This window comes from Podarcis bocagei (assembly GCF_964188305.1).
Source record: "Podarcis bocagei genome assembly, chromosome: 3".
NCBI classification, from domain to species: domain Eukaryota; kingdom Metazoa; phylum Chordata; class Lepidosauria; order Squamata; family Lacertidae; genus Podarcis; species Podarcis bocagei.
The window spans coordinates 19,329,953-19,906,668 of NC_138127.1; the positions used below are offsets into that span (position 1 = coordinate 19,329,953).

Here is a 576,716-nt window from a genome sequence, read left to right on the forward strand (position 1 = left end):
AGAATGGTTTCAGGTTAAGAACGGACCTCCGGAACGAATTAAGTACGTAACCAGAGGTACCACTGTATTCAAAGACGTAGTGCCTGCAAACAGAGCTGTCTTCAGGTTGTTGGGCTGTGTGTGTGTGTGTGTTTTTAAATATTTTGGCAATGTAGTAGTGGGCTCAGGGGCATACAAAAAAACTGTGCCAAGAGACCTCGAGGCCATTCCTCCCCTTGGTAATATAATGTGCTGGCTAGGTTAGAGGTAATACATGCTGTTGTGTGCACAGTCTTGTGGCACAGGCCCAGCAAGTCAGTTTCTGTTTGAATTAACAGAATGCCTAGCTGCTCTGCATGCAGTTGTTTAACATTGTGCAAGGAGCCCTCCATCTTCAAAGGGACTTTTGTACCACCTGTACTCCTAATCATGGTAGGCTGAGTCATTTGTTAGATGGTACTTTGACATCTTTATGTGATCATCCCAACAGCCAACCTGAGAAGTTGTTTGCTTTCTTAGACTTGAATGAATTCGTTCCCAAAAATTCTGTTCATTTTTGTGTCTGAATATATTCACCAGGTGTGTTCCGCCTGCTCTGATATTTGCTGAATATTCTCTAGATACTTGATACCTGTATTTGACACCCAGTGATGCTGGATTTCAGTATTTTATTTGCCAGGAGAGAGTGTGCATAATTAATCAATGGTCTTCAGTACATGACAGTACTGATAGTACTGATAGCTGGAGAACTGGGCCCAAACAAACAAAATGAATTTCAATAGGGACAAATTGTAACACAGGAAGAACCAGTTGCACAAATCTAAGATGGGTGACACTTGGATAGCCAGTAGTACATGTGAAAGGGGTCTAGGGGTCTTAGTAGACCACAAGCTTCACATGAGCCAACAATGTGATACAGCAGCAGCAAAAAAGGAAAGAAAAGAAAAGCTAATACTATTCTAGGCTGCATCAACAGAAGCATAGTGTCCCGGTCAAGGGAGCTAATAGCACAGCTCTAATTTGCCTTGGTCAGACCACACCTGGATGACTGTGTCCAGTTATGGTTGCCACAATTTAAGAAGGATATTGACAAGTTGGAATGTGTGCCGAGGAGGGCAACCAAGATGATCAAGGGTCTGGAAACCTTAGAATAATAATTGAGGGAATTTTGTATGTTTAGCCTGCAAAAGAGGAGACTGAGAAGGGGATATGATAGCTATCTTCAAATATCTAAGGGTCTGTAACATAGAAGATGCATAGAGCAAGCTTGTTTTCTTCTGCGTCAGAGGTGAGGATACGAACCAATGGATTCAAGTTACAAGAAAGGAGGTTCCAAGTAAACGCCAGGAAGAACTTTCTGATAGCAAGACCTGTTTGTCAGTGGAACAGACTTTCTAGGGAGGTGGTGGACACTCTTTTCATGATTTTTTTTAAGCAGAGGTTGGATGGCTATCTGTCATGGATGCTTTAGTTGAGATTTCTGCATTGCAGGGGTTGGACTAGATTACTCTTGGGGTCTCTTCCAACTCTACAATTCTATGTAAATTACATTAGTGCACTAGCCTATACATATTTACTCAGGAGTAAATTTCACTAAGTTTAATGTGGCTCACATCCATCTAAATTATACAATTGCAGCCTGAGCTCAATGTGATTTATTTTTAAGTAGACCTGTATACAATTGCATTGTAAGGGGATTTTATTGAATTGTTAGCTTCTAAAGAGCCCCAGGCTTCCCCTAAAACTATTTGACAGTTACTTAGTATATAATATTTGACTATTTCTGTTGGTTGTCAAGCAATGTTATTTAATATTTAATAGTTCTAATAGTTACGTAATGGTAGTTTTTTACATCTAACATGCAATGATGTTTAACAGTGTTTGATACTCTGGAGCTTATCATTACATATTCGAAGTGTGCCAAAATCAAACAACCAAGAGGTGGCAATAAGTCTAAACCATTTGAATCTTCATTTTGAAATTTTTTCTTTTATAAAAAGATTAGATTGAAAAGGTGAATATTGAATCCAAAATATGAATGAAAGTGAGAAATTTTGAATATTTGCACATATTCATCTCTATTGAATATATTGGGATCTTAAATATTCAAAATTACCCATTACAGAAGGCAAGCAAAATAACTGTAAAAGACAGGAACATCAATAACTTAGCACAAAATGCAGCTGCTGCGATGTGTCCCCCCCCCCCCCAAGGCTCAAAAGCTCAACAACTTTGGTGTCCAGATTTTCACTTTTTAAAATATGGCAACCCTAATCTATGGCTATGCAGATAGAGCTGGACTACAACTTCCATGATCCATGACCATTGGCCCTGCTGGCTGTGGCTGATGGAAGCTGTTCAACAACCTCTGAAGTCGACAATCCTCGCCTTATGTTCATAATCCCTCCGTGTCTCACCACCATCTGAGGTTGGGTAGGAGGGGATAGGAGAAAGTGTCTTTTCAATCATCGGGAATCATTAGGAATGTCCTTCCAAGAGAATCATCTCCAATATCTTTTTTTAAAAATTGGATCATGCGTTACAGCAAGTTGAACCACTGATTCCCACTGTTTTATGATTCATGTGGTCTACGGAATGACTGATGACATTGCTGGGCTCTGTGCTTCATATTGTTTTGTTGCTGAATGTTGCTGTATTGTTTTGCTCTTTAAGCTGTACACTGCCCTGAGAGCTTGTGCTGAATGGCGGCTCATAAATTCTGGACGTAAATTAAATTAATAAAGAAGTGAAACCCTCTGGAAGACATAATGTCGAAGGAGCTGACAAAGTAAGCCACACTGAACTATAAGAGAAATAAAATAGGACAAACAAGTAGTAGATTCACTGTATGATGCAAGAACATGGGGTCATGATGAAGGATACCACTGACAGATGAGTGAGATCTCAGAGGAAATCTCCGGGACAACGAAACCATATTATTTCAATAAAAACTAGGTACCATGGGAATACAGCCCCCGCATTGTTTAATCATACATGGTGATATGGGCTTTGTGTTCATTTTAATAGATTCTTAAGCTCAGCATGGAAGCATTATTAACAAAAGAGCTTTGTTGTTAAATGTCCCCGAAACATGACATTTTACAGGATAGAATTTGTAAGCAAACATTTCACACAGTTCCATTTACAGAGAAGTTATAGCTCCCCAAACAGCCAACTTTATTGTTAAATCAAATGGAGCTTAGTACCCAGTCCTTGTAAACGTCTGGAGCAATGTTTTTATTTCAGGACATGTGTTTCAGTGTGTGGACATGGGGAGAAAAATTGACTAACAAGCCAAGAGATTCTTAGATCCTCTGTGGTCCATATGTAAAAAAGAAGAAGTCAATATTTGTTACTTTTAACCAACTGACAAGCTCTACAGTCTTTCAGGATCAGTGGCAGATTTACAATTGCTCTGTATATACTGAAGGTATTTGTAGCAAAGTTATTGTTTTTCTCACCTTAAGATCATGAAATGGTCTCCCAAGTCACCACCAGATGCAGATTTTTTTTTCTGGGAGGGATTCTGCCGCAAACTGGAAAGTTAGGTTTGCAGGTTGGAAAGTGGTAGGGAAATGCATTAACAAGTGCAGAATAAATGACAAATTAGTGGGAATAAGTTTAACTTCTGTGCAAACAAATCAGGATGGAAGATCCCCTGAATATGATTGCTGCTCATTTTGATCAAAGCACTTCTAAAAGGTCATGGGGTCATATTAACTCCTCCTATTTTTAACAGCAACAATAGCAATGTGAAAATGCATACAGGCCTGTAGGTAAGAAATGGAAGTCATAAGCATGTCACAGCAATTCTGTGCATGTCTACTGAGACACAAGCCCCACTGGTGCTTATTCCCAGTTAAGTGTGCATAGGATTGTAGTAAAGGAGCCAAATGGAGACAACCATTTGTCTCAGGGCCTATTAAGGCATCGGGGATATCATAGTCCTACTAGGATCGTGCCTCTTCACCATGCAGGTGTGTTGGTGATTGGCTCCCACAATCTAATGGTGACTCACATTTACATATATATTTATGGTTGTGCATATGCTCCTCACGAGGCAGTCTGTCTCAGAGGAATTTTGGACCTCCAGAGCAAAGCAGATCTCCTCTGAAGAGGACTAAAGCTAAGCAGTCTGGTCCTGAAGCTGCAGATCCATTTTGGAGGTTCACAGGGGCTGCCGTCAATGGTGCTACTCTAAAGGTGACTATCACGGCAGCTGTCTAAGGAGGAAAAGAATGGCTGTACTCTCAAATGGTGAGTGAGTGATGGGAGGGGAAGCCGGCCTCTAAGCAAGGACCCTGTTGACCCTTCTCCCCCGCCAGCTTTTTCCAGGGTTCAGCCGTTATTATTCACCTATGCAAATCTATGGAGACAACACGTGTGTGTGTGTGTGTGTGTGTGTGTGTGTGTGTGTGTGTGTGTGAGACCACACCTGAAAACCTTCGGCCAAAGATCCTTGGGGCAACAGGGTCCTTGCTGGGTGGAGGGGGGGGGGTTTCCCCTCCCCACTAGGATTGTGAGCAGCCTTTCTTTGATGGCTTCCCTGAAGCTTCATGCAACAAGTGATATCCCTGAATTGGTGCCAATCACACTTTCTAACTCTAGGTCCCATGCCACACAGTTCTGGAGGACGCCCTGATCCTCAGGAGCTACTTTAGAGATAAGTGCATATGTGTGCTAGGCTGTTGCACGAATAGAGTTCCATTCGCACTTCTCTGGGTCCAATCCATTGTGCATTCTCCCACCCCTTCCTTCAAGCCTCCGCTGTTTAATCTAGGAGACAGCTGGGGAGAGGTTCCCTTCCACGCGGCAATAGGAAAGGAAGGTGTGAGTGGTGGTCCTGCTTTTCTGAGTAGAGGGTTGGTATTTCTCCTGTTCAGTTCCACACATAGCAGGTCAAATCTGGGAGCTTTCATGTGATGGGCTCTGAATGAGAGTCATGGCAAGAATCGTGGCAGTGCCTAATTTTAGGGTCCATTCACATCACTACTGTGTTCATTGCCAACACATCTCTTTTATCTATTGTGCAGGTACAGATATGGTCATGGTTCATAGGTTGTTTGAATTGTTCCTCTGGAGCAGCAGATCCAATTTTGCATGACGCATCCAAAACGGGTTGATAACAGGTATGCACAGATGTGGCCTGTGAATGATTTAGGCAACCCATATAGCACCTGGCTGGTTAAAAATGTGCAGGGGGTTGGGGCAATGAAAGCCAACACTACCTGGCCAGTGGAATTGTATGAAAGGATCTTATGAGGCAGGTCTAAAGGATTACAAAGTATACCTCATTATTATTATTATTATGTTGTTGTTGTTGTAGTAGTAGTACTAATATGTTTCTGGAGATTTGTTGCTATGATCCAGTAAGTCCATGAAGGTGCAAATGCACAGCATGGCTTTTCAACTTCAGCCAACCTTCCTCCCATCCCAGGTGTCCCTGCCAACTGCTTCTCTAGGGGATGGGCAACTAGCAACACAGGAAGCTGCATTATAATGAGTCAGACCCAATGGTCCATCTAGCTTCAGTGTTGCCGACACTGATTGGAAGTGGCTCTGCAAGGTTTGAGGCAGGGAATGTTTCTCAGCCCTACCTGGAGATGCAGGGGGTTAAATTGGGGACCTTCCGCTTCCACAGCAGATGCTCTACCACTGAGTTTTGCCCCTTCCCATGTTGCTGTTTCAAAAATAGAGAAGACAATGCAGAGGCCCAATTGTGCATGCAGATATAGCGCCATGCACTTCTCTGGATATGTGTGCATGTATCCAAAATGAGGAACATTCTGGATGCTGTACAAAACCATCCATTTCTGTTTTACCCATCCTAATCCTGGATGTCTACCAACCCTAATTTTACCCTTTAAAGTATTATCTTTGCCGCCTCTTTCAGTTCCGCCTAATGAGAATGCCCTTATAACGAAAGGCTAGAAGGTGTTACGACAAAACAGAATTGTTCTTCTCTCTCTCTCAGACTATCAGGGAAACATTTAACAATGTTTCTCCCTTTCTCCTCATTAGACTAACAATGAGCAATGACAATTGCTTGTTCCAAGATGTCTCTGGGAACACAGCCTAGCAGCTCATTATTAGCTGAAGCTGCGGAGACGGCATGGCCCAGATTGTCATTTCATGCACACTGATGTAATTCGGCACCAGCTGAGCTACAATGGCAAGCAACAGTGGATATAAGTGGCCTCCATTTCTCTCTCTTTCTCCTGCCATTACAAGCATGTGGTATCTACCACATACATGGCAATGAATGGAAAGAGCTACATACCAATAATTGCCAGCCTTTGTATTGCCTTCACTGTCCAGAACTCTGAGCAGAGCCACCATCCTAGATATGCATGGGGAGAGTTAAATTTGGGCACAAGGGAGATCATGGGTACCACAAAATACCAGGAAGTCACTTGTTATACTTCCAGGTAATGCTGAAATTCAAAAACTTGATTTATTTATTTTTTAGATTGTGATTCTGAGGATGGGGATCAGTGCACACAGATCCAGAAACAATAAATGATATGAACGAGCAAAAAATATTTCTGTGTGTCCCCACCTGAGTGATGGCCCAGTGGTGCTAGTGGTCAGGTAGATTCCTCCCAGGTGCAGCACAATGCTCATTAGGGCAGGGATGGGGCAGGGATTAGGCAGCATCCGTGAGGTTGCAGGAGCTCCAGGTTGGTGGCAGAGGCCCTGCAGGTGTGCACAAGCCTTTAGAGCTGCTGCTGCAGCAGCAGCAGAGCTTCCCTAACATCCCCACTGCTGCCTCCCCATGTTGGCAGGGGCAGCCCTGCCTTTGGGAGGATGTCGCAGACAGGGGAGGTCTGCAGCTCAGTTACAGAGCCCCTGCTTTGCAAGCAGAAGGTTCTGTCCCCAGCATCTACAGGTGGCACTGGGAGAGAACCTTGCCTGAAGCCCTGGAGAGTTGCTGTCAGTCAGTGTTGACAATACTGAACTGGATGGACCAATGGTCTGACTGAGTATAAGGCTGCTTCCTTTGTTCTTGTGTCCTTCCCCAGCCCAGCCCTCCATGAACCGCCAGTGCTGCTTTGCTGCCTAACAGGGATGAGACAATTCAAAGTTCCAGCCAGCTGCTCCTTGCCTTGCAGGCCTTTCCCCACCTGGCCTAGGAGGGCGGGACCCTACCTGTCCCCACCTACAAAAGCTGAGGCTGCAGAACAGACTCTTGGGCTGGGGTGTTGTTTAGGGGGTTGTTGGAAGGTGGGGGAGTTGTTGCTGTTATTGATATTTTTTATATTTATTTTAGATCTTACGATTTATGTGGAAATTGTTTAATTTGGTTGTGTACTTTTTGATGTTTTTTGTTGTTTATCTCCACTGTTCATGCTTGAAAAAGGAGATATTGTCAACTACTGGTAAGAATTACCTGAGAGATAGATCCGATAGTGTCTGTCAGGGCCAGTCCTACCATTAGGCGCATTGAGACAGCTGCCTCAGGTAGCAGTGTGGTGTAATGTTGGAGTAAGACCTGGCAGATCAGGATTCAAATCCCCACTCAACCAGAACGTTTACTGGGTGACCTTGAGCCAGTCACCCTCTCTCATCCTAACCTCACAGGATAGTTGTGAGGATAAAATGAGGAGTTGGAGAACCATATATGCCACCTTAAGTTCCTTGGCGTGAAAGTGGAACCTAAATGCAATGAAATCTATCTATCATCTATCTAATCAGGTGTGGCCATGGTGACAGCTCCTGACCATTCTCCTAGAACACCCTGAAGCCAAGCCTATATGCTGGAGGACACTGTCTTGTCAGCAGTGTTGCTGTAAGATTCAGTTGCCAGTTGTGTTGATGTATGCCTCCAATTGCCATGTGGGATGCAGGGGTGCAATCTTGCCATTCACCACAGAGAGCAAAATGTCTTGGGAAAGCTTAAGCACCTGTATTACTTTTACACGAATATCCTGCTCATGTGCATTTTACAAGGCTGTTTAAGGAAATTTACATTTAGGGATTAATTAGTTCTCGTGATCCTCAGGAACAATGCTGATAGATGTCGGACTATATACTCCATAAAACTGCTGCTGTTTTTATTTGTATAGTTTGATTAATAGTAAATAGACATTGTAAATCAATAAGCTAGAGATGTTGCATTTGAAATTGTGTATGTGTGGCCTAGAGGACTAGCAGGTGACTAACAAGGAAGTTATTGAACCGATCCTTTTGCTAAACGATTTTATGCAAGGAAGGTTAGCATGCTTGAATGCCTGGAAGTTAAAGTATGTTATTTATCCCCTGGACAGATATAGGACATGACCATCACAGTGCAAGCTTCCATTTACTGCCCGTTCCAAACCTAAGGCATTTCCTTCAGACTGAAAGGTTTTGCAGTCCATCAACTTTCTTCCTGATTGCACAGTCCCAAAGCCAACCTCTTCTGTAAGAAATAACCAAGAATGGATTCTGAGCAGTTGAAGGCATTTCCCATTCGTGTTGGCTTCTGGACTGTGCACCCCCCCCCACAATACAATTTCAAAATAATGGCTGTTTCACGAATTCCGTATTTGTATCACACCCTACTTCCACAACCCTGCCAAGTAGTTTAGGCAGCAAAATGTCTATTGCTCCTTTCAGATCCAAAGGTAAGGAAGATTCAAAACAATGACATTCTGAGTCATAAAAAGCAAATCCAAGAGCACCATATTTTAACTGCATAAATCAGAAACGGCATTCTTGCCTAAAGTATGAGGCTATCCTGTGACTTTCCCTTGATGGGCTGAGGGTCTAAGGACATGTTACATTAAAGTATGCTGCTTTTTAAAAAATAAGTATTTAGCGCTGGCCATTTTCCTCTCTCTCTCTCTCACACACACACAAACAAACACACAACAGCAGCAGTTTGGGCCTTTGATCCAGAGTGGCACAATGTAGTACAGGGAGGCAGCCTGACGTTTCTTCCCTGTACCATTTTACACTGAAAACTGCCTCTCTCTGCTGCTATTTTTCCAGATATCAGAGAGAAAACAGCACAGAGAGGAAAATGCCAACCTCATCCCCTTGCCCTGAGATTCTGATCCAGGCTATGGCTCTACATTTCTAAAAATAGAAAGTGGAGAGTGCTAAGCATGGTTTAGGGCTTGCTAACCAGGTATTGGGTGGCGCTGTGGTCTAAACCACTGAGCCTAGGGCTTGCCGATTGGAAGGTCGGTGGTTTAAATTCCTGTGACAGGGTGAGCTCCTGTTGCTCAGTCCCTGCTCCTGCCAACCTAGCAGTTCGAAAGCACATCAAAGTGCAAGTAGATAAACAGGTAAATACCTTCCAGCGGGAAGGTAAACACCATTTATGTGTGCTGCTCTGGTTTCGCCAGAAGTGGCTTGGTCATGCTGGCCACATGACCCAGAAAAACTGTCTGCGGACAAACGTAGGCTCCCTCGGCCAGTAAAGCAAGATGAGCACCGCAACCCCAGAGTCGTTTGCGACTGGACTTAACTGTCAGGGGTCCTTTACCTTTTTAACCAGGTATCAGCCATTCACCATTATACTCATCCATAAACCAATGAGTACAAGGCAATTCTGTATGTTCTTATATGATTACCCTGCTGACTGATGAAAATAATTTGGCTATTCTATGCAACTACATAGATATTTTAAAGACCTAAGCCAGTGGTTTTCAACCAATGTGCTGTGGCACCCTGGGGTGCCTAGAATGGTGGTCAGGGGTGTCGTGGGCAACACTGGCCTGTCCCTCTTCACTTCCCTCCCTCCTCTGATGACTTCTTATGTCTCTGCCTCCCAAAGGCTTGTGCAGCTGTTTGTTGCAGCAGCGCTGGCTACAAGCTATGCAGGCAAATGGTCCTTCTGGGACTGGCCAGGGGGTGCTGCTGTCAGGAGCTGAGGCAGCCTCAGAGTAAGCAAGGGAGCGGACAAGGGAGCCCAGTCTGCCAGCCCTTGCTGTTGGGAATGGACAGACAGGTCCCAGGCCCCTGTGGGGCAGTGTGAGGAGGCACCTCTTCTGGGGGCAGGGATGGCAGCTCAGAGACCAGGGGCAGCAGGAGGCTGAGGGAACACACCACAAGGGAGAGTGTTCAAAAAAGGCTGCCAGCTCTGCAGGAAAAGGCTTCTGCATAACTAGGCTTCTGAGCCCCACAGGGGTGCCACAGAAAGAATGTAGTTGGTCAAGGCAGCCGTGGACTCAAAAAGGTTGAAAACCTATGACATAAGCCCTGATGTAGGGTTGAAAACTTTCTGATATACAGTGGTACCTTGCCTGTTGAATGTAATCCATTCTAGAAGACAGTTTGACTTCCGAATTGTTTGACAACTGCGGCGCAATGGGCGGTTAGCAAATTCAACTGAGAAAACTGAGAAACATGCCTCAGAAGCTGTTTGACTTTTGAGGCACATTCAAAAACGGAAGCATTTCCAGGTTTTCTGCGTTCGAAAACCGAAACATTCACCTTCCAAAGTGTTCGACAACTGAGGTACCGCTGTATATTTTTCAATGGGAAATGTACAATTTCTTTTAAAAATCATTGTTCCATAAAATTTGCTAGTAGCATAATGAATGGATACAATACAGGTCAAATAGGCAGCTTCAGAGTCGTAGTACTAATTAACTTTTTCATGTGACTATTCCTGGGAAGCATGAATGAATGTACTGTATAATAAATATAAATGCATTGATCTTTGGATAGGCTAAAATGACTATATTAACCGTTTTCCATGTTTTGATTCCGCACCCTACTTAAAAATGTGAACAATTTAGTTACTAAGCTGTCATATTTTCAAATATTTAAAAGTATTCCAGTAACATTACTTCCAAATAAAGCTTTGACTTGGTTTGAATATAACATGTGGCCATCTGTCATGGTCATGGATACTTTAGTTGAGATTCCTGCATTGCAGGGGTTGTACAGTGGTGCCCCGCAAGACGAATGCCTCGCAAGACGAAAAACTCGCAAGACGAAAGGGTTTTCCGTTTTTTGAGTCGCTTCGCAAGACGAATTTCCCTATGGGCTTGCTTTGCAAGACGAAACGTCTTGCGAGTTCTTGCGAGTTTGTTTCCTTTTTCTTAAAGCCGCTAAGCCGTTAATAGCCGCTAAGCCGCTAATAGCCACTAAGCCGCTAATAGCCATGCTTTGTAAGACGAAAAAACCGCAAGACGAAGTGACTCGCGGAACGCATTAATTTCGTCTTGCGAGGCACCACTGTACTAGATGACCATTGGGGCCCTTCCAACTCTATGATTCTGTGATTCTATGTAAACCACATTACAGTGGTACCTCAGGTTAAGTACTTAATTTGTTCCGGAGGTCCGTACTTAACCTGAAACTGTTCTTAAGCTGAAGCACCACTTTAGCTAATGGGGCCTCCTGCGCCGCCGGAGCCCGATTTCTGTTCTTATCCTGAAGCAAAGTTCTTAACCTGGAGCACTATTTCTGGGTTAGCGGAGTCTGTAACCTGAAGCGTATGTAACCCGAGGTACCACTGTAGTAGCACTGGCCTATACATGTTTACTCAGGAGTAAGTCTTACTCAGTTTAATGTGGTATACAATTGAGTATACAATTGCAGCCTGAGCTCAAGGTGATTTTTTTTTAAAGTAGACATGTATACAATTGCATTGTAAGGGGATTTTATTGAATTGTTTTCCCTAATCAAGTATCTGCCAGATTGCTAGGAGCTAATTAGAGCTTAAATGCAAATCATAATATTTCTCCTCCTGTATTTCTACTGATTGAATTTTGAAAAAACAGTTGAGAATCTAGACCTGTTTTACCATCCTGTAGAACTAATGTTGTTAAGAAAGGGTTTTAATCAGGTCTGAATGCTTTTGAAATATTTTGCCAGAATATTATTGTTGTTGGCTGCCTTTGGCAACAGATTTTTGTTGGGAAAGCAGGATATAAATTATATTGATCTGATCTTAATAAATGAATCTGCCCAGTTTCAACACTGCTTTTTTAGGGTCAGTTTACATGAGGATATTCATCATTTGATGAATATAATATCAAGAGAAGAGGTGAATAAGGGGGGGGGGGAACCACTATGGGTGAATCGCCATAGGTAAAGCTGTAATTAAAAATGTTCTCTGTGGCCTATTTAAAAATGTACTGAACATCTGGGAAAATAAGGGCCTACATTCTCACTACCAAATGGGCCAGGAATTGAAGCCTGCAGGGATTCCCAAAAGAAAACATAGAAGAACCTCCAAAGAAACTAGCTCAAGAATTAAAAACAGGCAAAACACTTCACCTCCAACACGATACCATAAAAAGGTGGCAACACGCACCCTTAAAAACATCCCAGGAAAAATAGTCACACACTTGCTCACCCTTCCACCAAACTTACCAGACGACAATTGGAGCGCCTTTTCCTCCTACTTTTCTAAAGACTTTTGAAGGGGAGCTGGAAGACTAGGCCCAACCACTTTCTTTCTCTTCCAGAGATCTGGGTAGCGGGAGGCCTGCATTTGTCTCGTCAGCCAGCCCTGCCACTGCCCAACATACAAAAAAATAAAATAAAAAACCAGGAGGGACAGAGACCTTAGTGGGCACCAAAGTGTTCGGTGCTTCATGGCATACAGCAGGCATAGGCAAACTCGGCCCTCCAGATGTTTTGGGACTACAGCTCCCATCACCCCTAGCTAACAGGACCAGTGGTCAGGGATGATGGGAGTTGTAGTCCCAAAACATCTGGAGGGCCAAGTTTGCCTATGCCTGGCATACAGGATGTGAAGTTCACACTGTTCCTCGGTTTGTCCCCAGCACCTGTCTTTTAGGCCATAAATACAAGAAAGAAGATTCCACCTAAACATTAGGAAGAACTTCCTGACAGTAAGAGCTGTTCGACAGTGGAATTTGCTGCCAAGGAGTGTGGTGGAGTCTCCTTCTTTGGAGGTCTTTAAGCAGAGGCTTGACAACCATATGTCAGGAGTGCTCTGATGGTATTTCCTGCTTGGCAGGGGGTTGGACTCGATGGCCCTTGTGGTCTCTTCCAGCTCTATGATTCTATGTTTTTTCAATATACCTTTAAAATATTTTTTCTCTAGTTTTAATCATCTTGCAGTGCAATTATTAAACGGAGGTAATATCATGTGACTATGGCCTGTGATGTGTTTAACTGATAACCTTGTCCCATGTAGAAGGGAAGTACTTTTAATCCTTGCAATACAATTAAACTAATGTAATTAGTAGCATTTCTACAAAATGTAAGATATAGCGCCACTCAAGTAAAACGCATTATGGTCCTGGGCGATCGGATGCCTTCCCCACTAAGAGTAATGCACACAGACTTCATTTTTCACAACATTTGTAAAAGATTTATTTGTTGTTCTCTTTTTCCCACTTTGTTACAGTTTTTGTCTTTATCTCCCCCCCCTGCTCCTTGGGGTAGAAGGATGTCAAAAGGTTCCAGTCATTCCTCCTTGGAATGCTAAAGAGGCGAAGATAATCTTGACCTTTTCCAAACACAGTGTTTTGATTTGTTGGGCACTGCATTTCTTTCTGGTTTACAGCTGTCACTAGCCTGTGGAAACAGTGGAATTAGATTCAGTCAGTCATTAATTATAGACGACACAGTGAAAACGCCAGTATACCTGTGCAGTTCAATACAAACAAGATATACAAATGTTTTTGATATTCCATCACCACGGCCTAATGGGGATGACAAAGCACTCCAGATTCAGTTCACTAGTGTGCAAATGCAGATGCCTTAATATTTAAATATTCTGTGCCCCCTTGTCATGCTTCAGTGTTTATCTGTGCTCAGTGATGGAGGTCAGTGATTGATGTGGCTCTCCAAATATTCTTGGATTCTAGCTCTCATCAGTCCCAGTCAACATGGCCAAAGGTCTGGGATGATGGAAGTTGTAATCCAATCACATCTGTAGCGTCACAGCTTCCCTATCTCTGGTTCTGATGCTACAAATACAGTCATTTATAGATGGTGTTACGATAAACTAAACATATTCAAGGAGGCAAATAATAATAAAATAATAATACTAGCAAGTATTTATTAGAGGGGTATTTAAGCCTGTTATCTCGTGCCAAAGTTGTCTTTTAAATCACTGTATACTGAAAAGCATAGCAATTAGCAAAACATTTGATAGTACTTCTGGCAGTTTTAGGTTTTCTCTCGCAATACTATACACATTTCCCTGGGAGTTAGTCCCACATTGCGGCTTATTTCTTAGGATGTATACGATTGCACAGAAGCAGGTTCATGCATTTGCTTAAATGTGAAATCTGGGCTTTGGGGGCAGGGACGTAGATGCAACCCCACCCTCAACATCCCTGTTCATGACAAGCCATCTGCTCAGTCCCCAGCCATCCCCATGTTGAGGATGGAAGGTCTGCAGAGGGCTCCCACTTGTGTTTGCTTGAAAGCGAACAAAACCCGTTATGTGATCAGGTACCCTGATAAAACAGAAGGGTGAACGCTTTGAGTGTTCACATGGTCGAAGAAATACTGTCAGAAATACTGTGAAATATGGCCCTCCGATCTTGTCACGGTGCATTTTTTGGCATGATGTTATCATAATCGTTATTATGATTAAACAATGGCTAACAGAAGCGTGACCTTTGCCTTTCTCCTCCCCTTTTGGATTGCTGTGATGGAGAAGTTCCCTGAGTACAGTTGATTTCCCAGTTATATTTATGTAAAATAAATTTATTGTTAGTAGGCTCAAAATATCAGGTAAAAGCAAAGCAGATTAATTCTAGAGTTGCCATGCATAGTTTGGTTGCAGGTGTCATATTGACTTGTTAATTTCTAGCCCACCCTTCAACAGTTTCCCATGGCGGCTTACATGCAGGCCTTGGGAACATCTGCTTGTCAGCTCTTCCCATCTTTCTCCCTTGAAAGTTTCATCTCTGTCTCCTAGAAAGAGATTTAAGAAGGAATAAAGCCTGAGAAATTAATCTATACTCATTTTCGAGTTTCAGATGTTACTATATCCTGTACTATTAGTGTTCAACATCAAATATTACTTTTACCCAAAAGTTCATGTTAAAGGAAAAATGACATTTATGATGCCTGTACTCCCTCAAATTCCAGAATTAATATTAGATACTTCTCTAAACTGAGATTCAAGCAGAGTGAAATGCCCATTAAGGAACAAACTGGGAAATTTATTCATCTCCAGAAGCTGCTGGCTAAAATGATAGAAAACATATATTTGGGTATAGCTATGCTTTTAGAATTGAAAATTAAGAAAGAGCATTAACAATGCAAGCCTAATTATAATGTTGAGGAACAGATTATGCCTAGGCATCAATGGATGTAATTACATTAGGAGTTTAGTAATATATGAATCCTAGGCTTGGTCAGATTTCATTATGTATACTAACTAACTGATTATAGAAGAGAAGGATAGTCCTAGATCATTTTTAACCTTTGTAAACAGTACTTGTTCTTATCTGACAATGAAGGGGTACTATGATCGTTTGTGTAGACAAAGATGGATTCAGAGGCCATTCATCAATGGTCTACCAGTGGCTATTATCCATTACGCTTATATGGAATCTCCAAGTTCTCAGATAGTATGCCACTTCATATTAGTTGCTTGGAACAACCTTGGGAGAAGGCTAGTAGTGGCAATTTTCCCATGTAAGGGTGGTGGACCTGTTCAAATGGCCCATCCTTGGAGACTGATGGAAACCGATGAGTTCCTGAATGTTCTGGGTGATCTTCTAGCAGAGATAGCTGGCAATACTATCAAAGCTCTGGTTTTGCTATGGAATAGCAAGATGAAACGAGCCATTGACACGATTGTTTCCAAGTGTCCTGGATGGTGTCGTGGAGCCTGAGTGGCTCCTTCTTATTCTGGGGAGTGGCGGACTATGAAGTAAGCCAAGCAAATGGTTGTTTTTGTTTAAGTAAGTGGCTCAGGTCTGGTTCCGAAGCTGAATGAACCCTGGTTAGTGCACATAATCATGCCTCCAATGTGGCAGTGCAGGCTGCGAAGAAGGCTCATTTCTCAGTTTGCGTTGCATCCTCTGGTAGTTGATAGATGGAGTTATTTCAGGTGGTCTAGAGCTTACTGATTCCTACTGTGGATGAGGGACTCCTGGAGTGACCAACTGGCTACACAGGATAAAGTTGCTTGACTTTGGAGTGACTTTGACTCTGCAGTTATTACATTCCCAATGCCATAGGCAGTGATAGGAGTGCCAACTTGAGTAGCAAATAAATGGGGGCAGGTAAGCCCCACCCCACATAATCAAACTCAAGTTGTGGCACAAACAGCACATTTGAATGGCAGTGCTCATTAACTCTGGGGGGCGAGCCCCCTCAAATATTTTATTGGGTGTGTGTGAAGGGACCTTGGCCCATAGGAGTTGGCTCCTATGGGCAGTGATAGGTTATGGGGTTAGTGTCAGCTTATGCAGTCAGGTTATATGAACAAGGTGCCTATTCCATACTCACGTCTTGTTTGAATAAAGGGGGGGGGGTCCTTCCCCAGAGTGAGGCATTCTGGGTAAGGTAACCTTGGAGAGTGCCTGCACTGTCACCACTTTTTGCAGTGGCTAGAAAGTATTTTTTAAAATGAGTTAAACATTTAAAGTTGCTAAAGTAAATTTAAACTTGTAACTAAACTTAAAATTGATCCCCCCAATTTGAATTTATAGCTGTCAGGAAATGTACCCTTCTGAGCTTCCTTGTCCAGAATGTCTTGGCCTGAGAGTAGAGTGCCTAGATGTAATAAGGCATTGGGTATTTATGATCGCAACACATGCTTTAATACTTGTGCAGGGAAAGGGAATGCATGAAGCTCCTAAAAAATACTCCATGCCTGCTTAAATATCACAAACAGTTTCCTTAAACCTGCTATAAAACCAGCCAGTCATATAATGGATCCATATGGCTCTTGCTGATTGGAATGAACTTCAGCCACTTAGTACATTTACAAAGTGTTACATAGGAGATGCGTAAACACATTTCAGCAACAACAGGTAGGTAGCCCCTGGGTGGTTTTTTGTGGGGTTTTTTGCCCAATTTCATTCATTCATTCATTCATTTGTGTGTGTGTGTGTGTGGTTAGTTTTGAGTGCTGAGCAAGAGGAAGGAAGGAGGAAGGAAAAGAAATACACGGAGAACAAATTCTATGATAAAGAGATCAGGAAAGGGGAGAAAACATAACTGAATGTAAACATATGTATTTTCTATGCACAATATCCCAACTGTACAAAAATAACTGTAAATAAATAGCTCCTATTTCCAAATCTAAATAAATTTGGCTTCACCAAACCAAAATAAATTCACCTACACTGGGGAATGTTATGGTGGTAGATGCACGCAACCAAATACTCAAATATCTCTCATACATGTTGTGGCCTTTGGTTCATTCTGGAACAAGTTACTTCAAAAGCAAAGAGAACAGTCTACTTTTACAATGAGAAGAAAATGTAAACAACAAAAAAGATTCCCATTTCCCTCTGGTTTGTGATTTGTCCATTTACCATCTGCATATCCATTTCAAATTATTTGGTTCTATATAGGGCTTGGATATTGTTAAACCTAGCTGGAATTTAATACCTGAGGACTTAGTATGTTCCCAATGGCAATCTACTGTAGGAAAAGGTAATATATGGTTCACACAATTGATATCTAAAGGTCAACTACAAACTACTTATTTTCCTGGTTTTTATTTTATTTACTCAACCAAAGACTCATGTTTCTTATTTCTTTTTTCTTTAAAGCTAAACAAGGGGATTGTGGCTCAGGTGGATGCAAATTGTTCAAATATTCTCTTGCCTTCAACATATGAACAACAACAACAACAACAACAACAACACCAACAATAATTTTTCAGTTACAATAATTTTTCATGAATGATTTAAAATTGTGTTAATGCAAGTTTCACTGCACATATCTTACCGATATACAAGGTGTGAAGTGAACATGGAATACCTACCCATGGATGATGTTCTCCTAAAATTGGGATGTCTCCTAAAACAAGTGAGAATATAGTTGAATATGAAAATGCATATCCATGTCAACAAACCTTCATGAAACCTTCATGAAAACCAGTAATCCACTAACACTTTTTTTTCAGACTTTGGTGTATTTTGGGAGATCTATGTGCAATTATTGTGAATATATTTCCTCCTAATTTTATCATCTAGAGTAGCAATTTATTCCTCCATGTCTAGCTCTCAGGGAAGTTTAGAAGAAATATAGAAGTTGTCAGCACATAAGAGTCAACACATTACTGCTGTACTGCAGCCATTTATAATGAAACCAAAATGAGCACTCACTTGTTTGGCATTAATTTAATGTCCCACTTAGCTCCTATCAGATGCAAATAGCTGCCTCATCCGTTTAAGGGTTTCTGAGCGTGCATATAATGAAGTGCTCTGTACCTGTCAAGTAAGCAGAATTCATAACCGAAATCAGAAATGGATGAGGAAATTCAGTGTCCTTGTTAAAAAAAAGAAATTGAAACTTCAGACATGGCAATGTCAAATTTATACTTCATGTTGATTTTCCGCTGCACGTTTCACCTATATTACCCCCTGGGCTGAGCTTTCCAGGACAGAATGTCCAAGGATACATATAAATATACCACATTCCTAAACGCAAAGTCAGCAGGTGGCAAAGTAACAGCTGCAGTTGTCAAACACACTCAAAACAAAATAAATTGGTCAGCCAACCTCTTGTATTTAAGTCATTTTTACATCCTGTATTTTAGAGGGGGAAATTGCTTAATTTTAAACAGTATTCTAGTTATGATCAGTCTCCCCGGAGAAAGATTTTTATGAGTATAAATGGAGATAATGACTATCATTAGTCACTGCCATTAGCATAAAGCATTAGAAACTCTTATGCCATTCATAACAGACTTTGACATGACAGTAAAAATATGACTTCCTATCACTTCTGCATGCTTTCTGACTACAGCTGTTTGCTATTCTTGCACAGCTAAACTGATATCAAAAGGGCGGTAAGAGTGGTATTTAACAGCACCTTCATCATCACATCTAATTGTTTTCCACCACAGGGTGTGAAGCTTTATGTTCTCTATCAACAAAAAACAAACAGCCATCCTGCTTAATGGCTGCTCAATTAATGTTTATGGTGCTACTTTTATACCATGAGTTATTTGACAAATAAACTCCAAGAAGCAATTTAAGAACCTCTGAAGCTTAATGATAACCCAGCTGATATTTTAAAAAGAGCTAGGGGGGCGGGGGGAGGAATCCGTAAATAATTTCTTACTTGCAGGCTCCCTATGAGATTCACTCTCCACCTCCTGACATTTTGAGGGATGTTTGCTGGCCATCGGGGGATGGGCTTCTTTTTTTTTTACACCTTGCCCCACCCTCCAGCCTTAGGAGCCCTCAGAAAAAAACAACTGTGTGCAGTAAGAGCCTTCAGAGGGGAGCTATTTCCATAGCAAGAATTGTGAGCAGAGAGCACCTGTGATTTACCATCAGGGATGGTTGGTTTCACCTGGGTTGCCCCACGTTCCAGCTCTAGGAGCCATCAGAAGTGAGTTGCTTAATGGTTACTTGGCCTGTTGGTAAGCTGCAGCCTTCCTTAGTGTTTTATGTGTATCTAATGAAATCTTAATTGGTAATTGCTGATCATTATTTTTTAGTGTTATGCTGCAGTAGTATTATATCTTACTAAGCATTGTTTTGTTTTTATTGTGTGGCAGTGTTTAGACTTTGATTTTTGGGTGAACTGCTCTGAACACAGGTTCACTTGTGGGAAATGAGGAATATAAATAAATTGAGAATGGCAGTAGTTGTAGTATTAATTGCCAAAATGGAATGAAGATGAGATCTAGAGAGAGACAAAAGGTCTGCCTGTCATCTTTATAGCCTTGCTTGAAATTATTGTTAAGTAAAATAGAGATGAGTTGGGCATCCCAAGTCATACAAAGGTGACACTAAGTTCACCACACTGCTGAGTCTTATCCCTGTGATGTCAAGTTGCCCTTTATAACATAGAGATGATCTATCCCTTATCATAATTCTTCCTCCATCTATGCGGAAGTGGTTACACTGATTAAAAATGAGAGTTCAAAGACAGACTTTCTGCTATTGCTTTGGTGCCTATTAATTAAACACCTTCGCTTTTGTATGAAGCCCTAGTAGGCTGTGTAAAATTAACATAAATAATATGCTTTCAATGAAGAGGTGCCACTGCAGGTTCTGAACGCAAATGATTTCGAGCCGCTGTTGTTAACTGCATATAGCAGTAATATATTCATCCAAGATTTTTTCATTCCGTCTTCCTGATCTCTAGTTTCTAATGATATATTACAAGCCTGTGCTTTTCCAGCCCCAAGGCAATTAATCATTAATATTCTTGTGTACCCTAAAGTAACTGGACAAAATTAGACAAGAAAAGAACCAGACTTGAAGGCTGACAAAAAATTCTTATCGGAAATTACATGTATTTTTATATCATTAATGCTCCTTGATAGACACACAGTAAATCTGTTTTAATGGCACCACTATAATAATATAGTAGTCTTTCTTCCTAATCTCCTAGAGACACCAATAGATCACAGGGTCTGTTCCTCAACAGAGACAAATGAGTTGGCGTGTTTTAAAAGCTGTCAGGCCTTTCTGACAACTTCCATCTGAGAAGGCAGCAGAGCAATGACAAAGTTATCACCTGACTGGCTGATGTTTGATGCTGACTGCCTTTGATTAAGAGGCAATGAGCCATTTTGGAGTTCATTTTGCTGCTCCTAAGCACCTCTTCATTGAAAATTATGCAGTTGGACTGATTTGTATTTGATTAGTTTAACATCACAGTTTTATTACGTGTAATAAATAAAGTCAGTTTTTATGGGGTTGCTGCACATTAAAAGAACCATTGAGGAGGGCGCAAAACATATTTTTACTTCCTGGGTTATTTGCCTGACATTAAAAAAACCCCACCCTATATGCATGTCATATTTAAGCAATGTCACTGCTTAAACACTGGTTGCTTTCATAGGCTGGTATTTTACTACTTTCCTTGTACGTATAGTGAAAGCACAATGCTGTTCGCATTCTAAAACAGGCTTAAAGAAATTTTAACCACAAAAGCAAATTCAGCCCACCTTACTTATATTGTGGCCTGCTGGAGGGTGGAGAACTTCACCTGTTGTTTGCAGTACTAGACAGGCAATAAAAACAGGGAGTTTACGGGGGGGGGGGGCTGCCATGCATGGCTGATGGACTTTTGCTGGCAATGTAGTCCACACAGTCAGCAAACTGATATCTGTGTTAAGAAAGAAGTCACTTGTAAATATGATGGTGCCCCTGTACATAAACTGCCCTGTATTCAGAAGTGAATGGATCAACTTACTAATTCTTCCCACATCGCACTGTGTAGAGGACAAATCCCAGGCTGAATCCCTAGCATGCCTCCTCTTAAAGAATTCCGAGTAGCAGGCTGGGATAAACTTCTGCCTCAAACCTCAAAGAAGCCACTGCGTTATCAGGGTATGCAATAATGGGCCCAGCAGGTTACTTAGCAGTCTTACTTAGTATAATGTTGTTGCTTATACTTTAATTTTCAGTGGTACCTCAGGTTAAGTACTTAATTCGTTCCGGAGGTCCATTCTTAACCTGAAACTGTTCTTAACCTGAAGCACCACTTTAGCTAATGTGGCCTCCAGCTGCTGCCGCGCCACCAGAGCACAATTTCTGTTCTCATCCTGAAGCAAAGTTCTTAACCTGAGGTACTATTTCTGGGTTAGCGGAGTCTGTAACCTGAAGCGTATGTAACCCGAGGTACCACTGTACATTCAATGTGTGCATTGTTCAGTCTTTGTTTTCAGTAGTTTATCTATACAAATGAACAGGTGCACACTCTTCCTCACAAACACTTGTACATGTGTAGAGAGAAAGCGTGTACCTGGGTTCAGTGTAATATGTGAAGGAAACTGAAGCGTATGTAACCCGAGGTACCACTGTATTGTGTATTCAAACTGAAATAGAGGTCGCATCTTTATAATAATACACAATCTGCAATGAAGGTTTCAAATGAAAGAAGATTTGTCATGGCATGCTTGGAAGCCAAGTGCTTTCCCTAGAATGAAGCAGCTTATGTTTGATTAGATGAAAAACACAATCATTGCTAATTTTAACAGATATAGGTCCTGATCTGAACATGGCTGTGCAGAATCTGTCTCCATTAAACAGTTCTTCTGAGCTATACCTTATTATGTTTGTTTTCTTGTTGGAGAAAAGCAAATACGTTTCCTTCTCTTAAGCTTCTAGTTAATGCATGTTAAACCACATGACAGCACTGTAGCCAGCACTTGCTTATAGATTCTGTAACTTAAGCCCACCCCTAAAAGCAGAGCCATTTTGTTTGTTGTTCTTTCCCAATTTGTTGTGACAAGATGTTTCTTATCTCCTTTCATCCTTTAAATAGATCCTGCATGAATAAAGCCTTTGAACTCCAGAAACTGTTATTGCTTCCATCTAATTCACCCAAGCTGCAAGATCTGCTATCAGTTCTTTGTATAACTGAACAAAGCTAGATGCTGTTGTAAGGTAAGAACAAATGTTTTATTGCATTTTAATATGAGAGCCTTCCATCTTGGTTATCCTTCCAGCTTGTTTTGTTCCATTCCATCTCGACAGCTGCTGCCCAGTAAGCTCGTCCTCAAACTCAGAATTTCAAAAATAATAAAGGGAGTTCTGCTGGAAATCTATGACAGCACTGAACAAAACTTGTAGAGAGGCACCACAAGCACAATAGAAGGCATGTACTCCAAACTCTCCTTACTGTCCCTATTATCCTTAGGGAACTAGCAAAATGCCTAGAATAACAACAGGTGTATATGTGTGGAGGGAGGGAGGGTATTTATAGTGTAAGGATCACTAGGTGGAGGAGGTCTCTGTGTGTTTGCTGTCACTGTGTGAGGATAGGGAAGCCACCTAATTTCATTAGTGCAAGTGTCCCTGGTATTTTACCCCATTTCATTGTGCAAGTGTCCCTGGTCTTTTAGCCCATTAAAGTGAACTGCAATTATTTGCTCGTGAAGGAGACATTAAAGGATCCCAAAGTCCTGGTGCCTAAGACAAGGGTTTGAAGTGAGGGACAGGCACAATCTTTATTCAACTGTATGCTGTACTGTAGCATTCTATTCAGAAACTTAACTGGAGCTATAGAGCAAAGCCTGCTCCTGATAGCAGGCTCCCCCCAACCTTTCATCTATGTAAAACTATATTTTTATCTGTTTCTTTGTCATAATAGAGGGTGAAGGGACATTGGAAATTAATGTTTATGCATATAGCTAAAGTGTGTTCACAGAAAACACTTCTACTGAGTGCCTGTTCAGAGATTTACTGCAGAAGCTACAATACACACACTTCTCAGTTCCTCCACCACTATAATGCTTCCATTCACTTTGAAAGAGAACTTGGATCTGTCCAGCTCCGTTGATGTGAAATTGAGAAACAGATTTGGTGGGCATTGTATGAAACTTGTTCTAGATAATGGTGGGTTTCCTACTTCATAGCACAACATGGTATTCAGATTATGCAATGTACGGTACTACAAAAAAAAGTAATTTTTATTTTACAAAAATAATTATCATAGCACAAAAGTGATATTTTGGGAGTAAATGCAGATTTGATCTGCCTGTCTAGCATGGAATATAGCATTTTGTTTTCTGAAAGAAATCCTATTGTTCTAGTATCATACTTACAGAGAAAATGAAGCTGATTTTAAGCACTATGGCAGCCTAGACAGAAAATAAAACCCCAGTCTGTCTCACCACATCCTATATGGTGTTCCGAATTCTGGCAGCCCCACTTTTCCAATCTCTCTTGGACACTAAGCTTGATAAATTTCAATTATTATTTTTTTCATTTCTGCAGTCTCTCTCAGTAAACTCTTTGAAAACACGTCTGAAGCTTCCTTTATTGAGAATTTGAGTTAGAATTCTTAAAACTTTTCTCAAAAATTCCTAGAGAGGCTTCAGCTAATGTCTGTCTGTATCATGGACTGGATAACCTGGCCCTTGACTCGGGTCTGACAACCCATTTCACTGTTTCATGGTTTGTTGGATTTTATTGGACTTGCTATGAAATTTTGCACTCTGCCCTATGGTTCTGCGCATGAATGAAATAGCAAAAGAACACAATGAGGTTCAATCTAAAGGCACAAAGACAGTACCCAAAAGAGCAGGATGTATTTTAATATGAATAATTCAAATGCAGTCCTATTCTCTTACTTGGGAGTAGCATCAATTGTACTCAGTGGTTATTACTTCTGAGTAGACGTATTTAGTACCATTGCTTACACATTAAGTTTACATTGCTGAAAAATTAGGTTGTAGTAGCTTGCTTCTACTTCATTGATCACCTCTGATGTTAGCTTTTTATTTTAATGTGTTTTTAATAAAGTCTAAATCAAAAGACAAATAGTGTTGCATTAGAAGGGGAGTATTGATGAAAATATATCTGGACATTTGTATTTCCATTCTGCAGAGTGTACTTTGGAAAAGAAAAGGAAAACATTTAAGTGCAAGTTGAGTTCTAAGCATTGCAAAGAGGAGGGAGATGAGAGCTCATCTAATTGAGATTCTCTCAGCACCCAGAAGTATTCTGGGCTTGAAAGACAAGAGAGATTTCTTGGTGTTTTGAATATGTCTTACTGTTCTGTTCCAGAACCTTTTGTAGGCTTGGACATGCCCATCAACAGTGAAAAGGTGATCCTACTTTCCAGAAATGATTGTAGGATGAGTGAGGGTTTTTTGCAGGGATAGATGCCAGTAGAAGATTAATTAAAAGTACAGCTTACTGATGTTAAGTGCTGAAGAACTGAATGGCTCAGTAATGAGGGTTTATATAATCCCAGTTTGCATAACATTTTGATGCTATAATAATGCTTTCTCAGTAAGAGAGGCTATGAAAAGTGCACAGGTAATATAAATCACATAAGAAACTCAACCTGAATTTCAATCTTATTCCTACTGAGGGCTAGTTCATATGTTACTTTAACTGTAAACCACACAGAAGCTCAAGTACCTCATATTCCAGATTCCCCTCAATTACAGTAATGCTAATTTAAGTGCATTAGAATTAGAATCAAGTGGTACTCATGATCTGGCAAACCGCACAATTAATACAATGCGTGAACCCCCTCTTACATAATAATTTCCAGACGGGTAGCTATGTTAGGCTGTTACAGCAAAAGCAACAGGTAGTGTTGCAGTATGGTAAAGACTTGCCAGATCAATTTGTTGGTCCTTAAGATGGTATTTAGGAACGCGGGTGGCGCTGTGGTCTAAACCACTGAGCCTAGGGCTTGCCAATTGGAACGTCAGCGGTTCGATTCCCCACGAAGGGGTGAGCTCCCATTGCACTGTCCCAGCTCCTGCCAACCTAACAGTTCGAAAGCACATCAAAGTGCAAGTAGATAAATAGGTACCGCTCCAGCGGGAAGGTAAACAGTGTTTCTGTGCGCTGCTCTGGTTTCGCCAAAAGTGGCTTAGTCATGCTGGCCAAATGACCTGGAAAAACTGTCTGCGGACAAATGCTGGCTCCCTCGGCCAGTAAAGTGAGATGAGCGCCGCAACCCCAGAGTCGTTTGCAACTGGACTTAACTGTCAGGGGTCCTTTACCTTTTTTAAGATGGCATGTTTATTTCTTAGCTAATAGGCATTCTGTTGTGATGAGGGATTGGTAGGTAAGATGTACACCAAAAATTGCTCGGGGTCTCATATTTACACCCAAGTCATGTAGGTTCAGAATAGACTTCCACTTGAGCAGTGGATTTCTGTTCATACAATGGGACCTGCCCTTCCTCATCTTTTCTCTGTAACCCCCACACACTCTCAAACCCTGTTCTGAAGTTTTCAGGGACACTAGAGAGTTGATTTTAGGGGTTCAGGGGGAGGAGAGGATACCTTACATGCTGGCATTTGCCCACTTGGAATGTAATTCTTGAGTGTGGAATACAGGGCACCCGTGAGCAATGCTGACTCACCACACAGTAATTGATGCTAAGGAATAAAATGATAGTTTCAGCTACTGCACTGCAATTCAATTATGCAATGTGTGAACATGATCTCAGAAGTCTTGTTTACTGTGCATTATCTTTGTTTTGTTTCATATGCTGGCAGATGATTTTATCAATACCATCTGTATTGCACACAGATGTGCTCCATTATTTTTCTAGTTATTTGTTGTTTCTATCATTAAGTACTTGTTCACCAAGGGCAATAACTGTAGTTTTATATCGCAGATGCAAAAATATAATGTCATAAAGATATGCCATCTAGTAAGGGATTAAGGATTCCTTTAGGAGGCACCAACATGCAATATTCTTTGGTCAGTGTTCAAGCTATAAAATTGGCTTGCCCTACACCTCTCTGATTCATCTGGCCAAACATTTGCATGACTGCTTATATGCATGAGTTACTATTATCCACTGAGAATATAATTCGTGAGTAAGCAGATGTTCTTCCTGCTATATAATGAGACTTGTGGAGTCTTGCTTGATTAGTATAAAAGATAGAAATATCACCAGCAAACGAAAGGAATGAGTCTCCTTGACAATACAATCCCCGAACACTGCAGATATGATAAAGACTTATATTGTTATAAGAGATGATCACAGTTAATTGCCATAGTGTATATGGGGTAGAGGTAGCCTAAAAATTAAGGTAATGACATACAAGTGTCTTGTGCTTCCTTGCCTCATGCTTTCCTGCCTTCTGTAAAGTAGCATTGGAGATGCATATTCTTCCTGTTATGCATCTGAGCTTGGATTAACTCTTGCTTTTTTTTTTTTAAATGCACACAACATCCTGAATGTAGTGATGCCTGTCAATCTCCAAGACATTAACTTATAACAAATATGTGTGTAATAGTATCTCATAAGCTCCATCTTCCGGTTTTGTAAGCTCTTAATTGGTGTACTCTTAGTGGCTTAGATTTTCCTGCACAGAAGGGTACTTTCTTCTGCTGAGTTACCAGTTATCATGTTAAGAATCATTGTTAGCTGGATGAGAGATGTCGATGTTTGATATCATTATAATTGAATCACATGATTTGCCTCTGGCACTGGAGGTGTGAATATCTGATATGGTTATTCATATGGGAAGCTTTGGGTTGAAATTTGAGGAATATTAGGGAGATTTGTGAAGGAACTTGACTAATGCTTTCCTAACAGCCACATGGAGTTGTTGGAACGGTCTCAAAGAATGAGGTGTCCAGAAACATGTGGCTAATGCTATCTTCAATTCTTGAAACGTGGTTTAAAGATAGGGATTTGGAACCTGTATATCTACTAGCTCTGATTATTAGCACCAACTAAGCCAAGTAGCAAAGTAATAACAGTTTATATACTGTAATTCAGTATTTCGTTTTCTTTTAATGCTATGACTTGAATGCTCTCCCTTATTAAGAATGCTCTGTTGAACTGCACATGATTTTTACTGAGGTTTAAGATGGATGGACTATGTTTCTTGCAAGGTGCCATATTGCTAGATAATCCAAGGAGAAGCTGGAATTCAAGGTGGCTTCCCCTTAATGTCTCAGGTAATCAAGAAGCTCTTCCCAAAGCTTATGCTTGTTTCAGATGTTTCAGCAGAGGTTAGGGTAAACTAGGGAAGACCATCATGTCCCTAGCTTGGATTATAAATACCAGTAAATCATTCCAGTTGTCTATAAATTATATTTGCTAGCAGATTAAGACTCTGAACAGGCTTAGACTGAGGGCTAACTAGATGGGACATCGGAGACTCATGTCTTTCCCCCCTTTGTTGTTGTTTGCTTCTCTTCCCCACTTGCATATAAAGCAGAGTGTCGATGTGGTAGACCCACATTTTGGGGGCCCTGAAGCTTGAACTGTTATGGAGGCCTCTTCACAACCAGCCATGAGCTCTGGATAACCACATTCATCTTTTTCAGTGGGATTGTTCCACAACAGATCACCACAAATTTTCCACTAGTTTGTGTTTTTTGGTATCCACTTAAGTACTTTTACGAACACATTGTTACTCCTCGAGGGTCATGACCTCTGTTAAAAAGTGGGGGAAATTCAGAACAGCCATCTTGCCGCAGCGCTCCACCTTTACAACGTCTATGCTACCCACTCTCAAACATTAGGATTGTTGAAATATGTACAACAAAAAAATCTATTTGAGTCATGGAAAAACTAACCATGGGAATGTAAGATGAGGGGGGCAGGCCAATGTTTGGTGTTCCTTTCCTGTGAGCTCCTATTATTTATAGTGTTATTTTTAACCTTTAGGAATTTACAGCAAATTCCAGTAAGAACTGGTTTGATCCACACCTCTTGGAATAATGTGTGGAGTGGAAAGCAGTTCTCCCTCGGATTCTACACTTCTCCAAATGTTGCAATATAGTTCTCTGCTCAGAAACATGCCAAAATGCACAGCCTCAGGTTAATATGCTCAGATATGCATGCCTTGAGAGAAAATATATAGATTTTTGGTGTGTGTGTTTTTTAGCAAATATGTTAAAAGATAGAGAGTGTTCTCAGTAGTAGCACCGCAATTTTGGAATGCCCTCCCTTCTCATATTCTATCAGTGCTGACCCTGGTGGGTTTTAGGCACCTTTTAAGGACACATGCATTTACTCAGGCAGTTGGTTGAATTAGCTGGAAGGAAGGAGGAGTCTACTCAGGCTGATGTTGATTGTTTGTGATTGTTTTGATTAGGTTTTTGATGGTTTTCCTTGTTGAATATGTATTAAGAGTTACCTGTTGAGTTAATTAAGAGTTAATCCAAGAGTTAATCTAAGAGTTAATCCAAGGAGAAGCTGGAATTCAAGGTGGCTTCCCCTTACTGTAATCAAGAAGCTCTTCCCAAAGCTTATGCTTGTTTCAGATGTTTCAGCAGAGGTTAGGGTAAACTAGGGAAGACCATCATGTCCTTAGCTTGGATTATAAATACCAGTAAATCTTTCCAGTTGTCTATAAATTATATTTGCTAGCGGGTTAAGACTCTGAACAGGTTTAGACTGAGGGCTAACTAGATGTGACATTGGAGACTCATGTCTTTCCCCCCTTTGTTGTTGTTTGCTTCTCTTCCCCACTTGCATATAAAGCAGAGTGTGTATGTGGTAGACCTACATTTTGGGGGCCCTGAAGCTTGAACTGTTATGGAGGCCTCTTCACACCAGCCATGAGCTCTGGATAACCACATTCATCTTCTTCAGTGGGACTGTTCCATGACAGATCACCACAAATTTTCCACTATTTTGTGTTTTTGGTATCCACTTAAGTACTTTTAAGTACACATGCATTTACTCAGGCAGTTGATTGAATTAGCTGGAAGGAAGAAGGAGTCTACTCAGGCTGATGTTGATTGTTTGTGATTGTTTTGATTAGGTTTTTGATGGTTTTCCTTGTTGAATATGTATTAAGAGTTACCTGTTGTAACCCGCTCTGGGATTGATTTTAATAAAGAGTGGGCTAAAAGTGCCTCAAATGAATATACTTACTGTTTTTCATCCACACTAAGATTATTATTTAAATATCTAGATTATTGTGGAAATAGGATGGTTTTTGAACCAACACATGCCAAACTCGACACACTTTTGTCACTTGTAAATGGTATCCCAAAGAAAGGCCAATATTGAGGCATGGCTTTTGACCACTTGAGTTTGTTCTATCTGTATGTCCAACGTGCAGGTTTAAAACTGAACTCTAAATCTGTGATTACAAAATAGTTCTTACTAAAACAGAGTAAAACATAATGTAATATTCTTCTGATTACATGTTTACATTGTGCCTTCTCATATGGTGATTAAACATCCTTAGAAAGTGTCAAACAGGATTTTGAAAACAACCACTTTAAAACACTATTAGCAAACCATCTTATCAGGGCTCATCATTTGAATGAGAGTGTCCTTGGCTATATTCGGCAGCTAGCATGTGTCAAAGAATGTTCTCCCATATGTAAAGCATAACAAAAGTGGGGTGGGAACCCTTCTAATTGGTTTATCCATTTGACAAGGGAAGGTTATTGGATAGGTCAAGGAAAAATCCCCAAACATGACAAGCTACAGGTAATAGGAAATAAAATATTTATAAATGAAAATGCAAATTCCAGAATCTATACAGTACTTAATTACCTGTTTCTTCCAATCTATTCCTAAATGCATTTATCAGAAATCCGTCTCGCTGAAACCAGTGAAAACTGGCATAATCAGGATGTGTTAGACCTCAGTTTACAGCCCACTAATGCTAGAGATTCCTATTGAGTCTGATTCATACATGCATGTACTGTACATCACCCTGTTTCAATAAAGGCAGCAGGAGAAGGTGGTAGACACAGAACACTAAAATGTTAAAGGTGGAGGAAATACAATTTTGAATGCTTCCCTATGTTTCTTACTGAATCATAGCTGCATGGCAGGAGGGAACCAACAACCCAAGGTCTACATCAGGAAACAAAACATACAATATATAAAACCACGGTCAAGATTTCTGTAGGTCTTATGTAGCCTTGCATTAAAATTATTGTGAACTGCTCTGACCATATATTTGTATGGCAGGTGGTTTAACACCATAAACAAACCAACAGTAAAATGGGAATCCTCCTCTAATTCCCTCAGAGGCCTATTTAAATATTCAAATGGTTTCATAAGACAATAACCATCCTCTGACTGGTCATAAAGTATCTTGGCAACTTCGTTCTGGATAGGTAAGGTTTTGATGTCCAATCAACTTTTCACTCCATTTGATATCTTAGTGCATGAATGCGTGCTGTATATTTTGCTTGCTTAGGTCTAAAATTGGCCTTTGTTCTATAAACCTCCGTTGTGATTTACAGATTAAAGAGCCAAAGCCGGAAAGTGCCTTCATGCTTTCTGAATCTGAAGCATGGTGCTTTCCTCATGACAAGATTAAATGTTAGATGCCAAAGGTGATTCAGTTTTTCTTTGCTATAAGCAGTAAATGGGCCCTTTTCACAAGATTTGTGTAACCAAAATAAACCTTCAAACTAATAAATACCAAGGATTATGAATTGAATTGGAATTGCTGTAATTTTTTTTTTACCTTTATGAAAGTGAGCTTTCTTATACACACACACATACTTATATATACTTTAATACAATCACAGTAAGTCGCACAGCAAAGTGGGAAGACCATAATACTTAACAAGATTGGAAACTACATTCCATAATATATCTAACACGGAGTGTGGAACCAAATGGTGCAAATGTCCCAGAAGGCCTGTAAATGTCATATTGGTAGTCAAGATAACCCAGGGGACTAACTGGTGTGAGCTGTAAAATGAGATCATATTTGCTTATCTGCTTACCTTGAAGCCTGAGTTTTGGTTTAGTTGGTTGGGAGAGGGAAGGCTTCTTACACTGTCAGCTACTTCCTTATCTGAGAGTTGGAAAGGGGCCTCTAAGCCAGGGATGAGTTAACTGGGCTATGGTTGCCAGTTTATGTAGCTTGCTTTTTGTATAAATAACGCTTAACATATTTCAGCATCCGTTCTGTGTCTGTAACAGCAGCAAGGCTTTGCAGGGTTTTATAAGCTTGCACTTTCTTCTAATAAAGCACTGGAACTGATCACTGTGGCATCCTTGCATCAAACCACTCACGCCTCTGGGCCTGTGGATCAGGACACACAGTAAAGTTTCAGTGCAGTTAGGGCAGTGAACCCACCAGTTGAGTAAATGAGTTGCTTTTAGTTAAGGTCTCAACTATTTAATGGTTTAAATAAATTGGGTGTTATGTTGGAGCCATTTAAGAAAGATGGGAAATAATTGGTTTGGGAAATCATCTCAAATGCCTTGGCTTAATCAACTTTGTGTACAGCAGTGCCACCAAACCCAATTTACTGATGAATAATTTCAATCCTAATTCTAAAATATTTATATAGGCAACAAGTAAATTGGTAAAAGTTTTTAAACCTTAATGAAATTCCACATTCTTCTAGGCAGGAAAGCTGTCCTACCTTGCTTCGTTCCTTGTAATGCGTTAAATGTCAGCTCTTTGTTTAGAACACAGACCATTCCAAAGCCCATGCACTGGAAACAATAATGATCCTATGAATGAAATGAGACAATAACTCAGTGAATGTTAGGTGCAAAAGAGATTAAAGTACCTGTTACATTACTTCCTTGTCTCAGCTATAAATAAGCTTCTGATAATCATGATTGACTTTGGCCTTGTCAACATATTTATTAGACTTATGTCCTGCTCTTCTTCCATAAAACCAAGAGCACTTTATATGTGATCTCCAGGTTCTTCCATCCAACCACCTTACAAAGCCAGCTTAGTTTGAGCAGTAGAGCAATGCCATATATCACCGTAGTCAACATGGTGTCATCCTGATGTTTCGGACTGCATCTCCCATCAGCACTAGTCAACACCACCAGTGCTCAAGGATAATGGGAACTGTAGTCCACCACATACTCTACATATGCCTTTGGACTTTGGGGGATCCACATTTTCTTGGAACTCAGCTACAAACTCTACTTTTACCTCCTAGACTTATTCCCAGCCTACAGCAATGTACATGCCATCAGTTAAGGGGAACATTGTTCCCAGACATGAACGGGACTTGGGCAAATGAATTCCTGCAAATATGCTTGTTTGGGGGAGGAAATGCCCAGGACATCCTGAGAAACATTTAGCAAAAGTTGTTAGTTTTTTAACACGTGGCCCTGCCAGAAATATAGGAGCTGGCACCCACCAGTTGAGCAGGAGAGAGAGACGCTGCGCTTATGATGGGAGGAGGACCAGAAGCAGCAAAAGGGAAAGAAAACACATTTCTGAGCTGCTTGGTAATGTTGGTACTTGAAGTGAAGTCATCATTCTTGAGGTAATAGAATACTTTTAAAAGTTGTAGCCAGTGCTTTTTTTCTTTAAAAAAATGTTTAGGGGTACTCTCATTTTCCTACTCATATTGAAAAACTGCCCCTCAATGAGGCCAAACTCAGATTCACGAAATGTTTAGGGGTATGCATACCCCTGCATACACCCAGATAAAAAGCACTGGTTGTAGCTTACTTTTCCTCACAACAAGCCTGTATTATTGCTTAATTGAGAAACAATGCCATCAGTCCTTGACTGAGTGCAGAATAGACACTATTCAAGAAGCTAGATGCTGCGATTTGTCCTTTGAAGCTAGTCATGTAGTATTTGCTTTAAGTCAAAACAACGGTTTCAAACTGCGCTCCTGGGAACCCTGTGTTTTCTCAGAAGCTTCTAAGAGATCAGTTGTGCAAGAATGTCCACCACTATTAGTCTGCAAATTGTTAGATGTATTCTCAGTTTAAGTACAGCAATGGCAATACCCACCTAATTTGTCAGGGATTTGTGTAAATTGTCTGTGCAGCCTAGAAAACAACCTAGAATCTTCTGCCATAAACTAAGGTTCTATAGTAGATGTAAAAAGATTTTTCAACCATGGAAGCTATGTGAAAAGAAAAGTCCTGGAAGAAGAAGAAAACCACTGTCTAAACCAGGGGTGGGATCTTCAGGTGTTGCTGGTAGGTTAGCCACAGTTTGCATGGCCAATAGTCAGGGGTGATGGGAGTGGTAGTCCAACAGTATCTGCAGGCCACAAGTTCCCCATCCCTGCTGTAAAGCTAGGACCTGGACCACTCTTTCTGAAGTTAACTTCCTATAATGGTCAATCTGAAAATCACCATCTATTAACTCAGTGCTCATGATGTGAGCTTGGATGAGACTCTTTACGACTAAGCCATGAATTGGGGAAAAACCAAAAACAATAGCCCCACTTTCACGAGAGATATTCTGTAAAGTTGACTTCTATTGTTATTGAAAGGCCATGTGTTATTTAGAAATCTTTATGCACAAACCTTCGTGTTGAAGTAATAATCTTCCTAATTTACTGCAGTACAGCAAAGTTTCAGTTCTACAAGGTTCTAGTAATCCAAACTTTGCCCTCAGGTATATTAGGAGGAAGAGGAAGAAAGACTCTAAGTTCGACACCTTTCCTAGGCCAATTCCAGTGTAATTTTTCCTCATTGGAGGAATACCTGTGGAGGAACACATGTACAAAAAGTCACGCCAGGAATGCAAAATCTGTCAGTAGGTATAGGGGACCAATCAGTTCTCCTGGCATGAACGGGTATCATTCCAATTTGAGATGAATTCACCTGCAAAGTGGAATAAAGAGGAATCAAAAAGATGAAAGAGAGCTATTGCGATGATTCTACCACACATAAATCTAACACAAAAATGAACAAACATAACCAATAATAAAATCCACAAACCTGTCTGTGTTCTGGGGGGGAAAAAGTATATTTAATGCATTTCTGCTCACAATGGATAGTTTATTTACAAAAATTATATGATGGTTGAAAAGAATTCAATGCATCATGTTCACAACTACTGTAAACATTGTTAGAAATTGTTTACTGGGCCGTTCGACACACAACTCAACACTTGCTTCTGTTTCTCTCCCCCCCCCCCCAAACCACAGCTTTTTCTTGTCAAGCAGAAGTGTACTGTGGCACGTATTAGAGACTATCAGTATTTTATATGTGAGTGCACATTTGCAGCATGATCCTGACCATCTTTACTCAGAAGTAAATCCCACTGTGTCCAATGGGACTTATTTCCAGTTAAGTGTGCACAGGACTGTGGTGTTGGGGAACTGAAAAAACCGAAAACAAATGGTTATTTACGGGCAACAGTTCCAGGGATTGAAAAGAAGAAGAAAAACCAATTACCCTGAGGTGTGTGTGTGTGCATGTGCAGATGAAGAACTGTATTTATTGCTTACCTGAGCACTACGTAACTGTGCTGGTTTGCTGTCCACTGTGTTTGGATCCCTGAAACAGTGAGACAGAACATTCAGTGTGACAGCTGTACAGCTAGCTAAGCCAACTTCAATAAACACAAAAGAATCAACTGACAAGACATATGTTTCAAAGACTACTCAAGAAAGTTAGCATGCAACTCCAGCTGCAAGAGATTTTTTTTTTTTTTTAACAAAATGAACAGCAACCGGCCTATGTTCTGTTCTCATCAAAAAAGTAAACCAATCACATTGACAAAAAGCCACCAGAAACAAAAAATTGTAGTTAAAAGATTTCACAGTTTTGGTATCCCTACTATAAAGTCTTCCTTTTTTGTCATAAAAAATTTAGGTTATATATTCACCGTTAGCAAGAGTTGCATTACTATTATTGTTAATTTTAGTTCTGTTTATTGCCTCGAGGGTTATATATTGTAAAATAATTTTGTTGCCGCTAGTTAATGTTAATTAGTTGTTTTAATAGCCTATAATACCTATTTGTTATGTTTTGGCAGGTTTACTTTTTTAACTATCAGTAACTTAATCACTTGGAATATTTAACATTGCTGTTGCATACTCAAAATTACAGAGTTACTATTAATGTTACCTGTTTAACGTTTAGTCATCCTTTGAGTCCTGCGACATATTTCCTTAATAATCATCAGCCATCAAGTCTGATATTCTCAAAAGAAATAACAGCCCTCTAAACTGCCTTCAAGGGAGGTGATAATTAGCACTGAAAATTACAAATAAAGTTTTTGAAGTTGAAGAGCAACAACTGGGCAGTGACACTGATGATTGGTTTGTCAAGACAAATTATTAGATAACTACGCAAATGCAGTCAACACACTCCTCGGAGTGAAAACAATAAGGTGAGTCTATGCAATGCTTACATGTTGAATGGGATATTTAATGTGCGGGGAAACTCAAAGGTTGAAGAACTAGCATTTAGACAGTCTAACACTGGTAAGCCGTAATCTTACCTCTTTAAACTCCATTACATTCTCACGAGAGACATGCTAATACAAACAAGTCAATCAGAGTGTGTGTTTAGCAAGATCAAGCTTAGAGGATCGTTTAAAAATCCATTTATTGTTCTAAAGCCACCTCTTTTTCCTCTCTCATTAACATGTTATACATTAGTCTCTGCTATCCATGATTCATGTCACAGTTTAGTTTGCTAGCTTTTAAATTATTTAACAACCATAAGCTATTAATACAACTTTTAAAGTGTTGCACATATTCTTAAAACAAACTTGGGTTCATTTATGTATTTTGTTTTTGAAAAAAAGTTTTTATATCGAAAACATTTTAGGCATCTCTTGAAGAAGAAATCAAGCAGGCATTAAAAGCTAAACACACGTAATTCCAAATTTAGTTTCTTACAAAAGGTTTCAGCTTTATTGACAAATTATGGCAAACATATTTGACAAAATTATGGTTTCCTATTTAGAGAAGCTTTACACATGGAACTTTATGTGATTTTTTTAAAATAAAAAAGCAAAACAAATACAGGTTAAAACACTGGACAAATTCAGTTAGCTACATACATACAGTAGCCGCTTGTTGTCAACCCCATTAAAACAGCATTTAAAATGAAATTTACAAACTTAATATTGAACATCTTAAATCTAACTAACATATAGTAAAAAGACAGGTTAAAACATCTTATCTACATCTTGATTATCATCTGGTTCAAAAAAGTCATATTACATTTTTAGCAACCCTAAATAAAAAATTTGACCTTTGTTGTACCGGGCAGGGAGGAGGGGTGTGGAGGGGAATAGATGCAGCTTCATGCTTATTTGTCCTGTTTTGCTTTAAAATTACACACAACAATGAGGAACAACCAAGAAAACATCATCTTGCTTGAATGGTTTAGCCAATGCTTGCCAACGGTCTTTTATAGTCCATGTTATAAAATAGTACTAATGCCAGTGTCACTCCATTGTGTAAACACAAGAAGTATATAGAGTAATCATAAGCAGTAATTCCTAGGATAGAAAAGAAATGGGCTATTACTTGTCTTGTTGCCGTTTATGTGGAGATCACGGGTTATTAATTGTCTTTAAGGTTGAGGTCACAGATGAGGAGGACCTTCAATATCTACCATAGGGGTGTTCCCTGTAACCCCCTCTGGTTGACCTGGAAGGTGGTGCCTTTAGGCTGGGACGGCTTATGGCCCACTCTTCTTGTGCTAAAACAGACAAAATAAGAAGAAAGAATTTACTTTATTTTAGTAGGCACGTATGTGTGTAAAAGATCGAGCTGCTCCCCGTTGTGCATTTAGCAAACAAAATATAAGGACAGCTTTGGGATCCATTTCTGTGTCCTCTCTAAAATCACACTTATAAGATTTCGCTGCCAGCCAAGGCAGCTTTCAGTAAAGAGCAACAGACCTCTTTCCCTTATTTGATGCAAGATATGAATATCCAATTTACTGGTAACACAATCAGTCATAAGAAAACGGTTGCTTTAAGTTGGCCTGTTCTCCAAACCCCGTGCCATAACTGAGTTTCTAACATGCTATGCTAAAGCATGAAGGTGGATATCGTTTTCTGCAGCTGGTACATTAATTGGATAAGGAGTTGAATCAAAAGTGGGTAATTGAAATGTGTTTTCTGCTTCCATATTCAACTAAAAAAATAAAACAGTAGAATGGAAACTACTTGGAACTAAAGTAGCGTTAAGACAGAATTTTCCAGAGTGTACAGATAATTCTCAATATACATGAAATATTAGTTTACATACACACACACACACACACACACAAAACAACAACAACAACAACAACACCACACACATACATTAATCACCCAGTAACAATAATATATTGATACACTGTATTAGTTGGAGTCTTAAGTGAACTCATGGTCACTTTTCTGAATTACACCAGCATGTGATATTCTCAGTTTAGCTCTGTGTAGTGGTGGAGGAGTAATTTTCATCAGCTCATTGGCTTACTGAAGCAGTATTCAATGTTCAGGCCCTGTAATGCAAACATCTCTGCTGATTCCCACCACCCCACACACCCTGCCCATGCCCCACAGCAACCAGGCACTTTCTGTCCTGAAACCAGATTGACAGCTAGCCTGGATGGGACCCAAATAATCAGTATCCTCCAAGACAGTCTGGATGACATTCTAAATCATGCAGATAAATTCTTACATTCAAAGGGCTAGGACAGTGTTTCCCAAAGTGGCTGATACTGCCCCCTGGGGGATGCTGGAACAATCCAGGGGGGTGGTAGTCACCTTGGGTGCAATTGGGAGCCATTGAATAAAAATAAGGGCGCTGGAAGCATAAAGGAAGTATTTTTTTTTTTAAAAAACCCCATTCATACCTGTTTCATCTGTTGTGCAATAATCTGGCATTTGTGCTGGAGGTGAGGGTTTTAGGCTTCACCCAGGCCCAGGAAGTGGATCGCAGCTTGCCTAGCTTATTTGGCCAATGGCAGGCAGGCTTTGGTGCTAGCCCCGCCCCTGGGGCAGATCTGACTTAGCCAGCAAGCCTTCACTTGGGTCTGCGCCATGGGTTTTTAATCCCGGGGCCAAGTCCACCTCCTCGTCCAGTTTTGAAAAACATTTGTACATATTTCATCTGTTGTGTAATGACTCTTACCTATGTAACAGTTATAATCATAGTGATTACTTTATTGTCCAAATTTGTCACTACATCTTTCTGTTTTTTCACTTAAAGAAGGTAGATTTGCAGGTAATTAATTTTTTTTTCTGCAAAAGGGGCGGTAGGCCAAATAAATTAGGAGACCTCTAGGCTATGATATAACTTGGGAGTATTATTATTTATTTATTTCCCCCGGAGCCAACTTTCAGGTACTGGGTCATTTCAGTCCTAAGCTCTGTGCTTTAAACTATGTCTCTTTAAAAATTTTCCTGAGATATTACTACTGTGCATTATATATAAAGAGCAAGTGTAAGCTTAGCAGTTAATGAAGTGGGGTGAGTGGGTTGTTGTTTAATTTTAGGCCACTGTGACCATTTACAACATCAATGACTAGCCCTTCAGCATTTTTCTAGGGAAATCTCCGTTGGTCACAACATCCTGGTGAGAGTTAGACTGCTTGTGATTAGTAAGCTCTGGAAGTAAAATATGCACAATTATGTCTGCAAACTCATTCCCAAATGAATCAAATCAATGATCTAAGTTGTGCACCTGCACGAACAAACTAGCAAGCAGCCTACGGTCAAGACACCAATTAGACAACAAGAGCGTGCGTGATGTCTGTTCACATGGGTCAGTGGCAAATAACAGACCTGCTAGGGTTCTGCTTGAGAAATGCAGCAGATTGCATAGGTCGTGTAGAAATGTAAGGGCACACAAGACAGATTAGTTATCCTCCAGCATGGCAAAGTTTTGTCAGCATTTCAAGCAGATTAAACTCATACTTTGTCACCATGGCATATTCAAAGAATCACTTCCATTGTCCCCTTCATCCTACAAACTACACTAACTCCTGCACTACTTGGATCAGGTATTTGGGGTGTGGATAGGTTGAAAAAACCAGACACAACGTAGAACAAAATCAGTGTGTGACAGCTCTAACTCTGAATGAGGGGAACATTCAGACACAGCAAGCTCCTGGCTTGGTTTGAAAAGCTATTAAGTGTAGCAGTGCCTGGTTTCACATGTAATGGGAAGCAATGGCTAAAGGCTGAATCCTGGTGTGTTTTGCTGCTTGCACAATGGGAAGAGCAAAACAGCAGGAAAAGGAAGGGCTGCCTATGCTCACACATCTAGATCTTCAGCTTAATGTTATGTATGTACCGGTATGTTACCAGCAGTGCCATGTGTGATGCTAAAATTTGGCACACACCCCTACCTATTACGCTCTGTTCTACAGCATTGTTTTGCAGCCACCCTGCAGCACAGGACCCAATGCCACCCTAAAACCACCTCTGCTCTTATTGTTTCTCATCAAGCTGTTGACTGACTGTTCTTGCCAGAGGCCTTATGAACCCATGTGACTATGAATCTAGACATTTCCTTCATTGCTGTGGATGAACTTTTTCAAAAATACTCCTTGCCTCGGGTGTTTCAAATATCTGCTTCCTTTTCTCCTGCAGGGCACTTTTATTGCAGATTCATCTTTGCCCAATCGCCTAATAGAGGCTGTTTGCTTTCCTGAACAACCAGAGCACTTTGCTTCTACTTATTATGATTACTGTGCTATCCTATGCATGTCTACTCAAAAGGAAATCCCATTGTGTTCAGAAAAGTGGGTATCGGATTGCCATAGGCTCCCCCCTTAAAAATAATAATCTTGCATTTATCGATTTGAATTTTGAATTGGAAAAAGAAGAAGGGAGAAGAAAGTTAAAAGTGGCTTGAAAGAGAACTGCTTACGAATGAAATCATTTCAGGAGGGCTGCAGGAACTGGAAAGAAAGGGCTAAGAACATGAGTAATCATGGCTACAAGTTAATCAAGAGTTATGGGATTTTGTTTTAAAGCCACAAGTATTAAATGCATGAGCAGAAACCTTTTATTAATGTGGATACTTCCAATTTGCTGTGTTTTCACTGAATCAATACAGCAACCCACCATTAAATGGGGAATAGGAAGTTAATTGCTATTATCACTAGCTGCCAGCCTCCTTGGTTTGTGATCAATTGACAGTTACTTATTATTATTTCAGCAGTCTTACTTAAAATTCACATTGGCTCATTGCCATTACTTTCACTGGGCTTTCAGTAAACTTCCTGTATGTGCTGGGAGCATTGCTTTATTGATGCATTATCTGCACACGTTTAAAGAGGATGTCGAGACCATGCACTAATATATATATATCTCCTATGACAAATGTTCTGTCTGCACAAGCATTTCAGCTTGCCAGACAACATGATCCTTCTTCTCCCTCTCCTGCAAGCTGGTCTGGGGGGTTCTCTTGACCCGCTAGACCCAATTTTGGAGGGTGCAGGGGAGAAGGAGAGAGGTGAAGAGCCCCATTGCACAAGGAGAAGTCCCTGTGGACGGCTTCCACTGACAGGGCTCATTAGGAATTCCACCCTTGTGTGTGTGTGTGTGTGTGTGTGTGTGTGTGTGTGTGTGTAGAATCATAGAATCATAGAGTTGGAAGAGACCACAAGGGCCATCGAGTCCAACCCCCTGCCAAGCAGGAAACACCATCAGAGCACTCCTGACATATGGTTGTCAAGCCTCTGCTTAAAGACCTCCAAAGTAGGAGACTCCACCACACTCCTTGGCAGCAAATTCCACTGTCGAACAGCTCTTACTGTCAGGAAGTTCTTCCTAATGTTTAGGTGGAATCTTCTTTCTTGTAGTTTGGATCCATTGCTCCGTGTCCGCTTCTCTGGAGCAGCAGAAAACAACCTTTCTCCCTCCTCTATGTGACATCATTTTATATATTTGAACATGGCTATCATATCACCCCTTAACCTCCTCTTCTCCAGGCTAAACATGCCCAGCTCCCTTAGCCGTTCCTCATAAGGCATCGTTTCCAGACCTTTGACCATTTTGGTTGCCCTCCTCTGGACACGTTCCAGTTTGTCAGTGTCCTTCTTGAATTGTGGTGCCCAGAACTGGACACAGTACTCCAGGTGAGGTCTGACCAGAGCAGAATACAGTGGCACTATTACTTCCCTTGATCTAGATGCTATATTCCTATTGATGCAGCCCAGAATTGCATTGGCTTTTTTAGCTGCCGCGTCACACTGTTGACTCATGTCAAGTTTGTGGTCAACCAAGACTCCTAGATCCTTTTCACATGTACTGCTCTCAAGCCAGGTGTCACCCATCTTGTATTTGTGCCTCTCATTTTTTTTTGCCCAAGTGCAATACTTTACATTTCTCCCTGTTAAAATTCATCTTGTTTGTTTTTGCCCAGTTCTCTAATTTGTCAAGGTCGTTTTGAAGTGTGATCCTGTCCTCTGGGGTGTTAGCCACCCCTCCCAGTTTGGTGTCATCTGCAAATTTGATCAGGATGCCCTTGAGTCCATCATCCAAGTCATTGATAAAGATGTTGAATAAGACCGGGCCCAAGACAGAACCCTGTGGCACCCCACTAGTCACTCTTCTCCAGAATGAAGAGGAACCATTGATGAGCACCCTTTGGGTTCGGTCAGTCAGCCAGTTACAAATCCACTGAGTGGTAGCAGAGTCAAGACCGCATTTTACCAGCTTCTTTACAAGAATATCATGGGGCACCTTGTCAAATGCCTTGCTGAAATCAAGGTAGGCTACATCCACTGTGTTCCCTTCATCTACCAGGCTTGTAATTCTGTCAAAAAACGAGATCAGGTTAGTCTGACATGACTTATTTTTCAGAAATCCATGCTGACTATTGGTAATCACAGCATTCCTTTCTAGGTGCTCACAGACTGTTTGCTTAATGATCTGCTCCAGAATCTTCCCTGGTATTGATGTCAGACTGACTGGGCGGTAATTATTTGGGTCCTCTCTTTTCCCCTTTTTGAAAATAGGGACAACATTTGCCCTCCTCCAGTCTGCCGGGACTTCGCCTGTTCTCCAGGAATTCTCAAAGATGACTGCCAGTGGTTCTGAGATCACATCTGCCAGTTCTTTTAATACTCTTGGATGCAGTTCATCTGGCCCTGGAGACTTGAATACATCTAAACTAGCCAAGTATTCTTGTACTATCTCCTTAGTTATTCTGGGCTGTGTTTCCTTTGCTGAATCATTTGCTCCAAATTCTTCAGGTAGGGCATTGTTTTCTTTATCGGAGAAGACTGAGGAAAAAAAGGCATTGAGGAGTTCAGCCCTTTCTGTGTCCCCTGTTTGCATTTCACCATCTTCTCCTCTGAGTGACCCCACTGTTTCTTTGTTCTTCCTTTTGCTACGAACATACCCATAAAAGCCTTTTTTGTTGCTTTTAACCTCTCTAGCAAGCCTGAGTTCATTCTGTGCTTTAGCTTTTCTGACTTTGTGTCTACACGTGCTGGCTATTTGTTTGAATTCCTCTTTGGTGGTTTCCCCCCTTTTCCATTTTTTGTACACATCCTTTTTTAATCTTAACTCAGTTAAAAGTTCTTTAGATAGCCACCCTGGCTTCTTTAAGCACCTTCCATGTTTCCGTCTCATTGGTATTGCCTGATGTTGTGCTTTTACTATCTCCCTCTTAACAAACTCCCAGCCATCTTGAACTCCCTTTCCTTTTAGTATTACTGTCCATGGGATCTTACCCAGCACTTCCCTAAGTTTTATGAAGTCGGCTTTCTTAAAGTCAAGAAATTGAGTCCTAGTATGCTTGGCTGCTCCTTTCCGCTGTATAGTAAACTTCAGAAGAGCATGATCACTCGCGCCTCATGATCCTTCCACTTCTACCCCACTAACCAGGTCATCAACATTGGTTAGGACCAGATCTAAAATGGATGTTCCTCTTGTTGCTTCTCCCACTTTCTGGACAATGAAGTTGTCTGCAAGGCCAGTGAGGAATCTGTTTGACCTTAAGCTCTTGGCTGAGTTTGACATCCAACAAATATCCGGGTAATTGAAGTCCCCCATTACTACTATCTCCCTTCCTTTTGCATGCTTGGCCATCTGTTCCAGGAAGGCATCATCTATGTCCTCCGTTTGGCTTGGGGATCTATAGTAAACTCCCACAATGAGATCTCTGTTATTCTTCTCTCCCTTAATTTTGACCCAAATGCTCTCACTTTGGCTTTGAGGTTCTAAATCTTGGATCTCTTCACAGGTATACACATCCCTGACATATAACGCCACTCCTCCTCCTTTCTTGTCTGGTCTGTTTCTCTGAAATAGATTGTATCCCCCCATTATTACATTCCAATCGTGGGACTTATCCCACGAGGTTTCAGTGATGCCTATTATGTCATATTTAGTTTGCTGTACCAAGAGCTCAAGCTCATCTTGTTTATTTCCCATGCTTTGCGCATTAGTGTACAGACATTGAAGTCCATTAATCATTCCCCCGTGTCTCTTATTTAAGGATTTTTTCCTCCCACCACTAGGTCCGCGTGCTGTTTGCTCCATTTGGTCTATGACATTTGGATGATCATCTTCATCAATTGATAGACTCCTACCTTCAGGAGCACTGTCTCCCTCCCCCACATTAGTCAGTTTGGGGGAGGGAGACAGTGCTCCTATATGTGTGTGTGTGTGTGTTAATTTTACATTCCTATTTCCAAGGGGCTCTCCCACTCACTCACTTGCATTGATATGAATATGTGCTTTCTAGACACTTGATTGAGGCTTCACTCCAATATACACTTACCTGGGCAGAAGTCCCATTGAACTCACCATGGCTTACATCTGAATAGACATGTATAGGATTGCACTATGACTATCTTAAGGAAAAACTGCATCAACTTACTTACACTTGGTGGCAGTTCTTAACTCAAGGAAATGGTAAGACTCACTTCAGTGGGTCAGCCTGAACTTTTTTTATATATAAAATACAAAAAATCCTTTCTGCTTTTATTTATTGCAAAAAAATTAATCCCCTTTTTATGAATTAAAATTACCTTTCTTTCATCACATAGTGGATCGCTATCACATATTCTGACTGTGAAACAAACCTGTGTTCAGAAGTCTTCATTATGTTTCAAAAGATTGTGATACCCACCAGGACCAATCCCCCTTAAACAGCGAGCTAAGTGGATGAGCCACAGCCTCTCCCCCAAATATGCCCCCTTTTTTGTGCAGAACTAATTTGATTAAGTGATGGCTGTTCATTTCAGACTAGAACACAAACTAGGAAAACAGGCAAGATTAGCATTGCATCTTAAATGTTAAGCCTTCCACTGTGCAACACTAACATTCCGTAGTCACTATCCTAAAAGGTAGAGGAGCTGGAGGGGAAAATGCAAAGTTGTGTGTATATAGTCGTGTGTATAGACGACTGATCAACATCAAAAACGTGTTTGATCATCCACCAAGTTACACTTTTAAAATTAAAACCTGATAGTTCATAAAATATCATTCGAGTAGTTATAGGTGTTCTTTCTAAGACTGGAATTACAAAATGCCAATAATCACATTCCTGAATTCTTCAAAATTCTGATTAACCTCAGACAATCATAGATCCTTAACTATGGGCAATAAATAGAGTACAGAAGCAGGTAGTTGTCTGTAGAAATTATTCACCTTCCCCCACTGCAACCATGTGTCAAAGGGAAGATGCTGAAGGATTTAACACACCGTACTTTGGGTATATCTTTGGAGAAAAGTAGTTTTAATTGGCCTTTAGGGAGGCTACAAACTCAAACACTAAAAAAGAGGGTTCATGTCTTAAGAAGACTAAGAGAAATGGAAGAAAGGATGAGAGAGAGGGCAAGAGTGAGAAAAAGGACAAGTTTTCCATGGGGTGTTATGTAAAACCCAAGATCAAACGAAAACTATAGCTATATCACTAAGAACTGCATTCAGTTACTCATTGCACTTTTAAAGACAGTAGTTACAAGCAAGGTTCCAGAACAGTACATTTCCGGGCACAATTTAAAGTCTTGGTGCTGACCTTTAAAGACCTTAACAGCCTCAGCCCAGTATACCCGAAGTAGCGTCTCCACCCCCATTGTTCAGCCCGAAAACAGAGGTCTTCCTCTGAGGGTATTCTGGCGGTTCCCTCACTACAAGAAGTGAAGTTACAGGGAACCAGGCAGAGGGCCTTCCCAGCAGTGATGCCCTCCCTGTGAAACGCCCTCCCATCAGATGTCAAGGAGAAAAAGAACTACACAACTTTTAGAAGACATCTGAAGGCAGCCCTGTATCGGGAAGTTTTTAATGTTTGATGTTTTACTATGTTTTTATATGCACTGTAAGCCACCCAGAGTGGCTGGGGAAACCCAGTCAAATGGGGCAGGGTATAAATAATAAAATAATAGTTGTTGTTGTTGTTGTTGTTATTAGCAGCATTTTTGGCATATAATCCCTGTAGAATTTAGTAAAATAATACATCCTTAAAAAATCTAACAGTGCATGGTTAGGAAGCCTATTTTATTTTCATTCATTTTTTCATTCATTTTTTTCATTAATACTTCCCCCCACCCCATGTAATGAACAACATTTATCAAAGGAATGCATGGATAACTAAAAAGACTAATCAGCTTTGAAGAATTTGGTATATGTAAATAGCAATGATGGTTGGATAGTGTTCTCGAAGCTACCAGCATGAGTTTGACCAAACTACGGAAGACAGGAGTGCCTGGCGTGCTCTGGTCCATGGGGTCACGAAGAGTCGGACACGACTAAATGACTAAACAACAACAAATAGCAATGATGGTGCAGATGAATGAGATGACCAGATTGATCAGCCATAAGCAGAAAAGTAGGCCAATAGTTTCTGTAATTATATATTGCATACTACCAGGAGCAGCACAGGATAATCACCCTTTTAAAAATCTTTACATCTTTTTGGTGCAAATTGGAATGAAACAAAACAAAACACAAGTAAGGATTTTTTAGTTTCTCAAGTTTTTTGCAAGTAACACTGAAATTAGGGACATGAAATTTTAAAACATGAAGTTACTATATCTGCTTCTAGGTCTGCACAATCCTAAGCATATTTTCTCAGAAGTAAATCCTATTGGTTTCATTGGGATTTTATTAGAATCACACTCATGCACTGCCATTCAAATCATGTTTACTCCAAAGCAAATCTCAATGGGTCTTACTTGCAAATAAGTGTTGTGAGGAATTCAAGTAACAATGCATAAGCCTCCTTAAAATCAAATCACTTAATATCCAGTGGAATTTATATGAGTTTAATATTCTGTTTTGACTGCAGCCAGTGGTAACAGCAAATACAGTAAAAAAAAAAGCACATTCATACAAACGTGCTATCATCAGTGGTAGTTTTAACACTGACAATATACTTCACAGAAAACCAAATAATTCTCATTGGGCGGAATTCAACTGGTACTATGCCACTCATGGAAGGACATTTGATCCCAGGGAGGTGCCTGGCCATGAAAGGGGAGGAATGGTTTTGGCAAATCCCTTATCCCTCCCTGCAGCTACCTATACCACCTTTCTCCCTGTTCTAGGGGGTTGCCCAGGAAAAGATTCTCTTGGAGAACCATGAGCTGTGGGGTGGATGAGGAAGGAATTGGCTCCTGTCCTCTTCTGTTAATGGATGCCTCTTCTGGATCAAAACCCCACTGTGAGTAGAAAGGCACCAATTGGATCCTATCACTTATACAACAATGCACTACACATCTGTCATTCCGTCTCTGCCTTCTTCTGAAATGCTTTGCTGACATAGGTGAGAGATGCACCACCTGAAAGCTCTGAGACTGGCTGTGCTGGGGGAAGCTACAATTGTTGACTTGGGAAAGAAGTCCCTTTTGCCCGAGAACAAGCATGTGAGAATACCGTTGCCTTGCCTTGCTGTCAGCAACTTCGCAACATCAAACGTCTTCACTCACAACCTCATCTCCTTTGTATGCTTACTAGGAGCCAACACACTACACAATAACCTTTGGTGCTTAAAGGAAAGGAGTTTCAGAGGCAAAGGTGTATGGACATATAACTAGCACAGCTGCTGTCTGGAAAAGTGCAATGGAGTTATATTACAATGTTGGGGGAAACATTAAAAGATGCCAAGATGTGGGGCAAACAAAAAACCAAACCCCGCTCAATTTGCAAGTACTCACCTATCCTGGTGTGCATCTTTCTAACATGGCCACAGGGTTGGAACAAAGATGAACATGAATGAAATGAAGAGGAGGAGAAGCTGGGGCAGATGAGGCTATGGATGCAGGTGAGCATCTCAATGGAGAGAGAGAGGGAGAGAGCAAAAGCCCAGGGAAAGAAAAGCAAGGCAAAACCAGGTAGGGTGAGAAGCTGAGGCTGGCATGCTACATAGCTCATCTGCTCAGGTTATATAGCCCAATCTTTCTGGCCTCATATCCTTACACACTTAGTGAACACTAACTGTGGAAATAATGCCATTTTCTATTTGCTAGCATCATTGTTTGACATTGTCCTATTAGGAAATCATTATTTTAAACCAAGCATGAAGGAACTGAAACTTTGCCGTGCACTAATATATTCTCAACAGCTGAACAAATACAATTATTTTTGAAACTGTCAACTTGCATAAACTTCTATTCTTCCTATGCATCTTTTACCTCTTTTTTTGCAATTTCTAGTTATTCTTGCTGGATGGATGGGTTATTCTTTCGCATTTTGTTTGCTTCAACAGAATGAATCCAAACTTATACCTTCTGGTGATTTTAGAAAACTTTCAAGGCCAAATTAACTTTTTTTTTTAAAAAAAAATGGTTAAGAGTTCTCTAAAATCAAAACAGAGGGTTTAGATGTTCTGGGAAAGACAGAGGTAGCAGGTCAGGTTCTGAGGTGAGAATTTTGCCTGTGGAAAGGGACCATTCCTGGTAGATAGCTGTTGCTTAGATTATCCCTAACACTCGATGGCCATAGCACATTCAAAATTAAGCACTATTAACAGTGCAATCCTATACGAGTCAACTCAGAAGTAAGCCCCAGTGAGTTCAGTGGGGCTTATTCCCATGAAAGTAGGCACAGGATGACAGGCTGAGTGTTGATTTCAGTCAAGCACATTCTGAAATTCATTCTATTGCAATCAATTGAAAGAGCTTAATCTCAACTGGGTCATATGCCCTATAGTATAGAAGCAATTCCAGTATGAGGTGGCTTGTGTAGTGTTAGTAAAGCTACAGCACTTCCAGTTTCTCTTCATATCTGTGGGCGTGAGTATATAATGTGTGCGTGTACATTTCTGTTATGTGGCTGAATGCCAGTCACAACCTCCACACTGAAGGAAAAGATAAACTTTGTAGAGAACATCTATTCTTTATTTCTCATATGCTCTCTATGGAGGGGAAGTGGCCTTGCTTTTGTGGTAACTTTCCCCCAAACATCAAGACCCCGACCCTGGTGGTCTGCCCACCACTTGCCCATCAGTTGGCAACCCTATATGTGAAATCAGTTGCTGGTTAGGGACTGAGAGGTTTGTCATGAACTTTAGGCAAGATTTGACCTACTAGAAGCTATACATGCAATACTTTTTTTTAAAAAAAATGCATTTTAATTAAAGTAGCATATCTTGCTCTCCAAGAACAAAGCATTTGAGGCATTGCATGATTCTTCCTGTTTTCCTGTATTTGAGACAGCATATACGTAAAACAAGGTGACACCAGTAAGACAGACGACCATCACCATGAAATAGATTTGGGCCCTAATCAGCATTTTCACCACTACTTTTTAAAAACTGATCTACAAGTGTGATGAATGTCTTTGAAATTCTGATGAAAACGAATCTGCTCAGTTTCCTGGCTTCAGTCCCACAAGTCACATTTTACCTCAGAATGACATAAATCAGCTTAGTCTGGCCTCTATAAAAGCCGGAGAGGGAGAATGTACAAGTAATTTTAGGTTGTCACTGAGTGATTGGTTTTCTGACTTCACACTTTTACCAAAAATAGAACAGGCCTTACCGTAGCTGTCATAAGCATCTTCACTTGTTCCATGACCATAGTCATAATATTCAGGCAGACTGCAATAGATTGACAGCAAGTAAAGTTATTGGCACAGGAAAGCTTCAAACACAAGAAAATATAAGTTTATGTTGGTCCTTAAAAAAATAAATTAAAAAATAAATCTAGACAAGCAACCACTAACTCAATATTTAAGGAGGAAAACCTGAAAGGAAAAATCAGTGAAGGAAAAAGGCAACATACAGTAGAATGCATTGTTCATTTTAACCCCCAACCCACCGATAAAAGTAACCCTGAATGGCAGTGGTTTTGAAGATTTGACTGTGAACGTGCAGAAGGAATTACAGCTTGCTATAAAAAATGCCTATGCAACCAGTTCTTTGATCACAGTTAACTAGAACTAAACATTTTAATGATACACCTCCCACATTTAAAACATTGTGATTATTGGAATGAACCAGCAGGAATGTTTGTTTTGACTTGCAGTGGCTTCAGCTCTGTTCTTGTCAAAATGTATGTATGTGCTGTCATTGGGAACAGGCAGGTTAGATCCTCAAATGATAAGAGACAGAGGAGAAACAAAGCTCACTCAGTCAATTTCCTTGTGTTGCAGCAGTACTATCATAACCACGTTTTCCTAACAAAGCATCCTTCATGCTTTTGAAAGATCAGTAACATCATGCCAGAACAGATGTGTCAACACGGCCAATGATAATTTTAGAGGGAGGGGAAAAAGCCTCTGGTATCACATCTGCAGGAAAGCAGGAAACCAGCAGACCAGTGTCATGGGCAACATGAATCTCCCAACACTGGCATCACTGCAGCTTACCTGGACATGGCCAGGGCAGGGCAGTGTTGAGATCAGGGCTGCATGGACACACCAATGGGAACACACAGATCTGCGCAGCTCTGACCTTGCCACTGCACTGCCCCTGGCCCATTTAGGTAAGCTGCAACAAATGTAAAGTTGAGGGGCATTTTCTGCTGCCTGCTGCCAGTAGGAGAACTGCTTGGGTGGAGCTGGGACTTGCATCACAAGACAGCCCCCCCCCCCAACCTGTGGTGCTCCTTTCTGCTAATGGAGGTTGGTGGAAAGGAGATTGCACACCATCTAAACCCCACCCTCAGCTATCCATACAGTGGGGTTGGGATTTCAATGTAAGAATAATTTCTCATGTCATTCTGACTCTTGGCTAATCCACCATTTTAAGACTTTCCTCTTCAAAAACAATCAAACCACTATGGCAGGCATAGGCAAACTCAGCCCTCCAGATGTTTTGAGACTACAATTCCCATCACCCCTGACCACCGGTCCTGTTAGCTAGGGATGATGGGAGTTGTAGTCTCAAAGCATCTGGAGGGCCGAGTTTGCCTATGCCTGCACTATGGGTTCTAGTAACAAACGAGTTCTCCTCCAGAATTCACTGCTGGAATCTGAGCATTTCCAGGATATGGAGGCAACTGTTCATTAATGCATGCCACTTTAAATACAGCTGAATATATGAAGCTATCTATTACTTATATTTATTAGAATAATATTCTTGTCTAATTTCTTAGACAAGAGCTTTGATAAGTGAATTGCATTTCAAGCATCTTGAGCCAGCACAGATAGTTTTCTATGACTGCTTTAAGGTGGCATCAGAAGACAAATCTCAACTAATTCATGTTTTGTACAAGTGTAGTACATCTCAGCAATTATCAAATGAAATCAGCATAAGCAAAGCTTTGCTGTTTACAAATTTATATATATATCCTATAATTTCGCAAGTTTCGTGTTCATGCATCCAAGAAAGCCAGGTTTCCTTGGCAGTTGGGAAACAAGGCACTGTTCTCTATGATTAGCATTCATTAGCCTGAAAATAAAGTAAAGCACATTTCTGAGAGCTCAGGTTCCTAGCCTGAAAGCACATATAAGATGAACTCATTATCAGCCAGGCATATTTCCCCTAGCATACACTACATTATACTTTAGCCTTTAGCTTCAGGGCAGCCTGATCTTGTACTGCCAGCAATGGCTGTCTCCGCCTCTGTACATTAACTCCAACATCACATTGCTGGTTAGAGAGGGAAAGCCGCCTGGGGGGGGGGGGAACTAAACACTCCTGCAAACCCCATACTTTCATTCTGATCCCAGATTGAGGGTAGCTAGAATGGGGCAACCTGTCTCTGATGCCCCCACTTAATTCCAAAACCACGAGGAAGAAAGATGCTAATGCCCACTGGTATGATGAAGGTTGCTGGAGGGATTCCTTACCTCCCCATCTGAGGCTGGAGAACATATTTAGTATGGGTGAATTTGGAGCAAAACCAAGTTTGGCAGCTGTAGGGCTATGGAGTTGGGGAAATAAATGCAATTCCCCATTTGCATGCCCTGCAGCCTATAAAGCACGACTGGTCTTGGGCTAGCTGTGTAATAAAAATTGTGGTGTTGAGTAGGCCTGTGTATAAAAAGTATTGTTACAAGTTTGGGGTGTTAAACTGTGTGTCAGATCCCTCTAATCCAGCAAGTGTTAGAATTTGATCAGGGCTTCTAATTTGATCAGAGTAGGTGGGTTAGTCTCCTGGTGATTCAGGGGGATTAAGGGGTTTATCTGGTAAATGTGTGGGGCCTCCTCTCTCAATAGGCAAATCCAGAGTTTGGATTAGAGTTCATTTGCTGTGATGTGACCTAGAAGTAAAGCCAGCAAGCTGGAAGGAGAGTCAGAGCGGTGTTTGAGAGCAACGTTTGATTTCTATTTGAATCCAAGGCTGTAGCAATGGGAGAAACAAAACCCTTTGGGGGCACTGATGCTGTGAACCCCTCCATCACAGGCTCAGGTTGTATATATGTGCAAATATACAATATATATTACATATATCCTAAAGACACCACAGTCTCCGCTGTGCCGCATTTCCAAAAGTAAACACAAACCCTGGGGAAGTACCTGGAATCTCGCACCGATTGGAGGGGCATGCAACAGTGTTTTGGGACTACAACTCCCACCATCCCTAGCTAACAGGACCAGTGGTCAGGGATGATGGGACTTGTAGTCCCAAAACAGCCAGAGGGCCAAGTTTAGCCATGCCTGATTTAGGTTCTTTCCTTTTTTTGCAGTCCTCAAATGGGTTAGCTGCAGGGCTTTTTTTCAGAGGTAACTCACAAGAACTCAATTCTGGCACCTCTCAAGTGGGCACCATTGTCATTCTAAGAGAATGAGGGCGGTGCTCATAGTGAGTTCCAACACCTCTTTTTCTAGAAAAATAGCATTAGCTTAATGAAAGGATGGGGTGGCTGTTATGATGATGATGATGGTGGTGGTGGTGGTGTATATATAGCACTTCATCAAAAGATCTCAGGTTGGTCCCCATACATGTTATTTTATGAGTTTTTATTTATTGCTGATACAGCTATTGCTACACCTTATACATTACAATCAATCAGCTGTTCCGTGCTGTTGAAATAAATTGGGAATGTGTTTAGTATACAAAAACTGTGTTTCGTAAGCAAGCAGCAGCGGGGGGAGGGGATTAGGATCTTAAAGTAGAGCTTCAATAAATCTTGTATGAACTGTCAGAGTTAAAAATGCATTTCACGTAAGACACTTCCAAAAGTCAAAGAGCAACCGTTCTTCACGAAAGATTGGATTTATGATTAGCAAAAATGGTTGGCTTAGGAACTCTGGTGTGCATTTTTACAGTGATTAGAATGTGGCTTCTAAGATGAAACTTGGGATTCTATCTTATGCTAGTTTTAAAGAATGAATTAATAAATAAATAATAATAATTCAGGAATATTCCGTTCCTGCTGCAGGAGAGATATAAGGCTGAGCATCTCCCCTACTGTCATTATTTACTGGCTCATAATCTGAGACCTTCTTTGGAAGCAATAATTATTTGCCCTTATTATTTTGGTTGCATTCACTGCTTCACCTTTAGTAAGGGAGTCTTAGAACAGGATACTCATAATGTGTTGGAATCAATATTAATTATGAAAACGAAAGCTCTCTTAGCTGCTAATAGGCCTGCCTTATCTCAGCAAAACATGAGCTTCCACTTTTTAGAAAGTCTTACATACCTACAGTATTATGGGGGATTTGTATGTAAATGTGAATAGGCTACAATGCCCTCAGGTAATCCTCTAGTGAGTACTCTTTAATTAACTTTCCATGGAAATGTTGCCTCAAGGGATTCAAATGCTTGGAGACACAAATCTCACCCAATTGAGATAAATGTATTTGGCTAACCTTCAAATTTTCAAATGGTATATCAATTATAATGATAGCTGTTTGCCCAGTTAAATATTCTTATTGAAAAATGTTAAAATCTCGGCTAAAAAATGGAATCTCTGAGCTAGAGTTTATACCCCGCAATCTTCTAGAATGGTGTAATTTACCACAACCTAGCTAAGCTGATTTGATAAATGTAAACGTTTTGTTGTTGTAGGGCTCCTTACAAGTACGTCCTCCTACCTCTACCTTGCAATCAGAGAAGTTGGCTCAATTCCTGTTGCCTGAACAAGCTGGCTTGCTTCCAGAATGAACTACATGGATACCTATTTGCGCACAAAGCCGTATTTGTTGCTCCTGCAAGGTTTGGTTTCAACCAAGAAAGTGCAATATCCATGTGCAAAGTGGCTTTCCATCACCAATGAATAACCACAGCCAACCCAAACACACCTGGGATTAGAAAGAGGGGTTTCCGGATCACTGTGTGTGACAGGCTGTCTAGACCAGCAAAACTACTATTGGGCTAAATATTTCAGACTGGTCCTCATTATTCACATCACTGCTCTTTCGGTCCTCCCCAGGAGGACATTTGACAAATTGGCCTCCCCAATTTCACCATTCTTGAATTTTGGGTGAAGTTTTAATGTTGTTTCGTGTTATTTTAAAATAATTGGCAGAAGCAATGGGTTTGGCTATATTTCATCCAGTCCTCTTCTTTAAACCCACTGATTCCTTCATGCACCAATATGAAAGGGAGATAGTTTCATTCAACAATAAGTGAGCTGAAATTTCTCCGAACAGTTCCCCCCTAAGAAAAACTCTTGGGAAATTTATCCTCCCCTCAATCATATTTGGTAAAATAGTCTCCACCCACCCATCCCTAAATAGTGTGGATAACTGGGAAGCATTCCAAGTCAGCCATAAAAAGCATCTATGAGGAGAGAGAACTGGGAGAAAAACAGAAAGCACATTGCCACTTCAGTTCTCCTCCCATGAGACCACATCTGCTTGAAAATTCAGGTTCTACCACTTCATACTTTATATGAATTAGCTGCAGACCTAGGTTTAAAGCAGGGGTTGTTTCAGGATTCTAGGTGGGCGGTAGGGGGTTCTATGGCACAAGCTGAATCTTCCTTCCATTGAGCACTGGTGGGTGGTAAGGAAATTCTACCATCAAGAAAGATGGTAAGAAAGGTTGACTACCCCTGGTTTAAAGAAATAGTCTTCCACCATCACGTCACTTGAGGCATAATGTCATGGAGAAGGGCTCTAACATAGCCTTCTTCAACGCATGCTACTTTAGATGTTCAGGATTTCCCCACCCTTTGGGAAAGCATTCAAAACATGTGCTAATTCACCTGCAGTGGAGATGTTACGTTCCAGGATCACGATTTCCTGGAAATCATATGGAATCGGCCTTGAGTTCCATGATGGAAGAAAGGCAGGATGTAAAATGTATATAAATAAATCCCTGCCACTGGATTATTGCTTGACAAGAGAGGCTCTGAACTCCTGCTCAAACCCGAGTCTCAGCATTTCTCAATTTAAAGTAATAATAAAGTACTGTTTGTATCTTCTACTTTGTCTGATGGACATTTTCTTTCCCCCTGTACCTGAATCATCAGGGTAACATTATCTAGAGAAACAGGGCCTCATTTTTGCTTTCAATTATTCTTCAGCAGAATCCTATGCCTTTTTGCTAGGAAGCAAGGGCCATTGAGCTCCATGGGACTTACTCCAGGTACATGTGCACAGGATTGCAGTCTTAATATAGCAAGATACAGAGAGGCCTGTATGCTTGCTAAATCACAAATGGACATAAGCATACTTCAAAGCCACATGAAATGGATAGGTGTAATAAGCCATCTGCTCAGACAAGGGCCAAAAGCCACAGAGAGAGGAGGAAGATGATGGAATGCAGTGGAACGGAATTACAGAACAGGAGAAAATACTTAAGATATTCTCTTTTTGAGACTATCAGATACAACACTGGAGATCCATAGTGGAAATAAGTATTTCAAGAACCTTAGAGGGCATAAGTGATTTATAGGAGAGAGAAAAAACTTTCTTATCTACTTCAGGGGTAGTGTATTTGATACACACTTGTGCTCATTGAATCAAATAAATGAGAGGTGGCATTTCAAAACAGTTTTGGATGATGAATGCTGTAAGTGGATTGCTGTGAAGACCCATAAAATGTCATCTTTTAGGCCTGCTAACTTGATTCATTCAATAGTCTCAAAATAAAATATGAGGGAATCTTTATTTATGAACACTGAGATATGAGCACAAAACCCAAAATGAAATACAGCTGTGTGCAAATACTGTGCATACAGCTCAAAACTGGGGAAGTATACAATAGAGAAAAATAACAGGAAGGGTGGTGTGTTACCAGACTATATAGTGATTGTTCCATCTATTGCCTATATACAGGTTTTGAAATCTTAAAATATTAGGCTTAAAACTGTCACCTCTCTGTTGCCTTTGAAACCCAGGCCAGTCTTTGGCTGAGCAGCTATAACATCATCCTGCAATTGAGTCAGGATATTGTGATGGCAGCTAGGTTTGCCATCCTGTGCACACTTATCAGAAAGCAAGTCCCTTTACCTGGGCCCACAATGTCTTATCGCTGGGGAATGAGAATGGGTCAAGAAGGAGAGATGCTTTTTGCAGAATCCAGAGCTGAGATGCTGAAGGAAGAAGGGACAGAGAAGGCAAGAAGCTGAGAAGTGGAGAGATGAAGAGACGATGGGGTAGCAAAGACATTTCCCCTGAGCAAAGGCAGCGAGGCTGGGGGCAGAGCTTCTGAGGTGCTGCAGCAGGTGCCACAACTACAGCATTCAAAAGGAAGGCGAGAGGCAGGGGGCGGGACTTTGACATCATGTGTGGCGCCACGATCCGCCACTGCCATGAGGGGAAAAGCATGGCAGAGAAACATGGGGATGAGGAAAGGAGAAGTCCAAGTGGAAGCTTCACATAATACCTAAGGAAGGAAGGGCCATGTGGTGTTTGTGAGAAGGAAGTGGAAAAGCAAGGCGCTTCTTAAGACGGGGGAACGTGAAGCCAAAGCAGCAGGGAGAGGTTATCGAGACGGTAAGCGCCAGAATGGATTTTAAATACTGATTTGATTTCAGCATCCTGAAACCAATTTTAAAAATACATTTATTGGACTAATGGTAGAATTAGGTAATACTACACTTTTGCTAGAATAGCTCATTTTGCCTCCGTTTATTTAAATGTATTCAAGGAATTGTATATCTTAAGGTTACCAGATATTTTTCAATGAAACCGGGGACACTTTTCAACTTCAATGGATTTTGTATGGGGACTGATTTGTAAATTCGGGGACTGTCTCTGGGAAATGGGGACTTTTGGTAACCTTAGTATATCTACACAATTTAGTGTAAGAGGGGAAATGTATTGTGTGCTAGTTACAGATAATATACAACTTGGTGTTAAGGAAGTTCACTTGCAAATGTTACTGTGAAAGTGTAAATGACAATGTGCTTCTTTTTGATTGCTCCGGAGATGTCATACTAACAAATTAAATCTCTCTTAGTCTTCTGTGCCATTTGCCTAATAAGCTTGGCTTCCAGTTTAAGAATTGGTATAACAATAAGGACTGCAACATCTCCAGAAAGAAAATTATATGAAAATTAAAGCTGACATTTTAAAATGTTATAAAGTCTTGAGTAATGTTTAGCTGATTTATGAAGTCAGTTCAGCCATTACTACTAATAGTCATAGCATATTCTTATGGTAGGCTTTTTACGTGTGAAAATTCCAGCCATTCCAAATGCCCCAAATAATGCAAATGAATCTGATATTCACTGCTGCTGAATGGATTCCCAAGGACCCTCTGCGAGGAGAAAAATACAGCTATGTTGTCTGCTTAAAGAACAAAGGTGTTTAGGAACAAACACTTTCATTAACTAGATTGTAAGGGTTGCATTCAATGTAGAGGCAAAGCTGATCGTCCCATCAGCCAAAGGATTTCTCTTTGCAGAACAGAACAATTTCCTTTCGTCCTCCCCCTAAATATGTTTTGAGGGTTCAACAAACCTTCCAGAGCAGATTGAGGGATGGTACGTGGTGTTCATGGGGGTGACATCCCCTTTACTAGCGCTTATCTTTGCGTTAGCAGGAAAAAATTGTTGAATACCACCCAGGATCCTGATCACAAAGGGGCTTACACTAAACTGGAAGCTGAGCTTACTGGACCAAGAGGGATTTAACTTATTAGCATGACTTCTCTAGAGCGATCTGAAAGACAAAGGCTGCATTCAGACAGCATTTCACTCCATTTTCCATACATTTCCTTAACCTGATAATTTCCCATGTTTTACGTAATCTTTCACATGATGTAAAAGTCACTTCTGGAAATGTAGCAGACTCTAGTGGAAGTTTAGTGCTCATTTCCATGTTAATTGCTTCCATTTGCAACCCTGTTAACCTGGAAAACTGCAGGAGTTTTGCACTGTAATTTCCCTGAAGGTTTCATGCCGTTGCTGCTCACTTGATGAAATTTGGGGCGGTCTCCTGGCATTTGGGGGGGGGGGAGTGTGCATATCACAGGGAGAACAGAAGCACATATGTTCATAGAGAGTGGTGGTGTTGGCATGTCCAGTGACACCCACTGGGGTGAATAAAAGTTAGTGTGACATGGTGGGATAGCAATTAAAAAAACCACACAGTGTCACAATACAACAGGAACTGCAGTGTAAAAGGGATGTCAGAAACCAGGAACATAAGTGCTAGCATTAAAAGAAGGATAATTAATGTCATAATGCCCACATCTAAATGAACCCAAAAATGCATGTTGCCATTAATATTGTCACAGAAGCAAGATGACATTGCTTCGAATACTTTCACAGCAGCAGGAACTTTCTCAGTACCAAGTTGTAGATTATCTGTAACTATACACAATACAATCTGATTCCTCCCCCGGCACAAAACTCTGTAAATATAAGATGCCTTGCTTATGTTTGAATAAAGAGGCAAAGTCAAACATTCTTGCTAAAGAATGTACCATCTCATTCTACAATTAGTCTATTTTTTAAAAAACACACACACTTTTTTTTAAAAAAAAGGAGCACAAAAATCACGTTTACCAATAGAAGAAATAATGTAGCAAGGTTAATATAAAAATATTTTGGGTTATGTCTAATGAAATTGTACTAGTCACGTTGGGATTTCTGCTTGCACAATAGAATTCCCCTCTCCTCTCTTCTTCCACATACGTGTTGCAGGGAGTTGGGGGAAACCCAGAACATATTTGGTGGGAGGGTTTAAGGAAGGAAGGAGAGGGAGTGAAATTTCCATTGTACAGGAAGAAGACCTTGCATGAACGGAACACTCTCATTGAATACAACCCTATACCTTGTGGGTTTTTTATCTATTGCTGTGCTAATGATTGTTTTAATTGCTTTGTATTTCACTTGGTTTATATTTTAATTGTACTTTTGTAAGCCACCCTGGAATCTTGTTCTAATGAGGGGTGTTAAATGACTATTTCAAACAAACAAATCCTGCCATGCTGTTATCATATCAGGAAAAATTGCACCTGCCAAAATTCTCCTTTCTGTACAACTGCAAAAGCCCATGTTTCATTATAAATCTGGCAATCCTAGTTAATTCTAGAAGCAATTTTGTTGTGGATTGAAATGAAAGTTATTTTGGACTTCAGTTGAACAAAGCAGTGAGTGAAAGATTCCTGTTGTCTCAGTAAAGGCTTTAAACCTCTTAAGAAATGAAGACATGCAGCATAACAATCTAGTAGATGGCAGGGAAATAATAACAGGATAGAAGTAGAATAACTAGGGAGAAAATCCCTTCAACTCAATAACTGATTGTAAATTCAATCTCAATGGATGGCTGCTGTCTTGAGTCTTCCAATAAAACTGAATTATTAAATCAACATGATTCAGTTTTGCTGAGAATATTACTGCAAGCATTATACAGCAAGCTATTACATAGTTTTTAATATGTGATTTTGAGAACTACTGGAGAGAGAGCATTCCATATGAGCAGGAACCTGAGGCAAGAAGTTAATGGAATAAACAGGTAGCAATATGCCATTGATATTGGGGGACCAGCCACACAATCATTCAAGGGAATGATTGTGCAGACAGCTTGCCAGGCTTGAAATCCCTATTCCTATTTCAACATACAATCTTGGGTTCCTTTGTTTCTTCCAGTGCAATCATTATGTTGTGAATTGCCCTGTGATCTTCAGATAAAGGGTGGTATTATTATTATTATTATTATTATTATTATTATTATTATTATTATTATTACTTTGCTTTGGCCTTCCTGCCTTCCTTCAGCTCCTCACCACCTTCTCTTTTATTGTGTCATAAAATCAGCAGCAGTGATTTTAAGGAGTTTTATGCTCTGATGAGTAGGCAGTCACTGTGGCAAAATATGCTGAACAGCTGATGTCAGGATTCAGCTCCTGCAGCTGCTTCTGCAATTATCACTTCAGCCACTCTAGCATCTGATCTGCGCTAGGGTTTCAGAGCACTTGGTGGGAGTTGCAGTTGTGGGCTAGACCCCAAAGCTTCTCTGCTTTAAGACCTTTTGGAACACAGTGTGTGGAGCAGCATTTACCATGTTTTGGGACTGCTGACTCCTGTAGTCAGCTATGCCTCACTGCCTCACCTCGGTTTGCCTTGTAAGCAAGCTATGTCCTGGTTTCTTTGTTATTTCTTAACTTTGCAGTTGATTCTCAGCTAGCTTTAGGGCAGAGTTTTCCAAAACCAACATGATGACTCAAAACGCATGGAGGGCTAACTTTTTAGATCTTACACAACAGAGGTGGTTTCACAGTTCAAAGAGAAAAAGAGGCATAGCTGACAAAATGACCTGTGACCCTATTATTCTTGTGCACACTTTACATCTTCTGCCTTTATTTCCATAAAAGAGGGGAATGCAATACACAAAAACAATTATTCAACCCATCCTTTTCAGGAGCCTTCTCATATGCCTTACCTAGAAAGCCTTTGGCTTTTGGATTCATCCTTGAGTGGTGAACTCACAGGTTCAGCCTCTCTACCTCCTTCAACTCTGACTTGACTCATCAACTCATGACTTTTGCTTGCCTTGCTTTGTTCTACACCCAGAGTCCTGGTTCAGAGTTTTTATTCCATGTGCCACCTTGAGCCTTTGTCTTAGAACTGATTCTCATTGTATTATTGATCCTGATCTTATTTGTGATCTTTGAGTGTTTTCCTGTACTAGAAATTGAGCCCTGGGCATGATGCTGTGTATCTGGGCATGATGCTGTGTATCTGCCATGGTTTAGGTCCATAGTTTGGAACACATATTGATTAGACACAGTATCTTTTAAACTATGTACTTCATGTTAAATCATTATTGCTCTTAGTTTTTCCTTGAGGCTAGACTGGTGCCATCCAGTCTAGAGAAGAAATATTAGATGGGATGGGATTGTGAGTCGGGGGCACAGGGAAGGAGGGGAACACTTGAGAAAGAGAACTTCCCTCCACTTTCGTTTTGGGGAGGATTCTGCTGTTCAGTCTCCACCTTCATTACACTACTCACTGGGTAACAGTCGGTATACCTGGTAAATTTAACATTCCTTGAGGATCTTTTATGGTGTTTTTAGACACCATACATTGAGATTTGGTTTTAGCAGTAGCTCCTGGCAGAGTTAGGGATTAGAACAGATATTAAAGGAAATCTATAAGTAGCTTATCCATAAATTAGTTTGTTGGTGCTTACCTCTGTGTTTGTGCGGTATAGCTATTATCATAGGCCTCATAAATTGGTTCGTCGTATTCACCCCCATATCCATCATCATATCCCTATAATAAAACACAAATTTGTAATTTAGAAGGTCAGTAAGTTATAAATAGTATTAGCCTAAAACAGAATTTTTAGAATATTATATACCTAACAGGCAGCACATTACACACACACACACACACACACACACACACGCACACAAGAAACCTGAAAGAGTGTGTGTGGTATATATGCATGAATATATATATATATGAATGAATAATTTCAGACCTGTTTTTATTTATCACCATAATGAAGTTTGTATTGTAAGAAAAAGGTGCTAATAAAACTCATTGTTTTTTCTGGAATTCAATATACAAATGCTTTTCTAAATATCTGCTAGTGAATAATAGCCACAGAAATGAACAAATGATTGCAAGGCTATATTGATCTCATTACCCCATTAAGAAGGTCATTATGGAGCATAAAACATACCATTCAGTTCTTTTTCAGAAAATGTGGTTTAACTTTAAGGAGAAAGCCACAGATAATAATTATAAATAACCGTTGTAATGAATGCCTTTTAACTTCCTTGAGCATTCATTCATTCATTCATCCATCCCTGCTTCGATCTCCTCTGCCACAGCAACTAGCAGTGTGCATGGAAACACAGTGAAGGCATGATAAAATGACCCTTTCAAAGCAGCTATTCACCAGCCAGGTGAGATCAGATAAAGGAGCTGCTTTAGCAGCAAATTACTGAACACGATTTGTACTTTCAGGGTTCAGCTCTGCCTAGACCTAGGGTTTCCCTCGAAGAGGAGTAAGGGGAGCAGGACCCTCCAGCAGATCTCTGCACAGGAGCAGCTGGTGGGGAGAAGTGGTGGCATGCACCTGGCCTCCCAGCAGCAGCTGCATTGCTACCACTTAACAGAAGGGAGAGGCAATGGGGAAGTTGGTGCTGTGTGGCTACATCAGCGGGAGCAAGTGGGTTGGCTCCACCAGTGCACCTACACAGCACTGACCTGCCTGCCATCTCACCCCTCTCAGTAAGTGGTAGCAGCAGCACAACTGGGAGATGACCTGTGAGCTGCTGCCCCTCTCTACTGGGCATTCCTGGCTCCAGCCTCCTCATCCCAGAACGCAGCTTCTATCTGAGTTGCTTGTCTCTTGAGCTTCCTGTCACCAGGGTCACAGCAGCAGAGGGCATGGCAAGACAGATGGGAGTTTCAAGGTTGCCAGCAAAGTGCCAAGCTAGCTGCATGTGCGGCTGCCCAGGAGGGGAGAAAAGCCTGAATCAACAGCCTGGCTGATAGCCCAGAATAGGTGAACCTTCAGCTCCTATATAAGCTCTCAGTCTGAGCTGCTTCAACAACTTCCTTAGAGTTCCAAGTTTCACACTCCAGTGCAAAAATGGGGAAAATACCTAGATTTCAATGAAATGAGTACCAGATTTCAGAAGAGAATTCTGGTTGGGGGGGGGGTGAGCTATCTATTTGGATTGATTCCAGAATTATCCCAGAAAAAATATATAGAAAATCATAAAAATGTCCTGAGCTAGTCTGAGGGGTTTGCCTTGGGCCATTTGGGATTGTTCACATGTGGAAATGAGACTTGGAGAAAAAAACACAGAAGAGATACTTCGTGAACCGCCCATTAGATAGAATGCAATTAAACACAGAGAGACTTTAATTTTTAACCATTGACTTTTTGAGTACTATTGTACAAGGATGAAATGTGCGGCATTTGAGAATACAAGATCATTTAGTGATATTTTGCAGAAAGCACTGGAAGCACATTAAAAAGGTTAGGAAAATTAAACGCTTATTTCAAACAGCTCTGGAATGGTAAAATAACTTTCTATTAACTTTCCTATTGCAAGTGTCTACTTCTGCAAGTTGCTATGCTTTCATATGAGAATCACAGATGAGGTGCAGAAACAAGTTCAATGTGGGAAAGCACTGAGAGTTCATGACAAAAAAAGCTTCTTGAAATTGTATATTATTACTATATTACTACTACTAACTTTGCACTTCTATGCTAACAGATGCCAGCACTGCAAAATATAGCAACTGGCAAATGGGCATCACACAAAAGTGGGTTTCTTCCCCAGACTCTGCATTCCACTCTACTTGCCTTCCTATTTTAACATTAAGAAATTCTAAAACAAATTTCAGAATTTAGATATACTGCATATTTTTTGACCGTGAAAGCACTTCTTGAGAAACTGGTTTCACTCCAAAAAATGAAACCTCATTGCAGATTGATTCTGCATTACTCCATAGTGTGTCAGTTTGAAAGCAGATTAAAGCAGATGTCGTCGGCAGTGGTACACCAAGATTGCAAGCACAATTTCCTCCTTTGTTCACCTGGGGAGGGAGGAGGAGGCAAGGGCAGCCTAACCAAGGGGAGGGTTATCAAATGTGTATCAAGTCACCACACACACCCGTGTGAATGTCAGGATCTAGATTTAATCTAAATTGAAAGCAGCATGTTTTATGAGCATATATGATTCCAGATTGAGAGGGCAAGGGGGAAAGTGCTATGAACGGGTTAGTATGCAGCCAAGATTTTGCACAATGTCTGATCAATACATGCCACTGCTCATACATATCAATAATATGAATTGGGAGGAAAAAGAAAGATGTGAACAAATGGAAAGAACTAAAACCTACAGCAAACTGTGTGTGCACAGCCAGTAGAACAAAATGCAGAAGTTAAAAACAGAATGGCAAACTATTAGCCCGCAGTGTTACTCTGTGATTGAGAGCAAGTCATTCAGAAGCCCCAAATCCAAGGAGAAATCAAATGGGGACAGGGGGACGGGGATCACCTTTTCTAAAAGCAGGTATATAATGCATAATTTTGTGGTTTAGCTTATGCTGGGATGGCAAGAAAAACAACGTAACCTTCACACCATCCTAAAGGATATATACTCTTGCACAAAGCCACCTTCATTTGCGTGCCCACTGTAATGGAGTGGAATGAAGCTTTATTCACGTGATGTACAAAGGCTATAGATACATGTAGCTGTAGCTGTATCAGTAGATGGGTTTGGACATCTATAGCATCAGGGCCATGAGACTTAAACCTCCCACATTCCATTTTCATTTATGTTTCAGTCTTTCTAAACTGTACCATCTCAATATGCTATTTTCTAACCTTTACTGTTTGCAATAAATATGCCTTGATTTCCACTCAAGCCCCATGTAAATGAAAGGCGATTGCATATGAACAGTGTTTATTATGCTTGAGACTTTTTAGTGTGTTTTCCTAACTAATGAGAGTCTACAGATTTCAAAGTGAAGCTCTGCTGAGGCCATGCATCATTTATGTGATTCCCCCCAGCCCATTTTTAACTGACTAATAATATCTCTGGCTAAACCTGTAGCTTTGAATCCTGGCGGAACTTGTCCCATTTATTCAGTGATGGTATTATTTTCCTTTGGGAATTGTGCATGAACTCTAGTGACTATGCAGAGTAAATCAAGAATGCTTACTCCCTTCAGGCCAACCTGAACTTTGCAAGTTACTATCAATAAATTGTGGAGCAAGTAATAAGAAATAAAGATTATGAACCTGTAAGGTTGATATTTTAATACTTCCTCACTACAACAGGCAACTAAAAATGAGAGGTTGTGGCTAGAAGCTGCTGTCCAGTCAGAATCAAGCCAGAATCCCATATCTGTATGTCTTACTGCATTTGCAATATTGACCAGTGCAGATGTAACACTGCCTCTCCTTTTCAGTTTAAGAGCTGACATTGGCTGTGTAAACACCAGGGTCCCCCCCCCCCCCCCACAGCCAGAACTCACCAGAAGTCAGTTCCAGCACCTCTCAGATGGGCATCATTGCCATTATAAGAAGAAGAAGAAGAGTTTAGATTTGATATCCCGCTTTATCTTTACCTGAAGGAGTCTCAAAATGGCTAACATTCTCCTTTCCTTTCCTCCCCCACAACAAACACTCTGTGAGGTGAGTGGGGCTGAGAGACTTCAAAGAAGTGTGACTGGCCCAAGGTCACCCAGCAGCTGCATGTGGAGGAGCGGGGAAGCGAACCCGGTTCCCCAGATTACGAGACTACCACTCTTAACCACTACACCACACTGGCTCTCAGTGTGAGAACAAGGGAGGCATTCACAGTGAGTTCTGGCACCATATTTTCTATAAAAATAGCACCGTGGTACCTCGGGTTAAGTACTTAATTCGTTCCAGAGGATCGTTCTTAACCTGAAACTGTTCTTAACCTGAAGCACCACTTTAGCTAATGGGACCTCCCGCTGTCACTGCGCCGCCGGAGCACGATTTCTGTTCTCATCCTGAAGCAAAGTTCTTAACCTGAAGCACTATTTCTGGGTTAGCGGAGTCTGTAACCTGAAGCGTATGTAACCCAAGGTACCACTGTATAACTTCAAAGCACTCAGTCTGTCAGGCACCTCTCTTTGGGGCAGGGGGAGGAGCTCAGAGACCTGGGGCAGTGGCTGTCCAGAGGACTCTCAAGGAGAGGAAGCTGAGGGAACACTCCACAAGGGAGGGTGTTGGAAAAAGGGTGAGAGGCTGCCAGCTCTGCAGGCAGGGGGTAACATAACTGGGCTCCTGAGCCCTACGGGGTGCCGCAGAAAGAATGTAGTTGGTTAAGGGAGCTGTGGGGTTAAAAAGCTTGAAAACCTCTGCTTTAAAGGACTAGCATGCACACCACTGCACTTGCGAACCCACTGCCCTGTGATTAAGAATTTCATGCTCTACCTACTGAGCTGTTCTGTTTGCCAATGCTACTGTGTTGTTATTGTCTGGAAGGGCTGTGGGGCGGGGGGAGGAACCCCACAACATATTTGGCATGAAAAGTTATGGGATTCCAGCTGGAAGTTAGAGGATATGCACTAATTGGAAAGGAAGCAATGTGCAACTGTCCCAAAACTTTTGCTGGTGCAAATAGTATTGAAAGTAGGATTGCATACGGCTTCTCCAACGGCATCATGAGTGCAAATAATCATGAATAAGCTATAAAGAGGACTCCTGCAGGGGAAACCACAATGTCCCCACCCCATCTTCTGTGTGATGCCAGTGAACCAGTAGCCACAAGGAGGCTGCTTGACATCGCTTTCGATAGAGGCTGCTGCACACAGTAGAGTGTTTATGGCAAAACAGCAGCTCACCACAAAACCTGTCAACTCGAACTGCAGTTAATTTGTCAATGTAACATGTTCTGTGATTGCTCCAGCACAGTAAGGGCCAATTCCAAAGTAACACAGATTTATATTTTGAAAGCTATTACATGAGAAACTACCCATGGAGCTGTACAGGAGCGTAATTCCTCTGAATGGAATCATTAGCAGAAGCTTTGATTTCTGTCTGTTGTTGCAGAAAAGTTGAATGAATAACAATTTCCCATGTAATCGCTTAGAAATCAGATCACTGGTTTTGTTGAATTGGAATATAATTGCTGAGTAACAAATGTGACTTTCTATATGGGAAAAAATAATAAAATATTATTACAAAAAATAAAAATCTAATCCCTTAATGCAAAGGTGGTTAACCTGTGGTGTTCCAGCTGTTGATGGAATGCAATTCTCTGCTGCAGCCTGTGTAGTCAATGGTTAAGAATGATGGGGCTATAGTCCAACAACATCTAGAGGGCCATATAGGTTAGCCATCCCTGCCCTAACGCAAAACTAAGCTTTTCCCCAATAATTTCCTATTTAGTGTTTTATTGTTCTTTGATGAATACCATCTCTTCTTAGTTTTATTACTGCAGGTTTTTTTGTTCTTTTTTAAGCTGTTCTCCATTCTGTCACACAGCTTTAGATCTTTAGCATCTCTCCAATATAATTCTCCATGAGGAATTCAGTTTGCTTTTTGGTGCAACGTCTTTGTACGTACGGAATGCTCCATTTACTCACTGGTGTATCACAAACTCTGTTGTGTATATAAGAGGGTTCCTACTTCTCAGGCATCTTTGTATACCAGGTGTAGCCAATATGGTGACCTCCAGATGGTGCAGGACTACAACTCCTGCCATTCTTGACCACTGGCCAGGCTGGCTGGGGCTGACGTGCCATGGACCGGTTGGGCACAGAAGACTGGTGGGAGGAACCAACTCTGCCACCAAAAGAAGACGGCTCAGAGCCTGGGGCACATTGGTGGGACAATGATGTGTGGTCAGAGGGAGAAGACTGGGAGAAGGTATCAGATGCTGGAGAGGCAACAGGGCTAAGTGAGTTGGGAGAATTGGTGGCAGAGAGAAGTCCAGAAGCAGAACTGAAGCAGGCAAATGGGTGGAGGAAGACCAAGAGGCAGAGATGAGTCAGGCTGGTGAAGAGTCACAGGTGTCTCCCCCTCATGCTATTACAAGCTTCCTCTCAAACTTCTTTCACAGAACAAGATGAGAGCTGAAATGGGCAAAACAGTGGAAGGCTGCACACATGCGCAGTCTTCGACTGCCTGGAAAAAGCCCTGGAGAAGAAGGGACTTGGATGGTTGTGGGGAGACAGGAACTTGCAGTCTTGGCAACTGATTCATGGGGTAAGACCTACTGGGGATGTGTTCTTTAGGCATGGCACTCAGCCAAATCTGTGAAGCTCCTGTTTTTGCTAATAAAGAGTTAACTTCAACTTTGAATGGTGAGATTTACTGCCCGCTCCCTCTTTGACATGACATGAGTTGTAGTCCAGCAACAACTGGGGGGCACCATGTTGGCTATCCCTGTTTTACACGATGTGTCCAACTCAGCCAAAGCTGAGCACATTTTAGGAGGGCTGCACTGAATATTCAGTGAATGTTATATTTGCTTTGAAATTAGCTTATTCAGTGCATCTGAAGTAATTACTGAAAAAATATCTCAATGAATATTTCCATTCTTTTAGTGTTGTCTGGCAGGTTTTTGTTCTATCCAGCTACTGTTGTTTCTCAGATCTTGTTCTCAGAAGATCTGCTGCTGCTTGCTTATCACACCTTTCTCCTTCTTTGCATAGGCATCCATGACATCATTATGTCAGCCACAACAGTGTGACATCAAAATCACATGGTACTAGTGTAACCAATCCATTCAATAAGAACAAATGAAGAACATTTCTTTAAAAACTGCAGGTGCCATTCATGAAAATGGATACAAAACAAGGATACAAGTAATTCTGGCTAAGCCCTAAGTCAAGCAAGTTAAGCATGTGCTTAACACTCTTCCCTTAACTTACTGGAACATAAAAAAAGGGTTTGATTGCATTATGTTAAATATTTTCCCAGTATTTACCCAGCTGCTTATCAGGATCCTCAGACATTGTACATTTAAGAATGCAGACCTGTTGTGCATTTAATCACTTGAAAAGTAATTCCCGTTTTTGACAGATGATCCCCAACCTCCCAGTCTTGTGAACCATATTATTCAGCCTTACTGGCATTATCTTAGCTCTCTTCATATATGGGATTTCATTCTGAGATAGTGTCGTTCCATCTCTAATATTTCTAAGCCTTTTAGCAACCTTTTCCACGTACACCCTGCAAGTGCCCTTTTATAGAGTGGCTGCCCTTTTAAAAGTCAGATATTCCTTCTTTTCCTGTCCTATTCTGCTACTAAGATTTAAAATTCCAGCTCCTTTATGATCAGTATTTCTTAGCATCTCAGCACTTTTCCTTGAAGTTAATTTCACTAAAATTAAGGATTGCCTCTCCTTTTATGGATCCCAGAATTAAATGTCCCAGAAAGCCATCATGATATCTAGACATTTCTTCTCTGTTCCATAATCTGTTACGTACTTCACAAAACCATTGTAAGACAAATGCAGGCAACCCACTATTACTTTGTGTATTTGCCATCAGACAGATATTGGTCAGGCAGCTCACAATATATCTTTCACCTTAGTCATAAAGATCTTAATAAAGCTGTGTTCGATAGAACATATTTGTGACAATAATAGGATAGTTCTGGACTGTGCTGTGAATTTTATAAACTATATCTGCTACATATTTACATGTGATGTCAACATACCAATGAAAGTATACCAAAACTCTTATATCTATGTGTCTAGGATTTCTTGTAAATGGGAACTTATTGGATCTGACCCACCAGCCAAAACAGGTTCCTCATGCCTGGTCTACAAGGAGAGGAAAAGTCCCCAGCAGGTCCTATGTACATAGAGGCTGAAGCCAGATTTCTCAGCTACAGGCAACAGAGCTCGGAAAGCTTTGAGTCTTCAAGGAGTGCCCCTGAGATAATCTGTGAGTTACGATGATAGCAACTGGGTAATAGAATTGGTTGAACAAGCACTGATGACTACAACATAGTTTGCTACTCAATCCGCAAAATATTTCTTTTATATTGAAAATAAGTTTTCAGTAAATATATTTAGTTCAACGTTAAAATAAATATCCTGGTCTGACTTCTCTCATACCTATACAGTGGTACCTCAGATTACATATGCTTCAGGTTACAGACTCCGCTAACCCAGAAATAGTACCTCGGGTTAAGAACTTTGCTTCAGGATGAGAACAGAAATCGTGCTCCGGCGGTGCAGTGACAGCGGGAGGCCCCATTAGCTAAAGTGGTGCTTCAGGTTAAGAACAGTTTCAGGTTAAGAACGGTACTCCGGAACGAATTAAGTACTTAACCTGAGGCACCACTGTAGTCTAACTCAGCTATTGTGTGTTCTAAGAGGAATAAGAGACACTACCAGAAAGGGTTGGTGGCAGTGGAAGATACAGAAGAAGGGTAGACAATGTGGTACACTCTGGATAGACAGGTATAATGGGAAGTGTAGTACAACATCTGGATGGCACCATGCTGGCTATTCTGGAAAAAGAGCCTGGGAGACCAGGGTTCAAATTCCCACTCAGTCATGAAGCTCACTGGGTGTCATCAGGTCAGTGTCACATCTTTCAGTCCGACCTACTTCACATGGTTTCTGTGAGAATAAAATAAAGGATCTTTCAAACCATGTACACTACTTTGGAGGGAAAAAAATTGGAGATATAATTGCAGTGAATGCAATACATAAATAAAAAAGGTAATCAGTTACACTCATCCACCCAGGGATAAACAGTGGTGTGAGGTTTTTTAAGGTATAGATATTTTACATTTTGGTATGGTGCAATCTTCCGCAAATAGGTAGTTGTGGGAATGATCCTGCATGTAAGGAAAGAAAGGTAGTGGAAAGAAAGCAAATTCTTCCCTATTTGGTGGATAAATCAATAAGATGAATATATCTTTAATAGTCAGTGTCAGGAAGGTAGGGTTTTTCACAGGAGGTGAAATGATCTTTCACAGTTGGTACCAACTGGTGAGATTTAAAGACCTAACAGTCACAAAGTGAAGGCAGAACAATAAGACTGGAAAAGGGAATCTACCACCTCAGCATAACAACCAAATGCACAAATAATGTCAAATAAATGAACATATAACAACACTTGATCCTTAAGATATGATGCCAGAGTGGTGGGATGTTATGAAGGTTCAAAACCTGCACACTTACAGGTGAGGTTAGGAGCTTAGAGTAATAAAATCATTCACAGCAAAGAATAAATGTAAGGTAAAAAGGTAAAGGACCCCTGGAGGGTTAGGTCCAGTCAAAGGAGGCTATGGGGTGCAGCACTTATCTCGCTTTTCAGGCCGAGGGAGCCGGCATCTGTCCACAGACAGCTTTCTGGGTCACGGGGCCAGCATGACTAAATTGCTACTGGTGCACAGAGGACTATGACAAGTGCCAAAGCACATGGAAACACCATTTACCTTCCTGCCACAGGGTACCTATTTATCTACTTTAACTAGCGTGCTTTTGAACTGCTAGGTTGGCAGAAGCTGGGACAGAGCAATGGGACTCACCCCATCAGATAGATTCGAACTGCTGACCTTTTGATCAGCAAGCCCAAGAGGCTGGGTGGTTTAGACCACAGCGCCACTCGCATCCCTGAATAAATGTAGCACCACTGGTGCTACCAGTGGGATAAAAGAATAGCTTCATCATGCCCAACCTTCCTGTAATGGGCTTAGGATAGCACATATGGTTCTTCTCAACTTCCTACTTTATCTTCACAACAACCCTTTGGAGTAGTTGAGGCTGAGAAAGGGTCTGGCCCATGGTCACCCAGTAAGCTACATAAAGGTAAAGGGACCCCTGACCATTAGGTCCAGTTGTGACCGACTCTGGGGTTGCAGCACTCATCTTGCTTTATTGGCCGAGGGAGTCAGCGTACAGCTTCCGGGTCATGTGGCCAGCATGACTAAGCCGCTTCTGGCGAGTCAGGGCAGCGCACGGAAACGCCGTTTACCTTCCCGTCGGAGCTGTACCTATTTATCTACTTGCACTTTGACGTGCTTTTGAACTGCTAGGTTGGTAGGAGCAGGGACCGAGCAACGGGAGCTCACCCTGTCGCGGGGATTCGAACCGCCGACCTTCTGATCGGCAAGTCCTAGGCTCTGTGGTTTAACCCACAGCACCACCCACGTCCCTAATAAGCTACATAACTGGGTGCAAAAGCAGAGAGCTAACAAGGCCGACCACATTCTTTGCAGTCCAATTAAATGCACTTTAAAAATGTCTACTCTCCTATCTGTACTTCGGGGGGAAAAATGAATATGCACAACATATATTTTGGAACAGACATAGACATGTGATAATTAGAAAAGATATTTTGGGTGTGATAGATTGTTCTATATTAAGCTATGGCCAAGCATTAGGCCTAGTACAGAACTTTTGTCTTGGCTTTAAAAGATATGCATGAGTAATGAGTCTAGAGACAAAGATTTTTCATTCTTTTACAGGAGCTATTGCCAAAAGGTCATGTATAATTAAAAGTTACACATGGAGGGGGTGGGAAAGACTTGTGGCTGGGACTGAAATGGAGTGCCAATGAAACGGATGCAAAAAGGTAGCAATTTGATTAATGAAATAAAATCAATATAGGTAATGGTTATTACCTATAATTTAAGTATTTTAATTAAAGACCCATAGCAATTCAAGATAAAAATAATAATTACATCTATTCTGATGCCTCTGGAAGGCGAGATGGTTTCCTTCAGACTCTTTCCCATTGCTATTTTTAAGCTTAGCTGCAAAATCTGCATCCATTTTCGTCTTTTCAAGCATTTGCATCCTGCTCTTTCAACTGAAAAGGCTTGCCAATTATTTATTCCTCTTCTTCTGGGAGACTGCATCCTAGGGCATGGTTCAGCAGATGCTAAGCATTTTTAAGTATCCCCGACTTCCAAGCTTTTGCTCCCATTGCTGCTCTGTTCCACCCCCAGCTTATCAGTGTGCAACTGGGAGGGAGGGATTGAGTTTGACCACGGTCGACCAGAGCGAACACCCCTGCTTGCTAATCCTCCATTTGGAGAGATAGGGGCAGGGCCTACACATCTACAAAATCAATCAGCAACCAAACCATTTCCATAGGTGTGCAGTTAGGGTAAAGGTAAAGGGCAAAGGCACCCCTGACCATTAAGTCCAGTCGTGACTGACTCTAGGGTTGCGGCGCTCATCTCGCTTTACTGGCTGAGGGAGCCAGCAGAGAGCTTCCGGGTCATGTGGCCAGCATGACTAAGCCGCTTCTGGAGAACCAGAGCAGCGCACAGAAACACCGTTTACCTTCCCACCGGAGCGGTACCTATTTATCTACTTGCACTTTGACGTGCTTTTGAACTGCTAGGTTGGCAGGAGCAGGGACCAAGCAACGGGAGCTCACCCCATCACGAGGATTCGAACCGCCGACCTTCTGATCGGCAAGCCCTAGGCTCTGTGGTTTAACCCACAGCGCCACCTGCGTCCCTGCAGTTAGGGTAGTGATGGCCTAAACAGGCTGATGATTCAATCCTGCACTGACTCCTGCACTGCAGGCGGTTGGACTAGATGATCCTCGATTCTACGAGGGCTCTTTTAATGTTTCTTATACTCTCACCAGTATTTAGGCCATCAGCTGTTTCTAGCAAGCATACACATTGCCAGAGGAGTGCATTGTGTATTTCTTCAACAGAATTTTAAAAGCTTTTGCCTCCACTTTGCCTGTCTCTGTTATCATGGAAACATGTGTACCTTGAAAGCAAGACAAACTGTATAGAAAAAATAATGAGTTGGTCGTCTTGTATGAAGCAGATTTCTCGCATCCTAGCGTTTATGTAGCAGAAGAGTGGATACTTCTAACGTGTTCCTATCTTGCTCTTGTGTAATTGCTGGGCTTTTATTCCTTTAAGATATCCATGCTGCATGGCTGCAGATAATTTTGAGGCTGTTGATGACAATGCTGTCTACAACGGATAGGCACTGGAAAGGGATGTTCATCATAATTCAAATCTTTGGTGAGACATCCTTTGTAGCTCTCCTTTTCAACAACGGTATTAAATAAATAGTGTCAAATGTGACAGTCTGAAAACCTTTTGAAAACTAACAGTATTTTCTTTCCCTTTTTATCAAAAAAAAAAAAAGGAAAAACAGGACTTCACAATAGGTGCTGAAGTACAACACAGCATGCAAGGCTGATTTTATTTTTATTGATGTGCTTGTGATCTCTTTCAGCACAATCACATTGGAGTGTACCCACTATCGCTTTTGCAAGAGACCCGACCAGGGCCTGGTTTTCTGTAACTGCCTACTCACCTTTAAAGGTATGCAAGTGCATGTATTGTGTGTGCGTGTGTGTGTGTGTGTGTGTGTGTGTGTGTGTGTGAGAGAGAGAGAGAGAGAGAGAGAGAGAGAGAGAGACAGAGGGAGAGAAACAACAACCCAGAGAGATAGATATGTCAAGTGCTATTGGGCACACAATCTATCCTCTCGCATCCTCAGACCATAAATGTTTAAACAATTAATATATACATGCACAGTAGACACGGAAAAGAATGGCTAAACACATAGGCAGTTACCAGGAGAGCAGAGTATTATTGCATCATGCTCACTAGCAGACCTTTATATGTGCAACAGAGAAGCATTTTGCTGCAGAGATGGTGAGCGATAACGTTTAAAGAGGGCAACACAATGAATTATTGCAGAGAATGGAAGGGCAGTGTCCTCCTTTTATATCTCTATGCTCTCTGTTTCCTCTAAGCAGTGATGTTATGCATGTTCTTGAACTCAAATAACCTGGATAGTCCTGGACAGAGATACAGGTGGCATGTGTGCAGACTCAGTAGACTTCATGTGTTGCTTACATGCACAACATGGTCTGCACCGAGGTTGAAAAATGAGCAAGATAGGGTTGGCCAAGAGTTTTTATCAAAAGCATTTTAACCCCACCTTTCTTCACATACTTAACGGTGGCTAACAGAAGACAAGACCAAGAGGATAATGCAACACCACCTCAGGAAGAAAACAAAATAGAGAAAAAACTGTCCAATTTAAATGCTTTCCAGCAGAGTTTAAACACTAAAGTTTAAAAACTACAGAAGGACTAAATAGGAAGGGGCTATCCTAGTCCCTGCCTGGTCTATCTCCTAGCAAGCCAAGAGTGTGTGTTGCTTGCCCGTGTCAGTTTTCTTGTCCAGTAAGAGATCTACCTGCAGGAAAGAGGGTGTACTGTTTAGTGTGTTGGGGTTGGACTGCTGGCTAAATGAGTGTAGTCTAGAGCCTACCTTACTATAACAACAGGCCCTGCTATAGGTAGAGATGGCATCCCAAAGGGGTTAACCTGCCCTCCTTGGTCAGTCAGGGTATAGAATTGCAGGCCAGGTACTGTCAGAAAAAGGCCCATGACCCTCACCCAGGGGGAAAGCCTGGTTCATGGGAAGTTTGGTTTGTTGCGGTTCTCCCTGAGGGAGAGGCATGGAGAGGAGTGTAGTTGTGGACTTACCATCTTTCTCCTGACATGTGAGATGTGCATACTACTAGGCCTTAAATTGATTTTCTGTGGTCTAATCTCCCAGTTGTATGTAGTGATGGATGACGGTCCTCAAATATGTCTGGGAGGGCAGGTAGCAGGGACTTGTGAAAATACTGCCCCAGTCTCATTGGTCATGGGCAGAGGGAAGTCTAGATTCAGATTGGAGGGGATGACTGCCATCTGGGGTGGAAGCCTAGATGTTTGGTCTCTGTTCCTAATTCCAGTCCTCTCACCCATCAAGAAGGTACTGGTAGCATATCCACTGAGCTCTCTGGTTTGGTGGTGGTGTTGCTGACTGCCAGTCCATAATAAGCCCATGCTCATCCACGATTTTATTGTGCATGGAGGGGCTGACTCTTGGCTGTGCTGTATAGAGCTCGTGAGAGTCGCAGTGTAACAATATCTGGAAGATCTCATGTTCCTCACCTCTTTTCTATATCTTGCAGCATAAGTCAGTCAGGGCATCTATTACATTTCTCCTTCTAATTGGTAATTGCATGTGATTGGAATGTATTCAAATCTGTCAGTTAGCTGGTTTAAGCAAATGCATGCTTCAGGGCAAAAGTAGCTGTGTTTAGACCAATTATTTAGTGCAATAAATGCAATTTCTCCAGGAAGAAATATGTAGCAAATAATTAGGTAACTTATTTGAGAAGTTCAAAAATTGTTATATTTGGGGGGGGGGAGAAATCCCCCTTTTTATTTATTTAGACAGAACAACACAATTTTGCGTCATAAAGCTCTCATAAACAATGATTTTTTTAAAATGTCATTTTGAGTGAGTATGGTGAGTAATATGGTAAATCAATGGTGAAAGCTGATTATTGAAAATACAACTGTTGTATTAAATCACTGGGAAAGGAGGGGCATGCTTAATTTTATACCAAAGCAGGGATGGCTAGTTGCAGTGGCACGGTACAGGGCACAAAGCAATAAGGGCAGATAAGCACAAAGCAATAAGGGATGCAACAGGACTTTTTTTTTTTACTGTAGGAATGAATGAATGACTTGGTGTGAAGATATTTAAGATATTTAAAATATCTCAGATCTAGATAGAATGAAGGTGCCCTTCACACTGTAAGAAGCTGTAGAAAAATACCTGTCCTAGGAGTCCATACTGTATCATTGCCATAACATTTAAAGAACTACAGCCACATGAACCAATCCCAAAGCACCTGGGAATCAGCAGCAATTGAAATTGGCAGCTGGTGGGGAGTAGGGAGGCACACATTTCTAAATAGGGACATGATGATAAGACTCTGTCTGGGATTTGTTTCAGGTTAAAAAGGGCGGCGGAGGAAGATCTTTCAGACATGCAACAAAATCCTAAAGACGTTTCCTCAAAAGAAAATTCCATGGGATTTAGTAGGGCATGAGTAGGCACACAGAGGATTATGCTGGTAATAGGAACTCTGCTTTGTGTTATAACAAAATTATGCTGGAGCAAATAAACAATATATGTGCTTTCCTTGAAAGTACCCTTAAGCAGAGGGTCTTTTCTTTGTTGGACCAGGACATCCAGATTTCTTGTAAGGCAGATTTTTTTGCAACAGTTTTTAATTTGCTTTTATTTCCAGTTATGCAGTACACTATGACATAGCAAGGTAGCTAGATAGATAAGGCTTTACTTAATGTTCCATAGTTTCTATTTAGATGTTTTTAAAAAAGATACTGCAAAGGAATATAAATATTTTTATGGAATATAAGAACTAATAACTTTCTTTAAAAAATGGCTACTTTTCCCCTGGAGACACAGCTTTGCCTGGAAATTGACCTCTTTCACCCAAAGCAAGAAGCACACCTACCCTTAGACCAACAAACCAGAACTAAAAAACAAAAAAGCAGTTTGATTTAATGTTCCTATTTTTTTTGCCAATTCCTCCCCATGTTTGCTGCTCCTTTGACAACGTTTCACACACACACAACATGTACACACCTTTTGTCTATCTGGATTCACTACACAGATGGCACCAACTAACAGTAGCACGATGCAAATAATAGCATCATCAGGATACAATGCAGCCAGATTTGGCTGTGTGACAACTTTGCTGAGGGCTCGGTAAGGAAAGAAAATAAGAATAAAAGCAGTCTATGTGCATGAGCAGGAAGACACACACACACGTGCCAAAAATAGTCAAAACAGCATGGAGTATTTTCAACACTGCTGAAAATGTATGTGAAAATCTGACAGTACAGTAGTTCAATCTAGAAATAACCTGTTGCAAAGTCTGTTTCATGACTTTCTTATTTGGTAAAAGGTTGCAGAATAATTGCTTTGAATTGGGCTGTATTCAGCGTAGTGCTAAGAGGAACATCCCATCACCACAAGGATATATCTTTGTGTAATGCAACATTTTCTCCCCTCTGCAACTCCTAAATTTGTTCTGGGGGTTACCCCACCCCTCTGGAGAGTTTGGATTTGTTATCCCGCTTTATCACTACCCGAATGAGTCTCAAAGCAGCTAACATTCTCCTTTCTCTTCCTCCCCCACAACAAACACTCTGTGAGGTGAATGAGGCTGAGAGATTTCAAAGAAGTGTGACTGGCCCAAGGTCACCCAGCAGCTGCATGTGGAGGAGTGGAGACACGAATCCGGTTCACCAGATTACAAGTCTACCACCACACTGGCTCTCCAGAGCAGTTTTTGGAATAGTATGGGGCATGCACAGTGGGCAGAGAAAGGAGTAAATCCTATTGGGCTAGCACAACTATTGTTTATATATGTTTATATATGGAATTACAGTGGTACCTCGCAAGACGAATGCCTCGCAAGACAAAAAACTCGCTAGATGAAAGGTTTTTTCGTCCGCGATTTGCCTCGCAAGACGAATTTCCCTATGGGCTTGCTTCGCAAGACGAAAACGTCTTGCGACTTTGTTAAGCCGTTTAAACCGTGCTTCGCAAGACGAAAAATTCGCTAGACGGCAAAACTCGCGGAACGAATTAATTTCGTCTTGCGAGGCACCACTGTATTTGATTTTATGGGAAGCAATTCATAAATATATCTATGTCTTAAAGCACCTCAAAACCTCGTCACATTCCATAGCTGTCATCTTTTACGATGGAGCTGGCCAAAGCAAAAGTAAATACTGAATCATTTTTACTGTAATGGTTGCTTTTCTTTTTTTTACCATGACTTTTAACAGAAGTTTTTGTTTTTAAAGTCTGGAAATATAATGGTTAGAGTTATGCTAGTTCAACTGGAGAGAGAGAGAGAGAACCATTTGTAGGAGAAATCTGATCATAAAGGTTTTTGCACTAAACATCATTTTGTTTCTTTTTTTTTTTTACACAGTTCCTTTTCCAAAACTCGCAATAATTCCCCCTGTCATACACTTGTCCTTGGCACTGATTTGCTCCTTTGCATTCTTGTTATTCTCAAATCATTAATTTGGGGAAAACCAAGGCACTTAGTGACTGCAGACTTCTCATCTAAAGCCGCAGTTTAACATTCTCATTTTTCAGTGCATTGTTCAAGCAGAGATTTTCCATATTGGATATGGCCCACAGGGGCTTAATAAATTAACTCAGATTTCAAGCTGTAAGCCTTTGGGAATGAATAGAGGAAGAGTTAGTATTATCAAAAGGAGACTAAAAGGGACACACACAACCTCTCAGAGTAAGCCTAAAGAATGCTACATTTGTAAGTCCAGTTAGAAGTATGGCTGATAGAAATAAGCTCCTAAGCACTATTACCCATAAAAAGCAGAAACAACAGGTTCACAAAAGAGTCCATAATCAGTAGGAAGGTGTAACCAACCCCAGCTCTGTACCTGCACATCACACATCCACACTTTAGGGACAGGTGCAACTGGTGCAGGGCTACACTGCGACCCTCTTCACATGAACATTGCTGCAGCTTGCATGGTTTTTGAACAATCTGATCCACTTTCTTGCCCCGGCTAATGGTCATTTTGCATGCAAATACATCACTTGGAATGTGCCTTCCAAGCGTAGTTTGAGTCTTACCTTTTAAAAAGTCGGCCTATTGAGGATATCTGTATGCACTGTATTCAAGTGAGCAATGCATGTTTAGTTCACGAACCAACCCTTGTGCAGAGGTCATGAATTTTTAATTCACCCCAAGATTCGTGTTTCTTTTTTTTTTAAGGAACGACAGCAACAACAAAAACTGAAAGCAGCTTAACAAAAATGAAAATTTGACAGCTGTTTAATCTGAACATTTTAAGAGGTATATTAATTTTTTATTCCACTAAAGATGTCAAAACATCCCTAACATTTAAAAACAAAGGAACAAAAAAAGGTGTGTATCAGAAACACCAAATAGGAACTTTCCCAGCTGTCAGCTTTCGTTAGCGACAATAGTTTCAAAGCACGCTGTGGCTTCTTTCCTATAAGATCTGCCAGAAGATGTACAGCTCATCATTATATGTAGTCACTGTTATGGCACAGGTCAAACTGCCAGGGTCCCTACCAGTAGGCAGCTGAATTTTTGTACTATAAAATGGTAGCCTACTGTTATTTTTGTTGTTGTTGTTGTATTTTTACTTATAGGGAAGGATGCTTATGTAATTTTCTACTTTAGGTGCCAGAATAACTTCCAACGGTCTTTAACTAGCACCCATTGCTAATTAAAGTAAAGGAGGAAAAAACCCATAGGCTCATGAGTGTTTTCCCAGGGTGAAGCTTATGTTAAAATTGGTGTCTTGGCTATACAAAACTAGGTGTCCCATTTGCCCCACAATTGGTACAGTGCAGTAGTAGAAAGCACTCACACTGGCTTGCTGGATGAGAATACAGGCTGTTTCAGCAACCATCTAATTAACAGTCCTGAGACCAAGCAGCATATCACATCATGAAGTTTTATATATGCAGTTACGCTGCTCTGAGGTTATTACACTGGTTATAAAATAATACAATAGGTCAAAATAGTTGTCCCTGTGCATCCAGCAATCTTCCCCCAAGCTACTCATCTGAATAATTCCCACAGATGATGTATGTTGGTAGAAAGGAAAAATATGGTTAACAAACAGGGGGAAAAAACCTTACAACTGTGCTGTCCTATGCAGAGCATTGTGTGCTGCTATCAGTTTAACCTCTTATACTTTGTAAATTCCCAGAAGCACTTGGCGCATTGCTGATGAGTTATGACTTTCTAAAGGTCTAGGTGCTTCTGAGTAATAGTGACATCTTTAAGAGGTCTACTGTCCAGCTACTGCAAAATATATTTCGTGGTGAAGGAGACAATTAAACTCCAATTTACAATGGCTAATATATTGCTGGAGCTGCACCACTTTTTTCCTGTACTAGGAATATTCACAGTGGCCTTATGGCGTTGAAGTGGAACAGCCCAGTTCTTGAATTTTTACAGTGGTAGCATTCCTACAATTACTGGCTCTCCACACCTGTAAAGACACTTGCACCATAGGAGAATGGGTAGTCCACTGTAATTGAAATGTAACATTAATTTAGTAATTCAAAATTTACTTGGGCAGCAGGGCAGAATGAGGTTGCCACTTAACTTAATCCACCTTGTGATGTGACCAAAGGTTTTCCATTTTCTAACTTGAAAAAAGAGGCTACTCACTGTGGTGGAAAGCTCTCTCCACAGCTTACGGCAACCTGCTCATCCCAGAAAGCCTTGGGAACAATACCACATAGTTGCACATCACATAGCTCCCAATGGATTCTCGGAAATCCAGTTGGTGCGATACAATACTAGGCCCTTGTCACTGCTGCCTGATGCCTGCATTTCCTCGCGAGACGCATTAAGGTAAGTGGCAACCACCACCTGAAAATGTCAAAGAAATTCTTCTCCCCCTGCCAAGAAAGCAGAAGAACCCCCCCTATTTTCATAGGGAGACTCCCCCCCCAAAAAACACACACCTGAAGGAATGATTTCAGCCCAGTCTTAAAACCTGGGGCTGAAAGTTCTCAACCAAGTTTTACTCAGAGTAGACCCACTGTAGTTAACATAGCTAAGTGGGGAGCCAATGATTTTAATGGGTCTACCTGAAAGTCAAATATGTCATTGGCTCTCTTGTTTGATCTCTGGGGCCATGTCCATGGGCAAACTGCCTGAATGGAAATAAATACATGCTGGACAAATGGTCTCAGGCCACACTGGGTCTGAAGGCACATGAGGCTACTGCTTTGCAGGAGCTAAGCAGGCTTGGGTCGGCTCAGTGACTGGACAGGTGGCTGCCGGAGAGCCATATGTTTGCCTACACCTTGGATTCCATGATGGAAATTGGGATATAAATACATACATAAATACAACAGGAGCATAGGAAGTTACATTATACTGAGTGTGACTGTTACTGTATCCACTTAATGGCACTTGCTCTCTATGGGTTCAAGCAGGGGTCTCTCACAGCCCTACCTGGAGATGCCAGGGGTTGAACATGGGACCTTTTGCATGCAGATCATGTTCTCTACCACTGAGCCATGGCCCTTCCTAATTCTCACCATCTAGAGTTATTTGCTTGAGCTCTGGCTCTCCTAATGAGTTGCCATTTATAGGAAGAAACTGTCAGTGCTACATTTCAACACTATTGTTGAGTGTGAGGCTGCTTGTATGATTATTCAGATACTTCAAATAAGCCTAGGCAAAATATATGCATGTATGTTTACTCTGTTTGTATGCACCTGACATTTAATTGTGTGATATTTATGTAAAGTGTCAAAATTTCCTCTATTTTGTTTCTGCAAAATGCATATTGCATATTTTATGCAAATATAATGTTCTCTTAATTTCAAAGATAGACAGCCAAAGATCTAATTAAGCTGGATTTGCTCATCTAATAAAACGAAACAAATTCACATTAGCCTGTTTCAGTTGCTTTTTTACTGTAAAATGAGACTGCTAGTGGAGGAAGTGCAATTTCAATCCTTTGAGGCAAAAAACACCTAAGTTATTTTTATTCCTCTCCAAATCAAACATTCTTCCACTGACAGAGCATGAGAGTGGCCATGAGTATATCTGACCGTATTTTGTATGTGCAATGGAAATGGAATTCAGTGAGGTTTGCCCTGCTTCTTTATGTCCAGACACACTGCAGATATGAAGCAGAGATGGGGAATCTGTGGCTCTCCAGATGTTGAACTCCCAGCTACCATCCTTCCCAGTTAGCAGAGTCAATGGTCAGGGATGATGGGCACTGTAGTGCAACAACATCTAGAGGGTCAGGTCCTTCAGCCCTGGTGGGGGAAAAGTGGGGGGGGGGATTCTTTGTCCAAAAGACCACAGAGACATAGGACTAAGTCTCAAATTCAAGCAAGTCACTTCCAGAACTGGGAGGGAGGTAAGAGAAGCCACCACTGTAATCTCAAGGGGAAGGTGGGGGGATGCAAATGCTCTTGTTTCCAGAAACTGTAGTAGATTATATATCATTTTAATCCATCCCCAAAATGTGCCTATTTTGAATGTTCAAAGTCATGGGCAACGAGCAACCCGTGTTTTGTTGAAGAAAGAGGACAGGTATCTCCACATTAGGTCATATGGAATGTGAAGCTTTAAATGAACAAGTACAATTCGACAGCCCAAACAGATTCTCTTGAATTGTACTTATGTATTGTAGAGCTTAAGTACTAACACTGAAAATAGAATAGTGAAATATTTTAAGCAGAAAGTCTGGCACCCAGTAGAGCAGCAGAATAAAAAGGCTGTTCATTAGATTGTCCTTGTGGTTATTTGTGAAATATTCTTATTCTTATTCTTTATTAAATTTATATAGTGCCCTTCTCCTGAAGGTCACAGGGCAGTTTACAGCATAAAAATACAAAATGAAAACACAAAATACATATAATAATAACAAAACCTAGTAACCTCCTCCCACAAACACATTTAAAAGGCATTAGATTGCTTAATTAGCCAAAGGCCTGGGAAAACAAGTACTGAACTTTTCCTGTAAGCCAAGACTCTCAGCTTTCACTCTACATAACTGAGGCGTCACAAATATCTAGTATTTGATATGTCATAAGAATCTGGCATTTCCTTGACAATGACATTGGGTGGAATTCAGCGTCACCAAAAAACAATCGTTCCATCAGTGCAAGTACTTCTGCTTGTAACATGAAATGATCTCTCCTCTTGTATGCCCTACACACTGCTCTAGGAGTTCTCATGACCCTCCAGAGCAGATTTGAGGGAGGCATGGGGGCAGAGAAGAAGGGGGGTGCCCTATTGCACAACAGTGCAGTTCTGTTCTCCTTACTTTCAGTAGAGAACTTACTGAATGAAATCATTCTCAAAACTCCAGACTCAATTGTGGGAACACAATTCACTCCAGACGTATGCAAAGAAGTCTAGGACTTCAAAAGGACTCCAAAGCAGAGAAGGGAGCTTTAAGTTTTCAGCTCCCCCTTTTAGGAGGGGCTGCTTTGTGGGCGGGAATCTGGGTCCTCGCAGTGACCCTGGAGTGGGCGGAGGAACGCCTCCCATGTCATCAGGAACCCCGGCTGCGGCACGCCCCTGGACAGCCAATTGGGTTTGCCTGGGGGCGTGGCTATGCCTGTTTAAATAGCGGTGCAGCCGGGGAAGCAGCATCCTTTTGCCTCAATTGGTGGGATCTCCCAGCCCGCCCACCCACCCTCTTTTCTTGCATGGTTTGACAATGGCCTTGCTATGACTTATGTCAGTCGCCTGGTTGTTGGGGTCGGGTAGGAATTTTTCCACTTGGAAAATTGGCACTAGCCATTTGGTTTTCTCCTACCTAGTAGCACGTTAAGGGTATCCTGTTAAAGGGATCTGGGGTGGTTCCTGTCTGAAGCCTGGGCGTGGGCTAGGACCATGCCATGATCCCAATGGTGACCCTGGGGGTGCTCAATTGATGTACATAATAGGGCTCCCCCTTCCGGTGGTTGACCCTTAAGAGACTTCCTGCTGTCGTTAGGAGTCAGGATATAGTCTTGCTTCACCCAATTGCCTAAGCCAAACCGCTCATATCTGTAACCATTAAAGTTGTGGCCTTAGTTATCCCATAAACCCAATATACTTGTGTTGGTATATTTATTTCGGGGGGAGCTAGGAGGTCCGGGGCCTAGCCATGCAATTAAGGTTAATTTAAAACAAACATGTCACACCTCTTCTTATTAGCCTCCTAAGCTCTAATACAGCTGTGATTTAAAATAACAATACCAACAACCACCATTATAAAAGCAACCAACACCTTCCGGCACACCTTGTCTTGAGGGATTCAAGAAAGTGTTAAAAGCTTGCTTCACAATACTTTTGTAACTCTTGCAACTCATTTTTATTCCATACTTTAGTAAAGTTGTCATTGGCCTGATCAAGCAGACATGCTGGAAAAGCCTAGTCTTTACAGCTATGACTACCTTCAGGGATTCAGTAATCTAATGACACTCTCAACAGCTGGCAAATGCAGGGATCCAGATTCAATTTTCATTGTGGAATAGCACGTTTTGTCAAAAGGTTGGCTGGTGAAAGAATGACACAACAAACTCAGGACATGACATTCAACTTATAATCGAAGGCAGTTCTCCAGAACGAAGAAAGTAAACTTAAATGAACACAGGGAACTCTTATAACAGGACAAGCCATTGTTCCATCTAGCTCAATATTTTTCACATCGACTAGCAGTGAATCTCCAGGAGTCTTTTCCCTAGGCATCCCTGGAAATGCAGTCAATGAGCTGAGACCTTCGGTATCCAAAGTATGCGCCCTACCACTGAGCTATGGCAAAACCACTGGCGGGATGGGATATTGGGGGAACATTTCCAGTAGAAGCCAGAAACATCAATACTCACAGGACACAAGCTGTATGTATTAGTTATGCTATATAAAGTAGTAGTATAACACCAGTGTGCCCACTCTACTTCCAATGGCACCCACAAAAAAAGTCTCTGTAAACAGGACTAGACATCCTGTCTTCCATCCTGAACAGGGAGGTGTAAAGAGTTTCTCTCTGTGAACGAGTGCAGCAGTAGCGAAGACAGGTGCCTTTCCCCCAATAAAGGAGAGCATGCCCACTCCATTTTGTGGTCCTGCCTCTTTTCCTGCTCTTTATGTAGCAGTCATTTTGTGTTATGCCACGCTTCCTCTGTGGCAGCCATTTTGTGACTTGTGCCCACAGCTCTTTCTCAATATTCCAATGTGCGCACTAGCCCCTAAAAGGTTGGTGACCCCTGGCCTATTAAGTTTTGTGGGAGTTTTTTAATCCAGCACAAATTCCCCACAGATATTGTTCTTCTTCCACCCCTTTCTAGTCAATATGTTGTCTTGGGTTAAGTCAAACCCCACTAGTGTGCATCCTCCATTACACAGCTGCAGCTGAAACCCCTCTAACCCCTCTCTCCCTCCTGCTATGAGCTGCCATCACTGAGGCCCTTGGAGAGAGGGCCATGATGCTTAGATCCAGCATCACAACCTGCTGAATTCTTAACAGCTGATTTGCCTATTATTAACCTTTGTAAGCTACTCTGGGAGTCTTTTTCAGCTGAAGAGTGGGATAAAAATGCTTTCAATAATAACTAAATATGCACACTAAAATCAACCCTTCTCAGTGAGGTGGAAGCACCTTAACCATTTGATAGCATTTCCCATCCCTAAAGTTGAGATCTTTTAACTTGAGGTGCATCATGAACTCAACCTTGTTGATTTCATGGGACCTTATGCATTCAATCTAACAGCTCCCTATATGTGTACATGTTGGCCTAAATACTCTCCTGTCTTGTCAATACGCTATACTGGGATGAATGATGTCTCTGCTAGCACAAGCCTTTCCACCTGGTGCTACAGTGCCAAAGTGGGAATAGGGAAGTGAAGATACACCCTGATAAATAATACGGATACCTATAAGTAGCTGAGCATCCTTAGAAGAGGAATAATTTAGTTGTGTTAACAGAGCTTTACAGCTTCAGTTTGAAATCTCTAAAATTCGCCCCCTAAGGATCTCTTCTTTGGAATAACTGAGAAGTTTTAATCCTGCCATCACTGTGTCATATTTTCCAGGCGTTTTCTGCCACTAGTTGACACATATTGATCCTTAAGGGTAGAAACAATTCTTTGGAACAGTTGTTTGAGGACCAGCATTTTATCTTCAGTGAATAAAAGTTTCCATTCATATACATACATATATGGAATTAGTTATGTTTCCTTTTACGACAGCTTCAGGATACTGGGCCATTATGAATCAATGCTAAATATTCTGCACTCGGTAACTTATCATCCCGGCAGGTGTCCTGTTCAAAGAGAATTTTTGTCTAGTGTAGTTTTTCAATAACTTTTATTTCCCGTCTTCAAATCCGAGGCAAAAAAAAAGTGGGGGTTGATGTCGCACAAATACCGTTAGACATAGGGAAACGTCAACTCTAAAAGTGAAGTTATGAACTTAAAAGAAGTATGTGTAGTGATGCAGGTGAATTTCAGGAAGAAAGCTTTAAGCGCCAGAAAAGAGGCCATCTATAATGTATAAGGAAGCACCCTCCTGAAACTTGCATCATTTTACATTCTATTCCACATTGACAGGAAACTTTTTCTTTCAGATCTGCATGATTGATCTCAGTTCAGATGGTCTGGTCTCCTTCAATATGCAGAACACCCACAGATATCAATGGGAGCTCTATATAAAGAGTCAGAAAGAATATCAAAGATGAAATTCATTATGACCTAATTTAAGGACCCTCCCTTCAGTACCAGTGGAAAACTACCGCAAAAGGGGGGGGGGATGCATGGATACCAGAGCACGGGAGGTATACTAACTATTGAGAGAAGTTTCTCAAAGTAAAAATGCACAGAATCAAGGGGGATGTTAACTTTTGTTTTAGAAAAAAAATAAGGTATCTGACATTTCAGTCTGGCTCAGTGTCATTTCTTGCTTTGATTAAACATTCTTCCATATGAAGTAATAATAATAATAATAATTTTTATTTATACCCCGCCCTCCCCAGCCAAGGCCGGGCTCAGAGCAGCTTACAAGCAATAATAAAAACAAGTTGAATGATTACAACTTAAAAACAAAATTAAAATACAACATTAAAATATTGAAACATTAAAATATTAAAATGTAGCCTTATCGCAGGAGGAGAAGGAAAGGAAAAAAGAAAGAGAGGGAGGGAATCAAATTGGCTCCAAGCCAAAGGCCAGGCGGAACAACTCTGTCTTACAGGCCCTGCGGAAAGAAATCAGATCCTGCAGGGCCCTGGTCTCATGAGGCAGAGCGTTCCACCAAGCCGGAGCCAGAGTTGAAAAGGCCCTGGCTCTGGTTGAAGCCAGTCTAACTTCCTTAGGGCCCGGGACCACTAGGGTGTTGCTATTTATGGACCTTGAGGCTCTCCGTGGGGCATACCAGGAGAGGCGGTCCCGTAGGTACGAAGGTCCTAGGCCGTGAAGGGCTTTAAAGGTCAAAAGCAGCACCTTAAATCTGACCCTGTACTCCACCGGGAGCCAGTGCAGCTTGAAAAGCACTGGGTGAATATGCTCCCATGGCAGAGACACCATGAGGAGCCTCGCTGCAGCATTCTGCACCCTCTGGAGTTTCTGGGTCAGCTTCAAGGGCAGCCCCGTGCAAAGCGAATTACAGTAGTCAAGCCTGGAGATGACCGTCGCATGGATCACTGTGGCCAGGTCGGGGCAGGAAAGGTAAGGGACCAACTGCTTGATGCGGCAAAGGTGGAAAAATGTCGCCTTGGCTGTTGCTGTAACTTGCGCTTCCATGGAAAGGGAGGCGTCAAGGATTACACCCAAACTCTTAACGGAAGGTAATGGCACTAATTGGGCCCCCGCAAGAGAAGGGAGTTGGTCCTTCATCCCCATGTCATCCCGACCCAGCCATAGGACCTCTGTTTTCGAAGGATTTAGCTTCAATCGGCTCCCACGAAACCATCGAGCCACAGCTTCCAAGCATCTGGTCAGTGTGTTCGGGAGTAGATGGAGAAAAGGAGATAGATTTTATATGGAACATTTATCTTCTAGATATTTAGCAGTTGCTTCAATACTTGGCTTCTGGTCCAAATTAAAGAAATTTCTCACTACTTAAAACAGGACTACTTTTTAGGGAAGGCCTTGCCCTCTAATGTATCAGGACACATATTATATGCATTAGAAGCATCTATATTTCTGGACAGTTCATTGGTTGTAAACACTTAAGCTATTAGGCACTCTAGGTAACTAAACCTATCTAAATAAAAGATAAGCCCCAGAACTTGAATGCCCTGACAACTCCTAGATGTTCTAAACTAGATGTTGTCTTTCTATATGTTGGGCATGCTCCTTGGGCTGATGGGAACAATTTTATTTATTTTTTGCTGTTTAATAGGACCCTCATACCTACGGGACCACCTCTCCTGGTATGCCCTGCGGAGGACCTTAAGGTCCATAAATAGCAACACTCTAAAGGTCCCGGGTCCTAAGGAAGTCAGATTAGCCTCAACCAGGGCCAGGGCCTTTTCAACACTGGCTCCAGCCTGGTGGAATGCTCTGTCTCATGAGACCAGGGCCCTGCGGGATCTGCTTTCTTGCCTGTAAGACAGAGTTGTTCGACCTGGCCTTTGGCTTGGAACCAGCCTGATTCCCTCCCCCTCTTTCCTTTTTCTACTGTGATGGAACCTCTATTTGGAGACTTCCCTGGCTTTTCTGGCCCACGTAGGACCAGTCTGGATAGCTGGCCTTAAGATTTGACATTTTCTCCCCCCAAACAGTTTTTGATCTGGGCTTCCACTGAAATGAGGCTGCATTTTAAGTAATATTTTAATCTTGTTTTTAAGTTGTATTTCAATCAATTGTTTTTATACCTGATGTTAGCCACCCTGAGCCTGGTCTTGGCCAGGGAGGGCGGGGTATAAATAAAATAAATATATATATATATAACGCAAAACACCTTTTCTTTGTAGAAATAAATAAATAAAAACTAACATTCATGCATGCTCATATTTTATTTAACTTGGTAATATGATAAGGGAATAAAGTTGTAAAATCAGAGCAGAGAGATTTCCAGCACTATAAAAAATTGACAAGAATTTACAAAGGGCTCCCTTTTCCATCCCCTTTCAATATTAAAAGAATGCATCAAGTGTTATTCCGCATTTATTTAAGCCAAAGAAAGAAAGAAAGAAAGAAAGAAAGAAAGAAAGAAAGAAAGAAAGAAAGAAGCAGATCCTCTCAATACCTATTTTATCACCCTCCTCCTCCCTACTGGTCTCCATATTGGTGGTTCTGCCCTATGTTCTTTGTGTTACTTTCACATAGTTTCAGAAAGAATAGCACCTCACCTGATGCTGCTGTTTGTTTTCAAAGAAAACACGCTGAGTAAATACCAAGCATGTTGTGCAGTTTATTCTTATTGCTGCCTTGATGGAGTTGGGAAGTCAACATGCACTAACATCAGACAAATGTTCTGCAGTCTTTTCATGTCGGCAACAGCAGCCCAGGCATAATAAATCACTAGAACAAATTGTCAGGCTAGTAATGTGGCTTGTGCTGTGCTGCTTCTCATTAAAGGTAGTTGCAGTTGACGAAAAGCCCCTGCGTGCTGAACCCAGCATTCTTAATGAGATATGTTACCACAATTAGTTTGCTGCCCAAGTATGTACTCTGTCATTTGGTTTGCCCAAAATGGGGCATGATGTGACAGAAGAACTTTAACAAGACTCTGGCAAGGTGAAACATGCTGACACGTTTCTAAAATATGCTTTTCCAATGTAATTTCAGGTGACCTTCACAATATGGCCAGGCTTTGGGTAAGTCATTTGTTAATCAATAATAAAGCCCAAAGTGAGCATTTTATTGATACTTAAACCAACGCAGCTGATAAATCTTTTCATTGTACCACACCAACGGGTGCATGTCCAAGAGGAATGCTTCACGGTTGCTAGACTAATAACTGTGACAAAAACTTGATAAAGCATATTTGACATGCCAGAGTCAAAATTCTCTTATGGCATGCAGCACCCCTCAGTCATTTCAAGGTTGGAAGTAAATATCCTGGGTTATCATCATCCCATAATGTGGTTTAAATTACACAAAAGGAAAAGCCTGGCAGAGTCATGCATTACGAGTCATTCATTAGACAAGTGCACAAGGCTGATTAACCATTGAACTAAGTATATTACACAGTGGCCCCAGGCAAACTAATGTCCTTTACTGTACTGTAAAAGAGCCCACTCTCTCTATAAAGCAACACACTCCAATAATTGCAATTCTTAAAGAGCATTTTCTTCTATAGATAGTAAATGGCTGTTTCCTTATCAAACAAAGAAGTAACTTAGATCTTTGATATAGTTTGGAAACGGTGGAAACGGAATGGCTATGTATATTTAGTAGGGCTAGATGTTCCCCTAAATGGGAGAGCTTATAGGGACATTCCATGGACGTAGAATAGAATGTCCCTATTTTCTGAGGAATGTTGAAGGGTGGTGTGCCAGTTCTTGGAATATATTGGAGTTTCTACACCCAGAACACATCTCTAGAATGGGAAGATTTTAGTTTGCAGAATGTTACAACCAGGTGCTCATGTAATTGAGAATGAACAGCGTACATACCCAGAAATTAATTGCACTAAATATTTTTAGTTCATCTTGAGAGAGAGAAAAGAGGTGAAGGGAAAACGCACCAGCAATGAGAAGTTAACGTTTTATCTGTTATTTGTAAGCAAAGCAGACTAGTGCAAGACTGTGGTTTGTTAGAGAAAGCCCGGAAATCTCACCCCAGTAACCTTTACATGGACTTACAACTCAGTGGTGCATATTAAGTACAGCCTCCACTTAATGAAGCTGGATCTTTATATTTTAGCACTCATTTGGAAAACCAATTAACTCTGGCTCTATTGAACAAACTCAAACAGGAAATAAATCAAGTGTTAAAACATTGGTGAAGAGCCAGACTTTATGTAATTAGGGTACTGATGTGCCCAGGGCTGACTAGTGGTACTGAGTGTTATAGATTGACAACTTCCACTTTCCAAAGCAATTAGAATTTTTAATGCCCCCTTGCTATACAGGTTGAAGTCTAGCAAAATCACAGCAGTATTTTGATCTTATGGAATTTGATGGTTTGGTTTATATTGGAAATACCAGTTCTTCACTCACAAAAGATGTTCTTTCGGTTTATTATATTAGTGAGGTCACTTTTTACAATCCCCCCACTCAATCTGCCATTACATGTATCTGCATCTGATTAAACAAACTATAGTTCATAAAAGCTAATGCCATAAATGTGTTCACAAGTCTCTTTGCTCTGTACACCTCTGTTCACCCTGATATACAGTCTGCAAAGGCTGAAAACTATGTTCACAGAGAAATATTAATAGGTTCAAATGACCGTGAACAATACTTTCAAAGTTCTGAACCCACTTTTTACAACTGAATTTTACTCACTTTTATTGATTGTGTTCTTATTTGGTTCAAATTCAGCAGGGGAAGAGGCACACTCGTGGATATGCACACTGTTGCCCAACATGTAATAGAGTCAAGTGAGAAATCTAGGATTATCTTTCACAACTTAAAATCCAAATGATCTTAAGTTAAGAGATGGCATTATGAACCAGCTTCCTGATGTTCTTTTTGGTTTTGCTTGGGCACCCCATTCTTCAGTTTACATTCCTAGAAAATATATGTATTATAGTTACCGTATTTTTCGCACTATAGGACGCACTTTTTCCCCTCCAAAAATGAAGGGGAAATGTGTGTGCGTCCTATGGTGCGAATGCAGGCTTTCGCTGAAGCCTGGAGAGCGAGAGGGGTCGGTGCGCACCGACCCCTCTCGCTCTCCAGGCTTCAGGAGAGCCCCACCGCCAGCCCCACAAGCTCGGGGACAGCGGGAGAGGCGCAGTGCGCCCTTCCCGCTGTCCCCCGACTTGGTTAGAAGGCTGGCGGGGGGGGAGCCTGCTCCTCCCCCTCGCCAGCCCCGCAAACTCGGGAGACAGCAGGAGAGGCGCAGCGCGCCATTCCCGCTGTCCCCCGACTTGGCTAGAAGGCTGGCGGGGGGAGAAGCCTGCTCCTCCCCGTCGCCAGCCCCGCAAACTCGGGAGACAGCGGGAGAGGCGCAGCGCGCCTTTGCCGCTGTCCCCCGACTTGTCTAGAAGGCTGGCGGGGGGAGAAGCCTGCTCCTCCCCGTCGCCAGCCCCGCAAACTCGGGGGACAGCGGCCAGGGCGCAGCGCGCCTTTGCCGCTGTCCCCCGACTTGGCTAGAAGGCTGGCGGGGGGAGAAGCCTGCTCCTCCCCGTCGCCAGCCCCGCAAACTCGGGAGACAGCGGCAGGGGCGCAGCGCGCCTTTGCCGCTGTCCCCCGACTTGTCTAGAAGGCTGGCGGGGGGAGAAGCCTGCTCCTCCCCGTCGCCAGCCCCGCAAACTGGGGGGACAGCGGCAGGGGCGCAGCGCGCCTTTGCCGCTGTCCCCCGACTTGTCTAGAAGGCTGGCGGGGGGAGCCTGGTTTTGCGGGAGGCGGGGGAATCCCCCCGCCTCCCAGGAAAGCCAGGAGAAGCCGTGCAGCCCTTTTAAAAGGCGCGTGGCTTCTGCCGGTTTTGCGGGAGGCGGGGGAATCCCCCCGCCTCCCAGGAAAGCCAGGAGAAGCCGTGCAGCCCTTTTAAAAGGCGCGTGGCTTCTGCCGGTTTTGCGGGAGGTGAGGGAATCCCCCCGCCTCCCAGGAAAGCCAGGAGAAGCCGTGTAGCCCTTTTAAAAGGCGCGCGGCTTCTGCCGGTTTTGCGGGAGGTGGGGGAATCCCCCCGCCTCCCAGGAAAGCCAGGAGAAGCCGTGATCTCTTTAAAGGGTTTGCACGGCTTCTGCGGGCTTTGGGGAGAGGTGAGGGAATCCCCCCACCTCCCAGTAAAGCCAGGAAAGCCCTGTGCAGCCCCTCCGCCAAGGAGAGGCTGCACGGGGCTAAAGGGGAAGCCAAAACAGCGAGCTGGATCCATCCCGCTCGCTGCCTTGGCTTGATCCATAGCTGCACGCAACCCCTCCGGCAGGGAGAGGTTGTGTGCAGCCTGTACGCTGCTCTTTGGGGCTGCGGGGGGGGGAAAGATTTTTTTTCTTGAATTCCCCCCCTAAAAACTGGGTGCGCCCTATGGTCCGGTGCGCCCTATGGTGCGAAAAATACGGTACATATTTCAAAGAGGTTTTTGCATGGCTAAGTTTCACTCACCTACCTACCTTCCAACAAATTTATTAACAGTTCAATCTGCCCTTCTGATTCTAAAAAATTAGATAGGCATTGCTGATTAGCCAAGCTTGGCTAAAGAAAAAAGAAAAAAGGATGCATATGTTTCCATTTTAATACTAGCTAGAAAACCTAACTTAAGGGTAAGGAAGATTCTGTCTGTTAATAAATTCCAAGTCAATGTTCATATGGTAGTGAAGTTGGGATCCAGGGAACAGTATGAATCTAAATTCTACTCCTAATGAAGATGTAGTGGCTGCATAGGAAATTTAAAGCTTCAGAGCTAGATGGAAGAGTGAAATTAAATTCTTCATATTAAATATATATTATGAATTACACCTATTAAAATTTAGAACCACCTTGCAAACACTTCTAGCTGTGTAAGTGGGCTCAGATTCTTATTTCACAAGGAATTGGCACATTTAGAAGTTAGCAATTCCCTTAGCATCCCTTCCAGTTTTCCAAAATAGCCTAGTAGGACCACCTAAGTTCATCTTGTTTGCAATCCTTTGGGTATTTCTGTATCATGACCCAAAAACTCATGCATCACACACATTTTCCATGTGATTTGAAGATAACTGTTAATTAATTGGACATTCACTTATTGGAGTGGCTGGAAGAGAGAAATCTGCAAGCTCAATTGTGGAGTAATCTATTCATATTTGTAGCATTAGAATTAGAAGAAGAAGAGGAGGAGGAGGAGGAGGAGTTTGGACTTGATATCCTGCCTTCATTCCCCTTAAGGAGTCTCAAAGCAGCTCACAATCTCCTTTCCCTTCATCCCCCACAACAAACACTCTGTGAGGTGAGGCTGAGAGACTTTAGAGAAGTGTGACTAGCTCAAGGTCACCTAGAAGCGAACCCAGGTCACCAATTACGAGTTTACCCCTCTTAACCACTACACCACGCTGGCTCTTTATATGCCTTAAAAGATCCTATCCCTGAAGGATCAGGCTCTGGGAGTGCTAACTCTTTTCTGGTGACATGAGATAAACCGTATTTTTCCGTGTATAAGACTAGGTTCCCCCCCCTTAAAAATAATGTCAAAAATTAGGGGGCGTCTTATACACAGGTACATCTCCCCTATTTTCTTAAATCTGAGTTCACAAAAATAGGGGGCATCTTATACATGGGGTGTCTTATAGTTGGAAAAATACAGTAGTTCCTTTTGCATCCTCGGTCACATCCAGGTTGCACTAGTGTAACATGCTTTCCATGGAGTCATCTCTGAAAAGTGCTCAGAAACTACAGCTGGTGCAGAATGCCATCTCACCAGTCCACTTCTGGGTGTGCTTTATAAGAAGCACGTTACTGAATTATTATTTAACCTGCAGTGGCTCCTAGTTCATTTTCAGGCAGCATTCAAAGTGTTGTCCATTAGGTTTTAAAGCCCTATACAGTGGTACCTCGGGTTACATACACTTCAGGTTACAGACTCCGCTAACCCAGAAATAGTGCTTCAGGTTAAGAACTTTGCTTCAGAATAAGAACAGAAATTGTGCTGTTAGAAGGGAAAAAAGAGCTTTGCTTATAGGTCTGTTTGGATTACAGTGGTACCTCGGGTTACAGACGCTTCAGGTTACAGACTCCGCTAACCCAAAAATAGTGCTTCAGGTTAAGAACTTTGCTTCAGAATAAGAACAGAAATCATGCTCCGGCGGTGCGGCGGCAGCAAGAGGCCAAATTAGCTAAAGTGGTGCTTCAGGTTAAGAACAGTTTCAGGTTAAGAACGGACCTCCGGAACGAATGAAGTACTTAACCCGAGGTACCACTGTACCTTTAATCAAAATAACCACACTCTCCTGTATGAACCTACTTTGTCAGCTGAGGTAAACAACCTGGGATGTGGTTGGTGGTGACTTGGGACAGGGCCTTTTCAGTGGTGGAGCCCAGGCTATGTAATTCCTTTTTCTGGAAGTTTATACAACCCCTACAACACAGACATTGTCTTGGGCTGTAAGGACCATTTTATGCCACCACACCTTTGGTCTCAAGTGACTTTTTGTTGTCCTGGCTCATTATTATACTGCTATATTTGTTGCCATTTTCCTAACACTCTTAAGTTTATATATTTTTATTTGACATTTTAATAATGTGGTTGTTGGCCTTATTTGCTTTTAAGTTACAATGACGGTCTCTTAGTAGGAAAGTGACCTATAAATAGTAATGAATGAGAGCATAAATAAATAATTTCCAGATTGGTTAGATGGCTTTAAAATAATTACAACAATATCTTAATTGCTGAGTAATATATCTGTGTCATTCTATCTGTCTATAACGCACAACACAGACATACACCAAAGCACAATATCATGATGAATATTAGACCATTCTCTGCCCTAAAAGGTTAAAAGTGGTAGACTTTAAAACACAGTTAAGGAAAGGATATATGAAGGTTAAAAGAAAATAAACCAATATATGTGAAGCTATATCATTTATCAATATTAGGTATTCTGATCATTATTAATAGAGGGGAAAAGGTCAAGAGGCATACTAAAGAGAAACAGAGATGAATGATCAGGAATGTAATAGCACTGGAAAAGGAGAGAGAGATTTCCACGTTCAGAAAGTGTTACTATTACTGTATGTCATCAACCGGAGTGCTCCCCAAACAGTTCCTCTCCCAAAGGGCCCTCTATCTTTAGCCAGGCTTTTCCCCTGGCAAGTCTTGCTTGCTTCGCTTCTTCATTCTGTTAAATTGGCAGTCCAATGACTGACAGTAGTGTGATTAGGGCTCACCTGACGTTGTTGTTGTTGTTTAATCATTTAGTCGTGTCCGACTCTTCATGACCCCATGGACCAGAGCACACCAGGCATTAGGCGGACATTAGGCAGACATTAGGTGGACTGAAAAAGTTGCCTCAAGTGGCAGATACTGGAAGGGAGCAGCTTTCGGCTGCTTTTCACAAGACCGGCATAATTCCACCATCCGGTTCTTTTTCTTTGATCTCTGTGGGAGATAACTATGGGGTTGTCATGATAAGCTCCTGCACCTCTAGATTTACCACTAGGAATGATAAGCAGCTAGCAGAAGGCTTTGGGGTTTTATTTTGGAAATAACCACTGAGGGTAGGTAAATATTAGAATCTCACTATATAGCACCATTTCATATAGATTAGGGTCTTGAATTTATGTTGGGTTCCACCTAGAACACGTCATCTTCCCACTTCCCAGACCTTCCACCCACAGTGCTTCCAACTTGTCAGGATTCAAGCTGAGTTTACTGGCCATCTTCTAGCCCATTACTGCATCCAAGCAGTGGACAAACACTTGCGCAGCCTCAGATAATTCAGATGGTATGGGGAGCTAAAGCTGGGTATCTTCCAAAAATGGGTGGCACCTTGCTTCAAACCCTTAGATTACCTCTCCCGGTGGATTCATATAGATAGATGCTAAAAAGCAGAGGGACAAGATGGAACTCTGCAGGACCCCACAGTACAACCACCAAGGTGAAAGCAGCTCTTGCCCCAGTGCTGATCATTGGTAATAGTCCTGCAGGTTGAAGCAGAACCACTGTAATATGGTGCCTCCAACTTCCAACCCACAGAGCTGCTCCAGGAGAATATCATGGTTGAGCTGTCCCTCACCAAAGATTCTAAATTAAATTTTGCTGTCATTGGATTAAAGGTCTCTTATGGATTGGTTAGCCGCTGGGGGGGGGGGAGAAAAAAGAAATATGGCTAGTTCTCACAATAGAACGAAAAAAACAAACAAAGAAGTCCTGCAGGGACTGATATTGGGACCGGTGCTATTTAACTTACACAAGACATTAGAGGCCTCAAGATTCGTGTTATATCTGTATCTTAAAATTTGCATTTATTTCTGAGCTGCTTTGTGCAGGTTCACTTTGAGCTATAATTTAGATTCCAAGCCACTCTGCATAAAATGAAGTGTAAATGGCTATAAAAAATTTCCCCTTTGGTCAAAGTGGATGACATTTACAGGCGGAGAAGCCACTCCAGAACCGGATTAAGCCTGACAAATTGCAGACGAATAGGTCCAGGGGCTTTTTTTGTAAAAGGGAAGTAAAAGGTATTCACTTTCCTCAATAATCCCTTTTGTGGAGGAGCGGGGATCCATGTCTTGTTCTTTCTTATATTAAAACAATGAGGTGGTAACTAAGTGATGTGTATTCTTGCTTGTACATTTTTTAAAACTTGGCCATTTACACTTGCCTTGCCTTTCCACAGGCCTCCAATAGACCTCTCAATGGACTATAGACAAAATAAAAAAATTTCCTTCCAGTAGCACCTTAAAGACCAACTAAGTTAGTTCTTGGTATGAGCTTTCGTGTGCATGCACACTTCTTCAGATACACTGAAACAGAAGTTGCCAGATCCTTCTATATAGTGAGAAGGTGGGGAGGGGTGTTACTCAGAAGGGTGGTGGGAATGGGAGATAGGCAGATAGCTGAGAGAGCCTCTTGACGACTCTTAACGACTGTAATAGGTCTTACAGGAAAAGGCAAGGGGTGGGAAGGTGAGAAATGGTTAAGTTATGTATAGTGAGATTTTTTTATTTTGACTATGGCAGACCAACACGGCTACCTATCTACTACTGGAACAATGGACTATAGAGTTTTGCAGAGCTCTGTCAAACTTTGCCCAAATGGGAATTTAGGAATCTGGCTGTATCCAGTTCCCCACTCCTGCAGCAAATCTATGAGCAGAAATGATATGAACCAGAAATAAACTGATTCATCCACAATATCCTATGAATATTAAAATATTCTGGAACATGTAACATGCATTTTTGAACTTCACAGAGGCATTTGGCTGACTGCATGAATTCTGGAAGAGATAGACCACTGTCTGATCTTGTAAGGCAGTTCTTAGATTTGTAATCCACTCAGGTAATCTTGCTGGAACATAATAAGCATACCAAGTGTTAACTATCACTCCAGCTGGTCATTTGAATTCACCACTATTCGGTCATACAGTCAACTGAAGTTATAACAAACATCTGATAGATTATCATTTTCCAGCTTGCTTTTGGTCGGCTTGATAAGCAATCTGTGATAGCTTATCAGTGTTAACAGGCTCACATGCTCATCTTGAACAGAGAATGTAACTGCAGGCACCAGAAGAAAAAAATGTATCACATTCATGTGAGCCTTATAAATGAGAATAAGGAATTTTAATATCAGTAGAAAGCACAAAGGCAGAAGAAGCAGCAGCAAGGTAATCAAGGAGGTGGACAACAAAGCCAAAGCTGCTCAAATATTTATTAATAGGATTAGCAAACTAAATCCAATTTGGGTGCACAGTATTTTTCTAAAACAGCATAATTAAAACCTTGTACTAGAAGTATATTATCCATAATACATGCTGCAAAAGATTATTAATCCCCAGTACGTTTAATGTAATAGTATAAAACAATACTCTTAAGAGCATAAAAAGGCAATATGTAATAATATGAACATACTGCAAGATTTGCCATCTTTCAGCATGCTAGCTTTTACTTCCTTGGGTTCCCAGTGAACCCAGTTAATACCCAGTTTGATACTGAATAAACAAATGTGTTATCTGTACCACCCTGCAATATATATACACAAGTCAAGATGTGTCTAGGTGAAACTGCCTTATACACAGCCAGACCATTGATCCAACAAGCTCAGTACTATCTAGTCTAATTGGCACTGATTTCCCAAGGTGCTGCTAATGAGATCCCATGCATGGCCCTCAGTTCAGCTTGCTGAGATCTTTTAAAACTGGAGATTCTGAGCACTAAGCTTCAGACTGTCAGCATGCAGGACATGTGCTCTAACCATGAAGCTTGATTTTGACACCGTCCTCCTGGGTACCTAAATCACATACACTTAGATGCACACATTATTCATTTCAATCCCTTGGTTGGGGGCATTCATGCCTCTGAACAGAGGTGATGTGCTTCTGATGTTTGCCAATATGTGTAGCAACATTTGCCCCTAACTTTTAGCAGGTTCTTATTTTTGCCATGTTCTTAACCCCTAAATGATGACGGCACAGCATTTTTCCAGGGCATCTTAGAGGGGGGGAGAACCACTGTGGCCACCACAAAAATATGGTGGCCATTAGCAAAGCAAATAAGAAAGGATTTCCAGCAAACATGACAATGCACTTATTAAAAACATAGCCAGAGCACCAAAACAGGACACAAAAATTTCATACCTGTCCCAGTGGAGACATAATAAGGAAACCCACCATCAGCAGCCTTAGTGGAGTACACCCAGCAAAGAGTACACCCACAACTTATAACTGGCATTTACAATAAATTTTATCACAATAAAATTCAATAAAGAGGTTATATGCTAAGGGAAATATCAAGTAAGCAGCCATTCAAACTATTCCCCAATATATATATATATATATATATGCTTTCGTAGATTTTCACGGGTACAGGAATGTAGGTTTTGGTGTCTTCGGGTGTCTTCCCGTGTAAGAGTTGGGGTGTCTAGGCGACGTTTCGACGAGGTCTCACTCGTCATCTTCAGGCTGGTGCTTTCGGCTTCTTGTTACTGGAACAGAGCAGGATCTCAGTGTTTGAGTTCCTATAAATACTGTTGAGGGGGTGTGGTGTATAGCCTCCAACGTTCTGGGCAGAGAGGAAGTTCCCAGGTTAGTGTGCCTTTTCTTCTTTTGTTCATTAATTACTTGAGGGATATCTTGAGTGATTTCTTGAGTGATATTCTGAGTACCACTTAGGAGGGTCATTAGGTGTGGATTAGTTGCTAAAGCTTTCGTGTCTTGACCTCTTGAGCTTGTGAAGAGTTTTTCTGAGAAGATGGCTGTACTGCAAATAGTTGTGCTCTGGCTTGGCTTCGTGTATAGGGGCGAGCTGTGGTTTTGTGCCCTGTGCCAGCCAGATCTGTGTAGGGATTGCAGGGGGGTGCAGCATCCGGAGGTGCCACTATGGTTTGGCTACTGGATGGTGTCTGTAATTTATCTGTGGAGAGGGTCTGGGTTTGGGTCTGGTGTGGTTGATTGGAGATGGCGTTCTGTGTGCCTCTGGTTCTGGTGTCGGTTTTTGTGGGGAGGGCTAATTTCCAGATGTCTGGCAGGCGGGACGTGTCGTCACGCTTGTTCATGTTGTGAGGGTGTTTCTCTATCTCGATGGCTTCCATGATTATTCTCTTGTGGTGATGTTCCATGTTAAAGAGCAATTTGGAATCTGCAAAATTAATTTCGTGTCCTGTTTCTTTCATGTGTTGGTAAAGAGAGGAAGTTTTTTCTTCTTTTTTGACGGCATTCTTGTGTTCTGCGATACGTGCATTTATTCGTCTGTTTGTTTGTCCAATGTACGTGGCTGGGCAGACTTTGCAGGGTATTTCATAGACCCCTTGGTTTTCTAGCTGGATTTTATCTTTGGGGTTTCTGAGGATATTGGCTATTTTTTGGTTGGTGCACCAAAACTTCCTCTCTTTACCAACACATGAAAGAAACAGGACACGAAATTAATTTTGCAGATTCCAAATTGCTCTTTAACATGGAACATCACCACAAGAGAATAATCATGGAAGCCATCGAGATAGAGAAACACCCTCACAACATGAACAAGCGTGACGACACGTCCCGCCTGCCAGACACAGATCTGGCTGGCACAGGGCACAAAACCACAGCTCGCCCCTATACACGAAGCCAAGCCAGAGCACAACTATTTGCAGTACAGCCATCTTCTCAGAAAAACTCTTCACAAGCTCAAGAGGTCAAGACACGAAAGCTTTAGCAACTAATCCACACCTAATGACCCTCCTAAGTGGTACTCAGAATATCACTCAAGAAATCACTCAAGATATCCCTCAAGTAATTAATGAACAAAAGAAGAAAAGGCACACTAACCTGGGAACTTCCTCTCTGCCCAGAACGTTGGAGGCTATACACCACACCCCCTCAACAGTATTTATAGGAACTCAAACACTGAGATCCTGCTCTGTTCCAGTAACAAGAAGCCGAAAGCACCAGCCTGAAGATGACGAGTGAGACCTCGTCGAAACGTCGCCTAGACACCCCAACTCTTACACGTGAAGACACCCGAAGACACCAAAACCTACATATATATATATATATATATATATATATATGTGTGTGTGTGTGTGTGTGTGTGTGTGTACACACACCGTGTTTTTCGCCCCATAGGGCGCACCGGCCCATAGGGCGCACCTAGTTTTTTTTTGGGGGGGGGAATAAAGAAAAAAATGTTTATTTCCCCCCAGGTGCGGGGCTGGGGCAGGGGAAGCCTAAGCTTCCCCCAACCCCAGCCCCCAGAACAGGCAGCTCTCTGCAAGCCTTGGGAGACTGGCGCGACTTCCTGCCTCCCCGCTGTCCCCCGAACTTGTGGGGCTGGCGGCGGGGAGCGCGCCTTCCCACTGTCCCCCGACCTGGTTTGGAGGCTGGCCGCCAGCCCCACAAGCTCAGGGGACAGCGGGGAGGCGGAGCGCGCCTTCCCACTGTCCCCCGACCTGGTTTGGATGCTGGCGGTGGGGAGAAGCCGCCTCCCCGCTGTCCCCCAAGCTTGTAGGGCTGGAGGCGGGGAGAAGCGCGCCCCAGGCTTCGAGATACAGGCTGCTATCTGCAAGCCTTGGGAGCCCGACGGGAACTCCCGCGGCGCTCCCAAGGCTTGCGGATAGCTTCCTGAAGCCTGGAGAGCGAGAGGAAAGCCTGCATTCGCCCCATAGGACGCACGCACATTTCCCCTTCATTTTTGGAGGGGGAAAAGTGCGTCCTATAGGGCGGAAAATACGGTATATATATATATTTGTCTGGGGTACAGCTGCAAGTACAATTTCCATTTACTTCAGTTGGTTTTATTTGCAACATTTATGTCTACAATGTGGGCATTTTTTAAAAGAGACCTACCCTGAGACTGGCAAACGTTTCTCTATTGCCACTGATACATCTGCTGAAATTTACAGGGAAATATTTACAGGAAGTATATTTCACAAACTGGTTTTATATGATATATTTTGGGTCAAAAAGACATTTGATTAAAAACAGAATATTGAACAAGATCATATCCTATTGCAGAAACATATTTCCCTTGCAATGCCTTATTATGAAGGGATAAATAAAATTTATCCTAATCCATGGTTATATAAGGGGACAACAGAGGACGAGAATGGTTTTATATCATTAATCCATTTTTTTTTTACATTGCCTTATGGCTTTCCTTGAGCATAGTATTCCCTGAGTTTGCTGGACTTCTATTTAATGAAACAAGAAAGATGATGGCTAGGATAAGACATCTTTCAGAATCTATGAAATTACCATCTTTATGTTCATTGCTTCATACCCTAGTGAGTGATGACTTTTGACAAATACATAACAATTTGTTAGCCTTGCTTGCTAACCTGAATGACACTCATGCAATACCCTTGTATTTTGTCCTATTGTCTTCTGAAGGCCATAGCTGCTGATTAAATTCTAGGAAAGGCAACAGAAGTAGCCTCTAACATTTAATATATTTGAAAATTGCTTTAAAGATGTTACTTTATTCAGGCATACTAAAAAAAGGGTAATACTTGCTCAAGTTTTAGCTTGTATGCTCTGATCTTGAAAGCACCCTTTTTTAATTAAAAACAAATCCTAATATTCTTCAGCATCAATCAATATGCTTATTTGCATGACGGAAGGTCACTTGGTGTATATTATGCTATCCCAACACAAATTAAACTAAACTAAACTCAAGCATATACTCCTCCATCATTAATCACTCAAGGCCATTGAGCAAGGCAGCTAATAACAATTCCAAAGCTACTAGAACAGAAATGGATTTGGGACTATATATTGAACCTTATAGTCAGCATCTTAAAAAGCAGAGACATCACCTTGCCAACAAAGGTCCGTATAGTTAAAGCTATGGTTTTCCCAGTAGTGATGTATGGAAGTGAGAGCTGGACCATAAAAAAGGCTGATCGCCGAAGAACTGATGCTTTTGAATTATGGTGCTGGGGGAGACTCTTGAGAGTCCCATGGACTGCAAGAAGATCAAACCTATCCATTCTTAAGGAAATCAGCCCTGAGTGCTCACTGGAGGGACAGATCCTGAAGCTGAGGCTCCAATACTTTGGCCACCTCATGAGAAGAGAAGACTCCCTGGAAAAGACCCTGATGTTGGGAAAGATGGAGGGCACAAGGAGAAGGGGACGACAGAGGACGAGATGGTTGGACAGTGTTCTCGAAGCTACCAGCATGAGTTTGACCAAACTGCGGGAGGCAGTGGAAGACAGGAGTGCCTGGCGTGCTCTGGTCCATGGGGTCATGAAGAGTCGGACATGACTAAACAACAACAAGTTGAACCTTATGAATGTTGCAAATCTACTTCCTGCATCCTTTTTGAAACATTTTCAAGATAACCTGTGTAGAACTCTTTGCCTACTTCTCTATAGAAACCCAGTAGTATATGCAAAACATCTCAAGCTATGCTGACTTAATGATATTGTTCTCTTTGTGATGTGAAAGCATAGAGCTTCGTGCATTGTTCTCACTCCATCAACCACTGATTTATAGGGACAGAGGTGAATTCTGTGATACAATTCTCACCACAAAAGTATGAAAGTGCAATAAAGTACATATTTTAAGATAAAATACATTTAGAAAAGCATACATTGAGATAAAATGTACATTTAAATAAGTTCCTAAATATGAAGTTGGATGGAAATGATGAGTGAACATATACAGAACTGGCATGGATTGGGAATAGACTAATACATCCCATCTGATTTATAGGAGTGAGTTTACGCATATAATCAGCAGACTGAAGTGATTAAACTTTTTATCACCACTCCATTCTGTGGGTGGTAGATCAATGGTTTGAATGCTACCCCACAGAGAAAAGTCCCTGAACACAGATTCATAGTGAATCTGGCTACTGAACCCTTCTCCCTGCTAAAGCCCTATGCATATTATTGTAATTATGCTCCATGATTCATGGGATTTGACTCTTTATTATTCAGGGTTGGCCTGTCCCTGAACAGTTGAGGTTGTGGACAGGAAATGGCTAAAGTGCAAAGACTCTGTAGAGTACCGGTAACCCTGAAAGTTCAATATCTTTTGCTGAATCTTAATACATTAGCTATTCCTTGGAAGATAACCCTGTGATTTTGTTTTCTTTTTGCTATTTGGTTTATGTTTACAAAGTATTTAAAATGTCAATTTCATCGATTCTGTCTGTTTTACGTGGATCATTTTGTTGGGAACTGCAGTTACTGCTGTGGGGGGGGGGGAAGAGCCTCAACTTTTGAAAATGTTGTCAAATCAGTTCTTAGTTGCAAGTATTGTTTAATAGGCATGAAAAGAAGAGAACGCTCCTTTAGTGTAGCCTTCTTCATTTTGAATCTGATAGTAAAGAGAGGGATTAGTTGAGTGTCTCTAGTCAGGAGTTATCAAAGATGGCATTCAAGGTAAGCCTTTATTCTCACATCAGTGAGAGAACTGTAAAGTTGAGGTGTAACTGAAGGGATGTAGTGATTAACATGTTCTCCTTAGGTTCGAGTCCTCGGTTATGTAGCTGGTGTGGTATAGCAAAAGACATTGGTTTGCTCTTAATTCTGCATTCCAAGAGGGCCACAATAATTGCAAAGAAAAAGACACACCCTATTTCTTCACAATTGCCATCTATTACTTCATTGGTTAGGGCTTAATTTAATGACTCAACATTTTCTCCCTGCCTGCAAATATTTGATTTTTTTTCTGAACTGATGGAGAAAACATGGGACTCTGAATGGAATTAAAATCAACGTAGATATATGAAGTATCCCCCCAAAGAAGCTTTACTATCTGTTGTACTAAGTACGACAAGATGAGGCATGACCATTCACGCAAAGCCATCAGCTCTTGAATCCACATGATGAAGTTTAATTCCTTTTAATGGCTTTAGGACTGAAGCGTTAGATGAGCAATTCCAGAGAGCACACATATAATCATGGTTATCGCCACCATTTTCTATTTGTGGCGCCTTTTATTCTTGTTCTTACTTTTTAAATGCAAGAAGATACCATGGCTGATCAAGGCAAATGCCTCTCATTTATCAGTACTCTTCCTAAATTACCAAGTCTCAATTTGAACGGGACTTATTGTTCAGGGTATTTGGGAAGCTTATGGAAACACATAATGAAGTGGTACGGTAGCTTGTCCATATCGGCTAAAGAATTGGGACACTGAAGCCAATCTCACCCCATTTGCTCTCAACCTGTCGTTCAATGTGAATTGTTTGCATGAGAGATTTGGCAACTCTCCCTACAAAACAGATAAAAACCAGAGTTTCCACTATGTATTGCCTTCCCCATAACTGATAAAGTAGATGGTTTTGGTTTTTTACAGCAGTAGAAAAGAAGCAGTTTATTCATCTCTCCCCACCCCCCTGCAGCCCTAGGGGCACCCACTGATAACCAATCAAATTAGTATTGCATTCTATGGTTTATAAGGGATCAAAGTGACAAAAGCACATTTTCTCATGTCCCTGTTTTGCTTAAAATAGATGTTCAGCTAATCTGTATTTATACCAGAGAATAAAATCACATTTCTCAAGACATGATATTATAATCAACTTATTTGCACACTGCATATAGTCAACTCTCATTAACTAATGAAATGCATCGGATATGTTTGCACTGTATGAATACATTCCTGTGAAATTTTAAGTAACCCTTTGGAAGCCAGTTGTCACTGAGTCACAATGGGCAATAAAGGATTTGTGCAAGAATGGTAAAGGTAAAGGGACCCCTGACCATTAGGTCCAGTCATGACCGACTCTGGGGTTGTGGCGCTCATTTCGCTTTTCTGGCCGAGGGAGCCGGCATACAGCTTCCAGGTCATGTGGCCAGCATGACTAAGCTGCTTCTGGTGAACCAGAGCAGCGCACGGAAACGCCGTTTACCTTCCCGCCAGAGCGGTACCTATTTATCTACTTGCACTTTGACATGCTTTTGAACTGCTAGGTTGGCAGGAGCAGGGACCGAGCAATGGGAGCTCACCCCACCGCGGGGATTCGAACCGCCAACCTTCTAATCGGCAAGTCCTAGGTTCTGTGGTTTAACCCACAGCGCCACCCGCGTCCCTTGCAAGAATGGTACCATTGACCTCATCACTAATGGGGCTTCTGGATAACAGCTCAGTGGTAGAACACATGCAGAATGTCCCAGGTTCGGTCCTCAGCAAGTCTAGGCATGGCTTGGAAAGACCCCTGTCTAAAATCCTGGAGAGACTCTACTAGTCAATGTAGAAAAGCTTATGATTGTAAGGGTTCACAGGCAGCAATAACAAGACCGGGATGATTCAATGGGTATGGATTTTTAACGTAAAAGCTCAAAAGTTTTACTATTTTATACAGGACTAATTTGTACCAGGGGATCATGCTGTATGAATTCATGCCTGCACATTGCTAAAACCTACGAGTTATTTTTATGAGCCTGGACATGTCCTGGAGTTATTCTGTATTGATTGTTTTCACCAGTTCCTCAGAGCAGATTCAAAGAAAGGCACAAAAATCTGAACATTTCCCTCAGTTGAAAAACAGCAATAAAAGATATAAATGTTACTGCTGATTAGGGATATATGGGCCAACATGTCTCCATGTTTGCAAAACCAGCTCCATTTTGCCCTGTTTGTGGGCGAACATTTTGCTGGTTGATGCAAATTGTAGTCTGAAACAGATGGAGGGCACCAGGTTGAGGACAGATGCTCTTGTGTGGCAGGCTTTCAGGTACCCAAATAATAAGCTAGGTTTCTATTGTGCAGTTAACATGCTTGCCGCTGTGACTGCTGTAGCTCTATGGTATGATATATGTGTTATCCATAATGGCAAGCTTCCCTGGGTGTTTTTGTATATGTAGAACTCCCCCTTTCATGGAAAAAATAAACATACTGCAAGAGCAGCTTTAAAATTCATAGCTGAAGTTGCCCTCACAACAAAAACCAAAGATTATAATTCTTTAGAGGACGTGATGCATTGACAACACCAACAAACTGATTTTCTATGTAGCTATGTGCATCACGTTGCATTCAGGAGGCTAAGAAGGTTCTTTTAAAATCCACCCACATGAATCATTATGTACTGTATTATATTAAATTATATTGATTCATGAAGCTATATCTGTGGTGCAACTTGCTGGAAGGGATATGTGCAGGTAATTTTTCTCCTGGTCTATACTGTAGAATTATGAGCATGAAAGATTGGAGGGAAGATTACTTTCTATTTATATACCATCGCTATTAATGACTATTTTTCACCTTTTGCAAGTTTTCTTTAAAAAACAACAACAACTAAAGATACAGTGTACGGGGCAAACAATAAGCCACACTTCTCTCACAATAAGCTCTCCTCCTCCCTTGCACCTCTTTTGCTTTGCAGGGTTCCAGGGTTCAAGTTTGTGCGGTAAACGTGGATCTGCAACACCAGCAGGGCTATAAATAAGCAACAAGGATGGGAATATGTTTGGTGGAAGTGACTGACAAGGACTGGCACTCTTTCAGGGCTGTGTATCAGTCAGGGGGCGGGGAGTATGTTCTTACCTCCTTAATCAATAAGGAAGATGCTCCGTCTCTTTCTACATCCTGGTAAGTGGCTGGGCCAAGTACAGGTTAGTCAGTTTACCTGTCTGACAGGTGAAATTGTTTTGTTTACAGTTACTATTTATTTATATGCCACATTTCGCCCCACCCCAAAGGCCTCCAAGGCAGCTCGGCAAGAATAAGAACACAGATGCAAATAAAAATTCAAAACAAAATATAAACTCACCCATGCAAATTGCACATGGCAGAGACATTCTCCCAGCCTTCACCTGATGTGGAGGATTCTTAGCTGCCAGCTAACCTTTTTACTACGTTGCAGCTCTTGTTGGGAGGTGTGTCTAGCTGGCTGGGAGAGCATTGGCCACACATGTGCCCTTGAAGCCGGCTAGGCATAAAAGTCAGAAGCACTGTCCTGCCTCAGTGCACTGACTTGGGCTGTATACATTTTTTAAGCATACTGCTTCCCGAACACAGGTATACCCCTCACAGAGTTACAATTATCAGCCAACCTTAACAAGCTACAGTTCCCAGGATTCCTTGGGTGAAGTCATGTGATCTAAATGTGTTTCAAACGTACAGTGTATACAGCTTTAGGCCTTCCATTCCATTTAAGTCAGTGTGGTATGATGGTCTTGGTGGCATTTACAGGCTGCTAGTGGCCTTTTCTGTGGTGGCTCGCCAAGTGTGGATGCTATCCCCAGAGAAGCTCACTTGGCACCATTATTACATGTTTTGCACCAGGCAAAAACATTTCTCTTTATTCAGGCCTATGGCTATTAAATAATCTATAGCCTGCAAAAGTGTATGGGGAGAGGACTGTTATTGTGATTCTTATTTTAATAGTAGGCTTCTGTCAGTATGCTTTTTACTTTGTTTTTATTATGTATTTATCATTGATGTTCTGTAATATGTTTTTAATGGTGTACACTGCCCTGGGATCTTTTGATAAAGGGTGGTATTTAAATCAAATAAATAATAATAATACCAACATTTAGTTATACAAATCTGAAGGGCAGCAAATTGGAATGTGTCGATATCTATAAATGGACACCTTCCCACTTTCAGTGCTATTGATGTTTGCTCTCTTACGTCTGCGGTACACTTTTTGCATAGTTGGTTATTTACAAGGACGTTGTTAAATACTGTGGCTCTTGTTGTTGTAACAACAACAAAAAAAGAGAGACTACTATAAAAGAGATATTTGGGGGTTTTCCTTTACTGACAACATCTCCTCACATATTTCCCAAGTTGCTACTATATCACACTGCACATTACCTTGGCTGACAGCTTGGGAGGTTGTGTTTTATTAAAACGCTAACATACCAGCAATTTCTTCCACCTCCCCCATAAAATACATTGAGTATATGTTCTGCAAGTGTTCTGCAGAAAATGTATTGGGGGGGGGGGCGGATAACACTTGGTAGCCCTTTGCCCAAATCAGGCACTTGCCTCCTTTCCCCTGTAAACTGTTAGTGGGAAACAGAAAGATGGTGGCGCTACAGTGAACTCCTTCTATCAGTGGGAAGGAGCCTCTGTGGGTCTAGCACCACACATTCAGCTCACTGCTCTGCTCATGGATCTCTGGGCTGAAGCTCCAACACCATATTTTCCCTTATATACTTGATCCTGGGCATCATCCACCCACATTCCACACACCAAGCTCTTAAGTGTGCTGTGTACGAGATCTGTTTGTACACACAGATTGTCTCTCACTGAACTGGGGCTCCGCTCTCCAAAGTGAGAGTCAAGTTCCTATCCATGCTTAACTCTGAAGTCTTGGGCTGTGTGCACACTATACATTTAAAGCACATTTAGGTTTTTTCATTTTTTTGAAAAAAAAGATATGCATGAAAAAATGCATTTTAAGTAATATTTAACCATGCCTTTTATCACAAAATATGTAATTAAATATACATTTTATCTCTAGCTTTATTATTCTGAAAAATGTACAAATGGCTTAACAATTAACAAAATTTACAAAGCACTGTATAAAAGATAAGAACAGTGCTTCATAAAACAGCAGAATACAATAATTTCACATTCCCTTAACCAGCAGTACACTTGACTCATGCCCTAATCTGGGAAAGCCTGGGTAAAAAGAAAAGATTTTAGCATCTGTCAAAAGCACATAATCACTGGTGCATGTCTTATTTTTTAGGGAAGAATTTTCCACACAGCAGGAATCTAAAATACCTACTTAATGAACGCTGGTGTGTGTTTTTGATCTGAGTAATTTCACATAAAATTTGGAGAAGAGAGAAAATCCTAGGATTAATTATGTTCTCATCTGTCCATTAGTCAAAGAGGTGTGGCACAGGTGAGTCTGCATCAAATTCAAAGAAATTTGGCCAGGTAAGGTAAAGGTAAGTCTAGTCAAACTTTACCATGGGATGGAGTGCTTATCTCGCTTTAGGCTCGCGGAGCTGGTGTTTGTCCACAGACCATGTTCTGGGTCACGTGGCCAGAAGGACTAAACCTCTTCTGGCGCAACAGGACACTGTGACGGAAGCCAGAGCACACAGAAACGCCATTTACCTTCCCTCTGCAGCAGTAGCTGTTTATCTACTTGCACTGGAGTGCTTTCGAACAGCTAGGTTGGCAGGAGCTGGGACAGAACAACGGGAGCTCACTCCGGCATGCGGAATCGAACTGCTGACCTTCCGATCAGCAAGCCCAAGAGGCTCAGTGGTTTAGACCACAGCGCCAGCCACGTCCCTTGTATTTCGTCAGGCATCCCTTTTCAAAACACAGGATTATATTTTTGGTTGACTCCTTGTCTTCATAGAGTAAGACAGCAAGATATTATAGTGACTGATTCCTGTACAAGGAGAAAGTGAGATCAAATGTTGGGATTGCTCCAATGACAAATGCCACTTTGCCACGACCAGTTTTCAACTAAGAATGAGAAGATCTCCTCTATTCCATTCCTTTATTGTTCCATGGTTTTGCTCTGCTTTGGGTCCCTCATCTCCTGAATTCTCTAGTTTAACTCTGGCTTCTAAATGAATTCCAGATCCATTCATGTAAAGTCATTGTATTTGCCCCCCTTCTGAACTATCAATATGAAAGAGCAGATGAATGAAACACTGCACTAAGTACATACAAAAATTATGATGTTTTACACATGAGCTTCTTTGTGTTTGTAAAACACACACACACACACACACACACACACACACACACACACACACAACACCAGAATCTTGATACAGTCATTTCAATAATCGCGTCAAGATTGCTTCCCCTCTGGGTGTTTTTTTTAATCAATACACACAAGTTCATGCATGCAGTTTTAGAATACGCCGTGGCAGTGGGGTGGGGAGAATCTTGAAACATTAATACATAAAATCACATCAATACTCCTTTTTAGCAGTGTTTGGTATACACACACATGAACATTGTTAATGTAGAGGAGGAGAAAAGATACACGGGAAAGGCGGGAGCTGAAAGCTGTGGCAAACTGTGAATGCACTGTGTACTCTGGGAAATTTTTTGAAATACTGTACAACACAAAACAGTGCGGGACTCCTAAGACACCAATTCTGCTTGGGCAACCCGACCAAATCATTTCAAAGTCAAAAATCGGTAGGGTTAGAAGTAGAAGATAGTATATTTTATAAGTGATAAAATGTGAAGTTTTTTATGGTTAAAGTAAGCGATATATGTAAAATGCTAAAGATGAAGTAAAATGAAAATCAGATAGGTGGGATTTGGGGAAGCCCACTTAACAATGTTTAGAAAAATAAGGATATGACAAGAATTTGTTTATATTGTTTGTCTTTTCTGTTTGTGTTTTTTATTTGTGTTATAAAATGAATAAAAAAATTAGGGGGGGGGGAATCTTAAGATGGAAGTCAGGCAAGGAAAATTTCAGAAGTATCCTCATCCTTATGCAGTCAGAGACTGCAATGCCCTGGCCAGTAACATGTACTTAGATCCCATTGGATTTGAGCAGCACCTGTGCCCATACTTCTGGACATGGGAAATTGCCCACAGACATCAGCAAAGTCACTGCAGATTTGCTGTGCTGTCAGAGTGGATCAATCTGTACTTAAACATAAATAAATTAAAAAGTCAATAAAATCAATAGTGTCATTTTTGTTTTGTAGAAGGGTGTCACGTCACTTGTAGACAGCATACCTAGAGGCCTTGTCTTCCTGTCACTGGCATTCGTTATTGCATTTAACATCTACAAGTCACATCCATCACTTCAAAACCACATTCCAAAACTCCAACTAGGAAATTCCAACCAGGTCTGTGCTTAGGTAGAATTCAATGCAGCCAGTGAAATGTAAATGCTTTTCTTGGTATCCAGAATTACAGTGCATATCTCTCTTTGGGTTATATGTCTTCCAAACATATTCTTTTAACAGAATAGGCTCAATCTGTCCTTCGTGCACAGACTTCAGACCTATCATCCACTCACCTATATATTTTAGCCAACTCTTTCCTGATCTTCAAGGTCAAAACAAAGACAGGGAGCATTCTGACTAGTATTTTCTTATGCAAAAAGGTTACATTGCTATAACAACAACAACAACAACAACAATAGCAACAACAATAATAAAATATTATTTATTATTCATACCCCGCCCATCTGGCTGGGTTTCCCAGCCACTCTGGGCAGCTTCCAATGAAAGATTAAAAATACATTAGAACATTAGTTATTAAAAACTTCCCTAAACATTGCTAGAATATCACACGCAGCACCATATATTATTTGCAACCAGTGACCACCACTGACTCGTCTCCTTTGAGTGCCAAAGAATTATGTGGAGTGGAGTTTGTTTTGCTTCAAGCTAGGCTTTTCAAAAAGCAGACAAACACTACTTTTTTTTTCTCTTCTGCAAAACTTAAAGTGAGAGAAAAGACTTTGTCCCTTCCTCCACATGAGCCACTGGAAACAATACACTCTAAGTTCCAGTTAGTAGGAAGCCAGCTTCCTTGGATGCAACTTGGTTTACTTTGTTATCAAGGCACAGTCCTTCATAATGCCAACTTTTTAAAAAGATGGAATTTTAATTCCTCCTCCCAGTAGCTGCAAAGTGTGATGCTTGAGTGCCCTTCCTCATTTGTTTTTCATCATGTATCACTGCCCAGAAGCAATCATTAGCTAAATTGCTGATTTATAGCTGTAGCTTATGAGTTTTAAGACAATGCTAAACCACAAAGGTTTCTTTCTCAGTGTTACAACAATAGCAGAATGTTGCCACTAGTACACAAAGCTGCATACATCAAGAAAATGTACATGGAAGCACTTTCCCTGCAGGAAACACATAATGTTTGCAGCAGCCCTTAGCTCCAATGACATCCCAAACTGCTCTCTTATTACTTTCCTGTTTTCTTCCAGAGCTATGCCTTGGACTGTCACCTATTTGTTGCACAGAAAGCACAGCTGGGTAGGAAAAAGCATGAAAGCTGTCACCTATCAGAACAAGGTCACAAAACAACTTTAGTGTGTGAACACAATTGCTATTATTTGTGCTGGCTCCCAGTGGCATACATCGTGAAAAACAAATTGCTTTTTGTTTTTGTTCCCCCATCTTTTTGACAGAGCCCAGGATCCAAAGTATAGTAGAGTTTGTTTCATATTTGATTCCCCACCCCTCTGCATCTATAAAGCACAAAGGCCCGTATTGAAAAGTTCCCCTCATGCTGTGAACAGGATCATTTACCCTGGGCTTAATAAAAAGCTGGTAAAACCTCTCCTTTAATTTGCTTCTTTCTACTTTTACCCAACTCTCATGCTAGCTCGGATTCCCAGGAAAAGGTTTGTTGTAAATGCTCACTGATATTTAGGGATGGGCGAATATGTCAGTTTTTGTTTCCCTTTGTTTTTCATTTTTTCCCTTCTCAAGCTTGGTTCTCCACATCAGTTTGCGCTTTTTTTAAAAAAAGGGGGGGAGTCCTAATGAAAACACATCAGTGTTTTAGTGCTTTTCCCCCAATATATACATTTGTGAACACAGGAAGCTGTTTTACATCAAGTCAGAGCATTGATCAGCCTAGCACAATTTTGTCTGCAGTGACTAGTTGCAATTTTGCAAAGTTTGCAAAGTTTCAGGATTGTCTCCCAGCTGTACCTCAAGATGCTGGGGGGTGAACCTGGGACCCTCTGTAGGCAAAGCAGATGCTCTCCCATTGAGCTATAGCCCTTCCCCATATGCAAATCTGCCTAATATGCACATTTCTGCAAGTAATTTCCCCTACTATAAAGCACTTCGTATGTTACTTCCATGCATTTTAATGCACACTTTGCCCTAATAGTTTAGTTAGCTTTTCCTACACATTATTTGTTGGAGAACGGCATCACAAAATTTGGAGAGCTTCAAATTTGAAAGGACAGCTGCATTTTGGTTCACGTGTTTCAGGACGGGCAGATTAAGTAGATTCGCATTAAAATGCAAACGGAACCCGGTTTATTCCACATCCCTCCTGATGTTAGTAAAGATGTTTCTACTACTACTACTACTGGGAAACTATGCTCAGGAAATAACTGTTCATGTAAATGGGGTCTTTTCATATAAGACTGCAAAAAGCAAAGCCATACAACAAGGGGATTCCTCTTCCATTCTGCAGCAGTAAGTCAATTATGCATTTCCAAAGTGCTTTTTCCCCCCCTATTCTTTTCCTATTCCACCAATCAATTTCATAAATTCTTACATGAGTTCATTCTTTTGACATTATATGGGTAGCCACACCAATAGACTCCTCACTGGAACATTGATTTGGGATGCATGCTTCAGCTGAAGTAACATCTCCCTCATTTCTGTGGGATACATAGAGGTTATTTTGCTGGAAATTTCTGCATCAAGGCTTAAATGCGTTAAGCACTTCTGAATTTGACCTTTATAGGTCTATTCCATAGGAAGAGGAGAAAAAATACTGAGTATGAATTTCCTTATACAATAATTCATTTTTATTAGCCCATGCTTTTTAAAAAACGAAAACTACACAAAATTTAGTATACTATTCAACAGTTTTACTAAAGCATACATCCTTTAAGGTGTTTAGGATAATTGAAACACATTTCTTTATTGGGCTTTAAAACTGCTTTTTAAAACTGTTCTCACCCTAATTGACTAGCAGCTTGACAGTTCACCAATCATCTAACAATGTTTATACATTAATTTTATCATATATATTTCACCATGAGTCGATCCTGGCAAACAATTGATTCAAGACTTTGAAAATTCTGAAACTTGATTCTGGAACAGAAATTAAATTTACAAAAGAATAATTAACAGTGCCACCTTATACATGTCTACTCAGAAGTAAGTCTCAATGAGTTCAATAGGATTTGCTCCCTGGTAAGTGAATACATGAGTGCAGCCTCCTATGCACACTTATTTGGAGCTAAGCTTCATTAAGCCTAACGGGACTTTCTGCTAAGTAAGCATGCAAAGTGTACATTTGGGTACACTTCTATATAGCAGTGGAGCACAAGAAGGATGGGATGAATGGGAAATTATATATATATATATATATATATATATATATATATATATATATATATATATATATGTAGGTTTTGGTGTCTTCGGGTGTCTTCCCGTGTAAGAGTTGGGGTGTCTAGGCGACGTTTCGACGAGGTCTCACTCGTCATCTTCAGGCTGGTGCTTTCGGCTTCTTGTTACTGGAACAGTATAAAAAACTTGGTGCCCTTCACATGTTTTGAATTACAATTCCCATCGGGCCAGAGATTATGAGAGTTTTAGTCGAAAACATGGAGGGAACCAGATTGAAGCAGGGAAGTAGGAAGTGGGATTCATCCATCCTCTTTCCAAACAGCTGACTAGCAGTATCACCAGTGTTCTGCCAAAGCTAAGTGTGTTCAAAAGGCTGCTATTGCAGACCTTTCAACAAGTTATATTTGGATTGGGGCACTGAACTTTGGAAGACAGTTAAATTACCGTATTTTTCTGCGTATTACACGCACCCGTTTATAAGATGCCTCCTATATTTGTGGACTCAAAATTAAGAAAATGGGGGGACATTGCTCCCATGTATAAGACTACCCCCCTTTTTAACATTATTTTTTTAGTAAAAAAAACAACCTAGTCTTATACACGGAAAAGTACGGTACTTTTGCTGCCTGAATTTTTATGTAAACCACTGGTTCCATAATATCCCAATGATACCCACACATATCCAATAATAGCTTTGTGCTTCTGAACACTTAAAAATGTTCCTTTGAAATATGCCTTCAAATATCTTTTAGATTTCAGTGCGGACTATGGAGACTATGGAGAATGGGCTGACCTGTCGAGAAGGGATAAAGATACTGTCAAGTTGGAGTCTCCCCGAGATCTACCCCTCAGTGAAAAAGGAAGGAAATTAAGAATGAGATCAGCAGAAGACAAAGTAAAGTGCAGGTATAAATATGAAGAAGATCTGCAGAAGGGACATGGAAAAGACTTAAGAGCCTCGGATAGAAGGTCACCAGGTTGATGGACTAGATCAGTGTTTCCCAACCGGTGTTCCGCGGCACACTAGTGTGCCGCAAGACGTTGCCTGGTGTGCCGTGGGAGGGAGGCGGGCGAGGCGGGCGGCGAGAGGCGGAGCGGCGAGGAGAGGTCGCCCAGCGCGGGGCTCTCGCCGTCTGCCTGCCTGGCTGCCTGCGTGGCGCTGACGTCACGGGGCTGTAACGTGCCCCACATAGGCACACGCGGGGCGGCGAGCGAGCTCCCTCCCACATCCCATCGCCGCTCGCTTCGGCCGGCCTACTGGGCTGTCGCAGGCGGAAGGCCTGCGCATGCGCAAGGTTTTCGCGCCTTCGGGATTCCCTTCACGCCTTCCTCCTCCCGGGTCCTTGAGAGCGCGGGAAGCGGCAGCGCGAGACCGGCGTTGAGCCTGGTAGGTATTGCGCTTGCCAAGGCAGTCATTTGGGAAATGAAAACTTGCAAAGCAAGCAACCAGTTCAATCTGAAGTACGTGTATGCTTAATATCCTGTATCTGAAACCTGTTCTGCCCCCTCCCCCACACTTGGTGCCATTTTCATCTACACATGCAGCAGAGTAAGTTGACCCAGAATAGTACCAATTCAGATGGCAGATGGGAGAATGACAGTGCTGAATGCTTTCCCATGTAGAACAGTCCCTGCAAATAAAAACCTAGCATATTTGGAAGAGGGATGCTAGCCTAACCATTACCTTCTATGCTGTTACTATTTTTTTAATTTTTTTTACATAAGTAAAAAGTGACCTTTCCCCATCTGGCATGATACAAGCCCATTCTTACAACTCAGAATTTTTTCGACTATTTCAGCTACATATGTAGAATATGCCTTCATTGATTCCTATTAAAGAGAGTTACTTTATATATAGTCAATATAGGCACAGAGTTAATTTTTTAAACATTTTCTAATGGTGGTGTGCCTCGAGATTTTTTTCATGAAACAAGTGTGCCTTTGCCCAAAAAAGGTTGGGAAACACTGGACTAGATGGAAGGGATAGAAAGGACTGACAAAACCCGAGACCAGGAAGAAGAGACGATGGATGAAGTTTAGAAGAAAGTTTAAAAATTCATTTAGAGAATTTTTGTAAAATTAATGAGTGTTAGAAAAAATGTTGGAATGAAACTATTTGGCTTTAGTAGAAATGCTTTAAGGAATTATGTATAGATAAGTTTTAAGTTTTAAGCTTTAGGGCTTTTTATGGTAAGATAAGGTTAAAATAAATTAAGGTAATTTAATGACAGAATATAGTGAAAGATGGAAAGGATTTGCTGAGATAATTAATAACTAGAATACAAAAAAGGGAGGCGTGAGGAAGTCGATGAAACAAGTTAATGAAAGATAAAGATTTGGGGATATTGGATTTGGTTTTTAATTTTTTTGTCTGCTTTTGTTTTTGGTTTTGATGTAATGTGTGTTTTGTTTTTTTCCTTTTTTCTTTTTATTGACTTGTATTGTTGAATTCCTTTTTTTATTCTGTTTTTTATGTATTGTAACTCTTTATTGTCTCTTTCCCCCCCGCTTTTTTGTAATTGTTAAACTTTTAATAAATATCATTTAAAAAAAAAAAACCTCAGCGCCTAGGACTTGTCGATCATCAGGTCGGCGGTTCGAATCCCCACGGCGGGGTGCGCTCCCGTTGCTCGGTCCCAGCGCCTGCCAACCTAGCAGTTCGAAAGCACCCCCGGGTGCAAGTATATAAATAGGGACCACTTACTAGCGGGAAGGTAAACGGCGTTTCTGTGCGCTGCTCTGGTTCGCCAGAAGCAGCTTAGTCATGCTGGCCACGTGACCCGGAAGTGTCTGCGGACAGCGCTGGCCCCCGGCCTCTTAGTGAGATGGGCGCACAACCCTAGAGTCGGACACGACTGGCCCGTATGGGCAAGGGTAGGGTACCTTTACCTTTACCTTAAAGGGACCCCTGACCATTAGGTCCAGTCGTGACCGACTCTAGGGTTGCGGCGCTCATCTCACTTTATTGGCTGAGGGAGCCAGTGTTTGTCCGCAGACAGCTTCCGGGTCATGTGGCCAGCATGACTAAGCTGCTTCTGGCGAACCAGAGCAGCGCACAGAAATGCCGTTTACCTTCCCACCGGAGCGGTACCTATTTATCTACTTGCACTTTGATGTGCTTTCAAACTGCTAGGTTGGCAGGAGCAGGGACGAGCAACGGGAGCTCACCTCGTCTCAGAGATTCGTACCACCGACCTTCTGATCGGCAAGTCCTAGGCTCTGTGGTTTAACCCACAGCGCCACCCGCACCCCGGTGTGACCTTACTAGTGCATTAATAAAAGATAATAATTAATAGGTCTGTTTTAACATTCTGAGAGGCTCAGAAGCAGAATATGTCATCATCATTTGTTCTCGTTGAGTTTACTGTGTGTGTGGCCCCTTCTATGCGTAAGGCCAGCATACTTAACCCTGTTACCTTCTTTTCAAAGGGCCTGAGGATTACTACTGCTTTTCTATTAAAAATGACACTCCTGACATTCAGCCCCCTTATTGCTGGCTTGTAGTCTTTTTATGATTACCATATCCAGACATGAGAGTGTGTCCCCCCTGCTCCGCATGCACCCTCACTTCAATCAAGAAGACAATTCCCGCTGTTCTTAGGACTGGCCTCGTTTTCCTGGCTGCACATGTGGACGTTTCATCTGCCCAAGCAACTGGCTGTGATTTGCATGTCCGGCTTAATGTTTGCATCTCAAAATTGCAACTCGCAACACAATAGCTATAATTCAAAACCAAGTTCATTATATAAATGGAAATGCCTGGGCTTTGTAAAGTGCGTCTGATTTCTCAAGTGATTGACATGAAAACTCATTTGGAGTTCCCATTTATTATTTAAAACGCACACGCACGGGAAGGGTGATCTAGAGGGCGATTTGCTCTCACAGCAAAATATGTACAAGAGCAATCAGTATGAAAAATGATGGAATCATAAATCAGAAATGTTCACAAGTATGCGCATTATGACTTTACCTCATTTCCCTTAAATACTGTTTTCATAAAACCCTAATGGCCAGATTCAAAGAACTGCTGCACCAGCAAGTAAGGACCCAGGTTGGGAGATACCAGTTGCTGTGTTCACAAAATGCCATAAATGAAGATAAAGCAGGTTACTGGGTGTGCAGAGAATTTATGCTGGCGATAAAGAAATGGCGTGGATGTGGGTTGTTTCTAAGTGTTAGGACAGTTCCATTTTCCTCATACAGATTATTTTCAAAACTCAAAGCTTACTCAGAAAACATTAACTTGTGGGTACTATTACTGTGGCCAACGCTGTGTTTTTCTGCACGACTATTCTGGGGTGCGAAGAGGGAAATAACAATGCATTAACTCTGCACCATATTACGTTGCCAATCTGTCTGCATGAACTTCTTGGCCAGCCTTCCAGAAACCTTCCAGTACCCTACAGAGGTTTTGGACTACAACTCCCATCACTATTGACCATGCTAGCTGGGGTTGATGGGAGTTGTAGTCCAGAAGGTTGGAGGTGGTTGTGTCCTGTGTCCTGTGGAAGTGTCGAAAATTATGTGCTTGACGCATCTGGCTTACTCTGCCATCCCTGGACATGCAGAAGAACACATAACACATATATGAATAGTAGAATCAAGTTTGTGGCAATCACCAAGTCAACATGTACTTTTAGCATAGGAGGAAAACCGGTATAAAATCAGAGAAATAAATTTTGAATATAAAATGTTAAGAATAATCAATTACAAATTCAAATTGAACTTTTTAAACCCTGTAATTATAGGCTACAAGGGAAGAATGCAAAAGTTCTATTTTTTTATTTATAAAGTTGAATTTAAACTATAACTTAAATATGAAATGTATTGTGGCAAATAAGCAGAACCAGTCAAATTTGAAAATTCACACTTTAAATTACTATAAATTTAATATATGCTGACGGCTTGAATGGATTCACTGTTGCGTAACTCTGAAAAACAATTCTTTCCTGTCAACTAAAATGTATTACATTTAATGTCAGTCCATGTGGGATGAGTCCAAATGCAACAGATTTATTTCCTGACTTTTAAATGTTTTATTTGTACAAGAAAAGTGGAAAAAATACATTGACCCTTTCAGTTAGAAATGGGCTAACATTTGGCTGTCTATAAAACAAATACTGTGTGATATCCAGTAGCAAATACTGTGTGAGTCCCACAGACTCATGAGAGGGAAAAGGAAACCCACATATTCCCTTATAATCTAAGACAGGCTTCCTCAGCCCCAGATGTTTTGAGACAGCAGTTCCCATCATCCCTGACCACTGGTCCTGCTAGCTAGGAATCATGGGAGTTGTAAGCCAAAAACATCTGTAGGGCCGAGGTTGAGGAAGCATGATCTAAGACATTGTTCTTCTGCTGGTGGATCCACCACTTTCTCATGGCCTGATCTAAGGTGGGTTGCAATAGGAACACTGCCATCATACAAATAAAAGGTAAATCAATTAAGAACTAGGTCTCCAAATGCATGTTAGGCTTAAAAGTGGGCCCCAGGTCTGAAAGCAAGTCTTACCATTCAAGTTTATTCCTCCCCTATTTCTTTTAAACATAAGAGTCTCAGAGTAGAGACACTTGAGGAATTTTATAATTGATGATTTTTATGGTAAATGACCTCTTGTGCTGCATTCAGACATGGGGTTTATTGCATTTGTTTTACTGGTTATAATGCTAGCAACTTCTGTCCTGATTTCTAACATTCTTTTTACATTGTCGTAAAAGGTAAAGGTACCCTTGACCGTTAGGTCCAGTCGTGGACGACTCTGGGGTTGCGGCGCTCATCTCACTCTGCAGGCTGAGGGAGCTTCTGGGTCATGTGGCCAGCATGACTAAGCCACTTCTGGCGAACCAGAGCAGCGCACGGAAACGTTGTTTACCTTCCTGCTGGAGCGGTACCTATTTATCTACTTGCACTTTGGCGTGCTTTCGAACTGCTAGGTTGGCAGGAGCTGGGACCGAGCAACGGGCACTCATCCCGTCGCGGGGATTCGAACTGCTGACCTTCTGATTGGCAAGCCCTAGGCTCTGTGATTTAATTCCCGAGGCATTATGGGACTCTGGGGTTTTTTTAGTGTTATTATTATTGATATACATCCATGACATACTAAATTTCATTCACACCAGTGGGTATGGTGTCACAACAATAAACACCATTAGACGTGTTGCCATTCCCTCCCCCCTTTCCACTCATGTGTGCTTTCCCATGATCCATCGTGCGGGATGTCAAAATACTAGCCAAAGTTGCATTACATGGGTGTATGAAATCCAATGAGAAACTTACAACACAACACTCCTGCAATATTATGGAATTCCAGATTTTTTGGGAGGGGGGCTTTCTGGAAACAATTAACATGGAAATGAGTGCTAAATTTCTGGTAGATTTGTAGATTTCCAGAAGTGGCTTTTATATCATGTGAAAGACCCCATAAAACATTAAAATTAACAGCCATGAAAATGTCAGGAAGCCAGAACAGAATGCTTTCTGAATACAGCCTTGGACTAATGTGCAGCTTAGACTTAAGCTAACCACTGATTTTGTGGTCTTATTGGAACAACAAAGGGAAGCAAAATAGAAAGAGCAGAAGTGGGTTCAATGGGGAGGGAAATTCTGGGGTGTGGGGAAGTGATGGAGACAGAGACAAAAATGGATTGTAGTGTCGGTGAGGAAGGAAGAAGCCGCAAGAAATTGGATGGTGGGTGGGAATGCAATCAATCAGTAATGCAGGGCTTCGGCTTGTGACTCTTGTGACATATGAAGAATTTGATATGTGACTCTTAGGATAAATAACTTGCTTCCCTGTTATAGAAGATTAATAACATTATTTGTCATACACCCCAAAGCATGACATTTTAAATCTCTTTGCCATTTCATAGTCAAGCAAAGAAATCATTGCCACATCATGGTGCTATTATAATTTTGAGGCTGTGGCTGTTATCTATATAGGTTAACTTTATAGCTTCCAGAATTGACATAATAGCATTTTATGAATTTCATGCAAGGCATGTTGCTGGAGTAGTAAATCAAAACAGCAACTCCTGTTTACTAGGCCTGTTTCGAACAATCTCTAAATTCATGTTGGATTCAATAAACTTCTTGCCTGAAATATTATGTATAATGTGATCCCACCAACACTCTCCTCCCCACCTTTGTGTAATAGAGTTCCTGCATATTTAACCCCTTCAAGTTCTTGTTTACTTGACCGCTACAAACAACACATTTTCATGCATTGTACACACTTCTATTTCCTCAAGGGCCATGAAGGACAAGCAATCCTGTGGATCAACTGACTCTGGCGGCTTTGGTTCTGTCCTGTCAATTTTAACTTTCAGAAATGTTAAGGAAAGCCATGTAGAATTGTATATAAATCAGGATGCCTGCACATTATATTTGTGTTTTTCTGTTTTGCTATATTTTTGAGGCCAGGTCAGGGGTGGCTAAATATAGACCTGAATACGTACTCTCCAATCCAGAATCTTTGTCATCAGTTGCTGGGGATGACCTGGGGATAAGCATATTCAGAATTGCAGCTTTAATCTGCTAATCTTAGAAACACACCAAGTCTAGATCATCTACTTAATACAGCTGGCTTCTAATGCATGCTACGTGTACACCAAAATCCTATGTAATGTTATGGAGAGTTCTGTGTTACATTCTCAGTTTGGCAAAGAGATCTCTTTTCTGAAAGCAGCACACTTGCCTGGGTCTTTTTTCCAGTGCAAACTGACACCAACCCTCAGAATTGGGGTGATGTGTACTTGACTCTAATAAATAAATATTAAAATTCTTCACCCAAGAGATCCCAATTCTATGTCAAAAAGTTACAACCTGCATAAATTATGCAGATATAACATATTTACATAATTTATCTGCTCTGCATAATTTATTCATTCTCCATGATTTTGCACGAATTATTCTGGTTCTGCTAGTCAAGAAGCTATTTAGGGCACTGACACCTCACCCATAATCACTGGGAATCTTATTTTAATTCAGCCACGTCTCTTGGCTCTTGACATTTGTGCAGGCATTGCCCACACGCTCTGTGTCCATATGGGCTAGAATCATAAATGGTAGTTTCTCAGGACTCTCTATTCCATATCCAATATTGCATTATTTACTTCTGTTGTACTCCTTCAGGATTCATCGCATGCATACACTCCTGTCTAGAATTCTTGGTGACACTGTTGGGCGTTTGGGGCCACTGTCTCAGTTTGCATTGCTCCACCTTACCTTTGGCAGCTAAACACGTCAGCAATGGCATTAACCAATCAGAAGTGAGAGTAAGTCAAGTCCTAAGCATGGGCAGCCCAAGTTGTCCACTACCAGGTTAGGTTGCAGTCCTAGATTATGTCCCTGGGAGTACGCCCCATTGAACATAGTGGGGATTTACAACCTTATGCATGGTTACCCATATATAGGACTGCACTGCACAGAATAATTTAGCTTGGTGTGATGTCACGGAAAACAATCAGTCTGAATTCTGAACTACAGTATGCTTCATTTATTCTACCTTTCCTACCACACCGGCTTTTTTTTTTTAACCCCTCCAAATTAAAACAGGTCTCATTCCTCACTGACAGCTTGAGAAAAGTGATGTTTTTTTCTATTTCCTTTGTTTCCTCTGCCTATTTCATCACCCTGATGTATTCTTTCATTACTGAAGCTGTATCCTATTGCTAAGAAATGCTTTGTTAATGTATTCTTCAGAGGTTTTTTTCTTATTGAATAAAGAATTTATAAAGACATTATACATCAATGTGACTCAATTAAGCAGGTATCCTAAAATGCACAGGATGTTAGAAGACACTCAACGCTTACAAGTTACAGTCCACCGTAGTATAATAATAGCATAATTTGTCATTCTCATACAAAGTCAATATAATCTAATGAGAGGAGAAAATTTTGTATCATTAAATATGTACTCTAATAGCAAAACAACTTCTGCGCTTTTAAATCAATAACAGTTCTGCAAGAAGCAGATTAATGAGCATACAGTGATGTGTCTGAATGGTTAAACTGCAATGCCTTGCCCATTATGTATGTGTGTTTGGGTGTATGTGGGGCGATTCCGGCTGGGTTTTTGTTCTTTAAGGTTCATTTGTGAAGGTTCCAAGGTGCTGAGAAGAGCACAAGGTGATGATGTCATCCGTCTGCACTGGCTGCTAGGATCCTCTACTCTGGGGATTGTGGCAGTACATGAACAGCATGAATCAGACCTCACCACCGGCTTGGGTGCAACCAATAAATGTACAGTTCCAGTGTTGGCTGTGGGTTCTGGAGTGTCCTTAGTGGTCACCTCCTGGAGTAGCTCCACCTCCTCCTGATCATTGCTGCAACTTCCCATTCACTTGCCCTGTTCCTCTGTGCTCAGTAGGCAAGGGCAGGCAGGCAAATGGAATGTTGTTCCTTCTCCTTGTTCTGTCACCACTCACTTGCTCAGAGAGGGCATGTGAACAGGCAGTGACAGAAGGAATGGGCAGCTGGCAGTAGATCCCCTCTGCTGATACCCAGCAATGCAACCCCCTGGTGTTAGTCCAGCACATGATCTCCTTGGTTGCTATTCAGCAGCAGCCTCCAAATGCAATGTACTCCTATGTATCCCTCTCTGCTTTTGCACCCTGGTTCATGCAAAAGGCAATGAGAACAGCAGAATGATACATATGGTACTCGTTGATTATACTGGTTTTCTGTAGCATCTTACCCATTTTATCTCTCTCATTTAACACCTTCTAACTGCCAAAGATACTCCCGTTTTTTAAAAAATGACACCCACTCAATTTCTAATTTTTGCTATATAAGGCAGTACTTACTGCCCCTTTGGATAGAAAAATTGTAACAAGGATACATTATGTCAAAGAACGTCTCCTGTTACTAAATGCACAGGGGAATAAAAGCCCATCTAATTTAAAAGGAAAACAGCCACAAAAGTTGACGGTATGTAGATAATGTCGGTTTTTCAGTTCTTAAGAATGACCTCTGTTAAATACGAGCAATGTGCCAATATACTCTGGGGGTCCTCATCCCAGTTTTCAATCTCATAGTGATTGCTCAAAGTGGACCAGGTCAAAACTAAGGCACTACACTTTAGAATAAGGTCAGTCCCCACATCATTGGTATTGCAATTTAAAGAGCTGAACTACACTTGCACTTCTGATCAAACGTAAGAAACGGGGATCTATTAGGAATGAGCACACTTCAGAACCACATGAAACAATTTATCTGAGATTAGGTACAGAACATTACCATGGGAGGGATGCTGGAATGATAATGTGGCCTTTCCCAAAGTGGTGCCTTCCAGATGTTTTGGACTACAACTCCCATCAGTCCCCAGCCAGTTAAGTGTCAGAAACGCAGCCAAAAGAGCTGAACGTATTTGAAACTGGAAAAAGACCTTTTAATTTCCTGGGTTCATCTCTATAACAATGAACACAGGCTATTTGATTGAGGGGCAGATGGAGCTTGTAAGCCTGACAGGTTAGGCCATTTAGGAGAAGGAAAACTCTTCTGTAAAGCTGTACCCGCTGCCTTGTGGGACATCTTTGGGAAGCTAAATAAACATTACACAAATCGGGGGGGGGGGGACACCTTGTATGCCTCCTTCCAGCAACTCCTGCAGCCAAGCTGGTGCCAAACGTATTGCTCTGCTTTCCTTTGACTGAGAGAGAAGCCCAGGATCTCCATATGCATTGCCCTGGCTTGCGCCCCGGAGAGGTCACTTCCGTGCTGCTAATGCAGTGGTTTGACTCCACCCCTAGAGGTGCATTTCATTGTCTCTTTAGACGGAAAGGTGACAACAACACTATGGGTTATGGTGACTTTTCTTTTCTTTTTTAAAGCCAATAACGCACCATGTGAAAAGATTCCTACAGAATATATTTGACTCGATGAGCTGTCATAACACTTTGCCCAAATTTCCTGCATTCTGACTTGATCCAATTATTCATTCCTGAAATATAATTATATTACTATTTTGTATTATTGAATAATATTAGACACTAAGGCAGGTAGGTTTGGAAGAGGCTGTTAATATTTCACAAACCCACATCACCATTAGGAAGAGAGCTCATTAATCATTTAGCAAGACATCACCTTACATAGGGCCCCTGTCAGCCGAAACGGAACGCTGCTGTTTGAAAAATCACATTTTTTTATTATTATCCACCTGCTGCTATGCCCAATTTAGCACCGAGCTCTACCACGTGCTCACCTTGCAATTAAGAAGGCATGTGGGTTTTAAAATTAAAATAATCTCTTTGAAACCATCAGAACTGATCGGAGTTGGATGACAGAACAATCTAAATACCCCATGCTTTCAAAGAGTGCTGGGTGGTGGCATCTGAATTGCCACCTCACAGGCTAATTGCCTTGGTAATATGCCAGCCCTGTGTGAGGCCAACATTTGATGCCCTCCCCCTAGCGGCACAGGCTTAAGCTGGGTTTGGGGAAGGAGGCGTGAGGTTCTGACAAGGTCCAGAGACCTCCCACCTCTTCCCCAAAGACCAGTAAGTGCTTGCCTGGCTTTGGGAAGGAGGCAAGAGGACTGGTCCAACTAGCACAGTACTGTCTATGACTGGCAGTGCCTCACCAGGGTTTCAGACCCCCTACCCTATGCTGGGGATCAAATCTGGGACCCTCTGCATGCACAGCGGATGCTCTCCCACTGCCAGAACGCGCCCCACCCCTGTCATGGAATTCTACTCAATATTGATCCAGAGCAGATTCCAGCGTATAGTTAGCCGAGTAAAAACTTAAACACTTTGCAGGATTCCCCCAAAACAGACCAGAGGCTATTGTATTTCATCCAGCAGAGCTTTACTGCTACTGAAGGCAAATGAGCATAATGGTAACATTCAGGATTGGCACTGTCCATAAGAAATCCAGTTGCAGCAAACTTAACTTAAACTTACAATAACTTATAATAAGACTAACCTTGACCCTAAGCATACTATGTACAGAACACCACACCAGAAGGAAGAGAGATAGAAAGAGAAAGTGAAACCCAGGCTCCTTTTGGCCTACTATTATAGTCAGCATGACCCTGACAGAAAGAGATAACAGAACCACTTTAAGCCAGCTGTACTCAGCTTCTCTAAAGGAATAACCCAAACAACATGAACCTTCTGCTGGTTTCTTTCACACAGAGAAGCTTCCAGAACCCTCTCGAATTAAGTAGAATAGGAAAGATCTCTACACATCAATACTTTCTGCACTAAGAAATGCAAACTGACACCCACAAGAGCTGAGTGGGTCGGCGCTGCACTGCCTGCCTGCCAACGCAACTCTTGGCAGGAAAATTTCCCCAGCATCTGCAGAGAGGAACTCTGGGCCGGGCCATGCTGAGGTCACCCCTTGCCTGCATCCTTCCGTCCAAGCCCACTCACCACGGGCCTGAGTTACTCTGCCATCTTTGCCAAGGCAGGGAGGGATTGCCATAGAAGCCGATGCCTGAATGGGGGCACCTGATTGCACCCTCTCAGAATGCTGCGTCCGGGGCAGTGGCCCCCATGGCCCCTTCCCCATGCTACACAACTGGCTCTACCACTGAGCCGAGGCCCTTCCCAAGTCAAACGAATCATATTGAACTGTCCAAATGAGCATCCCAGTGGATATTTGAGCTGAACAAGTGGGAGCTCACTCACTCCTACCAGTCACTCATGAAAGGCATTGAGATATCACCCCTCACATGGGCAGTTCTACGGGTGCATAGGAAGATCACTGAATTTCTCTCTCTCTTCCACACACAAACACACACACACACACACACACAGCCTCTAGCACTCTACTTACAGAAGATCCCTGTTGCTGAATTGTTGACACCATTTCCTCCCAATCAGCCTAGGATATTAACAGCACCTATTTTTTTATTTATTCTTTTCACTATACACCTGCTGAGTAATGTTTAGCTTGAAAAGCTTTCTTGCTATATTACAGATGACTGGTTGGTCCAGCAGAAGGTTATTATCTCTAGGTTTCTCTTTCCACAAGACCAACTTGGCTGCTTTAAATTTCAGAGTTATGCTTTTGGCCCAGAAAGTCCTCCTTGCAGGAGAGAAAAAGGAATGTTTTCTTCAAATAAAAACAAATCATTCCTTGGCAATTCACACAGAGCTAAAAACTGAACGGCAAATATGGTTCGGCTAGTTCACAGCCTATTTCTGGTTGAAATGACGCCTGGTTTACATTTTCAGATATAACTGAAATTGGCACATGTTATGGATGCAGATCTCAAAGCCAGAACCCGTGAAATGGGGTGAAGCAGCTGCCTCAGGTGACAGAAGCCCCCCAGAGAAGCACACCCATGGGTGCTCCACCGCCTCCAATGCTGGCAGAGAAGTGGTGCAGGCATCAGTGCAGATATCTGGCAAGATCTCATAAGCTCTTGCCATAAATCAGTTCTCATGCTGGTGGCAGAGAACTGGGAAGTGCCGTGAAATGGGACACGGCAACCCTTCTCAAAGCTCCATACTAACAGAATTCTGGAAGGCTATGTTAGGGTTAAGAGCACAGAGGTAGTCAATCTATTAGACAACTGGGATATATCAAGAGTTCCAGTCAGCCAGTCACACCCATCTGTTTTCCCTTCCCTCTTTAGTTTTTCTCAACTCACCCCACAACAGCCAATCAATATTCCATGCTCACTGGGCATGCTCAGTCCCCATTAAGGTAGTTCTTTCCCCATAAATATTTTTATACCTATGTAAACCTTGGGGTTCCCCAGAGCTTGCTGAAAATTTGTCTCCCTCTTGTTGAATGGGTTGTGCCCTTTTGGCTATGTAAGGATCTACGCTTAAGAGAATGGGTTTGCTATATTAGCATGATCAATTGAAACTGATTCAGGTCCCACCTGTCCTGCACATTAAAAGTAGTATAATACCACTTTAAACTCTGGAAACTGTAACTCTGTGAGGGTAATAGGGGTCTCCTCAAAATGCTCAGGAGTCCTAAGAAGCTACAGTTCCCAGGAATCCTGGGGGGGGGGGTCCATGACTCTAGTATGATACTGTTTTAAATGTATAAGGCAGATGGTGCCTTACAGAGCAATTCTATATTGCAGGTGGGAAGATCCAATGGTGGACCTACTGACATTGCTTAAGCCCTGCCAGGGAAAAAAAATGGAAGGGGCAGATTTTCCACTTTTCTTCTTCCATTTTTAAAAACCCCTTCAACTGACTTCAGCAGTAGGGAGTGACAGCAACAGATTTTATTCTGTGGTCACAAACATAGTTGTAGGAAAATTACTAAGCTAGCTCTAAATGTAGTTTTGGATGCTTTTCAGCAGAACAAGAGGCCTAAGAATCTTATGGGTTCTTGACTACCTCTGACAAACTGCCATACCTCATTTCAGCCCCTACTTCCAGCAGGAAATCTTTCTATGGGCTCCACATGGGGTGATTTTGGCAGTGTAAGTACAATCCTATAGGCAGACTGCTCTTTTCACAGGCAAAGTAACCGTAAAGACCCCTCCTTCAGCTCCTTAGCTGGCAAAACCTTCCTGGGTTTATCTATTGTGTTTTAACTGGATAGCCTCTGAATTCGGTCCATCTTAGTTAACTAATTGATTAATTGATTGATTAATGAATAATAAAACAACAGTATCCTCGTCATCATACTTTTAAGATTACAAAATCCTTTAAGGCAGCCTGGAAGTAAAACTCAAAAAACTTTTAAACAAAATTACAGGGATGCAATATCAAGACATGGCAACTCAACCAGAAACTTCTCTGCCAGGCAGCTGGTGTCAGCTGGCTTGGGCTTGGAAGGAGGAGAATGTAATGTATGCAGTTTGTGGGTCCTTATTGAGATAGGAAGTGTCCTTAGGAAGCTTATGCAATTAATGGCTTTTTAATAGTTAGCTTTAATGAAGAACTTAGTTGGGCTGCAGAAAAGAAGCCTTGGGTTGGGGGAGGGGCTCTTGCTATTGTGCAGTATTTTAGGATTTATAAAAAGCATCTCTGCTAAAAGGGATAGGCAATATGAATATTTAAGGGCCAAGCGAAGGCCAAATATTCCCCTGGCTGTTACCCTTCACTTAGATTACTATATATCTGTATGAATATTTATTAGGCTGCGGTTGTATTAGCATCAAACATAGCAACATTGCACTTTAGGCTGCGTCAGCGCTTCTTTTCAACTCCATCTGGCAATGAATAGCAACCCTTTAAAGTTGGAACGTATCATTGAATATTTCAGTCAAGAGAGGCGCCCTCTTCGCAAAATTACATTGTTTCTCTTTTACAAAAAATCCTTAGAGACTCAGTATCAGACCAAGAGCCTGACCTAACAAAAACACCAAAATGATAAAAACGTACGCTTTGTGGTGCATTACGTGCTAAACAGCTTCAAATGTGGAAACTGAAACTATGGGCATCACTATAGTCTCCTGCCTCAGAAATGTTACTCTTCTATTGCTGTTTGGAACCTGTACTGAATGATCCAAAAGTACAAAGTGGTACATATCGGACTCCCTTCATCGTCCCCCATAAAATATTTGAGGACACCCCCAAGTTGATCGGTATTACCATTCAAATAGTGTGGGTGCACCCTGTCATGTGACCAATTATGGGGGACAGGACTTACCTGGGCCCCCTCAATATTTTATTCAAGTTGGCACCCCTGGTGGTGCTGAACTGTACCACTGGGGTCATACTAAGGAGGAGACTATGGGCCTATCCATATCTTGGCTTAATGTGGACTGTGAAGCCCCTTTGGGCCTCCTTTAATTCCCTCTGATGAGGCATTCTCCTCCAATGCTGCTATCTCACACTTTCTCCTTCCTAAATCCGGAGACTTCCTGTGCAATCGATGTAGCATCAGTGTATGCAATCGATATAGCTCTCCTGCTTGGATTTTCAAAGAATATTACTACTAGTAGTAGAAATACTTCTGTTCCAGTCTTCAGTATAGAAGTAGGAGAAAGTGACACCAAAGCAGCGGAGGAAGAAACTAAAAAGGAATGGTTTCTTGTTTGGTTCTTGCTGCTGTCTTTCTTGGGGCAAGCTAGGAATGGGGAACATTTTTCAGCTTGCAGGTCGTATTCCCTTATGAGCAGTTTTCTGGGAACCGCATGCTAGTGATGGGTAAGGCCAAAGACAAAATTGGGCAAAGCAGAAGGCTGGTTTCTTCACATTCAACACAACTCTATCCTCCCATCTAGGCAACTAAGGAGCATTTATCAGAGTTCAAGGACATCCGGTAAAATGGATGCAGGGCTGGTGAGGGGTGTAGCAAGGGAAGGGATGTGGTCTAGAGAGAATTATGGGGGTCAGCAAAAGAGGTCTAGAGGGCTGGATTTGACCCCCAGGGCCTGAGATTCCCTATCCCTGGGATACATCATCACCAAGAATGTGTAACAGTTAGGTGCACACACACTTAGCTCTAGAAGGAAACTAGAATTGTAGTGAGCAGAAATACTGCTGGAAGGGGAAAAGAGGGGGGAATTAATCTACCCCTTCCAAACTGTTGACTACTGGGGTTCCAGTTTCTTTTAAAAGAATACATATGTGCAGCCTCAGCAGCTGGATATATTCTGGTACAGATTTCAGCAGCCAGGCTGCTTACCAGGGCAGCACAGTCTGAACATGTAACATTGATTCTGGTAATGCAGGACGGGTTACTTAGTAGTTTCTGAGCACAATTCAAAGTGCTGGTTTTGGTATATATAACCTTATGCATCTCAAGACCCCTCCCCACATGAAGCAACCCATGCCCTGCATTCTTCATCCGAGGGAGGTGTAGAGGATGGTGAAAAAAGAAGGGGCTTCTCAGTGGTGGCTCGCCATTTATGGAATGCTCTCCCCAGGAAGGAATGCCTAGTACCATCACAATCTGTTTTCATGTGCCAGGCAAAAACATTCTTATTCAACTAGGTCTTTGGATCTAATTTTCTGCTTATTTTATTAGCAAGGTTGGGGGAGTTGGATATATGTATCTGGTGTATTTCAAGTTGTTTATATTTTGTTTGTAATACTTATTTCCAATGTTCCATTTTGTAAGTCACTTCGAGCTTCTTTTTCTTTAAAGTAACTAATAAATATAAACAACAACACAACAACAACAAAATATTTGTCTGTGAAGTTACGCATATGCACACGGAAGCCTACTTTTGGGCACGTAAGTCCCCATAACTGGATTGGTGTGGCCATGATTTCCTTTTTGCACTTTCTTCAAAATAAATAAAGGTCAAGCCACGATGCCAATGCCCAGCAAAATCCTCACCACAGTTGATGGCATCTATGCAAGCACATACATGGTATGACATTTCAATTGACCTTGCACACAACACCCTCCTGTGGATTACCGGTAAATCATTATTCTTTCAGAATGCTTGAGGCTGTCAACTCCACTAAATAGAAAACCATCTTTTAATTTTCAAGTGCAAACTCCCTTTTGTGATTCCTAAAAAAACTGTTGTCAATTTGGCACAATTATTTTAAAGAAATTTGCCAAAGGAAAGAGTGGTGCTTTTGTTGTGGTGGTTGTTTTAAAAGGCATTAAGAGGAGCAAGCACAAATTCTACCTCCCTCTTTCATTCTCTATGTTATATTATTATTCATAATATTCTGCCAAAACCCCTAATATAGTCTTCATAATAATATATAATCAATCTACTGTTTATTGTCATTAGAGTAAAAAATTGCAATCTGAGTTTTCAAGACACAGCAAATATCAGTGAAACATCATTTAGCCTTTTATCTAACTGCCTTAGGCATAAAAAACAATCCATCACTTTAAATCAATATGCTATTCAGTCTGGCAAGTTCCACTGTCTGTAATGTCAGGTTGTTCCCATCGTCTTTGTTCTATGTGTGTTTTTCAACACTTTATTCACTGTGCATAGTGGCAATCAGTGCAATATCGAAAGAATTATGAATAAAAATACATTTTCAAACTACAGAGATAGGCATATTATGTTTGACAAATAAATTGTTAGGTATATACACTTGCTTTCAGTACTTTTCAACGCAATTAAATATGCTCACCTAGAAATATCTAATTATATTGGATCTTCCTCCCACTTAAATCAATAGAATATGTTCAATCATGGAATGATTAGGCATCTAACTCTTAGCTTAGAGAGCTAGCACTAACTTCCAAAACCCAGTGGAAAGGAGAGTCAACCTATAATGATCCACCACATGGGGAAGCTCAACAGCATCCAAAGTCTTGTGCAAGGCTGGTCATAGGTCAAGTTCTGATAACCCACTTGGAAGTAGTCCTGTGCAGACAGCTCGTTTTTAATATTCACCATGCTTATGCAAATAGTTGCCAGTAAATGACACCTATCAGGTGTTCTTTCTCAGTGAATTTATATCTCAGCTAGAGATGTCCTAACCAAGGGATAGCACTGGATGGCATATGAGCCCCCCCCCACTCTATGAACTTTCACATTCCTGTTTTGTGAGGTGTCACTCCTGACACAGATTGCTTACCCCTGGCCCCACCTCTGATCTTACCTTAGTTTTGCAGTTGCTGCTGCAGCCAGAAATTGCATAGGCACTATTCTATATAGGAAGCCATTCATATGAAGAAACCGAGGATGGAATTACCCATTTCAATCACACAAACACCTCCCAAAAAGAGATTTGATCACAAAATAGTACAGTATTGATGAAAATTGTACCTCTGCCTTAGACATGGGCTTTCCAAGTACTGTAAGTGCCACCATTTCCGCAGTTGTATTGTCCACTAATTTCTTTCTCAAGTGAATGCACTTTTGCCACTATTTTATCTGCATCTCGAATCATCTCAGCCCCAGCTCACACATCCCAAGTGCCTTCACTCACCTACTCATATTTCATAGTGCCTTGGGCACAACCGACTACTTGCCTATTTCCTCCCTCATGATCTGTGTAGGAATGCATTTAGGCACTAGGAAAGGTTCTGTTGTTTACTTATTATCCTTCCTTGCTCATATGGGTGAGCTCAGCAGAGTACCATCCTTTGCAGCTTTAAACTTGGAAGCTAAGATAAGGTTGATCTAACCTTCTAGAAACAATGAACCAGGATGCATTAAGGACAACTGGATTTTCTCTGGTATTACCCCTTTTCTCCCCCTTAAATATAACAATACACAGACATTGTTTGGTAAAGAAGTAAAAGTAGTATTTACATGCATAATCTAGGCCTTGAAGCAGCAGTTACAGTAGCAAAATGTAGGCGGGTTTATGACTACTGTCTTACAATGGGATGCGGGTGGCGCTGTGGGTTAAACCACAGAGCCTAGGACTTGCTGATGAAAAGGTCAGCAATTCGAATCCCCGTGAGCTCCTGTTGCTCGGTCCCTGCTCCTGCCAACCTAGCAGTTCGAAAGCACTTCAAAGTGCAAGTAGATAAATAGGTACTGCTCCAGCGGAAAGGTAAACGGTGCTTCCGTGCGCTGCTCTGGCTTGCCAGAAGCAACTTAGTCATGCTGTCTACATGACTCCCTCGGCCAATAAAGTGAGATGAGCGCCGCAACCCCAGAGTCAGCCACGACTGGACCTAATGGTCAGGGGTCCCTTTACCTTTACCTAAGTTTCAAAGGTATAAAATCTAAGTTCAAAATGGTGTCTGAGCTGCAGAGCTCAGGCATGCACATGTGGTCAGCTTGGAAGCATGATAAAGAAAGAGAAAGATGCCTAGGAAGGAAGGCCATATGCAGTGTTACAGCTTCCTGCCAAGGTAGACAAAGGAAGTGATCTCACACAGTTATCACTAGCAAATTTTACAGGAAAGCTCTGTGAGACTCATATAGAGTTAGCTTGGCTGCAGTCATTAATGGTAAACTCACAACTGGAATATGCTCTATCTGGGGTGCAAATGAGCTCAATTTTCTCGGCATATTTGCATGTGCAGTGAAGATGATCACCTCAGAAGCTGTGGAATGGAAGAAAACTTTGGTCAAGAGGCACCAGCTTACGATGAAAATAGGCCTGAATACCTGTCTTAAGGGCAGAAAAGTTTTTCTGTCTGGAGTGTGGGGCAAGCAGAAATGCTGACAAGGTTTTAGTCAAGCTAAGAAAATGCACCAGTGTGAAGATGGTGCAATATTTGCTACTCTGTGTGATTAGCAGTACTGGGTGACCTTTGTGAGTTTCCCTGTACCCTAATTAAGCTTTGAGGGAAATGTTTCAGCAGGTGTTTGTCTTGTAATCTGTTGTTTACCAACACAGAAACCAATTTTAGTTGCTAGCAATGGGGGAACTGAAAAAGAACCAGTGTGCAAGAAAAGGTTCCTGGAGTGTTGAGAAACAAAGATAATGTGTACAACAGAGGGAAATGTAGGAAGTTTACAACCCATAAGTGGTGATCCTTCTTTTTCAAATAGATGAGTTGTTTTCTTGCTTCTCCAAAATGGTGCCAAAATCACCCATAAGAAACAGTACTGGATACTTTTATCTTATAAAGTGTCCTTTTCTCCCTTTAACACACCACTTGTAGTATATGTTATAGGACCAATTTCAACGTTAAAGAAAAGCATTCCCTACTGCTGTGAAGCCACTGTAACATATTCATAAACACAACGGTTCTGTGCAGAAAGACTAAAATGTGACAAAATGTCTCCTCTTGTAATGCTTGTCATTGTCCATGAATCCACTGGATAAGTGCAGTTGTTCCAACTTGCCTAAAAACCATTGAAAAATGTAAATGGCCAACGGAGCTTAAATAGTTGAATGTGACATTAGCTTTCATTTTCAATCATTTGTATTGCAGCTTGAAAAACAGCACAGAGAAGAAACTACATGGCATTAAAAACAGTATGCTTCATTTTGCATTCCAGTTTGCTTTGTCTTATATATATATATTTATATATATATCTAAAAGAGCTGTCTAAAATTATGATCTGCCATACTACTCGTACATTAGATGTTGTCATGGGACACAGACTCAGAGCTATTTGTGGCTCTCCTTAGGTTTTACAGGGGGAGGGGAGAAAGACCATTTACAATTATATCATTTGAATGCAGGAGGATTTTATTTCACCAGGAGGCAGTTGTGTGCTTCAGCCTTTGTGCATCTGGATCAAGAAGCACAGAACATTCATGTATACCTAAGGGTGGGTAACCTACAGGTTATAGTGGGGGTGGGGAAGCTTCTGATGTTGTGTGTAGTGGAAAAAGCTATACCCTTTTTATTAACTTTACTGCAGTAAAGGACATTCCCATAAGTGATGGGTGCTGCACCTATCACAGGTTTCACATAGCCTTTTATACTCTTTTACATGTTGTTGTTTAGTCGTGTCTGACTCTTCGTGACCCCATGGACTAGAGCACACCAGGCACTCCTGTCTTCCACTGCTTCCCGCAGTTTGGTCAAACTCATGCTGGTAGCTTCGAGAACACTATCCAACCATCTCATCCTCTGTCGTCCCCTTCTTGTGCCCTCCATCTTTCCCAACATCAGGGTCTTTTCCAGGGAGTCTTCTCTTCTCATGAGGTGGCCAAAGTATTAGAGTCTCAGCTTCAGGATCTGTCCTTCCAGTGAACACTCAGGGCTGATTTCCTTAAGAATGGATAGGTTTGATCTTCACTAGTTTACTGCAGTTACTAGTTAATAAAGGATATTGTCTTGCTGGAATCCTTGGTTTTGTTTTTTTATTGAATTCCCCACGTGGAACGAACATGAGGAGTCATTTTAGCTACTCCCTTGACAATAGGAAGATATGTAAACATACTGCATGGCAGTCAGGATGAATGCAGGAAGAATATTCTGTGTTTATATCAGCATCCCATAAACAAATCAGAACAAATGCCCAGTAAAACTGGACATAGTCCAACCACCAGGTAAACTTCGTTGAAGCATATCAGGATGAATTCTCAATAAACAGGCCATCTGGAGGAGCTTGAATAACTCATTCAAATCTTGTTGAGAGCAAGCAAGGAGTTAAGACTATCTTCTACTGGATCAGTGACAGAGGGTACATTTGGACGTGAGGATTATTGGGTTAGTTTTCCTGATTATAATCCTGTATTCTAACATTTCTTTTACACTGCATTATTACCTGTTGGATTCTAGATCTGTGGCTTTCTGATGGATATACTGTCATGTTGTGCTGAATTTGAAAATCCAGGAAAGAATGGTATAACAGAATAATGCCCCAGATTTCATCGTGTGACATTACTCTTGTCCTTTTCTGGGTTAACAGGGCTGCAAATGGATCCCCCCCCCCAAAGCAAATAACACAGAAATGCTAGACAAGTAGCTTTTCCACTAGTAGTTTTCCAGAAGTGGCATTTATGCCATGTGAAGGATCACATAAAACATGGAAATGATCAGGCAAGGAAACACTGGGCAAATGGATTAAAGTGTTTTCTGAATACAGCCAAAGCCTCCACCCCCACTCCCCAATATGCACATTTTAAACGTTTTGCCATTCTGATGGGATCTTTTCTAGAACAAGCAGGCAGCCCCTTATTTACTTTGGTTCTATTACAAATCATTATGAGATCTTAAATGAGAATAGCCATCATTAGTGTTAACGAGAATGTTCCAGAGCATTGGACATTTGATTTGTCAATTTACTGCAGGGATTGGGAACATGTGGCTCTTTGGATACTGGAGGTCGACAACTTCCATCATAACTGAAACTCCTGGGCATGCTGGAGTAGAGGCTCACAGGTTCCCCAGTCCTGATTTTCAGGGGCTCAAACCACAGTCAATAGTTCTTTTTTCCAGTGAAAATAACTCCTACAGTCTTTCACAGACATAAAGTGACATATATGCTGCTGACACGTTAAACTGTTTATATTATAAGCACAAATTCACATAAAATTACGGTGCCCTTCAGATATATCATGCAGCAATTTAGACTCTAAACTAGATGCCTTTTACATGTTTCACAAAAATACAGTGCTCATTTTTGTCTCAGGGAGGTTTGGGGACTTCTCTGTGATTTTAGGAAGTATGTAGTCAATGGGTGGGTATTCCATCAATGCTAATTGCCTCAGTGTGAGGAAAAGTGAAAATCAACCATCCTGCCGAGTAAACCCAGGAATGTATTCCCACCCACCCACCCAACAGATGTGTTGATGCAATATAGAACAAGAAACTCATCAAAGAGCTCATTTATGTTCCCCCATACCTTAACAGCATACATTAATAAATAAATAAGGTCTCTCAAATTAAATATGGTTTTCTGTGGTTCATGGTCATGTGCTCAAGTCACTCTTGATTAAAATGTGGGTTTAAAAAGATGCAATTAAGATGCGGCTCACCGCTATCCTCACTCTGAATACTTTTCGTCTAATATCCGTGTACAATGTTATTTCAATTTACCAAATACATGTATTGGTATTTTCAATTCACCAAATACATTATTCACCTTTCTCATTAGTTATAACTGTGACTTATTGGCATTTCCCAGCCCATATAGTCATCTGTTTCATCAGATGTTGGAACGCCCCAGTAACAATAAATGAGGCAGTCAAGAGCCCACACTGGCAGCAGCACTGATGATCCAAATGGCCCCCACCAAGGCTATTTTCTATCTTCTTTTTTGAATTAAAATTTTGTAATTATTTTTATTTAGACCATGGAATGCTTTGTAATTACAGACCACACAGCCTTTTCCTCTTGGTTGTTTTTATTATGGACTTAATAGATTGCATAGCTATATCCTATACTTCTTTCTTGGCAATTGTGATTTTTTAAAAAACAACAACAACCGTATTTTAATTTTTTTCTGGAACCTGCTTTTTTGTTGCTAAAATTCAATTAAAATATGGGGGGGGGGGATTGCACAGCCCTTTTAGCACCTTGAGATCTCCAGTAGAATTTCTTAATGAAAATTACCTGGGGGAAATATGAGCATGCTGGAGTTTTCCTGTAAATGTACAGCTTATGTCACCATTTGGATCATGGCTCTTCTACCCACAAAGCAGCAACAACATTTGTATCTGAGAAACTATCAAGCGCTGTGGCAACAAATATGCTCTCAAAACCACAACCCAAGTGATATAAGTCAGGCCTCATGAATAGTTCAGTTAGAGGGGATTTCATTTTAAGAAGCTGCCAATATGCTTAAGGCACATATTGTGACCCATGAAGCTGACTACCAACCATACAGCTTTTAATAGACAAAACATGTGTTAATACATCTTTGATACTTAAGCAGACATTTAATTCTGTAGCAGTTAAGAGGGCAGAAAACACCCTCACTCATGACTGCATTCTTAAGCACATTTATATAGCAGAAATACCCCACTGAGCACATTGATAACTAATTCAGAGTCAACACATATAGGATTGATTGCATTGCCAAAATTCGTACTTTCTCAGCAGCATATTGACATTAGGATAGCTCATTCTAAATAGGAATACAATTTCGGACAACCAATTCCAAACACCAATGTTGTATTTTGATTACTGAAATATGTATTTTGGCTCCTGGACTGGTATGAGAATGAAAAATGCCTTGTTAGATTATTAAAAGGTTTCACTATCCCAACACCCAGGATATTTGGTGACATTCAGCAAAGTCTTTTCTGCTGGTTTAGCATTACTCACTGGGGTGCAAAGTTAAATCTAAATTTACAGAGGCAATGAGGAATTACGTTCTCCACATGATAACCTACCAGCCAGAGCCTTGGCTAGGTGATCTTGCGCCCCTGGCAGAACTGTTGCGCCCGCTACCCACGGACAAATTAGCTCTTCTTTCCGCCTCTCCTCCAACCCCAACCCCCACACATTCAATTCTTCAGGCACTTCACCTTGTAATTAATTCTTTCAAAGAAAATCCAATATTTAATTTTTATGAACATATTTTAAAGCCGATTTTGCACCTCCCTTGCCTGTGCCCCTGGTGGGGGCCTTCCTCACCACCCCCTGGCTACAGCCCTGCTCCCAGCATTAGTACACTGTTGATGAGTTTATTACTGGGGAGCAAGGCCCATTAAAATCAACAGGGCATCCTGAGCTCTACAAAAATAAGGGCACCATCCAGCCTAAGTTAAGCACATGAAGTCCTATTGATTTCTGTTGGAAAACTAAGCATGTGCTTAATTATAACTCCAATGGAAATCAATTGAACTTTAAAGTGTTTCGCTATGGTTGGATTGTATAAAAATATAAGGGATAAGCAGCTATTATGTTGGCAGGCTTTAAAACACATTGGTACCTTCGGTTTAAAACAAGAAAACAAACTGCTTCTACCAAGGAACTTCATGAAAAGTCTGCCTGACTAGGCAAAACTGGTTCAAGAGCTCCACTATGTTAGATGGATCCGATTCATCATATTCCAGATACTCAGAACTACCTATTGTCCATTAGAATCCACTGTCCCTCATATTAGGCTACTATATCAAGCCCAAGGTGGAAAAAAATCTCAATGATTTGCTTTTCAAAAGGCTGCAAGCCTCATCTAGTGGTACCTCAGGTTACAAATGCTTCGGGTTACAAACACCTTGGGTTACAAATTCCGCTAACCCAGAAGTAGTACCTTGGGTTGTGAACTTTGCCCCAGGATGAGAACAGAAATCGTGCTTTGGCAGCACAGGAGGCCATTAGCGAAAGTGGGCCTCAGGTTAAGAATGGACCTCTGGAACGAATTAAGTTTGTATCCCGAGGTACCACTGTACAGATTTTTCCTTCCTTCAAAAATTTATATGCTGCCTCTCAGTCTTGAAGATGTTCAGAGATTACTTAAAAGCTTCGTAACTATTTCATTGACTCTTTTTAAACACTGCAACAACATAAAACAAAAATGTGAATTCTTGGGGGGAAAACTTTGAAAGATTGATCTATTTGAGAGGGTGCTGAGAAAACTGAGGAGAATTTATAATGTTAGACGAGCAATAGCAAAGGACTCATCCTCTCTAATTCTGGTTTCGGCAGAAATTATTTAAGACGACACCACATTTTATCTTATTTTTTTAAGGGTATGCTTTCCCCATCATGGGTTATCTCTGCTGAAATTTTACAAGGTAGCACAGAAAAATAAAGACAAATGGAATAGTTTAACTAGGTGAACAATTAATAGCAGCCACTGATAAATCCTATTCTTTCATATATCAATTCACCATAGTTAATTTGCTTAACGCACAATGCGGTCTATAATACCAAGAATCACTCCAAGGGGATCAGAACAGACAAACCTCACGTGGTGTCTGTACACCGGGAAGTGGAATTGGCATAGGACAAAACAGTTCACAACAGAATATACCTGTTTAAAATGAAAGGATACACTTAGGGATGGCCCAGCGCCGCAATGATTGTCAAGATCATACTGTGCAAAAACTAGTACTGAAATCATACCACCAAATCCATCTTCATGGTACAAATGGTACACTTCACATGCTTGTTTGTGTATCTGATGTGCAATTAACTTGCGAATCAGTGATTGTGAAGACATCAAACATAGCCAACATTTTTAAAAATGTATTTCATTTTGTTCAGTTGTTGTTATCAAGAAAACAGGTACTTACATATTCTTCATAGGGTTCATGTGCTGGCGGAGGGGGTGGCCTGTAACCTGGTACTGCTGGAACTCCTCTTGCTCGAGGGGTTGGGACCCCCCTGGCTACAGGGGGGACTGGGAGTACTCCACGCGTGGCAGGCGTTCCTCTTGGTACTTGAGCTCCTCGTCCAGGTGGTGGTGGAGGAGGAATTGCACTCCCACGACCCCTGAGAAGGAATAGAGAAATCTCATTAATGTGAAGACGAGCCCTTAATGCAAAGCTATAAAACAAGCATGGGGAACCTGTGGCCCTCCATATGTTGCTAGACTATGGCTTCCATCATGCTAGCAAGAGGTGATAAGAGTTGGAGTTTAACAACTCCACCCAGAGAGCCATAGGCTGACCACACCTGAAACAAAATCTATCACACATTTTTAGGGTAAGCGTTAATCAACTTATATACGATGCAACAGATTACAGAAACTGAATTTGACACCCCCCCCAAAAGCACTCGTTTCACCATTAAATTTTCAGCACTGCTCGCATACTTGGTATTTGTTCGCCCTAGATAGAATGATAGTGCCAAATGAAAGGTTTCATGGAATAAAGGCAGTTCAGCTGGGCTATGTTTAGATAGATGGGGAGTGAACAAAGGAGCTGATGTTTGGAAGGAACATTGGTAGGTGACAGATATTAGCTGTTGGACAAGACCTTTCATCAACTATTTCCTCAAATAACCACCTACATAATCTCTATATTATTGTCTTTGCTCAGCTGTGGTTTGTATGCCAGTTGAATCCCTTTTCAGGATCAAGTAGATCAAAAGCAGAATCCAGATTGTCTAATGCCCTCCCCAAAGAGGTTCAGTCAGCTCCCTTTCTCTTGACTTTTTCAGCAGTCTTTTATTTCCATTTGGTTTTTGATCTGTGTTAACCTCCTGCTGGAGCAATGTATTTTTGATCTGACCCAGTTGCTTTATGCCCAACTCATGCTGTTGTTTTAACCATTTAATTGGCAAGTTACACTTGCTTTTATTTTGTTTTCTTTGTTTTCAATTTAGAAGACTCCCGAAAGTCATTTTGGGGGCCAGAAAATAGAGAAGAATTTTTCTAAAATAAATAAATTGCAGTGTATTGTGAGAAGAAAGTAAGGGAAGAATGCATCATAGAAAAGTAATTGTAGAATGACCAGTTCATTTCAGATTCAGGTAGGTAGCCGTGTTGGTCTGACGAAGTCAAAATATATTTTAAAAAATTAAAAAATTGTCCAGTAGCACCTTAGAGACCAACTAAGTTTGTTCTTGGTATAAGCTTTCGTGTACATGCACACGTCTTCAGATACACTGAAAGAGAAGTCACCAGACCCTTATATATAGTGGGAGGGTGGGGTGGGGTTTTTCTCAGGAGGGTACCTCCCTCCCACTATATATAAGGGTCTGGTGACTTCTGTTTCAGTGTATCTGAAGAAGTGTGCATGCACACGAAAGCTTATCCCAAGAACACACTTAGTTGGTTTCTAAGGTGCTACTGGACAATTCTTAATTTTTTTTTTATATAATCCAGTTCATTTCAATATAGGAGAAGGATAAACTAATATATAGGGGGCATGTAGCACTCTGGTGTGAGCTTTCACTCATGTTAGTTACACCAAATTAGTAGAGGAGAATCAGGTTCAAATTTCCCACTCAACCACGAACCTCAGTGGATGATCCTTGGGCCAGTCACCAGCCCACCTCACAGGCTTCATGTGATGATAAAATTGGGACGAGGGGAAAAGAATCATATAAGCCAATCTGAACTCCTCCCAGGGATGGTAGGACACTTGGACCCAGATGTCATAAACAGAACATTCCCTTTGTAAGCAATGCTTCAATAATGAAAGAACATTTCTAAAACTTTCGTCATGTCATTAATAGTGACATTTCACCTCTGTGAGCTTTGACATATTGGAAATATGGTCATAGCTGTCTGTATGTTCCTTCTGATTTCCCACATATTAAGATATCCTCAACCCAATGCTGTTTTATAAAATACAAGTCAATATTGTTTTGGTTCTCTTTACTTGCTAGTGTGGGTCAGTCTATCTGTTGGGTTTATTTTTAAAATTGTGCTTTCAATTTTGTGACTTTGCAGAAACAGCATGTAGAATACTGACAAGTGTAATAAGTATTCTTATTTGTAGAAACATATATATCTTTTTCAAATGCCTAGTCACTTCATTAAGTGATGAATATTCCACCTATATTAATTAACAATCTTAAATTGGAATTATACTACAAGCAGGATACGATAGGTTAATAATAATAATGATAATAATAATAATGTAGCAAAATCTAATGCCTTTATAAATACAGAGATAAAGGCAAGTAGTCAAACTAGCCAAGGAAGGGTTTGTTTTGTAGGAACTCAATTTTAAACCACAGTGGGACCGAAGAATACAATTTAAGGAGACTAGATTCAAACAACCTGATTTGCTCATTCCAGCGTTAATGAAAACTGACAGAGAATATTATTTTTCTCTATATAAATAGATCACTGGGAGGGAGAGTGATATCAGAGAGACAGGAGAATTAGGTAATCTCTAGAACAAAGAGAAATGAATTGCATTTAGATAGAACAACAGTAGACGATTATTAACAACCATAGAAGTAATAAGATGGGTTAAGTAACATAACAAAATTTCAAATGAAAGTTCCTGGTTTTATTGAGAGGATTGAGAGGATTGTGCTTCCTATTCTTGCAATAATGAAGGGCTGAACTTAATAGGTCTATGTAGTTATGTACATGTAGGGAAGGATTGTGATCATACCTGCTAGCCTCACCTCCTGGGCATTCCCACTGCCCATACATTGGACCCCAGATCTACACATCTAAGGATTTTCACGTGTAGTATAAACTGAACCATCTAAATATTGAAATTTATGCATATAGGCTTCTGCGCAGATGTGATATCCAAAGCATGTGCCATGGGAGTGGGACTGGCAGGTGCAGTCACAATTGCTTATGAAGGTAAATGTCTACAAAGGGGGTATCTCATGACAGTTGAAAAGGCAACCATCTGAACCTACAACTTAAAAAAAACCATACAACCAGGATTCATCTCATTCAATATTTTAGAGCACTCGACCAAGAGCTTAAAATTACTTTGAGGTAATAGAAATAACGACAGGAGGACAAACACTTACAGGGGCTTGCAAAACGTAAAATAAAGGTAATGAGTCAGTCTACTGCACACTGCTGCTTTATAAACTCAAGAGATCCATTTGTTAGCCCTGAACGTCTCCTATTAAAATGCACCAGCAGTCAGTTAAGTCCTTCTATGGCAAGTGGAATGACTCCTAAATTAATGTAACATGACATAAAAGTATTTTGTGAAATTGTAACTGGGCCTAGGCAAGGTTCCTTGAATTGCTTCTGATTTTGAGTACGACGTTCGTAACTTATTTAAGGGCCTACTTTAACAAAGCAGTTCTTTAAAGTCTCTGTGAAAAGCAATACCCTACCAAACAGGAAGGCTTTAAGTTGTATGGATTTAGCCAGGGGTGCTCAGTTTTGTTTACATATGAACCCCCAATCTGTCACTTAAAACCCTGGGACGTAAGCCATAACTAACTTGCATATTGGTCTGGAATTTAGTCACAGCAGTCATTAGTTCACTCTCAAACCTATTTTAAATTCCCTTATATTTCAATGGCAGTTAGAAGTTCAGTGAGAAGGTTTGTTTGAAAGAAAACATAGAAAGAAAACTCCCATATTTTTTTCCTGTCAATCTTTCTGACTGAGGTGTAGGGAACTTTGCATTTCCTTGTGGGCAACCTTACAGCAACATATACTAGTGATGTGTGGTGCCAGATGTAAAAGTGGGCAAAAGAATGGACATGAATCTTACCTTTGCAGGGGAGGCTACATTCCAGCCATGCAAAAGCCATGGAAAAACCTCCACCCTCCTTGAAGTAAGCAAGAGGCAATATGTGTTCCAGAACACATTCCAGACAGGCAGAAGCACTTAAGGATATGTGGCCCATGAAGATCAATTTGGTCCCCAAGTCTGAGATTCTGCAGCTTATCCAAATTGTGGTCGATTTAAATAACACCATCTGTACCTAGAGTCGCAGCTACTGTTTACCTGTTAACGTGGTTGTAAAGAAGAGCAAACGCAACTGACCTTGAAGGGGCTGCAGGAGGAACCCGGATCCCTCTTCCCCGCATTGCTCGTCCACGAGCTGACTCTTCTGAACCATTTAGATATGATAATTCTCTTAATTGCTCTTGACGGATTTCATCATTATAGTCCTGGAAAAGAGTAGGCAGAAGAACATCCTGTCATCTGTATAACTTGAGTCACTTTTGATTTCAAAATAATTAGACATACATATATATGGGAGGGACACGGGTGGCGCTGTGGGTTAAACCACAGAGCCTAGGACTTGCTGATCAAAAGGTCGGCGGTTTGAATCCCTGCGACGGGGTGAGCTCCCGTTGCTTGGTCCCTGCTCCTGCCAACCTAGCAGTTCGAAAGCATGTCAAAGTGCAAGTAGATAAATAGGAACCGCTCTGGCGGGAAGGTAAACAGCGTTTCCGTGCACTGCTCTGGTTCACCAGAAGCGGCTTAGTCATGCTGGCCACATGACCCGGAAGCTGTCTGCGGACAAACAATCCATGGAGAATAGGATGGAACTGTATTCACTGATTCTACCTTTGACCTCCACATGTTCAAGGTCATGATTGCCAAGTATACACCCAAATCCAAGTAATCAATCCTTTGTGCAATCAACATCCTACAAAAGTGGAGTGTACAAAAATGGAGAGTATGGATCATACCAAGGAGCTTATACACATTTAGAGTATGCACATATGCCTCAGTGTAAATAGGAACTTCTATGCAGTGGCGTAGCGTGGGTTGTCAGCACCCGGGGCAAGGCAAGTAATTTGCGCCCCCTAACCCGTGGATTTGCGCCCCCTAACCCTAACCCCCAGATGTTGCGCCCGGTGCGGCCGGCCCCCCCTGCACCCCCCACGCTACGCCACTGCTTCTATGTGCAAAGGCTGGTAGTGGACGTAGTGTCAGTACGTATGATCCTATGCCTCCCCTTCTCCTTTAGAACACTCCTTTACGAAGCTGTTACTTGGACCTAGGAGAAAGCCTAATCTATACTGTGAAAGAACTAACAGGATATTTTAGTAGCAATGAACCTACTGATCTTTGACCATTTGTGTTGTCAAATAATCGTCTTCATCACAGAGCCACAAATGTCTTCAAAATGGGAGTTTCCGCCTTCAAGCCTTAAAAACTGCATTAATTTGGAAAATATTACACAGTGAAGTCGCATGAGACACAGCCTTCCAAATAAAATCTCAGTGCACTAATTCCAGAGCACTCTGTGTACTTCTTCTGAACCAGTAAGCAGAAAACTGAACCAACATTTCTTCTGAATCTGATAAGAGAATTACATAAGATGCCCACCAGAGAAAATGTGTAGTAATTCTACAGCAGTCATTTTAAAAAAATGTGCATTAGCACCACTCTCTTATGTCTGCTGCTGTACTGTAAAGACTCTAATGCATTTGGTGGCTTTCAGGTAGGAAAACAGCACACCAGATTAATTAAGCCTTCCCAAAAAAAGGAAGGAGTAAAATTCCTCTTTGCAACCTCTAAGTAATGACAAAGAAAGCAAAAATAGAGAATGCTCCAGTGGCAGAAAGACCAGTCTGGTTTCAAAAGCGACACCTTTGTTGCATTAAGAAAAAAAGCACCACAGTCATTTGTTTACACAGCACTGTGGCTTACAGTGACAGTTTGCTATAGATTTGTAATAGCACTACCTACACAGTTATAAAAAAGGAGAAAAATGTATATCAAAGTGGTTTCATTTTGCCGTAATCACAAAAAGACAGGGGAATATTCTCTGATGTATTGAGCCCCAAGGCATGCTACTAGAAAGGCATCCCAAAGGGCTTTTTAGCTTATATGTGATGTTTCTGCACACAGAATTCTTCCTTTGAGCTATCATTCCCCATGGGTTGCATCCCATGTTATTTGTTCTTCATAATTAGGAGAGGTTTAATTCTAATATCAAACTAAGAGCTGGCCTGCAGATTTTGCTTATCAAAGAGAAATGCCTTCACATTAGTTCCCATTCCTGCCTATAGCTGCAGTAAACAAATCTTCTGTCCTATGAAATGGGGAATCTGATGAAGAGCTGGCATGGAGATATCCAATGCTGCGAGGGAACAAAATGAAGTACCACAGAAATCAAGAAGTACAGCTGACAATAGGCTTCTCTCAGTCTACAGACGTAGAGGTGTCATTGAGAAACTTGGTATTTCTGGAATAACAAAGATAGACAACTGTATGCAAACAGAGAAAGAGAAAAAGAGTGTGTGTGTGTGTGTAGTTATGGAGTTGAAATATTTCATTTTTATAATTGTAAACATTTATCATATGTGCTCTATTTGGCATGTAATGAAACTGCAATCTTCTAAACCTGAAGTCTGCAATTTTAGATTACAAAGCTCACTCCAACTCTTTCATTAATCTGGAAGGCAACATTAAATGAATCTTTCATAACTATTACGAGTCATACTAGAGATGGAGCTGCATTTCTGAAGGCAGCTGAATGCAGAGCCTTGCACTGGAGCTGGATGCGGTGCTCCTAAGACTTCCAATAACACAGAGATTGCAAGTCAGATGGAAGCTACACAGGAATAGCAATGAAGACAGAAAAATGTGCCATAGAATTTGGTATGAGCAAACACTGGGTTGTTTGCACAAGCTCAAAAACAAGCTTCTTTCTCTAATGTGTTAAGCTACGTCCTCAAAGCGATCAATTATGGACGGTTCAAGTTAACGAACAGTAGTTAGTTCGCTGGGTAGAAAGAAGTAGACAGCACAGTTTGCATGGCTGCACTTTACAGCAGTCGACGCTCCTAAACTCTTTCCATGGGTTTCCTCCAGACTTGCCCATTCTTGGGTAAGGTTTTATATACGTACAGTGGTACCTCGGGCAAAAAACTTAATTCATTCCGAAGGTCCATTCTTAACCTGAAACTGTTCTTAACCTGAGGTACCACTTTAGCTAATGGGGCCTCCCGCTGCCACCGCACGATTTCTGTTCTCATCCTGAGGTAAAGTTCTTAACCTGAGGTACTATTTCTGGGTTAGCAGAGTCTGTAACCTGAAGCGTCTGTAACCTGAGGTACCACTGTACAGTTGCTCCCAGTTTTTTTCCTATAAAAATAGGTGCCGGTACTCACCATGAAGTTGTTACAGTAAGTGCCACACTTTTCAACAACCAAAAAGGGTGTGCTGGTACTTAATACCCTTGAGTACTCCCAGAAAAACAACAACTGGTCGCTCCCTTGTATTCTCACGCATAGAAAGGAAAATACACAGAGAGAGGGTGTCTGTGAGAATAGCTTATAATGCTCAACCCCCCCCCCCCACCTGTTAGTCTTTAAAGTGCCACATGACAGAGGTGTGCAGGCAATTAGGTTCAAGGTTTCTTTGCTAACTAAGTAAAATGGATTCACTTTCCTCTTTGGAGGAGGCTGTCCCTTGCACTTTCTTACCTTAAGAGATGATCCAGTGGTTTGTATTAGTGTACATTTTCTAAAAACTCTGTCACTTCACAGTTTCCGCTGCCCTGTGCCAGCCCTTACAAGCCATTTTTGTGGGCCATAAGCCGCCAAAATCAGCCTTACGTTACAATGCTGCATAGTAGAATGTTGCCTGTGAAGTTTCGAACAGCTCTGCTTTGTTGGTTTAAGTAGAGCCACATAGGGTTTTTTAAAAATGCAATTTATTTATTTTTTTAAAATCCTGCACTGCAAAGCTAAGTGAACATGAAAATTCATAGATCTTCAGTGCTTTGAAACCTGATCTCTTGCAGAGCCCCTGGACCTTAAGAAACATGCATATACAGCTATTCTGTACAAAAAGTATAGAAAAAACAGCAACAGAGCTCTCTGTGACTTTATAAGGGTCCTGCTTGCAATTGGGATAGCGACAAAATATAAAATGGAAAGTAGACATTCAGTAGTAGAAATGGGCTTCACATTCTGCTAGTTCCACATACTGTTCCCTTTGTGCTGTTGGGGTTTCAATACTTTTCCTGCTCCTTTTTTCCTATTGCTTGTGGTGGATGTTTTACTTTGGTTGCTTTTAATTGTTTTATTTTGCTATAAACTGCCCCATATACAATTGTAGGTGCTGGTGACTATGTCATCAAAAAAGGCCCTGCTGTAAGTGCACCGTTTTTAAAATTTTAAATTGAAAGTATCTCTGAAATTGTAAGTGGCTGAGTGGCATCATCCACATTTTCAAAGCTCAAGGCACAGAGAAGGGATCTAAGCAAGTCTGTTCTTTGCTGTGATTCAGCTGAATGCATGTCAGATTTGAAATGCAAGTTCAAGTGCATCTCCTCTTGAAAGCGATACCGTGCAGATAAACATCTTATCAGAATTTGCATTAAAACACTGGTGTTATTTACCTGTAGTGTATTGCTTTGAAAGGGAAACATTCTGGAATGTACAGTTCAATGCAATTGCATTGATTGGAGGTTTTGTGAATCATCAAAAGGTTGAGGCTAGAACCCTTCTTCCTCCCCCTGCCCTCAGTTTTTATAATGGTAACATTTTCAAGTTTCATTGAAACCTCCCAATGGAAAAAAGAGAGAGAGGTCTGGGACAATGCAAACCTTGATGCTTTAATGCTAAACACTGTGTGGGTGTTGTTTTTTGAGATTATGATCATGCACACAAGCAGCTCAATATTCCATTTAGATAATGAAAAGCATACATAAGCATAAGTGGACAGCTATGTTTAGAGCCTCACTTAACTTCCTACTCATGCGCATTTATGCTCTCTGTTATCTAAACTTTAGATTCTAACTGAAACATTGAGAGAGCCATGCTCATTATCACATCCAGTTCTGGAGTTTCATGCACACAATGAACTTGCACATAAGCATAGCTGGAAGCAAAAAAGATTCATGAGAATAAATTGCAGAGATGGAAAGCTCTGGCAAGAACAAGTTGTGCATACACACTGTTATTCCTAAAGTATGGCTATCCAAACCAGAGGAATGGCAGAGAGGCAAATGCATAGATGCCGCTCTGTAACATGGACAATATATTATGAAGTACAGATGGAAATTTGGAGAAGACATTTGAAAGTATCTCTACATGTGAATAGGTTTTTATTAACATACACAGTGCTACCTCTGGTTATGAACTTAATTCGTTCCGGAGGTCCATTCTTAAGCTGAAACTGTTCGTATCCTGAGGTGCGCTTTTGCTAATGGGGCCTCCTGCTGGGCAAAGTTTGCAACCAGGAGCAGTTACTTCCGGGTTAGCGGAGCTCGTAACCTGAAGCGTTCGTAACCAGATGCATTCATAACCAGAGGTACCACTGTACATTCTCCTTAAAATGAAACAGTTATTCTGCTGAAAACTGTTTTAAAATTATGGATATAATATATGATATCAATCCTACGCACGAATACTCAGAATGAAGTCCTGCTGTGTTCAGTTGAGTTTACTCCCAAGTAAGGTAGAGGAATAAGGTTAAGGTAAAATAAGGTAAGTGTATTTACATGCATGTATGGGTGTGTGTGTTTGAAAACGGACACTTCACTAGTCACTGCACATATGAAAATCTTAATTTCCTTCATTCAAATCCACTGCTTAAGTATGAATTATTGTCTGTTGCAATGTTAAGCTCAATAGTCTCTCATGTAGTAGCCGCAAAATGAATGAACTTCGCATTCATGCTGGTGAAGAATAAATGACTTGACAAAACTGAACTTCATTTTCACATTTCAAACAGTTAAGACAATCTAACTAGAACAAGCAATGAAAAGTTTGTAAGAATGCACCATCCTGTTACTTTTTTTTTTTTTGACCGGTGTGTGTGTTTGTGTGTTTACCTACTTGTAGTCATTTCTTTCACCATAGAGATCAATAGGGCCATTCTGAATCAGTGCTATAGTGATAAGTTAAAATTCCAGGTGCTGCAATTTTAATAGCTACAGAGGGTTTATAGTATAAAATGGTAAGTACCCAGATACCAGGGATGTTTGGGGAGTATGGGGAGGTGTATTACCTCTGGTGGAGGACATTTCATGCTTCTCCTGGGGTAGTTTGTCCAGCTTTGGTCCCGTCCCCTGTCCCCCCGCACTCAGTTCTCACCTGTGGCTCCTAGAAGCTGTCAGCATGTGACAACCGCACATTCTGAGAAACGGCTTCGACTGGCAGGCTGAATAAACTAGGCGACGGTAGCCAATGGGTCTCAAAGCCTCAGTGAGTTAAGAACTTCCTCTTTTATGTGAAGACTGGGTCTGGTGGATTGAGTGGACAAGAATAATAGTGGGTCCAATGGTCAAAAAGGTGTTTTCTGCATGTGCTGTAAGGAGACGTGAGGGGCAGATGGGGCGCATCCAGAGATCTGCTGTTAGTCAGTGTGCAGTATACTGAGATAGGTGGACAAATGGTCTTACTCAGTACAAGGCAGAGTCTGGTGTTCATACTGTAAATATGTTCATTTATGTGTTTGTAGAGCTAAAGAAGTCTGGATGGAATGGCTCAGTGAAGTGGCGGGAACTGTAAGACCACCACTTCCTATAGGCAACAGTGCCACTGCTGACAAACTCAGTTAGCGGTGAGGAGGAGGAGGAGCAGTCTCATAGTAGAATCAGAGTTAGTTATCTAGTCCAGTGTTTTTCAACCACTGTTCCGCGGCACACTAGTGTGCCGCGAGATGTTGCCTGGTGTGCCGTGGGAAAAATAGAAAAATTCGAAAGATTAAAAAATAATAATTCAAATTTTCGCCCACTAGGCGGGCGCCGGACTGTGTCCTGGGTATGGGGGGGTTGACCCCACCCTCGGCCAGCAGGGGTGCCGATTGGCGCTCCTCAGGGGGACACCCTCCACTTTTCTGATGTCCGGGCTGTGATTGGTCCAGACTCCAGCCTGGACCTATCACAGTAGGACATCATCTTCCGACTTCCTTCCCGCCCGAGCACAGTGTGCGCAGCAGTGGAGAGAAGAAGACGTTGTGACTCGAGTCACCAGGAGGACCGGAGAAGTTGTCATTTTATTTCTCTTCAGTCTCCACTGAATGCCTTGACTGGGTTAGGGACCCTTATAGCTCAGCATCAGTTGGTGGAAAGGACATGACTTTACAGGAGCAGGAGGAAATAACTGAACTGAGACAAAATTGTGGTTTCAAGCTAAGATTTGCTGATCTACCTTTGGACAGTTTTTGGTTGGATACTGCCAAGGAGTTCCCCCTTCTGGCAAACAAAGCTATTTTGACACTGCTCCCATTTTCCACTACATATCTGTGTGAGATGAACTTTTCAAGCATGATTGCTATGAAAACTAAATACAGAGAGAGACTGAGAGCTGTTGACGAAGAGCTACGTGTGTGTCTTTCTTCGATTTCAGCCAGAATATCAGCTTTGTGTTCAGCCAAACAGGCCCAGGTTGCGCACTGAATAAAGTATTTTATAATTTTTCATATTTCTGTTTACTTACTATTTCATAATAAAGTAATTATAAAATGCTTTCTTTGTGTTTATTTGATTCCTATTCAAGAGAATTACCGTACTTTATATATAGTCAATATACGCACAGAGTTAATTTTTTTAACATTTTCTAATGGTGGTGTGCCTTGTGATTTTTTTCATGAAACAAGTGTCCCTTTGCCCAAAAAAGGTTGAAAAACACTGATCTAGTCCAACTTCCTGCTGGCGGAGGAAACTGACTGCTACAGCATACCGATAGATGATAACCCAACTCTGCTTAAATCTTCTAACAAAGGATAGTTCAGCACCTTTGAAAGCAGTCTGTTCCACTGTCAAACAGCTCGTACATTCAGAAAGTTCTTCCTATTTGTCTACCGTATTTTTCGCCCCATAAGACGCACTTTTTCCCCTCCAAAAATGATGGGAAAATCTGGGTGCGTCTTATGGGGCGAATGCAGGCTTTCGCTGAAGCTTGAAGAGCGAGAGGGGTCGGTGCGCACCGACCCCTCTCGCTCTCCAGGCTTCAGGAAGATATCCGCCGCCCAGGCAGCCCTGTGGGAGGTCACACAGGGTTGCCTAGGCTGCGGATAGCAGCCTGCTTCTCGCAGCGTCGAGCGCCCTGAAGGCAGAGCGCCCGACGCTTCGGGAACCATTCCGCAGCCCAGGCAGCCCTGTGGGAGGTCCCACAGGGTTGCCTAGGCTGCGGATAGCAGCCTGCTTCTCGCAGCGTCGAGCGCCCTGAAGGCAGAGCGCCCGACGCTTCGGGAACCATTCCGCAGCCCAGGCAGCCCTGTGGGAGGTCCCACAGGGTTGCCTAGGCTGCGGATAGCAGCCTGCTTCTCGCAGCGTCGAGCGCCCTGAAGGCAGAGCGCCCGACGCTTCGGGAACCATTCCGCAGCCCAGGCAGCCCTGTGGGAGGTCCCACAGGGTTGCCTAGGCTGCGGATAGCAGCCTGCTTCTCGCAGCGTCGAGCGCCCTGAAGGCAGAGCGCCCGACGCTTCGGGAACCATTCCGCAGCCCAGGCAGCCCTGTGGGAGGTCCCACAGGGTTGCCTAGGCTGCGGATAGCAGCCTGCTTCTCGCAGCGTCGAGCGCCCTGAAGGCAGAGCGCCCGACGCTTCGGGAACCATTCCGCAGCCCAGGCAGCCCTGTGGGAGGTCCCACAGGGCTGCCTAGGCTGCGGATAGCAGCCTGCTTCTCGCAGCGTCGAGCGCCCTGAAGGCAGAGCGCCCGACGCTTCGGGAACCATTCCGCAGCCCAGGCAGCCCTGTGGGAGGTCCCACAGGGTTGCCTAGGCTGCGGATAGCAGCCTGCTTCTCGGAGCGTCGGGCGCCCTGAAGGCAGGGTGCGCAAGGCTTGGGGCGGCAGCGGACTGCTTGCGCGCACCTAGAAGCTTGGGGCGTGCTGAGGTCAGCGCGCCCCAAGCTTCTGCATGCCGGCAAGCAGTCCGCTGCCGCCCCAAGCCTCCCGCACCCGGCAGGAGGTCCCGCCGGGTGCGCAAGGCTTGGGGCGGCAGCGGACTGCTTGCCGGCATGCAGAAGCTTGGGGCGCGCTGACCTCAGCACGCCCCAAGCTTCTGGATTAGCGCAGGGGTCCGCTAGCCCTGGGAGAGGCGCCGGCTCTCCCACGCTAGCGGAGACCTTGCCGGCACGCAGAAGCTTGGGGTGCACTGAGCTCCGCACGCCCCAAGCTCCTGGTGTAGCGCAGCGCACCTGGGGGGGAAATAAAATTTTTTTCCTTCATTTCCCCCCCTAAAATCTAGGTGCGTCTTATGGGCCGGTGCGTCTTATGGGGCGAAAAATACGGTACTTAGAATATAGATAACTTATATACCACTTGACTTTTTAGAGATAAATCTCTAAGCGGCTTACAAGCATCACAAAATATTACAAATAAAAATCAGAATAACAAATACACTATTAAAAAGGAAACCACCCGTAAGTTGAAACAACACAGTTGACAGCTGAATAGTATAATCTCCCTAAACCTCAAAAAAGGACTGAAGGGGGGGGGGTTGAGATCAAAATGAATCACTTTTGAGAAGGTATCACAAAAATTTTAATCTAAACACATTTGGGTCTGGCCCTAACTTCTAGAGCAAGAGAAAACAAATCTGGTCCATAATTGATGTGACAGCCTTTCAAACATTTGAAGATAGCTATCCTATGACCACAATATATCTAAATGAGTACCCGAGAGTGGAGGGCAGTTGTTGTGTGTTGATTCCAGCCAGTCTACAACCAGGTGACATCCCAGTGCAATAAATAGAGCCCTCTTTGCTGTACATCTTAAGGAAAACCAGTGTCTCGTTTTTATTTTGTTTATTGTTGGCAGCACAATAAATCTAAAATGTGCAAGAAAGGCAACAATACGTGCCCATTATCTCTAGGCAGTTTGCAGGCTGAATGAGAATGTCTTCCAGGTAACAGAAGCCCAGAAATGTCTACTGGCAGAGTGCAGAGAGGCATAAACCATGATCATGAATACCTCCTTCTGAGGTTAAATGACAGCTGAGGGAAATCTGTCAGTGTGCCACGGACAAGGCTAGCCAAATATAGATGTCATTTTTCTCTTTCAATGTGCTCAATTAAATATGTCTGGCATCATCGGCTGGGGGTGGAGGGTAGGGTGGAGGGTGCTGAAGTTTCCAATACACCAGCAGGGGGAGGGGGGGAGGTCTCACTCCCTAATAGCTAAAGAGGGCTTACTGCATTCTGTTTCTGAACACTGCTGCATTGTACTGACAGCCAGAAAGTCTAATTCTAGTGTGTGTAAGTGTGTGTGTGTGTGTGTGTGTGTGTGTGTGTGTGTGTGTGTAATGAAAAATAGTTTTATAACCTGTTCTGTCCAGATGGTATCTTATGATGGATAAATTAAATAGGATTCATTAAAAAAAATGGAAATGCCACTTCTCTAGATTGTGATTGTTGTTCGAGCTCCAAGCCACCACAAGCACTATTTTGTGCACTTCCTGCAGAATAAATAGCATTTAATTAAATGGGGCCTACTTTTGAGTAAACAACTCATAGAATCAGGCTACCCACATGTAGGATCAAAATTAGATGAATAGGAGAGAAACTGCTGGCTTCCATCAGAATATTGATGGAAACATATTCTAGTTTCTGCAATCTATCAGTAGCCTTATATGTACACAAATTGGGATGCAGTTTAGGGTAAGGGGAGAGGAATGGACAAATGAGATGAGTTAGTATTCCAAAAAATGAAGAAATACACCAGGGAAAAATCCTTTGTTCATGAATAAGTAATGCATTCATCGTGCTTTGATGACAATTGGTCTACTAATTTAACTGTTTTATGAGGGAACTTGCTGCTTTGTTCCAGTCTATCTCCCCCTCTTGTATACTGTATAGCGCTGTGATCTAAATTGCTAAGCCATTTAACAGCAAGTGCTGATGTGGAAAATTTAATATATTACTCTGATGGAAACTATGGCATGGGCACCCTTTTGGATATTGCAAACTGTCTCCTAAAACAGATGTTGGGTAATGAATTTCCTGGATTAAGGCAGCCAACTGTTGAAACACTTATAGTAAGTTAGTTTAGTAGGTGTAAATGTAGATAACCTACATTATTTATATTTAAGATGCTATTCTCAAGAAGTTTTTAAGAACCTGGAGCCACAGCAACACATTCCACTAGCGTAATAGGGCATTTTGCTGCTTTTTCCTTCCATGTGCCACCCCAATAAAGACTAGGGGGAGTCAGAACAGTGTGGCAGAGAGGAGAAATAATTCCATCTGGCAAGCAAGAATGTTAGTACTGATTAAACTACTGCATTAGTGTGACATTAAATTCCAGCCAATGTGTGAATCCTTGTTTCCAAATTTGGGTAAGGTGTGCATTTTCAGCCCTGAAGAAATAACTTTATAGCTTCGTGAAGTTCAGCAGTTCCCTCCCAGCTACTTGCTTCAACAAATCAAGTAGGCCCAATGTTTAAATAAAAGATTGCTTATAAAGAGAGTGCCAAATGTTAGATAGCTATCAAAGCCTCTAAAAATTCCAGAGCACGAAATAAACCTTTCAACATAATAAAAAAGCAGAAAACACATCCCTTTTGGAGGAAGGGGGGAGATGCAGTGCTGTCCCTCTGCTTAAGTTGCTATAGCTTGAATAATACAAAATTCATTTTTCTTAGAGCGTCATGGGTAGTGAAAGATAAATTAGTTCGAGGAGTTCAAGGTGCTACAGAAGCCTTTAAACTTCGATGCCTTTAGGCAAACTTAAATGCCAGATGATTTCTTTAGAAGAAAGTTAAGAGTCACAGCAGCACATTTTTTTATATATCTTTATAAATGCACTTCTATATTAAAAGTTTTTCCAGCTATACTTACAAAATGCTAATTTTTGGACCACAACTGCAACAGTAACTTGCTGATTATCAGAAATTAACATTGTTGCTCCGTATGACTATAAAGAGACTGAACCTATGTCCTCAAGGCAATCCATTTAGGTGTAAACTTTCATAGGCTGAATAATTTATTTATTATTTTGACAGTTTTCTATACTGCTTAATTACAGTTGTCTCTAGAGACTTCCTACAAGAAAATAATGAGTTAAAACAATAAACAAATAATTCAGTTAAAAAAGAATTTAAAAAGTCTTCAGCATTTGCTGGAAGCTCAACTGGGAGGGGGTCTGTCTGACCTCAACTGGAAAGGCGTTCCATAAAATTTGGCCTATGATACTGGATGCACAGCTCCTGGTGCGCCACTAACAGTGACTCCCCTGAAGACCACAGTGATCAGATATATGGGAGAGCAGGGATCTAAGGTATCAGGTGGTTCCTGAAGAATCCCAAATCCAAGTTGTTAAGGGCACTGAATAATCAATGCAAGAACTTTTAACCTGGCCCAATAGTGTATAGTGCTGAAGCTATGTGCTAATGAAATTCTGTCCACATCAACAGCTGGAGTCTCCAGATCTGGTCGCAGGGTAGCTCCACACAGAGTTAATAGCAACAATCAAGAGTGTTTGCACTTTGGTAGCTTTAGCAGAGGAGCAGTTCAGAATGGTACTACTGTATGTACAATTTGTCACAGCTTTCAGCCCCCCTCCCCAAACTCTCTATCCCTGATGTATACTAGTCTGCATTGATAAAATATTGCAGAAAAGCACCTTGGATGTGATCATCTGTAGGATTGCCTCACAATTCTTCTGCAGTATTCTACTGATGTGCACATTTAAAACACCTCATAAAGAGAATATTGATAGTTCTTGTAGAGTCATATCAAATTTGCTTGTTTATCATGCTTTACCAATTCAGACAAACGCATCAGTAAAACACTGCAGAACAAGAATCACGAAGTAATAGTGCATACCCAGTTACTTTTAAAGTGTTTCATCAGTAACAGAGAAAAAGAAGACATAAATGAACATAAAGTTTCATCATTGTGTGTTTCTCCAACATTTGGAAATTAAAAAAGGAGCAATGGATAATTCCTGATGCATTGGTTCTACTTCAGAAACAAGCCCAGGTAATTCAGTATTCTAAAATTCAGATGAAGGGAATTTCAGAGCCATGACTACTCAAGATAAGCAGTTTCTCCATGGAATACTTCATTTGTTTTCATCAGTTTTCTATTATTATTATTATTATTATTATTATTATTATTATTATTATTATTATTATTATTATTATTATTATTATTATATAATAATAATAATAATAATAATAATAATAATAATAATAATAATAATAATAATAATAATAATTTATTATTTATACCCCGCCCATCTGGGCGGCTTCCATCAAAACCAAAAATACAATAAAATATCACACGTTAAAAACTTCCCTGAACAGGGCTGCCTTAAGATGTCTCCTGAATGTCAGGTAGTTGTTTATCGCTTTGACATCTGCTGGAAGCGCGTTCCACAGGGCGGGCGCCACTACCGAGAAGGCCCTCTGCCTGGTTCCCTGTAGCTTTGCTTCTCGCAATGAGGGAACCGCCAGAAGGCCCTCGGCGCTGGACCTCAGCGTCCGGGCAGAATGATGGGGGTGGAGACGCTCCTTCAGGTATACTGGACCGAGGCCATTTAGGGCTTTAAAGGTCAGCACCAACACTTTGAATTGTGCTCGGAAATGTACTGGGAGCCAATGCAGGTCTTTCAAGACCGGTGTTATATGGTCTCGGCGGCCGCTCCCAGTCACCAGTCTAGCTGCCGCATTCTGGATTAGTTGTAGTTTCCGAGTCACCTTCAAAGGTAGCCCCACGTAGAGTGCATTGCAGTAGTCCAAGCGGGAGATAACCAGAGCATGCACCACTCTGGCGAGACAGTCCGCAGGCAGATAGGGTCTCAGCCTACGTACCAGATGGAGCTGGTAAACAGCTGCCCTGGACACAGATTTGACCTGTGCCTCCATGGACAGCTGTGAGTCCAAAATGACTCACACCTGGTCCTTCCAACTGGCACAGTTACCCCATTCAGGACCAGGGAATCCTCCACACCTGCCCGCCTCCTGTCCCCCAAAAACAGTACTTCTGTCTTGTCAGGATTCAACCTCAATCTGTTAGCCGCCATCAATCCTCCAACCGCCTCCAGACACTCACACAGGACCTTCACCGCCTTCACTTGTTCTGATTTAAAAGAGAGGTAGAGCTGGGTATCATCCGCATACTGATGAACACCCAGCCCAAACCTCCTGATGATCTCTCCCAGCGGCCGCATGTAGATGTTGAAAAGCATGGGGGAGAGGAGAGAACCCTGAGGCACCCCACAAGTGAGAGCCCAGGGGTCTGAACACTCATCCCCCACACCACTTTCTGAACACGGCCCAGGAGGAAGGAGCGGAACCACTGTATAACGGTGCCCCCAGCTCCCAGCCCCTCAAGGCGGTCCAGAAGGATGCTATGGTTGATGGTATCGAACGCCGCTGAGAGATCCAGCAGAACTAGGAAACAGCTCTCACCTTTGTCCCTAGCCCGCCGGAGATCATCAACCAGTGCGACCAAGGCAGTTTCAGTCCCATGATGAGGCCTGAATCCCGACTGGAAGGGATCCAAATGGTCCGCTTCTTCCAGGCGTGCCTGGAGTTGTTCGGCAACCGCTCGCTCAATCACCTTGCCCAGGAATGGAAGATTTGAGACTGGGCGATAGTTGGCCATCATGGCCACATCTAAAGATGGTTTTTTAAGAAGCGGTTTAATAACCGCCTCTTTCAGCGGGTCTGGGAAGGCTCCCTCACGGAGGGAAGCATTCACCACCCCGCAGAGCCCATCGCCCAGTCCTTCCCGGCTAGCTTTTATAAGCCAGGATGGGCAAGGATCCAGGAGACAAGTGGTTGGTTTCACTCGTCCAAGCAGCCTGTCCACATCCTCGGAGGTAACAGATTGGAATTGATCCCACTCAACTTGACTAGACAGAACTCTAGCACTCTCCCGCCCCGGCCCTGCTCCCACGGTGGAGTCTACTTCTTCCCGAATCTGAGCGATTTTATCTGCAAAAAACTTTGCAAAATCATTGCAGGAGAACATGTGGCCCGTACTGGGCCCCGATGTTTCAGGTGGTTCCGCTAAATTGTGAACCACCTGAAAAAGTCTCCTGCTGCTGTTTTCTGCAGATGCAATAGAGGCGGTGAAGAAATTCTTCTTCGCCGTCGCTATCGCCACTTGGTAGGCTCGACGTTGAGCTCTAACCTGTGTCCGGTCAGATTCGGAATGAGTTATCCGCCACCGGCGCTCTAGCCGTCTCAACGATTGTTTCATTGCCCTCAGATCCGTGGAAAACCACGGGGCTGTCCGGGCTCCATGCAATCGGAGAGGGCGCTTCGGAGCCAAACAGTCAATAGCCCTGGTTAACTCCACATTCCAGCGGGCCACCAGGGAATCAGCTGAAAGGCCATCAACATGGGATAAAGCATCCCCTACCACTCTCTGGAAACCATTTGGATCCATTAAGTGGCGGGGGCGGACCATCCGAATTGGTCCCACCTCCCTGCAGAGGGGATGGGTCGCAGAGAAGTCCAGTTGCACCAGGAAGTGATCTGACCATGGCACTTCTTTCGTTTCGCTTTTACTTAGTGTCAGATCACCAACATCCATAGAGGTAAACACCAGGTCCAAGGCATGTCCACGGCTATGGGTTGGGCCAGACTTATTCAGGGACAGCCCCATGGAGGCCATGCTTTCCACGAAGTCCCGAGCGGCCCCTTTTAAGGTCGTGTCGGCATGGATGTTAAAATCCCCTAGGACAACCAAGCTAGGTGTCTCCAGGAGAACATCCGCCACGACCTGAAGCAGCTCGGGCAGGGAATCCTTGGTGCAGCGGGGAGGTCGGTACACCAAAAGGAATCCTGTACTGCCCCTATTGCCCAACTTCCAGAACATGCACTCAGAAAACTGGGTCTTCCCAATAGGACGCCTGGTGCAAACTAATGACTTCCTAAAAATCACTGCAATCCCCCCTCCCCGCCCACGTGACCTGGGTTGCTGTGCGTAAGAGAAACCTGGTGGACAAGCAGCGGCAAGAACAGGCCCATCTGCTTCATCCAACCAAGTCTCTGTTACACATGCCTGGTCAAATCCTCCATCCATGATCAAGTCATGGATGGCAGTGGTCTTATGAATCATTGACCTGGCATTGCACAGCAGCACCTTCAGGTCATGTGGGTATCCCTTGCTGATTCTAGTATCCATCCGGTCAGGACCAGACCCGGAGGCAGGGATAGTCCTCAGACAACGACTAAACCTGCCTCCTCTGTAATGACATGGTCTGGTCTTAGCGTAACTCCTCCTCCTACCCGTGATCACTGAGATCGGTTATTATTATTAATTATTATTATTATTATTATTATTATTATTATTATTATTATTATTATTATTATAAAAACAAACTTCCTAAGTTACCAGCCAGTAACTGGACTTAGGCTGCAATACCCAGTGACCTGTAAGTCAATCCTTTTGAGCACAAAAGAGCTGAGATTTGAGGAGGCATATACAGTGGAACCTCGGGTTACGGACGTAATCTGTGACAGAGGCACGTCTGCAACCCGCAGAGTTCACATCCTGAAGCGCTGTGTTTGCACAGGCGCGATCCGGTGCTTCTGCACATGCATAAAGCGCGATTTAGCACTTCTGCGCATGTGGCGAAACCCGGAAGTAACCCATTCTGGTACTTCCAGGTTTCCCACAGTCCGTAACCCGAAAACACGTAACCTGAAGTGTCCGTAACATGAGGTGTGACTGTATAGCAGCATACTGTAAAACTATAAAGCAAAGATATTGATTCGGCTCTTCAGTCAAACATCAACTGTACAGAAAATCTTTCCTAGAATATCATTGATTAGCTAGCATAAAAGTAAATGGTGCTTGGGGCACAGGCAGTGTATGTTACATAGAGGATACAATTCCAAACTTCTGATATTTTAGTCTGGCATCCCGATTCTATAAATTGCTGTAAACTGTAGTGACATTTTTATTGATTTTATAAATTAAAACAAATATATATATATTCTGCCCACGGATAGAATAGTAATCTGCATAGCTGCCACTGAACAGCCTTTTTGTGTCTGTCTCAGGAAACATCTATGTCTTTACAAGGGAAGAAAAGTACCATCCCTCCCATTGCAGTTGCTGTTGCCATTGCTGTGGCTCTTGTTGGGTGCAAAGTTTCTTCATGGGATGCTGAGTAAGATAAGGCAAATATATCTCACCTCTTTACAGCTAGACCACATTTCATAACAGCCTTGCTTCATACAACTTCCATGCTTTGGTGAGGAGAAACGGAAAGAAAAACAAGTGTTGGAGGAAGATTCCTGGGGTCCAGACTCGTTCTGCTATTCTGCATGTGTACACAGACAATGTGCTTGTCAAGAAATGGGAAAGCTACATATGAGTGCTGACTGAACTGAAACGCACCTTTGGTCTTCAGCAGACCACTTTGAGTTTTTTCCTACAATCAAGCAGTATAAATGAATAAATATGATGGTTGCATTTTGTGGGAAGGAGAATCATGTATATTGGTAACCGCTTTCAGGTTGCAGGGTGGTTTTGTTTAGTTTTTTACAATCAAGAGCTATGTGAGTTTTATGAAATATATAAATATGTTCTTGGTAGGCTTGTATATGACAGTGTACATTCTGGTGTGGTTGTATATGAGGGTACCTATTCTCACTGAATAACTCATCTTTCTAGAGGTAATAGGATTATTTCGAAGCTCTCATACAGGAAAATTTAAAAGTTGTAACCCTGGATAATGACGCCTTAAGAGACAGTATCATGACCACTTACTATGTGGTGCCATATTTCCTCTACCAAGCACTAACCATATTGCATACTGCTCATTCCTACGCAAGGTTATACTCCTGGAACCAGTTGGGCATACAATGAAGCGGAGGAGGAGATAGTAGTGCCTGGCTCCTTGCGTGGTTGGAGTCAGGAGGCTAAAAATGAATGGCACTTCAGCTTGTTACAAGTGCCATGGGGAGGTTTCCATGGCCTAACAGCAAATCAATGTGGAAATCTAGCCGTAGCTGAATCCCCAAAGTTTCAGTGGGGAAACATTTCAGAGTTATATGTGGTGTTATGGTTAGAATGATGGACTGGGAACTAGAAGCCCAGAGTTCAAATCCCCACTCAGCCATGAAGCTCACCGGGTGACCTTGGACCAATCACTGTCGCTTAGCCTAACATATGTACTTCACTTGCAAGGATAAAAGGGGGAGAAAGAGCGAAAAGCTCACTGGACAAAAGTTCAGATGCAAACACAATAAACATGATTTTTGAAAAATAATTCAGCAGCCTACAATTGCAGAGTCATTTCTACATTGCAAAGGTTCGTTCTGATATGATAAATGAGGCTAGTATTGATTATTGCTCCCTATCCTAACAACTTGAATACTCAGTCACCCCCATGTTAAAAATATATTAGCTTTACAGAAAACAGATACTTGGAAGCTTTCAAAGGGCAAATTACTACAGTTCAAATGCAGTGTAAATGACTGGGCACTTCTATGCTGCCTGTGTTTTTTGGGCAGTAGCCATAAAGTGACCTTGGCAGAGCTACGGTATTTACAGACGTTTTTTAAATGCACCATTTAACCTGCAGCGAATAAAAACGTGTTTATCATATCACCTTTAGCATTAAGTAATAATTCACTCTTGTTTTCTTTCCATTGTTTTGGCACTCTGTCAGGAAAGTTCACAAAATCATCACAAAAAGGTTTTTTAATTCATTATTTAATTGTAGATCAAACAGGCTTGCTAAATTGGATAAAATGCTATCTTTACAATCACAAATGTACTCTTCTCAGTAGAAGAAGGAAATTGCCTACCATAAAGTCTTCCAATGATTTCCCAATAAACTTCGTACGAATACTGCTACTGCATATCTGAATTTGCAAAAAGGCCAACAAAGGTCCGTATAGTTAAAGCTATGGTTTTCCCAGTAGTGATGTATGGAAGTGAGAGCTGGACCATAAAGAAGGCTGATCGCCGAAGAATTGATGCTTTTGAATTATGGTGCTGGAGGAGACTCCTGAGAGTCCCATGGACTGCAAGAAGATCAAACCTATCCATTCTTAAGGAAATCAGCCCTGAGTGCTCACTAGAAGGACAGATCCTGAAGCTGAGACTCCAATACTTTGGCCACCTCATGAGAAGAGAAGTCTCCCTGGAAAAGACCCTGATGTTGGGAAAGATGGAGGGCACAAGCAGAAGGGGACGACAGAGGATGAGATGGTTGGACAGTGTTCTCGAAGCTACCAGCATGAGTTTGACTAAATTGCGGGAGGCAGTGGAAGACAGAAGTGCCTGGCATGCTCTGGTCCATGGGGTCACGAAGAGTCGGACACGACTAAATGACTAAATGACTAAACAACAACAACATATTTATTTATTTGATGTTTTCCCCGATTTATGTTCTTGAGAACCTGAGGCCACTTCAGCCATAACCCTGTTGCCTCTAAACATGGGTATACCCTCTTCTTACACCTGAAGAGGGCTACAATGTGAACCCAATTTTTAACCACGTCTGTGTTGACAGCCCAGTGACACCATTAAAAATCTGTAATTTGCAATGTATGTTTAAATTCCTTGATTGACTGGGGATGACCCATCACTTACAGCAAGCTCATCTATATGCTCTGGACTTGACATGTTGCAACCTTAGTACCAGAAGATGACTCCTTGGTGTTCCAGAGCTCAGCTAACCAGACTTAGCCATGTCTTCCCTCTGCCAGATTTGTAAAACAGTTGTAATAAATCAACATCTGGAGTTCTCTAGGGTTGGGAAGGGCAAATGTTCTCAACTTTGTATTATTCCGTCCCTAAAGCCCTCTCTGCCCACTTGCTTTGACAGTTCTCGCTCTCTTTCTTTAGAGACGAAAGCTTGATTCTTCTCCGTACATTGCATAATTGTTCTTCCAAATTGCTTGGTACTTTAGCCAACCTGGACTACAATTGCTTTCCTCATCCCTCTAGAGGTCATCATTAATGCCAAGACAAAACCAGAGCAGTGGCTTTGGAATTTAACATTAATGTTCCTTCAGAACTCTTGAGTAAATGCAACCTAACCCTGAAGGCTTACCACTGTCTAATCTATCAATTTATTCTAAAGCCTCTTCAGTGGATGCTTCAATTTGTGACATCTCTTCAAATTTATCACCTGAAATGAATAGCTGCCAAACAAGTGAATGGTATGCAAATAATTCACTTTGCTTCCTTACAAAACCACCACTAACTCTTATACCTGAGTGGTGCAGTGCCCTATTGATTTTCTACAATACATCCTACATCTAAGGCATTGTTCCTTTTCAAAAAAGCACTGGTCTTGATTATATATTTAGCTTCTCAGATTTATTTCTTAGCATGGAGATAAACATAAGAGATATAGGGAGCTCAGAGCACATTCTTCACTCTAAGACCACCTTCAAACCTGGACTGTCAGATGACTGAGCCCTTCAATCTTGCCTTTCCCCTCTAGCTGACTACTGCTGGTGCTCCTCCAACTGGGAAAGGCTATCCAATCCCTCACAGCTGGAGATGGAAGCAGAAGTAGTGGGCAGAAGGTACAGATGTGGGAAAAATTATGTTCAGGGTTCACATTTTAGTGTGAACCTATCTGCTTCACGCTTCCCAAAACAACACACAAAGTGAAATGCAGATATCCTTTGACATTCAACACTTTTCTGAATTGTGCAATGCATTGCTTCAACCAAATACCATGTCAAATATAACTGCAAAAAGCATTAGGGGAAAGTTTGCACAAAAATGCATGAAAACTGCTTGCAATAATGTGTATACTATGCAAAAAATGTAAAACGTGTATTTTCAGAGAAATTTGCACCAAAACAGTTACTTAAGGAAGCTAGAGAAATCAGTTCTCTGTGAATTCTAACAGAAACTGACGAAACTGGAATGTAGTTATAATTTGCAATCCTTTCACACTTCTCCACATGTAGTGATGCAGTTCTTAACTCAAAAATGTATTAAATTATGTATAAAAATGTGTAAGGGTAAACTAGAACTGCACTCTAAAAGTATTATTTAAATGCAAATTCATGTACACACACATGCGCGCGCGCACACACACAGAGAGAGTTGGGAGTAAATCCTATTGAGCACAGAGGGCCTAACAACTGGGTAAATTTGCATGGGATTGGGCTGCACATCTCAAAAACAAAGGTTAGAGGGAGAAGGGAGAACCATCTTGAGGCAATAAATACTAAACAAGCATCCATCTCTAAATGGGTAACTCCTCAGTGAACTATAATAATATTATAATCATAATAAATCAGAGATTTGGGAATAAACTAAAGTTATTAGATTTATGAACACATCAATAATACAATTCACTCCTTCCCAATGCACAATGGCAGTGGACTGAATGATGGGGAATCTAGTGAAGATTTGCTGTCTGAGGGGATATAATATGTGATGGGCCCTGTTGGTTTGATGGTTTTAGTTATCTAGCTTTTTACAGATACACAGTTTGACATAGGATGCAAGTCCATAGGCTTAAGTTTACTTTCCTCTGTAGACAGAAAAATCACCAGGTATTGGATTCCTTTAAACAATCTATTGACACTGAGAGATATAAGATAGAACCAACCCTCACAGTGAATTCTCCACACTCCCTTAAAAAAAGAAGAGTTCTTATCAACATAATACAGTACATTTTCAGAATTTGTTGACAATAATATAAGTACAATTTCAATACAAATAATAAATAAATTATACCAAAATTAAAAAAGGAACTACTTTAAAATAATATAGTACTGTAGGGTGTCCAGTACTGGGCACCACAATTTAGGAAGAACATTGACAAGCTGCAACATGTGTAGAGGAGGGCAACCATGATGATGACCAAGGGTCTGGAAACCAAGCCTTATGAGGAACGGTTGATGGAATTGGGTATGGTAAAGAGGAGGCCGTGAGGAGATTTGATAGGAAACTTCAGAGTGACTAGTGGGCTGCCACAGGGTTCTGTCTTGGGCCTGGTCTTATTCAACATCTTTATCAACGACTTGGATGATGGACTCAAGGGCATCCTGATCAAATTTGCAGATGACACCAAACTGGGAGGGGTGGCTAATACCCCAGAGGTCAGGATCACACTTCAAAACGACCTTGACAGATTAGAGAACTGGGCCAAAACAAACAAGATGAACTTTAACAGGGAAAAATGTAAAGTATTGCACTTGGGCAAAAAAAAATGAGAGGCACAAATACAAGATGGGGGACACCTGGCTTGAGAGCAGAACATGTGAAAAGGATCTAGGAGTCTTGGTTGACCACAAACTTGACATGAGCCGCGGCAGCTAAAAAAGCCAATGCAATTCTGGGCTGCATCAATAGGAGTATAGCATCTAGATCAAGGGAAGTAATAGTGCCACTGTATTCTGCTCTGGTCAGACCTCACCTGGAGTACTGTGTCCAGTTCTGGGCACCACAGTTCAAGAAGGACACTGACAAACTGGAACGTGTCCAGAGGAGGGCAACCAAAATGGTCAAAGGCCTGGAAACGATGCCTTATGAGGAACGGCTAAGGGAGCTGGGCATGTTTAGCCTGGAGGAGAGGAGGTTAAGGGGTGATATGATAGCCATGTTCAAATATATAAAAGGATGTCGTATAGAGGAGGGAGAAAGGTTGTTTTCTACTGCTCCAGAGAAGCGGACACGGAGCAATGGATCCAAACTACAAGAAAGAAGATTCCACCTAAACATTAGGAAGAACTTCCTGACAGTAAGAGCTGTTCGACAGTGGAATTTGCTGCCAAGGAGTGTGGTGGAGTCTCCTTCTTTGGAGGTCTTTAAGCAGAGGCTTGACAACCATATGTCAGGAGTACTCTGATGGTGTTTCCTGCTTGGCAGGGGGTTGGACTCGATGGCCCTTGTGGTCTATTCCAACTCTATGATTCTATGATTCAACTATCTAAAGGGCTGTCACATGGAAGATGGAGCAGGCTTGTTTTCTCCTGCTGCAGAGGCTAATTAATACCCCATACATCATATATCGAGGCGCGGGTGGCGCTGTGGGTTAAACCACAGAGCCTAGGACTTGCCGATCAGAAGGTCGGTGGTTCGAATCCCCGCGACAGGGTGAGCTCCCGTTGCTCGGTCCCTGCTCCTGCCAACCTAGCAGTTCGAAAGCACGTCAAAGTGCAAGTAGATAAATAGGTACCGCTCTGGTGGGAAGGTAAATGGCGTTTCCATGCACTGCTCTGATTCGCCAGAAGCGGCTTAGTAATGCTGGCCACATGACCCGGAAGCTGTACACTGGCTCCCTTGGGCCAGTAAAGCGAGATGAGCGCTGCAACCCCAGAGTCGGCCATGACTGGGCCTAATGGTCAGGGGTCCCTTTACCTTTACATCATAAATCATCTGTGGAGCAACCTCAAGTTCTGGCTCCAAGTTTGAGCAGAGATTGTTTTGAATGTAGGGTAACGTCTGTCTTCATTTTCACATTCAAGTTCTTTCACCCATATAGATGATAGTTTATGTGTTGTGCCTATGTCCAATAGAATTTGACATAATAAAATACTTAGCTTTTGTTATATACTCTGCTCATTATCAGGCTTCCTCAGAATGTTAGGTCCATGAAAGCCATCTGTTTAATATGACACTTGCTCAGGAAAGAGGTGAGCTGTCTCCATAGCAGCCAAGGTACGGGGACAAATTGTAATTGTGCTCTCATTTCTGGTTCTGTAAGTGGTCTGTCGCCTTTTAAAAAAATCTTTTAATCTAAATAAGCCTTTGCATTCCAGCCCTCTAAATCACATACACAGCATGTATTTTTAAAAGCTGTGTGGTACTTCAGATGTGTTAAATGGAATAGTGCAGGTTTTCTTTTTATTCATATTTTAACATATATATTATTTTTTTAAATAAAAGGTTTCCACCTTATATAAGCAACTGAGTCTGGATTTTTAAAAAGGGATAAACAGAGAGTAAGAAGCTGTCCACCACTTGTTTTTCTAATTGGATCCACAGGGTATTTTCATCCTCTTGGATGTCACAACTGATGCACTTCATAATAAGTTATTGAATTTGGTATTCCCCAGCCCCCTTCCTTTAACTGCTTACAAAGTATCTTTTTGGGTAGCCTTAATGGTTTGGATTCTAATATAAATAATTCAGTCTTATTTTGCTAATTTTTAATTGTTTCTCTGGGTTCCAAATTGGGAGTTTTTGGAATAGGTATGCCACTTTTTGTAATATGTATTCTATACATTAACATTTAGTTTATTTTTTCCATATAGCTTCTTCTATAGTAATATGTTGCCAAACTGTGCCATAATTATATTGATATAGCTTATTCAACTTTTGGTTATGTATACACTTAAATATCTGATATTTTTTGTTATAAGATATTGGAATTTGTAATGACTGAGATAATTATTATTATTTACTGTATTTTGGAAGCTAAATGGGCTCCCATTAATTCATGCTTTATCAATGTTGAGTGCTAAAATTGCCCAATGGTGTCCATTAATTGTAATGATAATTTAAAATATTAAAAAAATTATAGGTCCCTTATCCGGCATTGGGGAACAAAGCCTGAGAAAATAGAGAGGCAGATATAGTGTCGGTCTACTGAGAGCTTGGGAGAGGTCTACTGAAGACATCACAACAAGCAGCCAATCAGAGCCATGCACAGGATCACACTGTAAAAAAGTTTTATGTGTCTTCAACTAATGATGCAGTGACTACTTCTTAACTAAAAACATTATTGAGCTTTGGTGAGGGATCTACCTTAATGGGTATCCATCTAATCTACATACTGGTTCCTTTGGAAGCTCAGTATTTTTTGTACTTATCTAAAGTTTTGAATTAAGGCTTATATGTGATGAGGAACCCAAAATGTGTCCAATCTAGAGGAAAGAATAGACATAAGAAAAGCCCGACTGGATCAGAAGCAAGGTCCATCTGAGAAGGATCCTATTGCCCAGTGTGTCCATCCAACCAGAACCCTCAGGGAACACCACAAGCAGAACAAAGGGACAATGCCCATCTCCCTGTTGCCCCTGCAACTGGTTTTCAGTGGCACATGGCCTCTGAATCTAGAGGTTTCACGTATGCATTGACTCACATCCTCAAGCTATAGATGTCAATTTTTCTATCAAGCAACACTGAGGTTATTTAGCATTTACAGAAGCTGCAAGGCCAAACCACTTGTCAAATATCTTCTTCAGGAAACTTTTTTTTTTAGTCACCTCTGTTGCTAAAGAGAAAGAAGAATACAAAACAGAAATTGTGCCCTGAAGGCACAATTTATCTTGCTAAATGTTATCTTGCTAACATTGGGATAAAACATATCCTTTTCACTCTGAAAAGTAGCAAGAATATTAAAAAGGCTTGATCTTGAAGGGCATTTCTCGGAGGGGTGGAATAGGGCGAAACCACATATTCTGAAGTCCACTTGTGTAGTTTTCATGCGTTTAGAAACCCACAAGATTGGTAAAAAAAAAATCGAAACAAAACTGGTACAGTGGTACCTCAGGTTAAGAACTTAATTCGTTCTGGAGGTCCGTTCTTAACCTGAAACCTGAGGTACCACTTTAGCTAAAACGGCCTCCTGCTGCCGCTGCGCCGCCACCACACGATTTCTATTATCATCCTGAAGCAAAGTTCTTAACCCGAGGTACTATTTCTGGGTTAGCAGAGTCTGTAACCTGAAGTGTCTGTAACCTGAAGCGTCTGTAACCCGAGGTACCGCTGTATATCAACATGCAAGGTAAACCTACTTATTGGTTTAATTTGTATCCATCCTTCTTCCACAAAGGTCAGCATTCTTGGGCTATCCCATTTTATAATCACATCAACCCTGTGAAGTTGAGAGTAGTCTGAGAAACAGGGGTTCACTGGAGATTGCCCAGTGTACCTCAAAGCTCAGCAGAAACTTGAACTGAAGGGCCTGATCTAAGTCAAACACTTTATCCACATGGCCAAACTGACCCCTGTAAAAGTGAACAAATTGTAATTTCCCAGGAAATTTTAATCCATATTATCAATTATACTTGCTGTGAATTTAAATTACTAGTAATAAATGTGCATCAATAGATAATGATTTTTTCCAAACTTCATATTTCCTGGCTTAATGATAGTTATATGAGCATTCGGGACCGATTCGGATGGTCCGCCCCCGCCACTTAATGGATCCAATTGGCTTCCAGAGAGTGGTAGGGGATGTTTTATCCCAAGTTGATGGCCTTTCAGCTGATTCCCTGGTGGCCCGCTGGAATGCGGAGTTAACCGGGGCTATTGACTGTCTGGCTCCGAAGCGCCCTCTCTGATTGCATGGAGCCCGGACAGCCCCGTGGTTTTCCCCGGAGCTGAGGGTGATGAAACAATCGTTGAGACGGCTAGAGCGCCGGTGGCGGAAAACTCATTCTGAATCAGACCGGACACGGGCTAGAGCTCAACGTCGAGCCTACCAAGTGGCAATGGCAACGGCGAAGAGGGCCTTCTTCACCGCCTCCATTCCATCTGCAGAAAACAGCAGCAGGAGACTTTTTCAGGTGGTTCACAATCTATCGGAACCGCCTGCACCACCGGGGCCTGGTAGGGACCCCAAGATCTCCTGCAATGCTTTTGCAAAGTTTTTTTTGCAGATAAAGTCGCTCAGATTCAGAAGGAGGTAGACTCCACTGTGGGAGCAGGGCCAGGGAGGGAGAGTGCTAGAGTTCTGTCTAGTCCTGTTACATGGGATCAATTCCACTCTGTTACCTCCAAGGATGTGGACAGGCTGCTTGGACAAGTGAAACCGACCACCTGTCTCCTTGATCCTTGCCCATCCTGGCTGATAAAAGCGAGCCGGGAAGGGCTGGGCGATGGGCTCTGCGGGGTGGTGAATGCTTCCCTCTGTGAGGGAGCCTTCCCAGACCCGCTGAAAGAGGCGGTCATTAAACCGCTTCTTAAAAAAAACATCTTTAGACCCAGCCAATTTGGCCAACTATCGCCCAGTCTCAAATTTACCATTCTTGGGCAAGGTGATTGAGCGGGTGGTTGCCAAACAACTCCAAGCACGCCTGGAGGATGCGGACCATTTGGATCCCTTCCAGTCGGGATTCAGGCCTCACCATGGGACTGAAACTGCCTTGGTCACGCTGGTTGATGATCTCAGGCGGGCTAGGGACAAAGGTGAGAGCTGTTTCCTAGTTCTGCTGGATCTCTCAGCAGCCTTTGACACCATCGACCATAACATCCTTCTGGACTGTCTAGAGAGGCTGGGAGCTGGGGGCACTGTTATACGGTGGTTCCGCTCCTTTCTCCTGGGCCGTGTCCAGAAAGTGGTGGGGGGGGATGAGTATTCAGACCCCTGGGCTCTCACTTGTGGGGTGCCTCAGGGTTCCGTCCTCTCCCCCATGCTTTTTAATATCTATATGAAGCCGCTGGGAGAGATCATCAGGGGGTTTGGGCTGGGTGTTCATCACTATGCAGATGACAACCAGCTCTACCTCTCCTTTAAATCAGAACCAGTGAAGGCGGTGAAGGTCCTGTGTGAGTTCCTGGAGGCTGTTGGAGGATGGATGGCGGCTAACAGATTGAGGTTGAATCCTGACAAGACAGAAGTACTGTTTTGGGGGGACAGGGGGCGGGTGTGGGGGATTCCCTGGTCCTGAATGGGGTAACTGTGCCCCTGAAGGACCAGGTGCGCAGCCTGGGAGTCATTTTGGACTCACAGCTGTCCATGGAGGCACAGGTTAATTCCGTGTCCAGGGCAGCTGTCTACCAGCTCCACCTGGTACGCAGGCTAAGACCCAGCTGCCCGCGGACTGTCTTGCCAGAGTGGTGCATGCTCTGGTTATCTCCCGCTTGGACTACTGCAACGCACTCTACGTGGGGCTACCTTTGAAGGTGACACGGAAACTGCAATTAATCCAGAATGCGGCAGCTAGACTGGTGACTGGGAGTGGCCGCCGGGATCACATAACACCGGTTCTGAGAGATCTGCATTGGCTCCCAGTACGTTTCCGAGCACGATTCAAAGTGTTGGTGCTGACCTTTAAAGCCCTAAACGGCCTCGGTCCTGTATACCTGAAGGAGCGTCTCCATCCCCATCGTTCAGCCCGGACACTGAGATCCAGTGCCAAGGGCCTTCTGGCGGTTCCCTTATTGCGAGAAATAAGGTTACAGGGAACCAGGCAGAGGGCCTTCTCGGTAGTGGCGCCTGCCCTGTGGAACGCCCTCCCAGCAGATGTCAAAGCAATAAACAACTATTTTACTTTTAAAAGACAACTGAAGGCAGCCCTCTTTAGGGAACTTTTTAATGTTTGATGCTGTACTGTTTTTAATATTCAGTTGGAAGCCTCCCAGAGTGGCTGGGGAAACCCAGCCAGATGGGCGGGGTATAAATAATAAATTATTATTATTATTATTATTATTATTATTATTATTATTATGAACTACTAAAATTCCTAACATGAAATGAGCATTATGTCCTCCTATGTTCTTCTCTGACATTGTCAGCACTTTGGTTTGGCTTTGGGATTAGTATAAATCAAGTTATTTTCTGATTTTCAGGGAAAACAGCTTGGCTCTCTGAGCTGACCAAGGAAGTTTGTCCTATAACTGCTGGTGGAGATAATAGTGTTTAGTTTAGTTGTTGTTGTTATTATTATTATTATTATTATTATTTTAATATTTCCTTCCCAAATGTTTCTATTTAGCTAGGCAATTCATTAAGGGGGGCGTTTTAGTTAAAGCAGTAATGTTCCAAAACAGAGAGAGTTCTACAAGTTATGGTTTAAAAACAAAATGCCATAATACAATGGAACTGAAAATGGAGAGCTGGTGGGTGAAGATGCAGAGAGGAAGAACAGATGGTGTTCAAACTATTATGGAGCAAATAAACAAGACATAAGGAACAAAGTTGCTACAAATTCAAGAGCTGTCAAGCAAGTAGCAACAGCATCAAAGAGTATGATGTACTCTGGCAGTTACAGACTCCACAGGCATCTTATAGTGCCACTAGGCATATTACTGAGAAACACACTATGTCAGGATGTCATTGTTGTATAATGACTCCAACAACATCTGCCGTATTCAATTCTTTCCAGCAGCTCTGTCCTATTGCCAATCTCATTGGTGGCAATAGGTCCCCTGTAGTTCCATCTCTATGCTTTGTGGGTTCATCGTTTTAAGGTTTTGGCCTCCTATAGCCAAGTCTAACTTATGGGACTAGACCTTCGCATCTGTTCAGCTGCCACTATTTGGAATGAATGTTTGGAAAGCAGGCAACTGTAGGCACAGTAAGTTATCCTTCAGTCATCTCCCATGTACAGTACAGCACTATTCGATATATAAGCAGAATCTTTGCCTTTAATGTTTGGCGGAAGCAAGCAAACAAACACGAAACAAGCAAATGCCAACTTGTTCTGATTGCTTTTGAGTCTGGTATGTGGTATCTGCTAACCTCTGGTATTTTCTGGGTGATTTGTTTTGTGTGTGTGCTTTCCTTCAGAGTTTCTTCTGCTAATTCATTTGGATCAGCATAAAGGTGCAGTGATGATTTTACTTTATTTTTTATAACCTACCCTTTACCCTAGGAAGGGGTATAGCAAATGTTTTTAAATCGCAATAAGCAACATATAAAAACAAAGCAAAACAGTTAAGAGACAAGCTTATTTCCCTAAGCATGCAACTGCTTTGGGCCTGTGTATTCCCATTATCTGCAATGTTTCCTTCCCTCTCTTGACATTGTCTTAATGTTGGCTGTAATCAGCCAGCCTTGGAGCCCTGTTTGCTCTTCACAAGATAGTGAAGAATCTGAGTTCTTGAATTCATCCCAGCACCTAAAAAACGCATAAACAAGATGTCCATGAGCTCAATCCACATCAGGACCATTCAAATAAATGTAAGTATTTCCATTATAATGGTTTCTAGGTTGGAACCATTTTCTGGTTTGTGGGTATTGTCCACAATCAAGTTTTTTAACTTATTTAAAACACTGCATCGATTCAGCATGATAATCCCTTCAATTTCTCCCAGTGTTTGCTTCAGGATTTGCATTAAACGGCACTTCACACAAGCTTGCTCTAGATCCTTTCTGGGATTCGGCTAAGTACTAACATAATATATACATTACCGTGTTTAACAAAAGAGGGATTTGATTTATGTGGGGAAATGTTTCAGCTTCCACCTTCATCAACTGACAAATTAGTAACACATATATATTCTAATGTGTGTGTGTTGAAACTTAGTATCAGTGACTCTTCACCGATTCTTGATTTTTGTAATCTTTCAAGTTTTTGTATGCCTCAGAAACACTCCTTTTAATAATAAATTTAACCATTTACTGTGGAACAATATAAGGTTTCATGTCTGCTCTTTTTAACTCAGAGAGCCTTAAAGAATAACCCAGGGGTATACAAACAAAATGCCAGTATAGCTGGCACATAATTCCCCAATTAATTCCACAAGTAAACTCCCTCATAATGGTAAAAGATGGACAGGTTGTGAGCTGAGCCTATTCCATTTATTTCCTCTTCCTTCCTATTGCTGAAACATAACTAGTTTGGAAATCTCATGCATCTGAATTTCCACGCCAATACATGTCAACTATATCAAAGAGTTACCAAATTCCCTACCCATCCATCCATATAGATCAAGTTGTGATGCTATGTGAAAAAGGCATCCTTCATTAAAGAAAAATTAATGATGCTGAGAAACTTGCAACAAAGATTATTAATAAAACAAGAAATTGGATTGCCAGGATTTAGAAATGCTGCCCTTTAAATATGGTTCCGTGTAGACAGGACTTATTCAGAGCTGTAATTATTCAGAGCTATGTTTAGTGAGAAGATGTGCTGATTATATAAAGTGAGAGAGATTTTCAGAAAATCTTCCTGGGGAATTGTATGCTCTCAGAATCTTGTACAAGATATTATCTCCATGTGCATTCTCAATATATTAGATTATATCACGCCCATTTTGAGTTATGAAGTTTTGGAGAGGTTTGCTGATAAGTGTAAAGACCCACATAGAGTCCAGCTCATTAGGGTGAAGAATACTATGGCAATTGCCACAGGCTTTCTACAGACTGTCAGGATTTTGTTGCCACAACTTGGGTCCCAACCACACCATACATTTAAAAGCACTCTTACACCTCTTTAAACACTTTTACAGTCATGGCTTCCCCCAAAGAATCCTGGGAACTGTAGTCAAGAGTACTGAGAGTTGCTAGGAATCTACTTACAGAGTTGTAATTCCCAGCACCCTTAACAAACTACCATGCCCAGAATTCTTTGGGAGAAGCCATGATTGTTAAGGTGGCATGAGAGTGTTTAAATATATGGTGTGGATGCGACTTTGGTGTTCTAGAAACCCAACTTTCAATTGGTGCTTTGCTAGTTCCTTCAAAGGTTTCACAGTCAAGGCACCACTACCTACACTTATATCACAAAGCAAGGAGTACAAAGTGTCCTGTGATCTGTACCCTTCTCTCAAAAATATAGTACAGTGGGTGTGGGTGTTATACAATGAATTATATACCTTAAACATGACTTAATTAAGGAAAACAGAAAACAACAAACTAATTGTATACTATCTGTACTACACCAAATTCTGATCATTGCGCTGAAAGTACGGTATGCTAAAGTTTTAATATTATTTTGTTGTTACATTCCCATGTTCCAGCCTTCCAAAGAGGTCATCATAAACTTAAGCAGCAAGGCACCTAGAGTAAATTAAGCCTTTCGGAATATTCTTTCTTTCCCTCCCATCTTTCATGTTGTAATCTTCTGATTTAGCCCTTCAAAACTACAGGAGATTCAACCCTTTTTGAACCCATATTAGCGATTTGGGTTGTATGTTGTGACTGCTTCCTCAAATAATAGCCACTGGCAACTGACAGGGGAGAGATAAGAGTTAATTGCTAAACAAGTTTATCTGGCAAGTATCAATAGAACACTTATATTTTTTTTCTGCTAGAGAGGGAAAGCTGTCAAGCAGCCATTGTTTAATTACATTCACTAGCTGAATCTCATTAGTTGTTTGTTTCCAGGGCCTAAACCATCATTGCTGGCAGCACTACTAACCTCAAAACAAGAACCATGAATCAGAACAATGTGAACATTACTAGACATTATATCTGATCAGCATGGTTGCAGCTGCAGACATTACAATGCAATAATTTTACTTATCCTGAAGCTACTTCTTCTGCTTCAAACATAACTATGTCCTTGACCAGATTCCTGTCCAGGAACACCATTTTTTGGGGGCTCACTGCTTCTGTGGCCCACTGGGCACTGTAGCATGTCAAATACACCTCAAAAGATGAAATGACCATGGCTATGACAAAGGGTGAGTGATGACTGGTTCATGAATGATTTTTGCCATATCTGCTTTGCATATACTCTAGACTGGTGGTTTTCAGTGACTCTTGGGGATCAATAATGATATACAAGCTTCCCTTAAAGTCGGCTTGTACCCTATTACCAGCCTTCTCTTCAAACACACATATGCAGGGGGGTGTTGGTGTTAAGGATATGCACTCAATTTATGGCGAGGAAGCAGTGACGCTCAACTGGCCTAGCCACTGCTCCCATAAACTGTGTGCACATTAAAGAATTCCCCCTAGAAACTTCCCCAAGATACAGTTGTTCCAAGAGAGAGAGAGAGAGAGGAGTTCTCTGCAGATAAGCTGATGTAGAAATAGCTCCACAAAGATAGAAAGTTTAAAAACCATTGCTTCCTACAATGCTTAAAGTTCACAGTAATTGCTCAAAATACCAGATACTTATGCAGTATACAAAATACTTCTAAACAGACCACAAAGCAATAACTATTTGATGTCATCATCACAACATATAATTATTATTTGCAAGTTCCTGCTGAAAGCCTGTATTCTATAGATTCATAGGTAAGCTATCTGAAAATTAAAAAGGAGCAATAAATAAAACCTGATAATCTTCCGGAAAACATTTTTTATGCCAGATTTCTTTGGGCAGGAACATGTAGGAAAATTACATGCCATAATGTATGCCAAGCTGCTTTCTACACAAATTCCAAAATGTGATTTGGAGTTTACGATAGCCATCTGCTGAGATCTCCCCCCCCCTCCTTTCCATATGACATTATAATACTAATGGAAGCAGCTTTGTTATATCCAAGAATGGTAAACAAATTAATACCATGATCCTATATACATAAATTTAGAAGCAATTCCTATTGATTTAGTGGAAATGTCCATGTGATGTGTTTAGAATAAAATAATTAAAATCAATGGTGCCATCAATTCATCTAAAGTTGCTAAAGTACTCAAGTGCTGGGTGAGATAAAATGAAAGACAGACATATAGATATCTACTTTGAAGTAAAAAGGGAAAGGTAAGTAAATGACCCCTGGACGGTTAGGTCCAGTCAAAGGCAACTATGGGATGCGGCACTCATCTCGCTTCAGGCCAAAGGAGCCGGCGTTTATCCACAGACAGCTTTCTGGGTCATGTGGCCAGCATGACTAAACTTCTGGAGCAATGGGACACCGTGACGAGTGCCAGAGTGCACAAATACGCCACTTACCTTCCTCCCACAGTGGTGCCTATTTATCTACTTGCACTGGTATGCTTCTGAACTGCTAGGTTGGCAGAAGCTGAAGTAGCCAGTTATTGACATGAAAATGAAAAAAGGATGGTTTCTAGTATATAGAAGCCTCCTGCTGTCACTGTTCCTTGCCCAGGCTGCTGGCAAAGATGGACTTTGGTCTTTCAAATTTCAGCGGCATCCTGTACAAGGCCAAAATTTGACACCCACCAGTCTCTCGCTTTCAGTTCTGCTCAATTCAAGTCATAGTTGTAGCACCCCCTAGACTTGACGCCCAATTGTGTGTTAGGATTCTTGCTCCATGCTTGCAGTCATGGGATTGTTTTATGTCACATGATGGTGTATGTTTTCATTCCACATAGTGGGAAGTGATGGAGACAGGATGTTTGGGTTAATGTGTTTCCGTGATGTGGGACTATTGTCCTTTGTTCTTTCTCTTTGCTGTCTGATGAGAAAGAGGAAGGAGCTGAGTTAGAATGCTCCGAGTGTATTATATGTAAATAAAGTAGTTTAGCCAAAATGCTGCGCTGCTGAATCCGTTACGTGAACTCCTAATACCCTGCAGGATCCCTAAGTGTGCTGATGCCTCTTGGTATTAGTCGCTGTGATGTTCAGGCTGGAGAAAGCTTTTGAAGCTCCTGAGGGAGAGAACATGCCAGTCAGGCATGTGTCTCTATCGGGTTCCTACTTGCGTGTAGGACAACCCTAACATTACATTGCCCTAAATCTGCTTCTGCTGCTGCTGCAGTTGGGAGCTGCCAGTGAAAGATGGGCACAGGCTATGTGAGGCTCATGACTCTGAGGCTTGTGAACTGAGCCTGCAGCTGGAGCTTCTGCAGCTGGAGCATTGAGTTGGTTGAGTTTGCTTAAGCTGGATGACAGCATCAGAGTCAAAGAGCAGAGCATCCTTCTGTAGAGCCCTTGCCTCTCACTAAGCCAGGAGCTATTAACTGACAAGGCGCACAACAAACTTATCTGGTAACAGATAGTGGGCTATACCAGGTGCAGATCACATGGGAGCAGAACCAAATATGTCACTTCTTTCATCAGAGTCTTGCTCACTACTTAACAAGGATCCTGCTTCTCAGCCTGTGTAGAGTGCAGCCCAGCGCCTTGGACCAACCTCACCTCATTATCAGGACATCCACAAATGGATGAACTGTATGCTCCCATATACACCTGCCCAGATTTTATAGTCAGGTAGGAAAAGGCTCTTAACAGTGCTGGCTGCATTTGCCAATTGTGCCATATGAGGCAACATGCGAGAGGGCGTTCTCAGCATCAGCACCCTGATTGGGAAATGCCTTCTGCTCACAGTTTTGACTGGCACAGACCCTGATGGGATTTTGGTGCCAGGTGAAAACACATCTATCTATCAAGGCCTTCAGCCAAATTGAATACCAAGTTCGGTAGCTTGCTGCCCTCGACTTGTTGAATTGTTATATGTGATGACATATTGGTTTTATGTGCTCGGATATTGTGTAGAATGTGCTTATATTGTATACTGAAACCTGCTTTGGGATTATGTTTAAGGAGGAGTGGGCTAAAAATTCCCTAAATAAATTAATACACAAATGAATATTAATGCAGCCTTTTCCATTGTGTCTTACTGTTATGGAATTTTTGTTTATTACATTTGACCTGTATTTTATTGTGTTGCTTTTATATTTTACTTAATGCACAGTGCCCTGGGGCCTTATTGGTGAACGGTACTGTATAAGACTGATAAATAATAAATAAAAAACAGAAAAGTGAGCTATAAATAATAATGTAAAGCAAAGGAGGAACATGATGCCTTTGAAGGAAACCCTCTGTTCTGTCACTCTATAGGAGACACAGGAAGCTGTCTTATACCAACCCTGGCCATTGTAGTCATAGACTGCCATAGACTTCCTGGCAACAACTCTCAATGGAGGTAGACGGGAGTCTTTCTCAGCCCTATCTGAAAATTAAATAGGAGACTTAGCTGCACATTGTCACACTGATGCAAGGAATCTTGCGCCATAGTAGAAGAGCATGTTATTAGAAGGGTGAAAACAATCTGAATTAAAATCATCACAAAATATAAGAAAATCTAGCGTGAAGTGAATACACCAAGGTTCACATGACTCTCAAAAATTAATGGCTAGAGATATTCCAGAATCATTGTTAGCATCACATTCGATAAGAAACGCATGCCAAGGGCATCTGCCTTGGAACTCAGTATATAAGAGCTATAAAAACAAATTTAATTCAGGGTTTTCATTTGAGAAAGGCAGTCAAACTTATTCATTTCCCAGCTGACTCGAGACAATTAGAAATATGGTTGTGATACAGTCTATTGTTATATTAATATGTGCTTTACAAAGTGAAAACTCTGAAAACAGCAATGCCATTCAATTTTATCTTTCCTACTTTACATTTTATAAATGTAAATCCGATTAAATGTCTAAATATAGACTCATGCACTATCCAGAAACAAGCTATTGTTCCCTTTGTCTCCAATTTATTTCCCATTGGTTCTCATAATTATTTATTTAGGGTACTGCCATTCAAATGTTTGAAGTGGGACTTTGAAAAAAACAAAACACTATCTTTGTAAGGATAAATTTAAATGTCAGAAGATCGCTCTGCTATACACACAGTTTAGATTTTAAATTTTCAACCAAGCAGGGGGGAAACTGGCTGCCTACTTCTAACAAGCTAGAGCAGTGTTTCCCAACCGGTGTTCCGCGGCACACTAGTGTGCCGCGAGACGTTGCCTGGTGTGCCGTGGGAGGGAGGCGGGCGAGGCGGGCGGCGAGAGGCGGGGCGGCGGCGGCGAGGAGAGGCCGCCCAGCGCGGGGCTCTCGCCGTCTGCCTGCCTGCGTGGCGCTGACGTCACGGGGCTGTAACGTGCCCCACATAGGCACACGCGGGGCGGCGAGCGAGCTCCCTCCCACATCCCATCGCCGCTCGCTTCGGCCGGCCTACTGGGCTGTCGCAGGCGGTAGGCCTGCGCATGCGCGAGATTTTCGCGCCTTCGGGATTCCCTTCACGCCTTCCTCCTCCCGGGTCCTTGAGAGCGCGGGAAGCAGCAGCGCGAGACCAGCGTTGAGCCTGGTAGGTATTGCGCTTGCCAAGGCAGTCATTTGGGAAATGAAAACTTGCAAAGCAAGCAACCAGTTCAATCTGAAGTACGTGTATGCTTAATATCCTGTATCTGAAACCTGTTCTGCCCCCTCCCCCACACTTGGTGCCATTTTCATCTACACATGCAGCAGAGTAAGTTGACCCAGAATAGTACCAATTCAGATGGCAGATGGGAGAATGACAGTGCTGAATGCTTTCCCATGTAGAACAGTCCCTGTAAATAAAAACCTAGCATATTTGGAAGAGGGATGCTAGCCTAACCATTACCTTCTATGCTGTTACTATTTTTTTAATTTTTTTTACATAAGTAAAAAGTGACCTTTCCCCATCTGGCATGATACAAGCCCATTCTTACAACTCAGAATTTTTTCGACTATTTCAGCTACATATGTAGAATATGCCTTCATTGATTCCTATTAAAGAGAGTTACTTTATATATAGTCAATATAGGCACAGAGTTAATTTTTTAAACATTTTCTAATGGTGGTGTGCCTCGAGATTTTTTTCATGAAACAAGTGTGCCTTTGCCCAAAAAAGGTTGGGAAACACTGAGCTAGAGAGATACTTTCTATTGGGATTCGGTGATTAGTCTCCAAAGGAGGAGGTTCTAGTTATGACAGCTGGCAGCAGACCTCAGCTTTTATGCAAGTCAGCAGGCAACAGGTCAGGTCAAGTTGTTGTTAATTATTATGTGTTTTAATTTTGAGAATGCAATCTGTTTGTACAAACATTCAGCAATACGTACATTACCTTGCAGGGATCTTCATGCACCCCATGTATGAGCAGCAGGCATTTTTATCCATGGTACTATACCATATGCCACTCCCAGAGTATAAAACCTGTGTCATATATAAAAGTTGCTTTAAACAGATGCAACAATTCATTTTTGCCAAGGCAGTTTTGGTGCTCCTTTGACTGTAAAAATCAATGGTCAAGAGCGGATTCCTCCTGACGCTTTTGGCTGCAGTAGGCAAATGGGTAAATTGCAAGACCTGGCGACTTTTGAATAATTTCTGGATTGGTATGTAGCTGCCTGCAGGTCTGAGTACCTTGATCTTGCATACATTTAGGCACCCCAGTACTGATGGATGCAGCAAAGGCACAAGTAATTCAGACCACTAATACCAGCAATTTTGAAGGGAAAGTACTTCACAAAACAGATTTCCAGGTATTTCATGCGCAGACCTCCACTCATAGAAAAGGCCAACCACAGATGTGCATAGGTTTTTGTTGTTTTTGCTACCTTTCCTCCAAGGAGCTCAAGTTCTCCTCCTCCTCCCCATTTTATCCTCACAACAACCCTGTGAGGTAGGTTAGGCTGAAAATAAGGTCGAGCTTCATGGCTGAGTGGGGATTTTCAGTGGCGTAGCGTGGGTTGTCAGCACCCGGGGCAAGGCAAGTAATTTGCGCCCCCTAACCCGTGGATTTGCGCCCCCTGACCCTAACCCCCAGGTGTTGTGCCCAGTGCGGCCGGGCCCCCCTGCACCCCCCACACTACGCCACTGGGGATTTTAACTCTGGTCTCATAGCTTCTAGTCCAACACTCTAACCAGTACATCATAATGGATCCTTCCACTTTCAGTCCTTTGAGCCACCTGAAAACATCCTCCAGAGGGTTGGGAGCCCCTTTGGAACAGCAAGAGAGACAGCACAAGAGACTGCAATGGGGAAAGATAAACCAGGAAAAAATTCCTTCACTCCAGGAGACTCCACTGGTTCTTAGTCCTTTCCATGAATAAAAGGTCTGCCACCATTTGTGGTTGTGCTGTGGTTAGAGAGTAGCAGAGAAGCAAAAGTGAAATCCTGTTACCACTACTATTACAATCACCAATATTACTAACATACATATAACTGCCAAGATTACGCAAGTCACAAAAGTGGTTCTGTACGTACACAGACGAAAATATACTTATTCCCTTCCCCAAAGCTCATCCTCCATTTCATAGTTCTGTTTCATTGCATATCTGTTTCATTGTATGTATTATCATATTTCCTTTGTTTACATTTTTTCATATACATATTCTATTAAATGTAACAACCACTGCATATTGTACAAATCCCAATGCCACTTTGGGTAATTATGAACTGGTTTTAGTTGCAACCGTGCTTAAAGCCTTGCTGTTATGATCTTGGACAGGTTATATTCTCTCTCTCCCTCAGTTTCCTAGCAATGTGAATGACGCCCCTCGGACAGGACTTTTCTGAGAAAACAAAGAATGTAGAGGGAGAAAAAAAGACACATTGCACAATGGCAGAGCAGCTGTAAACATTTGGCACTGTAAGTCCCATTGTATCTAATGGATTTATTCTTAAATAAGAATGCCTAAAAGTCATCTGGATAGATGATAGCAAACATTGCTGGGTGTCCACAAATTAGTAGAAATCTAATGATGTATCCTCAGTGTTGGCCAATGGATCAGCCGATCTATCTGAAGGCTCACACAAATCCTGGCCGCCTACACTCATGGTTCACTACTGGTGTGCAGAGCCAGGAGAAACAAGATTCTCTAGGATAAAAGTAGGTAGTACTCCCCCCCCCCCCGGCAATAATTTTCCCCACTGTGAAAGGAAGCCCAACCTGACCTTTATATGTTACTGTGAGCTAAACAGATTGGCAGGGGAACACAGCAGTGGAATAAGAGCAACAATACACAGCAGTTCATAAAAATTATTTCAGTATTGAGAACAAGAGTATAAGGTAGGTCAATATTATTATCCCCATGTTACAGAGGAGGGGGATGAGGCTGAAAAATAGTCAAACCTCGCTTCTCAAACAGTTCTGTTGATTAACATTTCGGCTCCCGAATGCCAAAAACCCAGAAGGAAGTGTTCTGGCTTTTTCGGAAGCTGCTCTTGCAACCAATGAGAAGTCGCGCCTCGGTTGTCAAATGTTTCGTAACCAAACGGGCTTCCGGAAAGGATGACATTTGACAACTGAGGTCTGACTGTACCATGGTTACCAAACCAGCCCATCAGATGTCTGCTTACAGTAGTTTACAACTCGTGCGGTGAGCTCCCATGACAGTAATTTACGTACCTGCATTGTGGGACACAGAAGTCCTGGAATAGTTGGCCTTAGTCCCCTAAACTACAGCTGTCTGTATTGGCCCTGAGTGTCCCTTAATATTAATCTGCCACATGCCGTTTCTGTGATCTGCAATGTCTGCTGATATAATGAATTCATACGAGATAGGGCGTAAAACACAATCACACAGCACAAAGATATCAGGCTTCTAAAAGAAAACCTCTTCACCTCTGACTTTTCCCTTAGAAGTGAAATTTCATTTTCATGTTTCAGTGGATCTGATGTGAAGCTTGAGGGTCACAGAACAAGGCAGGCATTGCAGCATCATACTTATTCCCAGGTTGAAGTCACAGCAAACATCTCAATGGAGTTGTGTCATTGAACTAAACTGTGCCTTTGAGCTAACTGCAAAGTGAGTAAGGGCAATCTGTCATCTAAATGCGTGCTAAATGTTTGTCAGGGTGGCTTTGCACCAGGGATGTCATTTCAGGGTGTGCAAATTCTTGGGGGGGGGGGCGGCAGCAGAAAGACAGCAAGCTTTAACAAAGCAAATATTTTAAGAGGAAATGCATATATTTCTTATAGCTTATCACAGTCTCAGTAACATTAGCAATAGAGTTACACCTTGTTTTTAAGCAATGTAGTTTTTGACATTTGAAACACATAGTAAAGCAAAACAAAGCAAAAGCCCATATAGGGTGCAATCTTATTATTGAGTTCCAGCAGCTGATCATAGATTTTCAGTTGCTCCACTCACACCTGAATGGTTGATTCCAGAAGACTTGCTGGGATTCTGGCTCAGCCGCTGAGTCAGATCCTGAGCTCCCTCACTCTCCCATGAGCTACTTTTACATAGGCTGCCCACCTAATAATCACCATGATGCCAGGTGACTGATTTCAAAGCGCTCCCAATTTGTTCTTGTTTTGTAGGTACAGGTTGAAAAGATCCCTGCAAATGAACATTTTCCTTTCTGAACGTAGGGCTTACAATTTGGCACCAAAGAGTGTTTGCCTGCAAGGCCTGCTGTGGACAGGGATTCACTTTCATTTTAAATAATGGATATAGAATTATCTGGATTAGGATAGTTTAGCTCTATGCATTTCAGTTGATTAACTGGCCTTATCAATGTACGTAGTTGACTAAGGCAAAGGAAGAAGAAACCTCTATTTTGAAAGGTTACAGTGAAATGATATCTCTGGATGGATAAGCATAAAAGGAAATTGGTGGGAGGGGAGAGGGAGATGGCAGCAGTCCTTTCTGGCAACACAAATAATGTCAACGTACTTGACTTAACCAGGATGTGATTAATTAGGAAATCTATTTGAACTGATTTAACTGGGACATTTCCCAGGGAATAAAATTAAACCAAATGAGATTTAACTGGCAAGGGGCAGTGGTTAATTGGGATGATAATTCTACTTCATTTGGATGCCTACATGCAGTTAAGTGATACGCAGATATATAGTCTCATATATTTAGTACTTTACTGCTCCCTCCGCCCAAAATAAACTAGTTGCCAGTGCAAGATCAGAATCCCACTGTCACTATCTGGGCCAATGCTTAGTGGTGACTCCTGCCACTCACAGATGCTTTGTCTCCTATACCAGGCTTCCTCAACCTCGGCCCTCCAGATGTTTTTTGGCCTACAACTCCCATGATCCCTAGCTAGCAGGACCAGTGGTCAGGGATGTTGGAAAATGTAGTCTCAAAACATCTGGAGGGCTGAGTTTGAGGAAGCCTGCCCTATACTATAGCTAAAGAAGGGGGGAAAGGGATGTGCTGAAAGACTAGCGAACATTTGCTACTGATGAGCAATTTTATCCCCTTTTAGAATAGGGGAGGGGGAAATGCCCCACTCAAGGGGGCTTCTTCAACTGCCAGACATTTACACTAAGGAATTCAAAAAGGCCTGCCCAAATGCGTGACAAGTCAAAACAATTCTTCTCTCTGATTCATATTACTGTTGAGCTCATCTAAAACTCAAGACTCGTCCACCCTGATCACTGCTACTCACTCTAGATGACAGACCAAGAAGCAGAAATATATGCAAGAGTAGCCTAGTTCCCAATAGCAGCATGAACATCTCCCAATATTTGGCCTTTCTCTTAACTGAGAAAATAATTTCAATAGGTTTGAACACACACACACACACACACACACACACACACACACAATATTGACTTCAGTATTGTCTTGAAGTTGCAAATCATTGGTTGGCTTTGCTTTCCAGATCACATGTTCTCTCTCTTTGTTAATGGACAATGTCGGCCACATTCAATGTGATGACCCACTTTGTATAAGTATTACTCAACCAAGACATGAATCCCATTGCAAGTTTTGGAACCCTGCAGCAATGCCACAAATCTCTTCCCATCTATTACTTATAGAATTTATATAGCCTGAAGGTATTTTTCTCTAGCCTTAAAATACATTTGCTTCCCGTATTACAATTCTGCGGCAATTTCCATTCAGATTATGTTGAAATCCTAATCCAGAGTTTCAAATTTTTCTGTTTGCCAGACTAGTGCATGTTTATTTACTATCAGAAATAGCTAAAAATATGCATGTACTAGGCACAGTTCTTTAATAATAAAATGTCACAAACAAAAGAATAAAAGAAACAGTCTCAAAAACAAAACCAGACAATCTGAATCAACAAAATGTAGCAAATGAGAAGTATTGGACTAGCAGAGGTGCATATGTGTCCGATGTCAGTCATCCATCATATACATGCACTCTTTACGTTGTTTCTAATGTTGTTGTTTTTTGCTTTGTGCTATTAATATCTCTTATTTTATTTCCCAGTGTTTTTAATTCCTTTAAAATTTCAATAAAATACAGTTTAAAAATTGAATCACGTACTGTAATGTAGTAATAATAATAATAATAATAATAATAATAATAATAATAATAATAATAATTTCATAGAAAATTACATGAAAATAGAAAATGTTTGGACCAGAATGTTCAAGACTAGCCCAATAGTTTTTGCTGACAGAGGCAAATGACAAAATGGCACATGCACACACCCATTCCACATATGCTCTTCATTTCTACCTCAATACTAGCAATGAGGTCCTGCACTGCCCCTGAGGGTCATCAAGACAGTTATAAGAGTGGAGGAGAAACTGCATGACACACAGTTCTCCTCTCCAACAGAAGGATCTGGTCGGGAAGCTCAAGGGGAAGAAGTGAGAGGTACTACCACCTCCCAGCATATGCTGCCTGAGGCAGTTGCATCACTCTACCTAATAGTAGGACCAACCCTGTGAATGTTCTGCTTCAATGGTATCACAAAATAACTACAAAAATCCTAGCCTCTCCATCTAGCTCATTTGCAGACAATAAAAGTTTGCTGAAAAATATAACCTCTATGCTTTCACAATCTGTAAAAATGGGCCCAGAGGCATAATGAATGATTGAGCATTGATTAGGGACGGACAGATCACTCTATTAACTATCACATATCTTCATTCCATTCCATTGCATTTCTGCATTAATGGGGGGAGGGGTTATGTGCATGAACATTTGCATTTCAATACATACTTAAATACGTATTTTTGAACATACCTCTATCTCAAAGCACTAATTTCTAGCTGTGTTTCTGTCTCAAATAACACACATTTTAAATGCATTAAACTACTTTTCTGACCTGAGATCTGTCTCAGTGCATAGGAAGAAATGTAAAATCCGATGGATACCTATGCTTCTACCCATACATCAGTGGAGAAGGTGGCATCATAATCGGTAGTACCAAATTATCAATGTCCTCAGGCATCCCTCCCATTCGTGTGATGGGTACTTTAGATAGAAACAACAACAACAAAATCAGAACCTGAGAAGCTTAATTATTTTTCAGTACCACAATGCTTGGCAGGAAAGGGGAAAACTTCACTCAGTCCCATGGGCAATAATACCTCTCTCTCTCTCTTTTTTTACTGCATAGAAAGGAACTTGAAGACAAGTGGAAAATGCTGGGAAATAATGATGCACCTTGCTGGTATCTGTGTAAAGTCAATGCATAAAAGAGGCTGAATCTTGGTATGTTGGGAAACTTGGTTGAAGTTAGCTCAGAAACGAACTTCTTGGATTCTTAAAAGGTTGTCTGTCTCGCTTTTTCACACAGACACACACATACACACTTCTGCAGCTTGGATATTTCTGCTGGAAAATAGCTTCTGACTTTCGTCCCTCTCCTATCACAGCTACTCCTCAAACACTGTTCCCCTCCTTCTCTTTTCCTTACCTTCAGGTGCAGAATTGGGAAGGAAATACTGTGGTGCCTCGCAAGCCGAAATTAATTCGTTCCACGAGTTTTGTCGTCTTGCGATTTTTTTCGTCTTGCAAAGCACGGTGTCGGGAAAGTTTTGGAAAAGCTTCAAAAATCACCAAAGTCTTTAAAAACCTCAAAAAAGGCTACCACACTGCGTTCTATGAGTTGCTCCTTGAAGTCAAGTCGCAACTGTATTAACGGTGTTAAGAAAAAGGAAACAAACTTGCAAGACGTTTCCGTCTTGCGAAGCAAGCCCATAGGGAAAATCGTCTTGCGAAGCAGCTCAAAAAACAAAAAACCCTTTCGTCTTGCGAGTTTTTTGTCTTGCGAGGCATTCGTCTTGCAAGGTACCACGGTAGCAGTCACAGCAATGGGAATGCAGAAAAGGGATTTGGTGCTGTTCTAACTGTCCTCCCTACTCCTTGCTTGAAGTTAAAGGAAACACAAGGTTCTTTGGAGGCAGGAGGGTGGCAGAGATAGCTTTTCAATGGTGATGTATGAACCTATCAACTTCTGTTTCTCTCGTTTTCCCAATCATAAGTTAAGTTTACCACATTTCCACACTGCTATCCCATTCAGCTGCTTTGTTAACTCTGCCCATTGGTTAATTTTGAGGTTTTGTCTTATGATCGTTAATGTAATTTCTACCTATTTCAACTGTGATATTTTTGTAATCTGCCATGGGAGCACTTGGTGAAACATAAGGAATACATAAAGAAATAACGTTTTTGTAAAGTCCTACAGAATATTACCAAGACTGTAGTGTACATTTCTCTAATATACATATTTTTGCAAGCAATTTCCCCCAATATAATGCATTTGTGTATGTTATTTTCATTAATATATTCATTTTAATGCATACATCCCTGAATATATGTATTTTTGTACACTTTCAGCAAGGGTGTTAGAAAACTGGATCACAAGATTTATAAAAAGCTAATTTCAAAGGGCAGCTATGCTTTGGTTTGTGAATTGTTTCGGGAAACTAAATTAAACAGGTTTACATTAAAATGCAAACCAAACAGAATTATCTCTTTTCAGGGAAGGAGACATGGGCAGTGAGGGAGGGAAAGAGGTGACTCTTCTGAGTCACTCAAATAGGGATCTTGGATAATTCCAATGAAAACAGGAACAGAAAATGCTTCTTTCAGTTTACAAACAAAAAGGAATTGATTATGTTTATCCCCATTTGCATTGCATTTCTTATGCATGAAATGAATGGGGTGGAATAACGTAACAACAGCTTACATTTTACATTACATAAACATAGCACAGCAGATAGCTAATGTAGTTTATGGTGGAAGATGAACTGCAGCAGAATGGAAACAGTACTACATGTGGCAAATACAGGGTGGAGTGGAAAACAATGTCTTCTTACACATCTACACTCAGATAGCTCTGGACATTTTGTGTTTCCTCCCCCCACCCCTGAAATCTTTTTGGGAGGAAGGACTTGGAGAAGTGTCAATCTGAAAAGAGCCTCAGATTATTTGCTCATCCCTAGTCCAACATATTTCTGGTTTGTTTGTAAAGGTGATGGGAAACTAGCACAAAAATAAAAATGAAGAAGCATGCTAGCTAGCTCCATCTTATTTATATGCTTGTTGAAAATGCCAGTAATAAGTTGGTTGGCACATAATGTCCCCATCCTCCAAACCATCAGAAAAAGGAAGAAGGGGTGAGGTATTGGCTGAGTATAAAATATACACAGTATGACAACTGGGTCAGGATCATTTGTTGTTTTCTCCGATAAGACACAGCAGAGCAGTACAGGCAACAGGCACACAGCATCAAAGAAACCAGCATGTCTGAGATGAAAACAACAAGGTTTCAGGTCATGAAAAGAGATGAGCTCCTTGGGATAACTGATTAGCCATGTGAAAACAAGGCTACCTTTAAACAAACTTAATACACCCGCTGTGGTTCAGAAACAGATGGAACCTGTTAAGCTAAAGTTCTCATGCAGGTAGAGAAACAGCATAACAGGGACCCATACAATTTTATAATCTGCATCATAGCAGCACATTCAAAATGCTGAAGCAAAATGGTCTGTCAGATTTGCGACTGCAGAAAACAATTTTCAGAGGCTTATATTATCACTGCTATTAACTGTACCTGTCTTCAGCTTGGCTCGCAAGCTGTTACCTTGTATATTCTTCTCTTAAGATTTCACAATAAATACCTTCCACCAAAGCCAAACACTTAAAATATTAAAAGAACAAACAAACGGCATCCAAGGTGCCTTCTGTGTCCAAGCTGTGAGGATGGGAGCAATTTCAGGGAGAATAAGATTGAGCATAAATCACAGCAAAAAAATAATAATCACAAGCCACAACAAGCCAAAACCTGGCATATTTTGTTCTCTCCTACTGACACCTGCAGATGTGCTATGCATGGCTATTTCTCAAAGGTGTTCCTGTCTCTCGTGGGCCAAAAATTATCTCCAGACTTTCCGAATATAAGGATCCCTTGAGATTGCTTCTCTTCTGACTTTTAACATAGGTGTCTCTAGGCAGAAAATTTTGATCTATGATTCATCAGTCCTATGAAAGCAGTCTACCACTTTCTCCCTACGCGCCTGCCAAGAGTATCAGCAGGAGAATCTTCCTTTATCTGCAAGTGGATTTTATTTTATTTTTATTTTTTACACTTTCTACAGAAATAGACCCTGCAGAGACATAGAAACCTGTGCTGCCATTAATGTAAGAAAGCTGGAGATGCTGCGAGCACACAAATGCCCCTCTTTAAAAATGGAAATGCGGATGACAACCCTCTATAGAGAGAGAAGCACAGGCAAAAATAAATAAATCTTGTAGTGTGTTGAGGAGTGGCGGGGGTACCATTGCTGACAAGATGAGGAGGACCTGGAGGATGGCAGCAGCAGCAACTGGGGATCCTGCTTTCCCACAGCTCTAAATATCAGGGTGCATTTACTACATGCAGCGGCAGCAACAAAACATTTGCAGGGCATTGAACTAGGATCCCTTCCAACTCTATGATTCTAGAACAAGTCTAATAAAAGCAGGGCCAGATTTAGGTTTGATGAGGCCCTAAGCTACTGAAGGTAATGGGGCCCTTTATATGTCCAGCTGTCCTTTCAACAACAAATTGTCACTGTTTTTTTGTGTTGAACATATGCTATATATCGAAGGGACGCGGGTGGCACTGTGGTCTAAACTACTGAGCCTAGCGTTGCCAATCGGAAGGTCGGTGGTTTGAATCCCCACGACGGGGTGAGCTCCCGTTGCTCGGTCCCTGCTCCTGCCAACCTAGCTGTTTGAAAGCACGTCAAAGTGGAAGTAGATTAATAGGTACCAAACCGCTTTGAAGGTAAACGGTGTTTCCATGCTCTGCTCTGGTTTCTCCAGAAGCAGCTTAGTCATGCTGGCCACATGACCCGGAAAAACTGTCTGTGAACAAACGCCGGCTCCCTCGGCCAGTAAAGCAAGATGAATACCTTGCAACCCCAGAGTCGTTTGCAACGGGACTTAACTGTCAGGGGTCCTTTACCTTTTTTATATGCTACATGGTAATTTATGGGCCTAATAGGCATCTAAAGACATTTGCACATAACAAAATGTGTATTTTGATATTAGTTAATAGCTACAACAGCTTGACCTATGTTCAACTGTGCTGCACTGCAGTCTGCAGCTGTATGCTACAAGTTGCCATGCAGCTAGTCCATGCAGTGTGTAGGCACCCTATACAGTGGTACCTCAGTTTAAGAACAGTCCTGTTTACGAACGATTTGGTTTACGAACTCCACAAAACCAAAAGTAGTAGTCCCGGTTTGCAAACTTTACCTCGGTCTAAGGGCGGGACGCCTCATTAGGGAAAGTGCGCCTTGGTTTAAGAACAGTTTTGGTTTAAGAACGGACTTCCAGAACAGATTAAGTTCATAAACCGAGGTACCACTGTATATAGAAATGAGCAAACCAGTGATATTTTAGGGAGCAGGTTAGCAGGTGGGGCTCATTACATACATCATAGGAGCCTACACAACACAAAACATTGATGCTGTATTTTATTTGTTTTTTATCTTATATTTTGGAAATGTACATCCAGTTTTTTTCTTTAAATTTTTTTTGGGGGGCCCCAAGAGCATGGGGCCCTAAGCTATAGCTTGTTTAGCTTACACGTAAATCCGGCACTGAATAAAAGAGACCAACAAATGCAGCAGGTAAAAAGAAATCAATATTAAATTCCTTTAAAGCAGAGTTGGGGAGCTTGTGGCCCTCCAGATATTGCCAGACTGCAGCTTCCATTATCACAGACTATTGGCCATGGTGGCTGATGCTGTTGGAAACTGGAGTCCAACAACATCTGAAGAGCTGCACACTCCCCATTTCTGTTTTAAAGGCTTGGCTGCACCAGAAAGACTTGTAATAATGGCACCAGCAGCATATATGAAATAAGTTCCTTAACTGGGGTGCCACCACAGAAAGGGTCCTATCCTGGTAGCCATCTGCATTATTTTTGAAAAAGTGGTGGCTCAGAGAAGGGCCCCAGGGTCAGCTGGTGGAGGTTCAGATGGGTCTGATTAGGACTTTATGGGCAAAATCAGCACTCTTGAATTGTGCCAGGAATCAGATCAGGAGCCACTGAAGTTCTTTACTGGCGAAATATGTTCACCGCAGCAAGTGCCTCACCACTATATTCTGTCCTACTTCAGACCCAGTCTCTGTGAATTCACCCAGGTTACAACATAATGTCACTATCGTGTTCCCAAAGGCTTCTCAGCCCAGGTTTGAAAATCAGCTCACATCTGCCTTACCTAATATGTGATTCTCACAGTAGCCTTCAAGCTAGTACCTGCTAATCTTGGTGGAGGATATCCAGAAACCTTGGGCACAGAAAACCCAATTACTGCAAACTACTGAAGTGGTCCTATACCTCTTGGTCTAACTTCAACAGGTATACCCTGAGCACTAGGTGTGCTCCAATCCCTACACAACAAGCAAACGCCATAAACTTATTTATCATGACATATAACCTCCATATACTGTATATACAGTTGGTGACACGAGTTGTATCATTTTTAACTTCATACATACAAATTCATATATACATATATACAAATTCCTGTTCTTCATCTAAGGAGATCCGGGCAGCGTACATGGTACTTCCCCTGCCTTTTATCCTCAAAACAACCTGTGAGCTAGATTAGACTAAGACGCAGTACTTGGCTAAAGGTTACCCAAGGACTTTCACAACTGAGTAGAGATTTGAACCCAGCTTGCTCAGTCTTAGTCCAGTGCTCTCACCACCATGTCATACTGGCTTTCAAAGTTCTTATGAACTTCTCCATACATTCATTGAAACCATGATGGCCAGACCCCAATGCTGATGTGCCTGCTGTCCAATTGGGATTCTTCATAACACCAAGGGGGTAATACATGCATATGCCCCCATTCTCCCTAACAATGAATATTCAGCCACTAATGGGGGGGGGGGAGAAAGTAGCCAATTGGCGCAATTTTTCTTATTAAAAAAAATATACTACCCTTCATCAAAAGATCTCAGGGTGGGTTTGTTTCCTCTCATAAATTAACTGAATGGTTGAGAGAGATTGTATGAACACCTATTTAGTGGTTTCCTGACACATACACCTGAAGCAAAATAAAGTTTGTGCTGCCATTTATACATTGCAAGCTGTTTCTATTATTTGAGGGGAGGAGGAAAAATCACCTTGGAGAAGTAATTCTATTCCTGTCTTGACCCTCTCTTCATTTCATAGAGGAACAAAAATAATTTTACGAACTTGCTGCAGATGAAGCAGTGAAACTATGATAAAATGTCTGAGGCATCTGACACTCATATCCAAACGTAGTTACCTGTATCCATATAGCACACAGAATTTATCTATGCTAGATTAATCTTTTTCACCCTGAAGTAAACTGACATTTGGCCATGTACTGAACTGGTCTTCTACTTGAATGTTTTCCCAATGCTTTATGTACAAAGAAAGAATGCAAAACCCTCTGTTATGTAGCATTGATGCATTCCCTTTTATCATGCCAGATAAGCCGTCAACACTTCTGGGGATGAAAGTGGCCAGAGATGTAGAAGAATGAAATTCAGAAACAAAAGGCCAGCTGTTGTGGGGAGGTTTTGTTCATCCCCAGAAGCTGAAGGCAATTTCTTTCCACAACCTGCAATTTAGGCTTAGCTGTTTTCACTGTGGAGAAACCACAAGCATTACCTAGGGATTCATACAACAATACGTGTTTCTCGTCATCCACATTCAATTGCAGTGACCTTGCTCTGTCATCTGATGGGAAACCTACACCTTATGATGAGCTGTACGTTAGATAAACCTTTTTTAAAAAGACATTTCCCTAATGCTGAGTTTCCAGACTAGCTGGCAAATACTTCATAAAATTTCAGCTGTGATTCGATTTTTCATTCAGGCTCAATATGTCATACCCTCACTGCCCCCACACCAACAACCAACTGCAAATATATTTTCAGTCAGACATAATAGGTAAACAATAGGCCGACTCTAATAATAATGATTTCCCTCTAAAAGGGATTCCTCAGAGTATCTGGAATGGCTTATTAACGGATTGCTTTCATTGGCTAAATATGCTCCCAAAAAGGCCTTAATCCACTTAAATACCAGCATATCAGTTCCCATAATGAGTGTGCAAATGTGAAGGAGTGATATCACATTGAAGCAGCTGTTCAGCTAATCCCAGGCCAAGGGTATTTGCTAGTATGTTCTGCAAACAATCACCTGATCATGATGTGGACAATAGAAGATTTAAAAAGCAGGGCAGGTGATACCCTTTTTTCAAGGCCAAAATATGTTGGCAAGGCTCCCTCAGCTCTTGGTATTCAGAAAGCTTCTCTTAAAGCACACCAAGGAAAAAAATATTCTCAACTGTGTGGTTTTTGAAAGGATTGGTTCTAACTTTCTCCCTTGAAATGTTAGGAATATATTGAGGGTTTTCCCCCCAATGCATGGAACATGCAATAACAGGGAACAGCTGTGATGAGCTTAACTCCCAATGAAGTTTTTCCAGTTTGATACGAAGGGCTACAGATCAGCCGTAGACCATGTGCTTTCAATACAGAAGGTCCCAGATCCAGGAGCAGAGCAGCTGGCATGGTATGTGTGTCGGATGCAGTTACTGCAAGGGGGCAGGGTGATGGTGGCGAGGTTGGGGCTGTGCAAGCACACTGGCAAAGCCAATCCAGCACTCCTGCTGGTGCACCTCTGCACCCCTGACTTCACCCCTGCACCACCCCAATAAGCAGCAGCAGCAGCAGCACTGCTGTCAGGAAGGCAGAAGCGTGGCACTTCTCCAACTGTTCCTGTCCTGGTTCAATCCCTGGGATCTCCTGCTGAGGCTGGGAATGCCCCTGTCTGAAGCCTCGGAGGGACACTTAAAGTCAGTGTTGACAATAATGAGCTAGAGAAACTGATGGTCTGACTTGGTATAAGACAGCTTCTCATGTTTCTATGCCTGTGTGATACTTATAGCCAGGAAAAAAATAAGGGTTGATCCACTGACTTCAAGCACTGTAATTTGAAATGTGTATGGCTGTGGGGGACGCAGGTGGCGCTGTGGACGCAGGTGGCGCTGTGGGTAAAAGCCTCAGCGCCTAGGGCTTGCCGGTCGAAAGGTCGGCGGTTCGAATCCCTGCGGCGGGGTGCGCTCCCGTCGTTCGGTCCCAGCGCCTGCCAACCTAGCAGTTCGAAAGCACCCTTAAGTGCAAGTAGATAAATAGGGACCGCTTACAAGCGGGAAGGTAAACGGCGTTTCCGTGTGCGGCTCTGGTTTGCCAGAGCAGCGATGTCACGCTGGCCACGTGACCCGGAAGTGTCTTCGGACAGCGCTGGCCCCCGGCCTCTTGAGTGAGATGGGCGCACAACCCTAGAGTCTGGCAAGACTGGCCCGCATGGGCAGGGGTACCTTTACCTTTATGGCTGTGGGAGGAAAAGAGATGCAGGTATATGCATTCAGCTGACCGAGAGACAAGAAAAGAAGTTAATACTCTGTATTAAGTTCCATATGGAAATTCTGTCTTAAAACATGAGAGAGATGAAAATATAGCTTTGTAGGGGTCAGGAACGATATAAAACATGCCCACAAGTTATTGTAGGGTTTTAAAAAGGCCAGGAAGTCCCCCTCACTGGTGTTATATAGCCATTTGTTGGCATCAGTGTGCTGCAAAATGAGGAAAGAAAACGACCCTTCAACTACAAAGCCATAATTTACAATATATATCAAGCAGTACGTCTTTGACAAATTTGCCCATATCTAATACAGTGGCAGAATTCCTAATTCAAAAGGTCCAAAGACACCACCAAGATAGTGCTCTTTAAGCAGCAATTAACCTCTGAACCACTTGGTTCCTTCCCATGGGGAGGGGGGTGGAATTGCCCAGTTATCATTACAATGTCTGACCTAAAGGCAAAAAGAAAACTACTAGAAACGAAGAAACACTTGCTTTTGACTTCTTGTTCAGTTTGCATCTGCAAGGAAGTAACAAAAGGGCCCAGACAGAAGTACTTCCAAAAACACTCTGCAGGTGGGAATGCTGTCACTGTCGTGGTTTATCTATAAAAGTTTGATATACCACCCACTCACATATCAAGGCAGTGCACAACCTAAAATATCATAAAACAATACAATAAGCACAATACAATAACCACAATATAGTGGTACCTCCAGTTAAGTACTTAATTCGTTCCAGAGGTCCATACTTAACCTGAAACTGTTCTTAACCTGAAGCACCACTTTAGCTAATGGGGCCTCCCGCTGCGCCACCGGAGCACGATTTCTGTTCTCATCCTGAAGCAAAGTTCTTAACCTGAAGCACTATTTCTGGGTTAGCGGAGTCTGTAACCTGAAGCGTATGTAACCTGAAGTATATGTAACCCGAGGTACCACTGTACAATACAATAACCACAATAATGGCTGGCTCGTTTTGTTTTGTTTTTAAATTAACCACTGAAAATGCTTACAACATAGGAAAAAAAAATTCTTCAAGGTTAGCAGTGAGGATGCCTGCTGAAAAAGTGCTCCACAGTGTGGGTAGGGTGACACCAAATGCGCAACTTCCAGCTCAGCTGCGCTTCTGAGACATGGGGAGGAGCAAGTAACACTGCTCCTCTAGATCAGGCTTCCTCAAACTAGGCCCTCCAGATGTTTTTGAGACTACAATTCCCATCATCCCTGACCACTGGGTCCTGCTAGCTAGGGATTATGGGAGTTGTAGTCCAAAAACATCTGGAGGGCCGAGTTTGCCTATGCCTGCTCTAGATGATCCCAGTGGCTAAGCTGGGATACAGAATAAGGGCTCTGGTAGCTCTGAAGGTATCCTGGATGTAAGCTGTTTAGGGCTTTGTACAGCTTAAGAAAAGCCGGTGCAGATGTTTTAGCAAAGGCTGTCACATGCTGCCAGCCATATGGCCCCATCATTAGTTTAGCTGCTGCATTCTGTACCAGGTGGAGCTACTAGACCAGGGCCAAAGGCATCCCCACATAGAGTGCATTGCAGTAATCCATTCTCGAGGTTCCCTTCCTATTCCTGGTCTGCTCCACAGAAGATGAGCAGCCCGACATGACCCCCAGGCAAGCAGGTTTCCATGCCCTGCTAGAGGCAGCCAGTGAAGTGGAAGAGGGCAATAGGAAACTTAAGACGACATCACTGCATATTTTTGTATACTCTGTGTCCAGGTAGCTGGATGTTACTAGTCTCCAGCTCTCATCAGCCCCAGTGAACATGAGCAGTGGTCAGGAAGGATGGAAGTTGTAGTCCAAGAACATCTTGAGGACACCTCATTGGCAGGGACGGAGAAAGGGGGTGCATTGCGCCCCAGGTATCATCATTGAGGGAGGTGACAAAATGCCAGGTGGCACTCACTGCATGGCCTGCAGCATGCCCAAGCCATGCATCTCTCCTGGGAGAGACGTGGTGGCTTGGGTGCCCACAGGCTCCGCACTGCCCAAACAGTCTACCCACTGCCTTCCCTCCAGCCGTAGGGTGGCTGAGTGGGAGGAGACAGGCAGACTCTGGAGGCCCCACAGTACCCTCTGCCCCTATGGGTGGCTCGCGCTGCCCCAGGCGCCCGAGCAGCTTCCTCCGCCACTGCACACTGGCTACCCCTGCTTTATATCACACTGGAGAGAGGAGGAGAAAAATAAGGGGTGTCTTTTTTTTTTAATGACAGCCACACACCTCCCAAAATGTGTTGTTTGGGCAGGAAAGTTTCCTGCAGCAAAGCAGCTCTCACCTATACAGTACATAAAAAAGTTAATTTCTCATTCTTTCAGCTTAGTAACAGAAGGCAACCTATTTTCTACCACAATAAATATAATGTTTATAACAACAACAACAACAAAACCCCACAACCTCATAAAACAAATTAAAGATATATTTTGTCAAAAGGGGATAAAAGGCCTAATAGTCTAGTGTAAGCCTCTGCAGAATAAACCCTTTGGCATACACTTTAACAAGCCAGTTAATAACAGCTTTGTTAGCTATATTATACATCTGAAATAAAGCATGGAGGGATAAAGCTAGAAAACAAGCCATAAAATATAGTTTTTGCTTGTTCCAGGTCATTACTGCTGCTGTAAACCAAATCCTAAACCTTATAACAATTTGTGGAGACTTTACAATACAGCAAAGATGATAAAGTGGAAGGTTGTTGTTTTAATAAAAAGGCACCATGCTCAAATCAAATGATAAACAAATCATAGATCACAAAAAGCCTGGATATTATATCCTATTCTTAAAGGGGAGAAACAAATTGGAAAAATGCTAGGTTTTGGTCAAATAATTTTTTTTATTAGTGCAAAACATTTCAAGGAAATGTCTAGATTTTTCTTTTACCTTATTGCTTCTAGAAATGGGGTTTCTCTGCCAACAAATAGTGTGATGAATTTTGAGAGGTCACTTGCTAGGGATATGCAACGACCAAATGTTTTGAGTCAGATTCTAATTTTGTACTTCCGAAAATAGTCTGCCTCAGTTCAAAGTGCTTCATAGGCTGCCCAATTTGGCTCAAGATACACCAGTGCCCCTGAATGAGAAAACTGCCAAATGGAAAATATGTCCAGGAGCTTTTGCGCTAGGCACACTTGAAGTTGATTTGGGGTATGCATGGGAAGTAAGAGAGATTGGCTTTCCAGGTGAGCTCTTTCCCTCTGAGTACAGTGGTGCCTCGCAAGACGAAAAGAATCCGTTCCGTGATTCTCTTCATCTAGCGGTTTTTTCGTCTTGCGAAGCAAGCCCATTGACGGATTAGAGGATTAGCGCTATTAGCGGCTTTTAGCGGCTTATCGGATCAGCCGATAAGCGGCTTAGAAAAGGGGGGGGGGGAGGGAAAAAAACCCCGCAGGAACTTGCAAGACATTTTCGTCTTGCGAAGCAAGCCCATAGGAGATTCGTTTTGCGAAGCACCTCCAAAACGGAAAACTCTTTCGTCTAGCGAGTTTTCCGTCTTGCGAGGCATTCGTCTTGCGGGGCACCACTGTACAAGCTTGACTTATCCATCACAATGGAGATCTCCCTCCAACTTCTCTTCCTCCACCTGGTGCTATGCCTTATATAGTAAATGTAAGAGTTATTATTTTCACGTTTAGATGCTATTGTGCAGCATGTTTCTGACATTCGGATCGCTGAGGCAGCATGAAACATTTCAGAGGTTGGTGCTTTGACTTGTGCAGCCTTGTGCTTCATCTCTGACAAGCTCCTAATCCCCCTGAGGCATCCTACTTCAGCTCAGGATTTAGTATTCCTCTGAATCTGATTACATGCCTACCATTTGCAGAAAGCCCCAGCACCTGGTAGATGACTGTCCCCTTTCCCCTTTAGTGTGGGGAATTAAATAAGAATCCCTGTGGACCCACGTGTGTGGGTGAACAACAAAAGAATCAGCGGGTTGCCTGGATTCAAAACGCTGGGCTAGCACACAGAAAGCAGAGTATTAGATTCACAAAAATAAGCAGCACAGTAAAGCATTAGGAATATAGGTTGTTAGGCCTTTTAATCCCTTTCAGCTGCACACAGCAGCTGACCTCTTTCTATCTCTCTTGCATGAACAGACCACACACTGTGAAATAAGTTTAAAATGTTTTACTTACAGATTCGAGGTCTCAGTCATGCATTGTTCCATGTAGCAGAATACTCTTGGGTAAAAAATACAGAATATATTTCCAAACGTGCTGTAAGCTTAGAAGCAAGCTTACACACACACACTCCTTTGTTGGTTACAGGTTGCAGATAGATAGACAGACAGACAGACAGACAGACACACACACACACACACACACACACACACACTATAAAGGAAGTAGAAAGGGTTCACTTCCTCTCCAGAGAAGAGGGGGTGTGACCTAACTAGTCTATCCAGCAATACAACTCTGTGGTCCTTAACCCCTTCATGCACTAACAAGCAGTTGTGCATAGTTATGTTTGACTGCAAACTCCCACATTTAGAAATGTGCTATAAAAAAATGTTCTCAAAATTGCTATAGCTGCTAGACTTGTTCAGCTCCTTTGGTTTCTAAAACTTAAATCCCTAAATAGGTTGTGGTTGCATCTCATCCTAAGTATCTCATGGTTGCATCTCAACCTAAGTAGGTTGTGGTTGCACCTCTATGTAAAGGCATTCACACAACTGCTAAAGCACCACAGACTTCCACTGCACCTAGTGCACCTGCTACGGTACATTTAGAACAATTGATTACACATTGTAATATAATAATGTTTTCTTTTTTCAAATATATTTTTAAGCAAAAGAATAAATAGTATTTTAGATTCTATATCAAGACTACTGCAGTGTAAACAAAGACAGCCTGCAACAGAGAAAGTAGAGTCTTGCACAATGCAGTGTTCTTGTATGTGTTTGTGTGTGTAGGTGCTTAGGCACTGGAAGAATAGGAGTGCTACAACTGTGCCCCTGTTATCATCTGTGAAATGCTGAAGGATCTCATTCTGCCTTTCTGTGAATGGAAGTAAAAAGGTAAAGGTAAAGGGACCCCTGACCGTTAGGGCCAGTCGCAGATGACTCTGGGGTTGCAGCGCTCATCTCCCTTTACTGGCCGAGGCATACAGCTTCTGGGTCATGTGGCCAGCATGACTAAGCCGCTTCTGGTGAACCAGAGCAGCGCACGGAAACGCCGTTTACCTTCCCGCCAGAGCAGTACCTATTTATCTACTTGCACTTGACGTGCTTTCAAACTGCTAGGTTGGCAGGAACAGGGACAGAGCAATGGGAGCTCACCCCGTTGCAGGGATTTGAACCATCAACCTTCTAATCGGCAAGCCCTAGGCTCTGTGGTTTAACCCACAGCGCCACCCGCGTCCCTGTTGTGAATGGAAGCAGTTATCTCCTTTTAAAAGTCTTTGGTCTGGTGAGAGCTTCAGTAAAATAAGAGTGTGAGAGATGGATTTGTTGATTTGCCCTTGCACCTGCAAACCCCACCTCCTGCAGATCACCAATCAGTTCTGGAGGGGCTTGCAGTGGTGCCGGAAAAATCAGCTCCCTTTCTCTTCTGATAGCAGAAATGTTTGCTAGATGAAAAGCCCTTCCATGAATGGGAAGGCATAATTAGATTTATCCCAGGAATTAGGGGTTTTGTACTGAGAGGAGAGAAAAGGGACTAAAAAACTTCTCTTATGTGTACTGGCTCTTAGCCTGTGGTTCTACCCCGGATTGCTATGCTTGTGTAACAGACAATACCTGGTCTGTGACAACAATATGAAATATATACATTAGAAGAAAATTGGTATTAGCATGAGATTACCATCCTACATGAAGTAATTTTTTTTTTTATGGTACAGTCAATAAGTGTCCATAAATGAATATACTCTGTATATTAAGACTTGCTACTATATGTATAAATTCTGAATTCTAATTTGTATTGATTTAATGGGCTCATCCTTGGACTTTTATACGAGGGCCCATAATTAAAGTGTTCTGCTTTGACAAAGTCAATAATTCCATTTCCCCCCTGAGGCTCTTCATTCTGCTGTAGCATTCTTTATGAATTGAAGAGGCATGAGATTTAAACTTTGGTTAAGTGTGCAGTTTCTAGCAATGCCGCATGTGGTGCACGCCGCACTACTCAGCCACCAACTCAAGGGTAGCAGCTGAATGAAGAAGGGCTAAGACAAACAAATGCATTAGGCACCACACCAAAAGATGCTGGCTAAAAACAACTCAGTTTATACAGCACAAGCTGTTAACGCCATGCCCACACTTCTTTTTAACTATATTGTGCTGTGGTTATTCGTATATGTCCCTGGTGGTTGTGCAATCTCTTGATTTGTCACAATGCAAGAGCTCTGCAGATAGTACTGAAAAGGATGAACATGCAAATTTCCTTCTCTGCTTGACATTTCAAGTACTTCGTGAAAGGGAAAAAATTGTTTCCAAAAGCACACCTTTCCAGCTTGGTTCCAACCCTCCTATCTCTCAAAAAACCAAGCTTATAAGCAGGCCCAGGGCTTTTTTTTCAGCCACAACTCAGTTCCAACACCTCTCAATGGGCGCCATTGGCATTCTGAGAGAACGAGGGAGCTGTTCATGGAGAGTTCTGGCATGTCTTTTTCTAGAAAAATAGCACTGACCAGGTCTATCCACTTTTCACCATTATTCAGTACATGGGGGGCACATTAAGAATATAAGAAACCTGCTGGAACAAAGCCATCATGGCTAGTATCCATTGATAACCTTATTCTCCAAGAACTTATCTAATCTTCTTTTAAAGCCACCCAGGTTAGTAGACCTTACTATATATTCACCCCCAAATCATCACTCACAATTCAATTTGCCAATAAATTCTTGGGATAGCAAGTTCTGGATATCTATATTTCCTCAGTTTCTGAAAGGGTAGCTATGTTAGTCTGCTGTAGCAAAAACAACTGAGAGTGTTGTGGCACCTTAAGGCCTAACAAAATTATTACTGAATTAACTTTTGTGGCCTTCATCAGATGCATCTGTAGACCAGGGCTGTAGACCATGAAACCTTGTGTGATAATAAGTTGGTCGTGCCACAATCCTCTCAGTTTTTTGTACATTTTCCTCAGTTCTGATTAGACATAATCAATTTTTTAACCACAGCCTTTTATTTTTGTTCATGCCCTCTTTATTCCAGAATGGCACACCAGAACACAGTGAAGCTCTTAATCTAAAAATGGCATTGAAAAAGCTGATAACTTTTAAACAGCTGGGACAAGGTGGCTGGATAGACAGTAAAGATAAATCCTTTTTAGACATCTTTCCTTGCCTGATGTCTGTGACAAGATCATTAGCCATAACAGCTGTGTTAAAGTGAGAAAAGTGGGGTGGGTGGGGTCCAATGTGTTTCAACAGGAAATTATTATTATAATTATTTAGGAAATAGTGGAACTGCAAAACCATTTACCCTACCGTGGGCACTTAAAAGGTCACACTGTGTGTGCTCCCTAGCCATGTACAGTTTGGATGGATACCTGGGAAAGCATGCAGTGTAGTAATGCAATGTTTACATTGCTACCAATGACCAATACTCCATGTGGACAGCACTAAAACTAAGCAAATAAAGGGGGTGGGGTATTTCAGACAAGAAACACTCATTTCTTCAAAATGCTCCTCTCTGAGATGACATTGCCCTGGAACAATGCACTCTTTGGCTACAGTACTGGATCTATTCCTTAAATATCTCTGGATCTGGGTCACCTGTAATTGCAAATAGATCACTCGGAAGTTCATTAAAGACAATTGAAATGCAGAATGATCAAGGGTTGCTGGAATATGTTATATTGTTTAATTTGCAGCCATGACGGTGCCATGGGGAAGGAAGAGAAACACATGTGTAATGGTGGCTCTGATTTTCAAGTATTGCTCTTTATGCATTTGAACTAATGGCATAACACACACACATTTGCAACAGCGCTACAAGCAACTTACTGGAACGAGGAATTTTTTAATTTCTTCCAAGGCGTGACTCATCCGTGAATAAGCTTCCCCGGGTGGGGCAAACACTTCAATTAATACATGTAGTTCATCACTCAAGTGTGCGTATTTGGCTTCCCCACTCTTCCTTAGTTCTTCTTCCTGTGGAAGAGGGTATTTTTAGAAATAGAAATCTATTCACTTTGCATTGATTTAGCATTTACAGAGAACACGACAAAAGGGCATAATCTAGGCAGGCTTTCAACAAAATGAGGCCCTCCGAGAAACAAAAATACCTGGTATAAATTACTTGATCTGAAAATCACTTTTGAGTGTGTGAGTGGTAAAAAAGGAAGAAGAAAACCTAGCATAATTAACATCTACAAAGAAAGACTTGCTAAATACTTTACAGGAATGTGTTAAAAATTTAATGATGAATGCAATTAAAAGACAGAGTCTTTGCAGATTAGGTTTTCCGGAGCATCTTATACTAAGGATACAATAAAATATGTACTAAAATATGGAGAATCCAGAAAGTCAAAGAAAAAAGGCATCTAAACATCCTGCATGAAGAAAAATCAGACTTTTGTAGTGTTTGGGGTGGATCATAGCAAACAGTTTTAGGGTGTACAAGGGTGAGTCTGCTTAGGTAAGCTACAGTAGGAAACTTGCCCCAAGCTGTTTCTATTAAACATTTTGCTTGACCTAAAGCAGGGATTGTCAGCCTGGTCCCTACTGTCCACTAGTGGGCATTTCAGGAGTCTAGGTGGGTGGTAGGGGGTTCTACGGCACAAGTTGGATCCTCCTTCTATTGAACACTGGTGGGCGGTAAGGAAATTTTACCATCAAGAAAGATGCATTAGTGGGCAGTAGGTATAAAAAGGTTCACTACCCCTGATCTAAAGTTTATGCATAGAAAAAAATAAATTGGTGCACAGCTCACTTTTCTGCACTTGGCTTTTCCTATGGCAGTTGTCAAGCCTCTCTATTTGGGTGGAATGATTTGAACAGTGTTTTTCCTTTTCTTATAAACAGATGACTAGCACTCTGCTATAAATAACAGTTTTCAACAGAGACAATTCCTGCACATGAAATCTTGCACATGGCCTACTACACATGGATCTTGGTCTGTATGTTATATAGACAACATGCAATTCCTGCAAGGTTGTTTCAGTTTTAGTCAGATATCGTGTAGTATTAGCAAGGATCTATGCTCTGTATCTAAAACCAAGCTTTGAACAAAGGAAGACCAGGCATTTTTTCCACTACAATGTTACAGTTTTATTGGCTATCTCCAGCAACTGCTCTAGAGAAAGCAGTTTAAAATTATACACTAAAAAATTCTGAATAATTCACAACAAATTGTTCTTTCTATAAAGCAGGGATTGGTGTGCCTTCTCTACATATCATGGGAACACTTCACAATGATTCCCTGTTACATGAATGCAGTTGAGAACCTCAGGTTTTGAGCAACTCAGGTATTGATCTCTTCAAATGGACTTTGCCCTGAAACATTTTTAGTAACAGATAAATGATGGCAAAACCCAGCACTTACTGACTGACATTCACGTCATGTGGCTTCCCCTCTCTCTCACAACAGAGGTTTTCCAGGGGGAAGGGTACTAGGGCATAGCTGTCAACTTTCAGATTTGAAAATAAAGGAAAAGCAGCCTGGAAAATAAGGGATCAGCAGCCTCACCAAGGGATCAGCGGCCTCACCTGTTCCGGGGACAGTCTACGGGATATCTAACAATCTGGGATAGCAGCGGGAAGCAGTGGGAAACGGCGCTGGAATAAGGGAATTTCCCGCAAAAAAAGGGAAGGTTGACAGCTATGTACTAGGGTATGTCCTTTTATTTCTTTAACCTTTCATCAATTAAAAATCTAAAGTATCAATCCAGTACTGAGGTTCAACGTATCCCAAGATAGCCATACAAATAAAATACCTAGTAGAAGTTAATGGGCACCACACCATTTGCAATTTAAAAGTAATGATCATGCATTCACTGAGTATTTCTCTAAACCAGTAAAACAATGCAGGGTCAACTGTGGAAAAGTAAACTACGAAAATGATATGTGGAATGCTGCAGCCCAGATATCCTGTAAACCCAATGCCTATTCACCTATTACCTTAATGATGTAGATATGTTTATCCTATTATAATGCCAGTATGTTGTAGAAATCAGTAATCCCCCCCCCTTAGATGCTAACCTCCACTTAACATTTTGTTTCCTGGTTGGTGAGCGTATCCCCCCCCCCACTTTATCTCTGCTGCCGCCATATAGATCAAAGCTGTTAGGGTTTTCTTGTGTATGTGTGTTTCTTGTGGCTGATTAGCTGTTTTCCCTGTGTAAAGGTCAGAGGGGGCAGGGTTTCTGTTGAGGCAGGGGATTAGCTGTGGGAGGAGCTTATCAGAGTTTGTAGGGCAGCAGTTGAAGAAGGAGCAAAAAGGGTTTTCTTGTGTGTGTGTGTTTCTTGTGGCTGATTAGCTGTTTTCCCTGTGTAAAGGTCAGAGGGGGCAGGGTTTCTGTTGAGGCAGGGGATTAGCTGTGGGAGGAGCTTATCAGAGTTTGTAGGGCAGCGGCGCGCGCCTAGCGGCGCGCGCAGTTATATCCATCTTTTAGATTTAGGGGAGCTAGTCTCAAACGTTTGTTGGGGGAGACCTAGGTTTTTTTTTTGTGGGCGAAGTTATTTGTCCTGTCTTCAAGCTTTTTATGATGGAGGACCTCTGTAGCCACCCCCAACAACACGATCTCAAGATGGAAGGGGAGGGAACAGCTGCAGTCGCCTGCGATTCCTGCGCAATGTTTGCCATCTTGCCAAAGGTTGCAGGCAGCTTCACCTGCAGCAATTGCATGTTGATTGCCCTTTTAAAAGACAAAGTCCAGCAACTGGAGGAACGTGTAGCTACGCTCCAAAGAATTAGAGAGCTGGAGCTCTTCTTGGAAGCAACAGAGCACACCGTCCCCACCAAGGAGGAGACAGGGGACTCCCCTGAGAAGGAGGCTAGTTCATCAACACAGGAGCCAGATATATGGAGAAACGTGACTCAAAGAAGTAGGAGGCCCAGGGTTCACTCTGATTGTTTAGAAATACACAATCGCTTTGAGGTCCTCTCCCCTAGCATGGAAGACGAAGAGCAGACTCCATTTGAGGATCTCTCCCTCATTACAGTCGATCAGGTATATGAAGACGAGCAGCAAAGTCAGTCCTCAGGGAATGTGCAGGCGACCTTGGAACGGACAGCTCACGGAAGAACCCCGACCAAACCCAAGAGGAGGCGTGTAGTGGTGATAGGGGATTCCCTACTGAGGGGAACAGAAGCAGTGATCTGTGGGCCTGACAAGATGTCTCGGGAAGTGTGCTGTCTCCCCGGGGCTAAGATCCAAGATGTAACTGAACGACTGCAAGCAATCATAAAACCCACTGACAAATACCCCTTCCTCTTGGTTCATGTGGGAACCAATGACACTGCAAGCAATAGCCTCCAGAAGATCAAAAGAGACTACGAGGCTCTCGGCAGGAAATTGAAGCAACTAAATGCACAAATTGTCATCTCGTCTGTCCTCCCAGTTGAACGACGTGGCCCAGGGAGAGAGGGGAAAATAGTGGAAGTGAACAGCTGGCTTCGCAAATGGTGTAAACAGGAACGGTTTGGATTCTTAGATCACGGACTGCAGTTTCTTGAAGATGGACTTCTGGCATGTGATGGGCTGCACCTCACAACGGTTGGGAGGAATGTTTTTGCCAAAAATCTCAGAAACCTCATCAGGAGGGCTTTAAACTGACTAATGTGGGGGAGGGAGACAGTGCTCCTGAAGGTAGGAGTCTATCAATTAATGAAGATGATCATCCAAATGTCATAGACCAAATGGAGCAAACAGCACGCGGACCTAGTGGTGGGAGGAAAAAATCCTTAAATAAGAGACACGGGGGAATGATTAATGGACTTCAATGTCTGTACACTAATGCGCAAAGCATGGGAAATAAACAAGATGAGCTTGAGCTCTTGGTACAGCAAACTAAATATGACATAATAGGCATCACTGAAACCTGGTGGGATAAGTCCCACGATTGGAATGTAATAATGGGGGGATACAATCTATTTCAGAGAAACAGACCAGACAAGAAAGGAGGAGGAGTGGCGTTATATGTCAGGGATGTGTATACCTGTGAAGAGATCCAAGATTTAGAACCTCAAAGCCAATGTGAGAGCATTTGGGTCAAAATTAAGGGAGAGAAGAATAACAGAGACCTTATTGTGGGAGTTTACTATAGATCCCCAAGCCAAACGGAGGACATAGATGATGCCTTCCTGGAACAGATGGCCAAGCATGCAAAAGGAAGGGAGATAGTAGTAATGGGGGACTTCAATTACCCGGATATTTGTTGGACGTCAAACTCAGCCAAGAGCATAAGGTCAAACAGATTCCTCACTGGCCTTGCAGACAACTTCATTGTCCAGAAAGTGGGAGAAGCAACAAGAGGAACAGCCATTTTAGATCTGGTCCTAACCAATGTTGATGACCTGGTTAGTGGGGTAGAAGTGGAAGGATCATTAGGCGCGAGTGATCATGCTCTTCTGAAGTTTACTATACAGCGGAAAGGAGCAGCCAAGCATACTAGGACTCAATTTCTTGACTTTAAGAAAGCCGACTTCATAAAACTTAGGGAAGTGCTGGGTGAGATCCCATGGACAGCAATACTAAAAGGAAAGGGAGTTCATGATGGCTGGGAGTTTGTTAAGAGGGAGATAGTAAAAGCACAACGTCAGGCAATACCAATGAGACGGAAACATGGAAGGTGCCTAAAGAAGCCAGGGTGGCTATCTAAAGAACTTTTAACTGAATTAAGATTAAAAAAGGATGTGTACAAAAAATGGAAAAGGGGGGAAACCACCAAAGAGGAATTCAAACAAATAGCCAGAACGTGTAGACACAAAGTCAGAAAAGCTAAAGCACAGAATGAACTCAGGCTTGCTAGAGAGGTTAAAAGCAACAAAAAAGGCTTTTATGGGTATGTTCATAGCAAAAGGAAGAACAAAGAAACAGTGGGGTCACTCAGAGGAGAAGATGGTGAAATGCAAACAGGGGACACAGAAAGGGCTGAACTCCTCAATGCCTTCTTTGCCTCAGTCTTCTCCGATAAAGAAAACAATGCCCGACCTGAAGAATTTGGAGCAAATGATTCAGCAAAGGAAACACAGCCCAGAATAACTAAGGAGACAGTTCAAGAATATTTGGCTAGTTTAGATGTATTCAAGTCTCCAGGGCCAGATGAACTGCATCCAAGAGTATTAAAAGAACTGGCAGATGTGATCTCAGAACCACTGGCAGTCATCTTCGAGAAATCCTGGAGAACAGGCGAAGTCCCGGCAGACTGGAGGAGGGCAAATGTTGTCCCTATTTTCAAAAAGGGGAAAAGAGAGGACCCAAATAATTACCGCCCAGTCAGTCTGACATCAATAGCAGGGAAGATTCTGGAGCAGATAATTAAGCAAACAGTCTGTGAGCACCTAGAAAGGAATGCTGTGATCACCAATAGTCAGCATGGATTTCTGAAAAATAAGTCATGTCAGACTAACCTGATCTCATTTTTTGACAGAATTACAAGCCAGTTAGATGAAGGGAACTCAGTGGATATAGCCTATCTTGATTTCAGCAAGGCATTTGACAAGGTGCCCCATGATATTCTTGTAAAGAAGCTGGTAAAATGCGGTCTTGACTCTGCTACCACTCAGTGGATTTGTAACTGGCTGACTGACCGAACCCAAAGGGTGCTCATCAATGGTTCCTCTTCATCCTGGAGAAGAGTGACTAGTGGGGTGCCACAGGGTTCTGTCTTGGGCCCGGTCTTATTCAACATCTTTATCAACGACTTGGATGATGGACTCAAGGGCATCCTGATCAAATTTGCAGATGACACCAAACTGGGAGGGGTGGCTAACACCCCAGAGGACAGGATCACACTTCAAAACGACCTTGACAGATTAGAGAACTGGGCAAAAACAAACAAAATGAATTTTAACAGGGAGAAATGTAAAGTATTGCACTTGGGCAAAAAAAATGAGAGGCACAAATACAAGATGGGTGACACCTGGCTTGAGAGCAGTACATGTGAAAAGGATCTAGGAGTCTTGGTTGACCACAAACTTGACATGAGCCAACAGTGTGACGCGGCAGCTAAAAGAGCCAATGCAATCCTGGGCTGCATCAATAGGAGTATAGCATCTAGATCAAGGGAAGTAATAGTGCCACTGTATTCTGCTCTGGTCAGACCACACCTGGAGTACTGTGTCCAGTTCTGGGCACCACAATTCAAGAAGGACACTGACAAACTGGAACGTGTCCAGAGGAGGGCAACCAAAATGGTCAAAGGCCTGGAAACGATGCCTTATGAGGAACGGCTAAGGGAGCTGGGCATGTTTAGCCTGGAGAAGAGGAGGTTAAGGGGTGATATGATAGCCATGTTCAAATATATAAAAGGATGTCACATAGAGGAGGGAGAAAGGTTGTTTTCTGCTGCTCCAGAGAAGCGGACACGGAGCAATGGATCCAAACTACAAGAAAGAAGATTCCACCTAAACATTAGGAAGAACTTCCTGACAGTAAGAGCTGTTCGACAGTGGAATTTGCTGCCAAGGAGTGTGGTGGAGTCTCCTACTTTGGAGGTCTTTAAGCAGAGGCTTGACAACCATATGTCAGGAGTGCTCTGATGGTGTTTCCTGCTTGGCAGGGGGTTGGACTCGATGGCCCTTGTGGTCTCTTCCAACTCTATGATTCTATGATTCTATGATTCTATGATTCTATGTTTTCTTAGCTCAGCATGGTGCGGGAGTAAAAATGACTGGGAAAGACCAAAGTGGCTGCGAGCTCTGCTTCAGGGGGGAGCCCACATGTCCTCGTGGTCCCAGTAAGGCATAGTTTGGGTTACAATGTCATGCAAATGCAGCCAATGTCTAAACCTACATTATGCCTGTGTTAGTACCAGAATACGCCTTTTGGGGAACAAGGAATTAGTCAAACTCTAGTTTGAAAACTATGAGTTATCATAAATCCACTGGTAAATTTTTAACCAAGTCTTTAACCAGTTAAAGATGCCTCATTAAAAAGTTGATTTATTTGAACGGGTCTCCTTTGAGTATGACTAACATTGGATATCACCATATTTATTTTATTTAAAATATTTATTATGTGCTTTTCAATACAATAGCATCCCAGAGTGAGTCATATAAACTGTTGAAATTTAACATGTACGATAAAACAACAGGTATATTTCACATCAATCGCAACAACAAGACGAATACATCAGCGATAGCAAAACAGGCACTAACATATAGCAAATAGCTGATGTAGTGTATCTTAGATAGCTGCAGAATATAGCAAAAACATCACCGAGATAAACTGTCAAAATTCTGAGCATTTTGCAATAAACTGCATTAAAGTAAAAAGAACAACTGGAGCAGTATTGGTACAGCATGACCAAAATGTTCACATTGCACATGCATTTAAGTGCCATAATGTATTCATAAAAATGTCTTTATAGAAATCCAAAATGTATTCCTTCTTAATAATGCTTTTGTGAATCTTGAAATGTATTGGTACCAGCTGCAATATAGATGGGATTCATCTGATGCCAAAGAAACTTCAAGGCAACACTTCATCACTTGAGTCATTGCAATTGCTCATTCTGTTCATGGATGAGACAATGCATTGCCAGGCCGGTGTGTGTGTGCAGAAAATGTCCAAAAGGTTGATGTTTCTAGTTATAAACTCAGGAATAACAACTATTGCTGTGTACAGAGAAGAGTGAGAGAGAGAAAAAACATTGCCCAGAGCTATGCTTATTGCTTCTCATCTTTTGTGTCAGTTGTTCTTCTGCTAGCCTTCATGTGTGACTGAGCTTTCCGAATGATAATGTTATGCTGTGTGTCTGATGAGCCATGTAAAAATTGCGAGTCCTTCAGTCAAGGATCTAGGAACAGTGTAAGAAACTAGATGCTACTACGGTATTTAACTCATCTGTGGGGAACTTCTGCTTCTCTCCCTCCTACCACAGATGTTGCTGAACTACAACTCCCATCAGCCCCAGCAAGTATAGTCAATGGCTAGGGATTATGGGAGCTGTAGTTCAGCAACATCTGGAGGTCCAAATGGCCAAAGGTTTAACTCTTTGTTACTTCAGAAGTGGCCTATTGTTGTATTGTTTGACCACTAGCAGAAAAGTCCTATTTATTCTGTGATATTCTCACACAGAAATCAATAGCTTCAGTTACCTATATACTTCTTAAGTAGCTCCTTTCGGAATAATGAAATGAATCTCAGAGACTTTGATATTGTGTGTGTGTGTGTGTGTGTGTGTGTGTGTGTGTTTGTGTGTGTGTAATTTTAGAGAGCCCTTTTTCATTTTATCTTCAGACCCAATGGGAGTTTTCCTGCTTGCAGCAGGGTGGAATTTTGATATAAACAGTGGGGGAGGGAATGGGTTAAAGCCCCCGCCCCACATACTATGGTCCCACTCTAAGTTACCCATAGTTATTTCATGGTTATACCCATGGTTATTTCATAGAAATATCAGTCACACAAGGTTAAACACCATGACAAATGTCACATCTAGCTTGGCTCTTGGAGGCTCCAGATTTGAAGCAAAGACTACTCTAGCAGTTAGGGCTTTGTATAAAAAAAGAGTGATAAAACTACTTAACCACTATATATATATTCAGTATCACAAAATATTCTCAGATTCCATCTTTTAGACAAACACTAGTGGCAGGCTGCAAACCATAAAACATTAACAGACACTTGTGGTGACAAAATATTTTGAATTCATATTTTGAAGCATGAAACAACATTAGTAAAAATGCCTAAGACTTGTCAAAGAAAAATCTACCTCTTGTTGGGGAAATGCTTTTCCTGTAATCTAAAACATGCATATGCTGTGCTATCTGGGCAATGTACAGAAGAAGAAGAAGAAATTGAATACCAATATGTTACATGATTAGTGTTTCCATACTAATCATATTGGCTTTTACCTGCAGTGTCACAAAACACTGGCATCATAAGCACTTAGGCACTCGCGTAGCAAGCCATAAGATGAGGCTGAAATTGCTTTTCAAATACTTTTCAACTTCCAGCCACAATTACTTTTAAATGAAATGATGGTCCCATCACTGCAAATCAAATCAAACAAAATTTTGTTTATCTTCGCAATAGTTCACTGGAGAACCTTTACTTCTCTTTTCACCTTACTTTAACTTAAATCAAATGAATATAAACTGACTTTTCACAATGTTTAAAATATAATTTATCTCTAAAAACAAAATAACAACTCATATCTTCCTAATTAATAGTAAGCCAGATGTTATATCATTCCCATTGTTTTCATATTTTCAGCTACCCCAGACTGAATTTCATTTGGATTACTTTCACTAAATATGGTCAGCATTAAAAAGAAAAATGCATATATAATTTAACATTATTAATATTTGTGCATCTGTTTCTCATGCTTCCTTGTAAAGAAATGAATAGTTTATCCACTGAAAAAGAAACTTTGTCTTCATTATATATCTCTTAATTGGTTTCTATCTTTTTTTCTTAAGTAGTTATGTAGAAATTCAGACTACAAAATAATGGTAAAATATCTGTCTGTGGCTTTGGAAACCATGCTATTTCCCTTTTTAGAGGCAATTAGTAAAAATAAATAAATCTTCAAAGCAAAGATTGCATATCATCTTGCTTTTAAAAAAAGAAAATCTAGATCCTAGAACTAAAGCAGAAAATATCTGCACTACAAATGAATGAACATGGAAAATTCCAACTGCATTAGTCTTCCTAATACATTTATACTAATACCCAATTCATCATAAATTCCATTGTGCAATTACTTTATCAGAATAGTGCAAATTACTGCATATGAAAAATTGAAGTTCCCATCCTGTTCAGATAAAATTATACAGTCTTTATAAATAACTGTATAAATTTTAAAGGTGCTATTTTCACATGTCCTTTGAGGCAAACTTTAAATAGCATAATAAATTCTAGTTCCTTGCTTAAGTCTTCCCAAACATTCAGTGCAACACTATTTCTTCTACTTTTCTCTGTGGAGCTGGAGGCATCTCTTCCACAGTGCTCTCTATGGCAACTAAACATGACAGGAGTATCTCAGAAAGAGAGAATGGCAGATGATGAGAACTATTTTCCAATGGCCATGTCCTTAGAGGGCTGTGGTCTTCATTAGAGAGAGAAAATGTATCCCGAGATACTTTGTGAAAGTGCCAGGACTCAGTGGTAGAACACACACTGAAGGTTTGATCCCTGGGATCTCCTAGTAGGGCTGTAGAAGACTCCTCTCTGAAACCATGGGGAGCTGCTGCCAGTTAGTGCAGGGGCAAACGAAGGCTAACCGGCACCTGGGGCGGGGCAAACCACCGGCTGCGCATGCGTTGCGCCACTACGTATGACGCATGCATGGCATCGCTACGTACGACACATGCATGGAGTCACTACGTAGGGCGCATGTGCGGCATTGCTACGTACAGCGTATGCATTGTACGTAGCAGTTTACCACTGGCGCCACCTGAGCGCCGTGTAGGTGGTGGTGGAATCCTCTGCTCGCGGCTGTAGTGGTGATGGAGGGATCCCACCGCCATCCGTATGGTGCTCAGGCGGCGCCGGCGGCAAACTATGTACAGCGCATGTGCGGCGTCGCTACATACAGCACATGCGTGCGACACGGCGCATGTGTTGTATGTAGCGGTTTGCCACCATGCTATTTCCCTTTTTAGAGGCAATTAGTAAAAATAAATAAATCTTCAAAGCAAAGGTTGCATATCATCTTGCTTTTTAAAAAAGAAAATCTAGATCCTAGAACTAAAGCAGAAAATATCTGCACTACAAATGAATGAACATGGAAAATTCCAACTGCATTAGTCTTCCTAATACCCTCCATATGGACGGTGGTGGAATCCTCCACATGCGGCTGCGGTGGCGCGATGGCTGCTCATGCCGCCACGCCCAGGGTTGGCGGGGCGAGCACCCCGTGGGGTGCTTTCTTGTCACCCCTCCAGACATAGCACCGAGGGCTCACTGCCCCCCCTTGCAACACCACTGAGTCAGTGGAGACAGTACTGATCTGACTATACTAAGGCAGCTTCCTATGTTAGTGGATCCCTAGGTAAAGTCTCAGGCCTGGGAAACAAGTGATGCCTTTATTCTGACGTAAAAAAATGCCAATTCCTAGTGTAAGCTTTATTTTGGTATCCCACCCTCCCAAAGTAGGACATTGCTATGCTACCACTTTCAGGATTTTTCTTTTTCTTGATCCAAGGTGGCTGTCCGAGAGACCATAACAGCCTCCAATAGTCCAACTCCTGCTCTCACAGTGGCCAACCACATGTCTATGGGAAACCCACAATCAGGACCCCAAAGTGTGTGTGTATATGTATGTGTATGTGAGTCATTATGGATATAGAGATCAGACACACTTACATTTTATGAAGCTGGTGAAATGGACAGAGATGAGAGGAATCTGACTAATTTATGTTCTAAGTAGGTATCACAGCTTTGCAGGTTCCAGTGCCATGTAGAAATGATTCAGCTTTATAATACTGAGCACTCTGCAACACAGTTCCAGTTCCAAGTTCTTTTAGGGTCTTGGGCTGCCAAGAGGGGCCCCAACTCCTTAAGTAGCCCCAACTCACCCTCACTGCTGTTGACTCTGCCAGTTTCCTTGCTCCTGTCCCTCTGGGCCCAGAAGAAGAAGTCAAGGTTAGTGGACGTTGCTGGTCATTCTCTTTGCTCCTGTAACTGCTTGCTTGGGTGGGTGAGCAGGCAGCCACGTTAAAGCAGCCACAGCAAAGTAGTCACAGGTCAGATAGCTCTGGGGGTTATCAACCCCGATGTTATATTATCCCAGTGGAAAGGGTGATGTGTGCCCCATATCAAAGAGAAGACAAACTGGGAACTAACCCGTCTATCTCCCAACCTTCACAAGGTTCACAAATGTTTTGTGGAGCATATTCTTTCTGCACCCAGGGCCACTTCCAGAGAACATTAAGAGTAAACATTTGCCCAGACCTCAAAACTGGCAAAGGACCCACCACCCCGACATTGCTGCTATTCTTTTTTTTTTGCACAAAGAACTCAAGAAGGTCAAGATAAAGCATTCTAGGTCCTGCCATGTCCAATAGCCCTCACATCCTCAGCCAGCTCTGTCTCCATTCTTTTCCAGCCATGCTTCAAAGGTATGGGGGATGGGCGGAGCAAAGAGTACTCTGCGCAATGATGCCACATTGGCATTGCTATTCTTCTAAGTTAAGACCGTCATGCTGTCAGGCTGCTGCCAGCGACTCCCGGCTGGTTGCCCAGGAACGTACAAAGACAAGGAAATGTTTCTTACCGTCCACTTTTTTATTCAGTATTTACAGAGAGGCTGTAGAACCCAGCCTCTTGGATGGTGTTGTCCCGAGTGAATCTCCAGCTCCCGTCTCTCCCACTTCCTCACCCGTCATTCTCATCGTCTCTCCTATGGGTGCTGCTACATGGCCTCTATCTTTGAGCTCTTTGCTCTCCTACTTTCAAGGCTCGCCAGGTTCTGGGAGTGGAGGGGGGTCTGGAATGCTTTCTAAAGACACTGTGTCTGTCAGCTGTCACCCCCTGGTGCTTCCTCCTGATCCCCCTCCCCCCCCATTATTTTCTAACTTTCCCCCTCATCTGCCTCTGAGTTGTGACCTCCCTCAAACCCCTGTTGCAAATCTAAACTGTCTTCCTCTTCCTCCTCCCTGGAAGGGTCAAGCTGGTTCCTCCTCCTCTCCCCAGTCCCTGATACATGTGCAGGAAACTACTGAATATACCATGCACTCTTCATGGGGAACTTGCATAGAGAACATACCAATGAGGCCCCAGAGAGCTGCCACAAGTTAGAGCTAGCAGTACTGGACTACATGGGCAGATAGTGTGACCTGCTGGAAGGCAGCTGCCTCTGAACAGTTAGTTCTGCTGCAATAGCCCAAAGAGAAATGAAAATGTTCTGAGCTTAAAAGGCAAATATATGACCTTTGCCTTTTGTATCATGTAATCTAGAATCTCCTTTGCACTATATAGATGGAGGGAGTAAAATACCACGAAGACACATATAAGATGTCTCTTTGTGTTTTTAAAGGCTGGAAGTGTCATGATTAATATAGGTTTTTTTTTTCCTTCCTAAAGGTGAGTCCACCAATACTGAGAGTTAGCCTTTTGAAAATAATGTGTATTTTTTTTTAAAGGAGCACTATTCAAGCATTCACAATTGTCCAGTCTATCAACTGATGAGAAGGTCATGACCATTTAAATACATAAAGGTTAAAAGAAAGGGGGGGGGGAGAAACCTTTAAACAACTAATATTGCCTGTTAGCAATTTGATCAGAGGAAGTACTTGAAAAGGAAGAACCAATAAGCTGCAGCATGAAGGGAGAAGGAACTACACTGCCCACTTTTAGACCACTGTGTGTTACAGGAATAGAAGTCGAGAAAGTGCTGTGTGTAGATTATCAAGATTAAATGCCCCTTCACAGTAACAATGGTTATTGCTGCATGAAGGAAAATTATTTCTATAATTATTACAAAATAAAAACCTTTTGGCCAAATCCAGAGTTCCCCAGGTACAACAACAGGTTGCTAATGCTACCTCCAAAACAAGAAGAAGGAAGGCAAAACCTCAAAAAAAAAAAAAATGCCACCAGAGCAACCTCTATGAAGAGTAATAGTCTTAATGGGGAGGCGGGGCGGGCGGCTAAGCATGTTTCAGTTGATAATCTTCCTCAAAGGCAGAAGATTAAGATTATTCTATCAAGGCAACATCTCTCCTTTAAGACAGTGCCTTGAGTTGTTGTTTAGTCGTTCAGTTGTGTCTGACTCTTCGTGACCCCGTGGACCAGAGCACGCCAGGCACTCCTGTCTTCCACTGCCTCCCGCAGTTTGGTCAAACTCCTTCATGGATCACTGCCTTTTTGTGGCAAAGGGGCTTGAATAACTCAGAGAAGCTATGAGCTATGCCGTGCAGGGCCACCCAAGACGGACAAGTCATAGTGGAGAGTTTTGACTAAACGTGATCCACCTGGAGCAGGAACCGGCAAGCCACTCCAGTATCCCTGCCAAGAAAACTCCATGGACAAAAACAACAGTGCCTTGAGAGAAGAACCTCAATCTTGTGCCCCTAATGAAAGTTGCAAGCAACAAAAATGCACTCGGCATTTTTGATCCAGTAAAGTCCCTTCATTCAGTATGGCACCCATGTTCGTTTGCCCAAAGAGTGCTATTGTCAGTAGTGTCTGAGCCTTTCCACAACGTTTCTGCCACAAGCGACATTAGTGTGTCGGGCTGCTCAGTGTTTCTTCCCTTCCACGTAGAGCAAGATGGGAGCAATAATGAGTGAAGTGGGCTTGTAACTTTTACTGTTCAAAGAATTCATCTTTTTGATGTTTTGCATCCTTTATGGTCTTTTGTTGCTGCTCCTTTTTTGTCCTTCCAAAGTTAGTTCCAAACCCTGCAGGGTTGGGAAGAAAAGGGAGAGATTCCAGGCAGTTTCTTCCCTCTGGCAATGCCAATAATCTGTTGAGAACAAGGGAACACCACCATGCATTTGTGATTCTTTCTCTTCCCTATCACTGCTCTCCCCACACACTTTATAAACAGTTGATTTGGCAATCATCCATCTGAAGCACACGCACGGAGTTCAGGAATCATGGACACCCACTCACATACAAGCCATGCTTCAATACTGGTCTCCTATGGAGGGCTTCTCAATGCCCAAGGCACATTGAATCGAGACCTGAAAGTGATGCCTTTACAACTGAAATTGGTAGGAGGCGTGTTTCATGAAACATTCCACACCGATCCATCCTTGAAATGCACCCCCTCCAGTTTTAGTAATTGTTCAGGATGGGGAAAATGGAGCAAAAGTATTTGCCCACTCAGAAAGGTGGCTCCATAACATCTGGTTGTATGGATCGTGTAGACATACCCACTTCTCTTAATGGCACCAAAGCAGCTGCTGAAGAAGCCAGTGAACAGGAATGAACAAAAAGAGGTAAGGTTTTCAGGGTTTGCTGTCTCCTGAAAATGCTCAAACCAATGTTCACCCATGACAACTTTATTGAGTCTGATCATATGGCTAAGACTGCTTAATGGAGAAGAGGTTTCATGACTGGCTTAATGGCCAGTGACCAGAGGTGGCTTCCATTGCCAGTTGCTTGAGAGCTTGACCTTGAAGAGGAAGTACTCCATTTGAATTGAATGAGGCAAGGGTGATTCCAGACAAGCCCAGCTGCTATACAGAGGTTGCAAGTGTTGCAACCTTATTACTATTTATAGCTCTAATATCACTGATGTGGAAAAAGGAGTAAGAGATTATCTAACAGACCAAATTAATTTGAAATGTGGCCTGTGAATGTTATTAAATCCAAGACAGCTTTTTTGCAAGAAATTGACTGTTTAACATTTTTTTATATAAAAAGACTGAAACTTGAAATAAAAACCACTTGTCAGCTCCTTATGAATCATTTAGTGATACCCAGCTTCTATTAAGTGAAAATTAATGTTATGCCTCATATTAGTTCCCCCTTTGTGAAGAGAAGTCTCCTTTGTATGGTTAGTTACACCGACATAGATTGCCAAAATAGAGCCCTAGGCAAACAGCTTGATGAGAAATTAGTGCACATGTGTAACAAATTAAGATGCAGTTTATCCTAGAATGTTTAATAGCAGTCTGTTTGAAATCAAAGCATGCCTCCTGCAAATGTCCGGTTCTTGTTTTGGGCTATGGGTTGGAGTTGTTGCCACTTAATAGCTGTTCTGATTATATTTTGTTTTGATATGCTGTAACCTTCCTTGGGACTGTTGGATGAAGGGAATGTAAGAAATACAGGAAGTAAATAAACAGACAGACAGTAGTGATGTAACTGATGTTCCGTATATGGATTTGTCTGGCTCATATTATTCAACCGCCTTATGAATCAAGTGCTGTTTCCTCAGACTTCTGCAGCTTGGGATGTTAAATGAGATTCTATGCATGGGCAGGCAGTGTTCAAAAGACACTCCCTGCCCGTCACAAGCTACTATGCAGGCACTTGCAAAGTGTGTTATTTTTAATGCCAAGTCCTTACTTCTGAGGAATCTTTCATTAATTTCTGTGAAACTATTTGAGGTCCACCCCCCCACATGAACAATATACTATGCTGCACACATATCATAACCTGGGGGAGTTGCACAAGTCATGCCTGGGACCCCAGACAAAACTATAATTCTGAGCGGCAAATGTGATAATATGCACCTGTGCACATGTATCAAAATTACAAAGTTGAATAAAAGTCTCAGAAAACAGATGAACTTTTTTCAGAATCATTGCTGAGAAAATTCATAAATACCAAGCTGATTCTGAATTGAGCCTTGGGCATTTTGCTACATGCACACAAAGACACTGAAAGGAGCACTAGAAATTCTTCAAATCATTGTGGAATTCAAATACAAAAACCATGTTCTTCACTTACCCTGAACTGCAAAGGTTGGGGTGAATTCTGCATAGAGACGTTTTAGTACAGGACCTTACCTCTACTTTGTTTCTAAGCTTCAGCTGCACTCTACATCATTGCTGGCTAGTTACATTGGCTATGGCTGATGTCAGAAGGCCAGTTTTAGCCAAGACTGAAGGCAGACATCTTGCTTCCTTACTACTTTTTATTTCTTTCCCCCTGAAATACATGGTAGGAATCAGAACCAAATGTTCTGCAGGGGTCTACAAATGAATATCCCTGACATGTTGAAAGGGAGGTGGGGCCATGCCCATCAATGCCCAGATCTCCCTTCATGTGGCAGATATCTGTGTGCTTACACCAATACATGTGTATGGCCCCTTAAACCTGCCAGTGTGGGCTGTGGCCACCCCACAAATCAGTATTGGGGTAAAGAGAGGTTGCACAGCCCCACAGTGCCATTACACATGCTTTGAATGTGTGGCTGGGATTGCCTGAACCCCTACCCTACAGTACTGTGTAAACTGTCACATGTGGATTAGAGCCACGTGAATGAGATAGATTTGTCAGGTTTCTGTTGCACCTGACAGCTAAGGACACATCCGAGTGCAATTTTCCTTGCACTCATGAGAAATAGCTAAGGTGAGAAATGGTTTGAGAGGGAACTGTCATGGCAAAGTCTTCCTCTAACAGCAGCCACAGAGAGAAGGTGGGTTCTCTCCCTGGGAGTCAGGTTGTGGGTGGAGCCTTGCTTGTTATTTTGCTCCTACAGTGGTACCTCGGGTTACAGGCGCTTCAGGTTACAGATTCTGCTAACCCAGAAATAGTACCTCAGGTTAAGAACTTTGCTTCAGTATGAGAACAGAAATCAAGCAGCAGCAGCAGAAGGCCCCATTAGCTAAAGTGGTACCTCAAGTTAAGAACAGTTTCAGGTTAAGAATGGACCTCCAGAACGAATTAAGTTCTTAACCTGAGGTACCACTGTATTAAAATGGCTGAATGTGCAGTAGTTGGGAGTTCTAGGCCTAAGATGTGTTTGAATCCTAAAGCAGTTTTAAGTTTATTTTTTTAGAAGCTGTGTCTATGCTTATTGAATCTCTATTAGAACTGAGTCCTAGCACTATCTTTTTACACAAATGAATCGCTGTGTATGAGTTATGCAAGAAAGAGATTGGATGAATTTTGCATACCTTAATCTCTCCCATGTTCTCTGAAGCGAAATGATAACTCACAGACAAATTTCCTGAGAAAGATGCTCATGCCCAAGCAGATGTACAACTAATGCTTCATTTTTCCCCCCAGACAAGATGCAAGGGAAGTTAATTTCCCCCCTCCTAGTTATAAATGGCTACAAGCCGAAGTAACAGACTGTGCACATTTTCTTTGAAACTGTTATCGAGGAACCACAAATTACTGCTGATTGTACCATAACTGTGCCAAGATGAAGTTCTAACTATAAAGTGATATTGATCTTGGTTAGATATATGAAGAAGGGATGTTGCAGTACAACAGTAATCAATCAGAAAAATAATCTAGAGGCTAATCAATGTCTCCGAATAAGGGAGCATTAATCCCTGATGGAGATATTACAAATACAATCATATCCAGCTTAGTTATCTAAATTCCACTCACCATCTTCCCTTATTATGTTGATCAAGGAATTGAATTACAGAAGGCTGCAACTAGCTGTTCTTCCAAGCCTGATACCCCTTCCCCACTATTCTATTTAATTGTCTGCACTGTAATTTAATGTAATGCTGTCTCAGTAGTGGCAAGCACAAGAATTTCTTGTAACAGTAACCCATTAAGGCATATTAAAAGTATTTATCATGGTTCTCAGGAGTACAGATAAACACAGCACATGGGGAACTGGGATTTAACATAATTGCTGCAAATATTTCAAAATGGGCTCTTCAGCATTTATCTATATGTAAAACACTAAAAACAACAATAATAAAGCAAAGCACAACAGTATCAAAATCCAGAGTTAATGGAGTTCCATGAAAACAAATAAAACATTTTAGACTAAATCATTGCTCTACAGAAATGCAGATGGGCAAGGCCTTCAAGTAAAATGAACTGTGGTTCTCAAAAGACCCATAATACACCAGCATCATAATATGTCAATTGTTTACTTTATTTCACATTTTTGTTCCTAGTATTATCATTCCATTTTTATCTAAACTTCCTATTTTTCCAAATATATGTTGAAAGTTTCATTGTGCCATTCTTCAAAGAAAACTTGATATAGGAAACCGGGCAACTGACTAGCCACTTTAAGGTCTGACTTCTCCCCATCCATACTTCAAGGCATTTGGTTCAATTACCTTCCATGAAAACTGTGTCCATACTATAATTGGCTGCAAAGCCTTTCTTTAGATTTCCTACAATGACCCCATTCTCGTTACAGATAACCCTTCATCCACAACAATCTGCAGTATCTAACCAACTCTCTGGCATCTATGTTGTGACACAAATGGATCAGTGAAACAATTCTGTCTCAGATTCTGTCCAATGTAAGGAAATAAAATCTTTTTGCAAAATTAGGCAGCTTTGCATCAACTTGCAATTCACTTATTCCAGAACTTTACTTCTTTACAAAATAAAAACAGGCTATGGGACTAAAAACAAGCACAACATACATGTAAGTAGTTCTCTTTGCTCTGAACCACTTTCTCTTCATCTCTAACATATCAAAGGAAATTTAGCCTGCATCTGCAGTAGCCATACTTCTTTATTATTTAATACTTTGCATGCTAAATCCTGGTAGTGAAAACAAATCTTGTGGCAGATCCTTAGTTTGCACAGTAGTAGTATGAAGAAATACAAAAGTCTGTTCTAACATCAGATTTGAAGCAGGCATTAGATGCTTTAGTTATCACCACTGTGTCTCACAAGTAATAACATGAGGCTCTCTTTCAAAGCATATTTTCCAGGGCTGCTGCAATTATTTGCCAAGTGTTCCCTCAGAACAATGTAATATTTTTTTAAAAAAGAACTCGCCCTGGAGTATGCAATTCCTCAGAGAAGGTTAAATTGCCCTCTTGGTTATTCAGTTTTGAAAATGCCACCACTAATTGCACTCAAATATTATACCACTTCATGAATCATTTCAGCAGGAAACATTTAAAGTGAAGCAGATGGCTTAATCTCTACTACAAATCCAGTATCATCCAGCCCTGTAGCCAAGCCCAGGAGTGAACAACTACACAACAGGGACTGCAGGCTCCCAGAGCTAATAGGCAAAATGGGTAGTTTGCACTTGACCTTCATTCACCCACGCAAGCGACTAGGAACATCTATTATAACAAATTATTTCTGTAGTCAAGGGAGACCATGACTAAACACGAACCTTGCTTCAATATAAGACAAACAACATGGGTACAGAAACACATGTACAAAGCCCTGTATTTTCTAATCCCCAACTAGAGACAACACATCTCGAGGAGTGAAAAAACACCTGCTCCCATAAACACTGGGAGGAATCCTTTAATTTATTTATTTAATCCATTTTCTTTTCACCTGCCTCATAAAAGAAGTAAAGCCTGTTTTGCACTGGAAGCACAAAAGTTGGTATCCAAAAATCAACTCAGTTCAACATGCCCAAGGTTGAGGCGCTGGCATAGGGTTATCTCAACCACCCATGCCTTTACAACAGCAAATTTTCGTGCCTTTACAGCTGAAAGGGATTTCAACAAGGGTGCGATATGCAGGGATGCAGTGAGCATTCATTGTCTAAAATAAATCAACAGAGACTGTAGTCCTAATTGGTTGTTCAGAACAATGGGTAGTATCTGAGTTCTACTGCAAAAATAAAGAGCTGGCATAAGGGCAAACAGCAATGTACTGCTGACGACCCATGGGAGTAAAAGGATCTTCAGCCGTGGGTCATTGACTCCCTCCAGCTATTTTGTGGCATGGAACCTGCTTAAATCTGCATTTTAAAATCAGCAAAGATGGCCATGTCCCCACTGATTTCAAGCACACCAGGTTCTTGAGAATACGCCGCCCCAGTACAAGATCTCAAGTTTTTTTAAGTGCTCAAAGGAAATATGCGCGCGCTCTCTCTCTCTGAGATTATTTGTGCATCCCTGATGATATGGCATCATAAAAGTCTGCTGTTCAAAGCGCAAAAAAAGCCAAATACATCATGTTCGAGCCTACTGGGGATGTCTAAAGTAGCTTTTTGGATCCTGGCCAAAAAGAGGTGTGATTAACTCGTCCCCTTTCTTTTGGCACATCCAGATAATGTTTTATGCTATTCCTGTTCCCATTTATGTCACTTGCTCATTTACGTGTGCTTTCATAACGGTCAATGATTTTGAAGGAAAGTACACTATGGTATTTGCTCACGTTTGACTCTGTTTTCTACATGGGGAAAGGCATTCCAGATAACTGTTTCAATATAATATCTTCATTTTATTTAAATCTCTGATTTTCCTTTCTTTTACAAGCTGATATCTGCTTAGACAAGCTGATATTTTTAATTCTGCTTACTAATTTCACAAGGGTTTTAAAAGGGATGTTTGTTTCAATTATGCATAAAATATAAAAACACAAGAAAAATAAAAACAAAGGGATGTTTTATTGTGTTTTTATATGGGTTGGAAGCCACCCAGAGTGGCTGGGGCAACATGGGTGGGGTATGTATGTATGTATAAATAAATATTATTATTATTATTATTATTATTATTATTATTATTATTATTATTATTATTCCCTTGATGCCTATATCTGCCATGTGGGAAAGCCACACAGTATGAAAGTGTTCTGGATCTTCCCAATCTTTGAAGACTTTAACATTATGCATTATACTTTCTTCAGTCAACAGGGTCCTTACATTAGTATATCATAAAGATATCTGTAGATCCCGCAGCGTTTCCCATGCATATAGATATCTTAGCTGCTGCCAACAGCCATGTTATAAATTCTTTGGATTGCAGTTGTTGAGCATGATTGTCCCATATATTCAAGAGTGACAGCCGTAGAGTCATTTGTATAGAAGTATTTAGAATAAGAGAAAGCTCCTGATACACACGACATCAAAAGTTTGGTTGTTTTTTTGGTTTAATGAGTGGGCACTCCCATCGCAGGTGAAAAAAATGTTCCTCCTGCCCCACAACCGTGCCAACAACATTTCTATGCCATCTTGGAACTTATATGGGGTAACACTGTCAGCGTTCAATGCCACCTAAGTGGAAGTTCTAGTCAACATTCCTTTATATATATTCAGACACAGATTTATATAGCTTAGAAGATCACATATTGTTCTATTTACTCTCCACTATAGCAATATACTATACTATACTATACTATACTATACTATACTATACTATACTATACTATACTATAGCAATATAGTGCGGGTGGTGCTGTGGGTTAAACCACAGAGCCTAGGACTTGCTGATCAGAAGGTCGGCGGTTCGAATCCCTGCAACGGGGTGAGCTCCTGTTGTTCGGTCCCAGCTCCTGCCAACTTAGCAGTTCGAAAGCACAAAGTGCAAGTAGATAAATAGGTATCGCTCCGGCGGGAAGGTAAACGGCGTTTCCGTGTGCTGCTCTGGTTCGCCAGAAGCGACTTAGTCATGCTGGCCACATGACCCGGAAGCTGTCTGCGGACAAACGCTGGCTCCCTCGGCCAATAAAGCGAGATGAGCGCCCCAACCCTAGAGTCGGTCATGACTGGACCTCATGGTCAGGTGTCCCTTTACCTATAGCAATATACATACTTGTTTCCAAAAGTTTTCAGACCTGTCAGGAATCCAACTAATAAATCAAGAAATTCCCTGTATATAATGGAAACTACCCAATTTCCAGAAGCACCCTAGTTTAACAATAAAAGTTCAAATTTATTAAGTTCACTATTGGCCTGAGACTTCAAATGTGATTCACTGATAAAGATTTAAATCGGAGAGCCTGTAGCTAATTAAGATTTTGGTTGCCAGCTATGACCCTACGTTGTTCCAAAGCAATAGGGTTTTTAATACTGTATAAATTCTGCGATCTAAACCTGTCTTTCTTTTCCCATTTCAGTATCATGCTGTGTAACGCCATATCCTTAACTTTGAATGGGATCCCAGTGGAAACAAAGGGAAGCAGATAGGTGGTGTGTGGCATTGCCAATTTCCCTATGTGTTCAACATGCACAATGTAAATGGATTATGATTTTTTTTCATAATAAGAATGTATTTAAATGATAAATTGGAAGGACCCACAATAGTGTTTGACGTAATATTTCTTGCTCTAGAGTCATCCATTTCTTGCACACTTTTGAAATAATAAAACATAGCTGCTTCAATTGAAATACCTCATAACAGAGGCCCAGCTGTGACAGACCTCTGCCCCCCACATACTGTTTTCTATAGTAATTTTTCATAGCCAATCAAGTTCTTTTCCCTTGAAAAACATATTTATTTATTAATTTTTGCCAAGATTTAAATGTATTTGGGCAGAGATACATGGAGCGCATTAGAAAAAGATTCCCCCAAAAGGCAATACCACCATCTGCATGGCAGATATTCTGCGTAACACTGAGAGGTTCAGTTTAGTCCATTTGCATTTCCTTTTTAATCTTTTTGATCAGGGGAGAGGAATTCAGACAATATAATTTGTTTAGGCTTTTATGAGCGTGAGCTCATGGATATTTAAACCCTTTGTTACAGTTAGAGATACACGCCTGTTTTTACAACTCCAGTTAGGCTTAAAGCTAAAATACATGATCATTGATATATTTATATTACTGCATAATACAAAAACTCCTTCAAAGTCAGGTAATTCCTGTGCCGAGGCCAGTAAGGATTTGTGTGAAGCGCTCAATTAAGATAAAACTGAGCGGCACACTTAAGTTAGCCTTAGACTCACTGAAATTGATGGCACAGAATTCGTGGCGATAGGCATGGTGATCCACCACCACCTTACAGCATGCTCGGGTGTGTGTGTGTGTGGATTTAGAATCTGCAGCCATGACATTCTTGATGGCTGTAGCAGAAGGTGGTGCATCAGGGAAACCCAGCCTGATCCCTGAACCAACTTTTTGTGCTGGACAGCATGGGAAGCTCCCTGTGCCAGTCAGCTCTGGCTGTGAGACCACTGGATCCCAAGGCCACTCAGCCCTTCCCCACTCTTTCAATGACCTGTTTAGGGGCCTTCTGCTGGGCTCCTCTGGCAGGTGAAGACACTGTCAGTGGGCTTCTCACCCTAAGGCCCATGCAGAAGGGGGGACAGCCAGGTACACTTGCCCCAGTCTTCAGAGGGCTAAGTTAACTGCTGGGGGGGGGGTGTGTCTGCCAGGGACTAGCTGCTTTTTTGCTTGAGTTTTTTTTATAACTTTATTCCAACAAGACTCCTGCCCCAAACCTCAGTGGAGCTCTGCACATTTAGCAGCCAATCGAACCTCAACCAGCAGAGCTGAGTAGAGAGAGACAACTCTGCCCACTCAATCTAAATCCTCTCCATTCCAGCATTAAAGGGTAGCGGTGAATTGCTCTGTAACCTAAGCATGTGTGAATAACTGCCTGGATCCAACCAAGTGTCAAATATCATGTTTTCTTATACCATATAGCAATGATACCTGTAGGAAACAAAATTAAAACTCTGCAGAGAGAGGTTACACAGGAATTGGGTTTCTAACAAACTACTACATTAAAGTTGCTCAACTGCAAGTGAATTCTTTGTTCACAATCCACTAAAGGAAAATACTGATAGGGTTTTAAGCGAAAGGGCTTTGAGGGAAATCTATTTCAGTACAGTACAGCCCAAGAAATGTTCTATCCAACTAAGCCATGTTTTAGGGCTTATGGAATGTACTACTTATTATCGTGTCATGTTTTTGATGAACTCTGAGTTAAAAGTCCCTGCAAACATAAAATATATGATATGTGTTTTCAAAAATGTAATTGATTTTAAGTCTATATATATAGTGTCATTTCCTGTGTTTTTATTGTGCAATATCTTTCAATGTGTTCAGAATACAAATGATCAGAGTTGTTGGAAAGGATGTGGTGCTGTTAACACACATTGGCACGTGTGGTGGGCGTGCCTCCATGCGACTACTTTCTGGACACAAATATTTAAGGAAACTGAAATCATCATTGGCCATTCACTGGTCCTAGACTCTTCCACCTATTTTCTCAGGACTTAATGTTGACCTCCCTTTAAAACCTTTTGTAATTTTCATTTTAGCTGCAGATAGACTGGTTCTGACACAGGGATGGAAGGATGTTTCTGTTATTAATGGGAACTGCTGGTATAAGAAAGCCACCTCAGAAAAACCTCCCATCGTCTTAAGCTTTTGAAGGGGACCAGTGGCATAGCGTGGGGGGTGCAGGGGGGGCTGGCCACACCGGGCACAACATCTGGGGGGGGGCGCTCACACTCGCAGCTCTCTGCCCCTACCTGGCTCACGCACTCTCTCTCACTGCAGTGCTGGCTGTGCGAATCCGATCCGAGCCGCTGGGTCGCCGCCCACTGTGGAGGGGGTGGGTGCCAGGCGTGCGGTGCGGAGAGAGAGCGAGGGACTATCTGGGGGAGGGACAGTGCAGCGGCCGCCCAGCGCAGCGCTGAGTGCGGGAGAGAACCACACCAGACCAGACCAGGCAGCAGCAAGAAGAAGCTGGCAGCGGCGGCAGGTTAGGGGTTAGGGGGCGCAAATTACTTGCCTTGCCCCGGGTTAGGGGGCGCAAATTACTTGCCTTGCCCCGGGTGCTGACAACCCACGCTACGCCGCTGAAGGGGACTGCTAAACCAATGGCTTTGCTGCCACTTGGTGGACCTTTGTGACGTACATGAGCAAACAACATATGAAGCCATTTATCCCAGTGAAGTATTACTTTATTTGGCAATGCCTATGACACATGACTCTTTGACTGATTGGTCCAAATCATGCCCCCGCTTTCACCCGACGGCGCTTAACAAGATGACGTCCCTCCTTTTCATTTATACATAAGGCATCTCCCTCTCTGCTTTGGACTTAACTTGGTTTTCTATGAACCATTTTTGTTTATTATGTTCAGTGTTATTGTATTTTTTATGTCTTAATAATGAAAGGTATTTAAAAATAAAGTCCCTGCAGACTCAGCATAGATAATATGTTTCCCCCCCCCAAAATAATAAAATTTTAAGTCTTTATATGGTCTTATTTGCTCCGCTTTTATTGAGCAATATCTTTCAATAATCAAAATGAACAATTTAATATTATTAAAACATTAGCTTTCATTATGAGACTGGAAGGTAAGTACAACTATGTTTAATACAATGCTGCTAACATCTTCTGTTACTTGGGGCTCAAATAGACACTACTACCCTGTTAATGGTGGCCACTGTTTTTGCCCTAGGACTGCTCATGGCAAATGGAACACCTGTGATTTAGCAAGCCACCTCAAACATCCTCAGTATTACTTGAGGGAAAGCATATAATTTTTTAATCTAAATTCACAAACTACTTCACTCAAAGCTGATGGGTTTTAGTAACACAAGAGGTCATGATTAATGTGAGCACCTAGACATACTGTAAAATATATCAGACAAATGTTAGAAGAAACAAATAAGAGGTCTTGAGGTCTCAGAATGTGAGTGTGTGTGTGCTGTTAGAAAGCTAATGTAGCCATGTTGATCCATAAGGAAAAATCTCCAAAGCCTGTAGTTGGATAACAGCTTTATTAAGACCCACCAGTGTCAGGAGCATCCTACACACGAGTAGGACTCTGATAGAGACACGTGCCCCACTGGCATGTTCTCTCCCTCCTGGTCGTTCGTTTGGGAGCTTCAAAAGCATTCTCCAGCCCGAACATCACTGCGACTGATACCTCTGAGATGCATCAGCACACTTCAGGATTCTCCAGAGTATTGGCAGTTCGCGTGACAGACTCAGCAGTACAGCATTTTGGCTAAACTACTTTATTTACAGATAATACATTCAGAGCATTCTGACTTAGCTCCTTCCTCTTTCTCATCAGACAGCAAAGAGAAAGAACAAAGGACAATAATCCTACAATAATACAAACATCCTGTCTCCGTCACTTCCCACTATGTTAAGGTTACCAGACGTCCCCGTTTCCCGGGGACAGTCCCCGGATTTACAAATCAGTCCCCATACAAAATCCATTGAAGTTGAAAGTGTCCCTGGATTCATTGAAAAAAATCTGGTAACCTTACACTATATGGAATGAAAACATATACCATCATGTGATAAAAACAATTCCATGACTGCAAGCACGGGACAGGAATCCTAACATCCTCCCCTGATTCGTGTACCGAGTTGTAGTCATCAGTGTAACCGAAACAAACATACAGATGTTATACACACAGTATACCCCTGCATACCTGTAATGAATATAGGGGTTGCTCGTGCGTAAGTTGCCGCCACTCCTGGCTATGTTGCCTTGTTAAACCTTTTCTGTCTGGACAGCCCTTCACTTCGTGGCTGCCTCAGTCACTAGTAGAATCCGTCAGTGGGCGTTTCTTAAACCTTTTCCAGCATAAAAGCTGTTTGACGCCAAGTCTCCTCCTACTCTCCCTGCGCGGAAGTCTTCTGCGCAGGGAGGGTGTGGGTAGCGGAGGACCCATGCTCTCCCCGCTGGTGTCCGGCGAGGAGTCCTGGAGCCCTCTCGCCGATTCCCCCATCTGCCCCCCTTTATCCCTGGTGTTGCGCTGATTTCCTTCCCCAGCTGATGAGCTGCCTCTCTCCCTGCTGGGTCCCTCTCCAGCATCACTTCGGAGCCTTCCCTCCGCCTCTGGCTCGATGTCAGTTCCTTGACATCCACCTCCCCCCCCAGGACCCCCTCCACCCCCGGCCCGACCTTTTGATCCAACTTCGTCCCTTTCTTCGGCCGACGATGCGGGGAACCCCCAGAAGGAGCTGTCGCCATCCTCTGAGGATTCAAAACCCGCTTCCCACCTGCTCTGATCCCTTCCCGCAGGGTGGGACTCCCAGTCTGATTCTTCTTCCTCCGAAGCCTCTCCTCCCTCCTCTTCGGAGGCAGAAAAACCCACAAAATCCTCTTCATCGTCTGTGGTTCCAAATTGCTCCTCCCAGAATCTCGCTAGTGGTTTGGGTTTGTCCGGGAACAGGTGGTGGAATTCCTCCACAAGATTGCCTTCCCTCCGCCTCTGGCTCCGATGTCAGTTCCCTGACAATACCCATGATGCCTGATGAAGAGTTATTGAGAGTTTCCCACATTTACTTTTTACTTTTCGGTTGGTTCTAATAAAGTGTTACCCAAATGTGGGCTTTGGAGCTTTTTTGCTGCTGTAAAGCAGGGACAACCAAAGTGGGACCTTCCAGATGTTATTGGACTCCAACTCCCAACAACCTCAGGCACCAGGCCCAAAGTTCGGGGATGAGTCTACTAATATCTGGAGGAAACCATGTTGGCTACTCCTGCTATAAATGAATAAAATATGTTGTGCCCCTTGTGCTATTGCTTCTGATTTTCCTAATCTGATAATTCAACACCAGGGAAACAATACTTTGGTGTGCAGGCCCTGTTGGCTTTGCCATCTGTAGCATAAGATAGGGAGGTGGTGACACAATATGGGCCTTCTTGGTGGAGATGCACCAATTACAGGACTCCTTCCTGGGGGAATATCAAGTCTATCTTCACTGTTGATATTTAGAAGTCCAGGCATTTGGATAATTAAAGCTGTAGGATTTGGGGGTTGTGGTTATGTGGGCTGCTGCTGCTGGATTTTATCTGGATTATTATTTGTTAATATATAATGGCTTTGGTCTTTATGTTATGCCATCCTGTGTTCCAGATTGGAGGAAAGATGGGATTATAAACACAGTAAACAAATAAGCAAGCAAGCAAACATAATGTGATATGAAACACAATGGCTACTTTTCTTGGCCTCCCTAAATGTCTCTATTCATCAATGTCCAACTAGCACAGCTATTTCTATTAGAAGGTAGTGTATGTATAGTATGTTGAGAAGTATAGCTAGCAAACATGATCAGGATAGTATAGGCGGCAGCCACCTCATTTACTTCAAGTTTATAAAAACAACTCTGTCTGCATACAAAAGTAAGTATTTAATCACACATAATTAGTAAGCAAAGATGTATCTTAGGAGAGGTAGCCACAAATATAATTACTAGTGATTGCTACCTTGGAAAACATGTATACCACATATGCAATTTCAGTGAATTGATGCCTATATATAAGTCCACTTGTAATCAGATTTCACTTGTCTATAGGTTTTTAATTGTTCTCTTCTATCATTTTCTTCCAGACTGCTTGAAATTGTTTTATGATGTGATAAGAACACAAGGTGGGGAGTAGAAGGGGGGTGGGTGGATTGTAAACCTGAATGTTTAAAATCTTCTCATTTTTAACACTCAAAGAAGAGATGACTTACAGGTTTGTAATGCAAGCACAGGGATGACAAGCTTTAAAGGCATCATATGAGACAGAATGGTAATCATAGTTCTCTAGTTGGAGGGCCTGTTATTTCCACCTGTCATAAGAACTCAATGGAAATTGGCTGTTATCTTATGATGGGCACAATTCCCTTCTGTACTCATCACATTAAGCAAACAGCTTATATCTGATTTTTTAAAAACAAACAAACCATACTTGGCAATTTAGGCACTAAAAGTTTTGAAATTTGGTGCTGTAGCAGGAGCGGGGGGAGCCAATAGGTGAATCAATGAGAAAACAATATTTATTTCTCTCCCAAAACTCCACCCATCATCTCTTTTATTGTTTTAAAGCATGCAGATTGTGGTTGATGGTTCTTGCAGACCAAAACATCTGGAGAGTACAAGGTTGGGGGTCTTGGACAAATCTCAGAGCCATGTTGTTCTGTAAGATCACAGCTTTAGAGTGATCATGCCTCTTGAATTGATATAAAACTGGTGATGGGTGACTGGAGGTGGAGGATTCTCAATCACAGTAGAGTTTTTGTGCAGCTCCCATTCTTTTAAATGGATATTAGGGCCACAAGAATTCAGTGATGGGAATTCCTATCTTCCTTCTTTCTCACAAAGTAGCAGTGTATGTTTGTGGGAGAAGTTGGTCCATGTGGTCAGAGTATGTGTGCTGGATGCTACCCTTTGTACCACAATGCAACCAAAATTCAAATATTCCTCCAAAGCTGGATTCAGCCACGGACGGAAATGCCTACAGGCCCATATTCATGGAGCTCACACATAAGATCTAGTTTGGTGCTAAAGATGCAGGAACTTTCCAGTGAGTTGTGCCCATAACGAAGTCTCAGGGCCTTCCCAATGAGTTGTGCCCATAACAAAGTCTCAAGTAGCGTCTCTTTGCTAGGCTCTATGCTAGCACCAACATCTGCAATATACTCTAGAAATATTATCTGAGTAAATTAATCATTCCTGGAATCTTTGCACCAATGAACAAACATGTCCATTCATACTAAGAGCATCATACTGTATTTTATGTCCAGTTTATTTTAATCATATACTGTAGCTTTTAAAAATATGTTGGTTTTTCTTTGCACAAACTGGCAACAAGAGATAATAATTTAGCATTAAACAGACTGATGAAAGTGGAATCTTAATGATCCCCCCTCTCTTAAACTCATTGTTTCTCTTCTATTGTGTTGCAATGGATGACGGGAATAACAGAAAGGTAGAAGCAAACCAGGATTTCTGAAAGCAGTGTCAGAAATAACTGAGTGGAACTGCTACAACATGCCAGGCCTGGGACACAACAATACAGGAGAGTGATTGGAATCACTAAATGCAGACACTGTGCCTGCTTCAAGAAATGTTGCCTTCATTTATACCTGATCATCTTAAGGCAGAAACGGGAAACCTCTAACCCTCCAGATGTTCCATCATCCCTGACTGTAGCATTGGCAGCAGGAACACCTGGAGGGCCAGGGAAAGCAAAATAAAAGACATCTGCAACCAGCAGCCCTTTTGCTGACACCACCTTTCAGGGGAGCAGAACAAAAATCACAGCAATCACGTCAGACTGGATGAGGAAGCCAGCTGCCACAAAGGCTGAAACTATCTAGCTGCTAAGCGTATGTCTGGAAGCCTATCTCAGGAGTGTGTGTTTTTGTGTGTGTGTGAATTCTCTGTGGCCATTGCTGCAGAGCTGGTCAAAGAGGAATATAGGCATGGGGATTGGGCAGTGTTTGAGAGTTATAAAAGCCCGGGAGCCAATGATACCACCTGACTAGAACAGAAGCAGAAATACCTTTTGAACTGGGGACAGCACTCTGAAGGACATTTGCTTCCCAGGATCTCCCTTAGCTGCCACAAGCATCAGGGCTGGGGAGAGGATTTCAGCTGTCACTGGTCATCCATTAGCTGCTATCCATCTAATAACTGGGAATCATGGCTAGTCCAGTTCCCAGACCAGCAATGGCAGTAGTATTGTCAGCAAAAATACAGTACTTGGTAGACTGGGGTGACAAGTTAGAAGAGCATCTGCCCCTAGGACTAACCACCTTTCAGGGGAGCAGAGCCAAGGGCCCTATGATATCAATGATAATGCTTAATATTCCAGGTCTCTTATTGTCAGGGCAATATAATATGCTTATAAATCTGATTGTGAACTGCTTTGAGAGCCATTGTAACTGAAAAGTGGCATGCAAGTATTGCAAAGCAAAGAAATATCTGATCATTGGCCATACTAGCTGGGGCTTATGGAAGCCAAGAGATGTCTAACAACACCTAGAAGGCCAGAGGCTCCCCACCCCTGCCTTAAGAAGGAGGGAAAGGCAAAGGGTGTGATTAATCAACCAGATGATAATTACGATGCAGTCCAAGTTTCAAGATGTTGTCAACTCCGTTCCAAGTTCTCTTTCATGTAACACAAATTCTAGGAACATGCATAGCAAACATGTTATACACCGTACCCAGTTATAAAAGATTCACATGGATCCTTAATCACTGCAGAGAACATTTTTAAGTTTCAATGATACACATTATCTCCGTAAAATATGTTGAGGTCTAGATTTCAGGGTGATTCCATCCACACCCCCAGTAATGTTCTTTCTCCTCAAAAAGTATAACATTATACAGAATTTTTTTCTACAATGTTAGATCACCATAACCATTTAGATACTCAGCAAATGACATATTACAATGACTTTGTCTACAGTCGATATGGCTAAAAATCAAGAGTTGGGTACAGTACCTTGGCTTTGTCTCTCATAGAACCCTTCCCCAGGATTGACATTTTTGCACCTGTTTCCTCTTGTAACCTTTTCAAGGAATTTCCTCTTGGTCCAAGCAATTTGCCCACAAAATTAAACTAAAAAATAAAACAGAATAGGGAGGGATGGAAGTTAGAAAATGTTGGTTTCTGGAAGTGCAGTACATATTGAGAAGCAATATATTGTAGATGGCATACTATTGAGAACCGAACAGCATCCTCAGTTTGCAAAGGATTTGCAGTTCCATGGATGTGCAAAGTGGCAAGAAGGATCATAATGTTTCCTTCCCAAGTCTGTTTTTTTCCTCCTCAACTCCATATTCCAACTGCATTTCCCTACTTGATCACCAAAACCATTGCAGAACCAGGATAAGGACAAAAGCAGGGTTGAGGGTTTCAGGGAATGTAAGATGTCATGGACCGACTGGTTGAAGAGGAGTGGTGGGAGGCACCAGCTGGGAACCCCCCTGGGAACCCCCCAGGAGAAGAATGCTCTATCTTTCATATCTTCCAGAATATCTTCTAAACTGGTCTCATAAATTTGCTGAGTAGATATTAGCTTGTACAAGGGGAAGAACAAAATTAGATAGATCACCAGTACAAAATGATTACCATCCTAGATCTATGGTCAAACAGCTGCTAAATCAGTCACTTTACTATTTTTTGTAAAAAATATTATGGTAAATGCATTGCTGTTATAAATGTAACCCCTTTAATCCTACAAAAGCTAGAAGCCTGTCTTTAGGAACACAGGAAGTTTCCTTATACCAAGTCAGTACAGCATTGTCTGTACTGATTGGCAGTAGCTCTGCTGGCTTTCAGGCAAGGGCCTCTCACAGCCCTACCTAGAGATACCAAGAACTGAAGCTGAGATCTTCTGCAATCAAAGCATGTGCTCCATCACCAAGCCACAACCCTTCTCTTAAAGAGACTGGTGCGATATTTGACTATTTGACTATATCAACCACCGGGTGTTCTAGAGACAAACACAGATGCAGACAGCCCATATGCTGGCCCAGTTGCATCAAACAGATGGCCAATGACTCTAAGCAAACATCTTTCAGAGTGCAAGACCATACAGATATAACAAGCTATTCCCTCTGTTTTCAGTCTAGTAATTTTCCATCGAAATTTGGTAATATGTGGCATGTAAATAAAGGAATTTAAAGAAATGTAATTTTTTTTCTGGTTAAATAATAAAAATTGTGCTCCATTTTCAGTGCAGGGGAATATAATGAAGGCCTCCGGTGGGGGGTATGACTGCAATGTCTTTTCCTCTCTTACATATATTTATTATTCTCTAAGTTTTAAAACAACACCACCACCAATGTTGCATTGTATAATTTGTGTGTGTGTGTTTATCTAGACAGATTGTAATCAGCTTTTGAAAAGCAACCAATTATGTGGCTGAGTGCATCTCTCAGGAGAGACACTCCACATCGATATGGAAATTTAGGTCCTCCTCCTGGTAGATGCCATTATTGCATCACTTAAAAATGGCATTTTGAGCAGGACCTCCCCAGCATATCTCAAATATATAGAGAGAAGATGCTTCATGTGATATTCTGGACCCAAGCCATTTGCTTACAGAAAGGACTTACTGAATAGAATGGATGATAGAGCATCCCAACCTAGGTGATTAAAAAAGAAAGAAAAACTGGCACATATTCACATATGTTACATCTCCAAGAGGCCAAACTGTTGTTGTTGTTTGCTAAAGTTGAGCTGAGTTTTCACGAGTTTCCATTTTCACATCAGAACTTGCCTTTTGGCGTTGTAGAACCTTTTGTACGATCAGTGGGCAAATTATGCAAAGGGAAAAGAAAAGGGGGGGAGCAGCATATTGAGAAGCTGTTTATGCAAATGTCGTTCAGTCTCTAAGCTAGTTTCAAAGGTCTAAGCCCAGGGATTCTCCAGATATTACACAGCTCTTCTGAAAACATAACCAGCAGCTTCCAAGCCCGGTGCATGTTTTACATGCATCCAAAAAAGAAAAGTGAAACTGTTTTGTGTACTTTTCATCCAGTTGCACTTTTCCATATATAAATTCCTATTAAATTTTATCCAGTAATATTTCAATATAATTTATATACAGAAATGCACTCCATATTTAGCAAACATACTAGAAAATTCTTTTGTGAATTCAGACATCAATCACATTGCCATATTGGAGATTGATTCACCAATGAAAGAAAACAGCACCATTCTATTTTAAGTCAAAGGAGATTGTTATGCTGCAAGGCCTATCAATGGTTTCATGAAACGTTCTTAATTACATGATCAGTCTGTATTATGTATTATATATAACCTGGCCAACATCCAAGTTGGAGGAGACTTAATTATTTCAGAAATTGTATATCAAAATCTAATTAAAGGATGCATTATAATTCACTGGAATTTTGATTTCATCATTAATAGCAATTATAATTAAGGCAGCACTTACATAGTAATTTGCATGTTCATAACGTAGTGCAAACATTAATTTTCTTATTCAAGTCATGTTCATATTCAAAGGAAAGTAGTTATTTTAATGTGACTGATGTGCCCATACTCATTAACATAGCTTTAAAGAGACAGCATTTATTTAAAAGCAGTTCTGTTTAATCTCAAGGCAATGTACAAAGTTTCATTTGCATGCCAAGGTCCCGTGACCCCCCAGTTCCCTAGTGAAAAAATAAAGCACCCGACAAGGGGATTTTCGGTAATTTTGCAGGGAAATGACCAGAAAATGGGCAAAGTCTGTTCAAATATATCCCACTTTCTGCTCAAAAGTATCCTGTTCCATCTCCAGATTTGCTCTGTAGATTTGGGGGACCCCCCCCCCCCAGAGAGGGATATTGTTCCACTGCACGAGGAGAAAACAATTTGCTTAGTACTATATGGTGTGCAACTCTATATACATAATTCATTTTTATTTTTTATTTAAATAAATTTATACATCACTTACTCAAACACAAGACCTATATGCAGTTTACAAAAGTCTCTTAAGTAGCTTCTAAGTTAGAAGTTATAAATTAGCACCTGCAAATTCTTTGTACAGTGGTACCTCGGGTTACAAACGCTTTGGGTTACAAACTCCGCTAACCCAAAGTAGTTACCTCGGGTTGCGAACTTTCCCCCAGGATGAGAACAGAAATTGTGTGCCAGCAGCGCAGCAGCAGTGGGAGGCAGTATGCAAAAGCACACCTCAGGTTAAGAACGGTTTCGGGTTAAGAACGGACCTCCGGAACAAATTACCGTATTTTTCGCTCTATAACACGCACCCGACCATAACACGCACGTAGTTTTTAGAGGAGGAAAATCCGTAGGCATGCCACCCGTAGGCATTCCTTCCATAACACGCACAGACATTTCCCCTTACTTTTTAGGAGGAAAAAAGTGAGTGTTATGGTGCAAAAAATACGGTAAGTTCGTAACCTGAGGTACCACTGTAAATGGGTTCTCTTGTGTCCTCTTTTTTTGGAGATATGCAAGTGGCCACATTTACAAATAGAAAAGCTCAAATAAAGCCAAAGTATTTTCCAAAACGGGGAAATAACTTGATTTAAATGGAGTCAACATGAATCAGTTTTGTCCATGTCACACTCACAACTGAACTACAGTGCGTAGGTTCATTGGCATGTGCTGTAGTCATTAGCACCAGAACAGGTGCAAAAAACAGAAGAGGCTTCCCCCTTGCCACTCCAGTCCCTGGAACATCACCACAGTGCAGGTCAACAGGTAGGAAGGGAGAGAGGCTGTGTGGCGATCACACAGGGTCCCCGGACGTTTAACGGTATATTGATCCCTGTGCCACCACTGTGCTTGCTTCCCCGCTGCCACCAACCCGAGTCCAGACAGCTGTTAAAATTGAACCAAATAAACAAGTTTATTTTATAAGCATTAACAAGTTTATGGTTTCTCAGATAATATTCCTGTCAGTTTCTTAACTTTAGTTTCTTTACTGGCCTATACCTTCCTAATACCTTCTGACTGATTCTCACTCTCTCACATCAGACTAGCCCAACCCTCTCTGTCCCTTCTCTAACTTCAGACTCACTTCTTAACCACCCTAACTCTAACTCCTCCCCTTGGGTTCCCATTGGTTAGTCATTTTACAATTAGTTAACCCTTTCCTTATGAACCCAGTATGATGTCACACACCTAGGAGGGCAAATGCCACAGGCTAGAAGAGTGAAGGTTTATGAGCAAGTGAATGGGAAAGGGGCAGAGAAGAATGGGGCTTGAGAGGGTGGAAAAATTCTTCTGTGGTTAAGGCAAGCGATTCAATCTCATGGGACTTGTATTTCTGAGCCAGGAAATATGAGACTCATTGACTATTCTCCTACAGATATGATTGTGTTGAGTGCATGTATGTAGCATGGGATAAGTAATAAGGGAAACAAACTGGGCCGTAGCGGCAAACAGAATATAAGAATAAGCAGCAGAAGATAATAATGTTCATGAAAATAGATGAATATGTGTGTGTATGTGTTTATGGTCTGTGTTCCTGTTTTCCATAAGTCGATTCTGCCCTGTTCACACATTAATCTGCATATTGCTATTTTTAAACAAATGTTTGCCAAAATTATGCATTTAAATGCGAATTTCTCAATATACTTCCTTTCAAAATGTGCCTTATTACGTATACTTTGATTGATTTGAGCCAAGTACTGCATTTGAACATTTGGAAAGTATGTGGATAATTAAGTTCTGATAGGCACATTAGTCTGGGAAGTGTGGACTGACTGGGTTGATTTGTCTGGAATTTGCAAAGATTGAATTCCTCAAGCATATCTAGTATGAATTTACGCATATGTTAATATTTCTTAATGACTGTGTGTCTGCTTATTTTTTAGTCTATCTGATGTATCAGTAGGCAGCTGTGAAGGGTGATCTATGGACAACTGATCTGTCCTCAGATATATTTATTTATTTTTACCGCATTCGTTGGATGTGCTGCTGTTCATTTGTGGGGAAATACCACATACTGCTGACTTAACACCACATACATACAACAGGAAAAGCACTGGGGCAAAAACTGAAATACTGTTAACTATTAATAGGCTATAACTGATTAATAACATCCAACATATCCTAGCACATTTCACTTGTAACTTTTATCAAAGGACAGGATTTGGCTTTCAGTTTCTAAGAGGATTATATGGTTAATACTCAATTGGCTTCTAAAATAACATTACAGGGAGCTTGACTTCCATTGCATAACAATCCTCTTTTTGCCTTAATATTTATATTTGATAAGACAGTATTTAGCAAATTGTACATACTGGGACTAACTCAGTGGCAGAGGTACCCAGATCTTACGTCAACAAAAAGGGATAATGAATTAAAGAGGTTATATTAGTGTTTCCTGAAAACCTACCATTTCCTTTAGCTTTAAGCTTCAAAACCTAAACCTACAAAAGCATGTGTTTGAAAGGAATTCGGGAACCTTTCTACTCACATAACAGTGAATGTAGTGAGGGAATAAAGCAGGCTTTACTAGAGACGTTCAGCTAGTCTGCTACATTCCATTAAAACTGGATGGGATTGATTTCCCTGACTGAAAATGCAACATGATTTAGAATCACATCAAGGTAACACTCTGAATTAGTCTACCACAAGAGTGGGGAGCTACAAGGCTGAGGGCTGAAAGTGGGAGCTCCAGGCCTTTCTGTCCAGCCCACAGGGCTCTCACTAGGCCATGCCCCCTCAAGTTTGTTTATTTACTTTATTAACTTTCATTAAAGATGTCTGGAATTTTTTTTTATACTAACAATTAGAAAATAAATAAATTACAAAGCTAGATTCTGGAATACATATCTAGTGACGCTTGCTTTAAAGAAACAGTAAGGTATGTTCATATACCGTATTTTTCTGTGTATAAGACTAGGGTTTTTTCCTAATAAATTATGTCAAAAATTAGGGGGTGTCTTATACACAGATAATGCTGAGGCCATTTTCTTAAATCTGAGTCCCCCAAAATAGGGGGGAATCTTATACATGGGGACGTCTTATAGAAGGATAAATACGGTAAGTAGCATAGCTTCCTTCTTCCTTTTTGTTCAATGGAACTGAAATCTTGTTTACAAGTCTTCCTTAATATTTGTGTGTGCAAATGAATAGTGCATCGGTGTTATGCTAGCTTATGCAGTATCATCTTAGCAACATGGAACAGGAGTAGTTTCTCTGCCATTTTCCTCAACATTCCCTGGTGTTTTTGTTTCTTTTAAAAAAGGTTTTGCATTAAATGCTTGCATTGATAAATTAAATAAATAAATAAAAGCTTTGTTTACTTACTTACTAAATTTCTATACTGTCCTTCATCCGAGGCTCACAGGGCAGTTTACAATATAAAAGCACAAAAACACAAAACATAGTAATGCACACACACACACACACACACACACACACACACAGGCCACAGATTGTTTAATTAACTGAAGGCCCAGGAGAAGGCTTGAAAAAGTCTTTAAACGGTGATAATGCTTGCTTTCCTTTATGGAAAGATGGAGAGGTAGGGGTGAGGTAGAAACATCTGGTTTTTCTATGGCTGGCTTGTAGCTTGTTGCACAAAGGTAAGATATAATCCTTGTTCTGCACATTTTTTATTCTGGTTCTGCTCACCATTCCTGTGTAGCTTGCAGAAGGTTGCCAGTGAGGGAATATGGTTTATCACCGTAAACTACTGAGCACTCAAAATGTAGTGGGAGAGCATTTTTTTAAAAAATGCCATCATTGTCATCCTTGTAGTCAACTAGGGTTGACAACTTTCTTTGTGGGCTTCCTGTAAAAGCCACTCAGAATGTTTGAAACCTCCCCTCCCCCCACCCATTTCACTCTCCTGCAAATAAATTTTATCTTACCTAATGGTTTTAGCATCCTTTAAAATTCCTCAGATGTTTTGCCCCAGTAGGAACCACCAAATTAATCTCAGATTTCACTCAAGACAGAATTCAGTGGCAACAACTGAGATGAGAATATCTTCCCATAGAAATTTCACTGGTATTATTAAAACCTGTTTCAGTCTCTGCTGAAATTCAGCAGGTGCTTTACCTGAAGGGAAACCCTCAGATTTATCCCAAATTCTGAGTCAGTTCTAGTTAAACATATACAACAACCATTCTGAAAGTCACAAAGGAAGTTTTTTAAAAAATAATATTCAGCCTAATAATGAAAAATACCATGGCAGAATAAGTAGTTTTGTAATAAAACCAGTTTCCTGAACCCACAGGAATCACTGCACTGAGCAGTACTGACAGCCATATCTCAAATTCACTTACACAAGAACTAACATCATATTGATTTACATGCGACTTACTTCCACTTAAGTATGCTTAGGATTGCATCTTACTGAGACAGGTGCATTATTATTTCCTTGGTACTGTTTCCTGATGGTCAGGGACCCCTTGGCTCTCATTTGAAAGCAGCAATTTGTTCACTTTCATATTTCATAACTTCAAGCTTATAAAAACAGTTAAAAGGTTTTGCCTTACTGAAAAAAGGGCTTATATGCATTCCTGTCTGCTTACTCCCAAACATGAAAACCTCCAGACTAAGATCTTGTGATCAGTGAAAAGACTGCTGCCAAACCCCGAGCTAAGACATAGTTGCCTTTACAGCAAACTCTGCTTACTTTCTGACATGATGTGCCTTTTAATCTGCCATCTGGTCCTATAGCAGCCAAATTATTATTATTTTCTTGCTGGAAATCAGTGTGTTGTAAGCATTCCATATGGAGCCTTCAAATGATCAAACCTGTCGTTTTATACTTTCAGCCTAAGCAACCAGTCCCTGGAATGGTACTTTACATTCAGCTGACTTCAGGGGACACATCATCTGCCAACAGCTACCACAAAATAATTGTGTTTGCTACAAAAAAATGGCAACATAGTTTGGTTTCCTTTATGAAACAAACTGGGATTCAGACGGGAAAATGTCACCAAGTAGCCCTTATGCTGATTCTGTTGCGACACTGGCTTCTTCAGGGCTTATTCACATCAAGCACAGGCCTGTGGATTAAATTGTGCTTAAATTTAAGATCCATTCATTCACACCCCTAAAGCTAGTTTATGAGCTGCTGCTCTGTATTGCAGTTCCATAAAGCTAAGGGCTGTGCGTGTGGGTGATGCAACCATGTGCTCCACATGCTCTGCCCTAGGTGTTGAACAGCTTCCATGCAGCTGCAGGTGCACAAGAAGGGGACTGGAATAAATATTCTAGGCATGGTGAAATGGTCCTTTGATCAGAATAAAGGTTTATATGAATCCCAGAAGCCAACATCATTGTTTATTGCATTCTATACATATCTCTGATTTACACTGAACTGACTCCTGGGGCTTGTCCACATTTGAGCATTATTTAGCAGTAAATCCACTTCCCCCCCATTCGAATTGGACCAGAGTAGTCCACACCTGCGCATATGAATTTGCACATGTGGAGTCCATTTAATAAAATACATTCATATCACTATTATCCACTTTACCTCCCTGGCTCTTTAAAGCCTATCAACTTCCTTCCCTCCCGCCTCATGGCTTTCAAAATTAACCTTTATATCATTGCGTTTTGTATGTTTTCCAATTCTAATTACACTCATTACAAAATAGTTCAAAATTTAAATAAATATAGAAAGGTAGAAAACTTCTCATTACAAGTCTTCTTATAACTCTGCTAGTGATGTTAATTGGTTACAATAATCTTTCAGATATCATATACATTTTCCAGTCTTTTTGGAATACTTGATCATGCTGGTTTCGGATTTTTCCTGTCAGCTTCGCCAGTTCTGCGAAGTCCATCATCTTCATCTGCCACTCTACTTTCGTCGGTACTTCTTGTTGGCATTTTCCATTCAAACTAGTAGGCAGCCCCTTTTGTGCTTCATCCCATCCTCTAATTTGTTGATTCTATTAAGCTAATTAATAGGGCATGCAGTTGCCAAGCTTTGTGAAAATCTGAGGGATGATGTCATTTGTTGTCGGCATCCATCTGTCTCGAGAGACAATGGAGTGAGCTTCTGGGGGTGAAGTCAAACCACTGGAGAAAGTTGTGGCTGCAGAGGCTGGTAAATCTTAACTGCTGCTTCCTGTGTTGTTCTTGCTGCATTAGCAACACCAAAGTGACCTCTCAGGGGTGCAAGCCTGGGCAGTGTGTATGGAAGTTCTAAGTTGTCCAGACGACAAGACCCACCCCCTGGGTCTTGCTGATGTACTCCAAAGGAGAGCAGAGCAATAGATTTGGCACCAGCTTGGCTATAGGAGTTATTGAGAATTGACATAGGGAGGCGTACAAGATGCCATCCATCATCTTAGGGACTCCACTTCAGATTTGTGTAAGGTTTACTCTTTTGCCTTTTCTTCTCAAGATCTCCTGCAAGGCAGCATGTACTCCAGAGCCTTTCCCATGAATGAGTATAGCTTCAAGGCAGAGGTGGTTTAGGATCAGAGATTTCCTTCTCCTAAGCTAACTTCCCAGTTTGACAAGCCCCATTATTTCCCTCTACAGCATGTCTTCTTGACCATTGAACCTACTATTGGCCTCATCCCCCCATCCGCCAGAGCCTGCCTTCGCATGCAGGGGAAGTGCCTAACTCAACAAGGGTTTGAGGGTTGATGTCATGTGGACTGTGCATATTAAATGGAAGCACGAACTGCTGCAAACACACGGTAATGCTGGTGTGGACAAGCTTAATAATAAAACTCTACAATATCTCTTTTGCATGCAATGTATTGCTCTGCTCAGTCTCCTTCAAATGAAGTCACATTCACAACCGTCTCATATTTTCATTACTAGGCTCAGACAAAACCCAGCCTTTATAAAGCAGACTGTTTTACTTAAATGTCACACAACATAAATTTATTCCAAGCTTCATTAGAAGCATTTAAATGCACAGGCATTTTTCTCAGATAATAACTTAAATAATCTTCCTCATGTCTTTTCTTATAAAGCATAATTACATCCCTTACTTTGCTAGTATTTTTGCTTATGCGACTGAAATGATATATGCAAGAGCAAGCTTCAAAGGAACATTTCTCACATAGCTATAGATGAAGAACATAATGGCTTCCCATTCATTTTTATACCAATTTCAAGACTCGAAAGATGACCCTGACCTCTGATGGTTAGATTTTTAAGGGATGCCCCTCTCTATTTTGAAGATATGTTTAAGAAACCCATGCTGGTCTGTTTGGCTATACAGTGGTACCTCGGGTTAAGTACTTAATTCGTCGACAGGGCTCCCCCTACCGGTGGCTTACCTACCGGTGAAGTTACAGGGAACCAGACAGAGGGCCTTCTTGGCAGTAGCACCCTCTCTGTGGAACACCCTCCCATCAGATGTCAAGCAAATAAATAACTATACAACTTCTAGAAGACATATGATGAAGGTAGCCCTGTATCAGAAGGATTTTAATGCCTGGTATTTTATTATGTTTTTATATGTGTTGGAAGCCACCCCGTATGGTTGGGGCAACTCAGTCAGATGTATTATTATTATTATGGAACCTGGCCTACAAGCAAGAGCTCACAACCAGCTTTTGATAGTAATCTTTTGATAACATTTTCACCCCTAATTTTTCATTGTTGGTCTTGATCTCCAAGCTAGCGTGTAACTCTGCTTGGCTTGCTGTCATTGTTTTTGCTTCTTGGAACTATCTGTGCACCCTGCATTGCCATTACACACCTTTTTGTTTTTGTTTTTAAATGCAGATTCTCTCCACTCTTGTGCAATCATCAGCATTTATTGCCAAAAGCAGAAAATAGAGGGATAAATAAATATTTATCTGCACTTAGGAAACATGTAAAAACCTTTTTTTGTATTGGCTTCTGGCCAAAAGTTGTATGACATTTTTCCAGTGCTTTTTTAAACTGCTGTAATGACATTGTTTTAAATTGCTCTTAGGTATTATTATTATTATTGTTGTGTGCCATCCTGTGCTCCCTTCGGAAGGAAGGATACATTATAAATTTGAATAATGAATAGCTAAGTTGATAAATGTTTTTGGGGAAGTGTCTTTATTGTAGGATTTTCATCTATGAAAGAAAAATACAGTCTTGAATAAATGGGTCAGAAAAACACAACAGATACAAGATTAAATGTCTCTCTTTGGAGGAGTGGTTTAGAAACTTTAGGAAATCCTTTCAGTGAAAGGGCAAACCTGAGTGTCATTTAATGATGTTTGTTTAGATGATGTGTGCCCATTAGAGTTGAAATCAGTCACAACACTGTTTAGCTAGAGATCAACATTTTCAGCTGGACAGGCTGAAAATCAACAGCAGGGTCGAGCTTAGAGAGAATATACCCGCTATGGGCCAAGTCTGTACAGTACTACTAAAGCAAACTTGCACAAACCAAGTCAAAGTAAACAAAAGACAAAAAACAAAGCTGCCTCAAAACTCCAGAAGGCAGGGCCTACGTGCCGCCTCATAGCAGGCTAACGGCATCTGATAGGCAAAATTGAGGTTGCTGCTCTCTGATCACTCCTAAGGAAACGTGGCACAGTGCTCTAAATCAGAAGATTCCATACAGCAGCTCCACAAGCTGGCATTGACAAGAACATCTGTGGATATAGCACCATTTATTTGTGTAAACAACCCTTTTACCTGCTATTATTCTGATATTTGCCTGTTCTTCTTAATTCCTCCCCCCATTAAGCAAGAATGTATTGGTACTGACAAATAACTAATTGCCCTACAGATCCCCTAAAACTGCAAATCCATGAATATACATATAACTTGTGTATTTACCTGCACATGTGAATAGAACATAAGCTGATCCCTTAACAAGGGGCTCACAGAATCAACTATCTGGCTGCACTTTGTTGAGAGATCACTAACACTGGGGCTCTCTCCCATGCTTTTTAATGTCTGGAATGTGATTCCTCTCTGGGCCAGCATCAAGGACAGAAAATGCCTCCAGTGGGGAAAGTTACTTCTGTGCTCCCCTCTCACTGATCTGGGCTTCATGGATGGGTGGACAGATGAGATGGTGCTAGTAGTGACTAGGGAGAATCCACAGCAGCTGCAGAATAACCTCATTGACACATCCATCTGTGCCATTCATTTCGGGCAGGGAGTAAACAACTGACTCTCCAATTTTGCTTCTTCTTCTTGGAATTCCTTTCTCCCTGGTCCACCAAGCTTTGACAAAGAGCAGAAGCAGCAGCAGCAGCAGCAGCAGACGGCTCCTGATCATTGCATCATTTGGCCAGGCTTAGCATTACAAGGTCAAGGTGTTCCCATTCACTGCCTCCTACACTGAGTTTTAGGTTTCATCTAGTGATGCAACAATATTCTCTGATATCCAGTCCCACAGCGAAGCAACATCAAGCTGCACATATACTCCAGATCATTATGGCCCTGAGTATTCTTCTGTACAGGAAAATATGCTTGCTAGTTTTATGGTATCCTAATTTGATAAAAAAAAGGAGATCCAACCTGAAATGAAAAAAACTGCATACAGAGGTGGGGCGTGTGTGTGTGCAGGGGATATCAGTGAAGTCTTTAATAGAGGGCAAATTCTTGTTCTTCACTGACAATGTACTCAGTTCACTTAACAGGTGTGAATGAAACACTACTGTGAACCGTTGCTTGCATAAGAACATAAGAACCTGGTGGATCAGGCCACTAGCCCATCTAGTGCAGCATTCTGTTCTCACAGTGGCCACGCAAGGGCCTATGGAACACAAGCATGGATATCCATGGGCATTTTGTGGACATCTTGTGAGAAGCTGGAAATATCCACAGTTTTGCAGATTTCCAACATATCTTCTTTATGTAAACAGGCAGCAGAGTGCTTACTTTCCCATGCATTTCCTTTTTATGAAGGCAACGTTTGACAGGTGAGCTATGATGAGCTTTGGGTGGATTTTGCAAGGTATGCAGCAATGCGGCACTCGTGGCAGAAAAAAAATATAAGGAACTCCCTAGTCCTCCCTCCGGTGGAGATTTCACTACTGGATGCTAAGCAACAAAAATAAGAAAGCTAGCCTGGCCAAATGATGCAGTTATGGACCTCAGTAGGAGGCACAGAACAAAGGAGAGAAAAGAGTAGATACTTTTTATGGCTATTCTCTCTTTATGATCTTTATGTTTCCTATAGTTCATTCATTGATATTCAGATGTTTTATATATACATACATAAACCCACATTTTTTAAGGACAGAAAGAGCCTGGAAACCTCACATTTTTCTTCCTAAATAAGTTTTTGTGTGTGTACTGTAATTGAATTAATCTGGGTTGCCCCCCAGATTTCTTACAGCCCTCCCAACAAATCTGCATTCATTCCCACAACTGAATTGAAATAAATGATTCATTATGGAAATGGCTTTTCCCAGCTAGAAACACTATTTACCACGTTTCATTATTATTCTGCCATTAAGGAAGCATCATGCACACTCAGAACAAAACTCATTCAGTAAAAGGTTAGAGAGGGGAATAATGCATGCTTTTTTGAACGCGTAGCTATTTAATAGACTTCTTGGCCATTTTTCTTATCATTATAAGCTTTGGGGACACAGTCATCTGCTTCAGGCTTGAGCTAGCTGGGGAATGCCTTAGTGATCACTTTTTTCTGGGCAATAGTCCTACTCTGACGAATAACTGATTATTGCACTAAAAAGCAGCCTAATTTGTTCCCATATAATATTACACAGGGCGGGAGGGAAGCTCTGAGGGGCGGCAGCAAAGAAATAATGACAGGTTCATGATTGTTTGTAGCTAGAGATTCACAAGAAGAATGCAAGAAAAATTATACGACAACAATTTTGTCATAAACACAATGGAACTGCTGTAACTATTCTTCATTTGCATAATTATAGTTGTCTATATATTCTGAAAAGATGTATGTCGTGGGAGGAGTGAAATCCATTTACAATGACACTGATGAAAATTTCAAATTGATGAAAGTACATACATACATACATACATACATGCATGCATACATAATTTTATTAGAATGCCTGCTTTCAAACCATGCTCAAGGCAACTTACAAGAAGGAAAAAAATACATAACTGCAACATAACAAAAGTTCAGCCTAGCCTTACTAGAAATCATTCAGTAATTTATATTAAGATTAGGTTTAATGTAACTTTCACCAGCTTGAAAATTTAGTCAGATATTGGCAGGACAGAGTTGGTTAGGGATAAGAAGAAAGGGAGTTGCCTTATACTGAGTCAGACAATTGATCCATCTAGGTCGGTACTATCTATAATGACAGGCAGTGACTCTCTTGGGTTACAGGCACGTATTTTCTAACCCTACCTGGAGACACCATGGATTGAACCTGCGACCTTCTACATGAAAGGCAGATCCTCTATCATTCAGCTATGTTCCTTCCCCTCTTTCATATTTTTGGAGGTGGAGTGCAGGCACGTGACTTGTGGGGAGGGCAAACAGCTCATTAGAACTTCTAGCAGCTTATTTTGGCTGGAGGCCACCATTTTGTTTTTCCTGAATGCCCCTAGGGAAGAAATTGCATTGTCAGAAATTTTCCCCTATTCTGGAAGATAAAATGGTAGTTGCAAAGAGCTCTACCAGAGCCTCTTCCAAAGCCCCCGGCTACTGAAAATTGTCAAAATGTACCTTAAATTGGGCTACAATTTTGGCCCAGCCCTATAATCCTTCATTGCAAAAACAGGTAATCATTTATGTTGGAATTCAGAACCATTAATATTAAGCAGGTACCTTCACTATATTGCATTTTGCACCTGCTAAAACTTTGTTTCAGCAAGCCTACCAAGGCATGTAATTTTAACATATAATTTAATTACTTATGACTGCTTTAAATTGCTAGTTTTGTTTATATTTAGTGTTAACTTTTTATGTTTGCCTTAATATATATTTTAATGAATATTTTGGATTGCTCTTTGCAAACTGCTTAGAGGTCTTCTGACAAGTAATATATAAATCTTGTTAAATAAAACAAATAAAACTACTTTCCTGATTAACAGCTTGTTGTTGTTGATGTTAATTAACCACTTAAAATGCTAATCAGCACTGTACAAAGAATAGAGCAGACAGGTCCACCAGAATGGATTACAGTGTAATAGACACAACATCAGGAAGAAACAACAGTAGAGGTGAAAGGAAAACAAGCAAATTCATATTTCCGGAATGCTCATTTTAAAAAATGACCAAGAGGATTGGACAAATTCATGGAGGATAGTTCTATCTAGAGTTGAGCTGCAATTTTTCTGAATACATTTTTCTCATTATTTCTCACCTCCTTAGAAAAAGAAGGCAATTCAAGACTTTTCTCAAAATATATTCTCATCTTTTTCTTCTTCTTCTTATTTTTAGTGGGGAGGAGAGCAGGCCACCATTTCCACACATACACACAGTCCCAGAATGATGCTAGGAGCAGGGCATTGTGGTTGATGCAAAATAGTGCCTGGACTGCCGACACAGGAGCTGCTGTTGCCACTTGCAATGGCAGCACTGGGAAACAAATAAAAAAAACTTGGGAAGAGGAAAGGAAACAAGGTGTGCTACTGCCATGGATAATGGTGAACTCTGCACCCAAGAAATGGTTAGAGAATTTCTCCTTTCCCTGGAGAAATCCACTGAAATAATCTTACTACTTTCTCTGGACATGGTGAGCCACTGTCATTCACCAATTTGCAGTTATATACTCACAACTCATTGCATCTTTTCTGTGACTCAGCCATAACAAAACAGGTTGCAAGTTTCCTCAAATGGAATCTTTTTAAAGTGCCCCAATGAAATGTGCCAAATTACATACTTGTGAAGCAATCAATACATTTCCTTTTTCCTCATCTGCTACTGAAAGGCAACATGCTTGCATGTCATTGCCCATTGGTAAGTAAGTTGTGTGCACTTTAAAATGATCCCTCAATCACTGAAAGCTTTACTGGAATTTCTTATTTCTCTGTAAGCAGAACATAGTCCCTGCTGACCTGCAAATGAAAGGTAATCAATGTTCCAATGTCTCCTAGCAGAATTTAGTGCTGCATATCTGAAAACAAATACTGTAAATCAGAGACTAAGCAGGAAAAATAATTTATTACAAGTCATAAATATATGTCTACTGTACATAAAATGGGTGCCTATAACTCTATCCATCCATCCCTGCTTCTGGAATATTAAAAACAAAAAACACAGAAATGGAAGTGTTACATTTTAATACTTGCAGTGTAACACTTAATAGGGCTCTTTTCAAGCCGCCCCCAAATTAAATAGGCAATTCACATTATGCACTTTTGAATTTGTAGTATATAATTAACAGCTGTAGCCCAATAAGGCAGTAACTCTGGGTGGCCACTTTTTTTGGTGACGTGAGAATGCTGAGCTAATCGGCTCAGTGACATTTCAGTTCTGTCTTTAAATATAATCCCATTATGGACTTTCAGAAACTATTCTTGGTGATCTATTATGTAGAAAATATACAGATGGCTTTTTTACAGGACTACACTGGATCAAAGTGCCACAGATATGTCTTGTTTAGAAGCTTATTTCTCCTACCCTTCTGGCACAGAACTGCCCTTTTCTAGTTTTTATGCACTCTGACATAAATTTATAAACATAAGTAACATACAGAAGTTGTATAAATGAGGCCCAGCAACATAAAAAGATACTGAGTTCTCAGTGGGATTTAATTTGTGCCAGAGTTCACCAGGATTTGCCTTGGCATTTGTTTTCAATACTAAAGCTCAATCCAGCCTTAGGCACTATGAAGTATGGCTGGGCTCATTTTTAATGCAAAACTGTGGTTTAGCCTAAAGTAAAGGTAAAAGTACCCCTGCCCGTACGGGCCAGTCTTGTCAGACTCTGGGGTTGTGCGCCCATCTCACTCAAGAGGCCGGGGGCCAGCGCTGTCCGGAGACACTTCCAGGTCACGTGGCCAGCGTGACATTGCTGCTCTGGAGAGCCAGCGCAGCACACACAGAAACGCCATTTACCTTCCCGCTAGAAAGCGGTCCCTATTTATCTACTTGCACCCAGGGGTGCTTTCGAACTGCTAGGTTGGCAGGCGCTGGGACCGAGCAACGGGAGCGCACCCCGCCGCGGGGATTCGAACGGCAACCTTTCGATCGGCAAGCCCTAGGTGCTGAGGCTTTTACCCACAGCGCCACCCGCGTCCCTGTGGTTTAGCCTAACCATCATTAAATATCATACCATAATTAAATATTTAATTGTGGTTTAGCCTAACCATAATTAAATATCCATAACATGGTTTAAGCGTACAGATGCAAAACAGGCAAACTACGGCTTAAAGCTGCTTGGCTGGTTTTTTTGTTCCCATCTGCTCAGCACAAATTATTTGTAGCTCTGTTCAGGCATTTAGTTTTTACGTGACGAAGAAAGCCCCACAAGGTGGAAGGTGAAGTTCTGAAGCAGGGATCTAAATTGCATGGGGAATTCCCACCTCAGAAGTTCACCTTCCAAATCATGGGCAGCTGAGAAAAAGGAGAAGGGTGTGTGTTAAAGTGGATGGGGCACAGCAGAGCACACCCACCCCCTTTCTCTAGCACAATTTTTATCATACGTAAAAGCTGGAGACCTGGATATTGCTCAGGTGTGAGCATGCTTGTTGTGCATGTGTTTAATCCCATGTTACGACGTTGCATTTCACCTACAATTGAATCAGCTACATTATTGAAAATGACTTCACTCTCAAAAACTTTCAGTTCACGAAAACTGCAATCCAATTTAAATAAAGGCACCTGAAGATTTTTTTGGGGGGGTGGGGGAGAAGTGGTAGCACGCCTTTAAAAAAATCTTCCAAACTAGTGATGCTGACATGATGTCAAAAAATAAATACGAACAGCTGCTGCCAGAGCTGGGAGAAACTTGAGAAATTAAATTGCAATAAATCACTAAACCCACAGGATACTTTCATCCAAGAGTTCTGGGAGAGATGAAGAATGAAAGGAGTCAAGCGATAAACAAAAACATGCTTGTCATTAGTAGTATGCAGAACTGGAAATGGCCATTGAGCATGAGAGGCAAGTCAAAGGAAAATTGAGGAATGCTATGGATGAACAAATTTACCACAGGGAAATTTTGAGAATTAGAAATGGAAAGTGAAGGTGGTGGTTTTTTGACTGAGTTGGGAAAAGGGCATCACATTTATTCTGGGTCATAGAGCAGCTTTCATGCAAGGAGAGGCTAAAATGAATTTAGTGGATCAACTTAAAAAAACAAAAACAGAACCTGAAGGAAAGATGCACAAATAATCAAGGCTACCATGGAAGGCTAATATATTTTCTGTTCTAGGATTTTGTGGTACAGTATATCCATATCTGGCTTTCGCTGTCTCCACTTACTATAGATGGACAGAGAACACTAATACGGGTTTTGTTTCTATTTCACGTGTGCTTACTGGTTAATCCATTCCATCCACTTTCCATGCAGATTTTAAATGGGAAATACTTTTTTAAAAAATGCTCGCATTTTGTCTTTTTTTAAACTGAAAGTGCTATTGAGGTGAAACTACTACCAATAGTCGCGGGCAATTGTTGTAGGGATAGGTGACTATGTAAATGTCAGTTTCTCTCAGTGTCTCGTTTTTTGAACCTTGAAAAATGGCTGGGTAGAGTCACCCACTCTTAGCTCAATCGCCTGCAAGCCTCCATTTTCTCCTGTGTCACCACCTCTTCCTTTCTCTTTCCCTCTCCTGGTTCCTGCTCCATTTGCCATCCTTCCAGCAGCTCCAGTCCTTTCTGCTTCCCTGCCCTGCCCTGCCTGCAAGATGATGCAGGTCCCCCCCCCCAAGACCCTTCCCTCCTTCCCCTGACTTTATGATGAGTCCTGCAAACCTCAGCCAGTCCTACAGTCCCTGCAAGTTGCCCTGCAGTACTTCTTCTTTGCAGACACAAAAAGAAGCAGCTCATTATGTTTACCAACGAGGGTGGGCTGAGTCAAAAAGCAACTTTCACCTTGTATTCTATTGACCAGGGTGTGGCTGATGGTGTCACATCAGCAGACACAACTGGTGACTAGCTACACTTATAAATGTAAGTCCCCAGTTTCCAACCCTCCACCTTGATCCTGCAAATCACTGGCTGGCTTAGCCACTGCCACTGCCTTTGCCACCCATCTGTCAGCCTTGCTTTCAATGCGTATGTGCAGTACAGCCAGCACCAAGTACAATAGCAGAGTGATTTCGGCTGTCATGAAAATGCTGCTGCAAGTCTATGCACGCTCTTTCCAGGTCTCCACCTATTCTGTTATATGCATAACAGAAGCACGCACAAAGTACATGAGGAAGGAAAAGAAAAGTTAATTAACGGAAAAACCAGAGAGTGGTGGGGAAACTAGCTTTCCTCTCCTGCGTTTGCTAGGGAGAAAGATGTCAGCTGCCCTAAACCTGCCCGGTTGGCAATCCTACTCTTATATGCAAACTTTGCAGAAATTTGAGGCATACTTGACTGATAATAACAACATTGGTCTCAGAGGCCTGATTCTGTAACATTCTGAATGCCTCCAAGGAACAACACCTATTCATTACAGCTAAAAGGTAGCATTTTTAGAAACTGCTCATTATATTGCAACCCTAAGCCTTCAGTCAGTGCTTACAGGCAAAAGGGCGGGAAGCAATCACAAAGATGAAATGTTTGGGATTTTTCGCTCCTGAAGTGAATGTCTTGGACAACTATGAAGGTTAAAGTAATTTGCAGTCTTAGCTATGGCTTCCCCCTCTCTAATACTTGCCAGGACTTGCAACTTCAATTATATAACCCCCATGTTATCTCCTTCCAAGATGCTTCCCTGCAAAAAATGAGTATTTGATTGGGATAGTACACATGGGTTGAGTATCGGCAATGGCAGTATTTAACAAAAAGCTCATTTTAGTGTTTCAAATTAACATAAAGGAATAGCAATGCTGCAGCACAAAGCCAAACTTATTGTGTGTGGATTTCTAACAGAATTAATGTAGTTTCTAAGGAGCAGAATTTATTTTTATTAAACAGTCTTCATGGAACAGTGTCTGGATTTACAACTATGATATCTTAAGCTTATCAAAATATTCCTTGTCTATCTCCAACAGAACACAGCCTATTAAATACCTCATTAAATTCATTCCATCTATTACTGAAACATGAGTTTCATGACAAATCAAATTATTACAAATGTTTGCTTTCCCTTTCAACGGAAGGTAGGAAGTTAACAAATTTTCTTACAAAAAAAATCATACCCTCTGTGTATGTTAATAAAGACAGAAAATGAAGGATCGTTTTATAGCCGGAATCCAGATGGAATGCAACTTCTTTGACCTAGAGTAAGATTAATAGTAACTAATTCCTACAACGCAACTGCTGAACTGCTGAACACTGACCCGCATGCACAGAATCACAGTTAACATTTGACTCTTTCACATATTCCCTCCATACATAGTAGTAAATGTGTGAAGCAAGACCACAACTACTCGTCCCACTATCAACATCACTGCACCATTCTAGACTCACCCTTGGCCTCTGTGCATAAAGCTAAAGGTCTGCATAGGAATGCCTATGCACGTATAGATGAACATAGATTGGTGCTCCGGTGGATCTAGAGCCCTGGTGCAGTCAGTATTTGTGATCACGTTCACATACATCTGTATATCTATTACTACTAATAGCCTTTATTGGCATAAGTTAAAACAGTAAAATCATACAAAGTCATCCAAATACACTGATAATCCAAACACATGCAATATATAAAAGACTAGATAGCCACCATTGAATAAATCAGGCAACTTTAGATTTAGCTTTAAGGATCTCGGCTAAGTACCCCAAAACAATCTTGGTATATACATTTGTATATACATAGGTTAGCTTTTCTGGACAAGAGTCCACTCCATTAGACACACAAAGCGTAATCTTGAGTCGCAGACACAAGCACACAAAGTCACTCACACACAAACAGATGCACTAGTCCACACAAACTTGTGCCATAAGAACAATATGTTAATCTTCAAGGAGTCATAAGACTTTCCCCTAAAAATCCTAAGACTTATTGCTGTTGCTTTTTCTTGGGCTCAAACTTTGACCTAGAGTCAGAAGTATGTATCCACTGCAAGCTTCCAACAAAAGGATATGCATAAGAAGCTCAGGATCCTATCTTTCAATTCATGCAATATTCCATGGTCTACAAAGTAGATTTAGGCTGAAATCCCATATACCTATCTGGAAGTAAGTCCGATGAAACACAATAGGGCTGGCTTTCTGGCTGGCTTATTGGTTGGTTGGTTGGTTGGTTGGTTGATTGATTGATTGATTGACTGATTGCATTGCATTGCATTTATATCCCACCTTTTTCTCCAAGGAGTCCAAGGTGGCACACTTGGGTTTTCCCCTTCTCATTTAATCTGCACAACAACCTTGTGAAGTAGGCTAAGCTGAAAGTCAGTGACTGGCCTAAGATCACCCAGTGAGCTTCATGGTCAAGTGAAGAGTTGAACCCTGGTGCAACACATTAACTACTACACAACACTGAGTAGACGTGTAAAGGATTGCATTACTAGTCCACCATGAGAAGTCACTAAAATGATCTCCCTTATCAGCACTGTAGGCCATTGTTATGGATGCTTTGACCAATTTCATTTGGTAAACATGGAAAAAGATAGTAATCAGAAGGTGCCAGCATCTAGGCTTCTGCTGATTGCAGCCATGTGCATCTCCCTTTCCATTCAGGCAAAATAAATTATAGTTATTAGCACAGTCCTCCAGTGGAAATACATTTTTCTATCATGCAAGGCAGCCTGAAAATGGAAAGATTTTCATCTAGGGAATGAGGCAGGCAATGGAGTAATAGAAATCTTACTCAGGTAGACCCAGCACACATTTTGTAAGGAAAAAAACCTCCACTAATTCATTTGCTATCATAGTTGCTGGATAAAGTCAATATTTTTACATTCTTCTAGGAAATTACCCAAACTTTTTTTTTTAATGCCCTCCAGAAGTTACTGGATAGTGCCAAACTCTGTGACAGATTTTAGAGGTTGGCGCTTTTCTGGAATGTTTTATTTTTATTTATATACTGCCCTATACCCGGAGGTCTCAGGGTGGTTCACAGAACAAAATCAAAATATATCACAAAATATATAAAATATATCAAAATAACACACACCCCCGAACCAATTTTTAAAAGGGCATAGGATCCCATCAAATCAACCAAAGGCCTGGTTAAAAAGGAACGTTTTTGCCCAGAGCCTAAAGATGTATAATGAAGGCGCCAGGCGAACTTCCCTGGGGAGAGCATTCCACAGACAGGGAGCCACTGCAGAGAAGGCCCGTTCTCGTGTTGCCACCCTCCTGACCTCTCGAGGAGGAGACACATGAAGAAGGGCCTCAGAAGATGATCTCAAGGTCCGGGTAGGTGCTAATTCATCTCCAAACAAGTAGCAGATTATGGGAGGAATTCAATGTTGCATTCTTCTTACTGTTCCACTAGCCCAAGCATTCCTGCTTGCCAGTTAGAAGACTTTCCTCCCACCCCATGCTGTTCTGGGGGATTTGGAGGGTGTGTAGAAAGCAAGAGGAAAGTCTTGTAGCCATATTACAGGCAGATGTAGACACAAGACAAGTTCATAATGAGTTCAAATTTGGGATTTATCACTTAAGGTCAAAGAGTTATTTAAAGAATAATGTGATATGTAACGGTACTATTCAAGGTCAGAATTCTATCTGATGTTTGCCATTCAAATATGAGTGTATTCAAATTTTTGCTCACCAGTTAATTGTCAATCAAATATTGGTGAGTTGATTTTGTATAAGAAATATGTAAACTAAAAAAAAGGTGGTGTGTGTGTTTGTGACAATAAGATACTAGTAAATTTCACAGTTGAATGGTTAAGATTTTGGACTAAGAAAATGTTCTCTACGTTTAAATCTTAAGAGCTAAATTTAGCAACAAGGTATGTTTTCAGAAATATATTGTTAATATTAAGTCTGTTTTATAATTTGATATAGCTATGTTTTATTAGAAAAAAGTTCATTAATACAAATGAAAATTTAATTCAGAAATTTCCTTTACTAAATCTTTTGTATACAAAACCAAGATTGAAACTAAAAAAAAAATTAAAAAAAATAGAAGTCTGCTTTGCTGAATTGTACTGTATTATGAGCTTCAGGTATCTTAGAAGCCCAGAGCTCCCTAAATAAATTGTGAACATTTTTTCAGAGGTGGCATCTTGGCTGTGAAATTCCTTCCTCTTGTCTATTTAAATAGGGTTTTAATGAGGTTAGAGGCCTCTTGAGTATGTTTCTACTGAAACTGGTTTGAAAGGTTTCAAATGTTCTTGAGGATTGTTTAAATTCTGGTTTGTTTGTTTTTTTGCTGCTATTCTGCTTGTTTGTAGCTTTAACTGTATTTGTTATTACTATTTTAACTATGGTGTAAATCAAAGACAATTTAAATAGTAATGAGATAAAATAAAATACAAACCCTCCAATATAGCTACAAGATTAATAAAACTATCCTCTTTTAAAGCCACCCAGGTTGGATGGCGATTACTGCTTCCAATAGTTTAACCATGCACTGTGTGAACTTTCTTTTTCCTGCCCCGACTCTTGCAACATTCAGCTTCATAAAACTAAGTTGTGAAACTTATCAAATGCCCAAAAGTTACCCAGGTCTAAATCTGAGGCCCCCTTCCAGTTGGAGGCTCAGGACAAATTACCCTCCTTCCCCTCTCTGACAGACTCTGTCGCTATGTCTTGCCAACGGAAATAGTTTCCAGGGCAAAGTATGTAGAATGCAGAGCCCTTTCCAGGTGAGATGGTAAGTCATTTGCTTCCTGTTAAAAAGTCTACTTTCTCTTAGAAATATTTGACATTATCAGTATGGTCTAATAAGCGCTAGTTTTCAACTCTGTTGAGCACAAATCAACAGACAGTGATTAGTCATCCTGCCACCTTGAAAGGGACTAAAAAGATTTAGTGTGTCATTAGTTTAATCTAACTTTGAACAGCCAAGGTCACATCAAGGGTATTTGGTTAGTACTGTCGTAAAGTACTTTTGATTACTTAAGGATATGTAAGCAAAAGAAATTATAGCAAGAGAAACATAATTAACCTATTTTTACGGTTCTATGATTACTTTTTTAAAAAAACACACCTCATACAACCAGGGGACGCTCCATAGACCACAGCATCAACTTCTAAATGCAACGCACTGACCCATCTCAGTATCAAGGTCTTGAAAGAAAGTAATGTTGTTTCACCTACAAATAGCTGTGCCTTTCATTGTTGCTGAAATCCAGGAAATGTATTATAGTGAATTCAGTATCCTTTAGAGAATATCAGTCTTACATGATGGAGGCTCAAGTATACTATAAGTGTCATTGCACAAAACAATTGTTTAAATGTAGTTCTCTTTTAGCAACTGAGAAAATGAATGAAATAAAGGTATCAGGTGCTGATTTTAAACAATTTACGGATAAGAGGCTGCCAGTCAGGCTATGCTGTTTTTGCTACAAACTGTTTTTACTTTGTTCATGCAATTGTTGGACTCCCTCAACTCTGTGGAAAGACAGCAATGAAGAGCTGAGTTTGGTGTACATGTAGTATTCCCCAAGATTCAAGAACCAGGAGCAGCTTGAAGGATCAACATTGCACCCTGCTTCTGTAGTACCCCCAATGACCTTGGCCTTCCCAGCCTGACTTAATCAGTGGTGTGGCAATAGATAACCCGACTTATAATAAATCCTGGGATGTTCCTAAGCTCCTTCTCAGAGCTAGGCTTGCCTTAAAGTGAAATTTAAGTGCACCCCCTTGTTCATATTTACTAGGATTAACAATGGCCATGCATCTAACACCAAACCTCAAAAGAAAAGGTGGGAGGAGGGGTTGCTGAATTCTGAAATCCATTGACAATTCCTTCACTCTGGGCAATGTTACGATGACTCTTTAACTCTGGGCCTTAAACTGCCTAACCTATAGAAACATAAGGATGAACTGATAAGGATTCATGTATACAGTGGTACCTCGGGTTAAGTACTTAATTCGTTCCGGAGGTCTGTTCTTAACCTGAAACTGTTCTTAACCTGAAGCACCACTTTAGCTAATGGGGCCTCCTGCTGCCACCATGCCGCTGGAGCACGATTTCTGTTCTCATCCTGAAGCAAAGTTCTTAACCTGAGGTAATATTTCTGGGTTAGCGGAGTCTGTAACCTGAAGCGCATGTAATCTGAGGTACCACTGTACTGACAATATAATAGCAACAGTATCAGTAATGAAATAGTTTGGTTACACCTTTGCACAAATTCATCCTCCTATTATTATTATTTAGAACAAGCTGTACTTTCAGAAAGTTTATGAACTGTTTACAATACAACTATTTGTTACAAACCTTCAAAGGTTGATACACACTACATCTTGATTCAGTGATGCTGTTCTATTATGTATTTTATGATTTTAAGATGCTTGAATGGTTTTATTGTACACAAACATGATTTTGAAAGAGTTGGTGGTGTATTATTATTATTATTATTATTATTATTATTATTATTATGCATAAATAAAACATACATTTTCTATAGGCTGCGCAACTGCTTTGCTACAACATCAGGCAAAAATACTCCCAGCCATTTTACACAAAACATAACAAGCTTCCTGAAGATGAGTGAAGTGGCCCTACAGAATCTCATTATGCTGACACTCAAACCTGGCTGTTGATTGCTGCCAAGTCTACTGTTGCTAGGGCTCAATATCTGGATATGAAGAAAGCCAATTTTCCTGTTTGCCCAGAACAGAAAATAGATCTAATAGGCAACAAATCCACCACTGGCTCAGTAACCTAAGATTAGGGATTTACTTTGCAAGATCAATTGGTCTTTTTACAAGATGTAATTTCTGAACAGTGTGGAGTAGGTCATTTATCCTGTGAACAAATTGTAAACCTTCAGGTAATGTGAAATCTCCATCCCATAATTTGGGAGCACTCTTCTGCACACTCACCTTGTACACACAAAAGGCAAAGCTTTGTGATCTGCTCAGGAACAACTATGCACAACCACTGCAGGAGAGGTTTCTCATGCAACCTGGACATTGCTTTGCTGATGTTGCCTCAATGAGAAGATAGGGCTGGAATGAGCACAATACTCTACTTAAAAGAACTAGGATGTAGACTACAGCCACAGGGCCAGCAGACTCGTGGTTTTGCTGAAGCTGGTCTGCAGGCTGAGTGACTGTATACACTTCTCTATAGTCAGAGTGTATTTTGTCCATATAGCTGACATGCGTCAGTTCTTAGAGCTGCAGTGTTCCTGCTAGGAGCTAAAAACAAACACTCGAAACAAGCTGTTTCAAAAACTCTGGAGGTTTGCTGACAGACTCCAGCAGAAAAAAAGGACGTGCCAGCTCTAAACTGGCTGCAGGGTTCAATCCCTCTATATCTTCTGCATGAGGATGTGAGCATGATGTCTGAATGCAATGGCATCAGTGAAGCATGGGTTCTTTGATGGTTGAAAGATAGAGTATACATGTTAGAAAATGATTTGAGGTTATGTTTTTACTAGTACTTGACAATGTATGGTTTTTGATTGCTTTTTTAACATCTCATGCCCTTTTAAAATGTGGGGTTGGGGGGGTTATTGGATTGTTGTTTTTATTTTGATTATATGTTTTGTGGTTTTATATTTTGATTTTGTTCCGTGAACCACCCTGAGACCTCCAGGTATAGAGTGGTATATAAATTCAATATAAAAATAAATAAAATAAATGTGTTTTTGATGATGCTATTATGTATGAATATTCTCAACATTGGGGATTGTACATTAAAAAAAATGTGAAAATGATTTAAATCTATCTTTCCAGTGTAGGCAATTACTGTCTGCCTCGGAAATCCACTGTCCTTTCATTCTTCTTTTTATTCCAGACAGGAGCTTCCTCGGGAATCTGAAATACAGGAAACCCCCCCCCCCCAATAGTGCCGTCCTCGAAACAGAATAACTATGTTTGTTCAAAGAAAATAAATGAGCCAAGAATGGAACCCCCCCCCCCTTTTTTGTCCCTTTATATTTCTCTGCATGGAATAATTGCCAAAGAATTGCTCGAATTTATGTGAAGATTACCTTTGTAATGTTTCCCAGGTCAGTGTCAGGTTGGATTACCAGGCACACGGCACCAGTGCCAGCTGCACAAATTAAAGCAGAGGACAAACAAGATCTCTCACAAGCTCATATGCTTTATTATTATGGCTATTATTTCCATAGCATGTTGAGCAGGCTTTTCCTTCATCCAGGGAAATTTCTAGAAGGGCGGATGCCAAGATTCTAATTTTAAAGACCTTATACTCAATTATTAGCTTCCCCAAGATGAATGTGGTGTCTTTTTTGGCGTGGGGGGGGGGGGGGAGAGACAAGGAGGAAAGGACTGCTGGGGAAAACAAAGGAGATTTTTTTAAAAATGAAGCAAACCTTTATTATTGTTATTTTCCTTTACCAGAGAGAAAGAGAGGGAGAGGGAGAGAGAAAGGGAAGAGAGAGTTAACAGCAGGTAACAGCAAATTGACAGGATGAAGAATGTACCCACTACAAGGGAATTTACATATCCCTAGCTCATGCATCACCACAGCTTACCCAAGTTTAATGACTCTTCTGAACTGACAAGATGATGATGCTCCCACTCTGTGGGACTAATCAGAACCAGTAAAATGCTTCAGTGACCAAAATTGGAGTGAAACTTGCATAAGTGGTTATCTTGCCTTAAAGACAAATGGGATAGTAGGGGTTCATTTAGTTTCCTTCAATTACAATAGCCATTGAAATAGAAATCCCTCTTATAGGAAGGATGTAGAATTCAACTGTAATCGGAGGAAGGGGAAACTAATTTAAGTTTATGAGACAGTGAGGAGAGAGATAAATAGTATAAAAATAAAAGATGACACATATTGACAATCTATATGGCACAGAAATCCTCCTGCACTGATCATGCCGCCTTTGTTCACTTCCTATTAACAAACAATGTACAGGATCAGCCAACACAGGCTTGTATCACATCCAGTGCTTGCTGATTATGTAGTGGTTGCAATGCAGCAAAGCCCTAATGTGCGAGAGTTTTGCGTTCACATAAGCGTGCCTTTCCAGTACATCCCTGTTTTTACAGAATCACAAATGCTTACATTAATGGGTTGTCTTTTACAATTAATTTAAGTTGGTTAAAATGAAAGGGGGGAATACTTTATTGCAAGCATCACCACAGTTTATAAAGCAGTGCATGTATGGAGGTTGATGATGTGAATAGGGGGGGAACCCTGTATCAGTGCTTCCCAAACTTGGGTCTCCAGTCAGTTTTGGATTACAACTCCCATTTTCCCTAGCTAGCAGGACCAGTGGCCCAGGGATGATGAGAACTGTAGTCCAAAACCTGGTGGGAAACATTGGCCTATATGAAGCGCTGGTCAAGCCAAGGTTCATATCCACAAACCAGACAGGAATCCATTCTTTTAAGCATGCAGTTAAACTCCTACATAGCATTGATTGCAAAATAAATGTGCACCAACACATATGCACAATATTGTTGTGGTTCATTGCTGACACTTGTCTTCACACTATAGGGAATGTTATTGACTATAGAGATGTGATAGGGAGAGTACACACACAAAATCCAGAAAGAAATGAATGAAAATGTATGTATTTCTGCAATGTGAACACTTTTGTTGATGTTTGATGTAGGAACAAGCAGCTGTAAGCCACATTAATTGAAAAGGCAGACACCTAGGAAAGTATTCACATTCTTCAGATACATGGCTACAAACTTGTCTCACCAGCTAATAGGAGAATAGCTTCCATAACTTTCTGTAAATTTAAAAATTGCCAGCAAAGACCTATGTAATCGTTGGAATGAAGCAACTACTACTTCCTTTTACAGAACTGGGGAACATGTTATACAATGTATAACAGGACAGAAAGAAGAACAGATTAAAAGAAGAGATAGATTTTTTAGCACAAGAGGTGACTATTTCTTGCAGTTGAGTCTGACACACTGTACAATCTTTCTGAAAGTATGCATTTAACTGGATTTAAAAGTATTCTCTGTCTGCAGAGGTACAAATGAGTCAAAAAAGGTAGCTCAAAACCTTTGCAAGCAATGCAGAAAAACAGAGATATAACAGCCCCGGGGGCTAGAAAATCAGGAATGTTTCTGGGAAATAGGGGGCAGTTGGTGGTAAGGTAAAGGTAAAGTTAAAGGATCCCTGGATGGTCAAGTCCAGTCGAATTTGACTATGGGGGTGTGATGCTCATCTCTGCTTTCATGCTGAGGGAGCTGGTGTTTGTCTGCAGACAAGCTTTCTGAGTCATGTGGCCAGCAAGACTAAACCATTTCTGGTGCATGGAGGACCGTGATGGGTGCCAGCGTGCACGGAAATGCCATTTACCTTCCTGCCACAGCGGTACCTATTTATCTACTTGCACTGCTAGGTTGGCAGTTGGTGATGAGTTACGTGGAAAGCCGCTCTACATATTCCAACATGTATAGCAATCCTCACATGAATGCAATTTCATGTTGCTTTCACACAGGACCAAAAAGGATATAAGGCCATTCCTTACTCAAACCTACAGGATAGGAGAAAGATATTTCTGTCTACATTAACTACACAGAATGATCTAGCACAAAAGATTACTGTTTGTGTAATGGAACCCTTCCCCTCCTCTACTCTGCAGCTTATAACCAGATTTTCCCTTTGGTGAGCCTACAAACTTATTGTAATCTCTACAAATTTCTCAGGCAATTTCCACTGCTCAAGGCATATACAGGAAGGAAACATTTCCCAAGCACTCCTTTGGGTTAAATGTACAGTGGTACCTCTGGTTAAGAACTTAATTCGTTCTGGAGGTCCATTCTTAACCTGAAACTGTTCTTAACCTGAGGTACCACTTTAGCTAATGGGGCCTCCTGCTGCCGTCACACCACGTGATTTCTGTTCTCATCCTGAAGCAAAGTTCTTAAACTGAGGCACTATTTCTGGGTTAGCAGAGTCTGTAAGCTGAAGCGTCTGTAAGCTGAAGCATCTGTAACCCGAGGTACCACTGTAATATGTTTAAAGTTTTGCCCATTTTTAATTAATATTTATTTGTAAATTCAACAAAGAAAAGGAAGGTGGAAGACTAATAATAATAATAATATACAAGAAAATAAAAAAATCTAAATAATACTGACAGTAACAAAAAGCCATGGTTATTTCACATTGCAGATACAATAACCATAAGCACATGTGCACTAAGCTAAATATGTAAGTTAAACATATAAGCACTTCAGATGTCCATCCAAGTAACTACACAGAACTGACGTCTAATCTTGCCTAACTTTTCAGTCAACTTGCAGTCAAACATTCAGGGCCAAATATGTAAGCATGGAAGTGCTCAAGGGCTGATCATGCAAGAACCCGGGCATGAACAGGTGGCTACACATGTGTCACCTTTAGAGACATTACTTGTATACCTCTGAAAAGAAAGCTTATTTAATGGTGAACATGAACAAATAATGTAATGTGCCATGTTATGCTTCGATGGCGGATGCATTAGTGACAACTGCACTCTTCTAACTATGGGAGAATGAAGCGAGAGATCCCTAATGTTTCTCTTAGCACAGCATGGCTGAATTATAAATTCAGACACACTTCACATTCTAACAGATGGCCCCAGCTATCTTGAAGAGCGAGATTGTTTATTATTGGATAATAACAGTGTCCTTGTTTAATAATGGCCATTGAGAGATGTGCTGATGCACAGTTTCCATGGAGATGTGGAAGTGTCACTGCACAGTGTGCGCTAAGCTGTTCATATACCTCCTCCACTGTGGACAATCAGTAATGGACAAGCTCAAGCCTCACACTTCATCAAGGGGATGCTGCAGCGGGAATGGTGGCGAGTGTAAATTTCCCTCACTTCTGCCAGCTTGTTCTCATTGATTTGCCTTCTTGAATATGTATTGGTGGGCAACTAGGTGATTTAGCAGAAACACTGAATTTCAGTTATTTCCCAAAGGCAAAACCACAACAGGGTCATAGCGAACAATTCAACCTCCAGTATGCTCAGAATGGATATGCATACATACAGAAGGAAGGGGAAGTACAAATTAAAATAAATCCATACATCTATGCAGCTGCTTATATTCCTCATCTACTCATAAGTTTCAATAAAGAGGGTCCTTTTCTAAAATGTGTTTTACCTTCTCTGGTAAACAGTTGCACAGTGGGGTATAGAAGTGGGACCTCCAACTAAAAGTTTGGGGTATAGAGTAAAGGTAAAGGTAAAGGAACCCCTGACCATTAGGTCCAGTCATGACCGACTCTGGGGTGGTGGTGCTCATCTTGCTTTATTGGCCGAGGGAGCCGGCGTGCAGCTTCTGGGTCATGTGGCCAGCATGACAAAGCCGCTTCTGGTGGACCAGAGCAGCGCACGGAAACGCCGTTTACCTTCCCGCTGGAGCGGTACCTATTTATCTACTTGCACTTTGACGTGCCTTCGAACTGCTAGGATACACCATTCCATTCCGCTCCTACCTGTTTTTCCATCTCCTGCACCCAACAGTCTGCAAGTATTCTGTAGCTACTGAACATCCTATCTCTGAGCTCTTTTCCAGGTATTTACTGATTCTGCCCCCTCCCAATATACACATATTTATACTTCTGCCAACCTTGGAATACTGCCAAGCTTGTTTCTGTGCGTGAGCTGTGCCCAATTTGGCTACAAAGGATCCACACTAGCCTCTGAACCTCAGAAATATTTGGATGCACAACTACAGTCCTCTGATGAAATGCTTATGCCCTCTGTTTCTTAGGCCTGCTTTAGGGTTCTATCCCTTTGTGTCAGTTTAAGCAGCAATAGCAAAAGGAGTCGTATATGCTCTGTTGTGCAGGATAGCGCAACAGCAGGTAACAATCAACCTGGCTTTTCAAACACAATAGTATTTTGTTGGTACTAATTAACATCTTTCGGTTATGCCTATTCCCTTGCTAAAAACTCAAAAGCTCAATATGTTCAAAAACAATGACTTTTGAACCACAGCACCCTCTGGATTGTTGATGGCAAGGAAAAATTGGTGCAAAAAAAAATTCCCTAGACACCAAGATCTAAGTTTGAGACAAGTATACTTTGGTGAGAGAGCCCCAACAAAGTTTTTAAATCACAAAATATGCAGCAAAGTAAAGTGTAGAAATATAGACTGCTAGACCTTAAAATATGCCCTTGTAAGTTCCAAAATTTCCCTCCTCCCTTAGCACAGAAAAGACCACATGTTTGGTAAGTTAAAAAATGTTTTACTTACGAACTCTCCAAAGGTCAGGTTTGTGTGCTTTTTCATACAGCAGTCAGAAAACACAGGCAGTAAAGCTTGGCTTAGTTACAGCGATGAAAGTTCCTAAATTATTGGTATAGGAGCTCAAGAGAGGCTTGTTGGAGCCATGTGGTCTGAGTTTAGAGCAACCAGCTCAGACCTCTTTACACACTGAGGTTCTCAGGTGATTACCTTCCTCTGAAGGTGAGGGGGTGTGACCTAGGACAGCTTACTCTATGGCATTAACTCCTTCATGCATTAATTAGACTTAGCCATATTAGTTATATGAAGCTGGTTACCCCACATGACCTAGATAGCATACTTATGCAGATGAAACATGAATCAATTTCAATTCAACGAGACACAAAGCTGTCTGCATTGGTCTTGCTTATTAGGAACCCCACTGCATATTTGTCCCCTACATAATTGTGAGCCACTAAACATGCTGCCCTGCAGCAAGTGGTGAAAGCATAAAATCTCAAGTGATATGGTTGTTTGTACTCATGAGCTGAGGGGTCAAGCTTTAATACCTATATTAAGAACTGGGTACTATTTATGATTTTCTGTAATATCCATCAGTTACATCCCTTCATTATATATTGTTTCATAATGTTATGAAATCAAAACCAAGTCAAAAACTCTTTAACTATAAACTTTCATGGAACAAAATATATACAAATGGGAAAAGAGAGCGAATAATACTGAACACACTGCATTCCTAATTAGGAGAGGTGCTTCAAAGCAGCCTCTCTGAAAATAACTAAGCGGCATATCCACAAACTGGTTACATGAGAGTTCTTGAATTGAAATAGATTGAACTCAGTGAAGTGAATCAACCCACAGAACTATAAGAAGAGACGCGGGAAACATTCCACAACATGCTGTTGTTGATGCTACTTGTCTGTGATAATATCACATCTCAGGTGTCTCAAGTCAGTCCCCACTGTGTCCAATATTTCTATAATACCCTGTGGTTTTTAAAGATTCTTCATGTTTTTCTTCCCTTCCTGGGTACCACAGAGTGTGATGATATCACCAAGTCAAAATTTCCTTCCAAATCTTTCATAGAGTCAAACTGTTTCAATTTCTGCATGCTGAAAAGCCGCCACAAGGGGTTTTTTTGCACACACATTGCTCATAATGTTTACCAGCTCTGACTGGTATAACAGCTGCAATTGTTTCTGGCTGCAGCAGCTGTCCATGCATGGGTAACCTCAAGGCTTGATTACTGTGAACACAACAATGCTGCTGCCCTCACATCTGGCCTGGGACTTCAATTAGTGCAGCATGCAGCGGCCAGAGTGCACACAGGGTGCAGATTACTGGCAACATGCAACTCCACTGCTGAGAGAGCTTCGCTGGTTGCCAATTTGCTACAGGGCAGCTTCAAGCTACTTGTGTTAATTCACAAAGCCCTAAACAGCTTGGCCCTAAAATACCTTAAGGACTGTCTGATTCCTTATGTATCACTTCACCCACTAAGATCCTTTGAGGGGGCACTTCTGGTGGTTCCCCATTCCCTTAAGGTTCAGTTGGTCTACTAGGAACTGAGCCTTCAGTGTGGAAGACCAGCAGATGTTCAGCAGGAACAACCCTCACTTCTTTCTCATGACTTTTGAAAATGATATTGTTTAGACCAACGTTTCCCAAACTTGGGACTCCAGCTGTTGTTGGACTACAGTTCCCATAATCCCTGATCACTGGTCCTTCTAGCTAGGGATGATAGGAGTTATAATCCAAAAACTGCTGAAGACCCAAGTTTGGGAAACAGTGGTTTAGACAGACTATCTGAATTTACCATTTTTTTATTTTTTATTTTTTTTATAAAAAATTTTTATTGCGTTTCTTTCCATAGGTTAACAGATTAGTTTACATAGCAACATGCAAGAAACATTTTTTTTATATATATGAAGAAAAAGAAGAAAAAGAAGAAAAAGTTAAATATCTTTCACGACGTCCTTCAACAATTCGCTTTCTTTTGGACCTCCTCACATCCTCTCAACATTGCATTCATTATTCTAGCCAGTTCAGCAATTTGTTATCTTGTTTCACATCTTATTGTGTCTTTGAATTTATTATGTTACCAATTTCGAAAGTTTGTAATTTAGTTTTAACACTTTTAATAAACATAATATTTTGTTTCTAATTTATCTCGTTTTTTCATCATTACTTACTTTATCATTTACTTAACTAAATTGCAGAAGCATAACGTTTCTTAATCGTGCACAATCTTAACATTCAAACAACTTATAGTATTTTTGCAAGTAGTCCTTAAATTTTTTCCAGTCCTCCTCCATTGTTTCTTCGCTCAGATCTCGAATTCTGCCAGTCATTTCTGCCAACTCCATGTAGTCCATCAGCTGCGTCTGCCAGTCCTCCAGTGTGGGTAAATCTGGTGTCTTCCAGAACTTTGCAATAAGGATCCTTGCTGCTGTAGTTGCATACATAAACAAGGTTCTGTCCTTCTTTGGCACCTTCCGGTCCACCATGCCCAGGAGAAAGGCCTCTGGTTTCTTAGGAAATGTATATTTAAATACCTTTTTCAACTCATTATGTATCATTTCCCAGAAGGCCCTTACTTTCGGGCAGGTCCACCAGAGGTGAAAGAATGTCCCTTCTGCCTCCTTGCATTTCCAACACTTATTATCAGACAGATGATATATTTTAGCCAACTTGACTGGGGTCATGTACCACCGGTATACCATTTTCATAATATTCTCTTTCAAGGCACTACATGCCGTGAATTTCATACCGGTGTTCCATAACCTTTCCCAGTCCTCAGACATAATATTGTGTCCTACATCCTGTGCCCATTTTATCATATGAATTTACCATTTTTTAAACAAACTAGCATTTATCGACATTTTACTGATGTTTTTAATGATTCCCCCTATCATTCAGCCCACATAAAGACGGTTAGCAGTTTTACAAAGGGCACCTTGAGGGCCGAGGGAAAGCTTCAGTCGGTCATGTAAATTGCTGCTCCCAGTCCTTTCCCCATTTCTTTCTACAGTAGATAAATGCTGGTAAAACACTAATACTCAGAGTACACAATAAACACTGCAGAAGAAGTTAGAATAAGCATATTTTAGTTAGATGAAGGTACGACATTTTAGCACCAAGGCAAAGGGGGAAAGAATGCATGCCAGATCTAAGAACAGAGAGCAGAAATACTTGAAAATGTCTCTTTAGCATCTGACATACATCTTTAGATACTGCCCTTTGTCTGCTGACACTGTAAGGAGCAAGAATCCTTTATCCTGGCTTGCTGAAGATTCCACAGGTAAGCAGGCAGAAGCAAAAAGCAGCAAATAGATGCTGTCTCTGAGTTTATGTTCTTTGGTGGAATTAAAAACCAAGGCCAATTTGTCATTGAAAGTTATGCGAACAGCTGTAATTCACATAGTTTCACAAAACACAGAGACCTTCCGTGCACCCCAAAAATCTGCTCCAGAGGCCCCCCCCAAACCATCTAAGGTTTTGAGGGCATGCAAGTGACCACATGGGGGAAGAGAGGATAGTAATGCCCCATTGTACTAGCAGAAGCTCATTCTGCTCACGTGTAGGCGGTGTTGGATACAATATCAAGAAGTCATGCATCATTACATAATATCAATCAATCTCTTTGCTGCGATTCCATGTTCAGTGGCGGCGGCTGCGTATCACCCTTGTTGCAGACAAACCACTCTGAGTGTATTTATGGAGGTCATTGCCAAAGACAGAGGTGGAATCAGCAATGGTGACCTTGGTGATTCCATCTCCAGCAGCTGCAGTGCCTATTTATGCGTTACCATTCTTGACCACAGCAAGGGTCTTCATTTCAACCTTGGTCAGCTTTAACGCTACTAAAAGCCAAAGTAGTATTCAAAGCACTGGACAATTAATTCATTCAGAAAAAAACACACACATTTGCTCCCTAAAGAGCAAATTTTGACTTAAAAACAGAACTAAACCAATAGTGAGTGCAAAACTCTATTATTCACTGAGGATAAATTATTCACAGATACATGCTTTCTTTGTTTCTGAGTTACAAATAGATAGCTCAGTACTATGGCTGTGCGCAGATCCCTGTGTGGCTTCCAAATTGGGCTGATTTGCCCTGTGGTCTGGAAGCCACCCTGCACGCCACCTCACAGATCTGTCTCTGACACAATTCTGGGGCAAGGCTAAGAGGTTTTATAAGCTCTATTTTAACATAAAGTTTAGGGTTTAAAAATACAGTTGGGAAGGGGTGCACACAAGGCAAGTTATTTGAGGATCATCAACTCAGCACCATGTAAAAACAGACTCTCCCCCCCCCCCGTAACATTAGCTAAATGGGAGGATCTAATCCTGTGTGGTGCTGCTCCTTCATGAGGAGCTTTTGTGCACACAAGGGAAGCACTCACAAAGGAATTGCTTTCAGGGAATCTGCTCACTGCAGGATCAATTCCACTTAATTACTGTTAAGTGGGATGATCCGATTCTTTGCAGTGCTGCTTCAGGGGGTAGCAAGGAGGAGACACCTGCTGGGAAGGAAGAAAGGCCTGGTGGGAAAGACCCCCCCCCCGTACCTTCTCACCCAAATGTGTTAGCTGCGCAGTAGGTCTATCCTTCCTGCCTGATGTCCAAGCTTCAGACAGCCCTGGAAGGCTCTGGGCCACTTAAAATTGCCTGTTGTGATGTGGGGCTGTCTCAATGCACTTTGAGCAAAGCCCAAATCCTTCCAAGCCCAGTTTTGCTTCCAATTTGGGCCTTGGCTGAACTCGGTGCACAGCCCCACTAAACAAACCATGTAAACTCAAAGCAAGAATCTATCCTGGCCCTGTTTTTGCACTTCTAAAATGCTTTAAGAAATTACTAATTTTCTGTCAAGAAACCACTTTGAAAAGGATTCAAGAATGGGTCCCAACTTACACACAAGCCGTATATATTCACTCTTATATCTGAAGCATTTTATGATCTTAGATTATCTTTTGGGATGTGTATGGGCTACCTGAATAGCAACAATAGTCAACAGTAAAAAGGTGACCACTATTTAGGACTGCCTTATTAGCTTATTTGTGTTGTATAATGAATATCCACCAGCTCAAAATGTTATTAACAGAAGACAGCTTGCTCACTCACAAACACAAGGCATGTGACTCTATCAAGTCATGATTAATAGCTCCTTTTTTATTCATGAAGTTAGATGTCAGGCTTGACTGAAAAATGTGCATAATCTGAAATGTATTTATTCCAAAGCGGTAAAATTGCACTTTGTTGCTACAGATGGGTACAATAACAAACACATTTTACTGTTTTACAGATTAAAATACAATGCATGTCAAATGATGACCTTATACCTCCTGTGTTGAAAATTTCATTTAAAAGTTGCCAAACAGACTCACTTTCAGGGTAATCCATTACAAAGGATTCGTGTACACAGAGCTATAGCTTCACCGGGCTACAGTGTCAAACATAAATAAACCCAAACACTTTATCATGGTAACTTTGCTTTGAGATAGACAACAGCCCAGGCTTTGCGAAGAATCTGGTTTGTATGCTATTTCTGCAAATAAGCTTATAAAATTATAAATCATTTAAAAAATAAATCTTTTGAAATCATATCTGTTTTCGGTTTAATTTTACCGTGCAAGTAATGTAGGCTTAATGTGAAAGGCCTATTCAGAAATCCATGAGGTGAAATGAGAAATATCTGCTGAGAGACTTGTGAAGAACAGATGCAACACCATGGTGTGAATCCATTTATATACCAGCAAATTAAGAAAAGATGGTGAGTGAAGCAGTCTTCAAGCAGACAATATTATACGTAAAAAATGATGATGATAGGGTGTCTTCAATTCCCTCTCAGAGCAAACGCGTGGGGTTATTTTTCAAAGCCTACCTTCCTTTCTCAAAGCCTACCTTGTCTGTAAAGCTTTTGCTTTAATCTATTAGTGAAAGCCTAGATCTGAATTTGCTCATAGTCAATCCTTCTTACCTTAGCCACTCCTTCGCCTCTATTCTTTTTGACTCCTTTTTTGAAAAGTTGATTGTAATTTCCTCAGGGGCAGGGACCTCTTTATTGGTTACACCACTCTATAAAGCACCATGCATATTGACAGAGCTATAACTCTTAACTACATAGATGTAAAGTGAAGAAATATGAAATAAGTAATAGCATTTACTCAAGTTCCCCAAAATGCAGTTAAGAGAATAATAAGGCGATCCAATCCTTGGCTGGGCAATGATGGCATGTCAAGCTGCTGCCACCAAGTCCTATTGGTCAGGCCGGCCAGAACAGGTTAGGGGGGGAACAGCCAAATGTTGAGTCAGTCTAGAGTGATCAGGCTCAGACACATGCCCTTTCCCAATATGTCTGAAATGGGCCAATGTAGCAACAGAGAAGAAGAAAAATATGCACCAAAACTGGTGTGGAAAGGAGGCCAAGATGCTTCGTGAAGCACAGGGAAATAACAATGTTAAGAAATTATCAACTGAAGATGCCACAGATTTTCAGCTGAGTGTGAAAACACTACTCATTTCACTATGGCCTCCCAGGTACTCTCCACATGCTCATATATCTTAGAATCCATTAAGATGCCTGATAAATTCCTCCACTTTAACTTCCAATCCAATGAGTCATTGTAAGGCTATCACACCTTTCTTAAAAAGTATCATTAGAATCCATGGGCCATGAAATCAAGGGGATTAAATGAGGGAAAATTTACAGTAATGTAGTAGTAAATCAGGCCGCTTACTTGCGCCTGACAACCAATGACCGTAGGAAAGATCTGAAGGTTCCTATATCAAACGTAAAGCCAACCTTCGCTAAAAATCAAGTCTCAAAGTGCACACATTTGGAAGGGGTGAGAGAACTGACGTGATTACTCCCCAGTTAAAGAGACAAGCAAGTGGAAGCCAGTGTGCCATACAGTATGGTGAACTGGGCTGTGGAAGCCTGAGTCCAACAGCTTATTACCTATGAATAAGCCTTGGGACAGCTGCTATGAGTCCAACTTCTCTCACGATGGTGGCTGTGAGGATCAACCACATACTGTACTGTACATGCCATTCTAAGGTACAAACTGAATGATATGATGCATATTAGTGAAACTAGGTCAACATACACACTGGTTAAGAATGAATAAACTGCAGTGCAAGGAAGCCCAATCAGGATCAAGACCATGAAATATGGGAAGAGAAGGTGGCACCACAGCCCCTAATGAAAGCACTTTCCTCCTGCCACCCCCCACCCCACCAACCAAGCCTGGGAACTTCTGCCCTAGGGAAAATAACAACTTTTACCACCAATGGTATGTGGCCCCAAAAGGTCATCCAGAAGGGAATGTGATCTTTGGGCTAGAAAAATCCCCCCCCCACTCTTGTTTCCCCATCTGCTTCTTATGTGTCATGAGTTTTTAAAAAACCCCTACATAAAATAAATTCATACATTTAACATATTGTCTACATAGGCTGACTTCATTAAATTTACCGTATTTATTGTCTCATTTGACCCTAAGCTCCTGCAGGGAAGGCAAGATGGACATGTGATTAAAAATCATTCTTAAACTATTTGTAACTTAATCTGCAACTGGGCAATCCAATGTATAGTTTGACCCATTACAATCAAAGCCAAACTGGGCTAACACGTAGGTTCAGTGCCACAGCCTAAATTTCCTACTGACTTTAATGGAGACAGGTCACCCACACCAGCTTTCAACACTTGTATCCTTTCTGCTTAGGACCCAACTATGTAAGTGCACACATAGTTAAGAATACTTACTATTAGTTGCTACTACTCCTATTACTGCCTATCCAACTTGCACTGTAAAGAGCTTTGTAGCCTGAAGTTTTTGGACCATTCCTCCATGGGAAATAAAATCTGATCTAAGAGAACTCCTATTTATATCCTTGCTTCTGAAGAGAAGATACTGCCGACAATTTCAGGACCATTTGTGGAGGGGGCGGGATGGGAGTATCAATGTTATTGTGTGGTCGGAATGTTAGGTGAGATAATCATTCAGGAAAGCAAAAGAGTGAAGTCAGGGATATCTTGAAAAGAGAATAGGAGAACTGAATCAATCCCCAGTTCAGGCCAAATGAAATAAAGAAGAGTTTGTGTTGTAGAAGCAACAAGAGGAGATCAAACATTCTTAGGTACTGCACTACTGGCTGAAGCATTTCTGCAGCCGGAATACACACTGCGTATGAACTCTATCCACTGGGCTCAGTGGGGTTGAAGTGTGTGTTGATGTTGCCAATTTTGCAAAACAGGAAGCAAATTCGCCTTTCTCATCTCAGTAAAGATTAAGCCAGCAATACAAGATGCTCTCCCCCTTCATTAGGGGAAATCCACCTTTAGTTATTGGGGGTGGGGAGCAGTGAGAAGAGTAGAATTATCTATGCTTTTTCTGCTTAATTTTAAAATTGATGTTGCCAGTTCATACTATAATTGAAGTACAGCCATGCGAATATTGAGCCAAATTTCTCCTTGTGGAGACATTTCATAGGAAACGCTCATTTCCATATCTGCAATGGTGATAGTTTTATGACAGTTTTATGACAGTTCAGGCCAAATCTAGGTTGTCTCTCATAAGTCAAACCTACCATGGACTCAGCATTTACCTTAATTGTCATTTATGATTATTACTTATAATCTCTACAACACTTTTATTTAAGTGTGAATAGTGCTTTGAAACATGTATCTCATTATTCTTTGCAATGTGGTAGCACCCATTATAATTCCCAGGAAATTGTGGCTGAATAAAAGAGGTCACCTATTGAAATGCAACAAGCTTATTTCGCTGTGGGAGCACATGAACGTATAAATTCCATATCCATTGGGATATTCTGGTTTTAATCAATTATAAGGCATGAAATAATAAATACTTAACATGCACACGCACACACACAAATACAGGACAAGAGCTAGTAAAACAAAAATATTTAGGGAGCTAGCAAGGCACCTATTTATTATTAAGTTTTTAGCTTATTTGTCCTTGAGTTATCTCAGCTTCTCTTCCTACAGTGTAGTGTGTGGCAGCTGTTGAGAAGGCAAATCCCATGGTAGGGATCATTTAGGGAAGAAACTGAAAATAAAACTGCCAATATTATACTGTTATACAAATCTCTGGTGTGACCGCATTTGGAATACTATGTACAGTTCTAATCACTTCACCTAAAAATAAAATAAAATACAGTTGAAAAGTTTGAGAAAAGGGCAACCAAAATGATAAAGGAAATTGAGCAACTCCCCTATGAGGAAAGGTTGCAACATTTGGGACTTTTTAGTTGATAAGAGGTGACATGGCAGAAGTGTTTAAAATTGTGCATGCCATGGAGAAAGTGGACAGATAAAAGCTTATTTCGCTCTCTCTTTCATACTACTAAAAATTGTGGACATCCCCCCCAAAAAAGTTGAATGTTTGGAGGATTCATGACAGACCTAGGAATGCACTTCTTCACACCGCACAATAGTTGACATGCAAAATTCACTCCACAGGGGGCAGTGATGGCCACCACTGGGATGGCTTTAAAATGTGATTACACAATGATCTGCCTCCATGGTTGGAAGCAATAATACTTCTGAATACCAGTTACTGGAGACCACATGAGGGAACAAGCCAAGCTCAGGTCCTGCATGTTGGTTCCCCACAGGCATCTGGTAGGCAACTGCAAGTGCAGGATGCTAGATGAGATGAGCCATTGGCCTGATCCAGCAGTCTCTTGTTATGTTCTCGGTCAACTCCATTGGGCCACCCTACCCCAATGATTGCATTTGCCCATGCTGCAAGTGGGTGAGCATTTACTGACTTGCGGGCAGGCCTCTGAAGAAAGCAGTAGCCCAGTGCCCTGTTAACAACTTCCAGGTCTCACTGTAGTCTAAGAGTTGGGTCCAACAAGCCACAAACCAAAGGGAAATAGTTACTAGCAGTGTTCCACAAATACTTGCCCAAGGGCTTCACCAGGAGTTCACACAATGATACAACAGGATAATTCTGTAGCAGTTCTCATAGTTTGTGCAGCATCTTGTGCTAGATTTTACACAAACAGAGAACATCGGGCAATATAGTTTCACTTTTCTTTCACAAGGGATAAAACAGCAATTCCATGAGTAAAGAAAGCCTTATTTCAATCCAACCCAGTATGTGCCTCTGGGCCTTAATGACCACACATGTAACTCAAACAGATAAGAGGATATCATTATTGCATTTGGTAATTCTTTTGTGATTTTGCTATTCTCATCACTGGAAGGTTTTTCAGAGATCTTCTCCAAGTTGCCTTATTTAGAAAGATATATTCTTGGTATGCCTCTGCATTCAAACTCTTCAGCTGACTCCACCAGGTGCTGTCAACATGGAACAGCATAAAATATGCAATTAAATTACCGTCTTGAGACTAGAAGGAAGCAATGAACTCCAGAGAAAATCTGTCCTGACATTCTACTGTCGTTGAGTTTTTAGCTTTATCTGAAGTAGTGGTTAATTCATTTGTGGTTTCAATAGTACGAAATGAACTGTGAAAATGGACTGAAGAAACAAAACCATTCCATGTTGTTCTTTAAAAAACTCAAACCTCTTTCTTGTGCACATTAACTCTCACACTTTTGTGGTGCTGATAAAGTCTGCAACCAGCTATACAAAAAATTGTTGCCTATAATAGCCTTTAAATTTAAATCTGTACATCGCCTGGTATTCAAAACTAAGGCTAAGGTTCCATCAGTATGGTTCCATCTCTCTCTCTCTCCTGCCCCTCATAAATCTGTTCTGAGGGTTCCCTAAACCCACCAGAGCAAATTTTGGGGATGGCACAGGGTGTGCATGGGCTAAGGACAGGGCAATTCCCATTGTGCTAGTGGGAAACCTTGAACTGGCTTCTTTAATGATTTAGTTTAATATAGGCCCAATGCCATGTAAGAGTATAAGTTTTTCAGCTCAACCAGAAAATGGATGACAACCCTACCTTATAAAAATTCACCAGCATTTTAGTGCAAATTTCTCCTAACATATCCATGTTTGTATGTAATGTTGCCTCATATACACATTTTTATAGCAAATTTTCTAATAATTTTATGTAGTATTTTTCAATATATAATATTATTGTATACTAGTTTATGTACACATTACATTGCTGCAGAGCTGCACTGTAAAATTCAGAGAAATGTGAATTTTGAAAGATGGCTGTGTTTTGGTCTGCACATTGTTTAAGAATGTGTGAATTAGATAAAATGTGGATTGAATTGAATTTCTCCTGCATTCCCAAGATAGAACACCAAAAGGAATACTGGGATCTGTGCTGCTTCTCCTAACAAATGAACACTCAGATGAAGGAGCACACATAGAAATATATACTTATCATGTATTTAAATTTGTAAGACATGATAAAGACATATGGCATAGAGTGGTACCTCTGGTTAAGAACTAAATTCGTTCTGGAGGTCCGTTCTTAACCTGAAACTATTCTTAACCTGAGGTACCACTTTAGCTAATGGGGCCTCCTGCTGCTGCTGCGCCGCCGCTCTGCGATTTCTGTTCTCATCCTGAAGCAAAGTTCTTAACCCGAGGTACTATTTCTGGCTTAGTGGAGTCTGTAACCTGAAGCTTCTGTAACCTGAAGCGTCTGTAACCCGAGGTACCACTGTACTATATACTAGGGCAGAATGCACTGGCTCTGTATGGACGCTGAAAAAAGTTGAATTCAGGAGTCTTCCTCCCCACCACTCCAAAGTGAAATATACATCAACACCACCCAGAAGTTGAACCCCTCACCAAAACCCTCATGTCATTTGGCTATTCTGTTTTTTTTCCTGCAATGCTCATTTATTTTCTTGTATCTACCGTATTTTTTCTTGTATAAGACTAGGGTTTTTTTAACGAAAAAACTAGGTTTAAAATTGGGGCTCGTATTATACATGGGTAGTGCTGAGGGGTGTTTTCTTAATTTGGAATCCCCCCAAATAAAGGGGGCATCTTGAACAGGGAAAATACAGTATGTTTCTATAACTCTCTGGGCTTTGCAAAATGTGAGGCTATCCAACATGTCACTTGCAGATCACCAAAGACCTCTGGATTGTTTTTAATATTATTATTAAAACAGGGAAACAGATGGTTTAAAAAATAAAAATGTAATGCAAGGGTTTTTTGTTTCAGTTTGAACCATGTTGTGCTGGTTTAACAACTAACTAACTAACTAACTAACTAACTAACTAACTAACTAACTAACTAATAACCTTTGGAACAAAGAGATATACAAGGAAAATACAAATCATTTGGCCAACTCTTAATTATTTTGAGGTAAGACAGAGCATCCTCACTTCTGCCCCCTTCAAAAATATCAAACTAATATGAAGTTTTGAGTTTTAATGGAGTAAAGTATATTCTTTTACTTCCCTGCTACACATCCCAAGACGTATCTGGCAGGTTTGATTCACTCTGAAGATGTTCATGTGCCTTCAAATTTCATCCACTTCAGCCAAAAAGGGGGTGAGGAATTAAAGCCATTAATAGATTCCTCATTTTTGTGAATAGGGGACATAAAGCTTCATTTAAGACAGAGCAACTTGGAACTGCAAAAAGAGATCAAAACAGAAAGATTGCAGAACAACTGAGGAACAGTTTTTTTAAAAAAACACACACACATACAAGGCAAATATTTGGTCTCTCACACACCTCTTATATCTATATCTAGTAATTTCCAACTCTGGCTATGATTCTAACCATATCTACTTGGAAGTAATTCAGTGAGACTAACGTCCAGGGTGAGGACGGAAGTTTAGAGTAGACCCACTGAAAGTTATCGACTTAAATTACTTGTTAATTTCCATGGGTCAACTCTGAATTCAATATGACCAATGTTGGTTATCACCTATATAGACATATTTAAAATGTGATATATTTTACATTCTAAATCCTTATATCTTCAGGCTCCCTCCTGTATCTAAATGATTCTATAGAATGCTTATGATATTCTTTTTCCTGGTAATGTTCAATAACTCCAGCCAGATTTAAGAGCAACTCATCACACTTTATCTGGCTGAGGCTTTAGGGAAAAAATCATTTCAGAAAGGAGTTTGTTATTCTCTTATTATCCTCAGCCCAACTTGACAACTGCAAACAGCTATTGCGTTTGCAGAGATCTTTTGTTAGCTTTTCAATGATTGATCACTTTCTTCAGTGCTAAATTTTAAAAAAGTCACACTGATATGACTGGAAGTGTTTTCGGCTCCTCTCCCTTTCCACAAAATAGCTTGCAGCATATCCTAGTTAATACATCCCCTGTGATCCTATTTACGATAGTGAGCCTCTTATAGATGCTACATGTTATTAGCATTCATTTTCTTGTTTGACTAAATAGGCATTTTGAGGTTGCACTGCTCAGACTGCAGCAGCAATATAAATAAAAAAGGCAATGCATTATTAAAGCACATATTCTTGTTACTCGGTTGCAAAGGGACGTGTGTGATGTAAGGTGATTTGTTTGGAGTGTCTTCCTTGCCAGCTGGAGTGTGAAAGTAACCAACCCTCTGTAAATATATGGTTTTCCAGAAGTTGGGCTCACAGCACTAATGGAGCAATACTGTTCCAAGTTACTGTTTGTGCTGAAAACAAAAGAGCTGACGATATCATTCTACTACTTCCCATTGTTTCTATGGCTTTGGAGCTCAGGGATGCTCCATATGTTACCTCTTTTCCATATACAGAAAGTGTCTATATAGTGAACAATATGAGTTGGGGCTTAATCATGTGAGCAACATGGGGACTTCTCAGAGGGTTTTTCCAGCTTAAAAGGAAGTACGGGAATGCAACATTAGCCCCCACAGTTGACAAGTAGCATGAAGCCCCAGGATTGGTCAGGGCTGGTATAAATACTAAAACTGCCTGTTCAACACAGCGAGTTTTCTTTTCTGCCTGCTTAAATTGTTGTTTTTGTTTTGTTTTGTTGGTCCTTTCTGATAATATGCATAGTATCTGCAGGTTTTGGAAGCAACCCCAAACCGCGCAAAATTGGTTTGTGAAATGGAAGCAATGGCTGGGTGGGATAGGGTGGCAGGAACAGCCAACAGATGGAAAGAGCCACAGATCTAACGTGAAGCTTCAATACCAATAGCTTCTCTTTCAGAAAGACAAGTGTCCATGAAATGCTCCATTCTGCCCCCTGTAGTTTTCAGTTTTCCTTTCCCAACTCTCAGTCAATGCTCAGTGTTTGCTGAGCAAACCCAGTCTTCACTGGCCTGGATTTTGGGGGAGGGGCTGTCCCCATAGGCTTAAAAAAAAAAGTACTTCTGTAGACAGGGGTGGCGCTGTGGGTTAAGCCACAGAGCCCAGGGCTTGCCAATCAGAAGGTCGGCGGTTCAAATCCCCACAACGGGGTGAGCTCCTGTTGTTCGGTCCCTGCTCCTGCCAACCTAGCAGTTCGAAAGCATGAAGTGCAAGTAGATAAATAGGCACCACTCTGGCAGGAAGGTAAATGGCGTTTCCGTGCACTGCTCTGGTTCACCAGAAGAGGCTTAGTCATGCTGGCCACATGACCCAGAAGCTGTACGCCGGCTCCCTCGGCCAGTAAAACAAGATGAGCGCTGCAACCCCAGAGCTGTCCGTGACTGGACCTAACGGTCAGGGGTCCCTTTACTTTTACCTTTAGACATAGGAAGCTGCCTTATACTGAGTAAGACCATTGGTCCAGCTAGCTGATATGTCTACTACACTGACTGGCTGCCCAGGGTTTCTTTCCTAGTCCAACCTAGAGATCTGGAGATTGAACCTGAGATTTTCTGCATGCAAAGCAGATGCTCTCTCACTGAGCTGCAACCCTTTCCCTGAGACCTCTTGAAGCTCTTGTAGACTTTGGGGTTTCCAAGCTGATACCTCCCTTTTGCTTTTCAGTGGCTCTGCTTTGGCTCCATTTCTGCAGGCACACTTCGTCCAAGTTTGCTATTAGAGCGATGAGCTCAGGGAAGCTGCTGGTGACAATGACATGTCCTGCTGACCCCGACAAGGGAACTCAAAAAGCAATGTGGTAAAGGAAATCCCATGCAAATTGTTCAGTTATGTTTGATTTATACAAATCACATTACGCCTGGAAAAGAGGCACATACGCATCTGTTACTTGCGGAAAGAAATATATAAATTGCCAAAGTATTTTCAAACATTCTTTCCCACATCATGTTCACTGTTGACCCCACAGTTTAAGTTATCCACTGATGGGGAATCAAGAGCAGAAAATAAATGAGAAGGAAAAGCACTGTTTTCTGCTTTCCATGCTATCATCAGTCATCTCATCCCTCTAATCATATTACAAAAAGCATTTACATGATCTGCTCTGAAAGTCATATTGCCTCTTTGTGCTAGCATGCTTTTTTGCATTTCCAAAATACGTGACAAATGTAATTATGCCTGAAATAAGTAAAGCTTCTCCTTTGGCAGAAGCAGAAAGAATACTAAAAAAAAAAATCTGTGCTATGCTACATCTAACCTAATTATAGTGACACCATTCATGGCTTTAGTGTTCTGTTGATGTCAGCATTTACATTGTGAGTGAGCCCTTAATTTCAGGACATTATTGCTTTGTTCTTCATAACTTGGCTCCTTTAATGGAAATTTGCAGCAGAGCAGTAGGAGGCTTCTCTAACTGCGTTCTTTTAAAGTTTCTTGATTTCTAATGTGACCTTAGGCCACTTCGAACCACATTAGGTGTGCTTACTGAATGTAAATACTACACAGCAGGGTCGCGGTGGTGGGGCTCACCCCTGACCTACATCACCCAGCAGCCTGGTTGAACAGGTCCTATGCATGTTCAAATAGCAAGAACATAGCCTTGTTCATTCAGTCAAAAAAAGAAGGGCTTTTCTCATAGTTTCTGATCATAGGAATAGTATAGTGTATCTCAGGTGGGCTGGGGAGCCTTTGGCCTGGGGGCCAAATGTGGCCTTCCAGAGCTCTCTCTGGCCCCATTAGTGCTCTCTCAAAACCATATCCCTTAGTGGCCCTGCTTCTAATTTTCCTTAGGTGTCTTTTCCTGGATGGAAATGTGTCCCCGAACTCTGGTGATACCTCCTGTTTGCCTGGATGGAAGACAGAGAGTGGTAGCCTCCTGTTCAAAGGCAAAATTCACATTTGTTACTTGGCCCACTTTTGCTTCTGGTTTCACTCACCACTGCCATGGGGTCCCAGAAGTGAATATAGTCCTCAGCCTGAAAAAGTTCCCCTCAACCCCTTAGGTCTATGGTAGACAAGTCACACTGAATGTCAGTTGCTCAAAAGGGAGCCTTCTTCTACTACTTTCCTGCACCTCCTTCCATGAAGAATCAGCCACACTCACCTGTGTTGTCTAAGAAGGGTTACTATATATTGCATTCATTAGGTCACGGTTTCCCAAACTTGGGTCTCCAGCTGTTTTTGGACCACATCTCCCATCATCCCTAGCTAGCAGGACCAGTGGTCAGAGATCATGGGAATTTTACTACAAAAACAGCTGGAGACACAAGTTTGGGAAACCCTGGTCTAGCTTGTGTCTTAATTTTTCCCTTTCAAACAAATTCAATGTTGGAATTCATGTTCCAATCATATTCATATTCACATTTTATAGTTCCTATTCCTCAGAAAATGTCACTTCATTTTAAATATTTTAAAAAGAGCACCACAAGAGATTGCTTCATCCCATCCATTGTGCACAGCACAACACAGAGACCCTTGAATGCAACTGCATACATGAAATATATGACTAATGATTGTTTTAGTGCCATACTGAGGATATTTTACCGTATCTGAGCATAGATTGAGAGTTCAAGCAATGGACTGACATTAGGTTTATCTGGGTCCAGCTTCCATATGAATTCCAAGGGTTCTTAAAATACTGCCTCAAATGCCCAGGCAAATGCCCTTCTCTGTATCAGAAAAGTATTCAGGTCAGAGAAGGGCCCATTGCAGTTTCTCTTGGAGTGACATAGAAGAAGATGGGGAAGGGGCTTTGGGTCCCCTTCATTTCATGAACTCCCAGGAATAACTAAAAAAACCCAAAGTTATTCTCTCCCATTTTTGGTCTGGGGTGGGGAACCTGGAAGAGTTCTTTTGACAAACTGTTTTTTTGTTTTGTTTTTTGTCATCCTCAACTTCCCACCTGCAACAAAGGAGCAGTGAAAATGCATTTTTCCTTGAAGAATTGGGGATGGTAGGTTGGACTAACCCAGTGTTTATAATTAGAGCGCTTGTGACAAACTGCCCATGTTGCTTTCAAACCATAGTATATAATGAAATTATCTCTTTATTTGTCTGATCTTTGTTGAGCAAGGGGGAAACAATGCAGCAAAAGGATGTGGCAGATTCTTGGTACTACAAAATGCAATAGAAAGGGAAGCCAAATATACACTGGAAAGTGTCAGGCCCAACTTTGAAGGCAAATGTTCCCTTGCTGCCAACTATGCAGAGCCTCCCATAGGATCATATACAGGTGGATTTTTAGCAATATCCATGACACAGCAAAGAGGAATGGAGGGGTAACATGGCCCTATCCAACTAAAAATAGCAACCAAGTTTAATAATGCCTAACAAAGCAACAGTACAGTCAAATTAATCTGGAGACAAGAATGATCTCCCATGGTAAACAACCACCATTGACTGATCAAGCTGATCAAGGAGATAAGCTGTCAATGTCCTACGTATACAGTCTTTTGAGAAACACTTCAAAAGGTGGATCGCTAACACCAGTACTTTCCTCTCTTTTTATTTTTTTTAATAGAATTATTCTTAATTCGTTTCTGATTGCCTGGAATTTTGCCAAGGCTGACTGACAGATGAAAACAAACTGTAGCATCTGCACAATTCAGCAAGGGCCTTATTTAATAGTTGACAACAGAAAGCTTGCAATGCAAGCCTGGCTAGCTGCACTAAATTCTGACAGCAGGACTTCTCTTTCCTTGGCACATCCAGTCTCCCAAAGCCAAACCTCTGATGTTACCACTGCCTATTTTTCTCTTCACAAAGACTCACTTAAAAACGCTCCTAAGCTCACAAAGCATTCCAAATGCACTTCCAGGGGGTGATAAATGTGCCTCAAAAGCTCTGTTCATATATTATGAAAGAGAATGAAAGTTTATTGTCTCCCCCCATTTCTGTCTCCTCCCCACTCCCTCCCCCACTTCTCTTTCCCCCTCAGCCACATATTACCCATAACAATCATGTCTCAAACTGAATGCAACTGCTTTGCATGAAGGACTCTATGATTTGAAAACAGAGATTCTGAATGTACTTTTTGTTACTCATGAAAAAATACTTTAATAAAACACATTTAAGCAAGTGCTGTGAAATCCTGACTGTCAGGATTAGAGAGAAGAGACATCTAAAAGAGAAGAAATGATTGGGGGGTGCAGCACCATCACTAGCTGAGCTGCTCTGGAATGACAGAACATGGACGGTAAAATCCAGAGTTTTAAATCAGATATATGATGTGATTTTTCTTTACATGGATTTGCAAGCTTAGAAATGAGAAAGAGGATGCTCCTTCCACCCAAAACCACATTCTGATTATTATTTCGCCTTCAGTATTGTGATGGAAGAGACGCAGGAGACAAAATGTAATAAACACATATCAGTTGAATGTAAAAGGTCCCAGGATTCTGAACACATCACCTCTTCACTCTCAATTTAGGCCACAATCCTCATTCCTAAGACTCATTCAATTCAATCGGTCTCACTACTTAGTAGAAATGGTTAGGATTTAACTGTCATAACCTTCCAGGCCACTTGAAAGGAACACCACTTCTTTGGTAACTGAGTACACAGAAATCCTTGCATTTAATTATGTGCATGTGCTTTGCTAGTTGTAAGGGCAATAGGATAAGAAATCTTTCTATAGCACAAAAGGAGAAAGTTGCTGTAGATAGGTTGCTCCTTCATCATCTCCTCATATGTCTCCTCCATGAGAGGTCCGTAGGGTGCCAACATGAGAAAAGGCCTTTTCTGCGGTGGCTCCCTGCTTGTGGAATGCTCTCCCCCGGGAGGCTCACCTGGTATCCTTGTTATGTATCTTTAGTCGCCAGGCAAAAACATTCCTCTTCCCCCAGGCATTTGGTTAATTACCAGTAAACAATCTATGGCCTGTTAAACTGTGGGAGGGGTATTGTTTTTGTTTGCTGCTGTTATGTGTTGTGTTTTTATATTGTAAACCTCCCTGTGCTCTTTGGTTGAAGGGCAGTACAGTGGTGCCTCGCAAGACGAAATTAATTCGTTCCGCAAGTCTCTTCGTCTTGCGAGTTTTTCGTCTTGCGATGCACGGTTTCCCATAGGAATGCATTGAAAATCAATTAATGCGTTCCTAGGGAAACCTCCTTCAGACCAGGTCCGGGGACAGTCTGTCCCCGGACCTCTTCTGAAGGCTGGGGGGGGGGACAACGGCTTTTCTTCCCACCCCCAGCATTTTAAAAAACCCCGGGACAGCGGAGGACTTCTCCGCTGTCCGGGCGATCTTAAAATGCTGGCGGGCGGCATTTTAAAATCGCCCCGGGACAGCGGAGGACTTCTCCGCTGTCCGGGGCGATTTAAAAGCCCTGGGAAGGCAGGCAGGGGGGACAAAGACTTTTGCCCCCCGCCCGCCTTCAGAAGGTGTTCCCGCCCCCCCGCCCCGCTTCGGAGCAGCGTTCCGAAGCGGGGCGGCTGGGGCAGGTGTTCCCGCCCCCCGCCCCGCTTCGGAGCAGCGTTCCGAAGCGGGGCGGCTGGGGCAGGTGTTCCCGCCCCCCCGCCCCGCTTCGGAGCAGCGTTCCGAAGCCGGGCGGTGGGGGCAGGTGTTCCCTCCCCCCCCGCCCCGCTTCGGAGCAGCGTTCCGAAGCGGGGCGGCTGGGGCAGGTGTTCCCGCCCCCCCGCCCTGCTTCGGAGCAGCGTTCCGAAGCCGGGCGGTGGGGGCAGGTGTTCCCTCCCCCCCGCCCCGCTTCGGAGCAGCGTTCCGAAGCCGGGCGGTGGGGGCAGGTGGGGAGAAGCGATCTCCCCGCAGCCCCTTGCTTCAAAAGAGGTCCGGGGGCAGCGGGAAGTGCTTCCCGCTGTCCCCGGACCTGGGGCTGCGGGGAGAAGATCGCTTCTCCCCGCTGCCCCTTGCTTCAAAAGAGAAGACCCGCTGTCCCCGGGGCAAGCTTCGTTTTGCGAAGCAAGCCCATAGGGAAATTCGTCTTGCGAGGCAACTCGAAAACAAAAAAACCTTTCGTTTTGCGAGTTTTTCGTCTCGCGAGGCGTTCGTCTTGCGGGGTACCACTGTATAGAAATTTAATAAACATAATCATAATGTATTATTAAGAATATTTGTATACTGGCCCATGACTGGTGTTATATGAAAAATATGGGATGTGCTGCCAGTAGCACCTTTGATTCCCAAAACAGGCACAGAGCAGAGAAGCAGTGATGCTATAGAACATTACCAATTTAGGAACAGTGCAACATCCTAACAAGGCAATAACAAGCCGTCCTCTAGCAATGCCTATTTCTAGTGCCTTTTACCATTTTGATGATTATTTTACATCAATTTTATATTCACAATTCAGGAGGTAAATGCCATCTTGGAATCAATGCACCTCTCCTTCTCTCTCTCTCTTTTTATACACACCTCTCATTTGGGTCGATATGCTTTTTTACCCACTGTAATTTATTGCTATTGCTGATGAAAGAATAAAGTGAAAAGTGGAGAGTGTAATCAAAGCTAATAGTGAGGCCAAATACCATGTGACAATAAATCAGCAGGAAAAATTGCACTAGAGATAAATGGGGGTGTTTACCATTTCAGTTTGAATACTGCCAGGACAACAACTATTTGTGTAAAATACAAGGCCGCACAGGGGAAAGCAGCATTCCTTTACTTCATCATATATACACACACATACACATACACACACACACACACACACACACACACACACTCACATTACTACCTCCTGCCTGGATCTTTGTTATGCAGATCTGTGTTGAGGAATTTTGGTTTGCAGAAGTGGCACCTTCCAAATTTGCTCAAAATAATACTGGCTTCCTTTGAGATGTAAATTTGTCTTTACTTCAAGGCAAGTAGGTGGGAAGAAACCAACTTATCATATGAGAGGATTTTTCAGAGGAGTGTCTAGTAAGTTTCTTATTTCCCTTTCAACCATTGCTTTTCAAACAGAGAACCAGGACCCACCAGTAAAACCTGGGCCACTTTCATGCAGGCCTCAGTGCCACAGCCTGCCCCGTACTTCCTCACCTGCCAGCCCCTCCTCCTAGCCATGCCATAGCCTTTTGGCTGGACCAATGCCAGCACCATCAACTCCTTACATGATAAGTAAAGGTAGCCAAGAGTTAGAGATGTGGGGGGTGGGAGGACAGTAAAGGGGTACAATCCACCCTGAGTTGTAGTCGAAGTCAAAACTCCTATTGAATTTAATGGAGTTGGTCTGAACTCAATGTGTATTCCCTCAAAATCCAAGCTGAAATATTGATCCAACACTTATTAGAAACAATAAAGAGGCATGAATGCATTTTAATTCTCTTTTTATACTGCCCTGAGTTAGCACTTTGAGCACAGCATTTAATTATAACCATAACCACAATCATCTATCAAAATAGCACAGTCTGTCTTATATTAAATAGGTATTACAATACCTTTGGATACTGTTTGACAGGAATCAATACTCTTTCTGACAGCTTTATATTTTTGTTGCTGATGACATCGAGGTATTTTTTCTCTTCATCCTCCTTTTTCTCATCAGAACTCTGGAACTTTTCAATTTCTAGGAAGGGTGAACAAAAAATAATAATCTATAATTAGATGGCTGTTATTCTTTGATGCAGGATTATTTTCATATTTGGAAGTTATATGAGTAACCGCATAGACTCAGGCAAAAGAATGAGTAGTGCTAAGGAGAAAATTCTGTCCATGCAAGAGTGAATATTCTCCCCCATCTCCCCTACCATGCAACCCATAAATCTGTTCTGAGGGCCTCCACCAACCCTCTGGATAACATTTGGAGATGGCATGTCGCACACATGGAGGGTAGGAGGGGTAAATCCTATTGTGCTAGTGGCAAATATCCTTGTACTAGCACACTATTTGGTTGAATACCACCCAACATACTATACAACTTAAGCTGCAGCTGACATTTCAATGGAACCTGTGATGCAGTCATAGGGAGACTTTATGATAGCACTCAGCATTAGCTGGGTTCCACTATGGAAGTTGAGAGCTAGAGTGAAGCATACAGAAACTATTGCAATAAGGCAAGAGAAGGAGGCCAGGCTCAAGAAACTATTGCAATAAGGCAAGAGAAGGAGGCCAGGCTCAAGACATTTATACCAGGCCTGGCCAATCTGGAAGTTTTATACCGCCGGCAAATCATGGGAGCCCTATGTTGCACCACCCTGTTCTTGTATGCTCCTGAAGGGTGACCACAAACAGACCCAGGTACTTCACTAAAATAATTCCCAAACCACAATGTTCCCATTTTAAGCTCTCAAGTCTCTAATGAGTTGCCTCTTCTCCCTCCTCAAGTTTGTTGCAGAATTTCAACAAGGAATTGGTTAGGAGAAATCTCCAGTTCAAATAATAATAATAATCATTTAACAAAAATGTTGCAAGCAAAGGATCTTGAACAATTCCAATTTCCTTCAAACCTTGAAACGTTCAGAAAGCATGGATAACTAACAGTGCAAGCCTAACCATGTCTACTCAGAAGTAAGTCCTATTGAGTTTTCATGGTAACTGGGTGGGGTTAGGATTGCAGGCTAAATTCTGAATGACAGATGTTAGCATGGTCCACCCAGCTTGTATCAAAAGTTACAAGCATCAATTCCTCAACTATCTCTACCCTTCATTAAAATGTCATTCCTTCAGTACGTGTTTTCCTGCTCCAAAGAGCCATTGGCTTGCCACAGCTCTTGTGCTAGGAGCTGTGCTTTGAGCTCCTGTCTGCCAATCATTCCTAAATATTTTATTGTATCTTCCTCTTCTTTTTGTACAACACTCAGAGAAGTGATTTTATGAGGGGGTATCATAAGTTAAATAAAGAAGTAAAGTGTCTGTTGAGTACAGCCTGGCAGATGTTTCTTTCGCAAGAAAAGAAGGGAGTGTGTTTCACCCATGATGATAGCTGCTCACTGCTGTTAATATCCTATGACTTTTTAGGGGGCATCATGAGGAACAATCGGGCCAATGGCATTTTCAATCCCATCATACATGATGTGGAGAATGGGCTCCTCTAAACCAGATGGAAGCCATTGTGTCTTGGTGCAGGTTAATCCAGCACTGATTTGCACTTTTGGACTGACATCTTTGCAGACCTGCGTTCCTCTCATCTAGTGTTTCTGACACTGGATCAATATTGTAAAATAGGGGTACACTCTTGGGAAAACAAGAATTGTTTATTTACGAGCGGAAGAAATATGCAGTTGAAGTTTTTATTCTGCATGTGAGGCCCATTAATAAGAGGAAGTAAGCTCTGGAAAACCATACGGATTTCCTCATCTGAAGGAAAGCCATGCTGCCAATTAACAACGGCATTCTCCTTTATTATAGCATTGGCTGTTTCAGGCCTCAGCACTAACACTGAAAATTGTTAGTCCTTTGATCAGGTTAAAGCTTCCCAGTGCTTTCTTTCTAAAAAAAAAAAATGTTTAGGGATACCCTCATTTTCCTACTCATATTGAAATACTGCCCCTCAATGAGGCCAAACCTAGATTCACAAAATGTTTAGGGGTCCCCTCCAGAAAAAAAGCAAGGAAGCTTCCTACAAAAATACCAAGATTATACAAAAACAAGATGTTCTATTACCCTATTTTTTGCTATTTCATATGAAATAGTGAACTAGAAATCCGGAATATAATTAAGGAACTGTTGAAGCAAACAAATAATAATTACTCTCAGTTAAGGACTTGTGACTCCCTTGAGCATATTTGTTTGGCCTTACAGCAGCCTTATAAGTTGCCTGTCTTAAGAGTAGGATTTGCTTCCTCTACCAAGTGAGGGTGTTGTGGCTTTTCCCTTTTCTCCTTTTCAACCAACATGCTGTTGCTGAACTTGCTGCTTGAGCCCCTGGTAATGACACTTCTCGGCAAACAGAAACCTGCTAATGAGCCTGGCCCTGCTGAGCCAGGAATGTGTGCACAGCAGGAACTTTCTGGAAAAGTTGAAGAGCTGCTGTAAAGAAGATAAAATGTGGATAACCTAAAATAGTGCGCTCTCTCTCTCTCTCTCTCTCTCTCTCTCTGTGTATGTGTGTGTGTGCATGAATGAGAGATTCATTCTCCCTGATTGTCAGAAATCACAGGGCGCATTTGCATTTTGCTCTGAGGAAAGCGTATTGGTGACTTGTCCTGTTCATGTAATATCTGTTTTACTTACAGATATAAAGATTGTGCTGCAGGGAGCAACACGCAAACAAAGAAATATATATATATATATCTGGCCTGAGATTATTTATTTATTTATTTATTTATTTATTTATTTATTTATTTATATCTGGCCTGTCAGAAACACACAGCCACCATTTTCTCTATGTAACAACTTTAGTTCAGCCTTCCAGCACCTTCTTTACAAGGTGCTCTATCGCCCCCTTTGGTAGCCCAGAATAATGCACTTCTTGCTTGTTCCATAGTGACTCCAGAAACACTAATTCACGAAAGCAAAGGAGGGGCAAAGACCATCGTATACATACATGCAATGCTTTTTTTCCTTAAAAAAATGTTTAGGGGCACTCTCATTTTGACTCAAGAAAATCACCATTTTATAGTTTAAATTGGGAAAAATGAATACAGTAAATGGACAAAAGTACAAAGATCCACAAAATGTTTAGGGGTATGCATACCCTTGCGTGTCGTCCCCCCCCCCCAAGTGTCTGGGCTGAACATCAGAACACACGTTCTGAGAAGGGTACTACTTTGTGTAACAGACAGGCACATTTGCAGCAATCTTATGCATACTTCCTTCGTGGACAGTACCACCGGTCAAATGCAATGAGGCTTACTTCAGAGTAACAGCTATGCAGCTCTGATAGGCTTACAAAATCACTTCAGAACAATTACGGATTTGCTTGGGTGTAATTGCAATGCATGGATGAAACATGCCTCACTGCTTCATCCTAAAATCCAGTGTATGCCAGTTAGATTGCCAAGTCTAAGGTTTATTATATCTGAAGGCCTGGACTACTCCTGTAGGAGGAGGTGGTGGCAGAATAATACAGGAATTTATCACTGACCCTCTCTTTGGTTCTACATAAAGTATTTTCTATCACTTTTGAGCTAGAGGTGGGGATTTTTAAAAATGTTCCCTCCTATAACAACCTTCATTGAATTAACAAACAAACAAACAAACAAACAAAGCTACTGTGCTAGCTTTTGGTTAATACTGAACTTTCTATGTAGGAGCATATGCAAAAGGCGACAAACATAAACACATGCCATTTGCAGCCTGCAGTGCCACAGTTCACTCTATCAGCTTAGGCCTCTATTTTCTCATTTCCACCAGGCCAAAGAGTTGTTGTTGTTTAGTCGTTTAGTCGTGTCCAACTCTTCGTTACCCCATGGACCAGAGCACGCCAGGCACTCCTGTCTTCCACTGCCTCCCGCAGTTTGGTCAGACTCATGTTTGTAGCTTCGAGAACACTGTCCAACCATCTCGTCCTCTGTCGTCCCCTTCTCCTTGTGCCCTCCATCTTTCCCAACATCAGGGTCTTTTCCAGGGAGTCTTCTCTTCTCATGAGGTGGCCAAAGTATTGGAGCCTCAGCTTCACGATCTGTCCTTCCAGTGAGCACTCAGGGCTAATTTCCTTAAGAATGGATGCGTTTGATCTTCTTGCACTCCATGGGACTCTCAAGAGTCTCCTCCAGCACCATAATTCAAAAGAATAAATTCTTCGGCGATCAGCCTTCTTTATGGTCCAGCTTTCATTTCCATACATCACTACTGGGAAAACCATGGCTTTCACTATACGGACCTTTGTTGGCAAGGTGATGTCTCTGCTTTTTAAGATGCTGTCTAGGTTTGCCATCGCCTTTCTCCCAAGGAGCAGGCGTCTTTTAATTTCGTGGCTGCTGTCACCATCTGCAGTGATCATGGAGCCCAAGAAGGTAAAATCTCTCACTGCCTCCATTTCTTCCCCTTCTATTTGCCAGGAGGTAATGGGCCCAGTGGCCATGATCTTCGTTTTTTTGATGTTGAGCTTCAGACCATATTTTGCGCTCTACTCTTTCACCCTCATTAAAAGGTTCTTTAATTCCTCCTCACTTTCTGCCATCAAGGTTGTGTCATCTGCATATCTGAGGTTGTTGATATTTCTTCCGGCGATCTTAATTCCGGCTTGGGATTCATCCAGCTCAGCCTTTTGCATGATGAATTCTGCATATGAGTTAAATTAGCAGGGAGACAATACACAGCCTTGCCGTACTCCTTTCCCAATTTTGAACCAATCAGTTGTTCCATATCCAGTTCTAACTGAAGCTTCTTGACCCACATAGAGATTTCTCAGGAGACAGATGAGGTGATCAGGCACTCCCATTTCTTTAAGAATTTGCCATAGTTTGCTGTGGTCGACACAGTCAAAGGCTTTTGCCAAAGAGTTAGACCAGGTCAAAGAGATAAGGCGGTCCCTGGCAGTTAACAAGGGCTAGTATAGAGAGCCTAGTAGGACAAAGATGGCGCTTAGCTCACATGGTAGGAGCAGAAGATGCTCGCTGGAAGGCCAGGGGGAAGGACCTCAGAGGTGGATTTCAATGGATATGGAGGCAGAGGTAATAACAGAAATCAAGCCAAGAATAAAGCCACCTGCCCATTCTATTCTGATTCCTCATTTTGAGATTTTATTCCTTCCTCTGGAGACTCAGAAAAGGAGGCTGATATCATGAAACTTCAGACCAAGGAGAGAGAGCTGACAAGCCTAATCACCATGTGGAGCTGGTCACTGAATGCATCAACAAGAGCCCCAGGAGGCCCTGCCTTGAAAACGAAATTTCTGGCTGTGATGAAGCATACACAGAAAGCAGCAGCAATTGGGCATCAAAGCAGCATAGGCGGGAGGAGGGGGGCTATATTGGAGCAAGTAAGCTTCTAACAGAGCAACCTCCCCCCAAACCCCTGCTGCCCATGTACTGATCAAGCATCATCACACCTTTCAATAGTTTCCCAAGCACAGATTTGCAGAAATCTACACTGTTCTGGCAAAAAGAAACTCAGTAAAGAATGTGTGTGCGTCTTACTCCCCCACCCCCCAAAAAACCTCTGCCATGCCAATAAAAGGAAGTTAATTATACTCCTCTTCGCTATACTTGACATCTGTTACAAAACTCACGTCATGAATATAGTATTTCCATTTTTAAAAAAGGCACCCCCCCCAGCAGAAACATCCCTTTGCTACATTCTGAAGCATGTCAAAACTCATCAAATAACAAATGTTCTTCTTGTCAGCCTCTCCAACCTACCATAAAATGGAATATACACCTTCCAAAGCTGCCAGCATTTGGTTCCCCTTCAGAAGAGCAATGTTAGTGTTTGCTTCGTTTATCTCTGGGCAGCTGTTTGTTTGTTTTTGTGTGTGTGTGTGTGTGTGTGTGTGTGTGTGTGTGTGTGAGAGAGAGAGAGAGAGAGAGAGAGAGAGAGAGAGAGTAATTATTTGATTGTAAGTATTAATGACGTCAGCTACATGGTTTTCAAGAATCCTGCACCTCCATCATAAGATTGATTTTCCTTTCACCTGAGAATTCTGTGACCTGGTTCTTATACAAACAGCCTTTAAAGCTATACGCAAAGTGACGCATATGCAGAATTAGGTGTTTCAGAGCATAACTGCATAGAAAACAATCATGGTCCCCCCCCTCCCCAAACAGCTAAAGGAACTATAGTATGGTGTTAAGAGGGCTCAATCTAGCATCCACCCATCCACACAACAATAACAACAGTCTCCCATGGGATCCTAGAAAGAGTGAATAACTGTGCCTAGCTTTGGACATAATGCAGAAAGGAAGTGCAAATGCCTCATGTTGTCAACTTCCCAAACCAAAACACAATGACTGTCGTGTGTAGGCAAGGAAGGGATCACAAGGTCCAGATTCCATGAGCAAGGTAAGAGGTTCATAACAAAATAGGAGCTACAAAGATGTCCCAGCAGCTGGTATGCCCCTCCCACCAAGCTTTTAAATATGAAGCAGGCAAAGCTCACTCACGGGACTCTCTTGCCCTATAAGTCTGTTGATCTGCACTCTATCTGGGCAGATGCAAATGATCTCACCTATGAATATAGCACCTAGGTTTTGGCAACAAGATTGTGTCCTGTCCCTCTACCTCCATATCCACTGCCATCTCCTCTTGCTAAGCCCTTCCCTATGTCTTTTTGAAGTTGCCCTTGCTCTCTGAGGAGGCTCTATGCTCTGCCGGAAGGGCAGGGGGGAGAGCCAGCAACTCTGAGTCACCTCTAGAACCAAAAGGGGAGGACCTTCATCCTCCATCCCTTGGTGCCAGCCATTCAGCCCCCAATCTGCTCCCCTTCCTGGTCTATCTGGCCACCAGACCATGCTAGAGTCTGGCGAAGCTGAGAGGCGCATGACACGCACTTAAACTAACCAGGTTCCGGCCCAGTTCACAAGGGACTAATTATACTGGTAAGTTACAACATTATAAATGCATTATAAAAATGTGACACCAGTGGGTGCTGTACAGCAGTCAATGGAAAATTGCATCAAGCACTATATACGTTTTCTGCCTTAGTGGTGTTTTTTTTATATGTGTAGATCCAGCCAAGGTTTGTAATGGTTGCTCTAAATAAGAGGTAAGCATTGAAAGGCTCCTTTTCCAGCTCCAATTAAAACGTAAACCAGAATAATTTGTAGCTTACCCCCTTCCATTTACCAGACATCAAACTTAAAAAGAACAGGTTTGCACAGCAAGGAGAGGTCTTGTAAACTGTGTGAAGCATTTTCAGCAATGGGTGTTTTTTTGTTGCTGTTTGGGGGTGGGGAGCTTCCCACTGCAGCGGTACCTATTTACTTGCACTGGTGTGCTTTTGAACTGCTGGGTTGGCAGAAGTTGGGATGGAGCAGTGGAGGCTCACCACCGTCGAGCGGATTCGAACTGCCAACCTTCCGATCAGCAAGCCCAAGAGGCTCAGTGCTTTAGACCACAGCGCCACCTGTGCTGCAGCAAAGATACCTGAGCACAGAATACACAGATATTTTAGAATACATAGAGGATAAACCATGCACAATACTGCTTAGAAGGGTGTATTAATATTCTGGCTACATGGGAAGTGTAGATCATTTTTTCCACCCAGTTGGCACCCTCCCTCCTGACAGTGCCCATATGCTGTGATTTAAGATATCTAGCATTATAGTGCAAATGAATGCTTGATGCTGTAGTTTATTTATATTTCCACTTCCAGTAAGCAACAGAAAATATGACAATCAATATTGAATTTTGAGCCAATCAAAAGATTCCAGAACATGAGACTCCCCCTTAGGTCCCAAGGAATTTTGCAGTTGGCACAGACCTCTAATAATGACAGTCAGCTAATTGCCCTTCAGATTATGGTAATAAGAGCAGCACATAAAATTGGCCATTAGGGTTAGTCTAACAATTTCATAGCACATTATACAAAGACATAAATCTTGAAAGCACTTTTCCTTGGGGGGAGTAGGACATATATGCTACCATTTTCCACAGTGCCAAGTGTCACATAACAAAAAGTACTTCCAGTTATAGGCACAATAATCAGCAGGAAAAAAATGTTTGTCGGGTAAATGAGGATTAAAAAACCCTCTAGAGTTCACACCAGGTGAAAAGCAGTCTACACATTGGATTAATCACACCCCAGAGCCAGGAGTTTGTAAAAACCAATGGGAGCTTCTGCTTCCACTCTGAACTCGGTACACAAACAGGATAAACATGAAGCAAACAAGGTTACACTGAATAAGCCAGGCAATATTTCCACCACACCGAGACGACAAAAAGGGGTGAGGGTGTTGAATGAAGGAACTGATGTTGAGTTACATAAAATGGAACTAAATGACCCTGACAAGTATGTTCTTAAACCCCATTAGCTTCCTAATGGAAATAAGATGTTCTGTCAAGGAAATAAAAGGAAAGGCTGACTGGAATTTTTGAATAAATACAAGGAGTGTACTTTGAGGAACTTCAGTTCCAATCTGCTTCTAACAGAAGTAACCAATGCTAGCATGTTCTCTCTCGGCAAAAGGAGCCAGGGGTAGAAGTAGCTGCTGGCAGCCTTGTCAAATTAACTTTTGGAGAGCTTCAAAATGCACCCCCCCCCAAGAGCTTTCTTCATCAGTATGCCTATTTGCCCAGCTGGTTGACCTTTCAATCCGCTTGCCCAGCATTGTTCAGATTGGGCAGACAAAGTGCAGGTTAGACATCCATGCTGTACCTTTAAATATCTTGATGTGGGAAGGGCCATGGCCGAATCCACGGATTCTTTTCCCAGTCTTGCCTTCCCAGCTTTCTCTGCCTGCTGTATCAAATAAGGTCCCAGGTATGACATACAGGGCAGAAAAGGATACAGAGTAAACCCTACACAAATCCAGAGTGCAGTCCCTAAGACGGTTGGATGGCACCTTGTATGCCTCTTTCTGGCAACTCCTGCAGCCAAGCTGGTGCCAAATGTATTGCTCTGCTTTCCTTTGGACCACATCAGCAAGGCTAAGAGGGGAGTCTTGTTGTCTGGGTAGCCCAGGATCTCCACACACACTACCAGAGAGGTCACTTTGGTGCTGCTATTGCAGCAAAAACAATGCAGGAGGCAGCAGTTATGAGTTACCGGACTCTGCAACCACAGTGATTCATTCTCACTCAAGACAGATGGATACCAACATTATTGAAAATAACATTGAAAATGCATATGAAGGAAATTGCTTTGACAAAACGTGTATGTTAAGAAAAGTTGCATATAAAAATGCATTATTACAAAATTTCCATGAGAACTTAAAAAAATTATAATAATTCTCAACTTGATTTGGAAATATAGAGAAAAGAGTTTAAGACTGTAAAATGAAAACTGAAACTGACAAATTTGCCTATCCTTAACCCAGGCACAGCTCTGCTAAACCTGCCAGTCAGGCTTGATTCCCTCCACATCCCTTCTTGGACTATTTCCCATTTTGACTCCCTCAAGCCTGTCCTTCAAGGTTGCTCACTTCCCCCTCCCCCTCCCAATTAAATGAGGCAGAGCCACCAATTAAATTCCAATTTGAAGTTGGTTATTGCAATCCCCATCAGATGCATACCCGGAAGATGTTCTCCAAACATCTCAGACACACACCGGATGCAGCTGCTGCACCTGTTGCAGGTTTAGTATTGTCAGATACTGTCCAATGCATGCTTTTTATTTTAAAAAATTAAGCAATTATACCAGCTCAGCCGTTGCAGCATGAGACTCTTAATCTCAGGGTCATTGGGCAAAAGACTCCTGCATGGTAGGCGGTTGGACTAGATGACCCTCTTGGTCCCTTCCAACAATACAATTCTATTATTCCAAACGAAATTGAGATGAAATGTTATCCAGTGCCAGACTACCAATATGAAACTATGACCTCTAGGCATGGCCCATCAAGTGGCATCCTCTCCCCTTTGTGTGCATGCACTGCAACCCTGACCTTAAGTAATTTGTGGACTTGGGCCCCGAAGCAGGAAAACTATGGTTAGATAAGTACACAGGAAGCACACACAAGATAACACAATTCCATGCAACGTGTGTGTGTGTGTGTGTGTGTGTGTGTGTGTGTGTACGCGTGCCAAGGGCCACTTAGAAGAAGAAGAAGAGTTTGGATTTGATATCCCGCTTTATCACTACCCAAAGGAGTCTCAAAGCGGCTAACATTCTCCTTTCCTTCCTCCCCCACAACAAACACCCTGTGAGGTGAGTGGGGCTGAGAGACTTCAAAGAAGTGTGACTGGCCCAAGGTCACCCAGCAGCTGCATGTGGAGGAGCGGAGACGCGAACCCGGTTCACCAGATTACGAGTCTACCGCTCTTAACCACTACACTACACTGGCTCTTAGGGAGGGAATGGGGTCCCTTTTTGCTCTATGCTGATCCTCCCCAATGGAAATGGTTCTGCTCATGTAGAGATGGGTTGTCTTCTTCACTTCATTTGCTTCTTCTCCACTATTTATTTATTTATTGTACAATACAATTAACTGCAGAACACAAGAAGTCACATTGATTTCTAAGGATTAAACAATGAAATAAATTGCAATAAAATTTTTTAAAAATCTGGAAATATTTGAACCCACAAATCTGCAGATTCGATGCACACACTTATGCTCTCATACACAGAATACAGAGAAATATACTGTGGATGTTTAAGTAAGTCACTACTCTGCTCAGTGGGTCTTACTCCCTATTAAGTATGTTCAGCATTGCAGCCTAAATTTTGAAAACACAGTGCAATACTACAGCATGTAGGTCTGCTCAGAAGTATGTCCCATTAGGTTCAATTGAACTTACTCCCAGGTAAGTAGTATAGGATTGCAGTGCCAGAGGAAAAATACTTCAGTGTTATCTATTATAATGCAATGAATATTCTAGCAAATAATCCAATTAAATCATTACTTCAACATCATTTCATTATTCTGCCCTCTGGGTTAATGTTATTGGTTTGGTGATTTCCCATGTCATTAGAAATAGTTCTTCAATCAAAGGTTTCCGTGCTTTTCCAATTTCTACTCTTGCTCCTGAAAAATTTGCTACTAAATTAAGTCTCATGGCGTTACTACTGTGACCTCTGAGTGAAGAAATGCACAGTTCTAGAAATTCATTATTCAGCTAAGATATCACACAGTTTTTCATTATAAAGAGAAAAGTCTGTTTTGTTTTTATTAGGATTTATAGTTTACCTTGGCCTTCTGTTATAATAAATTTTAATTTAACCTTTTTAACTTTAAGCAATGCTCAAAGTGTGACAGCTGAGCAAATGCCCTTTGGATTAATCGATCTGGACATTTGGGGAGCAGACATATTCCACACACCAGAAAGGACTATAAAATGCATCTGTGCCATTTATGGCCCTCAGCTCTGCAATAAACAAACAAACATTCTGTTCCATGTGGATTTCCATTTTCGAATCTATGCAGCAGGATATGCTAAAGGGACATATGCCTTCCTGCTCTGCCTGCTAAATGGTGCAAAATCGTGAATGGAGCAATGTGATATTTAGCCCACAAAGCTATAAAAGTATAGATTTCTTCAGAATGTCAGTTCATGGTTTGTAGTACCCCGAAGCAATTAAGGAGAATGAGAACCTCAGCACTAGGGGCCATATCTACCATAAAGATGGCTTTTGGTTGCAAGAATGTCATAAAATATAAAGGAATCTGTACTTTTTCCATCCCTTATTATGTACACATACTTTCTTCCTCATTGCCCCAGTGATAAATGGCACACCTGCATCCTTATATCCCAGTGCTTTCACTGAGATCATCCAGAGAAGTGCTGTGAGTTGCTCCCATGTTACAAAGTCCCGAATGGCCTCGGCTACCAGCCAACCATTTAGCACTGCAATCCCAATGCTGTGGAACACTCTTCCAGCCGAGGTTCAGAAGGCATCCTCACTTTTCACTTTCAGATGTCTCTTGAAGACTTTTTTTTTATGCTGACGTGTCTATGCAGCTGTTTGAAGCTTGTTTGACCGCCCAATCATTTCTGTGCTCTTTTTAATGATACCTTACTGCTGTACACCATCCTGATGTTTCAGTATATAAATGGTGGCATATAAATACTTTTCTAAATAAATAAATGCCTGGAGCACATCTACCTTACTAGCCACATAGGACAGTCTGTCAGGACCTAAATAAAATGTACATCCTGATAAGTTGTGCATAGTGTTAGTCATGACTAATTTAAGTTACACTGATTACATTGGCAGTCCTTTCCACACTTACTTCAGAATAACTCCCAGGGCCGGTCTGTCCATGTGGCAGACTGAGACAGATGCCTCAGGCAGTGGAATCCAAGGGGTGCATCCACAGGACTGCCCACACAAAATTGAAGAAGCAAGGAGAAGCAGCTGCAGCAGCTACTGGCGAGAGCCCTGAAAAATCGCACAGAACCTTCCGAAGACCCAGTAAGTGAGACTGCGGAATTACTGAGTGCACACACGACAGCACCTTCCCATTTTTGCCTCAGGCGGCGAAATGGGCCAGGCAGCCTGTGGTAACTCTCACTGACCATGGTGGAGCTTCATTCCAAGTAAACATGAATGGGAGGAGGTTGTTAAGCTGCAATCCTAAGAAACCATTCTTGGCTGTGAGTCCTGGAGGACCTGCTCTCTGCCTTTTCTCACCTGGTCTGGGAGGGTGGTGCCCTGATCGACTCCAGCTAAAAAGGCTGATACTGCTGAAGAGGCCATATACCGTCTTGGCTGTCTCTTAGCGTAGACCCAGTATGTTTCCAAGCACAATTCAAAGTGTTGGTGCTGAGCTTTAAAGCCCTAAATGGCCTCGGTCCTGTATACCTGAAGGAGCATCTCCACCCCCATCGTTCTACCCGGACACTGAGGTCCAGCACCGAGGGCCTTCTGGCGGTTCCCTCCCTGAGAGAAGTGAGGTTGCAGGGAACCAGGCAGAGGGCCTTCTTGGTAGTGGCGCCTGCCCTGTGGAACACCCTCCCATCATATGTCAAGGCAGTAAGCAACTATCTTACTTTTAAAAGACATCTGAAAGCAGCCCTGTTTAGGGAAGTTTTTAATGTTTAATACTGTACTGTGTTTTTAATATTTGGTTGGGAGCTGCCCAGTGTGGCTGGGGAAACCCAGCCAGATGGGCGGTGTATAAATAAATTATTATTATTATATTATTATTATTATTATTATTATTATTATTATTATTATTATTATTAAGCCTGAGCTTCCACAGTTGTTACCCACCATGAACCACCATCGGCAGGGCTGGCAGTAACAGCAGCAGATATAGTCCATGCTTATGATAATATTTTATTCTCTTGTTAATTATGCTGTTTAAAATGTGCATTTTATATTTGATTTCCTTTAGTAATGTTTTGTTTTGAAATGTTCAAGATAATATTTTAGTTTCCTTTTGCTTTGAATGTATACTTTATATTTGACTTTCTCCAGTAACGCTTCATTCTGGATTGTTTTATTTTATGTTTTAATGTGTTGTAAAGCATTTTGAGTTTTTTTCTTAAAATTACAAAGTGGTATAGAAATGACATCATCCTCATCATCCTAAAGCATGTATCCTTGGTGGTAAACGCCACCCAAATTATCTGGCATGGTTTCCAAATATACTAGATTTGAATTAGGCTGCAAATTGGGAGTTGCATTTGCTGGCCAGTTTATTTTATTATTCAGCATACATGGAAATACACAAGGCACTCATAAAAAAAAGAAAGTCACAACCAAATTGTTCAGATTGCCTGCATTTCATTTCTTCAACAAACTGCCTTTTATCTGGCTCACATCTGTCACAGCAAATCTCAGCAGCTGGTCAAAAGGAACATCTGTCAATCTCTCGCTACCTCTAAGAATGTTCATTACAGAAAAGAAACTTGTGCAAACCCGTTATTGATTCAAGGATGCTGTCAGCTGCCTTGATAAGCAGTAGAAGTAGCCTCTTGGGCTTACATAACACCAAAGGTTCATTGCTGATGAGGAACATTTCCAAGAAGAGAGTGCTTCGTTACAAGTGGGTAACTTCAACTTCTGTTTCTATACTCTCAAAGCACTAAACTTTTTACTGTTGTGCAAAGTTTTGCAAGAAAAGCTTTCAGCGCTTTTTAGAATGTCTCCATCTCAGGCTGGAATGCTTAAGATGAAAAAGCATTTTCCATAAGCAAGCACTCTCAAGACACACGCAGTGTGCCTCTCTTTTTGGAATGAAATCTGCTAGTATTGCCAGTTCAAGAGCCATAGGCTGCCTGTGATGGAAAGCAGAGTATTTCACCTTGCCTGAAGGCATGTCCACATTGTACCATCTCAGCCTCTGGGGTGTAGCACTGTAGTGTAAATCAGTAGCACACAAAATCCTTTGGAAAAGGTTGCTTCTTTTCCCTTGGCCACTCCACACTCAAAGCAAGAATACCAGCCTAGGATAATCCATAATTTAGGTAATGTAAAGGTAAAGCCTTTTTTTTAACTCTGTGCCTTCTCTCATTCTTATTCTTTGGCCTGTTTTAAACAACCCCCCAGTACCTCTTCCCATAACAGTGGAAACTCCCATGTTGGTCAACAGATTATGAACCAGAAAATGTTGACTACTACAATCCAAACCAATAGGCTACAGCTCAATGTCAAAGGAAACAGCTAATGGTGTTAGTGTGAGAAACATTCATTTCTTTCATCTGACCCACACTGTTTCTTATTATGCTCATTGAATCAAGAGTGGTGAAACCGAGGCCCTCCAGATGTTGCTGGACTCCAGGGCTTTTTCCCCCAGCTGGAACTCAGTTCCAACACATCTCAGGTGGGCGCCATTGACATTATGGGACAATAAGGGAGGTGTGCATGATGAATTCCAGCACCTCTTTTTCTAGAAAAATAGCACTGTGTGGACACCAACTCCCATGCAGCCCCAGCCAACATGGAGAATAGTCAGGGGTGATGGAAGTTATAGTTCGGCAACATCTGGAGAGACACAAATCCCCGATCCCTGCAGTAATTGTGGCTAAAAGTACATTGTGGGTGCTGCCATTTTAAATACCTCTGGATCTGACTAGTTTTGGAGATTCTTGTAATGTTATTCACAATACTGGGGGGGGGGGAGAGATTTTTTTGATGGTCTAGCATTGTCCACCAAACAATTCTTGCCCACTGAAAATATATTTTGTGATAATAGAAAATTGCCATTTTGAGTTGTATATATCTTCAAATTATGCTAGTATATTGGTCAGGAGTGAAAAATAATGATATCATATACAGATAGGTAGCCGTGTTGGTCTGCCATAGTCAAAATAAAAAAATTCCTTCCAGTAGCACCTTAAAGACCAACTAAGTTAGTTCTTGGTATGAGCTTTCGTGTGCATGCACACTTCTTCAGATACACACTATGTATACACACTATGATATCATAGTAAGTGATTCCATGCCTACTCAGACGTACGCCCTACAGAGTTCAGTGGGGCTTTATTCCAAGTAAACAGGAATTGTATCCTAAAGTAGCTACTAATGATAATGACTAGCAAAGAACATTATAAAAGAATTTGCTCTATAGAGCAGTGTTTCCCAACCTTTTTTGGGCAAAGGCACACTTGTTTCATGAAAAAAATCTCGAGGCACACCACCATTAGAAAATGTTTAAAAAATTAACTCTGTGCCTATATTGACTATATATAAAGTAACTCTCTTTAATAGGAATCAATGAAGGCATATTCTACATATGTAGCTGAAATAGTCGAAAAAATTCTGAGTTGTAAGAATGGGCTTGTATCATGCCAGATGGGGAAAGGTCACTTTTTACTTATGTTAAAAAAAAAAAAAAAAAAGTAACAGCATAGAAGGTAATGGTTAGGCTAGCATCCCTCTTCCAAATATGCTAGGTTTTTATTTGCAGGGACTTCTACATGGGAAAGCATTCAGCACTGTCATTCTCCCATCTGCCATCTGAATTGGTACTATTCTGGGTCAACTTACTCTGCTGCATGTGTAGATGAAAATGGCACCAAGTGTGGGGGAGGGGGCAGAACAGGTTTCAGATACAGGATATTAAGCATACACGTACTTCAGATTGAACTGGTTGCTTGCTTTGCAAGTTTTCATTTCCCAAATGACTGCCTTGGCAAGCGCAATACCTACCAGGCTCAACGCCGGTCTCGCGCTGCCGCTTCCCGCGCTCTCAAGGACCCGGGAGGAGGAAGGCGTGAAGGGAATCCCGAAGGCACGAAAACCTCGCGCATGCGCAGGCCTTCTGCCTGCGACAGCCCAGTAGGCCGGCCGAAGCGAGCGGCGATGGGATGTGGGAGGGAGCTCGCTCGCCGCCCCGCGTGTGCCTATGTGGGGCACGTTACAGCCCCGTGACGTCAGCGCCACGCAGGCAGCCAGGCAGGCAGACGGCGAGAGCCCCGCACTGGGTGGCCTCTCCTTGCCGCCGCCGCCCCGCCTCTCGCCGCCCGACTCGCCCGCCTCCCTCCCACGGCACACCAGGCAACGTCTCGCGGCACACTAGTGTGCCGCGGAACACCGGTTGGGAAACACTGCTATAGAGTGGGTGTATCAACTACCACTGTTATAAATACTACTTTATTTCAGAATGCATTAAAATCACGAAAGGTTAAAGAAAACTTGATTATCTCACCAGTAAAGTCGCTATGCTTTCATTTCAAGTACATACTCAATTTTGCAATTAAAGTAATGATTTAAAAAACAAAAAAACCCCTTTTTTGTGCCATGGCTAATTAATTCAAGATTCAGAAGAGTGACACATTTGATTTAAGACTGCAGATCTTAGAAGTGGAGGTTTGTACAGTTTGGAACAAAAATACTAAGGGTTCGGTAGTGATTTTTGAAACACGTCTCTATTTACATAGTGTTGTATCTAGTGTGGATTTGTGTTAGCAGAGAGCACTTCTATTGGTGCAAGGTAAGGTGTCTGATCTCTGCTGATCACCCACCCCTTAGAGCCCTCCCTGCCATAGATTGTATCCAGCAAAGTCTCCACTTCAGGTAGTATTGACTAGCTTCAGTCTCCCTGATTCCAATGGGCCCACTTAGTCAGATACAACCCCATATCCCACATTGTTCCTGAGGACCTGCATACGGTACATTCAAAAGCAGATTTCATATAAACAGAATCACAGAATTGTAGAGTTGGAAGGGATCCTGAGGATCACCTAGTCCAAGCCCCTGAAATGCAGAAATCACAACTAAAGCACCCCTGACAGATGGCCATCCAACCTTTCCTTAAAAACATCCAATGAAGGTCCACCACCTTTTGAGGGCCTCCATTCCATTGTCAAACAGCTTTCTAATATATTCTCACAGTGGCGTAGCGTGGGGGGTGCAGGGGGGCGGCGGCCGCACCGGGCGCAACATCTGGGGGTTAGGGTTAGGGGGCGTAAATCCACGGGTTAGGGGGCGCAAATTACTTGCCTTGCCCCGGGTGCTGACAACCCACGCTACGCCACTGCATTCTCATGTCCACGCCACCACCCTCTTCGCGCAGAAAATTTCACCCGCTTTTCCCTACAGTCCCAACTGGAGATGTCTGCTGTGGTAAATTATTCTGCTATTCTGAGCAGGACCAGAATGTGGAGTCACCTGTTGTGTCTGGGGCTGTGGTTTTCTGAACTGGGAGAGTTTGTATTCCAAATTACCCAGTACCAATTTCCCACTTATCACGAGTTCCAGAAGCTTTGCTAGATAGTAGCCTCTGGGGTTTATCTCAGATTTCCAACATTGTAAAGTGAAATGCAGTGTTGTAAGCTGCTCTCAGATACCAGCTAAGAGGCCCGACAGAGAATGGTTCAGCACGATTCAGTACATAAATTTGAGTTGAAAGAGTTATTGCTGTACAGGGAATAGTGAGGACTTTGGGGAATCAAAGCAGAGGCAACAGGATAGAAAGCTTCAGAAAACCTTAGACTTTGCATAATGCTACGAGTCTGTAGCCCTCTTCCTGTTAATTGCTCTCATGGAAGGGCAACAAAGGTGCTGTGGGTCTGTAGCTTTAGCTGCACATCCATTCTTAATGTGGCTCTTCTTGGCTTCCCACTTGTTCAAAGGAAACATTTGCAGTATAAAGTGTAAGGCAAGTGTGGCTACATTGTGGCCCTCCAGATGCTACTGAACTACAACTCCTGACATACCTGACCATGGGCCATGTTGGCTTGGGAGGATGGAAGTTGGAGTCCAACAACAGCCCTGTTCAGGGAAGTTTTTAATATGTAACGCTGTACTGTTTTTAACACTGATTGGGAGCCGCCCAGAGTGGCTGGGGAAACTCAGCCAGATGGGCGGGATATAAATAATAAATTATTATTATTATTATTATTATTATTATTATTATTATTATGCGGAGGGCCATAAGTTAGCATCTCCTGGTTTAGCTAAGCAATGAACAAGCTTACAGAATTTCAGGTTATACCAAGTGAGAGGGCACTTTCTGAATTCCAAAACTACTCATGTGCGGAGTTGTTTCTTTTTCAGTTCATCAGGGTGGGCAAACTTTTTTAAAAAAACATTTTGCTGTCAGATATCAGGATGGTTGCAGTTCAAGCAAGAAAGCGAGGAAGCTGCTTCCGTGGCTTTGTGCATTTCATTTCTGTTTACATGGTCTGGAAAAGCCAGATATATTTGCATCCTGCTTTTACTCCCAGAAGCTCAAGGCTGTGCATATTGTTCTCCCCTGCTCTCTTTATTTTTGCAGCAATATTGTGAGGTAGGTTAGCGGTTGAGATTTTTTCCCCCTATTAGGTGGTGGTATTAAAAGTTTTCTATATTTATGTATCAGCGAGGGTGGGATATAAGAACAGAGAGTTCACCCAGACTGGTCTGTAGTTATTTTAACATTCTTATTCAGAAAAGATGAATCTGTCAGAGAAAAATATAACTGCCCCTATAGTCCAATTTCTACAGCTTGTGCCCTCATCCTGAAGAAGCTGGAGTACATGGCTGGGCAGGACCCAGTGATAGCGCGTACTCTAAAGAAAGTTAGGCACCCCTGAACTGAGACAACCAGAATCAAAATGATACAATGGGGCACTTTTTATTGCAAATAAGAATTTTGTAAGCACTGAGGAAAAGGGTAAGAGTTCAGACCCACTGACCCCAACCAAGACTTGGAGGATCTTCACCAATACTGTAGAACAATATGGTCTATTTCAAAGAGGGGGGGGGGAATCAAAGGTTTATTGAACTCCAGCCCTGAATTAAATAAAAATTGTGGTATGGATTGGTCCCAAAACATGTGAGCCATTCACAAGGTGCATCACCTAACTGGTGTAGAGCAGCAGCTGAGTGATTCTTGATATCTCTAGTTCAAATCATTCCCCTCCCCCCATGAAGCCACGTGATAGGCTTATGAATGTTGCACTCTGGTTGGCCCCTCCCATCAGCAAAGCTGCACCCCTTCTTAGGGGAAACCAGACCTGGGCACAGCCTTTTAAGTCCTTGTAATGTCCAGAATGGATCAATGTTTAGAAGTGTTGGTTGGTTCAGAATAATGCTGTGCCAATATCTTCAGCCATTCTTTTCATGTTGGGGATGGAACTGCCCATAAAAAAGGCAGTGAAAACATCTGTGAAATCTTTGTGAGGAGGGAGTGCAGGAGTTTGCAATTCTTCTTACCTTGAAAACATTATGAGACCACCACGTGCTACATTCTTTCAGAGGTAGATGAGTCAGATGGGCGTGATTTTAGGAAAATGGCCGTGTAGGGCAAATTAGGATCCCAGCTGGGCATAAATGGACACACAGGCCGAAGGTTTTCCCACCCCACTCTAATGTGAGTCTTCTGACCAATGCACTAAGTCTTGGGGGGTGGGGACCACAATTATTCATTCATTTAACTGAAACCCTCAGAACATAATGGGCTAGAACTGAGTGATTGATTCCACACTAGACAGCTGCCAAGTGAACATGAGAAATGGACAGATTTCCCCCCAAAGAAACGTTCTGAAATTTTGGATCTCAGCTTTCTGTGGATCTTTTGTTTCTGATGCTATGAACAACTAGATTTTGAGGAAGGGGAAAGAAAGGCCAGCACGGATGCAAACAGTCCTTGAGCATCACGGTTATTCTGCCAACAAAACCATCTCTCTCTCTCTCTCTCTCTCTCTCTCTCTCTCTCTCTCTCTCTCGTCTGTGTGTATGTGTGTTGAATTGGGGTCTGAAGGATTGATGGGAATAAATCATGCTTCAGCTTGACAGCTGGGCTTTCAATAAAGCAAAGGAAATTTCATGCAAGGCAGTTAATCAGTTTTGAGACTGTTTCATGCATATCTTAGCCGTAAATTAGGGAGGCAGAAGATTGGACATGATTTCCTGTATGCTGTTCTCTCTCCAATTCTGCCTCCATCACACACACACACACACAAACACAGAGAGAGAGAGAAAGAAAGAAAGAGAAAGCAGAAGAAAATTGCCACTGAAAACATGGCAATAGTGGGACAAAGGGTGCCAAACCAGAACAAGGAATCCAGTTGGCATCTATGCTGGCCCCTGCTTCGGTTGTGGAGTAGCCTGCACTGCACCCACAACTTATATTGTTGTATATAAACTGGAAAGGTCAACGAGACACAACTGAAATAATGAATTCATGAATAATATCAACTATTTTGAACCACTGTGAACATTTCAGCCACTTTTCAGAAACAGCCATTCGCTGGTATCATCTTAACAATATTTTCTTATTTCTACAGGGATTGTCGGTGAATGCAAATTAGTGTTTATAATTGAGGAGGTTTCTGTTTCTGTTTTTCTTTTCATAACTACCTTCTAAGATTTTTTTATTAATTTATGCTGTGCTCGCACACACATGAAATTATTCTGAATGTACCTTCACTGGAAACAAACAACAGAAAAGGTAGTCAAGTCATAATTGTCTTGAGATGAGTCGCACTCAAAGATGGAAATAAAGCAAATGAAGGAGAAAGAGGAAAGTATGTGACGAAGTCCATAGGTCCACAAGGATCCATAACGGGAGAAAGGAACACCTGCCTACCCCTTTCATCAGTTTCAACCAGGAGGAAACTACAAAGGTCTCCACAGGGGCATCACAACCTTACTCATATATACATGGATGCCTGATCAAACATTTGAGTGAACACTAAGCTAGCTGTGAGGATCTTATTCATGAGCAACAAAGCCTCGGGGTATGATGCGAAGGCATATGGTCAGTGATGGTTGGTGGAACAGGGCAGTGGCACTCACTTGGCCTCCATTGATTGGCATCACTGAAGCTTACTGGGATGAGAAGGGGCAATGCAACCGCAAGGCTGGCATGGTGCAAACACACCATCAGGAGCACCAGATTGGTTTCTACCATTTGCACTGTGCTGTACTTGCCATCACCTCAGCCCCTCCATCCTGGTAAGCCACAACGATGTCACTACTGAACAGGATGCAGCAAGAAAGCTGGTTGAAGCTGAGCAGCTCTTGGTCAGTTCTAGGGTGGGAGAATCTTGACTTCCATCATGGAAGAAAAGAACTGCCTCGTCCTGCATGTATATCCTTGCCTAATAACTATTCTCTTCAGATAGAGCACTGCTGAGAGTACCATATGCCTCAGAGGTACACTTAGTATGAACTAGAAGCCAAGCTCCAATACTCTGGAATCAGTTACCACCTGAAATTAGGGAAGTGCTAACATCTGGACATTTAGGCACCTTTCAACGCATTTTTTATTTATTTAAGGTTTCCCCTAAAGTGTGACCCAGGCATTTTATGGAATAACAATTGTGCAATAATATAAATAATTTGTTTTAGCTTACCAGGTCTGTAATCTTGTTGTAGTTTACTTTATTTTATCTTTATTATACACCGCTATGGTCACTTTGGTTGTGAGGTACAGGCGCCTCCCCATTTACACAATTTTGACTTGTGCGACCACGTATATGTGGAGTACCAGGAAATAAAAAATCAATTTAAACTGCAGAAAGGCATGGAAAGGGCAAAGACAGCCAGAAAAGAGTGGGGAAACTGCCGAAATGGCGGGGAAACAGCTAGTACTCCCATAAGCCTTTGCACTGACCTTTGAGGCCTGTGGAGAGTTGGGAGTTGGAGAAAGCAGGTTTGGAGGGAGTGATTGTGGTGGAGTTTGGTGGAATTTTGCTGGAGGGAGTTTACAGGCTTTTAAAATGGTGTTCCCCACTGTACGAAATTTCATGTATACATGCGGTACCCAGGAACATAATCCATGCATAAATGGGGAGGTGCCTGTAGTTTATAAATCTACAAATAAATAAGGGCATAAATGAAAATAAAGTAATAATGCTAGAACAGGATGTGTCTGATCCATATGGATATCTTCCATCCCACCCCCCTTTCTGGACTGGGTTATCTGTCTACAGTGCTAGTGACGAGCGTTACATTGTCCAATATGTTATGTTTGCCCCTTTGCCTTTTGGCTAAAGCCCTGGGAAAAAAATCAAAGGAAGTTAAAGATAGAAACGAAGCAACCAAGCTGTGGCAGACGCACGCCATCTTGCTAAACAAACATTCCTTCTTGCAAAGAAAGCCTGGTATCCCATGGCAAGAGGACACCCTGAAGAGGACAGATGGCAGCTGATTATAAAAGTCAAACTGAATATTCTACCAATGATCATTCACCCGGCACTTGTAATTTGCAAAGCCTTTTATCATTTTGTTGTGTTTGTTTTAAACAGTCCTCAGAGATGGATCACTGTTTCCCCAATATTTCAACACATATGTGGCCATGCTTACTCTGCAGCCACTACCACCCCCTGAACACAGAGATGGAAATTGTGCTGGCATTGTTGTTTCTTTTTTAATGGGAAAGCAATCATGAGAAGCAGAAAATGAATCTAACTTCTTCTTTTTTTTGCTTCAAGGTTCATAACACATAAGCTCTATGTGTACAACTGAGCCATTATCTTATTAAAGGCATTTACAAGCTTATCTGACAAAGCAACTATAAGCTTAGGAAGCCTCTTTGGAGCAAAGGATGGATCTTGCAGCAAGCTACTTATCGCTTCAGCAAGGGGCTTTGCACTGACACATGAGCTCTTTAAGCACATTAAGGCCAAGGCAAGGACTCTCAGGCTTGGTGGGTGGCTTGTACCGAAACTAGATATTCCCTTTGTCTATTTAAGAAGGAACACATTCACAATGTAAAAATAAATAAATAAATCCACTACTCTGCACATCGTAATTATTTTTTATGCGGCAATTCTGTGTCTGCTCAGATGTACATCCCATTAAGTTCTATACTACTTACTTCTAGGTAATAATAGGGTATAGGATTGCATTGTAAATCTTGTAGACTTTGCATACAGGACCAAAATTTTGAAGAACTGTAATTGTACTGTGCTAGGAGTAAATCCGGTTGCAATCTTAAGCAGACTTACCTGGTAGTAAGTCCCAGTGAACTAAGTGGGGCTTACTTCTGGGCAGATAAATATGTATAAGGTTGCAATGTAAATCTTTTCACATAGGGTCTAATTTTTGAAGCGCTAGAATAAATTAGCATTTAAAAAAACAACAGTGGAAAAGCTGAGCACCAACCAAATAACAAACTCGTAAGAGAAAGTCAGTAGGAGCTTCTCTACTTTTCTGACTGCATATTGTTGGAATTTCCCATTTCACTGATACACTTTCAATTATGTCTTGCTATTTCACCCCATACCCTTCAAAAACAACAAACACGCATTCTTTTGAGCATGCACACACTAATATTTCAAATTGCTTCCCAGCTGCAAGAGTAATCTCCATTTCACAAAGGAAAAAAGACAAGGATCTGCTGCATTAAAAAAAAAAAGCTTTCAGCAGCTGTTCCATTAGGATTTACTTGCAGAGATTCTTCTATGCCAAGGCTCCGTTCCAGATGAACTGAAATGGAGTGTTCACACTTTTCATGAAATTATCTCTGCTCTCACACTGCTGAAACTCTCTCGTTTTTGGGTGATTTGGGGACTTCCTGTGCAAGGAAGGTGCTGCAGAGGGAAGGTGCCCATCTCATACCTGGGATTCTCCATTGTGCCTCTTGGCAACTCCAGTGGGCCTTTTGCAGCCCTGTTGACCTGCAGCTGTAGGACAAGGAATAAATATTCCCTTTTTGCTACCATAATTTCCTTGGAGTCCAGATGCAGACAAGGAAGGAAGGAAGGACATTAGGAAGTTAGGGAAGGGAATGAGGAAGAGAAACATTGAAGGGAACCATACTTGTTCCACTGCCCTGGACGAAAGTTGTAAATAAGGTCCAGGAAAAGGGGTCACATGCACACCTAACCATGGTTCTCCTGTTTTACAAACCATATTCCTTTGAACCTCACAAGTCAATGGAATGGAAGACTTCTGGGGGAGGAAAATGGCAGATTAGTCATTGACTGCTGACACTCCTGTGTTATCTTGGATTAATGAAGATACACACAGGAAGGAAATGGATGGAAGATGAAGGGCCCTGGGTGAGGGGCATGGTAGAGTGGATCACCCAGGGTAGGAGGCTGGGGGAAGAGGGGGAAACTCCCAGGTGAGAGCTGGGAGGGTTCAGTTTTCTCTGTGGAATAAGAGTAAAATATAATGGTGATGTGGAATAAAAGGCCCTCTTTCTCTTTTTCTCTTCTTTATTTTCTTCCTTTTCTTATTCTTGCATTATTCTTATTTTTCTTCTCTAGATTAGTTTGGCTTTTATTGTATTCTATGTTGAAAACTTTCAATAAAAATTGATTTATGGGAAAAAAATCAATGGAATGGCATCCATAACCAGGGAGGGGAGAAAAGGCACATCTATCCACCACCATACATGTTTTATATATGTTTTATATACACATATGTGGTCAAAACCAATGACTACTTTGCTAATAATTACATTGGAGACTTTCAACACATTTTCCATTCATGCAAAGTTTCTGGGTAGAATTATGAATTTGATAGTAAAACACAAGCAAGTCTACACTCATCCAATTCTAACAATCCTTAGCGTCAGACACAGGTTCCACCTTTTATTTTTACATATGCTTTGGAGAGATCTGTTGTCTGAACTGTGCACTTTCCTTTAGTTGCTCACTGACCAGACACTGAAGATTTCAGCCACACTTCACACAGAGGAGTTGTCTACTTCAGCTGTTAAAATACCCTTTCTGGCTGCTTTAGACCAGTTGTACTTAAAACTTCCTCTCTGTGGATTTGAGCCCTTTCTTATATCCTAAAGATGAAGTCTATGATCGCATCGTTCTGTCTGGACCTCAGAGGGCAGATGAGAAAAATGAACTACCTAGGACCATTTCAGCAGAAAAAAGATAAATAAACCTGATGTAATAAACGTAGGAGGGTTGTCTTATACCAAGTTAGACCATTGGTCTATGTAGCTCAATACTGTCAACAACAGCTCTCCAGGGTTTCAGACATGGTCCCTACTAGGCCTGCCTGGAGATGCCAGTTATTCAATCTGAGGCCTTCTGCATGAAAAGCAGATGCTGTACCTCTGAGTTACAGCAAACGTCTCCCATCATGAGTGGCCCAGGCCCATATATCATCACCCCACCTTTGCAGAAGAAATAGGCATAAAAACCAGAGTGCCAGAATGCATTATCGTGTTTCCCAGAAAAAATCCATCATGTGAAGTTGACAGAGATCCATCCTATCTTGCAAAACTCCTCCCCGCCCGCCCCCTGCCCCGACACAGATTATTTGGCAGTGTAATGTAAGTCACTGTCCATGTGTATTTATTCCATTCACAGGTACTTTTCCAAGGGGACAAAGTAACATATCAGAAGGAGCACTAGGGTGCTTCCAAAAGAATTGCTTCTCCTCTTTCAAATGCACTAACTAAATGCGTGTATTTTATTTTATTCGTTTATTCACATGCATCAGAACTGCATACTAAAACTAGATTGTTCAGCGAGAGTTTTGTTATCTACCCATATGAATGGCTAGTCAAAATGCCTTTCATTGTAAGCCACAATACCTTACAGCAAAAGTAAGATATTCATTACCATTTTTATATTCTTATGTTATAAGACAGTGGAGTTGCCAGGTGACAAGATGGCTATTCCTGAGGGCATTCCCATGATGATGTTACTGGTGCAGCTACAATATAAGGGCTACATATTCCATAGTTATTTTCAGTGGCAGGGAAATCTGGACACCCTGCCCCTTTCTAAAAGCATTTCTTCTGTCATCATATCAAAACTATTTTTAAAGATGTTTTTGATAATCTGTTCTCTTTTTAAAATAAAAAAATACAAAACTACAATTTGCACACAAATTTCAGGTCCTTTTAGGCTGTTAATATTAAACAAATCAACATATGCAGAGATCAGTTGTATCCGCGGTACATGTTCCCAGGAGGAAAAAAAGTGTTTTTTTTATGGGAGGTGGGTGGCATGGTCAGATCCCAGTTGTGGCTATGTAGACGCCTTTTCCAAAACCTCTTTTACCCCACAATGTAAAGCAAGACATTGTAACTGCAAACCAGTATGAGGAAGGCAGCTAGGGATTCATTCTGTGAAGAATTTTCTAGATTGGAAAGCAAGCTAAATAGCCAAGCAGTGGTCAACAGTTGCCTAGACCAGGTGAGAAGTAGAAACATACATGCAAGTAGGGTGTTTTGCATCAGTGCTGTGCTGAAAAAGTCTCCTGCATTTTTCCAGCCATTTCCCTTCTGTTAATGCAAGAATAATATTTATCCAAACTATCCAATACAATAGAAAAAGTCAATGAAATAGTCATGGGTGGGGTAGAAGGGTTCTGTTGTGTTTACCTTACTCCTGAAGTGCCGGGGCAGGAGGGCTGTGAGTGTGCTTTCCTTAATTCAGTGGTCTGCACTCAGCAGCTTTCCCAGGTGCTCATGCTTCAGTTAAAGACCAAGGGAAGGTATAATTAGAAAACCCCTCCCATGTGGCTTTTGCAGATCAGGAAGCATGGGCAGCTGTGGAGACTGCAGAATTCTGGAGTAATGTTTACTGGAAAACACCTGTGGCCACTTTGCAATGATGAGGCAAGTCCCAAACCCTGCATTGCAAAAAAACAACAACAATCTATAGGCACTGTAAAGAAATTATCAAGTTGCCTCACAAGGAGTTAGAAAAATGGATGCCTCTTTTGCAACAGAAGAAAACTTTCAAGAAATTGGACGAAAGATTTTGGCACATCACACAGCCTCACTGCATGCATGTTGCCTCTTAGGGCAATGATACCTAATAGGGTTTCCATGTATCTTCTGTTCAAGATGAGTTGTACCTGGATAACCCACCATATTAGTTTAGCTCTCTTAAGGTATCCAGCTGCTTACCTGAAGGATTAGAATATTTGCAGCTAGGCTGTTTCTACAAATTGGCAAAAGCAGGGCAAGTATGAGGCAACGAGGATGAGCCAGCCACAGCCACACACTTTTATATTAGTTGATTTCAAATCTGCCATTGATTTCAGTGGCAAAATATTTAAATACATGCATAACTCTTGTCACTGAATCAATGGGATTTGAAAGCCATTCAGTTTTGCTTGATTGTGCTCAATAATTTTTATTGACCAGCAAGTCAATAATCATAATATAGTGATGGCTTTGTTTTTCTATTTGATGATTTAATGATTAGTTACATTATAATTTTTTTTTTAAAAAAAACGTATTTATTTTAAAATGTGTGCTTACCAAAAAAAATATTTACAGCATTCCCCTGTAAAGAATTCTTTGGGAAGCAATCAAAAGAGAGTAGCTCAAAGATACAGTATGATTTATTTCAACCTTATTACAAATAAACAAAGTAAATGAATTTTTAATAAAGTGTATATATCTTGTGAAATCTCTAAAGGGGAAAAACACACAGTTGTTAAATTACATTGTTTGAACTATTTCTGTCTGTTAATCAGTACTGATAAGAAAATCAGGAAGTGATCAAAGGGATAGATTCAAATTGTGAAGCATGCACAAACAGTCTCTTAATGGTTTCTGTTCTGTTATTTAAGAGATGATACAGTTAAGATGCTTGGAAGATGCATGCATAATTTATGTAGCAAGATGAAGTGAGCTTTGCTTAAGCCACTAAGTAGATATTTCTTGTTCATCCTTTGATAATAGTGTTTTTTATACATATATAAAACAAAACCCAAACTTTTTTTGATGTAAATTAAGCAGGCTTGTTTTAAACAGGAGGCTAATTCATCTTTTTTGTGCTAGCATCTAAGTTCACAACACAATCATGTTCTAACTGCAGGATGTTCTAACTGTTTGATCACTGGAGGATTTGAAATTCTTTCTAAAAAGAGGAGGATCATCATGATTCAGCCACAGTTAAGCCTGGTGACATCCCTTTTATTTTTCCTTAAAATACTTTTATGTTAATTGTGCGTGCAAATAAGAACAGATAAAAACCAGGCTTTGCTACAAATTAATTAAATGTATAATGAGAAATGAAAGATTAGTTAAAAAGCATACAGTATTGCTTCAGGTACAGGTAGCTGTTCGTTTTGCACACATATCTGGATGAGGAATCTCTCTCACACACAAAAGGATATACAGTGGTACCTCGGCTTACAGACGCTTCAGGTTACAGACTCCGCTAACCCAGAAATAGTACCTCGGGTTAAGAACTTTACCTCAGGATGAGAACAGAAATCACGTGGCGGCCGCGTGCCGGCAGCGGGAGGCCCCATTAGCTAAAGTGGTACCTCAGGTTAAGAACAGTTTTAGGTTAAGAATGGACCTCTGGAACGAATTAACCCAAGGTACCAATGTATATGCACAGCTAGATCTCCAGTCCCATTGCTATTTATGCTCCTCTTCCCCTCAGCAGACATGGGGACAGTTTATGCCTGCTCTCAGAGCAAAGCATACTAGGAAGTGTAGAGACACATAGCATCCTTGCATCAATAGGATTCTCTATAAGCCAGCACCACTCAGGCTACTCCTTCTGTGTAATGAATCACCCTTCTGCCCTACAGGTAGCAATATAGGTAAGTGTGGCTGCTTTGGGGCAGAGTATGAATTGTTTTGCCTGGCATCTTGATAGGGTATGGGCAATGGGTTCCCTCCCTCTCCACCATCTGCTCCATACTATGCCTGTGGAAAGGATGGGGACAACAGGCAGGTGTGCTGCCAGTTAGGTTTGTCTAACATTAGTGATAGGCACTGTAGAAAAAGGAGTGGCAGCAGAGTCACTGTGGAATGCCCTTTATGGTGACTGAGGATTCCATAGATTGGCTATGCTGGCTGGGGCTGATGGGAGTTGGAGTCCAGCAACATCTGGCCAAATGTTCCCTATCCCTGGTGTATATAATTGGGCCACCCCTGCTTATGATTCAGAGATGGCTAAATTACCCGGGGAGGGAAATGAGCCAGCAAAAATGCTCTGGACTGGAGCGGTGGGGCACTGCATATTTAAAATGCTTGCACTGAATATTAGAAAGGTGATGTGGGGAAGGAAGGCAATAAAAAGAAAATGGTTAAAGCTAACCAGACATATAAATTATGTATGGGGCTTAGCCCACAATAAATACAGTAATAGGTTTTAAGAAATTGCTCAGGTGCCAACACATAATGAAAATCACCTAGGGTTAGCCCTAGACATGTTTCCACAAGCTTCTAGCATTGTAAAAGTTAAAAACAATCACGGCAGCGTTGTAAAAGAAGCCTGAAGATCAAGCATTATAAATCCAGGGAATTGATAGATGCAGTTAAACTTTTAAGCATTCTATAAAACTGAGAAGATGTTCAGGGCACCCTTTTGACTCTCCATAATGATATCGCTCTATAACCACGAGGATAATCACTTAAATACAGTGACAAGCATGTGGAACCATCTTACTCACAAGAGCTTCGCTTCTCATTTCACTGGTGGGAACAGCTCAGTTTTCACCATGGGAGGCACCCATAAAGCTGTCCCACAATGGAAGTGACAAATATCATAAATGTGATAATAACCAGATCCCAGAATAGCTGGACCTTTGGACATAACCACTAAGGCTGCATATACACCACACAAATAAAACAAATTTATAAAGCAGATGGCTTCTCCCAAATAATTCCCGGAGCTCTAGTTTTGTTAAGGATGCTGGGAAATGTAGCTCTTTTTTGGGGGGGAACTACAGTTGGGGGGAGTCATACACTTTATATGTGCTTTAAGTGTATGGTGTGTACACATACACAATGTGTGGGGGGAGAGGAGGGAGAAGGGAGGAAGATTTAATTTATTTGGCTATGTTTTCTGCAGCTAAATACATTTGTTTAACCTTTCTTGGGTCACATGCCAGAATACAGGTGTACATGGTACTTAACGTATCGGGATGTGGCGAAAGCAAGGAGAGGGAGTAACTAGGAACAGAACTCAATCATGTTGACAAGAAGCTGCTTTAAGGAGGAAATGGCCTTGCCCAGCCTAGGGGCCTTTTCATATATCCCAGGGCAGGGAAGCCATTTTGTTTTTATTGATGGATTGATTATAGATTTTTTAAATTGTAATGTATTAGTAAGGTCTTATCTAAACAAACAACAAACAAAACAGAAGCAGCAGCAGCAGCATACAAAGTCCTCTTTCACATGTATGGTAAATCTTGACCAACACAAAGGTGAACCCTCCCAGCTCTCACCCGGGAGCTTGCATTTCTTCTCCCAAATTCCCACCCTGGGAGACCTAGGCAGGGAAGCCATTTTGTCAGCAAGCGTCCCCTTCACTGGAAGCCATGCCCAAGCCTGATTCCATGAGACGTGTACCCTTATGACAGCATTTCCCAAACTGGTGCCCTCCTGGTGAGTTAGACTGCAACCACCATCAGCCTCAGGCAGCATGTACCAGGCTGGCGGAGGCTGCTTCACGAACATTTGTTGTGAACAGATGTTTGCAAACATCTGTTTGGTGCATTCACATTACTAGAGATAGCAAACTTCCAAAGCTCTAGGCCTTTACAGGAAGATTCTCCATGAAAAGAGAAACAAACTATGCAAAATGCGTAAGGAACTTGTCTAGGATTCAACTGTTCATGTTTCTTTAAACACCCTTTCTTCTTCCCCCTCAGGGTTTTACAATAAGATTGTGTTCAAGTTGTTTGGGATTGCATGTCAGTATTTCCCAGAAGAATGAAAGCTAGACAGCTGGGGAATAGTAAATGTGTGTATGAGGGGGTTTCTTGGGGAAAGTGACGGCACAATGGAGAAAGGCAGGTTGACAAGAAAATAAAAAAGGGGGAAGTGTGGAAGAAACGCGAGCAAGGCAAAGCTTCGGAGAGGGGTGGACTCTTGTGAGATCTCAAGCAGCCCTCGAGATCTCATGAGAGCCTCCCTGAGCTTGCAAGAGGGCTTAAAAAGGTCTCTGCCTTTCTTGAGAGTGCGGGGGTAAGATCCATTTGGTGTGTCAGCTCCAGAAGCTAAGATGGCTCGTGAAAACCCAGTTCCAATGATTTGTTTGGACTATGCATGTTTTTGGTTTCACGTGCTACCCCTTAAACCTAAACCCCGCCAAAGATGTGAGTGATCTGGACCAACAATATTTTGGGTTGGAAAAGAACTTGTTGCTCAAAGAAAGAAAAGGTAACGTATGTGCTTTTTAATTAAGGCAGTCCTCAGAATGATTCAGTGCCTTCCTACCGTGGCTTTGCAGTGACTCATTATTTCACAGAGAAAACAATTTTAAAAGACGATGGCAATATTCCCTTCCATATTATTGCTCTCCTTCCCTTGTTTTGCACCATAACAATAGAACAGAGACTAGATTCTTACACAGGAAGAGTTGCCTTATAGCAGGTCAGACCACAGGTCCATCCAGTTCAGTATTATCAACACAGACTGGCAGAAACTGTCCATTATTCGGACAAGAGTCTTTCCCAGCCCTACCTAAAAAAAAAAAGTGGTTGAACCTGGGAGTTTTTGCATTCAAAGCAGGTACTCTGTCACTGAGCTACCATAACTGAATAGGCCATTGCCCAGGAGTCCATGCCGATATAATTACCTCATAAGGTACAGTAGGGTTATCTTTGCTAAATAGCACTGGGCTGAAACACAATGGGGCTTTTACCACAAAATTAAGGGCTACATACCCTGTGCAAGAAAAAGCCCTCTCATTTTGATGGTCCTGATTGGCTTCAGGTAGAAATTGGCCATTGAATGTCACCGGTCCTATGCTATGGAACACTCTTCCAGAAGAAATTCGACAGGTATCCTTGCTATTGATTTTCAGGCATCACTTAAAGAACTTTTATGCTGATGGGCCTATGCAGCTGTTTAAGTATTCTTGACCAGTCATGGCTGTATTGTTTTTACTGGGGGCTTTGGAGGGGTATATAATGGTGTGGTATTAAACTGTTATTCCGAGTAGACCCACTGAAATCAATGGACCTAACTTAGTCATGTTCATTCATTCAAATGCGTCTATTCTGAGTAAAGTTTACTGCATTGATATTTTTTGATTAGCAGTATATAAATACTTTTTTATATATATATAAAAAGGGTGAACATGGGTGAAAATGTACCAGCTGCACTTGTCGGGAGAGGGAGAAGAGAGGTCACCTCCTTTAAAGTACTCTCAAATGGCCCCTCTTGGTCAACCATAGAAAATCTGAATCCAAGCTGCTTAGTGCTTCATTAAATCCAATATGATCCCCCATTCACTCTAATAAAGAGATATGTTTGCTCCCTTGGTGGAAATTGAGCGGCTCCCTCCACTGAACTGAAACGTGCCGTCCCCTCAATGCTGTGGCAGCCAGTCGCTCTTAAGGCTGGCAGTTTTGGCGATGTGCTGCATTTTGTAAGGAGTTTAAATAGCCAAATGGCCTGTATCTTTTCAGGTTGTTATCAAGATGATCTTTACTGTTGTCTCTTTAAATACTGTTTCAATTGTCTGTGTTAGGGATAGTTTTATGCTGCTTTTTTCTAGTTGTTGTTTTTAAGATACTGGTTTTAAAATATTTTTATGATATCGTTCTGTTTTGAAAGGCAACACACAGCTCCTTAAATAAATCAAAATAAAATTATTCTGGATACACTGAATGTCCTTGGACAGCTATTTCTGTGGGGCCTAAAATGCTCTCTGAAAGACCACGAAAACATTTCCTTTCTTGTTCACTGGTCCTCAAAGCACTTGCTTCAGCACCATCTATTTGTTTTATTTCTCCATTAGGCTGCTTCCTTCTTCAGAAAACGATCACATCCCATCAAGATTGCGTCATATTACCAACGATGTCACAATGCTGCAATAGTCCGTCAGATTTGGCATCACAATAACATGAGATGACAAGGGGAAATTAAGCCAATTCAGAGTGAGGCTAATTCTTCCTGTGTCACATTGCCTTCACTCTGGGTTGACTGAGAGAGTGCAGCCACATGTGAATGTGGGATGAGGAAGGGTAGTGCAGTTGCCATTGCCAGGCAAAAACATTCCTCTTTACCTCTTTATTATTATTACAGCCACTGCCAGGTTCCTGTAACCACTATTAGGAATGCTAGCACTGCTGGAGTCATTGCACTTCCAGAAATGCTATAGCTACCAGACAGCACAAGTGTTCTTTGAGTTCCTGCTCCGTGGTTGCAGTCATGGGATTTTTGTCTTTCACATGACGGTGTATGTTTTGACTCCACAGAGTGGGAAGTGACAGAGACAGGATGCTTGTGTTACTGTGTTCTGTGAAGTGGGACTATTGTCCTTTGTTCTTCTTTCTCTTTGCTGTCTGATGCTAGAAAGAGAGGGAGCCATGTTGCAGTGCTCCGTGTGTGTTTATATGTAAATAAACATAGATTAGCCAAAATGCTGAGTTGCTGAGGTCTGTTACACAAACTGCGAAGACTCTGCAGATCCTTAAGTGTGCCGATGTCTGTTGGCATCGGTCGCTGTGATGTTCAGGCTGAAGAAAGCTTTTGAAGCTCCCGAATGAATGATCAGAAGGGAGAGAACATGCCAGTCAGGCATGTGTCTCTACCAGGGTCCTACTCGAGTGTAGGACGAGCTCCTGTCAGGTGTATCCCTGCCTGTCGCATGTGTTCCACTACTTGGTTAGATGGGCAAACATGTTATTCCTGGGCATTTCCTTTACCCATTGCTGAAACATCCATTGCTTCAAAGTCAGGGGTTCATTTTGGCTCAGCCCTGTAATGATCCCAGCCTGGGCTCATGTTCCCCAAGAAAGAAAAAGTAAAAGCTAGCTCAAGGAAAAAGCGATTTTCACCTCTTGTTGGTAGAATGGAAGCACAGCAACCTCCTTGGATGAGAAGTCATTAGACAGATGGCGCGTGTAGGTATTTTAATGTGCATAGCAGCTAACAAAAGTCTCCCAGTGCAAATGTTATCCATCAAGTAAATTGTGTGGCTCTACGGTGATCCTAGGAGGATATTAATTCCATTAAATCAATTGGTGCTTTGTGATGTATGTAATTCTATGTCCATACGTTTCTTGCAATTCATAACGAAACGATGCATTCCCCCCCCCCTCAGATAAGTGGTTTTAGCTGGAATTCAATAAAAATATAATCAGAAATGTATGGGCTAGGTATCTGACATCATCCTTTGAAAGGTCTGGCATCCAAAATGAATCATAGCTTTTTGGATACTCAGCAGTAGTTTGACAGATGCAACCACTTAGTAGCCCATTGTATAAAGGAGGCCAATCATGACTTAATAATTTATTGCATTTTTATCCAAATCCAAACTGCTCAAGGGGGGGGGATACATAGTTCCCATCCCTCCATTTTATCCTCTCAACATTGTTGTGATATAGGTTGGGGGGGGGAGGCTTTGTAACTCAAGGGCCACATCCCCTCTTGGGCAACTTTCCAGGGGCCACATACCAGTGGTGGTTTGGACCAGAAACAAAAGTGGGTGGAGCCATTGATGTGAGTCTTCTAGTGGGTACCATTTCGGCAATGCAAAAGCCAGAAGTTTCTGTACAGATCTGTCTGTACACACACACATATTTCTCCATTCAGCCATGCATTCTGGCCAGTCAAATGCACTTGCATAGGGGTGGTGAGAGTCCAGAGGACCAGACAGGAAGGCCTGGACCATGACATTTGGACCCTGGGACTGATACCCCCACCCCTATGTCTAACTGAATGACCTTTGAGACGGGTTGAGAATTTGAACTCAGAGCCACCCTCTGGGTTTCTGATACTTTGTCCACTACACAACACCCACGGCCACATCTTTCACTAAGCTGTTATATGCTTAGATTTAATCTGTTGTGAGGGATTTTAGTATGCTTACTGATGTTTATCTTTGGCTGGCTTCATCATGTTTACATCTTTATGATAGCAAGCCATTCTGAGATTCCTTTTGAGAGTGGGAAAGAAATATGTTTAAATAAGCCACAATTTGCCTTCTTTGGGTGGAGTTGCACTCCTGATTAAGCAACAGGGCCATCATTGTTGGAAGAGACCCAAGTGGATTTTGTGGCAAGGAGCAACTTTTACCAGATTTGGCTACAGTAATTCCTGGACAGGGATAGCTTGGCCACACTGACCCACTCAGTAATGCACTCTATGTGGGCCTAGACTTATGTCAGGTCTGGAAGCTGCAGCTAGTGCAACATGAAGTGGGTAGTTGGATGTGTGATGCTCATGGTCCTTTGCCATGTAACACCTTTGCTGAAAGAACTGCACTGGTTTGCTACCAGGTTTTGGAATCAACCTATAAAGACCTGAACACTATAGTCATCATCAGAAGCCCTCCTAGTTGTAGGTATGTGCCCATCTGTTAAGGACCAGAGGGGGGCCTTTTCTGTGATGGCACCAATACTCTGGAATAGTCTCCCCTCAGAGATGAAGCATGTGGAAAACTCTAATGCAGTATAGAAGCATGCTGAAAATCTTGTTCTCCTTGGCATTTGATTGTTTGGGACACCAGCCACTATGGTTTTAAGCTCTTACCTGCTCTTTCTGTTATATTTCATTTTTAGTATAGTACATGTGATATTGCTGTATTATTGTATACTGCCTTTATATGTTTTACATGGCAGGTGTGTTTTTATTTTTTATTTTTAAAAAATGATTAAATGAAAAATTCATTGGCTTCCTTCTAACCTGAAAGTTTAATAATGTATTTATTAAATTCATATCCTGCCATTCCTCCCAAAGAAGCCCAGAGCAGCAAATGCAGAAAAGTCTGAACAACGCAATTAAAAGTAAAATAAAAACACAATTTATACAATTAAAGAGAATTTAAAATTAGTATCATCTAAAACAATCAAATACATTCACAGCTAACAATTTCAAGTTTGCCAGGAGCAGTATATTTCAGACATCTAACGCCTGGGCAAACAAAAACAAAACAAAAAAATCCTTTGAAAGTTAGCAGTCAGGGAGGCAGCTGTACCTCACCAAGGAGAGAATTCCACAAACAGGGAACTACAGTGGCGTAGCGTGGGGGATGCAGGGGGGGTCGGCCGCACCGGGCGCAACATCTGGGGGTTAGGGTTAGGGGGCGCAAATCCACGGGTTAGGGGGCGCAAATTACTTGCCTTGCCCCGGGTGCTGACAACCCACGCTACGCCACTGGGGAACTACCACTAAGAAGGCTGTGTCACGGGTCAGTGCTGCTACCAACAGGGCCTCCCCTGCCAATTGTATGGATCGATATGGTTAATGGATATTGTTGTTGTTTTATTCTTAGTTGTTACTGTGGATTATTAAAACCAGTGTGTATGGCTAACAAAAAGGCCCTTAGCATTCCTTCCCATTTCCTTCTTTCTTTCCTCAGCCAAGGAAACCTCATCTCTCCTAGATCACATGGCATTCATTTGCAGCTCTTTCAGTGCTTGCAGAAAGAAGCTATTTCTTATCAAAATGCCCCTCACCCTTTTGTGAAGTAGTAAGGTGGGGGAAATAGCTTTTGGGAGCTAAAAGGCCTTTGTGCTTCATGTTGGTCACTTCCCTTCATTATTCCTCAGTTACCTTTGAGAAGTCATTCGTTGCCAGAATATTCCATCCCACGCACAAATTATCTTAATAACAGAACAACAAAGGCTATAATTAACATTCATTAAAACCTCACGTATAAGCTGCATTAGAAGAAATGAAGTAGTAATTAACCTATACACTTCTACTGATTGTTGTATCTAGCTATTAGAGCTTAATGAGGATAGACAGCGCTGGGTCAAAAAGCTTATACTTCTTTTCGGGGGGGAAACATAACGACAGCAGCTGTCACTCAATTAATTCTGAGCCACCATCTCATTTTAATCCTTTCCTCCAGTTCACTCTTGTGCCCTTCTTTTCATTATAGCCTCATCTCTCCTTCTCTTTGTCTCCCTGCAGTGCTATGTTATATCTTTAGTAGTAAAAGCAGAGGATGTAATGAGGGGTCAGGATGGTGGAAAATGAACAGCATGGTGAAAAATCACAAACTAAAAGATGTTGTAGACTCCACAGTGCACAGCCTGGTTCTTTTGTTCTTGGCCACAGGAGACTCAGCGTTGCCAGACAATTAAATACTTCTGGCAATTAGCTGTTTTATGGTTTATTGTTAACCAGTCACAGACATATTTGAAAAATCTTGAGGTAGTCAGTGAATCACGAAAGTTGTTTCTTCAGCAAACAGGTAGATCAACTGAAAGGTGCTTGCTGAAGTGTTGTTCCAAATTATCTGGCAGGATCCTACATCACTGACGTGAAGCAGAGTTATGGTACCTTATGGTATCTTTTAAGTGTTCACCTAAAATGTTTAAGTGCATGGGTGAAAGTGAAAAGTCTGAATGTGACAGATATGTGTTTGAATCCAGGGAGGACCCGGGATGATGAACTGCAACTCAAACCCTTTACAGATGTTGTAAGCAGTGGCATAGCGTGGGTTGCTTGTACCTGGGGATGCGCAGAGGGAGTGCATGGGAGAGAAACAAGTGGAGTATGTACGCATGCACATTCAACTGCCTAATGGTGTCTGTGTCACCCAGGAGATCTCAGCCACAGAATTAAGAAAAGAAGAGTAGTTCCGTTGTCTGGAGAGGTCGCTTCCTGGTCCGCATGGAGAAGCTGTTTTCAATGGAGCCCAGCGACGGAAGCACACAGCTGTATTGAGCCAGCACCAGGTGTTGACATTTTGTGCCCCTAACAATTTTGCACCTGGGGCAACCACCCCTGTGCGCCCCCACACACTACGCCACTGGTTTTAAGTACACAGAATGATTGTGCGAAGGTCCAATAATAATTATGCTATATAGTTCTCCAGTTATCTCTGCAAGAGGTGTACATGTATATATAATTTTGCTAATTCAAACATACATATTGATGTGGATAGACAGAATTTACAATTTAGACATCACAACTATTTGTCAGGATATGGATTATGCTGTCAGAATTTCCGCCTTCTGAGTTCAAGCACTGATCATTTAGTAAGGAGAAATGGGGCAGATGGATGGATGGGTAAACGACAGGGTTAAAGTCAAGTGCAAGCTATGTAATCTTTTAAACACCATTCAACTCTCTTTGAACAAAGAATGTTAGATTTTAGTGTATTTTTTTTGGGGGGGGGATTCTTACATGGTGAAGGTTGCATTCAAAAAACAACATGCTGAGTAGGGAAGAAAGAACAAATTGCTGTGCACAAAGCCATGATTTGGTAGACGTTGGATAAGAGTCAGAAATAATCCAGCTAGGACTTCTGGCTTTGATAATGTTTAAACTAAACCCGAGTCTCAGCCTCGCCATTGGCTTTCTAAGCATAGCGGGGTCCCTGCTCCAATTACAACTTTGCAGCAAGTGCAATAAAGTGACACAAATCCCTGAAGTCAACATATTAGAGCTAAATACCCAGAAGGAGATGATAACCTCTCAAAAACAACAACAACAACAACAGCAAGCCACCCATTAAGCACAAAATTAACTAAGAGCCACTTCATGCTTGCAGCTCCACAGCACCGGCTGAGATTTCAGCAACTGTTATTATTCAGACTGCCAATATGTTTATTGAGGGGTTGTGTTGGGTTTATTGGGACGGGGTTGATCTTGTTTTCATTATGCATTTTGTTTTTATCTTGTATTTTTTTTGTTGTGAACTGCCCTGAGATTTAGGGATGAAGGGCAGTATAGAAATTTGATAAATATTTTTTTTAAAAAAATGAATCTTGCTGGAGTAAGAATGTCTTCATCAGCCAGCGAAAGACTGTTCACCTATGCAGCTGCACCAAGAAGGCCCCATTTCTTGTTCCCATTAATCATGACTTTGTCCTAGGTGGGAGGAAGAGATAGACTTCTCTTTCTCAAGGAGTAGGCAGTCCCTCAGGTATCCAGGACTTAAACCATTCAGAGCATAAAAGGAAATCACCAACACCTTGAATTGTGCCTAGAAGCAAATTGTCAGCCAGTGAAGATGATGCATGCAGAATAGGTTCTGGACTGGGTGTGGCCTTCAGAGATTTTTTTTCAAAGCTTGCCCCATGTCACTACTAACAGGCTTAGCATTCTGTATATTTTTAGATTAGGTTACTTGGACAAGCCTAGATTCAGCTGATGCTAAAATGCCCACAAGGTGCCTGCAATTCTATCTGCATAGATGGATCCAAATTACAAGTTAATGGCTTTCCTCCTATAATTACCACAAACCTTTCATATATTGAACTTATGAATATTGCCCTCCTTCCACTGACACACGCAAACAAGACAGAAATTGTTTTCATTCTGTTTCCCTTTATACTCCCGCACTGAAAAACAAAACAAAACACCAAAACAAAAAAAAGCAGAAATAATATGGCACACAGTGAGAACATTGCTCTTCAGTAGCCTCTGCCAAATGATCATTAGAGCAGAGCTTTCTTTGCTCAGCACATTAGAGAAAGGACACCTATAGAGTATAATGAACAGCCTGGTCTTTTCAAGTTTGCTTGTTGCTGCAGCTTAAAGAGGAAGGTTCTTGCTGCATGCAAGCATAGCAGACTGAGGCAAGTCTGTCTGCTGTGATTTTTTTTTAAAGTCCTTCCAAATGGGAGGAGCCATCTCTTTGTGTCAAGAGTCCTGCTTTGCATGCAGAAAGTCCCATATTGAATCTCTGGGCAATTCTGATTTTGGGGTCTCAGGCAACAGATCTGAGAGAAAAGCCCCCTGCCTCAAATCCTGGAGAGCCACCACATGTTGTTGGACCACAGCTCCCATCCAGGGGTATACGAAGTGCGGGGCGGAGGAGGCAGGCTGCACTGGGTGCCACTCTGGTGAGTGTGTGACAAGATGGCCAAGAGGAGCCAAGGGCGTGTGCATTCAGTATGGGCACCGCTCTCGCACGCCATCCATACAGGCATCCGTACGGGCTGCCTCTCGCACAGTGAACGTACGGGCTGCCGCTCTCTCACACCGTCTATACGGGCGTCTGTATGGGCTGCCATGTGTGCGCACTCCGTATGGGATGCCGCACATGCACAGTCCATAGGGACAGGGCCGAGCGGCAGCCCATACAGACGCCACACAAGCACCACTGGGCGGTTCGTCCTGCCCGGGGTGCCGGAGAGGGTTTCTCCGCCATTGCTCCCATCATTTCTGATCGTTGGCTGTGTTGACTGGGTGTGATGGGAGATGGAGCACAACACCTGGAGGGCCACAGCTTCCTCACACCAGGGTAGACCAATAATCTGTATAATAAGGGAGCTTCATGTGCTCTTGCATCTCTGCTAGCACTAACATGCACTAAACTGAGCGATACCAGATTATTCCCATGGCATTTTACTGTGCATATCTGAGTGTATTTATTCCAAAGCAAGTCCACTAAATTCAATGGGATTTTCTCCCTGGTGAATGCTGCTTGGAATGACAACTGTGGAATGCTACACTAACTTGCACCCCTTCCCATTTCCTTCTCAACCTGTGAAGAGTTCCCAGTCCATAAGGAAATGACATCTGCAGAAACAATTTCAGAGTGCTACAGCGGAATAGCTCAGTAAGGCCAAAGAAGACTGATGCTTAGAAGTCATTTTGGCAAATAAGTGGTGTGTGTGTGTGTGTGTGTGTGTGTGTGTGTGTGTATAATTTATATATATTATATATATTATATATATTTATATATTTATATATATATATATATATATATATATATATATATATATATATATATATTATATTTAAAACTGAATGAGCCCTTGGTGCTACAAGCTCTATTTTAAATGGCAGTGCTTATTTGTAATATACATAACATGCTGAACTGGTCAGTCTTAGCCCTCCCTGTGTGGGGGACAGAAGTGATATGTGATGCAGTTGTGATCTATATTTTCTGGGTGGCTTGGGAATCCAAGGGGATCATGGCAAACATACTTATCTGCTGCTGCCATTCAGAAATATCATAAATATATGAATGAGGTCTCCACCCCACCCCACTGGTGGTGTGTCTTCTCAGGTGAAATCTGGTTCTCTTGGTTTCTCATTTTTCCATCCTAATTATTTCCGTTCTCTGCATTTCCACATCAGTTTGCAATATCATCACCATCATCATTAGCAGATGTCCTCATTCATCAGCATTTTTGCGCAAATTTATTCCAATATACATGTTTGTATGCACTTTTGTCTAATATTCACATTCTAGCAAAGCAATTTCACCAAACATCACATTTCTGTATGTTAGTTTCACCAATATATGCATTTTATGCACACTTTACCCTAGTATGTGCACATTTTACTAGGCTGGATAGTTGCAAAGTTTGGAGAAGTACAAATTTCAAAGAACGGCACGTTTTGGTTTGTACATTGTTTCAGAAAGTGCGCATTAGACAGAGTTGCCTTTACATGCACACTGAACTGATTTTCACCCACATCCCGACCCTCCACTCCAATGCCATTAAGACGTTATAAAACCTATTCAGAGCCTGCCAGCACCTTGTGTAAGAGAGAGAACCAAGCCTCTTTTGCATGCAATGTCAGCTGCCAAATAAAGAGAGGGGGAAGAGAGGAGTACTGATTGAACCTGCTTCCCAGTTCTCTTGGGAAGATGGGTTAACCTCAAGGTGTATAGGCTAAACAGCATATGACTGTCAAAAGCAAAACAGCTAAGCCAAATGCACAGAGTAGGCCAGAGCAAAACAAGCTTAGACATTTAAACAGCACAAGCTTTTACAGCTTCCCAGCCTTTGTGATGAATATGTACTTCAGCCGTCATTTTTGATAACAGTATCTCAACAAATGATGAGTGGATCTTTTAAAGGGTGCATGATCTCTAGTGGAGTCAGCTAAAGGCTGACTGGGGCTACTGCATTATAATGTTGACACCACCGCCAATCTACCTTCAAACATTATCCTGCGGTGTGTGCATGCCTTTGTGCATGCAACAAACAACAAGGATCACTGGATGCCTCATACTAAAGCAGCACCTAGTTCAATATTGTCTGCACTTACTGGCAGTGCCTTTCTAAGGTTTCAAACAGGGATATTTCCCACCCCCACCTGGAGATGTCAGGGTCTGAAACTGAAAGGCACATGCTCTAACACAGAGATGCCAAATTAGTTACATCTCTGAAATAAATTCACGTTATCTTCCTGTCCTAGTCTCCTTGACTAAAATACCATCATTTTCGAACTTCCGGGTTAGCGCGAAAAGGTTAATGGCGGATTCCCTCTGAGCTCCGGAGGGAATCGGCTCCGTGGAAGACGGGTCCTGCCACGGTGGCGACACGGGGACCCTCAGAAACCACAGGCGCGGAAGCCTGTGGACTTGGTGACTCGGCGGGCACCATTTGCGCCCCCCGACCCGCGAAGAAGCCTTTTTAAAGGCTTCGGAGTGGGGGACGGAGAGTGGCGTGGTGCTGTGAGTAGATCGCTTCTTCTACGGAGTGAAGCCGCAAGCCATTGCTGGAGAGCGCTGACTTCTTTCTTTGAACATTCGGACTGTAAAAGGAACAACCCGTGAGTAGTATGGAAATTGGACTTAAAAATCTCTTTTTTAAAAAAAATTCGGCACGATCGGGGGAAGCGTTAAAAGGAAGTCCGCCCCCCCCGTCCTGTAGACAATTTAAAGCAAGAATTTGATAACTAAGGTCGAGAGACCACTTCTTTCTTTGTGAGATAAAGTTATTAATTTCACGATTTGGCAATATAAGTATTTTGCTGGAGGATAAGAATTGAATTTTAAGAGCTGCTGTGCAACCCCCCGGGATCCGGGAACGACCCGCGAGAGAGCCTGTTGAAGAGACATAAAGAGTTTGACAGCTGTCAAATGAGCTGTCAAGGGTAGAAAAATTTGCTTTTCGTTATTTCTGCTGGTTACTTTTGTTACATTGGGCTTTAAGTTGTTGAAAATAAAGAAGAAACAAAAACAAAGTAACTTGACTGTTGGAGAAAGAATACTAAGTAACTAGAATCCCTCTAGAGGGGGTTCTGAGACATTACAATGGCTGCAGATGGAAAAATACAAGCTGAGCTGAATAGAATGTTTTTTCTCTTGGGAAAATTGCGAGATCAGAGTGAAGCTTTGGCTACAGATGTAACGACCTTGAACTCTAAAGCAAACAAACTTGTTGATTGTGCCAAGGACTTGACTCAAGAAAATTTTGCAGCTGAACAAGAAGAGATATGTGCTGATCCAGAGGAGTGGGAAGGAGGAGCTGAAATGCCGCAGGTGAAAAAGGACAATCAGAGGCCTGTAAAAATGGACTTTAAAGGAAACAAGACCTGGATGATGAGAATTTGGTTTGAATTTGAGAATGAAGATTGGAGAGATCTACCCATGGGGAGATCGGAAGACATATGGATTACAAATTTGATTAAGACGAAAGTTGGAGCTTTTGGGACATTTGGGACATTTGGACTTAAAAGGTATAAGAAACTTGATTTGGGCTCCAATTTTGAATATGGAGGTCTGGTTGGAAGAAACACAGACCCTATCGGGACAGAGCTTCTCCGAGACTTGATGTCCAACATAAAGGACTACCAACAAAACCGGCAGAGAGGGACTGTGAGAGATTTGAGGGCCTCGGACGTGAGGGATCCAGGCTGAGAATTGATGACTGATGGATATTCTTTGGGGATCGAAACCGGGAAAGGGGGGGTGAGAGTTTTGGAATCCAAAGGGTGTATAATTATATGTTGTTTTTTGTTATTATGTTTTGTAATTAATATAAAAATTGGGAAAATTGTGGAAGGGAATTTGGGTCGACCTTAGAAAAGGACGTAAATGATGAGTATTGTGGTTTAATTGAGGCTTATAAGTTAAATTTGGTTAATTAAGAAGATTTAAGTAAAATATTAATAAGGTAAAAGTTGGAGATAAGAACTTGCTGAGTTAATTATTGGAATTGGGATGCAAGAGGGGAGGTGTGGGGAAGTCAGGGAAAGTGGTTAAGAAATTAAGGATTTGAAATTATACATGTTTGTCTTTTTGTTTGTATGTCTGTGTTGTGTGTTGTGTGTGTTTATATAAATTGTGAAAATCCAATAATTTTTTTTATAAAAAAATAAAAATAAAATACCATCGTTTTCTTTGTAATTGATGAAGCGGCACATGGGATGCCTTTTTTAAAAAAAATCTATCACCTTCCACACATATCTCAAGGTTGATGTACAAAGTGCAATAAAAACCACTTTAAACACAGTTGAAAGCCACCTAAAAAATATCAGTAGATGAATTTAAAAAGAATACCAAATATACACCCACTGCAGAAGTCTACTCATCCAACTGGAGAAGCTTGTCCAGAAAAAAAGGCTTCAATTGTTTCCAGAACCTGCAGGCACCTGTTGTATCTCAGGAGGAATGCTATTTCACAGACAAGGGGCAATCACACTGTGATTTATTGTGGAGTGGGCTTCTGAGATCTCTGGAACACGCACGAGCAGCTCTCTTGCAGACCACAGTGTAAGCGAATTATGTAAAGGATAAGACAGTCTCTTGAGGAACCTGGTCATAAGAACATAAGAGCTTGTTGGATCAGGCCAATGGCCCATCTAGTCTAATATCCTGTTATCAGAGCAGCCAACCAAACACCTGTGGGAATCCTGCAAGCAGGACCTGAGCACAAGAGCACGCTACTGTTTCCATTACTGCTTCTGACTATGGGGGCTGAGCATGGTCATCATGGCTAGTAGCCACTGACAGCCTTATCTTCCATGAAATTGCCTGATCCTCTTTTAAAGCCATCCAGGCTGGCGGCCATCACTGCCTGCTGTGGGAGCAAGTTCCGTACTTTAACTGAACGAAGTACTTTCTTTATCTATCTTGAACATCCAGCTTCCTTGGATTGCCCACGAGTTCTAGTGTTATGACAGAAGGAGAGAGAAGGAGAAAAACATTTCTCTCTGCACTGTCTCCATCCCATGTCCTGAGTTGTACAGGGCATTATACATTAGTATGGAAACCATGAACTTGGCCTGGTAGCAGATTGGCAGCCAGTGCAAATCCCAAAAGCAAGATGCTAAATGTTGGCACAAGTTTGTCCCCATAAGTAGCTTAGCCACTATGTTTTGTACCATCTGCAATCTCTGGACCAGCCTCAAGGTAGCTCCGGATAGAGTGCATTGCAATAATCCAGTTGTTAGCATAGGCGCCGACTCCATGGGGCTTGAGGGGGCCCGAGCCCCCTCAAAAATTCGTTTGGGGGGGCTCCGCCCCCCCCAATAATCTCGGGCGCCCCTCCAGCAGAGCGCCACCGCCACCCCTCCCCCAGCCCAAAATGCACAGGGTCGGGCTGCATGCCTCCTGCCCTCCCTCCCGAGCAAAAGCTCCACCCAATTTCCGCTCCGGAGCTGATTAATAGGCGCAGCACGCTCTCCCCTATTCGCTCACGAGGAGGCGGCACCACTTTATTTGCATATTCATGAGCTTATTTATTATTCATGAGCTTTCCCGGGCCCCCCAATATTTTTTATAAGTCCGCGTCCCTGGTTGTTAGGGTAGTTGGGGGGGATGGGACACCAGAACGTTTTCACATTTTTCTGTTGGTTCAGCAATGTGATGAATTTTTTCCTTTTTCTTTTTCAGAAGAACAAAAGAATCTTCTAGGGAAGATGAATAAAGAGGGATGGCCTGAAGGCATAATACAAAAGCTGCTCTTTTGTAGTCCTGTCTCCCTAGAACCTCAGACCTAACTCCTACCCTAGTTCTTCCTGTGTATCTCTGAGACACCCAAGGGAATTACGGCAGGTTAAGATCCACAGCACTATTTAAGGCTTTTACCAAATGTGGGCAGAAGGTTAGAGGTCTTCACACACACACACACACACACACACACACACACACACGACTGCCATAATAATCTGCACTGTCTCAAGATGCTTGTACAACACTGGTGGTGCTATAGTAACAAACATTATTTGTCTGCTGAGTATTTTTCCTAATCAACACAGATGACCTTCACATTGACTATGTACATTTATTTCTGATAATATTGGATGGCCTGTACTCTCTAGAGTTCTTTCCCAAGGGCAGGACTTTATCCATATAGGTTTCCCCCCCCCCCCAAACGCATTTTATATTTAAAAAGTATGATTGGCTGCAGGCATAGTTTGAAATGTCATTCACAAGTCACATTTATTATCATCATACATTGAGGCTGCCAGACCATATAATCATTGCTAGAATTGTTTCCAATCCACAAAGGAAATAAAGTGTCACTATCTTTGGAACACTACGAAATGGGAGTTAATGAACTGGAGCTTTCAGTCCGCACAACCTTAAGTCCAAATGCCTTAATTGTAGGTTACAGTATTTAAACAACCGCCAACATTAGCAATAGATGTAGATGTCCTCTTCCCTACAGATCACCTTAGGTATTAAGATTGGTAGAAATGGTTTCAGAAGCTCAGGAGTGGTGGTCTGGGAGACAGCATTCTCTGTGGCAACTTCTAAATTGTGGAACTCCCTCTCCACAAAGGTGTGTCTGGCATCTTAATTATACAGTTTCTGGAGAATACTGAAGACCCACCTCTTTACCCTGCCTTTTGAGACTTAAGATGTATATTTTTAGAATCCACCTTATTCCTATGGTTGCAAGTGGTTTTTAACAGTTGTAATCCACCCTGGGATCTTATGGTGGGTAATAAATTATGACAACAACAAGCTAGATTTATTTGTTTGTCTGCTCAATTATTCCAAATGATTATGTAACAGTAGATGATTTATGTATAACAATCCTTCAACTGCCATTGTGTTTTGTTTATTGTTTTGTATTGATCAAAATGATTCTTTTTTACATTTTAAGGTTTTCTTTAAAATTAATTCAATTTTAAATTCTTTTTAAAATAAAGTCTATTAGTTTTAATGGGTGTAATCTGCCTATGTCTAACACTTGGGACAGCCCACTGGGCTTCAGACACATCACTATTTTAGGAAGTTCCTGAAATGGTTCTAAAGACCAAATCTAAAACAATGAGGTTGTGGTGGGGTTGTGGATGTGGTTGGGGAAATGCATATTGAGAAATCATAAATGAGTCCAGCAAGTTGTACAGCTCCAGTGTAGGGTTGGGATAGATCAAAATGTTACTCAGAAATATCAAACACCCAGCAAATTTTGGATAAGACATTCTCAGGGGCAAAACTGTGTCTGCTTGGAATCATTCAATCATGATTCAAACTCTGCAGCAAAAAGCCCACTGCACAAATGTTTAATTCTTACTGCAGAGTCTTGAAAGTGAACATATTATTGTCAAGATGGTTGGATCGCTGGTTTTTATATAAGCACTGTTTATTTCATTGTGCCACTGACTCAGTTCAGTCATATTGTTCTGGCTTCACTCAAAACCCAGTCCATTCACTCCATCAATTGAAAACATTGCCTGGACCCTGCACATTGGCAAGATTAAGCTATACAGCAGCATCTCGTGGGAGAACCTATTGCATTCCTGGTAGCTCCATTACAACTCATGTAGCATGCTTTGCAAAAAAATATTTTAAACTCATTAGAGACTAACCATGGCCACAGTAAATGCATTTTTATTGTGAAAAGTTGAGTGTGAGGGTTTTCCTCCCCCCCCCCTTTTTAAGTGTTTGAAAGAGACTTGAAAATGGATGCTAACACTTACTGTGCACTATAGGGGATAAAAAGGCATATATATTTTTAAAAAGCTTAGCTTGCACATTTGGTACAAGGAAAGAAAAACTATATAATCTAAATGTAAATGGGCTGACGAGCTACATTTTGCTACTGTAGTTAAAACAACACCACAACACCCTGTAACTTTCATGGTGTATTTTCTGCATTGTTTATCTTCAGTCAGCATAAGCAAAGCTAACGTGACTGCGTGCCTCAGATAGGATGATGAAATAAAGGAGGTGAGCTACACAGAATAAATATGTATGGAATGATCAGCAGAGGAGCTTTAACCCTTTGCATTATCCCCAGTGAAATTCTGCTTCTGATCAGAAAGATGGTTCATTACATGATCCAACCAAAGTGAGGCATTTTTAAATACCTTTGGTTTCAATGAGAAAAAATTAAGCACACGTTTACTTCTCCCATTTAAGTTAATAGGACTCCAGTATGCTTTATTTTGATTGGATCATGTCCACTGATAGACACTTATAAGTGTCTGCAGTGTCCTTAGTGATTTACGGGGAAAGGACCAGCAATTATTGGATGAAAATTCGTGTAATTACTCCCTGCAAAGGCAACACTATATCTGTTCATATTAGGTGACAGAATAAGTTGTGGTTCTCAACCTCTCAGAGGAGATACATTTGTCTGGTGCCACAGATGGCTTAAGCTGAATGGGAACTTCGAGGAACATTTGACGCTTAAGCTCTGCTTGTCTGTCTTAATTTCCGTTCCTTCTGCTACCTGTCCCTTCATGCTTAGTATATACCTATCTTACTGGAACTCTGGGGAATACTATCAACAGGTATTGGATGTCGCTGCATACAGAAGGGCTGTACCTTTGTCCTGCATAAAATTTGTGATTTCCATCTGTAAAAAAACTGTGGAATTCACACGTTTACTTCCTGAACCTTCATGTGTGCTCATCTAATCCCTCGCCCTGTAATTTCCTCTCTTCTTCTTGTAAATCCTCTTTAAAAATATTCAAAGTATATTTGAAGTATATGGGAGTTTTCTTCCAGAGTATTATTTATTCAAACATTTATTGCTAAAAATCTCTCTCTCTCTCTCTCTCTCTCTCTCTCTCTCTCTCTCTCTCTCTCTCTTTGTCTTGCAAACTTTCCCTCTCAAGTTGCCTAGTCACAGCTTGGAAGGATGACACTTATATGGCTGTGTTTCATGTCATCTCATCCATCACCATTTTTGCATACACTTTGCAAGGATATACATAGTTTGGGCCTTGCTGTGGCTGCAGTCTTAACTCCACTTACCAGAGAGCAAGACCCACTGAATTTAATATGACTTATTACTTAGAAGACATTGTACTGAGATTCAGTCACTCATTCTTGTTCAATGTTTGTTCTTTGTTCTTTCCTTTATTATATGATATGGTAAAGCTTGGTTATGTCAATTACTGTTATTACATAACTGATTTCATGTTTAGAGTTAACCGAAACTCCATAAAAATTCATACTGAAAAAGAGTAATTTTTGGACCAAAGAATGCTTCTGTGCTAATGTGACATTTTTCTCAAAACACCCTGGGAATCCAAGACAAGTGTGTTTCACATTCAATGCAGAGAAACAGACTAAGAGTCTCATTAAAGAGAGACTAGGTAAGCATATGGAAAAGTAATGTCTGACAGGGTCAAAGCAGCACATCATTTGCAAGGGGAAATTCTGCTTTTCTAGCCTAATCAAGTTCTTTGTATTAAAATAAAGCTAATCAAAGGAGATAAAGCCACATGCTGTAGTTGGGAGATTCATAAAGCTTATGATAAGGTTCTTCACAAAGGACTACAAAGAAAATGAATGCTCCCAAGGTACAGGGCAAACCAGAGTCATGGATGAAAGAGTGAGGACAGGGATTAAAATCCTTCTTTGAGAATGAGCACCTTTCTCAGGGCAGAGAGGAAGAACATTGTTTATATCTATTTATTTGACAAAGGCTAGATCTACACTGACCCGTTTAACATTATTTCCCCCTATTAGAGCAATATTAGATATGTCATTTTAAAATGTCACAAGGCATACTTATTAATTGAAATGTTTTTAACCTTGTATGGTATCACATTTTAATTCTTACTCCCTCCCTCTGTGTCCTTTGTTATCTGCCCCTTGAATTCCATTGGAGGGGGTGGGTGGGTCAGAGTTTGAATGCAGTAAAATAAAAAAAGTAAAGCATTACATAGGGACATATGAGCAGTGTTTCACCAATATAGCAGCAAAGAACAATTAAAAATTAAGGGATAAAAAAGACAAGGTAATAGGGCATTATAAACATAAAAAGTAGGGTGCCATGTGCCCATCTACGTTATCAAAACCATCCCTTAACCCTTCCTTAACATTAAAAAACCATGAGTGTAGATCTGCCCCAAATGTATATGCTACTTGGTTGTCAACAGGAACTCAGAGTAGTTTGCAAAAAATAAGACAAATATTAAAATTGTCAATAAAATTCAAAACTAGAAAACAGGTATATGAGGAGATCAAAATAGAATTAAAACAAGTTAAGCTAAAAACAGATTAAAACACATGCCAACTTCTGCATGTCTGGATAGGCTTCCATTGAAAAACAAAAGTTTTCAGCAGACACCTACCTGATGTCAATAGGCAGGGATTCCCAAAAGAATGATTTCTTACCAGTGTGGTACTAATGTTTTGTGGCACCAATGGCAGTTCCACATTTTGAAGTCGTCGAGTGGGTGTTTATGGTGTAAGGCAAACCCTCAGGCAAACTTGTCTATGGCCCAGTGTTCCACAGCGAAGAGAAGGGGCAGCAGCTAAGTGCAAGAATGGTTCATTGCACAGGAATTCTCAATTGTATGGAAGCCAACTTGCCACTGTGTGCCTGTGTATAGTATGTATCTGATATGTGGTTCTATTGCTTGCATTAAGGGGTTACCCCACCTCCAGCATATTAATACCTTTTATGAACACCATACAATATAACACCACAGAAACCTTGTCTTAACTATGAAAATGAGAGAGGGGAAAGGAAGAAGAAATGCCTGCACTTTGGAAAGCCAAATTATGTAAGTTCACCGTAAGCAGAACAAATTATGCAAATTGCACGTATTTTTTGCTGATGCTGCTTGATTAAACAAACCAACTTTAATTAAGCACAGGAACTGGTCAGAGTGAGCCAGAGTGGCAACAGCTTGCTGAAGATGGTGCCATGTACGATGAACAAGGTACTCTGGCGTAAATGCAGAATAATCCATAATGGAAGGGAGAAAGGGGCACACAGATTAAAACACACACCAACTTCTGCATGTCTGGATAGGCTTTTATAAAAAGAAAAAAGGGAAAAAAAGTTTTCAGCAGACACACTGGTGACTGATGGGAAGCAGGGAGGAATAATTGGTCCTGTGAGTAACTGCAACTGCTCAGGGTTCCAGCCAGCTGTGCCCTTGTCCAGGATACACCATTCTATTTCCCTCCAGTTTTCCACCCCAAACAGCCAGTTAGCATCCCAAGCCTACTAAGCATACTCCTCCTCATTCGCCTGTTGTCACTGTTTTGTGTTTCGCTAAATATCTCCTTTGTGTGTGGATGGATGTTGTTGTTGTTAAATTCTAAAAAGATCTACACTTGGCAGTGCTGATTACCAAATAGGCACTTTTACGGGCCCTGGGACAACGGATCAAAATAATATTGATTTGATCTTGAAAAAAATTAGAATCAGGCTTACTTAGTTCAACTTAGTACTATGCATGAGGGCTGCCCCCAACAAAGATTTTGACTGCCTAGGGGCCTCCACAGGGTTTAATCTGGCACTGACACTTGGCAAATGAGTTTGCCATAAATAAAATTAGAGTGGACCATGAAACTGGGGAAGGGAACTGTTATGGCGAGTAAGTCTTGAGCAGCGGAAGCCCTAGTGAGAGCCCTTTTTCTCGGAGGCTGAACTGCCTCGTGCCCTGATTCTGCATATCTGGTGATGCACACGTGAAAGCCCCTGTGTGCGTACAGACCCTTCCTCATTCATTGCAACTGAGGGGGAAGTTACACAACAGTACGGACAGGGCCTACAAGCCTCTGCAGCCTCCACTGAAGGAAGTGGAAAAGGCTCTATGGGTTTGGAGCTGCTGTTATGTTGAAATTGTTCTGGTTGTAAATTTCTGCATTTATGGTGTTTGTAATGTTGGGTGAGTGTGATGTAGTAGGTTGATTATTTTGAAACTGCCTGGGGATCCTACAGGATGAAGGTGGTTTAATAAATGAAAATAGTAACTATAATTATTATTTATTTCAAAACATTTATATACCGCATGATTGCAATAAATGCTAAAAAGCAGCTTATAATAATGATGATAATAATAACAACAGCACCATTAATTGCTTTAGGGCTTCATAATTAGGAGGCTTGAAAACAGGCAGAGAGGCAGCGCTTTTAAGCTGAAAGCAAAATTCTATCACTCATGATTTGATCTTAGTTATTCATCCCTCTGAATATCATCTTCTAAAACTAAGTTGGAACCTTTCCAATGAAATCAATGAGGTTTGAATCTGCCCTTAACAAAGTCTTTTTCCCATGAAAGTTTTTCAAATCTATGATGAAAAAAGACATCTTTTTTTAAGTACAGTAATTCAAATCCCATTCTAATGAAAAGCATGAATTACGAGACATAATAAAAGGTTTGTCATTTCCTGCACACACTTCTAATTTGTCTCCAAACAGAGAAGTTCTTGATTTCCCCATTATCATTACACTTTTCCAGGCTAGGATCCTCTGCAAATTTTATTAATATACTTCTGTCACATTCATGGGGCTGTTAAATAAGACAGAAACACCAGTCCCTGAAGTTCATATGACCTCATATGCTGAGATGTTAATCTTGAAAGTGATTTAACATTTTTGCTATTTTATGCAAATTTCTTAGGATAAACGGATGTTATCAACTCAGTCTTTTACAACCTGCTCCCTTGAATTGCTTTTTACAAGATTCTAAAATGGTAGCATCTATTTCCTACTTCCCTATATTCTCTGCTGCTTTGGATGCTAAAGCATGTATAAGAAATAGAGTGCAGCCATTCTTAAATATTCCACACAGGTTGAAACAAAATGATTGACCAGGCATATCAAAAGACTGCAAATCAATTTTTATTTTTATTTTTAGCTCTCTCTCTATTTCATTTGAATGGTTCTCTGTCCTGCATACAGCTAACAGAGCAAAGCTGAGGTGAGTATGTTAGCACCACCAATTAACGATGCTGTGAATGATCCATTTGCTATAGGATTGTCGCTCTACTTTTTGTATTTCATAGCTATTTGGCCCCATTCTGCCTCCCTTCTCACAGCCACCCATGAGAAGTAAGGCTTCACATACAGTGGTACCTCAGGTTAAATACCCGGTACGCTTCAGGTTACATACGCTTCAGGTTACAGACTCTGCTAACCCAGAAATAATACCTTGGGTTAAGAACTTTGCTTCAGGATGAGAACAGAAATCGTGCAGCTGCGGCATGACGGCAGGGAGGCCCCATTAGCTAAAGTGCTTCAGATTAAGAACAGTTTCAGGTTAAGAACAGACCTCCGGAACAAATTAAGTATGTAACCAGAGGTACCACTGTATCTGGTGAAGTTGCCACTGTTTTTTTTCTACAACAGACTAACATGGCCACCTCTTTGAAGGCTGCTACAAAGAAAGGGTCACCAAGAAAGACATGGGCATATTTAATACAACTTTATGAGAAAGAGAGTCATACTGGTCTGGGTTTCTTGTGTGATGATGGCCATATACAGATGGTGCATTAGTGATCAGGATTCCCCTAAATCTACCTGCCATTGTCTTGTGTATATGTGGCCAGAATTATACTCTTTTAAGGGTTACTGTCCAATTTCAACTGAAATGGAAGTTGGGTTAAATTGCATAATTCTATTATTGCAGATAAGTGGCCAAAATCTGAATTGTGTGGGCTTTGTTGATTTGGAAGCTGTTCTGTATATAGGAATACAGGAAACTGCCTTATATTGAATCACCCCTACTTAGCATTGTCTACACTGACTGGCAGCAGCTCTCCAGATTTCCAGGCAGTAATTTCCTAGCCATACCTAAACTACAGCCCTTCCCTTGATCTCAGGCAGGACCTTTTAAGTCTCTAAAAGAACCAACTGCTCATTGGAGCATGGTGCTGATAATGCCAAGGTTGCAAGTTTGATCCCTGTATGGGACAGCTGCATATTCCTGCGTTGCAGGGGGTTGGACTAGATGATCCACAGGGTCCCTTCCAACTCTACAATTTTACGTGAACCTGGATAGCTCAGTTGGTTGGATGGGCCCCTTTCTTCTTAATGGATATGTGTCAATGTCATTTTTCTTCAGCTGAAGAAAAAATATTTGACAATGTTGATGTTGCCACCTCCATATGCGAGGCCCCCACTGCCCCTCCTCAAAATTAAAGAGGACTCTATATGTGCCACGTTTTATGGACCTTTAGGACTGCAACCCTCATGACGTCCTGTCAGCAAAACAGTCATGCAAAATAATTGGTTGATTAAGAGTGACCCAAGACAGTTTGCTACCTGAGGTGGAGCAGCAAATAAACACACACACACACACACACGGCAAGGTGCATAGCATCTAAGGTGGATTACGTTATTTTGGTACCCAAGGCAGAAAACTCCTCAAGTGGTTCTCTCCTGCCCCGGCAGAAAAACTGCAAAAATAAGTGACACCCCAAAGTGAACTCCCTGAGGCAGCAACCTCCCCCTGCCTCATGAAAGGGCCGGTCTTGTCCATAGTATTAGAAATTGAAAAAACAACAACCAAGAATCTGCATCAGGAACAATGAAGTGTACGATCACAGAAAGTATGGCCTCACAAAAGCGAAGGTGGGGAGACATATGAATGAGAAGTCTGGCTTAAATAAAATGCTCACAATACCTCATTAAAAGTGTACTTGCACAGTTCAGGGAATGGCAGTGTATTTTATTGTTCTGTTGAAGTGTTTGATTCTACAGCTGCGATGACAAGCTTTAGCCTTGACAGCGCGTTTTTGTGGGCAGGTCTTTTGTCCTGCTTTGCTTCAGCCTCTTCTTTCCTTTCTTTCCGGAATCATGCAGCTCAAGGTTAAATGAAGATTGGAAGGCCCAATATAATCAAAAGAAGGGAACCCGAGAGAGTAAGTTAATGTGCCAGCACACTCCATTCGGATGCCATTCCCACAGTGCTCCCCAGGCCCTGTCAAACGAACTGAATCTCAAGCTGGAGGTAGAGGATTCCTGCTGCCCTTCTGCTTTGAGTTTGGAGAGCAACAGGGTGTGCTAATAAAACACCATTTCACAAAGATCAATTCTGTCCTGCTGGCGAGCTGGAGAGAGAGAGGGAGACAGAGGGAGAAGGGCTGCCCCTGACTCAACTCCTTCACTGAAAGAGCAGCCCAATTTTACAGCAGCAAGAAGAATCAGGAGCAGGTGTCACACATGCAGAGAGAGGACTATGAAACGTACCCTTGACAATCCCCTCTTCCCGTTATGTAGAAGGTGAATGAATCAGGAATGATTCACAGCCAGTGGGGTAAGGGATAATGAGATTGTACTAACTGCAGTTGAATCTTTTGTGAGAGAAACATGACCTCAACCACTGCAGCTACCTGGCACCAGCATACAATATAACCCTCTATTTATTATTATTCCTGTCCCATAGATATGTCCATGTAGAATGAAAGCAACAGGGGAGGCAGGTGTTGTCAGAGCAACAGCAGACCTCAACATCTCCATCTCAACTTCTGTATGTGCATGGAGGTTGGAGGACAGGGATGGGGGACCTGACCCAGTTGGTGGAACAGACAGCGATCGGGTGATGATCATTATTAGGACTTCAAAGCACCATGCAGGTTTTGCAAAGGGCTCTGCATGATTCTTTGAAGAGCTGCTGATGAGCAGTCTTGAAGTCTGTGCCTATCAGCTCATTGGGTGGCGATTTCAAGCCCACTTTCTGCTAGGGATCGGCTGTGCACCTGAATTCCCTGGTGGCCAAATTAGGCACCATGATGCGCCAAATTTCACTTGCAGGCTGGAGGTTTTCCCCTTCTGATGTAGAGGAAGGACCTTACCTCAGTGGGAATGGCCATTTTGTTTATGTCAAGCACCTTATACTTTGATAGGATTATATATACTTAGCAAATGGTAACTTTGTTTTCTGCCATTTCTGATCCCTTTTTCTCACATTTTTAGGCACATTGCCACCTTTTTCTTTTTACTTCATAGTGTCTCCATAAGCAGAGGCAAAGTTGCTTTGTTCATTACACCACACAGTTTTTAAAATCAAATTTCACATTTTTCTCATGTTAACCTTCAGCTCTGCATTCACAAATGTCTTGCAGAAAGATCCAATTTCCCCCAGGTCAGCTCTATGAGAGGCATCTTGCCTGTGTCTGAAGGGTATCATTTACCTTGCCTATTTCAACTTCTCCCCTCCTGTTCAGTGGCCTGAGCACCAAGCATCCCTGCTTTTTTAAAAATTCAAATCCCACAGTGACTTGAGAAAAAAGACACCCCATGACATTACTTTGAAACTCAAGCTTCTCTCTTTGAAGTTTTAAATAAGTACGTTTTAAGAGCAGCTGGAATGCTGTATCATAACCCAGTTTGAAAGTATATAAAAACCTGTTCAGCATCTTCAAAAGAATGAAAATGAGAGAAGTATAATCCTGGAATTAATATACTTCCTGTCATAAGCCACTTATGCGAGTTTTCACTCACACAGATTAATGTTTTTCACTGGTATAATTTGGCCACTGTTCAAGAATCTTATACCTTAGACCAGTAGCCTTCAACCTTTTTGAACATGGGAGGGGCTCATCTTTACCCCAAACATACATTTGGGGACCCATTTCTTAAGCATTTTTTTTAACCACATATTACCATGGTGTCAGTGCTGCTCTTGTCACCCGCTTTAGATAAGGCTGGAACCCAACACTGTGTCCTGACGCAGCAGCTCTAGACCAACATACAAACAGACACAACTGTATGCTCCCCCAACAAACACAAACATATTTGCTGCCCTGTTCATATGGCCACCATACAAGGCTCTCATACCTCAGACTAGATTGCAACACCACAAACACACACAGCCGCAACAGACACAGATGCATTTGGTCTCTTGCACAAGTTTTAATCTATGTAAACAATAAGCACCATCGTGCTATACAAATAACAGGGGAAACATAGAGTATTTCTGCTGAACAAGTGTCCTTGTGGGGGCTGCTGTATCATGAAGTCATATGATAAAATTTATAATAAAATTAAAAAATCTAGGGACAGTAAGGTGACTAGTGACTAGTTACTATGTGCACGAACTGCTTGCCACACAGATGCAGTCAGTTAATAGTCCCTGAAAATTCACAATACACGAGAGACATTTCATGTTTGCACTGGCTTACAGTACTCTCTTTGACATTGAACATGCCCCCTTAAATATCCCTACATTTCAGGACTTGACACCCATTTTCCCTTCACTTCTGAATAGGGGAGAGGGGCAAATAGCTTCTGTCAGCGAGTAAGCAAGGTGGTGGCTGATGTAGGTGCCATTTTTAATTTAGCAGGTGAGTATACCTGTCCCATGATGGATTCCAGGAACCATAGACATAAAACAAAATCTGTGAACTCTTGTACAAAAGCTAGTGGATAGCTTCTCACAGTGCAGCAACATAATGTGTTATGGGGTTATGTGACCATCAGAGAAGCATGTTGAATAGGACTGTAGCAAATAAAGAGCAGAGAGCTTGAAAAGAGCTTGTGCAAAGTCTTTCAGACCAATTGAAAACTTACTCTGGATTTGGAATCACCTCTCTAACCCCAAACATCCCTTCTTTGAGCAAAAGAGTGTTTTGTATTTATAATGAAAAATCATGGTGATTTTGAGAAGTTTTGGGAGTTCTTACACTGGGACCTCGCCTTACACTGGGACCTCTAAATGGTTGTTATGTTTCTATCTTGTTGTTCTATGGAATATATTATGCTCTCACTGTTGATCATATACTAGGGTGATACCATATGGGAATTTTAATCTATAGATAAGCATTATTAGAGTCCCATCTGTTGCTGACAAGGTTCCCAACAACCAAAGGACAGGACATAAGTTAATTGTAATGCTTTGTAGTTTTTTGTTTTGGCTATTAAATAAAAAATTAGTCATCACTGTGTTCCAGATCAAAAAAGAACCTCCGCCCCATGGAAGAACAACGGGGCTTTATGCTAGTGGAAAGGCACCTTTAGATAAAAGCTGTTGAGTGAAAAGTGTCAAAGCTTGACGAAGATACACTGATTTTGCTTCTCCCAACCATTAACTTATTTGTACTATCAGAAGCTGACGTCTTAGACACCGTCTTCACACTTTCATGCCTCAGATTGCTTGATGACTTTGCCCTGGCATCCTCCAAACTGTTAATTTGCTGGGGATGCTCTGGGGAAATGAGACAGACCATCTCAATGTCTCCAGAACGGATGGCTGACGTGGCAACTGCCCTCAGAATACAATCCAAGAAGCAGCATATACAAACAAAGGTGTTTATCTTTGGGCTTTTAAGGAAGAAAGTAATTAGTGTCAGGTTTCTCGAAAGACTGGGACAGCACAGATATCGACGGGGTGGGGGTGGGGTGGGGGAAGAATACATGAAGGTTCAGGCTGTCAGTGGCTGCTAGCCAAGAGGCTGTGTTCCTCCTCCACTGTCAAAGGCAATGTGCATTTGAATACTTGTTGCCAGAGAGCAGAAATGGGGAGAGTTCTACTGTGCTCATGTCCACTTGTGGGCTTCCCATGGGTATCAGGTTAGCCACTGTGTCAACAGGATACTGGATTAGATAGGTCTTTGGCCTGATCCAGCATGGCTCTTCTTATGTTCTTAGATACAGACTCAATATTCTGTTTAGATTTCTTTTTTGGGGGTGGAGGGGATCCTAAAAAATCTCAATATTGTCATCTGTTGAGAATTCTCACGAGCCACAATTAAAACTTTTTCTTTCCTTTTTTTTGGCATCTCTTACTCGTTGGCAGTTTACCCAATATTTTACAAATACGCAGATAAAGAGCTCATACAGAGCTCACTGATGTGGAAGGCACACCAGCTGACATAAGAAAGAAATGGAAGGTAGACAAGGGCATTTTGTTCTCTGACACCAGAAGGAAAAAAAGACTAGGTTATAGAGCACCTAAGGACATCAATGGCAATGAGAAGAGGGAGCCATGGTTATAATTCATAGTAATAATTCTTTTTACTGCCATAATAATAATTTCTTTTTTTGCATTGGATGGTTCACTGCTTAAGACATTTTATATGGAAAATGAAGTTTATACATATTTTTTGCAGGGGAGGGAAGGGGAGATGAAAGAAACAAACATAGTGAACTGCCTTCAGAAAGGGCCATGGCAAAGTAGTGGAGAATCTGCTCCACATGCAAAATGTCCCAGATTTAATCTCCAACATCTCAGGTGAGGCTTGGAAAGATTCCATGTCTGGAAACCCCTGAGGCCACTGCCAATCAGGGTAGACAATGCCTAGCTATGCGTAGCAATGATCTGTGGTTCCTGTGCCTTGGGTAAAGAGCAGTGCAGCAATGTTTGAATTGAACACACTCTCCCTTGACCATGGAGGGTGCTTCCACATGGGGGCTTATTGTGCAATTATTGTGCTCTTCATGCATGCAAGATTATTTATTTTTTAAGATTCGCACAATGTCATTGACATAAGAATGCCAGTCCATATCTCCCACCCCTTTAATCCAAATTTATCCTTTCTAGGGAAAACCTGAAAAGGAAGATTCTAGTTGCCCATTTTTGAATTTACTCTTCATCTGGCATCACCCAGAGTTAAATGAAGCACTTACCTGGCACCCCACTGCTGAAATCCATGTATAGTTAAAGAACCATAGAATTGGACCTTATCTTCCAGCATCTTCCAGCAATCATGGGCACCATTTTGCAAGCTTTTGAGTATGGCTCCCATTTGTTTAAATCAGTGATGAAACATGCTTCCTGATCATTAGATTCATCACTGAACAGGATGTCCTGCTACCTGCCTGAACATTTTGCTACAACTTCCCAATCGCAGCTTGATGGAAACCGAACTGATTTAGCACCATGAATAAACTTGAGGGGCATCAAATAAACAAAGCCTTCTATATGTTTTATGTATAAAACATAAATCCAAACAAGAAAAGAAACTGCAATCAGGGATTTGGTGGATCCAGGGCACATCTCTGAATTTGGCATAGCCACAAAGTAGATACTCAAATTGGGGAAAAAATATATTTACTTTTCCAAACAGGATGCTCCATATTGTAAATCAATAGCAGCTTGTTCAAGCCTACATTGAAATGTTCCAGTATTTCCACCCACACATCCCCCAAACTATTCCAAAGCACATTAGAAAAGCCTACTAAGCATTCTTGCTTAGCATCATAAACTCTACCACAGCACTGCAAAATCATCTTATGTTTATGCACAGATGTTGAAATGAGAGTAGGCAATTATGCACTTCATGGTAGATTTGATCATAACTGGGTATGCGTCTGAATTCAGCTGTTCCAGATGACTGGGTCAAAAATGTACTACGTCTTGCGTATGTAACAATCAGGAGAAGGAGCTTTATTGAAAGCATATTTTCTTTGATACAGTTTTTTAAGAGTTTTATTCATTCCTTTATAGCTCTGTTTGGAGCTTTATTTCTTTGATACAATTTCAGAGGGCTTTGACTGTACACCTAATTCACATCCCTATATTCGTCATATGATCACTGCAGCTACCACATGATCAAATGATAATACTAATTGGACTTCAGTTCACAGATTTCTTGCCATACCACCCTAAAATGTTTGGGGCAGAATTCAATTACATTTTTGTACCAGCACAAGGATTAACAATAGTGCATATAAATTTCCCAACAATATTCCTAATGTAGGAATCTTCTGGGACATTGCTGGAAACCATAATGGTGGCTTCAAAACCAAATCATAGAGGGATCAGGGCAGGTACTGGTGGCGGCCTCTGCAGAATGGCTACAGGGACACTTCCCAGGAACGCCCGACATGCCCTTAGGGATGTGTTTTTGGCAAACACCAAAGCAAGGATTTCATTTTCTCATAAATATCTAACGTTAATTCTCTAAACTTGAGTGCCCAATACTCTCCTCAGCTGCATTGTGCATTTTATTTTTGAACCTCTTCCTTCAAAGCCTTCAAAACACGGTCCATTCTATTGTGCAGTTCAAAGAAACGCTGAAATGTTGGAGTAATAAATTTAACCAAGAAGGATAAGGGACCTGACGGACTCTGCAAAGGAAAATTTAATAATGGGTGATGTATCTTCACTGCAATCAATATTATTCAGATGGCTCTGTATTATAGCATCATGTTTCCCCTGGTGACTTGCATCTGAGCACTCAGCAGTATTGTTAGCTTTATGGTGTTTTGGATGCTGTCGCTTTTGTAGTAAATTTGTAGTCGTCACCTACCAGTAATCCCAGCTTATTCATTCAGTGATTCCTAATTTTGGTATCTGACAGAGGGGAATGGAGGGGGGGGGGAGAGAAAGGAAGCTGTTTTGAATAAGTGAGAAATACATATAATCTCCTTTCATGGCCTTTTGTTTTGTTTTGTTTTCCCCTATTACCTCCATTTGCTTAATGGATACATTTTTATTTGACGCAAAAGAAGATCATTGGACACAGTAGGCCAAGTTTGCATGATGCTATGATCAACCTATTATAGTATTGTTAGACTCACTGATTTTAATTTAAGAACTTTGCTGATTGAGTAAGGATGAATATTTTGAAGGATATTCTCTATCTATATCAGGGTTAGGGAACCTGTGGCCCTCTAAATGTTGCTGGATAACTCGCACCATCCCTTACCATTTACCCTGGTGACAACAACACCTGAAGGGCTACAGTTTCCCCATCCTTGACTGTTACTGTGGATGCACCTTGGCATTTCAAACAGATTTTAGGGCTGAGCCCTGAATTAAAATTACACATTTTATGCAGGCCACTTAAGCTTGAACCCAAAGACAACTCTGGTCACATGCAAAAGATGCTACTTAACCCATGAGGAGTTGTGTCAGAATATGAACATAGGTATATATCTGAAAGCACACCCTATCAAAAATAATATTATGCAGCTATATGGCATCTACATTCAGACACACATTCAGCTGGCATCTCAGTGCATGTCCAGCAGATGCTCAGAGTCCCTGCTGGAGCAAGTGATACATGCATGGATGCCAGATTTCATTCATGGATCTCCTTATTTGGATCAGGTTAAAGTTGCACACTAAGCTTTAAGTTCTTCCTTCCTTCTTGAGTATTCTGCCCTTTTGTTTACACAGAGCAACTGATAGCGATAAGAAATAACATGCAGTTAGGCTTGGAGATTTTAGTAGGCTGGGTTTCATGTTTACAGCTATACTGAACAAAACACAAAATGCACTCAAGCTAGGGAGGAAAAAATGCTTTGGGTTGTGAGCTGGCTAAAATTAGGGTGTATGTCTTGTGATGCTGTCATCATGGGTTGTATCCAGTGGTGGCTTTGTGCCAGGGGAAAGCACTTCTGCTTGTGTAAGGTGGAGCACCCTAGTTTTGCCTATCCCTCCCTGAATCCCTCCCCCACAAAAAAGCTGTTCCTGAAGGTTGAGGAATCTTCTGGAACAGAACAGTACTGTATATGGTGTGGAGGGCTGTGGTAGGTAGGAGTGACTGGAGTAAATCAGGTGCCCTGACTTATATTAAGAGAAGTGCTTTCTGCTAAGGCAAAGCTATCATTCGATACAGCCAGTGGTGTGTTTTTTTCAGGCAGAACTCACCGGAACTCAGTTCCAGCACCTCTCAGGTGGGCGCCATTGCCATTCTAAGAGAACGAGGGAGGTGTTCATGGTGAATTCTGGCACCTCTTTTTCTAGAAAAACAGCGCTGGATCCAGCACTATCCTTAGGTGATAATAGCAAGAGGCAAACAAATATGAAGTTTTTTTCCCATTAAAAAGGTAAAGGGACCCCTGACCATTAGGTCCAGTTGTGACTGACTCTGGGGTTGCGGCGCTCATCTCGCTTTACTGGCCGAGGGAGCCGGCGTACAGCTTCCGGGTCATGTGGCCAGCATGACTAAGCCGCTTCTGGTGAACCAGAGCAGCGCACAGAAACGCTGTTTACCTTCCCACCGGAGCGGTACCTATTTATCTACTTGCACTTTGACGTGCTTTCGAACTGCTAGGTTGGCAGGAGCAGGGACCAAGTAACGGGAGCTCACCCCGTCACGGGGATTCGAACCGCCGACCTTCTGATTGGCAAGTCCTAGGCTCTGTGGTTTAACCCACAGCGCCACCCACGTCCCTTTTTCCCATGATTTGTTACTAATTCCTGTTTGTACTTTGTGCTGAATAACTCATGAGCTACACACACGCACACACACACACACACACACACACACAGAGCGCCATGCCTCTTTGAAGCACTATCACTTACAAGACAGAATGCAAGGCAACGCTTTGAAATATGTGCTAGTAATTTGAAGTACATAAAATCTCAGCAAAAGGAGAATTGAGACGTTTCTGCTAGGCCAAGGAGATTTTGAAAGAATATCATTTTGTACACAGCAACTTGGTGCTGACCAAGTTAGCCTAGATATTGGCCTCATCCATTTCTGTAGGACCTACTCCAGCTGTAGTTTGTTTAGGGTTGCATCCTTAACCATTTTTACTGTTAACTAAAGAGCAGGCATCCTGCAGTGAGAGAAGAAAGAGGAGCCTAATTAGAGAAAACAAAGAAAAATCAGCTTGCATTACACCCTATGGCCCTGGATTTGCTGTGATGGTAGAGGCATGCTGAAGCACAGAAAATTTTTAGAACTGGAGATGTGAAGTAATTAAAAATTAGCAGCAATGCTCAGCTGTTTCTTTCTCTTCTTGCTCTAATCAGCCATCTCCTTATTTCTCCAGTCCTTTTGTTCGTTCTGGGAGATATCTCATTAACCGACTGCAATAAGCATCCATAAAGAAACAGTGGAGGAAATTAGGAGAGGCAAAAAGAGAAACGCGCCGAGGAGGAAACGCGAGAGCAATGGAGTGATAGAGGCAGACGAGGGAGAAGAGTTCAGTGCAATGGCAAATGGAATGGAGATGATGAGCAGAAAAGTTCTAAATGAAAATCAAATGGAAAAGTGAGGAAAGTTATAAAAATGCAAATGTAAGAGGTTTGGGGGGCCCCCACTCATTCCTAAAGCAAGAAACCCTCAAATATATATATATATAATTTTGACTTCTACATTATGGTGGTTTCCCCCCCCCCCCAAGCTTAATAGGCAACTCCAGAAGATTTCCATTACATTTTGATTAATTAAATATAATAGATAAAAGCAGCTGCCAATAAGAATTTTAAATGACCTGCCAGTTAATTCCTTTAATTTCAAATGATGGAAGCAGGTTTCATTTAACATTTCTAACCTTTGGCGGAAGCTACAGCTGCAAATGATTTCTATTACTGTGGCGCTAACCTCTCCGGCACAGTGTGTGCTTTATGCATGCATATATTTTGCACAAAAATAATCACAACGGCAATTCCTATCAGACAGATGCTGCCAAAGATACAAATCAGGGCTGAAATTATAGTCCTTTTGAAACATTGTGATTAGACTGGTGACATTAAGTGCTTTTGAGCATTCTATTTTAAGAGGTAAAAGTAAATTACTTTTTCCTTTAAATTCCTTTAATGTGTAAATTAAAGGTTATTAATCCTTCTTTATTTAGCTATTAGCTATATACCTTCGGGTCCCTTTTTTAAAAAAAATGAAGCCTTTGAAAATTGCACAGAAATATATTGGTCTGATGAACATTGAATTTGAAAGGCTCCATTTTCTACATCTTAATTGTATCTGCTAGTCCGCTAGTCTGGTGGGAGAACCATGTGCAGCAGCTTGACCTCCTTGGAGGAAAATGGGATATATATATATATATGCAATAGTAATAAATAATAAGGAGCAAAAAACTGAGTGTACTCATGAACATGCGGACAATGTGAGCTAATTTTGGCTCAGTCCTAATCAGCTCCAAGTCACCCAGTGAGGCAGAACTGCAACATTAGCTCCCAGGGCTGCTGCTTACTGGGAGACAGATGGGGAGGGGACAAGCGGTAGGGAGGTCAGTGTGATGTGGACTTTCCAGCAGAACCAGTCTAATGCTCCTGCCATTGTGTCTGCACCTTGCTGACCTCCCAAATGCCACTTCTCTCCTTCTCTCCACTCTAGTTAAGAGACAGTAACGCCACTCCTGGGAAACTAGCACTCTGTTTTCATTCCATATGGACAACCTACTTCTGGTCTTAATATACGTATGTAGCTGAAATACTGAAGTTTCATTGGGCTACACCTTGTGTTAATCCATAAAATACATCTTCCTGCAACAATAATTTACATTTTGTATGAACACTCAGTTAAAAGTGAATAAAATCACCCTGTATGAAATGACAGCGGTGTTGGGGGGTGGGGAGAAATCCAACATTTTTCTTCTTTCAAATTAACTACTGATAGTTTGACATTTTATAAGCATTTGCCAAATGAACCCTTTACTAGGGTTGCCATATTTGGAAATTTGCCAAAATCTTGACCTCTGACATGGGCTGCCATGTATCCGGATTCCGACTGCCACATGGCAGGCCTACTTTCACACTCTGTCATCAAGTAGCTACTATCTAGGAGAGTAAGTCAGTTCCATCTAGTCAAGTGCAACTTCTGTGCTAATAATGAATCAGGAGAGCCCTTTTTATGATGCCGTAACAAAATAGAGCCCCTCCCCCATTAAAAAGGGGACGACAGAGGACGAGATGGATGGATAGTGTTCTCGAAGCTACCAGCATGAGTTTGACCAAACTGGGAGGCAGTGGAAGACAGGAGTGCCTGGTGTGCTCTGGTCCATGGGGTCACGAAGAGTCGGACACGACTTAACGACTAAACAACAACAACAACAAAATACCTCTGTGCGTAATGAGTCACAGGTGTTGTCCTGTGGTTTACTCTTCACCAATTGGTTGGTTCCTGCCACTCTCTCCCCAAACCTTAACACTTCCTGGGACCCAACATGAAAACAGCTAGATTTGGGGGAAATCACTGTATCCATTTTTGCTGGCCCAAGGAACTCTTCCCTCTTCCCTGATGATACCCAGACCATGCCTGCAAGCCGGAATATTTTGTTGCGTACACCTAAGTAGCTACTTTAGGAATTACAGTGGTACCTTGGCCAAAGTGTTCATAATTCTTGTAACAGAAGAGTATCACAGGGTCAAGTAGTCCAACAGGTAGTGACTAGTGAACTCAAGGAGTCCACTTTTCTACTCACAAGGGATCCCCACAGCTCTGCAGTGAGCCCAGCTCAGAGTTAGAGAATAAGTGGACCAGCGGTCTAAACCACTGAGCCTCTTGGGCTTGCCAATTAGAAGGTTGGCGCTTCGAATCCCCATGACAGGGTGAGCTCCCGTTGCTCTGTCCCAGCTCCTGCCAATTAGCAATTCGAAAGCACACTAGTGCAAGTAGATAAACAGGTACCACTGCAGTGGGAAGGTAAATGGTGTTTCTGTGTGCTCTGGTTTCCGTCATGGTGTTCCATTTAGTCATGCTGGCCACATGACCCGGAAAGCTGTCTGTGGACTAATGTCGGCTCCCTTGGCCTGAAAGCGCGATGAGCGCCACAACCCCATAGTCACTTTTGACTGGACTTAACTGTCCAGGGGTCCTATCCCTTTCCCTTTCCCTTACTCCTGCATAAGTAACAAGCAGAGTGTTTAGTTCCAGCTGGTTCTTCAGATAGTGCAGTACATATCTGATATATCATGTGTGCCTTCTTCAGTGTATGAGGGACACTGATACCAAAAATGACTCACTTTTTAGGAGTACCATCTGGGGAATTCATAATCTAGGAAGGTTAACTTTCAGTATACAGTGGTGCCTCGCAAGACGAAATTAATTCGTTCCGCAAGTTTTTTCTTCTTGCGAGTTTTTCGTCTTGCGAAGCACGGTTTCCCATAGGAATGCATTGAAAATCAATCAATGCGTTCCTATGGAGACCGTCCGGGGACAGAGGGGAAGCGCCGCGCGCCTTCCCCTCTGCCCCCAGACCTGTTTAAAGCAAGGGGCGGCGGGGAGAAGATTGCTTCTCCTCGTTGCCTGCCCCGCAATCTCCGGGGACAGAGGGGAAGGCGCGCACGCCTTCCCCTCTGTCCCCTCTTTTGAAGCAAGGGGCGGAGGGGAGAAGATCGCTTCTCCCCGTTGCCGCCCCTTGGTTCAAAAGGGGTCCGGGGACAGCGGGGAAGACGCGCTGCGCTTCCCCGCTATCCCCGGAGCTTGCGGGGCAAGCTTCGTTTTGCGAAGCAAGCCCATAGGGAAATGCGTCTTGCGAAACGGCTAAGAAAACGAAAAACTCCTTCGTCTAGCGAGTTTTTCGTCTTCCGAGGCGTTTGTCTTGCGGGGCACCACTGTATATTTTTGGATCCTTGCATCCATACACATATACAGTGGTACCTCAGTTTAAGAACTACCCTGTTTCCGAACAATTCGGTTTACAAACTCCGCAAAACCGGAAGTAGTGTCCCGGTTTGCGAACTTTACCTTGGTCTAAGAACAGAATCCGAACGATGGAAGGGCACTGGATGAGGGAGGCCTCATTAGGGAAAGCTTGCCTCGGTTTAAGAACAGTTTTGGTTTAAAATGGACTTCCGGAATGGATTAAGCTTGTAAACCGAGTGGAAGCAAAGGCTCAGAAAAAACTCAATATGGAGGCCAAATGGCCGAAGTATTGGGAAATTTTGGAGCAAGAGGGAGATAGACTAAAACTGCAGAGCTTTGAAAAATTAAAAAACAGAGTGTGAGACTGGCTCCATTATTATCAAATAATAGAGGCATATAATTTGGACAAAAAATTAGGCTTCCAGGTGGAAAAATCAAAATTGGAAACAGAATTGTTAGACCCCAAAGTCAAGAATTTGTCAAGAATGTATAACTTGCTGTTGAAATGGAATACTCAGGATGAAATGGTGAAATCTGCTATGATCAAATGGGCACAAGATGTTGGTCATAACATTATGATGGCTGACTGGGAACAGTTATGGACCACAGGTATGAAGTTTACGGCATGTAATGCCTTATTAATTAATAATAAGGCATTAATTAACATACCTCATTAATACTTCCACAGCCACAGATAGAACCAACAATCCTCCAATTAACCCAGGAGGGAGAGGGAGATTGACAGTTAATGAAACACCATGGGACTGTCCCCCCCGCTTGGGGTGCGGTTGGTTGGGTTTTATCTTCTAGGGATACTTACCCTATCAGACCTCCACCTCTTTCCCATACCATTTTGACCCAGGAGTCCTGGCCCAAGGATGACTCCTTATTGAGGGGATGTTACCCATCTATTGGGGAGGCTAGTATGGGATCTAGGATTTCCACAATTGAAGGGCTAGGGAGGAATGGCGGTAGGGCTAGATATCTCTATCGGCGAAGGGTTTCGAGATGCAGTGATCCTCGAACCCCTTCCAATCTACGCCCCATCCCAAGGGATGAGGGTAGGGAGAACAAGGATTACACACCTCCGTCATTGGTGCTGTGCAATGCCAGGTCCATAGGCAACAAAACTGCCACCATGCGTGACTTTTTTGTCTCGCAGGGGATTGACCTGGCTTGCGTGACGGAGACCTGGGTACGGGAAGGCGAAGTAGTCTCCCTACATGAGATAACACCACCAGGTTTCTCTGTCCTCCATCAATCGCGGACTGTAGGTCGGGGGGGAGGAGTAGCATTGTTATTCCGGGAGGATTGCTCTTTCAGAGCTCTGCCATCACCGGCGATCTCCGGCATTGAATGTGTTGGTCTCGTGTGGGGCACCAAGGAGAGCTTGGCTGTCTGGCTGGTGTACCGACCACCCAGCACATCTGCAGCCACCCTGTCAGATCTGCTGGAGGTGGTGGCGGGCTGGGCCTTGGAGTTCCCAAACCTACTGGTTTTGGGAGACTTCAACGTCCATGCCGATGCCGCTCCCTCCTCACAGGCTCTAGACCTAGTGACTTCCATGGCAACACTAGGGCTCTCCCAGTTTGTTTTGGGCCCCACTCATCAAGCAGGCCACACGTTGGATCTGATCTTTGGGGCTGGCATAGATGTGATCATGCTCCCCGCTGTGAAAGTGCCATGGTCTGATCACTACGCTTTAAAAGCCAAGATTGACTTCCCGCTCCTCCCCGGCTCGGGTGGCGAACCTATTTGGGCTCGTCCGCGAAAACTGATGGATCCTGATAGATTCCGACAAGCCTTGCGGAACCCTGCTCCTCCTGGCAACTCATTAGATGACCTTGTTGAGGACTGGAATAACCGGCTCTTGGCAGCCATTGATGAGATCGCGCCTAAGCGCCCTCTGCGACCCCGTCGAAACCGGGCCCCTTGGTTTACTGAGGAGCTCCGGAAAATGAAGCGGGATCTCAGACGGCTAGAGCGAGTATGGCGACGGACTCGTGACGGAGCCTCAAGAACATCTTATAGGACGCTTATGAAAGCCTATGAGATGGCTATGAAAGCTGCTAAGAAATCTTACTTTGCAGCTTCCATTGCATCCGCTAGCTCTCGCCCGGCACAACTTTTTAGAATAATTAGGTCAATAACGTCCTTAGGAGGACAACCAAATTTAAGCACAAATTCGACCCACAGCTGTGAGGCATTCGCGAGCTTTTTTGCGGAGAAAGTCCTGTTGCTCCGCTGTGACCTCCCTGCCAATTTAGATACAGTGACTGAACTGGAGGCCCCTCGACTGACTTCAGGTCCAGTGTTGGACCATTTCGATCGGATACTCCCTACTGATGTGGATAGATTCCTCCAAGTTGGTAGGCCCACCACCTGCCTCCTTGATCCGTGCCCGTCTTGGCTGATTAGGGAGTGTCCAGATGTTGCGCAGACCCCCCTGGTTGAAATTATCAATTTGTCCCTTGACACGGGGACATTCCCAGGGGAACTGAAGGAAGCAGTGGTGCGTCCACTCTTAAAGAAAACTTCATTAGATCCCTTAGACCTATCCAATTACCGCCCAGTTTCAAATCTTCCATACCTGGGTAAGGTAATTGAGAGAGCGGTTGCTGAACAGCTTGGTAGGTTTCTGGAGGAAACATCGGCATTAGATCCATTTCAGTCCGGTTTCCGTCCTGGTTTTGGGACGGAGACGGCTCTGGTTGCCCTAACAGATGATATCCGTAGACAACTGGATCGAGGCGGGTCAGGACTGCTGATCCTTTTAGATTTGTCAGCAGCCTTTGACATGGTCGATCATGATCTTCTGGACCATCGCCTTGCAGACGTGGGGATACAGGGCATAGCCCGTAACTGGTTGTGCTCTTTTATCTCTGGTCGGGGACAGAGGGTGGCACTAGGGAGGGAAATGTCGTCACGCCACTCCTTGGTGTGTGGAGTGCCGCAGGGCGCAATTCTCTCCCCAATGCTTTTTAACATCTTTATGCGCCCTCTTGCCCAGATTATCCGGAGCTTTGGGCTGGGCTGTCATCAATATGCTGATGACACTCAGCTCTATCTACTGATGGATGGCCACACCAACTCGGCCCCTTACACACTGACCAGATGCTTGGAAGCTGTGGCTGGATGGTTTCGTGGGAGCCGATTGAAACTAAATCCTTTGAAGACAGAGGTCCTATGGCTAGGTCGGGATAGCATGGGGATGAGGGACCAACTCCCTTCTCTTGCGGGGGCCCAATTAGTGCCATTGCCTTCCGTTAAGAGTTTGGGTGTAATCCTTGACGCCTCCCTTTCCATGGAGGCGCAAGTCACAGCAACAGCCAAGGCGACATTTTTCCACCTTCGCCGCATCAAGCAGTTGGTCCCTTACCTTTCCCGCCCCGACCTGGCCACAGTGATCCATGCGACAGTCATCTCCAGGCTTGACTACTGTAACTCGCTCTACGCGGGGCTGCCCTTGAAGCTGTCCCAGAAACTCCAGCGGGTACAGAATGCTGCAGCGAGGCTCCTCACAGGGTCTCTGCCATGGGAGCATATTCATCCAGTGCTTTTCAAGCTGCACTGGCTCCCGGTAGAGTACAGGGTCAGATTTAAGGTGCTGCTTTTGACCTTTAAAGCCCTTCACGGCCTAGGACCCTCGTACCTACGGGACCGCCTCGCCTGGTATGCCCCACGGAGAGCCTCAAGGTCCATAAATAACAACACCCTAGTGGTCCCAGGCCCTAAGGAAGTTAGATTGGCTTCAACCAGAGCCAGGGCCTTTTCAGCACTGGCCCCAACTTGGTGGAACGCTCTGTCTCATGAGACCAGGGCCCTGCAGGATCTGATCTCTTTCGGCAGGGCCTGTAAGACAGAGTTGTTCTGCCTGGCCTTTGGCTTGGAGCCAATTTGATTCCCTCCGCCCCCTTTTTCTTTTTTCTTTTCCTTCTCCTGCAATGAGGCTCCATTTTAATATTTTAATGTTCCATTATTTTAATGTTGTATTTTATTTTTGTTTTTAAGTTGTAATCACTCATCTTGTTTTTATTATTGCTTGTAAGCCGCTCTGAGCCCGGCCTTGGCTGGGGAGGGCGGGGTATAAATAAAAAATTATTATTATTATTATTATTATTATTATTATTAAGAGAGAATCTAATGAAAATGATCTATAGGTGGTACATAACACCAGTCAAGCTTGCAAAACTCTACCATTTGCCTGATAACAAATGTTGGAAATGTAAGGAGATTGAAGGTACAGTGGTGCCTCGCAAGACGAAAATAATCCGTTCCGCGAGTCTCTTCGTCTAGCGGTTTTTTCGTCTTGCGAAGCAACCCTATTAGCGGCTTAGCGGATTAGTGTTATTAGCGGTTTAGTGGCTATTAAAGGCTTAGCGGCTTAGTGGCTAAAAGGCTATTAGCGGCTTAGCGGCTTAGAAAAAGGGGGAGAAAGCGAAAAAAATCGCAAGACTCGCAAGACGTTTTCGTCTTGCGAAGCAAGCCCATAGGGAAATTCGTCTTGCGAAGCGCATTGAAAAACGGAAAACACTTTCGTCTAGCGGGTTTTTCGTCTTGCGAGGCATTCGTCTTGCGGGGCACCACTGTACATTCTTTCACCTTTGGTGGACATGCCCAAGGATTAAGAACTTCTGGGAGATGATTTATAATGAAATGAAAAAGGTATTTAAATATACCTTCCTGAAGAAACCAGAGGCCTTTCTCCTGGGCATGGTCGGCCAATTGGTGCCAAAGAAGGATAGAACTTTTTTTTATGTATGCTACAACAGCAGCAAGAATACTCATCGCAAAGCACTGGAAGACACAAGATTTACCCACCCGGGAAGAATGGCAGATGAAGCTGATGGATTACATGGAATTAGCGGAAATGACTGGCAGAATCCAAGACCAGGGAGAAGAGTTGGTAGAAGAAGATTGGAAAAAATTCAAAGTATATTTACAGAAATATTGTAAAATTAATGAATGTTAGAAGGATGCTGGAATGAAGTTACATGGTTTTAGCAGAAATGTTATAAAGAACTAAGTAAAAATAGATTGTTAATGGGCCAAAGTGTAAAATTTAAGGTCAGATTGTGTTAAGATAAATTACAGAACAAAAATTGAGAAAGATGGAAAGGATTTGCTAAAATAGCTAATTGAACAAGAATACAAAAAAGGGAGGTGTGAGGAGGTCGATGATACAAGTAAATGAAAGGTAGAGATATAGAGATATTGGATGTGGTTTTTTTGAATGTTTTTGCTTTTCTTGTTGTTTTGTTGTATTGTTCTCTTTTTTCCGTCTTTTTTCTCTTTATTTTTGATGTATTGTGAACTTTTTATTGTTTTCTTCTTTTTTCTGTAACTATTAAACTTTTAATAAATATCTTTAAAAAAAGAAAAAAAGGTCGTAAACCGAGGTACCACTGTAGGACGAATGAATGAAAGACCAGTCCATTCCATTCTGAAAAATTAAAGACCATTCCATTCTGAAAAATTAAAGACCAGAGACAATTTCTTAATATACAGATTAAAAGTGTGAAGGGTTATAGGTGACATGAGTGCTACTTAGGACAGCCCCAAGGAGAATGATTTAACCAGTACGTCCCATCAGCAGAAGCCCTCACCAAGGACTTCTGCTTGCATGATGGGGTGTTCCCCCCTCCCCCCTTTGTGTCCTCATGCACACACCCACACCCAGAATAGTGCATGGGGTGGGGAAGGGGGAGAGTTCAATTTGGGAAGCCAAAATGCTTGCACTGATGGAACAATCAGAAGAGTGCAACGTTGAATGACCTCCATTGAAATTAATGGACCTAATGGACTTAGGTTCATTAATTTAAATGGTTCTACTTTGAGTATAACTACCCGCTAAACCACATGACCCTAACTAGGGAGGACAAAAACTGTGCTTTAAATTATCTTTCAAAAAATTTCTTACACTCTCAATATCACCTTGAGGAGATCTCCATTCTTTGAACAATTGCCTGGCTTTCCAGGTTGAGAGACAATGTTACTAATGAAAGTGGAAACTGAATTGTAAAGGTACTTTCATATCAGACTGAAATTTGACACATATGCCTAATCATATGTAGAATCATAGCGTTGGAAGGGACCCTAAGCATCATCTGGTCCAACTGCCTGCAATGCAGGATCCATACGGGATCAAACCTGCAACCTTTGCATTATCAGCACCAAGCTCTAACTGTAGTTACAAAATAATTCTGAACAGTAAGAGATTTTAGACCTTTTACTTGACATCAACTTCATAACACATTCCAGCACAGGACAACTGAAGAAACAGAATGTGGGACTGTGGGAAACTTACACTGGTGGGAGGGGAAGTTTGCAGCGGCAGCCAGGAATGTATCTTTCTATATTTGCAGAGTGTGCACTGGGTTTCCTAGTTAATGTGTGTTTTTCTGTTATTCATTTTATGAAACATTTCAGACGACACATTCAATGACAGGAATCCTCTATATGCACAAATTTTACACAAAAAAGAAAAGGAAAAGGAAAATACCTGTAAGAAATACTAAGTTCCGGATGCATTTTGAGATAGCACCTTAATTGAGGGAAAATGCTCATCTTGTGATTTCGTGAAAATGGCTCAACAAAAAATACAAACGTTTTCTTGAGATTACTGCAGGATGCTGATTTTTGTTGAGCCATTTTCATGGAAAGAGTAACATGAATATTTTCCTTTACAAAGATACTATCTAGCCACACTGGGAACTCACATGTCAGCTGTGTGTATATATGTGTACATTTCTACAATGTTTTCTCTTTCCCACCACTCTGACCTCCTTTTTTTGTTTGCAAAACATTTACTTGCTTTGTTTTGGGGCTGGACCGGTTATTAATTTACAGTATCCTTTTTAAAGATTACATAACTTGCTGTGGAAAGGGGTTTATTCATTAAACTTTAAAAGTAGATCAGCAACAAATGTCACCATGTGGAGGGCTCATGTTCAGGTTGCCAACCAACCAACCAACCAACCAACCAATCAACCAACCAACCAACCAACCAACCAACCAGGTAGCTAGTCATACTTCCAGGATATTCCAATCCATTTCCTCAACCCGAATTGTTTTTCTAGACTATTTATATGTGTGAGTTTTATTCCTGCAGACCTTGGAGTCCTCCCAAGCCTGTCCATACCTCCTTCTTGTTCTTAGATGCTGCTGTTTTGCCTGCACAAGGAACATCACTCAGGGACCGATTTCACTAATTAGTATAGAGGATTTCTGAGAAACTGCTTGAAGGTTTGGCATTTATAAGTGGCATTATACATTATTAGTTAAACAAGGGCAAAGAAACATTAAGAGGTAATAAGGTAGCTCAAGGTTTTCAGATGATGGTAAGGAAAACATTAAGGGAACCCTTGATTCCCAGAACAACTAGTTATAAAGTTCTTGGTCCAGGCAGCAACATCCCCTGCACAGCCTTGAGGATGTGCAATGTATAGTATTTATTCATACAATGTCCACACCTGGCATTTCAATGCCTGAAAGTTCTTGCAGAATAGCAAGGGGGTAATATTCTAGGCTGAAATAATGATGGCAGAGATGCAGCAGAGTCCTTCCTTGTACTGCACAGTTCAGTGCCTTTCTCTCTCTGTCAGTGCCTCCCATGCTGCAAAGCCCTGTGATTTATGCAGCTTGCCAAGGAGTGCACTGTAGCATCACTTCCACTCCTGAGGGACTGAAGCACGTTCCTCACCCGGGAAGTTATACCCCCTCCCATGCCCTTGCATGGCCCACTAGTAGCTCTGACAAGATGTATCATGTCAGTTCAAGAATTTCAGGGATTCAGTTTGGTGGAGGGGTGGAAGGAATACACACACACACACACACACACACACACACACACACACACACACACACATTCAGACACACACAGAGAGGCAAACACTTTGAAATGTAGCTCTGATCATTTCCCCCCTCTCATGCTTCTTCATAAGTGAAGGAAGAATGTCTTCTCAAAAGAGGAGTGTGCTATATAATTTAGTGGGGGGGGGAGGGACATGTGTGTGTTGTCCTTCTGCAATCTCCCACTTATTACTCTTTTGCCAAAGTAGCAAATTGATTCCAGTCATAGCATGCATATGACTTTCTCTGTGGTAAGTAGTTTCAGAACAACATTAATACTGAAATCTCCTTTGGCTAAAGGCCTAGTGAGGGGAAACCAGACAGTATAACTAGCAATTCCTCAGGTTGTTATGGTTAGCTTGAGAACAGAAATGTTACAAGAGATAGAAGGTACAAATGCACAACAGCTGCAGACGTTGGGCATTCACAGGCTCGTCTGCTTATTAAATTTCCCCACTAGAAACACACAGACCTAACTATTGCAGGGCTATACAAACAGCCACCCCCAACCCAAAGCTCTGTGGATCTCCAAGATCTCCAAAGCTCTGCAAGTCACTTTATTCTTGGATACAGCTACAACACTTGAATTTAAAGTGGTCATTATTGGCATCCAGGAATCTGTGTTTACTCTGTGCCTATATATATCTCAGTCCAGAAACAACTGTTCCACCTCCTAATAAAATATGGCCAGTTTAATTGTAGATGCTATGAAAATTTTAATTAAAGTTTACTCTAGATCAGAAGTAGTCAATGTGTGGACTGCAACTTCCATCATCCCCAATGGATGGCTATGTTGGCTGAGGATGATTGGAGTTGTAGTCCAAAACATCTGGAGGGCACCACATTGGCTGGCTGTGACCTATATATTCTTTTCTTGTTATCACCTTCCTTGCAGTTTAGCTTTTTATGCAACTCACACATCAGTGAGCAAATGCAGAAGGTCACTTGAATTGTTCCATAAAATGCAACAATTACATAACTCACTATAGGTGAGAAAGTATAATGCAGTGGTTTTCAAACTTCAAGCATCGGAAGCTTCACAGGAGTTCCTTGATAGATGAAAAAGCATTTTGAATGACATTGCCAGACTAGTGGTAGTCAGTCCACTGTACAGCCACAGTAGTGTTGGGCATGTTTTAGGCTACACACTCAGCTTGGCTGGACTGATGGCAAAGCTTTCTAGGCATTTCTTGGACTCCATGCAAACTGAAAATGCACCCCAAAGTGAGTCCCAGACACCAATGAGTTCCACAGCAGACTGCAAGAGTTCCCTGGTAGTAGGCATTTTGAAAACCACCACCATTGCTAGGTAAGCCAGGCAAGTCTATTCAGCTAAACAGAATATCACTTGACCTCATACTTTCCTCTCTGCCATATAGTGCAGGAACGGTAACAAATATGGTACCCTCCAGATATCGTTTGACAATTGTCAGGGGAAGATGGGATCTGGAATTCAGCAAGATCTGATGGGTAAGACATTCGCTACCCCTAAAGTACAGCAATACCCAGTGGCTGCAAAATTCTGTCAGAATAACTTGACACACTAGCTCGGCTTCTGTGCGAGGAATTCTGAACTGCTCCACCTGCTTTCATGATCTCACTTTGATGATGCACTTTGATGATGCACTTTGATGATGCATTTTGTGTGGATGGAGGCTTTCCTTGCATAGCAGCTGCTGCTATTCTGGAACAATATCCTTGGTTAACTGCTGGCACTAGGGAACCAACACTGCAAACTGTGGCATTGATGCAGCTGCCCTTTTAACTGTAGAAAACACATTATGACTTGAGTTGATAAGTCAGATCAGGGCCAGCCCTGCCACATAACAAGGTAAATGAATCTGCTTCAGGGGGTGAGATGAGAGAAGCACTAAATCAGCAGGGAGGAACCTCTGCCCAGTGGGCCCAATCAGGACTAGTAGACCTTACCATTCAGTCCTAGAGGCCATTATGGCCAAGTGACTCTTGCCTGCCCTACACCATACACCATATATGATGTCAGATGTAGGGTAGGTAAAAAAAATGGCTCCCTGCATTTGCCCACATGGTCTGACCCCATAGTGCTTTCCAGTGAATGGCAGGTGGGCAGCCCTACCTACCAGTCAAGATAGCCTGCAAGGCTTGGGGGACTGAAGCATCCATCCTGCTGCCTTGAAATGGTTCTCCAGCCCTGCGCTAGTTGAAGGCAAGACTTGGCATCTGAATGGTGCAGCAAGTGTTTAATATGTTAATCCTAACCAGGCAAGGGAGAAGCACTGTTTCAGGCAACAAAATGTATCGCTTTCTGGATATAAGAGTATGTACGCTGACTTAAACGATGCATGCAATTATCATGGCAAAATAAGTAACAATAGGATTTACTATCAGATTTCTTCCCATTTCTTCCAATGAAATAAATGAGACTGTTTCACAAGTGTGTACTGTATAAGATTAGGGATGGGGTCCACTGTTGGCTCAACACTTTCCAATTTCTGATGGACCATCTAATGCCTGATGTTGGTTGGGATTCTTTCAAAGGATACTGCATTAGATGGATCTAGCAAGGCACTTCTTATGTTTTCAAGACAGAGTGCATAGTCCAGATCACTGAACACTGAGTCATTAAGTGAACCTGAATATACATGCTTGCTTTGTAAATTTTAAACACATCATTGGACTGCAGGGACCAATGTTAAACCACAAAGCCAGCAAGTCTGAACTTAGGGTATAACTAGTTTACAACAGCAAAACCTTTTCTATGAGAGGAGCAAACCTTTCCCTATTAAAATGCATGGTCCAAAAGGAACACAGGAAGCTGCCTTGTGCCCATCTGGCATTTTTCTGCCAAGCCCAGTATCATCTTCTTTGACTAGCAACAGCTCTCCAAGGGCTACTAGCTGATCCTTTTTAAAAAAAAAACTGGGTTTAAATGTGGGACCGTCTGAGCTGCTCTCCTTGCAATCTACTGCTGCATGCAGCTGTAGAAAACACTCTGTCCTTTTTGCTGCAACTGAATAACCCAGATCTGCTCCTAGAATTTGTCCCCAGTCAATAATTAATCAAGAATGAAATCCCATATTCATACTTATCATTCTTTGTTGCTTTTGATTTCATAGAAACTTAAACAGAACTAAAAGATTCAAGATGTTGGTGCATTATTTAAGTAAGTCATCTGTTACAAAATATTAGGACTAGTTTATACATATGTGTTCTTCCATCACTTGAAGAAACACCAAGCAATCATTTGCATGAATGAGTACATTACCACCAAGAAGTACCCCAATCCTAAGCAAGACAGCTAGCTATTTACTGAAGCAAGATCCCTTCCTGTCTGTAACACACGAAAAAGAGCAAAAACTCAGAAATCCACTTACACTGAATTAATGTCATCAACAGTTAATGAATTATAAAGTAAACTTACATTACAATAAGTTGATCTTTGTTCCAAGCCCTGCACAGACAATATCAGTTAATAAATTATCCTTGCAGCTAAGGCTAAAGATAATTATAACCATCCACAAATAAATAGCAAGTGCCTGAATGGCAGTGGGTCACTGGATTAAGCAATAACCTTTCTCTTTGAGAAGAAAGGCATACTCTTCATAACAGTGTACCTTGCAGTTGAAAATAATTTGCATGCAGTGACCTTATCACAGCCTCTTGATTCCCAGCAGAAGTATATATTAATGAGTCAAGAAAACTTTATGTGGCATGCAATTCTCTAGCTCTGAGTACTGTAATAGAATTATATTCAAGAAGAAAGAATTATTTTCAAGAAGAAAATAATGTTAAAAGTTGTTGTTTTTTTAATTTCACATCTAGGGCAAAAGTGGGCAATGTTTTGAAGTTTTCAGGACCTCATTCCCTCAGGGGAACATGATCAAAAGCTTGCATACCAATGGTAGGAAGGGCTAGAGCTGGTGATGGGCAGTGCTAAACCAAAAAATGAGTGAGGCCTTATCCACACACCTACCCTACAACCATGCATGCATGTTCAGTCACACATTCCATCCATCTATCCATCCATTCATCACTGTTGCTTTGTCTCTTTCATACCTCCATCCATCCATTCACACACACAAAAACACATAAACATGCGCCACATTCATTCATTCATCAACCATTCATTCTTCATAGGGCTTGTATTGTACAGTTGTAACAAGGCTGTGAAACTAAGAAAACATGGGTGCAGAAGAGCTGGCTTTTGTTATATATGTTCATTTCAAGCCTGGAAAGGTATTTCTAAGCATAAGCTCATGTGAAGATCCTCTAGGACTTTTGATAAGCCTAAAGAAATGGATGTAAATATCTGCAGAAAGATTGTTTTTCGCAATTACTGCATTGGGCGTCCACTGCACAGGCAAGGCGGAAAGCATGAACAGAGTGCAAAGGGAACACTTGGGTATCAAAGATGCATATTATCTTCCTGCAGTAAGAGAAATGAGGAGGGAGGTGTATATGTATTTCATCCAGCTTCAGCTTTGACTTGGAAGCATGAAGTGATGAATCACTCACACTTTGCAAAGGTGGAATCTGATCTCAAACAATAACACCCAAGCTTCTTTGTCTAAATGTGAACTTCTCCATGGCTTTAGTCAAAAAGCTAGACATTGGGAGGAATTTAACATCACACTAAGACAATTGCTCCATGAGGGCAAGCATTATGGCTTGCTGAACGGAACGGTTTATCCTCTCCTCCCTCTTCTTTTTCCTGATCCTCCTACAGCCAATTTTTTTTGGGGGGGGGGTTGCGTGGGGTGAGAAAAGGTGGGGAACATCCCATGCAGAAGCAGAAGTCATTGTACTTTCATTGACATGACTCATTAGTTTAATCCCACCCCTGAACTCAACATGGCATCCATAAGATTCCCAGGTGGTCTCCCATCTATATGCACTAGACCCAGACCTACATTTCCATTTGCCTAAAGCTGTAATACAGAAGGGTCTCTTCAGTGTGCTAAAGAGGTACCTGTGTGATGAAAGGGATATTTGACTTTTCTTCTCTGAGCAGAAGCTCCCATGTTGCATCACACACACTGTTACTGATATGGCTGAGTTTTAAAAGCAGCTGGCCATGTACACAGAAAAACAAGTGAAAAGGGGATTGGTAAAGAGAGAGAGAGAGAGAGAGAGAGAGAGAGAGAGAGAGAGAGAAAGAAAGAAAGAAAGAAAGAAAGAAGTGCCATGAAGAAAGAAAGAAGTGCCATGAAGAAAGAAAGAGAGTGACCCTATACATCTTTGGCTCTGATCACATGCACCTTGAGGTCCAGCCTCACCCACATTTGATTCCACCACCAGTATGCTGCCCCTGGCAATTACCTTAAAGGACTACAGCACTAAACATTAAAAAGTTTGCTCAACCCTGTCCTAGAACATGGCTTGTTCCTTTTGAGCACAGCTGCTCACTGAGAGGATATTATCTGCAAATTCTTCATGAGTGTTCAGATCTCTTTCTTTCAGAGTCACAGAACATCTAATTTAGACTCCAGCGTGACCACGGAGAGATCAAATTCTCCTCCCCCCCCACCCTGCAATCTGCATAACTTTGCATTTTCAGCTGTGTTTTCTAATCATGGTAAATTGTGATGTAAAAACACAATTAAAATAGAGAAGGCAAACTTCCACAAACAATAGAAAGTGGAACTGCAGATTCCAGTGAGTCATGCGGACAGTGTCACACATGTCAGGAATCACCAAGCTGTTGTTTTTTTCATTCATGTTTTCAGACTGATCCCTCCCTCTTTGCTTACTTGCGCTCGCTCAAAAATGACATAATGTTTGCCCTACAGTGCCCAACATAAAAATCTGAATTAGTTGCCCCAAGTTCTACGGCAATAATAATAAAATATGGCACATAAAATAAGCAGTTTAAATATCCCCATTGCTGGGTATTTAAATATCTTTATAGCCACTGGAAACTACGTGGTTGAATGATGTACAATGATCTCTTACCTGCCACCTAGAAAGGTTAACTGCAAAATACTGTACAGTTAATTCAGGTAACAATGAACTTAGAAGGATCAGTAATTATGCTGCCTGTTGCAACAGGTGGCCGCATAATGTGATCCAATTAGTATGGAGAAATTCTCTTTTAGGATTTGAGATTTTACAGCATCTGAATATTTCCCCTGCTTCTGCTCATCTGTAATCATATATAAAGGATTTAAAGATGATACTGCTACAGGGAAGAAAGAACAGGCTCTAGGAAGTTTGCTTTTGTGGTGAGACCATTAGACCCTGGGCTTGCCCATATAATGTATGAAAGCTAAGATACAAACATACAGTATGTCTGTACAGAATTCCAAAGGGGCATGTATGCAGCTAATAGTGCAATCCTATACATGTCTCCTCAGGAGCAAGCCCCTCTGAATTCAATGGGATTTACACCTAAGTAAGTGTGCATAGGGTTGTAGAATTAACATTTCACAGTATATTTCGTTTCAATAGGAACCAGGACTGCATACTTTGGTTACAGAACAAAGTGGATAAATCAACATTCCCCTGTACACTTTCTACTGAGAGTACAACTGCTCAGTCGAGTGGATGCTTAGTCCAAAGTTACTGAGCTGCAGCATCTGGATTCAATGGAAAGCACTCCCAAGAAAGTGTGTGGGATTGCAGTCTTATGTCTTTGCACTGTCTGATGCAGGGCCATTCCAAACTTCACAAATTACAAATGATGTTAAATATTTCCGTATGTTGGATCCTTACCATTAACATAACTGAACTAGAGCTCAGTATTATTGATGCTGGTTTATTTATAAGTGCACCTTTCCTTATTGAAATATAAGTAAGGTTTTAAGGAAGGTGTTAGAACTAGCCATTACAAAAATAAGTTATGCATACTGGACAAGGCATACTATAGTCATTCCTAGGCTCGGAAGATCTATTCCCTAAGAAAATGCAGAGGTTCTTCATAATTTAATCAGATATCCTTAACCTAAACTCTCTTTACACATATCCCTAAGAGTTCTGTTTGAGCTTGTCTGACTTTAACCCTCAAGCATTAGCAAGTGACATGAAGAATCACTTTCAAGTTTAAGCCCTGAAACACAAAGAGGACCTTGTGCATGTAATTGAAATACATTACTAGTAAAAAGACTTCCTAAGTTGTGATTTAAAAGGCTATCCCTCTATTAGCAAATAATAGCCAATATAGCAGATAGCAATATTATAATTCCAGTAAAGATGTCATTTTAAAGGCTAGTAAAGTAATGTTATGAGGGTTTTGAGGGGTGAGGTGGGGGTGAGAAGTAGGCTGTATGTGAGATCCTTCTAACCCCTGAATCCAGAAAGTGTTAAAACATAAGCCAAGCTAGCTTCCTGTGTTGAGGTGATCACCCAGGTGATTAAGAGAACAAAGGAAAGGGGGCTCTGCTGGCATATATGATAAAGACTCCACAGTCTCTGCCCTGCCTCATTCCCAAAAGGAAACACAAACCCTTGGTAAGTGCCTGGAACCCCTGGAATCTCACACCACTCAGAGATTGGGGTGGAATGCAACAGTAATATTGCTGTGTAGTCTCCTATTTGCTGGGCATTTGGATAAACGGTGGTATAATGTTTATAACCCGCTTCCCAGAAGGCTGCCTGCAAGCAATGGCATTTACCGTTACCCTTCATGTAGTTTGTGCTCTCCTAGGTAGATATGATCGCTACAATGAAAGTTTAATTTCTGTAGTGTTTTCTTTAAAGGAATCTAAAATGTGGCTCTAGAAACCTTGACAGATGGTGTTTTGAGTGATAATGCCAGGTAGCTGGTGGGAATCTCACATTAGCATTCTCTGCAGCTTTCATAGGCCGTTCACCTTAGTCTCTTTTTAATATTCACATATGTTCACCTACAGCATATGGGGTGGAAATGCCATAGCCACAGTTTACTAAAGCTTGTGAGCCGTTCTGAGTTGATTCCTAGCTTTAATAGGAAAGGCAGTTGTGAACATATATTTCATAGTCTTGCTCTTATTTTTGGCTTTTAAAATAGTTGTATATTTTAATTCCCCACACCCTTATTTCTCTCTCTCTCTCTCTCTCTCTCTCTTACCCCACCCCTCACTTCTCTTGAGACTCCCACTCTGTCTCAGTACATAGTTCCCCCTGCTGGGAAAAGAGAAAACTACACCCACAACGTTAGAGAAAAAACTTAAATTTATCCCATGGGTGCCAAAGTATCTCCTGCAGAAATGGGTATGGGTTTTCCCCCCCTCTATAGAAGAAAAGCAGCTACTATAAGTATATTAAATCCATCATTGATTCATATCAGCATTCCCATTCTCAACAGAAGCACTGCCTTATTGTGGTTTGCAAATAAATACTCTGTCATTTAAGAAGACCTGAAGATTCCTCAGCTAAGTAAACGTGTTTAGTGCTTTTAAGCATTGTGAATTTAGTGCTTTTCAGATTATGAGTGTTTAAACATCAAATTAAGTTGGAACAGAGGCATATGTCCTTGCATGTATTCCTAGATTTCTGTATAGTTGTTTCTATCTAAACATTATCACTAATTACGGAGCATAATCATATTTACCTACCAGAGTTTCTTCATACTTTATACCCTCCAATAACGTGCTAAGTAAACAATAATAGTACAGAAATAGAGGATATAAGTAAAGTATACAAACAGTATACAAGTAAAGTGAAACAAAAGCTCAAGGGATAAGTTCAAGGGAGATTTTTCTGGTGATGATACTTTTGTACCTCAGGTTTTTTTGGGCACAGATTAATGTGACTAGAACAGTTAGACAAAGGCACAACTTGCAAAGTTTTATTTAGTGACTGACCAGCAATGCTGACAGCTCAAAATGGTGAATCCCACAGCACAACTCCATGATTAACAGAGTCCTGTTCCGTCTCCTAGAAAGACAGGGTGAACCCAACAAGGCAAATATGAACCAAATGAAGTGAAATGAAAGCACTGCTGAATTATAGACACTGTGATGGGTTTAGCTCTTGCCATATATAGCTGAGTATGAAATTAAAAAGCACACATACACACAGCACAAGACGTAATGAGTTCAAGTGAGACAATAGGATCTCGTTCAAATGAAAGGAGGAACTGTAGCTCTGCCTGCCACAAAAACTCAACTTCAGTTGTTCACTTAATAAGGAGAGAATTCAATATTAACTAAGAGTATGAAAATAAATAAAATCTTCTTGTGGAAACACACGCTTTCCATGGAAATGCAGCAACCATCATGGCTATAGTCCTGGTAGTTATTTATTAAGTGGAAGATACTGGCAACATTTGTATTTGGCAATGGGAATGCTCAGTATACTGAGGAGCAGAAGTTGTTTTGTAGGCTAGCTCCAAAAATCTATTGCAGAGCAGAACCGGGGAGAATCCTGAGTCTTGTCTCTCCCTAAGAGTCTGCCCTTTCTTCCCAGAACATCCACGTCCAACACATTTCACAGCATGCCTAATTGTTGCTTATTCATTTGCAAACTGGACTGAGCTAGAAGAGGGAAGTGGCTCTTCTTCCGGAGTCTTGCCATGAACACAAACTGCCCTACTTGTCCTACAGCATTTCTACAGAAACCTGTCAGCATCTCTGGCTTAACCTTGCACCTTGAAGCAATGCTGCCAGTATACCGTCCCCACTGCTAAGATTACTGTTGCGCACCCGTTCGCATGTCTGTGTCAAGGCGAAGACAGTGTCTGAGGATTTCCTGCGTGTTTTCTAAAGCAAAACTCGACCCCTCTCTCTCCCCTGCACTTTCTGACTTGCCTGAGCACTGCAATCTCTAATGCGATTAAGTCGTTCCCAATCACCCGCTTCTGTCTGGGAAACCGCTGCCTGTATGTAGATCTGAGATCTTATCACAGAAATAGCCGTGCGCATTCTCCCTCTCTCCCAACAACGGATGTGCTTCTGAACGTTTCTTAACCCGTCTCAGTTTGGTTCAAGACAGCAGCGGAGATTAACAGTTCGCTGTAGGCAGCAGCAACGCAGAGAAATGAAACAAGAGAGAAGCAAGAGAGATCTCCGCGTTAAGGGGAGGCGAGCGAAGTCTTACCTTCAGCCAAAAGGCGCATCGCATGAACAAAGGAGGAATCCAAGGTATCTTTCTCTGCCATCAGCTCGGGTAAATATTTCTCCTGTTCCATAGTATGTTCGGCGGCACTTTGGACCGGCTGCCTGCCCGAGGTGGTGCTGGAAAGGGACAGTGGCAGGAGCTTCCCCGGGTGAGATTCGCCTCTCGCCCTCCCCCTTGCTCGTGGCACTTGGGATGGCTCACTTCCCCATGCACCCAAGCGGCGGCAGGTGCAACACCCCTCGCTCAGTCCCCGCTTCAGGACCCCGGACAGCGCTCCCGCGGCCACCTCCCTCCTGCTCCCCTCCCTCCAGCAGCGCGCGCGTTTGCTCGCCCGTCTGCGTGTGTGCCTCTCCCCCCGCCACTGAGCGCCAGCCTCATACCAGAAGCTTTAACTAGGGAGGTGTGGAAAAGAAGCCTCCCACCCATCTCCCTTCCCTTCACATTGGTGGTCGCAGGCTGGAAGGCGGGGATGCGCGGGGCAGCGCTGCGGTGGGATTGGCTCCCACCCAACCTCGCCGGCTGAAAGGCAGGTTGGGGAGAAGAGACAGGAGCGCTGCTGTCTGTGGGAAGGAGGGGAGGGAAAAGGACCAGGCGCTCCACTCGCTGTCCAAGGTGCTGAAGCAGGACGAAGGACAGAGCAACCTAGACCCGGCGTCTGAAGCAGCAGCAGACCCAACGCTGGGTTACAGTCAGGGGCCGAATTGTTTCACTAGCAGCACCCCCCCCCCCGCCGCCCTCATAAACGCCTGGCAATTCGGTTCTCAGGGAAAGCAATTAGCCCGGTCACCGTATATTTTACTGGTTTGCAGTGCTGCTTGGCTGCTTTTAATACGCACCCAGAGACTCTTTGTAACATCCTGCTGGCCAAGAAAGTTGTCACCTTTTGGAGCGTGCTGTGCTCTTAATCACCAATATTTAAGTTTTGCAAGGGGGATCAACCTTATTCATCCCATCTTCTGTCGGGACTGCTGAAAGGTGGTGTGGTGGGGAGCTGATTGTTATGACTGGTACATCTAAAATAGTGGCGGCGTTGGGGGGGGGGGATACTCATTGCAGGTTTGATTCATTGCCCTGTCCTTACTATAAACACCGTACAGCAGCTTGACTCGATCCAGGTAGGTTTTTTATGACTGGAGAGCATAAAAGGGAGAGCGAACATGTTGCCTTCACCAGATGGAGAGAAAGAAAAGTGTCAAGCTGAAAGCCGCAGTCTCCTCCTGGCAGTGTGTGCAAGGAGACAGAAACAGTGCTGGAAATGCTTCCCCATCCGACTAGGGAAAGAAGCCTGATCATAAAATGGGGAATACAATCTCCCTCCATTCTGAGCACACACAAAAAGCAGAAGGAGGTAGTAAGATTAAACCTGGGCTTTGTTTTTCGCACTGCAAACTGCCCTGGATTCAGTTTTCATGAAGGACAGTATAAAGAAACGTTTTAAATGGGGTAAAAGAAAATGTTAGCTGCAAGCCAAAAGGCAGAAAAGTACCAGCCCTTTGGTGGTGCATGGCACTGTTAAAGCACAAGAGGGAATTAATGAAGCAACTAATATGGTTTGCTTTCTCCTCCACTCCTCTGCCTTGAAGTGTTCCTTCCCTATGCACACTGCAACCTAGTGCAAGTATAGACAGCATGGTGCTCTCCAGGTGTTGTTGGACTACAAGTCCCAGATTCTCAGAGCACTGGCTATGCTGGGTGGGGCTGGCAGGAGTATCTAGAAGGCATCCCATTGGCTACCCTACCTTTGTGCATCTCTTCCTGCAAGATTTTTTAAAGGATAAGATGGAATGGTTATAGAAAGGCATTCACACTGAGTTTTCCTAAGAGCCTGGCAACACAGATTGCCAAAGCTGGCAACATAGATTGATACTAGGTACATACTTCCCTGAAGTCCCACTGTTGTTATACTGGACATCATTGCTTCCTCCTCAGTTCTATAGTAATGGATTAAGTCATCCAAAGGCACACCCTTAAAATGACAATTAAACCTCCAGACCTTCCAAATGGCTATTGGAAATGGCATAGAAATACATTGGGGTTTCATTAATCTTCATGAGACTTGAGATCTGGACCTAGGAACCATTTTTAATTAGGGATTGAAGTAACCAAACTGGGTCTGAAACCTCATCTGAACAAATTACCTATATCTCAAAACAACACAGCCAGTTAATTTTCAGTGTATGACAGCTGAGCTTCCTTTCATGGTTATGGGACTCCACCCCCTCCCAAAAGCTGTTGGTGGAAAAGTAAGGCAATGATTTGCCCACGACTGTCTGAGCTGGAATTTAAAGCAAGGTCTCCAGTTCCAAAAGCTCCGTCTTAGCCACTAGACAGCACTGATGCTCAAAGAATATGACCATGTTCCCTTAGTTTCTGGTACTTCATGTAGCCTGCTCCCCAGAAATTGGCTCTAGAAGGGTCAGGGGAAGCCCCAAAACAGTGTGCAGCGAGAGGGAGAATCAGTTCATCTGGCAAGCTGAAATGCATGTGCAGATGGAACATTCACCATGGCATGATGTTGAATTCCATCCAGCATCTCAAAAAGGCATCTTGCTGATATTCTGGTCATATGCAAATAAGTAAGTAAATAATTGAGTTACACTAATACAATGAAAGCAAAACTTTCCACACTAACAAGTTAAAAGTTTTGCATGGTGCAAAACAGGCAAGGTTCAAGATCTGAAGTAGCAACCAGGGAGAGAGAAGAGGTGCTTACTCTCAAGCAGGGTCCTTACACAAATGACAACCTGGTCAGAGCAAAGAGCAGGTTCTGAGACCTGCATTTGATGGGCAGGAATCGGCCCTTGGATGCAGCTGACTGACCAGTACCACTAAAACCCCAAGAGAGAGAAATATTGCTGCAACCGAAATATTGCATGAGGGCCATTCAAATCTAAATATATACAATAGTGCAACATCTGCAAATACATGGATGCACATACGTGTGTGTGTGTGTGTGTGCATGTGCATGTGTGCATGTAACTACACACAAATGAGGTTGGTATTAACATCTCAGCTCCAAGGAGTTGAGATATGTATATGGAAAGAACAACACAACAAATAGAAGCATTATTTAAACTGATGCAAAAGCTAAGAAGTGAAAGTAATAGGATAGAGTTACAAATGGGAAACTGCAGGGCAGCTCTTGGAAAATATATCTCTGTAGTGATATATTTTATGCTGTTGAATAGTCTATCATGGGGATGGTTAAAAGCTCTGCCATCCAGAGAGAAAACACACAGTACAGAACAACTCTGAGTGGTCAGGAGAAGAATGTGAGCAAATATCAATTAAAATAATGGCCTTTTTTATTCCATTATATTAACAGATGCTCCTAATGAGTCTCCTTTTTCAGTTAAATGAACTCACGTTGATAGTCTTTTGTTGCAAAACAGAATGGAATGCTTTGTAATAAAACTGTGGTGTGGCAGCCTCTGAGTCCCAGATAAACCAAAGCTATATAGATGCTATCATTGTTTCAGATAATTCATTATCATAGCATGATGCCCTACAGGTAGGCCTGGAAGCACAACAGACAGGCTAGTCAAAAAACATTAGTTCAGGAAGAAATCTTTCCACAAGATATGAGAATTATAAACAAGAATACACAGTCAAATAGTCCACATAGATACAAGAAGGCATCACCTTGAAGAACAGAATAAATCTTTCATTCTTGCCTTTTTTAAAAACAACAATTGCTTTTTATTTGTTTTTTAAATCTCACTCTAAATAAGCACTCAGTTTGTTCAAAGTCTTCAAATATTCAATACATTTGCATTCATTTCTAAGCTCGGCAGAACAACTCCTTTGCTGTTAAATGATTGCAATTATCTATATAATACATAGACCCCTCTTTGTTGGGAAAGAAGTGTGGATGTGGTGGAATATATTGCCAAAAAAACCTAAGTATTGGATTAAGGTGTCACGGCAACAGAAACCTTGGAAAAAAGAGCTTTTTGTAAATGGCAGGTCTTTATCTAAACCAGCTGCTCTTAAGTAAAGCCACTTCTGGCCTGCCCAGGAGGTGGGGTTGCGGGCTTCACGCTCACCCCCACGTGAGCGGGGGCTGGTTTCAGCCACCGTGAGAACAGGGGAATCCCGGCCACATCTTCCCCCCAGCCAGCCAATCGGCTGGCTGGGGGGCGTGGCCTGCCCTATTTAGGGCCGGCGCAGAGGGGGCTCGCCCTCTTTTTGCCGGCTAGCCCCCACGTTTTCCCACCCTCCCTCCCTTTAGGTAGGCTTTAGGTAGGTCTCTGACTTTGCTATGGACTTCGGTCCGTCGCCGCAAGGGGCATGGTAGGAATTTTTCCCAATTGGCAATTTACAGCCATTTGGTTTTTCGCCTACCTCGTAGCAACTCGTCACAACTCCTCAGCATTGGCGGTTAGGCATTGGTAAGAAGGGGTTAAGAGGATGTGTGTGGGGGGGAGGACGCCATCACCTCCCCCCAGTGAATGAAGGGTGGTCCGATAAAGGACTCCGGGACTTCCTGTTGGTGCCTCCAGCAATGGCGGAATTCCTCTGATCGGGAGGAATTTGCCCCGTGGGAATTTGGGTCTGTACCGCCACGGCCAAGGCGGAGACCCGTAAAAATCACAGGCGGGAGAAGCCTGTGAACGTGGGATTCGGCGGGCACCTTTTTTGCCTCCCCTACTTGTGGGGAAACCCGGTTTCGGGGATCCGGAGCGACGTGGGGTGAGCGGCGTTGTGCTTCGAATCGTCTGCTTCTTCCACGGAGCGAAGCCTCATAGCTGTTGCCGGAGAGCACTGACTTTTTCCTGTGGACAATTGGACTCTAAAGTAATTACCCGTGAGTAGAGCTGAAGTGGGAGAATTGGATTTTTAAACGTTTAATTTGGCATCTAAACGGGGAGGTTCAATACAGGAAGTCCGCCTCCCCTTTTGTAAATAAATTAAAGCAATGAGCCTGCAAGCTGAAGTCTTGGAAAGCCTTTTGTAAAAAGACTAAATCTCCATCGGCAAAGAACTAACCCCCCCCCTTGGAGACAGGAGAAGAGGGGGGAAGTGGTGGACTGAATATGCCTGTAGGAGAGAGTCAAGAGAGTTAAAATACCGCTGCTCAGACCCTGGAAATGGGTTGCTAGCAGGATCGATGTCTTTTGGAATGTTCATTGACAGCGTTTAGAATGTTCATTGACAGGTAGCTAAATAAGAGAATACATTGTTTCTACTGTCTCCGGCTGCTTTTAAAGAGGAGTAAAAGTAACTGAAAACTGAAACTAACTTTGGATTATTGGAACATTGTTTAAAAGAGGACAGTACTGACTAATACAAATAGAAACTGTTTTCCCCTAGTGGAAGCTTTTGAAATTGGTTGCTCTACAGGAGCTGGGCTAGGGGAATTTCCAGCTGCAAGATAAAGAATTGTGAGACTCTGGGATTGACCTTGAGTCTCTTAAGTGTTATGGCAAATGGAAAGGAAAAACAGAGGGAATGTCGACAGAAGAGGCCTTAGCGGTCGTATTAGTGAAAATAAACGATTTGCTGGAACAGCTTCACAAGAAAACAGACGTGATAAATGTGAAAGTGGATGCTGCAAATATTAAAATCAACTTAATGGTAGAAAGCTTAAATAATCTGGGACAAAAGGTGAATACCAATACAGAAACCATCCATAAATTGATACAGGAATCTACTCTGATACGGCAAACTGCAGATGAAGTCAAGGAGAAAACCCTTGCTGCTGAATGTAAAGCAATACAACTGGAGAGAGAGAGAGTCCCATCCATACAAGGACAACTTGATGAACATAAGCTGACATTTGTTATGATTGAACTTAAAGAGAAACAGATGAATTTGAGGATCAGAGCCCTACCTGAGGAAAAGGAAAGCTTGGCAGAGTTTCAGGAGGAGACAGGACTAACATTGGTTGAGAAAGAGAGGTATTTGGGGGTTAGTATGACCACCAGAAATGTGAATTTATTCAAGGATAACTGTGAAGGACGTTGGATTGAAGAGAAGGGGGATTTGGAAATATGGACAAATCTGAAGTTGTTATTGTTGGGCCGTGTTGCTGTGGTGGGGATGAGGGTTGCTGTGTTGTCGGGGATGTTGCTTTTGTTTCAAACATTGCAAGCTTTGGATGGGATGAACTGTTTCAGTAGGTGGCAGAGGGATGTCTCTAGATTTGTTTGGCAGGGCAGGAAGCCACGAGTAAAATTTAAGATATTGACGGATGCCAAAGAAGGAGGTGGACTTGCCCTGCCAGACCCCTAAACTTTGTTGTGAACCATCTGCTTTTTGCTGGCTGAGAGAATGGTTGCTTCTTGAAAGCACTGAAGTGTTGGATAATGGCAGATGAAGTTGATGGACTATATGGAATTAGTGGAAATGACTGGCAAGATCCGAGACCAGGGAGAAGAGTCGGGGGAAGAAGACTGGAAAAAGTTTAAAGACTATTTATAGAAATATTGTAAAATTAATGAATGTTAGAAGAATGTTGGAATGAAGTTATATGGCTTTAGTAGAAATGTTATAAGGAATCAAGTATAAATAGATTAATAGAAAATTAAAGGAAAAAATAAGGCAAGAATGTGTTAAGATAATTATAGGATAGAAAACAGAGGAAGATGGAAAGGAATTGCTGAAACAATAAATAGAAGTGGAATACAAAAAGGGAGGTGTGAGGAGGTCGTTGGAAATAAGCGAATGAAAGATAAGATATTGAAAATATTTGAGGTGTTTTAAAATTGTTTTTGTTTGTTTTTGTTTTGTTTTGTATGTAGTGTTTTTGTATTGTATTTGTATTGTTCTTTTTTGTTTGTTTGTTTGTAGTGTTGTGTTGAAATTGTTCGAAAAGTAATAAATATCATTTTTAAAAAAATGATAAAGGACTCCGGGGGGGGCGTGGCCCTGTCCGAAGCCTATGGAGGTGTGGGCCAAAGGCATGCCCCAGAGCGGTGACCCGGGGGAGCTCCTAGTTGACGTGCCTCAGCAGGAGACTCCCCCTCTATGGTGTTAACCCTTCCCGTGTCTCCAGCAAATGTGACCAATGCCTAAGCCAATGCCTCTCATTCCTGAATTCAATAAAGTTATGGCCTAATTCGCCCATTTAACCTTAAATTATGGTGTCTCGTGTCTTTATTTATCCTGGTGGGGGCGGGAACTCGCCACGCAAAGGCTTACCTATGTACGACATGCATAATGATCCCGGTGACTAGGCTAAAAGGGATGCAAACTGCGGTGAAAGGCAAGTTGTCCTAGTCTTAATTCAAAATCAGTTCAGGATTTGCAAGCTTTTCAGTGAGCATTTTGGGAAAGTTTCTCTCTTTTCTAAGAGTTTTCTCCCCGCCCATAATGCCGGCAAAAACGTGGTGTGGTGCTGCAAGCATGCACATTACCATTGATTCTGATTGCAGTAATTTTCAGAACAGTTCATCAAGTGAAACAGGGATCTCAAATTTGTGTGGCTTTGAAATTGGAAAGTTGATGTACAGCCCCATTCTGTGCATGCTTACTCAGATGTAAATCTACCTGAGTTCAACTGGCTTTCCTTTCAAGGAACTATGCATAGAATTGCATCCATAATTTATTGGGATCCCACAATTCAACAGCAGCTGATTTTTGTAACTCACATGTATGTCTCATATATGAGATGCTTGAATGTGAAAAGATAGCCAAATGTATAAATGTGATTTTTTTATGCACGGCATTGTTTTGTGAATTGCAATGTGATTTTGCACATAGCTCTGTAAGGTGCTGTGTTACAAACTGCTATATTACGAAGTGGTTAAATATGCCCCTCTCATTATATTTCTGTTTGCTTAAAACAAGCAGTACTGGATGACTATTTTGCTACTGTAACTGAAATCTTTCAATTTGATGCCCCTACCAAAGAAGAGGCATCTGTTTCAAATAACTTATTGGCGCACTAGAAGTGTTTTGTGAACTCCATCTGAAGTGAACCTTGCAGCAGATTTGGGGTTTCCTTCTATATGAACAAACCTGAGATAATGAGCTTTCCAAAACTGTTCTCTATAGGCTACAATCAGGGGCATCATATCTCTTCCATGTTAAGATGGAAATATAGTTTGCACAGGTGTGTTGAAATAAGGGATATGAACTGCAGGTATGCAAGTGAAATGAAAAGAAAAGGCAATGATGTAGGGAGGCAATGGAAGGCAAATGCCCTAGGATTTAACATGGAAGAGTTTGGAATGAAAGAGTGTAGTGAAAGGAGCTTGCACAGTATTTTGAGCTTCTCTAGTTAGGCAGTAATCAAAAGCAGGGGAAATTGATCAGGGTCAGCCAAGGTCAGTCTGAAGGACATGCAAAAGTGTTCAGCTAAAGCAGTGAAAATACTGATGGAAAGCATCATGCGGTCAGGATAAGCTTGGGAGGAGTTGAAGTGCTGAAGTGTGGGAGGGCGAGACAGCAGAGTACTTAACTGGTAGGTAGACTGGAGGCTGTAGAATAAATGGTGAGGGAGAGGGCTGGAGGTTAAGAGAGATCAAACAAGGGCCAGAGAAGGGAAATTTACTGATAGCAAAGAGCTCATTGAGAGAACAAAGTCAAAAAAATATGACCAAAGCAGCATGCTGCAGAAATGCTGATCAAAGGGAATTGTGACAGAAAGCAAGAAGCTGAGAAATCAGAGTCTTCAGATAAGGGCAGGGACTTGAGCAAAAAAGGAAGGGGAGGAGGCAGAGTGAAGCATCAAAAGCAAGGAGAAAGGATGTGACAGAGCTCTGAGGAGGTGCAGAGTTGACACCCACATGCAGGGAACGAGAGTGGGAGGGAGAATAAAAAGTGCACGAGGACCTAGAAAGAAAACAGGCTGAACCACAACAGGGATTCAGCTCAACCACCATGTTTAGCAGCACAGAGAGCCTTGTTTCATTGAGGCAAGGTCTGGTCAGAGGATCTGAGCCCTTCCTTTGCGAGGGGAAGAAGGTCCAATGGGCAGGATAGGAAGAGATGACGCAACATAAAGAGTTTTTTTGTGGGATGCCCTTGCAGGTGACATGCACCTGTCTCCCTCAATAGTAATGAATTAGTAATATATAATTTATTTATTTTATAAATAAAAATAAATTAGTCACAGGAAGGGAGCATGCTCTTGTGCTCACATCCTGCTGCTGGTTTTCCACAGGCATCTGGTTGGTTATTGTGGGGGGAAAAGGATGCTGGAAAAGATGGGCCATTGGTCTGATCCTTCAGGTGGTTCTTACATTCTTAAATGTTCAGGAGGAATTTAAAAATACTCCTGGCCGAACAATACAGGTGCAGATGGGTGCAAAGTTGTGGCCTGTAGTATAAGCCTTCCATTAACGTTCTTCTCTGAAACTCCTGGCTGAACACACCAGGTGTCCCAAAGCCAGCCATTACCACAGAGCTTTTAATAGGGAACGAGCAATGGAGAATGAAAATAATTGACATTTCTTTCTTCCTCCTCCTTTTTTGCAAAGCGAATTGGCATTTTAGTTCTAAACCATGACACGGCCTGATATCTTGGCACTTTTTCTTTCTAATTATATTTGGCTGAAATGTGTATACCTATTATAAATGTCCACCATGCCTACTCTAAGTTTAAAGATGTATTTGAAAGAACGGTATGCTATTTAAAGGTTTGAATTGTTTGCATCATTCTAAATGCGAAAAAATAAATGACCTTGTTGAAAGGTGACCCATTTGCACCTGTCAGGTGGATGGATTGGTAGGGAAGGGCCATTGTGTTATTCGAATAATGCCTTGCTCACTTTTATTATTTTGACATCCATTTTACCTTTCAGCTATCAGTAGCTGCTGAAACAGAAACAGAATAGGGCACAGTGATCCTCTGCACAGTTAACCAATGGAAAAAGGAAGGAGGAGGAAAGGGCTGAGTTCAGAGCTACCTGTGGCGTCATTAAGTTACTGGGAATGTGATGTTACACAGGCACTGACAAAATTAAAATGCACTCCTAAAGGAGGATGGCTTGTGTCTGAAAGAAGCTTGTTACACTCCTAGCAGTATTGCATATCGTTAGAGATAATTGCTTCTTCCTTTTGAGTAGAACGTTGGATCTCAAAAGTCTAATGAAGTTTGAGTACAATAGTGGCTAGAGATAATAGTACACAAATCTTCATTTATTGGACAACATGCTTGATTCAAGAGTCACATGGGGATGGCAGACATAGCGTAAATTAGAGAGGTTTTGTGCAGCACAAAGATTTGTATGGGATAATGATTCGCTTGAGTTGCATAGCTGCAGGGCTAGGTCATCATCGCTCATGAGTGCAACTTCAGAATTTAAGAGCTCCATCTTGTTATCACAAATTGGAATCTGATTATATTCTTGCAGGTTCAGGCTGTACCTTGCAGTTCCTTACTAAAGAGCAGAACTGTACTTTGTTCTACTTTATATTTATGGCATTACTTTAAGGAGTTTATTTTAAATGTGTGTTAGATTTTCTGCGATAGAGTCTACTCTGAGTACTAATTAATTGTAACCATATGTTGAGATATCACCAGCTCTTTCATTCTGCATGCAATGATTTCCCCCCATTAATTACTTTTTTTAAAAGACCGGGTTTGGAAGAAAATGGACTGGACCACCCCTTGTTCATATGTGTGTTATTGATGGGGAGGTGAAAGACTGAAGGAGAATGGAAAGGGAAATACAAGGATCTGAAGGATCATGGTGGGGAGAGAGAGGAAGGACCCCATCATACTTCCTTCATGGGATAAATAGGTTTATTTATTCCACATCAATCTGAGAAGACCTAGGTGGTGTGTGTGTCCCATCGCAAATGTAAAATAAGGACTACTTCATGAATTATATATTTTCATGTTAAGACCTAAGCCTCTTAAGTGTGTACCTAAGAATGAAAGGATACATGAGAGAAATGTGTATATGCAAACATATTAGCATACAGGCACACATTCATGAGGGAGGATTGGCTCTGAACTGTACACCTGCTGGCATAGTCTGATTAGAGACTGGATACATATCCAGAATGTATGAAATAGCCTTTTGGTACGAATCACAGGAAAATTCTCAGTTTGCCCACATTTTAGGACCCTTACCTGAGGCTCTCTCTAGCTATCTAGAACAATGGATGAATGACTGAATGAAGCAAATATTCTTAAGGGCTTCTTTGGCAGTTTTCAGCATCATGGAGCACAGACAGTTCCAGACAAGGCAGACCTTTCTGCTCTACTATATTGGCGCTTTCTCTCTCTCTCTCGGACAGACAGGCAGACCCAATTCCACAACACAAACCCCTTGGGCAGCTGCAAAGGACCCAGTACTTGAGCAGGACCCATGACTCATTCCTGCCCTGTCTCATCTCCCCATTTTAAATGTCTGGTTTTCAATATAGAGTTTCTCACAATATTCCACAGTAAGGATGGACGAATGTGTTAATTTAAGCTCACTCTGTTTCTCATTTTCCCCCAGTCCTAAATTCAGTTCTCCACATTTCTGCAGCAACTTGGGGTTAAAAAAATAAATAAATCTCCACAAAATTTCTTCAGTATTTTAGTACAGATTTCTCCTAATACCTTTTATATACAGTTTTGACTAGTGCACGTATTTTTTGCAAGCAATTTCCCCTGATATACTGCATACCTGCATGCTATTTTCAGATATATCCATTTTTATGCACTCTTCCCCTTAGTATAGGCATCATTCTCCCCCCCCCCCACTCTCAGGACCAGAACCAGCTCTGTGGGCTGACAGGAGAGAGGAATGTCCATCATAAAAAACAACTTTGCTTTTGTTCTTCCATATTAAGTTAGGGTAGAAACAGGAAGGCAGGATAGCAAGCAAAGACCACAGAGTTTCCATGCACTTGAGGTGCCAAGCAGGATAAATACAACAGTACCCCTTTGTTCAAGACATTTACCTGATGTACCCCTCACCCCATCCCCATTGCCTCTTTGGAGGCTCTGGTTATGTTGCGGTTGCCCCAAAGAGGCTTGCAGTTAAAGCCCTGGCCTTCAAAAGCAAACCTAATGGGAGTGGGAGGTGTTTTTGAGTCCTAGGTTCACTTCCTCATTACTGCAGTGCCTTATTAATCACAGATGCTCAGCAGCTTTAATGGGAATGCTACACAGTGACGCAATTAGCTTTCCATCAGGTGAGTGCACAGCAGAAAAGAGTCCCCAAGGAATGCTGTTCACTAGCAGCAGGTGTTAATGAGGTACTAACAAGGCAATATGTCAGAACACAGAAAATTGCCCATTAGCCAATATCCATGGAGATAATGTTGAAGTATGGCACCTTATGACAAAATATTTAAAATAGGTGTGTAAACAAGTGTGTATTGAAACAGGCTGCTGCCACTCAGACTCTAATATTGCACTGTTGGAAACGCAGGTATGTCCACTATCTGATTTCATGGTGAAGCTCACAGTAAGACATCTAATCTAAGCCCACGATTCTGCAAGCACTTGAATGCTCAGCTGCTTTCATCCCATTACACAAGGGAACTTTGTGTCGTCGTTTTTCACATGTAGTTTCTGAGGATGTAAATGGCAGGAATGTTGAAATACACACCAAAGTCAAGGGAACAACAAAAACAACAAATTATTTATACCCCGCCCATCTGGCTGGGTTTCCCCAGCCACTCTGGGCGGCTTCCAACCGAATGTTAAAATACACAATACAGCATTGCATAATACACAATACACAATACACAATACACAATACAACACAGAACATCACTGTAGTTAACCATAGCAGACCCACTTTTTTAAACCTGAGTCTATCCCAATCATGTATAAAGGGAAAGAGTGGAGTCCAAAGGCGTACTATGGACCCACCCTGCTTACTTCCCTATAGCTTCTCCTTCCAAACACTTTTCTCCCCAGGTAAGCGCTTATATGAACAGACCGCACCAAATGAAACACTGGGGGAAAGGAGGTCTTAGCACCCATCTAACCACTCCATATACTCTGTTCTAAAATGTTTATGTGGATCTTCCTGAAGCAATCACAGTTTAAACCGAGTTGCATACTCAGGGGGATCAGCACTGATTCTGGAGTCCCCAGTGATGCACCTGTACCATATCTTGTTTGCAAGTATGACTCTTCCATATTCTGAGGTGCAAAGCTAAAACAACTCAGAAGTGCACCTAAGGGAAAAACAAGAGAGAAACATCTGATGTGTTTCTGACTCATCTGTTGAACATGTCAACTTCTGATGCCGACTTTCGAAGTTAATGGGCTAGCATTTTAGTGTAGGAGATGTATCTTTGTAAACAACCAGTTGAGCCATAAATTTAGAGCGAAATGAAGCCGGTGGCCACAGTGTAGATAACTGTGGCTAGCTTTTCTACATGGCACTAAGGCTTTGATATATGACAGTTTAGGAAACAGACTTGTATTGTGGTGAAGGTCAAGAGGTTGGTGGTTCTTCATTAGAATTTATTTGTGTGCCAACCAGAGTTCCTAATCTAGATCATCCCTAGTAGGTGTAAGAGTCACAAAGACAATGATTCCTCAATTTCATTCTTTCTCAAAGGGCAGCAGCATGATCTGTTGGAATAAAATGAGAATTTCCCTAATCATTTATGGAGATATTATATCTCTTCACCCTAGGCATAATTTTATTCATTCATTGGACTGGATTTACAGGACACTAAAAGAGGAAGACAACTAAAACAAACAAATGAATGAATTTACCAAATCATACATGATATAATGGGAATACTAGTAGAGATTGCAGAAAATTCTATTTTAAGGAAAAAAAACCTTCTATAGAACCAAGTAAAAATTAATGATAAACAAAAATGAGCTCCCTTTTGTGGCTTGTTTTCATTTATCTGTATCCAGCTATAAAAGGGCTCTCAAAGAGTGCTACCAATTAGCTATCAGTACAGAACAGCTTCAGAGAGCAATCCCTAAGCTTCCGGTATCTTTGTGACAACATCCTAATCTCTGTAAATTATTTGGAGTTGCATTTTTTTTTAAAAAAAAAATCCATTAAAAGTGCTTGCTCTTCTCAGTGTAACACAAACGGCTGCTTAAAAGTGCCTGAAATGATTTCATTACATGTTTGAGTGAGGAATTATATGAAGTAAGAAGACTTACAATGACTGGTGGTTGTTGGTGCCCACTAGGAATAGTAGGACAGAAGGCAAGGAGCTCAAACAGTGGGAAGAGTCAATGAGAGGCAGGGCCTACAATTCTAGTTTTGTCCCCATTTGCCCTCCCTGCTGAGTTCTACAAGGTGCAATGCTGGGACTAAAAAGGAGGAGGAAGCTGGCAGGAGGTGCCATCCCCTGGACTGGTTGATGATAGCAGGCAGGTGAGGGCCGCATGAGAGTGTACTGAGACTGATGGGGCAAGACTCAATTCACTCTAATGGACCAGTTTCCACTGACTTCACCAAGTAAAGTCAGATGGAAGGCAGGGGAAGGCAGGGGAAGACACATATGTTTTCATTTAAAAATGGAATACAAACCACTCCCACAGTCATATTCTCTTTCAATGGGACAGTTGAACATTTTATTTCCTGCCTGAGATAGGTGCACTACCAGAGTGCTGCATGCTTTCCAAGAAAGGCACTGAGGCTGCAATGCAAGGCATCCATCCCTAAGAATTGGGATGGATGAGTCACTCTGTTTCTGGTCCTTGTCAATGCAAGTGTTGAATCCATCCAGTTACCACATTAAGATGTGGAAAATTAATACGCATATGAAGTTAAATATATATTTTGTTGCTGTTAGCATTTATTTTGCAGATTCAATCACAAGTTATATATTAAAACACACACTTTTAGAAATGTGCTCATTTCTAAATGTATTTTATCCTAAAATACCACTTTGTTTCAGGGAGGTGCAAATTAAGTCAATGTGCTTAACTATATGGACTAAACAAAACTCTCTTCAATTTCTGCTATAGAGTAAGTCCCATTGATATCGGTGGGGCTTACTTCTGTGTAGACATGTATAGGTTTGTGACATATGTTGTCATATGTGTGTCATACATGTGGAGGAAAGCCTTAAACACGTTGCAGAGTTCCCAAAAAGTAGATCAGAGGCAATAGTACTTCATTCAGCAGAGCTTTACATGTGCTGGAGGCAAATGTAGCGTAATGGTTATCAAATCCAGAACAATCAGGATTGGCTCAGTCCATACAAAATCCAGTTGCAGCATTTATAAACTTAACTCATAATAAGACTAAACCTTACCACTAAGCATTCTATGTACAGAAGCAGAAACACCACACCAGAAGGAAGAGAGAGAGAAGAGAAAAGTAAGACCCAGACTCCTTTTGGCCTATATTTATAGTCAGCACAACTCTGCAGAATAGAGATAAGAGGGTAGTTCAAAGCAGGTTCCCAGAAGGTATAACCCAAACAATCATTAACCCTTCTGCCTCTGCTTCTCTCACACAGAGAAGCTTCTAGTAGCTTCTAGAATTAACCAGAATAGGAAAGATCTTTGCACATGAGATCAATACTTTCTGCACTAAGAAATGCAAACTGACAGGTTGCACCACAGGGAAGGGAAACTTCTGGACTGTTTTTGTTTGAGAGGATGTTGAGTTGCAATGGTGGTCAATACCATCCATTTCATTTGAAGAATTAAATATTGTCTATAATATCATTATGAATTGATGGATCAATTTTTAAAATTTATATACAGCATTTCATTTATATATTTCAAAGCGGTTAACAATATACACAATAATTAATACTGTCGCACTGCCACCCCTGGACTCTTTTCTGCACTGAAGAGTCTAGTCTGAACTAATAGGTCTGATGTTGTTAACATGTTTGGCAAGCTGCTCTGGGTGTAAATGGCTGAGATATGATTTGTACTCTGAAACAGTGTTCTTCAAACTAAACTTTGCAAACCCCTTTCACATGTATTTGTCTGCCTAGAAGTCCCCCCCCACATGGGATATGGAGACCTTTTCATGTTGTGGAAGATTTTGGGGTGCATTCTGAGTCACACTGCCAGTCTATAAACAGAGTTGTCTAGGCCTGTTTGGACTCTGTCTTTGTCCTACCTGCTGTTCCTCAGAAACTATCCAGGAGCTACACATCTGAGGGCAAGGCTAGCTTTACTTTCAGGGAAACTTGTCCACCATTGTTGATCTTCACATCAATGACACCCTGCTAAGCTTCTAAGGAACCCCAGGGTTCTTCAGAACACAGTTGGAAAATGTCTGCCTTGGCAAATTAAGCACAAAGAGTAAGAAAAAGGCAGGAGGCTATATTCCATGTTTTCTTTTTGGTATAAGTTTAGTTTTCAACCTGCCTAGGTTGTACTAAGTGCTGACTGGCAGCAGGAAATAAAATAAGTGGCCCTGAGCGGAGCAGAGCAGAGGCCTCACGTTGACCAGTATTGATCAAACCCCACCCAGGTCAACAGCTGGAAGCTTTCAAGCCTTCAAGCAATCTGATGCATGAAATGTACTTCAAGCACATTGTGACCTGAAATAATGTCTGCATTTTAAACATGTGCCTCCTATAATCTCTCACTCCGTGATGCAGAAAAGTGCATGACCCTAACCCATAGTAAATTTAAGTTCACTTGTGGTGCTTACATGGCAAATGAATTGCACTGATATCTATAGCTTTGTTTGTTTGTTTCCTTGTATCTTTTCTTCATAAACTACAGTCACTGTTGAGCTCCATCTATAGCTCCTTAAGTTACTATGCCCCCCCCCCATTTCCACTGCAAACAATAATTCTTTACTGAAACTTAATCCCCTCAACTATGAGGTGAACAGTGTGTGGGAACTGTCTTCTCAATAGTGTTTCAACTACCCTGGTTGGTGGTGGCGGCGGGGAATGGAGTCAATAAGGAAGATACTTTACATATGAGGAGTTCACCTGCTTTGTTTTTCCACCGCAGTTGTCCAAAAGCACAAGGCTTCATTCAAGGCTGCAGAGTGCAAATGGGAATTAAAAGAGGCAGCAGCAGCTTGAGGTCAGGTTCATACTTTATGGTATAATGCAGTGTTTCCCAAACTTGGGTCTCCAGCTGTTTTTGGACTACTATCATCCCAAACTAGCAGGACCAGTGGTCAGAGATGGTGGGATTTGCAGTTCAAAAACAGCTGGAGACCCAAGTTTGGGAAACACTGCTGCATTGCTTATCTGACCTCCCTGCATACTGGGATACAGCAGAGAAGGGTGAGCAGTGATAAGGTTAGGTAAAGGTAAAGGTACCCCTGCCCGTACGGGCCAGTCTTGACAGACTCTAGGGTTGTGCGCTCATCTCACTCTATAGGCCGGGAGCCAGCGCTGTCCGCAGACACTTCCGGGTCACGTGGTCAGCGTGACATCGCTGCTCTGGCGAGCCAGAGCCGCACACGGAACACCGTTTACCTTCCCGCTAGTAAGCGGTCCCTATTTATCTACGTGCCCCCGGGGGTGCTTTCGAACTGCTAGGTTGGCAGGCGCTGGGACTGAGCAACGGGAGCACACCCCGCCACAGGGATTCAAACCGCCAACCTTTCGATCGGCAAGCCCTAGGCGCTTAGGCTTTTACCCACAGCGCCACCCGCGTCCCGTGACAAGGTTGGTATAGTGCAAACATGCCAGCAGGGGCACCAGATTGGCTCTATTTGCACTATGCCAACCTTGGCACTGCCTCATCCTTCCCTAGCTCCATTCTAGTATGCAGAAAAAACCTCTCTCAGCTGGAAGGGGGGTCAGGTAAGCATCACAGCCCCTTTGTGCTATCTGTTGTTCCCTTTCATCTCTGAAGGGGAGGCCCTGCTGCTAGCTGTGGCTTATTGTGCAGTGACTTGGGACAGGGCCTCCTCTGTAGTGGCACCCAGGTGATGGCATTCTCTTTCTACAAAGGTACACCTTGAAGCATTATTGTAAGGTTTTCAGTGCCAGCTGAAGAGGTAACTCTTCACCTAAGCTTTGGAAGATGGGCTGATTTGCTGTAACTGAGTAATGACAATCTGTTGTATTTTATATTATTATTATTATTAGCCTCTTAATCTGGTTTTAATGTATTGTATTTTGTTTTTACAGCTTTACAGTATAAGCAGCTATGCTTGTAAACCACAACAGAACCATATGTCATAAAGGCTGGCACAGAAACCAAATTAATACTAATAATAGTTTTGGAATGTGTGAAAAGGGCTAATTTGCAATAGTATGTGATCTGAGGTGCCGGGCTGTTGCTATTCTTGTAGCAAACTGTCACTTCGGTTCTCTAGCTGCAAAGAGGTCCTCACTTCAGAAAGATATTTAAAACAACCTTTCAACATCTCAAGAATTCAGCATCTGACCATTAGCTTAACTGTTGACACAGGACTGGGGAGCCTTTGACCCACATGAAGTTGCTGAACTACAACACCCATCATCTATGACCACTGGACATGCTGAATGCAGCTGATGGGAGTTGAAGTCCAACAATTAACCGCTTCCTTCTTTCTCCGAATTCAACTCAGCCCGCTGCCTCTGCAGGAGAATGTATGGAACAGGGGTGGTTCTCCAGGGCTACCTTACTACATCTTCACATAATCAGGTGATTAAGATGATGTTTCAATCATTTACAGGCTTCACCCTATGGAAAGCCTCCATACATGTGCAACATTGATATTGGACTCTCCAAGATACAGAAGGTATAAGATTACATACTCTACAGCTTCACACTGTGTTTTGCTTCCTGGTAGGAAGAGATCTGCCATGGGGGAAGGGATACTCCCCAGTTTAGACCAGGGCATGAAAAACAAAACAAAACTCTATGCTTTAGAAGGCTACACTGAAAACTATGAAGAAAACAGCATTTTATTTTGAACTGAAGGTAAACAACAGGCAACAAAAGCACAAACACAACAATTCAAGTATAATCATTAATTAAGAGGAAAAGGAAACTCTATGGCTTCATATAATGGGTGAGCTATTAAAAAAAATCTTAAACACAGATAGTTCTTCAAGTCCCTGCAATCTGGTGCTTAAGTCCCAATTGGTGTAAGGCTCTAAGTGATATCACCAGATCCTGCCCCCCTCCCCAGGATTATCCCTTGGTGCCATATTCCTTACCTCTCCCTCCCAGTGACCAATTTAGAAGCAAGAAGAATATATGGAGGGAGGGATGGTTGTGGCCATGTGATTTGCCAGCAGCCCATTTGGGGGTGCTAAATATCTTCTCCCTCCTCAGAGTGGGCTGTTAGGAAAACAGCCCTATCTAGGAGGACTAGAAATATTGCCTAAGTAGACTTGTATGATCCATTCAATCATGTCTTATGAAGATTTCTGAAACCCACATTTACTTTTAACGTTTCTAGGTCTGAAAGCCACAAGATAATAAATAGCCCAGTTATAATGGCTGACTGTGTTTCTAACATTAGTAACAGAGGACATTAATTTAGGACACCGGAAGGTCCTTAAGGCCCCCACCTTAAATAACTATAGGTTCTATTGTTTAAATATTTTTGAAGTTAATAAAAATGTGGGAAACACATACACAATTAGAAAATTAAAATAAACACACTGTTGTGTGGGTTTCTAAATTACTTCCAAAGAGGAAGAAATCAACATTATGAGTTCCACTTATGGTTTCCTACTTAGGATTCTAATTCCCTCATTGATAAATTATGTTGTCTGGGATCTAAGCCAATAGTTTCCAGAAGTGAAGAAATCCTTATTGATCTGGATGAGCAGGGAGAGATCTCTCATTTGTTCGACTTTAAGTAGCTCTGTTACTTCTGATCTCTGTAAATGTTTTGATAAACTGAACATCGGAATCTTATCACCATATTTCTGACACGGTACTAAAAACAGATTGTCCTATCTGCTACTATGATGGGATCACAGGAAAACACTAAACATTCAATAGAAATGGGTATTGTTCACCCTAACGCAAATACACTGATCAAACACACTCATATTAGGGGTATTGTTGAAATCACAGTTAAGGAAATCACAAATATTAGCTTCATTCCAAAAAAATCCACACATGTTCAGACACATGGTAAAATTCAATATGAATGCTTTTAAGTATATGGTCCTACATAGGAATAAGCAAGGAAACAAGGGCTGCATAATTTATTGGTTCAGCAAATTAAAACCCCGTAAGGGATAACATATTCTGCCAGTCCAGGGATGGGGCAGAAATTGCCAAAAGCAAATCCTTGTGTGGACTCCCTGTGAGGAATTTTTCTTCCTCTATGTTCTGGACAAAAAAACCCCTATTCCTGGATGTTCTTTGCCACAGCAGGGGGACAGCTGTTGAGTGTTGTACATAGGAAGGAGCCACTGGTGAAACAAGTTTAAAAAAAACATTTTAGCAGATCCTAAACTGGATTTATGAATGAAATCACAACAAAATGCATCCTGATCAATAATTCCAGATAATGTATCAATGGTACGTAAGACTTCTAGGACTGATCTGAGCATATTGCTTCCGAATGAGATGCTGTAGCGTGTCTTACAAATGTTTCCAAGAAGGCTCTAAATGCATTAAGGAAGCACTATACTTTAATATAGATTGATCCGATAGCAAATTACAGGTACAGTAAAGTCCTCTGAACCTCACTTTCAGATGTTGCATTTTTTTATTCCAGGAATCATTTTACAAAGGTATGAAAGAAGCTGCCTATCGGCACGGGAATCTAGTCACCATTTGTACCAAAATAAACACAAATCAATAGCTTCCTTGTGTGCTTTCACTAATCAAGATGGATTAAAGCATGGTGACAGTCTGTCTAGGCAATACAACATGAACGGAATGTCTGTCATTAATTGGTGGCAGGCTGCATTTCACAGCATTTTCCTTTGCAGGGGCAAACAAGTACAATCGGCTCTGCATAGGGGCGCAATTATGTCTGCCTAATTTGCCGCGGGTGGGACGCGGGTGGCGCTGTGGGTAAAACCTCAGCGCCTAGGGCTTGCCGATCGTATGGTCGGTGGTTCGAATCCCCACGGCAGGGTGAGCTCCCGTCGTTCGGTCCCAGCTCCTGCCCACCTAGCAGTTCGAAAGCACAATTAAGTGCAAGTAGATAAATAGGTACCGCTTTCTAGCGGGAAGGTAAACGGCGTTCCGTGTGCTGCTCTGGTGCCGGTTCGCCGGAGCAGCTTCGTCACGCTGGCCACGTGACCCGGAAGTGTCTGCGGACAGCGCTGGCTCCCGGCCTCTAGAGTGAGATGAGCGCACAACCCTAGAGTCTGTCAAGACTGGCCCGTATGGGCAGGGGTACCTTTACCTTTACCTTTAATTTGCCGCGGAGCTAAGAAGCAGATAGTTCTAGCCTTTTCCTCCCAATCTCCCAAATATTCTAGGTCCCTACCCACTTGGTATTCATACATCTCTCACAGCTTAGTTCCTGGTGTCAGGAGTTGAGGCCTGGCCACATCAGAGATTGCAGTGGTGGTACCAAATTCTATGGCTAGGGGAATCAATGTCTTTCCTTCACCACTGAAAGTTGGTTTAAAATGTGAACACTTGAAAGGTTTAAAACATTTGACATCTTTTTGGAGAGATTTATTTAGCTACAATAACAACATCAATATCTGCCTAGTGTTTTTAATTATCCTGTGAATCTTCTCAGTAGTACTCTTTGGAAATCAAGCCATCTCGTTGTTCATAATGTTTAACAGTTCATTAAAAAGCCTGTCCTTTTCTTCTTCTTTTTAAGTGAACACCACTTTTCAACCATATAGTCAAGGCAGCATAAATATGACTGCCATCCATTTAGAAAGGTCTTTTCATATTATTTATTTCCATTTTTAAATGGTATGTCAATTTTGCCCAAATAAACATGCTCAAAGCGCCTCACAACAGAGCAACAAAAATGCAAATCAATACATCATTACAGTAACAATCAGGTATAGGTAAATCAATTCAAAACACAACAACAATCCGACGAATGACTCACTTTGATAACAGGAGCATTATAACACATAAAATCTTGAAATATAATCGTATAACTATCTATCCATCTAATACTATAATCATTCTAATGCAATCACATGTCAACAACATAGCCAACACCCACAGCATGACAGTATTATACCACACAAACTAACCAATCATTATGCAGGCTATCCCCCCCCCCCCAGCACCCACAGTGCCTAGCAGCTTGATAATATATTATAGAATGCAGGGCAATTAATAAATCTATACTGTGACGTACTGAAGAATTCACAGAGGCTGAAAATTAAATTGCACACATTTCATTTTAATATCTACTTGCTTAGTGTTGTTGTTTTTAAAGGGCATCTAGGACAAATTATTGGAGGACTGGCCTATCAACAGATACCAGTTATGACAGTTAAATAGAGTTTAGGAAGTATAACCCTGAATACCAAATGCTATGCACATACAGTGGTGTTCATGTTTTAGTTGGGTGGTATAAGATCTGTCCTGTATGCTACTGCAAGATGAGCATTTCTAGTTAATTTTAGTTATTTTAATTTGGTTTTCTAGGGTTTTTTTTTAAGTAAGTTGCTTTGAGAGAAGAAAATTGTAGCAAGTGACTAATTGTTGTTGCTGTTGTTGCTGCTGCTGCAGAAAGAAACAGCAACAACAAAGTGCTGAGGAAACAGCAAGAAAGGGGGATTAGATGTTGCACAGAGTTGATAACAGCCATGAAGAGGTAAAGGGACCCCTGACCGTTAGATCCGGTCACGGACGACTCTGGGGTTGCAGCGCTCATCTCGCTTTACTGGCCAAGGGAGCTGGAGTACAGCTTCCAGGTCATGTGGTCAGCATGACTAAGCCACTTCTGGTGAACCAGAGCAACGCACGGAAACACCATTTACCTTCCTGCCGGAGTGGTACCTATTTATCTACAGTGGTGCCCCGCAAGACGAATGCCTCGCAAGACGAAAAACTCGCTAGACGAAAGGGTTTTTCGGTTTTGCGTTGCTTCGCTAGACAAATTTCCCTATGGGCTTGCTTCGCAAGACGAAAACGTCTTGCGCTTTTTTTTTAAAGCCACTTGAAGAGGCGCAGTTGCGACGGACCGTGCTTCGCAAGACGAAAAACATCGCAAGACGAAAAGACTCGCAGAACGAATTATTTTCGTCTTGCGAGGCACCACTGTACTTGCACTTTGACGTGATTTTGAACTGCTAGGTTGGCAGGAGCAGGGACCAAGCAATGGGAGCTCACCCCGTCGTGGGGATTTGAACCACCGACCTTCTGATCGGCAAGCCCTAGGCTCTGTGGTTTAGACCACAGCGCCACCCATGTTCCTTCAACAGCCATGAATAGAGGCAGCATTTTTCTGGTGTTTTCACTCACCTTGAAAAACCAACTTTCACTTTGTCAATGTTCGAGGAACAAAATTTGCCACTCAAGTCCATATCATGACGCTTCTAAGCAGAAATGCCACAGCTGCACCTTCCTGTTTCTTTCCAGTTCCATGGCTGGCAAGTCAAGTGCAATTTTTGCACACACTCCTGCCGTGCTGTGACTCAGGCAACCTATCCTATTCTCTAGGTCAGGTAACACTGCTGGCAGATTTTTCTTATAGTTTCTGTCATCCACTGCCAAAAAAGTGGAAAAAGGAGTGGGGTGGAAGACACCTGCAGCTAACCTGCCTAGGGCTGCAACCTTCAAATCACTCTTTCTAGAGCAGTTTCATAATATTCTTGCTGACTGTAATGAATTGCCACAGAGATGGTGTATTAAATATCTCAGCCTCAGGTATTTTAACCCCCTTGAACTCAGCAGGACTCAACCAGTTTCAGTCCACCTATTCTGATAAAACGAACTTATGGATCAGGCAATTAATCCTCAAGTCGTTTAAGGAGGAGTATCTGCAATGTATTCACATTTACTTTTGCTCAAGTGTGACATTGTAATTCTTTTGGGAAATGCACAAGAAAGACTCCTGAGGGGCTAGGTTGAGGCTGCTGCTGCTGCTGCTTCTATAGCTCCCTTCATCCAAGGATCACAGAGTGGTTTACAATATAAATGCTTCATTGTAAATGGCATTGCAAGCAATGACCTCTCATTGAAAACTCTTTGAAATGCTAAAATAGTGAGTGGGGGAGGGATCTCAGCAAATTTACAGGGTGCAAAGTTGCAATCTTTTGATTTATATGCAGTTTATCACATGCTGCATTGCCAGTGTCACGTAGCCCAAGCAGTAAAATTAGGTGTGTCTGATGCCTGCAATCAGAATTAACCTCAGAGTTGCTACCCGATCCCCTAAATTATGCTTGGCATCTAGATTGCAACTTGAGAGTGTTCAAAGCACTCTGCATACTTCACCTTATTAATCCATATGGCAACCCTGTAAGGTAAGGTGGCATTACTGACCCTATATTGCTGAGACACAGTGGCTTGCACTAAAATATTGGTGATTTTTTTCATGAGGATCTTAGAAAAAGAAGAACTGCAAACTGAGATGCAAATGAGGAGAACTGAATTAAGACTAGGAAAGTTGGAAACGGTATAAGTGCAATTTATTCAGAACAAAAGGCTAAACTAATTGTAAATAATGTAGTGACGGAAGAATTTAAGATAGAAAAAGGGACACGACAAGGTTGCCCAATCTCTCCATTGCTTTTTATATCGGTCCTGGAGGTTTTGCTGATTATGATTAGAAGGGACCAGTTGGTTAAAGGTATACAAGTCGGAGCTAAACAGTACAAATTGAGAGCATTTGCGGATGACTTAGTATTGACATTACAGGAGCCAGAATCTAGTACTAAAAGGGTTTTAGAACTGATTCAAGAATTTGGTCAGGTTGCAGGATTTAAACTGAATAAGTTAAAAACCAAGGTTTTAGAGAAAAATTTAACACCAATTGAGAGAGAGAGGTTTCAGAATGAGACAGGATTGACAGTGGTTAAGAAAGTGAAATACCTGGGGATTAATATGACGGCAAAAAATGGGAATTTATTTAAAGACAACTATGAAAAATGCTGGGCCGAAGTGAAAAAAGATTTAGAAATTTGGTCAAACTTGAAGCTTTCACTGCTGGGTCGTATTGCTGCGATAAAAATGAATGTTTTGCCTAGAATGTTGTTTTTGTTTCAAACATTGCAAATTGTGGACAAAATGGATTGCTTCAAGAAGTGGCAGAGAGATATTTCTAGATTTGTCTGGCAGGGCAAGAAGCCCAGAATAAAATTTAAGATATTAACTGATGCAAAGGAAAGGGGTGGATTTGCCCTGCCAGACTTTAAACTTTATTATGAATCAGCAACTTTTTGCTGGTTGAAAGAATGGCTGCTTCTTGAAAATACAGACATTTTGGATTTAGAAGGCTTTAACAACGTATTTGGATGGCATGCATATCTGTGGTATGATAAGGTCAAAGCACATAAAGCATTCAAGAATCATATTGTTAGGAAAGTATTGTTTAATGTATGGATAAGATATAAGGATTTATTGGAAAACAAAACCCCAAGGTGGTTGTCACCGATGGAAGCAAAAGCACAGAAAAAGCTCAATATGGAGGCCAAGTGGCCGAAATATTGGGAAATTCTGGAACAAGAGGGAGATAGACTGAAATTGCAGAGTTTTGAGAAACTAAAAAACAAAGTGCGAGATTGGCTTCATTATTATCAGATAATGGAGGCATATAATTCGGACAAGAAAATTGGTTTCCAGGTGGAAAAATCAAAATTAGAAACAGAACTGTTAGAACCCAAAACTAAGATTTTGTCAAAGATGTATAACTTGCTGTTGAAATGGAATACTCAGGATGAAATGGTGAAATTTGCTATGATTAAATGGGCACAAGATGTTGGACATAACATAATGATGGCTGACTGGGAACAGTTATGGACCACAGGTATGAAGTTTACGGCATGTAATGCCTTAAGAGAGAATATTATGAAAATGGTGTACAGGTGGTACATGACCCCAGTCAAGCTTGCAAAAATCTATCATTTGCCCGATAATAAATGTTGGAAATGTAAAGAAACTGAAGGTACATTATTACACCTTTGGTGGACGTGCCCAAGGATTAAGGCTTTCTGGGAGATGATATATAATGAACTGAAAAAGGTATTTAAATATACCTTCTTGAAGAAACCAGAGGCCTTTCTCCTAGGCATAGTCGGCCAGTTGGTGCCAAAGAAGGACAGAACTTTTTTATGTATGCCACAACAGCAGCAAGAATACTCATTGCAAAGTATTGGAAGACACAAGATCTACCCACCCTGGAAGAATGGCAGATGAAGGTGATGGACTACATGGAACTGGTGGAAATGACTGGCAGAATCCGAGACCAGGGAGAAGAGTTGGTGGAAGAAGATTGAAAAAAATTTAAAGACTATCTACAGAAATATTGTAAAATTAATGAATGTTAGAATGATGTTGGATAGAAATTAAGTGGTTTTCAGCTGTAATACCATAAGGGAATATGAAAAATGGATTATTAATAGGCAAAAATTTAACGTTATAATATTTTAAGATTAATGATTAGGATAAATAAAGAGGGTAAGGATTTGCTGAACCAACAAACTGAACTGGAATACAAAAAAGGGAGGCGTGAGGAGGTCCAGGAAATAAGCTAATGAAAAATAAGTAATGGAAAGAATGAGTTGTTTTTAACCATTTTTATTCTGTTTTTTATATATATTTTTATTTTTACTTTGTAATACTTTGAAAATTTTAATAAATATATTATTAAAAAAAAAGGAAAGTTGGAAACTGAGAGAAACTGATGGACACATTCACCCATCCCTAATTTTGAGAGGTTATTTGTATACATCACTACATCAAATACCACTTTAGGACTCAAAGCACAGTTGTGAGACCAAAGTTACATGAATAAGAATGACTGCATAGATCAATGATCAGAGAATCACAGAGTTGGAAGGGGCCACAACCGTAATCTAATCCAACCCCCTGCAATGCAGGAATCTTTTGCCCAATGTGGGGCTCAAAGGCACAACCTGGAGATTAAGAGTCTCACGTTCTACTGACTGAGCCATCCCTTGAGATCCTCCTACACTAGGAAACCTCTGGCACTGACCTGATGACATTCTGTGTCAGGCATAGTCAATGTGGTGCCCTCCAAAAGTTGTTGGGACTACAATTCCCATCGCCTTCTACCATTAGCCAGGCTGGCTGGGGATCAGGGAAGTTGCAGTCCAAATCACCAGGAGGCGACAACACTGACTATCATTGTCCTATGTGATCCTCCTGAAAACAAGAAACAATAACTAATTCATTTTAGAAGCAGCACCATCCCCTACCTTGGTATGGCCATGTGGCGGGTGCAGCGAGGACTTCAAAAGTATGTTTCATGCATTTGTGGTATGAAACACTTCCTCATACCATACACATCATTCCCAATCCCTGAACAGCCCTTCAGTGAACCTTGGGCTCAGTTGGTTTCATAATGGAGATTAGCTTTCCTAGTACAATGGGGGGGGGGGGTTGACTGTAGTTTAGTATGCTTTCGTAACAATACCCTATGACTAAAAGTGACATTTTACAGTGAATGCATTAAGACACAGATCTGTCTGCTTGGGGAATATATCCATTGCTCCATTATAAACCATCGATAGCTTTATCTTGATTTATTCAGGCAGTATAAAGGGAGATGCAAAGGGCATGTAAATGTTACACTTACACTGAAAGGTGTCCACTAGTTTTATATTGTGCTTTTTGAGATGAAAAGGGGAGAGGAAGATCAATGCACAGCGAAGGCACAGGGAAGAAAGAAGATGCAGAGCTTGCATAGAGAATTCTGATGTGAATATATTTTCTGCCTCCTTGGATCCCATAGGAGATGAGGGGACAAGTATGTAAGCCCCGATTCAACACAAATACTAGATGAAGCTTTCTACACACACACACACACACACACACACACACACACACACACAAAAACAACAACAACAAAACATTCATAAAGAATGGCAGTACAGAGTCAAGGTCAAAAGCCTCATCAAAAGAGGCATTCTGTGGTTGATTGGAACATCTGAGGAGTGGCAGGGAGAGGCCTGCAAATAACATCTGGTTCTTTTTCTTGAATCCGCTGTCAGGAGCAAGAAACCACAAAAGGCAGCAACAGCACTGTGGGTATGGAACACTTGTCCTATGAGAGTATTACATCTAGCTACTTCAGCGGTCATTCCCATGCTGCAATCATCAACATTCCTGGTGGCTGAGGGAGTAGAGGATTGAGATCGGATTTGTAGGACTTCCACATCATCCAGCATCTTACAGATTCAAATAAGGGCAATTTGAACCTCCCTCTCCCAATTCTCATGCCAAATATTTAGCATAAGGATGTAAGAGGGGATCAGATCAAAGGTCCATCTAGTCAAATATACACATAAACCTTTTATTGCAGCCCAAACAAGGGTGGGGGGAGGATAAATCTTTTCAGAAGGCACTTTAATAATTACTCTCTACTATGACACTCCAATAGACACTATAATAACTATCCTCTATTGTGAGAGTGACAACATGAGAAATCCATTTTGGACCTTTCTTTTCTTTTTTTGAACCACTTCCCCAGTCCAGGAAGAGGGCCGCTATTAAATGATGCAGACCGCCACTCTGCAGAGTACATAACAGGAATACCAAATCTTGAATGTTACAAATGTAGCATATATCAAAGATAATTTGCTACCAAGCATTCATATGACAGAAAACATCTATATTATATTCAGCCTTTCCAGAAAACACGACAAATTATATATGCAGCGCAAGTATGAGAAATAAAAAAGTGACATACACGATACAAATATGTATCTTGTACATCACATTTTTAATTTAACATACTTGTGTTTCATATATAATTTGCAGTGTTTCCTGTGGAGGCTGAATCCAATATAGATGTCTTCTGTCATATGAATGCTTGGTAGCAAATTATATACCAAACATTATGTAGGAGAAATGATGACCAGATTCTACTTCATTGTTCTCTCTCCCCCACCCGCCCACTGTTGTAGAGCCTGCGCCATGATTCTGCTTGCCCTATATATATAAAAAAAGGCCCATTATCCATTAATAAGATGAAGAAATACAGCAGGTACATTTCCAGTTATTATTTTGAGTTAAATATTTATAAAGCTGAACTCCACAATCCTCGACAAGAAGCAGATGTAAATCACCAGCCATGTTTCAGAAAGATCTCTCTAAAGTGAATTTTTAAAAGGAAAGGGGCATGTGAAAGCTTCACAAACAACGTTGTTCTTAAAGGCAACAATGATATTGTTGGGGGGGGGAGGATTCAAATGTAAGGGGTTAGAGCACGAAAGGGGTTACATGAGAGGATATAGAAGGAGAGACTTCCCCACTTGGTAGAAGGGTTTAAGCACAGCTGAAAACAATATTGCCAGCAGGTACACAGAGCTATGCAGGTTTTATTGCCAATTGGCTGACAACCAGACTGAAAGAGGAGGCGACCACACAACATGGTACCCAAAGGATGTGGTAGAATGAGGGCTCACATGAGGGTCTCTCCATATGTGACCAAAGTGGTGCTACAGGTGCTGGCATGTAGCCTCTGGAAGATTGCCCATGATGGTTTCTTGGGCTGAAGAATTGTTTTCAATCCCTACTTTAAGCTAGTCTTAGATAATGCAGTTGAAGAAAGAGATAAAACTGCACTATTAAAAACAACAACAACCTTGAGATTAGGGAAATGTGATGTATACAACTATTTAAGAAGTCAGAGAGCATACATGTGGATCTACCTGTCTGCCAGGAGCTGAGCTATTATAGCACAATTTTGATATGATGATGATGATGATGATGATGATGCCATTCATGCTTAGCTCTTAACTGTGGTTCACAACATAAAAATACAATATATGACTAGGAAAACCAGGAGGAATAATTAGTCACCAGGGACAGGGAAGAGAACGTGAATGGGAGCTGTTTCTAGGACCATGCAAATAATGCTTCACATTTAGCCCATTGAGACTAGGCAAGACTTTGAGGCTTTCAGATATGAACATTAGATTACTCCATTACATATGAAAGCTCAAATCTGAGCAACCCTGGCATTCACATTGGGTAATTAGAAGGATTTCAAAGCTGTTTATTAAAGGTCAAATTCTATCATAAACAGCTTATGTGAGTTTCTAAGAGAAGGGCTTTAGAAATTACCAGAGCTCTGGGAATAAGAATATCTAGTTCTGCCATAGCAGAACTTTTATCTGTTGTTAAAAATACATTTTTACTGGGTCTGTCCTGAAAAGTAGATAATAACAATACAGCATTTTGTGTTCCTAATTACATCTTTAGTACATATGGATGGACATCCTATCTTCAATTAGTCCTTCTGTGTGCAAGTCCCATTAGATGAATCTAATGTCTGAAGACTAGGAGCAGGGCTGGATAACTATAATGCTAAGTATGACTACAAATCCATCTCCTTTACCTTCTGCTATATTTTTATTGGCTACATATGTACATTCCTACACTGGGCATCTTTATTTATAGGTCAGATAATATCAACTGGCCTCTCGTCTTAAAAGAGAAAGAGCAGCCATTTTCTCAGCTGGGAGGAAAGTGACAGCAGAGTTGCCATGAGGGGCAGACTAATCCTTGTTGCTTCAGAAAGGCAGACTGGGATAGCCACTTACAAAATGCCCCCCAGAGGGCACATATTTGCATAAAATTTTAATATGCTTATGTATATGTATAGGTACAGAATTAGAAATAATTACAATAAATCAAAATACCATTGAGCTCACCATCAGGTAAGCACTCTGCCCACTCATCCTGTTGCCTGGTTAATAACTGTTGATAGACAAATTCAAGGCCGCAGCTCTTCACTTTTAATTCATTTACATTCTAAAACCTACGTATTTTTTTTGGCTGCTTTGAGTGCTTAAAGGTTTAATCTCCCCCAGGCCTCCACCTCACAAATAAGTTTGTCTGACTTCATTAACACTTGTTGATTCAACTAGGATAACCACACCCCAGGAAATACACAACCCAGGAAATATGCCTAACCTACTTAGCTTTACATTAGCTAATTACTGATGCTTAGCATACACACTACATTTCCTTAGATTCTAACCCCCAGATAATCCAACACAGTTTTTGGCACAAGCTTAATTAAACATCTCATGCAGGACACTAGTCCTGACTTAATTGGTTTTAATTAAGTGATTAGCAAGGTCTAACACACACTTAAATCTACAGGAGTCTAGCTATCATTTCACACCAGAGACCAGCTTTTGCCACCCCAAACCTTAATTAAATTCCGGCTCTAGCGTGATCCAGAATTTAGGCTGCCTTGCACCTCCCAGATTCACAACAATACATAGTTTAGAACACCTCCTGTGTCTTGAAGTAGCATTTCCACGCTCCACCACTGCACATCAAAAGCTGCCCACTGGCAGAGTGGGGAAACTCACAGCTTTGTGGCTCCGAAGACCACCCATTCCTGGACTGTAAACCAAATGAGAATTTCTTAGGGACAGAGGATCCCATTGCCAGCCCTTGTATGTACTGGGGTGGCACCAATGGCAGGAGGAGAGGGGGTAGGCTTGAACTAGGATCTCCAGTGTTTGTTTCCTCATCTCCTGTGCCACCAGAACTCTGAGGCTTGTGCCAGCCAGACAGGTGAGGCTCCACAGGCCAAGGGTGCCCTCTAAGTTGCAGAACCAGCTGCTGCCAACCACTGTGGACAATACATAGCTAGATGAATCAGTGTCTTGACTGGGTGTGAGGTTAATTCCTGTGCCTTTATCTTAAGGTGGACAGCTAATCCCCAGATCCAGTAGGGAGGCAGCAGGCTCTATAAAACCCTTTCTTCCAAGCTTGTTTGGTACTTGTCACACCAACAATGTATATTTTGCTTTGCTTTGCCTTGCGTATTCTAGTTGTGCCACAACAGAAAAGGCCCTTCTCCATGAATTCACAGTTTTTAATCTCCTGGGTTGAAGGATGTGAAGCAATTCCTGGTCAGCAATTCCTTTGAAGAGGCTGATAGGTGCAAAGCACTATAGCTTGGGTTTTTGCCTACACACAGTAATGAATTGCTTCCCATGAAACATATCAAAATAAACACACCAACAATAAAACTACATACATATGAAAATAATTTACAAAATCAATCTAGTTACAGATTGGGGTAAGAATCTTCACTTAAAAGACATGATGGGAAAGGAAGATCTTCCCTAGGCACTGAAAAATAATAAGAATAGAGATGAGATGAGACATTCACAGAGTATGTGATCTACCACAAAGGCATAACACTTTGCAAAATGTGTCCTAAAAGGTCTCATTTCTGGAAATAGCTTATTTTGGCAGCTGCGGGGCACATTGGTACCTTTCCAGGATATTGGAATTGCCAGGTTCTGTTAATGTAAAAAGCTAATCTGGAAAGAGGAAGAGGTGGCAGTACAATCGTGACATATACTCCTAAAGAGCTCCTATACATTTGCTTAACATTTAGCATGTAGTTGCTTCTCACGGCTTTAATTGGATCCCGGGCACATGCCTTCAGTGCCTTTCTGAAGAGGAATTACTTCCCATATTTCCAATTTCACTATGTCAGTGTATTACTTTGATTAAGCAGTAAGACATGACAATTGTGATTTACAAATGACATTAATCCTTGGTCACAGAAACCATCAAACCTGCTTTTTAATCTGATATATCTGAAGGCAAAAAGAGATAATGTTAAGTCCACCACTATATTACAGGCTAATGAGGTCTAGCTAGGTGCTTACCAGCTAGCCTGTTCCCCCCACCCCACCCTGCCTCCTATTTTTAATTTGTGTATTTATCAGTTTAAGTTACACACACACACACAACTTCCAAAATAAGATTAAAACCTTTAAATAATAATTTGGTCTGCAATCCTAACCTTGCTTACCTTGGAGTAAGCCCCATTTAATTCACTAAGACCTGCTTCTGAGAAGACATAGTTAAGATGGTGCTGTAATTCACAGATGCCATGACACCACAGTCTCATTGAGCCAAAAATATGGATGTAATGTTTGTATATGGGCTGCTTATACTGAGTTAATGTAATGTGCGGTATGCTTCTTTTCCTTTTAGCAATCATTAAGCAAAGATTGGAGCAGTGGAGGGTGCTTTAATTTTTTTTCATGTGGTTGACTTCTGCGGGGTTCATAAGCATTGGTCAGTTACTTTTTTCATTTGTATGGAACATTGCCTTCAGCTGCATTCAGCTGAGTGCCTCTCAGTTTTCTCAAAAGATTATTTCAAAATGTAATTGTCTTAGACAAAAGAGTGAACATTCCTATGCTATGTTTTTTGTCTGTTACAAATCAATATGAATAGACTCTTACAAATCAACCAAGAATATAGATAGCAGTCATCCTGTATTCCCAGGTGGGTCACAAAACTAGAATTAATCTGTACCTTGGAAGATTAACTTCACACCATGAACTGCCTGCTTTAAATTAGTATATGAATCAAATACTGTAGTTACCTCTTCTCCTAAATTCCATCTATAGACTACCAGGAACCAACTCAGGTGAAACTTGCAGTGATATTTGCTAAAAGAAAAGAGAAGTGTGTGTGTGTGTGTGTGTGTGTGTGTGTGTGTGTGTGTGTGTGTTTACCTTCCTTCCTTCCTTCCTTGATCAGTGTCCTTCAAACTTGGGCCCCCAAATGTTATTGAGTTACGATTCCCATCATCTCTAGCCATTGACTAAGCTGGCTGGAGATGATGAGAACTGCAGTCTATCAATATTTACAGAATTGGATGTGCCTCAGAAATTCCCAATGGCTAGACAGAGAGGCCTGGAGGCTGGCATTTGACTCCTGGGCCTGAGGTTCTGCACCTGGATGTATTGAGCCAGACTAGAACCAGGGAGCCATATTCTTACTCAACCATGAAGTTCACAATGTGACCTTGGGCCTGTCACACAAGTGTGGTGGTATGGATACGATGGCAAAAGGGGGTACTTTGAATGCCACTTGGAGTTCCTTGGAAGAAGGATAGCAAATATGAAAACCCACATAACTTCATTGTGTAGATAGGCTGAAACTCTCAGACACCAAGGATGTTACAATGCCACAAAACTCTTCTAAACTGGGCAACCTCCCCCTGCCCACCCTTTATTTCTGCTGCTGAAAGAGACTGATGCAGAAAAAGTGAAAAGTCCAGTCCAGACCTCCAAGAACGTAATGGCTCACAGAGACCATTGGCCTAACCTACTGCAAGTTGTTTTATTAATAGTATTCCAAACTATCCTATTAATCTAGTTCTCATAAATCCTTGGTACTGGCAATCTTTGAGCTCGTGTATATCTTACAAGACAGAGCTCATCATGCAGAGCCTTGAATTAAATTTATGAGAAAATAAATGTTTGATTCCTCAAGTAGCAACTCTATCCCTCCTGCCGTGTCTGACTGGCATTTCCTCTTTGTAGGAGTCAACTTGCTTTCCAGGGTGGGAGGCAGGCAAGCTCCCCCGATGAGACTCTCAGAAGAAATGACTATTTGCTGAATAAATTCACGAGAAGAAAGACAATTCTGCAGACTTCTATGAATCCATGTCTAAAAGCCCAAAGTATAGTAGGATCTGTAAGTTGGTGAAGGAGATGGGGATAAAAAAACTACCCCCAAAATGGCTCAACTCCCCATCCTTTCCCTCATACAAAGTTCAAAGAATTGCTTTAAAGTTTCCTTCCCCATCAGGAGCCCACAAAATTATTAAGCACTGATAAAAGAAAATTTAGTTGTAAATTATAGGTCTCACATGGATCAGTTTCAGACCTTCTAATATTTCTGCTCTACTTAATTTTTTTGCATAATTTATTCATGCATGGGGTTCCAGCAGATTGAATAAACTTTTTGATTTACTGCCCTAATTTCTAATTAGGTAGTTCCTCGCTATAAAGTGTTCATACAAGGAGCTATCATTTTAAAGTATCATGCCATATTAAGCAATTGTAAAATGCATATATTTTGTGTAATTACAAAGCTCATTCTCTTGTCCTCAAGAGATTTTCATGTAGAATAATAACGTGGGAAAATATACTGCTTGCTGGAGCTATTGCAGATTCTAATTTGCACCTTTCATGCTCCTTTTCATATTTTATTTACTCTGAAATGTCAACCATAACTAAAGTTGGTCCAGAAGGAATGTTAGACATTAGCCCCTTTCCCTTGGAATCTATTGTGATATTAATGTATGTCAGGAAAAGATGTATGTCTGCAAAAGAAAAATAAAGGTTTCTGTCTGAACATTGTCATTGAATAAGATCGAATTTCTGTGAGTTACATCAGTGAGCTTCAACCTTTATAGAGCAAAGAACAACTCCCCCAATTCAAATGAAGTTGATTTTAAATTTTTTTAAATTAAATTATTTCAAACATATAACAATCTATAATTTTTTAAAATTATACTTCTCTTTGTGTGCCCACATGTAGTCAGGGTTTGTGTTTGGGAACAATAATAGTACAGAGGCTTAACTGAGTTTAAAATTTGGCCACAACTTCACTGGTTGATAGTAAAGGTAAAGGCTCCTGGATGGTTAAGTCCAGTCAAAGGTAACTATGGGGTTCTGGCGCTCATCTCACTTTTCAGGCCGAGGGAACTGGCATTTGTCCACAGACAGCTTTCTGCGTCATGTAGCCAGGATGACTAAACCGCTTCTGGTGCAACAGAACACCATGACAGAAACCAGAGCACACGGAAACACCATTTACCTTCCCTCCGCAGCAGTACCTATTTATCTACTTGCACTGGCATGTTTTCAAACAGGTAGGTTGGCAGGAGCTGGGACAGAGCAACGGGAGCTCACCCATCGCAGGGATTCGAATTGCCGACCTTCTGATTGGCAAGCCCAAGAGGCTCAGTGGTTTAGACCACAGCACAACCTGCATCCCTGGTTGATAATACAAAGACTTGGCATGGGGTGAAGATCCAGTTATCAGACAGCCCAACTGCTGTCCATTGTACCCAGCCCAGCTTGAGCACAGGGACCTACCAGTGGGGAGGATTGCACAGGTTTGGGTGCACCACAGTGTGGACCCTAATTTTTATTGTTTTAAGTATCTAGCACCCTCTCTCTCTCTCTCTCTCTCTCTCACACACACACACACACACACACACACACAAGTGCACACACACTTCCATTCTTGCTTCAGTTCCTTCTTCCTTGCTCTCTTCCTTCTTTACCCTTCTTTCTCCCTTTCTTTGGCTCTCTCTTTTTTTAAAACAACAACAACACAAAGTTAAAAACAAAAATGATGGTTGTGTCTCTGGCAACTGAGCTTTTGGTCCCACCCATTGGCTGAAGAGGAGATCAGTGAGTTACATGATATGAAGCAGTAAGAAATGTGAAAAAGAATTATTATTTTTATCCTTTGTTTCAAATTAGGCATAACTTTGTACAGAATTCAAGCTGGCATCCATCCAAAACATCTCCAGCGTCAGAATCATGCCCTATGGATATGTCTCACACACAACATGGAATTGGAATAACTATAAATAGTTTATAGTTGATTCCAATGAAAGCAAAAAAATTTAGAGAAGCAATAATGTTTATAGACAATAACTTATATCAATTCCAATACATTCTTTCTTAGTGTTTTTGTATTGAATTTCCTGGTTCCAGTGCAGGATATATATATTTTTTGCAACATTGTAAACAGAAATTATTTATACTGCAAAAATAAAATAAAAATCTATCACTCCAGCACTGTTTTCAAACAAATAGCAGGGTGGTGCTGATATTCTAGATGTTTACAGGAAACTTTTCTATAAGACAACATACAGAGTTGTCTTCTAGTGAGAGCTTGTTCCCTCTAACTGGCACCATCTCTCTCCAATGTCGCTGGCCGAAGGCATTCCCAGGTATGTGTCCTGAGACTGTTACTCCCCACTGGCAACAGCTATCCAACATTTGAGGCAGAGAATATTTCACAGCTCTTTCAGCCAGAGATGGCAAGAACTGAACTGGGATGTTGCTGAAGCCAAGCATGCACACTGCATCCTTCCCATGAGAAATTTGGAAGAGAGACATGACTCTTATGATTAGTAACTCTTAACTTCTAGAATACACATCAACACAACCAACTGAATTTGCTTTTGTTTTGTTTTTTAAGGCATATATTTATCTGTGGTTTTTATTGTGCTATTTGTTTCAACTGTGCTGTAATGCAGAAGAACTGCAGAGAATGCCAAGAACTGGTCATCCATTGAGACACTCAGCAACTTCTCCAGGCCACTTCATCAGCTCCTAGGAAGCCTCAGGGAGCAAAGTGAAAAGGCCAGGCTCTGAAGCAGTGGTCTTTACTAGTGTGGAATGAGAGGGTACCTTGGAATCAGTTGCAGTGTTGGTTTTTGTTCTCAGACAGCATGAGTTCCTGAGTGAAATTATTCAAGGACTGGCATTCCTCTAGTCAAAAACTAAGAAAGATTTTGCCATCGCTGAGATTGTGTTTGAACTGAGCTGACCTCGCCTCCTCCTCGCCTCTTCCACTTTACTTTCCAGGAAGCTGCCGTGATGCAACTGGAGGTCAGGTGAGCATTACCATCCCACCATCAGCTACCGTCTTTGACAGTTCAAACATGCATCTCATCTCCAACCTTATTGCTGTGGAAACTGTAGTGGCTACCGCATCGAACTTATACCAGGTCTGAACATTTGTCCAGTTTCCCTAGGATTATTTACCCTAATTGAAAGAGTTCTTTCACATTACCTGCTACCTGACCCTTTCAACTGGAAATGTGGGAGGGGCTGAACCTGGGATGTTCTGCATGCAAACCATGTGTTTGACCACTGAGCTATGGCTCTCCTCAAATGTAATTAAATCATAATTGAAATTTACATCATTTCCCGAAAGGATTAAAAGTCAAGACGGAACTTCCAAACCTCAGAATATGCCTTGCAACTGTCATGTGGACATTTTGGCTGATTAGGGATAGTACTTAAACTTAACAGCTACAAAGGGCTGCATTTTAAAAAAGAAAATTGCCCATAACTAACATTGATTTTTTAAAATAGTAAAATGCTGTCTTTTGACAATTATTTGTAATGAAATCAAGAGAAACAACATAAAAATGATTGCTACAAGCATTGGTCAGAGCAACAAAACCACCTGTGATATCCCCAAACCTCCAGGCAAATAGAAAGCATTTTAAGGGAATTGTAGACAACAGGAAGTATATGCAAGATTCACAAGTCTGACTGCACATACAAGAGACATTTTCTCTTGCTTCTTTTCCAGTGTCTGCAGAATATATAATATGCACTGAGAGCCCATCCATCATGACTGTTTCATATTTATAACCTTCTGAGTCACAGACAGAAGACAAAACCATTGCAGTTTACAAAGTTATTGCAATATATAGGACAGGACAATACACCAAGAAACATCATGATACTAAGAGCTAGTTCCCACTGGGCTGCAACACTTCAGACTTCAGGCACAGGCTCACACAATGGAATGCTTGAACCATTGGGCCATAGCTGTCAACTTTTCCCTTTTCTTGCGAGGAATCCTATTCGGAATAAGGGAATTTCCCTTTAAAAAAGGGAAACGTTAACAGCTATGCATTGGGCAGTAGGTGATTTCTTTCCCCATACTATCATTTGTAATAGTAATGTTGATGCTTGTAATGATGATTATGCATCTGCACTGTGCTTCTCCTACTCCTATTCTCAATAACTTGAGATCTATCCATGAACCATGCTGTGGAGCAAGCAGCAGGAACAATAAAGGGTTGGCATCGCTTACCCACCTATCTCAATATTCAGCTGAGGCCCATCTCAAGTAGCTTCTTCTTCCTCCATTCTTGCATTTTAAAAAGTCTGCAACTACATACATATATTCAAGAAGTGCCTCAACAAGCTGTCTGTCGACTGCTCCACACGACTGGCAGGCAGCAAAACACTTCTTTCCATACTTCTTTCCCCATCCCATTACACACACATTCTCAAAAGCTTTCCCCAATTTTTCATCCATGGCCGGATTAACTCCCAATTGCCTCCTCCACAAGGCTACCAAAACAAATAGGAAGTGAATGGGCCCTGGGGCTTCTTCTCTCTCTCCCTCCCATTTTCAAAAAATCCATTCATAGGCATCTCCCACCTCACTTCCCCAAAAGCCCTTCTGTGGGCAAAGCAAAAAGGAAAGGAACAGCTCTGGTGATTTCTCCACTCCTCACATTCTCAAAATAAATACATAAAAGGGTGACAATCACCCTCCCTCTCCTCTCCTCTCCTCTCCTCTCCTCTCCTCTCCTCTCCTCTCCTCTCCTCTCCTCTCCTCTCCTTGTTCTGTCTTCCCACAATGTGCAACTGCCCACATTTAGTCTTCCCTGCAAAGAGAAGGAGTTAATACCACAGCCAATGCCAGAGCAAGCATAGGCAGCAAAATAAACACAGCAGCAAACGGATCAACTCCTTCTCTTTTTCTCTTATCAAAGAAAATCAAGCAAAGAGGAGGTGAAGGGGTCCTAGCACTTCTCCCTATTTTCCCCTTCCATGGTCAGCAAAAAGAGAGGAGGTGAACAACCCTGGTTTTTCCTACACATACACACACAACATAGCCCCCCAAAAGGGGAGGAAGGATAACACTCATCTTACCCCTTCTCTCGGTTTTCTTCCCACAACATCATGCTTGTCAGGGGTTCAGGAGCAGAGGCACAGGAAAGGGAGGAAACAGAGAGCGAGGGGGAGGAATCCGAAGGAAATATGAGCGATGACAGAGGCCCGAGATCTCTGAGTCTTTCCAGTGAATCGGAAGATTCACAGAAAGGGGCGCCAGTGGTCAGAGCAAGGGGGGCGCCTAGGGGGACATCCCAGGAAGAAGGGACCAGAGGAGACTCAGAGAGCAGCAGTTGGAAATCGGGACCAGCTTCCCCACCAGAGCACAGTAGGGGGGAGGGGTCCCAGGTATCGGGAGCTGGCGGCTCGCCGCAAGCGGGAAGGCAGGAGTTAGGATTGGCCACACCTCCATCGGGGAGCGAGGAAACGGTCAAGAGGAAGGTTGAAGGCTGCGCGCGCGCGCCAAGTTCAAATGCACAGGAAGGCGGCACAGTAAGCAGTCCGGATAGGGAGCCAGGTCCTAAAGCCCACCGCAAAGAGGGAGCAGAGTCCGGGGGGTCGGCGTCAGAAGAGTCCAGGAAGGAAGAGACCACGGGGGGGTAGAGGGACCCAGAGGAGGAAGGAAAGACGGAAGAGGTGGGGTAAGGCTAGAGTATTAAGTTGGTGTACAGGAGGCGGAGACTCAGACGGAGCTTCGCCGGTCTAGCTTCTAAGACGTAGAGCTGCACGCTGTGGCTTAAAATGGAATCTGTAACTCAATAAAGACTTTTGTACAGTACTACCGGCTAGCGTGGTCCTCTGTGAGCTGGGACCTGGAAGCAGCTCTGACAATGCTCCAAACAGGCTTACCCTTTCCTCCAGAGAGGAGGGGCAGGAATTGACCATCAGCACCAAGTGGACAACTTTAGTTACTTTTTTCACACTGATATCTGTCAGTTTTTACAGCACCTGACAGAATGTGACTTCCGCATAACTTGAATTTTTGAACTTTCCAAACTCCCTTCTCCTTTCCCCCCATGGTCAGAAGAAAAAAATAAAACAAAGAAAGGGGAGAAAGAGGGGAATAAGAGAGAGGGGGGGTGAATAACCCTGGTTCTTCCCCCACCTCAGCATCCTTAACCCTCTATTTGATTTATCTCAATCCTCTTTCACCCTTCCTAATATATCCCAGTCCTATCTCCATTGTTCAAAAAGGTTTGTTGCCTCTTGTTCCTATCTTAGTTACTTATTCTATTAGTCTTCAGTTAGAACAGTCACTTAGACAGTGTCACTTCCTTCTCCTGGCTTCCAATTTTGGCCACAGTGTTAGGATTTGCATTTTATCTATAGCTGTATCCTCTCCCAGTCAACCCTACTCATTTATCTAGTGCTTAGCATATTATAATTCCTTCATTGCTGCCTACCTAGGCAATTATAATAACCCCATCATTGCTGTATCGGCTATATTATTTGCTCATTGTATTGCCATTTTCCACTTTAAAAAATGACCATTTTGAAATTAAACCAAACCAAACCTGGATTTATCTGTTTTCAGAGATATGCAACTTATCTTTTCTGAAAGGTTTATGCCACTGAGTGGCTGGTTTTGCATACTGCTGCTACAAAGTGCAGTTTTTTATGATTGTTGTTTACATAGGATTGCTGCTTTAAACTACATGTTAATGTTCCTAATGCCATTTCACTGTTTATTTACTGGAAGTTCCCTCAGTTCTTGGAGAGGTAGGCTGCAGCTCTTTTAAATAAATGATAAAACCTTTATCCTTTACGTGCAAAGAATCCTCTTCACCTGGGATTTTTTATAACTCTTGAGGTCATCTATCCTATATATATTTCATCCTCTCTACTGCAACACAGCTGGGCCAAGGGAAAATTTAACAAAAGCTGGATGTTAAGTTTTTCAGCAGAGAAGAAATGTATCAGTATCAACCGCAATCCTGGAGAGGTGACCACAGAACCATCAACTGTTATCAGGCTGATGATGAGATTGCAATTGTCTCTACAGGGGGTAACTGAAACCTCTCATTTCTATTCACTACTTCAGCAAAGCTTATAAAACACATTATACTGTAGAACAAATGGCTCCACTGCAGGATTTGCTTTCCTTGAAGGACAAAATCCAGACAGTCCACAGTGAAAAATAATAATACTAGTTGCCAGTTTCACTGACATTTGCTTTTTATTCCCAATCTAAGAGCTATAAGGCAAAATGCTTAAATATATGCTATAAATAGGGGCATGTGGTCCAGTTCCTTGCTGAACTACGCACACTGGTTGTGGCAACACAAATTGGGTCAGGCAAGTGTGGCTTCCTTTACAGACAAACACACAAAGCAAAATGTGAGCACTTCCCTGGGGTGTGATCTTATGCTCTTGGGAGTGTGTGTGTGTGAATTATCACAGGAACAGGGTTAGCCAGCTATACCGGTCTTTCCCAGCCAATTCAAACACACATTACAAGGGCTGGCCATGTATCTGCTCCATAAATGAACTAGTCATTTCATAGAATAATAGAATTGTAGAGTTGGAAGGGACCCTGAGGACCATCTAGTCCGGGGGTCGGCAACCTGCGGCTCCAGAGCCGCATGCGGCTCTTTAAAGCCTTTGCTGTGGCTCTGGGGCGGTGGCGAGGGGAGGAGGCGAGGGGCGGAGGCGAGGGGCGGAGGTGAGCAGCCTGCCGCCCGGCGGGCGGGGCGCCCTGAAGCAGAGTGCCCCCCTCGCCAGGCAGACATCCGCAGCGTGGGGAGCCTTGCCGGACTTCCCGGCAAGGCTCCCCACGCTGCGGATAGCAGCCTGCCGCCCGGTATTTTTATAATGACGAATGCCTCATTATTAATTATTATTTACATCAGGCACTGATTATGATTTATGGTACACTGGGGCCCTGATTAATTTTCTATGGCATTTTGGGGCATTGATTATTGGGCATAGCAAGTCGCGGTCGCGTGGAATTTGTTCTTTGTGACCGTTTGAAGTGGGGGGTTTTTCTTGAGAGGCTGGGCGGCGCAAAGAGAGGGATTATTTTTATAATGACGAGGATGACATTGGGCCCTCATTATTAATTATTATTTACATCAGGCACTGATTATGATTTATGGTTCACTGGGGCCCTGGTTAATTTTCTTTGGCATTTTGTGGCATTGATTATGCAGTCGCGGTCGCGTGGAATTCCACGTGGAGTTAGTTGCCTGAAGCCCCTTTTTAGTTGCTTGAAGCCCCTTTTTAAACTTAAGCAGGGGAAAGTTTGGTGAAAGTTTGGTGAATTGCTGCCAAGGAGTGTGGTGGAGTCTCCTTCTTTGGAGGTCTTTAAGCAGAGGCTTGACAACCATATCTCAGGAGTGCTCTGATGGTGTTTCCTGCTTGGCAGGGGGTTGGACTCGATGGCCCTTGTGGTCTCTTCCACATATGTATGTGAGCAGGTCTTCTCCAACATGAACTATATTAAAAACAAACACCGATCACGCCTCACAGATGACAGCTTGCAAGCCTGTGTGAAAATGAAGGTGACGTCTTACAGCCCTGATGTGCAGACACTGAGCACTGAGGTTCAGGAGCAAAAGTCCCATTAACCTGGTTACCTGGTTGTAAATTAAATATTTTAATTAGCTATTAATTTGTCCTTTTTTCTTGAGATTGACAGCTGACTGCACGATCCTGTATATATAGCATTAAGGCCAGAAACAATATATGCAGTGTTATATTTGTTTTAAATGTTGCAATGTTTTTGCGGCTCCCAGTTGTTGTTGTTTTTTTCGGAAACGGGTCCAAGTGGCTCTTTTTGTCTTAAAGGTTGCAGACCCCTGATCTAGTCCAACCGCTGGCAATGCAGGACTATGCAGCTGTCCCACACGGGGATCAAACCTGCAACCTTGGCATTATCAGCCCCATAGTCTAAGCAGCTGAGCTAAACTTCATGGAAGCACCTCCCGCTATCATCTGTCATATGTATATAGGTCATTGACTCCATCCATGGCAAACTAGGCTCCTTTTTTAAAATATATATATTTTATTCAGGATTTTCTTGTTTTACAGAAGTGTAGTGCCTCGTTGTTGTTTTTTTATGTAACATTTTTACAAATCCGTTTCATTTGTTGAGGCATTAGGGGGGAGAAGAAAAGAGAAAAGAAAAAAGAAAGGGGGGTGGAGAGATGGAAGATGGATAGCGTGGGGTCGGGTGGCGGTGTTTCTATTATGTTTAATGTATGTAGAGTTTGGTGTCAGCGTTGCTTGTGTTGTTCACTTGTGTTCCTTTGGTGGTGAGAGAGGTTGGGGTTGGCCTAGGGTGTGATTGTTTGCTTGTGATTGGCTGTGGTGATCTTTGTTTTCGTGTGTGGGTGAGGTGGGTGGGTGTTTTGGATCAGGTTAGCCATATTGATTTGTATGCTGTTGGTGGATTATTGTCACTGTCCTGTTGGGCTGTGTATGTGATAAAGGGGAGCCATACCGGGGTGAAGGCGTCCTGAGGGCTTCAGAAGTCACTGGGCCTCATGACCAGGTTGACCAGTGAATATGAAACATACTTTGAGAAGGTCAGGAGAAGGCTGTTTCATGCTGTGACCATAGGTTGAGGGAGATCTTTAGCTATAGCCGAGCTCTCCTTTCTCTTCAATTTCCAGGCTCATTGCCTGCTTAGACAAGATAAAACACACAGATTGGTTAGACCACTGGGTTTATTTAGGGGCCATGTGACCATCCTTGGAAGCTTTGTTCTCACTCAGGAACATTTGCCCTCAGCAATATTATTGCATTCATTATGTATCTATTTGTTTATTGGATTTGTACCCCACCTTTCACTGGAACGGTATCAGTGTGGCTTGCGTATAAAACACTGCAATAGAACAGAACACAATAAAAAAGGCAGTAAAACAGCAGAGTGAGCAGGTAAAAACCCATATAAAAAAGATAAAAGCAGGAGGGAAAAAAGACAATGAAAAGGCTCTCAAATTCCTTTAAAAGCATGAGAGCACAAGATTGACTTGGTTGACTAAAATGAAACAACAAAGGTGTAAGACAAGCATATCCAAAATGGGAGTTCAATCATTCAGGAGCCACCCTAAAGTGGTCCCTGATTGGCTGGAAACACTTGAAGGGGGATAGATCAGTGAGGAAAATGATGCTGAAGCAGCAGCAACCCAAGGAAAACAATGGCTCTGTAAATAGCTCTGGCGGAAAAAAGGGGAAAGCTAGGGTTTTTTAAAGAGACTGTTTTCATCTCCTCAAGAGCACAAAATTCATCCTAAAAATGTCCATGAGCAACATTCAGGGCAACCCTCAATTCTGCATAAAGAAAGGTTTGTTATCTCTGAAAAAGTTATCCAAACAAGATTAAATAGGGTGCACGTGTATCTTTCTATGTGGGTGAATGTTATCCTTAGAATCCCCTGCGGGCTAGCATGGTCTGCAGTGAATAGAGCGTTGGATGCACTTCGGACATGGGAGACCCAGTTTCTGAGAGTCTATTCAGCCATAAAGCTCCCTGGGTGGCCTTGGGCAAGTCATTATGTCTTAGCCTAACCTATCTCACTGGGATGCAGGGAGCATAAATGAGATGCAGAATTGGTAGGTGCTTGCTTTGCTCGAAAAAGCTACAGGAATTATTCATAAACACTGTCACTATTCCCCCCCTACTCTAATATCTTTAAGCTGGGTCCTATTAGTATATATAACTCTATTCTGTGCATATATTTTTTTTAACTTTTTGACTTCATTTACATTTTTACTATATGTATTTTTTAAAATACTGCATATTTGACACCGGCAATTTAGCTTTATACACTTATGGGAATGCAGGTGGGGGCTGACTGAGGTAGACTGAAGAAGGTAGGCCATTTTGGCTGCACCTCCATGATAATGGGAAGACTTGGATTGGACACTATAGCCATCACATCTAGACTATGGATGTCCACACATGCACCAATTCCAGAATTGTGAGCAGGTGATTCTTTCAATAAACAGCATAGTATTTGTTATAAAATGCATGCTTTCCAAAGTATATCCCCTCTCTTATTTTTATTTTTTTAGCATCCAGAAATCAGCTTTAAAAAAAATATTAGGTGGTTTTAAAAAAAGGAATGAAAACTCTGAGCCGTTGATTAAAGGAATCAGAAATCTTCTTGGCAAGTAACAGGCATTAAGAGAGAGGCCAGATGTCAAGCAAGTTAAAGACACATCCTTCATTAACTTTATACAGTAGAATTTGAGACTGCCAATTTAGCACTCAGAAGTGTGAAACGGAAAGGAAATTAATGACGGACTAAGGAGAAAGGCAACTTGGCTCTAGTTCTCATCAACGATCCTGTTTTTCTCCTTTCCCCCATCAAGGGCATTTTTGCTGGTCAAACATTATCCTTCCCACGTCTCCTTTTTCAGTGACCATGGCTAAAGAGGGGTTGTAACCATCATTATTAGCTTTCTCTTGCCTGGCTTTTCATTCTGTCAGTACCTTCAGAATCCTGGGATTTCTGAAATCCCCACACTAATCCCTAAGCAGGCACACTGGGGCTGAAGAGGGAAAAGATCAATTTTGCATACAGTTGTACATTGGAAGTTGAACAGAATCCATTCCGGAAGTCTGTTCGGCTTCCAAAACGTTCCGAAACCAAAGCATGGCTTCTGATTGGCTGCAGGAAGCTCTTGCAGCCAATCGGAAGCCACGGAAGCCCTATTGGATGTTCGGATTCCAAAGAACGTTCACAAACGGAACACTCATTTCAAGGTTTGCTGCGTTCAGGAGCCAAAACATCTGAGTATGAAGGCGCTCAGAATCCAACAATTAACTGTATTAATGTAAGAATTACCCTGGATCTGACCAATGGTTCATTCCATCTAGTTTGTTTGTTTGGTTGGTTGGTTGGTTGGTTGGTTGTAAGTTGCTTTGGGTTCCCCTGGGCAAAATAAAGTGACTAACTAACAAACTAATGGTGGTGGTGATGTACCTGGCTGGATAAACCCAGGACCTCCCTGGACATGCAGGTACTCTATGCATATATGTCCATAAGACTTGTTTCCCATGCTTGCCAAATTCATGGCTTGGGTGAAGTCTGGGCTTACTCTGCACAGGTCCAAAACCCCTTCCCATGTGCATTTAAATTACATTGATAGTAAAATTATCAAATTGTGTTGCTATGACTCTTTGACACAAAGCATCCAGGGGCAGGGGAAAGGCTGATCTGGATTGGGAGACTTTACACCAGTTCCATCCCTAACCTTCCTGCGTTGAGTGGAAAGGTCTGAAGGAGGATTGTAAGCATGTTCAGATGCACAGTCATCAACTGAAGGTGCACAATGGGGCTGGGAGCTCAAAGAAGCACACAGTTCTTCTCCCCCCCCCTCCCATCCATTTTATCCTCAAAACAACCTTATGAGGTAGATTAGCCCGAGAGACAGACACTTGTCCAAGCTCACACAGCAGCCTTTGTGTCTGAGTGGGGATTTGAACACGAGTCTCCCCAATCTTAGACTTACAGTACGGTACAATGGTTACGGGGTATCTCAAAGATGTGATGCAAGTAACTTCAGAATTGGCTAGGTATAGCAGAGCTGTGCAGACTGAGAAGTTTTAATATTTGTATTCTGTGCTGATTTTGTTCTTCTTTTCCCATTTGCATTGGTGCTTCCCTCTCAGCTTGTATTATAGTGATTATAGCCAGTGAAATTAGAAGTGGCTCGGCCTTACTCTGCCTTCAAACTAGTGGATGGTTACCCATTGCACAACTGGGAATGCGTTTCACAAATTCGTGAACTTCACAAGGAATAAGAAAAAGGGTTTTCAGCCTCATTAAATCTGTTTGATGAAATGCCACTTTCTTGAAGAGAGAATCCCTTTAGCTAGTTCTATACTTGTCCTCACAACCCACATTACAGTTACTCTTAGCTACTTTCAACATAATGCCTGCAACCCCTTAGCCACTTTTAGAATATTTCCTATGGGTAATGCTTTCCAACATGAAAGAATTGACCTTATGCAAGGAGGATCCTGATCCTGACCAGGAATAAAAGAACCAACTCACCGGCTGACTTTCAAACAAACTGTACTGTGTGGCACTTAATTATGTACATCATGCTACTTCACAAGAATATAAGGTCGTCTACAACCGGGGGCAGGGGGGGGGAGTTGGATCAGTTTCTAGATTGTATCTGCAAATATCTACCTCGAAAGCCGGGTGTGAAAGGAAAGGGGTGATATTTTGAGGATTTCACAAGCCTATTTTTCCTCTGCAGAAGGAGCTATGCTGGGCATTATTTGTTTGCCAGTTAATGCTGAAGCCTTGAGCATAGCATTTAAAGGCCTGGCCTTCAATTTTATTTCTATATCAGTGGAGGCTGGTCCTATAGGGAGAAAGGGGCACAGCAATAGCTCAGTTGGTTAGAGTGTGGCGCTGCTAACACCAAGGTTGCAGGTTTGATCCCTGTATGGGACAGCTGCATATGCCTGCATTGCAGGGGGTTGGATTAGACAATCCTCAGTGTCCCTTCCAACACAAAAACTCTATGGTTTTATGATTCTATGTGACCCACCGACAGTCTTGATTCTTCCAAGCCCCACTGCTTGTCTTCTTACATACAACTAATTCAGAAGAGTAGACCTGACTCTCAGCTCTCCTCCTGCCATAGCTGTCAACCTTCCCTTTTTTGCAGGAAATTCCCTTATTTCAGCGCCATTTCCCGTTACTTCCTGCTGCTATACCGGATTGTTATATATCCCGTAGACTGTCTCTGGGGCAGGTGAGGCTGCTGATCCCTTATTTTCGAGGCTGCTGATCCCTTATTTGCAAATCTGAAAGTTGACAGCTATGCCTCCTGGTCCGTGTCACCCTTGCAGAATTCAACAAGAAGGAGGCCAATACTAGACTGCGTTGGCTCCACCTGTCATTGACTCTGGCTCCACCTAGTGTTGGCCTTCCTGCCTCCTGCCCTACCAGTCCCAAAGGGCACCAGACATCCCTGCACCATTTTACTTGAGCCATAACTGGTGTCCAATTGTTTGCAAAAAGAGAGACTCCCCTGCTTTAGCACCAACTAATTAATAAAACACACACATCCATTATTTACAGCTATATCAATACAGCTATAGAGAGAGCATACCACTGACAAGCCGCTGTGTGTGTTTAATTGCTTATTTCACATTCTTTAAAACATGATGGCAATACAAAACATCTCTCCCTGCTCGGTGTTTGTATGTTTTGCACTCTCACAAGACAATAAAAACAACCCAGTGTCCCCCAGCCACTCCATTTACAGCTAATTTCCAAGAAGGGCAGAGCAGAAGCAATAAAGCATTTAAAACACACAGCCGCAATCTTTATTTACAATGTATGTTTGCTGAGAACTGTGTCTAGCAATGTTGCAGAAACTCATCTTGAATGGATACCTGCAGCACTCTAGTGGCCAGTCTTCAAAAATGCAGCATTACAGTGAAAGTGAGGCAAAAATGATCAAGAGCTTCTTTTGTATATATGTTACAAAAAGACTGCAATTATATCACATAGTTATCTAGGAGTAAGTCCCATTGAAGTCGACGGGGCTTGCTTCTGAGGACACATGTACATTAACAACATTGTGAATGTATTAAAACAAATATGGAAATGTATTTGAAATGTTTTATCAGGCCCAGATAACATTTGAGCTTTGCTCAGGGTGTCATATTACCAAAGTCCACCCCAGTCTCAGTGATTGCTAACATTCACCTGTGAATCTCAATGTTCACCAAATTTTGGGCATTTAGTGTAAGACACTGATGCACATTTAATCATTTGATATTTGATATTGAGTTTGTAGGGCAGCAGTTGAAGAAGGAGCAAAAAGGGTTTTCTTGTGTGTGTGTGTTTCTTGTGGCTGATTAGCTGTTTTCCCTGTGTAAAGGTCAGAGGGGGCAGGGTTTCTGTTGAGGCAGGGGATTAGCTGTGGGAGGAGTTTATCAGAGTTTGTAGGGCAGCAGTTGAAGAAGGAGCAAAAAGGGTTTTCTTGTGTGTGTGTGTTTCTTGTGGCTGATTAGCTGTTTTCCCTGTGTAAAGGTCAGAGGGGGCAGGGTTTCTGTTGAGGCAGGGGATTAGCTGTGGGAGGAGCTTATCAGAGTTTGTAGGGCAGCAGTTGAAGAAGGAGCAAAAAGGGTTTTCTTGTGTGTGTGTGTTTCTTGTGGCTGATTAGCTGTTTTCCCTGTGTAAAGGTCAGAGGGGGCAGGGTTTCTGTTGAGGCAGGGGATTAGCTGTGGGAGGAGCTTATCAGAGTTTGTAGGGCAGCAGTTGAAGAAGGAGCAAAAAGGGTTTTCTTGTGTGTGTGTGTTTCTTGTGGCTGATTAGCTGTTTTCCCTGTGTAAAGGTCAGAGGGGGCAGGGTTTCTGTTGAGGCAGGGGATTAGCTGTGGGAGGAGCTTATCAGAGTTTGTAGGGCAGCAGTTGAAGAAGGAGCAAAAAGGGTTTTCTTGTGTGTGTGTGTTTCTTGTGGCTGATTAGCTGTTTTCCCTGTGTAAAGGTCAGAGGGTGCAGGGTTTCTGTTGAGGCAGGGGATTAGCTGTGGGAGGAGCTTATCAGAGTTTGTAGGGCAGCAGTTGAAGAAGGAGCAAAAAGGGTTTTCTTGTGTGTGTGTGTTTCTTGTGGCTGATTAGCTGTTTTCCCTGTGTAAAGGTCAGAGGGGGCAGGGTTTCTGTTGAGGCAGGGGATTAGCTGTGGGAGGAGCTTATCAGAGTTTGTAGGGCAGCAGTTGAAGAAGGAGCAAAAAGGGTTTTCTTGTGTGTGTGTGTTTCTTGTGGCTGATTAGCTGTTTTCCCTGTGTAAAGGTCAGAGGGGGCAGGGTTTCTGTTGAGGCAGGGGATTAGCTGTGGGAGGAGCTTATCAGAGTTTGTAGGGCAGCAGTTGAAGAAGGAGCAAAAAGGGTTTTCTTGTGTGTGTGTGTTTCTTGTGGCTGATTAGCTGTTTTCCCTGTGTAAAGGTCAGAGGGGGCAGGGTTTCTGTTGAGGCAGGGGATTAGCTGTGGGAGGAGCTTATCAGAGTTTGTAGGGCAGCAGTTGAAGAAGGAGCAAAAAGGGTTTTCTTGTGTGTGTGTGTTTCTTGTGGCTGATTAGCTGTTTTCCCTGTGTAAAGGTCAGAGGGGGCAGGGTTTCTGTTGAGGCAGGGGATTAGCTGTGGGAGGAGCTTATCAGAGTTTGTAGGGCAGCAGTTGAAGAAGGAGCAAAAAGGGTTTTCTTGTGTGTGTGTGTTTCTTGTGGCTGATTAGCTGTTTTCCCTGTGTAAAGGTCAGAGGGTGCAGGGTTTCTGTTGAGGCAGGGGATTAGCTGTGGGAGGAGCTTATCAGAGTTTGTAGGGCAGCAGTTGAAGAAGGAGCAAAAAGGGTTTTCTTGTGTGTGTGTGTTTCTTGTGGCTGATTAGCTGTTTTCCCTGTGTAAAGGTCAGAGGGGGCAGGGTTTCTGTTGAGGCAGGGGATTAGCTGTGGGAGGAGCTTATCAGAGTTTGTAGGGCAGCAGTTGAAGAAGGAGCAAAAAGGGTTTTCTTGTGTGTGTGTGTTTCTTGTGGCTGATTAGCTGTTTTCCCTGTGTAAAGGTCAGAGGGGGCAGGGTTTCTGTTGAGGCAGGGGATTAGCTGTGGGAGGAGCTTATCAGAGTTTGTAGGGCAGCAGTTGAAGAAGGAGCAAAAAGGGTTTTCTTGTGTGTGTGTGTTTCTTGTGGCTGATTAGCTGTTTTCCCTGTGTAAAGGTCAGAGGGGGCAGGGTTTCTGTTGAGGCAGGGGATTAGCTGTGGGAGGAGCTTATCAGAGTTTGTAGGGCAGCAGTTGAAGAAGGAGCAAAAAGGGTTTTCTTGTGTGTGTGTGTTTCTTGTGGCTGATTAGCTGTTTTCCCTGTGTAAAGGTCAGAGGGGGCAGGGTTTCTGTTGAGGCAGGGGATTAGCTGTGGGAGGAGCTTATCAGAGTTTGTAGGGCAGCAGTTGAAGAAGGAGCAAAAAGGGTTTTCTTGTGTGTGTGTGTTTCTTGTGGCTGATTAGCTGTTTTCCCTGTGTAAAGGTCAGAGGGTGCAGGGTTTCTGTTGAGGCAGGGGATTAGCTGTGGGAGGAGCTTATCAGAGTTTGTAGGGCAGCAGTTGAAGAAGGAGCAAAAAGGGTTTTCTTGTGTGTGTGTGTTTCTTGTGGCTGATTAGCTGTTTTCCCTGTGTAAAGGTCAGAGGGGGCAGGGTTTCTGTTGAGGCAGGGGATTAGCTGTGGGAGGAGCTTATCAGAGTTTGTAGGGCAGCAGTTGAAGAAGGAGCAAAAAGGGTTTTCTTGTGTGTGTGTGTTTCTTGTGGCTGATTAGCTGTTTTCCCTGTGTAAAGGTCAGAGGGGGCAGGGTTTCTGTTGAGGCAGGGGATTAGCTGTGGGAGGAGCTTATCAGAGTTTGTAGGGCAGCAGTTGAAGAAGGAGCAAAAAGGGTTTTCTTGTGTGTGTGTGTTTCTTGTGGCTGATTAGCTGTTTTCCCTGTGTAAAGGTCAGAGGGGGCAGGGTTTCTGTTGAGGCAGGGGATTAGCTGTGGGAGGAGCTTATCAGAGTTTGTAGGGCAGCAGTTGAAGAAGGAGCAAAAAGGGTTTTCTTGTGTGTGTGTGTTTCTTGTGGCTGATTAGCTGTTTTCCCTGTGTAAAGGTCAGAGGGGGCAGGGTTTCTGTTGAGGCAGGGGATTAGCTGTGGGAGGAGCTTATCAGAGTTTGTAGGGCAGCAGTTGAAGAAGGAGCAAAAAGGGTTTTCTTGTGTGTGTGTGTTTCTTGTGGCTGATTAGCTGTTTTCCCTGTGTAAAGGTCAGAGGGGGCAGGGTTTCTGTTGAGGCAGGGGATTAGCTGTGGGAGGAGCTTATCAGAGTTTGTAGGGCAGCAGTTGAAGAAGGAGCAAAAAGGGTTTTCTTGTGTGTGTGTGTTTCTTGTGGCTGATTAGCTGTTTTCCCTGTGTAAAGGTCAGAGGGGGCAGGGTTTCTGTTGAGGCAGGGGATTAGCTGTGGGAGGAGCTTATCAGAGTTTGTAGGGCAGCAGTTGAAGAAGGAGCAAAAAGGGTTTTCTTGTGTGTGTGTGTTTCTTGTGGCTGATTAGCTGTTTTCCCTGTGTAAAGGTCAGAGGGGGCAGGGTTTCTGTTGAGGCAGGGGATTAGCTGTGGGAGGAGCTTATCAGAGTTTGTAGGGCAGCGGCGCGCGCCTAGCGGCGCGCGCAGTTATATCCATCTTTTAGATTTAGGGGAGCTAGTCTCAAACGTTTGTTGGGGGAGACCTAGGTTTTTTTTTTGTGGGCAAAGTTATTTGTCCTGTCTTCAAGCTTTTTATGATGGAGGACCTCTGTAGCCACCCCCAACAACACGATCTCAAGATGGAAGGGGAGGGAACAGCTGCAGTCGCCTGCGATTCCTGCGCAATGTTTGCCATCTTGCCAAAGGTTGCAGGCAGCTTCACCTGCAGCAATTGCATGTTGATTGCCCTTTTAAAAGACAAAGTCCAGCAACTGGAGGAACGTGTAGCTACGCTCCAAAGAATTAGAGAGCTGGAGCTCTTCTTGGAAGCAACAGAGCACACCGTCCCCACCAAGGAGGAGACAGGGGACTCCCCTGAGAAGGAGGCTAGTTCATCAACACAGGAGCCAGATATATGGAGAAACGTGACTCAAAGAAGTAGGAGGCCCAGGGTTCACTCTGATTGTTTAGAAATACACAATCGCTTTGAGGTCCTCTCCCCTAGCATGGAAGACGAAGAGCAGACTCCATTTGAGGATCTCTCCCTCATTACAGTCGATCAGGTATATGAAGACGAGCAGCAAAGTCAGTCCTCAGGGAATGTGCAGGCGACCTTGGAACGGACAGCTCATGGAAGAACCCCGACCAAACCCAAGAGGAGGCGTGTAGTGGTGATAGGGGATTCCCTACTGAGGGGAACAGAAGCAGTGATCTGTGGGCCTGACAAGATGTCTCGGGAAGTGTGCTGTCTCCCCGGGGCTAAGATCCAAGATGTAACTGAACGACTGCAAGGAATCATAAAACCCACTGACAAATACCCCTTCCTCTTGGTTCATGTGGGAACCAATGACACTGCAAGCAATAGCCTCCAGAAGATCAAAAGAGACTACGAGGCTCTCGGCAGGAAATTGAAGCAACTAAATGCACAAATTGTCATCTCGTCTGTCCTCCCAGTTGAACGACGTGGCCCAGGGAGAGAGGGGAAAATAGTGGAAGTGAACAGCTGGCTTCGCAAATGGTGTAAACAGGAACGGTTTGGATTCTTAGATCACGGACTGCAGTTTCTTGAAGATGGACTTCTGGCAAGTGATGGGCTGCACCTCACAACGGTTGGGAGGAATGTTTTTGCCAAAAATCTCAGAAACCTCATCAGGAGGGCTTTAAACTGACTAATGTGGGGGAGGGAGACAGTGCTCCTGAAGGTAGGAGTCTATCAATTAATGAAGATGATCATCCAAATGTCATAGACCAAATGGAGCAAACAGCACGCGGACCTAGTGGTGGGAGGAAAAAATCCTTAAATAAGAGACACGGGGGAATGATTAATGGACTTCAATGTCTGTACACTAATGCGCAAAGCATGGGAAATAAACAAGATGAGCTTGAGCTCTTGATACAGCAAACTAAATATGACATAATAGGCATCACTGAAACCTGGTGGGATAAGTCCCACGATTGGAATGTAATAATGGGGGGATACAATCTATTTCAGAGAAACAGACCAGACAAGAAAGGAGGAGGAGTGGCGTTATATGTCAGGGATGTGTATACCTGTGAAGAGATCCAAGATTTAAAACCTCAAAGCCAATGTGAGAGCATTTGGGTCAAAATTAAGGGAGAGAAGAATAACAGGGACCTCATTGTGGGAGTTTACTATAGATCCCCAAGCCAAACGGAGGACATAGATGATGCCTTCCTGGAACAGATGGCCAAGCATGCAAAAGGAAGGGAGATAGTAGTAATGGGGGACTTCAATTACCCGGATATTTGTTGGACGTCAAACTCAGCCAAGAGCATAAGGTCAAACAGATTCCTCACTGGCCTTGCAGACAACTTCATTGTCCAGAAAGTGGGAGAAGCAACAAGAGGAACAGCCATTTTAGATCTGGTCCTAACCAATGTTGATGACCTGGTTAGTGGGGTAGAAGTGGAAGGATCATTAGGCGCGAGTGATCATGCTCTTCTGAAGTTTACTATACAGCGGAAAGGAGCAGCCAAGCATACTAGGACTCAATTTCTTGACTTTAAGAAAGCCGACTTCATAAAACTTAGGGAAGTGCTGGGTGAGATCCCATGGACAGCAATACTAAAAGGAAAGGGAGTTCATGATGGCTGGGAGTTTGTTAAGAGGGAGATAGTAAAAGCACAACGTCAGGCAATACCAATGAGACGGAAACATGGAAGGTGCCTAAAGAAGCCAGGGTGGCTATCTAAAGAACTTTTAACTGAATTAAGATTAAAAAAGGATGTGTACAAAAAATGGAAAAGGGGGGAAACCACCAAAGAGGAATTCAAACAAATAGCCAGCACGTGTAGACACAAAGTCAGAAAAGCTAAAGCACAGAATGAACTCAGGCTTGCTAGAGAGGTTAAAAGCAACAAAAAAGGCTTTTATGGGTATGTTCGTAGCAAAAGGAAGAACAAAGAAACAGTGGGGTCACTCAGAGGAGAAGATGGTGAAATGCAAACAGGGGACACAGAAAGGGCTGAACTCCTCAATGCCTTCTTTGCCTCAGTCTTCTCCGATAAAGAAAACAATGCCCGACCTGAAGAATTTGGAGCAAATGATTCAGCAAAGGAAACACAGCCCAGAATAACTAAGGAGACAGTACAAGAATATTTGGCTAGTTTAGATGTATTCAAGTCTCCAGGGCCAGATGAACTGCATCCAAGAGTATTAAAAGAACTGGCAGATGTGATCTCAGAACCACTGGCAGTCATCTTCGAGAAATCCTGGAGAACAGGCGAAGTCCCGGCAGACTGGAGGAGGGCAAATGTTGTCCCTATTTTCAAAAAGGGGAAAAGAGAGGACCCAAATAATTACCGCCCAGTCAGTCTGACATCAATAGCAGGGAAGATTCTGGAGCAGATCATTAAGCAAATAGTCTGTGAGCACCTAGAAAGGAATGCTGTGATCACCAATAGTCAGCATGGATTTCTGAAAAATAAGTCATGTCAGACTAACCTGATCTCATTTTTTGACAGAATTACAAGCCTGGTAGATGAAGGGAACTCAGTGGATATAGCCTACCTTGATTTCAGTAAGGCATTTGACAAGGTGCCCCATGATATTCTTGTAAAGAAGCTGGTAAAATGCGGTCTTGACTCTGCTACCACTCAGTGGATTTGTAACTGGCTGACTGACCGAACCCAAAGGGTGCTCATCAATGGTTCCTCTTCATCCTGGAGAAGAGTGACTAGTGGGGTGCCACAGGGTTCTGTCTTGGGCCCGGTCTTATTTAACATCTTTATCAACGACTTGGATGATGGACTCAAGGGCATCCTGATCAAATTTGCAGATGACACCAAACTGGGAGGGGTGGCTAACACCCCAGAGGACAGGATCACACTTCAAAACGACCTTGACAGATTGGAGAAATGGGCAAAAACAAACAAAATGAATTTTAACAGGGAGAAATGTAAAGTATTGCACTTGGGCAAAAAAAATGAGAGGCACAAATACAAGATGGGGGACACCTGGCTTGAGAGCAGTACATGTGAAAAGGATCTAGGAGTCTTGGTTGACCACAAGCTTGACATGAGCCAACAGTGTGACGCGGCAGCTAAAAAAGCCAATGCAATTCTGGGCCTCATCAATAGGAGTATAGCATCTAGATCAAGGGAAGTAATAGTGCCACTGTATTCTGCTCTGGTCAGACCTCACCTGGAGTACTGTGTCCAGTTCTGGGCACCACAATTAAAGAAGGACACTGACAAACTGAACGTGTCCAGAGGAGGGCAACCAAAATGGTCAAAGGCCTGGAAACGATGCCTTATGAGGAACGGCTAAGGGAGCTGGGCATGTTTAGCCTGGAGAAGAGGAGGTTAAGGGGTGATATGATAGCCATGTTCAAATATATAAAAGGATGTCACATAGAGGAGGGAGAAAGGTTGTTTTCTGCTGCTCCAGAGAAGCGGACACGGAGCAATGGATCCAAACTACAAGAAAGAAGATTCCACCTAAACATTAGGAAGAACTTCCTGACAGTAAGAGCTGTTCGACAGTGGAATTTGCTGCCAAGGAGTGTGGTGGAGTCTCCTACTTTGGAGGTCTTTAAGCAGAGGCTTGACAACCATATGTCAGGAGTGCTCTGATGGTGTTTCCTGCTTGGCAGGGGGTTGGACTCGATGGCCCTTGTGGTCTCTTCCAACTCTATGATTCTATGATTCTATGATTCTATGATTCTAGGTGACACATCTGAAAACATGTGATGTTATCATTTCTCCAGAGTGATTCAGCTGAGTCAAACACTTAATGACATCAAGTTTTCTCTTCTGCATGTGAATTCAAAGCTATTTTGAGTGAAAATTGTTTTATTTTGCAACAATTCAGCAACTTGATGTTTCATCAGGATGACTAAATTCCTGAGTGTTTTACATAACTCACTTCACTTTACCAAATGTCTGTATAAGGTGAGAAGCAGAATTTCTGTCCATAACAGGAATATTAATCTTTTTTTAAGCCAATACAACATATTTTCCAACTCAGGTGATGCCTGGTTAATATAATGAATCTTCTACTACTTCCCTTGGGAGGCTATTAAATAACCAAATAGTTCTCTCAATCACCAAGTCTTTAAATATTCGGCTGTTTTTTTCTGCTTTAATTTTGTTCCATTTATCTAACTGGCATTGCAAAACTCCCCAAAAACATTTAAGATCTTTTATAAAAGGAAAAGTGGTTCAAAGAGATTTGGCACTATTTTAATGTGGAATTCTTTCCCTAGATGCACATGAATACTCTTTCCATGGCTAGAATAATCTGGTACCCAATTTAGCTATGAGAATTAGGATATGGTTTGATTGATTGACCTTTTATCTACAAACCTGTGGGGAAGCTGAAAGGAAGGCAATAGTAATGTATTATTCAAAAAGGATAATTGCACGGTAATAACACATAGATAAAAGGTCCAAAATAATATAATTGTAACAGTGAGACAACTGTCTAGGCCAATGATTGCCATCCTTTTTGGGCCCATGGACACATTTGCAAACTGAGGAAATTGTCTATCCTTCTCTCTCTCTCTCTCTCTCTCTCTCTCTCTCTCTCACCAACCCACCCACCCCCTAGTCTATTGGCTAAAAAGCATGTTTCTTTCAAACCTAATTTCACAGGGTAGGAGACACTCTGCAGGCCTCAGTGAAGGCCTTTTGAGGTACGCGTGTATCCATTAATGCCATGTTTGTGACCCTTGCTCTAGGCAATCCAGCTAGGAAGAGGAGGATGGTGATAATGTGATAGCAGAAGGCAAAAGTCCTCTAGGGATGTGATCTTTAATAAACGTACTACTTGAGTTCTCCATACGTAAGAGCAGTCTTCAATGAATGTGATTGTTCATATATGTAAACTAACAACCTTTCTCTCCATGATACTTTGCCTCTCAGCCTTTTTGATTGCAAACAAACAAAACACAGCAGAAAACCATCACCAAACAGCTAAAGTTTTACCTCAGGTTTCATTTTCTTCTTGAATCAACATGGCCTCACTTCTTCGTACTTCCTGCTATCATTTAACCCTCCTGATCCTCCATATTGCTTCTGTAAGGCCTGTGCTCTCTTTTCAGCTTTACCTTATCCACTGTACTTGAATTATAAATCCTCTGGGCAGGGAGCAATTCATTGTATGTGTAAGGGTCGCAGCAGGTTAAGAACCTTTTAAGTCCGCCTTCCCAACCCAGGTGCCTTCTGAATGTTTGGGACTACAATTTCCATTAGTTCCAGCCAACAAGGCCAGTGGTCAGGAAAGTTGGGAACTGTAGTCCAAAACATCTGGAGGGCACCTTTAACGTCTGGATAAGAATGCTGATTTGCTTTTTGTTTGTCTGTTTATTAAATATTTCTTGGTTTACAAAAGTACAGTGTCACATTGGTTTACGAACTTAATCCATTCCAGAAGTCCATTCTTAAACCAAAGCGTTCTTAAACCAAGGTGTGCTTTCCCATAGCAGTGGGGGACTCAATTTACAAATGGAACACACTCAACAGGAAGCAAAACATGTTATTATTCCAAGGCAAGGTTCACAAACCAAAACACCTACTTCCAGGTTTGCAGTGTTCTTAATCCAAGTTGTTCATAAACTATGCTGTTCTTAAACCAAGGTACCACTGTAGGTGCAATGTCTCTTTTTTCAAGTTACATTTTCTACAGATCAGTTTCATTTGTTGAGACATTAGTGTTACATTAGGAAGAAGAGGGGGAAAGAGGTGGAGGGTGCCTGATGAGTGAGGGTGGGGTTGGGTGGTGATGTTTCTATTCTACTTAATGTATGTGTGGGGTTTTGTATCAGCATCGCTTGTGCAGGTTCTCTCTGCTATTTGCTTGTGTTCTTTTGGTGGTGAAAGAGGTTGGGGTAGGCCTAGGTTGTGGTTGTTTGTTTGTGATTGGCTGTGGTGAACTTTGTTTTCATATTTGAGTGGTGTGTGTGTGTGTTTTTGTATCAGGTTAGCCATATTGATTCATATGCTGTTGGCGGATTCTTGTTGTTGTCTTGTTGGGCTGTTTATGTGATAAAGGGGAGCCATACTGGGGTGAAGGTGTCTTCTATTTGTCCCCATGTCAGTTTTAGTTTATTGGTTAGTTTTTCTAATAAGGCTGTTTCCCATACTATTTGATACCATTGGTCCATGCTTACTCCTGACAGGTCTCTCCAGTGTCTAGCTATTATGTTTCTGGCTGCTGAGGGTAGGTTCACCCCACATGTTATAATTTACCTTTACTGGAAGGCAACTATATGTGTTAATCCAGAGAAAAGGACAGAAAGGAGAAACCCTCAAACAGGGCTGGATGTGGATGTGGGGAGAGGCAGAGCAACAGAAATCCAGTTTGCTCTCTTCCAGTGCTTTGATTTCCTCCCAAGCTTCTTATTCCCCACACAAACGGCAACTTCTGATGATAGCAAAATGAATACAACCCTGCCTTTTAAAATAAGCTACAAATGAAACAACAAAAAAGGCCCAGACAAAATCCATCTCGACACCTGCCCACCTGTCAGCTACATAAAACCAATCTGCTGAAGCAATAGACATCAGCCGCTGAAGCAAGCCCACTACAAAAGGAAATAAGTTACAGTTTTCTTCAGACATTTTAGTCATTCATCTCCCCTAAGCCCCTGCGGAATAAGCTCTACCTGTAATGTGAGACACTACTAGAATCTCTGCTTCACCCAATGATAGTAGCAATCTATTGTTTCTGAACTATGTTGTCCCTTGAGTTATATCTCAGCTCATGCATTTTTGATCTGTGTGACAATCGTTGTAGCACCACGCCTACAACAGAGGAAATAAGACATTGCTGCTACGGTTTCTGAGTTTCTTCAACATTTTGCTGCAGCCTCATATAAAATGCAATCAATTAAACAACAATAAAACCAAGGCAAAAACTGGAAAGCAGCTATATCTAGTTCAGACTGGGATCCAGTATATACACCTGTATTTGAAGCAGTATATGGTGAAGCAGAGTTTCATGTGTGTAAACACACAGGGACACATAGTGGACACATCCTGGTGCATACTGACTGGTGGCCTGCCAATAACAATGAATGTTTTCTGAACATATGTCACCTTTTCAAATGTGATTGTATTTGCCACTGCTGAGTGCCAGTGCAATGTAGTGATAAGTTGACTTAAGACCAGTAAGACCTGGTCATCCTCAGCACCAGCCTTAGAGAGGAGCTGCAGCTTATTTGGTTAGCTCCACCTTCAGTTCTACGTGGAGCTGCCCTTGGCCTGGTTGAGAGGCTCCAGCTGAGGCCAAACTATTGATGGGGACAGACTATCACCAGTGCATAACTCTGGTGCTTAAATGCTTACATTGACTGGGCATAAACTACCAGACCATGTTCAGGGTTCTTGTATTAATTTACAAGGTACTTAATAACATGGGTCCAGGATACCTCAGAGAGTGCCGTGCTTCAAATTCCTGGCCTCATCCCACAAAGACGGGATCCCCCTCCTCAAAGTATGATGACAGATCTCTTAGGAAGAAAGGGTTAGTTAGACATAGCCACATGGCAGAGGGGTTCATGAAGAGAAGACCCAGCGCAAGCTGCTTGAATTTGAAACCAGGCAGTAGATTCCCATATCATTGGGCAAACCTTTAGATTCACTTTCTTAGCTTTTTGAACAAGTTCAGAATCCTTGCAGTTGGCAATGAAAGTGAAAGAATGGCAGACCAAAAACAGCAGACTGCTAATATTTCCCCCTACCAGACTGCCAGGAGAATCACAGTTTCAGTTTATTCTCCAGCATATAAAAGACCAAGTATCCACACAAAGCATCTGAAGATACTTCACCACTGTGACCTACTTGCAGCAGGAGCAGAAGGACAATGGTTTTGGAATAATATCTGATTGTAGCATGTCTGCTGTCAATGAATCCTTTCGAAAGGGCATCCTTCTAAAGGAAATGAAAATGCAGGACTGCTGAGGTATTGCTTTGAAGAAAAGTTCAAGATACAGAACAGTATTTTATACAATAGTTTCTTCACACTACCATTCATTGTTTGGTTAGAAAAATGGGGTTATTTTCTAGATGATTTCTCTTTCCAAGTCAATGTAAGCACTTCTACTCATGAAAGGTAGGGCCCCAGGTTTCTCCTAATCTACTTACACACACATTGCAGCCATTCATAAAAGGTGCACCTGAGTCCTAGGGAACCCTTTGGAACTGAATGTAATTCAATAGAGGGCTGTAGTGGATGGTGGTGCCCAGCCTTGTGTGAGTGGAAGTGTTTTCTCTTAGTGCAACATCAGTGCTGGATACAACCCTTAACTCCATGTCTTCCCCCACTACGTACCCTCCAGATGCTTCAGACTACAAATCTCATCTGTGATGGTGCTGGCTAGGTCTGTCATTCAAAACATTTGGAGGACACCAGGTTGGGGAAGGCTGCCCTAGCATATTACCCCCTCTCCCATTCCAGTTAATAGAAGTGCAATATCTTCTGCATTACCAAACAAAAAGAAATGGCATGACTACCTCCACAGTACAACTACAGGGTTCATGTGATGGGAAAGGGTGGAAACATGTAGGTTGATCTGATTTCCCTTTTAGGAAAGGTCTGGTTTAAAAATGCATGCAACTCGAAAGCTTTCTACTAATTTTCCATGAAGTAAAATATATTTATAGAGTAAGAATAGGAAAATCAAATCAACAAATGTTCTGAAAATGGACTCCTCAGAGGAAAATGGCTAGAATCACAAATATGTAATCTTGACCTGCAAACAATAGAAAACTTCATAACACCATTTATGATAGGCACGCTTACACCAGACCAACACTCATTCCTCAATAGCTCAATACAAGAATCGGAGATATTGACCATTATCAAAAGGCTGAAACATGGGAAATCCCCAGGTCCCGGTGGATTCAGTGCTACATTCTACAAAAAGTTTAACGTTGAACTTGCTCCATGGCTCACTAACCATTTTAACAACATATTTGAAGGCAGTCCTATTACTGAATGCTGGAGACACTCCAAGACAGTGTTCCTATGTAAACCTGATAAGGACCCAACTCTTGTAGGATCTTACTGGTTTCCTTAAATAATTAGGATGTAAAAATATTGTCAGCGCTAATGGTAAAGTGGTTGAATGTGTTTATAGGCACACTGACATCCCCCAATCAAACAGGAGTTATACCAAAGCAACACATATCATACTCTTTCTGCTGAGCCTTGAACACCACCCATAATTTCCCCCCAAGCAGAATCCAGGCAGTCTTCATTTCCTTGGATACATTCAAGGCCTTCAACAGAGTTGAATGGAGCTTTATTAAATTTTTGTTAAACAAAATGATTTGGGGGAGGGGGGAATTCCTCCACTTTGTAGACAAAATGTATTAAAAAACACACCTCAGAAACAATCTAATGAATGGCTCCTTGGCAATCCGGCAACAGCAAGGTACTAAACAAAGTTGCCTGTTGTCCCCCGCAACTCTTTGCACTAGTGATCAAAACCCTGGCAAACAAGATCAGAAATGGTGGCAACATTTAAGGCATAACATCAGGAAAAAGCTCACATACCAGCAATCTGTTTGCAAATGATGTCTTAATAATGGCAGAAAATCCCAGTCGAGGCCAGCCAGCTCTTCAATCCATTTTACAGCAGTTTCATGCAGCAGCAAGACTCAAAGCAAATAATTCAAATTCTACAATAATGACCTTCAATATTCTTAGAGAAGCAAAAAAACAACAACAAAAACACAAAACCCCCACCTGCAAACCTTGTCTGGCTTCCAGCCATGTTGTGGGTGGTTCAGATATGTGGGGGTGATGCTAACTAAAGATTTAAAGTATCTGTACAAAAGAAATCACGCCAGTCTTGCTTCCAAACTAAAATCTGACCTTTGCAGGTGCAGGTGGAAACATAGTCCTTTCATGGCTTGGTCACATTGCCATCCTCAAAATGACCACCGTACCTTGCTTTCTATTTTTATTCCAAGTTCTGCCAATAGGCATTCCAACCAAGATCCTCAAGAAGTAGTAACACACAATGGAACTCTACACCAACAAAGGCAAGCACAACAAATCAGCCAAAATTACTCACTATAGACTTAGCTCTAGAGAAAGCCTCAGCTTTCCTAACTTACAGTTTTATTTCAACACCTTCCAACTAAAGCAAATGTTCCACATCATCAGAGGTTCGGACATTCCCTGGATAAGAATGGAGTCCTCACCACAATCATTAACAATACAAGGCCTTCCTTTATTGCCCATGTCCTGGAATGCAGTCAAGAAAATTAAAATTCCATTCTTAAGACTTACCTTCTTGGTCTGGAAATGTTGAGCTCCTCTTCTGGCACCCCTTCCATCTATGGCTTTCCCTTTCCTCAATCGTCTGAGCTTTTGACAAGAAGATAAGTATCTATAATATAAATAATGGGTATTCAGACTTCACAATCTTCTTCCTAGAGGCAAATCCATTGAAAAAGAAGCACTAGCAGTCAGGCATCTTCTACACATGGTTGTGGGATTTACCAATTTGTTCATTTGCACACAAACTCTACAACCAAGTACAACCTCTGATATCTCAAACTACATTTGAACACCTCTGCCCCTGCCCTGGACTAGAAAAGGATAGCTTCCCAAATTTATAAACTCCTGTTTGACCTGCAGGTGGGATCCATCTACAACTCTTAGATCCCAGTGGGATCATTTGTTGCACTTTTATCATTTCACTTACACTTTTTAAAACCAGCATTCCATGTTTAGTCTTTAAGAGCACGGTGATATTCAATAGTACTACAGTGGTACCTCGGGTTACATACGCTTCAGGTTACATACGCTTCAGGTTACAGACTCCACTAACCCAGAAATATTACCTCAGGTTAAGAACTTTGCTTCAGGATGAGAACAGAAATCGTGCACCAGTGGTGCGGCAGCAGCAGCAGGAGGCCCCATTAGCTAAAGTGGTGCTTCAGGTTAAGAACAATTTAAAATTCGGCTTTGTAATTTGGAATTTATGTGATGTGATGTGATTTTGATTTGATTAGCCGGTTAATAAAAATTATTATTTTTTAAAAAAGAGAACAGAAATCGTGCGGCAGCAGCAGCAGGAGGCCCCATTAGCTAAAGTGGTGCTTCAGGTTAAGAACAATTTAAAATTTGGCTTTGTAATTCGGAATTTATGTGATGTGATGTGATTTGATTTGATTAGCCGGTTAATAAAAAATATTTTTTTTAAAAAAAAAAGAGAACAGAAATCGTGCAGCAGCGGCAGCAGGAGGCCCCATTAGCTAAAGTGGTGCTTCAGGTTAAGAACCGTTTCAGGTTAAGAACAGACCTCCAGAACAAATTAAGTTCTTAACCCGAGGTACCACTGTACTACATAATGGAAGTTTTCTTTCTGCTTCAAGTGGAACAGAGAGATGCTTCACTCCCAATGGTGCAGCGGGGTTAGTCACGTGGTCAAATCTAAACGCAAAGCAGCTTGGGATTTCAGGTGTTAGCCTCACTGACATCAAAATGAAAAGGGAAAAGGTATATTGCTTAAGCATTATTTTACAGTTGCAGCCTTTGTTTGATTGTTCTGCAAAATCTTCCACTTATACAGAACCAACAGTTTATATTTGTCCATATTAGACTGCTCCCGGTGAGAGAATATAACATCCTGATTGTATGACTGTGAATCTCCATTTCAATTTTTACATTTTTAAAAATTACCTGTTTGCTTGGTTTCCACAGTATTTTCTGTTGCATCAAATAAAAATAATCCTCCTTATTTCCTCTTTCCTGCTATGAAAAATACGGGCAATATAATAGAGCTCAGATAACATGCTATGAGGAATTGTACACATTTAAATGAAGGCATATACTTCAAATCCAGAATCCTAGTTAAGTGGTCTCAGGAACCTCGACTCATTCATCTCACCCTGGCTGAGAGAAAAATAGTACAGTGTCTTGTGAATATGCAAATTACTGAGTATTAATTACCTCCAGCAGCCATATATTCCAAGTTTAAGTGTTAGAACTCAGCCAAGGCAATAAGACCAAATCAGGTCTGTCTTCGTAATTTACATTTTTATAGTTCTTCCTAAAGCAATCCAGAATTGACTTTTACTGCCATGAGAGGGCATAAGCTAGTATATAAATGTACTTACTACACTTGTTATAGATGTTGCTTTTAAACAGGGCTACACTATTCAACTGTTTTAAACACTGTGTAACATCCTGGAGTAAAAACTAGCACCGGTGAAAGTAGAGCACCTGAAGGAACAATAAAATGAGTAACCAATCAGTCCTGTGCATGTAAAATCCCACAGGTCTGATAGGGGCATAACCTTACATTATAGTACAAAGGCTTGCAGCTAAACTCCCAACAGCTGAGAGGAGATCAAGGGCAGTACTACACATTGCCTCATCAAACTGTGTTCCAAAATGTTAATGTACCCTGGAAGTCATTGTGGTGTATTGGTTAGTGTGTCAGGCTGGGAGAGCAGGGTTCAAAGACCCACTCAGCCATGACCACCTTTCATCGAAAGATCACAGGCTGGGAACAACATAAAAATGTGTTGATCTCAGACTGAGCCTCATAGCAGCTCCAACTCACAATAGGTAGCTGCACTTTCACTGAGAGGTGTTTCTCCATTTAAAGGAGTCCAGTCTTCTACAGGTGTTTACTGGATGAAGGGTGGTATACAAATTAAATAAATAAATAATAAAAATGCACAGCATCTCTAAACTGATTTAGAATTGCTAGAGGACTTCGGGAGAATTATGCTTGAGTCATAAGTATATCTCCTACAATGCAAGTTATGAGCGAGGAAAATTGCAAGATTCAGTTCCGTCATTAATCTTCACCTCTCCTTCACCTGCAATATGGGGATAATAGCACTGACCCACCTTATAGGAATAAGGACTGTTATAAGAATTGCTAGGATTACAGATGTGAAATGTGTCAAACACTTGAAATGAGCTAAAATAAATGCTAAGTATTATTATGCATCTGAAGAAATAGGCTGCTACTGATTAAAGTTCACACTGCAGTAAATCTTGTAAGTGCTGAAGCATTGGGGGGGGGTTCTTTCTCTTTGTAGACTAATGAGGCTCATGGGTTTTTTTTAAAAAGGCAGTTAATAATTGATACTCAGTGTTGATCTGTTTGAGGTGGCAATGGACATGCTAGCAGGAAGCACCACCATTTCCTATGGAAAAGGAGACCACACTTCCACATCACTGAGCTTAATCCTTGTTTTCACAGAAGTCAGTTATCAAATAATTAAAAATCACACCCAGTATTTCAACATATATTAAAAAATATATTAAATTTGTCAGTCTCATTGTCTTGCCCGGAGCAACCCAAAGCAAATTATAACCAAACAAATAGACAATAAACCTCACACAGGTACACTAAAAAACAAGAGGGAAGAGAAATACATTAAAAACATTCCACCCACTTCTAAAAAGCCACTGATACTTCATGGCCAAAGGTCTGGTTATAGAGGAAAGTTTTTGCCTGGCACATAAAAATATATAATGATGGCGCACAGCGAGCCTCCCTGGAGAGAGCACTCAACAAAGAAAAGGCCTATTCTTGTGTTGCCACCCTCCAAATCGCTAATGGAGGGAGCACATGAAGAAGGGCATCAGATGATGAACATAGGGTCCAGGTCAGTTGATATGGGGAGAGGTGGTCCTTGAGGTATTGCAGTCCTGTGCTGTTTAAGGATTAATCGGTCGAAACCAGCACTTTGAATTGGCAGCCAGTGCATTTTGGCCAGGATTGGTGTCATAGGCATAGATAGATAGATAGATAGATAGATAGATAGATAGATAGGTGGATGGATGGATAGATAGATATGAATAGCCTCTGCCTGTCTTATAGTTCAATCTCTAGTTTGTTTTTAGTGTTGCACAAATAAAATGAAACTAATGGAAACTATGGCAACACACTAGATATCAGTTTACTAGTATCCGTTTATCCCTATGTGAAGCCAGGCTTCCCATTTCATTTGTTCCTTGAAAAATACTACTGCATGCAAAATGTTCAGGTGGTGGAAGCATTACATGGGAATATCAGACTTTGACACCTCTGGAAAACCTGTCTACAAACCACGGCTATGCTAGGGATGGGAGGAGAAAGCCCAGAGGCATCCAGCACTGAGAAGTATTGTAAAGCAAATTGGGCATTTCCTAAGTGCAGTTATTCTGACACTCTTCTCTCTCTCTCTTCTTTCTGAAGAGCAGCTCTCTCCCCTTATGTCATGCCGCAAGTTTTTTTTCTATAAATTTGGAGGAGTCTGAAAAGCAGACTGTGATGCGACACTGTGGGAGGAAGGTGGGTTGCTGCTTAAAATGAAAACAAGAGATCCACTCCTTCATGAGCAGATCTCACCTTGTACTACCTTTGATCACAGCCACCATGCATAATCCAGAAAGCACTATTTCTAAGTGTGTGGGGGGAATCCTTCATTTTGAATCAAGGCTCCCACAGTTGGAGTTCACCAACAGTAAGTGATGATGAGAAGTGGAGGGTACAAATCTCCTCATTCCAAGAAGTTCTCCCATTCTGAGTCAGACCCAGGTCCATTTGCGTCTGAGGGCAAGTCAAATGGGGCTTAATCTGCTGCCTTGCCACTAGCCATGCCTGCCATTTCTGCCCTTTATATTACAGGCTTCCTCAACCTCTGCTCTCCAGATGTTTTGAGACTACAATTCCCATCATCCCTGACCACTTGTCCTGCTAGTTAGGGATCATGGGAGTTGTGGGCCAAAAACATCTGGAGGGCTGAGGTTGAGGAAGCCTGCTTTATAAGCCACAGCAGCTGCAGCAAAATATTTCTGTTTGCAAAAGGGCAGGAGAAAACCAGTGGTCAGGAGAAGTCTGCTAGATGCTGCCTTAACCTTGAAACGACAAGGGGTGGGAAGGATTATTTCAAGCTCAGGACAGAAAACATAGGAAGCTGCCTTATATCAAGTTAGATCTAGCTTAGTATTATCTGCACTGATTGACAGCAGCTCTCCAGGGTTTCAGGCAGGATTGAACAAGGGACTTTCTGCATGCAAAGCAGATGTTCTACCACTGAGCCGTAGCCCCTTTCTTAGGTGGGCCTGCTGTGAGTTCTTCCTACTCCTAACCCTTTGCAAAGAAGGGGATTTTGCTTGTGAAGGTGAGGGTGGGAACTGGTAGGAAATGGAGCTTGTTGTGGCTAAAACATATTTGTGTGTGTATGTGCTTGTGCATGTGCATGCATCAATATACTGCATTTACTTAAAACATTTTTCAAAAATAAATTCTGTCAAATACTATAACAAGAAGCAGCAGCAAAAAGTCGTATCAAAGTTGTGTTGTTTTTTAGTATTTGAAGTGATAGCACATCAATACTTATCACTATATCCTATACAGTACAATAAAGTCACATATAAACAGAGGCATTTTTTTCTTCTTAAAAAATGTATCATTTAGTGAAGTCCAGCAACCTGCTGGGAGCTCACAGGTTCCATGTTGTATTCAGAGGTGCCAAGCCTCCTTTATGGACCCTATCCATGCATTTGCAACACATGCACTGCCACCTCGGCCTGCCCTGCAGTACAAAAAAGTAGTGCCTACATTTTAAAGTTGTACACAATCAGGAGAGTCCTGATTGCATGAACCACCTACATTTGTATAACTGTGTACATAATGGGTCCCATCTTTTCCAGGTGTCTTGCTCAACACAAAAATATTGAGATAGAGGCCAGTGCATCGCAATCAAGAGCAGTATGAACAAGGAGCTCTCTGCCCTCTTCATGAATTTAGAATACCCACAGACCAGCCCCGCATGAATAGGGTTTATTTTTGTGACATGAACCTGTCAGTTTTGCTACTTCAATTTCTGAGGGGTGGGGCTGGATAATAAGTACATTGGGTCAAGTGCATTAGTACATTTCTTTGTAGGTTGTTACATTTGATACATTTTCTTGAAAGGCAGCAATGATAAGATTTATATGTTCTTATGCATACCCATTACATCTCAGTTGGCAAAGACACCAATATGGAATGTCATGCTGCAATGAATTGCTTTAAATCCACCAAGTAAATGTAATACATCATGCAACGTCTAGTGAAGACTGCAAATTTGGTTTTCTGGGGAAAACAATACCCATGGTCCTAATTAAATATGTGATAACTTAGATACACCTATAAATCTGGAACCAGTGAAACCCTAAGTACGTCTGATTTTATTCCATGCCTTCCTCTTGCATGGGCACAAGACATATTAATCAATAAAGCTTATAAGGAATATGTAATTCATCATAATTCCACTGAGATACTGTTTGCTGGTCCAGACCACTAATTACTGAAAGCCTTTAAAAACACTTTCATTTCTTTCCTATCCTAGACAGCTTGATTTTAAAAGAAAGAAAGCACACATTCTTAAATGCCACATCATCAATTATTGTAATGCCACAGAAGATTAATTTAGCCAGGCCAATAATTCTCATAATTGACATCTTATTTCAAGGACAGAAATGCTGAGGAATGACAGAAATATATATTTTAAAAATAGCACAAAAGAAGAAATTGGTATCAATGTTTCAATCATGAGTCAGGTGCTCTAGGTGGGACACAGAAGAGCCTGAAGGTTTCGTTATTATATTTATTTACTTCAGTGATCAAATGGTTTAGCCATTCATGATCAGGATAGCTTCATGAAGTTTCATCTCACTTTCTAGTCATGAATTAAGGATGAGAGATTTCAGTGTCTTAACCATGTTCCCCAGTGGTGTTTTCTCTCTCCCCACCTCCAATTTAATTGTTATTAGTTTTCCAAAATTTTAAACAAATTAACAACAAATTGAATTGAATTTAACACCAATTTAACTCCAGTGCTATTTTTCTAGAAAAAGAGGTGCCAGAACTCACCATGAACACCTCCCTCGTTCTCTCAGCCACCTGAGAGGTGCTGGAACTGAGTTCCGGTAAATTCCACCTGAAAAAAAAGCCTTGGTATAGGAGCCTGCTATTATTTCAACTTTCTAAAGTCAAATATTGGAGGGGGGGCATACACATCCATGGGGATTATCTAATATAAACCTTTGCCCTTTAGCCCCAGACATTAAATTTTATTAATGACATAACAAAATAACAGTGAATGTGTTTGTTTATATATATTTATATGCTGCATTATATAGGTACTCCAAACAGAAATCGTCACACATGTACACACCAAGTATAAAACAACAACAACAAATGAATTAATAACTGAAGCACAATTAAAACTCAAATTCACAAGCAGCAGCAAAAGTCAGCAGATTTATAGGCCAGGTATATTTGTTAACCAACAGTCTATTGCTGACCACTAGAGCAGTTCCACTATGATAAGTAGGCCTTATTTCGTTGCAAGTAATAAATTGCTGTCTATTGTTTATGGATGCAGTGAAGGAATGTAAAACTCAATTCTGCCGTCAGTTTGTTAACGTAGCTTGAGCATAATACATTGTCAACAAGCAATTCGATTTTATGACGCCTCCCTTTCTTTTGCTTTTTAAAAATGCAGGTCAGTTTGAACTACTAGTTGGTTACTGCAGAAATGTTAGGCCTGTAGTTGCTATGGCGATGTGCCATTAGCAGTGAGCAGGTACTCTCAGCAATAGATATATTCTTCCATCATGCCTGTCAAAAATGTACCAGGCCAGTACATTTGGCACCACGCTGCTATATTTTAACTCTGAACCACAGTTTTCAGGCAGTGCCTGGCAGAACTATTTTCGTCTTTTGTATGTTGTGTTTCCTTGCTCACTTGACTGACGCCTATAATCACATGAAGAGTAAGTGCACCTTGCGGAATGAAAGGCCTTTTGTTGACAACTAAATGGTAGGTGGGGGTTTGGAATGATAGACAGAAAAGTTACTGGGGTGAGGTTGTGGAAGGTTTGTGCAGGAGAGGATAATATTGGTGTGTGTTTTTGCTTAAACCTGCCCCCCCAAAACCCCTGGGATACAGCACACAACGTCATTGAGAAGGATGCTATTTATCTAGAACAAAAACAAGTGTTAGAAGACAGTAAACAATGACTCTTTATCCTGTGTCTGGAATCTTTTAGTATACTACAGTTTTCCATGTTAAAGACATATTTTATATATATATATATATATATATATATAAAAATTAAATAGCATTTCTGTATCAGACAAGGTGTACTATGCCACATATACAAGGTATAATTTAAAATGCACTGAAACCTTCTATACAGCTTTGATGAAGTATGTGTATGCATTCTTGCCCCTCTCTTGATTGAAAAAAGTGCATTATTTATGAACCCAAGAAAACCTTGACCAATATAAATGAGCAAGGCTTTGGAAAATGCCTGCCTATTTTGCTCCCCTTGTGAATATCAGTTCAATTAGTTGCTTGCACACTGATTCACAATGGGATCTTTCTGCCTAACACGATTGCTGTTACTTGAGGGGGAAAGCAACTGATGTTATTTTGATGCCCAGTAAAGTGATATGTGCAGCAGTCCCTATGTACATTAACTCTTAAACAGGCTGAGCCAAGCTGAATGTGGCTTATTTCCAGGTAAGTATGCATAAGATTGCAGCTGCTTCACTTATGAATATTTGTGTCCACTTATATAAAAGCAGAGCACACACTCGGCACAAGATGAACCGTTGCTGAGTTGTAGCAGTTGAAATTTCAAAAGGAGGAATCTGATACAGTATTTGAATGCTTCCCTCTATATTTAAAGTTCCCCTACATAGAAAAAGAAGCATCACAAGGAGAAGCCTATAATCCTAGGGGGTGGGCAATAGGTCTATTTCTTATCTGTGTCACTTTTGAATGTGTTCACCCATAGCCTATCCTAACCTGTTTCTGCATCAATTTTCAATTTCAAAAGAAATGCTCATCAAAATTCACATTTAAACACACATTTCTAGATATATTTCAGCAACACACATTTTGATGTGTTTTTGCTCTTGAAATACACATTTTAAAATATATCTTGAACAATATTTGAATGAAGCTGTTTCACACATGAAATACAGTGGTACCTTGGTTCCCGAACGACTTGGCTCCCGAACAAATCGGCTCTTGAACGCTGCAAACCCGGAAGTAAGTGTTCCAGTTTGCGAATGTTTTTTGGAAGCCGAACGTCTGTTTTGGCTGTTTCTGGGGCCAATCAGTCAACCAGAAGCCGTGCCTTGGTTTGCGAACGTTTTGGAAGTCAAATGGACTTCCAGAACGGATTGAGTTTGGGAACCAGCATCATTTGATGCTGAAGTCAACACGTGATAAATATGCACAAGTGACATCATTCCTTCATCACAATTTATTAGCAGCATCTTCTTCTCCCCGCCCACCATACCATTATGCAGAGTGAATCAGTCTTCCTGGCAGGTGACTTGCTGTGGCATAATGGGGGGCAAAAGAGCAGGTGGGCAGGTGGGCGGGCAAAAGGGCAGGTGAGTGGATGGGCAGGAGGGGTGGTGGGCATTTAATTGTCATGCTAACACACCAGCAGAGGCAATCCAGCACTCCTGCTGGTGCATTTGCACCAAGTCACCATGCTCATCCCTGGATACCACAAAGACCTACCTGCCAAGAAGCTAGTATAGTGAAGAAGCTCGGCCCAGTATACCTGAAGGAGGTCTCCACCCCCATCGTTCTGCCCGGACGCTGAGGTCCAGCGCTGAGGGCCTTCTGGCGGTTCCCTCATTGCGAGAAGCAAAGCTACAGGGAACCAGGCAGAGGGCCTTTTCGGTAGTGGCGCCCGCCCTGTGGAACGCCCTCCCATCAGATGTCAAAACGATAAACAACTACCTGACATTCAGAAGACATCTTAAGGCAGCCCTGTTCAGGGAAGTTTTTAATGTATGATATTTTAGTGTTTTTTGGTTTCTATGGAAGCCGCCCAGAGTGGCTGGGGAAACCCAGCCAGATGGGCGGGGTACAAATAATAAATTATTATTATTATTATTATTATTATTATTATTATTATTATTATTATTATTATTCACACGACTTGTTGAGCACCTTCTGGTGCAACCTTTGTTTATGCAAATGCTTCTAGCTCACAGATGTTCCCAGCTCATTTCTGAGAGCTGATATTCTAGTGTAGAAATTTTCCCTTACAGATATTGACATCTGCATAAACTTATCTGCATTGCACAAATTATTTGGCTTGCATCACAACTGTAGAACAAGAAATCTCCAACAGCACCAAAGGACTCAAATGTGTATTTTATTGACTTTTATATATTTTTTTTAGTTCCTTCATCCTCTCCTCTATATGGGAGTATAATTATAGAATTGCCCAGCAGAGCAAGTACCCCAAACCTTTAACAACAACAGCACCAATTTTTATCCCTTTACTCTTTTTACACTGTAGCACAGCATACAACACTCTGTGTCTTTACATGCCACACATACAGCATCAGGTGTAGAGAGGGTGAGTATAGCTATAGAGAAATGGCCTTGGGGGCCAAATTAGAACTCTGCATGGCCTAATTTGGCCAGTGAGCCAGAAGCTCCCTATGCAGACATTTTCACCGTGTAGGTGAAGCAGTTAAGTACTCTGCATTATCTGAACCATATTTAGTGCTCAAAGATAAGCTGCTAAAGAAGTTCTGAAAACAGGCACAGATTTCAAGCAGTCTATCAAGCCGGAAAAAGAAATGTTTAGGAAGGGTACCAAGGGGGCAGGATTGAAATCATACAGCTTTATGTAAAAAAAATTATCTAAGAAACCCTATTTTCCCCTACCCCACCTTGAGTCAGAATCAGCAGCAAGGTTCTGTGTTCAATTTCTGAATCATATCCATGTCACACTTACCCAAATATCCACGTAAACATACCATCAGGATCAGCATGAGGGGTTGGCAGGCTCCTGTGAAGCCCCACAGTATATTAAGGGGGTAAGTAAGTAGGAAATTCTAAACGTATGTTTCATTCCTAAAAAGCAACTTTTGAAAGGGGTTACTTGAAATAGGAAGTCAGGTGGGGCAGGGGTGGGGCGATAACCCTTTCTCAAGCAACCACATACTTTGCATAACCAGCAAATATGCAATTAATGCCACCTGGCTTTTGGGGGGACTCGAATATGGCAATCCTACCCTAACTCGCCATGGAGCTGAGCATTGTATTTCGGCAAACCCAGCTTTGTGTATGCATGTGTGCATGTTGAATTTTTAACAATAAGGCTCATTAAAAAAAAATCATGCATTGCACCATTATAACCAGTTGCTGTCCGGTGTAGCTGAAACTAATGTCTATGGAAAAAACCTGAAGATATTTAATGGGTTCTTATGGTGGCAGATGAAATTTGAGATTCATCAGAAGCAAAGCACATGAATCTGATTTGCAAATTCGGAGCAGAGGGGAAACATTAGTTTCTTCAGTGCTGTAAAAGCTGCATACTGCTTCATCATAACTCATTGCATTGGAGATGGAGACAGAAACATTGAAAGAGTTACTTGCTTTAGATCATCATCCAGATAAATGTGTTCCATTACATGCAGGCCTTTGGATGGTGAGCATCTCCCTACAGGGTAGATAAATCTGTATTTGGGCAGTCTGTTAAAAATACATTAACTATTTTAAATGCATCATTAGGCATTCTTTTATTGCCTTTACCTATGGACCTTACAACTCAATATGCAGTAAAGAAAAATGTAGGAATTAACAATGAACATTTCTATATGTGTTATGTATGGGTATTGATTTTTAAGCCAATGAATGTAATTATATTAAAAACTATGGACATCAGCAGAAAGTAATGAATTTGTTTATGTGAGCAAAGAAGCTGTCATCCTGTTCCATCAGTTCTTTAGCAGAGGCTCACTATTAACCAAGCATCAAGAAATCATGGAGGGGAAAATGGCTGTATTATCTCATTAATGCAATATTTATTTATTTATTTATTTTTGTATTTACAACATAACCCCATATACTGGGCAGAGTAAATCATTCCACTGAAATTTCAACACACAACTGGTTCAATTTTACTCTCTTATCTGCATATGTATAATTCTGAGTTTACTGATGTGGTTTTGTGTGTAGCGATCACACGAGAAAGTTCATGAAGCTCATCAAAACTGCTTTTGTTCAATCTTACTCACAGGTTTTTTCCAGTCCAAATTTACAGGAAGGAATCGGCGCTCTCCGTCAATGGCGATGCGGCTTCACCCTGCGGGCTGGGTAGCGACTCTCAGCACCGCGCTCTCCCGATGCCGTTCCGTAGCCTTTAAAAAGGCTCTTTCTGCGGTAAAGGGGGGGCGCTTCTGGTGCCCACCGAGTCTCCGTGTTCACAGGCTTTATTCCTGTATTTCTAGGTTGGATTAACCACAGTAAGGTTCCAATCTGGTTGCATCAATTTAGTGCCCACATCCCAAATGTAATGTGACTGGTATTTGTAGAGTGAATTGCCTATGTCTGATAAAACATATGCACAACAAAACATATTGTCTCTCCCAATATCTGTGCTATAGCTTCATTGTTGCATCGCAGGGACATAACATCTCAGCGACCAAACTCCTGTGATGCTGTTTTTTAATCCTCCGAATATGACAGGAACCCTGAATTGCACTGCAATCTGACATCAAAGCCGTGATTCAGTTCAATCGGGAGCAATAGATCCTGCACAGAACACCATGACAGGCTTGCAAGACATGCCCCCCTCCAAGAGCCAATGAGCATTGCGATGGAAGCATAAGACATTCTGCTGCCTGAGGCAAAGGACAAAATGACACCTCACTCCTTCTGTGTACAGAAGATGTCCAGATTGGTAGGTGAATCTAACTTCAACACTGGCAATGGTGAATGGGTAGCATTCTCCACTGCACCCAAGTGCAGTATGCTAGGTTAGGGGAAGCATGGCACGCTGTGTGGCAGGAACCACTCCACCCTTCAACATTTGCTGCCACTCTCTGCAAGCCAACATCTGCCTGAGGTTACCACTATGCTCTGTGAAGACCTCCTTCTACACAGAATGGACCTACCAAGTTCAGTTGTGGCCTGGGCAGGCCAGTCTTCCTGTTATATACCTGCTGGGATTGACAGGGCATAGCTCTCCTGACAGGTGATTTGGTTCAGCCACAGTGTGGAAATAAAGGAGGAGATTGCCCGTCGGATATCAGGCACTCTATTATTCAAATTAGGCCGCAGTGTTTTTCTTACAATCCCCTTCTCAATGAATTAATCACATTTAATCTAGCATGTAAAATCTCAAAACTTTCTTATTTGTTAATTTGAGCCACTGCTGCTCTCACTTCATTACAAACAATATTTTTTGCCTGCAACACACTTGAGCAAACCTGCTCCTCTTCCTTTCACAGATATTTTGTTTCCATTTGCAACTGTAGCTGCCTCTGATTAGTTATCATTTAACTCTTTGAGGGGAATTAGCATCAGATGTCATGTGCATGGAAGTTGCCAAATCAATTAACCAACTAGAAGGGTTACTGTTAATAGCACCAGTTTTCCTATAACTTCATATTGCTGGATAGTTCTGATGAACTACAAAAATGTTTTTAGATTCAGGTAGGTAGCCGTGTTGATCTGACGCAGTCGAAATATATAAAAATAAAAAATAGTCCAGTAGCTCCTTAGAGACCAACTAAGTTTGTTCTTGGTATAAGTTTTTTGTGTGCATGTACACTTCTTCAGATCCAAAAGCATTTTTAATTTTGCTTTCTGTTGCCACTCTGGAGCTTTTCTTTCTTAGTGCCACTTTGTTTTGTACGATTCCTTGCAAATGAAGGAAAACAACTTTTCTGCTTGTATATGTTGTATATGTCTAGATGGATTTTATTTATATCTATAAGATTTTGCAGACTTTGGCTGTGAACTGGGGCCCTACAAAAAAACAAACACAAAAAACTAAAGTTGGGCCCCACTTCTTCAAATTGGGCCCCACTGGCCAGCTCTGAGTCTCATAGTTGCTGGGCCTGAGTTGCCCTGCCCTTGCATGAAGTCTTGGGTTTGCAATTTTGCGAGAGGAGAGACTGCAGCACTGGGGAGATGGCAGGCTGGCGAGGCCCCCTAGATTTAGAGGCCCAAGTTCCCCTGCCCTCACATGAAATCTTGGGTTTGCAATTTTGGGAGAGGGGAGGTTGCCTGCTGGGTAGCGGGCAGGCCGGCGAGGCCCCCCTAGATTTAGAGGCCCTAGGCTTCAGCCTACTTAGCCTATACATAAATCCGGCACTGTAATCAGCTATGTCATATGTAATGAAGGGAGAATGCTATATTGTTCCTGCTGAAATTATTTCATATATTATTTATTAATATTAAACTAATGTTATAGTTAACTGTTGATAAATTGCTGGCGATTGCTATTACGTTGTTGTTGTTATCATCATCATTTTCATCATTATCCTCATAATCATTAATTTATATATAGCACCAATGCTCTGCATTGTACTTTACAAGAAAAGAGTCCCATGCCGCAAGGAGCATATAGTCTACAATTCAGTACAGAGGAGACAACAGAGGGGAAGGATAGCAAAGTTATCACCCAATGGGTTTAAGCTGCTGGATTTCAGATTAACTTGCAGAGAAATATCTTGACGGTAGTTACAGTCTGAAAATAGAACAAACTATTGGCAGAGGGCCCACCATTGCTAGAGGTTTTCAAGAAGATACTTGATAGCCATCTGTTGAGGATATGCACGATCTAGATTTCCTGTACTGAGCAGTGGCGTTGGATCTCAATGCCCCCAGAATGCTCAAGATCCATGCCATACATTTAAAATACTCATATACCACTTCAACACTCATAGCTATCCCTCCAAGAGTCCTGGGAATTGTAGTTGTTAAGGGTGCTGAGAATTGCTAGGAGACCCCCTCACAGAGCTACAGTTTCCAGCCCCCTTAACAGACTCAAGTTCCCAGGGTTCTTTTTTTTTTCAGGGGGAGGGGGAGCTATGTGGTGCATGGTGTGGGTGTGACTTCACTTAGATATGCTTAGGGTTGGTACAAATGTTAAAATGGCAGTGCTTTTGTATCAAGCTCCTCTTCCCACTGCAAGCCTTAATGCAACTCCTGCCTTCCAACTTAGTATCTGAAACTTAAATCATGCCCATGGGTCTCCCCTTGGGCTGTGTTTTCTCTGAATTACACAAATGAAAGTGTAAGCACCCGTCTCTCTTAGTGGCCATTGTTTCTTTCTTCTTCACAGTCAGATAATCACTGAGGAGTGCACATAAATATTTTAAAATCATATGCAGCACAGAAGGTAAAGCTTAGCAAACAGGAGGTCTGGAGAAACATTTCTAAAGAAAATAACCTTTCCATCTACAGCATAATTTTAAGAAAGGATATTTCGCTGAGCCTCATCTAGGGGTGAGCCGGACAAAGTTGGACAAATTTCCTCACTCCCATATGTCTTATAATGAGTCAGTCGGACGATTGGCCCATACCCTCGGTATTTTCAGATGGCAGCAAGCTCTCTGGGGTTTCAGACAACCGTCCTTCCCTGTCATACCTGGAGATGCTAAGGACAGAACCAGCGATCTTCTGCCTGCAAAGTAGATTCTCTACCTCTGAGTCACAGTCCTTCCCTTAAAGGTGTGGGCGGAGGGGACTTTTGCGTGGGTTATACAAGATTCTAATGACTTTCAGGGCTTTCTCTTAATAATGGTACAGTGGTACCTTGGGTTACATACGCTTCAGGTTACATACACTTCGGGTTACAGACTCCGCCAACCCAGAAATAGTACCTCGGGTTAAGAACTTTGCTTCAGGATGAGAACAGAAATCGCGCTGCGGCGGCGCGGTAGCAGCTGGAGGCCCCATTAGCTAAAGTGGTATCTAAGGTTAAGAGCAGTTTCAGGTTAAGAACGGACCTCCGGAATGAATTAAGTTCTTAACCTGAGGTACCACTGTATCTCATTCAGCTAAGCTGCAAGGTACCCCCCCCCCTCCATGGCTAATTCATTCTTATCAAAGCTCCACTGGTTTGCAGAGACAGATTGTGTTGAGGTGCCTGCAAAGCTCTCCAGCATAGCTACCTCCCTTGCTTTCCCCTGTCTTCTATGCTAGAGTCTTTTGAGATTCCTCCTAAGGCTGTGAACCACTCAGTGGTGGACCTAAGCAACTACAGAAAAGGCTGTAGGCTCCAGCATGGGAACAACAGTTGACATATCCCACAAATCTCTGGCGTTCTTCTCCAAAGGGTCTTTATGTACGGACACTTATTATGCAGCTGCAATGCTTCTTAAAGAGAACAAGGTTGTAGATTTGCCTAAGCACTGGAACTCAGAATGGGTTGTTTCTACTGGTTGTTGCTTTGCAAGTCAGAAATATTGCAGTCACGGCAGCACAATAAGAGTACAAGGACCCATTTCTATTCTTGACTCGCAAAGTTCTGTCTGAGAAATTTTTAGGGGCCTCTTTGTCAAGTGCATTTTCCAATTGCTGTAAAACAACACAAAACCCTCCCGATAATAGCCCAAATGTATTCCAGCGTGTGCAGTATTGTTCTACCATTTGCACTTCCCGTATGGATGAAAAGCGCCTGCCCTTTGGCCTTTTGCCTCTCCATATACCTCAGGTAGGTGAAGGCAGGAGAGCCGCAAAGCCCCTGGGGTGCCTTTCCACTGTAGAACATGATTAGGTGGAAATAAAATAACGTCTGCCGGTCTGTTGTTTGATCATTCCTTTGACAGAATGAGGAAATGTTTTTAACGCTATGGATAAAAATGCTACCTTCATGGTGAAACCTTCAGAATAATGTGATTCTTCCTGTGTCAATTTCTTGCCTTGCAGAAACTCTTTGACAAAAAACCTCAATAAAATTTCAAGGACTTCAGAGTAAGAAAAATACATATTAAACAATGGAACAGTATATAAGAGGGGCAATGTGACTTGATGGTGTCAACACACCAGCAAGAATCAATGACAACGGAACAAGATTCAGTGTTTGGCAGCTTCAAAAGCACCACATTGCGAGGCGCTGAAATTACTGTCAGTATTCAAGAATAGCCTGCAGGCTGCTCCATAACTCTGGAAAAAGTCACTGTGACTGGTCTAAAGTACTATGAAATATTTCACTGAACTCTACTCTGAGGGCAGATTTAAACCCATTGATTAAGACATTGCTCTTCTGAAATTCACTTGCTATGACAATTTACAAGTGCGCTGTGTCAAGATGAAAAAAATTTAATGCTTATAAGGGGGTGGAAATAGCAAAATAATTTCAAACTTCAGTGGCAACAATTATATTTGAGAGTGAGAACTTTTGGAGGGGCAGGAAACAAAAGCAGCAGCAAAACTTTAAGCCCCAATAAACGTGACCTTTGTTATAGAAGCTCACACATAGCCAGGAAGGAGGAACTAAATATTCTCATTCAATCAATGAATCTAAATAATGAATACCAGTTTCGGGCAAAGACTTACCGTATTTTTCGCTCTATAACACGCACCCGACCATAACACGCACGTAGTTTTTAGAGGAGGAAAATCCGTAGGCATGCCACCCGTAGGCATTTCCTCCATAACACGCACAGACATTTCCCCTTACTTTCTAGGAGGAAAAAAGTGAGTGTTATGGTGCAAAAAATACGGTAATTCCAGTGGCGTAGCGTGGGGGGTGCAGGGGGGGCCGGCCGCACCGGGCGCAACATCTGGGGGTTAAGGTTAGGGGGCGCATATCCACGGGTTAGGGGGCGCAAATCCACGGGTTAGGGGGCGCAAAATTACTTGCCTTGCCCTGGGTGCTGACAACCCACGCTACACCACTGCTTAATTCTTATAATATAATCCAATGACACTTCCATAAGAGACAAAAATCTCCTTCCACTGCTATAAGGGATCAGCCCAATGCCTTCTGCTCAGTGTTCCAGACCCAACAAGAAAGCGGCTGCATCAAAGATACCACCTAGAGGTGGACACACCAGTCTATTCCAAGTGTGTGTCACTTTCACCTAAACTTGTTCCATACCAGTTCTGAATTAAATACATCCTTTAAATTATTATTATTTTATTATCGGCCCTTTACTCTAAGGTTCCAGGCTAGGTTACAGCATTAAAAACAACTTAATATATGTGTATTTAAATATATATTTTAAAAAGTATTTTCTCTCAAATGGGAGATGGAGGCATTACAAAATCCAGAAAAGTGCCAAATCGGGGGAAATGACTGAAGGATAGCTATGTTCTGACCCTTACATTAGTTTAAGAAGTGTGAACCAGGCCATCTTGTTCCTAAGTCCACAAATAACAAATTACTCAAGCATTTCTAGTGCCAGACAAACTTATTTACACCATGCCTCATGAAACTGAAGGAATGGGGTTCCTAGGTGATCTCCCATCCAAGCACTCACCAGACCAATGTCTGGTTAGCTTCCCAAAGATGATGGGCTCTGATCATGTCCTTGAACCCTGGGCATATAGCTACACATGACTTAACAAAGTGAACCAAAATATATCCTTCCTGATCAGAAAGATTAGTCCAAACTGAGAAAGGGTTACTTGGACACACAACTGTATGGCTGATATCATGGATGAAGAAACATTTCACAGGGTTCATTTAGATTACTCAACACCTTGACCATGGCCCATGCAGTATGGCTGGTCCTGTGTGGCTTTGTTTTTGCTGAATAAAAGACCATTTTATTCTGGCAGGCTTTTGTTGTAGACGGCAGATAATTGTGTTGTTGCTTTTAAAGCTTTGTTTTAAGTAGTCATTCTGTATCCTTGGTTGATAGTTTTATGCTGTTGTTTTAATGAGTGGCCCTGACTGGTGCTTTTGCACCCAAAGGGTAGGATATAAATGTTTAACAAAGTAAATAAATCAATAAAATTGTATCTCCCCCCCTGCTAAATCCTTTTCGAACATTATACAAGCCACGTGAACTGAGGCAATGCAACTCACTTAAAGTTTCTCTCCCCCCCCCCACATTCAAGTAGCATTCAAAATTACCCCAGGAATGTGTGCATCCCCAGCTAGTGAATTTTTCAGTGGCTGTCTCACAGCTATAGACACTGTGTGATAGGTTGCCTCTGGGTGATCAGAATTAAGCTGTGAGTGTGTGTGTGTTTTAAAAAATGGGGGAGAGGCATAAAATGTATTTGTCATTGATTTTCTGTTTCTATAGGTGTGAATATAGTGTGTTTGACCAGTGTACTATGAGACAGGCAACCTGAAACATAAATAAAAGCAAAGAATTTACAACCATATTGTGTTTAGTGACATGGCAGCTGACTCATTGCTGGGGTGTCTAAAAGTCCTGTTTTCATGCCGCCTGTATCCCCACAAACAGAGGAAAGTTCCAAGACAGTCTTTTTCAAGTTGAGTTTCCTGTTAGATAAAAAAACACAAAAAACACTAGGGTCTTACCATACCATTTTCAAACATGGCAGGAAAACCGCCCTAGCCCCAATATGCGACAAGTAACAGCAGCACCTGCCTGCCAACCAGTTCTACAGTCCCAGGACTGCTTCATCTTCCCAAACTGAAATTGCTCAAACTGTCTCTTGCAGTTCTCCTTTGCAGACAGTGGCAAGACACATTTCATGAATTCATCAGGAGTCAATTTTACACTGCCAAGAGCTATGTCACACAAAAGCTTAGCAGGCAAACCTGTGGAATGAAAATAAAATACCATAACATATAAAGGTATGAATCCAGAAATATACAATTTGAGCAGGATGGCCACTGTGCATAGTGATGGATGAACGCTTTCCTTTGATCAGTCCGGAACTGGATTGGTAATTGCAAGCTTTCTCAGTGACCATTCAGACCAATGGCCTTCAGGGTGTGTGTGTGTGTGCATCTATTTTGGAGTCTTCCCTTCCAACTTGTCATGTTGGGTGTGTCGGTATAGGGGTGATTATCAAGCACGTGGGCTATCATAGTGGGGCCTTCCCAAACCAAACATGGCAGAGATCTACTTGGAATATCAGCTGTTCCACAACCCAAGCAAACCTGGGGCTTCACCTCAGAACAACACTTAAAACAATGCATACAGAGCAGATAACTTGGCTAAGTCACTTTATGGGAACCAATTATGTCCAACCGGTCAACTGTGCAGAGGTGTCCAAGACCTCAGAGAAACTTATACCTCCCATGATACATCTGGAGTCCTCCCAGCATCCAGTCAGTCCAGGAATGGTGTGGAGAACTGGATTTATTGACAATTTCAAATCCAGATTAATTCTTCTTTTACCTTAAGTAGATGTTGGGGGTAACGAATGGATTACCTCACAACATTTCAAAATATAATGGTGGGGCAGCCCCACCCACTTCTTATCACTTGTGTGGAAACCTAGCTTCTGGAAAGCAACCGAAAAACCCAGTTTATGGCAAAACCCTACTTGACCGCTCTATTCCTTGCTTTCGGTCTTCTACTTTCTATGTGCCAGATTATACATTGGTACATAAAATGTAGATTCATAATTCTGAGATGTACAAGACAGCTGAGCAAACTCGGACAAAATGCAGCTGGTCCTTGCTAGACATTTTTACCTGACTCTGATGATAAATGTCAGCTGCTGCTATCCAAGATCCCCCCCCTTTTTTTGATGAGACAGATCATTTATCTTCTGCAATTTTTACCACTTGTCTCCTTCGCATTCAGCAGGATACTTTTTTTTCACAGACTGAAAATGGGCCAGCTATTTTGATCCCCGTTACTTTCATTTAAACTCAGTGATAGCCTTTGAAACTAACAACTACATTTGCTGGTATATTAACTACCAAGAGAGTGTTATGGACTTTTATTAATGGGGCAGAAAACTCTGTTCACATCAAAATCTCCTCTGATCCTACAATGCCCTCATACTACATTAAAAATCCTGAGGGAAAGACAACCTTTAGTAGTCTAATTTTACCTCTAGACTGGGAATTTGAAGTGTTGAAGGTGTGGTTGTTGGGAATGTAAATTAGAGGTGCAGAAAGTGAGCTGATTGGTAATATTTTGGTACAAGTTGCATTCCAGGGGCAGATCTACACTCATGGTTTATAACATTAACGAAGGGTAAAGGAATGATTTTCATAACGTAGACGGACACACTACGTTTTGCTTGTAATGTTAATTATGTGTTATTAAAATGTGACACCAGAGGGTGCTGCAGAGCAACCAGGAACCAGCAGTAGGAAAACTGCGTTGTTATGGACAAAACAAGGTAAGGAATGTTTTTAATTTACCAATATGCCCTGTGATGTTTTAGAACAATATATTTACAATGACGTTGAAAAACGTCAGTGTAGATCCAGCCCAGTTTGGTCCCTCCCTCCCCCTCATACACTTCAGGTTACATACGCTTCAGGTTACAGACTCTGCTAACCCAGACTGCTAACTCGGGTTAAGAACTTTGCTTCAGGATGAGAACAGAAATCGTGCACCGGCGGTGCGGCAGCAGCAGCAGGAGGCCCCATTAGCTAAAGTGGTGCTTCAGGTTAAGAACAATTTCAGGTTAAGAACAGAACTCCGGAACGAATTAAGTACTTAACCCGAGGTACTACTGTACTTTGTTCATTACCATAAATTTCTTGAAAATCTCAATAAAATATTTGGGAGTGGTGGGGGAATTACACCCTGGAAGAAAAGTAAGATAAATAGTTCAAACTGAAGCAGGAGTAGGATCATCCTAACCACCACCACCCCACCCCCCACCATCACTATGAATCTAACAAACAGAATTTTGTTATATTGCTCCTTGCTCAAAAAAGAGGAAGATACACATTTCATAGAATGCATCATTGTTTTAATTCAGGAGGCTTAAAACCTGTGCAAGCTCAATACAGTAGCTGTACAATAAATCCCATGACAACTGTCACCAAGACTCACCTGCAGCTGTCCAGGGAGTATAACCAAGGCCTCCCTTGCACACGGCACAGTTTATACCTATAAAAACGCAGAATGCAGCTTTCACGCTGCACATAGCAAGGATACACAGCTGTGCACACATGGATAGCGGAGGAAGGGAAGCCACCAGCAGAAAAATAATTTTGTATGTCTGTGTGGATCTGGAAAGTGAATAAATTATTCACCATGTTCTCTCTGTCTCCCTTTTATTCCTAAAAATATGAATAAGTTTATTTACTTGTTTCTCTATCAGAACAAATGCGTGGCTTGGCAATTAAAAAGAAAATTCGGTAAAAAAAGGGGGGGGACAACAAAATAGAAAATCAGTAGCACTCACATCCAAAACAAAGTCAGATTGCCCATAGAATTGACCACAGATTGTGCCTATGTCTTGGGGAATATCACTAACCCAAGCACTATTCCTCAAAACATAGGCATAATCTGTGGTCAATAGCACTGACCCAAATAATTTAGGTCAGATGAGGTGGAGGGGAGGACTTTAATGTAAAACATGTTACCAACATTAGCAAAGGGGTGGGGGGTGGGACAGTACTCATCTGACCTTTCAATGGCTGAGTCACTCCAGCTTACCAAAATGTGGAAAGGTGAAGTGGCAGAGAGCCTGGCAGAGCTCATACCCCTTAAATCTACTCTCCCTTCTCCTTCCCAGTAAGCAGCAGTGATGCAGCTGTCATGTCAGGTAAGCACTGCCACTCCATTGCACTGTCTACAGCCGGTTACCAAGTTGTGTGGGGCGGGGGCTGACTAAGAATTGAGTCAGAATGTTAGGGGAAGGGTAGTACCTCTGGCAGGAGACATGTCATGCTCCCTTTGGGGTAGTTTGTCCACCTTTGGTCCGCAGCCAGCTCTCAGCTCTCACCTGCGGCTCCTAGAAGCTGTCAGCATGCAATTGGCCAACTGGATTCAACTGGCCAGCTAAACCAGGTGACGGTAGCCAATGGGTCTCAAACCCTCAGTGAGTTAGGGGCTTCCCCCGCATGCAAAGACAGGCTCCGGCAGGTTGAGCAGACAGGACTAATAGTGAGCCCAATGGCCAAGGAGGTGGCTCCATTTTAGATACAGGGAAAAATCTAGATCAAGGGTGGGGAAGCTGTGGCCTTCCAGTTTCTCCTGAACATCTTTGCCCATCTTCCCTAACTACTGACCCTGCCAGCTAGAGCTGAAACAGGAAATCCAGCAATATTTAGAAGGCCACAAGTTCCCCACCCTGATCTAGACGATAATTTCCTCTCAGTGGAAACTAAACAGCGCTCTCTCTCTCTCTCTCTCTCTCTCTCTCTCTCTCTCTCTCTCACACACACACACACACACACATATATCCCAGTTGTGCCAGGAACAATGAATACAAAAGGAAGCACATTTGACATTTTAGTCAGATCTATTTCTAAAGGGACAAGCTACTCTTTCAAAAATAGCTTTATTAATTCAGTTTTACAACAGAAAATGGCTCAGAAGCATTAACCTTAATTTTAGTCTCTTGCAATGGCTGGTCTTTCTCAGTTCCCTGCATAATAAAATAAGTATAAAATTGGTTTCTGTTGAGAATGACTTTTACATCTCTTGCTAACAGCAAACAGCGATCAAGAAGGTATGCTTAGTACTTAATGCTCTTTTTTCCCTTTATAACATCTGCTAATCCTCTTGATCATACAGCTGCCTGCTGCCTTCTTAAGGACAATACAAAGTTGGGAAGCTTGGAATAAGTATGAATATTTTTACGCTGTGCCTTTAGGGAACACACGTAGGTATCTACAGTAAAAAGGTACAGTGGGTTGAATCCAGAGTTGTGCTTAATGGAATTCCACATGTGCTGGAGGAATGAAACAGGAAGGTGGTCTTTGCCAATAACTCTCCCTGTAGCACTCTGTGGCTCCTGAAAAGCTGACCCAGGAGGTTGGGGACTTCCCACAGCAGCATGAGGGCAGCTTTAGGGGCTGCCAGAAAAATGAGGCATCTATGATTACTGCTTCCCCTCTCCCCCAATGGGAAGCCTCAGCCTCTGTTGGATCTTGGAGCCTTTTATTAATGGAAGTGCCCTTCCATCCATGATATGACCAATCTGGATCCAACTCACTGTTGTTGCTTCAAAGTAAATGTCTTTAGTGCACCAGCAGTCCTAGTGCATCAGCAGTCCTCTACTGTCTACATCATATCACCTACATACATGAACTTTATAAAAATAACATAAAACGGAATAAATTTCCTGCTGTCACGGTGAGTGTGGATGGAAGGAAGAAGTCAACAAAGGATAGAAAGGAGATTCAAGCTTAAAAATGAATAAACGTCAGCAAATGCAGTTTTTGTGCTTTGTTTGGGGTTAAATTAAGGGGTAAGAACTAAGAGAGAAGATTAAGGGGAAAGCAGTTCCAGAGCAAGATTTACAGTGGCCACGTATCCTCTATTTGCAAGACTGTCAGGTCCACTCTAACGGTAGGGCCAACCTACCACGGTAGGGCTGTATAATACAGCACAGATGAGGTTTTGAGCATTTGTGGTCTAGCAAGTATTGGAGGGGATGTGTTTGGTTGGCATAGTATATTCAGTAATGAGGGAGGATGAGGAACAGAAGGTCTTCAGTCCATCGTACATCCTTGTAAGCTTGTTTTCTATCAGTAGCTTTCTTTTCTTTTTAAAACGCTTGTGTACAAACCCAGTGTCAATCAATTTCCTGCTCTGTGTCACTTCATGGTGAAACAGAGATACTGGGTCACAAACCTTCTTCTTCTTTTCCCTCCAGTAGAACAACAAGAGATACAACAAAGCCGCTATGATCAGAGACACAGCACACAGCAAGTCCTGATATCTTGCTGCTTTGAAGAAAAACTGACCTCTTCCCACATACCAGTGGGATGGTGAGACAGCATGACTTTTATGAATATTCCAGTTCAGCTTCTTGCTACCATGCAAGTTACATACTGAGAAGCAGTGAGAGGTAGGTCTATCATCACTAGACGTAACTGAGAGAGCAGACCTCCATGGTGGCATATCTGAATGCTGTCCTTGTGTTCAGATTTTCACTTTAAAAACAAGTTTTCACAGTGAACTTGACGAACTTCGAATAAGGGCCACTCTCTTTTTCTACCTATTGTGATTTATGTATCTTTAGGGCACCCAAGAAAATCCTTCTAAGTATTTATTTATATAACTAACAAAATGTATGCACCTCTTGACTGTAAGAAAACCTCTGAGCAACTCAGAACCCCTGCCCTATAAAACATTGAAAATGCTGATTAAAAACAGTTAAAATCAAGTATTTAAAAATATCTAGAAGACGATTAAAATCAACAACAGATAATTCAAAATAAAACACATGTTACGTCTACGTGTCTTGGATAGGCTTGTCTAAACCAATACGGCTAATAGGTAAGACCTTGAACCTGACCTGGCAGCAAATGGACAGCCAGTGAAGATCTCCAAGCAGAACCTCACACTCTGCCATTCCATGTGAGTGCATTCCATCTGTGCACCAAGTTCAGACAAAAGTGCCTTGAAGTCTTCTCAGTGACTTTATCAAAACTAAGAAACTCTTCTGTTATGGAGACCATGCTTTTTAGAGGCACTGAAAGACCATTGCTTCATTGAATGATCCCCGGGTAGGTTACATAAAACATCAGAATTTATAACAATGGGCAATTTATTAAAGCCATGAAATTAAAACCACAAAACAACATGAAATCAGAAGAGCAGAAGAACAGGCCTACAACAGCATGGCGCCCAAAAGCTCATCCTAAAAAGCCCTAGGTAAAGAGGTGCCTTTTGACCTGGCTCTGAAAGTGATAGTGCGACATACACCTTTTGTCTGACTTTTGATGGGATAAGCGAAACATTTCAGAGATAATTATATGCAAAGGCGGTACATGGGTTACTAAAGTGATGCCCAATGTTTATTGCAGTAACAAGTGTTAAATATGAAATAAAACAACATCAAAGGGAAGGCACCGGCATTTTATGGGTACAACAAGGAAGAGAAAAGTTGAATAGATTTGAAGAATAAGCATGGTTAAAGAATTTTTGGAACAGTAAACAGAGGATGATAGATCACAATAGTCTTATGAGATCATACAATGGTGGTCTTCCTCAAGTTAAGTCCATTATCCTGTGCTTTGCCTTATTTCAAAATTTTACATGCCTTTTAATTTCTCCTTAATTACGGTATTTCATTATTTTCTTTTACCCCCTTTCTTGTCTCTGATTTCAGATATCTTTAATATTCATTTACTTGCTATTGTTAATTTATTCACAGTTGTGCTTTTGTTCCATTTCCTTTGAAATCAGCCCTTTACAGGGCTGAAAATGTGCATTGCTTTTTTGAAGATTAGAAAGAGAGAGAAATGGGACCATCTTCTGCAGAGGATGTAGATTTAATTAACTGCTTACATTTATTCATAAAAGGAGCGCTTTTCATCCACAAGCCATGCTGAAGGCACATGACCTGCACAGCCCTTGCACTGTGCAGCCCTGAAATGCTTCCTGCCAAAGCCCTAGGCCTCTGAGCCTTAGCATCTCTTGAAGAGATGCTTGTGATCGATACTAGTTGCAGTAAGATTAATAATGGGGCAATATTGGATTCTGGCTTATCGTCTGGAAGCCTTTGCCACTGCTCCAGTCAATTGCAGAACTGTTGGCTGTTTTTCAGACACTGGGCCACATGGCAGTCCAAGTATGTGTGTGGTTTGCGTACTTGGATAAATGTGTTTGTCTGTGCACATACGCAAGGTCACATAACCACAGAGAGAGATGAACATGCATACAAATCGGTACTGAGGGTTTGTTGTGGCATATGCCTTAAGATATTTCTCCATACAACGTATGTTAATAAATCTCTCATTATGCAGCAGTAAATGTTTTGTTGTCTAAAACTTCTGCTGATGATTTTGATCAATAACTACATTCTTTGCTTTCGTTCATCCGTTTGTGTGACTGTTATGTTTTGATAATTTTTATTCAGTTTTATTCAACAATATAACAAATTAACACTTAACTATTCTCAATCTAGGTAATATAAAAACAAAGAAGCATTTTTGATTGAGATATTATAATATTACAGCTATTTGATTTTCAATAAGAAAACATAAAAGAGGGAAGGAAAGGGAAAAAGGGAAAAAAGATTTGAAATCATAACATTTCTCAAATATGTTCATTAACAGATTTGAGTGGCAGTTTTCTAATCATAGTTTGGCTCAGGAATGATTATTAATAGATTAAATGCTTTTGTATTAGGATATGAAAGTTAGATATATTTATATAAATGTGAATATACTTATGAATATGAATACGATTATGAATGTGGTGGGAGAACCTGGAGAATGGAGAACCTGATATTTTCCTTTTGTAGGATGCTTTTAGTCATGTTGAGTCACATGCTGTTGCGGGGAGGGGTTGAGTATTATCCGGAAGACTTGAACGTATAATAAAATTATGCCAAACCATTGTGAAGTTACCCTTTTGTTTCTGTTCCCTTAACAGCTGTAACTTATTTGTTAGTTTCTCCAACAGAGCAATATCCCGTGCATTTTTGTACCAATTGTCTACAATGGAATGTTATGCCACATTTCTCAAAGGAGGTGCTAGCAAGAACAACAGAAGCTGGAATGGTTTTTCATTTTGAATGCAGCATGCATTGTGTTATGATAAAAGCTGGGGCTGAAACATGTGGATATTGCCAATCTGTTCTTCCTTTAAAGTTTATGTTAAATAATACGGTACTATATTTTATTTAACCTGAATACAAACTCAGGTTAATAAGACTACAACAACGTATCTCTGCAGAACTTCATACATAAAGCTGCCAGAGGTGTTTCTTTTCCATATATTCAGAAGTGTCTTCCTGGGCAAGATGAACCACTACTGTGTGTATCTGAAGAAGTGTGCATGCACACGAAAGCTCATACCAAGAACTAACTTAGTTGGTCTTTAAGGTGCTACTGGAAGGAATTTTTTTATTTTCACTACGCTAAGTTCATGTCAGGTGGGTCACTGCTGCTTACTGGAAGGGACTAGGTAGCAAGGAGGTCTGGGCTGTACAAATGCATCGCCACTTCCACTGTGAAAATGAGTATCCATTTTCTGCTGCTTTCTTTGGAAAAAGTGAGACAAAATTCTCCAAAATTCCCAGGAAGGAGTTGCTGGCTACCTTACTTAAGCATACAAGGTCACCAAGAGTTTGGGGAAATGTTTTCCTTTTCCTTTTTTAGCTATGCAAAATGATGCAGGAAGCCATGGAGAAGAACAATGCAATCCTAACCACCTCTACTCAGCAGTAACAAGTCCTCTTAAATCCAGTGTGGTTGACTCTCAAGTAAGTGGGGCTAGGGTTGCAGCCCAAGCCTTTCCCGTTGTGCAGTTTTCCAAATGAAAATCCCACCTGCAGATGTTTGTTTTTCCCATGGATGGCAAGTAGCAGTTTCATGCAGTGAAAAGGGTTAAGCCCCTCTGCCCTGTGCCACAGTCGTGGTTAGGTTGCTCTCTTACATACAAGCACACCTCTGCCTCTTGCAAGAAATTTTAAGAGATGTGCTCATATTTCCCACATCTCCAATGTCACATCTTATTCATCTGTGAATATAGCAGGGATGGAATGAAAAGGAAATAAATTCTGCCCCACTTTAAGCAAAAGAAGTTTCAAAACAAATAGCTCCTAAATCCAAGAATTAAAAACAAAAAATCAGGATAGAACTGGTTCAAATCCTATTTGTCTATGAACTTTAAGGGTGACCTTGATAAATTTACACACACCCTCAGCCTTTATTTATTCTGTAAAGGTCAGCCTATGTTATCTGGTTTGGAACGATTAATGTCCTTCCTATTCTCACAGGCCTTGCAGGAAGTGGACACACACACACACAATTTCCCTGAAGAGTCATCTCTATTTTTATTATTGTAAACAGGTATTTTCCTTATAGAACTCAACACTTCACTTGCTACAGCAATGATTGTGGAGCAGATCTTGGTGCAATGAAAGCTTTGCCACCAACTTCAAGAAATAGCAGCCTGGAGCTTTTGAGCATGATCGAGAAAAGGTGGATCCCTTTGAAGTCCCTTTGATTTCATTGGAAGAGATTTACATTTCTCAGCTCCCCCATTAAAATGGGCTCTAAAAATACCGGTACTTAAACATACCTGGATCACTCGCTTTGTTTCTTCTGTTGGTCAACAAGAGGAAATGCCCTTAACCTTGGCCTCCCAAAATTGGCACTTGAAGGGTCATTATTGAATCTTATCTTTGCATCACCGAAATGAAGTGGTGAACACTTCTGGAACAACTTTGTGATATTTCTGGAACAACTTTGAAGTTGTATTTAAATATGTGTACTACAGAGGAGATCAAAGGATTTCAAATAATCAATTTGCATCATGTAGCAAGAGATTTAAATAGCTGTAAGTAACTAGTAACCACTTATTAAAACTGTGTCGTAGAGTTAGAACTATCCTCCTGTCATTGCAGATGCATTTGACAAGTGGAGATGGTTACATTACCTGTTGCAGCTTATTACATCACTAGAGCAGCTTTGACCGCTAATCTCTAAAGATTAGAATTTTGCAGCTAGAGTTGATAATCTGGCTAGGTTGATTCTATCATTTAAGTATCTCATATCTGTTAAATTTATATCCTGTCTTTCTTCTTAAATAAGAGCCCACTGAAGGCTACATACAATTTTAAAACAGCATAAAACATTATACAAAGACCCAGCAATTTAAATGACATTTTAAAAAATGATGCAGTCAGGCTTGCTTTGTGTCTGGAAAAAACACACCTATGTGCTCCTTTTGTCTGGTATTAAGTAAAGCTGAGGTGCTACATCCTGCGCCAGCTGTGGTCTCTGTTAAGCATTAAAGGGCAGCTCCATGTTCATTGTGTTGCAATAATCAAAACTGAGAAGTTACCAGCAGGAATCATCCTTATGATGATCTAGGATGGAGTGAAGGAAAGCCACATTCCTAGGTACAGCCATCCACCTGAGCAATTAAGTGTAAGGAACACTTGGAAGTTCCTAACCTGATAATGCAGGGATAATTTGATTATCTATAACTAGCAACAGGTAAAAATCCTTAAATCTGCACCCCATGATTCACCTTCATCTCAGACCCATCTTTCCTAGGTAAAGGATAAAGGGACCCCTGACCATTAGATCCAGTCGTGGCCGACTCTGGGGTTGCGGCGCTCATCTCGCTTTATTGGCCGAGGGAGCCAGCGTACAGCTTCCGGGTCAACCAGAGCAGCACATGGAAACGCCGTTTACCTTCCTGGCGGAGCAGTACCTATTTATCTACTTGCACTTTGGCGTGCTTTCGAACTACTAGGTTGGCAGGAGCAGGGACCGAGCAACTGGAGCTCACCCTATTGCAGGGATTCGAACCGCCGACCTTCTGATCAGCAAGTCCTAGGCTCTGTGGTTTAACCCACAGCGCCACCCACGTCCCTTCCCATCTTTCCTACCTAACAGGAAATACTGCTTAGCAGTGTCATGTATCTGGCTATGTGTGAATGCAATGTGTCAGTGGATAAATTTATAGACATAGCCTCCTGGAGGAATTCTGTATCAGGATGTCCATGATTCCAAGTCTAAGGTACAGATTCTCATAAGAAGTCAGTTTGTCCTTCTGAATTTTGCCCATCCATGCTGCTGTGTTGCCACGACTTCCTACTTCAAGCCCTATACCATGTTGGTGCAAGGAAAAAAGTAGGTATATCAAGAAGTCCTGGATGCCAAGACTGTGGCAAGCATTCTTTAGCAAAAGAACCCCAGCAGAGATTTAAAATCACAAAATTTGTAGCAAATCGTGGAAATACAGGATGTTAGACCTTTAAAATATGCCCTTCTGAGTTCCAAAACTTGCCTTGTTCCCTAGCATAGAAGAAGATCACACGTTTTTAACTTACCAAAGGTCAGGTTCATGTGCTTTTCCATACAGCATTCAGAAAAAGTTGAACAGGCAGTAAAACTTGATTTAGTTACAGTGGTGAAAGTTCCTAAATTCCTATGCCCTTTTAAAATGTGGGGTTTTTTATGGGGGGTGGAGTTATTGGGTTGTTTTTATTTTGATTATGTATTTTGTGGTTTTATAATTTGATTTTATTCTGTGAACCACCCTGAGACCTCCAGGTATAATGATAAAATAATAATAAATTATTCATATAGGGACTCAAGAGAGGCTTGCAAGAGCCACACAGTCTGAACCACAGCAACCAGCTCAGACCTCCTCATATGCTGAGCTTCTCAGGTAGACTGAGCGAAACAAAGGCCTGATTATCTAGTCCCTCCCAAGGGGAGCTAACCCTGGCAGGACAGCTTACTCTATGGTTTTAACCCCTTCATGCATTAATTACACTTAAGCATGTTGGTTATAGGAGGCTGCTTATCCCTTATTATGCACCGAGGCTGATGGAAGCTGCTGTCCAACAATGCTCAATTTCCCCATTCCTGAATTAGAACGTGGGACTGCTGAGACAGCCACTGTGTCTTGAGCTTTGCTCCACCACCATTCTCCTCTGCCACTTCCTCTGGGGAGGAAATACTACTGCCATACTTACTGTAGTAGTGGAACAGAGTGGGGGGCAGGCAAAACGCAAGACACACTGGCTCCTTCAATCTTAAAACGCTTTTAAAAAATGCACAGGTAGCCTACAGGTGAAAAGTTGGTAACTTCCACACCTTTTACAGGCCACAGTTGTAGGAAAGTTAGCTACAATGAAGCACTGCTTAAGTTTGTGGATTTCACCCCCACCCCTGTAGAGGCAAGGGTATAACTCAGCAGAAAATTAGCATCTGAAACAATCACAGTTCTAGTACACTAAAAAATCTATATGATATATTTTAGAAAGGTTGTTCAAGGAAACCTGGCAGCCTGCGACATCCATCTCTGCCCCGTTGATGGAAAAGGCCATGCATTGTCCTATAAATAAGCTTCATTTAGTCTCCTGGCTCACAAGTTTTCTACTTTTGTCATTTTCTATAAGGCTACATATGTAGACAGTAAAAATGGTTTAACCATCACATCATCTTATAGAAGATGGCAAGGTCATCTCTATTCTCTGCTGAAATAAATCCCCTCTAAAAGAAGTGTTTTGAGCTATAGTGATATCACTGTTTCATGACACCATAAAAATTTATGAAAGCAGAGTTATATTTCAGAATCTCATTCCAGAACTTTAACAATTGTTTAGAGTGCATAGTTAATGCTGCCAGTTTACTAGGGCCTCTAGCATAATAATATGAACTGTTTCAATGTATTCTTTTAGTAGCTTCTCTTGATACTATTTTTTAAAAAATAAAAAAATCATTTAAAAAGATTTAAAAACTTTATGAAAAAGCACATGCTTTAAAACTAAATGTGGTATCTTTGGCAGAGTTTGTGTGCTGTGTTTGCAATTTTAAAATATAATCTCGGTATATTAGCATCCCAGTCCAGGGAGATGACCCCACCAGGCTCCTGGAAGATTGTGCATGCACAGCATAAAGTTTGTGTTTTACACTCTCAGCTTGGCATCTCCATGCCACTTAACAGCCAAACTGTTTCAACTCTTGTGCGTTTTAAATGTAATGGGATGCAGCTTGACCACAAGGAAGGTGAAGTGCAAATGTAAAGAGGATTGAATCACAGCTGAAAAGTTATTTCGAAAGAATCATTTTGAATCTCGGTGTACCAAACCTTTTGTTACCCCACTGTTGTTTTTGAGTCATGTTTTATTTATTTCAATACACTGATAGCCAAGTTTTCTACAAAAATTGCCCTAGTCCAGCTAAAGCTAGTTGTAAGAGTGACTGAAACCAATGGAACAGGTTAGACACAGCTAATTTAAGTCCCACTGCCCATTGCCCAACTTCTGTTTTTTTCTGTGATTTCTAGGCATGGGTCTGAGAGGGTGTTTTTGTTTTTGCTGCTGGTTACCCCAGGAAAACACAATATCTACTGCTGAATAGCAACACATATCAATCGGATGCTCTTAGTCAGTTGGAAGGCAGAACAAGAAACAGGGATTCAGCTTGTGCTGGATAGGGTAGGACTCTTCCTGAAGACACAGGTTCATGGTTCTGGTGTGCTCCTGGGTTCAGACCTGAGCCTGGATGCCCAGGTTAGTCTCTGCAGTGGCCAGGAGTGCAGTTTAAGCCTGTGCTGCAGGTACGGCCTTGGTCCTTGAGACGTCTGACTTGGCCACAGTGACACACTCGCTAGTTACATCCCGTTTGGATGCTCAGAAACTTCCAGTTGGCTCAAAAAGCTGCACCAGGGCTGCTTAAAGGGAGCATACACTTCCCTTGCTAGAACAGCTCCCACTCACTACTGGTCTGCTTCTGGGCACAATTCAAACTCCATAGGTTATGACCTATAAAGCCCTACACAGCTTAGGTCCAAGCTATCTGAAATACTCTATTCCCTCATACAAATCTGCCCAAGTTTAGAGATCTTCAGGGGAGGTCCTCTCAGCCCTGCCACCCTCACAGGCACTAGGTCCAAGCTATCTGAAATACTGTATTCCCTCATACAAACCTGCCCAAGTTTAGAGATCTTCAGGGGAGGCCCTTCTCTCGGCCCTGCCACCCTCACAGGCACACTTGGCGGGGATTTGAGAGAGGGCCTTCTCAGTGGCTGCTCCTAGACTTTGGAACTCCCTCCCTAGAGAAGCTAGACTGACTCCCTCCTTGCTGTCCTTCCACTGGCAGGTGAAGACTTTCTTTTTCCAACAGGCTTTGGGGGATTAGCTGTGTCAGGAGTCCAGTCCCCAGCTTGATCACACAGTAAGCGCAGTTAATTAAAAAGGATGATTTATTGTCAAAACAACAGATAGCTCTGGAGGGCTTAATACAGCCTCCACCATCATCAATCAAGATGACCCTTCTGAAGATCTCTTCCAGTTTCTAAAACGGAAATTGAACTTACGAAGCTTACGTCTTTTGTTTCGCTTCCGGTCTAGCAACCCCACCATTCGCCGGCTACGGGGACTGATTGGGTCAGCTCCAACCTCTTTCTTTTCTGAGGCACTATCTGTCTCTGTTCCCACCTGTTGGAACTTCCAAGAGCTTTGGCAGCATTCCCCACTCACCCTCATCCGTTCCCTTGGCAACCAGCATTCCAAGGAGCGAGGGAATTGGCTCTAGACGCTGTTCATCCTGCATGACAGTTAACTCTCTCTTTTCCGGGCTGCTTCCTTCAGTGAGAGTTGACTCATTCATGACTGATTTAATTAAAGTGTTGGTACCATGTTGTTTTTATTGTAATTCTTGGGAGGTTTTAAACAGATTTTATATATGTATATAGTTTTGAGTTAAAGCTATGGTTTTCCCAGTAGTGCTGTATGGAAGTGAGAGCTGGACCATAAAAAAGGCTGATCGCCAAAGAATTGATGCTTTTGAATTATGGTGCTGGAGGAGACTCTTGAGAGTCCCATGGACTGCAAGAAGATCAAACCTATCCATTCTGAAGAAAATCAGCCCTGAGTGCTCACTGGAAGGACAGATCCTGAAGCTGAGGCTCCAATACTGTGGCCACCTCAAGAGAAGAGAAGACTCCCTGGAAAAGACCCTGAGAGCCAGCGTGGTGTAGTGGTTAAGAGCAGTGGGCTCGTAATCTGGTGAACCAGGTTCGATTCCCCGCTCCTCCACATGCAGCTGCTGAGTGACCTTGGGCTAGTCACATTTCTCTGAAGTCTCTCAGCCTCACTCACTTCACAGAGGAAGGGAAAGGAGATTGTTAGCCGCTTTGAGACTCCTTAGGGTGGTGATAAAGTGGGATATCAAATCCAAACTCCTCCTCCTCTTCTTCTTCTTTTAATTCTGTCAGTGTTTAATTATATTTTAATTACTTATTTTTCTGTACTTTTAGCAGTCTTTGTTTTTATCTGTAAGCCGCCTTGAGATAATGTCAGGGGGAAAGGCGGGGTATAAATAAATAAGTTAATAATAATAGTGTTAGGAATGGTATAAGGCTGACATCAAAATCTCCACCTTCATATTGAGCTGTCCCCTCTTCCCTATGACATGCGGTATCACTTCTCTTATGTCATTTCGGCAGCATATTGTGCATTTTGATGCCTACACACATGTGAATGGAAGTCACTGACACAGGTGAGATATCCCCTTAGTATCCAAATTTATTTCCAGTGATGGACAATGCTCTACTACATTTCTGCTTGTCAGGAAGCTATTAATGTGGCCCATCCAGAGTTCCTATCGTTACCCCTTATTCCAGGTGACCTGATAACCCCCCTCTCCAGATGCTGAGATTACAACTATATACCTGTAAGAGTTGCATGAAAGTGAAAACTCTACCAGCTCTCGAGATACCTTTCCTTTATAGCACTGTGACAGGGAAATATGTACCTTGTGCAATTCATTCTAACTCTCAAAGGTATGGGAATGCTGACAGGATCTAGATCCAACAACCTTGACTTAATTTTGCAATCTTGCATTATAATAACTGGAACGGTGGTGCAATTAAAATTGAAGATCTCTCTCTGTGTGTGTGTGTGTTTGAACTATAAAGTTGAACCTATCTCTCCCAGGATCTTAACTCAGTGTTATGTTGTGTCAGTCCTTCCCTGAAGCTAAATGTAGATGCAATGTTCTGCTGGCTGCTTTCTCCAAAAACAGTAAATGGAACAAGCCTAGGATGTGCTGTTTTGTTCCCTTCTCTCCGCCTATGGCAAATTTCTCAGTGATATGATCATCTCCTTTAAAAAGTGATAGAACAGAAAATGAACTCCCCTAACAATAAAAGAACTTAAAGTCTCAGAGCAGTTGTTAAGCTTGAAGAAAGTAAAAGTGTAGCAAAGACCATAGATTTATAAAATTGGATTTTTTTTTCATCCTCTCCAAAGCATTACCTTCACGCTAACAATGAATATAACAGAACAAATTATTTTCTTACACTTGTTCCATCACATTGACTTTAGTATTAGGCCTCAGTATACGCTGCACTAGTCCACTGAAGTAATAATCACAAACTCTTATCTTCCCCTTGCCCCCCCACCCCACAAAAAATCTTGTTGTTTTACCCTATTATACATTTAAATACTAGCTGCTGCCCTGCTGAAATCTGCAAGCCCACATTCACTGGCTGTGCTGCTATGTTTATGCACATTCTGGCTGCTCGAGGATGATGGGAGCTGCCCAACAACATCTGGAAGGATACAAGTTCCCCATACCTGATCTCTACGTTTGGAGTGGCAGGCAGACACAAAATGCAAAATATTGCCTGTTGTTGTTTCTGACCTGCCCTTCACAATAAGGTCCCAAGATGAGTTACAGCAATTTAAAAATACAATATGAAAAAGTGTTGTTGTTGTTGTTGTTGTTGTTGTTGTTGTTGTTGTTGTTGTTGTTGTTGTTACAGTCACAAGAATAGTGCAAGTCTTAAAAATATGTATCTCAGGTGTCAAAAGCCAGGGTAAAGTGGTGTGTTTTCAGCATATGATGGAAACTACATAATGAAGAAAGCAGACATACTGCTTTGAGGAGGGTATTCCATAACTCAGGGGCAGCCACAGAAAATGTCTTCTCCTGGGCCACTGCCACCCGAATTTCTAAGGGCAAGCAAATGACTATGAAGGTCTCCTCCACCAATCTGTAGGGAAGTGGCCTTCCAGATATTTGGGACCTAAGTCAGTTAGGGCTTTGAACACCAATGTGAGCTCATTGAATTGGGCTCAGAAATGAACTGGCAACCAGTGCGGCTGTTTTAAAACAGAAGTGATATGAGTTCTAAATGGAACCCCAGCCAGTAATCTGGCTGTTGCATTACAAGACGTGGTCTGTCATTCCAGACATTACTGTTCCTACAGCTCTCTCTCTCTCTCTACTTCCACAATGCTTTCTGTCCCTCATTTTCTTCATTGCTACGTTCACTACAATCCATTACGTGCAAAGTAATCCCTTTATGGTTTCTAGGACTGAGATAGAAACTCCATTTCTGGGCAGTTACTCCTTATTAGAATCCAAACGTATCAACATCAAATGAATCAAGTCAATTGCTCTTGCACATCATCCCACACTGAAATGTAATGTAATTGCTCATGCAATCTTTGTCCTGTCTAGGTAGCATGTTTGAAATACACTTTTTGATGAAAGGGGGAGTATTGACTTCAAATGTCATTTTCCAATGAAAGTTAACAAGCTTCCACCCAAAACCAGTACAATGTACAAGGAAACCTGCTTTCTGTTAACTTGCACTGGGAGTGCAAGTTGATCCAAAAATTGTTCAGAAGACGGACTTCTCAAGAATTTGGCATGTCCTTTAACCCATTAAGGCTTTGCATTGCTGAATAGCATTGTATGCTACAGACGAATGCTTTTGTGAACACCACTGAATGCATCTGGAAGGAACTTAATTCACATAACAGGTAGTAACTGCAATGCACATTCTATGGAAATGTACAATAATTCGCAGCATACTTTGTTTATTTTGCATTTTCATTTGGATGAATACCGCACATCTGCCACCAAAGATTTAGAGATTTAACTGCAACCGAACATATTAAATAGCAGGACTGTCTGACTTTAGGCAAAGTGTAAATTATTTATAGATCTAGTTGCTGGGTGGGAAGAGCTCTAAAGATATTCTTTGGAGAAAAAATATTAATGTTTAGGATTGAGTATCATGCACCATGCATAATCTGTGTGTAATGTTCGCAAAGGGAATTGCAGTATTCAAGGAGAAGAGCATGGGATTTAAAAACATCTGTACACTGGAGGGCACACCTTAGCTTTCTAACAATCCTACACATCTGTGGTAGTTTATCATTGAAGGTGTGCATGGGCTATACCAATTATACATTTATGCAAAATAGAATAAGTTTCCTTTCAGTCTCCCCTTGCCCACCTTGCTTCGAGCATTCTTGGTGAGCTTGGCTTGATTTCATTTTAATTTTATAAATGCACTTGAGATCTGAACTGTACAGGATTTGCTCAAGTCTGAAGTCAAGGGCAAATAAATCTATTTTCAGAGTTTTCATATATGACTTCACTTCACTTTGCAGAGTTTTGTTTTGAATGTGTTATTGGAGAGCAAATATCAGCACATGAAGTCTGCCACATAGCTTAACTCTATAGCTGAGGGGACAGTCCTTTTTTAAAATAAAAAATAAAAAAGAGATGAAGGCAAGTATCCTTTTATGCAATATAATTTTGCACATTATTGTTTTGCAAAGGTTTTTGGAGCATTGGATTGTTATGCAGTCATGGACCAAGAGGGATTTGCATTCGGCAGATACCCACAGCCAAAGGATTTGTTAGTTAGCTGAAATTAATATGTGAAATGCATCCCTCACCAACTCACATTTCACCAGCTTCTCTGCAAGAATGTCATGGGGGACTTCTCAAAAGCTTCACTGAAATCAGGAGCTTCACTATGTCCATAGCATAACCCTGATCCACAAAGTTTGTAACTATCGAAAAAAGAAATGAGATTGGTTTGGCATGACTTGTTTATGAGAAACCCATGCTGGGTCTCAATAATCACAGTATTCTTTTTTTAAGTGCTCACAAACCATTTAATTGTATGTTCTAGGACCTTTCCTGGTATCAGCACCAAGTTGACCAGTCAGTAGTTATCTGGGTCTTACGCACCCCTTTCTTTGAAGATGGGAACAACATTTGCCTTCCTCCAGTCTGCAAGGACCTCTCACCCAGTAGTTACTTGAGCTTTTTGAAATTGACCTTCTTGAAGTCCCAACTGTATGCCCAACTACACTATCACATGGTCCTTCTACAAAATGTGACCAGGGAGGGCAACTGTTTGTCAGCAGTAAGCAAATATCCCAGTGTGGTATAGTGGTTAAGAGCGGTAGACTCATAATCTGGTGAACCGGGTTCGCGTCTCCGCTCCTCCACATGCAGCTGCTGGGTGACCTTGGGCCAGTCACACTTCTCTGAAGTCTCTCAGCCCCACTCACCTCACAGAGTGTTTGCTGTGGGGGAGGAAGGGAAAGGAGAATGTTAGCCGCTTTGAGACTCCTTCAGGTAGTGATAAAGCGGGATATCAAATCCAAACTCTTCTTGTAATATCTAGTTACATAGTTATTCACTATATTGTAAGTCTGGCTGAATTTAGTGGCACTTGCTTCTGAGTAAATATGCTTAATATCTTCTTGTTAGTGTCAGACCATTCTTGGATTTGGTGTATCCTCAATATATATTTTAGCTAGAGAAGTCCAGAGATTCTTCACAAATTGTGGAGTGGACAGGATGCTTTTTTCCCCTTCTTGCAGCAAAGTAAAGTAAGAAACATTTAACCTCTCACATTCATATTCTATTTTAATCCCGTTTTACTCAGCTTGACACATGAGACTTTGGTTCTATTTTCTACTCAGTGCCCATTTTTTTCAGTACTAAATTTTAGATTTTTCTTATGAGGCTCAAAAGGAATATTTATGTGCAAGGAGGTGGTTGAGAATTTATCAGTCACGGCAGGGTGCACAAGGACTTGCAGTTGCGCAACAGATAAAATGGTAGCTATTGAGAAATATGCCACAATCAAGAATTAACACAATCAACAATCAGGAATTGAACAGAGGCACTAGAATAGCTAAATTGTGGTTCTTCATTCTTAAAAATCCTAACATTGTTCAGGCTTCAGTTCTTTTAACTCCAAGTGTCTTTCCTTGTTGACATTTCAAACAGAGATATACATTTTGTATATGCGTCAATGTCCCCAAACAAACTATACTATTAGACAAATATTATTTAGAAATAGGCAAAACCTTGGTGCCTTTGGCATGTTTTGTTAATAGTAGACAAAACCACACTGCGATATTAAGCAAAATAAATGAATATATCACTATGCACTTAGGTTTCCTTTATTTCTTTGGCATGCTACATTCAGGGGACATACAAAACCTATTCCCATTGGCTGATGTTTCTTCACAGTTCCTGCCCTCAGTCACCAGTGCTCCATTTATTTTTCTCCTATCACTTCTATTGGTGATTTCATCCTTATTTAACAGAGGAGTCTCGTTTTTCACATTTTGAAACCTATAAAACTGATAAACGTCCCATTTTGAAATCAGTATACCTTTCAAAATTAGTAATAGCCATCCCACCAATTAAGCATCATTTAAGCAAATGAGTACAGGCAGTCTATTTCATTCAGACAAGTACCTTTCTACACTGCCAACACATCATACATTTAGTATCCCAATACACACATATCTCTTTGTTCTATGCCTCTCAGAACTTTAACATAACATCCTAATCATATTATTTATCTTTGTAACTTCCCAGGGAGCCTGGTGTTATTTTAATTTTCTAGATACAATGGAATAATAAAAAAGATATTGAAAATTGGGGTGGCTGTCTGGGGATTCAGGCTTATTTTATTTTATTTTATTTTATTTTATTTTATATAGCTCCTCCTGTGACCTAGGGAAAGGTACATCAAATTTAATTTTAAATATGCATCAATGCCAATAAAAGCATTAAAATAATATAATGCCAATCGTATAAAAACAACAACTCTTTACTACAAACATCAGTGGTCTTACACACCAAGAACCCACATCAGTTAAAGTCTGACTAAAGCTGGCACCAAACCCAACCAGTGCTGGTTCCAGCCAGATTTCAAGAGAGAAGACATTCCAATTCTGGGGAGCCACCACTTAGAAGGCCCTTCCATGTGTTGCAATGACTGTCCCTAGGCCTCGCAGACAGCTAACTTTAAACAATCCTCTTCTGAAGTGCCAATAGCCTCATAGTTTTAGCACAGTGCAGTGACACACTCATTACATTAACATGATTAACATTATTATTATTAACATGTAAGCCCCATTGCGCTTAATGATATTTCTGAGAAACAAGCTAAGGATTACATTGTGAGAGGCAGACAGCCAAACTAGAGAATGTTCAAGGAGAATGTTCCATGAACAAAATAAAAAAAAAAACCTGTAGAGCTGGAAGGTACCCCAAGGATAATCTATCTCAATCCTATGCAATGCATTTCCTTTTGTTGTTGTTGTTTAGTCGTTTAGTCATGTCTGACTCTTCGTGACCCCATGGACCAGAGAATGCCAGGCACTCCTGTCTTCCACTGCCTCCCACAGTTTGGTCAGACTCATGTTTGTAGCTTCGAGAACATTGTCCAACCATCTTGTCCTCTGTCATCCCCTTCTCCTTGTGCCCTCCATCTTTCCCAACATCAGGGTCTTTTCCAGGGAGTCTTCTCTTCTCATGAGGTGGCCAAAGTATTGGAGCCTCAGCTTCACAATCTGTCCTTCCAGTGAGCACTCAGGGCTGATTTCCTTAAGAATGGATAGGTTTGATCTTCTTGCAGTCCACGGGACTCTCAAGAGTCTCCTCCAGCACCATAATTCAAAAGCATCAATTCTTCAGCGATCATCCTTCTTTATGGTCCAGCTCTCACTTCCATACATCACTACTGGGAAAAGCATGGCTTTAACTTTAAGGGGATCCTTCTTGAATTTCCTTTTAGAGCACACCAAAGAGTTGTCTAGTCCGACGCCCTGTGCTGTACACTGATCTACCTGATGAGTAATAGACTGCAGCAACAGGAAGAAACTGCGGTTCTGTACTGATTCCACACACACACACCATCAACATCATCCACAGTCTACTCTTCTCTCTGCAATATCAGAATAATAATATTGTCCTACTTTATAGTTATAAAATGTTCAAGAGGACCCTCATCCTTTGCTCCATGCCAAAACCTGTTCCCAGTCTCATAAAGATTGGCTTCAAAGAAAGACCCAGTGATTTTGAATAATGGTACTTCCAAGTAAACATGTCTAAGATCAGGACAACTAATTGAATTATAGTTCTCATACCACAGAGTCATCTTATCACAGAAAACGAACCTCCAGACCAGCCAGCCTAATACAAAAAGTTGAAGTTTCTAACATTTTAATTTACAGCCGAACTGTACAAGTTTCACTTTTCTGTATTAACTGGAGTGAAACATTAAAGGTTCACAGAGGCTGTGCCGTCCAGTGGGACTTGTTAACAGAAAGAAAGCCCTCTAGTGCTACCTTTTTGATTAAGATAACACTCAGTAGGGGATCCTTCTTGAATTTCACATGTCAGGGAGAAAAGAGAGAGAGAGAGAGATGCCAGGAGAAGGATGAGCTCTGCTCTTGCCCAGAAAATGCAAGAAAAGTTTCAGAATTTAAAAACAACAACAGTTGCCTTGATTCCTTGTATCAGGAGGAAAGTGTATAGGGGCACTGGATTGTGGCATGTGGAAAGGGGGGTTAAACCTTTCTCTCCCAACCACGATCTTGACTAAAGACCTCCAACTATACCCGAATATGTTACTAGCCTGTCAGGGAACTGCCATCAGCTCAGAGGCGAGAGGTGGAAGGGCAGTTGTGTTACAGGGAGCCTCCAAAGATCTTGCGAAGCAGTTCCTCCTCTGGCGAGGAGGGAAGCCCCACCTCCAGTGGGGAGGGGGTTCAGGGACCAGAAGATGCTAGGGAGAGCCTCAACACCGAGCCTGAGCAAAGCGGAGGGGAGGCAAGTCCCCCTTTGCCAGCGCCCACTCTGCGCAGTAGGTTTGGGCACAGAGAAGGGAGGAGAAGGATGGGGGTCACACAGCTGTTATACTGGGGAAGATATAAGGACCGCCCACTCCCAGATTCATCTAGCGACTAATTCTCATTACCTCCAGAGGATGCCTGGTGAGCCAAGGTCCACCTGGCCATTAGGAACATAGAAAGCTGCCTTATACTGAGTTGGAATATTCATCAGTATTTCCTACACAGGCTGGCAGCGCTTTCCAGGATTTCAGACAGGGTTCTCTTCCAGCCCTTCCTGCAGATACCTGGGATTGAACCTGGAACCTCTTGCATGCAAAGCAGGTGCTCTACCTCTGAGCTACAGCCTCCTCCGCATTGTGCAGGGCAGAACAAAGCCTTGTTACCTCTCAGTTCCTGGGCATGCATCACTTGCATCAGTCCTCTGGACAATTTTTGTGGAAGCAGGAGGCAGTGTACTGTCATGCCTTTTTTATGATGACCCCCTCATTTTTTAATTTGTTTTATTGCACTGACCAGTTTGTGTTTATATTAGCCAAAAACTCTTGTTAAAAGGGCTCTCCCTTTTCGGGTGAGAGTTTATTATGAAACGTCTGTAGCCTGCTGCTATATGACATGCCACTTTATTTCTTCTCTGCTGGCTAAATGTATTCACTCTTTCTATTTTATAAAACATGAGATACCAATAACTTATAAAACTGTGTTTTTTTAATAGGGTCTTTTCCTCTTTGGTTTCGTAGAACATGGAGGCTGCCCTCTTCACGAGTGCGACATCTGGTTGGAATAAACTTAGTTAATTATCTCTGTGGTGACTTAATTAACTGTGGCTTTTTTCTGCATTACTAATAAAAGGGAAGAAGTCTTTCTTTAAAACCTTTATACGATACTGCAAGAAACAGACTGAGCCCACTCCAAAAGTGGCAAACTTCTCACATTTCCACATAGAAAAAATAATGTGTATGCAGAACATCAGGAGCATCTATTTTTTCCTTGTATGCCCAGGCAATGGGATATCTATATTTGGCTACAGCACCCCAACACTGAAATGCACGTGCCTGAGATCATAACACATGCCTGTGCAACAGTAGCAGCCTAGCTGGAAAGCTTAAAGCTTGACCAATCACACTTAGGAGCTAGGTAGAGTAATAGATCTAAAAAAAAGCATAGACTGTTTTGACTTGGAATGTTTGTTTGGGGCTTCCCAGAAGTACGTAAAGGTAAGAAGCCGGCCCGCAATGGTGCCCACCTGAGAGGTGCCAGAAACGCGCTCTACCACTCTCCGACTGATGAAAAGCACGGACCAACACACTCCTCTGAGGTCAGGAAGAGACTCAGAGAGAGTGTAAGCTGCTGGTACACTCCACCTAAGCAACAAAGGTGCAGCAGTGCTGGGGCACTGGCTCTGAACCTTTAAAAAAGTAATGGTTTTAGTGTATCTTAGTTTCCCTCCCATCTGGGATTGCAAGAGTAAGTGGAAGATTGGCAGCAGCAATGCAGGGCTGGTGTTCATTGTTGGGCAATGAAGTGGGTGAGGAAAGTTCTTGTAGGCTCCCTTTGTCACAGAAGTTACTAAGAGAGGATTTCACATGGGGAAAGACAGATCTCTGTGTCCCTCAAATGGCAAGAAATGGCATCTTCACTGTAAAAGGAGGTCTCACTGTTCTAGAGAAAGTCCGAACCAACATTTCATTGTTCAGAATGTTATTTGTTCTTTCCTGACATTGCTTCTGTTTGCCTCTAGGAAAGCTCACAAGATCTGGATAATAGGCACATAGCTGCAAGGAAATACGTTTCTATAAATATCCTCAAGCATGATCTACAATTTAACAGTGTTATTCTGGTGATGAGGCTGCATCTCTGGTAAAATGTGCCTCTTCTCCCCATGCCTGACTAATGTGGCTAGTCAGTAATGGATAAAAAGGCAACATGAAATGTAAACCTCTGCGCCTGGTGGCACCAAAGGAAAACATAAGCTTTTCTAGAATATTCTAAGGAAGGTTTCAAGTGAGCTTCAGAACAAATAGTTCTTTTTCATATGATGCTGCACAGTGGACACCTTCTTCTTCTAAATCAAAAGTAGGGAACCTGTGGACCTCCAGATATTATTGAACTTCAGTTCCCATCAGCCAACATGGTCAAAGCTCAGGGATGATGGGAGGTGTTGTCCAGCAACATCCGCGTTCTAGGTACACCAAGCACCACACTCCAAACTACCAAATGTCTTTGCTCAGCCTTAATTTCATTACTTCTGATCCTATTGTCAGTGTATATAGTGTCTCTGAAGATACACTATCCTATTGTCAGTGTATATAGTGTATCTGAAGAAGTGTGCATGCACATGAAAGCTCATACCAATAACAAACTTAGTTGGTCTCTTAGGTGCTACCACTTTCCATCCAACTCCTTCAACTGTCAAATCCCAGTTGTCTTCCTCACTGACAGCTAACTCCTGACTGACTAGAAACTCTAACCGATCAAAGTCTGCTATCAGCCAGACCAAGGCCAGAATTAACCTCTAGAAAAAGAGGTGTCAGAACTCCCTTGAACGCCTCCCTTGTTCTCTTATAATGGCAATGGCACCCACCTGAGAGGTGCTGGAACTGAGTTCTGGAGAGTTCCGGCTGAAAAAATGTCCTGAGTCTCACACTGAATAAGGTCTGCTGTTGTACTTCCAACACCTATTACACTTTCTGCTTTGTTTGTTTTGCTTTAGTCTACATCTCTCCTGCATCACCCCATTATTTTACCTCAATTTATTCTTTGGCTACTTTTGAACTGTGAAGAGATGGGGAATGATGTGGTACCTTTTAGAAAACCCTGTCCTTGGCAAGTAATGATTTCAAAAATGTACCAAACTTATCTCCGTTGTTGAAAGGTGGCTCTAAACATCATAGCAGTGTACACTCAACATTGTACCAAGCACTTTAAATGAAGTGCATTTGAATTCTCAGCAGGAGAGAGATTGGTATAAGTGGTTCAGAAAAGTTAATGACTTTGAGCCTTATGTGCTAATTAATGCTGATAAATTCATTTTTCTGTACTGGAAGATTGGTATGAAACTGGTTTGCAGTGACCTACAGGATGGAAATAGTTGGGACTTTCAGTGTGCTCTAGGGCCTTAAATAAACGCAATCACCCATGAATGTGTGAAATGTTTAAAACATGCATTGGCTTTCTAAGAGTATCCATGCTGAATATTAAAACGCAGAAGTTACTGATGATGCTCGCTAGAAATGCATTTAATTCTCTGCTGTGTCTTAAGGGAAGGGGGAAGGGACACTCATACCACATTCCTAAAATGACCAGTTAATGAAAGAAACAAATGCCACACAGAGAATAAATATAAGAAGCACTAGGTTAACTGGAATACAATAGTAGGCTTTGAAAGGCCCTACTTTTGTGCCAACTACTATTTATTATGGACTGTGCTGACCCAGAGGGCTTATAGCATGGGTTGGACGTTCTCGGCAGCATTTAACCCTAATATTAAGTAGCAGCAGTAGGAGGGCCTATCTTTTGTTTTTAAGAAATCTTTTTAAGCCACCTTCTCCTACCCACCCCAATTTAAAACCCATTCTTTAAAAGAACACACACACACACACACACACACACACACACACACACACACACACACACAGTGTATTGGGTTCTTATGCAAATACTGACCTCACTGGGGATGGAAAGCAAATCATCAGGAAGTGTATGATAATGTATCCTTCTAACAGGCCTGCATTCAGACAGAAGGAGGTCATTGCAATCTACTGCATAGCATGGCCAGTCCTGGTAGTCACAAATCATAGCACTGTCCTGGATTCTCATAACTTAGGACACTTTTTCTGAGAGGTTCTTGATGCCTTTGCTTCCAGGGTGGGAAACTTATTTGACACGGCGAGGGCGGACTTGTGACCTTTCAAATGTTGTTGGATTCCAAATCCCATCAACCTCAGCTAGCAAGGCATGTTGGAAGTTGTAGTCCAGGAACCTTGGGAGAGCCACTGATTCCCCACCCTTGTTGTACATACATGTGAATGGTCGTATGTCTGCATACCTTCCAACATTTCTCCGATGAAAATAGGGGCATCCCATCCCATTCCACAATGATAATTTTACTATTTATACCCCACACACCTTACTGGGTTGCCCCAGGCACTCTGGGCAGCTTCCAGCATATATGAAAACATAATAAAAACATTAAACATTTAAAAAAACTTCCCTATATAGCACGGGTGTCAAACACAAGGCCCGCGGGCCAAATCCGGCCCGCCAGACCTCATCATGTGGCCCGTGTAGTCTGGTCTATATACCGTATATCTGTGAGGGAAGCTTGGGCTACGGCGCGCGCACAGGGCGCCTCGGGTCCCTTCTGCGCAGGCCTCCCCTTCCTCCAGCTACCTAGCCGAAACTTATTTGACACGGCGAGGGCGGGGTTGGATATGGGAGGCCGTTGCTGCTGCTCTCAACTTCTTTTCGGGCTCGCCGGGGTGAAATAAGTGGAACGCAGAGAAGGGCAGAGCCGGCTTCGCGCGCGTTGGAGAGAGGGAGACCGAGAGCGCGCTTGTGTTTCGGGAGCGCGCCCTGTGAATACTCGGGGCGGCGTGCTTTTGCTTTTATTTTCTTTATTTATTTCTTTAGCCGCGTTTCCACGCTGCCCAATGAACAGCATCCTCTGCCTCTGGGGATTCGTGATTCAAAAGCAAATTTCTTTAGCCGCGTTTCCGCGCTGCCCAATGAACAGCATCCTCTGCCTCTGGGGATTCGCGATTCAAAAGCAAATTCGATACGCAAGTGCATGTTTTGTAAATAACGTCAGGCATGGCTTCCGCAGGGTGCGCATTGCAAAAATTTATATATGGAAAAAAAGCTGATAAGGAATTGGTTTATTTTTTACGGTATTTACACATCATGCAATTTTTTCCTCAATGTTATTACAGGGTCCGGCCATCAGTTCCCGCCCTCCTCAAAGGTTTAGGGTAGGTAGCAAAGGGGGGGGGGGGAATCCAAACAAATGCTCAATTAAAATTTGGGGAATGAGAAAAATTAAAACCTGCACATTTTGTGTAACTTAAACACCAAGCCAAACAGGAAACAATTTTTATATTCATATACGTATTCAAATGAAATCAAGGTGTAGTGTTCCATGAGCCAGAAGCTCTGCATTACTTAATCCAGCTGTTAAAGGTGTCATGGGCTTTGAAGACACTCGAACTCGAACCGGCCCTTTGAGGGTGACCAAACTGATGATGCGGCCCCCCAATGAATTTGAGTTTGACACCCCTGCTATATAGGATTGCCTTCAGACAGTTTGGGGGTCAGATAACTCCATACCCTACAACATTTCTCCAATGAAAACAGGGACGTCCTAAGGAAGAGTGGGACATTCCAGATTCAAATCAGAAACCAAGATGGCTTCTCTAAATCAGGGACGTCCCTGGAAAATAGGGACACTTGGAGGGTCTGTGTCTGCCTACAGTGTGGATTACTACATTGCTCAAAAAAGGCTGTAAAGCATGGGAGAATGGGGGTGAAGTTAAGTTGGGGAAGGGAGTTAAGTCAATTGCAAAGAGTCTGGATATTCTTCTGTTCTGGTGCTGGGAGCCTGCATCTTAGCAAAGGCTGCATTACTTTATTTTATTTTTTAGAAAAGCTTAATAGCCTTTGCAACTGGAAATTATTCTTATATGCTTGGGAAAAAATACTGTAAATCATGTATATCTGGTATAGGTTTCAAGGGTCATAAAACCTGTAATTAGTTTATTTCTGCACCTATGAATGGTGAAGCCCATTAGGATTTAAAACTGGGAAGTATTAAGACTGGTCAAACGTAAAATGGAGGCCTTGCATAAGCAAAATGAAAACAGTATACTAGGATAAAATCAGTGATGTGTTTGATTAAACTAGTTGCATTAAGGGCGCACATCAAATTTATTTAAAGCCCAGAGGTAACGCTACTTATTTGAATACCAAGAAACATTACACTGTCTGATATCAAAGAGGGTAAATTCTAACAGAAATGTGATATGTGGTGAATGTAAAAGCTCTGAATTAATTTACTGAACTAAATAATTGGGCGCAAACAAAGATGCATCAGAAGAAAGTTAAAGAATTTCCAGAAAACATGTAACTTATAAAAGAGCTTGCTAGGGCTATGAGAGATCAGGATATGAAAAACATTGTTACTGTAATTCCTTCAATTGAGCAGATTCAGACATGTTTATCATTTTCCATGGGAGGGATTGCAGTGGAAAATGTCTCAGTTTATGCCTGGAAGCTCTAACATCTTTCTCTCTCTAAAGGGATGGAGAGAGAGAGAGAGAGTGCTCTGCCAAGACCTTGGCAAGTCATTGCCAGCTTGAGTCGATGAGACTGACTAGGATGTACCAATAGCTTAAATTTTGTATAAGACAGCTTCAGGTGGTCGTATGTCCATGCTGTTTGGTGGATATTCTTTCATATTTTTGAACAGGCCAGCTGCCCCATTAGGCAGAGTGAGGCGGATAGTTATGTGTCTGGCTAGTCTGGTATCTCCACATTCTTGCTACAGACCATATGCATGACAAGAGCTTGCAGGAGTGAAAATAATCCACATTGCCAGAATGAACTGGTATTTTGTGGCAAGTGTGACTTGTTGTGTTGCACAGCATTTAATTTAAATGATTGCTGTTATCCTCCTGATGACAAAACAGATAGAATATAAATTCTCCACTAAGAAATGTTGCTGGGTGTGTGTGTGTAAATATTCCCCTCTAAAAAGCTGTAACATCAATCATACACGGTGGCAATAACCACCAAGCAGGTCAGGCTTCAAAATCTTGTAGCAAATGTGACTGGAAAACAAGAAGAAAAATGAAAAACTAGCCAGCCAAATCACACCCCTGTCCCATTATCCTACTCTCTTAATAGTTGGCTTGGGTAGCGACAGAAACGGCATCTAAATGGAATCCTGGAATTAGCAGAAACCTAAATGGAAAGAAAAACTTAGAATTTAAACATGGGGGGGGGGAATGAACCTCAAAGCCCCAATGAGATTGAGCAAGCTCAGTTGCTACTAGGAACAGGGGAGAAATGTTTTAATGTTTTGACCATATATTGTTCATTTGTAGGTTGTGCACTGCTTGTTATGGGCATCCGTCTGTCTCGGGAGACAATGGAGGAGTGTACCTTTGGGGGTAAAGTTAGATCGTTGGAGAGTTACAGCTTCTGTTGTGGCCGTAGAGACTGATACAGGAAGAGATATATTTTATTGCAGGTGGGGCAGATGAAGGCAACCAGTTTTGCTGCTACAGGTGCACCTGGACATTTCTTCTCTCTGCGCTCCTCCTCTGGTCACTGCTGTTGATACATGACCTGGCTATGAGATCTTAGATCTAGTAACTGAATAAAATGGCATCCTATCCCCAAACCCTAGGCAATTTCCCACAGTGTAGCTATTCAGAATGCCAACTTGCCAAGATGAAGCCACTTAAAGAACAATATTTCATGACACACGGTTTAATTACTTTACAGCAGAGTGCTGCAAGGAGCAGTAGAAATGCAGATTAAATTCTTCAGCTGATCTCTTGCAAACAGTGAGACATTTCTCTCTCTGCCAACTTTCAGGGACATAAATATATGATAATCTCAGAGGTTCAACAATCACATCAGGCTAGATAAAATCAGGAGATTGACTTTGTTGTGGTATCTGTCTCCTGTGCTAACTCAATTTTGGTTTCTGTATTTCTAGCCAATAAAACAATAATGTTATCAAGCTTTCGACAGAATGTTGCTGATTGAAATATGGAGCTCCTTCCAATGGCTTTTGCCCGGGTGTCATTGGCATGGACAGATAAATTCTACAGCTAGCTTAGAGATACTGAATAATTAACAGATATTGCTATCGTGGTGCAAAGATTCTAAACTTGGAGCACCTATGTCTCCACGCTAGTAAGAGTGCAAAATCCAGGCCTGCATTCTTAAGTGAGGTGTAAACAACATAAACAAGTATTGAGATGCTGTAGAAGGGACTGAAAGTGTGTGTGAGAGAGTCTGAAGCTTCCTAATATTACACCTTTCTCCCAAAGCAAAATAAACTTTGTGATTAAAATGGAAGCCAACCATAAAGTTTTGTCCTTTGGTTTGTAATACTCTAAGCAAAAGAAAATTGTTTAGAAGCAAAGCCAGCACTGGAGAGCAAGGCCCCACACCAATAATAAGATCAATAAATATTAATGGATAAAGAATTAGATTTAGAATGTGAGCCCAACAGTAGAGACAGTGTATGTGTTTATACTGTATGAATGCAGATATTTAAAGAGAGGGGTATGCTGATGGGAGTGAGACTGTGGCATGTGTTTACTGCTTACATTGTGCGGTGGTTAAGGTGGGTGCCTTAACCTGCAATTTTGGGGCTTTCTGACGCAGTGAGTAAATTTATAAGCACTTTAACGCTTCTCTTAAACTGACCATGATTTTGGGTGCTGCATACATTCATTGTTGTGTTCAATTATCTATAGGCTAGTGTCAGAATAAATAATAGGTTTCAAAGGTTCTTAAATAATTGTTTCCATTTAGTTCCAGCCAGAATTTCCCATCTAAATATTTGAAGATCTTACTGATGCTATTGATTTTCCAGGAGCTCAGATTGTCGGTGCTTGTTGTGAAGAGCTGAATGGGATTGGGAAGGTGGAGTCACAGTGGCTGCTGGGTAAAGGTAAAGGACCCCTGACAGTTAAGTCCAGTCACGAACGATTCTGGGGTTGCGGTGCTCATCTCACTTTACTGGCCGAGGGAGCCGACATTTGTCCGCAGAGTTTTTCTGGGTCATGTGGCCAGCATGACTAAGCCGCTTCTGGAGAACCAGAGCAGTGCATGGAAACGCCGTTTACCTTCCCACCGGAGCGGTACCTATTTATCTACTTGTACTTTGATGTGCTTTCGAACTGCTAGGTTGGCAGGAGCAGGGACCGAGCAAAGGGTGCTCACCCCGTTGCGAGGATTTGAACCACCAACCTTCCGATTGGCAAGCCCTAGGCTCAGTGGTTTAGACCACAGCGCCACCCGCGTCTCAAAATAAAAAGAGTATTCAACTTTTTTCCCCAATTGCAAGATAAATACTGTTGAGAATGAGGCACGTCAAGGATGAACTCAGCAGAAAACTGATTGGCTGAATCATCTGTGTTTTCCAGTAATTTACAGTACAAAATGAACACTTCTTGCCATCCTATACATGTCTATTTGGAGGGAACCCCACTGAATTTGATAGGACTTAATCTCAGGTAAGTGTGTAGAAGACTTCAGGCAACATCCACTGAAGTATAGTGCTCTGTTAGATTTCTGGTATAATTTTTTTTTGAAGGATTTCTGCCATTATTAGGAACATAAGGAGCTGCCTTATACTGAGTCAGACAACTGGCCAATCTAACCCAGTGTAGTCTACACTGAGTGGCAGTAGCTCTCCAGGATTTCTGGCAGGAGGAATTTCCATCCCTACCTGCAGATTCCTGGGGTTGACCTGGGCCCTTCTATTTGCAAAGCAGATGCTCTTCCACTGAGATACAGCGCTTCAAAGATGGATATTTGAGCATCTCATATAAGTGCAGAGAGCTTATGTAAGTGGTGATCTTAACTGCAGAATTAAGTGGCTATAAACTGAGGCACAATACACATTTTGATACTCTTAAGTGGTTTGTGGAAGGAAATATGATATCTATTCAAAGCAGTGGATAATCTAGATATAGACGTGGATGTGTGCCTTGCATTGTTAAGCCAAGTGGGAATGGAAGAGCTGATTAGAGTTGCTGTTTCAGAGGATAACTCTATAAGGTTCTTTTCTGTGCCAAGGGGGGGGGGGAACCCTTCTTAATCAATGAACAATTCAAGTGGAGGTGCCTGTCAGAATGGAACTATAAGAGATATGGTAGATTTATATTCAGGGCATGATGAGCCGTTCAGCAGGTAGCTCTTTGTTTAGAAACGGGGAAGATCCCATAGAAAACAACATAATGTGTTTTGTAAAATATTGATTGACATTGTGAACTAAATTAGAGACTGGCAGAACCAGTTCAGAAATCAGAAGAGGAGCGATATATGATACACACATAACAACAGCAGCTCCCTGATGTTGCCGCTTTGTCAGGTGATTTTGTAAGCCTGATGCCGATAAAAAGAGAATGTCTGCAGACTAAGACAGTCAAAGAATGAGAGAGAGGCTGGGTGTTCTGCTTAAACTCAAGCTGGGTTGCACAAACCTTGCGATCCATAAAAGTAGGAACGGAGACTTATCCTGAGCCAAACTATTGTCAATATACTGTTGACATTGACTGGCTGTGGCTTTCCAGAGTTTCAGATAGCGAGTCTTTTCTTTTTAAAAGTAATTTTTATTTGCATTTTTACATACAGTTCAAAAAAGAATAAGTAAAGAATAAAAAAGGGGGGATAAAAGCAAAACTATGACAAACCAAGGACACAACACAAAACACCTAAGGGCTTCCCTCCCCTTCGTCTCCTTCTCTGGTATCTTTTCTTTTCCCTCTGTTCCACATATTCTAAGTTACCAAGTTCTGCTCTTCTTACTAATTATCTCCATCTTTTCCAGCCCTACCTGCAAATGGCAGGGATCGATCCTGGGTTTCTCTGCATTCAAGGAAGTGTTCTACCACTGAGCCACAGTGTTTCCTGAGACCAGATGAAGCTCACTGGCCATGACTTGTGTCCTTCAGATGCATGACAACTCCCTTTCCTTCTATACAAACAGCAAAAAAACCCAAGAGTTTTAGGGTTGCCATACATGGCAAGAGATGTGTTTTGTTTACCCATTAAGCTATTCCTTTCCCTGCCATCACCACCACTCCACTTCCCAATATTCCAAAGGATACTTGAGCTCTGAAATGGTGATACGTTGGTGGATCAGGCAATGATCATTCACTGTCTGGAATGGAACCATTTAGAATGCACATGAAGCTGCCTTAGCCTGAATCTATCCCACACTTGCCTGTTGTGATTAACAGAGATTGCTGGAGGTCTCAGACACAGGTTTTCCCTAGCTCTGCTACATGAGTTTGGACCAGAAACTTCTCCAATGCATGTGCTTTACCACTGATCCTGGCCTCCACTGCGTTTCTAACTACAGTACTATGTTCTACCTATAATTCCTTCCACCTTGGCTGTCTTTCATATGGATGGGAACTATAATATCCTTAACCACACATTGTTAGAGGTTCACAAGCAGAGACCATTTTGTTTCCAAGCTTTCACCCTGTACCCTGTGCTGTTTAATGCACAGAACTGGCAGGTCCCGCCAAAGGGTAGTCAACATCTCCTCCGAAACAATAATGCAAAGGCAACAGTCCAGGCTTGGAGATGAGATGAGGTGGGCACAGATCTGGTCTTACCCATCCACACTTATCTGAGTCTCTATGCCAAACCCTTAATTCTTTAGGGCTGAATCTGTTAAGATGTCAGGGGTTATCAGCTCAGGATTGGGGCTCCTGTGAATTTCAGAGTCAAGTAGATAAGGCCGTACAATTCAGTCTCGTATTGTTGTTGATGGCACCTGTATTTATTCATAAGATTTCTCTTACCTGCCCTTCACCATTAGGTTCTCAGGGCAAGGAACAAATATAATCATATTATGAAGACAGTTTATGCAATCATAAAAACCATAAAAATGAATTATATACAAAAAGCAGCACAGTATAGGGTTTTTTTTAATAAAAAAAAACAAAACCCCAAAAGGGGTGAGCCTCAGAAAAACACCTTAACTTCGGAGACCAGGGTAAAAAAGTGTGTCTTTAGCAGAAGCTGAATAATGATGATGCCACACACACCTTTAATAACAGGGGCAATATGTCCTGTTTCATTGCTTGAGGCAAAATGGGAAGTTCTGCCTTGCCCTGTCACTGCCCCTAAAGCATCCCTACCAAGTTGTGCAGCAGCGACGGGTTCCAGCAAGATATCACAAGATCTCACTAAAATCTCATGAGATCTTGTGCACTCTGTGAGATCTTGCAGTATTTCAGGGTGCTATTCTCTGCTGCTTCTCTGCAGGCAGTGCAGGCAGAGGGGCAGGTGGGGTGCCAGCTTCACCCCATCTCATGGACCACTAGGTGATGCTGTTTACAAGCTTGTGCACAGGATGTGTGTGTCCCTAATCCTTGATCTACCTGTCTCTCTGTTCTTGCTATGCTTAATGGTGAATATATCGGCACTGACTAGAATATCAATCTCAAATTATTAAAATGTGTGCATTCCTAAACAACCAAGCAAGTGCAAAGTGCAATCAAATATATCACAAAAAGACACTTTCACTTAATTGACACAAGCAGCATAGCTTAAATTATTTATGATGCTCCACAATGTACTAATTCATGTCCTGTAACGTATCTTAAATAATAATGAAGTCTTCAGCTTGATTATAGCTTCTTGCTGTTGAATTTCTGCTATGAAGTGAAAAGATCACTGCATTATAATTAACCTTTTTCTTTTTGATCATAAACTCCAGCAGGTTTCTGTTCTTTTTGGTGTGTTCTTTCATTTCATTCCTACCTTTCTTATGTACACCAGTCTACTGAAGCACATTTCTCCCCGATGAAGATTATTTCCACACCCCACTTGCACAATCACCCTCTCCTTTGTTCCTCTCCTTCCAGCACAGCTCCTTATTTCTTAAATTGAACTACAAATTTACTATAGACTTGGAAATTCCTTACAGTTTGGTTATTATATTTTCAATAGCTGAACTGGTTCCCCCCGCATTTGTTAATTTATTTTTGGTGTGCTTCTGTAACCTCTGAGCAAATTGGTTCTGTTTGTAACATCTGCTCCTTCTTACTCCTTTGTCTTAACTTGACTGTGGACAAAAACAACATTGGCGTGTAACAGCTTTCTATGTGTTTTAAGCTTTGTTCTCATCTCCTGGTTGCAAACAAGATCTATTTTTGATCACTCACTTCTGTTATGATGTTGATGATGATTAATTCATTTTCCTCATAAAAGTGAGACAAAGCAACTTAAAAATACTATATATACACTAAAACCAACTACAACAAACAGAACTGATAAAAACCTAAAGAACAGGTCTTATAAATCCTGCCCCACTAAAAGAGGCTATGAGTATTTGAAACCCTCCAAATTAAGTGTTGATAGCCTGGCTGAAAAGGACAAACTTTGCATGGCACCTAAAACTAAAGATGGTACCAAGTAAACCTCACTGGGGACAGCATTCCACAAGATGGGTGCCACCACTGAAAAGGCCCATTCATGTTTTGCCATCCTCTGGACCTCCCATGGAGGGGACACATGGAGAAGGGCCTGAGATTACAGTCACAAGGTCTGGCTCAGTTCAAGCAGGAGGAAGCTGGGTGCACTGGGAGTGATGCACTGGGAGTGCTTTTAAGGGGTGATTGGTTCTGCTGAAGTTATTGCTGTATGTAATCCCAGTATGAGTGGCGAAAGACTCCAGGATTCCTGTGCTTTACTATAGGTTTGGTTTCCTTGGAATGAAGGCCAGCAGAGATTGTGGTTTCTTTAGGATGTATTGTTTTATGCACATATGTACCTGAGCCTAGGAGCAAGGTGCTCACAGCATTAATACACCCATAAATCTTGCTTCCCCATTAGGCTTCCAGAGTTCGGCTTGGGTTCAGTACACAGCAAGATATGCCTCTGTGTCTCCAGCGTCCAGCTCCAACCAGAACTCACGAATAGGTATGACTGCAGGTGTCATCTTTGTATAGATGTATCATTGGGACAGGAGCAATGAGTGTCCTGGGCTCTCCTGTGACACACTGAGGGCAGTTTTATTTTTCCATGCTATGGGCTGAGCAAAGGCCTAGAGGTGTAGGTACAACCCATGAATGCAACAGAGCTGAATAAGCTACAGCAAGAGCATGAAAACTGATGTAGCTATTCCTTTTTCTGCATATGATTCTTTCCTGTCTACCCACAAACTACACATCTCCATCTCTCTCTCTTCTCAATATCAGGCATTTTCTTTTAGAAAATGGGTCATGGAATATATGCATATTTTCATATAGATACATGATGTTAGGAAAGTTGTTTTCAATCATATATGGAATGTTTTGGTGAGGGAGAAGGGGGGGAGAAATCAATTAATGCAGAGCAGTATTCCATAAACAGTGGGAATTTTGGGGCAAATAGTAAAAAAATATTAAGGTTACTATAGATTGTGCTCTTCAAAGTAATGTGTAATCCGTCGATACCATAATCCTAAATTATTTAGTAAATACACAAAGATAGATCAAAACATTTGATAATACCAGAAGCTCAGCAGTGGGTAAAATTGATTGCATGCACTTTGAGCATGAATAAAAGACTTTATGATTTATTGACACTCTGTAGATTAATCTGAGGCCACACAGAGCAGTAAAGCAGAGTAGTAAGTTTGATTTGTAGGAATTTTAAGAACAATCTGACAGCGAGGAAAAAGAAAAATTTGATAGTGCATCATGACACAACAGTTTTCCTTCTCAACTCACAGAGATTTTACAAAAAGGCAACACAGAAATAATGGGAGTTGTTTTGTGATTAATCCTTTAATGCTATTCCATTGTAGTTGTACTATTGAGTTTAATTAGTAGAATGGAACATTAACACCTAATGTATACGACTGAAAAATCAATAGCCTACATATGCTATGTTTTACTGTTAAACTAATAATCATGAGATGGTAATTAATGTATGCAGCTACAAATTGGTCATTCATCACTGATTTCTTTCAATTCAGAATCCCAGATGTTTCTCCTGCTCCTCCTAATTTTATAAACTCTAGAGTTATTTTTTCTTAATATGCATGATCTAAATAAATGGAAACAATGAATACATCATAAACTAAATTTAATTCTGGAAAATCCTCTTTTTTTGATAATTTTTGTTATTGAACGTTTCCCATCTGCTCTACATCACCATAAAAACCTACCAAACATATACACTGACACGCAATGACCTTTTATTTCAATTTTTGATGTGAGAATTGAATTTTGATAGTGGGCATGCAATTGTAGTTAGCAAAATTAATGAAGAACAGGTGTCAACCATGATGACCAAGTGGACTCCCAGGATTCAGAAGTAATATACAATTGAATATCAGTTGCTTTCTCACCAGATGTGGAATCTCATCAGCCCCAGCTAGTATAGTTAATGGTCAGATATATGATCAGTAGTTAGCTGTAATCTAAAACATCTGGAGGACTCTAGATTGGGGAAAGCTGGACTGTTGTCTTTTTGCCCTGCTTGTGAGATTCTCATGGGGTTCTAGTTAGCTATTTTGGGGAGCAGGGTGCTAGTCTAATAGACCCTTGGTCTGATCCAGCAAGATTCTTCTTTTAAAGTTATTCATATCTTGAGTCATTTTATTTATTTCATAAAATTTATACACCACTTGATTATTTAAAAAAAAACCTCAAAGCAATTTACAAAAAGATTTTGAAAATAAAATCAATAAAAATGTATAACTGCACTTTAAAACATACAACAGTTAAAATACTGAATTGCAAGTGCACCTTTTCTTCTCAGAGCATGACAATCCCATTTATTTCAGCCTAGTCCAAATTCAACCTATATAAATTCAACAACGCTTATCAATAGAATGGGCTAGATGAGGCAAAGAACAGAAGGGAAGGCTTGCAAGAAATCATAACTTTAAATTGAGGTACCACCTGTATTTTAACTGCCACAGTGTTCATTCCTGGGTTTATGTATTCAGCAAACAAGAGTGCAGATTAGTCAGGACCCTGAAGGCTGCTATAAGGGAGAGCAATTACCTAGCTTGTTGTGGAATCACTCTACCAGGATATCTTGATTTTTTTTTAAAAAAAGATATTTATTAGAAGTTTAGAAATTACAAAAAAGAAAAAAAAGAAAAAATTCAACAAGACATACATTTCGATACATAAAAAAGGAAAATAAAAAACATAAAAACCAATACAACAATACAACAATAAAAAACACACATCCAATACTCCATATCTTTATCTTTCATTTGCTTGTTTCCTCGACCTCCTCACACCTCCCTTTTTGTATTCTAGTTTAGTTAATTTTTCCAGCAAGTTCTTTCCATCTTTCTCAGTTTTTGTTAAGTAATTTATCTTAACGGTCTAACATATTAATTCACTCAGCAAATCCTTGCTATCTTTCACTGTGTTCTGTCATTCAATTTACCTTAATTTATTTTAACCTTATCTTACCATAAAATACCTTAAAGCTTAAAACTTAATATTTATTTATACATAACTCCTTATATCATTTCTACTAAAGCCAAATAATTTCATTCCAACATTTTTCCTAATACTCATTAGTTTTACACTAATTCTCAAAATAATTTTTTTAAAAAAAACTTTCTTCCAATCTTCATCCAACGTCTCTTCTTCCTGGTCTCGGGTTATGTCAGTCCTTACTGTCCATTCCATCTAGTCCAGATGTTGGACATAACATAATGATGGCTGACTGGGAACAGTTGTGGACCACAGGTATGAAATTTACAGCATGTAATGCCCTAAGAGAGAATATTATGAAAATGATATACAGGTGGTACATGACACCAGTCAAGCTTGCAAAAATATATCACTTGCCCAATAATAAATGTTGGAAATGTAAAGAAACTGAAGGTACATTCTTTCACCTTTGGTGGACGTGCCCAAGGATTAAGGCTTTCTGGGAGATGATATATAATGAAATGAAAAAGGTATTTAAATATACCTTCTTGAAGAAACCAGAGGCCTTTCTCCTGGGCATGGTCGGCCAATTGGTGCCAAAGAAGGATAGAACTTTCTTTATGTATGCCACAACAGCAGCAAGAATACTTATCACAAAGTATTGGAAGACACAAGATCTACCCACCTTGGAAGAATGGCAGGTGAAGGTGATGGACTATATGGAACTGGCAGAAATGACTGGCAGAATCCGAGACCAGGGAGAAGAGTCGGTGGAAGAAGATTGTAAAAAGTTTAAAGACTATTTACAGAAATATTGTAAAATTAATGAATGTTAGAATGATGTTGGATAGAAACTAAGTGGTTTATAGCTGTAATATTATAAGGGAATATGAGAAAATGGACTATTAATAGGTAAAAACCCAATGTTACAATATTTTAAGATTGAAGACCAGGATAAATAAAGAGGGGAGGGATTTGCTGAACTAACAAACTGAACTGGAATACAGAAAAGGGAGGCGTGAGGGGGTCCGGGAAATAAGCAAATGAAAGATAAGTCATTGAAAGATTGAATTGTTTTTAACTATTTTTATTTTGTATTTTTCTTTTTTATTTTGTAATATTTTGAAAATCTTAATAAATATCTTTTTTTAAAAAAATAAGTCTCTTCCATGCCCCTTCTGCAGATCTTCTTCTTGTTTATACCTGCACTTTACCATGTCTTCTGTTGATCTTTTTCTTAGTTTCTTTCCTTTCTCATTGAGGAATAGGTCTCGGGGAGACTCCGACCCAAAAATATCTCCATCTCCCCTCAGCAGATCAGCCCATTCCCCACAGTCCCATTCCCCACACTCAGCACTGTAGTCCAAAAATTATTTAAAAGCATGTTTCAAAGACCCTCCAAAATTAAAAGCCCCCACAACTCCAGACCCCCCCCTGGCCCACTCCAGATTCAATCTTCAAGAACAGCGGCTTATGCTCCTGCAGGGCCTCGGGTCTCTCCATTTGTGTTACTTGAGGTTCAACAGCGACCTCCTCCCTTATCTTCTGCACTTGCACTTGCCCTGTCAAAACAAGTTCCTGAGTTGGTTCCTGAATGGTTTCTATATGGGTATTCGCAGTTTGTCCAAAGTTTTTGACTGCAACAGTCATTAAATCCATCTTCTCATGCATCTGCTCCAACAAAGCACTTGTCTTGCAAAAAGCAAGCACCAAAACGTCTTCTAAACACATTTTTATTCAAGGCCAGAGTCTGGTCTCACGATCCTAATCTCGCAGCTGTAAAATCCCCGGATCGACTCCAGCAACAATTTAACAAGCTCCCTCTAGAGGAGACAATTTCTATTTGTAGCCATCTTTTGAAAGCAGGTCCAACAAAAGAAAATTACTTTCATTTTTCATATATTTTGTATCTTTTGATTGCAAAAGGCAACATTGGAATCAGTTTGTTTCTCTTTTTTTTAACTATCTGTCAAAAGACGTTCCATTCACAGTCAATGAACTTTCCCAAGAATTTCTGTCTCTGACACCCCGTTCCCAGGTTTGAGACGGTAGAAATTTATCTTTCTTTACTCTCTCTCCTGCAGGCTTGAACAATCAAAATTCCCCCCTTTTCTCCTGCTTCCAAGAGGGGTTTTGATGGTTATAACTGAAGGAAATTTAGTCCTTTATATGCGACTTTCCAGACTTTAGCTTGCAAATTTTTGCTTCAGTCTATTTACAAAAAGCGGAAGGCGGACCCCATGTCGCTTCGGATCCCCGAAAAGGGGTTTCCCTGCGAGTAGGGGAGGCGCTCCTGGTGTCAGCCGAATCCCACGTTCCCAGGCTTCCTCCGCCTGGGATTTTTAAAGGGTCTCCGCCTTCGCCGCGGCGGCAAGACCCGATTTTCACGGAGCAGGTTCCTCCCGGTCAGAGGAACTCCGCCATTGCCGATGGCGCTAACCCGGAAGTCTCTACTAGGATATCTTCAGGAGAAGGAAAGGCTAAGCAGAAGCCCCTACACCAGAGCTTTCTGAACTTCTCATGTTGGTGACACACTTTGTAGACATGCATCATTTTGCAACACCATAATTCAGTTTTACTAGCAAGCCAGAAGTTAAACTAACCCCCTTCCAGCCCCAGGAGCTTTTGCACAACACACCTACACACTGCAGCTTACACAGTAATGTTTCACAACACACAAGTTTGGAAAGCTCTGCCCTGAACAAATCCAGAGTGGAGTTCCTAAGACAGTGCGATAGCTTCTTGTACACCTCCTTCCAGCAACTCTGGCAGCCAAGCTGGTGCCAAACATATTGCTCTGCTTTCCAGCAAGGCTGAGGGGGGGGGGTTGTTGTTTGAGCAGCCCAGGACCTCCATACACACTGCCCAGACTCATGCATCATGGAGGTCACTTTGGTGCTGCTAACGCCGTGGTTTGACTTCACCCCTGGAAGCACACTGCATTCTCTCTTGAGACAGATGGATACCACCACCATCAACTCTACCAGAAGTAAGTGGAGCCACATGATGTTATGATGACAGCCAATTTAAGAGCCTTTCTCAAGCTTCATTGCAGGGTCAGGAGGTGGTTATGAGATTGCCATTGTCATCCACTGCTGAGAAATCCACGAGTGCTCTCAAATTTTCTCATTGCCAGGGGTGGCAACGTGTTGTTGTCTAGAAGTTTTGGAGTACAACTCTCACCATCTCCTGACATTAGTCATTTTAGGTGGGACTAATGGGAGTTGTAGTCCCACACATCTGGAGGACATTATGTTGGTTACTCCTGCTCTACCTCTTCCCATGCTGGTTGTCACGGGAATTGGGGTTGCTTGTGTGTAAACCTCTAGCTGTTCCAAACTGCTTAGGGGCGGTTGTGTCTTTCCCTGACTGAGCAGCTTGGGTGCTGCTGCTCAGTCGCTAGAAGAATCCGTGAGTGGGCGTCTCCTAAACTTCCTCCAGCATAAGAATTCCTTAACGGACAACCTTCGACTCGCCTCTCTGCGCGGAAGCCTTCTGCGCAGAGTGGGCGTGCCTAGTGGTGGTCCTTCACCCTCCTCACTGACTTCACTGGTAGAGTCTCGGAGCCTCACCTCCGAGATGCTCTCTCCCTCTCCCTTCTTCCTGGTGTCACCTGGACTTTCTTCCCCAGATGACGTTCTCTCTCTACCCTTACTCGTTCCCTCTCCTGCAGAATCTGGAAGCCTCGCCTCCCCCCTCTGCTCTGATGTCAGTTCCCTGACACTGGTCACCTAAGCTTAAAAGATCACAGACTGTGTTGGGGGAGTGGAATCACAATGAACAAGAAAGAATCAGGAGTAGACATACGACTGTGCATACAGCAAATAATTCACCAATGGAGGCAGGGTTAAAGAACAATCAGGCGCTGGGCAAGCTCTGATTGGTCGAACCCCAGTTTTAATGTAAAAGGGATAGAGAAAAAGAACTGCCCCCCAAATATGCAGATATTATTGTGAAAAATAAGGAAAGAATGAATAAGGAAAAGTGTGTGTGTGTGTGTGTGTGTGTGTGTGTGTGTGTGTGTGTGTGTTGGGCAGTGGTGGGGAACCAGATCAAGGAACATGAGAGCAGAGCAGACAATGCCAGGAGGTTGAGATTGATGCCATGCTTATTAGAAACTTTTAACACCACATCAAGGTCAGGATGGAGAAAGGGAGAGTGCAATAGTCTGGAAAGCAGAGATAATTGACCGCACATAATTAGGCAGCTTAAGTACTTTGAAGAGAGTGCAGTCAAAACAGAAACCAATCAAGAAGTTAATTTATAGGGGGAAAAGTGATTAGGTATATTGGATTATTTTTTTCCATGCATCTGAGAAATAAGGAACACTGGAGAAGTTCCTGTGATTAAGTGACCTAGATGAAATTGGGATGACTACCTTTCTTGCGAACGTAACTTGAAAAACAGGCAATTCGGCAACATTCAATGTACGTTGATTGTCTTCATGGACTGCAATGCATCGGCCTTTACTGCAAATTGATCAACCCCCAAAGTATGACATTTAGTTTAACATTGTGGAAATACAATGAGCCCCTTTGCCATGTTTTCAGTAAATGAAGAACAAGAAAACAGTTTTGTTGATGGGCTTAGGAAACATAGTAAATGCCAACTGTGGCTTCTCTGAACTTTTCATTGTTCACAATTCTTTCTTTTACTTTTTTTTCTTTTTTGTCTGCCAAAATGCATCCTGCTCAGAACTTACATCAGGAAAATTAATCTGAACATCTTCAGCAGAGGACTCTATTATTTATTTTCATAGGGAAGAGCAATTGACCACATATTTCCCATTATAGATGACCTAGAACAGCAGAAATACACAAGGCACTGATACACAGTTAGCGCTCACCAGTCTAGTGCTACTGCTTTGCAATGCTGGGTCAGTTCACAATTGGTCCTTGCTCATCCGTTATTTGATCTTGGATGATGTACATTACTGAGACCTGGATGAATGAGCAGGGTGGAACCCTGCCCACCTGCGTACTCAGTACCACAACCAACATAGACTGATGAGTTGGGGAGAGGGCATTGCTTTGGTCCATGAGGATTCCATCTCCCTCTCTAGGAAACATGTATGATATATTTTTCAGGTTACCTTACATTCAGCTCCACCTCCCTGTTCTGTGCCTGCGTCTCAAATGCACTGTGTTCAGTTCCATTGCAGCTGATAAATCAGGTTCTTATGAAAGCTTGTGCAGCAATAAATTTGTTAGTCCTTAAGGTGCTTTAGGACTTTGGCATCCAATCCACCAATTAATCACACCATTGCCACCTTGTCTGCACTGTTTTGAAACATAATACAACTAGTCTGAGGCTAATTATAGGCCAATACAGTATTATTTGCACAACTCTTTTTAAAATCTTAATCAGGCAGGACTTGCATTTCCAAAGTAGCATACATAATAGGATAAAATTCTCAATTGTACAGATCAGCTGTGACAAAAATGCCCAAAGAATGGCTAGAACTGCAGCTTTTTATGAGAAGGACTAAATATTCTTCTAGTCTAATTCTGGGATCTCTCAAAGCCACACATTCTTAATGAGCCATTTTTTGTGTTGTGTGTTGTTTTCAAAAGGCGTGGTTTATTATTTTGCTAATGTGTGCTGTTAGCCAAAGAGTCTTCCATAAGGAAGTTAGCATGGCTTGTACTAATGGTCAGAAACAGTTGTTGGTTTTAATTTATGTAAACAGTTTGACAGTCAAGAAGGTAGATAAACTGCAAATAAGAGAAAGAAACTAATTTTAATTTTGTCTTCTGCTAAAGTCTTTTCAATAAAGACAACTTCGTTGCCTACATAAACTCGAGGAAGTGCTCATCGCTCTACTGCCATTTAAAGTTTTAGTTGTAAGAATTAGCACTTCCATCCATACGAGTCTGCATTGTTGCAATACGGTTTTAATTTGGAAGCAGATGACCATTATTTCATTGTAAGCCTTTCCACAGATTTATGGAGTAATAAACCTGATGCAGCTTTAGGAATCCTTTCAAAAGAGAAAAATGGGGAACGTTAGCAAAAATGCTTTGAATAAGTGGTTTCGGATATTGCTATGTTTGTTTCGAATGCATGGGATCCGGAAGCTTGTATCAGCATACTGCCTCTGTATGTGCCTGTAGCTTAGGGCTGTCCAACCTTGTGTGTTCTTGGAGACAGTCTATTCACCAGACAGTGCTTAGTGGCCTGAAAATTGTGTTTTGCTGCACCACTTGAACCCCATAGGTAAACTGGGCTTTATAATAAAGTTCTGAAGTAGCTATCAAATGAAAGGATACACAGAAACTCCAAATAAAGATTAGTTTTATGTTGTAGTTTGTACTGGCCTACCAGGGAGGGGGGCATGTGTAAGATACAGAGCAGCACAGCGTGTATTACTGTATTTGTCTGTGTTTTGTCTCTGTTGTGATATCTTACGATGGTTTAAAACATGTCTTTAATGTTAAAGATTTAGGCATGGTAATTAAGAGATGCAAGGTAGCTGCCAACCTCTGAACAGAATGCACAGTAAATCTTGGGGAAATACATCACATATCCCCAAAATCTATCAGCAGGAGAACCTGATTTTCCTTCTCTGCACCCTTTTTTCTATCTTATTCAGCTTAGAAGGCTATTACAAACCCAGTGTGAAATCTTGACAACCATCATTTCCCTCTTGGTTTTAAAACAGTTATGTATACCGGGTAGTAAAACAAAACAAAATAATGTTTTACCCACTATAATGTTTATATATATATATTTTCCTGTATTGTTTGAGCTGCACTGTCAACATCTATACTCTTATCTGATTACGTAAAATGTATGGAAGGGATAGCAGTCAATAGCATTGGAAAATCGCAATGCCTAGTGGGCTTTATGATTTTTAGAAACAAGATAAAAGCTTTATGACTCAAAGAAAGCAATCAAATGGTTTTCGGTAGCCACAAGCATCATATTTACTTAAAGGATTGTGACTATAAAAGCAAATATCTCTTACAGGAAGCCAGGACAAAAGCTGTCAGGGAACAGGGTAGTAAATAGCTCTGAAATTGTTTTCTCTGCTTCATTTCAAAAGCTTAAGGCTAAGAATGTTTGACCTTTTACAAATGGAATGCTTTCCTCCAGGTCACGGGGCTCTGTTGAATGCTGATGGTGATGTGGAACTTGATGCAATCATTTTGAATGGTAAAAGTCTTGGGGGCTGGTGAAGTCTCTCCTGCATCAGGAATGTTTCTAATCTACTGACATTTGCCCATTCCATTTTAGGACTTCTTATTTTCCCTCAGCTATTCACTTTGTGCTGCCGATATTTATTATTAGCAAAAAGGGCATATGAAATGGTGTAATTGTTCAGAAATTGCTTGGAAGGTTTAAAGAACTCAAGAAGGGTTAGGTCCAACACAAGTCTTTCCCTACCTGGAAACTTTCCACAATCAGAAAATAACTCTTTTAGAAAATGAAAAAAAGCAGGGCAAACCCTCCCCTCACTATTGATTCCATTTGAAACACCCATTTTCAAACTTGTTCTGTGTTGTGGAAAGAGTAACCCATGACCACATGAGCCATGCCTTCACCATACAATTTTTATGGGGAAAAATTAGCTCAGGGTGATCTTTTTCACTAGATGAGGGTAATCTTCATTTCACCTTTAATAATCATGAGAATAACCTGGCTTTAGTGGAATAACAGATCTGTGGATCAATCAGTCTGATCACAGCCAGATGTTTCCAGCCTTCTTCACCTCCTCCTTCCTGTGATTTTTTTCAAGTAAATGACAACAAGCTAAATAAACCCAAGGCAAGTGGGTTGCTGGGTAAGAGGGAGGGCCAGGTAGCAGCTATCAAAGACCCCACAGATCCCACTTGCTCCACCTGGGCCTCCATGGACAAAAATGGATTCCAGGTGCACCTCTAAACTGTGTGGCTGTTCCTTCTGGAGGAGTGGAGCCCCATCTAGAACAGTCAGAACCCCCAATTCTTTGAGCTGGAAACCATTCATCAACGGTGTTTCTGTCTGAGCAGGCTTCCATTTCAGTTTATTTGCCTTCATTAAGTTCATCCAGGCACTAGTTCAGCTTGGGCATGGCCTCTCCGGATGAAGATTTAGTGGAGAAATAGAGCTGTCATCAGCATACCTATGGCACTTTGCCCCATATTTTCTGATGACTGCTCCCAGTGGATTACACCAGTAGAGGCAATGTAAACAGGTGCATTTTAAGAAGCTGACAGAATGCTAATACAGATGGAGCCTTCATATTTCAGCAGAGGGCGCATTCCATAACATCAGTGCCATCAGTGAAAAGGTCTGCTGTCATGTCACCAAAAGCTGGTAATCATTAGACTAACTGGGTACTATTTGTTAATGGTAAACTTTCAACTAGAATTGTCACTCATAGATCCTCAAGGCAAGATTATGTTCCTAAAAGAATGGAGTGATAAAGCACTGAAGCATTCAAGCAGGCCTTCACACATTTGGTTATATCAGTGTTTCCCAAATTTGGGTCTCTAGCGGCTTTTGGGCTACAATTCCCATCATCTCTGACCACAGGCCTCACTAGCTAGGGATGGTGGGAGTTGTAGTCCAAAAACAACTGGGAAACACGGGGTTATGTGCTTTAAAAAAACCAACAAACCCAAACAGACAGACATAGAGATTAATATCTTTGTTTCTGTAAATGTAACCTGTGACTTCAAGTGGCAGTACTAGATTCTGACCAGAACCTAATACATCAAACAGAAGTAAGCTAAAACATTTGGACTTGATGAGCACCATCAAACTGCCATGTCCTGCAGTATTTTATATCACAGAGACCAGTTTAGATGAGTGATTTTGTAAGCTTGGTAGGTTGTGGTTCCAGAAAAGACTTTTAATTGGTGAAATAGACAAGAAGAACAGTATGCAAAAATGAAAAGCAAAGGATGGCAAAAAACAGTTTAGGAAAGCTATATGATACTGGGGTTCTTTCCCACTAAATGAGATACCACTGTAATAGTATGGCCTACACAGGAGGTCGGGAATGGAATTCAATTAGAAAATATTGAGAGAGCAATTTAAAAAATAGAAAGTTATTAGAAGCCTGCTGTGTGACATAACATAGTACAGCTTGGCATTCTCAGAAGCAATTCCAGAAATGGCACTTATTTGCAAACTGCAGAAAGGGCGACTGTAGTGCATGACGACTATTATCAGAATCTTATTAAAATGCTTTTTGACAAATAACAGATCTGCAGACATATAGATAAAGTGTTACTGTTATTTGGAAAGGGTGACGCTGCTTTCATCTTTAACACTCCAGAGACCGAAGTTTTGGACCAGTGCCAAGTGGAATCCATACTTGCTGGATTGCCAGCAATAACCCCAATTATTTTGTGTGTTCTCTCAGCGGGAGATAATTAATGCTTCCAATAAACTGCAGGGCTCATGGAGGTAAGCTAGTAACTTCAAAATGGATTTGGTATGTCCACTTAGATCCACTGAGACTCTGGTCCAAATTATTCATTTAAATTATGTTTCTCCATAGTATTTTACTAATTATGCTGGCCTTCTTGGAAAGCAATGGATTGCCATACTTTACAAAGAAATCAAGAGGGCAATTCCTTCCTTTATTTCACAGTGCAGAATTCAATTTGAATCAAAAGCTATATTCACCCATGCATTTCAGTGGGTAGGGTAGCCAACCAAATTTGACCTTTTCAGTCAGTTTGGGTTAAATGAAAGCTAAACATTGCCATTAGCGGTAACCAGAAAGTCTCTAGGGTACTCTGCTACAGGTGTTACATTTTAAAGCAAACAAACCAATAAATTTAAAAACCATGAACACACACACAGGCTATTTGCCTTGCTGGCAACATTATAGCAGGTTTGGGGTGTTGCATGCGGTGTATGAATTACGGTAAATCTCAACTCTGGCAGATTGAAAAAGAACCTTTGAATTGGGAGGACATTCACATGATTCCCCCCTCCCCCCCCCCCAATAAGGCATTTTATTTACGGTAAATTCAGAAATGTAGATTATTAGTGGTCTAGAAGGCACCAACAGAAACCATTTCCAATGGACACCATCCAAGTTAAATCTGCCTAAACTTTTGACAATCAGATCCTAAAATGCAATGTTCTGTTTTATCGGCTTCAATTTTAAAACATAAAACATTATTTGGAGGAAGGGACAGACCTTGACAGCGCTCTTGCTATGCATCTCAGGCACGCCATTTTAATGAGGCTTATCTAACAAACTTCCCAGTAATTTTGAAGATGAACCTTGGTTAACTTTCCGTTCGTGTTTTATAGGCTTCAGTTAAGCCCCATTGAACCTGGCAGAGTTATCCTCCATACTTTATAGGAAAACTGTAGCACCTTTTCATAGGGGGAGTTACTTTTTTTTCTACAGTGGTCCGCGGTAATATGCATTTACGACATGCTGCATAAAATGGCCTAATCAAGCAGAGTTCTCTTTCAGACATTGTCATTAAGAACCTCTGGTTATCATGAAGAGCGAGAAGGAAGGCAGAATACAGGGTCCCTGTTTTACAGAAGCCGTCCTGGTTTCTGATTGGATCCCAGAATGTCCTGCTTTTCTTTTGTGGTTTTTTAGTCATTTAGTCATGTCCGACTCTCTGTGACCCCACAGACCAGAGCACGCCAGGCACTCTGGCCTTCCACTGCCTCCCGCAGTTTGGTCAAACTCATGTTGGTAGCTTCGAGAACACTGTCCAACCATCTCGTCCTCTGTTGTCCCCTTCTCCTTGTGCCCTCAGTCTTTCCCAACATCAGGGTCTTTTCCAAGGAGTCTTCTCTTCTCATGAGGTGGCCAAAGTATTGGAGCCTCAGCTTCAGGATCTGTCCTTCCAGTGAGCTTTTATTTAGGACGGCCCTATTTTCATCAGAGAAACTTTAGAGGGCATGGATTTATGCAACTCCCGAGCCAAGGAGATACATCCTTTAGAAGACATCTGAAGGCAGCCCTGTATAGGGAAGTTTTTTTAATGTTTTATGTTTTGTTGTGTTTTTATATATGTTGGAAGCTGCCCAGAGTGGCAGGGTATAAATAATAGCTGGATCAATGGTCTAACTCAGTATAAAGCAGCTTCCTATGGATAGCCTATCTTTTGAGTGCATACAGGTGACCATTATGTCACATGTTCTACCACCAGACTTAATCCACATAGGCTTTAGATGTATTCTGTGTATGTATAAATAATTATCTTTGGCCTTTGGGGTGAATGATGCAGATATCCACTCCACAATAAGAGCACTCAGCCTGCGATGGTTTGATCATCTGTATGAGATCACAATACCACCTTGCAGGCTGCAAAGAGAATTATATCATGTGCAGAGAAATCAAACACAGTTGTATTACTTATCCACACATTCTCAACCTGTGAAAAGTTGCCCGTTTTCTCTGGCTGCATCAACCTCCTGCCCTACGGGGAGCCAAGGGCGTGTGCCTTGAACCATGAAGCTTGTAGAATTGCATAATTGACTTACGCCTATGGTCCTCCCGCTGCTGGCCTTTCAGAATTATACCTTTCACCTGCAGCAGTCATAGGAATCTTTTTTCCTTACATGTGTCCTAGTAAAGAAATACCCCAAAAGTCTCTTTCTGTACTTGAAGGGTTAGCAACTTTCCACTATCATGCAGCTGCAGTGATTCAGACTAATAGGATTTAGCCTTCCTGGGAAATGGTAAAGGGACCAATTATAAAAAGCGTAGATGCCTCCCTATCAAGGGCTGTGTTTGTTCTCTTTGGCAGGTGCCACAGTTTAGACCCTATCTTGGCTGAGTCCAAAAGACCTGTGAGTCTTGGGTGAGTTTTCAACTCATTATAAACTGAAAGTTGGGGGTGGGGGAGAGAAACCATATATATATATATATATATATATATATATATATATATATATATAGTCAGGGCTGCCACTCAGTCCCAGCTCACATAGGACCACGTTAGCCAGCGTTCAGGTTAAAAGAGTCTTTATTGGATTACAGCTTCCATTTCCAAACTGCAATATGCAGCCCTACTTCTTCTAGGTCAGACCGGCGAAGACCCGTCTGAGTCTCCGCCTCTAGCACACCAGCTTAATACCCTAGCCTTGCTCCACCTCCTGCGCCTTTCCCTCCGTCTCTGGGTCCTTCTGCCCCCCGGGGTCTCCTTTTTCCTACTCTCTTCTGACGCGGACCCCCCTGACCCTTCCGCCTCCTTGCGGCGGGCTTTGGGACCTGGTTCACTCTCTGGGCTGCTTACTGCGCCAGCTTCCGCTACATTTGAACTTGGCGCGCGCGCCCAACTCTCAACCTTCCTCTTGATCGTTTCGTCGCTCCCCGAGGTGGGCGTGACTACTCCTGACTCATGCCCTCCCTCCTTCTGAAAGCCTCCGGAACCCGATATCTGGTCCCCTTTCTCCCCGCTGTTCCCGTCTGGGTACGTGGGTCCCGATCTCCAACTGCTGCTCTCTGATTCCTCTCTGGACCCTTCTTCCTGGGGTATCCCCCTGCTTTCCCCCCTTGCTCTGACTGCTGGCGCTCCCTTCTGGGAATCCTCGGACTCACTGGATAAGCTCGGCGATCTCGGTTCGTCATCCCCACTCATCTTTCCTTCGTATTCCTCCCCCTCGCTCTCTGTCTCCTCCCTTCTCTGCGTCTCTGCTTCTGAACCCCTGACATCCATCCCCCCCTCGAAGCCCCCCCTTCCCCCCTCCCCACTTTCAAGGGTGGTTGCAGGGTGCTCCATCATCACAGGAGTGAATGCCGGATACAGTTCGCTCCTCGTTGCTGGCCGCCAACTGAAGACCTCCGAGTCTTCCTCCTCGCGTTCGTCAACGGTGAGCTGCTCTGCCTCCATTTCAGTGCCGCCGTGCTCGAAACCGAGATCCTCCCCGCACACGTCCATGTCAGTCTCTGCGTCGGTCGCTTGACCTGGCATCTCCAGCCACCTCCGGCGCCACTGCTCCTCTGGCCGATCGTCCCACCAATACGAGGTGTCGGACGCCGAACCCTCCGGTGACCCCTCTGGGGAATGTGTGCGCTGTGCGGGCTCCCCGTCCGAGTCGAAGCCATGGAACGTGCTGGAGGAAAGTGTGGGCGTGAACAACCAGTCGTCGAAGAAGCCTGCTGGCATGGGTCTGTGTGGGAAAAGGGCATGAAACTCGTCCTTGAGCAGGGGTTCCTCCAAAGCGTAGTCTGGCACCCAGCTATTAGCACTAGCCCGGGTGCCCTCCCTGGCTAGGAGGTATTCCACTCCGTCTTCCCCCCATCTGGAGTCCAAAATCTCCGTGACTTCGTTGATGGGGTCCTGCTGTGGCAATCTTCCCGCCTCCGACCGCTCCTGAGACGGACTCGGTGCTGTTCCTGGTTCCTGGAACCTGTGAGGTGTCCTGTAGGGAGTGAGCACCGACCTGTGGAACACCGGATGCATCCTGGAACCCTCCGGGAGCACCAGCCTGAAAGCTACTGGGTTGATCTGCGCTTCGACTTGGTATGGACCGAGTTGCTTGTGCCCCAACTTCTTTTTGGCTAACGATCTGGTCGGCACTGCGTGGGCTGCCAACCAGACCCAGTCTCCCACTCGGATCTCTTCGCCAACCCGCCTGTGCTTGTCCGCTTGCACCTTGTATGCGTGCTTCGCTAGCTCCAGCTGCCGTCGGAGTTGATCGTGGACCTCCTGCAACTCAGACGCGAAAGCGTCCGCCGTCTGCGGTTCCCCTTCCCCCACTCTGTCCAGTCCCGGGAAGGTTCTGGGATTCCTCCCATTGTTGGCGAAGAACGGTGTCACCCCTGTGGACACGTGCTTCGTGTTGTTGTAGGCGAACTCGGCGAGCGGCAGGTAATCCACCCACGTCGCAGGCTGTTGATTGGCATAGCATCTCAGGTACTGCTGCATGATGGCATTGACCCTCTCCGCTTGCCCGTTGGTCTGCGGGTGTCTCGCTGATGTCAGGTTGATTTTGACGTTCAGGAAGCCCATCAGCTTCTGCCAGAAATTCGAGATGAACTGGCGACCGCGGTCGGACAGTATAGACCGCGGCAGCCCGTGCACTTTGAACACGTGATCTATGAACAGTTTGGCTGTTTGGTCTGCCGTGGCCACCTTCGCACACGGTATGAAGTGTGCCATCTTGGTGAACAAGTCCACCACCACTAGTACAGCCGTCTTGCCTCTCGAGCTGGGTAGATCCGTGACAAAGTCCAGGGCCACCCTCTCCCACGGTTCAAACGGCGTTTGCAGCGGTTCGAGCAGTCCCGCCGGTGGTTTGTGCACCGGCTTGGCCCTCTGGCAGGTGTCGCACCTCGCGACGTAGTCCGCGACTTCCCCTCTCAGTCTGGGCCACCAAAAGTCCCTTGCGACTAATTCCACCGTTTTTTCCGTGCCAAAGTGCCCGGCCGTGGGTGCGTCGTGCAACTGCTGCAGTACCTTGGCGCGAAGTTCATCTCCAGGCACGTAGATGGCCCCTTTACGTAAGAGCAAGCCGTCCCGTATCTGGAACTCGTCGCTCTTCGCCGTGCCCTTGTGCACCTCGGCCATCTTCGCCTGCGCGAATGAGTCGTCCTGCAACGCCCGCCGCACCGCCTCCAGGTCTACTGTGGCTGAAGCGCACGCCCACGCTGTTGGCGCGAAGATGTGCATGGCTGCCGCTGGCGTCGCCTCTTCGAGGTATTGCGGTTTTCGGGACAGTGCATCCGCCATGATGTTGGTGTCGCCTGGGACGTACTCTATTCGGAAATCGAAGTCAGCAAAGAACTCCGCCCAACGTATCTGCCTCTGGTTCAGGAACTTCGCCGTGCGCCAGTGCTCCAGATTCTTGTGGTCCGTGCAGACCTGCACCGTGTGCTTGGCGCCGATCAGGAAGTGCCTCCATGCTTTGAATGCTGCATGAATGGCAAGCAACTCCCTGTCCCAGATGGTGTAGTTCTGCTCCGACTTGCTGAGCTTTCTGGAGTAGAACGCTCCCGGTCTCCAGACCCCCTGTGGGTCCCTCTGCAGCAGGACAGCTCCCACTGCTCTATCGGACGCGTCTGTCTCTACCCGCATCGGTCTGCTGGGGTCGATATGCAGCAGTTGCTCTTCCGACGCGAAGAGACGCTTGAGTGCCTGAAAGGACTGCTCTGCCTGCTCCGTCCAGATGAATTTCTTTTTCTTGGAGCTTAGCGTGTCCGTAATAGCCGCCGTCTGCATCGCGAACCCTTTGATAAACTTGCGATAGAAGTTGGCGAAGCCGACAAACCGCTGGACCTCCTTCCGGTTGCGCGGGCTCTTCCAATCCAACACCGCTCGCACCTTGGCGCTGTCCATGGCTAGCCCCTTGTCCGACAACTTGTAACCCAAGAAATCCACCTCCGTCGTGTCGAACTGGCACTTCTCCAGTTTGGCGTACAGTCTATGCTGCTGCAACCTCTCCAGCACCTCCCGAACGTCTTGGTCATGCGCTTGCTGCGACTCGGAGAATATCAGGATGTCATCCAGAAAGCAGACGCACTTCTTGTAGAGGAGTCCCGCCAACACATGATGCATGAAAGCTTGAAAACAGTGAGAACCGTTTTGCAATCCAAACGGCATCACTCTGTACTCGTAGGTGCCCAGAGGCGTGAACATGGCTGTCTTCCACTCATCGCCCTCCCTCATGCGGATGAGATTGTACGCCCCTCGCAGGTCCAACTTGGTAAACACGCGTCCCTTGCGCACCGTCGCCAGTAGGTCGTCAATCCTGGGCATGGGGAAATCAGAGGGCTTGGTCATCTTGTTCAAGAGGCGAAAATCCACCACCAGCCTCTTTTGGGGCGTGTCCTTCTTCTTCACAAAGAAAACAGGACTGCCCCCTACTGCCCTGGACTCCCGGATGAAACCGCGCTCCAAATTGTGATCTATGAACTGTTTGAGTTCCTGTAGTTCATCCTCAGACATGGAATACAGCCTCCCCTTCGGTAGCGTCGCCCCTGGTAGGAGGTCAATCTTGCAGTCATATTGCCTGTGCGGTGGTAACTTGTCTGCCTCCTTCTCGCAGAAGACCTCCAGAAAGTCTGCGTATTTGTGGGGGACTGCTTGCAACGTTCCCAACTGCAGTTGTGATTCCTCCTCCTCTCCCTCCTGTCCGGGCAGGATGCAGTGTTCTGCGCAGTAAGAGGAGCCGAAGATCAGCTGTCGCTGGTACCAAGCCAGTGTCGGACTGTGCCTGTCCAGCCAACTCATGCCCAACACAATGGGTGTGTCCGACAGTCGTGTGACGTTAAAACTGATGACTTCCCTGTGGTTGCCAAGGCGCATCACCATTGGCGGCGTTTGCTTCACCACCTGCCCCCCCAGCAACTCTCTGCCATCCACTGTGACGACTTGCAGGGGCAGAGTGGCCGGCAATAGCTGTATAGCGTGCTGCTCCACAAAATCCTGTGCTATAAAGTCTGCGTTGCTTCCAGAATCCACAGAAAGCGGGACTTCGATAGTGACGCCATCGGGCAGCTGGAGAGATGCTGTGAGTTGCACTACTGGTTTGGGTGGGAGGGGGTCTGTGGGTTGCAAGATCGCTGGGGACTGCTTCAGTGATGCGTCTGGCTGGGCCCCAGTGCCTCTGTCTCCAGCCAGACATCGTCGTTTCCCTGCTGGTGTTCGCTGTGTTGCGTGGCCGCTTTCACCGTTGCGGAGGCTGCAGTGTGCTTGGAGCTCCTCTGGGGACACTCTTTCGCCAAGTGTTGAGAGCTGTCGCATATATAACACTTCCTGGTCCCTCTAGGAGGTTTAGTCTTGACTGCCGCCGGTGCAGGGGCTCTGGTAGCTGACTGAGCCCTGGCTCCTCCCACCTCCATAGGTTCCACTCCCCCTCCTGGCGGAGGTGTAGATTGCGCACGCGTAGCGTCCCTGGGAACGAAAGAGAAACTTCTCGCTGCTTCGCGCCCTCCACGTCCTTCGTCTCTGCACCACGGACGTTCTTCCAGCCTCACCCCCACAGTCAGCGCCCTTTGGACCACCTCCTGCGTGCTCCGGGGCCTCTCCCCCCTCGCAATTTCGTCTTTAACAGCACTGCTTAATCCCTCCCAGAAGAGGTCTCTGACTGGGGGCGAATCCCGGTCCCATTCCAAGGCACTGACCAGCGCAAAAAAGCGGGCGTGATACTGGCGTACGCTCGCCCTCCCTTGTTTCAGTCCATGAATCTCCCGTTGGGCAAGATCCACGTCAATGGTAGATAAAAAGCACGCATCCATCGCTTTGATAAAGGCATCTGCATTCTGAAGCGCCGGATCTTTATCCCTCCACAAATTGCGTAGCCACGCTTTAGCATCCCCATGCAAATGGGATAGTATAAACCCCACTTTCTCTTCCTCATCCCTAAAGTCTTTCGCCAGCAGTTGCAGTGCGCACATTACGTCTGCTCGAAAATTGGGGTACTGTTGTAAATTCCCATCGAAGTGAGCCACAAGCCCTCCTGCTCTCCGTGCCAACCCAACCCCCTCCGGTCTGGGTCCTGGCTGCCCATGCTTAACCAATGCTTCAAACCTGGCGTGGAGATCTCTGTAGGCGGCTGCCGCATCCTCCTCCCTTTTCTTGGATGCCTGTACCTCCGCGTTCAATTGGGTCACTGCCTGTTGCAGCGCTGAAATTTTCTCTGCTTCCGTCATCTCTGCCAACCGTTGTGAGCTCGCTCCCAAACACCAATTTCCTCCTCTCGCTGCTTCTGCCTCCGCTGCGAGGTATCAGGTGTCCGAAGCTTAAAAGAGACGGGTCTTACTGTCAGGGCTGCCACTCAGTCCCAGCTCACATAGGACCACGTTAGCCAGCGTTCAGGTTAAAAGAGTCTTTATTGGATTACAGCTTCCATTTCCAAACTGCAATATGCAGCCCTACTTCTTCTAGGTCAGACCGGCGAAGACCCGTCTGAGTCTCCGCCTCTAGCACACCAGCTTAATACCCTAGCCTTGCTCCACCTCCTGCGCCTTTCCCTCCGTCTCTGGGTCCTTCTGCCCCCCGGGGTCTCCTTTTTCCTACTCTCTTCTGACGCGGACCCCCCTGACCCTTCCGCCTCCTTGCGGCGGGCTTTGGGACCTGGTTCACTCTCTGGGCTGCTTACTGCGCCAGCTTCCGCTACATTTGAACTTGGCGCGCGCGCCCAACTCTCAACCTTCCTCTTGATCGTTTCGTCGCTCCCCGAGGTGGGCGTGACTACTCCTGACTCATGCCCTCCCTCCTTCTGAAAGCCTCCGGAACCCGATATCTGGTCCCCTTTCTCCCCGCTGTTCCCGTCTGGGTACGTGGGTCCCGATCTCCAACTGCTGCTCTCTGATTCCTCTCTGGACCCTTCTTCCTGGGGTGTCCCCCTGCTTTCCCCCCTTGCTCTGACTGCTGGCGCTCCCTTCTGGGAATCCTCGGACTCACTGGATAAGCTCGGCGATCTCGGTTCGTCATCCCCACTCATCTTTCCTTCGTATTCCTCCCCCTCGCTCTCTGTCTCCTCCCTTCTCTGCGTCTCTGCTTCTGAACCCCTGACATATATATATATATATATATATATGCAGGTTTTGGTGTTTTCGGGTATCTTCCCGTGTAAGAGTTGGGGTGTCTAACTCTTACACGGGAAGATACCCGAAAACACCAAAACCTGCATTCCTGTACCCGTGAAAATCTACGAAAGCATATATATATATATATATACATACACACACACACACACACATTTGAAAAACAGAACAAGCAATGTCTGATCTTCTCCTCAGAGCTCCTTTCTATCAGAACCAGTTTTTACTCTGATTAGCAGAGCAGACAAAGAACGCCACTGACAGATACAAGGCACTTCAGCAAATTCTTCTCCGTTTTTCTCAGTGAGTAAAACGAAATGTGTTAGCGCTGAAGCAAGACACAATTCAGGGCACTAATAGAAGCCACAGATAGAGCAGTCCCCCATTTTTCAATCAAAGCCCTTTCTAGACCTCCCTCATAATTTTTACACAATTTATAGCTTTTTAAAATAAAGTTTGGGCTGTTAAATAGGATACAGATACTAAAAATGCTCTTTTCTTCACATACTCAGGAAGGGGTTCCAGTCTTAAACGAAGTCTGCCAAATTTGCTCATCGGTTTGATTTTGATTTTTTTTAAGTCCTCGCAAAAATCCATCAGCATTTTAGTGCTCAGTTTTCCTTTTTAAAAAAACCAAAACAATTTTTATATCCAAAATACCAAATTATATATATATTTCTGAAAGCAATTCTTCCTAACATGACACATTTTATAAGTTATTTTAGGCATACTTTCCCCTAATTATTCACATTTTTGTACACTTTTTTTTAAAGAACTGTGCTATACAAATTTGGAAAAGTGTGCATTTACAAATTTCATAAATAATAAACGATAAGCAGTTGAAGTCCCACTAGCAGCGGGTACAGTTTCCCAACACAACTATCCTTCTGAAGAAGACAATCAATTTAGTGGGACCTAAGTATTTCACAAATAACACTGAAGCAAGCCATTGTGTATCATTAGCTCCCCTCACCGCCACACCAACAACAGCTTTTTGTGTTGTTATCTGAAACCACCCTCGTCTTCCCGAGTGTCTGTAGAACCCCTATCTGGGGTGCTGTGTGGTTGTAGCTGGCGATCCAGCATTTCCTTTGTAGGAATCTCTGTCATAAGAATGAAGGAACCAGATATCCTTTCATTGCTAAGCAGTATTGTGGTATAAAGCTCATTTTGTTGAAATGACCTTATAAGCAGTCCTTCTGTCTGCTGCCAGCTATAGGACTCCTGAATTACCTGCTTGTAACTAACAAATACCTTCCTATCTTCTGTTCAGTTATTGCAAATCTGTGCTAACTCACCCACTTCCTTTTTGTCCCCATCCCACATTGAGACCATCTTACTTCCTTTCTCTACAACAGATGGAAATATAGTCCTTTGAAGAGCAAGAGCCCAGGGTTGCTGTTACCAGCCAAGATCAGAATCATTGCTCTAATGTTCCTTCCTCCAGCTGCTTTCACTTCACTGGTATACTCTGGGGTTTTTTAAATATTTCATTGTGCCTTCAAACTCCAAGCAGTCCAAACAGAGTTAGTTGTTTGTCTCCAAGAATAAGTAGCATTTTCTTTTTATCAGAAAGTGATTACATGTCCTAGAAAGCCATGACTGGTGTTTTGTTTTTGTTTTGTTTTTAAATCAAACCAAGCCTGCACATTTTCACATGCCTATTAATCATTTAGCTAGGGTGCTTTTAAAATCTTCCCCCTCATTTTTCTGCTTGTTCTCGTATTTCTTGTACCTCCAATGGCTGCATCATTCTGGGGGGAAAGGCTGAATTTCATAATTAGTAAAACAGAGCCCTTGAAACTAATGGAAACTAGCTTGCTTGTGGATGCATATCCTGGTGTGTTTTTTTGGGGGGGGCAGTTAAACACCAGGATCATCACAAAAACCCTTAAGCCATAATGGCTTCTCACTTTTTCATACTGAGTCCCAAATTCCCAAGGGGCCTTTCCTTCAGTACAGTGTTTCAACATGTTACTGGAAGTTCAGATCTATGCGTCCCTCCAACACATTTCTTACAACTATGCCTCCCACTCCCTTCCACACCGTCCACTCAATATGGCATCACTTCCTGTTTTTATGAAAACAATATCCGGGTCACTTGACTGCCCGTAAGAAAAATTTTCACCATTTCCCCGCTTCTTAGTCGGTCGGTCTCTCATAAAGAAAATGATAAGTGGGGCAGGGCCTGTCTGCGAAGCTACTGCCATGGCTGCAAGAGGCGCCAAGAGGTTGAGGATGTTGAAGAGCAGCCATTGCAATCACTTGGTTCCAGCTTGCTTCATTTGGCCAATGCATCTGAACAGGGGTGGGACTGGTGTAGAATATGTCCCAAATTTCATCTGAGGAATGTTGGAGGGTATATATATGATGGTTGCAGACTAGGTTCTCCTAGCCTCCCCAACAATATTTGCAGGTGAATAACCCTCAACTGGTCTGAGATAAAATCCCACAAGTATGAATATATCCTCAGGTGCATCCATCAGAATGAAAGCACAAGGCCACAAAGCATGCCATTCTGGAGAGTGATCCCAGATTCTAGTAATCTTCAGCTGGCTTGCTGAACGCACTGAAGATGGATATCATGATGTATTAAACAATGCAAAGGTCTTAGCTGCACAAAATGTTCCATACAGTGGTACCTGGGGTTACAGACGCTTCAGGTTACAGACTCCACTAACCCAGAAATAGTACCTCGGGTTAAGAACTTTGCTTCAGGATAAGAACAGAAATTACATGGTGGTGGCGCGGCGGCAGCAGGAAGCCCTATTAGCTAAAGTGGTACCTCAGTTTCAGGTTAAGAACGGACCTCCAGAACAAGTTAAGTTCTTAACCCGAGGTACCATTGTAGTAGACATGTGCACCTAAGCAGTTCCCAGGAGACTAGTGAAGGGGCAATCTGTACATGCAGCACCCCCTGTGCCATGTTGTAAAGCACCTTTTGTTAGGTGATCTCCAGATGTTTAGGACTACAATGCACATCAGACTGATGAGAGAAAAAATCTGGAGAGCACCAGGTTGGCTGATTTAGTTATTATAGTCTTTTCATGGGATCAGAAACAGCCCTTAAAAGAACTGGGCAAGATGCATAACTGAGGGAGCCCAGAAATCTGGACACCAAGATCTAGCCTCTGAAACGGATCTATTTTCTCTGTGTGGCACTCCTCCAGATACCTGTTCCTGCCAAAATTTCACTTATAACAAATAGCTGTCATTAAATCAAAGCCAGCGCTAACATTTTAACAGTAATGGTTGTTAATCTTTTAGAATCTGTTAGCGACATAATAATGACAAGGAATGCGTGTTGGATTGTGGTGATGTTTGACGCTGAAACTAGGTCAGGAATCTTTAAAACACTTACACAGGCAACAGATTTTCTTGTTTTTTTATTACCTCTTATTTGGCAGCCTACATAATACTAGAAGTATACAAAATGTTATATAGGCAGTAATAGGTATGTGTACTCAGGAGTTATTAAGTATCAGCAAGTATTATTCATCAGCACAGAGTTGATTTGGCTTCAGTTTCTTCAAGGTAGTCCGATCGTTCAGTTTTAAATATTTACGTACCTCTCTGTCTGCCTCCATCTTGAAATTAATTCCCTGCTCTCAAAATAAAAGATGGTCAAAGATTATGTGCCTTGATGTTGGTGGGCTACCCACACCCTCCAAGGTTAGTGATATCAGCTAACCAGCTATTTCATGACCATGAAAATCTGAGCTGGGATGTATCCCTGGAGTGCCAATTCCCACAATGCACTTCTCTGTGCAATTGGAATGGTCAGGACAAAGGTTGTTCATCAGTGTGAACACTGAAGACACATGGGACAACGAAACCTAGCCAAAAACCCAGTCAGGAGGCTCAGAATAACTGTGAGAAGCCAAAATAAAAAAAAATTCCTTCCAGTAGCACCTTAAAGACCAACTAAGTTAGTTCTTGGTATGAGCTTTCGTGTGCATGCACACTTCTTCAGATACACAGAAGCCAAGAATGAAATCTTTATCCAGCCAAAGCAAACGAAAACACCAATTCAAAAGCAAATTAATGAGATGTCCAAGCAACAAGGAAACAGATTTTTTTTAAAAAAAGTTTTTATACTCTGAAATTTCATAATCCTTTCCTTGTTAGTAACCTGTCTGTGCGTGATTTGCCCTTTTATTAGCTGCATGTTAGTACATTATTATCTAAAATGATGGTGGGGAAATGGCTTAAGCTGTTCATTCCATGGCATTAGTAGTTACCATTTAAAATGGATACTTAAGGCCAGTGGGTTGTTGTTTTTTTAGAAAAAGAGGTGCCAGAACTCCCCATGAACGCCTCCCTTGTTCTCTTATAATGGCAATGGTGCCCACCTAAGAGGTGCTGGAACTGAGTTCCTGTGGGTTCCAGCTGGAACCCCCCCCTGCTTAGAGCCATAAGTGAGAATAACAATCAAATGGTAATGCCTCTGTTGTTGTATACCAAAGGTTTTATCAATTTACTAATCTCAATCAACCTTAAGCTTTACTATAGAGCATATGATACAGATACCTTTTTGAAATAATTCAATGGAAATATTGTGGTAAGTTGCAGTATGTATGTATGTATGTATATATGTATGTATGTATGTATGTATGTATACTGCCCTTCATCCAATGATCACAGGATGGTTCACATTAGTAGATTGATAGAAATCACAGTTTCTGGATGAAAATGGTGGGCTGGATTCATTTGTCATCTGTAACGAGCACATGCTTTTATTGACTCTTCAGGGCAAGGATATGCACTTTGTTCAGTATCTTGTTAACTTGCTATTGGAAGTTTATATTGAAACAGGAGGAGGCATAGTTAATCTTTAATATAATAATCTACATTTGTGGAGATGTGTTTTCGTCTGGATTTTAGCTTATCGTTGATTTTTTTTTAATGTTTCCATTAACTCCCCCACCAACATCTTATTGTTTCATTATTTCGGTAAACCGCTTTGAGGTGCTATTACAAACTTGTGAAATAAATAAATACCTATGTAGCACACAAGATCTCAAAACCAAAACAATATAACACTTAAAACCAAGCGCCACTATATATCAACCTCACAGTGTTATTGTGACAAGGCAATATACAAGTAAAGAGGAACATGCCCTGGTTAGCAAAAGTGAATAGTAAATTAACAAAGAATAGGGATAATTTTGTATTCTGCAAATATTTGAGATTGATTTGTATATTTGATTTTATGATTATGATGTATACTGCTCTGGGTACTTTTTAGCACAATACAGTGGTACCTCGGGTTAAGAACTTAATTCGTTCTTAACCTGAAACTGTTCTTAACCTGAGGTACCACTTTAGCTAATGGGGCTTCCTGCTGCCGCTGAAGCGCAATTTCTTTTCTCACCCTGAAGCAAAGTTCTTAACCCAAGGTAATATTTCTGGGTTAGCGGAGTCCGTAACCTGAAGCATCTGTAACCTGAAGTGTCTGTAACCTGAGGTACCACTGTAGTGGTATATAAATATATTATTGTGGCTACTGTATAACTATTGCCTATGCTCTGCTCATATGAACCTCTTCCAAGAAGCTGTCTTACCTGGCCCGTTCAGGTTACCTGCAGCTGTGTGGATGCTATTGTCTGGGGATGCACATGGTCCTTGAACTGGGCCTCAGAGATGGCCAAGACAACAGATCTAACAGGAGTTCTTGTGGTATGAACTAGATTGGCTAAGGGTAGACTGTTATCTTTCTGCTTCTAATAAAACCCACTTTACTGGGAAGACAGGCATTAAAGGGGAAACATGAGTGAGGCAACGTAAGTTGGCCGACCTAATTTTTGAGACTTCAACTTCTGCTACTTTGAGTTTAGAAGTAAAATAATGGAAAAAGCAGTTTGCATAATTACACCCCCCCCACCTTTAACCTAATGTGTTTATCAGAAGCCAGCAGTCCCAGTGAGTATACGCTTACTTTTCAAGCTTTGCATTTCAAACAAAATGGGTACAGTATGGAATATATCAAATGGAATATGTGGCACACTTGCAAGGTGTTCCTCAGTTATTAGCTGTACCTAGGAATAAAACTGATTGATGTGCAGGGTTTGTCTTTGGTAGGAAACGCTTGGAATTTAAATGTCCTAAAATATGTTTTTAAAGGAAATAAATACAGCACTATCTGTCACAGGAAGGGAAATTATACAGTGAGGTAAATATAAATTGCATATTTGCATACAAGTATTACTGAAATACAAAAAGAAGATGTAAAAGTGTACTTTCAGTTAACCTTTCACCTTCTGCGGTTTGTTATTCAACATATATGTTATGGCAGGTTTTCATCCAGATATATAAGCCAATGAGAATGTACCACATTATTCTTTTCTGCAAAATAACAACAACAAAAACAGACGCTACATCACTCTAGGGATGCAGTGTTACTGTAATGATGGTATTTCTGTGTTTTGGTCCACAAATGCTATGTTTGAAATTAAATTATGAAATTAATTACACAATTAATAACTGTAATGGCATGCAATGGCCTTGAATCCACACAGTGAAACACCCACTGATGCCATTTGGGCCTGAGCAACACTTTGAGTTGGCTGAACTGCATAGTTAAGAGAAAACACAGTTAAAATGCAAAGGGTTATATTTGAAATAACAAATATTTCCAGTGTTTCCCCGGAGCTTTATAATTTGCCTGGAGCTTTTTAAATTTTGTGTGTGGAACTTCCACACTTGTGCTACAGATCCATATACCGGTAAGTTTTCTAAATCCATAATGGAGCTGCTCTTAAAAATGGGCCTAGACTTGTGATGCAGCCAGAAAATGGCCACTAGCAGGCTGTGCCACAATTTTTCTCATTTCCATTCTGCTTTGGTCCCAGGAGAGAAATTAAACTAGTCCTTGAAATGCACAACAAAGCTATAAAGCAACAGCAACATTTCCCATAAGCTCTCTTCATTGCATTACCAGATTTCTTATTCATGAAGTTTGCCCTAATTGCATTAGTATGAAAGTATATTATTTTTATTGATGATAATAGTATATGAAAAGTAATTATATTAGTGATTTCACTGTATTAGCAAAATAATGTTAATCTGTGTTATAGGCAAAATGTTGCTTTGGAGAGAGAGCAAGGAAAGCAGCTTTAGTGTGGCACACTACCCAATCTCTGAGCGATACGAGATTCCGGAGGTTCCAGGCCCTTACCCAGGGTTTGTGTTTCCTTTAGGAAATGAAGAACGGTAGCTATTGTGGTGTCCTTATGATATATGGTTTATGTACGCAAATGCACCACCTGAGCCTGGAAGGGTTCAAAGCATAACCCCCTCCCCACAAAGGGTATTGTTTCTCCTATAGCCAAGGCCTTGGATTCAAACAGAAATTAATAATTGCCTTGTCTCTCTCACTCCCCAGCTTGCTGCTTTGCTTCTGGTCCACATAACTGCAACTCAACTCTAACTCTGGTTTTATTCTTCTAACAACCACCCATTCACCTTCTCACAAAAAGCCCCTTTCCCTTTTAATGGCCATTGCAATTGCCCCAACACAGGAAGCTAGCCAGGTTTATATTTTATCACTTACTGGATCCAGGAGTTAGCAGGGTCCTGCATACAGCCTACTCCCCCCTACTAAAGTTATTCAGACCTAACTGCTAACTGTTGAGTCACTCTGACATGTGACTCAGCAGCCATTTTCTCTCTGTGTTCTCTGTAAGATTTCAGTCAGAGTCAGTCTGCCTCAGTTGTGAGCAGTATGTAATCTCAGTCAAACTGTTTGGAACCATGTTGTTTATGAAGAAGTTTTATTTTAACTCAGTAAAGCTTTTATTTTTTCACTTAAAAGTCTGCATTATTAATTTGCGCTGCGCGTCATCCCCGCTGTCACAACTTACATTGCAAGCTGCTTGAGGTCAAGGGACTGCCTCCTTTTGCTTATGAAACTCTTGAAAAGCGCCAAGTGTGTTGGTAGCACTGAATAAACAATAAACATTAATGGACCCAATCCATTCAAATCTGTTAAAGTCTTGACATAAAAGTTTACAGGTTGCCAACTGAGCGCCACAAGATAATATTGTTTTTGTTACCTTCTGCTGAAGAGAGGCTGCCAATATTTTAGTATCTTTTTTCACCTCAGAATTGTAACTGCTCACGTACCATATTATTCTATATACTAGAACACATACTTATTCGTATATTTCAGGGATGGGGAACCAGTGCCCTCCAATCAACCCCCATGGCCAATGGTCAAGGATGATGGGAGCTGTGGAGGCCCACATGTTATCCATCTCCGATATATTTGAACAACACTTTCAAAATCTGAACAACACTTTCAAAATTTCAGTCAGAGGATTTTACTCATTTCAGCTCAAAGATATTCTAGAAAAGCATAATGGGCCAGATTCAGCTATGCTGTTATGCTAGTGGAAGCCAGTGCAATGAGTCCTCCTAGGGCAAAATGACTTCCTCCCTTCTCCACTCTCCATGCCCTCCTTATCTTCTCCAAATCTGCTCGGAATGATTGGGATAAACCCCAGAACGGGGGGCGGGGGGGGGGGCATGGAGGAAAACAAGGGAAACTGTTCATATTTTGCATATTTAGCAAGCAGAAATGTTTTCGCTAATAGAACAATTGCCTTAGCACAACATTGAATCCCACCATTGTGGTCTTGTAACCTGTTATCAGCCGTTCAGAACAGACTGTGTTATGAACATGTGAAAATGCGCATTATATGGGGGCCTTCCTGTTCCCCTGTGTATATTTAGGTGTGTGTGCATTCATATTGTGAAAATATACTGTGTATATTTAGGTGTGTGTGCATCAAAAATATTCATCCATCCCCTACTCAGAGAATTGACTTCTAGAGGCCTTGGGAAATAGCCAGACTCTGAGGAAAGCCGATGCCAGAAAGTCATACTAACAAAATTGCAACAAACCGGCAAAATTGCTTACCAACAAGAGAAACTGGAAAATGGAAACTATCCCTGAAGAGGGAGGATTGGAGCATAGGGTATCCATAATTTCTTTGTGTTAAGAATCAGATTTAAGGCATTTATTATAATGAGTCTTTTAGCATTCCTTCAGTACTAACCCTTCAGAAATTAAGTTGAAGCAGATTTATTATGTGGGACTGAAGCCAGATAGAAAGCCTAGTCCAAATTAAAATCAATAATAGAGTAGTTTGGAAGTGCTCTTGGACACCCACTTTTCTATTCATACTTTTGGAGCAGAACGAGGCTTTTCTCCTCTGATTTTGGAGCGAAGTGCCCTTTTTTAGGAAGCATCAGAGCGCAAAGTCACCGCCTCATTGCAATATGTTATTGTGTTTTAAATTATACTTTTTTTAATGAGTGCTTGCTTCACTTACCTCATTTTCATATCTGCATTAGCACAGCACTAGCAAAATACAATTCCACATGAAATATGTTTTTCAAGAATCTATTTAGATAGAAACAAGCATGATGGAACAATGTTCTTCATACATATTCCTAATCAAAATGAACTTTAATTAGACTAAGTCCGTAACAACTGTGCCGGGAGCAAGCATCACTACGTTTCAGAAACAATTGCCAATGAACCTTGCTAGGTGTTGCCTTGACAGTAGGACTTAGGAGCCACTGCACTAATAATGTAGTATTATTTATAAAATAATAAGTAGAAAAATAAAGGGTAATTCAGCTGCATTCACAAGAGCACCATTTCATAAGTGTGGCAATAATAATAATAATAATAATAATAATAATAATAATACCCTACCCATCTGACTGGGTTGCCCCAGCCACTCTGGGTGGCTTCCAATACATATAAAAACATAATAAAAATTACATATTAAGAAGCTTCCCTATTTAGGGCTGCCTTCAGATGTCATCTAAAGGTTATATAGTTACTCATTTCCTTCACATCTGTAGACAGCAGACAGCTGTAGAGAATGACAAACTGTGGATATCTACTAGTGAAACATTTTCCTATCCCACTCATTTCAAGCTACCTAGAAGGAAAGAAAGATGATCCGGCAACATTACTGAAACCTTGTTGTACAACATAAACATGAATTATGAACTAACACAATGCTCCAATTCTATTTACATTCCAGGCTTGTTAATCTCCCTCGGCTGGATTCTTCCTCTTGTTTCAATTCTTCTTAGGCTTCAGAATAGTTGATCTATCGAACTGAACAAATGCATTAGGTGATCAGAGAAATCGTGGGAGGTGGGCTGCAGTTAGCTTCTGCATGGCAGCAAGCCCAGCCTGGCCAGATGTGAAGTTGGGGAGGGAGCAGGAAGCGATGATGTGCAGTAACAGCATCGCTGCTTGGAACACTCTCTGCCTTTCAACTGTGCCTGGAGGTGAGTGCAAGCAGGGTTGGGGGCAAGGGCATAAGGGACTTGGGAGTTGGGTGCTTTTTACCTTTTGCCTTTTACAGCAAAAGCATCTGGGTGCACTAAAAGAGAGCAGAAGGAAGGACAGGCAGGATCCACTGATCTTGCAGTAAGAATGCAAAAGAGGAGAAGCAAGGTGGTGGAGATCATAGTGGGGGAATAGAGGATGACATAGGGTGTGCATTATGAACACCACATTAATGAAGTTTAGGCTTTGTTTTTTTACTCACACATTTTTACTCCCAGGCCTTCACTTGATCTCCCTGTGTTATAACTTTAACTCTACTCTGATTTTTCAGTTGCAAAACACAGGAAAGCAAGAAACATCGGCCATTGGCTCATATGGCCCAGTATTGTCTATGCTGACTGGGTCCAGGTGCCAGCTTGGAGGGCTTGTGATGTTCACCTAAAGAAAAGTGAGCATGGTTGGGCTCCTGAATTTTCCTCCAGCTAAAAATGAAATCGAAACTAAATAAGACTTCCTAACTCTTCCCTCACCGTGACAAACACAATTGCCTTGAACTACCTCCCTGCCTTTTCTTCAAACAACATTTTCCAGAGCACAGGATCAGCGCTGATAGCACTCAAGCCATGGGAGGAGGGAAGTGGGGAGATGATATCTCTCCTTCCCCTCTCTTGAAACCACAGTAGGCTCTGGTGGAAGTCTTCGTTAACTAGCTAGTTATTTTTACACAGTAGACTTAAAAACGAAAGAAAAAATGTTCATTTGTGTCAGGGCTGCCACTCAGTCCCAGCTCACATAGGACCACGCTAGCCAGCGTTCAGGTTAAAAGAGTCTTTATTGGATTACAGGTTCCATTTCCAAACTGCAATGTGCAGCCCTACTTCTTCTAGGTCAGACCGGCGAAGACCCGTCTGAGTCTCCGCCTCTAGCACACCAGCTTAATACCCTAGCCTTGCTCCACCTCCTGCGCCTTTCCTTCCGTCTCTGGGTCCTTCTGCCCCCCGGGGTCTCTTCTTTCCTATTCTCTTCTGACGCGGACCCCCCTGACCCTTCCGCCTCCTTGCGGCGGGCTTTGGGACCTGGCTCACTCTCTGGGCTGCTTACTGCGCCAGCTTCCGCTACATTTGAACTTGGCGCGCGCGCCCAACTCTCCACCTTCCTCTTGATCGTTTCGTCGCTCCCCGAGGTGGGCGTGACTACTCCTGACTCATGCCCTCCCTCCTTCTGAAAGCCTCCGGAACCCGATATCTGGTCCCCTTCCTCCCCGCTGCTCCCGGCTGGGTACGTGGGTCCCGATCTCCAACTGCTGCTCTCTGATCCCTCTCTGGACCCTTCTTCCTGGGGTGTCCCCCTGTTTTCCCCCCTTGCTCTGACCGCTGGCGCTCCCCTCTGGGAATCCTCGGACTCACTGGATAAGCTCGGCGATCTCGGTTCGTCATCCCCACTCATCTTTCCTTCGTATTCCTCCCCCTCACTCTCTGTCTCCTCCCTTCTCTGCGTCTCTGCTCCTGAACCCCTGACATCCATCCCCCCCTCGAAGCCCCCCCTTCCCCCCTCCCCGCTTTCAAGGGTGGTTGCTGGGTGCTCCATCATCACAGGAGTGAATGCCGGATACAGTTCGCTCCTCGTCGCTGGCCGCCAACTGAAGATCTCCGAGTCTTCCTCCTCGCGTTCGTCAACGTTGAGCTGCTCCGCCTCCATTTCAGTGCCGCCGTGCTCGAAACCGAGATCCTCCCCGCACACGTCCATGTCAGTCTCTGCGTCGGTCGCTTGACCTGGCATCTCCAGCCACCTCCGGCGCCACTGCTCCTCTGGCCGATCGTCCCACCAATACGAGGTGTCGGACGCCGAACCCTCCGGTGACCCCTCTGGGGAACGTGTGCGCTGTGCGGGCTCCCCGTCCGAGTCGAAGCCATGGAACGTGCTGGAGGAAAGTGTGGGTGTGAACAACCAGTCGTCGAAGAAGCCTGCTGGCATGGGTCTGTGTGGGAAGAGGGCATGAAACTCGTCCTTGAGCAGGGGTTCCTCCAAAGCGTAGTCTGGCACCCAGCTATTAGCACTGGCCCGGGTGCCCTCTCTGGCTAGGAGGTATTCCACTCCGTCTTCCCCCCATCTGGAGTCCAAAATCTCCGTGACTTCGTTGATGGGGTCCTGCTGTGGCAATCTCCCCGCCTCCGTCCGCTCCTGAGACGGACTCGGTGCTGTTCCTGGTTCCTGGAACCTGTGAGGTGTCCTGTAGGGAGTGAGCACCGACCTGTGGAACACCGGATGCATCCTGGAACCCTCCGGTAGCACCAGCCTGAAAGCTACTGGGTTGATCTGCGCGTCGACTTGGTATGGACCGAGTTGCTTGTGCCCCAACTTCTTTTTGGCTAACGATCTGGTCGGCACTGCGTGGGCTGCCAACCAGACCCAGTCTCCCACTCGGATCTCTTCGCCAACCCGCCTGTGCTTGTCCGCTTGCACCTTGTAAGCGTGCTTCGCTAGCTCCAGCTGCCGTCGGAGTTGATCGTGGACCTCCTGCAACTCAGACGCGAAAGCGTCCGCCGTCTGCGGTTCCCCTTCCCCCACTCTGTCCAGTCCCGGGAAGGTTCTGGGATTCCTCCCATTGTTGGCGAAGAACGGCGTCACCCCTGTGGACACGTGCTTCGTGTTGTTGTAGGCGAACTCGGCGAGCGGCAGGTAATCCACCCACGTCGCAGGCTGTTGATTGGCATAGCATCTCAGGTACTGCTGCATGATGGCATTGACCCTCTCCGCTTGCCCGTTGGTCTGCGGGTGTCTTGCTGATGTCAGGTTGATCTTGACGTTCAGGAAGCCCATCAGCTTCTGCCAGAAATTCGAGATGAACTGGCGACCGCGGTCGGACAGTATAGACCGCGGCAGCCCGTGCACTTTGAACACGTGATCTATGAACAGTTTGGCTGTTTGTTCTGCCGTGGCCACCTTCGCACACGGTATGAAGTGTGCCATCTTGGTGAACAAGTCCACCACCACTAGTACAGCTGTCTTGCCTCTCGAGCTGGGGAGATCCGTGACAAAGTCCAGGGCCACCCTCTCCCACGGTTCAAACGGCGTTTGCAGCGGTTCCAGCAGTCCCGCCGGTGGTTTGTGCACCGGTTTGGCCCTCTGGCAGGTGTCGCACCTCGCGACGTAGTCCGCGACTTCCCCTCTCAGTCTGGGCCACCAAAAGTCCCTTGCGACTAATTCCACCGTTTTTTCCGTGCCAAAGTGCCCGGCTGTGGGTGCGTCGTGCAACTGCTGCAGTACCTTGGCGCGAAGTTCATCTCCCGGCACGTAGATGGCCCCTTTACGTAAGAGCAAGCCGTCCCGTATCTGGAACTCGTCGCTCTTCGCTGTGCCCTTGTGCACCTCGGCCATCTTCGCCTGCGCGAATGAGTCGTCCTGCAACGCCCGCCGCACCGCATCCAGGTCTACTGTGGCTGAAGCGCACGCCCATGCAGCTGGCGCGAAGATGTGCATGGCTGCCGCTGGCGTCGCCTCTTCGAGGTATTGCGGTTTTCGGGACAGTGCATCCGCCATGATGTTGGTGTCGCCTGGGACGTACTCTATTCGGAAATCGAAGTCAGCAAAGAACTCCGCCCAACGTATCTGCCTCTGGTTCAGGAACTTCGCCGTGCGCCAGTGCTCCAGATTCTTGTGGTCCGTGCAGACCTGCACCGTGTGCTTGGCGCCGATCAGGAAGTGTCTCCACGCCTTGAAGGCTGCATGAATGGCAAGCAACTCCCTGTCCCAGATGGTGTAGTTCTGCTCCGACTTGGTGAGCTTTCTGGAGTAGAACGCTCCCGGCCTCCAGACCCCCTGTGGGTCCCTCTGCAGCAGGACAGCTCCCACTGCTCTATCGGACGCGTCTGTCTCTACCCGCATCGGTCTGCTGGGGTCGATATGCAGCAGTTGCTCTTCCGACGCGAAGAGACGCTTGAGTGCCTGAAAGGACTGCTCCGCCTGCTCCGTCCAGATGAATTTCTTTTTCTTGGAGCTTAGCGTGTCCGTAATAGCCGCCGTCTGCATCGCGAACCCTTTGATAAACTTGCGATAGAAGTTGGCGAAGCCGACAAACCGCTGGACCTCCTTCCGGTTGCGCGGGCTCTTCCAATCCAACACCGCTCGAACCTTGGCGCTGTCCATGGCTAGCCCCTTGTCCGACAACTTGTAACCCAAGAAATCCACCTCCGTCGTGTCGAACTGGCACTTCTCCAGTTTGGCGTACAGTCTATGCTGCTGCAACCTCTCCAGCACCTCCCGAACGTCTTGGTCATGCGCTTGCTGCGACTCGGAGAATATCAGGATGTCATCCAGAAAGCAGACGCACTTCTTGTAGAGGAGTCCCGCCAACACATGATGCATGAAAGCTTGAAAACAGTGAGAACCGTTTTGCAATCCAAACGGCATCACTCTGTACTCGTAGGTGCCCAGAGGCGTGAACATGGCTGTCTTCCACTCATCGCCCTCCCTCATGCGGATGAGATTGTACGCCCCTCGCAGGTCCAACTTGGTAAACACGCGTCCCTTGCGCACCGTCGCCAGTAGGTCGTCAATCCTGGGCATGGGGAAATCAGAGGGCTTGGTCATCTTGTTCAAGAGGCGAAAATCCACCACCAGCCTCTTTTGGGGCGTGTCCTTCTTCTTCACAAAGAAAACAGGACTGCCCCCTACTGCCCTGGACTCCCGGATGAAACCGCGCTCCAAATTGTGATCTATGAACTGTTTGAGTTCCTGTAGTTCATCCTCAGACATGGAATACAGCCTCCCCTTCGGTAGCGTCGCCCCTGGTAGGAGGTCAATCTTGCAGTCATATTGCCTGTGCGGTGGTAACTTGTCTGCCTCCTTCTCGCAGAAGACCTCCAGAAAGTCTGCGTATTTGTGGGGGACTGCTTGCAACGTTCCCAACTGCAGTTGTGATTCCTCCTCCTCTCCCTCCTGTCCGGGCAGGATGCAGTGTTCTGCGCAGTAAGAGGAGCCGAAGATCAGCTGTCGCTGGTACCAAGCCAGTGTCGGACTGTGCCTGTCCAGCCAACTCATGCCCAACACAATGGGTGTGTCCGACAGTCGTGTGACGTTAAAACTGATGACTTCCCTGTGGTTGCCAAGGCGCATCACCATTGGCGGCGTTTGCTTCACCACCTGCCCCCCCAGCAACTCTCTACCATCCACTGTGACGACTTGCAGGGGCAGAGTGGCCGGTAATAGCTGTATAGCGTGCTGCTCCACAAAATCCTGTGCTATAAAGTCTGCGTTGCTTCCAGAATCCACAGAAAGCGGCACTTCGATCGTGACGCCATCGGGCAGCTGGAGAGATGCTGTGAGTTGCACTACTGGTTTCGGTGGGAGGGGGTCCGTGGGTTGCAAGATTGCTGGGGACTGCTTCAGTGATGTGTCTGGCTGGGCCCCAGTGCCTCTGTCTCCAGCCAGACATCGTCGTTTCCCTGCTGTTGTTCGCTGTGTTGCGTGGCCGCTTTCACCGTTGCGGAGGCTGCAGTGTGCTTGGAGCTCCTCTGGGGACACTCTTTCGCCAAGTGTTGAGAGCTGTCGCATATATAACACTTCCTGGTCCCTCTAGGAGGTTTAGTTTTGACTGCCGCCGGTGCAGGGGCTCTGGTAGCTGACTGAGCCCTGGCGCCTCCCACCTCCATAGGTTCCACTCCCCCTCCTGGCGGAGGTGTGGATTGCGCACGCGCAGCTTCCCTGGGAACGAAAGAGAAACTTCTCGCTGCTTCGCGCCCTCCACGTCCTTCGTCTCTGCACCATGGACGTTCTTCCAGCCTCACCCCCACAGTCAGCGCCCTTTGGACCACCTCCTGCGTGCTCCGGGGCCTCTCCCCCCTCGCAATTTCGTCTTTAACAGCACTGCTCAAACCTTCCCAGAAGAGGTCTCTGACTGGGGGCGAATCCCGGTCCCATTCTAAGGCACTGACCAGCGCAAAAAAGCGGGCGTGATACTGGCGTACGCTCGCCCTCCCTTGTTTCAGTCCATGAATCTCCCGTCGGGCAAGATCCACGTCAATGGTAGATAAAAAGCACGCATCCATCGCTTTGATAAAGGCATCTGCATTCTGAAGCGCCGGATCTTTATCCCTCCACAAATTGCGTAGCCACGCTTTCGCATCCCCATGCAAATGGGATAGTATAAACCCCACTTTCTCTTCCTCATCCCTAAAGTCTTTCGCCAGCAGTTGCAGTGCGCACATTACGTCTGCTCGAAAATTGGGGTACTGTTGTAAATTCCCATCGAAGTGAGCCACAAGCCCTCCTGCTCTCCGTGCCAACCCAACCCCCTCCGGTCTGGGTCCTGGCTGCCCATGCTTAACCAATGCTTCAAACCTGGCGTGGAGATCTCTGTAGGCGGCTGCCGCATCCTCCTCCCTTTTCTTGGATGCCTGTACCTCCGCGTTCAATTGGGTCACTGCCTGTTGCAGCGCTGAAATTTTCTCTGCTTCCGTCATCTCTGCCAACCGTTGTGAGCTCGCTCCCAAACACCAATTTCCTCCTCTCGCTGCTTCTGCCTCCGCTGCGAGGTATCAGGTGTCCGAAGCTTTAAAGAGACGGGTCTTACTGTCAGGGCTGCCACTCAGTCCCAGCTCACATAGGACCACGCTAGCCAGCGTTCAGGTTAAAAGAGTCTTTATTGGATTACAGGTTCCATTTCCAAACTGCAATGTGCAGCCCTACTTCTTCTAGGTCAGACCGGCGAAGACCCGTCTGAGTCTCCGCCTCTAGCACACCAGCTTAATACCCTAGCCTTGCTCCACCTCCTGCGCCTTTCCTTCCGTCTCTGGGTCCTTCTGCCCCCCGGGGTCTCTTCTTTCCTACTCTCTTCTGACGCGGACCCCCCTGACCCTTCCGCCTCCTTGCGGCGGGCTTTGGGACCTGGCTCACTCTCTGGGCTGCTTACTGCGCCAGCTTCCGCTACATTTGAACTTGGCGCGCGCGCCCAACTCTCCACCTTCCTCTTGATCGTTTCGTCGCTCCCCGAGGTGGGCGTGACTACTCCTGACTCATGCCCTCCCTCCTTCTGAAAGCCTCCGGAACCCGATATCTGGTCCCCTTCCTCCCCGCTGCTCCCGGCTGGGTACGTGGGTCCCGATCTCCAACTGCTGCTCTCTGATCCCTCTCTGGACCCTTCTTCCTGGGGTGTCCCCCTGTTTTCCCCCCTTGCTCTGACCGCTGGCGCTCCCCTCTGGGAATCCTCGGACTCACTGGATAAGCTCGGCGATCTCGGTTCGTCATCCCCACTCATCTTTCCTTCGTATTCCTCCCCCTCGCTCTCTGTCTCCTCCCTTCTCTGCGTCTCTGCTCCTGAACCCCTGACAATTTGTTATAGCAAGGCACCGCTAGACCTAACGTCTGATTTGGCTTTAGCTGGTTAAATAGAACTTGTATAACACAGTGAGAAAGTTGCTGAAATCAAAGAGGCACAGATGAAATTGAAACACTTTCTTGGTATCTCTGTGATAGTGTTGCAATGGTCATTAATCATGTTTTAATTAAATGTTTCCCAGATACAAATCTGACTCATTAAGCCACCCACAGATCAGTTAGCTTAGGACTCCAAGAGCACGGCTGAAAGTAATATAGCTGAAAGTACTTCAGCAAATTCAACAGAGAAAATTTTCCCATGAAAGACAGAACATGTCGTCCCCCCCCCCCCCCCGATCTGGACCTTTTAAAATATCTGCCCAACTACATTGGTTTTAAATGGGTTAAATGTGTTAGTTTAAGTGATTGCTTATTTTTAATTTTTTTCAAATTCGGTTTGTTAATGAAAATTCCAGGTGCCCTGTATTCTTCCTGGGATAAAAATAAAATAAGGGGGGGTTTTTGGAGGGGGATTGCAAGCTGGATTATATCCTTGGATCCCTTCCAGGCCTGCTACCTGATCTTTTTAACTGAAGATACTGGAACCTCCTGCATGCAAAATATGACACTCGATGGTGAATGCCAATGTTGACTCAAATTAGATCCTAACCACATGGAATAAATCCAAAACATCAAAATGTTACATTCCTCAATTTTATTTTGTTGTGCAAGAAAATGTATGTTTTAAAAGAAAATATGTTTAAAAAACTATGAATTGAAATGGGCATTTAAATGCAAATTTCAGGAGGTTTTACATTTGCAGAAATCACAGATCTGTGCAGAAAGAGGATGCAGTGGAGTTGCGAGTGAAGATGTGCAAAAGTGGCATGGACCATCTGTCCATCCCCAGTTGTGCACTACAGCTGTCTCTCTAGACCAGTCTTTTCCAGCCTTTGCTTCCCAAATGTTGTTGGACTACAACTCCCATCATTCCAGACCATTGGCTCTGCTGGCTATGGAGGATAGGAGTTGTAATTCAACACAATCTGGGGACCTAAGGTTGGGAAGGGCTGCTCTAGACTCATCTTCCTCTTCTCTTTCCATTAAAGATGTTATGCATTTTCTAAATTTCCCGACCAAACCAAATTAGAAGGTTCATGTTGCAAATAAGCCTTGGAAATGTAATGGGGTTGAGTTCCAGATGCAATGGTTTACTACCATGTGCATTGCAAATAATTCTCCATCACCTCACTCATCTCTTCCAAATTCAGTAATCAAGATGCATCCTGCCCATAAACAGGCCAATGCTATTGTGGAATAGCTGGCTCTGAGCTCTCTGTGACAGCATGTGTCTGCTAACCACAGCAAGGACCGTAAGTTAGAAATATTAAAGTGATGTGCCCATTTCCAAATGTGGGTGAATCACCATAGCTCAATTAATGATTTGATTACGGGTGTATTAAAAACCAGAAGTCTCACTTTGCCAGCTGCCTTGGATTGGCAATGCTGTCGTCTTATACGTAATCTTTTTTTTTATCTGCTTTCCCTGGAGGGAAATGCTGTTTTCAGGCAGATGGAAAAGAATAAAACCTAAAGAAAAGAAGCAATTTAAAATAAACTCTAAAAATTCCTGAGGAAAGTCACTCCCTCTTTGAAGTCTGGATAAAGAACCTAATATACTATTAATCCAAGAGCAGGAAGGCTTAGAGGACAGGGACAGACTAAATGCGAAGATAAAGTTGTTCATCTCCTAAAGAAGTGTTACATAAATTACACGAGAAGGACATCAGTTTTATTTCTCTTTGACTTTTATTCTATGGAACATCATGTGATTTGTTATGAGCCAGAAACTACTGCTGTATTTTATTATTATTACACCATCAACGTCCTAAACAAAAATAAAACAAAATTGACAACACAAGCGGCAATTTGTGGTTGTTGGGCCCAGTGTCAGCACCCAGCACCTCAGGCCTCAATATCCTGGCAGATTCACCCCTGCACTGACCTAAGCCAGGCATTGGTATTTGAGATCCTTCCCTGTAATTTCTCACAATTCCCCAACAACAGGCTGCATTGGGAGCATTGTGCGAAATTAACATGGCAGCTGCGAGTTGTTTGGCATTGAGTATAGTGTGGCTACTCTCTGCTGCTGCCACCAGCCTGACGTTATAGGGGGTGTCTCAGCAGAGGACACACTCTGTGTTGAGGGCTCCACACAAACCTGCTTGTTGTGGTTGTACAACCATCAGCCCCTGCCCTCATGCCCTGTTTTTCCGATACGCTGGAACATGTTGTTACAAAGTCCCATCTGGCTTCAGCAATAAGTCAGGCATTTTGTGTTGCTGGTCCCATTCTGTGGAACACTCCTCCAGCAGAGATTCAGCAAGCATCCTCACTGTTTACTTTCAAGCATCTCTTGGAGAACTTTTTATGCTGACAGGCCTGTTTTTTTGATTAGCCAGTCATTTTGCCAATTGGTTTATATATTCGTTTATGTTTTATTGCACTTGTACATATTGTTGTATGCTGCCTTGATATTTTATACAGGTTGGCAGCATATTAAATAGCGTTAACATATAAATAAATGAATAGACCATTGCTGAAATTAAGTGGGAGAGGCAAGGGGCCCTAAATGAAACCCATACATCCCCTCCTGTTTTTAGCCAAATTGTGAAAAACAATTGCTAAGAGAGTCATCACAAAAGGGAAGAGGGCTGCCTTCCCTCTGCTCCTTCGATAATTCAAACTTTGTGGTAGTAACATTTTTTCATGACACAGAGTTAAAACTTTATTACGTGACAGCAGATCAAATAGCTATTAAAGACGCACACAAAGACCAGTACAAAAGCTGGCAGTCCTACTTCTACACATCTTCTGCAGAGAGTGGGGTCTGGTCATAAAATGGCTGCACACACACACAAACATTTTTTTTTTACTAGTCCTTCCAATGCAACTCGATGGGTATTTTATTTATACGTGTTTATTTGAATTGACATATGCAAAAGACTTCAAGTGACAAGAAAGGAGATTCTGAGTAGACATTTGGAAGAACTTTCTGACAGTAAGGAAAGACAGTGGATCTCTGGAGATTGTGGACTCTCCTTCCTGGGAGGTTTTTAAGCAGAGGTTGGATGGCCATCTGTCATGGATGCTTTAGTTGAGATTCCTGCATTGCAGGGGGTTGGACTAAATGACTCTTGGGGTCCCTTCCAACTCTATAATTCTATGATTCTATGAATTGAGCAGCAGCCAGCGATATCTCCCTCTCCCACACCAAAAGTGGTAATGACTTTTAAAATTATCACTGTCTGTTGTTTTGTTTTTGTTTAAGTAAAAGCACTGAAATTAAACTACACATAATCAGGAAGCAAATCTGATACCTGAGTATATTACTATGGCAAAGGAGTACAATTTCATGAATGTCTAGAGAGAGTTAGCAATACACTGGTGCTTCTTAAACAAATGGTTTTTAAGTGAACAGCAAATCAATGCTCCAAACAGTGTAAGGTATTTGAAAGTAGGCTGACATGACAGAATGCTTCATTGCTAAAGAATTACTATATTAACAGTCAGTCGTCTAATAAAATACCTGTGTGACATGAGCTAAGGACACTTGTCAGGGGTTTAGGTGCAGAGGCACGGGCAAGGGAGGAAACAGAGAGCGAAGGGGAGGAGACAGAGGAAAGGATGAGTGATGACGACGACCCGAGATCTCCCAGTCTTTCCAGTGAATCAGAGGATTCACAGAAAGGAGCACCAGTGGCCAGGGCAAGGGGGGAGTCTAGGGAGGCACCCCAGGAAGATAGAGCCAGAGGAGACTCAGGGGGGAGCAGCTGGAAATCGGGACCAGCGTCACCGCCAGGAAGCAGGGAAGAGGAAAGGAGCCAGGAGGGAAGCGCTGGCAGCTCACCACAGGAGGGAGGGCAGGAGTCAGGAGTGGCCACACCTCCATCGGGGAGCGAGGAAACGGTTAAGAGGAAAGTGGAAGGTTGGGCGCGCGCGCCAAGTTCAAATGCAGAGGAAGGCGGCGCAGTGAGCAGCCCCGAAAGGGAACCGGGTCCTAAAGCCCGGCGCAAGGAGGCAGAAGGGTCCGGGTCAGCGTCAGAAGAATCCCGGAAGGAAGAAGCCCCGGGGGGTAGAGGGACCCAGAGGAGGACAGTCAGGAGGAAAAGGTGGAGCAAGGCTAGGATATTAAGTTGGTGCGCACGGGGCGGAGACTCAGACGGAGCCTCGCCGATCTAGCTAGTAGACGTAGAGTTGCAGACAGCAGCGTGAGAATGGAAACTGTAATTCAATAAAGACTTTTACTTAATGACCGCTGGCTAGCGTGATCCTCTGTGAGCTAGGATCTTGAAGCAGCTCTGACAGTAGGCTCCGTCTCCACATTGTGGGCATCTGCAGCCTCGAGGAGAGGAGAGAAACAGGCGCCCACTAGCGAGCTCACGAACGGCAGGAGACATGACGGCTGAGCAGCAGATAGAGGACCTCAGAAAAGCAGTGGCACAACTGACCGCCGAGGTTCTCGCATCCAGGAAGAGAGAGGACGAGGCAGCTGCCGCCTGCAGGGATCTCCAGGTCAGGTTAGACGTACTGGCAAAGCAACCACCCCGGCAGGAGGGAATTGGGTTGGCGAGACGGACAGGCGGGCTGCTCTCTCACTTCGATGGGAACCTGCAACAGTATCCCAACTTTAGAGCCGACGTACTGTGCGCACTGCAACTGTTGCATAAAGACTTTAGAGATGAACAGGAGAGAGTGGGGTTCATCATGTCCCATCTGCATGGGGAGGCGAAAGCATGGTTGCGCAATTTATGGAGAGATAACGATCCGGCGCTCCAGAATGCGGATGCCTTTATTAAAGCGATGGATGGGTGTTTCTTATCAAGTATTGACATTGATCTTGCACGGAAGGAGGTGCATGGGCTGAGACAAGGGAGGGCCAGCGTCAGACAGTATCATGCACGCTTTTTCGCCTTGGTCAGCGCCCTGGAATGGGACAGAGATTCGGCTCCTGTAAGAGACCTCTTTTGGGAGGGACTGCACAACTCGATTAAAGATGAGATAGCGAGGGGGGAGAGACCCCGAACCACTCAGGAGGTCGTTCAGAGGGCGCTGGCAGTGGGGGTGAGGCTGGAAGGACGTCCGTGGAGCAAGGACGAAGGACGTGGAGGGCGCGAACCAGCCGGGGGCCCCTCCTTCTTTCCCAGAGAAGCAGCGCGAACGCAATCCACGCCTCCGCCAGGAGGAGGAGCCGAACCTATGGAGGTTGGAGGTGCAAGGGCTCAGTCAGCAACCAGAGCCCTAGCACCGGCAGCAGTGAAGGCGAAGCCTCCTAGAGGGACCAGGAAGTGTTACGTCTGTGAGCAGCCAGGGCATATGGCGAAAGAGTGTCCCCAGAGGCCCCACAAGCTTACTGCAGCCTCAGCAATGGTGACTGCAGCAACGCAGCAGGGAGGACCACAGCAGGGAAACGACGATGTCTGGCTGGAGGAAGAGGCACTGGGGCCCAGCCAGACGTGTTAGTGACGCAGTCCCCAGAAATTTTACAGCCAGTGAACCCCCTCCCGCCCAAACCAGTTGTGAGGCTCACAGCATCTCTCCAGCTGCCCAATGGAATCACCATGGACGTGCCAATCACCATCGACTCCGGCAGCAACGCGGACTTTATAGGGCAGGAATTTGTCGACAGGCACGCTGTGCAGTTGCTGCCGGCCACACTGCCCCTGCAGGTTGTCACGGTGGATGGCAGGGAGCTGCTAGGGGGGCAAGTGGTGAAGCAGACGCCACCAATGGTGATGCGACTTGGGAATCACAGGGAAGTCATCAGCTTCAACGTCACTCAACTGTCTGACACGCCCATTGTATTGGGTATGAGTTGGCTGGACAAGCACAGCCCAACGATGGCTTGGTTCCAGAGGCTGCTGGTCTTCGGCTCTTCCTTTTGTGCTGAACACTGCATCGTACCCAGGCAGGAAGGAGAGGAAGAGGAGTCACAGCTGCTGCTAGGCACGCTGCAAGCGATTCCCCACAAGTACGCAGAGTTTCTGGAAGTTTTCTGCGAGAAGGAGGCGGACAGGCTACCCCCTCACAGACCATATGACTGCAAAATTGACCTGCTGCCGGGGGCGGCGCTGCCTAAAGGGAAGCTGTATTCCATGTCTGAGGACGAACTGCAGGAACTCAAAGACTTCATCGATCATAATTTGGAGCGCGGTTTCATCCGGGAGTCTAAGGCAGTGGGGGGCAGTCCTGTATTCTTTGTTAAGAAGCGAGACACGCCCCAAAAAAGACTCGTAGTGGATTACAGGATTTTGAACAGTGTGACCAAGCCGTCGGACTTCCCCATGCCCCGCATCGACGACCTCCTGGCGAAGGTACGGAAGGGAAAGGTGTTCACCAAGTTGGACCTGCGGGGGGCGTACAACCTCATTCGCATGCGGGAAGGTGATGAGTGGAAGACAGCCATGTTCACGCCACTGGGTACCTACGAATACAGAGTTATGCCTTTTGGACTGCAAAATGGCGCTCACGTTTTTCAAGCATTTATGCATCACGTGTTGGCGGGACTTCTCTACAAGACGTGCGTCTGTTTCTTGGATGACATCCTGATCTTTTCGGAGTCGCAGCAAGAACATGACAAGCACGTCAAGGAAGTGCTGGGCAGGCTAAAGCAACACAGGCTCTACGCCAAGTTGGAGAAGTGCCAATTTGACGTGCCGGAGGTGGATTTTCTGGGCTACAAGCTGTCTGCCAAGGGGCTCGCCATGGACAGCGCCAAGGTTCGAGCGGTGTTGGATTGGAAGAGCCCACGCAACCGGAAGGAGGTCCAACGGTTTGTCGGCTTTGCGAACTTCTATCGCAAGTTTATCAAGGGCTTCGCGATGCAGACGGCGGCCATCACTGACACCCTTAGCTCCAAGAAGAAGAAGTTCATCTGGACAGAGCAGGCGGAGCAGTCCTTTCAGGCCCTCAAGCGTCTCTTCGCGTCGGAAGAGCAGCTGCTTCATGTCAACCCCAGCATGCCGATGAGGGTGGAGACAGACGCTTCGGACAGAGCAGTGGGGGCGGTCCTGCTGCAGAAGGACCCGCAGGGCGTGTGGCGGCCGGGAGCGTTTTACTCCAGGAAGCTCAGCAAGTCCGAGCAGAACTACACCATATGGGACAGGGAGTTGCTGGCCATTCATGCAGCGTTCAAGGCGTGGAGGCACTTTCTGATCGGCGCCAAGCACACGGTGCAGGTTTGCACGGACCACAAGAATCTGGAACACTGGCGCACGGCACAGTTCCTGAACCAGAGGCAGATACGTTGGGCTGAGTTCTTTGCGGACTTCGACTTCCGAATAGAGTATGTCCCGGGGGACACCAACATCATGGCAGACGCTCTCTCCCGCAAGCCACAGTATCTGGAGGACGCAACACCAGCGGCCGCCATGCACATCTTTGCACCGACAGTGTGGGCGTGCGCCGCGGCGACCGTGGACCTAGAGGCGGTGCGGCGAGCGTTGCAGGGGGACTCCTTCGCACGAACGAAGATGGCAGAGGTGCGAGGGGGCAAGGCAGCGGCCGACGGTTTCCAGCTACGAGATGGCTTGCTCATCCGTAAAGGGGCCATCTACGTGCCGGGTGACGAACTTCGAGCCAAGGTGCTACAGCAGCTGCACGACGCACCCACGGCCGGGCACTTTGGCAAGGAGAAGACGGTGGAATTAGTAGCCAGGGATTTCTGGTGGCCTGGAATGAGAGGGGAGGTCGCAGACTACGTAGCGAGGTGTGACACCTGCCAGAGGGCAAAGCCGGTGCACAAACCGCCGGCTGGACTGTTGGAGCCGCTGCAAACTCCGGTCGAACCTTGGGAAAGGGTGGCTCTGGACTTTGTCACGGATCTGCCCAGCTCAAGGGGCAAGACGGCAGTGTTGGTGGTGGTGGACCTGTTCTCCAAGATGGCGCATTTCATTCCGTGTGCTAAGGTGGCCACGGCGGAGCAAACCGCCAAACTGTTCATAGACCACGTGTTCAAGGTTCACGGTCTGCCACGGTCTATTCTGTCCGACCGCGGGCGGCAGTTCATCTCGAACTTCTGGCAGAAACTGATGGGCTTCCTAAACGTCAAGATCAATCTGGCGTCGGCGAGACACCCGCAGACCAACGGGCAAGCGGAGCGAGCCAATGCCATCATGCAACAGTACCTGAGATGTTATGCAAACCAACAGCCTGCGACGTGGGTAGATTACCTGCCGCTTGCAGAGTTTGCCTACAACAACACGAAGCACGTATCCACGGGCGTCACGCCGTTCTTCGCCAACAACGGGCGGCACCCTAGAACCTTTCCGGGACTGGAATGCAGGGGAGAAGGGGAGCCGCAGTCAGCAGATGCGTTCGCGTCGGAGCTGCAGGAAGTCCACGATCAGCTGCGGCGCCACCTGGAGCTGGCTAAACACGCATACAAGGTACAAGCGGACAAACACAGAAGGGTTGGCGAAGAGCTCCACGTGGGAGACTGGGTCTGGTTAGCAGCCCACGCAGTGCCGGCCAGGTCGTTGGCCAAGAAGAAACTAGGGCATAAACAACTGGGGCCCTACCAAGTCGAAGAGCAGGTCAACCCGGTGGCTTTCAGGCTGGCGCTTCCGGAGGGTTCCAGAATGCATCCGGTGTTCCACAGATCGGTGCTCACTCCCTACAAGGCACCGCACAGGTTCCAGGAACCCGGAACGGCGCCGAGTCCGCTCAGAGAAGGAACGGGGCACGCGGGAGTGGCACAGGAGGAGCGCATCAACGAAGTCACGGAGATTTTGGACTCCAGATGGGGGGAAGAGGGAGTAGAATACTTTCTCGCCAGGGAGGGCACCCCGGCCAGTGCGAACAGCTGGGTGCCGGGCTACGCTTTAGACGAACCTCTGCTCAAAGACGAGTTTCATGCCCTCTTCCCACATAGACCTATGCCAGCAGACTTTTTCGACGACTGGCTTTTCACGCCCACGCTTTCGGACAGCACGTTCAGGGGGTTCGACTCGGACGAGGAACCAACACGAGACGTCCGTTCCCCGGAGGGGTCACCCTCGGGATCGGTCTCAGAACCCTCGTATTGGTGGGACGATAGGCCGGAGGAGCAGTTCCGCAGGAAGTGGCTGGACTGTTCCGGCCGAGCAACGCCGCCTGGAGGAAGTGCGGGAGAGACGGACATGGACATTTTCGGGGACGACCCTGGTTTCGAGCACGGCGGCACAGAGATGGAAGAGGAGGTGACTGTCGTCAACGAGAGCAGAGAGGAAGACCTGGAAGAGTTCCGCTGGAGGCCTGCCACGGGAAGCGACCGATATCCGACGTTCGTCCCTTTGCAACAGCAGCCCCCAGCTCCAGCACCGGAAGGAGGGGAGGGGGGACTGGGGGGCTTCGAGGGGGGGATGGATGTCAGGGGTTTAGGTGCAGAGGCACGGGCAAGGGAGGAAACAGAGAGCGAAGGGGAGGAGACAGAGGAAAGGATGAGTGATGACGACGACCCGAGATCTCCCAGTCTTTCCAGTGAATCAGAGGATTCACAGAAAGGAGCACCAGTGGCCAGGGCAAGGGGGGAGTCTAGGGAGGCACCCCAGGAAGATAGAGCCAGAGGAGACTCAGGGGGGAGCAGCTGGAAATCGGGACCAGCGTCACCGCCAGGAAGCAGGGAAGAGGAAAGGAGCCAGGAGGGAAGCGCTGGCAGCTCACCACAGGAGGGAGGGCAGGAGTCAGGAGTGGCCACACCTCCATCGGGGAGCGAGGAAACGGTTAAGAGGAAAGTGGAAGGTTGGGCGCGCGCGCCAAGTTCAAATGCAGAGGAAGGCGGCGCAGTGAGCAGCCCCGAAAGGGAACCGGGTCCTAAAGCCCGGCGCAAGGAGGCAGAAGGGTCCGGGTCAGCGTCAGAAGAATCCCGGAAGGAAGAAGCCCCGGGGGGTAGAGGGACCCAGAGGAGGACAGTCAGGAGGAAAAGGTGGAGCAAGGCTAGGATATTAAGTTGGTGCGCACGGGGCGGAGACTCAGACGGAGCCTCGCCGATCTAGCTAGTAGACGTAGAGTTGCAGACAGCAGCGTGAGAATGGAAACTGTAATTCAATAAAGACTTTTACTTAATGACCGCTGGCTAGCGTGATCCTCTGTGAGCTAGGATCTTGAAGCAGCTCTGACAACACTTGACAGGGTTTGGCAGAAACGGCACCATCGCTGTCTGTTTATGAAAAGAAATGGCATTGCAAAGAAAATTGATTCCTGGTAGTATTCCGTCAATATTTATGGTCTCTAATCAGCAGACAAAAATCATTGATGGTTTTATTGCCTCAGCAAGTAACTACAGCTTTTATACATACCAAAGCTTTTATTAACACTTCCAATTCTGGATTTCATAACAACGCAGAATCACAAATGAGATAATGGCAGAACAGGCCCTTTCTTGAGTGTAGGAAATGTGCTGTAATGGTTCTTCAGAAAATGTAATTGCAAAGCCTTGCAGGATCAATGTAGGTACAGATGAGTCTGAATTTATTAGCAAGCCAAAGAAAGCCAGGCACTGCTACAGAATAATACTCTCCTTTATCTTTTTTTTTTTAACAGCCTGCGAGCATTGTCATCTGTTTGATCCTATTCTCATCGATATGCAATGATAAGAGTTTTAAAAGGCAGATGCTCTTTAATGCGAAAACTGAAATCAGATGAACAGATTACCTGATTTGGAAAATAATTTAGGAGTGTGCCCAGAAGGGCAGCATTATTGCACTAAAAACAGATGTAGCTCAGTGTCAGGGTGTCTGTGTCACATGATGAAGGTCCCAACTTCAATCTACAGCATCTCCAGGTGGGGCTGGGAGGGATTTCCTGTCTGAAACCCTGGAAAGTCAGTGTACCAGGTGCTTCCATTCTGAACCAAGTGGGAGTGTATTCCTGGACTCTCTTCAATCAACTTTTCCTCACACAGTCTAGCAGTGGTGGGAAAGGACCGTGGTTGTGGGGCATCTGTTTTACATGCAAAAGATTTCAGGTTCAATTCCTAGCATCTCTGGGTTGGACTGGGAAAGTCCCCAGTCTGAAACCCTGGAGAACTGCTGCCAGTCAGTGTAGATGGACCAATGGCCTTGCTCAGTATCACCTGTGCTAGATGGACCAATGGCCTTACTCAGTATAAGGCAGCTTCCTATGTTCCAAGAGAAGCCCTTCATATTGGCAAGTGGGGTGCAGCCCTGCCAAGTTTCTGAACCTCCAAAACCTCCAAAGCCATGGTCCAGTCTTTGTCCTGTCACCCACAATAGTATTAGTACATTTCGAGTGACTGAGAAGCTTCTGACCATTTTCTCTGCTAAGCCAGTCATAAAAATCACCAGCAGGAGATTCCCTCCTCTGCCTCCAAGGACAGAAAACAACGTAGAAACACCCATGCAACTTTTGCCCATAGCAGTGGCGTAGCGTGGGTTGTCAGCACCCGGGGCAAGGCAAGTAATTTGCACCCCCTAACCCGTGGATTTGCGCCCCCTAAACCGTGGATTTGCGCCCCCTAACCCTAACCCCCAGATGTTGCGCCCGGTGCAGCCGGCCCCCCCCTGCACCCCCCACGCTACGCCACTGGCCCATAGAAAGAGCTGGGCAGGGAAGGCAGGTGGGATGGTTCTGGTCTAGTTCTCCCTGCATTTCTCTCTCACAGAAGCCACATCCGGAGGCACAAAATGTAAACAAAACTTAAGCGCTCTAAGCCTTGTGGGTGTGGGGATGAGTGGTTCTTGCATATTGCAAAAGTTTCATGTATTCCTGTTCTTTCCATCCCTCGTTGCATGAGAGATCTGTCCAGTCAGAAAGTGGGGGACCAAACAACTGACCAAGCGAGGGTGTCCCGTTGCAATTTAGACCATGGATCTATTATGAATCAAAGCAGTCCGGAAAGCAGTGTAGGAACACTGCCAAGATGACCTTACCAGAGAGCGTCCAGTTATCACCTTCATTTAAGGTAGATAAAAGCTTAATGAGGGAACAAGTGAACAGTTCTGGTGCCGATTACTGGAAGTAAGACAAGCTCTCCTGCGAGGAGGCTATAAAAATAGTAAGCAGAGGTCCTAAGTGGCACTTGACTAATTTGGAGGCTCTCATCCACTGTCTGAATTTCATTATTGATGACACCCCCGTGAGTAATGTGTTTGTGCAAAGAACTTGCTCCGAACCACTGGGAACTCAATTACCCTCTCCATTAATATGGGCTGATTATCTTGCAGCCTTCAACAGGGATGCAGCGGCCCTGGTCACTCGGAACATTCCTCAAGGATGGCAGAATAATGTATGTCTAGCGGGGTATGTGGAAGGGGAGGCGTTCAGCAGCTTTTGCCATTAGTAGTTTAAATAAAAGAACAGCAGTCAAATATAGCATATTTGTAGTGCTGAACAAATGGTTGCTTAGCTGTGATCTTGTATACCCAGGGCTGGATAACACCAAAATCAAGCTTTTACACATAAAGCTAAGCCTCCTTTAAGTCAATTTTGAATGAGTCTCGGGCCCCATTTATTGGGCAATCACTGCCAGGTTTTTACCTGTTCACACAATGCTATCCAAAATGCATGTATCCAGGGCTTTATTTCAGCCAGAACTCACTAGAACTCAGTTCTGGCACCTCTCAGGTGGGCACTATTGCCATTATAAGTGAACAAGGGAGGCGTTCATAATGAGTTCGGCTCCTCTTTTTCTAGAAGAAAGCACTGCACGTATCCTGTAATTTTGTAAGAAAATACTACTATTTGATGTGTCATTTCTCAAACCAGCTTCACATTGATTGGAGTCCTTAAGCCAGTCCTAATTTGTCTCTAGCCAAGGTGTGAACACCTTTGCATACAGTAAAGACATATCTGCCCCATCAATGCTCCTTGGTGTGTACACAAACTGGTGTTTTTTTTAATGTTGCAAGCTGCAACCTTGAATCCTAATTTAGGAGAAAGGCAGGATAGCAGCAGCAGCAGCATACAGCAGTTGAGGAATGTGCTGTTTGGCAAAAAATTGTCTGGCACACAGCTGCTAAAATCACAGGATTACCACCAGAAAAAAAAGATAAAAAGTCTACCTTACTGAAGTGAATGGACAAGTCCTTCCATGAAGTGCATTAGAATGCATAATTCTTGTGTCTTTACCAGAAGAAATTTCAATAGTCACAGCATAATGTAATGTAAGTAGTACTTACCTCACAGTGTATAGTTAATTTACTGTATTCACTACCACAGGAAGTGGTGGGCAGCCATTATTTAACTGGCTTTAAAAGGGCAAATGCAAAGAGAAGAGGCCTATCAATGGCTCATAGCTGGTAGAGTGCAAACTTGGCATGGAGAAAGTCCTAGGGATCTCCAGATAAAGTCTGGGAAAGCCCCCTTTCTGAAATCCTAGATATCTGCCTCCAGTCTGTATGAAGAGAAATGGACAAGTGGACCAATGCTCAGATGTGGTATGAGGCAACGTTCGGAAGTCCCTGAATACCATATGCTGTCGTTCCTTCATATGCTGCTGCTTTGTAGTTCTCATAAGCATCTGAATGACCACTGTGAAAATAAGGGTGCAAGATTCGGTGGCCCTTTGGTCTGATTCATCACAGTTCTTACAAGGTATCAGAGCTTCATAGGAAGGAGAAAAGAGGCACCTATTGAATATCTACTTTCCATGCATGAACTCCATATGTGCAGTCGGAGTCATACAAAGCCCTTGATGGGGCCTTTTATTTTAATTTTTTAAGGGAGAATTTTTAGGAAAGCTAAGGAAAATATTGATACGCAATTTTATCTCCTCCAAAAATTTCAAGCATAACCAATTTCCAATTATTGTGTCAGATTGACTGAAATAAACAAGCCATCCTGTGTTATCATGGTGAAGGCTCACATTTCTGTTGTCCGTGACTATGACTAACAACAGACTACTAGCATCAAAAAAGATCTATAACAGTTAAAGAGGTAAGAGGGGGGGGAGCTGGCTCTTTTTATTCAACTCTGGGAAATGTAAGGTAAATATGTATTAATCTAACCCCTACCCAAATGTGTAACTGTTATATATTGTAGCTTTATTTGCATACCAGGTGGGGATGGGAAACAGATGGTAAAATACTGAGAATCATCAGAAAATCATGAGAAGCTTCTCATGCAATTATAGAAATTACAAAAATACTCCTTGGGTCTTTAGGTGTTCTTGTGTTCTGATACTGCATCTCCTCCAAGATAACATATTGTGCTTTTAGATAAAACTGTAGAAGAATGGTTTAAGGAGGAAAAATAGGGAAAATGCAAGCATCCTCCAAGAGTCCTCTTTAGGTATTATAGGGGGGAAGCAAAATAAGCACACGACAAGGGGGCAGTGGTGATGAGCACACTAGCTGTGCCCCCTCATCCCTGTTCCAATGACTTCTGAAGTAATTATCCATGGAGAATAACGCCAGTGTGGTGTAGTGGTTCAGAGTGGTGGACTTGTAATCTGGTGAACCAGGTTCGCTTCCCCGCTCCTCCACATGCAGCTGCTGGGTGACCTTGGGCTAGACACACTTCTCTGAAGTCTCTCAGCCTCACTCACCTCACAGAGTGTTTGTTGCGGGGGAGGAAGGGAAAGGAGAATGTTAGCCGCTTTGAGACTCCCTCGGGTAGTGATAAAGCGGGATATCAAATCCAAACTCTTCTCTTCTTCTTCTTTAGAACTCTGGTTTCCCAGAATTCTAACATGCATGGGGAGCATGGAAGGCAGCTGGGGGAAAAAAGAAAACGAGAGCATACAGAGTTGGCCATATTTGAGGTTGTTGTGTAGCTACGGAGGTTGCTGCATGTTAGATACGGAGATAAGCTGTGTTGAGCAACACAACGTTGCTGCTTCTTCACAACTTTTTCTTCGCTATTTCCTTTTTTCTTTCCCTCTTGTCTGCTCTTCATTTTGATATATTCATTCTCACCTCTGCATCTGTCAGGGCCCGATTCATCATTCTTGGCATCACAGTTTTGCACAACTAAATCTCTATTGCAACAAATGGAGTTACTCGGTCAGAACAAAGGGGGTATATCGGTGCTGTATTGGGCCATTAGAGTCCATTTCTTCCTGTCCATTTTGTTTTAGTGTGTTTACTCCCTTGGCTGCGTTGCATACCTCTCACCCACCCTTTCACTGCACTCCTGTGCCAATTTCCACATCTGTCTCTTTCTGTTTCTTCACAAAGCACCACTTCCTTGTTTTATTTTCATTCAGCCCTTCAATTTCTTACATATTTCCTTGCAGTACACAGCTTTCCTTTGGTGGGAAGTGGAGGGGGCTGGATTCACAAGGGGGTGTCAGATGTCATCAGCTTTAGCATTCTTCCCGAAGGCAATTTATTCACCTTTCTGTTTATCTTTGTGCTTTTAACCTGCTTGTTTTCATTACTAGGGCTTTTGCTGTTCGGCAGGCGTTGTGCTTTCAGGTAAAGCGGCCACTTCAAGAATGAATTATTTAAATGTTCAGGCAAACTCTTACAAAGGATTACAACAGAAAGGATAGCTTGAAAGCTTTCGGAATTTTAAAAAAAATACTTTTAAAGTGAATCCTATCAGCACATTACTCTAACAGTTGCAGTGCTGAATGGGTTCATGCCACCCTCTAAGGACGGATGAAGGTTAGACACTGTGGAAAATGGGATCCTGGACTTGGGCTGCAATCTTATAAGCTTCATCTGGGAGTAAGGCTGCGTACACAACAAACATTTAAGGAACATCACTTTCCCCAAAGAATCCTGGAAGCTGCGGTTTACCTCACACAGAGCTACAATTCCAAGCATCCTTAACAAACTACAGTTCCTGGGATTCTTTGGATCAAGGGGAGAGCGATTAAAAAAAATATACATTGTGTGTATGCAGCCTAATCTTCCTTCCTCCCTCCCAAACCAATCATTTCGTATCATGTCATTTAAGATTATAAGCCTGATGGCAGGTCCTGTCTTTTTTTAAAGTGACGTGTACACCACCCCGGGAGCCATTTATAACTCCACTATTATGACAATAACTCCAAATAAACAAATAATGAATAAACAGAGCAGGATTTACTTTAAATTACACATGCGTAGGATTGTGCTGAAAAAGTACAGTTGCATATCCTCCAACATCTCTCCAATGAAAATAGGGACGTCCCATTCCATAATGATATTTTTACTACAGTGGTTCCTCTAGTTACGAACTTAATTTGTTCCGGAGGTCTTATTTGGCTGCCACAGCACTCTGGGCAGTTTCCAACATTTATAAAAACATAATAAAACATTAAGCATTTATTTTTTAAAAAATCCCTACACAGGATTGCCTTCAGATGGCTCAGAGGTTGGATAACTCCATACCCTCCAACATTTTCCCAATGAAAATAGAGACATCCTAAGGAAAAGTGGGACATTCTGGGATCAAATCAGAAACTGGGACAGCTTCTCTAAATCAAGGACGTTCCTGGAAAACAAGGGCACTTGGGGATTCAAAACAGATACTTAGGAGCGGGGCTAGAGAGAACCCCCAGCTTATCTTGGCTCTCTCCAGAGCCCAAGGTGGCTTGCCTTTCTCTCTGAAAAACATATAAAAGCCTGCTGGATCTGTCCAAAGGTCCAGGTAGGCCAGTGGTCATGAAGTCAAGTAGTCTAGAGACATGAGGAGTTGGAGTAAATGTTGAGTCTGGCACAAACTTACCCATGGATCCCAGCTGCCACTCTTAAGCAGTTTGTTTAGGAAGAGCAAATATTCGTAAGAAAATAAAAGGAACCTTTTTAGTTCATGTCTGTCCAATTGTAGCTACAGTCATACCTTGGATCCCAAACGCCTTGGTACTCAGATGTTTTGACTCCCAAACGCCACAAATCCAGAAGTGACTGTTCTGGTTTGCAAACTATTTTTGGAAGCCAAATGTCCGATGGGGCTTCTGCCGCTTCCAAGTGGCTGCAGAAGCTTCGTGCAGCCAATCAGAAGCCACAGTTTGGTTTTCAAACATTTTGGAAGTCGAACGGACTTCCGGAATGGATTCCGTTCGACTTCTAAGGTTCGACTGTACTTACAAACTGTATTCAGGTCTCCTTGGGTGCAACATAATGTCAATGGCCATATGGAAAAGAGGGATATTGGGGGACAATGGACTATTTGGCAACAGTCAACGGTTAAAGAGTTCTTGACCCAGAAGTTTGTCTTTCACAAGTCAGTCCCATAGCCATGAAACTTTCCAGGATAAAGCAAGAAAAGTGACAATGGCTGCTAGATGAAACCCATTCCTGTGTGTATTGAGGGAAATGTGACTTCTCTGTTAAGACAGAATGAAGAAAAGGAGATACTGGACAGTCTTGAAGTGACAGGTGGCCAGTCATATTTCCTCTGGTCCAGCGAAGATACAAACCCACATCCAAATGGTTTTCACATGGTTTAGGATCAACCCACTGAAAGCTGTGTGTACAGTGTAAATGTTTGTGAGAAACTGAATATCTCTATTGCCTTAGCTTCTTTAATTTCAACCCTATTGAAGACCTGATGTAGTACTGCTAATTAAAATGAAGGTTAATTGGGTAAACTGTACATATTGATTAAGGGGGCAAAGGAACTGGCCCACAGATCAAGAGCTTTTGGTCCATGGAAATTATGTGATTTCATATTGTACAGGACAAATAATTCAATATCTGGGCTATAGCTCAAGATGAATAATTTAAAAAAACAACCCAAAACATTTTTGGTACTGAGTGGTCTAATAATGTCTGCATTGATGAGGACATTTATTCCCTTGGCATGAAAAGTTTAAATTACAATAATAAAACAGGGGAGAAATCATGCAAACTAAATTTATACAGCTTTTGTTCTTATCATGCTAAGTATAATTTCTGTTTATGAAACACAAGATAGCCTGCTAAGAAGACAAATTGAGGTTACAGCATTAACAGTTTTCTATTATTTCAGCCTAATCCTAAATAGAATTGTTCTTTCATTAGAACAGATTTAGTTGTGCTTTTACCATTTGATCTGGAATAATTTTGTGGATGTAGAAATTTCTGCACAACTTGACAAGATAATAGCAATGTCGTCAGGTGGAATGCACAATATTCTTTTTCTACTGTACTAAATGGGTAAATAAATGAGGCGGTCATATCTTGTTGGCATTGCCTGACTCACTGTGGCATGATCCTCCTCCCGCAGCTTCTTGCTTTCTATAGATTCAGCAAATCAAAAGCTTAATGTTAAAGTTGAATCACTCAAAATATGGTTATGCAACCCAGCATGTAGGTCTTTTTTCATATTTGCCATTTGATTTTTTCCAAGCCTTATTCTCCTTCCAAAGTTACCTTTCGCAGTGAGGAAATATGGCAGCATAGCTTGTTCTTGCACTGCTCCTTGATGTCAATAGCCTGAAATCCTTTCAGAGTTCCCATCTCCTCTCTGCTGCTTCCTCCCATATCAGCGTATCTATGGAGTGGGCTATCATCCAGCAGTATGTCATCTTTGTTTTATTATCTTCTTGCTGCCACCACCCAAATTGGTAGGGTAGGGTCTTTGGGGAGGGCAAAAAAATGTTTGGAGGGTCCCTGACCTTTCCCCCTCTTCCTCAGCACCCAGATGCGCTGGTCCCGAGGGTTAACCATGAGGCGAGGTCCGAGTCCAGTCCGAGGTTGAGGGTGCAGTAGGGAGGCAGTCCGTCAAAGCTGAAGCGAGGTCCAAGGCAGGGAGTTGGGTGAGGTCAGGAGCTCCAGCAGAGAGGCAGGACAGGGTGCAGGCAGGAACAGGCTACCAACAACATTGCTCCCGCAACTTGGGACTGGGGCTGGCTGGCTTTTATCTGCCCCGAGGCATAGGGCGGCCCAGGTCCACAGGTGTCGCTTCTCCTGGTCTGGAGGCGAGCACTCCTCCTGCGGGAACTTAGTTCCCTCCGCCTCTCTGCCCTGAGCCTCTGCAGCTCAGGAGAAGCTGGAGGGTTACCGGACCCAGAGGCAACCTCAGCCTCCCATGAAGGGGCTGAGAGTGGAGCACCTGCAGGCAATGGGTCCTCCATCACCTCAGGAGCCAGAGCAGACTCAGCTGGTTCCTGCACCTGAGGATCCAGCACAGGTGAGGACCCTTCAGGCTCAGGCCCCACCCCCGGCTCAGCTGGTTCTGGAGGCGGGGAATCCTGTGCAGGCTGGGATTCCTCAGGTTCAGCCTCCGAGTCTGAATCCCAGGCCATCACACCAGAGCTGCCAGCTTCCACTGGGGCCACGTCAAGGGAACTCTTCCCCACCTGCCAGCAGTTGCCCATTGAGGCTCCCAAAGAGCTGGTGCCAGTCAGAGGAGGCAACACTGAGGAGTCTGACTGACTCAGTGTAAGACAGTTCCTGGTTTTGTAACTTTGAGCATACTGGGATTTACTTCAAGGAACAGGCATAGGATTATACTTGTCAGTGCGCTGCCAGAGTAGAATATGAATAGTCAAGATTTGGAATTACAAAACTAACTGAAAATTAAATAGCAAACATCTATGGCACAGTTAAGAATTTTGAGCTGCAGAAAGCATCTAAAAATACTGTGATAGGATAGCAGATCCATCTTATACTCATAAAGAGAGGCTTAGCTGAGTGAAGCTTTTAGCTGAGGAAACGGCTATGTCTTTACAGAGGTGTATAAAATCATGAATGGTGTTCAGTGCATGATTAGAGAAAAATTATCCACTCTCTTTCATCAGATGAGAACATGGGGGTCATCCACTGAAATTGACTGGCCACAGATTTAGGATGAACAAAGTACTTAGTTAGGAAGAAATGCAATTAACCTTATGGGATCTATTCCTACAGGATATTTTATAGCCAATGGCATAAATGGCTTTAAAAGAGGATTAGATGTAATCGTGTTAGATAGGTCTATCAGCGACTATTAGTTGTGACAGCTAGAAATGGAAGCCCCACAGTGAGAGGCAATATGCCTCAGATTATCAGATGCTGGAGACAAAAACCAGAATGATGACTATCGCTATTGCACCCTGTTTCTGTGTTTCCCTAATTGCAAACATCTGATTGAAAGTGGGTGTTTTGGTGACTTACCCATCCCCCCAAAAAAGCAGAGAAACCAGGAATTAAAATGTGATTGAAACTGCTTTTGTTAGTCTGCCGTTTCATTTTCAGACCATAAACAGACCGAGGTAAGTGAGCCTTAATCAAAGCAATTTATGTCCCAGTACCAGAAGTAAATTGTTGCAACCAGCTTCCTTGGGTCAGCTGTCAGCTTAGCTTTCCTTTCCTTTTATCTTATGTATTTTAAAATTTTGCTTTATTTATAAACTATGCATTTTGAAATTCTGTTTTGGTTCTATGAACTGCCTGCACGGTTTTAAGATGGTTTTTCTATTAATCTAGGACAAAGCATGAAATTTAATATTTTCGCCATGACAAACCCATGAAATTTATCAGCCTACCCTGAGCTCTGTGAGAACATTTTATAATCTACTGCTGTTTAGCGTAAAGGAAGCTTAAGTAAATGAATAAACATGTAGAATATTTCTCCCTATGGTCATATTATTAATTACTTTTGTAGGATATAAAGTTTACATTGTGCTCAAAGCCATCATAGGCTATAAAACTGTCTTTGCTATATTGATTTATGAAATTAAAATTCCACGGTATAGCGAACAACGAAGTCTGGATATAAACGAAGGATTTACAGAGAGAATCTCTTTGGTGATTTTAAATCACCTGCTGACCAGGCAGATGACTTTCTCACCACCCACAATGCTATACAACTGGTAACTACTTTTGATTAACTATCTTTCATTGTCTTCTATTATTAAATATCGTCTATATAATTTTTGCAATATACAGTACTAGGCATCTAGAGTTGGATCCTACCTCAGTAAGTTATACTTAAGGTCCCTTTGGGATCAGTTCAAGATGTTAGTCATGACTTACATTCTACTGATTTCATTGGGAAATAAGTGAAACTAGTTTGGTTTGGATCCAAGCCATAATCTAATTTTTCTTATAATACTAAGACAAATCTAGAAGCTTGTGAACGTTCTGCTTTTAAGTTGTGTTATCACATAGTTGCTGATGGGGATCCCCAGATATTGTTGGAGAGCTTGTTATTCCAAGTTCTAGATGAACCATGCTGTCCTGCATGGCAAAAGGCTTGTAATTTTTTTGTCTGGTTGAATGTGCTGGCTAAGGAAATCCTAAACTACCATTTAATAGGGGCAGGGAAGGGTTAAACCTGATATTGAACTGTCTGCCTAGGACGCTTTTTTCCAGTGCTCTTTTTATGTGAATTTTCGTTTGTTGATTTTTATTTTTATTTAGACTTCATAAACTATGATATAAATTAGAACATAATAAACCAGAATTAAAGTTACAATCTGTTTAATGAAACTATATTATTATTCATTTCATTTTGATACGGCATCATATTTTTAAGGGGTGGGAATCTCAAAGTGGTTTACAACCTACATTAAAACATCAAATAAAACAATCCATGATAAAACATTAAAGAAGAAAATCAAATATAAAGTATTCGTTCAGGGCAGCAGCATAACCAACAGGAAACTAAAATATTTTAAGATTTCAAAATAAAGCATTACAAAGAAGGTCAACTACAGAGTGCACATTGAATGCAGGAAAGTTAACAAACAATTAACAATTAAAGAAAACATTTCTAAGGGAGTCAAATATAACAATTAAACTAGCATAATTTGCATGAAAAACATTACCATAAGGATAGAATGTATCTGCTGCTGTTGCTGCCAATCTTGCCAGTGGTGGTTCATGGCAGGCGGCAGCTGTGGAAGCTCAGACTCAATAACCTGGGTCAGCCAACATGGTCTCTGGCCTCTCCAATAGCCTTAACTGTTGTATCTGGAGTCAGCCAGGGCCCCACCCTCCCAGGCCAAGTAGGAAGGGCCTGCAAGGCAGGGAGCAGGCCTTCCACCCAATATGGAGCTCACAGCCAATATGACCCAGTACTTTATCCAGTGCTTCTCTTTTGGGTTAACACTCTGCTCCAAACTAAAGCAATGAGATGGCACTGCTGCAGAAGAGAATTGTGGAACAACCAGCAGCTCTTTTCCATAAGTTTTTGGGGCCACAATTTGATCACATTTAGAGTATGCCACAGTTTTTGCATCCATTTCTGGTAACCCCTTTCATTTCCAATACACATTGCCGGTGGAATCTGTGTATCTGCTAATAAATTACCTGTCAAGGGCTTTTGCTCTCTTCTCAGCAGAAATAAAATAAAACAGGTCTTAAAGGCATCTCATAATCAATAATCACCCTTATGTGTGTTTACAATATTTTTTTCCAGAAATCATGAGCACATTTACAATTCCACACACATATTTAAAAATTTATCATCCACCTGATAAACAACTACCCACACAAACAATAATTGATCTGAATTCTAAACAGTGTGTGACGTCACTGACCCAATGGTTTATGAGATGCTGGGCTCCAGAGGGCTAACCCTTTAACATGAGAATGGAAATGAGCAAAACCTGAGAGAGTAGAGTCAGGTCCAGGAGGAATATAATAGCTGAGCTGGAACTAGAAACTCTTATGTTCTGAATGCTTTCTGTGTTCTGTCCAGGGTGCTGAAAGGACCAGTCTCTGCCATCCCTCCTTATTCTTTTGTTCCAGGCTTCTTGATCTAGGATTGGGCATGAAATCTCTGAATGTTTGTTTCCTGCTCTTACCAGGAAGTGGAATCTACTTCCTCCCAACCCTTTGGCAAGTTGGGCTTCAGCTCAACTTGATATAGAGCTTTCTACTTTGCTGTACTGACTGATGCTGGAAGATGGTGTGGAAAAACTCTTGAGAGTGATGCTCTCACACCAGTGTTCCATTTTAATGGACATTAACAAGAAGATGTGGTGGCCCTTCTCCTGCCTCTTGTATGATCTAGTTTGGCCATAAGAGGTGGTGTCTTTCTCTTTTCCTCATCCATTGCATTCAGTGACACTTTTTCAGAAGAAGAACCTATAATCAGAGATATCGTTTATCATGGTAACTCTTGCTAGATCTCCGTCTAATCACCTTGAAGTCAACACATTCCTCATGCTCTACATCTGTGCACTGCATCTTATCTTCATTAAATATAACATCCTATCCTGCTCTGTGCATTACCTTTCTAAAAGAATACTATCATCTTCAGCCTCATCAGCTTCAGCAAATGATCACATCTCACCAAATGTGTCATTATTGTTTCTCTACAATATTTTTCTGGCACATTTAATCAGAAGTGCTAATTTGCAAAGCCCGTAATGCCTCCATCAAGTGTAGGTTGCAAAGACAGTCACCTGCCAATACTCATCTTTTCTCATCTGTTATTTTAACAAGCTGCTTTCCTGCTAATTGGCATTTGCATATATTCTTGTGTCCGTATAGCACAGTAGCTTTGCAGAGTGTGCAGAGATTTAAAGGATGCAGGTTACTGCTGCGCCAGACTTCATCATACCTGCTCAAGTGAGGCTCAACAGAAACCTACCATCTTCACTATCAGTAAGCTTGGCAAGGCACAGGGTGCTACAGTCTCAGTGCTTATCAAGAAAAGGTGCATACTTTTTTTTCTATTGCAGAAAACTCTAAATAGCTTCCAGGTAAGTTAATATTTATTTAATTTATGAAGTGCTTCTAATGAGGCACCCCAAATTCATTTACAATACAAGCATATATGGAACAATTGCATATAAAAAATTGTTAAAACATTTGCTTATATAAAAAACAATTATACATGCACATACTATTCTTTAAAAAACCAGAACAACAGCAGCACACACATTTATAAAATCAATTATAGACAAACATGGCTTGGAGGTCTACAGTAGACACCCTTAGTAAGGTCACTGCTGTTTCTCTCTCCTACAGTTTTTGCCCATATACTATCTGTCTGCCTTCCTGGATGTCTTCACAAGTGTAGACATCCCTTATATATAATGATGCTAATCCTCCCTTCCTCTGTGAACTACAGCGGATGCTTGGGTTGCGAACGTGTTCCATGTGGGATGCACATTCGCAACCCGCAGTGGCATGTCTGCGCACGCGTGGGTTGCGATTTGGCGCTACTGCGCATGCGCAAAGCACGATTTAGCGCTTCTGTGCATGCACGACTGCCTAAACCTGGTGCTTCCGGATTTCGGCAGTCTGCAACCCGAAAAAACGCAACCTGAAGCGTCTGTAACCCGAGCTATGACTGTATTCTTTTTGAATAGGTTATACCCCTGAATTTCTACATTCTAGTCAGGAATCTCATCTCACCAGTTTCAGTATTGCCAACAGCACAACAGGATGCCTTCATATGCCCCAGCTGCAACAAAACATATTTCTCCCATATCAGTATCTGCAGCCACAGCAGGTGCCATAACTTTCCAACAGTTTGACTTCACCTCCAAAGGCACATTCCTCCCAAGACAGGCAGATGCCAACAACAAAAATGTTAGGTCATGTGTGCTATCCTGTATTAAGAGCTAAGGTCTGTCTTGCTTGTTTCCCATACTCTGTGCATTAGTATAGAGACAAATCTTCTTGTAGTTTCCTGCTCTTTAGCAGCCATCTTTTAACAGCCATCTTTCAAAATTCACACATCAGAATTTTGCAGTGCAGTTCTCCAACTAAATAATGTTTACAAATATTATTAGGTAAAAGTGTGCATAAAAATGAATATAGTAGTGAAAATAACACTATACACACTCTATGAAAAGAAATTGCTTGCAAAAATGTGTACATTAGTCAATACATAAATGTGTTTAAAAAGTGAAAATGCACTAAAATGTTGAAGAATTTTCAGGAAAATTTTTTACAAAACAAGTTGCAAACTGCAGAAATTTAGAGAACTAAATTTAAAATTGGAAAAATGAGAAAATCTGAGAACCAAAATTGACAAATTCTTCAATTCCTACCCCTGGAGTTTAAAATTCTATTCCTCTTTTGCTTGCCTTTTGCCTAAAGTAATCAGTTATATAATTTCATATTGGCTGTAGCTTCCTCTTCTATAATCTTCTCTAAGCATCTGTCTTATACAAATCAGATGAGTATGCTACATTTAGAAACTGCTCTGAGCATTTATCATAGATGTTCGCTGTTCAGTTAAGTAGGCTTCAGTCGCATTTACACAAGGTAGCAGAGCCTGAAAGTGAAAAACAATATCCAATTAGCAGAGATAAATAAGGGGAAATAAGGGGTGTATGAAGGTTTAGGAAAGTAAGATGAGGGGGAAACCCAGCTTAAAACTCATTTTTTTTGGGGGGGGGACTAATGACAAAACCCTTTGTTTACCTCTGGAGAGATAAAGATTGAAAAGGAAACAACAAAACTTAGGGAATGTTGATGGTTTGCATTAATAAGTAAATATTGGGCAGGCCTAATAAAATCCAGCTGCTATTGACTTGTGTCAGAAAATAGCTCTATATTTAAAACTAAAATAAATGTTTAACAATAAATGTTTGCTTTTACATGGCATCCCCTTTTTTATCAGTCTGCCCATTAAAAAACCCGCATAGAAACAAGAACTTATTGAAAAGGAAAGTTACCTTTGGCCTTTTGGAGGGGCCTGGTTCCCCACCCATGTCCTTGACACACATGTAGTGATAGATAACATGTGAACTGTGCCTTTGTGCACTTGAAATGGTTCTCTTAGACTTATTTGTCTAATTATTCTCTTAGTGCTTATTTGTAAAATGCATTTAACCAGTGGCATAGCGTGGGTTGTCAGCACCCGGGGCAAGGCAAGTAATTTGCACCCCCTAACCCATGGATTTGCACCCCCTAACCCGTGGATTTGTGCCGCCTAACCCTAACCCCCAGATGTTGCGCCCGGTATGGCCAGCCCCCCCTGCACCCCCCACGCTACGCCACTGCATTTAACATAGTATATAAACTATGTTTATTTTCACGGTCAGCCACTGAAAAATTCTTACTGAGACAGTGTTTCCAGAGATCACATCTGCAGATTACATTTTATTATCATCCTTATTGGGCCTACTCTGACTTTCTGTGTTACAGCGCATGAGCATCAGTCCCTCTGATGTCAAAATGAAACACAATCACTATCCTTTTCAGTGTTTATATCTTATGTCATTTAAACATCCATCAAACAATGATTCATGAGGATTTGTGTACCAAAGTGAAGGATTAATTCCTTAGAGTGAACAGCATACGGCAACTCACATTATCCAAGTGAATAAAAAACAAACCTTGTGTGACAATCCAATAAGTTAAAAAATACAAACATATCTTAAGAAGATGGTAACTCAAGATTAAAAGCCTCACAAATGACCAAACATTGGATCCCAATACGTTTCCAAGCACAATTCAAACTGTTGGTGCTGACCTTTAAAGTCCTAAACGGCCTTGGCCCAGTATACCTGAAGGAGCGTCTCCACCCCCATCATTCAGCCTGAACACTGAGGTCCAGCTACAAAGGCCTTCTGGCGGTTCCCTCACTGCGAGAAGTGAGGTTACAGGGAACCAGGCAGAGGGCCTTCTCGGTAGTGGCGCCCACCCTGTGGAACGCCCTCCCATCAGATGTCAAGGAAAGAAACAACTACCTGACTTTTAGAAGACATCTGAAGGCACCCTGTTTAGGGAAGTTTTTAATGTTTGATTTTATCATGATTTTAATATTCTGTTGGGAGCCGCCCAGAGTGGGCGGGGTATAAATAATAATAATAATAATAATAATAATAATAATAATAATAATAATCATGTCAATGTGCCTATCTACAAATGTCTCATCTTCATGATGTCTACAATTTGCTACATAATGGTTCTCTTTGGGCCTTTTGAAAGCATGTTAACACATAGGAAGGGGAGGGGCTTGTAATGATGAGGATGCTAACTTTGACCCTTTCACTGTTCCAGAAATTTCCTATGCATAGGGAGTCTCTACCAATATAGGAGACTCCTCGCTTTAGATGGTTTCCCTCTACAAGTTGGAGTACAACTGGTTGTGGTTTTTTTTTTAAAAAAGGTTGTTCGTTTCTTCAGAATGGATACATTTCCTCAAACCCTGCACTGTGTTCTGTCATAAGACACCACCATTCATAGAATGCTCTCACTTTTTTACATGGTCTTTCGCTGCATCCCGTGCTGTCATTGTGTTGTCAGCCAAACCATGACTATGAAATTCAGGCTCCATACTGGTATTAGTAACAGGTGTATATATTTACTAGGGGTATATATTGCTGTCTAGAAGGACTCTAAATACAGTCCTGCATCTTGCATTACTCATCAAGAGGGAGAAGGAAGTCTGGGTTGTACATTATGCATGCCTGCCATCTTGCCTGCCCAGCATCAATGTCTGCAGTGGGAAAGCCTTTGTGCAGGCAGGTGTACATAGAAGGAGGAGGCCCTCATTGCAAGTGCAGATGCAAATATCAAGGCGAGTTGCTGAGCGCAATGCCTGATGCAGCCGTGCTCCTTGCTCATGTGTTAACTCATATTTATTGTGTTATTTCCCATTCCGGGAAGCTTTTAATAAAGCAAAAGCCTGTGGCCTCACTGTATTCTTGCCAGAATGCAGGGTCTGTCCTAAAACCCATTGTTATTACAACTGAGTGTTATGGTCCATTAGGCCAGTTCAGTGCTGAACATGGGTTTTTATTTGGAGAGGCTTCAATCAAAAATATTTGAAAAACTGTTTATAATCCTACCATGGGGGCGGGGGCAGGGAAAGTCATCTGACCTGATGAGACAATTCAAGACCACAGTGGTGATTTAATGAAGCAATCAGCAACATGTCAGATTTTATTGATGGGGCCCTTCAGAACTCTGGCAGGTGATTTGATCCCCAGTGGTGCAGACAAATCTCCCCCCGAAAACCCTGTTGCTAGCAAAAGCTGTGGAGGGATTTCATTTTGAATAAAATGTGTCTTTATTTTTTGTCCTTGAACTGAGGTGATTTTTGTTGCTGCCGCCGCCACTGCTGTTCAAAACACTTCTGCTTGGGTTTTAATGCTATTGTAGTGGCCTAAAGATGTTATTTATGATACAACGCAGACACACTTACCTTTCAAAATGTCAAATGTTCAGTCGGGTGCTTAAGAAGTTACTCCTCCGATAAGGCTGAGCCAAAAAGGTAATAAATGTAATTTTCACCAAACAGCAGTTTTAATAGCTAGGAATGTGCTTTTAAAACTATGAGAATCCACACTTGAAACAGACTTTAGAAACATCGTTATCTTCCATTAGGGGCTCTTAGTTGAGCTGATGTGGAAATGCAGCTGCCAAGAATGGCAGAGAGCAAGCAGGCACAAATCAGTTGGGTGCTCATTTTCATTCCAAAGGGATACAAATCACTCCCCTCTAAGTGATCATTTGATTCCACAAAGTGTGTATTTTTGAAAGACTTATTGAAGAGTGTCATAAAAATTATGTTTTTTTTAAGCTCGTGTCAATGTAAACGGCAAGAATTTCCTTGTTGCTGCTCAGTCAGTTTAGCGTAAAAAACAAAAACAAATCCCCACATCCCTTTTGCTTTCATGGCTCTCTCACAGCCGTTCCCCCAAGGAGGTAATTTTGAATGCTTTATAGATTATATTCTGTAATTTCATACAGTGACCTGAAGATTTCTAAGCCAAGTGCTGAGCAGGACCCTGCTAAGTGAGCCCCGCTATGCCTATTTAGAGATTGCAGGGAGCAAAATTTAACTGAAGGCCCCAGAGTACATACCTTTGAACACGAAATATATACGAGTTCCTGAAGGGCAAATATCCCTCCAAATGTGTGTCCCTTTAAAATGCCTCTAAAATGTGCAAATGCAAAAGGATCAACATCCTACCTGCAATTATTTTAAATATATATGTGTCGATTTTTGGGCCCTTTCAGATTTGAAAGCTTGACTTTGTTACAGTTCAAACACACTTACCAGGGAGTTTCTACTATTCAAAAAGATGTTAATTACTTCTGGCTCCACATGCTTAGTATGGAGGATAAAGTTATCAATGGCTACTAAGCTTGAGGGCAAATTAAACTTTTCCAAAGCACAGCTTTCACATAGCACAGACAGGGATCATAAAAAAATGAAAACAAAAATAAATACTGCATATAGCATCAAAACATATTATAATTTGGACTTGCTATAACTTACGGTGGACATGGTATATGTCAGAATAGTGTGTGTTTTACTTTGCTGTGTTCCATACACTTAAAAAGAAAAAGAAAAACTGTGAGAGAAGCACATTTAAAGTGTTTATTTGCAATGCATTATTAAAAAAATTAAATAGGAACTTTCGTATTAAGTATGCATAATCTGACTCTCATGTTGGGCAAGGCCATGTCTTTTATAATGGTGTCAAATCATAATTAAAATAAACACAGATTGCTTCGCAGTGAATGGGTGGTTTGCTTTTGGTTTAGAGTAGCTAATCTCTAAATGTGCCATTTCCAGAACTGGAAGACAATCCCTGTTTGATTGCTTTATTAAAATGAATCCAGTGAACTTCTCAAACAAAACAAAACAAAAAAATCAATTTTAACACCTCTCTGCAAACGATTTCCTTCCGTTGGAATCATTTTCATTTTTAATTATAAACATAATTTATCAGTGTAACAAGCCTCAGCTGCAGATTAGAAAGCGTATTCACACTTTAAAATATATTTATTGAATAATTGAAAATTACTGTATTTGAATAATAATAGGGTTGAATAATTTATTATTTTAATTTTATTAAGCAAGCAAATTATAAAGAGCTCTTCTCAGGGATATATTTTACCCTGTGGCTTCAAGAACTGGATGCTGGAAAATCCTGCTTCAAGGTTCCGGTTACCTTTTCGGCATGAAGTTGAGAGAATGTCAGTCAAAGAAATCGCAATGGATCATAACTCAAGCCGACAGAATGCAGATCTATGCATCTTCCAAGAATCATACATCTGATATTCTGCTAATTTATATTTTAAAAAATTGTAGTATCCAGAAAGCCCCTTGTACAAGTGGGAGATACGGCTATTCACAGAGGGAGGGGTGTAGATTTTTTTAACCAGCCACAACCCTTATGCCACAATCCAGCTCCATTGTCAAACTCTGGCTGGTTGGAGGATGTTGGTTGAAGGAGGAAGACTGCCATTGACTTCAAAATCCTTTCCTTTCCTGGATTCCCTCCACTGAATTGAGAACCTACCCCATAATTTGAGAATCTATTTCATCATCATCGTCATCATCTTACTAATTTACAGAGGGATGGCTTTATTGGTCTGCTGCAACAAAACCGGCAATCTTGGGGCATCTTAAAGATTCCAATGCATTTCCCCCCATTATTAAGTCCTTCTTCCAAAGAACAGACAAGAAAGGTGACCTATGGAAAACAATGAACATATGAAGTTTTTTATATGGAATCAGACCAGTGTTCTAAGCCATGGGTAGGCAAACTAAGGCCCAGGGGCTGGATCCAGCCTAATCGCTTTCTAAATCCGGCCCATGGACGGTCCGGGAATCAGCATGTTTTTACATGAGTAGAATATGTCCTTTTATTTAAAATGCATCTCTGGGTTATTTGTGGGGCATATGAATTTGTTCACCCCCCCAAAAAAAAATATAGTCCATCCCCCCCCCACAAGGTCTGAGGGCCAGTGGACCAGGCCGCTGCTGAAAAAGTTTGCTGACCCCTGTTCTAAGCAGTGCAGGGTTTTCTCCACTCGGACTGGCAGCGACTCCCCAAGGTCTTACTTAGGCAGCAGTCTTTCCTGTCACCTGTTACAGAAACCGAATAGGTTAGGGGCTGGAGCTGGGACTTTTCATTCAACAGCAAGGGTTGTACTGCTGTGCTAATGTCTCCTCCTTTAAATCATTTCAGTTTGGAAATTTATAGCGATTATTAAAACCATAACTTATACTAGGATGATATAATTGTAGCTCTGGGTATAGCCAACAGTATAGCCCTAAGATTCAGTTCGCTTTTAAAAAAAAATAAAAATAAAAATCAGCTCTGGTTTAGAAATTCACAATTCAATGAGAGCAAAATTACCCTTTATGAAAGGGTGAAGATATCAAATGGAACTGCCTTTCAGCATCCTTGATGAGATATGGTACACATTATAACCTGAAAGGTTAATTGAAGTATTGGAATGGCTTGATATCACAGCAGATGACTATTTGGTTGTGTTCATTTGTACCCTTTTCTGCCCATTTAGGCTTGCTCAGAATGTTGCTTTCAGCCCACAGATCCTATCTCTCAAGATAAACATGTACACTGGGTACATGGGTACTCAGATGTAAGCTCCATGGAGTTAAGTGAATGTACAGTTGCAGTCTTAATGGGTGTGCAATTGCAGATGAATTAATGTGAATTTGTAAGCATAGGGATGCTCTGTTCTCAAGAATATTTCCCAAATCAAATCATTCCTCTTCTATGAACTGCAGGACAGTAATATGTCCAGTATTACCATCCTAGTGTAAGTCTTCTCTTTCTTTCCAGCTCTCAGACAAATCTTGTAAGTAATTTCCAATCCAAAGTTTTAAATCATTATCCTGTACAAAATTAGGTATAGATAAACAACAATTTCAAGGAAATTTAAGCAAGCCTTAACACTCTGGTTTTACATTTCTTTTTCTTTTCTTTTTTTCAGTATTATACACACTTGCTTCCCCCTCAATCTCCCAACCTCAGCAATAGCCACGACAAATTAGAACGAAAATGAGCTTACAAGGCAGGTAGCGATATAATAATAATAATAATAATAATAATAATAATAATAATAATTTATTATTTGTACCCCGCCCATCTGGCTGGGTTTCCCCAGCCACTCTGGGCGGCTTCCATAGAAACCAAAAATACACTAAAATATCACACGTTAAAAACTTCCCTGAACAGGGCTGCCTTAAGATGTCTTCTGAATGTCAGGTAGTTGTTTATCACTTTGACATCTGATGGGAGGGCATTCCACAGGGCGGGCGCCACTACCGAGAAGGCCCTCTGCCTGGTTCCCTGTAGCTTTGCTTCTCGCAATGAGGGAACCGCCAGAAGGCCCTCGGCGCTGGACCTCAGCGTCCGGGCAGAATGATGGGGGTGGAGACGCTCCTTCAGGTATACTGGGCCGAGGCCGTTTAGGGCTTTAAAGGTCAGCACCAACACTTTGAATTGTGCTCGGAAACGTACTGGGAGCCAATGTAGGTCTTTCAAGACTGGTGTTATATGGTCTCGGCGGCCGCCCCCAGTCACCAGTCTAGCTGCTGCATTCTGGATTAGTTTTAGTTTCCGAGTCACCTTCAAAGGTAGCCCCACGTAGAGCGCATTGCAGTAGTCCAAGCGGGAGATAACTAGAGCATGCACCACTCTGGCGAGACAGTCCGCGGGCAGGTAGGGTCTCAGCCTGCGTACCAGGTGGAGTTGGTAGACAACTGCCCTGGATACAGAATTGACCTGTGCCTCCATGGACAGCTGTGAGTCCAAAATGACTCCCAGGCTGCGCACCTGTTCCTTCAGGGGCACAGTTACCCTATTCAGGACCAGGGAGTCCTCCACACCAGCCCGCCCCCTGTCCCCCAAAAACAGTACTTCTGTCTTGTCAGGATTCAACTTCAATCCATTAGCCGCCATCCATCCTCCAACCACTTCCAGGCACTCACACAGGACCTTCACCGCCTTCACTGGTTCTGATTTGAAAGAGAGGTAGAGCTGGGTATCATCTGCATATTGATGGACACCCAGTCCAAACCCCCTGATGATCTCTCCCAGCGGCTTCATATAGATGTTAAAAAGCATGGGGGAGAGGACGGAACCCTGAGGAACCCCACAAGTGAGGGTCCAGGGGTCTGAACACTCATCCCCCCCACCACTTTCTGAACACGGCCCAGGAGGAAGGAGCGAAACCACTGTATGACAGTGCCCCCAGCTCCCAGCCCCTCTAGGCGGTCCAGAAGGATGTTATGGTCGATTGTATCAAAGGCTGCTGAGAGATCCAGCAGAACCAGGAAACAACTCTCACCTTTGTCCCTAGCCCGCCGGAGATCATCAACCAGTGCAACCAAGGCAGTGCAATAGAGAAACATAATTCACTTTCGGCTTTTGCAACAACATAACTCTGTTCATAACTCTGTTCATGAATGGGGATGGTGGTGGAGAGAGGTATTATGTTACTTTCTCAGAGAGATATTGTGCGGATTAATTCATTCATGTTTGCACAGCCTGTTGAAGATGGAAGTTCTGTTTAGTGTTAAATATTAGTTTTGCAATGAACAATGCTGCTATCCAGCAGAGCTATTACAGTAGGAGTGCTTTGATCCCCTTTATTTGGCTGAAGGGAAGTTCATGAAAGCCTTTGCAATCTAAGGATGTAATCCTTAACACATTTACCATAGAGAAAGTCCCATTGACCTCAGTGAGGCTTTGCAATGAACCTGACCTGTAGCCATGTTTGGCAGAGGAGGCTCCTTGGAACGAGGAGCGACATAAAGACCTGCCAGAGCCACCTGTTTCTATCCCACCCACCTGCCACACCCTATGGTCATCTCTTCGTTGCCCTGCCTTGTAATAATCTGTTCTGGTCAGCAGAGACCTTCAGCTGCACACACATCTTCCATCTATAGTGGATGGCCCACCCCCAAAGTCTACTATAGTATGGCCTGCTTGACATTATTGCCTCCCTTTGTGGGGGGCGGGAAAGCAAACTATGTTTAGGAAGACAGCCCTCAACATATTCATTCCTAATGTTGCTTAGGAAGCCACACATGGTACCCAGCTCCTGTTGTTGTTGTTGTTGTTGATATAGATAAACCACCCTTCATCTGAGGATCACAGGGCGGTTTACAATATAAAAACACAAAAATACATGCCACAGTAACAAACAAAAACAATAACCCCACTCCACACGCAGTTTGAAAGGCCACAGATTGTTTAATTAGCTAAAGGCCTGGGAGAAAATGAATGGTTTTGCCTGGCAGCTGTATCTTAAAAGGTAAAGGGACCCCTGACCATTAGGTCCAGTCACGGACGACTCGGGGGTTGCGGCGCTCATCTCGCTTTATTGGTAGAGGGAGCCAGCGTACAGCTTCCGGGTCATGTGGCCAGCATGACAAAGCCGCTTCTGGTGAACCAGAGCAGCGCACGGAAACGCCGTTTACCTTCCCGCCGGAGCGGTACCTATTTATCTACTTGCACTTTGACGTGCTTTTGAACTGCTAGGTTGGCAGGAGCAGGGACCAAGCAATGGGAGCTCACCCCGTCACGGGGATTCGAACCGCCGACCTTCTGATCGGCAAGCCCTAGGCTCTGTGGTTTAGACCACAGCGCTACCTGCATCCCTACCTGTATCTTAGGGAGGGGTAAAATGGACTTTGGTCCTTTCTGGATTAACTGCGAGTGGATTCAGTACTGAAAGTTTCTGGTTGCAATAAAGCTTTCTGAACACAAGGATTAAATGAGCTTCTGTGGGGTTACGTGGAACGCTGTGAAATAATAATAAAGGGAAATGGATCTTCGACATATACATTGAGCACATAGTGATCACTGTGAAATGTGACAGATTTTTCTCACAGCTTATTACTGGCTGACCACACTTATGCCCTTTATATCTTATTATAAGGGATTCCTGCCCCCTAATGAAGGCTAAAAATTGTGCCCAGATTACTCCCACAACTGGCATAGGGTGGCATGCCTACAATACATCTATCTGGGTAGTATGGCAAGCCTATTCCCACTCAACAGAGGAGGACTTATTTCAAAATTAATGTGTCTTATGATTTTAAATGAGAAGTACATGTGACAGAGGGTATTTTTTTGTATTGTTTTTTACTGGGCACACTCATACACAAGAAGAAAAGCACCTGGCAAATGTTTCTCGTCTTTGCAACTTTTGAAAGGCACAAGAGCCTTATTAGCATATGCACATTGCAAACCTGCATTGCCCCCCCACCTTGATTCTTCTGTCTTAAAGCTCACAAGGCTCCTTCCCTTACCTGCAACCTCATTTGCAAAAAAACCCTCTGTTCTCCATGAGGTTTGAGGCCCAGAGGATGGGTAAGTGGGTGAACATGAGGAGAAGGTGGAAGAGAGTATCTTGCCTGAAGGCCCCCCCAAAACCTGAAGCCAGCGCTGTCTGTTTTGCCTCCCATCAGGAAAATGAGAGCATTAAAGGAACCTGAGGAGTTCAAAAGGGCAAGGGGGAAATTAGGGGTCTTGTGCAGAGGGAGAGGAAGGAATGAAACATATGAAATGAGATCCCCAAAATGAATGAATCCCCAGAATCGTATTTGAAGGTCACCTTGAACGCTTACTATGTCCTTAAGAACTTCTGTTTGATAAAGCAATGGAGTCTATGAGTAAACTTCTCATTTTTTATTTAAAAAATGCACTTAATTCACTAACTTTTTTATATACTTAGGATGATTTGTGTGAGATTTGCCCTTTTCCTTAACCTCTAGAGCAGAAGGATTTGCTATTTATCAATGGCTGAAGAAATGCTGGCAATTTCTTCATGCTGCCTATTCACCCTGCCTACCTTTCTTTTTTTAAAACAACAACAACTGAGGTTCATTTGTTTTTTGTCGGTTTGTTTCAGAAGAGAACATTTTCTGCTGATAATCCTTAAACTCCTTGTGATGTAAACGTTTTCCCCAAAGCTTCTCTCGCACTTGACTGCTGCCTTCTTACCAAGTGCAGGTAATTGGATTTGACCCACGTTGAGGTCTTCGGTGCAGTGATTGATGTGCTTCTGCCTGGTCCTCATCATTCTCTCATGACCTGTGTAACCAACATTTATTTGACCTTATGTGTCCATTCTGTGACAAACTCATACAGCCTGGCATTGTCCCAGTTTCTGCCTACTAAGGCATTTACCAAGATACTAATGGCTTCTTATTTCGGTGTAAAAATGGTGCCACCTGCAGTTTGTGACTGAAAAGCCCATATCCCCTCCTTACGCCAGTCATTTGCTTACATCTTCTGAGAATCCTTACCTTTGGGCACAATAGAATTGAATGACTTCTCTCCCACACTCTTTATCTCTCTCTGACACGTACTGCTGCATATATTTTGTTCCTTGTCAAATGAACAGTGCTGTTCCTGCAGGTTATAATCACTTACAGGAACAGTTGCTTGTCGAGTTCCCGGGGGCAGGAATGCTTCTCATATCACAAAGAGCTACACAATGCCAGCCTTAGTAGGAGTGCAAGCTCCAACATTTTTCAGAAGTCTCTGAGATAGTTCTAAGAGACTATGGTGCTCAGCTAAGGGAGACCTGAAGACTTGGGATTCAGTGTGCTGCCGTTTAACTGCAGGTGATATACACGACCATGCAGGGCGACTCCATGTAGGTTTTCATAGCTGCTCCCCCATCTGTCTCCATCTCTTACAGTGTATTGCAATAGAACAACATCAACAAGAAAATGGAGCTAAGAAGGTGATGTCTGTTCCATGTATGACATGGCTGCCCCCTCAATATATCTCCCACACCTTATTTGTTACTCCAGCTTTCAATCACATTATATATTGCAATCCTATAAAGTGACCAGGCTCAACTGTGGCCTTCCAGGTGGGAAGTGCAACTCGCATCATCCCTAGCCAGCATGGTCAATGGCCAAAGGTGATGGAATTTGTAGTTCTGCAGCATCTTGAAGGCCATAGGCTAACCATAAACAGCTGCTTTTTCTGAAGCTGTCCCCACATTTTTAGGGGCTTAGTTCCCCAAACTTCTTCAGGATACTGCCACAAATGGCTATCACACTAGAAGTGGACTGCACATTTTTGCAGGCCCTCTCATTCAGGTCTTATACTGTTTGTGTAAGTAGATGACCCATTTGCACATATTATTTGTGCATTTAATTATTTTTAATGTATACCTTGCCTTTCTATTTGCTTATAAAAGTAATGGATTAGAACAGCAGCAGAAATAGTTTGGAAAATCGCTTCCCCAAAAAAAGATTCATGCTGCAACTCTGTACTCACTTACCTGAACTCAAGGGGAATTATTTCTGAATGGATAGGATTGTCTTGTAGTATTAAAGTATGATACGTTTTACACATCTCCCAAGGGAGGCAGTTCCAAAAGGCAACACCATTGTGAATGCCTGCTCTCGTATGCCCACAAGCCAAACTTCCAACCGTGATCTGATACAAACAAAACCATCCTATAATGACCTGAGTAGGAAGTAGGCTCATATGGGATGAGATTGTCCTTCAGATATCCAGAAGTTCTTCTGACTGTTTAGGGCAGGCATGGGGGAACTTTTGCCCTCAGCCAAACTGCAATTCCCATCATTCCTAGCCATGCATGGTGAGGCTGTTGGCAGTTGTAGTTCAGCAACATCTGGCAGGCCAAAGGCTTGTGATTTTAAAGGTAATGAGCAGCTCACCTATATGATAAACCACCTCAGATTGAAGCTTGCCATTCTTCAGAGAATTTTTGAATTTTCACCTAGCATACAGTCTTGCTTTAATATATGTTTTGTAAAGGGCCAAATGCATTTCTGGTTGGTATTTTAATAATAATGACTTCCTGTGAATGACTCTGCAGCCAATTCTCTCTGCAACCCCCCGAGTGCTGTTGCCAACTTAAGCATATGACCGGAATGATATGATAAACAGGTTCAGAGACCTATGCTGACAGCCTTGTTGGTGCCACCTGTTACTGGTCATGGGGCATCCATAATGAAAATAACTCTTGTGAGACATATTGCCTTCCACAGGGAACGAGGTAAAACAACCCTGACAGTACTATATGCAGCTGCATTGCTAAACTGACATTTATACAATGTCGTTCTAGGCCACAACAAGAGCCAGTCCATTTTTATTGGCTGAATGGAGAAATCTGCAGTACAATCTTCTAAAAGGACACATCAGCAATCCTGGCATTCATACCACTTCCTTCAACTCTGTACTTCCCATGCCTTGGTCTTTCTAATTGCTAAACTGAGTCCCATGTGATCAAAATGTGAACATGGGCCTTGTTTGAAGCTTCTGCAATGAAACTGGTGACTTTTTTAAATAAAAAAGGCATGATAGCTAAAAGAATTATTATTATTATTATTTGTACACTTGTGGCAGTGAAGCCTCTGATAATGATTGGTTGAGCATGAATGTTGGCTCCAAGTTTTCCATTGCTCAAGGAACAAAGAGGAGCCGGTAATCCAGTTTCTGTGAGGAAAGGGAGGGAAGTTATTGGTTTGGTAGGATGAAGAAGAGGCATATGGAGGCAGGAAAGCTAAAGGACAGAAAAGCTGAAGGAAGAGAGCAGGCTAGATATTGGCTGAGAAAGAAGACCCTTTCACAGTGGCAGTGAAGAATGAGGCTGAAGAGAAACCACAGAGGAGATAAGGAGATAAAACAAGAAGGGTCTAATCAGAGAAAGTGATCTTGACCACAAAGACAGATTTGCCCACCTCTAGCCATGTTACAAGTCTTCCAGATTTCATCCAAACATTAGAAAATAAATTTGGGTGCACATCCTTCCTTAGGCTATTCTCCAGGGCTAATGTAGAAAACTATGCAATCTTGTATACACTTTTGAGATTTAATAGATTGATGATGATGCCACACTGTTGTTTATTTGAAGAGTGGATTTTTAATGGCTTTGGAAATGTCTTATTTGCTTTTTTTGAAAACAACAACAACAACAACAACAACAACCCTGTCATTCATTCAGATAGTTCCTGCTTGAATAGCAGCAATATAGATTGCTGTGGATATTTTTCGTCATTAAATTGATTTAAATTAAATTATTTTTGCTCTTGTACCCTAATGTAAATGGCACTACTTCTCTAATCTAATAATACAGACGGTTTTGAAAATATGTACTGTCAATTAGAGACATTTTTATGACAAAAGCAAGAAAAAGAATCATTAATGAGAAAATAGTTTGCCTCCCTATATACTGGCTTCAGTTAATCAAAGGTGCTTTGAAATTGAAATCATTAATTAATTTTGCTTGGGTTTGTACTGATCAAGCACTTGGAGAGTTCCAGAGAATCTGTGAAATTAAGTTATTCTGAAAGTGAAAACAACATTTAATATACTCTGTTTCTTCTAAATTATAAATTATAAATGGCCATATTAGTAGTCCAGTCAATGCATTCTTGTTCACATTTTGCAGTCAACAGAAAGAAAGGTAGTTTGGGAAAGTATATATAAAGTGTTTCCCAGCACTTGCAGCATCCATCTCAATGTGGGTGTCTCACCACCTTCCCCTTAGAACACTCTGGGCTTGTTGGTAAGTCTCACTAAACCAGGCCATGGCTTAGTTCAGTATAGGGATGGGGAGAAATCCAGTGCAATTCATATTTAAAGACAAAGCTTTCTAATTTGCAGCTTACAAAACAAAAGGAGAACTGAAATACAGTCATTCTTTCCCTTAATATAATGCATTTTTGTATGTTGCTTTCACTACTAAATGCACAATAGAGACATGCTTCCCCAATATATGCATTTACACATTACACCTTGGTTGGAGAACTGCACTGCAAAATTCAGAGAAGGAAAATTTCAGATGATAGCTGTGTGTTGTTTTGTGAAGTGAAAATTAGGTGGCATCTCACTGAAGTACAAACAAAAACAAATCTCTCCCTTTCTTTAACTGTGGCTTCTGTGAATTGTTATATATGAAGTGCCATTTATAAGTAGCAAAATGTGAGCATTATTCTCCAAACAAGATTCCATTACTCTCGTCAGGAGACCTTTGTGACTTTTTCCATGGCAGATTGTGGATTGCAAGACCAGAACTGAAGCTGGTTGTCCCTTATATCAAAGACTCTTCAAATGCCTTCACCCAAGTCTAACATGATATAAGCCATACATTCTACCTCCATGGATCAGCCTTTGCCAACCTGTTGCCCTCCAGATGTTTTGGACTACACCTCCCATTAGCCCCAGCCAGCAGATGATCCCCTACCCTGGTCATCCTGAACCAGGGATGAGAAACCTGTGGCCTTCCAAAACTTGTTGGATTCCAGCTCCTGTTATCCCTAATGACTGGCCATGCTAGCCAGGGTTGATAGGAAGTGGAGTCCAGCAGCCTCAGAAGAGCCACTGGGTTCCCCATCCCTGACTTAAATGGTGTGGAAAGCTTGTCATGTGTAGCCACCAGTCATACAGTGTACCAGGGTCCCCAAACCACCTCAGAAGCCAAGGGTGTATGGCAAGGAGGAAGGGAGAGGTGGATGCTTGTAGAAAATGGCTTTCCACATAACAAGAACCAACAGATGGCAAATCCTTAATTGCTCATGTGTTCTCTTTCTGAAGCATATAGCTTCTTCAGTCAGAATTCACATTAGAGCCAATAAAAGCTTTTATCACCATTGCACATCTTTGCAACCCCAAACAAATATGATATCAGAGGAGAGGGTAGATTGTTTACCTCAGGAATAATGCTTTGGTGTCAAGACGAGAGTTGGGAGCCAGTCAGCAATAACTCACAAGGTGTCAAGTGAAGTTAACTCTTTATTCAAAGAAACAAAAGCAGCTCAGGCCTAGTGAGCAGAACAACTCATCCCTGTAGGTCTTGCCCCAATGAGGCAGTTGCGAGGACAGCTCCCTAAGTTTTCTCCTCCCCTGAGTCCTTCCCAAGAAACCTGAGACTTCTTCGTCTTGCCTATCTTTGCTCCACCTTCTTCATACCTCTGCGGGTTCTGGGAGACCACAGGGAAGGGAACTGGTCACAGCAGGAGGGGAAGACCCCCTGGCTTCTTTGGCTGCCTGCCCCATCTCTGTCTCATGGTTCCGCTCCTCTCTAGCCTCTCCTCTGAAACACTCTCTGTCACAGACGCTTCCTGCTCACTAAACCCTATTACCCTTACAGCTTCCGACACCTCCTCCTCCCAGGCTGCCCCCTCTTCTCCCTCTGACCACTCATCATTCTCCCACCTGCTTCTGAGCCTTCTTCCCTTGGGGATTGTTAAGGATAATGGTTTAATTTCCTGAAATAGGAATGTTTGCTTAGGTTGAATTGCTGTGTATTTTTAGCATGGGGTTTTTCCTTTGGCAGTAGCTCTCTCATGTGATTGGCTGACTATGAGTCACATGAGAGAGGCATTCCATTCTGTTGTGACTGTTATTCAAGCAAATGTCGTTTTTAGCTGTGTTTCTGCTTCTCTCTCTGTATGTGTGTGAGGTGAACAGCTGCTCTGAGAGATTTCTCAGGATACTGCTGAGGACAGTGTGTTTTAGTGTCATCTGTCTGAAGTGAAACAGACAGAGAAAATCCCTAAACGTTAATAGGGAGAAACCTGAGCACCAGATTGTAAATATATTTTTCTAAGTTATATGTTTATGAAAGTAAAGGTTTTTAATATAAAGAGTCTGCACATTGCATATCATCCATTTGGGGGAGAGAAAACAGTGGTGGGTTTTGTGTTCTGGGGCTTAGGAATCTGCATAACTTCCTGTGCGCATTTTCTTTCAGATTTTAAAGATTATTTAAGGATGTGAGATGTAGTTCAAACCTTGGAGCAACGGGCTGACAAAACCTGTCATAGACACTATCACACTGAAGAAGATCGCTGCTGTTCACCCGTCTGCCCTAAAACACAAGTGCAGGTTTCTCCCTAATTTCAAATATGCTCCCATATAGAAGAAAGATACTGTTAGAAGAACAAGCAGGCAGGGAAGATGAAACAAGCGTGTGAAATAAATCAGCTTTACTCGAAGTTGTGAAGCCTTATTTTCAAAGAGAAAGCTAATGACTAAATGCAAGTTAAATAATAAGCTGAACTCTAAACAAAACATCAAAGGCAACAAGAAAACTCAAGATGAAATTGTTTAGGTGTATAGGAAGCACGTAATCTGCCATGCCTTGTGCTTCAGGCAATTAGAAGAAGACTAATATATACGACAGTGGCATATATCAATATTCTTGAGAGAGCTGCTAAAATCTTGAAGTTAAAAGGAAGGAAGAAATCTTCTTGAAAATGGAGGAGGGAAGGACAGCCTGTTAGAAATAAGAATAAATTGTGTTCTTGAGATTATTGGTCTTTAAAAAACTTTCTTACGAAAGGGGAAACTGTGCTAACTTTCATGCTGCCAGTTAAAATTACTGTAAAATTAGAAGCAGTTGTCACTTGATGTTCGTTGGAACCAGGTGATACCAGAGGTGGTCTTTACCCTGTTTTACCTTAACAGTCACTCTTGGCACATCTGTGTGGGGAGGGGAAGACTTCTCTCCCTTCTCTCCCTGAAATTTGTTGCACACCTCCTGGAAGCTGAGGTTAATAACATTTGTTATTCCTATTTGGTTCCTTTTTTAAAGCATAACTCACTTTCTGCAAAGGAGGGGGGCAGAGAACCCAGGAAATAATGTTGCGGTTCGTAGTTAATGCCTCAAAACACAACATTCTTTGATTCACTCCAAACCAGCACCAAACTTTGGCAAAGGTTTAGCAGCATTTTCCAACGAAAGCCCTGCGTTTTTGCAGTCCCCCACAAATGGAGCAATAACCACTCAAAACGGGGGTTCAAAAGCTCACCCAAAACCCGACATTGTCCAATTCACTCCAAACCAGTGTCAAACTTGGGCAAAAGTTTTGCAGAGTTTTGCACCAACCTCCATCATGTCTCCTGATGCTCCCAAGGAGGATCAGAACTGCTTAAAGATAGAGGGCAAGCAGGTGGGCGAGGGACAGGGTGATGGTGGGGTGCCCAGAATTGCCCTCCCCAAATGTTGAAGTGTATGCAAAAATGCAGAACTTTATCATTAGAGGTTGGCATTCAACTTAGGTTTGGGCAGATTAGCATCCTTTTAAATGTGTTGGGGAGGGGGTATTGGTTTGCTCTTGCTCTTGCTCTTGTTTTTATTATGTATTCTGTGTTCACATTTTGCATTTTTATGCTGTGAACTTCCCTGTGATCTTCGGATGAAAGGAAGTATGCAAATTTTAACAAACAAATAAATAACACCACATAATTCCATCCTTCGGAAATGCAGTGTACCTTCAAAACCTTTATTTGCACACTTGTTTTACCCTTGCCACTCCTCCATGCATGGCTATAATATCAGTGTACTGGAAGAAGCAAAGATCACCAGTGTTGAAGCAATAATTCTTCAACATCAACTTCATTGGACTGGTCATGTTGTGCAGATGCCTGATGATCGTCTTCCAAAGCAACTACTCTATTCTGAACTTAAAAATGGAAAGCATAATGCTGGTGGTCAACAAAAGAAATTTAAAGACTGTTTCAAGGCAACTCTTAAAAAATGTAGTATAAACACTGACGACTGGGAAACACTGGCCAGCAAGCACTCCAGTTGGAGAACAGCCTTTACCAAAGATGTCAGGGGCTTTGAAGACACTCGAACTCAGGACGCAAGCGAGAAACATGCTAGGAGGAAGGCACACTTGGCAAATCCACACTGTGATCAACTCCTACCCGGAAACCAATATCCCCACTGTGAAAGGACGTGTGAATCCAGAATTGGCCTCCACAGTCACTTATGGACTCATTGTTATACTAATAATAATAATAATAATAATAATAATAATAATAATAATAATTTATTATTTATACCCCGCCCATCTGGCTGGGCTTCCCCAGCCACTCTGGGTGGCTTCCAAAAGAATATTAAAATACTATAATACATCAAACATTAAAAGCTTCCCAAAACAGGGCTGCATTCAGATGTCTTCTAAAAGCCTGGTAGTTGTTGTTCTCTTTGACATCTGGTGGGAGGGTGTTCCGTGTTTATGGAAGACAATCTTACT

General features: G+C 42.3%; 2 protein-coding genes across 4 annotated transcripts; one reads left to right on the forward strand and one right to left on the reverse strand.

The window, feature by feature from the left end:
• Positions 1-13,241: 13,241 nt before the first annotated feature.
• On the reverse strand, positions 13,242-445,771 carry KHDRBS2 (KH RNA binding domain containing, signal transduction associated 2). 3 transcript variants are annotated; one of them, XM_081187087.1, is made up of 16 exons: positions 445,537-445,771; positions 438,957-439,056; positions 290,482-290,609; positions 205,087-205,233; positions 145,406-145,533; positions 141,269-141,467; positions 61,053-61,135; positions 49,108-49,166; positions 34,659-34,707; positions 33,730-33,909; positions 31,857-31,947; positions 18,204-18,308; positions 17,861-17,895; positions 17,213-17,305; positions 14,753-14,823; positions 13,242-13,470 (listed from the first exon to the last, which is right to left on the reverse strand). In XM_081187087.1, exons 1-10 carry the CDS (start codon positions 445,537-445,539, stop codon positions 33,786-33,788), a joined length of 1,020 nt encoding a protein of 339 aa, XP_081043213.1. In that variant the 5' UTR covers positions 445,540-445,771; the 3' UTR covers positions 13,242-13,470; positions 14,753-14,823; positions 17,213-17,305; positions 17,861-17,895; positions 18,204-18,308; positions 31,857-31,947; positions 33,730-33,785. The 3 variants fall into 3 exon arrangements, with proteins under 3 accessions (XP_081043213.1, XP_081043211.1, XP_081043212.1); XM_081187085.1 differs by lacking the exons at positions 438,957-439,056; positions 445,537-445,771 and adding exons at positions 236,693-236,809; positions 375,671-376,045; XM_081187086.1 differs by lacking the exons at positions 13,242-13,470; positions 14,753-14,823; positions 17,213-17,305; ... (3 more) ...; positions 438,957-439,056; positions 445,537-445,771 and adding exons at positions 36,696-36,870; positions 236,693-236,809; positions 375,671-376,045 and having other exon boundaries at positions 33,833-33,909.
• Positions 21,285-91,282, forward strand: LOC308583290 (uncharacterized protein; the record flags this gene model as incomplete). The annotated part of the gene is made up of 5 exons (XM_081187106.1): positions 21,285-22,451; positions 69,077-69,266; positions 73,553-73,641; positions 89,480-89,508; positions 91,180-91,282. Exons 2-5 carry the CDS (start codon positions 69,134-69,136, stop codon positions 91,280-91,282), a joined length of 354 nt encoding a protein of 117 aa, XP_081043232.1. The 5' UTR covers positions 21,285-22,451; positions 69,077-69,133.
• Positions 445,772-576,716: the final 130,945 nt, after the last annotated feature.

What these genes read in the sequence shown, in the direction of transcription:
- KHDRBS2 (XM_081187085.1), bottom strand. Translation starts at nt 375,761, where the DNA reads ATGGAACAGGAGAAATATTTACCCGAGCTGATGGCAGAGAAAGATACC. An exon ending in TTAAAAAATTCCTCGTTCCA is followed by an intron (nt 145,534 to 205,086) that starts GTAAGTTGCTTG and finishes ACTCTTTTCCAG; the next exon opens with GACTATAATGATGAAATCCG. An exon ending in AGATGCTTATGACAGCTACG is followed by an intron (nt 34,708 to 49,107) that starts GTAAGGCCTGTT and finishes TCACTGTTTCAG; the next exon opens with GGATCCAAACACAGTGGACA.